Source organism: Artibeus jamaicensis, unplaced genomic scaffold (assembly GCF_021234435.1).
Source record: "Artibeus jamaicensis isolate MK-2021 breed Jamaican fruit bat unplaced genomic scaffold, CSHL_Jam_final scaffold_369, whole genome shotgun sequence".
Taxonomy (NCBI): domain Eukaryota; kingdom Metazoa; phylum Chordata; class Mammalia; order Chiroptera; family Phyllostomidae; genus Artibeus; species Artibeus jamaicensis.
This window is the reverse complement of record NW_026522042.1, coordinates 13,711,258-14,159,684: the sequence shown is the minus strand read 5'-3', so window position 1 is coordinate 14,159,684 and position 448,427 is coordinate 13,711,258. Positions and strand designations below refer to the sequence as shown.

General features: G+C 47.3%; 3 protein-coding genes, 1 non-coding gene and 2 pseudogenes across 13 annotated transcripts; 4 read left to right on the top strand and 2 right to left on the bottom strand.

The window, feature by feature from the left end:
- Nucleotides 1-14,062: 14,062 nt before the first annotated feature.
- On the top strand, nt 14,063-14,572 carry LOC119037013 (Golgi phosphoprotein 3-like). Its single transcript, XM_037129035.2, has one exon. It carries the CDS (start codon nt 14,078-14,080, stop codon nt 14,441-14,443), a length of 366 nt encoding a protein of 121 aa, XP_036984930.1. The 5' UTR covers nt 14,063-14,077; the 3' UTR covers nt 14,444-14,572.
- Nucleotides 14,573-22,611: 8,039 nt separating this feature from the next.
- On the top strand, nt 22,612-22,687 carry LOC119037036 (uncharacterized; annotated as a pseudogene).
- A 24,837-nt stretch (nt 22,688-47,524) lies between these two features.
- Nucleotides 47,525-368,881, top strand: PDZD2 (PDZ domain containing 2). Of its 9 annotated transcripts, none has more exons than XM_053657276.1 (26): nt 47,525-47,610; nt 155,156-155,279; nt 162,542-163,373; nt 282,775-283,276; nt 291,816-291,958; nt 295,323-295,455; nt 300,849-301,004; nt 323,351-323,462; nt 331,108-331,253; nt 334,427-334,546; nt 335,432-335,546; nt 338,071-338,144; nt 338,309-338,534; nt 339,303-339,420; nt 341,062-341,194; nt 345,381-345,462; nt 346,909-346,943; nt 347,697-347,853; nt 348,990-349,792; nt 352,782-352,890; nt 354,717-358,740; nt 359,655-359,772; nt 362,451-362,552; nt 363,226-363,496; nt 364,343-364,477; nt 366,033-368,881. In XM_053657276.1, exons 3-26 carry the CDS (start codon nt 162,898-162,900, stop codon nt 366,197-366,199), a joined length of 8,457 nt encoding a protein of 2,818 aa, XP_053513251.1. In that variant the 5' UTR covers nt 47,525-47,610; nt 155,156-155,279; nt 162,542-162,897; the 3' UTR covers nt 366,200-368,881. The 9 variants fall into 9 exon arrangements, with proteins under 9 accessions (XP_053513251.1, XP_053513249.1, XP_053513254.1 ...); XM_037128970.2 differs by lacking the exon at nt 47,525-47,610 and adding an exon at nt 101,610-101,672; XM_053657277.1 differs by lacking the exon at nt 47,525-47,610 and adding an exon at nt 141,461-141,475.
- LOC119036980 (U2 small nuclear ribonucleoprotein B''-like) lies at nt 152,656-155,990 on the top strand (annotated as a pseudogene).
- On the bottom strand, nt 341,828-341,932 carry LOC119037032 (U6 spliceosomal RNA). The gene has a single exon (XR_005080137.2). It is a non-coding gene; the product is annotated as a U6 spliceosomal RNA (small nuclear RNA).
- Nucleotides 368,882-377,558: 8,677 nt separating the features above from the next.
- Nucleotides 377,559-414,834, bottom strand: GOLPH3 (golgi phosphoprotein 3). Of its 2 annotated transcripts, XM_037128967.2 has the most exons (4): nt 414,333-414,832; nt 395,389-395,520; nt 390,916-391,030; nt 377,559-379,396 (listed from the first exon to the last, which is right to left on the bottom strand). In XM_037128967.2, exons 1-4 carry the CDS (start codon nt 414,555-414,557, stop codon nt 378,972-378,974), a joined length of 897 nt encoding a protein of 298 aa, XP_036984862.1. In that variant the 5' UTR covers nt 414,558-414,832; the 3' UTR covers nt 377,559-378,971. The 2 variants fall into 2 exon arrangements, with proteins under 2 accessions (XP_036984862.1, XP_036984864.1); XM_037128969.2 differs by lacking the exon at nt 395,389-395,520 and having other exon boundaries at nt 414,333-414,834.
- Between the last annotated feature and the right edge of the window lie 33,593 nt (nt 414,835-448,427).

Below are 448,427 nucleotides of genomic sequence, written 5' to 3'. Positions count from 1 at the left end.
TCCACTGGTTCCCACTCCTCTTTGGTCAAGAGTTGCCTCTGAGAGCCTGATACCCTGTTACTTCCAACAGGTGGGCTGCAAAGCCCACCCTTGCCTGGGCGGAGCAAGTTCCATGACACCTCCGAACAACTCAAGAGGAGACACAGAAAGATCCAGACACCAGTTGGAGGTGGGCAGAATACGCAGGCACTGTCCTCGGTGGCTGCTGGTAAGGTCAGTGGGTGGGAGGCCCACAGCATCTGTTAGAGCAGGAATTAAGTTCTGTCCATATTCCTTTCAAGCAGTTTTAAACAGCACATGTCATGTTGCTGAAGGCGTGGGGAAGCCGCAGGCTGATGGACGTGTTGAGAGTGCGTATCCGTACAGTCTGCAGAGGGCAATTTGGAGGTAGCTGTCAATAGTGAAGATGCATATGCTTTTTGATATTCACTGAGACAGTAGCCAGTAGCCACATGTGGCCATTTAAATTAATTTTAATTTAATTCTATTTAAACTTCAGTTTCTCAGTCTCACCAGGCACCATTCTGGTGCTCAGTAGCCACACGTGGCCTGGGGCTGCCTTCTTGGACAGCGCAGATGCAGAGCAGTTCCGTTATTGCAGAAGGTTCTCCTGAACGCTGTCTCGAGTTAGCAGCTACAACCTTCTTTATCAAAGCGAGCGCTCTAAATCAGCAGAATTAGTGTCACCTGGGAGCTTTGAAGAGCTGCAGAATTTGGGGCTCCTTCCCAGAATTATGGAACCAAAATCTGCGTTTCAGCAAGATCCTGGAGTTATGTGTACACACAGAATTTGAAAGCCCTGCGCTGCTCTGCAATGACACTGCAGCCTTATCGCCAGTCCTGAAGCTCCTGTAGCCATTCTTCTCTCTGGGCCTGGGGAAGACGTCCCACTAACAGAGCTCAGCTGTGACTCACTGATTGTTAAGCAGTAACATCTTGGATTGAATTTCCTTAATTGCATGAGTCTGAACAATTTGGGGTGCTTAGAGGATAGAATTGACTTTTAAAAAGCATAAAGAAACGTATACAGGTTTACTAATTATTCCTAAATGTCGTCACGGTTGCAAGTTATTATAAATAAGACACTCAAAAGTGAATATAGTTAAGTGGTTATGTTGAGGAGATAACAGTATACGGGTACTTGGCTCAGAATAAAATTTCCAGTAACAACATCACATACAAAATCAAAACTGTGCTCTCCTGAAAATTTAGATAGAATAGAAAATGTTGTCCTCTTCAAATGTGTTGGAAGACTCGAAAACTAATGATGAAACCACTGACTCAGGCATTTCTGCTACTAAGCCTTATCTTTTGCAGACTTGCTCACTGCAAACTGCAGGGCTTATGCGGGGAAAGTTTTGAAGAAGCCTCTCAAAGCCTATGCAATTCTGTACCGAGACATGTTTGTAAAAGGCACAATTCAGTATGAAATACTGGCTTAGTAACACATGAGAAGTTAAACTCTTACAAAAGAAGTAGTACAGTAGGATTACAACCTTATCCTTTAAAAAATGCTGAAAGCAGCTTAATGGAAGGATGTATAGGAAATGGTTGGGGCTCCTGGGATACGGCAACAAAAATAAAATTCGCCAAGATGGTGAAAACTGAGTGCTAAGTACATCCAAGACACGGCATGCAACCAAATTGAGCCAAAAGGAAGAAGAGAGTGTGGTGGGGAAAAAGCAAAGTACAAAAGATTATCTTTGGTGTGTTACTCTTCACTTAAGTAAGAAGGATATATGAGAAAATACACAAATGTATGATCTATGCTAAAGATATACAGGGAAGATAAATGGAATACCCACAGTGTGAGAACGGCAAAGGGGTGAAGGAAGGGGAAAATTAGGAGAAAGGGATGGACGTCAGGAAGGACAGATGCTTTTCGGAGTGCATCTCCTGTGTAGCTTTTTTCTCCTTTATTTTTATTGTTGACACTATTGAAGGCGTCCCCATTTTCCCCACCTTCGCCCCCATTCTCTCAGCCCCCACTCCCTCTTCCCTCTGGCCATCACCACTGTGGTCTGTGTCCATGAGTTAAGTTTTGTATCTATACACATGCATAAACATACATGTAAAGCAAAGAATATATATACAACGAAGAATATATACAACAAATAATATTTATAACGAAGAATATATATTATATATACATACATGTGTATAATATACATATATTATATGTGTCTATATATGTAATATATACACACATATATATATATATATATATATGTGCATTCGTTGGCTAATTCCTTCACCTTCTTTCATATGGGACCCTCCAACTGCCTCCCCTCCGACAGCTGTCAGTCAGTCTGCTCCATGTGTCCAGGCCTCTGTTTCTATTTTGTTCATCAGTTTATTTTGTTCATTAGATCTCACATATAAGTAAGATCATAAGGTACTTGATTTTCCCTGTCTGGATGATTTCATTTAGCATGATAATCTCCAGGTCCATCCATGCTATTGCAAAGGTAAGATTTCTTTCTTTTTTACAGCCTCATAGTATTCCATTTCATAAATGTACCACAGCTTTTTTATCCACTCGTCTACTGACGGGCACTTGAGCTGTTTCCAGATCTTGGCTATTATAAGTAACACTGCTATGCATTCGGATGTTCTCCTATGTAGCTTTGACTCTGAGATTCATAGAAATGTCTCACATATCCAAAGAAATGAATTATCAGAATCGGTCAGAGGGGAGGAGAACCCAAAATGGAATACAAACAGTAGCAAACCTATCACCCCAAACAGAAAGCCCACGCTCATTGAACAACAGTCCCCTGTTACCCGCCCCTACCAGCCTTTTCTAACCTCTTTTGTATTTTCTATCTCTACGAATTTGCCTATTCTAGGTACCTCATAGAAGTAGAACCATACGATATAGGTCCATTTGTGTTTATTGGTCCATTCTGCTTATTTCATTTAGCATCATGTGTTCATGGTGCATCCATGTTGTAGCATGTATCAGAATTTCATCTCTTTTAATGGTTGATCACCATCCCATTGCATATATATTCTGTTTATCCATTCATTTGTTGGTAGACACCAGGTAGTTTCTACATTCTGACTATTGTGGGTAATGCCTCTGTGAATATCGGTGGGCCAGTATCTGTTTGAGGCCCTGCTTTCAATCCTTTGGGTATATGCACAGAGAGGGAATGGCTGGTAATTTCACGTTTAAGTTTCAAGAAACCGCCAAACTGCTATTGGCTACCCTGGATGCACCATTTTATATTCTCACCAACGATACCCAAAATTTCTCCAAAGCCTTGCCAACATTTGTTATTTTCTACTGTTGGTGGGGAGTGTTTTTTGCTTTTTAAATAACAGCCATACCAATGGGCATGTAAGTGGAATGTCACCGTGGTTTTTATTTGCATTTTCCTACTCACTAAATGATGCCCAGCGTCATTTCATGTGTTTACTGGCTAGCTGTATGTTTTCTTTGGAGAAATGGCTTTTCATGACCTTTCCCCATTTTTGAATTGGTTTTGTTAGTTTGTTTGTTTATTTTTGCTATTGTGTTGTAGGAATTATTTACGTATTCTTGGTATAAGCTCTTTATCAATATATGATTTATGGGTTATCTCTATTCCATGGGCTATCACTTCATTGTCTTGAAAGTGTTCTTTAATGCACAAAAGTTTTTTATTTTGATGGTCCAATTTTTAAATTTTTTCTTTGTTGCCTGTGGTGGTTCCTGGCCGGCAGGATCCATGTTTGTTGTGACTGCTCGTGAACAAATACACACGGACAACACAAGTCCTGTGGAGAAAAAGGGACAGCATGGCCACTCTCTGAGAGAGAGGGGGAGGGGGCCAGAGAGCTCAGTCGCTGCCTGGACAAGCTTTTATTGGTTCTCTGGGTACATTACCTGGAGGCTAGTCCTCATTTACTATGCACAGGTTCACTGCAGGGGACTGCCTTTTACAAATAACAAAAGAATGTTGCTGACTATTTCAAAGAGAAGGACGTTGCAGACCCAGGGGAAAAGTGGTTGAACCAGTCACACTCCACATTTGGGAGGTTTAGCACAGACTTTAGGAAGTTACAGTAAGCCCCTCTGCCTCAATTCAGGGTGAGGGAGTTTTAGCAAAAGCGAGTCTCATAGCAGCCTAAGTACAATGCAGGCCTGATTTCCCATGAAAAAACCTCTCTGTGGGCATGTGCCACTGGTTTTCCACATGAGTGCTGAGCTACGTTTCCACGCCATGCAAAGCAGTTCCCTACAGTTGCCTATGCTTTTGGTGTCGTATCCAAGAAATTATCACCAAATCCAATGCCATGAAGATTTTTCCCTATGTTTTCACCTAAGAGTTCCATAGTTTTAGCTCTTAAGCTTGGGCCTTTGGTCTATATTGAGTTAATCTTTGTATAATGTGTTTAAGGCAGTGCTCCAACTTCATTCTTTTGCATGAGGACATCCAGTTTTCTCAGTACCATTTGTTAAAAGACTGTCCTTTTCCCATTTAATGGTCTTGGCACTCTTGTTGAAAATCAATTGACCACATCTGTTTGGGTTTATTTCTCAGCTTGCTATTCTGTTCCTTTGGTCCTTATGTCTGCCCTTCCACCCTTACCTTGTTTTCATTACTGTAGCTTTGTAGTAAGTTTTGAAATCAGAAACTGTGAGTCTTCAAAATTTGTTGGTTTTCATGATTGCTCTGGCAACTGCAGTCCTATATGGACATGTAAAAACTGACTTTTTCTCCTCTTAGACTTCATGATTTCATTTTAAACATTTCACATGCAGGTTCAATATCACCTCTTCTGCTATAATTCTTTAAAGTAGATTAGCTCATGTGAGATTGGAAAGTACAGAAGTGAGGCCAGCATACCATGGAAACGATACTGGTTCATCTGTGAACCCTCCCAGCATGTAATATTTTGTGCCAAGTAGAACAGTGAGATGCAGGCACATTAGCAGGACTGAAGGCAATAAATACAAACTAGAGTGTAGAAAACAAATGAGGCCCCTTTTCCCCATGTTATTCTTTCTTTCTCGTTTGAAGGAGGTTGTGGTGCAGGCATTTTAATGGTTGGTAAAGCCTTTCTGAAAAGATTTGCATTACTGTTACTCAGTTCTGCTAACAGCTGGTAAAAATGTTCTAATAGAAAAATAAATCTGCAATTATCTTTTTCCTCATCCTACCCGCATTCAGTGGATTTACCTGTCAAATGCCCAAACCTGTAGAGAATTTTTACGAGTTTATGTAAGCCAACTGATAATTGCCTGGAAGCAAAATTGCAATGGATTGAGAAAATGCTCTAGGAAATGGCAGTTTTACCACTTACTTTATACATCAGATCAAAGAGGAGGATGTGAGGGGCCACGTGAAATCCAATGGTGATAAAGAAGGGAGTCAGGAAAAAGCAAAGTGAGGAAATCTCTGGGAATGGATCAAAAGTAAAACAGATTGAGACATGCTTCCTTTACGTAGACGGGTACAGGATAGGTAACAATGAATATTTACAGCGCGTAGAGCTGGCCTGTGGGAGAACAGATAACGATGAGGGGTGCTGTTGTTACGGAACAGTCTGGGGGATAGGCCTGAATGATATAAAAGACCCCCCCTTTTTGTCTGGGGGTTCCTCCCACATACTAGTTTCGCTTTGCCCGCTGCCAGAGGAAAGACATCTCTCAATACCAGAGATCATTTCTCAAATACTAAAGTTCTTTAGAACACCCACAAACATACACAGTCCTTCCTTCTACCTCTGCCCAGTCTTGGGGTACCATATCTCAGGAAAGCTATAGAATCATGGACTTCAGAATCACATGATTCAGGCTCCTGGCACCATCCATGTGGCAAAAGGGAGCACTTCCAAAGCCCTGTGGTCCTGACTTTCCCCAAAGCCGAGTAGTCCCAACAAGATGCCCAAACCATGTGGACCCTCTTCCAAGATGCCAAAGTCACGTCATCCCTGAAAAGATCGGTGGTCCCAAAAAGAGACCCCTAATGGCTGCCACGCCAATCTTCCTCTGCAGCCCCATTTCTGGCTCCTCCCACAATTGGCCACAGCTGCCGGCATTCAGTCCTGTGGTGTGGAGCCAATCGTCTCCAAGCTGGACCCCATTACGAATCCCTATTTGGGGTCCCCCTCTTGGCTGCACGCTGTTACACTGTGGTCTCGTGTCGGGTGGAAGACTGTGCCCTGAGGGGTCTGCAAAAGGGGATGACTCTGGCATTCCAAAGGTACATCATCAAAGATGCAGAAAAGACAACAGATAGGCTCAGTTCGGGAAGATTGACCTTGGCCAAAAAGGATACCGGCCAAGACCGGACTGTCCACCCTGGCTTGGTTTCGGTTAGAAAGTTCCCATTTCAGACCATCCGGGGGGTTACCTGAGTCTCTGAGTTTGGAAGGCCCGCTGTGCCGTCCTCCCCTGAGCTTGTCAGGCTTAGTGCGCGGCCCCTTTTCTTCCCCATACCCTTCCCCCGGCACCCGACGCAGGACGTTCCAGAGAAGGCAGGGGAAGCCCTGTTGCAACCCATTTGTTCTTTGTCTTGTGAATGTTTCTCTGACTATTGCTTAGCATGTACCACCTGCATTTAGAGAAAAGGGGAGGACACGTTGACCTGAAAGCCACTCCAGGGACAGTCCGTGAAATCTGGTGGATGCCGAGCCTGGCGAGCAAATGACCAATCAGAAGTGCTCATCTGCCCCCCAGACAGAGAGGAGGGCCCCGCAAAGAACCCAAACCCGCCTGCTCCCCTCCACTGCCCTCACCTCCTTGAATCCCTTCAGAGGGGCTACTTTTTGAGTTTTTGTGAGCTTAATTCTGACCAGTATGTGAACAAAATCGCTGGCTCTGTAAACAAACAAATTTAAAAAAGATAACCTACTAGTCTATTTTCCCTATTATTAAGCAATGTTTGGGCTTTGTCAACTCAAAAAAATTTAAGTTTAGTTTAACAATATTTGTATGTGTTTTTCTAGCTAAGGTTAAAAATTCACTGGGAGAATGTTTAATCTTTAGTGTGTTTTTTTTACAGACACTTGGCAAAAGAGACTTTTTTCTCTTTATCAATTCAAAGCTGCATATAAGGTCAGAGGAACAGTTTAATGTCTTTACCATTTGACTGAAACAGAAAAAGTATCATATTTGCCCCAGGAACAAACTAACAGACAATGTGGCAGGCAGGGTGCCCCTTCCCAAAGACACCCTCAGCCTGGTCCCCAGAGCCTACGACTGTGCTGTCCACAGCGAGGGAGAACTGAGGGCCCAGCTGGAGGGACGTCAGTGGACTGTGAGACAGGGACCGCGCCCTGGATTATCCGGGTGGGCCCTGTGCGATCAGGTGGCCCTTACAGGTGACAGAGGACAGACAGTGCCCGAGCCGCATCACGAGGAGCCCCAGGGGCCGTTGCTGGTTCTGGAGGGGGCAGAGGCCACCCGCTCAGGACTCCAGGCAGCTCCAGCAAGGGTGAGAGGTAAGAAAACAGACTCTGCTGCAGGACCTTGAAGGAACAGCCCTGACAACACCTTCATCTCACCTCACTCCGACTCCTTACTAACGTATGACCTCAGGATTATAAAATAATAAGTCTGGGTTGTTTTTAGGCCACTAAAGGTGTAGTAATTTGTTGCAGCCTCAACAGGAAACTAATACAGAATCTTTATCATTAAATCACGTAATGATTTTTAGAACTTGTTAAGAACTTTGGGCACAAGGTGGCATTAGACTACCAGATTTATCAAAAATAAAAAAAGCTCCTTCAATTTCGATACTCAAGGCAATAATGCGACTTATTCTAATAATTTTTTAAAAATCATCACATTTGCATTTAAGTTTTCACCATTATTGTTGGTAAGTCCCTTAAATTGGCCTTGATCAATTTTTAATTTGATTTCTGGCAATGATTTTTTTTAAAATCCAGAATGGCGGCCCTGGCTGGGTAGCCCAGTTGGTTGCGGCTTACATTCCTGGCCAGGGCACGTAGGGAGGTTGTAAGTCCCACCCCTCCCTGGCAGGGACACGCAGGAGGTGACCAGTTGTGGTTTCTCTCTCACATCCATGCTTCTCTCTCAATCTCCCCCTCCCTCTCTCTCTAAAACCAATAAACATATGCTCAAGTGAGGATTTTTTTTAATCCAGAATGATGAGCCGTGAATGAAAAGAGGCCACAGAATACGTGTCATGAGCATGAGAACTTCTTTTGTTCCCAGGGCCCGTCACACAGACGGCAGCCCATAGCAGCACCTAAGAACTAATTGTCAAATAAATCAACATCCAGTGTCCAATCTACACGTAAAAATTGTTTGTCCAGTCTTTTCTCGTGTTAACCTAAATAATCAGGAACCTGAAGAAAATCCTTTTGTCCAAGAGTTTTCAATTTAGCACTATTCCCAGAGCACCCGTTTGTTTGAATGTACTTACAATGCATTCCACTCTGTGCCAGAAGTGAAACAGCCGTTCCTTGTTCTGCATGGCCCTCCCTGCCCTCCCCCCAGATGTGCCCAGTTCTAACGCCACACCCCAGGCTTCCTACGCTCCTCCCAGTGAGCAGGGGGACTTTGGGAGAGTGGGCGTGTGCTCAGGACACAAGGGGCCAGAAGTGAGCCGCCTCGGAGGCAGGGTTTCCAGGTCCTCTGTCTCTCATTGTACCTGCCCCTGGTCTTGGGTGCCGGGCACCTGCTGTTCCCTCCGCCCTGGGGCACTAGCTGCCCTCTCAACTTGTTGGACTCTCCGAGGCAAAGAGAGAAAGTGGCCCCTTGAGGGAGGCTTTCCCGGTTTTCTCTGTCTGCAAACGCGCCGTAAATTCTGATTCCTCTCTGTTCTCGTAGCGCTGTGTTCTCTCCCTTTCAGCTCGTTTTGTAGTCAGTTATATGAAGAGGCACAAGATTGTCATTTCCCCGTGGCTGATGCTGGGAGCAAAGGAAGTGCTTCTGGAGGCGGGAGGCACCCTGTGGTCCTGCTCAGACTGAGGGGGAATAAAATAGCTGTTGCCGCTTTCCTGATATTTACGTGTGGGTGTGTGCACAACTGCTCAGCCCAGAAGCAAGAAGGAGTCAGGCTTAACTTTATCGTTTGGGTATAATTTCCTTTTACAAACTCTTAGGATAGTAGATATAATGAGGCCTAAAATCAACGCTGTCTGTTTTCCTTTAAAAAGATAAGGAATTTGAATGTGAATTGTAATGTTTTTCTTCAAAGAGGAATAATTGGCCACTTTTTCATTTGATAAAGCTCTTTTTGCTTCCAATATGGACTCAGGCTTTAAATATTAATAAACCTTAACCCTTCATAAATTAATTATCACAACTTTCAAACTTCAATTTTACAAAGCAAATCATAAAAAGCAAACTGGGTTTCCCAAATGATGTCTTCTTCTGGTATTAATTCATATGATTAAATAAAATATTAAGTACATTAAACCGAGTATTAATACTATAACTTAAAGCTCCATATTTCTTGTTACTGGGTCATTTCAACTACACATTTTTGCATTTAATATAATGGCTATAATGATTATTTTTTAAAGATTTTATTTATTTATTTATTTAGAGAGAGGGAAGGGGGAGAGAAAGAGAGGGAGACAAATATTGATGTATGACAGAGCTACATCCATTGGTTACCTCTTGCTGCCCCCCACTGGGCCCACAGCCCAGGCATGTGCCCTGACTGGGAATCAAACTGGCAACCTTTAGGTCTGCAGTCCAGCACTCAATCCACTGAGCCACACCAGCCAGGACTATAATGATTATTTTTAATCAACTTTCACTTTTATCAGTGTTATACTTGAACAGCATAAATGATCAAATATTGCTCAAAGTAATTTTTACAAAAGAGCGGCACCTTCTGCTCACCTTCCCACCCTCATTATCCACCAAGCAACCAATTCCAAGTTTTTAAAAATATTTTATTTATTTATTTTTAGAGAGAGGGGAAGGGAAGGAGAAAGAGAGGGGAGAGAAACATCAGTGTGTGGTTGCCTCTCATGTGTCCCCCACTGGGGACCTGGCCCGCAACCCAGGCGTGTGCCCTGACTGGGAATCAAACCGGTGACCCTTTGCTTCGCAGGCCATGCTCAATCCACTGAGCTATGCCAGCCAGGGCCAATTCCAACTTTTGAGCTATTTTCTCTGATTGTCCTTCCTTATTTCTAAATAATATATATACACATAGGTATATTCTGCTGACCCTTGGAATTCTCTTTGCGTCTCTGGGATCCTCAGTCCCATGTGTCCCAATATCTCCATGTCCTCCTCTGAAGCAGAGCCCTCGTGTGTGAGTGTGAGCGTGCACACACCTGAGTAGACTTTGTGTTGATTTCCAGCCACAGATATTAAGGGTATTAGCTCATTATATGCCCTCTCTGCCTTCCACTATTCTCAATAAAATTACATCTCAAAAAGCTGTTAAATCTATATTCAGTGTTTTCAAAGTTTTGATGCTGTGTGTGTAGTATGTCATTTGCTTGTGAGCCAAATAGAATGATTATATATTCTCTCTTACATAACCTGGTTTTTTTCTGGAGTTAACCATTGCCTCATTTTAAAACATTTTCTTAATTTTCTTTGAACATCTGACTAAATATTCCCACATCCTTGGCGGCTCTGTAAATTAAATTTGATACAAAACATGTTAGATAATTGAAGCCTTATCCAGAGCCTCCTGTTGCAAGCTGGATGGCTCGCCCTGGGCCTCGGGCCCCGCTGCTGGACAGGGACTGCCATTCGCCATCCCCCTGGGAATTTTCTTTGCCTCCGTGGGGTCCTTGGCTTGCAGGTACCCCAAGAGCTCAATGTCCTCCTTCAAAGTGGAGCCCTTTTGTGTGAGTGTGTGTGTGCACGTGAACGTCCTCAAACAGCTCCCTCAGAAAAGAGATGGGGAAGTAGCTTTAGACTTCTTGGTTACAAAATAGCTTTCCCTTGGAAATTGGAAGGTCTAGCTCCATTATTATCTACCTCCCATTCGGGAAATTTGATGCCGTTATTATTCACAATCTCCTGTTCATCACCACTCCTCATCCTTCTGGTCACTCTCACCAAATGCTTTTAGGGGCTTCTCTTCATTCCCAGTGTTTGAAATGCCAAGATAAAGTCTTTTGTTGTTGTTTTTTCCATTGTTTGTTGGGATGTTTGTTTGTTTTTGTTTTTTATTCTTTGGGCTGGATATCCAAAAATCCTTTTTGAGAAGTGGCTCATGTTCTTCAGCTCTTGAAGATTCTTTTACATTATTTTATTAATACTTTTCTCCACCACTGTTTTCTGCTGTTTCTGGAGCTCTTATCACTTAGCCATTAAGCTCCTGCATTGACTAATTTTGTAAATTTTCTCTCTTATTGTCCATTGCCATTTTGCTTTACAATATGGAGTCCCTAACTATTCCATCTACTTTTCTACTGAGTTTTTCATTTCCGCCATCCCAATTTACTTTCCTAGTGTTTTTGTCATTGTTCTCTAAATATTCTTTTTAAATCTGCCATTTTGTTCCTGTTTGATGAGTAATCTGTCCTGTCTTAATTTTCTAAGAACAGTAATGACTCTTTTCTATTTTTCTTCTCTCCCCACAGACTGGGTATCCTCTGATTATCTTTATTTTAAAAAACAGGCTTATTGGGAACATATTTTATATGCCATAAAATCCATGCATTTCAAGTGTCCAGTTCACTGTGTTTAGTATATTTATTGAGTCAGTCAACCGTCACTGCAATTCAGTTCTAGAGTATTCCTAGTCCCCCCAAAAGACCTCTTTTGCCCATTTGCAGGTCCACTCCCCATCCCCAACCTGAGCCCCAGTTTGGCCATAACCTGCTTTCTGTCTCTATCCATTTGCCTTTCCTAAACATTGCATGTAAATAGAATCATATAATCTGTGTTCTCCTGTGTCTGATTCCTTCCTCTTCACGTGATGTCTTTGAAGGTCGTCCCCTTGTACCATGTGTCGGCAGTTCATTCCTTTCCGTTGTCGAAGAGCATTCCATTGTGTCTCTTTTGCTTTGTCATTTACCAGTTGACTAGACATTTGGGTTGTTTACATCTTGGAAAAATTATCAACATATTTTTGTTATTTTAATCTTATTTTGAAGGAGGTGTCTCACATGAGAGGGTTTCCCCAAATGTATGGCACTCTCTGGCAGTCTGCTTATGTTCAGAAAGGAAGGCCAAAGGAGTTATTTGGAAGATGTCTGTGGGGTGGGGGAGAGTGGTAAAGGGTGGGCTTTATTATAATTCTCTTGGGACATCCTTATGTCACTGTTTTTCATCCTTTTCTTTTGGGCTGGTGGAAATTTCCAGAGAACACTCTTCAGTGTTTTCATTTGAGGATATAATCCTAGCTTCCAGTGTCCCACAGTCGAGAGGAAGGAGAAGGCTGAGATGTCACGGGTTTTAGGACATACCCTTTTACTTCATCCTCATTGTCAGTGGAAGACCCCCATCTCCTTCAACTGGGCCTGAGTCCCTGAGGTGAGAGACCCTATGTCTTATTCTCTCCTACTGGGGTGGCTGCAGAGAGCAGAGCAAGAGCTCTGGAGATGCTTCTTAAATAGAAATTCAAACACTCTCTCTAATTTTAGCCCTACCATTACCCGCTCCCCCTCCCCGATTTCCACAGCTGCCTGGTGCCAGTTTCTGTGCTTCTGGGGATCCACAGGATAAAGCAGGTTACCTCTCTGCTTTGCCCACTGCCACTGTGGGATTACTGTTCCAACTACTTCACGGTGTCCAAAACTTTACTGCTATTGTTCTCTTCCCTGGTCTCACTATGGATCTGTGTGCTTCTGTAAAAATCCTTTACTCTCATTTTCATCAGGCACAGAGTATTTATTCAACCAGCCATTTTAATGACAATCTCAATTTAATTCTTAATGAGAAAGGAAGCTTTCAATTCCAAATAGTTTATGTAAATACCTCACTTCCATGGAAGCACAGCACAACCTCAGTGTGTACAGCACATAGTGACTTTCTTACAAGACACAGAGTGGAAAGGTGTGGCCAGGGGGAGGAGCTTTACAGAGAGAAACCTGACGAACAGTATCGCAGCCAGGCGATCAAGGTCAACAGCAACAGTGATAGCGCATACCTTCGTGATCTGCTCCCACACACCTACGACCTCAGTCTAGTCACGAGAGAAATATTCCAGGGGTGTCCTACCTTTTGGCATGTCTGCGCTACACTGTGAAGAGTTGTCTTGGGCTACACATTAAATACACTGTGACATGTGATCACAAAAAATCTCATCACATTTTAAGTGAATTTACAATTTTGTGTCAGGATGCTTCATAGCCATCCTGGGACGCATGCAGCCCACGGGCCACAGGTTGGATACCCCTGCTTAGACAAAGCCCAACTGAGGAAAAAACTACTAAGCACTCGACTAGTACTTCTCAAAACTGCCAAGGTCATTTCTGAAGGAAAGTCTGGAGAACGGTCACAGCCGGGAGGAGCCTAGGGGGACAATGCGTAAAAGTAATGGGGTTACGTAGATGAGACCCTGGAGCCAAAAAATGAACATCAGGCAAAGACTAAGGAAACCTGAACACTGTGCGGACTTCAGTCAGCAGTCCTGTATCCGTATGTTTCATTAACTGTGACAAATGTACTAGTGGGGAAACTGGGTATGGGAAGTCTACCTCCATAACTTTCTTGTAAACCTTTTAAAGTGCTTATTAAAAAAAAATAAACCCTTCTCGCTTATTCTTTGGCTACTTACTGACATCTTTATGTCAATAGAAATGTGCCAGGAATTATCATTTCACAAATTGGCTCATTTCTATCTCATACTAAAATGATCAGCAATCTGTTCTAATTTGCGTATTAGAATAGTCTAATTCATTCTCTTTTCCAAGTGTTTATCGAGCAAGTACCATGTTCCAGGACAATACCTGGGGCCAGGGCTGCAGAGATGAATAGAACATGAGTGCTGTCCCACGAGGGGCTCACGTTCTGGGAACACGGGCTGCTCCTCTAGAAACACACCAGCTACAACGAACACGCTTTGCTCTTCATATTTTAAACACAAAGAAAGAAAATAACGACTGAGATTCTCCTCTAACTTTTAAAAGCTTTTGGTCAGTGAGACATAAATCCCCTAGAATCGCATTATCAGTTATGAAACATGGAAGAACAATGGAGATCCTGGTAGAAAAGGGCGTGTTGACCACCGAGAAGCAGAACTTCCTCCTCTTTGACATGACGACACACCCCCTCACCAACAACAACATTAAGCAGCGCCTCATCAAGAAGGTCCAGGAGGCCGTCCTGGACAAGTGGGTGAACGACCCTCACCGCATGGACAAGCGCCTGCTGGCCCTCATTTACCTGGCCCACGCCTCGGACGTGCTGGAGAACGCATTCGCCCCCCTTCTGGACGAGCAGTACGACTTAGCCACCAAGAGGGTGCGGCAGCTCCTCGACTTGGACCCCGAGGTGGAGTGTCTGAAGGCCAGCACCAGCGAGGTCCTGTGGGCGGTGGTGGCGGCCTTTACCAAGTAGCCCCGCCCCGAGGGGCGTGTCCTCCTGTCTCTGTCCGCCGACTGCTTCTGTTCCACGGACTTCTAGTTTTCTGCAATTTGTACTCCCCTACACTAACATTGGCTTTTGTTTTATAAAATAATAGGAGGCTTTTTTAAATGTGTGTTTATATGTAGGTATCTGCTGGTATGTGTGGTTCAGAAAAAAGTGTTAACTGCTTATGGGCATTTCATTCCTTCCCGAGTTCAACAGACTTGCCCTTCTCACTCTAACAGGTTTTGGAATTCTACAATGTCCACTTTCAAACTCCTTCCAGTTCCAAACACACATCCTGAGTATGCACTCAGTTCCAAATTTTCATCAAGCATGAACTCTTCTATGGTCTTAAAAAATGGAGACAGAAATCAGGCACACGAAGCTTTTACTGAAAGCGAAAGGCTGTATCTAAGGGCATTTTATGATAGAGCTCAACAGGGATGCACACCGTGACATTTTTTCCTGGAATTATTCTAAGTGACTTAAGTCAGGCAGAAAAAGATAAATACTACAATACATGGCATCCCTCGTATGTGGGGTCTAAAAGAGTCAAAGCCATAGAGACTGGAATGGTGTTTGCCAGGGACTGGGGGCTGAGGGGAATAAGGAGATGGATGTTGGTTAAAGAGCACAAATTTCCAGGTATAAGGTGAATAAGTTTTGGGGACCTAATATTAGGACAGCGTGGTGATTACAGTTAATAACCCTGTGCTATATACTTTAAACTTACTGAGAGAATAGATCTTACATGTTCTTACCACAAAAAAGAAATGGTGATTATGTGACAGGATGAAGGTGTCAGCCAAAGCTAGGGTGGTAATCATTTTGCAATATATAAAGTGATTTTATATATAGATAAAAAGATATACTGCAAAGGTATACTGCAAGATATACAGGCTCTGGCACAAATAACGTCCCTTTTTATTACAAAATCTTTTATAAGCATGTAATTCTGTAACACAACAACATCACACTCAAGCACACCACATGACATTTTAGGTGAAATGTTCAAATTAAAATTTAAATTATTGCCCCCCTGTTATTACCCTAGCAACCACACTTGAGCAGGTGTTACTTCTGCTGGACCCTGTATTTTGACATATATGCTATATGTTATGTGTGTCAATTGTATCTTAATAAAGCTGGAAGAATTGCTTTGCACATCTCGGATTTGTATTTTCACTTTATTAAATCAGAACAGTAAACTGCTCCATAACGCTGCTCGGATTGAGCTACATCCCATTTCTGCAGTATGTAGTGTTGACTTCCAGTGGATTGCTCCTGGAATGGCTGTTGCCACAGTTTCGTCATAAATCTAGATAACTGCGAGGACCAGTCCTTTCTTCAAAACTGCGTTGGTGACTCTGAGCCCCTTGCTGCCCCGTGTGAAATTGAGGGACACACTGTCCAGCTCCCTGAAACACCCTGTGAGGGTTTTGATGGGTGTGACACTGACTGCACAGATTTATTTGATGGAACTGACATCTTTATGATACTGAGTCCTTTCATCCAGGAACACGGCACAACTTTCTGCGGTAAATTGAATACGGCCACAGAGTCTTTGCAGCTTCTGGGAAGAGGTGAAGCCTCTTTTCCGACTTCTTGAATCTGGGCTAGCTCTGCCCTTTGCTTTATCCAATAGGGTGTGGCCAGGGTAACATCTTGGAAGTCCCAGAGTCTGGGACACATAGCGCGATGTAGTGTATGCCTTCATGCTCTTGGAATGTTGCCTTGAGACCACCATGGCATAATGAAGCCCGGATGAAAGGACACATGGGACGAGAAGTGCAGCTGTCCCAGCACCATTCAGCACCCAGACAGCCTGACCTGCCGGCTGAGCCCAGCTGCACGTGTGAGCTTACGTGAAAGCAGCAGAGGGCTGCCTGGCCGACCCAGAATTTCAGGAAATGATGCACTCTTGTTGATTTAAGCCATTAAACTTGGGGGTGTTTTATTCCACAACAAAGGCTAGTTGAAGGAGAAAATGGTGCCTAAAAATGAAGTGCTCTGTAATCAAAACCTGATCCCTGTGACGTGGCCTTTGGACTGGCTAGTGGATTGAGGCTCCCGGGGCAGCAAGGAGGCTGCCAGTGGAAGTTGAAAAATTATGGGTTGGCAGGTGGGAACTACTACTGAAGTCTGGAAGGACAGTCAGTCATGTTCTGTGCTGGTGGAAAAAGTGTCAAAACTGTCGCCAATACCATGTGAACCAGAAGAAACACGTGGCCAACCCGTAGAATTGTGAGAAATATTGGATTATTATTCCATTAAGAGAATAAGTTTTGGGGTGGTTTTGTACAATAGACAATGAACTTGTGAACCTGGCTGTTAAGGACTGAATTGTGTCCCCTCAAAAGTGCATATGTTGAAGCTTGTCCCCCTAACATGTCTTCATTTCAAGATAGAGCCTGAGGGAGACAATGAAAGTTAAATGAGGTCATAAGAGCAGGGTCCTAATCTCATAGGACTGGTGTCCTTATAAAAGAAAGAGCACAAATAACCTGTCTGTTGACATTCTTGGGTTTTTTATATAGATGATATTATCCAGAAAGGATGATGTTCATTTCGAGCTATTATACTCAGTTTTTCCTGAGCTAAGTTGTCAGCATTTATTTTTTATTTAATTTTGGAATAGGTATTACATTTACATGCTTCAAGAAACAATAAAAAGTGTATCTATACATTTCCTGAGCTAAGTTGGCAGCATTTATACACTATGTATAGTGACATTTTGCTCTATCTTCATTTCTTTGTCTTCTCACAATGGCTAATACAGTATCAACCAATACAGAGATTAGCAGATGTCTCTGTCCTTCAGCTGCCTTTGATAAAAATGTTCCTAAAATTTGTCATTAAAATTGTGATGTTTTACCCCTGGCTGGTGGGGCTCAGTGGATTGAGTGCCTGCCTATGAACCAAGGGGTCACTGGTTCAGTTCCCAGCCAGGGCACATACCTGGGTTGTGGGCCAGGTCCCCAGTTGGGGGTGCACAAGAGGCAACCACACACTGACGTTTCTGTTCCCCTCTTTCTCCCTCCCTTCCCCTTTGTCTAAAAATAAACTTTTAAAAATTGTTATATTTTATATAGATTGTGGGAGAGATACTTAACCAGATTAAGGAAGTTAGCTTCTATCTTTAAATTGCTGAGAGCTTATCATGATTGAGAATGGAATTGTATCCCTTTTATTTTTGCCTTTTAATTTTGAGGTATAGCTTACACACTGTGAAAAGCAGAGATCATAGTGGTTACTTTAATGAGCCTTGACGCGCATACGCCACGTCACCCACAGCCCTCTCGTGCTGCAGAACATTCCCACAACCCTGGAAGACTCGCTCACACCCCTTCTCAGCAACACTCCTGAGCTGACCAAACTTTTGATTTTTCACATTAGGTTAAGTGATTGATAGTTTGTTTCTTCCTTTTTCTGTTCTCTCTCTCTCTCTCTCTTTTTTCTGAGTAGTGTCCCATTATCTGAACATCCTGCAATTTACTTAATGCTTGTCTTGTGGGACCATCTGGGCTGTTCCCAGCTTTGAGTCACCTAAAAGCTGCTGTAGACTTACTATGAAACCCCTGTGCACGTCTGCTCTGCAGGGCCATTGCATTTCCCGGGGGAGACACCTCTGCTTCTTGGCCGCATGGTAGGTACCTTGCCATACGTGGTCTCAGAGAGAGAATATGAGTTGGACTGGGGACAGGAGGAAAAATAGCCATCTTCCTTCTTGATCATCCTACGTAAATGAGGCAAAATCATAAGCCCCGATAACAGACCCAGACTTCCCAATCATCTTTCCAGTGCCTCGTTTTAAAATATTAACATCATCAAGGATCACAGATACCCATTGTGGTTTTTTTTTCCCCGTCAGCTTTGTTTCAGTCCTATTTCTCATTCTTGCCCCACAGTGTACACCCAATCTGTGGTTCCAAAGTTCTCTAGGGTTCTGCCCATCAAATATCTTCCTTCCCGGCCAGGTTTTCCCCTGGGAGCCCTTTAAGCTGTGCCTTTCTCTGTCTTTCTAATTAATTAGCACTCATCTTGCTAGTTTTTGTCAATTGAGGGCATCATTTAGGCTCACCTATTTTTCATTCATTAACTGTAAGTATAGAGAAGTCTCAAGAGAAGCAAAGAAAAAAAATTACCAAGTACAGATCAACTGTTTTTAATGAAAACTGTGTAAGCCTAGTAAGTTCTTTTTGAAGAGGGTCAAAATCATCGTAAGACTGTAGTCAAATCAAAGGGAAATACTTTACAATAATGTAAGAAAGCAATGTTCCATATGAAATTATATACAAATTATTGATTCTGGCTATCCCACCTGCTAGCTATATGATTTGGGGGAAATTATTTGAGCTCTCAGAGACTCAGTATTCTCTTGTCTAAAATGGAATTAATAAAACCTTCAAATTAAGAGTTATAAACACATACAATAAATATGAAGTTCAATTAATATAAATTCTATTTTTCATTTGAAATGAATAAATAAAAGATGGAAATTAGTGAAATGTTCATCAAAATTGGTCTTTGTTAAAAGCAAAGCTGAAAAGTTAGTGACATCTCAGTAGAGGATCTATAGCAAAGAGAAGAGCATTTCTGATGTATTTTAGTCTATTATCTGGCTAAATCTTGTCTTTAAAAACCATACTGCTTCTTTCTCTTCTCTAAGCATTTTCTCCTCCCTTCTTTCTGCCTTGTAAGCCCTACCTGTCTGAAAATAAGTCAGGTGAAGTATGTCAGCCATGGTCTCATCAGGAAGCTGACTGACTTCACTTCAGCTAGTTCCGAAGATAAGACTTTAATAAGGGAATTCCTTCAGAGCTGTAGATAAGGGGATGAACAACAGATACCGAGGCATGTACAGGCAAGCAGTAGAAGGCAGCCATTACCACACCAAGGGCAAGAGGGACAAAGAAGAGGAACAGAATTCCTGGAGCCCAGAAAAGTGAGATGGGGAGGAGCAGCCATCTAGCAGAATCTCTAATTGTGGTGGGAGGCAGCCACCGCCTGAGGCTTAGCAACACAGGAGGGAAGGGAGGAAGCAGTTTCCTGGTATCCCTTTCTCCTCCCTCCACCAGGACCCTTTTCAGGCTGCTGGAAGCCAGTTGTCAAGGGCGCCTGGGAGAGGCGGTCCTCCCAGGGGCCCAGAGTAAGGGAGAGAGAGAGCATATGCAGCAGCAAAGGGAGACAGATCAACACAGGAAGATTTTACAGAATATCTGTTGCATGACTTGGAGGGACATCAAGATGTGTGAAAAGTCCAAACATCCTCAATGACAGGAAGCAGCTGAAATAGAAAACTGCAGGTCACCTTGTGGGGAAACCAAACTTCTTCACTTTATGTTTGATACCTGTGGTATATAGAAATAGATGCAGGCATTTCCAATTAGAAAGGAAGATCATTTCATGTTGCATATTTCATGCCTTCAGGTGACTCTGAATTCATTACCTCAATGAATTACCAGCTGCCTCTCAGGGGACAACAAAGGAGCCAAAGCGCCAGCCCTGAATTAGTGGAACTGACAGGCTAAGGCATCAAGTACTGTTTGCAATGTGTGCGTGTGTGCAGTTCCAGGAAATGTCTCAGCTCCGTAAGGATTTGTTTAAAAATTCAAATCCCACAGATTGAATTATTTATTGTGTCCCGAGAAGTCCACTAAGTTCTAGGTGACACTTCTTTTGACATGATCCTAGGAGGGAGATTGTGTATTCCTGGCCTTTTACTTGCAGTCCAACGGTGTCTTTTGATAATAAAGCCTAATCACAGTATTTGATTCAATACTGTGTCCCACTGTGGCTGACATTTTGGTGCTTTCTATGCAGTGAAGTATTTATCGAGTAGTATGTCTTACTTCAAATTGATGACTTCTTCTACTAGGAATCAGTGGATGGGATTCAGGGGCCCGTGAAATCCCTAAAATTGATTGCAAGATGTTTGGCATGCGTGTGTTTTTCTGGGAAGATCTACTGTTTCCACAGATATTCCAAAGTTATTCTTTCCTCTGCCTTTCTAAATCAATTAGCGCTCCTCTGTCTGGTTCTCGTCAACTAACTGATGGCCCGTCTACATTTTATCTCACTGTGTGGGCTTACATATTTGCCTTCCTTACCTATCATTGTAGAGGATTCTCAAACAATAGAAAGGTACAAGAGTACGGTCAACTGTTTTTCACGTTGGGAGCCATGGCTGAATACGAATGTATTGGAAGGGAAACTGGGTAAAAGATGAGAGAGCTATAAAAAATTCTTTTAAAATAGAGATTGGAATTTACAACAGAGATACCCTCCCTGGCAGTCTTGTTGGCTGGCCTTATGGTGCTTTCAGTGAGAGAGTTCGGGGTATAAAAAAATAAAAAGACAATCTTTTGCCTGAATCTAATGGTTTGTCCCTGAATTTCATGGTTTGTCCATGGGGGATTGGTTTCATGATCCTGGGTAGGGACCCATTCTCTTTTTGAACCTCCCACCATATTTGTTCAGGGGTTTTACTTGATGGTAGCAGAATATTCTTGAGCCTGCCAAGATGATTACAGAACGGCCCGCGGATGAAATAGTTGGTGCTGCATCCTGGGCATCAATGCACTGATATAACGGAATTGCTGATTGTTTGGGCAAGTATTACACAGATGCTGGATAAAGACGGGGTCTCAAACTCAGTGCCTATTGGGAGCTGGCCTGGTGAAAGGTGGGTGGGTAGTGTTGAACCACAGACATCATGCTTCATATCCAAAGGGGTAGCCTTTACTCCACGTTTTTAGATGAAAAATTGTGATTTGTAGAAGTCGGCAACAGATTCAAAACATTTTAAAATACTGTGTGGGATGAGCATATGTTTTGAGGGTGTATTTGGCCCAGGGGCTGCCAGTTTGGGATCTCTGGGGTAGGGCCGCCGTTCCCAAGCCCGGCTGCAGCCCGGAATCATCTGTGGAGCCGAGGAAACACAGATGCCCAGTCTCCTCCCAACCTGCTGAATCTCATCCCCGGGGTGATGCTGGTGCACAGCCAGGTTTGAGAACCATGAGAGCAAAGAATTGGCTGATGGAATAGCATTTACCATCCTTGAAACTACAAAATTCAAAAATGATCCCACTGAAGGAAGTCAGAGGAGAAATGAACAAACCGCCCCCACGGGAGAGTGAACATGGCAAAGGCCCGCAGGGACGCCTTTAAACGTGCTCTCCCGTGTCTCAAGTGTCGTTTTAGGATGGCCTGGCAGAGCTGTGCCTAGCCACATGTGGCTGCTTAAATTTAAATCAATTAAAATTAAATAAAGTGTAAAATTCAGTGGCTTAGTTGCAATGGCTGCATTTCAAGTGTTAAGCAGCCACATGTGGCGGGTGGCTTCCATCTCGGACAGAGCAGATACAGGGCACTTCCATCATTGCAGAGGGTTCCGTTAGACAGGCCAGTACTGGTGAGAATCCAGAGGAATCTGTAGACCTTTTAAGCCATTCATGTGGGATTCTGGTGTCTCAAGGGAGTGGTAATTATTAGTATAGAATAAAACATTTCCGAATGGGCCACATGGGGCCACACTTTCATGAAGAGTGATGTTCACCTGAATGCAAATTAATTCGTAGATACAAAGTTTTTTAAAGTGCAGAAGTACTCATGCAATCATTGGACAAATATTTATCTGCTCTTTTCTATATGCCAAACCCTTTGCTCTGTGTTTAAATTATTCATGAAATTGAATGGAGTTAAAAAATTGGCTCAGGCAGCTTTCGAGAGCTATCCTCCCTTAGTCTGCAGTCTACTTTCCCCTTTTAATTATGAGGAATTCCCCTTAATAGTTATCATTAGGTTGAAACATGTTCCCAGGGGTGTGTAATGTATCTTCATGGTTAAAAGAAGAATGCCGTGATGACTAAGAGCAGAGAAGCCTTCTCTTTGCTGAAAGGTGTAGATGCTTGGTGACAAGTTTCGATCTCACGAGGACTAGGTATAGACACGATACTCTGACCAACAGCCTGCCACTACCTAAATGGAACAGCGTCTGCACAGCCGTTCAGTCCAGTCATTGACCACTTCTTACTGCTATTCAATCAATGTACAGGGGAATAAAAACCAGAGACAAACAAGACAGAAAGAGTCCAAGGTTATATGATAGGCTTTTGGCCTTGGATTTGAGTGCACATTTAAAAATTTGCACAAATAAGACTATACTTTCAGGAATCATTTCTATAGTTCGTTACTAAAAATTTGCACAAACATCTGAACTCTTGGGAATCAAAACATCCTAAATTTTTTTTAAAAACAGACTTTTAGGTACAAAATTATAAAATACTTTCAGAGAAAGCAGTGTCAGATGATGTTAACAATCATTCACTATGAGGCAGCTTTATGGATACCTTGATTAAGGGGAGACCAAGACGAGTGATAAATAATTGCTGCACACGTCCAAGATGCGGGTAGAGGTGGCCCTGCAGAAGGAATGGCGTGACATCCAGACATCTTTTCTCTTGTCATGAACGATTCATGAATTCCTCAGGGACACGTGGATTGTATTTTAAAATAGTCCAACAAGTTAACTTGTTTTTTGTCTGTAGTATAAACCTGATTGGGTATTTTATGGTCTTCCTGTGGCTCGTAGGATAATAATAAAAGCTGAGTCTGCTTCTAGACTGTAGCAAATCCCTGAGTCCTTATCTTTGTAAAGCTCCCACATCTCCCACAGTTTTAAGGAATCACCACTAAGGAACTTCGTTCTGGGAGTTCTGTTGTTAGTCTCCTTTCAAGGTCAGAAACCCTGGTTATCTAGTCTTATCTCAGAGCCCCAGCTCCCTCCTTCCTGAAAACGGCAGCCAGGACCCTTGGCTGACCACCAATGAACGACTTGTACAAAGTGAGTATCTCAGTGACTCGAGTCTCTCGCTTTCTTACCCACACACATACACACACCTGTATTTATGATTCATGTCATATGCCAGGCCCTGTGTTAGGTGATGGGGGCACAAAATCAATAAAATACAGGAACTCATTCTAGAAGCCGGACAAATAATATGAGGTAATACATGCCGTAACAGAGATACAAAATTGAGGGAATGCCATAAATACACATAAAAGGAGATCAGTTAGGGGTCATGTATACATCCTTTTTTTTACTTGATGTTGACCTCACAACAAAGATAAAGAGCAACAGGGATAAAGAGCATTTTGTAGCTAGATCCAAGGCTGAGAGATGATTGTTTTAATCTTGAAACAGCTTCTAAATTTCTTGCTTCCAGAATGAAACCAGCTGAAGGAAGAACTTGAAATGAAGCCAAAGAAAGAACAAAGTAGTGGATGGGAAATAAATTCTTAAAACTCAGAAATGTCCTGGACATGAAACTCCAGAGTCTATTATTTTGTTCAGGCAACAGATGGCGCTATGGGGCCAAGTGAAGTGGCCGGAGGCAAGGTCAAGACCAGAACAGTAGACTTTCTTTCAAAGTAGCAGGCACGCTGAGTGGTTAATTGTGGGAGCAGTCATCTGGAAGAGCATAAAATGCAAGTAGGGACTCCCGGCCAAGATGGAGGAGTAGGTGGACACACTGTGCCTCCTCACACAACCAAAATTAAGGACAACAAAAATTTAGAAACAAAAAAAACAACCAGAGCAGACAGAAAATTGAACTGTACTGAAGTCCAACAACCATTCATCCAGACCTGTAAGAGGGGCGGAGTTGGCGGCCGCAGGAGAGGGGTCATGGTGGGAAAAGGTGGTGGCTGGCGGACCAGATGGGCAGGAGGTGGTTAGCGGACCCAGGCGCAGGGAGGCAATGAGCAGACCCAGTAAAGCTGGAAAGGTGGCTGGCTGACTGCAGTCACACATTCGCAGGGAGATACACCAGGAGCGGTGAGACAGACCGTGCAACCCAGGGCCCCAGTGACGGGAATTAAAGCCTAAAAGCACCAACTGAAAACACTTGTGGGAGTTGAGATGCTGGGAAAGACTCCCAGCCTCACAGGAGAGTTCGTTGGAGAGACCCACAGGGTCCTAGAACGTACACAAGCCCACCTACCTGGAAACCAGCGCCAGAAGGGCCCAATTTGCTTGTGGGGAGAGGCAGAGGGGACCAAAATCTGAAAGAGAGCGAAGCGAGTGCAATTGTTCCCTCTCTGACCCCGCCCCCACATACAGTGTCACAACCCAGTGACTGGGTTGCCCCGCCCCCACATACAGTGTCACAACCCAGTGACTGGGTTGCCCCGCCCTGGTGAACATCTAAGGCTACACCCCTCACTACATAATAGGTGTGACCAGACCAAAAAAAAAAATGCTCTAATAGAACAACAGATCAAAGCCCCAGAGCCAATACATCTAAGCTACCAAGAGATAGCCAACCTATCAGATGTGCAGTTCAAAGCACTGGTGATCAGGATGCTCACAGAATTGGTTAAATTTGGTCACAAATAGATGAAAAAATGAAGACTACATTAAGTGAAATGAAGGAAAATGCACAGGGAACCAATAGTGATGGGAAGAAAACTGAGACTAAAATCAATGGAGTGGACCAGAAGGAAGAAAAAAACAACCAAACAGAAAAGAATAAAGAAACAAGAATTCAGAAAAAATGAGGAGAGACTTAGGAACTTCCAGGACATCTTTAACCGTTCCAATATCCAAATTACAGGGGTACCAGGGGGGAAAGAGGAAGAGCAATAAGTGGAAAAGTTATCTGAACAAATAATAAAGGAGAACTTTCCCAATCTGGCAAAGGAAATAGACTTCCAGGAAGTCCAGGAAGCTCAGAGAGTCCCAAAGAATGTGGACCCAAGGAGGAACACACCAAGGTACATCATAATTACATTACTCAAGATTAAAATGAAGGAGAGAATCCTAGAAGCAGCAAGAGATAAGGGGACACTCACCTACAAAGGAGTTCCCATCAGACTGTCAGCGGATTTCTCAAAAGAGACCTTACAGGCAAGAAGGGGCTGGAAAGAAGTATTCCAAGTCATGAAAGGTAAGGATCTACATTCAAGATTGCTCTATCCAGCAAAGCTTTCATTTAGAATGGAAGGGCAGATAAAGTGCTTCTCAGATAAGGTCAAGTTAAAAGAGTTGATCATCACCAAGCCCTTATTATATGAAATGTTAAAGGGACTTATCTAAGAAAAAGAAGATAAAAAATATGAACAGTGAAAGGACAGCAAACTCACAGTTATTAACAACCACACCTAAAACAAAAGCAAACTAAAAGGACAGCTAGATCAGGAGCGGAACCATAGAAATGGAGATCCCATGGAGGGTTAGCAATAGGGGCGTGGGAGGAGGTACAGAGAATATGTAGCATAGACAGTGGGGAGAAAATAAATAGGGGGGAGGGCAAGAGTAGTGTGGGAAATGTAGAAACTAAAGAACTTATGACACGTGGACATGAACTAAAGGCGGGGAATGTGGGTGGGAGGGGGTGTGCAGGGAGGAGGGGAATGAAGGGGGGGAATGGGACAACTGTAATAGCATAAGCAATAAAATATATTAAAAATGCAGCTAGATCCATTAAATGAAGTTCACACAGAAGTAATTACTTAGAGAAATAGAAGTGAAACCTTGGGTTTTAGCTAAATTGCTTAGGGACTTCATGTTAGGTAGAGGTGGCCTTGAGTGAGAGCCACCTTTGCATTGACATTGTGAAAAGCAGGACTGTCTGCTACTACTGCAAAATATTATTATGTGTGGGGTAAGACACTCAAATAAATTTTTAATATCTGAAAGATCCTAAGCCGTCAGATTGCTTTTTCGCTGGATGGCAAGCAAGAACCCTTGCTGGAACTAATTGTTCCCTGAATGATCTTGTTCCGCCCCCAGTTCCTCTGAGTGTACCACGCAGTCTAAGATCAAGAGTTCTCAGAGGCAGAATGGATCCGTTTGGTCCACTTCACTGCCCGGGAGTCAGCCAACATGCCCTGACACCACCTCCTAGCCAGGTATCTTCTGCTTGGTGAGGATACTAACCATACCAATTGTTGAATATTTTCAATATTAACCCTGCTATATTAACAAGAGACATGCATGATGTGTTAGAATAAAATAAGGCCACTGGTTTTAAAAGACACATTCAAATTTGTCCTTTCAGAAAGACAAACGTGAGTCTTCTTGGATGAGTCCTCTTTGGAACATGTTAAAAACACCATTAACATCTTTCCCTTCAGGTATTTCTGGAAGAAAAATATTCATTTGGATGTATACTCATAAATTATGGCCTGATCGTGAAGAAATTGTTCATGGCATTCAAAGTTGTGCTTGTGTGTTAAGTTTCATATTAGGTCATGGTCAGGTCGTATCATTTAACAAAATACCTTTCTTCAGAGCCGTGGCTCCCAGTAACCCCCCCCCCATAGAGATAAAAATAGATCGCGTGATATGACAATGCTAAGCTGCCCCTAAATATAAGCAGTAAAACAAAACAAAATAAAAACACCAGAATAGCTGAAAGCATGTAATTTTATATCTTTGTGCCAGGAGCAGACACATTTGTGGCTGAAGAAAAAAATGTGAGAAGCTACACTAATTCACTCCCTGAGGTCAGGTCTCCACTCTGTCAGACAAAAATGCACCACGGGTATCCGCCTCTTCTTACAATCTGAGGAAGCAAGCAGGGGCCCCATTTAAGCTCAGAGAGAGGCAAGAAGGGGGATATTCAAAACCTGGTAATGAGTCTCCCTAACCTTCTGCCCTTGGTATTTACATTTGCGGGAATGTTACGACGGAAAGTGCTTGTGCAGAGACCAGATGTGTATTGAATGACAGGATCTAGTCGAGTGTTGAGCCCAGATGTGTGCAGGGCTGCATAGCCCCGCAGTGCTGGCAGTCATTAAGAATGCTCTTCCCCACCCTACCCCAGTAGGGAACCCGGGATATTTTTTACCCTCTTTTTATAGATGAAGAACTGATGACTCAAGCAGGTTGAGGGATTTTGCTCATGTGTAGCTGAGGATACACCCCGGCCTCTTAGCTCTCAGTAGTTCAACAGCGCTCTGCAGTAGTGAGCACAGACTCTGAGGGCAGCAAGGCCTGACCTCAGGACCTACGGGGTAGCATGGCTGGTTCTGTACTCGGTCTGGGGTCACCATGACAACCAGCTGGGCCAGCCTCTGGAAAGGAAGATTGCCACTTGAGCAGGAGCCTATTACCTATCCTGTTGTGGAAGCAGGACTTAGGGCCCTCTTGGTGTGCACCCTCATTACTGGTTCTGTGCCTGGCACACTCAGCGCACCCTGCAGATGTTTGAATGAAGGCCGTCAGGATAGAATAAGGAGGACTGGCCCAGCTCCTCAGCCACCCACTGGTGCAGGCAACGTTACAGTCTCCAGCTGGAAACGCTCCATTGGTAGACCTGATGTTTTCAACTCAGGAGGTCTCGCTTCTTGTACGCAGGGCCAGAACAAGAGTTGTCTTCCTTTCTAACCAGAGGAGAGTCCTTCCGACTTGTCTAACTATAGCTCAAGTACCACTGGCCACATGGACGATGAGGACATCCCTCAGGTACATTTTCATTCATTCAGAAATGGGGCTTTGTTTAGTCAGTCCCGAGGGTCTTATTGTAAATATGAGATGAGTGTGTGAGGCCGAGTGGGGTGGGGTGGGGGGTGCTCTGGGAGCCTCCACAGGGTCTGCTCCTGCCAACCTAACACAGCAGGAAGTGTCCCTCCACAGAGAGAGCTCCCAGCCTCCGGCAGGACCCTTCCTCTCTCCAACGCCAGACTTCTCTCTCTACCTTGCTGCTGTGCATGGCATCTTGTCCGAGACCACTAACTGCTGAGCCTCTGTCACTACCCCAGATTCACCCTGTGTGACCGGAAAACCACACAGGCCAAGCTGCCTGTTGCTGAGACACTTCGACGGTCTTTGTCCAGCTTCAAGATGACACCCAGCCCCACCTCTTATGTAGCAGAGGTAACTCCTTTAAAATTTATTTTAGTAATTGATGCGTTATATTTGTATCTTCAAGTTGCAACATTCTTAGCAATTCCTACTAGTATACAATTATTGATTTTCATCTTCCCTCATAGGTTATTTGCTTCTCCTTTAAAAAAAATCCAAGCAATGGAACTCCTATGCAGATACAATGGGCATGAAAAATACTTGAAAGAACTGTTAGAAAATGGATAAAAGGAGTGGGAAATTGTGCTTTAAAAAAAATCCCACTGTGCTGGTCTTCATTTCTGGGTCTGTAATTTTCCTTTAGGGAGCCTGGATTTTTTCATTACTAGAAAATGCATGAGCCTCAGCCATGGCCCTCTGTGCACGTATGACCCGCTGTGGGAATACTCCTGAGCATCGGGGTCACTTGAACAGTGTAAAGCACATTGCCAACAAGACAAAACAGGACCCCCAGTACATCGTAAAAGCCAGGCACCCATGCCCTGCCGTGGGCAGAGTGGGCTGGGGCTCAGTGCGTTCCCCTGGGTTGCACAGCCCACTGCGACTTCAGCTCCAGCAGGCGTTTCTTGTCTTTAGTCATAATTACATCAGAGGGCCGCAAGCCCAGGCAATGTCCTACATTTCTTTATTTCTCTAGGAAGCTCAGGAGCAAGGAAAGGCAAAGGTTTTATCTTGAGAGGACCAAGAACCAACTATGGCTGAGTGGTGCTGCACTCCCCCACCCTGGCGGGGTGGGGTGGGGAGGGACCGGTGGCACAGTGTGCTGTGCGGTGTGCAGGCTTGGGCTGCTGGGGGGCTGGGCTGGGCTGGGCTTTGTGTATCTCACAGGACCTCTAGTCCCCTCAAGGGGTGTGCGACAGCCCCCTGTTTCCAGCAGCAAGAACTGAGCGTCAGGGCTGAGCACCTCGGTGCCAGACTATTGACACCTCTCACAATCGGGGGCCACGAGAGGTTGACACCTTGGCGGAGGCTGTTTGTAACAAGCACCTTGTTTTGAGTTTGGAAGGTCTGTGAAACTCTTTGTTTTCAGAGTACCTCTGAGGAGTTGCCCGTACCTGGCAGAATTCCTCAGAGGCAGAGAAAAAAAAAAAAAAAAAAAAAAAAGGGGAGAGAGGGAGGGAGAGAGAGAGAGAGAAAGAGAGAAAGGAGAAGGAAGGAAAGAAGAAAGGGAGAAGGAAGGAAGGAAAGGAAGGAGGAGAAAGAGAAAGAGAGAGAGAGAAAGAGAGAAGGAAAGAAAGAGAGAAAGAGAGAAGGAAAGAAAGAGAGAAAGAGAGAAGGAAGGAAGGAAGGAAAGAAAGAGAGAGAGAGAGAGAGAGGGAGGGAGGGAGGGAGGGAGGGAGGGAGGGAGGGGAGGGAGGGAGGAAGGAAGGGAGGGGAAGGAAAGGAAAGGAACGGTGTTTTGTGCCCAGGGTTTGTGGCTTTGGTTTACTGAACCATCCGACCTGGCCCGAGTCTTGTCTTTCTAGTGGTCACTGTCCCCCTGGGCCTTTCTGCCCCACCTCTCCGCTCAATGGCTGCCCCACCCGCCCTCTCCACTCAGTGCCAACCTAGCCTTTTCTGGTTTCTGAGCTCAGTCCTCCTGGACATGCAGTCTTGCTGCCTCCCAGTGTTTTCCCACCCTGGGAAGACCCCGGCGCGCCCGCTCTCTGGCCCTGCTTGATCTCTCCTCCTCCCATCACCGCTGACCCTCGGGAGGCAGCACAGTTGCCTTTCAGGTCCACTCCGCTGCCTCTCCGGGTGACTGTTGCGTGCAGGCGAGAACAGAGAACTCGCGGCTGTAGACTCGCTGCACTCACCTGACACCGCTGCCCAGGTGGATAGGAAAGCACCCTGGCCAAAGATAGGCCGTGGAAAGAGCCTACAACTGAGTGTGACCTTTGGCTCAGGAATGAGTCAAGTCAGGACATCCCACCTTCTGATAAGCTGGAGTTTGTGGAATGGTTTGAACCACTGGAAAGATAGAGGCTTACACTGGCATTTTCCCTCCCAGACCCCACCTGACTCCCACAGTCCTCTGGGAAGCTGCAGGTGGAGGTGGGATGGACATGTGTGGAGACTGCAGGCTGAATGTGTATTCCCTGTGGCAGAATATTCTGCTAAGAATATTCTGTAAAGGTAGGGTAAGGTCAATATTCATGCCCAGAGGGTGGGGACCTTTCCCCAGGAATTGGAGACCAAAGTGACTGAGGACCCAGGGTCAGTGAGGCTGGGGAGTCAGCGAGTCTGGGAAGTCAGTGTAGAGAAGAAATGCCAAGAGGGGCTGAGGGTTGGTTGACCAGAGGGCCGTTGCGGCAGGCAGCAGAGGATGATAGTAAAGGGCAGCAGAGAGCCTGCCCGGGCCTCCTCGAGTGGACTCAGAGATGGAAATGGGCTGTGGTTAGTCCATCAGGGAGTGCTGTTGGGGTCCCCACCTGCACAGGAAGCAGCGCTGGGCAGGGGAGGAGGCCTGGGCCAAACCGAGCGGGTGGGGCCTGGAGCTCGGAAGCTGGGACAACTCCAGCTTCGTGTTGAGTGGGGCAAGGGGCCTGGATCTTTATTCTGAATCAAAAAACTGGTGTGCCCTTGGGGGAGGTGGTTCTTTTTAGCTAATACAATTCCCCAAGGGGGCCGGCCCCTAAGCACTCTCCCTGAAAGGTGGGGGTGGGGGAGTGTAGTGGGGGGAATGTAGCAAGCACTACAAGGTCGTGTCCCCTAAACTGTGCAATTTGAGGAATCACAGCCAGGACACTCAGAAAGAGGAAATCTTCAGAAGGTCTGTGAGGAACTGACAAAGAGCTACAAGGATGGGGAGTGGGGTAGACTAAGAAAGGCCCCCTTGTCGCCCTCCTTCCCACCTTGTCCCCAACCACTCCTTCTTCTCCTTGCTAACCGTGGCAGGGGTGCTGTGGTTGGAGTGAGAGTGGCCCACCTGGGACCAACAGAAAAGGACCCAACTCTTCCTGCAACTGTCAGGAAAAAGAACAGATGGGACCGCAAAGAAGTTTTCGACTTGACCATATGCTGATACAGGAAGCCACTCCTTGCTGCCCAGGGTCCTGACATTGGCTTGGCTTAGGGACAGGCTACTTTTCAATGGTATTGAGGATAAAGGTGAACCCATGAACCCATGAACCCATGAACCCATGAACCCATGGGCCAGCCTGGGTGCCCAGAGTAGATACTCAGGCTCTGCTTCACTCCCATGACTGAGAGATTCTCTCCCATGCAAGTCCCCCAACCTCAGGGCCAGGGAGAGATTGGTAATGTATCATAATGACCCATTGGTAGCCCCTAAGTTTCCATTGTCAGTGTGTGTGTATCACTCTCAAGCAATGCTTGCTCCTGGATCTTAAAGGCACGTTTGAGAATGTCCTCTCACTTGGCTTCTCCGAGCGTCTTCCACACATTCTGTACCCATCCTCTCACCCCTCACCGTAACTTATTAGTCTTCTGTTTGTATCATTTGCTACTGGGTTTCAAATGCAGGAAAATCTCTTCTCATGCCATGGAGCTCCTTTCTTTAGTCACCTAGCCTCTTCAGGTCTCATTTCCAATAGCACAGGTTGTTATTTTGACACTATAAGCATTTTTTAATTATTTCATTGGCTATAGGTTTTGTTTCTGAGTTAGGATTCAGTGAGTTAATTTAAAAAGTGAATGTCACCTGCAGGACTGATGGATCTCAGTGACAAATGCCACACAAACACGGCTGATGAAGCCCATGCGCTCATTCACACCCACTCTCTTCCTTGCCCTCCATCGATTTAGAGTTGCCCATTCTCAACAAATTCCTAGAGTGTAATAGAAAAGAAAACATTCTGGAGTGATATTTTTCCCCTCACAAAAGACATGAAACTTGTTTGGGATGACTTTGATCAAAGGATGGGAACAAAGAGGTGTCCCCTCTTTGGAACAAGAGCATGGTGCAGGGTGCAAAGTGCAGCGGCCTCTGCGTGAACAGGAGCCTGGAGCACAGAGCAGGAGCTGAAGGGCCAGATCACTTGCGTTGGGTCCCATGTCTCCTACTAACTGATGGGAAGTGCACATGAGTCAAGGAAAATTGAGGCTGGAATAAATCAAAGTCAGAGCATTTAAGATGATTAAATTTTACTTAAAATTGTGAAAAATGAAGCTACGAATTATAAAAATAAGCTTTGATCTTCTCTGATAAAACATAAATTATGATTGCAACTAGGTGTTCATCCCTAGAATGAACACAAGTAAATCTCAGGCGGAGAGTTTGGCATAATTTTGAAACTGAAATGATCGGCGGCATGCTACGATAACCTTCGCTCAGTGAATGGTTTTACAGCAGAATTTCTTTTTGGCAAACAAATAAGAAAGCTTCATTCATTTTTCTAAAGATCTCTCAAAATTCCTTGACATTTAAGTCATTGTTTTTTGAAAGCCACATCCTGTTACCATCCTTGTTGATTTTTCTTCTCCAAATGCTGTTTTACCTAGTTTGTCAGTGTGGTTTCATGAATTTTTAGCAGCACTTCAATATTGTCATCAACTTCATAGACTCTTGCATCTTCTCAAATAAACTTTGTAAGCAATTGGCATTTCTATTTTCATTGCACTGTGTTGTTTTATTTTTTCCTCGGAGATAGTTTTAGACTTCCAGAAATACTGCACAACTGGTACAGAGTTCCCATACACCCTTTCCCCAGATGCCCCAATGCCAATAACGTACAGAACTAGGGCGAATAACAAAAACCAGGAAGTTGGCATTGGCATGTGGTTTTTTTAACTAAACTATAGACATATTCAAACTGCACCAGTTTGGGGAAGCCATGGACTTTTATGCAGATACAAGTCCAAGAACCATACCATGCATAACCAGTCCCGAACGTGACACAGAAATGGCATCACAAAGATACAAACCTCTTAAGAGGGCAGACCCCAAGTTCCTGAGGAACATGTGCTTCTCCAGGAAGCACAGCAAGAAGGGCCTGAAAAAGATGCAGGCCGACAACGCCAAGGCCATGAGCACACAGGATGCTACCAAGGCCCTTGTAAAGCCCAAGGAGATCAAGCCCAAGACCCCAAAGGGCAGCAGCTGCAAGCTCAGTTGACTGGCCTGCATTGCTCACCCCAAGCTTGGGAAATGTGCTTGGGCAAGCATTGCCAAGGGTCTCACGCACTGCCGGCCAAAGGCCAAGGTTGAAAACAAACCCCAGGCTATAGCTGCAGCTTCTCCTCAGGCCCCAGCTCAGACTCAGGCTCTGGCTCAGACTCCGTAAGGTGTCCAGGTCCCCACGATGGCTCCAAGTAGAGGCCTCTGCCAAAAGGAGGGCGGAAGGACTGGCGAGACCCCTGGGATCCAGTCTGCTCAGGGCTGGTGTCCTCCTGTGCTATCTGTACAAATAAACCTGAGGCAGGGAAAAAACTGCACCAGTTTTTCCACTAACATCCTTTTTCTGCTTCAGGATCCAATCTAGGACCTCTCCCCTCGCCCCCCCCCCCACTGCACTTAAGTGTTACAGCTCCTCCTCCCCCAACCGTGAAAGTTCCTCAGTCTGTCCCAGTCTCTCATAAAGGGGCTCTGGCCAGTTACTTGTATGCTGTCTCTCAGTCTGGGGTCTTTCTGATGTTCTCTCATGATTAGACTGAGGTTCCAGATTCTTGGTAAGATCTCAGAAGTGATGTAGCCTTCTCCGTGCACCCCGTTTGGGGGCACATGATGTCAACCCGTCCCATTACTGGTGACACTAATTTTGCTCACTTTGTTAAAATGCTACCTGCTGGTTTCTCCACCGTGAAGTTACTGTTTCTCCTTTTGGTATTAATAAATACTTTGAGAGATATGTTCAGAGTAGGAAAATAATCTACTTTTCTTAAATTCTCCTTCTCTGATGTTAGCATTCATAGAAGGATCTTGCATGCAACAATTATTATTGTAGTGTTTGACAAAGAGTGATTTTCTCCTTCCCTCATTCCTTCTACATCTATTAAATGGAATTAAGATTTTGAAGATTTGGTACAAAAAATGTAATTGATCTCATGAATGACTTTTATATTCATTACATACTGAAATGTCAATTTAAAATATATTGGGCTAAACAAAATACTTTATTAAAATAACCTTTCCTTCTTTCTTTTTACTGCCTATATTGTGGCTACTAGAAAACTCAAATGGCATAGGTGACCACGTTGGTGGCTCATGCTGCACTTCTGTGGGACCTCGCCACTCTGTGGGCTCAGACAAGGGACTCTGTCCGGTCTCGCAGGCTGGTCGTGAGGATTAAATGAGAACGTTATGTAAAGTGTTCGCATCGTGCCTAGCATAGAATGAGTACTCAATAAAAAACAGCCATTCTCGCTGAGTTGTAAAAGGACAGTCACTGCCGTGAGCTCGCGACTTCTGGGGGGAGCTGCAGCATCTTCTCTCAGAACATCAGTGAGCCCGGGCTTCCGGAGAGAAGGGCGGGCTGCTGGAAGCTACACGGCTCCTCACACCTGGGGGATTGGGGGGGTTAAATAAATTTTACTATTATTATTTCTAATCCTCACCTGAGAATATGGGTTTTTAATTGATTTAGAGAGTGAGGAAGGAAGAGAAAGAAAAAGAAACATCGATACGAGAGAAACAGTGACTGGATGACTCCCACACCCACACCAGCCAGGGATCGAACCTGCAACCTCTCTGATGTACGCTCCAGCCAACAGAACCACCCAGCCTGGGCTGGAGGACTTGTGTTTTAGTTGAATGCCAGGCGAGGAAGCCAAAGCTTGCTTGTGGAAACCCAGGCAGGTCACTGATTTCCAACAGTAAATGGAAGAAGACAAGAGGAAAATGAAGAACGCACACTCATCCAGCCTCTGAGAAGTCCTAAGCTGTGTTTCCCTTGTGGGACAGGTGCCTAAAGGAAGTGACTTGTGTGAGTGATGGATAGGGACTTGTGTCTAGCCCTTCAGTTATCAGTGATGGATGGGCCACTTGAAAAGCATCTCATCATTCTGAATCAGTCCTACAGGTAAGGCACCTGGTGCTCCCCCTTATTCTTGGGGCATAACTGATGACTTTGTCAGACTGAATCCATGGGCTCGAATGTGCTTTTCCAAATATTAGTGCTCCAGGTTCAGTCTCTTCCTGATGACAGCAGGACACAGCCAGATCCCCGTGACCGGAGGGTTGCCAGGGCTGGCCACGCCGCCCTTGGACCTGTTATTCCGCCCTGGAAGCTATTTGGGCTCCAGACAAAAGAAAGAATGAGAAGTTATGGAATGACCAACACTCCATATGTGTCTATCGAAAGACACATGGGTAATTACTGAACTAATTTTACTCAACTACCTTCTTTAGGTAGTCTGTATCACATATGAGGCATTGTTCAAAGTGCTTTCCTTATAACAACTTTAATTTCGCCCCTATGAATTACATACTATCATTATTCCTACTTTACAGGTAAGCAAACAGGAACACAGAGAGGCTAAGTTACTTTCCCCAAATCACACAGTTAGTGGCAGAAGCGGGATTCAAACCCAGGTAGTTTGGCTCCAGAGTCCATACGCTTCACTGTGACTCATGCCATCTCATTATGGGAGCTGCCTGCTACCCAAACAGAAGCAGATAACCACACAAAAGGAGATAAATCAGTAATCGTTTTTGTATTTGGGGATTTTTTAATTAAGGTCTATAGATACTTTTGCTCACCTTAATGAATAATTGCTCCCCTTTATACACCATTGGGCAAAACCCCACTTCCTGGAGGAGTAAGTTAAAAGAATAGAATGAAGGCTTGTCTGTGATTGGTTCAAATTCCCGTGTGGTTGTTTTGAGGAAGGACAATTGATTCATACAGAGGATTGAGATTCTTCTACCCTGGCCATCGCTTGGCTCTAAAGACTGAATTATTTTAGCTGGGTGGATATGTCTGTCTCCAGGCCCCAGCTCTCTGGGTTCGCGTGCTCTCATTTGCTAAAGACATGACCCTGCGCTCTTTGCTTGGGTTTGCAGCTAGGAGACCTACGTGTGTTTTCTCTCCTCCCCCAGGAACACAGCCAGAAAAAGCCATGGCACTCGGGAGCCATCTGGGAATGCTTCCCAGACCTGCTCCGAGTGGGGGCACAGAGCCAGCTGCAGATCCACCAGCTCTGGAGTGCACCCGAGCAGACGCACCGCAGGCAGGTCTGTCACCACGAATGATTTATCTGGGGTCCTAACTGTCCAGAATCTGGCAGGTAGTCCTCTGGGAGGGACGTGGCTGGTTCGCAGCGCTGAGTGCAATGTGTAAGGTGCAGAGCTGAGGTGCAGAGCTTTGGCTCTGCCAAGCTCTGGAAGTGTGGATACAACTCTTCCTTCGATCACTTTCACACCCCGTTGTCTGCCTGAGAAATGGGAATAATGACACCTAAGCTCATATCAACCAAGCTTGCAGACTTCCTTAGAGGTACCTGAGAGACCAGGAGAAGCACATAAGAATTCTTGACATGTTTTCATTCATTTATTTAGGCAATGGAATGGAATGAGTAAGGATCCTGTCAGAACTCAGACAACACACACAGATGGGAATAATTGAAGAGATTTTAATTGGTGAAGTTGTGGACGAGTTAAGGGAAACCAGGAGATGACACGTGCCAAGGCTAGCAGCAGCAGAAGCACTAACCACCGCAGGCCATAAGGAGCAAGAGGAGGGAGCACCTACAGAGAGAGACCGGTGAGAGAGGCAGGTTAGAGAAATCCCCTCACAGGAGCCACATATGACCTTGGATGGAGAAGCAGAGTCGCTGCCACCCTGCAGCCCGCAGGAGGAACCAGGGGAAGTACCTTTTTCTTGCTGCCCTGCACTGTAGTCTTTGGTTGGTGGTGCCCATTGGTCAAACCCAACCAGAAAGCAGGGTGGATGGAGAACGAGGGGAGAACTGCAGGGCAGCATAGACCACAGAGTCCAGGATACACACCTTAGTGGGATTTGTGGCTTCTAGGACTGGATACAATGGCGCTTTAGAAGTCTCACACTATGAAAAGTCAGATTATGCTTGCTATAAGCAACCAAACAGAAGAAATCGATAAAAATGATTCATGCTGTGTCTTACAAGAATGAAATGCCTTTTAGGTACCTTCTTTTTTTGCTGAATCAAGAAGTCTAGAAGCATTTCAAAGTGAGAAGAACGTAATACTAAAATATAAATATAATCTAACTTTGGCCAGTACCAGGCAATAAACTAAGGGGTGTGTGTATATTATTACCCCTAAGCATCATTAGCACAATTTTATTGTGTTTTCTAATCATCCCTTTATTTAAAAAATATTTTCTGACTATGTCTTGGCTCTGTGTCTCGTCCTGAAGACAACATTTCTGAGCCAGACAAAGACTTTCTATCATCATGCTCCCAGCCTACCCGAAAAAGCAAACAGTAAACAAAGAGTTTCTCAGAGGACTAAGAAAAGCTGAGATAAACTCTTTAAACAAAGGGTACATCTTGCTGTGAAATGAGGGGCCTGACCTCATCTGGGAGACAGAAAGGGCTTCCTGGAGGAAGGGAGGCCTAAGCAGAGTCCTGAAGATTAAGTAGGAATTGGATCAGGGTCTAATCCAGGGAGAAAAAGAGGCTCCAAGGTAGAGAAAGCAAAATTTTCCAAATTCTGAGGCAGGAAAGAGTGTGGCACATTGGCAGAGCTGGGAGGTGGAGAGCACTGCTGGGGGTGGCGAGCAGAGGGGAGAGTGGTACAAGGCGAGGGTGAGAGGGGACGGGGGCTGATCCTACAGACCCAGGGGGCCAGGCTGGGGACAGTGCACTGTACCCCAAGTATGATGTTCATGGTGCGAAGGCTCCCAAGCATGGAATTTTAGAAGGGGATCTGCCGTGCTAGGGGGCATGAGCCCGAGAACAGAGTACCAGGCTTGGTGCAGGGCGCATCTGGGAGGTTCTTGCGATGGCAGAGATCAAGGATGGGATTGGCCAACTTCCTCTGTAAAGGACTGGAAAGGAAATCTTTTCTGCTTTGTGGACCATAAGGTCTCTGCGGCAATGACTCGTCCCTGCCCTTGTAGTGCAAGCAGCCACTGGCAGTCAATCAACGAAAGAGTGTGCTGTGTTCCAATAACACTTGTTTACCAATCCCTCGTGTAGACAAATGATGCAGGCAGCTGGGACCAGGGTGGTAAAGCCTATGGGTACTTGAGAAAGTGTTGAAGAAATGTGTTTCTGGAGATGAGGAGTGAGGGACATGGCCACTTTAGCTTAGCTGACTGGAAGCACTGGAGCGCTATTTACTGGGGCAGAGCTCTGTTTACAGGGGTGGTTAGTGGAGAAGTTTGGGGGGGAGAACCTACACTCGGTTTGTACTTTCACAGATTGTAAGCGCAGAGATGTAACCCCCAAGCAGGAAGAGGACGGTGGGTGCCGATTTAGGAAAAACCGATTAATCTGAAGGTAGGAAGTTAAAGGAGCCCCTATCTCATCACTTTAAAATTTTATCTGAGGATTAGAAAGCCAGGTCAGCTTCAGAGGGTAAGACAAAGATAAGATGGGAAGAGTCAGAAATTTGAGCACAGTGGAGAAGGTTTGAAACACTTACTGTGTAAGTAGGAGAGTAGGTCGCCTCGAGAAAGGGTGCCGGACATCATTTAGAGCCAGTTGAGATGCGCAACCCGACACTCACCATCTACCAGCTTTGTGTTTTGTTTTGTTTTGTCCATCGGTGCTTCAGCTGACATTGGCTCAGGGAAGGGCCAGTTTCACCTTGGAATCGAGTTTTCCAGGTACAGCCAAGGCCCAAGACAGTTTAGATAAGACAGTGATGAAAATCATGGGCCATAAAATAAAAACACGAGGCCCTCACACCCTACCTGACCTTGAGTTGTAAGTTCATGTTTGTTGTGACCCTATAGACTCCACTAGGGAGAGCTGTCAGGAAACTAAGTCTTCGGAGCAGACTGGCAATCTGGAGGAAAGAATGTGTAAGGAAGAGGTTGAGGAAAGGGGGACCCTGGTTGATGATAAAGTGGGAGCTGGTGGTGAGGGAGGTGGGGCGAAGGGAAAACTGCGCTGGAGCAGAGGAGAAATATCGTGGTTCTGAAAGAACAGCAAATGGCAAATAACCAAAAGGCACTTACAGTGGGGCGGGAGGAGTCGGTATTCTTTACATCTCTGGTGTCTCCTAGAGGCTGCTGAAAACACAAGCTCACCAGAACTCAGTTCAGGAGCAGAAAATGCAAAGAGGGTGTAGGAGAGCCAGATCTGCCCCCGCTGATTGTCTGTGAAGCACAGGCAGTTCTGTGCAGTGGCACAGCCTGTGTGCGGTCGTCCTGGAGGCGGGGCTCAGGGCCGGGAGCGCAGCACTGGGTCTGGGAGGGGCGCGCAGTCTGAGCCCAGCCTGCCCCAGGTCACGCCTGTGGTCGTGGGCAAAACCTAGACTGGTCTTCAACAGATGTGCTATTAATCACCATTGCTCCACTTTCCCCCTCGGCTGAGTCAGCATCCGAAAGGTTCAGGTGTCGTTCAGGTGTGGTCTGCGTTCCAGGTGTTCTGTCAGAGCCCCTAGGCCAGCACCGGGATGAGGCATGAGAGGCGCCTGGGGCACAGAATTAAGGGGGCCGTCAGCCTGAGGGTCGGGCACAGGCGGGAGAGTGAGTGTGCAACCTTCGCTTTTCATATCTGAGGCACCTCCCATACCTGCTCTGGGCCCAGCAGCAGCCTCTACTATGCCATGGTATCTACAGGACCATCCAGTATGCTTTTAGAGAAAGGTCTGCAGTTGGAAATTCCAGAAAAAGAATTAGCTTGGGAATCGACCGCGAGTCCTTCTTCGGAAACCACATGCCCGCCCCAAGAGGCGGACGTGGAGAAACTGCCGTGGGACACTCCGCGTTAGTACGTTTTCCGTGAACTGTTTTGATCTCGAAACGCACCTTCTCTCAGATACAACATTCATAAGCTCTACACCATTCTGACTGATGACACACATCTCAAAAGACTTTAATAAGAAAAATATCATTCTTCCAGGAGCATTTGGGACTTGTTAGAAGGAATTAATTTATGAGTCTGCTGCCTTTGTTGGAAATTATTTCTTCTACTCTGGCATGAGACAGAGATGTGGGTGTACCCCTCTGACAAGGGAACATGAAGGCTGTCAATCTTGGAAGTCAGTCTTTCTGTCCTGGAGGCCATAGTTCTGAGACACCACATCGTGCCCGAAAGCCAGGCATTCTGTATCATGCAGTAGGCAGAATTAGCTTTCCGAAATGAGGGGCAGGTGGGGAGGCCACCCGGTCCTGCAGGATCTTCCTCCTCCACCGCTTACCGAAGCACCCCGCCTCCCGTCAAGGAAGACTTCTGGGAGAGTCACAGAACCCAGGGGGACGTGACGATTCCCGAGGGGTTTCCTGTGGGCTCTGGAATTCTGAGACCTTGTCATCTTTTGTTGACCTTCATTCTTTTGTTTCTTCTCTGTTTATTTCCAGGTGGACTGACTGTCCAAGTTAAAAAAGCAAATTGTTTAAAAACAACTTAGGTCGTCTGCTTTGTTGATAAGTACACAATAAAGCAGCAAAGATAGATTCACTTCTCGCTGGATTCAAGGTAAAATTTAAGGCATGGAAAAAGTAGGCATTTAAATGTTTTTAAATGGTGTCCTATTAACCAGAAATGAGAAAGACCCCATGACTTGCATAAAAGCTGTCTGAGAAAGAGCATGAACCCTGGATTGCTTGTTTGCTTGTTCCCAAGAAGCTACTCTATGAGGAGCCCACTCAGTTCAGCAATTAGACAGAAGGTCACTATTAGCATTTGCTAAAACCAAACAAATGTAAGATGCTTTAACATACTTTCCAATAGACAATGACTGCGTTTACCAAATTTGGCTTTTCAAGTCCACATTATTGTTTATTCAAAGGTTCTACTTTCTGTGAAGTTCTTTGACTCGTGTGTTGCTCTTGAACACAGCAGAGACGCAAAGTGCATGTATGAGGCTTGGCACACAAAATCATACATCGAGTAAATAAACCATTCATGAGAAGTTCGTCGACTGCCTTATCAACCACCCATGGTGATTCTTGCTGTACATTGAGGTGAAATGTAAGTCATCTTATTCGTATACATTCTCTGATGACTTTAAGTCACCATTTAAAGAGCTATCACTTGCCCTCATCTAGTAGCTCAGTTGATCAGAGCATTGTCTCAACACACCAAGGTTGCAGGTTTGATCCCTGGTCAGGGCACATACAAGAATCACCCAGTGAATGCATAAATAAGTGGAACAACAAAAATCGATGTTTCTCTCTCTCCCTTCTTCTCTCTCTAAAATCAATCAGTTAGAAATAAAGAGCTATTGCTCTCACCCCTCTCACTGAAGTGCCTTCACACCTTGATCTCACTGGGGACTCAGAATCCTAATGAGACTTTAAAGGCAGGTGTTATTATCCCCATGTCAGAGAAGATTGCCTGAGTTTACTCTGCACGTTATTGGGCTGTAGTGATTGGCTGGCTCTCTGTTACTTTTTAAGGCTGGGTATCATTACCTGACTTTTATTTCCATGTCCATTTTAGCTGTGCTAGTAAAGACGGGTGCTAAGATTAGCAGGAGACAATGAGGAGTGAAGCTGTAAAACTAGAAAAAGAAAACAGAAGAGATAGACTATCAGTATGTTTATTTTTATAATTGCTTTCCTCAAGGTTATTAAATAAAGATATCTGGAAGTAGAAGTATCTGATGAAGGAGTAAAAATAGCATATGACTGACTTAGAATGATGCCTTTTTATAAGTAGAGCAGAACAGAACCAGAATAATCAGCAGGGGAGCTAGGAGTTAGGAATGCGAATGTGTTGTGCACAAAATGAGGAGTTGGGAAATATATTACCTACAGAGTCTACAAATTTAGAAACATGGTGATTGGACTGAATTGCAACAAGGCAGAGACTGGGAACTGGGGAGGACACAAGCTTCCCAACTTCTGGGGGGGCATCTTTTACAACTGTGCCAGTCTGACGGATGATCTAAGACCCAAGAAGACCCCCAAGTCCTGTCTCCTGTGTAAATCCAAAATAAAAACGCTGGCCAACCATAATACAAAACCTGTGTGTTTGCAGAACTAAAATAGCTTCTCTTTAGATATGCTGATTGCAAACTACTGGTTATGTTCATCAAAGTTGGATCTCTCTTTATCTCTTTCTTTTAGTAGCCCTGTTTTGTGGGTGCCTTAGCATGCAGGGTAGTCAGCAGTGGACAGAGTTACTGAACCATCTATATGAATTGGGAAAGTTAAAAATATCTGGTCTTTACATGCTAGCATGTAATTTGTTTTTCTGCCAAAAATTGTATTAGAAATTATTCTGGAAACCAATGCTTAGATAATATAAATGGAAGACTGAGTCAAAGATATGAAATAATGGTTGTTTTGGCCACCTAGATAAATAGAAGAGATAGTACATTCTGTTCTGCATGTGTGGTAATACTACACAACACTGAAAACAACAAAACACAATTACGTAAGTTCCCACATCATGCTCACGAATACACTGCAAGTCATCATTCTCAATATACATAAGATGAAACGCACCTTAAACCTTTCCCCTAAACAAGTATTTTAAGGCAGGACACATCAAGTGTAGGTTCTTTTTGTGTGTTGGCTAATAAAAGATTTTGGTCTGAGACAGGATAAATATGACAAGATTTTCACCAAGGTTTAAAATAAAATGTATCACTTCTGCGGCCAAATACCAGAATGCGCTCTAACTCAGGCTCCCTCTCATCTGAAAGTCATTCTATCTTGGTGTTTCTACAGGTGTGCTCAGTGGGCCACCCCAGTCACGATCACGGGGGCGCTGTGGAAAACATAGGATCAGAGCCTGGAAAAAAGTCTCCGTGCGTGAAGGCCTGTCGGGGGGCGGGGTGGGGTAGCACGAAGTAGATACCAGGGAGTCTGAAGGTTCCAATCTCCTGGGGATCCTTAAACACTTTTGGGGTGAGAACCCACAGATTGAATGTTTTACTGCCCGCTCTTCCATATTTGTTCTTTTTAAGCCCTTCCCTGACAGTGGGCAGGGCGTGGTGCAGATGGCTCATTCCAACATGAGTTCATGAATGGAAGTTCTAGTGGCCAGGAATTGGCAGAAGAAAGACAGGAGGAGAAGTGGCTGGGTAAACAGGAAGCTAGTGTCTCTTTTGGAGAGAAAATAAGCCGCAAAGGCTGGGATAAGAAAGGAATTGATCCTATTGGTGACTAAGTCTTCTCCCCCAGCCCCCTAAGACACGTGGAAGGGCAGCTGAGCAGAAAAGATGGAGAGCAGTCTTTAAGATTTCATTTGAGCTGGTGACGAGACTTCCCATTTATTTCCAGCTGCCTGGTGGGTAGATTCTTCTTTGCAGAGGGGACACTTCATAGGTAAAACAAATGCCACTGCGGTCAGTGCCTGACCATCGAACTGGATTCACTGAAAGTATGCTGCGTTCTCTCACTTATCATGGACGTGGTGTCTCCCAGGATAATACGCTTTTTTCTTGGTTCAATATTTTCATCTTCTCTTGTCCCTAACTAAGCCCTAGATTTGCTGTATCTAATATCCTTCTCCATATCATGTATTTGTGAGCAAATAAATTAATATGGCAACTTGAATGGAAATACTAATCTGTGACTAAATATCATATTTAACAAGGGGGCAGAAAGAATTTACATTTTGAACTTCAAACAATGGAAATAAATGCCCTCAGTGATGAGATTTCCAAATTGGCAAGACTGCAAGGACAAAGGAAATATTCATGCATTTGATCGACCCTTCGAGAAGTGAGCCATTATCAGCAGGCCAGAACTTGCCAAAAACTCTATGGGAAATATTGGATGAAAAGTGATTGAAACTAGAAGTGCTTTAAGCTGGTAAGCCAAGCCATGTCCAAAGGAGACAGAAAATAAAATATTACCTCTGCATATATAATATTTATTTATATAACATATCAATGTATATATTTAACAATTCATTTTAATTCAGCAAATATTTATTGAGTGTTTATCAGGTTAGACACTATGTCCCACTAGATTTTGGGAACACTATTTTGGGAACGCTATGTCCCACTATTATTTTGGGAAATAATAATATCTAGGTTCTCCTACCTCCAGGAACTCACAAGCTGGTAGCGTGTGAGAGGGAACACAATCGTTGACAGCAAAATGACACTGGATGTTATCGGTGATTGGACCTCCGCTCAGCAACCTCGGTACTTGAGTTCAGCAAAGAAAATATTCAGAACCAATGAACTTAAATCGAAGGAGAATGTTTATTTAGAAAGTCACAGAGGCAGAAAGAAGTGAGTCAGCTGCGTCACGTGGGCTCAGGAAACAAGTTGCAGAGGAAAGAAGGGGGCTCTTGGAATTTAGGAGAAGGAAGGGCAAAGGTAACACGCCCGGGGGAAGGAGAGGCGGGAAAGAGCAGGTGTGCTCTGGAGAAAGAGACCTCAATATGGGTCTTCCATTTCGAGAGTTTTTATCTGCTTTCCAAAGGCAGGGATTTCAGGGGAGGGACCAGGGGACGACTCAACACAATATTCATTAACTTCCCAGGTGTAGCCTTTCAGGGCAGCAGTCCCCTCTGATTGGTTGTTGCTAGGGCACAGGGTCACTAGTCATCACAACTGGTATCAGCCTTCAGCATTGGTATCACTCCTCCCATGAGCCCCCACCCACCGGCCTTACTGCTCTTCTGGGCCCGGAACTGAAACACAACTGAGGCCTAGATGTTTTCTCTGGGGTGACTAAAACCCTGTCTCTGTGGTCAACAGATCCAATATTCTGCTTCCAAGATCATTTGATGCAGGTCAGAGCCTCATTATCCTGAGGGCTTAATGCTTAAGGGAGTGGTCATTCAAGGGCATCACATGAGGCTATTCTCAGGCCCCCTCGCTCCTCCTCCAAGGGAATCTACCTCATGACTAGTGACATGCCAGGGAGGAAAGGTCAGGGGAGGGTGGGGACCAATGACCAGCAGCATGAAAGGTGAAGAAATCTAAACCAGCAGTGGGCAGTGGAGGAAAGGTTACCCTGGGGTTGAGGCCCTTGTTTTCCCAGTTTTACCCATTGTGAGGCCCCCAGGGCTTTCCAGCCCGGTGACCTTCTGTACCTGGCCTATGGTTATGGTCCCACTGAGCACACGTCTGTCTAACTGCCTACGGTATCACCACGATTCCTACAACTTAACACAACCTGACAAGGATTATATTAGCAACCTGCAGAAAGTGCTACCGTTGCAAAGACTCATGGGAAAGAAGAAACCTGATGTTGGTGCCAGCTGCCGGAGAAGCCCTCCCAGATGAGGTGACATTGAACTCCTTGGAATTTCAGTGGACATAGGAAGGTGAGAATGTCCTGGCAGACGGAACAGAATTTACAAGTTAGGAGTTACTTATAACTGGAATGAAGAGGTTGGGATGGGCTGGGTAGGAAATCACAAAGCTTCATGGTTTCAGTGGTCAATTCATCTACACATTTATTTATCCAGCAGACTTTTGGTGGCTGCTGAAGGAGGTAGGTACTGGGTACAGAAGCTCAGGAGACATTCAGGGCTTCTTCATGGCCCCTGGGCTCGGGAGAGACTGCTGGAAAATGGGACTGGGACTTGAAAAAACAGAAACCGCTGTTGGATTCTAGGACTTCCTGTGGTGTCCCAATGACACCTTTCCAAAGACTGTCTGCCGCTTCACTGAGCACAGACTACGTGCTGTGCTCAGTGGCTGCGCCAGCACGAGGACCCTGCATGGCAGTGTCCCCTCTACTTGCAGATGGGAAGAGAAGCTCCAGGTGCCTGAGACTGTGCAGCTTGTAGAAAGGAAGCTTGATTTGGTGCACACATTGATCTCGGTGGCCTGGTCATTGTAAAGGCTGAAGAACAGCTGGATTCAAGTCCTCTCCCACCTCAGCCCTGCCCAAAATGCCATCTCAAAATGCTCAGGAGGCCACCCTGGCCCTGATGATGTGGGCCAGCTCTGCAGAAGCTGTGCAGGTGATTCATGCCTCTCTGCTCTTCCAAGAGACCAGAGCTGATTGCCTTGCTGGGCACAGTGGCAGCAGATCCCTGACCCACCCTATTCCCCCCAAAGCAAAGATTTCCAATTACTGCTCTGCAGAAAATGTCAAAAGCATTATTCAACTATTCATTATCCCAGGTTTTGTAATTTTTCATATGTTTTTACTCTTATCTGCCAGCACTTGAAAAAGACCAGCTTTTTCCTCTTAAGAGAGCTTTAATTTGCAGAGCTGTGCAGTCTCCCTATTATGTTCTTATCATCCTCTCCTGGTGGTAGGCAGAATGACAAGGATGACAAAAAAAATAAAGAAAGAACCAAAAATATTTGAAGGTCTTCCTGAAAATCCATGGGAATGAAGGATCTGAAAAGCCTGAGGCTTCTATTCCTCGAGTGACCTGGAACGAGGCCAAGGGCAAAAGGCCTGCGCTATCGAAGTCCACTCAGCAGGAGCTCTTGGCTCCTCACAAGGACCCAACCCACCACCCAGGGCCCAGGAAACTTGGCCTTTGACGATTTCCCTCAGGGTCTTAAACGGGGGACTAAGGAGCTCTGAGGTGCTGAGAGGTTCTCCCCGAATTCTCTTAATGAGGGGATGTTTTGGCACCCCAAGGACTAGAGGCCAAGGGGCACTAGGAGTGAGCGGTTAGTGCTTCCCCCATCTTCTCTGGCCTCCGCCCCATTCTTTCACAAAGCAATTGACATTTTTCTCCACGCTGTCTGAAGTGCTCTGCAAAGGCAACTTCAAGTTCCCTAGCTCCTCTCCTCCACCTAGATGGCGCCCAGAGCCCCGCCATCTGGAAATTCCGAGCTGCCATGTCCCTGGATCCTTGCCTCCCAAGATACTCAGGTGTAAGAAACCTGCGCCCCGGGACTCCGGGTTTCCCGGGGGGACGCGCGGTCTGCGGTGCGCCGGGCTCGGGGGAATCCCCGCCCACCCAGTCCTGCGCGCAGGGAATCCCCGCCCCCCGCCGCTGTCACTCGGGGACGGGAGTTCCCGCCCCTCGACTCCACCGGTGGGAGGGAATCCCCGCCCATCCTGGAGGCTCCGTGCGGCTGGGAGAGCAGAGCGCGGCGCGGACTCCCAGCGCCGGGTGTACCGGCCCCAGGCGGCCCCGGGCAGGCAGGCGCGGTGGGGTGGCGGCTGCGGGGACCGCGGAGGCGCGGACGCCGGGGACTGCGCCTCCCGCGGCTGCGGGAGAAGCGCGGCGCTGCAGCTCCCGGCAGGCGCGGCGGCAGCACCCGCTGTGGCGGCGGCGGCGGCCTCAGCGGCGCGGGGTCCCGCCGGGCGGCGCCTGGATCTGAAGAAGCGAGAGGCAGCAGGAACCTCCGAGGAGCCGAGCACAGGTGAAATGACCGTGAGGCCACTGCAGGGACGTGGGGATCCAGACTGGGGGTCGGGGGGGTCGGGGGCGGGTTGCCACCTCCGAGACTGCGTGCGCCCGGGAAAGTTTAGTGACAAATCCCGGTGCCGGAATCCCAGCCGCGGCAGGGCGGTGAGTGGGGAGCCGAAGCCGGGTCCCACGTTGCTCGGCCGGCGCAAACTCCCCTGGTATCCGCCCGGGGGCGGGGAGGACGCGGCCACGGTTAGAGGGGCGGAAGGAGGGGACCGAGAACAGCGTGACAGCCCGAGACGCACTGCTGGACACGCTTGGTCAAGGACCTGGAGCCCTTGCACTTCATATCCCCTTCCCTGGGCCATCACCTGGCTCTCTTGGCCGGGGCGGAGGCACTCAGGTGCGCCGGCCTCAGGCACTGCATTGGGGTCTGTCTCCCGCGCGTCCTCAAGCCTCGCCTGCCGCTGCCCGGGGGAAAGACGAGCGCGGCGAGGGAGTGGAGGGGGCTCGCAAAGGGCAGCGGCATCTTTGGAGCAGTTATTGGCAGCTGCCAGGAGGAGAGGGAACGTACCGATGGGAAACCCTCCTCTCCCTGTTAAGTGTGGAGTTCCTCCTAAAATCTGGCCTTCTCCCTTTCTTTCTTTCTTTAGATTTGCATTGATATTTTAGGTCTTTGGGCTGCTTGCCTTCCCGCAATGCTGAATCAAGTAGGGGGAGGGTCCAGGGCTCCTGGCTGGGGTTTGCCAGAAGCCTGACCTCGGCAGCCCTGACGGGTGCAGAGACCTTGATAAGGGACCTTGGAGTGTGAAGAGGACATGGTCTGGCAGGAACTGGTCGCAGAAGACTGGAATAGCAGACACGAGGGCATTCCAGAGCTGCAGACCTGCACTGGGACAGGAGGTGGAGTGCTGGGGGCAGGAAGGCACTGTGTTTCTCTCTGGCACCTGGCTGGCCTCCCGCCTCCCAGAGGTTGGGCACCTTGGGTGGATGCGTTTCCCTTAATGAATCATGATGAAGCTGTTGGAGGTGGTCGCTGAATGGCTGTAGAAAGTGTTGTCTGGATCTGCTTTTACTAAGAGGCTCCCTGGACCTTCAGTGCGGCTGGTCCTTCCCCAGTGGGGCTTCCCACCCTCAGCCTGCCTTGCACTTGGGCTCTAGGGACCTGGTTGGTATTTCTACACGGCCAGCTTTTCTGGTCTGACTTCTGGGTGGGTGTCAAGTCGGTACAGGTGTGGTATGGGAGTGCTGCTTGTGGGGGCAGAATAGAATGTCTCAGAACACGCTCGTGCTGTAGGTGGTTTGTTCTAGCTTCATTAATTCCCTCTTCCATTAGAATGGGCCAAGAACTGCTGAGTGTGTGTACGTGGGGAGGTGGGGATGCAAGAGTAGGGGGATGGCGGGGGCTGGGAGAGGAAGAATCAGAAAGTATGTAAATGCACCTCCCTTGACGTAGTTAATATGCTTCTGGAAAAATATTGAATTATACTTAAAATCTCTATCATTGAAATTGATTTTGCATGCATTTAAGGCAGCTTACTATTTAAGGAAATTTACACTGATTTCTCTATTCATTTCAAACAATTTTTTTTGATAACCTGTGGTTTGCTGCGCACAGGGGCTTAAAGGCTCCTGGGGACACACATAGATGAAAGAGGCTCCCTCCTTGCTCTCAGAGTTTCAATCTCTCCGGAGAAAGTGAGATAACTATACTGAGAGCTCAGACCCAAGCCGGTGCGTGTGTGGCATATAATATGCATCTTATATGTACCGGGTGAAGGAATAAGGGATGATGCAATGACTAAAGCACCTGAAGAGTGGTCTACAGAAAACATTTTTGGAGTGGGGAGGGGTCTGGAAGGCTCTGTGGAGAGCCCAGAGCCTGCGTAGATCAGTGCGTGCTGTGGGTGATCCTCAGGTGGGATGCGGCCCTTGGGAGGATGCGGCCCTTGGGAGGATGCGGGGAGAAGAGGCTGAGCTGAGGACTTGGAGGCCCTTAGCTCTGCAGCTGCTAGGGAACTATTTGAGACTGTTGAGCAAAGGACTATCGTGGTCAGCCAGGTGCTTTAGGGAAATTAATTTGATCTCCCACAGAAAAAGGTTGGGGTTGGGAAGAGATGGTAGGTGAGGAGCCTAGTGAGGAGGTTATTGTAATAAGATGGAGGATGGAGGTCGAGCGGTGTGGGGGGCGGCAGCAGGCTCTGGAGAAAGGAAAGGTTCATCAGATGTGGACTTGAAGTGTGGGCGCTGCTTGGATTTGCAATGAAGAACCAGCAAGGACCACCCGCAGGTTGGCAGTGTGAATGTGCAGTTGACTGAAAGAGGGAGTTTGGGGTTGTAACACTCAGCATACCAGAAACGGAGAAATGCTGTTGGACTTTCCCTTCTCACTCCTCCCCTATCTGATCAGTCAGTCGCCAAGGTTGTTGACTACTCCTCCTTGTAAAACGTATCAATGGGCCCCAGGACCTTGTGTGGAATAAATTCCAAACCTGTGTGCTTCCTCAAACGCCCTTCCTGTTATGTCTCCCAACAAAACCCACACACCCCGTACTGACCTGTCTTACTCTCTGCCTCTACAAATGCTGTTTTTCTGGGATGAGGACTTGGAGTATCCTTTCTCCCCTGGTTCTTTCCAATCCAGCTCAAGGGCCTCCTGCTCCATGAATTCTCTAAGATTCTCCCAAGGGACGTTGAGCAATTTTACCTTCGGACCATCACTCTACAGAGCCCTATTTGCACCCTCATCATGATGCTCTGGTCCCTTTCCTTTAGGATCTTGTCTTGTGCATTCCCGGTCGCCCACCGACTTAATCAGATTAGTCAGCAAGGGACAGGCCACACTCCAGACCCCCCGTGCCCTGCTGATTGTACTCTAGGGTGTAGTCCGAACCCCGACTTGGAGGTCCCAGGCCTGGTGGGCCAGACAGGATAGCACAGAGCTGTGGGTGCTGCTCCCTTGTCCTAGATCGTGTGGGCCTGAGTGACTCAGACCATGGTGGGAGGGGGGTGTCCCCATTGAAAGGTGACCCCAGATCCCTCTTACTACACCATTCACAAGAGGAAACATTTAAACCTTTTTGTCAAACCCACAAAAGGTCAGGACAAACCCAAAGAGAGGCCGAATCCCCTTAACAGGGCTGACTTGGAGCCTCATGAGTTTTAACCTCTTCTTTTCTGACCTCAAGCATCTCCACAGTACCAAGTAGGATGCTAGGGAGGCAACCTCCTGAAGGAGGCAGGTGGACAGGTGCAGGCAGGAATGTCTGAGAAGGGCCAGCCTCCCAAAAGGAGGATGGGGAAAGGCCACTGACAGACCCTGAGAGCATGTCTGTAAAGGATGGTCACGGAAGCCAGGGGACAAGACACAAAGGAGAGAGTGAGGCCAAGGCAGTGGAGGCGGGGGCGGGCAGGTGTAGACCCTGATCCAGGAGTGTGCCAGTTAAAACGAATCGGAGAGTTGGTTGGAGGAGGTGGTAGCATTGTGGGGAGGCTTATTCAGGAGAGCCTCCTAGTTCCCCTTCCCAGGCATGTGTGGTAAACAAAGGAGAAGTGGGGAATTGGGAGAGAATGGAGACAAGGTGAGGGGCGTTTGGTAGGGAAGAGGCCCGAGCAGGTACAGGGGAAGAAAAGCTGGCATCTGCCTTTTCTGGAAGGCAGGAGGGAAGCCAGGGTTGGGCGAGGCCTGGAGGGAACCTGCAATGCAGCGAACGGACAGAGGAATTGGTCTTGGTGGAACAGGAGGAGCACCTGCGGGGGTGGGTGGGTGGAGGGGGGGTCATTGCAAGAGCCTGGGGACCTAGGGGGACAGGTGAATGTGCAGCTGCTGGCCCAGAGACTTGGGCTGGAACCTGGCAGCGCGGAGACCTTCTCATTTTGGCCAGATCACTCGAAATTTTGGAGCCTCAGTGTCTTCACCTGCAAAATCAGTACAACAGCTACTAACTGGGGTTGTACTTAGGAGGAATAAAGAAACGTACTGAGGTGTGTATGCAGACCTCACAATAACAGCATCTGTTACGAAGCCGTTCCCACTGATAGTGTGTTGAGAAATGAATTAGCCTCTCGCCCAAATCTGTGACAGCCCAGTTAAACATAGACAGCAGGAATTTTTAGTGGACCCAGCCGGAGCTTTCTTTCAGCTTTAGATGAAAAACTTTGGACTGCTCAGAGCAGCCTGGCCTCCCTGTTCTCCTTTAAGGAATCTTTCAGGATGTGCGCCCTTTTATCTACTGGCTGGCTTAACTGGATGCATCTGCCTTTCACTTTCCCGTTATGCAAAGGTCAGTTTGCCGGGGCTCAGAGCTGGGAGATCCTGCCTCGTCTTGCTCCTCTGTGGTTTGGAAGGGAGTGATGCTTTCCCACTTGCTAATTCCTGCACTTAGGAAGCTGGGGCCCAGAAAGCTGAGGACCTGCCTCATCCAGTACAGCTGGAGCTGAAGGCACAATGTACAGATGCTTGAGCTGGGGAACTGTTGTCTTTTAGTGCCAGTGTTGCAAGATGCAGTTGGGTAAGGAAGGATTATAAATCTGTGTATCCCGTTGGTTTTGTTAATAAATCTGTGCTGAAACCTAGAGAGATTAAATAAATACCCTTGCATATTAGTGAAGAGGAAAAGGAAAGGAGCACTTAGCTTGATTTAGTAAACACTCAATAGATGCGTGTCAAATTAGATGATATTGGGGGAATATGTGCAGGATTTTTTTTTTTAAGAAAAAGAAGTTTTAGGTGAAAGAGGGTATGGGCGGATACATGGTGATGGAAAAAAATTTTAATTTAAAAACAAAACCAACCCCCCCAAAACCATTGAAATAAACAAACTTGTGCCCTGGCTGGTGTAGCTCAGTGGATTGAGCACAGGCCTGTGAAGCAAAGGATCCCCAGTCTGATTCCCAGTCAGGGCACATGCCTGGGTTGCAGGCCAGGTCCCCAGTGGGGGACACATGAGAGGCAACCACACATTGATGTTTCTCTCCCACTCTTTCTCCTTCCCTTCCCCTCTCTCTATAAATAAATAAATATTTTTAAAAAATAAACAAACTTCTGCTGCATGCAACACTAAAGCAGAAGAAGGAGGAGGAGAAGGAAAGATTTTCAAGAAAAAAGTATGTTCTCAAATTACTTTCCACCTGGGTGGCCTGTGTCTAAATTATGTAGGCGTTGGGTTTAGGCATAGGTTGTACGTAAAATGATAGATCTTCCTATGGCATTTACAAATTTTAAATTCTTGATCTTATAAGAGCCATATTCCAGAACTGAAAAGGCAGAGAAGGACTAGGAAAGCGTGTATTTCCCAGGGGTTCTGCAGTTCTGGGCAGAGGCAGGACTCGAGGCCAGGCAGGGCGGCTGAGCCAGGCTCAAATTGCCCGTGGTCTAAACAGCTCTGCATTCTATTTACAAATGTGTTCAAGAAAACACTGGGAGCATTTACAGCTTAAAAATTCAATAGTTGAAGAGGCCCTTTGTGGTCTGATAAGGTGGCGGAGCCGAGAGATGGCTGGTTAAGGCACTAAGTGTGCGGAGAAGACACATTTGTCTGCCGTCTTGGCAGGTCCGGGAAGCGGCCTGCCCCTGGCTGTGGCCCCTTGCCCGAGCCAAGCATCTTCTCCCCCTACTTGCTCAACGCGGCCAGGAAGCAATCCCGTCCTCTGAGCACCCGGCTTCTGGATGCACGCATTGCCTGCAGAACACGTTGAGCAAACAGAAAATCAGGAACTTTATCGAAGCTACCCAGATAGCGCTGAACATCTGGCTGACTACGTTATTCTTAGATTATTTGTGTTTAGGTTTCAAAGTGTTTCTGTGGCTCATGAGGACAATTGGGGACACGAGAGCAGGTTTTGGAGAAGTGGGGCTTGGGGGAACTGGCTTTACAGCAAAGAGGGTGAATTTTGCTCAGGCTATTGTTGCAAGCTTTAGATGAAATTGTAGCTAGGAGATGGGGAAGTTTTGTTGTCTGAAGCAGCCTGAAATACCTAGCTATGCACCTGAGGACAAAAACTTGCAAACTCTTTAGGATTTGCAAGTCCTTGAAGGATCTGATTCCTTCCCTGCTTTGAGGCTGAAGTAAATTTAGTTCTTTCCAGATAGGATCCGTGGTGTTTGAACACCCTTCTGAGGAGGGGCTTCCCTGGTATGTGAGCCCTTAACAGGGTAATGCCCCAGCCTGGGGAGGTTTTAGCAGGAGTGGAAATGGATTGGACCTCAACACTCATAGTCCCCTTTTTATCAACTCACGGACACCTCTAGTACTTGGCTTTGCACACGCTAGACTTCAACTAACACTGCTATCTCAACCCAGTCATCTGAGTTAAGACACACACACCCGGTTGTCCTGGCCTCTGAAGAGTGTCATCTTGCTTTGCTAAAAATACAAACGCAGCGATCCAATGCAGAATGGGATTCCTACCCCGAGCAGGGCCCTGGGTAGTGCAGCAGCAATCCAGGCAGGCCCCTGGCTGAGACCTGCCTGCTGAGGGAACAGCGGCACAATGCAAGCAGGGGGCGCAAGACATGTTTCGGGGTCATGGTGGATGCAGATAGGGGGAGGGGACTGGGCTCCCTCACAGGGGTGGCCACTGGGCATCCAGGGAAAGGTGGTGGGAGAAGACTCATGCCTTGGACCGTCAGTATTTGGGTTCCCTCGGGGCCTTGTCTAGCTACGGTCTCTCCTTTTGAGACAGTGCCATACCTAGAGGGAAACAAGAAACACCACTCAATCCTTTTCACCAAAGGTCGGCACTTTGCAGATGCCCGTCTAATGGGAGCGTGTTTGTCCTCTTCCTCAGCCTCAGACATACTGTAACTCCCGTGTTCCAGACAGAAGACTGTTTCTGGAGCATAGAGGAGTGCGCGTGTCTCAGGTTAGCAGTACGGCATTGGGTTGGTATGAACAAGTGTGAACACCCGGAGACACCCTCCGTCCCCAAGGAGGGTCAGCTGGTCCCCAACACTACTTCTGTCTGCAGGCAGGTGATCAAATGCAATAGTATCAAAATCTCGTCAAGTGTTTGAACAATTCTTTTTTTTTCCACACCTACAAATGCGAGAATGGAGCCATGTTTAGTAAAGCAAGATGTCAACAAACTATACATTTTTGCGTGGTGGCCAACAGACATTTATAAAATGTGTGCTTTCAGCTGCATTTCTGTTGGTTTCTACTCCATCCCCCACTGTTGGCAAAGTATATTTTATAGAGATTTGGGTAAAACTAGATTGTGCCACATGGGCCTCTTAGTGAAGAATATTAACATCCAAGACTAAAGCAGCCATGCAAATATTATTACAAAATCACCCACCATGCAAAATTAGTATTAGCCTTCTCCACTGTCTTTCACTGCCCAGGCTCCACCCCTACCCTGCCCTGCTCATCACTATTCCCAATATCATTAGGCTGAAAGTAGAGACAGCTGTCCCCAGAAAATGTGCTCTGAGTGTCCTCAGCAGCACGGATTCTCATGAGTGCAGGTGGCGAGATGGTGGGAGGAGGAGAAGGTACCAGGAAGCATCGCGCTAACCCCTCTCTGGACCTACTGCTCAGCTTAAAAAAGCCTGAGCAGACGTAAGGCTTCTGAGTTTCTTTACTGGTTTTGCTGGGGAGCAGCGGTCAGCAGTTTCTGGCACCTGAGCACCCTTTCCACCTGCTGGTCCCTCACCCGCTCTGTTGCCTGGACACCATCTTTATCCTGAGGGTCTCTGAAGATGACCTGCCTTTCCCCCAAACTCTTCAGGATCAGCACAATGTCCAGCACATGGGAAAAAAATTAACATTGTTTTCATGTTCCTTATTTGACAGGAACTATTCTCAACACTTCCCATATGTATATATATTAACTCATTTAATTCCCATAACCATTTGATGAGGTGCATACTGTTATTACCCCCATATTCATTTCCTGTGACAAATTATCACAAAGTCTCATAGTTCTGGGGGTCCGAAGTGCGAAGTGAGGGTGTGGACGGGACCACGCTCCCTCTGAAGGTTCTCGGGGAGAACCTTTCCCGGCCTCTTCTAGCTCCTGGTAACTGTGGACATTCCTGTGGCCGTTCCTCTCTGTCTCTGTCTTCGCATTGCCTTCTTTCTTGTGTATTCGTGTCCTCTGTTACGTCTGTGTGTCACTCTTTTGGGTGTCTTTTATAAGGACATTTGTCATTGAATTTAGGGCCAACCAGGTAATCTAGAATGATCTCACCTCAGGGTTGTTGTTCTGTTTTTTATTTTTAAAAATCTTATTTATTGATTTTAGAGAGAGTGGATTTGTTGTCTCACGTATTTATGCATTCATTGGTTGATTCTCCTATTTGCCTTAACCAGAGACCGAACCTGCAGTCTTGGCATATTGGGGTGACACTCTAACCAACTGAGCTACCCAGCCAGGGCTCACCTCAAGATTCTTAACTTAATTACATATGCAAAGACCCTTTTGCCAAATAAGGCCGTATTCAGAGGCACCAAGACACAAACATATCTTTTTGGGGGGTCCACCATGCAACCTATGACATCCCCTTTTGCAGTTGGAGAAATGGTGCTATACAGCTGAGCGAATTCTCCAAGGTTACAGGAGTTGGTGGAGCTGGGATTTAAACAGAGCTTGCATTCTTGACCACTGCTTTTTACTGCCTCTCAATAAATGTGCTCAACAATTGTTTATGATATTAATGATGGCAGGGTGGGTAGGTAGATGGATGGATGAGTAGGTGCTGGAAATAATAACTGACAAACTTCGTCCTTCCCAGTGTACTGAACACAATGACAGCAAGAACGACTAATATTCATCATTTTATAATGGTGCCCCAGGACTTGACCTTGGGTCTTCTTCTCTAGCTATTCTCCCTTCTAAGGAAATCTCATCTGCTTCAAGGCTTTACCTACCATCTTTGTGCCGCTGCCTCCCAAATTTATGTCTCTAGCCTTGACCTCTCCAATGAGCTCCACATTTACTCGCACCACTGCCAACTTGGCGTGTCCACACGGGTGTGTAATAGGCATTCCAGACCATTCATAATCAAAACGGAATCCTTGCTTTTTCTCCATCAGGCTTGTTCTTGCCTTGTCTTGGTAAACAGAACTGCTGTCTACCCAGAGGCTCATTTCAAAAACCTAGAAACCACACTTCATTTTTCCCTTTCTCCACTCCCAGAAACTAAATCTGGAAGTCATTTGGGCCCTTCCTCCAGCACCTACCCACTTCTCACTTCTCTGGCAGCCACCCCATAGAAGTGACCACTCTCTTATCCCCAGACCCCCTAACGCCACAGTCCAACAGGGTCTCCAGAGAGCACCCTTGATCACTGGGCCTTTCTCCTCAGAAAACCTAGAGTGACTTTTTATAACACGAATCAAGCCATGTCCCTCCCAAGCTTAAAACTGGGGATTTTTCTTTGCTGTTTGAACATGATCCAGGCCCTGTGCCCTAAAGCATCCCTCCAGTGATTTCCTGTCACCACTCATTGCACCTACTGTCTGTACCAGGTGCACTGTCCTTCTCTCCACCCTGGAACACACCAAGCTCTGCCCCACGGCAGGGCCACACCTCTGCCTAGAAGCTTCTTCTCCGAGACCTTCACAGACCTTTTTCTCGACTGCCGTGTAATCTGAAATGGCCACCCCAGGCACTCTATCACATTACTTCTGGTCGTTAAAAATAAAGTTTTCGTTTATTTGTTGGAATATAAGCTCCATCAAAGCAGGGCCCTTGTCTTGTTCACTGTGTCTCTGGTGCCTAGAATACAGTAGGCACTCAATAAATAGCTGTTCAACGCATTGAGCAATTACTATCTTCCAGGGACTGACCCCAGTTATTTTTACATTTCAGATGATGGAAAGTAAGCTCAAATGGTTTAAATTACTTGTCTGAGGTTACACATCTATTAAGAGTTGGAGCAGGAGTTTGAACCCAATCTCTCTGACTCATCAGCCTGTGATCTTAACCATTATTCCATACAGAATTTCTGAGAAGCAGGAACTGCCCAAGATCCCCAAAGTCCCTACAGAGCTCTGAGTTTTCTAATTCATTTTCCTGCTCATAAACCCAGGACACGGACTGTTAAAACACAGTGAAGGAGTGGACTTACTGAGATTCTAAAGGCACTGTTTCTCTGAGTTGACCCTGGGGCTTAAGCTTGAGAAGCTAAGAAGTTCATTTCTTTTTTTTTTTCCCTCCACTTGTTCATATAGGCTCAAGACTTTTTGTAATCCAGCTGGAGACTTAAGGGTTTAAACTTCTTCCTTGAACCCTTAAAAGAAAGGAGCCCTTTATACACAAAGGTGGGATTTATTTGCATTCATAACAAGCCCTAAGGTCTTCTTCCTACTCATTTTCCTTACACACCAACATTTTTCTGTAGTTTGCTCTTCACACCTGCCTCCACACCTCTAACTGGTAGAAGGAAACCTAGGGTGAGTGTGCAGACACCATTTTTAGGTCAGTTGGTAGCAAGGTGCTCTCCACTGGGTCTTGCTCAAAGAGTGGCCCATTTCTCTCTCATCAGTCATGGAAGATACCAGTCGTGGGAGACACCAAAGTGCAGGTTCTTGCCAGGTATGTCTCACCAGGTATGAGGTTCAGAGGCACTTCGACCAAGGTTGTAAGCTTGGGAGAACGAGATGGCTGCTGTTTGTTTTCTTCCTTGTCACGGGCCCCTTCTTAAAAATAAGTTCCATCTTGAGAATTACATCAGCATCCTGAGAAGTAAACATCAGACAAAAGACCTACTATTTCAGGCAAATAGTAATTGTGAGAATGGCCAAGACCCACGAATATAAGTTGGGCTTTTATTCGCAGAAAGGGCTATAGTGGCAGCTTCGTGCCTGGCAAATATAGCTGCTCTCCTGCAGGAAGGCAGGACTCTGGCCATTTGACACGTCATGTGCTTTGCCTCCGCTGTCGTGAGTGGGGTTTGCCATGGTAACCAGAACTTCACCTGGAGGGCTGTGCATGTAAAGTGTCATTCATTGGCAGTCCCCTTTATTTTTAGCGAACACCGAAGAGGAGCTGCTCATTGTTCCTGCTAACAGGCAGGTGGGTGGTCACAATGGAGCCCAGGTGGAATTGTATGTGCTGCTCCACGTGGAATGTTCCCACCTACCACCAAGAAGTGCTTCTGGATTGGCGCTGGGTAAGGTCCCTCCTGGAACCTGCACATGAGGGTAGTTGGGCTGATGGTTTCTTAGGACTCCATCCCCAGTGTTCTTCCCCATCTTCAGGTGGACATGGTATGTTGGCCTTGCCAATGACAGTGGTCCTGGCAAATAGGAGGTAGATGGCGTTGCACAAAACTGTTGAAAACTATGAAAGCTGAGCAAACTTATGAAAGAGGCAGTCTTACAGGTTATGCTCAGCTCTCTCAGAGCTTTTATTTTGTCCTCATTGCCCTTTTTTGTCTTCTTTTTATTCAAATAATATTTGTTTAGTATATAGCACATAGGGAAAATAAATATACGCATACATATATGTATATATATATATATTGCATATTTTGTGCCTGGAGAATGAAAATGAAATTCTGATTTCTTGGATTATCAATTGTATCGAATTGTTTACCCGTCTTTTGGGACGGGGAAGAAACAAAGGAAAAAGCATTCCTTCAGGAACATGGTGAGCCCACTTTTGTTGGCAACTTGGAACTGGCGAGGCATCCCCTTGGCAGGTTGGCTGATGGATCTATACCTAGGCCTGAGCGAATCTGGGCGATGCAGCACTGTGCCCTGGGTTTGGCTGGAGGTGTGAACTGCACCAGAGTGATGCCAGAGCCACTGCTTGAGTTGTATCAGCTGTGGGTCAGAAACGCCAGACTGGAAGGTCCTTCTAGGCAGAGACCATGTCCCGTTTGATCCTGTCACTCAAGCCCTTATGCTGCGTGGACTATGGTAGATCCTTTACGAAGATTTTTTTTTAATGAATGAAACTGGTGTCAGACCAGCACATCTGGGTGGGAGAGAACTCGAACTACAAAATTCAGGTGATAATATCCTACTGAATGTCTAATGGTCAGACTTGAATGTCTCAACCCAAGTTCCTGATTCCCGCCCCTGCCCTTTCCAGATGCTATGTCTCCGGTTCGTTCTTTAAAATATACCCCAAATCTGACCATTGCTCATCACCACTCCCCTCATCCAGGCTCTCCTCCACTCTCAGTTGGACTATATTAGGAATCACTCAACTGCTATTGCTTCCCCTCTCTCCCCCATTGTCTGTTCTCAGCAGAGCAGCCAGAATGCTTCTAGTAAAATGGAAATCAGATCATGTCACTTCTCAGCTCAACCCTTTCCAGTGGCTTCCCATGTCACTCAGCATAAAGCCATAGTCACACAGTTCACCAGGTCCCATGCCCTTCCCTCTCTGACTCCTCTCTCTTCTTTCCCTCTCAGCTCAAGCCACACTGACATGATTCCGCCTCGGGGCCTTCGCACCTACTGCTCCCTCTGCCTGGCATGTTCTTTCATGTACCTGAGTTGCTCCCTCACTTCCCTCAGGTCTTAATTCAAATGTCACCTTCAGTAATGTCTTCTGTGTCACCCTACTCCAGCCTGAGACTTCATATCCCCCTTCTCAGCTCAGTTTTCTCCTTAGCACATTGTCAGTTTTCTTAAAATATATTTTACTGAAGGAATTTGCTTTTCTGCCTGTTCTTTCCCACTCTAATGTAAAATACGAAGATATTTTTAAAGGGGAGGGGCTTCTTTTTGACTCACTCTTGTATCTTCAACACTTAGACCAATGGTCAGCATATAGTAGGCACTCAGAAAATATTTGATGAGAGAATGAATTAGAATCACCGGTACTTTTTATGTAAATGCTGGTGCCTCAGGGATGGTGATGCAATGCTTGGTTGAAGGACAGCCCAAGCATTGGTGCTTTTTGAACGGTCCCCGGTGGGTCTCATGCGAAGCCACGGTTACAAACCACTGTTCATTTTTCCTTGAGACGTTACCCCTGTGCCATATGTTGTTGCATTCCTAGAAAAATCCATTAGCCTCAAGATTTAAATCGCAGAGGATGATCTTAATGGAATTTGTGCTGCAAATTTCATTAAATAACAAATCTCATTAAATATGCAAATAACAGCATCTTAGGGTTTTCATCAGAGCATCTCGTTAGAGTGAAAGTAGTGGGCGTTTGTTCCTGCGTGACCTTGTCCGAACTTCGCTGGGGAGGCACAGACCTGGTTCCTCAGAGTCAAGTGTTTTCTTTGTTAATTTCCCGGTTGAGCACAGGCTTTTCTCTTTGCATTTGAAAAGTAAGAGAGGCTTTGTCTCAGGCTTAACTCCTTTCATCCACCTGGGTAACAGAACTTATCCCATGCCCTGCACCCAGAATGCCCACCTACCCATTGCCTAAATTCTGTCTGTCCCTTCAGGCCCAGGGGAAGTCTTATCCCCTTTGAAAAGCAACCCCCTCTCCCCCCCCCCAACAATGAGCAGCTTCTTGGAACATCTGGTGTGCACACTTCCTGGCACGGTCACTGGGCATCCAGTGCATGCCACTGTGGTTGCTCAGCCTTTTGCTGAAGCATCTTCCTTTTTTTTTTTTTTTTTTGATGCCCACCCAGACTAGACCGTCAACTCTACCAGGGCTCTTGGTCATGCTCTCACCTCTTTGCGTCCCCAGTGGCAGGCAGTAAACAGGTGTTGATGAATTGCTTAAACTCTTCTTGTTGGTTGTATCGGAAGCGTCTAAGGAGCATTGCCTATGGAGAGGCTTGTCACCCTCAGCATAATTAGGGATTCTACGCTTCATGAACACCCTGGCATTTTTCACTCTGCCTTGTGGTCGATCTGTATCTTTCTCATGTTAAGATTTTTTAAAAAGCAACTGAATACACAGCTTGTAAGGCTTAAACTCCTAAGATTTCAGCACCCTGTTTGAAAAATGATGTAGTCAAGAAAGCTGAAGTATAATCACATTTGACTTTTTTTCCCCTCCTTCAAAATCAGATTTGGAGAAATAAAATCTAAACTGCCTTTTAGGGCTGCTGGGAGGAGTCTCCAAGGCAGGGCAAAGTGGGTCCACCTTAATGGGGCCCTTTCCTCTCTATCTGAGCTAGGGGCTACTCTATTATAGTGTCATTATCAAGCTAGCATTCTTTTCAACAGCCTGGGAGATCAGGTAACCTAGTACACTGGTGTCGGAGGAAGGTTTAGAAACTAAGTTCCTAACACCTTTGTGGACTTTTGAAGCCCTGGGCTTGGGGGAAAGTGATGTCATGGTGAGACAGGAAATGTTATAAAGCTGTAAAATGTCATAAACCGATTTCCATCTGGTCCTAGGTGTACAAGACACAAGCAAAGAAAAGCTCATTGTGTTTTCATCCAATGGGGATAAGGTTACAGACCAGTACATCGTGGGAAAGCTGTTGACACAGCGTATCTGGCCTTTCCAGCGAGGTGTTTGGATGGTCCCGCGGGATAGCTTTGTGGGCAAGATGGAGAAATGCGGGCTGGACGGTAGCAGCGCCCGGCGGTTTGTAGCTGACTGGCCGAATGCCTGGGCAAAGGGGTTGATGGATTGGTGTCCAACCAGAGAGAAGGTTCTAGTAGTGAGAGTCCAATGCAGTGCTGCCGTTGGGTTTATTCTGCTCCTGTTCAATGTTCTTATCGACTTGAATTAAAATGTGGATGACATGTTTATCCCATTCACTCATGACCCAGATCTGGGAAGCACAGTGACCTCATTCCACACCAGACTCAGAATCAAAATAGATTTACAGGATAGGCCAAGACTCGCAAGAGTCAGCCAAGGGGCTCGAGCGAAAGTCCTGCACTGATGTCTGAATAAACCGATCACACTCATTGTTGGATCACGCAGGCCACATTTATGCTTTAACTGTGATCTTCAGGTAAACTTTGTAGGAAGTCATTTGCATCTAAGGTCAGTATGCATCAACCCTGTGATGTGATTTATTAATTTTTTTTACCATACTGTGACTTTTAAAAAATTTTAATTGCATCTTTCCCATTACCATTTTGTCCCCTTAAACCTCCCTCCCCCCAGCAATCCCAGGTAAATCCCAGACATCAGAGGCCCCCAAAACAGGGCGCTGACCCTCTGCGCTAGTCCCACACTGTGGGTATGGTGTGCTGCCTCCAGCAACACGTGTTCTACAGTAACACACCCAAGGCAAGGCTCCAGGATGGAGGAGGCAGCGGGCGAGATTGCTGGACAAATCATAGCTTGCAAGGCCGTCCCCCTTCCAGCCTATCATTTTATCAGCTCCTTTGTCAATATTCTAAACTCCCTAATCTTCTTTCCTTTTGCTTTCCCCACCATGCAAAAATCCCTACACCACTAAGTTCGACTACCTGCATTTTCCTCCCCTTTGTCCTGTCTGCTAAGCATTTCTATGAAATGGGGAAAACCATCCATCTATTTGGATCAATGCATTTGTCCAACAATGGCCTCTAAACGCAACTGCCCCAAGACCGGCAGGCAGGTGCACAACCTCTTCCTCACAGGATCCCAGTCACCTTCCCCCGCCACCCCCAGTGTCTATTCTAACTCCCATCTCTCCCTCCCTCCAAGCGGGAGACCGTAATGCTTTCTCGCAGACAGAACCAGTGGGCACCCCTTAGGTCCACTTTCTCCCTCACCAACTCTTTCCACACCCAGCCTGCACTCTCTTTCCCGCCTCTGGGAAAAGGTGTCTCTTTTTATCAAACATTTTCTTCCCAGGCTCAGTTAGTTGAATGATCCTACTTGATCTGCATATTTTACCTTTCTTCTGGCTGTAAGCGGTGCCTCCCTGCTGTGTACACCTCCCTGTTACCTAAGACCCCTCGGCCTTTATGTCCTTAACAACCCAATTACCTAAAAACTTGGTCTGTATCGGCTGTTTTCACTAACCTCACATTTATTCCTCAGTGGACTGCGGTCTGATTTCCGCTCCCAGTCCCTCACTAAAACACCCTCGTCTTGATCATGAGTGGGCCTCTAGATCCAAATCGAGCGGGGACTTTTTGGCATTTCATTCAGTCCACCTACTGCCCAGGTCCTCTTCAACAAAACACTGTTCTCGGCTTCTCTGATGCCACTTATCTTCTGGGTTGTTTTCTACATCTTTAACGAATACTTAGTCTTAATCTCTCTGAGCTCCTCTCCATGGGGCCCTTTCATTCATTTATTTTAATTAAAGATTTTATGTAATTACTTATTGATTTAAGAGAGTGGGGAATCCAGGGGGAACGAAAGGGAGAGAAACATTGGTGTGAGAGAGAAACATTGATCAGGTGCCCCTCATGCACGCCCCACCTGGGGATCAAACCCACAGCCCGGACGTGTGCCCTGACGGGGATTGAACCCACAACCTTTTGCTTTGCAGGACGATGCCCAACCAACTCAGCCACACGAGTCAGGGTCCCTTTACTTAATTTTGCAACAACTTTTGTCTCCCTCTATTCTTTTTGATTGGGTTTTATACTTTGCCCCTTCAACTTTGATGTACTCATTTCCTGCCTTGGCAATTTCAGCCACTTTTCAACTTCAGCCCCCTCCTATGTACCTATCTCTCTGAAATCTGTACTTTTAGCCCCAACAGCCCGTCTTGAGTGCCGCACTCCTGGGTCCATTGACTACCTGCCATCTCCATCTGGGTGGCACCCTGCTGCTCCAAAGCCACGCATCCCAGACTGAGGTCTTCCCCTTTCCCATACAAACCTGCCCCTTCTCTGTTCTCTGTCTTGGCCGATGGCACCCCTTCTGAACCACCCACGCAAACAAAAAATCTGGGCTCATCCCTCACCTCTCTGTGGTTCTGTGTACTGTACGTGGGAGGCTTGCCACTAACCTCCATTAAACGATCAAATAAAGTGTTTCAATGGCTTCCTTGTGCTGGACTGCTAAGAGTTATTTGCGTTTCTGGTCCGGAAGCCGGAACTAGAGCCAAAGCATTGAAATTAAGGGGAAAAGGTACAGCTCCGTGCTGGGAAACTTTTTCTAACCACCCTGGTCTCGCAGTGGTGCGCACGGCCAAGGGAAGCAGCCCGCCTCCCTTCTCTGCAGGTGTCAAGCACAGGCTTGCCCACGGAGTCTGCGTGTCTGGCCGCATGCCTGACCTCTGCCAACTCTGAGACTTACTTCAACAGCTAATAAGTCCCCTTGTGTACTTTGTCCACATCATCTCATTTATGCTTCACAGCAGATTATCAGTCCAATTTTATGGATGAGGAACCGGAAGCTCAGAGAGTCAAGTAATCTTTCTGAGGTGATCCAGTTGGGTGCTCAGCGTTAGGGCCAGGCTTCTGAAGCCGGTCCGATGTCCCCGAAGCCCACTGTTTGTGTGCAGCCTCTGCCTTTTATTTGGCATCAGGGACAGACCTCGGTCCAGCAGAGTGCGTCAACTCCGTACCCTCACTGTAACCGGGGACCTTTCAGGGTAATAGAAAGGAGCAATTCTTTGATTCAGAGCTTAACTAAATTTGGAGCTTCACTTCTTCTTATGTCCCTATACTTACTGGTCCATTACCCTTCCCCGTTCTTGTTATAACCAGCAATCCTGATTACCAGGGCCATTTTCTTTATAGGCCACCACTTCCATTTCCTCCAGGCTTGGAAAGAACACGTGAGAAGGGGTTAACTCTTCCATTTCCTCAGAACCGCTTTTAATGAAATGCAGGTCCCAGCTCCAGAGGCCCTGGCTTGCGGCTCAAACAGAATCCTGCTGCGTGACAGATGCCGAAGGGGCGATTCCCAGTTTTCTTTTACAAACTGGAAAGAAAGGGGGAGAGTTGGCTGTGGTGTAGGACGACTATGTGAGCAAATATTTACCTCATTGCCATTTTTGCCCTTACTACATTGTCCTGGAAGGAGTCAAAGATCTCATTATAAGTGCAGAAAGCAGTCAGTCCTGGACCGTACCTGGGCAGGAGGAAAGGGTCCACGGGGACAGGTAAGTCGAGGACCTGAAATCCGAGCTATAGAGAGACTCGACTTGCAGATAACCTGTGAGGGGCTATTTTCCTAGCCCTCAGTAGCTGCCATTCCCAGACCTCTAAGGAGCACTCACCCTTTTACTCTGAGGGATGAGATTACTTCTCCACCTTTCACCCGATCCCACCCTTACTGTTGGAATCTTCAGGAAGCATTCTTAGCCTGTGGGCTTGCAGGTGAGGCAAGGCTTCAGGAATTAAAATCCAGCCATCATTCTCAAGCTTTGAGTTAGATAGCTCCTCTGTGGGTCCTTTCTCCACGGGGATTTTTTCAGAGTGGCACAGACGTGAATGTTGTCACTGTGAAAGGAGCCAAGAAGGACTGGGAGGTAGAGGAGAAAGAGCAATAGGCCAGCGACGGGCACCAGTGCTACCACCGCTGTCCAGCTTAGTTAGCAGCATCTTCGGGTCCTCATTTCTCCATACTTAGGAGGAAGCCGTTGTGCTTAAGGATTCTTAACAGTCTGTTTGATCTCCGAACAAAGGCAATGCCCTGGCACAGCCACAGCTCAATAGTCCACATCGAGCTTGTTTCTTAAGAACGGAGCGTCTCGTTTCTGCCTCTCACCACGGCAGGCCCACCTAGTCTCTGGTGCCTTGGACTTCACATTCCGTCCTAAAGCTACCCATTAAAAATGCACTGTTTCTGTTGGGACTAAGTTCCATGAATATTAAAACACTCTCAAGGCATGAAAAATTCAGTTTCCCTTCCACAGACAATTATTTCTTCTGTAGACTGCTGGAGATCATCGATTTTCATCTCATATTTTATAAATGATCAGATCTAGGCCCAGAGAGGTGTGGCAGCTTTCTGAATGTCACACAGCAAACACTTCTGCAGGACTTTTCCCTGCTTCCCAAAATGGCAACATGCAGGTAGTTGGCAATCAGGGTTTTGTTTTTAATTACAGTTTAATTTCCAAGAAAGTTATTTTTAAACAGGAGGCTGCTTCACCTTGGGCTTTTTTTTTCTGAAGGAAAAAGAAATAAACACGTGTGCTACATTTGTCCTTTTAAGTCGATGTACAGAGTGGGCCTGCTCTGTGCTGTTGCCGTTGGCAGGCCCACATCTTGCAGACAGACTGTTCTCGTCTCCTTGCTTAGTTGTTATCCCAAACGCAAATCTGACTCACGGGTGAGATCATGAGAAATCTGGCCTATTTTTCTTGATGACTTTTTCTTTCCTATTCCAGTTTTCTGTTGCGGTGTTTGGCTCTGGGAACAGAAACCTCACCAGGATTGTTCCTGGGTTGGTCTCCGTTGTCACGTGAATCACAAGTCAGTGTGAGCAGGTTGGGCCAGGAACTGTGTGTGGCTATGGTGTGGAAAGAGGGTGTGTGTGTGCAGGTGTGTGTGTGTGTGTGCTGGCCTTATGAAAAGTAAGAAGGCACCGATTTCTTGGGACTTCAGGGACTCTGGGAGGCCCTCCTTCTCATCAAATGGACTATTTTCATTCAACACATGTTTATTGAATATTCACCTTTTGCTAGGTGCTGGTAATATAATGGTAAATCCTACCTTCTAGAGGAGGTTTACCTATGACTATGACCAGGTCTGTGTATTAGAGTAATGCTTGCTGCTGTAACAATTAACCACCCAGGTTTTCATGGCTGAATATCCCACAGAATTATTTCTCTTTCACCTAAAAGCCTAGTGCAGGAGCTCTTGGGTGGCAGGAAGCCGTCCTCCACTCAGTGATTCAGGGCTCTGGGCTCCTTCTGTCTCGCGACCCCACAGTTTCCTAGGGCTGCCTATGTGTGCTGCGTCCAACTGCTGGGAAGGAAAAGAAGGTACATTTGCTCCTGAAATGCCTTGGTTTGAAAGTGGTACATGTCACTTCTCACATTTCCTTGGTGAGAACTGACCACACGGCCCCACTCCAAAGCCAAGAGGATGGGGAAGGGGAGTACGTGGGATTGTGGAGTTTGTCCGGACAAACTGAGCTCTGCTCTTGTCTGATTGGTACTGGTTTGTGTGGGGTGGGGAGGGCCATCGGGACGCTACCCGGGCCCAGAAGAGAGGCACGTGATCTGGATTTGGGGGGGGAGTCCTTGCTTTGTATTCTTTCCTTCCCCTCTCTTCCTCCTGAGCTTGATTTCAGTCTCCCATCGTGCCACCCTCCCTCTGTCTCTCACACCATCCCCCAACTTTCCTCCCACCTCACCTTGCCCTTCCCCTGCCCAAGTCAATATTCCATCAGGTACAGACTTGCAAGGCACTTCTCCCAAGGAACCTTTTCTGGACCCACAGATCTAGTTTACACGGATGTGTAAGGGCTTTATGTGAAGGCAAAGCCAGAAGATTTTTATTGATTGGATTTGATTTCCCACAGGGAGGCCCTCCTGCTAATGAAATGGTTGTTTTACATGGGAGGTGGGGGTGGTAAGAAAGGCCCAGGGTGATGGCAGAGTGGGGCAGGGACCCACAGCCTTCCAACGGTTCAGAGGGGACAGCTCCTCCCTTCGCAGGGGGACCAGCTGTGCGGGGTGTCCAGGCTCAGGAAACCGTGCTTCCAGCGGTGGGTTTCAGTAGCTGTTTCTCAGGTTCGTTTCTAGAGAGTAAATGTGAAAATGTTCCAGGTGCCGGTTAAGGATGGGACACCCACACCAGAGCAGAGGCTGCCTCTGGACGCAGCAGGAGAGGGTGTCCAGCCAGCCTCTGTCTCTGGCGGAGGCTGGAGGGAGTGGAGAGCCTTCCAGAGTCACGGCCATCGTGGACTGCATCTCCCTGCTCCAACAGGCCCAGCACCTTATAAAGGAACACGGGGCTTTGATTTTTTTGGAAATAAGAAATGAGCGTCTTTCTCCTGCAGCAGAACTCACCTCCTCGTTCACAAAAAAATATTTCCTTACTAATTATTTTTAATGATCTCAAGGAAAAGTGCCTTTTGTGATTATCCTGACAAGTTCATACATGCAAAGGGCCTGCTGATCCTGCATTTATGAGGCAAGGGCTGCTTTTACTGTTTAGGTTACTAATAGAGGGACCTAAAAATAGACCGGTGAGCTGGGTGCTCAGGAAAAAAAAAAAAAAACAAACTTGGCAGGATGGTTTCGGAAGGATTAACCCCACTGCCTCTCCACGGAACGCTGTCAATTTCCATGATCTTCCCCACACTGGCCTGAAGGCTTGGCTTGTGGAAGCTGGGGGTGGGACAAGGCGTGGGATCCAGGGGCTGGGGGGTCTTGGAGGTGTACCTGATGCGCAGCCCTCCAGGGACCCTCAGACCCTGCCTCCCAGGTGGTCTACTCTGTTTCTTGTGGTTTGTCAGCTGAAGTACAGACATTCATTCGTTCATGCACCAACCATTTTTTTAAAGATTTTTATTTGTTTATTTATTTATTTTTAGAGAAAGGGGAAAGCAGGGACAAGGGGAGAGAAATGCACGCCCCCAACTAGGGACCTGGCCCACAGTGCAGGCATGTGCCTTGACTGGGTTGAACCAACAACCTTTCAGTTCACAGGCCAGTGCTCAATCCACTGAGCCACTCCAGCCAGGGCAATGCACCGAGTATTTATAGAGCACCCACCACACACCCTTCCAGGCTCTCAGGACACAGGAGTGGGCAAGGCATTTGAAGCCCTGGCACTAACAGCACTCACATTTTAGGAATGGGAAGGACAGACATAAAACAAGTAAACGAGTGGATATACAACATCACTTCAGGGACCAAATGCTTCTAGAAGAAAAATAAAGCAGGTCCAGGGGCTACCAAGGATGGAGGGGCTTGGTTAGACAGTTTGGGCGGGGCAGGTTGCTCTGACAAAGGGACATTTGAGCAGAGGCCCGAGAAATGAGGAGTCCGCCAGGCACTGATCTGAGGGACAAGGGATCTGGGGAGAAGGAACAGCACATGCGAGGACCCTGAAGGAGGAAACCCACCGGGCCAGTGACATGGAGCGGGGAACGTGCGCAGTGGAACGGGCTGCTGGCTCAGCCGGGGAAAGGCCACGGCAGATCATTGGGAGGCAGGAGGCTATTTAGGGGAGCTTGGCCCCACTCAGGGGCAGGGACGTCTGTGGACAGATCAGCGTTCTCTGCTGAATCAACTTCCGGTCATCACTGTAGTCTAATACGTATATAGTCCGGTTTCCAGTCTTTATGGGAATTTGCTTTTGGTCAAAAGGAAGGAGTTCATGGACGCTGGCAACCTCCTTGTTTGGAGAGAGCCATTGGGAAGTTAGCGGAATGTTACACGCCATCTGTTGTTCAGACCCTGATACTGCCCACTGCTGGGTGCTCTGCCTTGAGCGAGGGTGCTGACTTTGAGCAGAGAACTTCGGGTCTAATTGGCCCATTAGCAAGCAACTTTGACCATTGCCTGGAAAACTGCTCAGATCTGTCTAGTTAACAGCGGCTCTGTTGCTAATAAATCCTTTGAAATCTTCTGCCGTGCTTGGGTTTTTATGACACATTTGCATGTCACGATCATTTGGGTTTCAGAGTTTGGGTCTCCTGCTGTTCCCAATGTCATAAATGGATAGTAATAACCTGGAAGGGAATTGTGTTCCGGGGTTGCAAGTAGGTGAACTTTAAAAACATCAATCTTATTTGCAGGCAAATAAGGCTAACGATAGACTAGGGAAAACAAAATAATTCAACATCTGCATTGAGGGCTTGGTTATTTCCAAAGGGCCTGCTTTTTAATGGAGCACAGCAGAAAATGAAGGATAAGAGGGAACAGGTAGAAATAGCATTCCAGGAGTTTGGTTCTTTTTTAAATAAAAGTTTTAAAAAACAGCTCTGGCTGGTGTGGCTCAATGGATTGAGCGCCAGACTGCGAAGCAGAGGGTTGCCGGTTCGATTCCCAGTCAGGGCACATGCCTGGGTTGCAGGCCAGGTCGCCAGTAGGGGGCACATGAGAGGCAACCACACACTGATGTTTCTCTCCCTCTCTTTCTACCTCTCTTCCCCTTTCTCTAAAAATAAATAAATAAAATCTTTTTTTAAAAAAAGGCCAGCTGAGGCAAAAGAACAGTGTTGCCCCTTCTCCCAGAACAATAAAGCAGGCCTGTGGGTCACCGAAAGAAGCAAAGCTCTACCACAGGGGTCTCGGTCTGGGGCAGCTTTGTCCCAGTGGATATCAGCAACCTCTGCAGACATTTTGGTTGTCCCTGGTGATGCTGGGGTGTCTTGTGAGTAGAGGCCAGGGAAGCTGCTAAACCTGGGACGATGCACAGGACACCCCCACAGCCAAGGTCCACCTGCTCTCAAGGTCAGCAGCGCCCAGGCCGAGCACTTCTGCCTCCTGCCTGTGTCCCCCTGTTCTGTGGAGGGCGCCTGCCATCCTTTCCTAGGACTTAGTTCATCTCAAGTGAAGGTGCAGGAGGGGCCTTACAAAGAATCTAACACTAACCCAACTTTCACAGGTGGTGCCCATAGGGCTTCAGACTGAGTGACTGTCCCACGCTCACAGAAATTTTAGTAACATTGTTCCTAATGAACAGGAAAAAATCTGGGAGCTGTTGCAAAGGGAGCGGCTACAGACTTTTCGCATTCCACTCCCGACTATCACTTCGTCCGCTAGCACAGCATCTCTGCTGAGTGTTGTGTTCCTGGCACTCCGCTGCCATCTGTCACCTGGGGAAACCCAAAGGCCGCCCAACGTGGCCAACGCACCTCTACAATGATAGGAACCTAACGTTCGGAGCATGTGCTGAGGGTTCAGGCTGGGCCAGGGCTGTACTAAATCCTTTCGAGAATTCTGTGTCTCTAACTCCTCCCTACCCCCCTGCAAGCAGGTGCTGTTATGGTTTCCCTTTCACAGGTGACAAAGCTGGGGCTAGGGTCACTCAGCAGGTGTCAGAGCTAGGAATTGGAGCCCAGTCCTACTGAGCCCCAGGCTAGAACCCCTGGCCACAGAGCTTTTCTCTTTTTCTCTAATACATGATGGGAGCAAATTAAGTTGTTACCGTACGTAGAAGACTCTAGAATTTTGGCTAAAACTCAAGGTGAAGAAACGTAGATACATTCTTGTGGATTATATCTCCCAGGTGATCAATGGGGTTTTGCTAACTTTTTGCTTGCTGTTGTTTTTGGATTTTTCAAGCATGTCAGAACTTTTTTTTCAAGTTCCATAAGTACTTATTTTTGTGGTCATTCACTGTGTTAGCGAGGTGGCTAGATACCGGGAATTCAGCAGTGAGCAGACCACTGGTCTTAGTTTGGGTTCCCACTGAACCAGACCAGAGACAAGGATTCGGATGTGGGAAGTCCACGTGGCTGCAGAGCCCGGCGAGGACTGGGGAGGTGAGGGGGGCAGGGCGGAAGCTGATAGAGGCTGCGCTGCTGAGGCTGCTGCTGTGATGATGGTGGCTTAGCCCCTCTGTGGGTCTCTCGGAGAAGAGATGAGGGTACACTTCCGGATTGCCCCCCCCAAGACCACTGGCTGCTGGGTTGTTCATCTACATCCCCCTGCTCTGCTCCTTCATGTGTGCAGGTTGCTTCTGGGGACTTGAAACCCCAGGCACTCTCTTCAGGCACAGAGAGAAGAAGTCTAGAAGCTTGGGAACTGTGCAGTGACCTCCAGGAGGATGGGCCAGCGACTGTGCCCCACAACATCTGCTATAACAGGGGAATTAGCGGAATTCACGGTGCAGTGGGACAATGGGAGGATGAGCACAATGAATGGGGAAACAGCAGAAATCAGATGACTCCATCAGGGGAAATCAGGGAAGGCTCTCCAGAGGAGGTGATGCCGAAGGGCTGAGAGCATATTCAGTGTAGTTCTCTATCACCAGCATCTCCTCGTTTTCATCGCTAGGACATAGTGCGGAAAGGCTGTGCAGAGCATTGTCTGGCCTTCCATTCTGAGAGCTTTGAATCCCTTTTTCTCACGTGCAGGCCTGCCAGTATCCCCTGTGGCCAGCATCAGGATCGTGAGCCTGGAACACGTGCTCACAACAGCGGGGCCCTTTAATCCATTGTCCTTCAGGTTGTGTCTGAACAACGCTGGTGCCAGCTGCAGTAGCTCCACACCCACTAGAGCCAGCCAGTCTTCACATTCAGGTAGCGGTTGTCACTGCTGTGAAGTCTCGGACAAACGGCTGAGCCAGCTGAGCCGGTGTTTCCTGGTAGCCACCCCAAGGGCAGGGACCCATGGTCTGCACTGATGCAAAGTTCGAGAAGCAAAGAGCATGCAGGCCGCTCACATAGAGAATTCATTGGAACACAGATTCCTGGGCCCCACCCCTGGAGGCTCTGGCTCTGAGTGGTGCAGTCCAGTTGTGCAGTCCACTCCTCCTTTGCTCATGCCACTGGCCCGCAGTCCACACTTGGAGCAGCAGGGTTCTAGGACCTTCTATCTAACTCTTGCCTAGGTGTTTCCAGCTAGATCAGAGTTTCAAAGCCTCAGCACAATTGACATTTGCAGCCAGATAATTCTTCATTGTGAACACACCCCTGTGCTTTGTAGGATGCTCCTAAATATCCCTGGTCTCTTACCCACCAGAAGCCAGAAGCACCTCCCAGTAGTGACAACCGAAATGTCTTCAAACATTGGCAGATGACCCCTGGGAGGTGAATTACTCCAGCTTCAGAATGGTTGCCGTAGACAATCTAGAACACGGCTTCTCAGGCTTTACTGCACGGACCAATCACAGGGACCCTGCTGTAACACAGACTCTCCTTCAGTAGGTCTGCATCGGTGCCTTCCTTTCTTTGGTTCTTTCTTTCTTGAGAGAGGGGAAGAGAGGGAGAGAAACATCCATCTGTTGCCTCTCCTACTTGCCCCAACTGGGAACCGAACCCACAACTTAGGCATGTGCCCTGCCTGGGAATCGAACTGGCGACCTTTCGCTGTGCACAACAACACCCAGCCAACTGACCACACTGGTGAGAGCTGTGTTGGGTCTTTCTGTTCAGCCCTGAGCAATGTTGATGCTGCTGGCTGGGAAACCGCACTTGGAGCACCAGTGGCCCAACCCTGTGGGGACTGGAGAGCTTTGGCTGCACCCAAAGGCCCAAAGGTGTCCCGCGCGATTGCTGGTAATTTTGGATGATCCCTCTAGTTCCCTCTTATTCCCCCAGGTTGGCGAAACCTGTGGATGCTGCCTCCCCCTCCCCCACCAACCCGTCCGCCAGCCCTGCGACCTCTGTCCTGCTTGTCCAGGGAGGAGTCAGCCTTCCTTTTTGAGTGACAGCAGGTCTGAGTGTGCCTTTGATACCTGCACGGATTTCACCAGGGCCTCCTCAGTCCCCAAAGAGCCCACTTTGCCCTTCTCGGAGTCTTTTACCTTTTTTTATTTCGAGTTGTGAAAGGAGAAAAGAGGAGCAGGGAACCTGCTTTATGAAATGTGAGCAGCCCAGGCGTGCCAACCTGAAACTCTAGGAGGCCTGTGGGAGGCCGTCTCCGGCTGCCGGGGTTCAGGGCATGGTGCGCAGAGCCAAAGAAGCAGCTGCAGCTACACAGCAGGAAGGCCTAAGGCAGATGTGGCCCCCTCACATACCACGGGATCCAGGAGTTATTCTGGTAACAAACTCTTTGTGGGCTTCTAGAAATGCTGTCACCTTGCCCATGGTTATTTTTAGCCATTGTCTATTTCCTATTGTACCAATAGCAAAAATTCTGAGACCTTTTCTCCATGCTTTACTGAGGAGGTTTGAGGTAGTTCAGGGAAAGAGGGGTGGGTGCTGTACTGGGAAGTCACCCAAAGGAGCCGTCCCAGCATAGGGGACATTGTGGTGGCTGGGACCCCTGCTGGGACATCGCAGGTTGAATGCCTGCTCTCATCCACGCCACTCTCTGGTCTGTGGTCTTGGGTCCTGTGGCTGTGAGGACAGCACTGTGCCCCCTGCACATGTTCGTGCTCCCATGGGAGAGCGTGTTCTGAGCTCCAACATGCAAATCACTTTGTTTCTGTCTCCCTCCGGCTGGGTTTGGGATGTCCCATTGGGTGAGCTCTACCCAGAACAGCAGGACGCAACCCTCAGGTGTCCAGCAGGAAGGTACGGGTTATAGGAGGATTTGTGCAGGAGGGAGGGAGGGAGGGAGATCAGTCTCACTGGACCGAATACTGGTGCTCCGCCCCCAGTCATACATTCAATAACCCCTGGCCCTTAATGCAAGGGTATCGGGAGAGGGGACTTGGGGAGGTAATTGGGTCATGGGGGTAGAGCCCTCAGGATGGGAGCGGTGCCCTCACAAGAAGAGACAGAACAGAGAGCACCCCCTCCTTCTCTCCTCTCCCTGCTCTGGGGGAACGTGACCACGAAGAGACCCTTCACCGGGAGCTACATCTGCGGGCACTTTGATCTCGGATCTCTAGCCTTCAGAACTGTGAAAAATGAATCTCTTGTGGTTTTAGGCACCCAGTCTGCGGTGTCTTTGTTCTTGCAGCCTGGGCTCAGGCAGTCGGGAAGATGCCCCAGTCCCACAGCAGGCCAAGTGCACTCTGTGAAATGACAGGCGTGGTCGGCGCTGGCATTTCTCTCAACCCGGTGCTAAGTGAGGAAAGCAGGTGAATACAAAGACCTGTTCTTAAAGCTAGATGTGCTCATTTTAAAAACAGATGGATACTGTACGCACAGCCTTCCTCCTTCCATGGCCTTAACCTTGGAGAGGTTAAACTGTGTTGTTGTTCATTAAACTATGGTGTTTCTCAATGATATTTATTTATTCCATATCTTTATTGGCAAAAAAAAGTTAGAAATACTTTACTTCCAAAAATAATTTGTAAGCTGTCTCTTGGCCCTTGAAATCCATATGTCTAGAAACCACCGGACTGGACAATTATAAAAGTGAAGGCAAAAGATGGCAGCAGTCTGGATTAGGGTAGCAGCCGCAAGCAGGGAGGGGACGGAAGGAAGACTAGGCGGAACTTAGTGTCACTGATGTCACTGATGTCACTGGACAGGGGGAACTTAGAGAGCGACCATGGGACCTTTCAGAGAAATGCGGAAGCTGGAGAGGGAAGGATTCTGGGGGCAGATGAAACATTTGGGAGCCGTAATCATAAAACATTAACAGCTGTAATCTGTTGAGGGCACAGTGCCGGGAGCTTCATTTCCATTGTTTCATTTAATCAATGCAACAGTCCTTTGAAGTTGATGCTGTTGTTGCCTTGGTAGGACAGAGAGAGGTCAAGTAGCGCTGTCTTCTCTCAGAGCGGAAAGGCATGGAAGGTTCACACGAGGGAGCCTACAGCCTAAGAAAGCACCAAGTCCATGTTCTGTGTTGCACCACCATCTATGGAAGACCCGCCTTCCCTCTGCAGTCCGCTGGCTCTGTGAGAATCATCTTAACTGTCATGATGGCTTCACGAATGTATACATAATGTTAAAAGTTATCAACTTGTGTGCTTTAAATACGTGCAGTTTATCGTATGTGTATGTCAGTCATACCTTGTGTTGGATTCCCAGGGAAGCTCCTGGGGATTGGACCCCCTGGGGGAAGGGGCGTGGCTTCAGCCCTGCGCCACAGCACCCCCTATAGCCTGGGTGTCTTAAATGTGCTCTTCAATTATGACAAAGGGAAAGTTCATTAGGGTCCTGCTTTATTAGGTAACCCTTCTTTTTTTTTTTAGACACTGGGTGATGTCAAAAAGATGGTCCCCTGCCAGACTGTTGGAGGAGAAGAAGGGTGGGCAGGTTGGTGGTCTCTGGTTACGAGGCCCCCGTCGCTGAACTATCCAAGGAGAAGGGCTCTCTGTCTTGTGTGGGAGACATACTTATCAGAGCAAGTCCTTGTGTGGGAGTGTCGGTGACTTTACAGGTGCTTCTTGTTTTCATTGCAGTTGACTGTAAGGTCTGTGCCGGTTTGGCACAGATTCCAAGGTTTCTTCTGGGAAGCAAAATATTTTCTCAGTTTTGCAGAGCAGCTTATGCTTAAAGACCATTCTGGTAGCTTATGCCTTCAAAAGGTTTCCTCTTGAAAACCGAGGATTTTAAAAAGCCCGTTGAAACAGCTGCTCTTTCATCTCAAGAGATGTTGTGTCTGAGAAGGACACTGCGATTCATCACATATAGCTTGAGGGGTGTGGTGACCTGGTGAGACAGTTGTCATTGTACCGAGTGGTAGTGTATTGTGTTGCACTGAATTGTAGATTCTGTAACAAGCACTTGGGCGGTGCTTACTCTGTGCCAGGCACTGGTCCCATGCTTTATAAATACAGCATTAGCCCATTTAATTTACTCTCTCTAGCCTCCCTATGAAGCAGTATCTTTTTACTTAGGAGTAAACAAGTATTTGGGGCCTCCAGCTAATGGGCTGTAAACTGGGAGACTCAAGTACTGAAGTCTACTTAGCTGTTATTAATCTACTTCCTTTCAGAAATGAATATCAAATATTCAAAGTTGCGTCTTTTTATTAAGTCTCTTAGATCCCATAGTACTGAGACACAATCCACCAAGAATTGTTAAAACTCACCTTCAAGGACTCTGTGGAATGCCGAAACTTGTGTAAACACACAAGGTTTGTAAAACTTCACCAAATCCTTGAATAGCATCATGCCGGACGTGTTCAGCTCTAAGGGTTTTAAATATAGTTTGCACAGCATCTTTCTTAGGTAACGGATGTAGAATTAGTGTATGTTTTGAATGTGCTCTGCATTCATGAAATGATGGAGAAGACTAGTCAGGTCCCCATTCATTCATTCATTCACTCACTCATTCATTCAGAGTTGGGGTAGGCGTCGTGGAAAGGCTGCGTGGAGGGTGGGCCTGGAGAGGAAGAGACCCTCCGCTGTCCGCGGGTCAGCAGACTTTGCCTGGATCCTGGGGAACTAGTGATTGTGCCCGACAGTGAGTGACGGTGACTCCCACTTCCCTTCACACCAAGGTTTACTCAGAGGGAAGGGCTAGAACAGGTATTGGGAATCTGCTTTATTATATATATTACATGTATAATTATATATTGCAGACCTTTGCTTTGTAGACGATACAAGAGAAAGGCTTCCACCTATTCATGCCATCAGAGAGCAAATCAGAATAGTGCTGTGTCCAAGTAAAACCTTCCAGGCCAACTGATGGCAGGAGGCAGAGTGAGCTGGCTGTGGATTCAGCCCCCTGAGGATTGGGAGGAACTTTGCACTTCAAAAACCTATTTTTAAAAATATTCCTCATGCATGTCAGCCGCAGGAAGACAAGTTGCCCTGCGCTGCCTGTACCCGACCTGCAGGTTGTCTGTTTCTGTGGCCAGACCCTGGTGGCACGCACACACGGGCAGACAGGGGCCAGCCTGGGGCTCGGCAGCCTGGGCCTGCCGGCTTCTCATCTGGACGTGCGAGCTTAATTACTCCACTGCTCTCTGGAAACACACACTGCCGGCTTGTCCTTGAAATCCCTGACCAGGCGCCAGGCCCTGCTGGGTTTGTAAATACCTGCTGTTGTGGGCGCTGGCAGCCTGAGCCCAGGCTGACAGTTCCTCTCCTGCAGTTTGGAGAGCGCGTGGTAACGACCGGTCCAGCTTGCGCTTTGCCAGCCAGTCTTGGCTTCTTCGGCGATAGTTGATGTCGATTTGGGGGGTTGGCCAGCTCTGAACTCTTTCCCAGGATTTCCCCAGTGTTCTTGCCCTCAAAGTCGAAACCTGCAAAATAATCGCCACCACACATGCAAATGATTTTGCCCTTTCCATAAATGGATGCCATTGCCAATGGTCACTAACTGCTTCTGAATATGGAGCCACCACTCGGGTGGAAAATGACTGGTTTCCTTTCTTTGACATGTGATAAACATTGAAGGTTTAAGACTGATGTATTATCGATACTTACAACCTCTATTTCATTAACTTTTAATTTGGGAATAGTTTTAGGTGAACAGAAACACAGCCTCGGTGGTGAGAGTTACGTACGCCCTTCACCGTTTTCCTCGTTGTGAACACCGTGCATAACCACGGTGCACATTTCTATCAACTGAACTCCACGCTTTATTCAGACTTCACTACTGTCCTTTGTCTGTGGCAGGATCGGATCCTGGATGCCACAGTGCATTCAGTTACATCTCTGTTTAATACCAGGGGGTCTCAGCTCAGGGCATTACAAAAGCAAGACAGACTGAATTGCGTTGCTGTGGGCTTCTCTTACAGACAATACATTTTTCCTCTCTAATAACAGCTAAACCTTGACGGTCATCTGTCATCTTGGGCTGTGAACAGCAGATGGTGTTGACTCGTTTGATATCACGGAATTTTCACTGGACTTGTTGTCCAGCTTGCGTGTGAACCCAGGGACTTCCGTTCCTAGGCACGCCACGGAGATGCTGCGGTTCCGTTGCAGACCGCTGCAGTGAAGCGGGGCGTAATCTTTTCATTGGTGGTGGGTCTTGCTTTCAGTTTGTACAAGTTGTAACAACGCAGCATCTGTGAAGTTCAGTAAGGGGAGGTGCAAGAACGCAAGGTACGCCTGGGTTCATTTTATGCCCTCAAGGAAAAAAACACTCCAGGGCTGGGTGGAAAAGGGGAAGGAGTTAAAGGAAAAAAATGAACAACGTCATAAACACAGACAACAGGATGGTGATGGGGCCAGGGGGTGGGGGGAGGGGAAAGGGGGCAAAACGGTGATGGAAGGAGACTTGACTTGGGGTGGGGAACTCACAGTGCTGTGTACAGATGATGTACTGTAGAACTGTACACCCGAAAGCTATACAATTTTTAAAATATTTTATTTATTTATCTTTAGAGGGGAAGGAGAGAAACATCAATGTATGGTTGCCTCTCGTGAGTCCCCTGTTGGGGACTGGCCTGCAACCCAGGCACGTGCCCTGGCTGGGAACCGTGATTCTTTGGTTCACAGGCCCGCGCTCAATCCACTGAGCTACACCAGCCAGGGCCTGAAAGCTATACAGTTTTATTAACCAATGTCACCCCAGTAAATTCATTAAAAAAAAAAAAAGAAACTAAAACTCTTTGAGCTTCATGTTCCTCATATAGATTCTCTCTATACATATGTATAAAATACATGTGTAACAGACACATAATATGTGTATATAACATACATGTGTGTATCCATAGGCCTATGGACACTTGCCTTTCCTGCTTGTTGGATCACAAAGTGCTATGTGAACATTTTTCACAACTGTAAAACTGTTTTCCAAAGTTGGTTCTTTGGAAAACTTTAAATAATGAAAACTTTAGCCCTGGCTGGTGTAGCTCAGTGGATTGAGTGCGGGCCTGTGAACCACAGGATCACGGTTCGATTTCCACTCAGGGCACATGCCTGGGTTGCAGGCCAGTTCCCAGCAGGGGACTCACGAGAGGCAACCATACATTGATATTTCTCTCCTTCTCTCCTTCCCTTCCCCTCTAAAAATAAATAAATTTAAAAGAAAAACCTTTAAAATATGTCTAATTAGATTCTTATAAGCTGATTTTAGCAACTGTTTAAATCAAGGAGTATATATTTGGGTTTTGTTTTGTTTTGTTTTAGCTTTTGTTTCGTTTTGTTTTGTTCTCTTTCCCTGATCGTTATGACTTCCATGAACCTGGACTCCTTGTTGGCTGGCCCTGGGGCATTGCGGACAAGCTCCAGTTCTTGGCCTTTGGACAGCCCTGTCTTCCCGCAGCCTCAGCCTGGGGCGCCTTATCTCACTCCCACTTGATAACTGGTCACATCGCCGCCCAGTGCCCTTCTCGTGACTCTCCTCTGTTGCTCTCAAAGCATCTGATGCTTTGGGTGAAAATAGAAACTCCATTTAAAAAACACATCCCCCCTGAGCTACCGTTTTTCCCAAGGAGTCAATAGTAAATTTAAAAGAAAGACTGCGGGAGAGGCGCTTACTCCAGGTAAATATAATGTAGTAGCATAGTTCGGATTCCTTTCCCGGGGCAGAAAATACACAGTAGAGGACCAAAGGAAGGGTATAATTCTTTTCTGGAACACCACATTCTTTCTTCTGCCTAAGACCCACAGGGATAATTATACGATTGGAGTGTTCGACCCCAGGGGACAGTTTAAAGGAACTGGGGCAGGTGAAATAGAGGAGGAGAGAGGGAGGAGGGTAGAGCCAATGGGCTGCCGCAGCCATGGCATGTGGGTATTCCCTGTAAGACAGGAGAGGAGGGAGCGCTGCACAAGCTCCATCAGATGCCTGGGCATTGGACTTGGCAGTGAGAGGGGTCAGCATTTGAATGGATGCTCGCATGTACATTGCCACTTTTAAGTTAGGGTGTGTGAGACTGCTGATAAGTGTATTCCTGTCGAGGCGCTGTGTCCACAATCAGGGCAGACTGCCCCTTGGGGGGGACTCAGTGCCTCGGTGACCTACAGTCTGCCTTCCCATAAAGATATTTAATGGGGAGATGTGGAATTCCTATTAAAAATAAGGCAGTATTACAACAAATAAGACTTAGCACTAACTGATACTCTTAACTTTGTATTTAAATAAAGTGTGTGATTTTAAAGGTTGAGAAATGTAAAAACAAGGGCTAATTGGGTACTTTCCTTCTCCGTGTAAAATTCTTAACAACCATTTCATTGAATTCTAGTTTTTGCCCTCCTCCATGCTTAAATAGAACCAGCACATTGTCAGTCTCTAGGTGTGTGGGTGTGTGGTTTGGACATTTGGGGATTTCAGGGCAGCTAAGCCTCAAAAGCCCCAAAGGTGAATTTCGTACCGGCCGAGACATTCCATTTCCACCACAAGCTGCCATGCTCCTTGGAGTCCTTGCTCCTGCCTTTTCCCGGGCTTCCTGCCCGTGAGCCGGCGGAGAAAGCCCCCTTGTCCTGCTCTTGTGTGAGAGTGCACACCCCAGCTGCGGGGTCCCGTGAGACCCTCTCTGCAAACGAGATGGGGGTCCTTTCTGCCTCTCCAGACTTGACCAGGGCCCACACGTTGTCTCTGTGAGGCAGTTTCCCGCCCGAGCCCGGCCCTCTGGTGTTTGTGGGCACTTGGCTGACTCTTCAGCTTGCGCATCATAGACCCTCTTTGGCAGCTCGCGCTCCTGCAACTTCCACAGCTTTGCTTTGGGTGCAGGCTGCTTCCAGCAGACCCTGAAGGTACAGAATCTCACTCAGATCAGAAAGCCGGGAGTGGGGGAGGAATTAGAAAATAGGGTCATACGATCTTCTGATTTAAAGTGGCTCGTCTACCATCATAAAGGGTAGGATATGGGGCCATATTCTTTGAAGTTCTTTTTCCCTAATAACACTTATTAGGTTACTTTAAAAATACATACACAGAAGTAGAAAGAAGTATAAAGAAAATCACTGTTCAGATCATCTTTTTGGCGTTTTCCTAATGGAAAGCGTGTGCATGCTCACAACATGCAAACAGCGCAGACAATTAAAACAACGAACCTGCAGACTTTCGCACCGCTAACCCAGAAGGAAAAAGCACACGAGAGGCTCTGTACTTTGCTGTTTTTCACTCCGCGTGTCTTGCAGACAGTTTGATATCAGCTCATAATGGTTTCCTGCACCTTTTGTATCCTCTGCAAAGTAGTCCGTCGTATGGACACCAATCATTTAGCCAGTCCTCTGTTGCATATGCTGCTTGTTTTTAATTTGTTACTGCCGTGAGTCTGCAGTGGTCATCCTTGTCCATGTGGTTTCTTCCCTGTGTGTCTGTTGGGTAAATCAAGACAAATAGTAGGATTATTGGAACACAGTAAACACGCATTGTAAATCTGATGAACATACTGTCCCTGAGAAAGGTTGCACATATACGCACTCACAGCAAGAGTGTAGAAGGGCCATTTTCTTATTTTTTCTTTCTTTTTTTTTTTTATTCCTCGCCTGTGGACATTTTTTTATTGTTTTTATTTATTTTTATTAAATATTTTATTTATTTATTTTTAGAGAAAGGGGAATGGAGGGAGAAAGAAAGGAAGAGAAGCATTAATGTGTGGTTGCCTCTTGCACGCCCCCTACTGGGGACCTGGCCCACAACCCAGGCATGTGCCCTGACTGGGAATCAAACCAGTGACCCTTAGCTTTGCAGTCCAGTGCTCAATCCACTGAGCCACACCAGCCAGGGCTTCGTTACATTTAAAGAGAGAGGAGGGGAAAGAGAAAGGGAGAGAGAGAAACATCGATGTGAGAGTAAAGCATCAATTGGTTACCTCCCATACATGCCTGCACCGGGATTGGACCTACAACCAAGGTATATGCCCTGCCCAGGAATCAAACCCTCAACCTTTCAGTTACATATGATACTTCAACCAACTGAGCCACACTGGCCAGGGCCAGAATAGCCATTTTCTATGTTCATGCACCAATATTGGGAAAAAAACTTTTTTTACCCCTTTGGAAATTATTTTGCTCTGAGCTGGAATCTGCAATTCAATTCAGTTTTTTATTTTCCCCTACGTGCAAAGTTCATTGTACCAGCAGCAGTTAGTTACCAAACACTCATTCCCTAATGGAAATCCATCTTCGTGTGGCAGCCTCCTGCCTCCTGCCGACTCTTCTTCGATGTCTGATAGGCATCTGCACCACAGGTAGATGTGCTAATAGAGCCCTTGGTTTCCTGCAGTCACTGCCAAACCTGCTCCTGCTCTTTCTCTTTCTCAGCGAATGGCACCACCGTCTGCCCAGTGACTCAGACCAAACACTGAGCGTAATCCTTGGTTCCTTCCTGTTTTCCTTCTTCACATCTAACCCAACAGCAGCATGGCTCTATGTCCAAGCTGCATCCACGTCAGACCACTGGTGAACATTTCCACCGTTTCCACCTGTTTTTCACCAACATTACCACTGATGGAGACCATTGCTGGGGAAAACCGGAATTGTATTTCCATTGGTGTATCTGTGGAGTCCTTGTCCCAAGTAGTAGGCAGAGTAAATGGTTTAAAGTGCTAATCAGATCATATCTGCAGACAAAACCCTCTAATGGTTTTCCACCTCAATGAGATCAAGATCCAGATCCCTCACTAACCCCCAGGAGGTTTATGTAACCTGGCCCTCGTTTGCTCAGGCCTGTTTTGCCGTCACCCATGATCTTCTTCCTGTCTCTTGCACAACTGAAGCTCATGTCAGCCTCAGGGCTTTTTTGCTTTTCCTTGTCCCGGCCAGTTCCTCAGGACCCACATCAGATGTTACCCCCAGGACTCTCGATCTCATTGTCCTGCCCGACTTTCTCTGCAACACTTCTCTATGTTACTTTTCCTACACATTTACTTATTTAAAGTGTAGAATTTGTGTTCTGTTGGGTGCTGAGTTTTTAGCATCTGGAATAGTGCCTGGCCCAGGCACTCGAGCCTGTTTCTGGAATTTTGTTTTGCACCATTGCCCTGTCTTCTGTTCTTATTTATTACTCAGGTGTCTTCATTATTGTGGCTTCGTAAGTGTTCATGTTTGTCAGACCAGGCTTTCTCTGCCCTGACTCCTCTCACCCTCTTCTTTTTTTTTGTCATTTCCTTGCCATTATATGTTTATTTTTTCAGAGGAACTTTCTAAAAGTGCTCCTTGTTGGTATTTTAATTGGGTTCATGTTGAATTTATAGATTAATTCGGAAGAAAAGAAATCATTGAAACTTTTTGTCTAAAAGCAAGTGAGGCTTTTCCTTAAGTTAAAATATTCTTCTTGCCCTTTGTTTTTTTTTAAACTTTAATACATAGAATTTAGAACATATATAAAAGTAAAGATACTTCTTTTAAAAATATAGATATAATACCATTATTATATCAAAAAAGCTAACAATATTTCTTTATCAATACTTCTAAAGTTATCCTCTAATAAGTCAAGTATGTTTCTTTTTGATCAAGGTATATTTCATATATTTCTTATTGAATATCAATATATAAAAGTTGAGTTTTTTAAAATTTCTATTGAAAATGGAGACATTGTTTCCACCATATTTTTCAAAGTTATTTTGTATATTGAGGTTGGTCCGGTAAAGGTCCAGCCATTGTTAATATATCAAGAACGCTTGTGTGACATCGATGTAACCTGGCAGCCAAGGAGAGTGGACTGGAACGCACACGTGTGCACAGTGATGACTTCACTCTACTAGTCAGTGAGGGCAGTAGACACCATTGAGTGAGCATGCGTACTGTGTGGTCGTCACTTTCAAAATGTGTGAGCAAGTAGAGCAACAAATCTGCATTAAATTTTGCATTAACTTAGAACATTCCTCTGCAGAAACTATTGGGATGGTTCAGAAGGCGGCAGCTATGGGCAACTGGTGATTGGCAGCTTCATCAGGATAAGACACCCACTCATGCATCAGGTCTCATTCAGAGTTTTTTGGCAAAACATTAAGTCACGCAGGTGACTCAGTCCTGCTATAGCCCAGATTTGGTGCTCTGTGACTTCTGGCTTTTCCCAAAACTAAAATTACCTTTGAAAGGGGAGAGATTTCAGACCATCAGTGAGATTCAGAAAAATGCAATAGAACAGCTGATGGTGACTGGGAGAACTGTGTGAGGTTCCCAAAGTGCCTCCTTTAAAGGGGACTGAGACATCATTGTCCTATGTACAATGTTTCTTGTATCTCATGTCTTCTTCAATAAATGTCTCTATTTTTCATGCTACATGGCTGGGTACCCTCTGGACAGACTTCGTATATTAAAACAAACAATTTTCTTATGTTAATTTTGTAATTTGTCACCTTGCTGAATTTCCTGACTGTTTCTAGATTTTCCTGGTCTTCTCATGCCTGCGGCTGGAGGGTTCTGAGTGCAGTGAGGGCATAAGCACCCAGTCCGTATACACCAGCTGTACGCAGGCTTGTGGGCTTGGCGCACTGAGGCTAAAGGGACCCACCAAGTTATTAGATCCCAAGGGTCATTTGGGAATTCACTTGAGACATATAAATATACAAACTCATACATTCACACTCACAATGCACAAGTTCATCAGCAAGTCCACACTAAGTCACCAAATTTCAAGAGAGCACAGATCGCAGCAGGATCAGATGAATCAGTACAGGCTCCCTGAAGGCCGAGTCTCACAGAGAAACATGGGAACACATTCGGCCTGGAACTGCACGTCCACGATGCCTTATTAGCATCCTCAGGGCCAGAGGGGTTTCAGAACTCAGCCTTGTTTGGGATCTTTAGAAAGGCCCCATGATGCATATACTCTGTTACATGCCCTTTCCATCGGGGTTTGGAGAAGCCCCTTCAAATCGAATGAATTGCAATTCTGGCACAAACATGTAGGAATATTACAGGAGTAGGATGAAGAAAGACGCCAAACAGCCCCAGGACAGCTTACATGGGGCGACGCTGTGCTGCCTTACAGAACAAATCTGTGTCAGAGCTGTTTGGGCTTGGGAGTCGCAAATGGGGCTGTGGACCCACACAAGCAAAGGCCTGCTGAGACTAAACAAGTGCCCTGGGGAGGCAGTAAAGAGATCGGCAGGGCTGGCCCCCTCCTCGTGGCGTTGGCTGCCATTGAATTAGCTGACTTCCAGCTGCTTCTGAGAGTTTCCGGTTTCACAGAGAACACGCCAGAACCTTAGGCTTGCTAACAACCCATGTTTCTTAATGCCCCTCATTCTCCTTGCTCCTCCCCTCCCCCAGGCTTGCGGCAAAACCCAAGGGGTTGGGTGCTGAGCCTCTGGCCCACTTTTCCCACCAGGTGACCAGGGTGGGTGGGTGCTGGATGTCCTGAGCAGGCCACGCACCCTGGGTGCTAGGACACCGGGGACTGACTAGCGGGCTGTCTTCTCACTCCTGGAACAGGACGGGAACCACTCCGAGGAAGGAGGTGGTGATTACCTCTCAGGGCCCCTCCCTTTCTTTTCTGCTCAATGAAGATTGAATGAATATACTGCAAAGTTGGCTTAATATTTGCTCTACTCGAGGGAAGGAGGTTTTCTGTGAGCAGAGCAGGGGGTTGTTGGCCAGGTCACAGCCAGGCAAAGCTCCCGTCTCAGCAGTTTCTGTTGAGTTTACAGGCCTCCCCGGGGCAATTAGCATTTCTGGCTACCCAGGCCGCAGGGCTGCTGCTCAGCATCCACGGACTGGCCAGGGCCTGGGAGCTGCGTGGCCCAGCGTCTGTGGGGTTCAGGCTGGACTTGTCTAGACCCATTTCTAGGTGCTGCCACATCCTGCATAAGGTGTATTCCTATATAAGCAAAAACCACTGGGCCGGCCAACCAGCCCTTCCAATACGTGTGGCGTAATAAAACAAGTTCAAGGTAATGGTGTGACATTTAGTCCCACAGCCCCACCCTGCTGACGGGATTCTGCTGAGCCCTGCATGGCCGATTGCTTTCCTGAGCGGAGCGCCTCTCAAATTTTCCTGCCTGTGCCTAGAACAGTTCAGGAATCTTCCATGGCACACAGTCTCTGGGCCGGGCAGACTTCCGGAAGGTTATGATGGTCTCTCTTTGTATGTCCGGTTTATCTTCATCTCTTCCAAAAGAGGACAAAGCTCCCTTCAGTGTTTCTGCTCCCACAGTCAGTGCGAGGCCTCTCCCGGTGGGGCCGTGGCTTCACAGTCCAGCCTTAGGAAGGGGGACAGGAAATTCCCGCAGGCCCACCCGAGCTGCTTAGGCGCCGGCAAACTCATGGGAACTCCACTCAGATCATCTGAAACATTGTCCCCGCAGCTCCACACTTAGTCATCCCCAGCGTTCTGGAAAGAGCCCGGAGTCAGAGATAACTCTGGTGAAAATATCATTTGGGCTCAAAAACTAGTTTGACACCTCGCGTGCAGTGGCAGCCTGGTAAGGTGCTGTCAGAGCGTTATGGTCTCCCCGCAGGTAAGAGCAGGCCGGGCGGGGCTGAGTTTAGGTGGGGCCTGGACGGCCCTGGCGAGTTCTTGACCCTCAGGACACTTCATCGCTCCTCTGTTGAGTGGCAATGACTCGTGGCACTGCTGACCTCCCGGCACACTGCGTGGGGCCTGGACGGTGGCAGGCGGTTGCTCCTGGTGCTCAGTGCAGTGCCACCTGGGACAGACGGTGGTGTGACGTGTTCCTGACCTGGGGCTGCCATAACAAAGCACCGTGAACTGAATGCCTTAAAATGACAGTATTTCTTTTCTCCCAGTCCTAGAGGGCGAATATCCAGACTCAAGTGTTGGGAGGGCGGGGCTGCCTCGGGAGGCCCTGGGGCAGAATCTTTGTTTGCTTCTTGTAGCTCTGGCGGCTTCACGGTTCTCGGCTGGGCATCATCCCTCCAGTCCCCGCCTCTGTGGTCACAGTGCTTCCTGCTTTCTTCCCTGTGTCCAGGTCTGCCCTCCCTCTGGCTCTCCATCCCTGAAAGGGTACATGGGGTTACATTTTAGGGCCCACCTGCGTATCCCTGGTGGATCTTTCTCAAGATCCTTAATCACATCCGCAAAGGCCCAGTGTTGATACCAAATAAGGTAACACAGGTTTCCGGGGTTAGGACGAGGATATGTCTTTTGGGGGCCACGGTCCAGCCCACGACTCTCAGTGAATGCTACCTGTGGTGGTGGTGGTGATGATGGTGAAGATGGTAATGATGGTGATGACAATACACATCAGTAAAGAAGTGCAGGCTAGTCTAGGGCTTTGCAGGGAGTGGTTGGGATGGCACAAAAGGGGTTGCATCTGGCCTGACTTGGTTTCCGACCCTTTGCTGCATTTGGGACAGCCCCCTGGGTCCATGGCTCTGACACCCTGTGGCCTTCTGCCCAGCTTCGTCGGGGTCCTGAGCCAGCCCACATCAGCCTGGACACTGAGGCCTGGGCCCCTTTTCAGCTCAGTCCCACCTCCCTAGGGAGTGAGGGGTGTGCACCGGCTGTGGGGCCTCAGCATGATGACGTTTTCAGCGGGCCTGCCTTCTACGCCCAGACAGGGCTGAGAGGAGCTGTGATGCCGTGTAGGATGCCGTGACTGCATCTGGACAGTTCCCAGGGGCCCTCAGGCCTCACGGGACATGCCACCCATGCCCAGGCCGGGGGGGAGCAGCACTTCCCCCAGGCCTTTCCCCAGGCCGCTGCAGGGAAGGCACCCCTTCCAGTGGGCAGTGCTGCGGTTCTTCAGGCTCTGCTTGGCTAAGATGTGACAGCATGTTTGTTTCTTAATTTCAGAATGGGAACAGGCAGCTTTCGGATCTGGCAGGGACCTTGCTGTGCAAGTGGCATCGCTGGTTGGGAGGATGTGCACAGCAGGGGACCACTGGAGAGTTAGGGGCTAGGTGTGAGGCTGGGTGTGAGGCTGGGTGTGAGGCTGGGTGTGAGGTTTCTAGGCCTCTGGCTGCTCCAGCTGGGGATTGAATCTGGAGGTGGCAGTAGGCGTGGAGAAGAGTGGGGAGGAGTGGTTTTTTCTCTTTTTTTCTGTCTCCTCCAAGGAGGAAGCTTGGGGCCTGGCCATTCTCCCCCACCACTGCCACCCCCCCTCCCGCCACCAGCAGACCGCTCAGAGGCCAGGAATTGCTCTCTTAGTTCATGTGGAAATGGAGAGAAATTGCTCTCCAGGTTGCTTGCTCATTCCCCCTGCACAAATCAATGAAGGGCAGGAGTTTAGGGAGCCTGGATGTTAGTCCTGCTTTTGCCCTTATGGTCAGAAAACTCTGAGGGAGTTGTTTAAATGTTTAATGTTTAAGTGCCCTGAGTTTCAGAATCTTCTTGGACAATGAGAGATGCAGAAGTTCACTCCAACCTGCTGCCCAGGTTCACGGGAGGAACAAACAGGACCTTGCCTATGAAGTCCCTTCTTGAAATAGAATCGAAATCATTGGACTGAACATTGTTTCTAAGGAGTATGTGGGCAACTCCGAAGTAATGCTTTGGTAATGATGGTAACATTTAAAATGTCAGAAACAAAAGCAATGCTTGTAGAAGCTGAAAAGCCAGAAGAGGCACAGAGCGTCTCAGCTCACACGAGCGCTCAAAGGGCAGGGGCTGCATCCTCGGCATTTTCTCATCTTTTTCAGTCTACAGTGTTCGGCGTGTAGTATTCGCTGCCTAAATGCTAAGTGCCTCGGTGGTCCCCTGGGTCAACCTGATGTTTTTACCTGTGAGATAAAATGAGACCGGGCACTTCAGTTACCTGCCGCCGGTGGCCTTTCCTCAAACACACCGCCCTCTTCCGTGGTCCTGCACAGGCTGCAGCCTCGAGTGCCTGTGTTTTGTTTTATTTTATCTTATTGAGTTCAGTCCAGTTTTTGCATATGTTAGATTTCATTCAGAATCTGCCTTGAATGCCGGGCGCTCAGAGAAGCACTGCCAGGCCTTGCAGGTCACGTGGGTTCCCTCCTTCCCGGTGCTCCCTCGGCCGGGCTAAGGCGAGCAGGGGGAGGCACGCCGTGGGCACGAAATGACAGAGCACCAAAATATGCAGTCGTCAGGAGGTGGGACACTTTAGTGCGATATTTTTTTAAAAATTAATGTAATGCAAAGAATTCTACCCTGCCCTAAATATCAGCATTTGGAAATAGAGACAAAGTCCAACCGTGTCTCCCGCAGCTCAGCCATGCTCGCCTTCACCGGGTCCATCCCTGTCCACAGATCTTGTCTTTATTGGAAAATTTGACATTTTTTCATCATGCATTTCTGCACTAATTTCAATTTATAAAACACTTCATTAGTCTTGATTACAGAGTTTTTTGAAGCCCCTTCGTGTTGTGCCGGAGGCCCTGGTGACGGGCACCTTTGGGGTATATCACCAAAGGTGCCCGTGTGACTGCAATGCCCCTCCCACTGGGCCCTGAGCTCTTAGAGGGCAGGGACGGTGCCTTCTTATTCGGGTGTAATAGGGACTTGATGGGACGTCTTTGGTCACCCTTTGCTTTCAGCTGCCTCCCATCTTGAGACCCTGCCCAATCCAACTTCAAAAGTATTTCACAGGAAGAGAGAGGAACCTACTGTCTTCATAATCTTACTTAGACATCCTCTCATTCTCTTCTCCAGAGTCCTTCTCTCCTCCCAGACGTCTTATCTCTCCCTGTCCTTCTTTTCATTCCACGTTCCTGAGCAAAGCAGATACCCAACCACCATGATTATTCCTTATGATTTCCTCTTGAGCAGTGGTGGTGATGGGAATCAGTGGGAAGATAGTCTTAATCACACTGCCCCCCCAGACATAATGCCCGGCACCTGGAGGGGGTCCATAAGTGACTGATGAGTGAATGACTGAATGAGTGAATGAACCAACGAGCAAACCAAAGGCCGGGTGCACAGAAAGGGATTCTGTTAGGAGAGGAGTTCTTCCACACCTCTTCTTAGTTGAGCCCAAAAGACTAAATTTGAAGGGCTTCAGCAAGTTGCAAGGTTTCTCTCTGTCAACAAGAGGTAAAGTTCCTTAGAATCCTGTCCTATGAAAAATGTTGTGGCCTCAACCTCTCTTCCTCACGATCTGTCCCCAGTTCTGGGCTCTTCTTACCCGCAAGCGCTGAGCACAGAGACCACCGTGGGTACCCCGGGTTGGCCTACATCCTATGTTGGGGGAGACCTTTGTCCAGCTCACCTCTCAAAGGCCACAACGATTCTGCTTGATGGTCCAAAGGTGCCAGGGTCAAGAGAGCATCCTTGGGCCCAGGCCTCAAGGTTCTGAACCTCCTCTGTCAGAGATTCCAGAACAGACGAACATTAAAATTTGACTGTGCTCACGGGGATGTAACTCTGCCAGGACTCAGGGAAATGGGTCCTTTATTAGGTATAACATGGGCATTGTAAATGTTTTCAGACTATAGAAGCAATTCACTACAGAAAGTTTAGCAAGTTAAAAAGAATATTAGGAAGATAAAAAAATCACTCAGAATCTTGCCCTTGGAGGTAACCACTGTTAACATTTCTTCGTGTCCTTTTTCAGACTTTTTTTCTGTTTCTCTTTGCAGAAAATGGTGATTTTCAAAGTAGGGAACATGGGGCACAGCCCACTGTCTGTTCTGTTTCCTGAACTATACTTGTGGCACCAACCCTGTGGGGCAGGGTGATGGGGGGCTGTTGGCGTGAAGCCCCTGTGAGCTGCCTCTGGGGTGATGAGAGGCCTTCGAGATTTGTGTTCCAAGCCAAGAAGCCTGCAGACCTGTGAACCCTGTTGGAGTGCTCTGGGCCATGCCTAGTACCTCCAGATTTATGGTCCAGAAGCAAGGCTCTGCCTCCTTCCCTGTTTCCTTAGATGGTGTCTCACCAGCAGGAGCGGTCTGTGTGTGTCGGGAACACAGATTTTATTCGGCTCAGACTCTGTTTGGGGAGCAGTGAAAGGAAGGGACCAGGTCAGCACTCTGCATCTGCCAAGTGCTAACCATTTTACATACATAATTTCATTGACTCCCCACAACACCTCCAGCCACGTGTCTTATTATTATCCCTGTACAATAAAGAAGGAACCCAAGGCTCAGGAGGCTAAGCAGGTGGCCCAGGGTCACACGAAGACCACCTGCAGAAACAGCAGCCCTGGGTTGCTGCTTGCTACCCCATTCTTCCTCCCCACCCTGGTTTGTGGCCGGGCTGGGATGGTAGATGGTGCTTTATCTCAGCTTGGAGAATTTTCTATTTCCTCAGTGGACAAGACCTGCTCCCAAACACCCACTGGCCTTGGGCTTTGGTATCGGGTTGTATTGACATGGCTGCTGTTTTCATTATTAGTTTACTGATATTTATAACTGCCTACTATGCTCCAAGCACTGACCTGCCATTGCGGGTGGGAAGTAAAGGAATGTGAGGTCCCTGCCTTTCATGGGTTCATACTCTGGTAGGGGAGACAGACCAGTCAATACGCTGAACTGCAGTAGGAGCAGTGGTAGAGAGGGCTGGGGCCGAGAGAGAAGAGTCTAAATGCAAAGGAGCCTAGGAGGTGAGGTGGTGGTCACGGATGCTTCCCAGAGGGCGCCATTTTTGAGCTTCGTTTTAAAGGCGTGGGGGCCTGACGCAGCAGGAGTTGTCCAGGCAACCACGTGTGGTGCATCGTGGGTGAAGAGTGGGGGGCGAAGGACATAATCTGGAGGCCTCGGAACTGCCAGATTAGAAAAGGGGGTGACACGTGAACAAGTCTGAATGCAATCCCAGAAACCTGGGCACCGTGGAAGGGCTTCGAGAATCTGCCTTGTGCTCTGGCAAGACCACGCCGTGGCTTCTGAGTGGAGGCCAGTCAGAGGGGGGACAGCCCGGAGAGAGGTGTCCGCTGCGGCGGGGAGGTGTCTGGCCCAAAGGACAGTGGGGCAGAGGCAGTGGGTCGTGTGGGAGGCGACGAGATGTGAGACAAACTCTGAGGGAGACTCCACGCGAGGAGGTGGTGAACGAGCTCCTCTCAGGTGAGAAGGAGAGGGAGAAAGCCCAGATCGTGCCTGCCGTCGGCGTGGGCCGGGGAGGATGGTGGGGCCTTTTGGGAGACAGGAGGGAACAGAAAGGCGGAGGCCAGGCTGGGAAAGGAAAGGGCTGGGAGGCCGTCGGAGGAGGACGGACGAGTTCGCGAGGCCCATGAGTTAAACAGACGGTTTCCAGTGGTAGGTCATCTCGGATTTCAGGACCTTGCTTTGATCCCCCGCCCCTTGTTCCCTTCCTATGTTCCCGCTCCTTTTTGCCTCCACCCCCACCTCCAGCTGTCAGTTGTTTTATTTAGATGGCCCCTGGCCTCTTTCCTCTGTGCACTTCATTTAAGTCAGGGTTGCTGCATTCCCTGACAATACACCCAGCTCTCAGTGAGGGAAGCGTGAACCAATTGTCCAGCCAAGGAGGGAAGAAGGGGAAGACGAGGGTACATGAGCATCGTGATCAACTCATCCCAGCTGGCCAGCATCGGAGGTCCTGCACCCCAGCATCGGGGGTCCCACATCCCAGGAAACACTTGAGACCTTAGTAAACCTGGAAGGTTGGTTGGCTTGGGTTGGGTGGGGAAAAGGGAAGGAATTTTCCCGTGGTGTTAAGAGCAAGACATGTTCTCAGGTTGGGCTTCCTTCTCCCAAGGGAGTCACAGGGCCGCAGGCTCCCCGTCCCTCTGGACCTGGGACACAGTAGCTGGGCCACACACAGGCTGCCTCTGAGACTGGTATGCTTCTAATGCCAGAGCGACCTGCCATCTGAGCCCAGAGTCCTTGGCGCCTGGGATGAGTGGTACAGACCTAGTGCTGAGCACATGGTAGGTCCTCTGTAAATATTTGTCCAGTAACTGAAGCCCGAGTTATACACGGAAAGGGGGCAGAGTTAAGGATAAGTGACTTCTCTTCCCCAATTACATGGCGGCCTTCTAGTACACACACAGTTGTCCTCTGTTCCCAAATCTTTCAAAAGCCTCAGAGATGAAAGCCTCTTCCTGTTTTATTTACAAAAACCAGTACCTGTTCTAATCTCCCCATGCCGGACCCCCAGTGCCTGGCGCGGCTCTGATGTCCCACACTGGCATCTGGGAACGCGAGGCTCAGCCCTCTCTCCCGTTCGGAAAAACCAGCAGATGTTGCTCTCATGACGAGAACCTGTGCAGGCGCTGACACATGAGGATAGTTTCCAGCCCTGAGTTAATTAGCCAGCCGGGGAGCCCAGATAAATAAAACTTTCTGTTTCCTTTCCTGGAGTCTGAAATCTCTGATGGGGAGGTCCCCTCCCTTTTTTCCCCTCGTCCCCAGCATCAGGGTTTGGGGAAGTGATTAAGTGCCTGGTAATCTGTGTGCACGGAACTGCCTTCTGAGCGACCACATGGCCTGTGTCCCTCCTGCAGGAACTCCAGCTCACACGTACAGCCACTGCTCAGCAGCTTGCTGGCTCGTTATCTGTCCCTCCCCATCCTACCCTTGGCTTGTGTTTTTCACATTGACTTTCTCATGGGCTTTATCACAGCCGTGCTGGAAGCAGCAGGAGGGAGGAGGTATGGAGCACTACATGCCAAGCCCTGCCTTCAAGGCCTTTTTGTGCCTCGTTAATTTCCAAGCGATCCCATGAAGGAGGCATCCTCATTACCCATACTGAACAGTTGGGAAAGGTACGTCTTGGACAAGGTAAGCTGTTATGTGGGAAAATGAATTTGAAGCCAAGTTTGTCTACAATGGCAAGGTCGAAGGCCTTCACCAACGAATGAACCTCCGAGGGCAGCAGATTCAAATCTTCCCTTATTTTAAAGGTGTCTGTCTTAGCTCAGGCTGCCATAACAAATACCGTAAACTGGGCGGATTAAACAGCATTCGTTTCTCATAGTTCTGGAGGCTGGGAAGTCTGAGTTAAGGGTGCCTAGCAAGGGCCCCCTTCCTGGTTTGCAGACAGCCGTCTTCCCCTCATGTCCTTACACGGCCTTTCCTTGGTGCACGAGGGGAGAAAGAGAGAGATCCCAGGTCTCCTCCTGCTTTTATAAGGACATTAATTCTGTTATGAGTGTCCTTCCTCATGACCTCATCTAACCCTCATTACCTCCCAAAGGCCCCACCTCCAAATACTAGCACACTGAGGGTTAGGGTTCAACACGTGCATTAAGAGGGGACGGGAACATTCAGTCCACGCAACGTCTGAGCAAAACCATTCCTCGAATGGGAACAGTCCTTTGACAGTGTTGCCCGACGGTGAAGCTGGGAGCTGACCCAGCCTCCCACTCTCCGATTCCACTTTCCACCCCAGGTCACTGGCCCTCTCTTCTCCCCATCTCCCACTCTTCAAAATCCTGCCCTGCTGGTCTTCTGTCTTCTCTTTGAGAAATGTTGTTGTCAAGCAGACTGGACAGTCTTCTGGGCAAGGCCCAAGAGATTATCTGAAAATTTATTCCAGCCAGAAGAGCCCATGTTCCTTTGTGAAAATGTGATGCTCAGAATTGGAGCCTCGCAGGCCAAGGAGCTTGCTCCCCGGTTGATGGAGCGTTTACGGGATGTCAGTGGCTGTCCCTAACCATACTTTGAAAAAAGACACATGTGTTTTTAATAGAATTGCAAGCTTTGTGCCCTGTTAAAAATACCAACATGGGTGCTGGTTGGTGGAATGAGGCAGGATGTCAAAGAGCAGCTAGGAGTTCTCAGTCTACTGGGGCAGGGACAGGCGCGAGGAAGGACGGCTCGTAGCCGCCCTCGCCTTTGCTTTATTTCAGATGGGTGGCCCTCCCCGCCCTCCTTTGGACATGACCATTGCCACCAGCTGTCTCCTCAGCCCCACCCATCCATGGGGGAGCAATGGGCCGCATCCTTCCTGAGCGGAAGTGTTTATTTCCAGAGAAGCTTTTCCCTTCACGGTGAAGAGCATCCACTGGATTTTTTGGAAAGCCTAAATTACAGAGTGCTTTAAAACAAATGCAGCCCTAATTACTTAAAGAATTACTCTCTGAATGCCAGGACCAGGGGCAAGGGCCTGACCCCCCCCACACACACAGGGCAGCTGGCAAGCCTCATACTCCCTTGAAGGGGTGCCTTGAAGTCTTTCTTTAACTTCAGGCCTCAACACAATGTGCGTTCTTTTTATTCTGATTGTAAGAGACATGTGGATATAAAAATGAAGTAAATTTTCATCAATTATTTCACCACCCATAGATACTATTATTTTTCAAACATTTCTTTTCCGTCTTTTTCCTATGTGTGTTTGTAAATAGATATATAGAACATTTACAAAATTGAGCACGCAGTCTAGAGTTCAAATACTGCTCTTACCCCACCTAATTACATGTTGTGTTTTTCTTCCCATTTCATTGAAGAGCCTTCAGATATGGGTTTTTTTTAAATGAATGCGTAATGCTCCTTCCAGCGGGCACACCACAATTGATTTAACCAGCGCTCTTTTTCTCGGATGTTTTCACTGCAGATTTTTCCTATTATAGAAAACATTGTGACATTCTTGTCCCTGACTCTTAATTACATGAAATGTTTCTTTGTTTGAAGTATCATTGCTTTTTCCCCCCTGTTAAATGATGGATGTGTCTTACCAATATAAATCAAATTGCCTTATAAATGCAGAAGAACCCCCCTCACCCCAATTAAGGAAACATGTACCGACTGTCTTAAAAAGCGGGCCAGGTTTTCAAATAGAGAGAGAGAGAATGGGAGAGAAAATGTTCGAGAGAAATATTCATATATTACTTCATTTCTTATGTAAACCTAGACTGTACTGGGCGGGTTAAAAATACACATGATGAGTTTACAACTGACTCCCAAGGAAGCCTGTTTTGCATGTAGGAAAGAACTAGAAAATAACATATGAAAGAATATAGCGAGGCATCAAACTACACAGTGGATGAATATGTAGTAAAGGGAGAATGGTAGAAGAGGAGAAAGCCCTGACGTTTCTGGCCACCCTTAAAGATTTTTGGAGAGAGAAGAGAATTGAGTTTGGTCTTCAGAGAGTATCTGGAATTTAAAAGGATAGAAAGCCACCTTGTACTGAGTCCTTACAATGTGCTTGGGACTTTATACATATCATCTTTCTTCCAAAAAATGGGCCTCCCAATTTTTTGTTAAAAGCAACTGGACCCTTGCAAAAAATATATATATATACAGTTTAGTAAGATTATAGATTTATACAGTATAAGATTGGAAATATTTGCAGGTACAATAGGATGGAAATAGGCACAAGGTAATAAATGCTTTAAAAACAAATGAAATCAGGGCAAAAGAAAAATACAGACAGGAGGAATGTAGTAAGCTCTAAGAAGGAAAGATTCCTCACCAGTGTTCTTCACTGATGGATCCCGCACAACTGTGTGAATGACTGCATATGGTAAATGTTCACTAAATATTTGTTGAATGAATGAATGAAAAGGTAGTCAAGATGTCTGCCGTATGGTCCTGAATACATTACTTTTGACTCAGCTTCCCTGTAGACAGAGCATGCAGGCGGTGGAGCAGGATTCGACCAGGCTCCGTCTGGGGCAAGTGGGCATCTGTTCCAAGGAGCAGGACTGGCATGGGCAGCTGTCAGAAGGGCTGGCCTGTGAGGGGGCGTGGCAGAGAAGCAGATCTATCAGCTAGATGTGAGGGCGGGGTGGAGAGGAGGAGCTTCCTCACTGGGGCAGAGGGCACAGGAGAGAGCTGCAAGAGAACCAGGTGGAAGGCGGATTTACTTAAAAGCAAAACAATCCCATTATTTGCTTCCCAGATTCAGACCCTGTATTGTGGACTGAATCACATCTCCTCAAATTCATACGTTGGAGCCCTCACCCCTGATGGGACTCCTTGGAAACAGAGTCTTGAAAAAGGTGGTTAAGATGCAACGAGGTAATGAGGGTGGGAACCTAATCTGACGGGACTGGTGTCCCTATCAGCAGAGGAAGCAGGCACCAGAGGTTCTCGCTCTTTCCAAGAGTCCACAGAGAAACAGCCATGTTGAAGACCCAGTGCAAATGTGGCTTCCTTCTGCAAGCCAGGTGTCTTCCTTATCTTGGATTTCCAGCCTCCAAAACTGCGAGAAAATACATTTCTGTTGTTTAAGTCACCCGGTCTGGTGTTTTGTTATGACAACCTGAGCTGGCTAACACATCCTCCAAACATCACAGCATTTTTTGTTTTTAGAAGAGAATTGAGACATCATCAGTTTGCCCTAGCTGCTACGGCTCAGTTGGTCAGAGTATCATGTTATAAACCAAAAGGTCTCAGGTTCAATTCTCAGTCAGGGCACGTGCCTGGGTGGCGGACTTCCTCCCCAGTGGGATGGATGCCAGAGGCAACCAATCCATGTTTCTCTCTCACACTGATGTTTCTCTCCCTCCCTCCCCTTCTCCTCCCCTCTTTTTAAAATCAATAGGCCTGTCCTTGGGTAAGAATAAAACACAGGAAACATCAGTTTCACGTATCTGGGACTGATGGCGGCTCGCAGTGGCCCTCGTTCTCTGAGGGATGTAATGATAGCAGGGAAGGGCACACTCAAGACGGTTCGAACCAACTGAGTTCAGTCTCTTCAATTTTGGTCTGGCATTTTTCACTGTATCTTTTGCAACCTATTTATCTAAGTTCCTAGCCCCCCCAGGGCCCCTCCCTGCCCCGCTCTGAGCACAGATATAACTCACCCACAATTATAAATTAAAATTGCCCATCATGGGTAGATGGTAGGGGGCAGCAGTAGAGACTGTATACCCCTCATTTACAGCATCTGGCCTAAACCATAAATGGCCCACAGGAAACTGGAGTCCTAGGGGAGGGGCCACGTGGCAGGACCACGGGCTTGTATTTTTCTTTGGCTGTTCTGGGCTTGGATTATGTTTATTGTTTCTCAGCTAACTGCTGCAGCCCCCAAACTATTTTTAAGACAAAATTGTTGCTTCTGTGTTATCATAAGGAGGAAATACTATCTCTGCACATCACTATGTGTTGAGCTGGGCTGCCCTGTACAGGGTGTGCGCTGATCAGTCAGGACAGTGAGAGTCACACTTTGGGGACCGCATCTCAGGGACTGGGCACCGGGTGAGCGCCCGAGACTGGGCTTTCTCTCCGACAGCAGGTCAAGGTTATCTTGGGGTCACCTACAGGTCAAGCCTTAACCTCACCCTCTTCGATGAGACATTCAGGAAAGACTTCAGCTTGGATGTTCTTCTTCCAGCCTTCATTTTCTAAACTCGGGTCTGGATGGCCTTAGCAATTTTTACTAGAAGTCAATTATTTCTAAATGATTATGATAAAATGATAACAGGCATTCCATAATGTTTTCTAAGAAGCTATAGAAATGACTGTACTAATTCCATTCCGTCATCTAAAATCACAAGCATTTAGGCAGTAAGGAGACACAGAGAAATTTAACTAACTCTTTTGCCCTCCCTCATTTATTGGGACATAATTGAGATACAGCACTGTATACATTTAAGGTATACCGCATAATGTTTTGACTCAGACATGTATATAGTGAGGTGATTACCACAATAAGTTTAGTTTACAACTGTCATCTCACATAAATACAAAATAGTAAAGAAAATAGTGGTTTTTACGAGAACTCTTAGGATTTACTCTCTTAATAACTTTTATATACACCAACTCTTTTGCTTTTAAAGAAAGTATTTAATGATTGGAAGAAATAAGTCTTGCAATGGAAAACCATTTCTTAGCTTGCACTGCTGTTAAGTAGCTACCAGTTTTTTCCCCAGATGTTTTTGTCTTCTCTTTTAAAGAAGCCAGAGCACAAAACTTAATGCCAAGCTACTGTGGGTTTAAATACTCCTGAACTCTTCCCAGGATTCTCACTGTAGCCTGTACATTTGAAAAAACCAGCCAGTCAATCAATCAGTCCATTCGCTAAACAAACCCAGGACGTAAACATGGCAGAACAGAAATTACTAACAGGTTACGTCCCTGTGTCCCCAGCCTTTGTCCCATTTGCCCTCCCTCCCTCCCCATGAGGGTTTCAGCTCAGTTTCTTCTCCTGCCCCCAACTGTGAGGAGGACCCTGCCCTGCCTGAATGGCCCTTTGTGGTCTTTGGAAGGGTCAGGACCAGGTTGGTCGTGAACAGGTTTTCTCTTCGGAGGATGCGAGCCTGGGGCAGGGCAGCACACCTGGAGCAGGTGAGAAACACGTGTTTAGGGAAAGCACCCCTCCACACCACCCTTCCCTCAAGCTTCCTGCAGCACCTTCCCCATAGCCACACAGAAAGTCCCACAACACACTCCCTTAAACACTGGTGGAAAATGAGCCCGTCCAGGAGAGTCTGCCCAAGGAAACAGCTGCCCTCCGAGAGTTCTGCTCGTGTTCGGGGAAGGAGATCTGGGGCAGATCTTGAAGACAGAGGTGCAGTAGCAGCAGGCAACGGAAACGGTTAGAGGTGAACGGGAGACTCGGGGAAACCTCACTATGGCCTGTGAATTTCCTCCATCATGTTTGGAAAATGCATATAAGGAAATGAACTTTATTTCACAATGTATACCAACAATGAATTATTCTACTGTACCCCTGAAACAAATACAATGTTATATAGCAATTACATCTCAATTTTTTTTTAATGGGAATGATTTGAACTTCCCCTCTGTTTGCTGGACTGTATTTCTAAGATCCCAGTACCACTCTGAGACTATCATATGGGTGATGGTTTCATACGTTTGACAAGAATTACACTAGTGAATGATATGGAGATAAATCTATATAAATCAGTATAGTATAGTGTTCAGAACATGGATTTTGGAATTGGCTGGACTTCTGCCCAAATTCTGGCCCTGCCGTTTACTTGCTGGTCACCTTGAGGTTCTTCCTAGACTTTGGGCCCCAGTTGCTTTACACATAAAGAACAGAGATATCAGCACCTACCACCCCAATCTTTTGGGATCGAAGGAGGGAACCCATCTGCAAAGTACCTGGGAGCGTGTCTGGCAGGTAGGACGCTGTCGCTGGAAACCAAAAGTGCATGTTGCAATGAGTTTCTCTCCTTGCCTTGTGAAAATAACTACTCTGTGAGGAGACCTCCCATGGGCTGAGTCTCCTGGGATGCTTCCAAGCCTTGGTATTCAAGCTGAGGTCAAGCAGCAAAGGGCATTTGGAGGTGCCAGGGTCCTGCAGGGTGTTCATGAGGAGGTGAAGAGGGGTAGAGGGATCTGGATTTGCACTTTTGGGTAAAACAGGAATCAGAATATGGCTTCGTGGCTTTGCACCAGAATATGCAATCCAACTTAATTAAAGGGCAGAGGGTGTGCATGCACACTACAAAACCAGAAAACGTGCCGTACCCAGAGATGCCATGTGACCATGTGTAGTGTGTGTGTTGGGGGTGGGAAGGGGAGTCAGAAATAGAGGGGGTCTTTTTGCTCTTGCCTGGGGTGCAGTTTTCCTCGAGCCCTTGGAGAGAGACCCGAAAGCAGAAGCAAGCTGTGCTTGACTGTGCTGACACGCACCTTAAACCAACAGTGGTGCAAAGGATTGTGCAGAGGCCACACACAAACCAGAGGGTGTGCAATGAAAGCTTTTCCCTGGGGCTATTGGCCTCTTCCCTGCTGGCACCAGTACAGGGAAGGAGAGGGTCATTCCTGGACTGTGACCCAGGGGCCCAGTGTCTAGCCACCGTCGGTGCTGAAACATTCTTTGACCCCTCACATCTCACCTTCAAGCCTCTGCATTGTCCTCTGCCAACTTTGGACACTGGGAGCCTTCGGGCCACACTGAGCTCCAGCAGGCCAGGTGCATCCCCAATCTGCAATTGCCCGGGGCTGGAGCAGGTGAGGGTTATCTACAGCTGACTCACGGGCTTTCCTGGGTGGATCTGAATCGACTCTCTAGTCCGCAGCCCGAGCACTGGCTGCAGCTCTCAAGGCACCAGCCTCCACAGGAGGAAAGGGTTGCCCTTTGTGTCCTTTAGAAAAAGAATAACAAATAGACAGCAGTTGAAACCTTTGAGTCTTGAAGTTAGTGATTAACTGGGGTTCTTCAGAAATTGTGCATGGTGACTTGAAGGAGACAAGTGGACGGTGAACTGAGGCCAAGGCTGTGAGTGACCAGAGGTGTGGCATCTCGCTCCAGGCTGCAGGTCCCTGACTCGTCTTGGACACGGTAAGGCCCAGGGGCTGCAGGGATCGGCATGGAACCAGGAGCACTGAGAAGCACTTGCACTTTGCCTGTGAAGTGAGACCTGTGCACAAATAACCCTGGTCATCTAAGGCCTCACTTCCATCCATTCCACATTCACTGTCTATGTTTCTCTGGGCCAGGAATTAGGCAGGTTTTTAGCTGGGCAGTGTTCTGCTCCACAGAGCCTGGATCCCTCAGTGGGATTCAGGGATCCCAGTGGCTGGGCTGGTCCAGAGGGCCCGGCAAGGCTTCATTCACTCTTGTGTCAGAAACTTTAGCAGTGCAGAGCCAAAAGGCCAGGTTCAGCCGGGGCACTGGGCTGGACGGCTGGGCCTCTGATTCTCTTTCTCTGCTAGAGTCCCTGGGCTTCTTCCTCTCCATCTGCTCTCTCCATGTGTCTCTTTTGCCAGGTTGCCAGATTTCTTACCTGACAGTTCCAGCTCCAGGCCCCCGAGAGAGGAAGCAGAAATTGCTAATCCTCTTAAAGGCTGGGACTGGACCTGGCGGCGCCCTGTTCCACATGTCTCACTGATTGAGCGGTCACAGCACCGCTTAGGTTCAAAGGGATGGAGGAGGAGACCTCACTCTCCTAGGAGAGTGCATGTGTGCCGGGAAGAGAAGGCCCTGAAGTGCCAATCTTTGGGGTTAAGCTACTTCAAATCCCCTGTGGCAGAATTTGTAAGGAGCTGGAGTCTGGGGGCTCCTCACTGCGTCATCAGCAGTGATGATGCCCAGGGGGCCTTTGTGGCTGTGAGGGAGTCAGCCTAACTGTCCGTCAAGATGGAACCCCCTTCTGGTCCCAGGAGGGAGATGTAACCAGTACGGCGAACTAACGCTCTTGGCTTCTTACATCCAGAAGACCACCCTGACTCAGTGGTCTGGACGCACCCAGCTCCAGAGATCCTCCCCAGCCTAGCTTACCCTGGACTCTCTCAGGGAGAGAGGAATGGTTTTTATCCCCAGTGCTGACTCTGGTCAACTCTTAGTGGCTTCCTGGGGTGGCAGTCTTCAACCTTTTTCATCTCATGGCACACATATTCTAATTACTAAAATTCTGCAGCACCCCAAAAACTTTATTATATATTTTTTTGGTCTGACAAAAAACAGTTATAACTTTGATCGATTTACAAAAGAAATAATAATAGTAATTACCTGCCCCTTTTGCTCCAAAGTGAGTTTTGAGAAATCAAGTGCCTATTCTTGTATATAAGGATATCTGGTGCCAAGACTTAACCAATCAGATGCAACCTTATTATGCAGTGTGACCAATAAGATGCAACTCTATTGTATAGCCTATGTATTTGTGGTTCAAGACCTGGCATTCCCACTAGACAGCTATTGTCGTGTTGTCTGTTGTCGGTTTTTTATTGGACAATCTAAGGGAAAAGAAGTCAGTGCCCCTGACTAAATAGTCAGGTACCGCATGTTTTAAACCCTCTTGTGGCACACCGGTTGAAAATCACTGTCCTAGAGCACAGGGTTGAGGAAGATTCTGAAGCCACATTGGTCTTGGACAGAGGTGTGGCATCCTTTGTGGCATTTGGATTTATTCTATAAAAAAAAGAGATTTACTCTAAGCCTGGGTCTGATCATGCCACGTTCCTTCCAGAAGGGAGACAGGCATATTAATTAGTCTCTAAATTTGCCGTGTGGTTTCCCAGCTGCCCCCATTTGCAGGGCTCATTGCATTCTCAGTGGTCGCCTGCAACTTGCCGGCCTGCAAGGCCTGCCCCCTCCTCCACGCTTTGCTGGACCACCCTAGTTTCTGGGTTTCTATAAACCTAGACTGAGGGAGTTTCCACCATTAGAGACACTGCTCTGCTTTGTTTCCACCATTAGATACTCGAATGCACTGTTAATTATCTTTACATCTACAGATTAATTATTTCTAACTTGGCTATTAGATATCTGAAGTCAAGGTCAGGTTCTTAAACTCCTTGGTACCTTTCCTTCTAGTTGGTGCTTCTCCTGATGGTAGTGACTTAAGACGAGCATCAGAAGAGGATTTGAATATCTTATTGCATTTATATTGCCCAGTGAACAGGCATTGGTGGCAGAAGTGGGTCAATGCCCCCAGGTTCGGCTAAGTGGGCTTTGCCAGGGGAGTCTGCCTGAATCACGGGAGGCCAGCCGGGGTGACCACAGAGCTGCCGGCCAGGCAGCCTCAGGTGCCAGCTCTGGCTGAGGTTGTCGGGAGGCCTGTGCTGCCCCCCAGATATTTCCTGACAATGCACCCCTGGGTTCCACGTGTGTCGTGGCTGCCACGGTCCTCGCTGTTGCCTGTCACTTGAATTGTCAGTCTGGAAATGCTGAAGTTAATATTCCGGTAGGTAAAGGGGAGGTGTCTAAAGATCACGGAGAGGGAAACAGTGTGAGGGCGGAGGACGGAGAAGCTCTCGGGGGTCTTGCGGGAGTGGAATGGGTGATCAAGCACCCCTTTTCCCCAACCTCACCCCTCCCAAGGGAAGAGTGTGTTTCTCCCTGCCTCTGGAGGTTTCATGTTTATTGGCACTTCACCTCCAGATCTGGAGTCCAAAACTGAGAAAGTGGATTTGGCAGAATTCCTTTGAGTAGTGTTTTGCTGTGTCTGGGTTCACCTGTCTAGGCTTATCAAATCCCCGGAGATCAATGTGAAGAAGCAGATGCCATAATTTGTTACTTTCTTTTTTTTTTAAAGATTTTACTTATTTATCTTTCGAGGGGAAGGGGAAGAGAGAGGGAGAGAAATATCAGTGTATGGTTGCCTGCCATGCGTCTCCTGCTAGGAACTGGCCTGCAACCCAGGCATGTGCCCTGACTGGGAATTGAACTGCGGTTGTTTGGTTCCCAGGCCCAAGCTCAATCCACTGAGCTACAGCAGCCAGGGCTCTGTTACTTTATTTCTAACACACACACCTGACATACCTGGGGAGGTTGTAGCTTTGCAGGCATACCTCGTAAGTGAGTCGCCCTTCGTCCTGGTCTAGTGAGTCTGTGATCCCCAGCGCCCCTCTGAATTACCTCATGTACATCCAACTGTAATTAGGATATATTTTATGATCATTAAGATACAGAGGCAATTAATGTTATCTATAATCTGTTGGAAGCTGGATGAGATCTTAAAGTGTACTCTGCATCATCAAGGCATCACAGGAGCAGGAAATAATGTGCAGCCCCGACACAATGTCGAATTGCATTTTATTGCCTTTGTGATCGTTGGTCATCTAAATACTGCTGACTAGAAAAGCCATTAAGAGAATTCATTTTTGCAATGGCTACAAACAACTGCAATAACAACTGTGATTTTTCGAGGGCTCACCTGATACCAGATGTGGTACAGCATGCTTTATGTGGCCATGACCTCATGTCCTCGAGTTTCTGGTGCCACCACTAAGAAATAAACGTCGTAAAAGGGGTGCCTGCCACACCTCTGTGCTTTGAGGGTTCACACGGCTTTGATAAAGTCGCCCCCGGACAGGAAGAGTCCTGTCTCTGATGTCGCTGGTGTTCACAGAGCAGCTGGGTGCTGCGGCCCCGGCCTGTGCAAGGCTCCGTGGGCTCCTGGTGGGGGCATTCTTGCCGTCTCTCTTCACTCTTCATCCTTGCCCCGCCCCCTCGGCCTCCCACCAGACTGGGGACAGCCCATACGTGGATTGGGTCCCTCTCCCCCAGCTAGCCGCCTCTCCCACTCCATTCATTTTGGACATAATGATCGAGAGAACAAACACCTCTCTTCCGTCTTTTGAAGAAGATGTACTTTGCACTGCTTGGAAAGGATCAGTTGTTAATTTATAGTTACTGAACGCTGATTCACATTTAGCCATCTGTTTAAAAATGTACCCCGGATTTGTTTTAATTATGCGTGATAAGTGATGCAGACACAGAAATGACTCGCGACAGAGGTTTATGCGCACGGACCCCAGGGTCCAGGAGGCACCACGCCACGCAGAGCCGCACGGGGCGCACCGTGGGGCACACCCCCAAAGGGCCAGTGTGGGCAAAAGCCTTTATGTGACTTTTGCAGGAAGGAATAGGCGAGGTTCAGGATAAGGAGTCTTAGGGCTGAGTAATTTGAATAATTTCAAGGACTCTGAGGCGTAAGGACCATCCCACAGAGACAGTTGGGGGCGTGGACTCTGGATTGGTTGGATTGTGGATGAAGGGGGCGGTGTGCAAGCCAGTGGTTTTGTCGTCTCCAAAGCTGTAGGTCTGGGAGGGGTAGTCTCTCCTCTCAGGTCAGCAAGTCCCAGACGCCAGAGCATCAGGAAGAGAACATTGGGAAATAAATGTAGTTGGTGCACCATCCTTGAAAGTATTTACCCAAGAGATAAGAGCATGTACTGAGTGCCAGCTCTGTGTCTGGCCTTCATGGTTCTAGAGCTGGTGCAGCACTTGAGACGGTCCCGGGCTCGAGGTGGCCCTGCACAGATGTTTGTTAGATAAGTGCGAAGGAACACTCCAGACCTGTGCCTCGAGTCTGGATTAGAGGGCCTGAAAGGCCAGCTGTGCTCCCAGGAGTATACAGTCTAGTTGGAGAAAGAACACATAAATATATTTGTTATGACATGATCAGTGCCATCCTGAAAGCTACAATCATCTCCAAACCTACTACTCCTCCCACAGTCCCTGTTGCCGAGAATGACCTCATGGTGTGTCCAGCCATTGCAGCCGGACCCTGACTGATCCCTGCTCCCCCTGTCCCCACCGCCTTACTCCTTAACCGTCAGCATTCGCGTCCTGCTCACTCTACCTTCTAAAGCTGTCTCGAGTTGTCCCCTCTTCATTTCTACTGACTGCAAGGAGAGATGCCATGTGGTTGCACTGAAGGAAAACCACTGCCTTCCGGCTTTCCCACACGCCCCGCCTCGAGGCCTGGATAGAGTTGGAGCCGGAGGTCCCCCCCCCACCCCCCATTTCCATCTGTCTTGTTACACAGCAGAGCTCTGAGCGCTAATTCAGAGCAGCTGCACGCCAGCCACTGGTGGGCATCTGGGAGGGCCAGGCGGAGCCTCTCCACACACCCAGGGCTTAACCACCCAGAGTCCCTTTTAAGATGCTGCCTTATGCCTAGAAACCATTGTCTCTGGCAGGGTCCTGGAGCCAGCACAAGGCCAGGGGCAATTTCAAGGTCGACAGTTTGTCCCAGGCCCTTCCCATCTCCTCCTTGTGGGTCTCTTTCCCTCCTGATCGGCCTCTGGGCCTCCCCAAGAGGCCTGTGCTATCTGACTATGCTATTAGCTTCTCTGTAAAACTCAGTCCCATTAGTGGAATTTAAAGGTCACTCCTTCCGGTGGTATTTGTGCTATAAAACAGCATGGGAAGGAGGGCACCTAGTGAGTATGAAGGGTGACTTTCTGTTGGGGACCACAAGTTGGGGGTCTATTGATTCATAGAGAACATCCACGTGTGTCCCAGAGCACAGCTGTGATTTGTCCCTCCACCTTCCCAGCCTGGGGGACAGTGCGGGGGACAAACTGAGGTAGGAGAAGGGCCTCAGGGGAGAAGGGTTGGCAGCCGGCAGCTCCGGTACAGGTGGCAATGCGGGGCTGCAAGCACTGGTTTGGGGCCAGGAAGGTGTGTTAGTTCACCAGGCCTGTCCTAATAAGGCCTACCATAGACTGGAGGGCCTGAGCACCAGAAATTTATTGTTTTTATCGTTGCGGAGGTTAATGGTTCAAGGTCAGTGGCAGTGGGTTGGGTTTCTCCTGACGCCTCTCTTCTTGGCTGCCGCCGCCTGTCTTCTTTCTGTCCTGCTCACGTGGTCTCTTCTCTGGGTGTGCATGCCCCTGGTATGTCTTGGTGCGTCCAAATTCCTTCTTCTTACAAGGATGCCAGGCCTATTGGAGTAGGGCCCACTCTAATGGCCTTGTGTCGACTCTAATAAATCACCTCTTTAAAGGGCGTATCTCCAAATACGGTCCCATTCTGAGTACTGGGGCGGGGGAGGGCAGCAGGGTGTCAGCCCCGAATTAGGGGAGGACACAGCTCAGCCCGTAACAGGACTGCATGGTGGTGGGAACTGCAGTTCTCAAAAGCGTTCAGGCCGCCACGATTTCGTAATTCAGAGGTGTCTGGATGATAAAATGTTCAATTGTTGGATTCCATCACACGAATGAAGAACAACTTCAGTAGCGGAAAATAGATGCTGTATAGGAGCGGAGTCTAAAATCCCAGCGAATAAAATGGGCGCAGTGAGGGGAAACCGCTGAACTAAGCAGACTAGCAGTTCTGAGTTTGCGCTGTGATATTTGCTTACTCGCTCAATTATTTTTTCATCTGTACTTGCTGACAAAACAGTAGCAGGTGCCAGAGATTTAAAAACTTTGAGTAAAATCTTGAAACTGACAAAATTCCATGTACTAAACAAATGTTCTTTACAGGAAACGTTCTTTATTGGGAAAAATCTCACTGCTATTTGGTTTTCGCAAGGGAAACATCACCCGTATTCCAAAGGAACCTCCAGAGCCACTGTGGGAAGTAGCATCACGTGTGTCTGGTCTAGTTAAGTCAGAAGACTTAGAGGACAGCTACCACCTTTTAATGATCGCTGGAGGGAGGGTGATTCAAGAGGCTTGTCATTTGCAGTACGGCTTCTCCTTCCATTTCCTCGCTTACTTAACATAATTGATGGAGCACCTGCAATAATGCTTAAGTCTGTATCCTTGCTTACACTCAACATGACAGGTGAATGGGGGACATGCATAACACTTTGCTAGACAGTAGTAGAGAAACGAATGAGATTCTATCCCTACTTTGAGGACCTCAGTGATCAGTGAAGAATTTTGGTTGCAAACCACAGGATCCACTCCAGCTGGCGTAAGCAGAGAGGTGATTCATTAAATCAGCTCCAGAGCAGGCAGAACTAGCTTGGAAGCAAAGCACAGTCCGGGCTTTGCCCAGCAGATGCACTGCTCCAGGGCAGACCCACAGGTACCAATGTTCGACACTGAGCACAAGACACTGCTTTAAGGTTTTCTGTCTCTGATGTCATTGACAGTTGGGTTTCTGCAGCCACCAAGGCAACCACTGCTTCATGCCCCTTATGCCTTATTGGCAGAGCCCAAGTCACAGGCCTGGCTGGGAAGGGAAGCTGGGAAAGTAAGTTTCTGACTTCTGCCTTAAAGGTGTGGGATTATGTGATGGGAAGGTCTACAAACATAGGAAAGGTGTCAAAAAGCATTGCATAGACAAAAATCATGGCATGTGTCCCCTCTAAGTTCCTCCAGTCTAATGGAGGAAACGAAAGTAGATTTAAAAATTAGTAGGACAGCTGCTATAATCAACACATGCTTATGGCATGATGGAGATCAGAAAATACATTATTAACAGCCTGGGGTGGTCAGGGAAGGCTTCCTGGTGGAGATGATCAATGACTGAGCTTATCTTGATAGATGAGGTAGAAGAGGAACAGCTCGGAGATCAGTAAGGACGGGGGCCCTCACTCTCTGAGCTGAAACATCCACAGTGAGTGTGCCAGATTTAATAGACGGGAACTATGAAACAAAAACAGCAGATTGGAGGCTGAATGCATTAGCGGTGGATTCGTGGGGGAGCGGCTGGAAAGTGCTCCGGGCAGCCTGCATGGGGCTGTCTGCAAAACTGACTCAGCTTTGTCCTTCTTCGTGCCCCCCGACTCTGCCCCCCTCAGACGTCCGGAGAGCTCTGGCTCCGGGCAGGAGGCATGCTGTGCATGTTCAAGCCTGGCTCCAAAGGAGCGACTCTGTTTTTTCCTTAAAAAAAAAGTTATGATGAAAGTAATAAGGAAGTATGAAGTGAAAAAGTATATGACCTGGATAACTATGACATATATATATATATATATATATATATATATATATATATATATATTATAAATCTCAAGTGCAATACATTTACACTTGCTTTGCAAACTTATTCCCACTTTTCATGCCTTAGATTTCTTAAAAAGTGAATTTTAGTAGCGATGCCTTATGTTGCATTTGATCAATTAATATTTATTAATAAGGAGGAGACTAAGAATGAGGATGTTTTTAAGAACATTGGTTTCGAGAGTTGAAATATGGAGCCCTACTTACCCCTAAACTTGTTTCTCTTCTGCATTTCCCCATCTTGGTAAACGAGGCATCATTCGGTCACTGCCCAAGTGCAGAAACCTGGCCACAGCCTTGGCTCCGCCTTCTCTCACCCCACAGCCTGCATTCAGTTTTACCCCATACTTGTCTCCTCCCCTCCAGGTGCCCTGTCCAGGGCACCTTCATCTCACGCCTGGACCAAGGCTTGCTGACCAGGACTCTGCTTTCAGGATTGGTCTCCTCTAGTCCCTCTTCGCCCTGTGGCCAACTGATGTTTCAGAACAGGAATCTCTCTCTGTTGCATGGACCGTTCCAGGGCCGACTTCCCACTGCTCTTAGGTAAACTCAAGGCCTTGCGTGGGCAGCCCCTAACTACCCTGCCTGCCGTTCCCTCCCTGCAGCCACAGACCAGCCGCAGCGATCAGTCCCCCAGCACTCAGGGTCCTGTCTCAGGACCCTTGCCCAATCAATGCCTGGACAGAGAGGATGTCTCCTGCCCACATGTTCTCCCACTCTCTCCTCACTAGGGGGCTGGTTTCTTATCTTTTAGGTCTCGGGCTTAAATGGCACTTTCCCCGTGTGCATCTCCATGATCTTTGGACTAAATATTGCTCTCCCCAACCCGGTATTTTCTTATTGCAGCTTCCTGTTTACTTCCCTTCCAGCACTAAATACATTTGGTTCGCTTATCATCGATCTCTGCCGGAGTCTAAATTCTAAGGAGGCGGAGATCTTATCTGCCTAATTCACCCCGTATCCACAGCACCTGGCCCAGAAGTGCTCAGTAAATGTTTCATGAAGGAATAACCTTTGAGCCCTCCGCCAGACCTCTCCTGCTCCCCCTCTGAGGAGCGAGCTCTCTTCTCCTGTGAGGTACCACCTGTCTCGGACTTGGCACAGGCGGTTCCCCCGCCCCGCACCCCCCACCCACCTGCAGCCCACACCGAGGGGTGATTTCCAGGCTGTGTGCCTTTCCTATGATTCCCCAAAGACAGATGACCACATTCCATTCTCCCTCCAGTGCTCTTCCCGCTGCAAACTGCAACCCTCGCTCCGTGAGCTGGGCTCTTGCTATATAGCGTTAACCAGGAAAAGTCACCAACCACCCATGGGCAGGTGCAGGAGTTAGAAGGAAATCTGAGATTTTCTCTCTGCCCCTGAGTCAGGGTGTCTCAGCCTCAGTGCTACTGAGGTTTGGGGCTGGATAAATCTTTGTGGGGGTAGGGGCAGTCCTGAGTGCTGTGGGGTGCTTAGTAGCCAGTAGCATAACAACATCTCCCCACACACACACACACACACACACACACTTGTGACAACCAAACCTGTCTCCAGACATTGCCAAATGACCCCCAAAGGCAAAATCCCATCCCCTCTTTGAGATCCACCACCCTGAGGGAGGTGATTGTCCGATACCTGGGAGGCACATGAAGAATTCTGAGGAGCGCGCTTTAAGCTGAATACAGAACACAAATGCATTGGTCCCCTCGCAGCTGGTGTGGAAGGGCTCTCTGGGTGCTTGGACGCTCAGTGCTGGTGATGGGGGTGTGGATATGATGGTTGGCCACACCTGACATGATGCCTCTTTGTAGCATCCGTCAAGCCTAGAAAAACTCAGAGAGTTACATGCTTCTTGGTTGAAGAGTAATTTGCCTTAACAAATGCCATGCCCATGAAATTACACTTTGTTTATAAAGTGGAGTTGACGGATAGCAGGACTGTGGAGAAGATTAAGTGAAATAGTTCCTGTAGCATACTCAGCCTCCCATCCATGGCTATTTGTAGGAATTATCATGGATGAATCTCCCTGTCGTGTGGTATTCAAATTACAACTATTATTACAATGCACAGCTTTTGTGGTCTGTTAATGTCATCCCTCTTTTGATGCTCACAACCACCTTGCACAATAGGTGGCGTGATGCCCATTTTACAGATGGAAAATGTGAGGCTTGGGAAGGTTTAGTATCTTGTTAGTATCTTGTTAGGGTCATGAGGCCTGTAGAGGGTAAAGGCGGTATTCAAGTTCAAGCTGTTCTGCCCTGGCCAGGTGGCTGGGGCGTCTTCCCATACACCGGAAGGTTGTGGGTTTGATCCTCGGTCAGAGGGCATATGGAAGGCAACGAATCGATCTCGATCTCTCTCTCTTTCTCTCTCTCACAAATCAATGAACATGGGGGTGAAGATTTAACAAATGTTACATACATACTCAGAGTGTGGAGAGACTGGTATCTGCAAATAGATTGACTCCTCAACACAGCCCCTAAATGATCTCTAAAAAGAAAACCCAAAAAACAATTCAGATTGTTTTCAGACTGCCTCTGCTCAGGAGATCAGGATTTAGAGGTCTGTCCCCAGTTTTTTCATCCACCCACCAACTGAAAAAGAACCTCTTTTCACCGCGGGTTGTTTTTACAAAATGTGTATGTCTGTTCTCAACATATGTGGCTTCTCCACCCGAAGTGATTCTACATTCTAAGAGGACCGGAGTGTGTCTTATAACTCTTCCCACCTCAAGTATCATACACAAGAGTTGGGGCTTGATCAATACTTGCTCTTTGGTTTTTCTTAACTCCTAGGTACTTCCAGCAAGATGGAATGGAGGACAAGGAAAAACTCTTCATGCCTCTTAAGGAGTGGCAATTTCTCTGTTACTGGTTAGCTTCGGAGATGCCTCAGGTCTCGTTGCCCTCTGGTTTTAGGCACCATGAAGAGCAGCGTTGACAAGAGCACCTGAGTAGTGTTTGCACACGCATCACTCCCTTTGTCTGCAGGGCTGTGAGTGGTGGGTGCACCTGATTCTGACACGAAGTTGTATCTGATCAGCTGGGTCTCAGGAGAGGGTCACAACCTCGTCTCTGTCATCCAGAGGACAGTTTAGCAGAGGAAGACGTAACTATTCCAGGAAGCCGAGCCAAGCCATCATTATGGATGTGTGTGTGTGTGTGTGTGTGTGTGTAAGTGGGTTGGGGTGGGGTAGAAATCTCTATCTAGTAAATGGCCGAAGGACCCTCCCATACAACAGAAATCAAGGATCTGTGTTTTCAGGGGTATCTTGGAATGAACCTTAAATGGGAAAGTGGCCAGCTTTGTGATGGAATAGACCATGAAATTATTTACACTTTATCGAACAATTTAAAGTCTGAGAATGGCTTGGCTCTCTGGATTCCACTGAGGCAGGCAGTCTAGCTCTCGAAGGGAAGAGACGTTTAAAGAACCAAGGGGGTGGGCATTTGGGTAACAATACTCATGGCCAGGCCAGTTGCTGGGTCTGCCTAGATGAAATACAGTAGATGATTTTGAGGCCTTCAAATACCATTGTATCTTCTCAAGGCTGTATCAGAGCAGGTCTAGAGGAAATTCCTTCGCTCTGTTTGGAGTTTAGGGGAAACAATACTACTCCAGCTTCTGTTTGAGTTCCCAAGGTGTTTTCGAGCTTAAAACCCTTGGCCTTTCAACTTGCAGGTGGGTTATGTACATCTCCCTCCCCAGTTTCCAGCCTGAAGGTTGGGTACTGAGAGGCTGAAGAGCCTTTTCAGAGTGACTAGCGTTTTTGTTGATGTTGTTGTCGTTATTCAGCCTTGTTCCAAATTTCCAAATCCAGGATATGACTGTGGGTTGGGCCTGATTAACAGACCCAGAATGGCGGGGCCTCTATCTGCCTGGCAAACTGGGTGCTCACTCAGCTTTGGTTTTATTTATTAATTTTTCATTTAGGTAAAATTCACAAAGTGTAAAACTCAGTGGCATTTAGTACATTTGCAATGTTGCGTAACCATCATCTTTGTCTAGTTTCAACACATTTTCATCACCCCTCTGAAGGACTCATTAAGGAGTCGCTCTTCATTTGCCCCTCCCCCCAGCCCCTGCAACCACTGATCTGCTCTCTGTCTGTGGATTCAGCTGTTCTAGGTATTTCATCTCAATGGAATCATCCAATATGTGGCCTCTTGTATCTGGCATCTTCCACTTGGCATAATGTCTCTGAGCTTCATTCCTGTTATAGCATGTCTGAGAACTTCATTCCTTTTCAAAGCTGAGTAATATTCCCTGACGTGGGTATGCCACATTTGTTTACCCATTCATCTGCTGGTGGACATTTGGATTGTTTCTATTTTTTGGCTGTTGTGAATAGTACAGCCACGAACATTCAGGTACAGGTATTTGGCCGGGTGCCTGTTTTGGTTCTATACCTGTTTTGGTTCTATATGATGATGCTGAGTCTACCTTTTTGAGGAATACCAGCATCGGTTTTGATGGTTTAGCTCCTGGACTCCTGTCGGAGGGGCTTGGCTGAAATCAGCATTAGAAAAGAGCCGTGGCATCGCATTTTGTCAAGCGCTTTATCTGCATCTATGAATATGATTGTGACTTTTCTTCTTTAGCCTGACGGTGTGATGGGTTGCATCGAGTATTTATTGCATACCTGTAGTATGTGAAACAGTGTCCAAAGATACTAGGAAGCTCGCCCAGTGGACCTAACAGAGAAAGAAATCTCAGATGGAAAGAGATCCTTGTGGCTACTCATTTTATTAGCTTTGTGTCTGGGTTTCAGTGCCTTTTCTAACTTAGATTTAAATCTCCAGGGTGACTACTCTGTTGTTGGCTAGCATACCCAGTGTATACTCAGTAATAAAAGTTATTAAAACATAAATAAATTCAAAAAACAGCACATAAAAAGAGCCTCAAAGACGGTTTCATCCATCTTCTCACCCGTCCCAGGAGCCCGTCTGTAGTAAACCTTGTAGGAGCCCCTCCCTCCCCTGCATGCACAATTCCAGAGCGGAAGGGCGCCCTGCCTCCCAAGGGTGGCCAGTCCCTGTGTGGCCAGTGCCACCTGCTTGTCATCCTGCCCTGGTTCTGCCTTGTAGGGAAGTTTTCCACCTGGAATCCATAGACTCTTAGAGTTTATCCACAGATGAGCTTCAGTGCGGAGTGGCAGAGGAAGAGTTTGTAACTGTCCTTCCACTTTAAGGGGTTCCTGGACCACTGTCCCAGAGTGACCCAATAATGCCATCTCTCTCTCCTACCCAAGAGCCTTCAAAGGTTTGCTGGCAGACCGTCCCTTGACTGACAGCTGGACCTCTGCCATCCAGATGCAGAAACCAGCAATGGCTGCTGTCTTTCTAAACACCTGCTTGTGAGAGAACAGGACCCAGGCTGGAAGGCTGTGTCCTCCAGGTGGAGGCTGAAGAGCGTGGCAAGTCCCTCCCATGGGCCCCACTGTCCGTGACCTCGGCCATCTGTGGTTTACTGCAGATACTGGAAGAATGTGCTAAGAGATTGTTTCATTTGGACAGAAGACCATTTCTAAAAAGGCTGAGAAAGTCCTTGAAAGTCACACTCATTATGATGTCGATAAGGTGGAGGAAATATCACAACCAGCTCTTTTCTTAACAACTTTTTATTGAAGCATAATGTACAATTAGAAAATTGGACGATCATAAAACAGTGCATTCTATGCAGTTCTGTTCATATGAAGTATAGTAACAGGCAAACGAATGTCTGGGTTAGAGTCGGGATACTGGTTAAAGCTGGGTGGTTAGCGCTGGGATGGGAGCACAGGGGTGCCCCCAAGGTGCGCATTACATTCTGGTTCTCAGTTAGGACCAACTCTGTGATTTAACAGAACCTCAAATCACGTTTAGTGTGCACCCGACTGAGAATAGCAAAACATCCTGGGGTTAACAGGGTTCAGACCGCCAAGCCTCCTGATTGTAGAAAGTTTTGAGGGGTCTCCTTGGTCCCTGTCCTTCCTCATTCTCAGTTTCTGTGCCCCAGGTGGCCGGCCCCACCCGCGGGCTCCAGGAGCGTGCAGCAGTCCGGGGCTCGTGGGGCGGTGGGCGCTTGGTGCAAGTCAGACGATGAGACTCCATTTGCTGGAGCCCCTGAGAAAGCCGCACTGTTGTCAGCTGGCGTTTCTGAACTGGGTGGACATGAGCGTCAACTACCGGCGGCTGCCTTTGCTGCCACATGCAGAGTGCCACCTGGAAATGAAGCCAGCACCGAAGACAGAGAAGTCAAGATTCCTGGTGACAGGGTACATGGGTCCAGCCGTGCTGAGAACTATCTCCATTCCCCGTGGATTTTTAAGTTGTATGTGTCAGTAAATTCCCTTTCCTGCTCTGTTCTTCAGGTTGAATTTTGATCCCTTGCCTCCAAGGGTTGTACTGATCGGAACAGATTTATTTCTTAGTCAGTCAGAACAATGAGATATGCTGACTTGTCCAGATCTCACTCCTTCCCGCGGGTGCTCAGTCTCCCTGCCAGCCCCTTGGGGCCAGTGGGGGCTCCCAACTGTGGGGGGTGGAGGTGGAGAGGCATGACGCAGAGGGACTGATCCTGAAGTTGTGCCGGCACAGCTCACACGCCATTTCTGGCCCGTGTGCTATTTGGGATGGCATGGGGCGCTTAGTGCAGTCACTGGCTCACTGCTTCCTGCCGTCCCCCGGGACTGGGCTCTCACGCCTTTTTCTGTCTGTAAAGCAGAACCAGAAGAGGTGAGAGCACGGAGCTGCAGGGGAGCTGGCCAGCCTAACGGGGGTAACCAGGAGGGGCCCAGTGATGACCTTCTGTTGCCAATTTATGAAGAGACCTGAAATAGCACTTTCAGGAACACGCTTGTTACTGTGGTTCTGCCTGGGCTGTAGAGGAGCTTGCTAAATCAGAATCATCTAAAACGGAGGCGGTTCTAACAGTGTCTAGTGCAGGGGCATCAAACTCATGTTCACTGGGGGCCACATCAGCCTGGCGGTTGCCTTCAAAGGCCCAAATGGAACTTCAGGATTGCATAAATGTAACTACTCCTTAACTAGGGGCAGGGAGCTTGGCACTGCCGCCGGGTAGAAACAAAGTGCAGGCCGGATAAAACAAGGTGGAGGCCGGGTTTGGCCCGCGAGCCTTGTGTTTGCCACCTGTGCTCTAGTGTTTTGCTCTAGGAATGTGGGTTTTCAGCTATTCACCGGATGGCGAAAGTTCTTCAATAAAACATTTAATGGTTTATGATAACTTTGTAAGTAAACAAAAGAATATCATTAAAATAATCTATAGGCTTCCTTGCTTTCGGCTTCTCTTCCTATCACAGCTCACACACATACAGGGGATACCTTGGCACCGAATAGGAGTTTTTTACAGTGTGACTGCGTGTAGCTGTTCAGTAAATATCTGTTGACCTAATTCCATGCAGATTTTTTGCACTGCGCCCTACAAGCCTTCCAGCAGCCATATAACTTTGTTTCAACTTGATGTTCAAACCCTCTTTGACTCATTTGTTCACACTGAAGTGAACAATTACACCATAAAAGAGAAGAGACTTTTATAAAATCCACAGAAAAAGACAGTTTAGAGCTTAAAATTGCTTAGGGGAATAGAACCACATACTCTCATATCACTGAATAAGAGTTTAGAAATGACCCTTAGTTCATTTGCCTTTTTTTTTTTTTGAGAGAGAGAGAGAAAGAGGCAGTGACTTGTTTAGTCTGTGGCAGAACAGGGCTGGAACCCGGGGCCTGGGAATGTGTAACCCTAAGCCATGCCCACTGACACCCTGGCGCTGGGAGACCCTCGTCCCTTTCATGGGGTTTCGGAAGCTGCGTATAGTTGGAAGAGGCGGGGTTGGAGTCAGAGCAAAAGCCCGGGTGCAGTGCAGAGCACGTACCCTTGTGCATCCTCTGTGTGTCCTCCTGTCCTCTGACAGGTGCTAAATGGGGGCAGCAGCAGCCACAGGTCATTGAATCATTTCATTGTTAGCGCCTGTTACAAATTCCTCCTCCCGTTATGTGGCTGGGAAGGATGGCTAAGCTAATACCGATGTGACTCGTTGTGTTGCATTTCTTTTCTTTCCCTTCCCCTGGTGGGGAGGCTAGTGAATGGTGGTTTCTAGAAGTAAAACCTGCCAATAATGCACAGCTGATGAATCTGCTGCTTTTGAACTACTACTATGATTAGTACTTATAGAAAGTGTGTACAGACCAGGTATTCTGCTGAGTGCTTTATATGGATTATTTTGCTTCATTCTCACAAAGACCCCAGACATTAATATTGACCACTTTTCTGATGAGGAGACAAAGGCCCAGAGAGGTTCAGTAACTCGCTCAGAGCCACCCAGTTCTGCCCTAGCCCTGAGCACAAGCTTCATTAGCAATAGAAGACCACAGACCTGAAGAGCAACAGTGACGATGACAGTTTGGGGGATGTTAGCAAGATTGCAACATATGGAATCCAGGACATATTTGTAGATCACAGGATTTTTCCCCCGGAATCGCTTCGCTTCAGAGATCCGGGAAATGGCAGTCCGCCCCCCCACAGACGCGGCCCCCAGCTTCCACCTCTCGCTTCCTCACGTCTGCCAAGTCTGATAACAGAAATTCCTTCCCTGCAGCAACTGCAAATCTTGAGGATCCTCAGAGAGACCGCTGGGCAGCGTGGTCCTTGCCAGGCGCGGCCTTTGATGCTGTCGGAGGGGTCAGTGCGGTGCGTGTCAGCGCCGCAGCACCGCAGCACCACGGGTGCCCGGCGGTTTGGAAGGCTGCGGGCCGGATCCTGGGGCGCACAGTCCTGTTCTGCACTTTCTAAAAATATTCCTGACAAACAGCTCCCGGGCCTTTGGGCCGAGCAGCTCTGAACCAGTGCTGCCCTTTCAAACCCGACGCTTCCCCTCCAGGCCTGTGTGTGGTGATTTACATGCTCGGGATGGATTCAGCCCTTCTCAGAACTTCACTGCAGCCTGCTCACCAGAGGCCTTTAAAAAACAATGAAAGGCATTTGGGCTTCTGTTAGCAAGTTTTTTTGTGTTCATTTGCTGTTCAGAGAAGAAGCAAGATGAAATAAGAGCTTCTTGGGGAGGGGGTGCGGTCTCTCCAGAAGAACAGTCGCTTCTGAAGTTAAGGAAGACCAAGGGCCAAAGGTATTTTTTTAATTATGCAATTTTAATATAAATCACTACAAGCTTTTTGGAAAGCGTGTTGGCAATATGTGTAAAGAGCCTCAAAGTGCGTGCCCTCTCACCCAGTAATTCCTTTCCTGTAAATGCATCTGGAAGAACAAGTTGGAAATGGAGGCAATTTTGTGTTCATCAGAGCATCATTTATGGTAGCAAAAAAAAAGGGGGGCACATAACCTAAATTCCCAACACAAAATTAGTAAAAGAAATTAGGGTGATCTGTTTGTTGCAGTATAATGCAGCCATTAAAATGTCAGTCTTTGAAGAATTCTGGTGACATGGTAAAATGTGTCAGATGTAAGTGCAAATATAAGCTTAAAAACTGCATGCAGGGATGACCTCAGTTATGCACAAAATACTGCATGCACACACCCACACACTTCGGAAAAAGACTGAAGAAGCCACTTAAATTGTGGTTGTGTCGATTGGTTGTGTGCATGACTGTATCTTCTTTTTGCATTTCTCTATTTTCTCCATTCTTTTTTTGGCATGAAAACTAACTCAGTGAAGAGTTGCTATTGAATTTATGTCTGAACGAAAGCCTGTTTCTGAGAGACCTCTTACAGGTCTTGTACATGGGCATCAGAGCTCCGCGGTGAACTCAAACAGAGACCCGCGAAGCCGGGACGGGTCTGGGGTTCAGGCTGTGGTGGTGAAGGAGAGGCCGGCTGCAGGCGAGATAAAAGAGAAAGCTGAACTTGGAGTCAGAACATGGGAGCTTGCACCCAAACTCCCCTCTCTTACTAGCTGAGAGCCAAGTCCAAGTTCTTCTCTTTGTTGTCTCCCCCGAGCAGGGTGGGCCCATCAGTGCCAATTCTAGGCCAGGTGTGAAGCAGACCAAGGTGTGTGTGTCTGCATCCACGGCACCTATTCTGTCTCACAGGGCTCCCGACCCCAAGCCCAGGCTCAGGCTGCCTGCAACTGTCCCCTAAGGAAAACTGCTCTTTGGAGAGGATCTAGTTCATTCCTTCAAATACATGCTTATCAAATGGAAGGTGCCTTGACCAGTGAATGCTTAACTCCATGACCCTGCCTATGAACATTTTCACAGGGATGAAGCTGTAAGTGAAAGGACAGCTTTCTCTTCAGCAAACCACAGAGCAAGGGCCTCCAACCAGGGCAGGAGAGCGCAGGGAGCCCATGTTGCTCACCCAGGGCCAGGGCACCGAGTCCAGGGCCTCTGCGTGTCGGCAGGTGCACTTGCAGGAGAGTCACTCACTCTCGGAAGCCTTCCTGGATCCCTCGCCCACGCCTAGAAACAGCTCCTCCACAGGGCTGCACGGAGAGTGAAACCACATGAGCGAAACAGGCCTTGGCCACGTTCAAGGCCGGGTTCCCGCTGGAGGGAGGCACGAGGACTGAAGTTCACGGCAGGTGGTTCTGTTGGCTCTGCTGAGTGGCCTTTTTTCTTTTTTTTAATTTTTAAATGTTGAACTTGTTGTCGATATTGAAAAATCAAGAGAGTTCACACTTTGGAGTGTGGGTTTTTTAACTTCCGTGGGGCCTGGCGTTCTGGCCCAGTGCCACCTGTTAGAGCTCCACTCTGGCTGTTTGCCGTCACAGCAGGCGCGTCCTTGGCACCCAGCACGCCCCGCACTCACTCCTGTCCCTCGATGGCAGGAGCGGGGCCTGGTGGCAGAGGGCAGAATTTCCTCCCTGATCCTCTGCTTGTGCGGCTTCGGCCAACCCGGTAAATTCGAAAAGCCTTAATTTGGGGGCCTATTTCTGTACCTGTTAAGTTGGCTAATATTTATATCTTCTGAGAAGATTGTGGCAAGGGCCACGTGAAAAAATGCACGTGAAACACTCAGAACAGTGCCTGGTGCACACACAGGGGTTTAGTCACTTACCTGCTTGGTCTCCGAAGGCATTTGACTTAACCTCTGGTGGAAGGTGTGAATCAAACTGTATTGTTTCTGTTGTCTATCTTTCCAATAATTTGTCTGCTATATGCTATGTGATGAAAAAGTGGGCTTCTGAACAAATTTAGAAACCCTTCCAAATATTCTTTTAGGCTGGTCAGTCCATCCTTCCCTTTGAAGAATGTCATGTGGATAGCATTTGACTCTTTTCCCTTCGCTGAGTTTTGCCATGCTATCCATCGACCTTGACTTCCTGTGAGTCTGCAGAACGTGCTTTCAACTTGACTGTTTTCCACTGCTAGTGGTCGTCTGTTTTTGCTCTTCAACTAGTGTTCGAATATCCTATTTTTCTGTTCCTATATCCCACCGTGTCCCTGGCATATCACAGTTACCAAATTGCTCAGAGGATGAGTAGCTGAAGTTACTGCTAGAAAAAAGTGAATGGCTTTTCTGAAGGCAGGTCCAGGAGAGCCAAGAGAGTGGAGCATCCAAGTTCGGAAAGGAGCAATCTTTCATAATAGTGGCATTACCTGTCCCTTCATCCATCTGTCTGTCCACCTATTCATTCATCTGTCCATCAGCAGCAACCACTCATAGAGAGCCAACTCTATCGGATTCTCAGCTAGGAGGTCAGTGCCTCGGATGCCGAAGGATCACAGTCCACGGGAGAAAGTGAAGGGCCAGGCATATGTGATATGAGTTGGTTACTTTGCATCTGAGAAGCTGGTCAGGGAGAGGATGAAATCACTATTTCTAGGCTTAGTTAACTAGCTTGGGCGACATCAAATGTGTAGTTTTTCTGTCCTAGTCTTTGTTTTTTTCCTTTGTTGTGCCTAGTTTATAACCCTAAGCACAAGCCACTTCTTACTAATGCGGTCACAGGATTATACAAGGCTGGCCTCCACAAGTCCATGGAACTGGCTTTCTCTGGAACCTTCTAGGGCACTTACTTTCTAAAGAGTTTACGGGAGAAATTTTGTCTGGCCAGTATTGAACCACAAAGCGATGTTGAACCTCCTTTTGAGGACTACGGCTTGGTTGTTGCTTAAGCCTCCTCTACAGTGGCTTCCACTTCTGGGTCCCACTCGTGTTCTGAACACTGTGTCAGTTCCTTGATACTTGGGTGGAGCTGCTGTTCCATTTCTTTCAAAACCGGGGCAGGACTCACCTCGCCCATGTTTACCGGCCACTAATGGGAGGATTGGGTCAGCCACATTCTTCTTAGGCCACAAAGTCCTTTCTGTCACAGCTGGTGGCCCAGAGGGGGTCTTACTTCACTTTAACAATAAAAAGGAAAGAGAATGGCTTTCTTGTCCAGTGCCTTTTGATATTGATATCATTTAAGTGATTGTATGATATTTTTCTTTTGACATTTATTCTCTTCTCCAATATTATCTTGATGCTAAATGGGGGGTGGAGTCCCCCCACCCCTTGTAGTTTGAACAGGAAAGAATCTTCTTGTAAAAACACTTTCTTCTTTTTCTTCTTCTTCTTCTTCATATGTATAATTATTGAGGCTAAGGATACACACAGATGATTTCGGGGGGGTTAATGAACTTACTAAAAGCTTTAGTACTGCTAAAAAATTCTCCTCCTGGTAGGCTAAGAAGCTCCCTGTTAGTGAGGGTCATGTCCACGCCCAGCTCCCGCCCCAGCTGGACGCTCCCAAGTCTGCCCTGCTCAGGCTGCACAAGGTCACTGGGGAGACTAGCGAGAGGAAGGGAGCACTCAGGTGACCTTGGTGCCTTTGTCCTCACCTTGTCCTTCAAATGCACAACAGATACTGAGCTGTCCCTCGGGTGGCCACCGCCTTGAGTCTCTCTGGTGCTTGTCCTCAGTACCTCCTTCGTTGTGGGGTGGTTGCAGTTGTTTGTTTGTTGTATTATATTGTATCATTTTAATTGAATATTTTGGGTTGACTGGTTAATAAAATTATACACGTTTCAGGTGTATAATTCTATATCGGCTGTATATTGTATTCTGGATTTACCAACCCAAGTTCCTTCTTTTTAATGTTTAATTTTAAAGTCATTTTATATTAATAAATTTGTTTATTGTAGAGAAATGAGAAAACATGGTTGGACCAAAAGGGACATGAATACCAATGACCCCAGCATGCAGATGAAATTCCCAGTAATGCCCCTCAGTGTACAGTGTAGGTACGTGGGTGGCAAGAGAGAGCTCAAGGTGGAGGCGGAGAGAGATGCTCTTATCTCTGCTTGTGTCATCTGTGACTTTATTCCTAGCACCTAGACTAGTGCATGATACATAGTAGGTATTCAATAAATGTTTGCTGAAAAAAACAAATGGACTCAAGATCCTAGAAGCCTTCCTCCTCCAGGAGCTTCCACTCACCACGTGAGGAGACGTCCTGTTTGTGGTCCCACAAAACATGCAACCAAAACACCCGCCTCTCACATTAGAGCCTTGTCCGTTCAGAGAAGTGTGCCGTTAGCCTCTCTGCTTCAGCGCCTTCCCCTCTTTGGAGGAGAGTTCTCGTAAGGTCAAATTTCTTCAGTTTCAAGTTACACTTATGTCTCTATATCCTAAAAATGAAAATATTCAGTGTTCGTCATATACTTCTGCAGTGAGGTATCCCCTAATTCACGCAAATGAACGGTTTTAATTTCCTAATACAAGACCTGAAGGGTCTGTCCTAGGAGGCAGCATGTTACATTTCAGCAAAGTGTGTCTGAGTTGTGCCTTTTACCATTGCCAAAACCGGGGAGGGAAAAACTAGTGAAACGTGATCCCAAAGCCGGGTGGAAGGCCCACATTACAGCAAGCCACTGACGGATGGGCCATCCCTCTGAGCAACAGACACGACCAAATATCGGGCTCTAACTGGAATGGGGCTCTCGCTGGCTTGGTCAGCTTGGAAGTCGGGGACTGTTGGTTGGATTCCAGGCATCCGAGGCAGGAGTCACTGCCAGTCCCCAAAGAAATAAGAGAATCGCCTTGGTTTTGACAAAGACGAATGCCTAGGTGCAGCCAGGTCAAGGCTCTTGTGGCTTTGTCCTCGCGGTCTCGGGAAGTTGAAGCCCTCTCCAGTGGCTTCCTGAACAGATGAGCTACAGACCAGCAAGGGCACGTCAGGGTCAGCTCAGGAGCCAGCTCGTTTTCTGGAGAATTGTCTTCAGAAGAGTCTGACTTTGTCCGGGATCAGTGGGAATGAGGTCTGGGATCCAGCAACAGTGGCTGTCGTGGGTCTGGGAGTGGGAAGGGGACAGGTACACCCGTGGTCTGTTGTCCTTGGTGTAAACAAGAAGTTGTGCTCAAAAGTGGTATGTTAAACCATCACCCTTGGAAAAGTGTGTTATAAAGGGCCCGGTGGCTCGAGTGACCACGTGATCTTTTTTATCAAGTTAGGGTGCTTTGGAGGGGGAAAGTTCACCATTACCCCAGGACAACAGGGGCAGACAAAGACCCACGACACTTGGCACATTGTAAACCACCTCGTATGGACACGTCCTAGTCCTGAGTTTCAGGGGCCACTCCGCAAGTTCTCCCTTTCTGCCGTGCCCTGCACTCTTTCCCTTTGATTGGGGCACGTTTGTCTCAGCTCCCCAACGTGACGACGAGTGACCCAAGCACCCACCGCCCCCCTTCGTCATCCGCACATACGCAGGGTGGCTCCCAGTGAGAGCGTCATGGCAGGGGGCACTTTCCCGCCAAGGCTGCCAGGCTTGCGGGGCACGTGCAGTGCGGGCCTCCGCTGCCCCGGACGGCGACACTGCCCTCCCCACTGCCTGGGGTATGGATGGTGTGCAACCCGACCTCCAGGGAGCTAGCTTTCCAAGATCCCTCCCCACAAGCCTGCCCCTGGCACATGCCGGCCATCATTCAGTACCATTCACTCCCTGCACGGCCCATTCGCCATGAGCAATCGACCACAGAAGTCCGTTTACTGAGCTTGGGGGCAGTGGGATTCCCTCCGGCAGCCACCTGGGAGTGGTAGCCCCGTCTCCTAGACTGACTAGGCAACAAGATGTCTGCTCTGACTGATGGTGTCCTTGGCCTGTGACAACGTGACCCTTTCTTGGTTTGCTCCGCCGTTGATGTTTAGTCCCCAACACGAGAGGAGAGTGTGGGAGTCCACAGACGTGGGTTCTAGTCCTGTCTTTTCTCACAAGTGACGTGTGACTGTAGGCATGTCACTTCCCCTCCCTGCACCCCACTCTTCCTCCGTAAAGTGGGTGGGAGGACCAGGTCAGGGGCCATCAAATTGTTTTGAAAATGATGCTCTTTTTTCAAAACATAACATAATCCTGACACAGTGGTGAAGCTGGTCCAATTGGAGCCAAGATAAACCCAGACTGGGCGGAGTTCACGGGAGTTCGGTCCCTCCCAGCCTGGCCCATAGGCTCCCCCCAGGGCCTTCCTGACCCACCTGCCCCCGCCCCAGCAGGGGACTTGGGGATGCGTCTGTCTGGCTGCCTGCTGTCTGGCCCTCTTTCTAGGTAGGCTGTTCCCTGCAAGCAGGCACTCCTGGCAGGGGGTGGGTGGGAAAATTAAAAGGAGATGAAATTTAAATCTCTCCAGTTTGCTGCCGTCAGCAGCTCTGATCACACACTCAGCTGGGGCAGAGGTTGAAACCAAAGACACAGAGAAGGTTTTAGGTTCTTCGAGCCCTGCAGTCCCAGCGGGGCTGGGCTCATGGCGTGGGAGCGTCTTGTGTGGGTTGACCAGCCTCATCCTCGTCTGAGTCTCCTCTAGGACAGTGGTCGCCAGGCCCGAAACACCACGTAGAATGACCCTGATCTTGGGGCACACTGGGCCCTTGTCAGCACTTGTTAAATTGAGGAGCAGCCCTAAGCCAGCCAGCAAGGTGGCAGTGACTTCCTGACCATATAAACTTGCTACTTTATACGGGACCCTTAATTTGTATTCCCTTTTTAGATATTTGCAACAACTCTGGCATGGGGTTTACTATTTTGATGTTGTTTTCTTGCTTATCTGTCTCCTGCTGAAACTGAGCATGCTTTGAGTGGCAGGAATGATATTGTTTGTTTGTTTGTTTGTTTGTTTGTTTAATCTGTGCATCTTAGCCCAGATGAGTGACACATAGTAGGCCTACTGATTTTTGTTTGTTCTCTGTGAGTAGGATAGGTGAGTGAAGGGAACAATGAAGCTCTCAGGGGTAAGTAAGTAGGTGGGCAGTAGGTCTGGGGTAGACATCTGTCCCCGTCATTCCCAGGCAATTCAGGAGTCAGAAGGCACGCAGTGCGATTCCAGTGTCTCCATCTTCCCGGCGCTCACCTGCAGCCCCCCGTGCCCGCCCCCCAAGCACCCCCGGGCTGCCCTGCAGGTTCTCCCCCACCTCACCCCACCCCACTGCTCTTCCCCCTGCTCGGCTCTCCCCCCTCCCCCGCCCAGGAGAGGCTCTCAGGGGGGATAAAGAAATGAGTGTCCAATAGGAAATTGGCAGCCTGTTCTGATGCTGTTTATCTTTGGGACTGCGGGTTTCTCCACACAGTGGTTTCCCAAACCTGTTAAAGATAGATGGCTAGTTTGCACCCCAGGCCTCCTGAATCTGGATTTCTGGAGATGGAGCCTATGAGGGCAACTTTTCCCACAAGTCCCCCTGTCCACCACGAATGAAAGTAAACACTACCAAGACATGATCTGCTTGGGGAGGAAAGGTGGCCGATCCCTCAAAAAGGAAAGGCCAAGAGCCCCTTCCTCCAGGGCCTTTTATTGGGTTGTGATACACAGGAATGCAGGGCGGCAAGGATCAGACAGTAGATAACATTTCAAAGAAATCTTAGGGCTTAGTCTGAGTCAGTGTCTGTCAGGAAGGGAGTTCTGCAGAAACTTTGGGAGACACACTCATTTCCCGCTCGGACCCTTATCATATGAACGAAAACACTCTTAGCACAGCAGGTTTCACAGGATTGTTAGGAATTCTTTCTCAGGCCTTATCACTCAGGGACTCGCCATTCCCAGCACAAGACTGCACCACCCTCTGTCATTGTTTTCAGGCTTAAGTCAGGCAGAGGAGGCAGATAGCCGAAGAATTTTCGGAGACTTCTCTCAGACAGACTGAGGACTCAGGCTTTGTCAAAGCCGGGGGGTAAGGGTCCATCACCCCCTTTCTCCATAGCCCCCCAAGTCCTTCTCTGGGGCCTCCACGTGATCATGCCTGTCTTAGGTGATTTTCCTCCTTGGGGAATCTTACCCGTCATTGGCTAACTGATCAAGCACTGGGGGCCAGTTATGAAAAAAGGAGCAGAAGCAGTGCTCCTGCCAGGGAGATGAGCTTTGTTTCCTTAGTGGCTTATGGTCTGAAGGTCACTCCCTCAGCCTTAGCCATGGGTGTTTCAGCTCCTGAAACCAGGTAGGGTGGTCCCCAACAGGAGCCCGGCCCGTGCAGCTGATTTTTTTTCCTTTTTAGTAAATCTATTGGGCTGAAACTGGTTAACAGAATTACACAGGTTTTGTGCGTACAGTTCTACAACACACCATCTGCACACTGTACTATGTGCTCGCCACCCCAAGTCACGTCGCCGTCCGTCGCCATTTGTCCCCTCTTCCTCCTCCCTCCACCCCCTCTCCCCCCAGCAATCACCACACTGGGCAGGTGACTTTTAAAGCCACTGATCCTGAACTTGGGTGAATCCAAGTTCACCCTCAGCTACCATGGCCCGGGAACTGCTGTTGGGTCACGTGGGCCAGTGTGCCCTCTCCAGCCCCCCCACCTTGCCAAATTCCACTTCTACACTTTGGGCCCTGGTTTTCCTCCCACTGAAGAAGACTGTGCTCCCATCTGCCTTCATCTTCATTGCGGGTGGTCTCTGGAGCCCAGTTCATCCCCCCGTGTCTCCCCTTAGCCTGGGGCGGCTCACCCTTGCTTTCTCCTTCTCAGGCCTCCTGGCCCCAGGGCAGGCCCCACAGATGAGCCCCCACTCCCATCCTCCAGCAGGCAGTTAGTGAGCTGCCACGTTGTGCCAAAGACTCATCCAGACGAGGGGGCACCCCAGTGGCTGAAACAGACGAAGGCCCTGTCCCTGCGGAGCTCACACTCTCGTGGAGGAGACAGGCAGAAAGCAGAACACACTAACATAACGCACGGTAAGGTCTGCTGGGGGCAGCCAACGCGGTGAGGAGCGGGATAAGGAGCCGGGCGTTCTAGGCCGGGTATTCGGGAAGGCCTGAGTGAGTGGTGTGGTGGCAGATCCATGCAGATCCGAGGCACAGATGGTTTCAGGCCGAGGGGCAGCCAGTGCAAAGGAGCCGGGCGGGCGGCAGGAGCATCTTCTCTGCGTGCAAGAGAGAGCGAGGGTGGGGGCCACTGTTCCCAGCACCTAGAAGGTTGCTGGGCACCTGGGAGGCACTCAGCAAATGTTCCAATGACTGCAGTTGGAGGGAGGAGAGGGGTGCAGGCAGGGGAGGGGACGAGGTAGTCGGGAGGAAGGTCAGAGAGCACTTGGGAAGCCACCGAGGGGACTTCGGATTTTACTCCCAGGGTAAGGGATGTGACCGGATAGAAGAGTGCCATGCTGCAATGGACTTTCCCCAGTGCAAAGAGACTCGGAGGGGTTCAGGCAGAGGCAGGAAGAGCAGTCTGGAAGGTCTCACAGAGGTCAAGGGCCAGGGGGCTGGGGCTAAGATGACACCGTTGCAGGTACTGAGCAGAGACTGGCCTCCAGATCTGTTTTGAGGGTAGAGACTATGGGTTTGGGGTGGGCAGTTAAATCTGAATTCCAAGACTTAATATAGCAGCAACTGAGCGGAAACCCAGTCTTTGCTACTTTCCTACTTGTCAGTTTCCCTCCAGGGAGGGCGGGGGCCTTGCCTACCCTGGGGCGCATCCCTGGCAGGGGCCTGGCTCCCAGTGGGCACTACAATACCTAACGGAGCAGCCGGCACCGCCCACGGGTAACACGGAGGCTTAGCCCCATGCATAGCACCGGGGCGGTTCGTGTGCTCTGGGTACAGGGGGTTCTGTGAGGGTGGCCCCTCTGCATCACTCAGTTGTCATCAGGGACTTAAGGTGCCGCCTCTGCCTCTGCAGGAGTTGGGCTGGGGGAGGAAGTGGGAGAAGTTCAGCAGCCCAACCCCTCTCTTTCCTAGTTTAGACATCTTTGGGGGAGGGCACCTTCCCGCTTCCTGCAGACCCTGGAGCCTCCCTGCTTTTGCTCTCTCTTGAGCATATCTCCTGCTTTCCGTCTTGACTTAGCAAAACCCCGCCCCGCCCTCGAAGCCCATTCCAAATGCTGTTTCTTCCACGAAGGTTTTCCTGATGTGCCAGCCAGAGCCGGTTTCTGCCTCCTCTGAACCCCAGAGTGGTTTGTGCCTTCTGTGTGACATCACATTCCCCAGACTCCACCCAGTCCTCTGAGCCCAAATGCCCACAGTGAAGCGATGGGCCCTAATTATCTGAGTCCCTCCTCCAAGGTCCAGTGCACTCTCTTGAACCCAGTGGGCACTTGATAAATATTATTCAAATTGCAATTGACTTCCTTTATGACATAGTTTCAGCCGCTGCAGGACACTTCTTGTCTTTTAAAGGAGATTTGGGTTAGGAATTAAACAATCAAATGTCTAAGATGTGTCGGATGGAGAACAAAAGTAGATGAAGTAGGACAAGTATAAGAAAAATTTTCATAGAGACACCATTCTAACACAGGTTTCACTTTCTTTGTAACCCTTTGTAAGATGATAAGAGGCGATAGGGAGTGGTGGGGACTAGGGTAAAGGGAGCATGTGCCCATCCATTCATCTGAAGTTGACGACCAGTCTTGGCTCTAGATGGTCATGGCCAGAGTATTTCTGGACATTCTGATTTGTCAAGAGAAGCTGCAGATTCAGACTTTTTGCATGGAACATTCTGACTTCTAAATGTTAGCAAGTGATTCTTTTTCTCCCCACTCCCCAACCCCCCGCCAGCCAGCACTGCTGGGAGGGCCTGGCTACCAGTTTAGGACCTCTGATTTGCATATTAGTTTTTCTGCCCCTGAGGGAAGTAAACTTATTTTGTGAAATCTCCAGGAGATCTAGCTGCTTTTCAGTATAAGGAGGATGTTTGCATCTTGTTTTTCTTCTCCAGCATTTGCCTTCCATTGTCCCACTTCCATCGGAGTGGGAACCCTGGGGTTACTGTTATTAATTTGTGCTTGAATCCCAGCTTCATGCGGCATAAGCGCTTCTGGAGCTTGCCTTGAACTCTGTACAACGAGCTTTTTATTTTCCTCCAGGAGTGGTTGAAATGAAGGCTGCAGTCTTCTGCAAAGCATAATTGGTTTTAAATTGCAGGTTTAATAATAATGATGTTGGGCTTAATGTAGTGCCTTTCAGCCCCTGCTGGCAGCCGTTGGCAACCAGTCACTCACTCATCTGCATGCTCTCATCTGTAGGAACCAGCTGTTCAGGACCTCAGTCCCTCCACCCCATCCTGACAGACCACGGGAATGAAGGGGTCGAATGCCCCATGTCGCCATGGGGCACGGGAGGATAGGAGGCCGACGGGCACCTCTTTGTGCCCAGTCATAGGAGTCTGAGGCTGGACCTTCAAGGCTCCTGGTTGTCTTTTCCCTCTTCTTTGGGTCATCCCACAGCTCATCAGGAATTCCACTGGAAGACAGCAGAGGAACTCAAATTCTGCAATTTGGCTTCCGTGCGGAAGGTTTAATTGGGAGGATGTATTTACTTAATTGGCTATCCTCAGGTTTCTGGTTTCTTTCTGTATTTTAAGTAACTTTTTCTCGTTCCTGATTTTCTTCTCTTACCATGGCCAACAGAGCATGTCTTTAAAAGGTTCAACATAGTATATCAATTTCTCCAAGAGAAAAGAGCTCTGGTTCCAAAGTGAGAGGGCCTAGATTCTGACTGTGACTCTTTCTAAAAACGCTCTGGGTAAACTTAAACTAGAGACGCCCCTCTCCTGGCTGGTTCCCATCCTGGACAGTGGAGTCTGTTCAATTACACAACCACGAACGTCCCTTCCAGCGCTTACAAAGGATGATTCACATGCTTCTCTGAGATGACACCACGCTCTTCCTTGCATGAAATTCGATGTGTTTCAGAAGTCCATAAAAATACCACTCTACATATGTTATACAACAGACTAACTGAGGCTTGGACAAGTGAGGGCTTGTTCAGCAAAAACTCAGCACTTATGTTATAAAAAGCGCAGAGGAGGATGTTGGTGTTGTGTGATGTGGGGCGTCCTGCTTGAAAATTACAGGCAGCGCACTCAATGAGAGGGTAGCAGCAGCCCCCGCCGGCTGGCGGCCACCCCCAGGGAGGTTTCCCAGGGTCCACCCTGTAGGCAGACCACAGATGCTCGGCTCTTGTGGTCCAGTTCACTATGGATGACCAGCAGCTCCTCGTTTGGGTTGGGTTCTGAACTGCCTTGGCTTCGACTGCCGTTTCTGGAGAGATTTTTGTTTCTGTTGTAGATGAGAGCAAATTATAATGTGGGAAGAGTAGATGGGGGTGAAAAGGGAGAATGAAACCTCCAGAAGTTTCTCTGGGCTTGGAAGCCTGTGAGGGCCGTGCTGACAGGGTTTTGGAGGCAGCAACGCTTGCAGAGCTTGGAAGGAGGACCCAGAGGACACCCTGTGTTGTGCAAAGGTCACCTGCAGAAAGCTGGCCGGACGGCTGTGTGCTTGCTTCCCTCTCCTGCTCAGAGCCTGCTCTGCTGCCGCAGGCCGCGAGTCAGTGTACTGGTGGACCGTTCGCTCTCTATACCCCATTCCCTGCCCCCCCCCATTTTTTTCATCTTTAGGGGCCATATTTTTTGCAGGGCAAGATGGACAACAGAAGGTTACAGGCTTTGTTCTCTCAGAGTAAGCATTCTTAAAAAGGACTGAACCCGTGTGAATGATTGATAGATTCGGTGGGAAGGGAAAGTGTGTCCCCTTCTCCAGAAACAATTTGCCAGCCTCTCTGTGCATTGGAAGAACAACGTTGAAGTGGCTGGTGTTAGCAGCTGATGAAGACAGTCTGGCCTGGCTGTGCAGAGATGGGGGAGAGAGGGAGGGTGGGCAGAGGAGGCTGCAGCAGAAAGGCTGTGTTTTTACTTCACTAAAGACTTAGAAGCATCTGGAAACAACTGCCCATGTTGACCAGGGTCACAATTTGGGGTCTAGGTTTGACTGTCAAAGACTGTTGTCTCCAATTTTCTTTAAAAGCCTGACTACATGTTGCTGGCCGTTCACATGTTGAAGGCTATGATTTAGATCGCAGGTGAGCCTGGGGCTCTACAGGCTCAGGATGGAGACGGGGGCAGAGCCCAGGTCTGTTCTGATGGGGAAAGGCAAGGCCTGCAGTGAAAGAAGGCAGACTTGGGGCAGGCGGTGCGGGAGAGGCACTGGTACCCCCGGGGGTCTGTGCCCTGCAGAGCTGCAGGTCACCGTGTGCTTCCCACTGACCCAGCCCTGACGATGGGCCTGGAGTGAGTTTCTCTAAGGGCCAGCGTGCACTCTGAGGAAGCGCCCAAGGCTGTCAGCTCTCTGAGGACAAGGACCATTTCCAGTTCTGGCAGCAACACACCCCAGCACCAACCAGCCAGTGTTGTTATTTACCATTTGGTGGATTATTAAATAAAAGGAAGGGGGAGGGGCTCTCAGGAAGACCTCACCCAGTGCAGACCAGCATCCCCTCAGGGCCCCCATGAGTCCTGTGGCTACTGCCGGGCTGTGGCCTGGTCAGCCGTGGGGACACGCCACTACTTGGTGGAGTAACACAGCTCCTCTGCATACCTGAAGCAGAAAACTAATTTCTTGGAAGGATATCAGGCACTTCCCAGAGCCAACAGGGAACTGAGGAAGCAAAGAGTCAAGGTGGACTACAGGATGACTGCCAGGGTCACTCGCCCCGAAGGCCCCGGGGACACTCCAGGGCTCCCCTGGGCATCCAAGCCTTTCCTCCTACTGCTCTGGCCTCTCAGTGCTGCCCCCCAGTGGAGGGCTCCTAAACTTCTCCATCTGCACATCCTCCAGCCAGATCCCAAGTCCAGGGTGAAAGCACCACACCTCCCCCCACTCATGAACTTGGGTCCTGGCAGTCCTGCTGGGGTGAGTAAGCTTGATGGGGTGCAGGGCACTGCCTTGCACATGCAGGAGCCCCTCCTTCCCAGGATGGAGCAGGGCAGCCATGCTGCGTGGCCAAACAAAAAGCACAATGTCCCCAGGGAGCAGGAGTTGGAAGAACCCTCAATGAGATGAATAATCCAGCTAATTAAGCAAATACGAAGAAAGGAACAAAAACACCGCTCCATATATTTTAGAATTTTATCTTGTGTCAAATCAGAGTCAACAGGGGCCAGTGGGTTATAGGCTATTAAGAATATGTTAATGGCAGTTCCCAGGGGCTGTGACCGTTTATTGGCTGACTGTGACACTCTGCTCAGGCCCCAGGAAAAGTCCCAAAGTGAAAGCCAGCGGTCAAGGTGTTTTCGTTAGGGGTTAAACCCAGGCCAGAACACTGCGCTGAGCGTCCGCGTCCCGCGGGCAGCGATTCCCCACCTGGAACGTGGGCTCTGACTCTGTCCGCTTCTTCCCCTCTGAGGCGCCGGCTGGGCTGTTGTTCTCCGGGGCCCACACAGGGAGGGGCAGTTGGCAGGGCCCACCAGCCCAGCCTTGTGCCCTATAAAGTGCTCTGGCTTCTGAGGGTGAATTAACTCTTGTTTTTATTGCACTGTTAATTCCAGCTCCTGTCTGTCTCCCTAATTCATTCCACATGTCCGGTCCCTTCTGCCCACAGCAGTGACCGCCCAGGCTCGGGGCGCATCTGCTTTGTGCGTCTTGTCCGCCAGTCTGCTGGCAGCTCTGTCCAGGGGCGCTCTGGGTCCTCGGGCGTGTCTCCCGGCGGGAGGGTGGGGGTCCTCCCTCTCTTGACCACACTGGATTCCAAACTTTCCAAGGGCCTGGCCTTAACTTCTTTCTGTTTTATATCTTCTCTGGGCCTGCCACTTAGCAGGGCTCAGCAAATTTTGTTCCTTCAATGAATGATACAAGCACCTCAGAGGGCTACCTGCCATTAACCACACCTGGCCACCACTTGAAGTCTTTTCAGTGGCGTTGGGGTTGGGCAGCCCTTCAGCACAGGAGGGTTTTAGGGAGTCCATGCCCCAGAGCTGGGCAGACACCCGGAGTCTAGAAAGGGACCGTGGAGGGGAGAGCCCAGGCTTTGGCCTGAAGACGCATCATCTACGTGCTCATACCTCGCCTGGGCTGCGGTGGGCTCACAGGGAGGAGGGACATGATGGGAGTCCATGGAGGATTTACCTCCTTCACACGTGGTGGGCTCAGGGCAGGTCTGCCTAATACAATATCATAATTACATGTCACGTTCAAGTTGAGTCTCCTAAACTGTGTGTTCTTGGACGAGCCTTCCTCCCTCCCTCCCTCCCTCTCTCCCTCCCTCCCTCCCTCCCTCCCTCCCTCCCTCCCTCCCTCCTTTATCCCTCCTTCCGTCATCTTGACTGCCTTCTTCGTCTTTTCTCTACAGAGGTAGAGGGCGGAGAAGGCATCCCCAGGTGGGTAAATGTGGCCATTTCTGAATCTACCCATTCCTTCCTACAGTATGGAAGGCGTGTGGTCCCTGCCTCAAAAGCCAAATGGTGGAGTCACAAAAGATCTGAGAAAGAATCGCTCCCCCCCAGCAGCCGCCCACCTCTCCCTCCCGCATGTTCCCTGGTTACAGTACGTTCCTGGGCCTGCCTGACTGTGCACCCCACTCCTTCCTCCTCCTCCTCCTCAGTTTTCAGCAGCTCCTCAGCTTCTCTGCCCTTAGCAGTTCTCACCCCATTAGTAAAACTCTTGAAACCCAAGATCGGCCAGCCCCCACACCAGCTCTAGCTCTTGTAATCGTGAGCCTTCACCTCCCTCCCTTTGTGGGTGCCCACTCACTCCCCCAGCTTCTTACGCTAGCGCCCCATTGTGGTTATTTCTGGGCGCCTGGGAGGGAGCAGCCTGAGCTAGCTGCTGCACAATCAGCCTGCACAGCCCCACCCTGCTCAAGTGTTTTGAAAGGATGCATTTGAGCAGTTGCTAGTGCGCGCACCCTAAGCTCTGCAAGGCAGTTTTGGGGGAGGGGAGTTCTTTATTCTTTCGCCCAGCGCTTTGGTTTAGCCTGATTTGCTGGCCCTCTCCTCTGAAGCCCAGTGAGTGGCCCGTGGAAGTTTGCTAGGTGCCTCTAAAAAAGGACGGGGGAGGGAAAGTATAGTTTCTGAAAATACAGTCAAATGAACCTAAAATCCCTTTCCGGGGTGGGGGGCGGGGAACTTGTCCATTAGTAGGTTGTGTTTGCCCAGGGCAGGGTCCGTGTCTCTGTTGTTTATTCCTATGTCTAAATCTAAAAGACGACCAAAAGTGAGTGCGCAGCATGAACTTCCAAGACAGGATATGGGTTTTGGCGTCTTCCAACCTTAGGGCTCTCCTCTGCAGAGCACCGCCTAGGAGAGGCTTCAGGGCACCCTGCTTTAGGTGAGGCGGGCGGGAGGAGGGATGGGGAGAGTGTCTCCTGGCCGCTATTTCATCTCTTTAAGGAAGCATTCTGGAAGTGGAGAAGGGCTGCCCTTCATGGATTAAACGGCCATTGGGCTGGCGGCTCTTACGTCGAACTCAGGTACAATTGCATTAGAAGGTGTATTTACTGAGCATCTAGAGTGAACTCACTGTAATTCTTAAGAAGTGTTTAGACAACATGCGAGGTGCTTGACCAACAGTGATCAGTTCCTGGAATGAAATAACTTCAGGAGTTCTCATGAAACATGCCTGGAAAAACAGCATGAAGCAATGCGTGAGCATGAGCATGAGACCAGCAGAGAGCAATGTGAGCCATTGAACTAAGAGAGAACTTACACAGGCCTGGGGTTGTCATGAAGACATTTGGGAGAAAGGGGACTGGAGGTGAATATCAGAGAATAAGACAGATAGGAACTGGAGAGCAATAGAAAGCCCAAAGGGAAAAAGCGAGAGACAGGCCCAGAGGTTGGTGTGGTCCTAGATGCATTAGGCTGGAGACACGGCGGAGCCTCCCACCGGAGGAGTCCTAGAGGCAGTGAGAACTCCGTGTCGAATGTGCCGGAGCATCTCAGAGAAGGGAAGGCAGAGAGCTCAGGGCTCAGAACTGCCCCGGTGCCGTCTTCCCTTCGATCTCGACCTAGCGGCGGGTTGGGGCTGCAGAGGATGCTGGGGTCTGTGGGTCTGGGAAAGCAGGAAGGCCGAGTTTGCGCGCAAGGTGGAGAGTATGGAGCAGACGTTAAAGGGTCAGGTGTAGGAGCCAAAGAGACCTTCTAGAAACTTCCTGAATCAGAATGACTGGGAGTCTGGCCATCTGGATTGCAATTTCTCTTCGCTGACCAAATCTCAGGCCAATCAGTGAAATGTTATAGGAGGAATCCCACCTAATATGAATATTTATAGTCTATCAATTCATGCATTCTGGCTTAATACGTACTTTCTTACTCTCCGGAGGTAGTTGAAATTAGTTAATCCGTTCATAATTTTTCATGTCACCAACGGTTAACTGAGAAGCTGTGCTGAGGCACCCTGGCCAATTAATATTCAGACAAAGCTGCGGGGTATCTGTCAAATGAGTTGATGATCTTTAATTGTTAAAGTTGTGAACAAGATAATGGAATAAACTCTACCTACCTAGACATTTGACAGACCAGGTAGATTTATCAGCAGCGATGTCATATTGAAGTGGCGACAACATTCTCTTGACTGCGTGTTGAGGACGGTGTTTGCTGAAAACCCTAATGTTAGTGCCCTGAGCCCAGGGCCAGACTGGGACTGACACTCGAAAACCACCAGCACGATATCCACACGCGGTGTACAGCGTCTGAGAAGCACAGGCCAACCAGCCATGGCCAAAGTCAGAAGTCAGCACCAGCAGGCACAGGGACAAAGCAGGTGCTGCGGGTAAGGCAGGCAAATAATCTAGCAAGACTGATCTGTGTGTGTGTGTGTGTGTGTGTAATGAAATACATGAAGCATAATATTCATCATTTAGAAGTACGATTCGGTGGTATTGAGTGCACTCACGGTGTTGTTGGACCACCATGACCATCCAGCTTTTCCATCAGCCCCAAAAGGAGCCCTGTACCTGTTAAGGAGTTCCTCCCTATTCCCTTTCCTTCCAGCCCCTGGCAGCCACTAATTTGCTCTCTGTCTATGGATCTGCCTACTCTGGATATGTCGTATCAGTGGGATCATGCAATGTATGGCTTTTTCGTAAGCGACTTATTTTACTTAACATTTTGACTTTCAGGCTCATCCATGTTGTAGCATGTATCAGCACACAATTCCTTTCTATGGCTGAGTGACACTCTGCTGTATGGACACACCACGTGTTGTTCACTCACGCCTCAGCCGATGGGCATTTGGTTTGTCTCCACCTGCTGGCTGTTGTGAACAGTGCTGCTGTGCACATTTCTGTGCAAGTTCTCTTCACACACCTGTTCTCCGTTCTTTGGGATCTATGCCCACGAGTAGAATTGCTGGGTCACGTGGTAATTCTGTGTCTAACTTCTTTGGGAATTACCAAAGTTTCAATTTGTCCTCTTGTTGGAATTGCAAGAGGGCAATGCCAGAGGGTTCCAGTTTCTCCACATTCTCACCACCACTGGTTTGCCCAAGACCAGTTCTTGTGAGAGTTTCACGGCCATGTGCTTCTCCCAGGGCCAGAGGCTGCCCCCAGTGGGCAAACCTGGGACCGTCTCCAAGGCCCAGCTGCCCCTGCCGTTGGTCTGACGACCACCGTGAAGGTGACTGAGGGAGAGGATAGGCCTCCGCCAAGTGCTTCATGGTCACTTGCTCAAGTGCATTTCATGACCTCAGCCCTTGCCTGGGATGTGCCTACCTGCACGGTCACTCCCTCTGACCCCAGAGGAGGCCTTTCCCCACGTTAGTGCCACCATTCAGCACTTGAACTAGTTCACAGTTGTGTCTCAACCTCAACGGAAGCCCCGTGTCGGGCTGGTCGGTGAGTGCCGCCGGCTGTGCTCAATCACTGGCCACGGATCAACCCTCATTAAATGGAAGTCGTAAATAATATCAGGACTGGGGAGGAGGAGACTTCAAACCCAGTGCTGGGCTTGGGAGAGAATGCAGTCTCCCCTCTGCATTTTTCCCGCTTGGACTGTACTCCTCAGCCATTTAAACTGGGCCTCACATTCACGGGCCAGGTTACTTTTCAGCCCCCTCTCTGGCCCCCACCCCTCTACCACACACTTCCCCTCGGCAATGAGCAAACTGGGAATAATTTGAGTTGAAATCAAGGTGGAGCTCAGTAGAGCGGGTAATTAAGGGTGGGATTTTTTTTAAGCACTTAGGGAGTTATGAGAAATCAGAAATGTCTTTTTCATTTGAGTAAGAGTTAGTGGTTTGTGTGGGCAGCGGCTGAGACGTCATTCTGTGTCCTTGGAAGCTGGGGGCTCTGAGACTAGCCCTCAGTAACTCTTAGAGTCGGGGTGAACCTTGCCAGCACCAGCATGGCCCTGGCCCCTCCCCACAGAGCACCGCCATGCCAGACACTGCAGCCCCCCGCTGTCTGCTCTCCGAGGTCCGGCTGACCTGCTTCCTGAGCAAAGCAGCCCCTGGCCTCCCTGCCAGGTCCCAGCGTGATGCACACCAGCCACTTCGGCCACGGATCTCTGCCCTCAACGGCCGTGAGGTTCCTTGTCTAGAGCAGACCAAAAAGAAGTAACCTCGCCCAGCTCAACAGCCTTGCCACAAAGAGAGAATGGCGATTCTGAGCCGTGCCAGAGGGAAAGAGCTTAGAGGGAACAAACCACTTTGGCAAATTCTTCCTGCGAACTTAAATGATATGTGTGTTCTTAAGTAGAATTGGAAATTAGGAACCTGGAAGCTTTGAGGAGACTGAGAGGGAGGGGTGTCAACAAGACAGTGGAACAGGAAGCCTCAGACCTTCCTCTCCCCCGGAGATGCTGGCTCAGCCACTGCACATGGACCAAGTCCCCCCGTGAGAAGTCCGGTTCAGAGGATGCCCCAGCCCAGGTGAGCACGAGAGAAGCCGCGTTGAAACTGTGCTCAGAAATGGCCACATGCGGGCAGTCAGCCTTCAAAAATTTGAAAATAAAGGAAAGGAGTCGCCGCACTGAAAATAAAATACAGATCCATGTGTAGTGGGTCCAGCAGAGACTCGCGTGAAAGGAGGATGGTCTGGCCTGGGAACATGGAAGAGAGGAGCCGTAGGGAGCGGGCCCCAGAAGTCGCGCAGGGCACCTGCTGTCCGCTCGTCCAGCACTTCGGCTGGTGGCCACCAGAGTGTCTGGGCCCCGCAGAGGAAGCTGCTGCTGCTGCTTCTCCTCCATGATGGCGCTCTTCCTGTCTCCCAAAACACCAGGGGCTCACTCCCCTCAAGTCTGGAGTTTCCACGATCAACCTGACACCCAAAACCTAAGATCAGGAGAGGACTCTATTGTTTTTAAGTGAAGGGCCTCGAAGATGGTCATTTAAGTTCTAATGAAGATAAAAAGCAATTTCCTGCCCAACATGCTGTCTCTCTTTTCCCTCTCCCTCCCGCCCTATCTTCTAGAAAATGCAGCTCGAGAGAAGATGGCCCTGGGGACTAGTGGGTGTGAGAAAGCTGTGAAGCCTGAGCTGAAAAGTTATTAGCTGTCCCCAGCCGGCACAGGCGCGTCCCTGAGGCGGGAAGCCATCACCACGGTTTAGTCCTGTGCCGGCTGGTTTGCTGACAGCATGCTGTGTGTCCTGGGGCCCCAGAAGCAGCGGCTGGCCAAGGCTGCGGTCACCACTTTGCCCAGCTGGACCATCTCTCTGCAGTGACCCGAGGATCAGTGAGTGCGCACAAGGAGGCCTGATGGGCTCCGACTTTGGACACGGAGCCAGCTGTGAGCTGTCGCTCAGGTTTCAAATTGGTGAAAAGACAGCACCTGCTTGTTTTTTGCTGGGCACTTCTTTATATTTAAAAAACTGAAGTCCAAACTTGCTTTATAGAACTATATCCCATAATGTGAAAATCGGACGTCCACATCTGAAAGATGCTAATAAGTAAGTAAATACAAAAAACAGTTCCATGGTCAGTAGTTTTAAACGCTCTGGTGTAAGCCTTCAGCGGGTCTCAGCCACCCAGGACCTGTCGGAGTCTTCGGTAGGAACGCTGACTTTCAGGAGAGTGTGTCGGAGACAGCAGTTCTGTGTGCTTCTGTGGTCCTGGCGCCCCGGTCGGAGGGTGGCTCCTGGAAGTGCCACTTGGTGGAAGGATCTCAGCTGCCCGAGGCCCGTTCCTCGGGCAGAGGCCTTCCTTGTCTCAGTTGACTTTTCACACTAGGTGGCTCAGTGCTGTGTATTCATTTTGATCGTGATTTATTAAAAATTCCACCTGCTAGTCCAAAGTAAAAGGAAGACTGTTGAAGGGGTCCCGATGGCCTTGTATCATCTGTTTCAGTGATGAAGAAATGGAGGCCCAGGTTGAGGAGACAGTCGCCCGTCAACTTACTCCGGGCCAGTCAGCCTGGGGCCCTGGGGTGTGGCAGTGTCACGAGTGACCGACTGCTGGCTCAGGGCCGTCCCCAGGCCCCTCACCCTCCACGTCTGCTCTCTTTGGAGCCTGAGGACATGACTCCTGGCATCCCCCCCAGTTTGTTCTTGATTCATGAATCCCTGAGAGGACTCATCCAGGTCCCTTAGGCCAACTGTTGTTTAGCCAGTTTCACTGTCCGATTTGGAGCTGAGCGATTCCTTGCCAAATATTTTTGGGTAGTCCACCTGAAGGCAGGGTAATCCATTGGGAACAACTAGATCCACTCTTTGGAACGCCTCCCTCCTAACTAGCCTAGCCTACCTTTTTCACCTGGGAGGTCAGCTCTTCCTTCCAGAGTTGTTGCTGCATCTGGAGGCCCAGCCCAGCCCATGGCAGGAGGATAGACAGGTGGTGCCAACTGCGTGGAACCAGGACCTGGAGTCTGGTCTCTGGCCACCCACTGAGGCAGGCAAGGTCTCATATCAAAGGGCACCAGCAGCAGTGCGCCATGGCTCAGATGAGCAGCTGGCACCAGTGTCCAAAGGCTGGTGGAACTCAGTGAAGGGCAGGCTGCCAGGCAGCTTGCAACACCACCCAGCCACCCGTGCAAGACACGGAGCAGTATTCCAGGTGCTGAAACACGTTTTAACCCCAGCATGAGGTAGATGCAGCCTCAGTGGTTAGAACTGGGGGTGTGATCGGGATGTAAGCAGTAAGGGGCATGAGCTGATGCCAGGTCTAAGGGGATAGGCCAGTGAGCAGTCCTCCGATCTTTCCTGCCAAGTGTCACACCTACACGGACAATCACAGGTGGTGCTGAGCAGGGACAAGGATGGGGCCACAGGAAATCCTGTGGGCTCGCGTGTACAGAAAAGGGAGGGGCGGAGGCTGGGAGCCAGCAGCACCCTCTGCCTTCTGCATTGTGACACTTGTGATCCTTGTCCTTACCTTCACTCTCACAAGCTCCCTACAGGTGGGACAATATCTGCTTTGTTCCCCTTTGTGCTGCTTGAGCACAGTGCTGCCCAGGAGTGCTCTGTAACGACTTCCTAAGTGAATGAAGGAATGAATCCACCATGGATGGGAACTATTTAACAGTGATGGAGGCGGAATTAAGTTGGGGTGATGCAGCCGGTGAGCCCTGTGTGGGCGCGGTGACTTTCCAGACCCCACAACCTTGTGCTTGAGCCCGTGCTGACCAGTCTGCATGTGAGGTGAAGCCCAACTAACCCAGATGGAAGCAAACACAGTTGCACCCGAGGCTGCAGTTCTGTTTCTATTTTGGGCAATTTCTCGGTAAACATTTGGCAGACTCGGTCTCACCTCACTGAGCATAAAAGGAGATCTCTGGGTCAGAATCCCTGGACCAGAATTTGGGCCAGCAGTGACGTTTCCAAAGTCACCAAGCAAATGTTTTCCAACTGCCCATTGCAATTTGGAGTTTCACTGTTAGAAACAGACAGCGGATCAGCCACAAAAAAGGGCAGAGCCTCCAAGGTAAAAATGGGGGCGGGGGAGAATCAATATCAACTTCATTTCCAGCAATGGATTCAGATTTCCGCCCAAGCTGGGTGCTGGGTTTTTATTTTTAAATCGTTCCTCCTGATACATTAAAACCCTGTTGTGTTCTGATTCACTGAAGAGTTGGAAGAAGGCAATTAATTTTTAATGCAAAATGCAGAGTTTGGATGTGCCTGAGTGGGTTTGGAGCGTGGCGGGAGTCCAGGCCGAGCCCAGCATCTGCCGTCCCGGGACGTGGGCTGTGGTGAGGGGTTTGGGAGGCACTCGGCCCATTCATAACATTGTGATTCTTGTTGATGAAAACTTTCAGACAACACGCCAACGCCTTTCCAGGGACCAGGTCTGGGTTTTGCTGGGGCTTTTTCTTGTGCTCAGTGGAAGTCTCTGGCGAGTCCCCCATTGGAGTGTCTGCACCTCGGGCGCCCTTGTCGGTCACTCACCCAGACTTATGTGCTCTGGCAGGCTGCGGCGGGCTCTTCTCTTCTGAAAGATGAAAAGCGTGTCTCTGAAAATACTGGTCAGGCTCGAGGAAAAGCTTTGTGAGTTCTGCATATTCACAAAGAAAGAGAAAGTAGGTCACATTCGGAGCCTGTTCTGTCTGTGAAAGAAACAGAAAAGAGGATGAAGAAGAAAATGTCAGACAATTTAGTTTTATCACAGCTTCTTAAGCCAACATGGTTTGTGTCCGAGGCTCAGGTCTGACACCAGCCCCGTTCCCTGGGGTCTCCTACGGGTTGGAAGAAACCCTCGTTAAGCAGGCTCAGTGAGCCGCTTGGGCCAGTGGGGAGCTGAGACCCGGCAGACGGGCCCCTTGTGTGTACTTCAGAGTCTGATTTGCAGCTGAACAGCAGGCATTTGGATTTGAAGAGAGTATTTTGGGGGCTCCTCTGGGGCTAGGGGTACATCCAGAGTCATTGCAGACTCAGGTACCACTAGCAGTCTCCCAGGTCCCAGTTCACTGGCTGCCGTTGGGTTAGGAATTGTGAATGGGACTGGAATACTCGGAAGGTCCAGGGGAGTCGCTGACTTGCTCAGTGTGCAGGCCTGTGGGGGGGGGGGGCATGGCCCAGGCCAGATTCCTCGAGAGAGGCGCTGGTAGCAGTGGCCACCCAGCATAGCCTGACGTGAACCGAACCCAGTGGCCCGGAGGGCTCCGCACACTTGCCTTCAGAGGGTGGCGGTACGTGCAGAGTACCCGCCCGGGCAGTTTCTCTGGGCAGCTCCAGCTTCCTTAGATTCTCAGTGTTAGAAAAAACGTCAAGCAGCCAGGAATGGCCTCCGCTTTGGGTCTCGTCTTCTGTTTTGTTTGTTTTTCTTTCACTTTCTTTTACCTATAGTTTTCATTTTTTGAAGTGTACCATATCTTTCTGCAGGCTTTATAAAATGTGCATTTTTGTGTGTAAAGAAGAGTGTGCGGTTATTAGAGAAGCATGGCTGGCAAAAGAAACCCTGCAGCGATAGTTTGCGAGGGAAGCGTTCTTGGGTTGTGCAAATAAGCACAATTTCATAGAACTGCTTGGGAATGAGCGCTGAACTGAATGTGTTTGCTGTTCATATTTTAGAAATCTCCATGACAATGGGTGAAGTCGTGACTCTGCATTTGACAAAAGAGGAAAGAGAGAGTGATATAGGCATTGTCTGTTCGTGGAACTATTCAGAACTCTTGGGCGGTCCCAGTCTATGCATGGATAATGCAGTCTACTTTGGTGCCTCTCTTGTGTATAGCTGCCTATCTTGTCTCCCTGAGTTTCTCATCAGCATCTTTAGTCAGAGCAGACTGTGCACGGGGCATTAAGTAGTACAGCTATTACATCCCAGGGTGATGGGGGCGTCTCTGCAGTTTCTCGGACCACCAAAGTCGACGCAGACTTGCGTTGTGTAGAGAGGCAGAGGATGTGGAGGTAAGACAGGGTCTGGCAGGGCTGTTGCTGGATTGGCCAGGGTCCATGGGCAGGAAATCTAAGTCAATAAGGAGGCAAGTACAGGTAGTGGAGCCAGGTTCAAAATTGAAAATGATTAGATCATTTCCTTACCAGCAAAAGCAAGGGCTGCGGTAGACCAGAAAGACTGGAGTATTTCATGAGGCCAAGGTCAACTGCCTGCCAAGTCCAAGGACGTTTGAAGCAAGAGGTGATGTGGGTGTAGTGGAAAGACCTGGCTTCTTCACTCACTTGTACCTGAACTTTGCCTCCATGGGCCTCAGTTCCTTCATCCTCTTAAATAGCATGGTTAGATTGGATGAGTGACTTTTAAGCTTACTTTTTTTTAGGCACTAAACCCTTTCTTGAAACAAGATTCTGATAAGAAAGCCCAATGTGCAGATCGAATAAAATGGGGTGTGCTCCAGTCAGCCGTGGCGGGAGGAGCTGCAATGGGCAGGCACCTGAGCCTCAGCTACTTGGCCCGCCTTACGTATCAAGGTGGTTTCCTGACCTCCTGGGAACAGCACTAAAAGACACTGGACTGGCCCTGACTGGTGTGGCTCAGTTGCTTGGGCATCCGCCTTGGGTTGGGCAAAGCTAAAGGTCACTGGTTCAATTCTGTGGGTCCGGTCCCCAGGTGGGGCATGTACAAGAAGGCAACCGATCAGTGTTGCCTTCCCACATTGATGCTTCTCTCTTTTCTTTCTGCCATCCTTCCCCTGTCTCTAAAAATAAATATTTTTTTTAAAAGTAAAGATACTGAATTGGATAAAATTTAAAAATCCCTTCTAGCTCAGAAGTTGGTCAATAAGTCTTTGGAGTCAGTGCAGCTTTTTTCCTAAAGCGGCTCATGGTTTCCCAGACACTTTTTGTCTGGAGGGTGGCTCCTCCTGTTCCTAGAAGGGTCCCATCTGTACAGGGTCAGGTCTGTCTGTCAATCACAGGCCAATCTGTGACCAGAGCCAGGAGGCCCTCCACCAGAGCTGGACTGCACGGGGCATGAACGCTGTCACCGTTTGTCTGAGGAGACACCGCGGGCCCTTAGCCAGCCCTTCCTGACCTGGGCCTCTCATCTTCCTGTGAGGCAGGGGGATTTGGAGGCAACAGGTGGGCCTTGAGACTCACAACCCGGGGGACTAAAAAGTGAAAGCGGTCGCGGAGCAACACCAGCAGGGTGCCAGCATTCGCCCACACTCAGAGTCCCCTGTGCAGGCACAATGCGGGAAGTAGGGAAAACCACGGAGCCATCTCACCTTCCTGTACAGGCCGCAGACTGGCTGGGAACTAAGTCAAATTAGGGTTAGCGGCCCCCTTCCCTTTACGCAGAAAGGCTGTCTGAGACTTCTTTGCTCATGAGCAAGTGGGCACTCGAGCTTCATTCAAACCACGCTGTTAGAAATGCAGGGTCTCATGAAGCATTCAATGCAATTGAGGGGGAAAACCCCTGATGTTCCATATTAATACCTCAATTGTTGTCTCAGTGCTGCTCCTGGCCATGTGACTTGGGGCAAATCACCCAGGCCTTCTGTGCCTGGGTGCAATGTCTGTTAAATTGAGGGAACACCCAACTATGGCAAAGACACAGATGTCACAAAGATGTGACTGTGTCGAGAGTGGGACAAACAGTAGGGATGGCCAGTATGCAGCTGGTGAAAGCTGTCATGAGTCCCTGGAGCGATGGATGGCGGTGTCATTTCCATTGAGCCTGAGATTCCAGGCTGCCTGTTGCTCCTTTGTTAAATCACCAGGAACAGCTATGCGCCCAGGGCAGAGGACCAGAAGCCAGTTCAGCCTCACGCTGAGCCCTGTGTGGGTTGAGTGTGGGCTCAGTCCCCCAGAAGCCTGGTGTCTGCTCACCTGTTCTCGTTACCTGGAGTTCTACCTTCCTGGGCATGGGTGAATATTTTGGGATTTTAGCATCACCCTACACAGAGAATAAAAACCTGGGAGGCCAGGGCAGCAAAAGATTAAAGAAGAGGAAGGAGAGGACAGGGGTGAATCAGACAGCTCAGAGGAAAGAGAAGGTGAGTTTTATACAAAGAATTCATGTTCACTGTATAATACATATAATAAAAAAGATCTAAAAGTGCTTGTTACTCTCACCACCTAGAATCAAAAGGGTTAATGTTCTAGCTACTTCCTGACCCTGTACACACACATTCCCCCGATGTGTATATAGAAAGAGCTTTAACTGAAAAGAGCAGACTGACTGGTGGGCCAGTAATGTTTAACGAATGGCTCGGAGAGACGCCATCCTGTTTCCAGTGTTTGCCAATTTCCGTGGTGTAAATATTCCCACTACGGCTGATTGCAAACAACCGAATCATCGTCAACAACTTCCAAACTTCCTGAAAATTTAATAATCAGCCATTGGGAACCAGTGAGAGCCGGCTCCAGCATACCACTGACCAAGTTTTGTTCTCTAATTAGCCTTTCTCCCTCCCAAAATAGTCTTTATCAAATTAATTTTATTTTTTTTCAGTTACAGTTTATATTCGGTATTATTTTGTACTAGTTTCAGGTGTACACCACAGTGGTCAGCAGGAACATGTTGTAAAGTATGTGATTATCAAATTACTTTGTGAATCAGAATTGTTTTCCTTTTATAATCAAGAGCTGGATCTTAGCCTGTTCTGCTGAGTGTAAACATGGCCCTCTAGTTTGAATCTGTTTCTCATGTTCCATAGATCCTTATATAGGTAGGGAGTGAACCTACACTTTATCAGGTGACGTGAATAGAAAACTAATCGGAAAAAAAAGAAGATGAATGTGATCAAGCCAAAGAGAGTGTGGTGGCCAGGAACTGATTCTACAGTCCATTATCCCAGGACGGATTTGACTTAATAGAGGCAATTTTCTCCTTTGCAGCTCCTTTTCCCTGGCCCAGCAACTCGCTTCTATAGTTGTCACTCATTCCCCCTGGCGTTTCTGATGGAAATTGGCCCCCCTCCTGCCTGTCTGATGGGAATCAGGCTGCAACTGTTTGGCCCACGAATAACCTCCTAATCATATCCATGTTTTCCTTGTTGAATGGGAGCTTTGGGGAATTGGGGGTGGGGGTGGGGAGAGGGGGCAGAGGACCGCGCTCACAAAGCAGCAGTGTGTGTGTGGAGCCGTCTCCTGCTTGGCTCCAGGGTGAGGTGTGGGCCTTGCTGAGCTGGTGGACTCTTGCATCTGTGGTGAGAGTCGGTGGAAAAAGGAGTGGGTGCCAAAGGTCTCCCCACACTGGACTTTTCATTGCCTTAAAGAGGCTGAGCTTCTGATGACAAACCTGGCTCTCCCTGGCCCAGGGAGTGTGGGTGAGGAGTTTCCAACGAAGACTTCCTAGGTGTGGGGCGCGGGTTGCTGCAGGTGGGCACAGGGGAGTGGGGAGTCCATTGTCACAGCAGGAAGGAGAGACTTGGCCTTTCCCTCTCCTTGTGTAGCCAGTGTGAACAGAGAGTGACAAGAAATCTGGTTTGGATCCCTGACAAGAGGGTCAAGTTCAGATGCCTGGAGTGTAAGAGGCAAAGGACAGAGTCAGCATGAATAAGGGGCCTCTCTGTTGGGCAAGCCCCCAAGTCCCTCCAGTCCCCTGGGTCATCTTTGACTCCTCTATCCTCTTCCCCAACAACCTGCTTTCAAGTGGTCACCCAGACTGCTTAACTCTGCCTCCGAAATGGCCCAAGAAGCTATCCTCTGTCCTTCATCCCCACTGCCACAGTCCAGGCGTTCATTCTGTCACACCCGAGCCAGGAGAACAGTCTTCAGACTGGTGTCCCTGCTGTCTAGTCTCACTCAATCTGTATCCCCGCAATACACTATTTTTTTTATAAATCAGCAAAGTAGCCCTGGCTGGTGTGGCTCAGTAGACTGATCTCTGGCCTGCAAACTGAAAGGTCGTCAGTTTGATCCCCAGTCAGGGCACATGCCTGGGTTGGGGCCTGGGTCCCCAGTTGGGGGCGTGAGAGGCAACCAATCTGTGTGTCCCTCCCTCTCTGGCTTCTGCCTTCCCCCCTCTCTAAAAATAAATAAGTAAAATGTTTTTAGAAGTAAAATAAATAAAATCAACAAAGTCCTGTTTCAATAAGCATTTAGAAAATTCAGATATTTAAAGGTAAAAAAACACTTGTAGCCTTACTTCCCTGAGATGAAACCAGTTATCCGAGTGAATACCCCTCAGAGACTGTTTTCATTCTTAAACACAATCGCTAATCAAAACTACTTTGTCACCTGCTTCCTCATGTATTATGGTGGACATTTTCCAATACCAATACTTATCTAAAATGAAATCACAAATCCGGGTGCATCACTCCCTTGCTTAAATAACTGAGTCAATAAAACTACCACCAACCAGAGCCCATCGCCTACATGAAGAGAGTCAGACTCCTTGGAACAGAGGGGAAGGCCAAGTGCAAGCTGCCCTGCACACTAGTCCCCGCCCCCACACCGCCCTGCACACCCTCCGCGCTGCTCCCGTTCCCTTTACAGGGGTGCACCGCCCACGGGTTTGCTCTGAGACCCATACGAAGTGGCCTGTGTAAATGGCTCCCATCTCCCGCCATTCCCGCTTTGTGAATTCTTCCATTCTTTAAGATTTCTCTTAAGTTATGTATGTGTCTGTCCCTAGGAAAATTAAGAATATCTTGAAGGCAGAAACAGAACTTACTCAGTTTGTATTTTTAGCAACTTGTGGTTATGCCTGGCACAGGGCAGTAGGCACTCAGTAAATATTTGTAGGATGAATTGGCCTCGACTTGGTGTGCGTGTTTTCATCCTCTTGCCAGTTCTGTGTGTTTGTTTTTGTTGGTGTGCGTGGTTAATCCATATTATATTTTCTTTTCCTCCCTTATATGTTTCAGTCTTGCTGTAGTGAAATAAGAGCTCCTGGCTTAGTGCCATCCACTGCTTTAGTTCTGCCTTCACTGGCAAATTGAAGATGCTCTTGGTTTCTGGTGCCTTTACACTGCTATTTGGAATCCCTGAGAAGCAAGCTCAGTTTTTCGGAGTCGACAGCCCAGAGTTAGGCCTCCAGCCCCTCTCCACAAGAGTTGATGTATATAAGTTTGTGGGAATGTTTGAAACAGGAGAAAGCACCCTGAGCAGAAAGTGGGAGCCACCTTTAACACCAAGCGGCTAGCTCAGCACTCACTAGAGAGGAAGCTGTAGGAAAAGTCAAGTGCATGAGGGCCAAGTGCGGTGTAGTTGGCCCAAGGCCTCTGCTCTGGGCTGTGGGATTCTGTGCCTTCAAAAAGCCCAAGGAACTCTGGTCTCAGCCTCTGCCTGTGCTCCAAAGACAGATGCATAGGGCAGTTCAAACTCCATGTGCTGCTGCTCGTAGACCTGAGGATGATTCAATATGAAGGTTTCGCTGTGGGGGGGAGCAAATTTATTTTCATTTTGACACTTTGTCAACAAACACAAAACTAGAGTTATTTTTATTTCAACTTAGAGTAAGGGGATGTTAGTTGATTTCATTCCTGTTATGGGTATTAGCTATACAGAACTAAGAATGAGAGATTTCTGCCCCCTGAATAGAAGTCGAGGCAGCCACCAATCTCAGAAGTTTAAATTTGCCTGTCTGTTTTTATTACCTTTTAAGAACTCTCCAAGCACAAAACCACATCTGTAACAGGTTGTCTTCTGGGCGCAACCCAAAGTGGCTTCAGCAGAAAGGATGCTCCAGGGTCCCGTGGGGTCCACGTGCCATCCAGGTCCCCACTGCATGGTCCTGTCTCACTGCGCTTCATCTCAGGCTGGTATCGAGGTGGCAGCTGCCATGCTAGACATCTGACCCTGGATGGCAGCCAGAGGAATAAAAGGGACCATCACCTCTTGGCAGACCCCTGGGAGGCGAGCTCATGGCTCACTGACCGGGGCTGGGTCACCTGCCTGTTTTGGAAACCACGGATGCAGGGAGGCCCGTGGCCAGGCCAGGCCCATCTTTACAGCTGAGGCCCCTCCTTTCCCAAAGGGGACGGATGGGTCTCTGAACAAAATGAGAATTCTCTTGCAAAGTTGGAAAGAGGGACCCATGCTGGGCAGAGAATCCACAGTGTCCCCTAGACCCTCAAATAAGCCATAGAATCACTTGCCAACTGTCTAATGATTTTCAATCAGTTTTAGCTACTTACCTTCATTCAAATAAAATCTTACCCAGAGAAATAAACAAATAAAACTGGTAAAACCAACCGTGGCTGGTGTGACTCAGTGGATTGAGCACTGGCCTGTGAACCAAAGGGGTCGCCGGTCAGGAGCACACACCTAGGTTGAGGGCCAGGTCCCTGGTGGGGGGCGCACAAGAGGAAACCACATGGAGATATTTCTCTCCCTGTCTTTCTCCTTCCCTTTTCTTCTCTCTAAAAAATAAATAAAATCTTTTTAAAATTTCTTCTTTAAAAACTGATAAAATCAGAGCAGCTTTTCTTTTCTTTTCTTTTCTTTTTATTTTAAATAAATCCATGGCAGTTGCAGTCCTAGGCTCATGGTTCGACAGTCCCTGGCAGAGTGCCTCTTGTGTTTAGGTCAGGTGTTTTTCTGTTCCTTGTCTCCTTTCCTCCTAAGGACACAGTTGTTTTATGTGGGACAAAAGGCCAGTTTGCCAGAGAGGACCAGGATTGCAGAGCCCAGGCAAACTGGGCCGTTTGGGGAAGGCAGCTGGGCTGGGAGTAGCAGGTTTGGGCATGTGCGACAAGAGGCTGAGGTGACCGGGAGCTGGAAGAAGTGGCTCTGAGTGGCTGGCGAGCTGTCGTCCCAGACCCGACTCACTCACTCCCTGCCTGCACAGTGTGGGTGCCCCTGGCCCATGGGTGGCATTTGCATCCAGGAGGAACTGGAAGGCCCCCTGGGGCTGGGACAGAGATGCTGCGTAGGATTAGTCTGCACAGGGCCGATAAAGCGTGCAGGTCAAAGGCTCTAAGTGCTTCAGCTTCAGGTGGGAGGGGTATGGGGTTGCCACATTAAATATTGGACACGTGGTAACTTAAATATCAGATAAACAATAAAATTTTAGTGTAAGTATATCTCAGATACTACATGGGACGTATACAGACTAAGACACAGTACAATATTTGGGACATACTTGCACAAAAACATAGCTCGTTTATCTGAAATTCATATTTAACTGGGCACTGTGTATTCTTATTTGTTAAATCTCACAACCCTATGTGGGTGGGGAATGAGGGGTCTCCTGAAACAGTGGGGTGTTGGAGCTGATCTCCCGATGTCCGTTCTGAGTCATGGAGCAGCCAGATCTACCCAACCGGTAGTTCCTGAGGCCCCGTGACATCAAAGGTCCCCAAAAGGTTTGTTGAAAATGCTGATGACCCAAATGGCCTCCAGGATTGCGAGGCTCAGCTCCTCTTGGGAAGACCGGTTCAGATTTGAAGTTCCTGGGGGAAAGACAGCACTTTGTTTATTGCACTCAGTAAATATTTGTTGAATGAATGAGTGAATGAAGGAGTTATTCCTCCCTGAGGAATTCGTATGGGCTTAACCCGTGTTTGTCCTGTGGAACCCCAGGCGCCCAGAAGCAGAGACGGCTCCCTTTCCATTTCTTTTCTGGTCATGGGACTCGTGGGAAAGGACCTGGGCAGAAGGTGTACGAGAGACTTGGAGGGCAGGGGAATTGACAAGACTAGAGGGAGAGACCCGGGCCAGCAACTGGGACCCGCCACGGAGCGGCAGGAGCGTCGCATGGGAGGGAGGCCACGTTTTTCATCCCCTTCTCAGGTGAAGAGACTGGCGATTTCACTTCGAGAGCAGATCTTCAGATCCTTTCCCACGATTGCTTTAGTGTCATCTCGGCACAGTCTAGTGCTCCCCTTCATGGCAGGGGGGCGGCGATGTGGAACCTGGAGTCATCCAACCAGCGTGCTTAAAGCCTGTAGAAATGCTTCAGCGGAACTTGGCGGGTGACAGGGAATAGCCATTTTTGCTCATCTTGGTAATTCCCCAGAGCAGCAGGGTGCCCTGGGGGCACCTGTTTTTGGAGGTTTCAGCACCTATCTCTGTAGGCTTAGCCACGTCTGTCCTAAAACTTTAAACCCATCATGGACCCAACGGGCTACATTTCCCTGCCCCCCCAGCCCCCATTCGTATAAGACACACCCGGGTGCCTGCATTATCTCCAGTACAGAGAGAACACTGAAGGTTTGGTTTTTATTTTAAATTCCAATTTCCTACTTTCCTGGTGAGAGGCTTTGCCTAGTGGGTAAGAACGGGCTTCCCGTCTGATGCAAGTTTTTGCCAAGGGATGCGGTGGTCACCTAGCGTTCTGTTCGACCGGATCACCGGCCCCTCTCCATCTGTTCCCCCATCTGTGTCGCAGTGAGGGGTGCTGCCCCAGGGCCGCAGGGCCCCGGAAAGTGCTGCAGCCATCTGGAATTGCAGTAGCGTGGGGCTCTCCAGCAGTGTTCTGGGCCGAGAAGGATAACGAAAATGGGGACTCCCTGGCCTTTCCTTTGTGACTCTGGTTCTGTGTCCCCCCCCATCCTGGCTTGTTCCCACTCTCTGGGAAGATCCGAGCCAGGCTGTGGAATGCCCGCTGTGTGGTCCCCTGGAGTTTTGTTAAAACCGGAAGGTGTCCTTGGTTCTTGGGGCAACAGTGAGACCTCTCCCCACAACCCGAATTTAGAAACACGGAAGATGAGTTTCCGTGTTGAGAACAGGACTAGGAAATCCATCACACGCGGGTGAATAGCCAGCCCCAGGAACACGCAAGTTAAGAAATTGTCCATAGAAACGAATAGAATCTAAAACTTGAGTTAAAGTCACCTTTGGGGATGAGGGACTAAAGTGTGATTGTGCCCGTAATTCAGTGAATAGGAGTGAACACCGACTGGCTTATGGCATGCCCGTTGGAGAGAGGCGGGTGGGAGGTGGTGCAGAGGACAGGCAGGAAAAGCGGCAGGAGCCAGACGTTGGCGATGCCTTTTCGGGTGCTGTCGGGCGGAGGGCAGTCTTGGGTAAGTGGGCCGTTTCCCTCGCAAAGCCCCGGCTGGGGCAGCGGAGAGAGTGCCTTAGCTGGGGCCCTCGAGGTTCTGAAGTCTGCTGTCCTCCGCCTCCTGCGGGCAGGAGAAGCAGGCATGGGTCAGGTCCGTGCACACTCCCCGCCCACTTAATAACTGTGTTATTTCCCACTGAAAATGAACGAATGCGCTTTCCTGCTGGTAACGGTGTATCTACACTTGAGAGGCAGATGCTCTTTCAATGTGCAGACAGAACTTGTGTTTCTGAGCCCGGGAGTCTGAAGACATGGATGGTGGGAAGTCGACCAAGATCAGGTCCCCGAGTGGCATCTCCTTGGCCTACCGGTGGCCTCCCTCAGCCTCATCTCTCGCCTGTTTGCAGCCCCCCCCCCACATTGACCCTGACACAGCAGCAGCAGGGTCTCAGCTGATAACGGGTCCAGCCTCCTCCCACCTCCAGACCTCTCCCCAAGGTCACCACAGCAGTGCACTTGAACCTCAAATGGATGATTTCCAGCTTAGATCCTTTCCGTTCGTGCCATCTCGTCTAATTTTTCTCTCTATTTCTCTCGCACCCCTTTTGAAACCAAGATGGAGTACGAGTGGCAGTGGGGGCCGTTGAGGGTGTGGGGGGCCGGGGTCTCACACTCCTTCGCCATCTTTCCTTCTCCTTCACTCTGATTTCCTGCCTGGAAGAGGTCAAACGAGGATTCTTTTCTCTCTCTCTCTCCCATGGACTTTGACTTGTCTGAGGCCTTTCCCACAGTGAGGCCTGGGAAAAAGGGATGCTTCTCCGAGCGGCGCAGGGGTGAACCTTTGTGCTCTGTGATCTCCCGGTTTCCTCTGAGGATACTCTCTGCACCAGGCCCTCCAGCCCTGGGTCCTGTGAGCGGCCTGGGTGGGGGAGGGAGTGCAGGCTGGTCCCCACACAGCTCAGGCCCTTGCCAAATTGGAGCATCTGTGGGACCTCAGTGGAAACACCGGATTTCCCAGTGAACCCCACCTCCCAAGCAAGCTCGTTCTCCCTTCTTGAAACCTTGGTTCTGTCTGCTGCTCCAAAGAGCTGTTATTCAGCAGGATATATTTCTTCTTGTCTTCTGGAAGAGCTGAACTCTGGTTAGAAGCGCAGTGAGTGTACAACTGCCCCAGGGGCCCCCTTCCTCCTTTGCCTTGGCAGATACTCAAAATCTGATAAAGCAGTTTGGCCCATCTCTTCTGCAGTTTGAAACTTCCATGTGCTGTGTATGTGTTGCTTAATGAGCCTAGCGACTCCAGCCCTAACGTGCTAACTCAGCTCCAAAGTCCAGGAAAATGCTGGAACTGGAAGGGAACTCAGTAAAAGCACCTCCCTTGGTAGATAAGGAAACTGAGGCTCAAAGATGCTAACTGAGCCCTCGCCAGTGGCTCCGTTGGTTGGAGCATCATCCTGTGCACCAAATAGTTGCAGGTTTGATTACCAGTCAGGACACCTACCTAGGTTTTGGGTTCAATCCCTGGTTGGGGCACATATGGGAGGCAATCGATCAATGTTTCTCGCATTGATGTTTCTCTCCCTTCCTGTGTCTCTAAAATCAATGAACATATTCTCGGGTAAGAATTAAAAAAAAAAGATGCTAAATGACTTGCCTGAGGACCTGCAGTTAACTAACAGCAGAGTTAGCTGTTATGAATATGTGAGTCATTGTTAATTAATGATGAGGTCAGGGCCTCTGCAGTTACATGCCAAGAATTCAAATATAGTAAGTAGATTATTTATCCAAACACCTAAACACCAGACGCATCTAGACAGAACAATTGATCTGAAAGGAATAACTGTGAAATAACTATTTTTTAAAAATAACTTCATTGTAATTGAAAGAGAAGTTATTGTGATGCATGTTGTGTGTTGACAGTGGGACCCATGAGGTTGTGGGTAGCAGGTTGGTGGCGTCCTGGCTGGCCCATCCATACAAAGTCACAGGAGGGTCACAGTGAAATGGACAACCACAGTGACCTCACGACTGTCCTGCTGCTGACCCAGAAGCTGTGATTGTCTCAGCCAATTTCCCACGGGGTAGAGCGCAACTGTTTCAAAGTATGGAATCGCCAGCTCACAAGTCAAATGCCCTCTCTCCCCAGTCATTACGCCCTCTTAGAACGGAGTCCCCTAAACTCCGGAAGCAGCATTCGTCCAGAACTGGCCAAATCCTGCCTAAAGGATCTTAAACTGCAGACGTGCACACTTGTTTCGGTGTTTGAAGCCACAGCGAGTATGTTTCGAAGTTCGGCGGGAAACAGGAATAATTCCTGATATCCATTTTGGGGTTCTGTCCTCCATCTATTTTTCTTGCACTATCTTAAGGAAAAAAACATTCAGAATGTTTCATGAAATTTCTACTCATTCCCATTTTTTTTGTTGTTTTGATAAACAGTCCATGTTTTCGGATATACAATATCTTCAGGTACTAGATTTTCACAGTAGCTGCGAGGTCATTCCTTTTCATTTTGTTCAGTTTTTTTATTCTCTCCTGTGTCTTCAAGGGTCATCAGACCCAGGGAGTGAAGGGTCATGGTCCTGCCTCCATGTGCATTTCTCTCATCTGTTACATTGAGGGCCGGATGTGGCAAACCCTGGGGTTCCTGCCAGGTCCTTGCCTTCTAGAATTTACATAGGAGCCCCTCTCTCATCCCCGAAAGCCCCCACATAGGCCTTGGAAAACCCTGCTGTGCAGAATCCAACACGTGCCCCCAAATGTACCGCTTTGTCGCCCTTCACATACTTTATTTCATGCCGTCTTTCTCCACAGCCCCCTCAGCCCAGTGTGGTGCCTGGCACAGTCGACCGTCGCTGCAGGAAATAACGCCTGCATTGAATTCTTCTGACTCACCTGAGTAGCCATCCAGCTAGTCTGGAGTCAGCCAAGGAGAGAGGTAAAAATGAGCCGTAGCTACTCCATTTTTGGCTCTCAGTTCTACTAGGATGCCACACCAGACCCGGGCTATTTGAACAGTGTAACCCAAAAGATGGCTGTCACACCAAACTAGGCAACACCAACAACATGAGTGACAAGACTAAAGAAGCCCAGTTGAAGGGGTCCCTATATGCCATTTCCTCAGTTTGGCTCGGTGCTAGGTACTGTGGCTTTAACGATCAGGAAGATGGAGGGGCAAGCCTTTGTTACATTTAAAAAACTGGGCTCGCCCGCAGTTACAAAGGTTTCCATTTGACGGTAAACCAGTGTGAATCCAGTTTGCAAAAACAGATTGTGATATAACATCTAAAACATGCGGCACCTTTGCCGACAAAGAGAAGATGAAAGGACAGGGAAAGGCCAAGGCTGGGGAGCAGACAGCAATGACCGCTCCCAGAAAAGCCTGCTGGGGGTGTGCCGAGGTCCGCTGACACCCGAGAAAACGCAGCGCCAACTCCCAGGCCCCTGACTGCCCTCCAGACTTCCTTCTATTCCTTAATAATAATAGTAATAATAATATAATGTGCCAAAGGAGACAAATGAGATGATGTGATCCATGCTGTTTAATCCGTTCCCCGGTTTCATGGAAGTATGTCTGGTCCCTGGGAGGACTGACATTGCATTTGTTGAACTTGAAAACAGTGGACAGGCCAGGATCTTCAGTCCCTGACAAGGATCACACCGTTCCATGCACTGAAGGTCACCTCTGCTAAGAAACAACATTTGGGATGGTTGTCTTTAAAGGACTTGGTGTTGTTTACGGTGTTGGTTTTGATAACATGCGGTCCGTCCATTGTAATAGCTGGGGGTGGGAGGCAGTGAAAGTGGAATTTTTGGTTTGTAGGAAACTAGGTTTTTAAAAATGACCTAGTCTTTCTTTAGCCTTAGTGAGCTATGAGATGGGAAGTCCTTCGTTTCGTACAAGAAACTTTTATTTGTATTCTTAAATACTCCCCAAATTATTTAAGAGTACTCCTCAGATGGGTCAGTACCTTGCTCTTCCAAAACATAAGCCGACCTGAAGGACTCCCTCTCGGTCATTCATATTTGCAGTTGCTCGGTCCATCGTGGGTTTGTCCGTAACACCTGGGGCTGCACACAGATGTGAGTAAACCGTTGTATGAATTCCTGTGTGCGTTTAGCTCTTTAGGGGCAGAAACATGCTCTGTTTTCTTTTTTTTTTTTTAAGATTTTATTTACTTATTTTTAGAGAGAGGGGAAAGGAGAGAGAAAGGGAGAGAAACATGAGTGTGTGGTTGCCTCTTGAGTGCCCCCTACTGGGGACCTGGCCTGCAACCCAGGCGTGTGCCCTGCCTGGGAATTGAACCAGTGACCCTTTGGTTCATGGGCCAGTGCTCAATCTGCTGAGCCACACCAACCAGGGCTGTTTTTAGTTTTGTTTTGTTTTTGTGCCCCAAAATCAAAGTAGGAACTCAATAACAGCTGCTAATCGACAGCCCACAGCCCTGCCAATGTTCGTGAAGTGGGCCCAGATGCCCTTGTTTTCTAAGGTGGTTGTGAGGGTTTGGGGAGAGAATAAGACAGCAGGGAAGCACCCGGTCGGCAGGGGCATTTCCACACCCATCGTCTCTCCTCCGCTGGCAGCCACACGGGCTCTCGGCGGGGAGTCTGCACTTGCTGTCTCCTGTCCAGAAACTGCCTCCCCACAGTTACACTCTCTCCTCAGTCTCTCACTTTATCCAAGTCCCTTTTCAGAGGGGCCTCTCCTAGCCCCTCCATCCCCGCACCCCTCGCTGGCCTCCGACAGACCACAGTTCTCTGCATGGGACTAATTAGCCTCTGACGTTGTAGTATTTTAAGTTGACTGATTCACCATTACTTCCTGTCTGCTTTGTTCAGGCCCCAACACGTGATAGGCACTCACCGAACATCTGTTGAATGAATGACTAGTAGATATTTGTTCAGCACTGTTTTTTCTTTTAACATGTGAGCGTTTTCTAAAAGTCAAAAGCAGGATCCAGTCCAGAAGGTAGGAAGACGAGAGGAAGGTTTAGGAACTTGGAACATCAGCAGAGGTCAGAATAGGAGGGTGGCAAGAATGCAGGACAGTTTGCAAGAAGCGGCTTGCACAAGAAGGCCTGCTGGGAGCCCGACTTTGAGGCAAGGTCTGGAGGAACCCCGTCGGGCTCAGGACTGGCTTCTGGGTCTCCGGTGACTGTGGCCTGTGCCCCTGTGCAGACGACTGGTTCCACCTAGCTCAGCGGTCCCTAGTCTTCTCCATTCTTGTTCCCTTCTCCTTGTCCTGCAGGGAAAAAGTTAATTTGTTTGAATGTTATTAATTTAAAAATGTAATTTAATTTAATTTTCTCTAACAGAAGTTAAATGCTGAAGAGTAAGATTCGTTTTTTTCTGATATGACTTAGCTTTGTGGCAGGGGGTGGGAGGGCACCAACCATTATACTATCTAAGACTTTTATGGCCCCCCCACCCTCAAACTAGAGTAACAGGATATAGGCTGGAAGACCTGAGGGCTCCCCAAAGTGGAAATCTATAACCGGGTCCAGAACTTGGGGTATCTGGGAATAAAGAATATCCCACACACACAAGACTGGCAGGGGGATGGGAGACGTGGAGCAGAGCCATTGAGAGTTATTTTGCATGTCACAGCAGGCTAGCAAAGGAGAAGGGCTTGACTTTGACCTTGGTGCCTCCCACAGGCAGCTCCCCTGACTGCGCCTGCCAGAGAGCTTAGAGATGGTTTGCTCTGCACCACAGGGCCACACCTGCCCAGACTAACTATGGCAGCCAAGAAAGGCAAAGAATACAAGAGTGCCAGCAGGTGTAGCTGATTGTGGGAGGAGTCAGAACTGGGGTTACAGAGGAAGATTCAGGCTGGGATTTAAACTAAAGGTTGGCCACCATGTGGGATGAGGGACAATGAGAGACAGTGGGAGACAGTGATGGAGGACAATGTGAGACCATGTAGAAAGAAAAGGGGTGAAAGGACCCTGGCTGGTGGGCCATGAGGAGGTGCCATGTGGTTTAGGGTTAAGAACTGGAGACTGCATGACACAGTTGATGGTGCTGAGGACTGCAGGAGACCTGCCCAGCCAAGCACAGATGACTAAGAGGAACTGGGAGTCCAGCTGATCTGTGGACTTCTCTTTCTTTTCCTGAGATGCGACACCCCGCCTGGCCTGACTGGGCAAAGTCAGGAAGACAGAACCGTGTGTGTTTGTGGGTGTTTTAAAGGGACTTTGGGATTTTGATGGTGACATTCCTCCATTACTCTAAACCCATATAACTTTTGAATAAATAGTTCCTTTTCTTTATACCAAACCCTGGCATTGAGAGCCATACTTCCTAACACCTGGTGGCAGGCAATGAACCCACAGTGGCAGAAAGTCCCCAGGGAAGGGGGCTTGCTTCAGCAACAGTATCTGGGCTCTCTCAGCCCCCACAGGTTCATTCTGTAACACTAGTTTTCACCCCCTTGTGAGGGATGTCAGCCTGTTGTGAATGACGAGCTCCCTGAAAGGGGGCCCAAGAAAGTTGGTAGACGGTAAACACAGCATCAGTAAATTATCTCAGTGACAGACACATTCATTCTGAATGCTAAGGCTGTCAGCTTCAGGCTACTCAAAATTAAATTAAATGATCATGGCTGTTTGCTTGAAATGAGATTCTAATTGAAGAATTATATACGATAGACAGACATGAACTGGACTGTGCAGTGGACCTTCACGTCCACAAATTCTGCTCTCAGCTGATATGGATTGATCTTCAGGGTGAGAAACTTTTAGACCTTTGTGGGATCAGCCAAGCAGGAATGTCGGTGTTTGTAACCATTTGCAGATTTCTGTTCTTCTGTATCTTGTCTGGGTCAACATTTTGTTCACTGGAATGTTGCAACGGATGTCGTGGAAGAACCATGCTTTCACAGTATTGCAAAATTGTGCATCTTCTGTCCTGAGTCATCTCAAATTATTGAGATGGATGGGACTTCCTCTGTTAGGTAGAGATGTAGAGGTAGGAGGAGCTGGATGATCTGATCCAAGTGCCTTTATTCAGTGCTGTGCTTACAGGTGGGCCGAGTCTGGACCAACTGTAGCCCCAACTGCAGGGGGAGGCAAGAATGGGATTTTTAAAAGAAAAGGCACAGGGTTTTGGGGGGGACAGGAGAGGGATTAGTCTCTTGTTCTTCTGGGCCAGAGCCCCGGGGTTCCAGGATGTGAGTCCGGATGATGAGTTAGGTAAAGGCTGGGCTGTTCCCAGGTACAGGAGGGTCAGTCTGACCATGGGCCATTATGTCTGGTACCAGATGTCTATTGAGTGAGGTGGGAGAGGGTTCTGATGGAGCCAAGGGCTATCAAGTGAGTTGGGATAACTGAGTCACGAGTAGTCTGGTGGGCTGGGAAACTGGCCTGACAGGGTCATGAGCAGTCTGGGGAAGCCAGGACACTGGCCTGACCCTTTCAACCTCTACTTCCCTGATTTACAGAAACTCCCAGGAAAAGGAGTTGATAGAACAGAGGGCTGGAAGCATCACTGGAAAGTTCATAATTATAAGTATGGAATTCAAAAGTTGTGTAGCCCATGAACATCAAAGTAAGATGGTCTTGGAGGGTGTCTATGCACTTGAAGCAATTTTTCATTTCCCAAAAACGCCTTCCCTGCCCTCCCCACGTGCAGGGTCACAGGGTGGGGCCCTGGCAGCCATGTTGGCATCTCATGACTCTACTCCCTCGGCCTTGACCATCTGGTTCCCAGATGGACGACGCTCCAACTGAGCCAGTCGGCTCTGCTCACCTCCAGTATATCATCTAACAACTTTTGAGCTGCAAAGTATAGAAAACAACCCAAGGTAAACTTCATTTTTATTTAAAGGTATTTTTTAGCTTAGTTTTTTTTTTATCTTTTTTTTAAGTAGGTAAGTTTTTACAATGTAGTTGACTGTGAGGGTGGCTGCAGCCTTTCAGAGCAAGGGGGAGGTCAGCAGGGCCCCCCACCCCAGATGGCTGATGCAAGGCCGGGGCTGCTGTGGGGGGCCAGAGCCCACTCTTCCCCAGTCTTGTGCCTCTTTCTTCTACTGATTGATTTTAGTTCTTGGCAGGATGGCTCTTTTTTGCCACTCAGTCAACACGCCCCGTAGACTATTGCCATTTACAATCCCTGGATCCCAAGTTACGGCCCTCACCACACACTTGAGAGCAGACCCTTTCTCTCTGGGCCCCAGCAGTCAGTTCTCAGGGCAGAACTCTGTCCCAGCTCTCACGAGATGCCCAGCTCTGGGCCCCTCGCCAGGGGCGGGGAGCTCAAACGGCATGGGTCTGGCTGCCAGGAGGGCACCTTGGTTGATTCCATTAAGAGGGTTGTTGTAGACTTATTACAGATAGGTTTCCATTTATTTATGCATCTCTCACTAGACTATGAATTCCTTCAGGGCCAGGAATTAGCTTTATTGACAGTATAGTCCCAGTGCCAAGGTCTGGTTCTTAATTGAGATTCAGTAAATATGTATTGCACGAATACAAGTTGACATCAGGAAAACAAATTGCTCCAAAGTTTGGTTTTCTTCAGTCAGACTTATTTAGAGTATCTCGTCCAAGACATGCACTCTGTTTCCACATGCATGGAGCCATTGGAACCAAGACTAGTACCTTGAATCACAGACCCTTAAATTTTGAATGGAAAGCCTCTTTTAAAAAATTGTTTGAAGTGATTGAGAGTATACAAGGTGACCGGCACGGTGGTGGGGTAGGGAGTATATTGTTGAATATAACTTGGTCACTGTATTTAAGGATCTCTCCACAGAGTTTGAGGGACCTTAGAGATCACTTAGCCTAACTTTCTCCTTTTACAGAGAAGGAAAAGGAGACTCAGAAAGATTGCTAGGCCTGATGGAAAATATTTTCATTTATTCGTAAGATGTTAATATGCCTGCGTGGCATTACTTTTCAGTGCGAGGTGTTACTTATTTTGGCTAAAGGGAACGTTCTATTTTTGCACACATATGGATTATCTTTTCTTTGATTTTGCATTTCTTTTTAATAGGCATATGATTACGTAGATGATATTTGCTGAGCTTCTAATGTATTTGGAACCCATTAATAGCTGGCACTCAAGTTTGTTGGAAAATCAAAACTTACGACACTAGACATTTCTTTATGGTCACTGAGTAACAAGGCTATTTATTATTGACAGGGCTGCTGACACCTCTCCCATTTATTATGATTTCTTGTTAACTCACTTCCTGAGAAGGTGAAGAATGTTTTGCATCTTTGACGGCCCAGTTTATATTGACTTTGGGCGAAAGTGAAGTTCAGAGGAAAGAGTGAAAGGGGTCATTTTTCTGCACTCACGGGGGATGGAAGTGAAAATTTTCTTTGGTGGAGAAGACGAACTGGTAGTGAAATTCAATTAACCTTTCACTGGGAGGGACCAGCGCTGTGCAGAAATCGGTAGGGGCGAGACTGCGCCAGCCTCCTGCTGCAGCCGGCCCTGCAGCCGGTGAGCAAGCAGCCAACCTTCTCACCCAGAAGCTTGGAGAAATGTTTCTCAGGAGGAGAAGGCTTTTGGATGGGCCTAGGAGTAGCCTGGCTTTCACAGTTTCCCAGAGGAAAAGAAGAGAGGAGCCTGAGACCTGTAGGTTGCCAAGGGACAGGGTTCCCCGAGGGTCTACCTGAGGAAGACGAGTCCACGGCTGAGCTGGTGACGGGCAGCGTCCTGGGCCTGAGCCTGAGTCTCCGTGCGGCCGACTGGCTCCTTCTCCTCTTAGCAGCACTCTGGGAGCACAGTTCCAGGATGGAAGCCTTCCCATGTGCGCAGTCGGACTCATCAAGGCAAAGGGAGATAGATTTCAACTTCCCAGGAACGTAAGGCCTTGAATAAGTCCTCACCCCTCTGTGATTGTCTAAGGAGTCTTGCCATGTAGTCTTCTGGCTCCTGGGAGCTTGATGGGGTTGACCTGGCCAAAGTCATCTCATTTCCCTGGTGATCAGGGAACCTTCCTGGAGACGATCAGTGTCCCAGAGGTTTCTGTGTGAGGGAAGTTGTAGTTGTGTGTGTCCATCTGTCTGTCTGTGTCTCTGTGGGTCTGTGTTTTCTGGGTGGAGGGAGCCAAGCTGGGGAATGGGTGGAAGCATCCGGCCTCTGGCTCGGGGAGCAAACGTTGCCTTTCTGTGGCACCAGAGACCATGTGCTCTGTGTCAGAGGCTCACTGTCATGACCAGAGGGATTTTTTGTCTTTTCCTCTTCCAGGTGTGAATGAATCCGTCAGCTCGTGCTATGGCCGATGAAGGGACGCGACATTTCTGGGACGTTTGCGTGGGCCCTGCTGTGATGTGAGCCGAGCGGTCACTGGTCGGACACTTGCCCCCCGCTCCCCTCACTGAGCACTCCAGGCACAACGATCGTCTCTCTGTGGGTCTGTGTCCTGTCCTCCTCCTGCCAAGGTGAACAGCCCCATCTACAGCCGGCTTCCCTCCTCTGAGAGCCCAGACATGAGCGCAGGCCAAGCCGATGACAGCCAGGGCTCCCGAGGGACGTGGGGCCCCGGGGGGCCCGGCCCCCAGGCGCAGGTCCTCTCATGATGCTGGAGCTCAGGACTGAGCACCATGCCCATCACCCAGGACAATGCCGGGCTGCACCTGCCCCTGCTCTGCCGGTGGCTGGAGAACAGCCTGCGGGAGGGCGGGGACGGGCCCGAGCAGCGGCTGTGCCAGGCGGCCATCCAGAAGCTGCAGGAGTACATCCAGCTGAACTTCGCCGTGGAGGAGAGTGCGGGGCCCCCTGACCGCAGCCCCCCGGGGATGGAGATCTGCACTGTGTACCTCTCCAAGGAGTTGGGGGACACAGATACTGTGGGCCTCAGTTTTGGGAACATCCCTGTTTTTGGGGACTATGGAGAAAAGCGCAGGGGGGGCAAGAAGAGGAAAACCCACCAGGGCCCCGTGCTGGACGTGGGCTGCATCTGGGTGACGGAGCTGAGGAAGAACAGTCCGGCCGGGAAGAGCGGGAAGGTCCGGCTGCGTGACGAGGTCCTCTCCCTGAACGGGCAGCTGATGGTCGGGGTGGACGTCAGTGGGGCCAGGTGAGTGGGGAGTTTCCTGCGACGCTAACCTTGGGCACACGCCCAGGTGAGTCTTGTCCTAAGAAGTGGTGAGGAGCACTTAGGGCTCTGTAGAGAGCCAGTGTGCCTCCCTGCTGCACAGCCTCCGCCTCCTCGGCCCACCCTGGTAAGCGGAGGTTTCACCCACGCTGTTACTTGCAATTATACTATGAGGCAGTCTTTTGGGAAGTTCATTCTGTTCCTTTTCTTGAGGTTGATTTTGAATTCTAAACTACCTCAGATGATGTTATGGGTTGAACTGTGTTGCCCCAAAATTTATATGCAGAAGGCCTATCCCCCAGAGCCTCTGATTTGGCCTTATTTGGAATGAAGGCCATTGCATATGTTATTACTTAAGATGAGGCCACAGGGGAGCAGGACGGGCCCCTAATCCAACATGACTCTTGTTCTAAAAACAGCAGAGACGCACACACACAAGGGGAAGGCTGTGTGTGTTACTTTGCTGCAAGCCAAGGAGCTACCGGCAGCTGGGATCAGGGCCTGGAGTTGATCTTTCCCGGTCACCGCAGAGGGAGCGTGGCTGTACCAGTCCCTGGATGTTGGGCACCTCCAGAACCCTGTCACCTGGGGCTGCTCCCCGACAAGAGCCACTCTGGAAACGTGAGAGCTCTGCGGCTGTGTCTGGGAAAGGACACGGAGAGTCACGTGCGCGTCCACCAGGGGAGGAGCAGGTGCAGAGTGTGGACGTTGAAGTCATGCTTTGCTTACTTTAAAAATTCGTTTAGAGTCACTTTGAAAAGTCCCTCCCTGGGGAGACAACAGGGTTCACAGCCGTGGGTATGGCATCTGTCCGCAGTGCGGGACCAGTTCCAGAGCTAAATCCATGACTGTCACTCTGCCACAGACCCCGCTCCTGGCTGATGGCTGGCCGAGAGCCCCAAGATCCACAGCTGCTCCTAGGCTCCCCCACGGGCTCTGAGAGCCCCTCATTCTCCCGAGTGGTAACAGCATCATCCTGGAGTGAACGTCTAGAGAACTTTTCGGGATGGGAGGGATCTTAGTTATGTCTGATGTCACATGCTCCATCTTGCAGGTTTAGCTGAGTTTTTGTTTGTGAGCTCTATCACACCTACTTTGGGAAGATGAGACTTTCTGGAATGTTCTATTTACTTCTGTTTGGTGCAGGGAGAACCGGGAAAGCTTTTTTTGATTAGTTCCTCCAAATACTTTATAACCGCAGTCTCTCCCTCCCTCAGCTCGATTTCTATAAGTAAACCAGATCTGTTCCCTGGGGACAGATTGTTCCAAATCGGCGACACAGTGTGGAATTAATTAAAACACAACCCACACATGAAAAACAAGTAGCCTTTTCTGAAAAGGAAAAGGGCCGTGTTTCACTTCAAATGTGTTTTCCAGGACGTGACCCTTGTCTGGACCTTCTTATATGTTAATAAACTTGAGCAGAACATGGTACAAAGAGCAGGCCCCTGAGGGGGGGTCTGGTTCCCAGACCCACTTACAAGACATGTGACGGGCGTGGTCCGCAGCCACGGGAGGTCGTGCTGTTTCCCCAGTGGAGTCCCTTTGCGGGTGAGCTAAGATGATTTATATAACGTACTGAATGTGCATCTGGCACATGCTCGATATTCAACCAAAAGTAGCTCGCTATTAACACCCCGGCTGGTTGGCTTCGGGGGACCTGAACCCAGGGCTCGGCATGCGACTGAGGACATGCCTTTGCGTATAAGGGTCAGCGAAGAGCCTCTAACTCTGGCAATTCGCTCAGCAGAAAAGAAACTCGTCTTCAACCCAGAAACCAGTGCAATATTCCAATATTGTGCAACCAGTGTGGCGTGAGTACTAGCCAACTGGGAAGGATACCAGCGAGTGCAAGAACAGGGTGCTGGGCTGGCCGGAGGGCGGGGGGCTCAGGGCGATTGGCCAGCTGCTACAGAAGCATTAGCCATCGGGCGAGCTAGCTGAAGACAGGCCAGGCCAGGAGTAGCCTTTAGCACAGTACCCACTGCCTTTAAATTGTGTGTAAAATTAAATTTAGGGTTGTTACAGGCTCAGACTCTGGTTACCCATGGCAACCTTGAGTTCTGTCTAGATTGTGGCATATTTTAAACAGAGTGTCAAGAGGCTGCTAGACGGAGTTACTTGGAGAAATGATGGCAGGTAGTGATGTAGGAGATGGAAGAAGGAAAGAAGTGCCAGTGATAGCGTCAGACCACGGTCTCTAGGGCCACTTGGCAGAGGGCCCTGCCCAGTTGTCTGTGCCCGAGGGCACGGCGCACTCTTCAGCACTGTGTCTGCGGTGCGAAGTGGGCATCGTGACGACCTGGAGACACTCGGGCAGGTGAGGTTAGGTTCCGCCTGCCGTCTAAGAAGCCTGAGAAGCATGTCGTAACACTCTAGAAAGATTCCCGCTACAGAAGGTTGAAAGGAAAACATGTTTCAGCATTTAGGATCCAATTATCCGAGAAACCCGTCACGTGGAACAGCCCGCTCCCCGAGGAGGCCGTGTAAGTGGAGCGTCTCGGACCTCACACCTGTGCCCACTTCATCCTCCTGGCCTGCCGCCCCCACACGCTGTTCCACGGCACGACTTGGTTTTCGGGTGGTACCCCGAGCCCATCCCAGACTCCTGTGTCCTCGTGGTTCCTGAGGAGGAAGCTGAGGCCCCAGCAGGTGGTCTCCCAGGGTCAAGTTATCTTATTAAGAGAAGAGTGAGGACTAGAATTCAGGGCCTCTGACTCAAAGTTAAAAATATTTTCTTCAACGCTACAAAAAGTAACCAACGAAATTAGGATAGGTTTTGGTTTTTTTTTTTAACAATTTACTGTTGACGGTAAAAACAAATAGAAAATGAGAATTTTCTACATGTTCTCTGCATGTTTTTCTATCCCTATCTCTAAGTGGATGGTAGTGACATCAAGGACCTTTCTCCTCCATAAGAGTGTATCAGTGACAGCCGCTGGCCTGGGTGGTGGGAGCGGGCTCTCAGCTCAGCTCCCTGGAGGCTCCTGGGCCTGCAGTGGGTGATCTCCCGCCGACGCCTGCCATCTTGTGGTTGAAGTCAGTCGAGCACAGTGTGAGAAAGTGCTGGGAGTTTCAGTCAAGTTCGTGGTTTATTAGGCTGTGTGGGTTTCTCAGCTGCGCTATTAGGATCATGGCTCTGCCTTCATAGCTGTCCTAGAATGGCAACACCACAGCCCCCTAGCAGCAAGTGACTCAGGCGCCATCCTCCCCTCTGCGTACTGGTGTCCTTGTGCTGCCCCCACGAAGTGCCCCGTCCCCATTCTCCCGAGTGGCATTCTCTCTTGACACGCACAGCCTGCAGGTAGATGAGTCACTGGGCTGATTAATCCAGTGCTGAGGTCTTCGTGATGGAGGGTGGAGGGAAGCCCCCGCTTCCCCAGTCCAACTAAGCCTCCGGAATCAGAAAGCCTTAAGAAAGTGTGAGTAGCCAGGCAGCACCAGACACTGCGCCGGCCAAGGGTGTACGCTCTTCCAGAAACCTGGCAACTTTAACTCACCCTCCATGGCAGCCAGGCCATGTCCAGAGCCACTTCCAGAGTGGCTTTGCAGAGTCCACTTGTGCTGGCGAGGGAAGAGGTTCCTTAACAGGAGCCATTCTCAGGACTTCACCAGGGTTGAGGCTGTAGAGCTCCGTCCACACACGCCCTTTAACTTCATCCCAGTGGCCTGCCTCCCCTCCGGCCGCCATCAGAGCCACCCCGCTGCTGCGCAAGATGACAAACCCAAATGTCCCGCTTGAGACACTTGCTTTGAAACTTTTCACATTGCCTTTAGAGGCTATTGTAATTGTAATTGCATACCAGAAAAAGAAAAAAAAACATCTTGGTGTGGTTACAGTGTTAGGAGCCTGACTTCGCACCCTCCACTCCCCGGCCACTTTCGGAAATCTTGACGTTGCCCTCAGTTTTTCACCTCAGTCCACATTTAAAAGCATCAGATGCCCTCACAGGAGTCTCAAGTTTTTCTTTTCCAAAAGGTCGTGGAGCTCCAGGCTTCCGCCCTTGCCCCTCCCTGCCCCTGTGGCGCAGGCAGAGAGCCACACGGCCTGGCCCGGCTGCCGCTGAGCAGCCTGCTGGCCCAGCACAGAGGTTAAAAGACTTGAGCTCCTGTCTTTTACTATTTGACCAGGGGCTCCTGCCCCCTCCCGCAGGGGAATAAATCTGTTATTTTCAGGGCACGAGTATGTGCATGTGCCCTGAAATTTACAATAAAACATGGGCTTTAAACAGATGAAGATTTCTTCATGGGAGTCTTGTTTGAAATATGATCTTTCTCCAAAGATTTTTGAGTCTGTGAGTTTCAGTTCTACTCTGTGTAAAGGGCAGTGGAGAAATGACTCCTGGGGCTTTTCAAATGACAGGGCTTACCAACGTGGAAATACAGCATCCGGCACAAATAACACCCCTTTTTTATTACAAAATCTTTCATTACAAAATCGTTAACATGTAATTCTGTATCACAACAATATCACACTCAAGCACACTGTATGACATTTTAGGTGAAAAGTTCAAGTTAAAACTATAAATGATGACACCCATATTATTTATTACCCTACCAACCACACTCAGGTAGACATCAGTTCTGCTATACCCCAGATACAGAGCAGTATGTGAATATTGGGGTTCTTTGTCTGTCCCAGCCACAGAAACCTGGGTGCAGGGCCATCAGCAATGGCCTAATAGCTGACCCATCCACATTTGCCTTGTCCAGGGCTCTTTCTTTCTTCACCAGAGAGAGGATGACTCGATCATTTACAGTATGTTTGGACTTAAATGTAGGCATCGCCTTTCCGGGCTGGAAGGGAGATGGAGGGCTGGGCTATTTTCATAGCTGAAGTGCAGGTTTGCTCAGCTCTTTAGGCTGGACATGAAGGTCATCCCACTTAAACGGGGCTGGGATTTATTATGAAACTTTTGGACTTGGGAACCACAGATCTGTTTTCTCAAGTGTCCCAGAAGCAGGCCTGAGCCATTACAGGGGGAAGGGAGGTGGTGTCTTTTTTAAAAATTCGAGCTCTGGAAAGTGTAGGTCTCTGTCAAGCTGTATGGCAAGCCTTGGGGTCTTCCCCTGACTCGAGGGCTTTACCGAGTGCCACTGTCTGTCCCCATGAAGTCCCGTCTGGGCGGGCAGAGTGGCGGAGAGGACTCAGATGGCAGTGGACAGAGATGGTTTGCGCTGTAGAAAGCCTGCTGTCTGAGCAGGAAGCCCGAGAAGACCCGTGTGGTCAGGAGGAGAATGAAGACATTGAGCCTAGCTAAGGTTTTAGCTGCGGATCGGCACCGGTACCCTTACTCCCTACGAAAGAACCTCCGGCGGGGTCCCAGGTGGCACGGGGCGTATCCGGCAGGGGGCGGGCAGTCCACCAGGGCCCCTCCCTGCTTAACTCAGTTTTCACCTATTTCCCATAGCCTTACTGGGTGAAGTAGGTTTATGGCTGAAATTCTTTCATTTTAACTACATTGACCTTTACCAAACAGACAGAGAAACTAAAATTCTTGAGGGGGAAAAAGGCAATAAACATATTATTGTATTCATTATATTAATCATACATTGTTTATATATTATTATATTAATATATTAAATCTTTGTTATATGTGAAATGTTAATATTAATTGTATTATAGTATGTATTATTTTTATAGTTATATATAGTATCTAATACATTATTAATATACTATTGTGTCAATTCTTTTTATCCCTCAAGAACTTTATTTTTTATTTAGTAAATGTTAATTGTATGTGATATAATTAACTTACTGCACATTAATTATATTAATAATATAATCAGGGCAGATGTAAGTAAACCATAAGAAAAATGGCTGTGTTGACCCTTTTTGTACCATTGGTATGTGCTCAGCCATATTATGAGGTAAGATGACAATTTCTTCAGGTTGACAAGAAGACAAAAAAAATAAAATGTGACATTATAGAAAGACAATGTGAAATATAAATTGCTAGTCTCTACCATTAAAGAAGAACCTCACACATAACCCTAGAATGTGCCTTGAGATCACACTTGTGGGTGGCATAAGGCCATCGTAATTAGCAAGATATTGAAAATCTGACCTCTCACAACATGAACACAAGTAGTTTTAAATGTTTGGGTAATGCTTAAAATTAATGCAGTACTAAATTTATCTCAGAATTGTACTAAACTGAATATTTCAGAACCTATTTGGAATTTTTTTTTCTACTTAATTGCTCAAAGCAAAATAAAAAGTCCTATACATTAGGAAATCACTCATTCTTCCTGATGTGGTAAGAATAGCTAACATGATGCACAGAAAACAATATAGCTTATAGCTAACAAAACAAAATGTTAGCTAAATGTCAGCAAATCCTGTTGGAAGATGCACAGAAGCCCTGGTGAAGTTTTAAAGAACCAGCCCGCAGTGTGGGAGGTTGGCTATGAAACCCGGGGAAAGTGCTGCTGTTTCTCACGGGTCCCAGGTGAGGGCGCAGCGGGCCCTTGAGTAACGCTGGTTCCTGCAAAGTCCTTTCGTTGTACCATCGATGAGATGCCTCAACTTAACTGTCGTTACGTCAGTTAATCCACAGTAAGAACTGGTTTCTTCATACATCATTTCCCTTACATTCCCAGAACCTACAGATGATGTTAATGGAAGACTTACTGATTCTTTATTATTTGTAGGAGAGATTTATTTGAAGAAATATTATTTCATAAAGTCTTAATTTCCAGTCATGTAGTGGTAGATTTGATATAAGGCATAATTTTAAAAAGCTTTTAAAATCCTTCACAATTTGATCACTAAGTCACTAGGCGATAAGCAAACCATACAGAACAACTTCATGTCAGCCAACGCCACTGCTTAATTCTGTTTCAGTAACGAAAGAGGACACCTACTTATTTATGAATCAGTAAAAGAGAGAGATGCCAGAAAAGGTGTATATTCAAAAGTCAATGACTTCGTGAGTTAAAATAATGGTTTATGGGAAATTTATATAAGGCAACAGCTGCTTTGACTAGAATCGAGAAAAGAATTCAGAGTAAGTTAACAAAAATAGGCCAGAACATGAAATTGATTCCCCACCATGGTCCTAGGAAAGATAATGCAGCCAAGACACTAGAGACAGGGGGGCCCCAAATGCTAAAGAATGTCATCAGTATGGTCCATCTTATAAAAATAAGACTTTTAACACTGGTAGAATGTTTACTCCGTAATAAGATGGGAAATGACTGTGAAAATATTTCTTCACTCTTTGGAGTTCTGCTGTCCGTCCTGAGGCACAGCACCTCACAGAGGGATTGAACTTGAAGACGACTGTTTTTCTCCTTCCATAAAAAAAACAACAACAAACCTTCCCTTCACCCACCTTGTGTCTGAAAACAAGTGGTTTTCAGTTGCCTGCTTCCTGGGGGTCACAAACCAAAGCACAGCACATATAACCTGTCTCTCCAAGGTAGAGATGACACACTAACCACAAGCGGGAGAGTAGCTACTCTGTGAGAGACATTCCTGCTATGGAAAGAGGGTTTCCAAAACGCACTTTCAGAAAGTGGAAATGTTCTCGGACATACGTGACTTTTTAAACAAAAAAGGCTGTTTGCAACAAAAAGTTTCACAGGCCTATTTGAAACCTTGAGAACACAATTTTCTATTTTTTAAATCTTCCAAAAACTTTAGAGAAGTTACGTGTTAACAATTATTTTTAAAAGGTAATACCTTTCAAAGACTTTTCAAGAAAAATGCAACCAAGTTGCAAATTAACACAAAGCAGTGCATGGGGCTGGAAAGTAAACACAGGGGCGGGCAAAAGTAGGTTTACAGTTGCATTGTGACATTCTTTTGAGTTAATAAAGCTATTGCAATGATCATAATCTGCCTGTCCTTTTTTTCATACAATCATCTATAAACCTCATTTTGCCCACCCCTGTGTGATGGTTGCTTAAATGTTGCCACTGGCCTGTTTATTGCGTTCGGATCTCCTGACCCTTGGGAGCTGTCTTTAGCTAAGGCAGCCCTGGAAACCAACACGCAATTATTTTGAACTCTAAGCCATTCTTACGTAGTATCATGTCCCAAAGTGTTAGGCCAAGTTTTTAAAAACCTTGAAGTATATTTAACTACTTAGCTTTTCCTAAAAATAATACTGATTTTATATTATTATTTTTTAGTAAATCACTTCAGGTTAAGTGTATCTATTTTAAATACTTAAATGCTTTTTTTATATGTTTTATAATGCATATACTGTATTAGTACAATGGTACATGCAAATGTATATATAATGGAGGTGCATGTTCATCTTTTTCTTTTTCTTTTTAAGAGGAATGAGAAATTAACCTTTTTAGAGTAGTCACCAGTAGGTATAGAAGCCAGCCTTGTCTCCCCAGTGAAATATCTCATTTGATGTTTTGGGCATCTAGACGTTTCTCATGAGCCCCGTGTCCACAACTGGCTCTCCAGAGGGCTGGTGTCCTCAGGCTCTGCAGGCTGGCTCTTCCTCCTAAGTCCTTCTGGTTCCCTCCTCTCAGCCCTGTTGCTCACTGCCTGCTCCCTGGCCCACTTTCGTGAGCTCCCTGCAGCTCATTATTCTCCTGCTTATTTATTCCAGCGCAACATAGTTATAAAGCTATTAGTTCATTCCTCCGGCACCCAGTCCCAGTCCGCACACTAATCTTTATTTATTTCATCGGCAACATTAAAACAACATTGCAAATAGCATTTTAAAGGAAAGAATGACTTGCAGTTCTACTACACTAATTCTCAATTTAATTTTTCTACATTAAGATATTACCTGTGACCATACAAACCACGATACTAATGCAATAGATTTACTTTAATCTCATCTATGCTCATCTGCTATACATGTATATTTTAGACTACCTTTCTTAACAGTTCTTTCATTGGAAAGTAACGCATACACAGGGCAAAGCATTCAAATAAGACCCAAAGGAGTGTGAGTTATGAGTCTTCTCAATTCAGACCCATTGCCTAGTCCCTGCAACCAGCTGCACTACGGGGCCCCATTCTGCTACCACTTTGGGGCATCTTTGCAAGGATCCTCTAAACATATACAAGTTCTCCGTGTTATTTCTCTTTTACACAGGTAGGGACACGCTATTCACACTACTCTGCATCTTAACTTTTTTAAACTTAAAAACCTATCTCAGAGACTATTTCAAATCAGAAGAACATGTCACTTCTCTCATTCTTTTTAACAGCCATATAATATTCCACAGAAGGGTTCTCATATGATTTATTTAATTAGTCACCAGTTGACGGACATTTTGTGGTCATCTTTTTTGCTATGTCAGAAATTCTATCATGAAATTTACATTTATGTGAAGGATATATTCCTACAAATGGAATCCTCAAAAGAATCAGTTTTTAAATTTTTTACTCATATTGCAAATTGTTTCACCTGAGAAGTTACCCTGATTTCCATCCCCTATGACATTACATAAAGGTGCTGTTTTCTCACAGTTTCACCAATGCCATAGGGATGCTTTTAAAACATTGAATAACAATACATGCAGAATCTGTGTTATCCTTTTGCACCTAACAATTTCAAATGTGTTCCACCTTATTGAACAGCCGCGATAGGCACAGCCATCACCAATAACAACAGGTGAGATGCTCACTCTGCGGCTCCCAGTTTTTCAGTGCTGCACATTAAGTACCACATGTACAGTGCTCGTGACCATGACTCCACCTTTCCTCCTGAATCGTGCCCTTAGGACAGATTTCCCAGAATAGAAGCACTGTGTCAAAGGACATCTCGCTGAGTTGCTTTTCACAAATGGTTTTGCCGAACTACACTCTCACCAAACATGTACAGGTGCCAGTGTACGGAGCCCCTTTCAGGGCTGGGTGTTACAGGGTGGGGCAAGAGTAGGTTCCTACGGAAACAGAATACAAAAAGTAATAAATACTAATACAAGAATAAACCAGGCTTCGCATAGTCACAACTAAAAACCTAGGTTTGCCCCACCCTGTATAATTTAAAATTGTATTTAAGGAACAGAAATATGGCTCTCCTTCATGGGTTACTTTGCATTTGTTTTATCAGGGTGCCTGACCGTGTTGCCCTAGTTGTTCTCCCCTCTTTCATTTGACCTGCTGTCTGAGTCATCTGTTCTCGTCCTTTACCCACTGTCTGGCGGGGTCCTGATCTTTCTTCAGTGCTAGCGTGTGCACTTACGTGTTACAGATCTCAGTCCTTTTGCCCTACGTGGTTAACATCTTTTAAAATATTGTGGTTATTACTGTGAAGAAGTTTCAGCTATTCCTGCGGGTAACTTTGTGGGTTTTTTTCTTTTGTAATTTTTCACTGCTTCCAGTCTCAGGACATTACCATCTTCTCAGGCCTGAAACTCTTCTACCAATTTTCTTGATTGTATTTGAAATTTATCTATATAATTTAAAATTTTAATTTAGTTGGGATCTACCTTGATGTAGTTCAGTGGAAAATTTATATCTAATTTTTAATAAGTTGCTATGTAATTATCCAAAGACCACTATTAATAACTAATTCTCCTTAATTAATTTGTGAGGCTTGATTTATTGTGATACATACACACATACTCTTATGCATACATATCTATTTCTGAGTGTCCCATCTTCGTTCTGTGTCTATTTTTATTCTCATCAGCTGGATTTTGTCTAGCAATGCTAGCTCCTTCCTCCATGCCAGTGCTGAAGTTTTTTCTAATATTACTTGAAATCCTTACCTATTAATTGTTCCAGATTATCTTGAGTAGTGGCATGGACCTTCTCAGGCCATCCTGGGGGAAGACGGTCTTTTCTGGAGTGGGCCATCCTTCCAGGCCCCGTTCAAGTCCCTACCAGACATCTCTCCTCCCCTTTCTGAGAGCGGCTCCGACCTGCACACACCTTCTGTTCCCATAGGTGTGGCGGGCAGGACTCCCACCGTGTGCATTTCCTCTTGGCCCCCGGACTGGGAACTTGGGGCATTTCTCCTGTGGTGAGGTTTTATGTCACAGTCGGACACAGAGGTGGGCCTGGCCTGATCACAGGAGCCCTTTAAAGGCAGAGCTGTTTCCTGAGACTGGGAACAGAGGGGTCATCACGGTCCCCGGACGCAGCTGACCTGGAGGAAAGCAAATACCCGAAGTTGTGAGCTCTAGGCATTGAGATCAGTCAGTCTCTGGTCAACATCTAGCAGGAAAGTGGGCAGCTCAGTTCTAAAGCCACAAAAACCGAATTCTACCAACGACCAGTGAACTTGAAAGAGGCCCCCCACCCCCGCCAACACCGTGATGTCAGTCTTAAGAAACACTGCGCATCTGACCTACAGAACTGTGGGCTCATACGAGCTCACAGCCTCTACACGTTTGGTCATTTGTTACCCAGCACGAGAAAGCTAATACAGGTCAACACACAAGTTATCCTGTTAGCCAGTCTTGTATCATTTGCTAATCCTTTCACATTTGTAAGTCTTGCCTCCCACCATCAGACTGTAACCTCCCTGAGAGTGAGACCAAGTCTGTTCTTTCTGCAGCCTCAGCCACAGGGTCTGCCTCTCCCGAGGGACAGTGCTGGGTCAGGGAGGGCTTGGTGGTTAAAGGGCAGGTTTAGAATCAGACTGCCTTGGCTTCCATCTCAGCTGGACTTCTCTAACCTTGGCTCCTTCATCTTTAAAACGGGAATGAAATGTGTCAGGTACACAACCATTGTTCTCAGCAGTTATTTCTGAAGGTGGGACATGATAATCATGTCATAATGATTAAATGAGATAATGTCTTTTTAAAGTATATTTTATTGATTATGCTATTACAGTTGTCCCATTCCCCCCCCCTTTATTCCTCTACACCCTGCAGCACCGCTCCCACCAGCATTCTCCCACCTTCGTTCACCTCCATGGGTCGCACGTATAAGTTCTTTGGCTTCTCCATTTCCCATACTATTCTTAACCTCCCCCTGTCTATTTTGTACCTACCATTTATGCTTCTTGTTCCCTGTACCTTCTCCCCCATCCTCCCCCTTTCTCCTCCCCACAGATAACCCTCCATGTGATCTCCATTTCTGTGATTCTGTGCCTGTTCTAGTTGTTTGCTTAGTTTGTTTTTGGGTTTTGTTGAGTTGTCGATAGTTGTGAGTTTGTTGTCATTTTACTGTTCATAGTTTTGATCATCTTCTAGATGAGATCATGTTTATAAAAACTCTTAGTAGAGTTCCTGGTCCATGGAAACTACAAATGCTAGCTTATTGCTATTTAAAAAAAAAAACAGACTCTTTGAAGTGCTTCCCACAGTTCTGTATGTTGTATATGTGCTGAAATTGTTTGTACCGTGTGACCCTGACCCGACCTCCCTCCGTACACACACACACGCACACGCACATGCGCACACACACACACCCCTCTACCTGCACCCACTGGCCATCCACCAGGGTGGATAAACTAAATCCCACTATTGCACTTGATTGGTAATCAGTTTTGTCTCCTGGGAATTTGGGATCAGGCCAGTGAGAGGCCAAGCTGCTTCGCTGCTTGAGGTGAGGTGAAAGGTCGGGGATCGTGTCCAGAGAGCAGGAGCCACATGCCTCAAGTGACAGAGGGACAGACATCAAGAGAAAGGCGGCCCCTTTAGAGGAACCCGGAGTGGACAGGCAGGGAGGGGCAGGGGTGAGAGACGACGTCCTCAGAGACGGGGTGAGGGGGGCCGGAGGGCAGCTTTCCGGGGCTCAGAGGCTGCGGTTTCCGGCACCAGTTCCCACGGCTCCTCGCTGGACTTGTCTCCACGAGATTTCCGTGTCCTTGAAAAGTGTCCCCCGCGAACAAGTAAGTTCTGGCTGAAGGCTGCTGGTGGGTGACAAATCGGTCGGGTTCTATGAGTCCCAGGACACCAGATGTGAGTGCTGACTCGCATAATGTAAAAGAAAATAAAGCTGTGTCTCTTGGGTCTTTTTCCCCTTTGGACGGTCGGCGCAGTTGAATTCCCAGTGTCCTCTGGAGGGCACTCTTCGGTTAAGTGTATCCCACGCTGGTGCAGGCTGTAGGGAGAGAGCTGTGAAGAAATGGGTGTTTGGAATAAACAGCGTGTGAGCCTCTATGCCGGCGGCGCTAACCTAAATCGTGTCTTCATCGCAGATTTTCCTGGCGAGGACAGATTATTCTCTAGCGTTGCAACCTGTTCCTTCTGCAGGTGTCGAGCAAAATGAAAGCTCTCTTTTCTTTTAATTGGGATGGGAACCCGTTCAAGTTCAGTCGGCCCTTCTCTGTGTACTCGGACACAGTTAACTTTTTATGGGCACGTACTCCTGTGTAATTGGAAAAACAAAGGCTTAAATGTGGCAGCGTTGTAGAACAGGGAACATGCTTGGTTGACGTGGGTGTAAATTACTTGTTTTCCTCTCCTACTGGTGAGTTATCTCCTGTCTCGTACCTGGTGCCGCTGTACCCCCTGGACAATTTTGTGGGTTTCAAGCCAGGCTGATGGCTGCGAGGGAGGGGGGCTGGAGTAGGGGGAGGAGTTACTACCCTTCTCCAGCTGGCTCGGGGCCAGCAAGTGGGGAGCGTGGGGGGGAGCTTTCAAACCTTCTCAGGGCCTTCTGAGGGGTCTGAGAACAAGTACCGGCCCATCTACATTTATTTTTTTCTTTATAAGCTATTTGGAAAGCCCTACTTATTAGGTGCTATCAATGACAATAAAACTATTTCTCCAATATCCATAGGAGCCGCGTGTATTACATATACTCTCACTTAATTCTTACAACAACCTTATGGTGTAAAAGGCAAGTAGTATTAGCTCCTTCTAGAGATGGGGAAATGTAGGCTGAGAAAGGTCAGGTAAACACACCTGCAAAGGGACAGAGCCTGGGACCGAGCCCGGGTTTACCCGTCTCCGTGACCTGTGTTTTGGGGTTTTTGTTTTCTGAAGGTTTTTTTGCTAGGATGCTCTGTCCATTCATACCCGTACCACAGATAGAATGCCTGTCCCAGGGAGCACCTGCACCCTAACTGGACAGGGTATCTATTCCCCAATAAGAGGTATACAGTAATAACCTATAGGCAGCATCCTGGCCAGGGCACCTCAAGCTCCTTATTCATGACATTCCTGTCCCCGCCCCTCTCCACTGTGGAAGGGAAGAACCAAAGATCCAGAAATCTGGTTCTAGACCGTTTTCTTCACCTGTCTACATTTTCATCTGGGTAAGGATAGCTGTCGACCGTCTACCGTGTTTTAGCCCTGGTTCTGCGTAGGAGGAAAGCACTGGTGTACAGGACACGCAGCATCCTTGATTGACGGGGCTGCCTCAGAGCCCTGGGAAACCGCCTCCCTGCCTTGGGGCAAGGTGAAATGATTACTAATAATGTGAAGTAATTTTAAAATAAATGTTCTCGTTTGTTTTTTTAAGATTTTATTTTTTATTTTTAGAGAGAGGGGAAGGGAGGGAGAAAGAGAGGGAGAGACATACAGACGCGATAGAGAAACACTGGTCAGTTGCCTCTTGGACAAGCCCTGACTAGGGACCAAACTGCAACCCAGGCAGGTGCCCTGACTGGGAATCAAACCGGTGACCTTTCGCTTTAGGGGATGATGCCCAACCAACTGAGCCACTCCATTCAGGGCACACTTTCCTGTTTTCTAATAGCTTTATTGGGATACAATTCACATATTATAAAACCCACCCTTTTAAAGTGTACAATTGAGGGTTAAATATCACTAATATCTCCTTTTAGAACATTGTCATCCTTCTAAAAAGAAGCCGCATTCCCATCACCAGTCATTCCCTAACTGTCCCATCTCCTAGCCCCTGGCAAGCACCATGCTGCTCTCTGTCCATGGAGATTTGCCTGTTCCAAACATTCCAATGTGTACTTTTTGGCGACTGGCTTCTTTTACTTAGCACAATGCCTTCAGTGTTCAGCTAGGTTGTAGGATGTTTCAGAAATTGCTAAATAGTATTCCATAATATGGACACATCACATTTGTTTAACCACCCACCAGCTGAAGGGCATTTGGATCATTTCCACTTTCTGACTTTTACAAGGAATGCTGCGAACACTGGTGTACAAGTTTCTGTGTAGACAGATGTTTTCAGTTCTCCTGGGTGTATGCCTAGGAATAGAACTGATGGTCATATGGTAACTCTGTGTGAAACCTTCCGAGGAACTGTCAAACTGTTCTAAAAGGGTGGTATCGTTTTACTTTCTCACACCAGTGCATGCGGGTTCTAATTACTCTACATTCTCACCAACAGTTATTATCTTTATTTATTGTTACTGCCATCCCAGCCGGTGTGAAGTGGTGTTTCATTGTGGTTTTGATTTGTATCCCCAGTGACTAATGATGTTGAACACCTTTTCATCTGCCTTTGGCCATTTGGGTATCGTTGGAAGAATGTCTGTTTAGATTCACTGCCCATTTTTAAATTGTATCAGTGCCTGTATGTGTTGTTGAGTGGTAAGAGTTCTTTATATATTCTAAATACTAGTCCCTTATTGACTATGTGATTTGCAGATATTTTTTCGGGTACCTCAAGATGCTAAACAATTGTCATTGATTATTTTCAACAAATGACCTAGGGATTGGGCTGTCCTTGCAGAGTCAGCTCTGAGTCAAATCAAATAAAGACAAGTCCTGAAAATGGATCTTGCAGAAAGCTGCCAGCCAGGACAAATACTGAGAGTTCTCTGGACACGGGGCTTTGGAGACCCTCCCAACTCGTTCTGACCCAGTGGCAGCTGGGCTGCTTGTTTCCATGCTGCCCTCATTGTGAGGCTGCTGGTTTTCAAAGCTGTGCGGAACTGTGGAGAAAGGGATGGGACTAGTGTAACTTAAAATGCCACAAAGCTCACTGGGCTTACTGAGATCCAGCCATTTTTCTTGAAAAACTGCTTTTTAGACTACTTTAAGCCTTTAGTTAATTTCCAGAGTTCTGTAAAAGTTGCTCTTGATATTTTTTCCAGGATTCTTGTTGCTTTTATGAAGAAATAGATATTTGAAGGCCCTCATTCTATCACTCTAGAGGTGCTTCTTCCAACAAACTTTTTAAAAAGTGTAACATACATATAGAAAAATGCATAAATCACGGGTTCAGTTAGTGAGACTTTATATTAACCGTCAAGCAAATGAAGCAATAGAATTTTACTAATACCAAAGGCCCCCCCACGCCCTTTCCCAGTGGTGAACACCCTCCCAATCAAAGTAAAGCGGTATTCATCATTTCATGCTAACTTGCCTGTCCGGTATCATCATGGTTTTTAGCATCATGTTTTTTTCCAACTGTCTGTTTGACTACAGTTACTCCAATATCACTCCAAACCACTCTCTTAATACATTCAATCTAATGCCATCTTTATTTTACTTGTGAAATTTATCATTTTTGATTTTCAACGTATTAAAGCAATTAAGCTCCCTGAGGCCCCCACTTGTTTCTTTCCAGCTGCTCTGGCCTCCCCCCCAAATTCTCCTGTCACCCCAACCATCCTCCCGTCGCTGGACCAGGCCCTGGAGGGTTGGCTGTGACTCCCTCCACCCCTTTTTCCAGGACTTGCACCCACGCTCGTTCATCAGCATAAACAGAGAAGGCTGAAACCTCTCCGGGATAAAGTGAGGTGGCTTTTCACAGGGCTTCTGCACGACATCCGAACATCCTGCTTTGCACAGATTGAGGGATTGTTTCTCAGAGGCCTTTAGGAAAGGCATCATCTTTTCGTGCAAATTTCTGTGCTTTCCCTGACCAGGGCTTCTCCAGCCAATGCGGAGCCACTGTGGCTCAGCTCAGACTCGCTGTTTACATTCCGAAGTTGCTCCTCTTGAGGTTCCCCCACTGGGAAAGCAAGGGGGATGGCGACCTTCGGGGGACAGTTTATGAGGTGTGGGGACCCAGCTCCCTCTCAGTGTTTCCCATCGTCATGGGTCATTAGCCAGTAGAAAAGGAGGCGTTCTGACGGAGGATGAAACAAGATGTGTTGGTCATGGTGATAAGGACACTGAAGACTGATTGCTTGGGAAGTGAAAAGGGGTCAAAGGGGCTGAACTTAATGATGCAAAGAATAACCAAGGGGTGAGAAAGCCTGTAAACTGAGTAAAAAGGTTAGGCAAAGATAAAGGAGTGGAGATAACTTATAAAAAATGATGAAACACCAGTTCTGTCTTTATAAGAAAATGTTCTTCACAGCAGAAGACAAGAGTGCTTTAAAAAAGAACAGAGGTCAAATTCCCAGAATCTAAACCAACATATGTACATACATCTCCTGTTTTTATTATGAGTGGTGAGTAAAGTAAAAAGTGCAAAAAGTATGGCAGCTCCTTAATAAAGTAAGCTAATATTAAATTTAAAACTTAGAATTACCATATGACCCAGCAATTGCACTTCTAAGGTGCACATCCAAAGGATCAAACGCAGAAACCCAAACACGCATTTGCACACCGACGTCTGCGGCAGCATTTTAACAGCTGAGGGGTGAAAACAGCCCAAACCTCCACTGATGGGCGGACGGGGAAGCAAAGTGTGGCCTGTGCATTCGATGCGATAATAATCAGCTTTAAAAAGGGTGTTAGTTTGCTAGGACTTCCCAGCACCACAGACTGGATGGCTTAAAGAAAGAAGCTTATTTTCTCACGATTCCGGAGGCACAAATTTGTTGTCAGGAGGAGGAAACACCTGAAAAAGTTTTCTTCTACTGCTTGACGCCTTCTCTAGGGGGTGCCCAGGTCTGGAGAGAAATGTACTCAGTCCGAGCAACTGACCACCCCCCAACCCCCATTTCTAGCCAACCATTCATTCCCAGGTTTTAAGATATGGAATAGGACACGCTTATACTCTCCATTTGAAAGGAATAGGCCTTAGTCAAAGAAAATAATATAGAGCTTCTTCCTAGAAAGGGTTTCCAGAGTTTAAATGGCTGATTTTATGACAATAAAAATGAGCTTAAAGATGAAGTGGCTAAAAGTTTCTTGAATTTTTGGCCACCCTCCAAAAAAATGTTTTGAGCTGTGCAACAGAAATAGAGGGTGAGAAATGGCTCTGAGCTGTGGCTCAGTGAAGACACCTTTATGCACAACTTTCTGGTCCCAGAACAGTTTGTGGTGCTCTTCCCTGGAGATTTTTTTTTTCCATTTGGCTATGTAAAAGATGGTGGGTGACCTCAGCTTGTAGAAAAAAAAGATTTGTGATTGGTAAATACATCTTTAAGAGATTTATTTCATTCCATTCTTAGTTGTTGTAATTAAGGAGTGATCAAAAGGAAACAAACCAGAACCCTTCGGGAATATTTGCTTTTCAGAAATGTCGGCTGGTTATTTCACAGCTTTGATAGCCCAGGCAGGCGTACCCAACACTCTCTGAGACAGAGAGAGAACACTCCATGTGTTGTGGTTCAGAGCGAGACAGTTCAGTCGTTCTGTGCGAGACTCCTCCCAGCGTACACCATCCAAGGACAAGGCAGGAAAAAGGTCACCAATGCGTAGGCATCATAGATTTCAGTTTCAGCGTGAGACCCTGGTGAGTTACCCCTCAGATATCTTCTACACCAGGAATTGAACCCGCAACCTTATGGGACGACACTCCAACCACCTGAGCCATCCAGCCAGGGCTTCTGCACCGGTCTTCTCCGTGCTGAGCTTCTCTGGACTGAGTGCCTTTAGTTCATCTTTGAGCCTCACAGAACCTGCCTTGCTGATAGAGAACGGCAGAGTTCGCCTAGCGACAGTTACAAAGAGGAGCGCCCCTTACCCTGCAGTGATGTCTGAAGCTGGTGTTTAACATTTTTATCAATGACTTGGGGAGAAAAACAGAGCTTCATGGTCTTGGGTTGGGTTGGCATCTCTAACTAGAACAGCACTTAACACATAATGAAAGCTCAGTAAACGTCTGCTGAATCAAAGAAATATTCCTCCTTCAAACGAGAGTCTCGGGTTTCTGAGTTCTCTGTGACTGGCCCAGCACCAGGCCCATTATATCTGGCAGGCGCGTCAGCCATTGAGAATGGAGGCCTCCACCCCCGTGGGTCCAGATTTGGAGTTTCCATAACTGTCCCCCTAAAAATAAATAGAGGTATTATATGTTATGTGCTTTTTCATGTGCTGTCTTTTTTTTTGCAAAAAGACAGTCTGTGTTCGTGTTCCCAATTTACCCCTCTGATTTATATGTTTTGAAATAGATTGAAATGGAACCTTACCAAAAAAAAAAAAAATAGCATGCCGTTGGTATTTGTGTAAGCATTTCAGTCTTTTCTGCATAAACAAGTAGTAAGTTTATTGTTTTTGCAAAAACAAACATGGTTTTCACAAACTTTCACAACTCAATATAAATGCTTTCTCTTCAAACCTCTCGTATGATGGTGGTGCTCTCTGACGAATGTGAAGGTGTATAGACAAAGGCTTTTAGGTCACCTCCAGCAATTGTGTTTGAAAAAGGGTCTCATCTATCCAGGATTATTAAAATAAAGCATGTCCATTAATTCAATTTTGAAAGAAGAGGATAAGTACATGCGACTTAATTCCCATTAAGAGTATATTGTAATAATAATTACACTGTAATCTATATGGGAATAAGAATCTATATTGCAATTGCAAACTGCATTCACCCGCGGGACCCAGCCCTCAACATTGAGACTCACTGCGTCTCTAGTGTTCATTCCTGATGCAAAACTATTCACAGACACTCACCTTGCAGATGAGAAGGTCCAAGCCCCCTTAGAGGGTGAGGGGACTTCCCCCAAGTCCCCCAGAAGAGCCTCCTGGCTCTGGGGCTGGGGCCTGCTTCCCAGGAAACAGCAAACTCCTGCCTGCCCGCTGAGGATGGATTCTCCTTTTGTAAAGGCTGTCTTACTCCCTCAGTAAGACAGAGACCATACATGACCTGCAAACCCTGAAACACTTATGCTCTGGTCCCATATGGAAAAGGTTTGTGGATCCCTGCCCTAAACCATGTAGGAGATAAAACGTTCATGGCCTCACTCTGGGGCCGGTGCCCTGAGGGGAGGCAGTGGTGGGTTTGTAAGGGGTTGGCTGAACTAAGCTGGAGCTGCATTTCCCATGCCCTCAGGGCTCCGTGCTGAGTGGGTGTGGGCCGTGGGAGGCCCTGTGCACCAACTTAGAACGTGTGAGTGTAGCAGCAGCTGTATTTGTGTGTGTGCTTGTGCACGCGTCCTCAAAAGGTTGTTGCAGGGCCCTGGGCATCACTGTCGGATAATGCACCTTGTGGGGTGGCGTCCCAGGTCCTCCAGGGTGTCCTGGCACAGCTCCCCTGACCCCCAGGCCAGCATGTGGTGAGTTCCATGTTGAAGGGTGCCAGCAAAACTATCACAGCTGGAGGCTGAGGCGGGAGATGGTCCCTGTCCCCTCAGCTCATGTCCCCTTACACATGTCCTTGGGCCTTGGCTCTCCCTCACTCTCGTATTTCCTTCCTGGCCGCCTGCCCCACTGACATTCGGGCCCCGCCAGTGAAGTGACAGCCTTTTACAGTCACCAGCTCACACTTTAACCAGCTCCCAGTTGTGTGAGGTCAGATCCATTGTCAAGTATTAGTCCTGGTGGATCTGCTTCCCTGATAGGCCCCGACTGAAACTGCGGCTCAAAATAAAATGAGGTGGGACTAAGGACATCGGAAGAAGAGCTAAAGGAGACAATGAGAGAGTGAGAGAGAATGCATGGTGTCTGTTAATTCTGGGAACGTAGGGAAAATATACAAAACTCCGTCAGGGTCTTCAATCTGTGAAAAATACAATAGTGTTAAAAATGATACTCTGCGCTTCTAGACATGGTGGTTGCCAGGTGTATTTTAAGCTGGAAACCTGTGGAGTCAGGAAGACTACCCAGAGGCTGGCGTGCGCCTGTGCCTCCGAAATCTCAGGTCTGGAGTCACAGTCTGGGAGACTTTGATGGTCAGTCCTGCTTTTCTACTTTGATAGAGAAAATAAGCAAAATTCAAACAGGTAAACAGCCATGCAAATGTGCAGGCGAGCTCCCTAAGACGTATCTGCAGGCATTGGTGTTAAAGTACATTACAGAGCACAAAAGCAAATAAGTCGTCTTTGTTTTCTTCCCCGTCCATGGATTTCCACTGATCAAGCAGCCCCGTGTCAGTGTAAACGGGGCCGTAAGACCTCCCTGCCACCTGCAAGTTGCAGCCGGGCGTCTAGCCCAGCCCAGCCCAGCCAGATAATGCCAGGTGGGGGCATTCGCAGGTGGTCAGGTCTGTGACCACGGCCTGGACTCCTTGCTTAGTTGAACTCCAAGCCATTTGCTCCCAATAGAGCCTCTTAACCTCCTCTTCTAAGCAATCTCTAGTGGTATGTGGGAGCAGGGCACAACTCTGCCTCCCACAGCCTCCCTGGGGGCTTCTCAGCATGCCTCCCTCCTGCCCTCCAGGCTCTCTGACCTGGGGGACCCCCAGGAGCTCTCACCAGGAAGAGCCTGGCCCCGGCTCTAGAGGACAGGCAGCTCCCCCCTGCTCCTCCTGCACTGGGACCAACAGCAGAAAAACAGGGAGAGGGTATCATGTTCGAGTTTCTTCAATTTGCTTTCAAGTCCTTTATCCCCCGACCAAGGTCATCTTTGAAGACTAGCTCCATTTACAGCAGGTACCGAATCTTAATTTTTCACGGCTCTTCTCCTTGAAGAAGACTTCAGGGTTCAGAGCAAACAGTAAGATGAATGTTTGCTTTGGTGATCTTTCATCATTTTGTCTTCAGTGACGGCCGTGGAAGAGAAGGGCATTTGCTTGTGAGTAGTAAACAGTCGTGCAAAGGGAAAGTGTAGTAAAACAAAACATTTTAAGAACTCATCGGTGGTGTTATAGAGTAAATTATTGGAAAAATCTTGAGGCTAATGTTGATGCTCAAATTATGAGGAGATTTAAGATTAGGACTTAGGTCTTCTCAAAAAATAGGGCGAATGGAACCTGAGCGTCTAGGTGGCAGGAAAGGATGTAACTTGTGTTAACAGGATGCTCATTTCATTCTGAAGGTTTCTTTGATGAAAATAAAAACTTGGAAGTTTAATGACAGTGGCCCTTGGAAATGCCATGGCTGTCTACTCCTTCCTTGGGGGGATCATGCATCCAAGGACTGGTCATTTTCATTAAACTTTTGAAGACTCATTTTGGATTGTTTTTATAAAGCCTGTAGTTGTTATCAAAATGGAAAACATTTTAAGCGATGAAAGCAGTGCATACGCCTGTAAGGCATAAAGAACAAAGTGCAGGTCGCCTGTCAGCCCACCGTGTCGCTGCTCATCTTTGGTGTCTTTTCTTCTGAACGCACAGGTGCATACACACTCACACTCACACTCTCACTCACACTCACAATCCCCTGCAGGAAAGCTGTGGTCGGGCTGCCTGCCTGAGACCATGAACCTAATGAGTCCTGAGCCTACCACTTATGAAATGTGTAGCATTGGGCAATTTCTTAATCGCACTCAAGCAAGGTTTCCTAACTGTCAAATGGCAGAACGAAGAACAATCCTTCACTCATAAGGTGACAGGATACAGGTAAAGGCTTATCACTGTGCCTGGCACACCATGAGCAGTCGACAGCTGTGAGCCGTTATTAGTCTGTCACTCTCTCTGGTCACTTCAAAAAAAAAACCGTATTAACTCGACAAGCCTTTTGGTAGCTTTGAAAAGCTACCAGTTCTCGTCCACTTCATCCCTCTCGTAGCGGGGATTTGCATATATTTGAGCTCTTCCTCACAAGTTAGATTCCTGAACCTGCAATTAGAGTCACTGTTAATAATAATGTTCATGCATATTGCAGTCTGGTGCCAGCACTCCACACGCGCCAGCTCATCATAGCTCGTGACACCTCCGCGAGGTAACTGTCACTCTCCCAGTGACAGACAAGAGAATGCACGCGGGCAAAGAAGAGCCGAGATCAAACCCAGGCCTCCCTCTTCGCACCCGGCCGCTCACGCTGACACAGCCCAGTCCCAGATCCCAGCACGTACTTCTGGACGTACTGGGATGAGTGTGAAAGCGGCTTCCTGGCCAGGGTCCCAGCGGTTCCGAATAGAGCAACAACCATCCGCTAGGCAAGGCAGGCACTCTGGACCGGAAGTCAGGAAACCTGGGTCCCTAGAACTTCCTATGTCCTTCTCATCACATGTTTTCCTCTGTGGAGTGAAGATAATAATTATGTATCTTCTCTTCCTTGCGGGGAATGAAGCGATAGTTCATTGAAAGTGATGGTAATATATTATGATGGAAGTTTTAAATAGCAACATCACTTGCCTCTCTAACACCATGGCTGTTTTCAGTGGTGTTCTATGTGGCTGAGGCCATTCAAAGGGTTTCTCCCCCTTGATGCATTAGCAACTCTTTCTTGATCTCACTAATGTCCTTCCTTTTCCCTTAACCAGCCCACCCAGGGAGTGTCCATGCCTTGGCAGACCTCACTGGTTACCCTGGTCCCCTCTCTGAGCCTTACCCACTGTCTCTCACTTACAATCCCAGTTACTTTCTGTGAAAACTGAAAGTAATCACAGGGCTAGTTTCCCTCCACAGCCTCCCCGCGCCCCCGCACCAGGCATGTGTTTATAAGTGGGTTACTCTCTCCACCTCTCAGGGTGGGTATTGGTGTGGCCCCCTGTGTGGTGTGATTTGTAAAGGACTTGGTGGAGGTGGCCCCAGGATGCAGAAAAAAATTCAGTCTTTTCCTTTGTGAGAAAATTGTTTGGACCTTTATCTGGTCCTTTGCTTTCCCCAACTGGGACCTTCTCATGCTGATGGGGAGCAGTGATGGACCAGATCCAAACTGGGGTTGGGGTCCAGTGTTGCTTTTCAGGAAGGATTTCTTAGTTAGAGAGCCTGGGCAGTCAGGAGAAGGAATCCGATCCTTGAGGTCAACTTGGAGGAATTGGGGAATGACTTCCTAGCCCTTCAGTGTTTCCTTACTGTGTTCACTGACTGGTAAAGAGGAGATGTTTTGATATGTCATCGTAAGACAGAGCAAGCCAAGGTGAAGCATTCAGTCGAATGGTAATTGCTAGGGAAGAGAGAAAGGATCAAAGTGGTTGAACTTAATGATGCAAAGACTGATCACGGGAAGAGAATTATAAACCGAGTAAGAAAGGTTGGGCAGAGGTGAGGGACTCCCAGGCAGCTACAGAGAAGACGGTTAAGGGCCCACCCTTGAAGAGGACACCGTCACAGTGACAAACAGAGTGCCGAGGATGTTTTTAAGGGTTCTGCCTTTTAACAGTGTCTATATGTTTTGTTTTCTGTATAATTATTTATCTGAATATAGATGTGATTTTTATGAAAACTGAGTAGCAAGTACAAACTAGGTTGTCAGATTTAGGAAAAGAAAATTTCCACTCATTATTTGAAACATACTTAGGCTAAAAAAAGTTTTGTTTTTTTTTTACCTAAAACTCTGTTTTAACCGGGGGTTCTTATTTTATCTGGTGACGTTGGTACAGGCCTGTGAGGGAAGGGCGCCGGCCCCCGGTAGATGGAGACCCCGGGGAAAGGGAGAGTTCCTGGGGTCCCCGCCCGCTTCAGCTCTCCTCAGAGTCCATGAAGGCCTTTCTGAGGGAGGGGGACATAGAGCTCAGCATCACGAAGCCGGCTGGCAGGGCCGAGGTGTGGGCCGGGCCCAGAGGAGGGCGTGGCTGCGATGGCCAAGTCCCAGTTCTCAGGGGTAGATCAGTGCGCGAAGACCTCGTGGGCTGGGACAGGTTCCTCTAGTCCAGAGAACAGGGCAGGGGGAGGGTGGAACGGGAGCTTGAGGGCCTGGTTCTGTAACGCTCCCGAACTAGGTTCTTGAAGAGCAAACGCCAATCACTGAGTGGCAGCTGCCAGGAACACGAGAGTGGGACTGAGGCTGCCGATCACCGTGGTGGTAGGTCATCCTGAAAGCAAATCCTGACGCCTGCGGTACAGAGAGTGGGTCTCGGTGCGCAGGCACGGCAACTGTCCCGCAGCCTGCTTCTGTCCACGCGGCGACACCCCAGCCGCTTCTCCCTCGTTCTCAGCCTGCTGTGGGAGCCCCTCCAGCAGGCGCGCTCTGAAGGGCACACAACAGGACTGTGACTCTGTGGGAAGAATCACCCGACTTCATGGTCAGGCCCAGGGGCAGGATCCTGCGGTAACTGGGGGGACCCCGGCCCTGTGGATGTGCAGCTGAAGTGTCACTCGGAGGTGTTAGGGAACTGGCCTCTCTGGACCCTCACAGCTCAGCCAGCAAGGACAGCGGTGCGCACTGTCTCACCAGCCTGAGCGTCTCCGTTGCACAGATGAACAGACGCCCCTCACCTCCACCCTGCTAACTGAGGAACCTGTGGGGCGGGTCAAGACAGCGGCACTTTCCGGGTCCGCCACAGCCACCCCTGTCCCTGCAGGGAGCAGGCTCCCAGGATCCCCCAACATCAGGGCACAGCCCCTCCTCTGTGGGTCACAGTTGGCATCACTTGTTAGTCGCTATCAAAGTATTTTAAAGTAAATTTCAGACAATCTGAAGAGTGGATAGGGTCTTTCTACGTAAGAAGACAGACATCGCAAAGCTTATATGTGAACTGACATGTTCTTAGCTGGTGTGAGTTAATCCCATGTAAGTAGACCTCAGGGAGCCTCAACGTCAGAAATTCTCTCACATTAAGGTCCATAGGAGTGGCCTGCTTTCTTCATCGGTACAATGAAAATAATAATAGTGTCTGCCACCCGGCTTTGGAGGAGGGGAAGATTAAAAGAGAATAAATACAAGAGCTTAGCCCAATGCCTGGTACATAGTAAATATCCAATAAACATTAACTATGATTGCTTTTCCTGTTATTGTTTTTTAAATATCAAAGTAGTAACAGCTGTCTTCCCAGTGCCTAAACCAATATCTGGTTCACAGTCAGCCCTCAGTAAGTTGGTTGTAGGAACAAGGCATTTGGAAGTCTCCTGATTTATACTCGTTCATTCAACAACTATTTGAGGGGCACCCACATGTGCCAGGTACGATGCCAGGCCCCGGGAATAAAATGGTGAACAAGGTCACATAGCCTGACCCCCATGGGGTTTACAGTCTAGAAGCATAAGCAGACAGGTGAAGGGACAGGGGATGCTTTAGTAGCACCAAGGAGGGGCCCAGGTACATTCCAGGGGGGGCTCAGGGTGAGACTCCTGGAGAAGGTGATGTCAAAGCCGAGTCCAGCGTGCAGAGGAGGGATTAGCCAGGTGAAGGTGGTTACAGTGAGGGGGATAATCCCAGGTTGGATGTACTCACCGGCCCAAGGCAGGAAAGAGTCTGATTCTCACCGTTCTACGCAGGTAATTTGGTTCAGGATGTCTCTCAGAGAAGCTTCAAGATGACAGGAAACTACAGTTTAGTTTTAAAATTTCTCAGATACAAGTACACAAAAATCTCTTAAGTATGCTGACTGTCAAAGATGGACAGGGAAGCAGGTGTTGCCACCAAGGCTGGCAAATGGGAGATGGAAGGAATTCTCTCTCTTTTCCTCTCTCTCTCTATCGCCCACTCTCCCCACCCCTCATTTGTGTTAAAGTCACTAATGCTATCTCCAAGAATGTAGGCTTTTATTCCTGGGTTTCCACTCCTTACAACTGATCTCACTAAACCTGTCAAAACGTCAAGCAGTAACTGCATATTCCTTTGGCTCCCGCCGTGTTTCCTAGTTTGCGTTCTTGATGACAGTTCATTTGACTGGGCTCCAGCGAGTGCGGGGTTGTTGCAGTGATGAATGGCAGACGTGGGGTGAGGGACTGAACAAATTCTTCCAAGGCCTTCTGGTTCTTTCATTGCATCATTCTTCGGAGTGGGCATTAGATTCAGACGAAGGGACATTTGCAGAGTAATCCACAGCATGTCACTTGGGAGGAGTGGCCAATGAGGAGAAGCTGGCCTTTCAGAAGGACCAACTTTGACACCGCTTCCCTTGGACTCAGGCCCCAGCAGTAGACTGGTTCTTTTTCAGAATTCCTTTCACTGGACGGGGATGTTGGAAAGTTCCGGTTCCACGCTAATCAACTCCCACCCAGACCCCTGCCATGAGAAGACCACACCCTCAGGTCAGCTGCTGACCAGCAAATTATCTCAGGATTTATACATTCACGTGCCCATTTATGCATAGGTTTACTCCACAAAGATTTACTAGATACCTACCATAAGCACAGTGCTGTAAAAAATAAAGGGAGGAAAATGGGAACTTTTATTTTTTATAAAAAATAACAGCAGGTTTCTCAGCCCTGGTGCTGTTGCTATTGACCTTTTGGGTGGGATAATCCTTCCCGGGGGGGGGGGGGGACTGTCCTGCGCTTTCTAGGATGTTTAGCTGCACAGCTGGCCCTCTACTGCGGTGATAGATGCTGGTAGCCCCCCTCCCCACAGTTGTCACTACCAAAAATATATGCAGACATTGTCAAATGTCCCCTGAGGGTCATAATAGCTCGTGGTTGAGAATCACCGGCCTACAGTGTCAAGCACCATCCTAGACACTTCATTTACATTTTCTCATTCAAGTTTCCCTCCCAATTAGCCCTTAAGGAATATGGTTTGGATATGCGAACAGGAAATGTTAGATGACTTACCCAGAGTCCCGTGGGTAATAATGATGGGATTTGGACTTTAAATCTAGGTCTTTCTGATTCCACTACATCCCCCACACTGCCATTCAACACTCAGTGCTAATCCCCCAAGGAACTTGAGATCTGGTTGCAGAGGTGTGGTGTGTTGCCCTTGTGTTCACTGGAGAAGAGGTGACAGTGGGCTGGGGGGCTCAGGGAACTCTGCCTGCAGAGCTCAGAATGTTCTTTGCACGTTTGTGTGTAATCCTTGGACTGGGGCAGTAATTTTGTATTAAGCAGTGGCAGGAGGTAAGATTTGTGCGGGTAGCATCGGAGACCAGTTAAGATCAAGTGTTCCAGATGGAATCGGTTTAAGTTCCAGCTTCTCTACTTACTAGTTATATGACTGAGCTAACCAGGTAATCTTTCAGCCCAGTTTTGTTGCCTGTAAAACGTATTGATAATAATAGTAAACATTCTTCAGATTGTAATCAGGATATGAATTAAAACATAAAGGACTTAGAACAAGACTCAGCATCCAGTGAGATCCCAATAGATGCTGCTACTTAGCACTCGATTCTGTTGGACTTCAAATGAAGTTGAGAGTCTGTAGGGTAAATAACGGAAGCTTTCAAATCCAGGTCTGCAAAGACGGTCCACAGGTACTACAGCCTCCCTTCCTGTGTCCGGGGCAAGATCACAAACTGGTGTCTCTGGATCAAACACCAGTCTGGTTCCACCAGCTGCTTCCAGAGTACCAGCATCAAATGGTCCAACCCCTGGGTGGGAGCTTTGGGTCTGAAGCACCAAAAAGCCTCTTTCCAACAGAGATTCAGAAGGGGAAAGAGGCTGCCTGAGCATCTGTTCAGACACTCATCTGCTCATTAATTCATTCATTCAGCTACATCTGGAGCACCAGTAAGTCACCAGCCTGCCCATGTGTTGGCTGAAAGTTTATTGGTAGAATTGTCATTGTTTAGTTTTAAGACAATTCGAAGTTATTTCTGTGGCTCGGGTTAAAATCCTGAGGTTTCTTCCCGTGCTTTGCTTGGTATCACTGCTGGCCTTTGTATGTATTTATAGAGATCTGTTAAGCCCTGGATGTGGTTGGGGATCTCCTGGGAATTTCCTCTTTCTTCCTCTCTCCAGCTTTTATAGCTACATAAGGTTTAAATCTGTTAGCAAACACTTGGATAATTATGCCCCTCTCTGTTTATAGACTCGGGATAAATTGTCCTAATGGGAAAATATCTGTCCTTTGGAGTAATTTGCATCAAGGCTTTTAATTTTTTGTTTGTGTGTGGTTCGTTTGCCTTTCTAAAAATCATTTTGATGTCTGTTTCACTCATGAATCATCCATTGTTGATATACAACAGCACTCAATAAACCCCATTACAGATCTTTCCTTGATCTGAAAGTAGTTGACTTTGGAAAAATATGTGACCCATCCATATGCTTTCTCATGGATGCTGAATTAAAGGAAAGAGTTGGATTTTGAGACGCTTGGGGAACATCTGATAAGAGGCCTTTAGAAATAACCCACCAGAGCCTTGACCACCAGCTGGAAAACCCCATCTTAGTCCAGTCTGAGAGCATCACAGGCATAATGCGTTTGTCGTCGTTCAAAACTCCTAGAAGACCTACTATATATATGCAGGGGGGCGGGGGGTAGAGATGAACAGCCAAGTGTTTCTAATTAATGAAGTACACGTGAGCCTTGATTGGACCCTTCAGCTTTGTGGAGATACCCACGTCTGCTTCCGGTCAAAAGGCCGGTCAGTCCTTCCTTCCTGTTCAGCTGGAAGAACTGCTGCATCCCTCAGGCAGTGGAAACCTGGGGAAGGCTTGGCTTTTGGTCATTTGGGGTCACCGAGCACCAACGCCTCTTTCCACAGTGTTTCTTCCCTCATAAGAGCTGAAAACGCTTCATGACAGGAGGCCATGCTGTGAGGTGAAGCGCACCCTTTGAGGCCGACTAAATGGGTTTGAACTGGGGTTGTACCACTCACTGGCTGTGTTACTTAGCCTCCTTGAGACTCAGTTGCCTTGGGTTAGAATAAGGGTGATAATTATTACCACTTCTCAGGGCTACTGCAAAAAAAAATAAACAAGAAATGATCTACATAAAGTAATTAGCACAGTGCCCAACATAATTATAGTAAGAGCTTAATAATTCATAGCTATTATTATTATCATTATCGTCAACTAATATTTGTGTGCCAACTAAACAAAGAAAGCAATGCTGCCTATACCCAGAAACTATGTGGAAGAGTGAATCTATAAAATACAGTTATCATCTATTCAGTGCCTGAAGTTGGTCATACTCTTAGAGATACCCATCGCAATAAACAAAGATCCAATGAGATGTGGGTGCGTGTTTGTGCATGGCCTTTTCTGTGAGTCAGGGAACATGGGCACCCAGGATCTTGGCTCCAGCATTCGGTGGAGAAATGAGGAACGCTGTAGCTCCAGAAGGGGTGAAAAACATTCTCCAGCCTGGCTTCTGCCTAACCATGCAAGACTATCACTTGCGGTGGAGTCAGATGGGTGAAGATCTCACTCACAGTGATGTCGATGTCAAGTCGGTTACCGTTACACCAAGCAAGTGTTCTTTATGTCTGACCCAAATTTTAATCTTGCTTTCGAGTTTCTTACCTCTTCTGTCTTCTGTAGAGACGAGGACCAGCTGGTCGGCATCCTCTTTATAATAACCCTTCAAATGGGAGACGGTTACATTTGCCTTTAAGCACTTTTTTACTGTAGACTAAACAACTCCAAATCCTTTAACCTTCCCTCATAGGTTCTATTTTCTGTCTCTTTAATCATTTAGGTTCTCCTTTGGAACCTTTCCAATGTCTCCACATCTCCCTTAAAATAAGGGGCCTCAGGCTGGACATACCCCCCTAAGAAGAGTCTGCTGCCAAGTTCTTTTTTTGTGGGAAAGGCACCTCTCTTTTACATCAAACTCCCACTCATGCAAATTCACCCTAGTATCATGTAGCCTCTTTCTTATCAGCACACCCGCAGATTCCTAGTCTGTAGCTGCATGGGCTGCTATGAGCCTCAGTCTTTGTCAGGTTTTCTCGACTCCAAATATTAAGCCCATTTGTGCCTGTCATATTGACCATCGCCCCCCCAGGATGCTGCTTCTGACATTAACCATCAATGCCGAACTCTTTTTAATGAGCCATTTCCTTCATGTGTTGAATCTACTTTGGATTCTCCTGACATGTCAACAATGCCCACACAAATTAATTTTATCTTTAGACTCTGGGTGTGCGTACAGCAATTTGAAGTGTTATTTAAACCAGACCCAGGACAAAATTGGAGGCCACGTTTTAAGCACCCCTTTGTTTGCTGAGCCATTGATCTCTTTTCCAGGCAGCGGCGAGGCCCGGTGAGGGAAAATACAGACCAGATCCCATCTTTCTGGCTGATGAGAATGTCATATGCATTCAAGGCTTTCCTGAAATTAAGATCTTCTACAGATGTGGTTACATTTTAATTCCCAGCACATATGCACCCTACACTGAACTCAGGCAACAAGGTTGGTGGGGGGATGGGGAGTATATACTTGCATATGCTTAAATAGCATTGGTTTGCACATCATCAATTGCACACCAGGGTGAAAGAGGAGGGAAAGTTAGAAGCGTGAAGAAACTGGTGGTGGAGAAAGCAGCGAGGAAGAAAAGGAGTGCCTCTGAAATTATTAGAAAATCATTCCATTTTAACTTAAGCCCCATAAAACTTAGGTGCCCAGATGCTTCATAAGAAACATGTGAATGACTTCGTCAGGACTGCCAGCTCAGGGCAGAAAAGAAGGAGAAGGGAGTGGGGAGGACCTCACATTCACGGAGACCCTTGTCCTCTCTGTGGGGCACACCCTTCCCGTTGGAGACTTCTGATGCACGTGGCCGCCCCGCCCTCGTCAGCCCAACCTGCTTGGCTCCAGGAACTGTGGGATTTTGAGGACCAGCTTGCAGAGCTTGCTCTCACTGGGCACATGTAGTGTCTGCCCAGCTCCACGTGTCGGTGCTGGCTGCCACACCCTCACCTCTTCCAGATACACTTTATGGGGGGGTTTGCTTCCTCCCAGCACTTCTCAAGGAGGACTGTCACGGCCTGATTCCTGCCTGTTTCCCGGTTTGCTCTTGTGCCAACCTGAATGAAGCAACTGGGGGTAATTCCAGGACTGATGATTATGATGATTACTTACCAGGCGCTCTGCGGGCTGCTTCTGAGAGAGGGCAGGTGGCCAGGCGGGTCTCGACATGGGCTGGCCCCTCCCAGGCGCTAATTACCCACTCTGATGGCAGTAATGGGACTGGGAACTGGAGGCTTCTTTTGCCTCTTCCTTTATAATTAATTGCTTCAAATTCCACCAGATCTATCCGTTGCAAAGCTAATTTACTTCCAGGGGCTGCTGGATGCCTGGGAGGAGAACCGTAGCTTAGAGGCATAGAGTTGAAGAATGGGACTAGGCAAGGTTCTTGTATGAACCCCAAGGAATGGGGTGAGTTGCGTGCACCTGTCTGCAGGTCCCTGCGGGCCCAGGGCTTCGGTTTGTGCCATTCAGCCGGGGAGGGGGGGTCTCTAGTCCTCTAGCTGCCGCCCACCGCCCACCCCTGAATCCCTGTCCGCAGCCAGGTGAAAATGTGCCGTGAGCACATGTCCCTTAATGGTTTGAGGTTTGGCACAGCACTGCTGTTACTTTTCAACAAATGTTAAAGTAGAAAAATGGAACGAAATACAGTTGAAGTTTTGAAAAGCAACCTCTTCGTGCAATGAAATGGGCAATTCCTCCTCTCTGCCTGCCCCCCACTCACCGCAGCTCTAAGAAAAAGCAAACACTCTTTTCCTGCCTTATTTGTCTTCCCATTAATATAAGACAGGAAGCCCTCAGTGGGTGTGATGTAAACAATCGAGCCCGAGGGTCCGGCTTCCTCATCAGTTTGCAGCTGGAGAGATGGCCCTGCGGCCCAGGCCCATTCATGCCTCTGGGGGCCGGGGGGATGACTTGTCGACTGAACCCCAAGAAGACGGGAGGGGCGCGAAGCCGGAGAAGGTATAAAGGAAATGCTTCAGTTGTGCAGTCACCAGCGATTGTAATTCAGCTGTGGTGAATTTGGTTACTCCAGCAGAAAGAATCTCACTGGAGATTTCTGGAAAGTTTCCCGACATCCTGCCCGGTGCGATGGTTGTGATTTGAGGTTGGGGCTCTCCCTACCCACCCCGCCCCACCCCGCCCCCAGGGAAAACCCATTGCTGCTGCTGATTATGAAACGAAGCAGTTATGAAATGAATTGATGTGGGGGGGTGGAGCTTCTTGCGGCGGCTGGAAGGAGACCTTGGGACCCCGCGAGCGTGTCTGGGTGGGGCGTTTTCTCCTCCCAACCTGCTCCCAGTTACCAGTGGAAGCTCCTGAGCACTGGACGTAGACTAAGTGTCTGCATCTACAGCCCCAAACTGCCCGAGACACCCCCCCCCACCCCGGGGCGGTTTCCTGTTCCCAGCGAGGCGAGGGGAGTGACCGGGGAAGGGGGTCTGGAACGCTGTGGAGTTTTGACAAGTGAGCAGGGGAGTGACGAGCCGAGCTGGGATTCCATTGCAGCCCGCGCACCACCTCCCCGACCGAGGCTGCGGGAGGGAGGAGGGCTGCTCCCACGGACCGGAGGGGGCCGGGAGGAGCCTTCGGGAACCCCGGCAGGAACCGGGTTCCGGGAGAGCCGCCCGGAGGCGCGCGCAGGGGCCTCGTCCCGGGCCGGGAGCCCGCCCGGAGCAGGTGATTAGGGTCAGGCTGGCCCGTGCGCGCGGAGCCCCGCCCAGCCCCGGAGGATTTACTCCAGCCCGCAGCCCCCGGCCGGGACTCCGCGGGACGCGACCGAGAAGAGCCCCCGCTGGTGACTTCCAAACTGGAGGTAGGGATCTGCTTCCACATGCAGGAATCCGGGGCTTCTGCATCCCGTCGCGCTGGGGCGCCGAGTGAAGCCGGACCCCCGGGGGTGGCAAGGGAGCCCCAGCCCCGGAGAAACGCTGCCGCCTCCCGAGGGCCTCCGCTTTAGTCATCTCGCAGACCATTCGGGTGTCTTGTTTTTCACTTGGGTTTGCGTGTTTGGATGTGGTTTGTATTCCCTGGGAGGGGTAACCGAGCTGGAACTGGCTTGTCAACGAGGAGACAGAAGGAGGCGCGCTGAGTGTGTGTGATGCCGGAGAGGGGAACCGTGGAGTGGGGGACACCAGGGACGAGACGGGAGGGGCTCCGGAGCCACGGTTCTTTAAGACCCCGGATAAGAGGTGCTGTTGAAGCACGAGAAGAGAACGTGGGGTGGGGCACGCGGTTCCAGTAACCCAGCGTCTGTTACCCTGCCGGATGCCGTGCTCCTTGCTCGGCTTGGGAAAGACCTGGGGCGGAGCAAAGCTGCGTCTTCCACCAGCTGGAACAGTTTACGACCCCCTCACGAGGGCACGATCTCCTTTGGGGACGGACCTTTGCCCCCAAACTACTAAACAATCTGCTTGGGAAACTCCCCCACCCCTGATTCATAAAATGTTTTGTTTGTAATATCCCCAAATCAAAGATTCTACAGATGAAGGATGTTTGGAAAGAGAATGACATTTTCTCTGATGTTGCTACTCTCCAGCAGGCAGTTCGTAAATACTAGGAGTGAAATTAAGTCCAGAATGTCTCAGGACGTGGGATTAGGAGAGGAGAACTACAGCTGTGATCCTGGGAAGCATTTCTGGGAGCAAAGATTCTGCGAATGTAAACAGTGAATGATTTTCACCAAAATGGGTCAAGCTGAGTTTGATTTTGATAAGAGTGATGGCATGAACTTCATTGGTAATAATATTGAAGTATCTTTAAATACACAAAATGCAGTAATTCCAGACTTTGCACTTCAAAATTCTCTCTGCATGTGAATTGAAAAGTATAAGGAGATAGTCCTGTCCCACTATGTTACTCTGGCTATAAAATACTCCTTAACCTATAGATGTACTGTGGCTCTCCCCCCACCCCGAAATTTTAATGAAGTTGAAAAGGTACAGGACCCACCCAGCAAACTGCCTTCAGGATCTCCAGTCAAAGCCATTGCCCCTACCAGGGTGCAGCCCTGAGGACCCACGGGGAGGGTGGGCTTTGGGAGCAGAAGTCAGTGTCAGGTTCTAAAAGAAAAGGTCTCAGAGTGGGCCACATATGGAAGAACCAAATAGGACGCTCCAGGGAAAGTGGCTGGGGAAACCCAGGTGGACTAGATAGACTTCAGGCTGGCTTGGGCTCTTTCCGCCTTGAGCTGCACAGCCTGCACTGCGGGGGCGTAATTGGGGGGGGGGAGGCAACTGCTCCCTGATGTGGAGTGAGAGGAAGATGGTGCAAGGAGTAGCCAGGTTTCCCAAAGCTGCTTTTCCGCTTGCCTTCTCACACAGAGTCCATTGCCCCTGCCTGGCACAGAGCTCCCTTTAATCCTATTGTAACTCCGGGCAGGTCACGCTCGCCGGGAATGCCTTCCTTGGAGGGAAATAGTGACCCGCTGAGGCCTGTTCCCTGGGACACTGAGTTCTCTTCGCCCCTGCTGTGCCACGTGCTCGGCCCTGCCTTCTTTTTTTAATTGAGCTTTAATTACAGTTGGCATACAATATCAGTTTCAGGTGTACAACATAGCGATTAAACATTTATATATCTTATGAAGCGATCACCCAGATAAGTCTAGGATGGTCGCCTGGCACCATACATAGTTATTACAGAATTAGTGACTGTACTCCCCATGCTGTACTTTACATTCCTGTGACTGTCTTTATAATTGGCAATTTGTACTTCTTAATCCCCTGCACATTTTTCCCCCAAGCCCCTCCCATCTGTGACCATCAGTTATCTGTGAGTTGGATTCCGTTTTGTTCCCAGTTTGTTTGTTTTGGATTCCACAGATCAGTGAAATCCTTCGGTGTTTGTCTTTCTCCCTCTGACTTATTTCACTTAGCAAAATGCTCCCTGGGTCCGCGCCTGTCACTGCAGATCCGTCCGTCCTTCAACTCTCCTGTTTCCCAGAGGTTCCCTCGCTGCCTTGGAGAAGTGGGTTCTCCAGGGCGCTACTCGGGAACCTCTTCCCGACCCTTGTTTGGGTTCTCATTCTGGAATCTGACTTGTAGCAGAGCTTTTCTTCATTCTTTATCAAAACCGTGCATTTACGGTGTGTAACGTAAACATCCGCTATTCCACAAGGTTTATAAACTAGAAACATCAGTCACTCGTCTTTAACCTCAGCTGCGTATATTCCGAGATCACTTTAAATCTTCATATGTCTTTCTCAACAGCAAGCACTTACTGGTGTACTGGGTCTCCTGCTGCTCGGTCTTCATCCTGGACTCCTCCTCATCCTCCCCTGGAGATTCAGACTGTCTCTCTCCTATGGCGTCTCCTGTTTTCTAAGACCCCAGGCCTTCCTTCCTCTTCCCCTGTTCTCTCTCTCTCTCTCTCTCTCTCTCTAAGAACTCATTCTAGAAGTTCCTAAGAATGGAGCACATGGGCGATATGTTCCGTCAGATCTTTGAAGCCGGACTGATAGTTTGAAGGGGTGTTGACTCTACATTGGAAACCCTTTCCTCTCAGAATTTGGGAAGCACTGCTCTTCCAGGTCCAATTCTGTTGCTGTTGAGATGTCTGATTTCGTTCTCACTCCTGACGCTTTGAAGTGGTTATTCCCCCCCTTTCTGGATCCTCGTCCTTTGTACTGTCCTTTCTACCTGCAGTGAAATTTCATGACAGCATGCCTTGCTGTGAGTCTTTTCATCCATTTCAGTTGGCTTTCAATGGCCCTTGTCAATCTGGAAACTCATTCCAGAAAACTGGAATTTAAAAAAAAGTCTTCCCTTCTGGAACACCTGTTAGATTAGAAGGCTGCCCTCACGGACTGAATCTCTCATTTTCTTTTCCTCTTGTATTTTCTAACTCATTTAAAAAAGTTCTACTTCCTGGGATTTCCAAGAGCTCTTTAAAAATCTCTGAAATGTTCTGTGTCCGACATGCTGTTCTTGTTTCACAGAGAAGCTTTTCAGCTCGACGACAGATTCTTTGAAGCATTCCTCCACTCCCTGCCTGCTTTCTTTTCCTCTGGTTTCTTCTCGGTGTTTTTCCGTCTTGCACGCTGAAGTCCGTCCTCAAATGTCTGCTGGCCCTGGACCGATCACTGGGCCGCTAGCAGGAAGGTGTGTGTGCGTGGATGGGGCTTGTCCCAGGAGTGGTCCCTCTCACCAGGAACACCATGCAGAGCAGCGTTTTGGCATCCGCAGCTATGCCTGCCACCCAGGGAACTTTTCGTGCGTGTTTGCCCAGTAACTGAATGACGCACCATCTTTCTAGGGCCCAGGTGATTGTAAGGTGCAGGATTCTCCTGCTGAGAGGTTTTATTGGAGGACTCCCACCTGTGGGCCCAAGGGCTCTCCTCAGAGAGGGAGCCGACCAGGGGGAGAGAAATCCCCCCACCCTCTGGGGAATCTGCGGGCTCTGGCTTTCTGTGAGCCATATGCAGGAAGGAGACCAGGAGTCTACATTTGGTATGGAGACTTTCTCTTATTCCCCTTTGTGAAGCAGCACCTGGTCTCTCAGCTACACATGGTATCTCTGATTCAGCAGCAGAGCAGACAGGTTGCAGAATGCAGTCATTTTGGCGCTAGGATTGAGGGGAGGGGGTCCTGGGGCCTGACAGCTTCAAGCACTCTCAGCCAGTCCTCCTGCTTTCAGGGGGCCCATGCCCCCAATTCCGGAGGCTCTCCGGAGCTCTGGGGTAGGAATCCCAGCCTGCTTCCAGGCGTCGCACACTGCTGTGCTAGGTTTCAGCTTTCTCTCATCTGCTAAGTCAGTTACCACTGGTTTGACCACTTGCCAGCTTCCAAAATGTTGTTGCAATCATTGTTTCTTCTGTTCTCTTTGAGAGTTGAGTGAACCCTTCCCCCCACACTTTAGAAAATTCCTGTACTCTCATTTCAATCCATCTCGGTTATTGGCAATGGAGTCTTCTTGCCTGGTGCCCCCCAACTCTGCCCTGGAACCCCCTTTCCATCCTCGCCTTCATGTGTACCCCCTGCAAGTGCCCACTTGCAACAGAAGTGCAAGTGGGCCATTTCGTATTGTCATCTCAGTAGGAATCATTACAAATGCCCCGGCCAGGCGCAGAGTGGCTATCGAACATTCATGCTAGCTGTGCTAGGGTCTTCTCCCCTGGTCCTTAATTGTGCTGCTTTGTGTCTGGGGAGTATCAGGCAGAAGCACTTCTGAATGGGTGGGATGCTAACTCTTACCAGAATTCTGTGAGGGAGAGGAGGGAGGAGACGGGGAGGGAAGAAGGGGAAGGGTCCTTAAGGAACATGTATACAGGACCCAGGGACAAAGCCAAAGGGGGTTAGAATTGAAAGTGGTGGCGGGAAAATGGAGACAACTGTACTTGAACAATAAATAAATAAAAAGGACTCTAATAAAAAGAATAAGTAGCACATCCACCTGGTAGAAATAGGCTCACGTTCCTTTCTTTCTTGGGTCCTCGTGGGAAGCTCGTTAGGTGCTTCACTGGTCATTTGGTCTCAGAAGCATCTGTTCCGAAATGCTCCGCCCACCGCCGTCATGGTGCTTCCACTCCACACCCTGGAGACAAGTTCAGAAAAGAGTGTGCGAGCCAAGTCTGGGCAATGAGGTGTGAAGGAAAGTCTCTCATGGAGCTCCTAAGGAAGGTTTGCTCATTACTCAGAAAAAGACAAAAAAATCAATGCGCCCGTTGCTTTCTCGGCCTGTTGGTGTCTAGAACTGCTGGAGGGACCAGCCTTCGGCCTTAGCTTGAAGCGGGCTTGCTGGAGAGAGCCGGTCCCAGCCAGTCGTGGGCAAGCCCGGCTCCAAGGAGCCTCACCCTTCCTCTGCACTTCCCATCGTGTGAGATGATTAATTTCCTCTGTCTTCAAGCCATTTTGGATCTGGGCTTGGTATCATTTGCTACCAAACCAATACAGGTAGATATTTATTAATGCATTGTCTCATTCCCAAACAGAGTAAAGGCAGACTGTGGGCTCAGCTTCCTGAAGATCTGAGCTGCCTGTTTTCCAGGCAGTTGAAAGTAATTTTATTATCTCTTTCAACTTCAAAGGAAGGAATAACTATGGAGACATTTAGCGGGACAAAGAGAATTCCTCACTTTGGAGATTGCTAACCAGTCCCAGTGTGAGGACATCCTGGGGTTGTCCTGAAAGTGAAGCCTGTTTTTAAAATGACAACTGACGCTCATTCTAGCTGATGAAAAGCCAAGGACTAGTTTTCATGCCCTCCTGTGATCCTGGAGGCTGGCCAGTCGGCCTGCACACTTGGCCTTGCTTCCTGCATTGTCCATCCTTTGTCCATGTACATCCCAGCCTTTGGGAAGCTTTGAAGGTGAAATAAACTCCGGAAGTGCTCGGCGGTGTCAGGAAGACCGGAGTGCAGGAGAAAGTAGTCTGTCCATTCCTGTTTTCTCCAGTCTAAATGGCATGGCCGTGACACACTCTCTCTACTTTTATGAATGGAAGGCCCTCCTGATCGCTTCCATTCCCAGTGAAGTATTAGCTGAAAGGGAAGCTCTTCATTGCACTTAGCATTATACCATCACTTTCCTGGTTGCATCTGTGACTCTTACTAAACCAAGACTGTAAGCACAGGTACTTCAAATTGTGACGTAGCTATAGTTTACTGAGCACTTAACTACTTGCCAGGTGTAAGGTTCCCATGGATGAGCTTAGCTCATGCTCAGTGGTCCAATGAAGGAGGTGCTATCCTTTTACCTATTTGATGACAGAGATTGCTTGAGGCTCCCAGCATTTGGGAAATTGCTCAGGGCTGCCCATCTGTTCAGTGGTGGAGCAAAGACGCTGGTGGTCTGGTTCCGAGCCTATTCTGTGCTGCTTGACATGTATGCTGTAGAATTCATTCAGCATTGTAGCTTAGATACCCTGATATCATTTGTAGTATCCAATAGGGATTCCAATATTATTGTGACCAAATAAACACAAGGATTTTTTCATGTCTTTACCGACTCATTAATTTTAGTGGCAGTGTATTGGCCCATAGAGAGTCAAAGGGCCATAATTTGTGTAACCGTTTCCCCAAGATTGGACAGTTAAGTAGTGTGTACCAGGCTCCCCGAGACCGGGACTGTCCGGAGAAACCTCGGACGCGTGGTCACTAACTGGGAGATAACCACGAGCTATTTCTACAGCCCTCCTCCATCCCCGCCATCTGTTGGAGCCATTCTGACCCCCGTCAAGGCTCAGGTTCCTGTCGCCACCAGCAGAACTCTGTATAAACCTAGATCTGATCCAGCGGCTTTACTGTTTAGGAACTTTGTCCAAGGGTCCCTGTGAAAGGCTAAGCATGAGTTGGCAAGGAATTGCTGTGTGGAATGCGGATTCCTGAAACGTCGCCTGCTCGAGTGCCGTTGTCCAGGTGGTTTCTTGTAACGTGTCACTTCACACTTTCGAATCCAAGGAAAATACATCCGACTCTTTTCATTTGCTAAGATTTTGGCTGACCTCTGGGATTCCTGTTTTAATTGCCAATTGATAGAAAATATAAATGGAAGAATGTGTTAGTGTGCAAAGCTCGAAGTTTGTTTTACCTTTGGAGACTGTGGGACCGGCAGGAAGAGAGGATGAAGAAAGCAGTTAGGAGACAATTGTGTCCAGCCGGAGGTCATCTCCCTTGTTACACCAGATGCAAACAAACATGCCATGTCTCAGGCAACACAGTCCTTCTGTAGAGGTTATTTACAGTTCAAGAAGTTTCCGCTTTTATAAGTGAATTCTCTGGGCTATAGTAGAAGGCCTTGATATTTAAATTTTGATTAATTCTATGGTAAAACCCTTTTGTAGAACAAGTAATCATTTTTGAAAAGTCAAAGACATACTCTCCCAAATACATCGCAAATGTACATGCACGTGTGTGTGATGCGTTAATGTGTGTGTTTTCCTTCCTCCTCCTATTTCCCAATTTGTCCTCCTCCTCTGTACCAAGAAACAGACTTCTGTGAACTACAGCATCTGGCCTCCCTTTGTCCTGTGTCTGGTTGGGTTCGGCCGGTGGGAGGCACAGGTGGATCTCAAGACAGGAGAGAGTGTTGGAGTATTTATCCTCCTTGCCACTGTCCTCGCTCCCCCACCCCCCGAATCCTTTGCTAGGGCTCCAACAATGGCTGATCTCTTCTCAGCCCTTGATGGGCAGCTCCCCTTCGTGCCTCCTGCCCTGGCCTTTCCGACCTAGAGGGAGTGCAAGCTTCCCAGCTGCAGCTAGCCCGCGGGTGCTTCACCCCGCCTGCACCTCTGGGAGTAGTCCCTGCATAAACCTCTCGAGGCCAGTGCTTTCGAGGGTGCCTTCTGTTTGCTCCTGGGTCCCAGGCTGGCACAGTGTAGGTTCTTCTCTACATCACGTAAAACCTTGATCATCAGATCTGGTTCTAAAAAGCCTGTTACACATGCTTTAGTATATCTGAATTCAAACTGTATCTCTTCCTGTTGGATAGTCGTCTTCTTATTGTTGTATATCTGTCTTTTCTGTTAGATTCCTAGTCTTGGGGTGGGGTGGGCAAGGGTGTGGGTTATTCTGCCCTCTGCCTACAATGCCCAGTACGAATCAACCTTGGACATGTTGCAGGGTCAGTTCCAGACCAGTGATATGTTCGCGGTAAAGCGAGTATCACAATAAAGTGAGTCACGTGGCATTTTTGGTTTCCCAGGGCACTGTGCGATAACCGCAAGTTTACACAAGGCTGTTGTCCATCGGGTGTACAATTAATAGCATGATGTCCAAAAAAATAATGTAATATACCTTCACCAAAAAATGTTTTACTGCTAAGAGGCGCTAACCATCATCTGAGCCTTCAAGTCACAATCTTGTTTGCTGCTGGGGTGTTTACCTTCAGTTTGTGAAAACACACTGAGAAGCACCATAAACGAGGGAGCCTGCACACAGGCACACAGACACACAGACATGACAATGCATGACAACTCTTGAGGTAAAACAACAATGTAAAAATAGAAGTATGTGTGTGTATGTGGTGTGTGTGTGGGTATAATGTATCCGTGGCTTGATTTTTTAAAATGACCTTCACCTGTGTCCTTGTCAGCATTGGCCCATTAATTTAAGCCCTAAACAACTACCAAGTGCCAGTTCTTAGGTGACACCTTATGCTAGGTATTTGCATTAATGTTCTTATCAGTGTTCAGAAAGGAGGTTTATTAGGAACTGAGCTGATAGAATTACCAAGCCAGAAGGAATCTCAGAGCGCATGTCATTAGCTGAGGTTCATCATTTTAGGTGGCACTCAGGCGAACGGGTTTGGTGCTTTGCTCTGGGGCACAGCTGGCGGATGGGGTGGGTGGAGCCAGAGCGTGGTGCCCCAACTCTGCATGGGGGTCCCCGCCCATCTCCCTGCAGTCACATTGCCTGGTCATCTCATAGGTGCTTTCTGGTGAAACTAACCTCCCTAAGGTACCCTTTGGAAAGCCTCCCTGATGTCCCTTATCGCTTCCCTCCGTGTTGCAAATGCAAACCACACAGTCCTGCTCTGAGCTCACAAAAGGGCCTAATAGGATGCAGAGGGTGGCTCCTGACCCGGGCTCCCTCATCAGCCCCACATGTAGGCTGCTGCGGTTATGAGAGCGAGAGTTTCAGCCTCTTCTGCAGAAGTGTGACCTCCAGGTCAGGCCGGACTGCTTGCAGACTTCCCTGGGGGGTGTTTGCTGATGGCCACTGCTCCTGTGACCATGGCCCTGGGTGAGCTCGTTCAGCACGAGGGCCAGAGGACAAGGTGTTCCCTACAAAACCAGAACATTTGCTGCACTAATTCACATCTTCAGGTTGGTTTAAAATACCAAGGAAAAGCCTCTCCTGAATGAGCAGAAGCAAAGAAGATTGGCCCAGGTCTGCATGTGATACTGTGAATGGCAGCAATTAGTGTTCCTCCGATTCTTTCACACATGCAAGTCAGCCTTGGGGGGTGACAAATTGGTACCCCTTCCCTGTAAGCCTTAGGTTCAGAAGAAAAGGCAAAGAGAAGGTAGATAGTATCTTTATGGAGAGGCTGCTATTGGTCAGGCTTTGTGCCTGGGCCTTTAACTAAAGTATCTCACGCCCAGACAGCTGTGTGTTATGCCCATTGAGCAGAACTGGAAACTGAGGCTCAGAAGGTCTGTGGCATACCCCGCATTGCAGAGCCAGTGGGTGGGGGGTGTATCACATTCTCAGTTCTGTCTGACCCCACAAACAAACCTCGTCAGTGAAGTAATGACATTCCAACCCAGTGGGTCCACATTCTTGCTATAAATGACTCAGGGAAGGTTTGCTAGCTTCTCTGCCTCGGTTTTCTCAACTGTGAAGTGGGAATAAGGTGCATCACTCCCTCTTGGGTTAGTGCTGAGGACTGAGGGATTGCCCATAAGGTCCTTGTTATGGTGCTGGGCACATAAGCCCTGAGTGGTATTTAGCTCCTGGGCCGTTAGAGCTGGGTTTTCGGCCTCTCCTTTCTGGATGTGCTTGTCTGCTGTCAACTTCCCTGAGTCGTTTCCACAGTCATCGAATGAGGCTTGGGTTAAAGGTCAGTCATTGTTGTCCACAGTCATCAGATGAGGCTTGGGTTGAAGGTCAGTCTTCGTAAGGGAGAAAAACCCAAGGAGAATGAAGCAAACTCCCATCTTTCCTGTTGGAACTGCCGAACTTCCACAGGCGTTGGATCTGTGTGTTACTTTAGGTCATAACCCACTTAATTCTGCTGGCGAGAATCTAGGCGTGGTCAGCGGCCCTGGAGGTAGCTTTTCTGAATGAACCGGATTCCAGTGGTGTCCCTCAGTTCCTGCCACTTGGCTTTCCTCTTTCGTGACTCACAGTCCCTGTAACAAAGAAAAACTCTATTGTTCTCTGTTACATTACACACAGCACTCTGGGAATACCACTTCACCTCTGGCACTCCTGGACACCAAGTGTGGGTGTGTGTTGGGGGAGGTTCCCCCGCCCCAACAATTCCGGGACACCAGCTGGGTGTTCCCCAGTGCAGTGCAGTTCAGACACTGTCTACCTTGGGAGAGGGTCAGATCCCACAGGTTAAAAGCTCAGTCCCATAAGACTGCTCCCCACCGCCACACACACTTCAGATGCCAATCAGAAGTCCAAGGTGTCACCTCTGCTTCTGACCGATGGGCTAAGTACAGTATTTTGCTGTGTGTGATGTGTACCATGTGCACATTATACACAGGATTATTATACCGATGGTATGTGAGCATTATACCCACGTATAATACACATCCTGATTTTTCCCTCAGAAATTTGGGTAAAGATGTGCACATTATATAACAGCAAAATACAGGGTAGGTTCCCATGACCCCTCCTGTTATTATTGAATTAATTGGGTTCAATAAATTTGCTAGAGCAGCTCACAGAACTCAGGAACACAGTTTGCTTAGCAGATTAATGATTTATTATGAAAGGGTACAACTCAGGAACCTAGGTGGCAGACGCATGGGGCAAGGTGTGGGTACAGGGACAGCGCATCTCTGTGTGCTCACCAACCCAGAAGCTCTGGAACCTTGTCCTTCTGGGGTCTTTTGGAGGCTTCATCCCAATGGCATGGCTGATTAAACCACTGGCCTTGGTGACTGGACTCACTCTCCAGCCCCTGTCCACTTCCTGGAGGTCGCGGGGTGGGATTGAAATTTCAGCCTCTAATCTGCCTGGGTCCCCTGGCAACCAGCCGCATCCTTAAAAGCTTTGCAAAAAGCCACCATGTTATCATACTCCAATGTGATTGAAAGGAGCTTGTTATGAAAAAGGAAAAAAATGTCCATTTCACCTTTATTGCTCTGTATCTATTTCTGGAAATATTATTGGATTGGCCAAAAAGTCCATTTATATTTTTTCCCATAAAATGAAAGACACATTTTTCTTTTTCACCAATAACTTTATTGAGTTGGATATTTTGAGTATGTTGGCTATCTCCAGCTATTGGCTTCTAGTGGGTAGAGGCCAGGGGTGCTGCTGAACATTTTCCAATGCTTAAGACGGCCCCACAGCAAAGAATTATTCGGCCAGAATGTCAACAGTACCAAGAAACTTTGCAAACCACTTTTGACATGTTCAATCAGTCACAGCACCTTCTTTATACACTGCACAAATTTGTTGCATTTCAGTTACGTTTTTACCTTTCTTGAAATAATAGAGCATAATGTGCCAGAAATGTTGCGTATATTCTTCCATCTTCAATACTAAAATGACTGCACAAAAATTCACCAATTTTGGTAAATTTTTTAAAAATTTCACACTGTTAAGAAAGCTGTCACACTACAATTGGACAAAATTGTTTCGGATGAAGTTAAAGACACCTAAGCACTACTAGAGCCATCGTACGGAAAAAACATAACAGACTCTGGCCAACCCAATGCAAGGAAAGATGCCCCGTGGCTCTTCTGTGGGGACTGGCAAGGCTTTGAGGAGCTCGGAGCCTGCAGCGGTGGACCACAACCAAACACATATTTCTTACCGGAATCACAGTGTCGCACTGTTGAGGCGTGTTCACCGTCACCATCGTCATCCCTCCCACTCTGGCTGCGGGGAACACCTTTCACAGCTCCCTCCGTTCTTCCTCCCTTCGGAATGGCTCTGAGAACCCCCTGTGTCCCTCTGCAGCCCTGGGTTGCTCCTAAGGCCTGTAGCACACCCTCCAGCAGCCGGAGCTGAGCTCAGGACCTGGCTGCCAGGCATCTGTGGGCAGAGAGAGGGTGAGTCTCAGCCCCTCCTGGAGGCAGGCTGGGATGGGGGGGTGGCTCTCCCTGCCACAGATGCTCTGCCGCCACCACGGCACAGGCAGCACAGTGCAGCGGCGTAGACATCGTTGTGTTTAATCCGCACGGGAGGACATGTCTTGATTGACTTTTACAGAGGAAAGGGGGCAGAGAGATATCAATGGGTTGCCTCTTTTACGCACCCTGACTGGGGTAGTGGGGGCAGCTGTGGGATTGAACCCGCAACCCAGGTATGTGCCCTGATGGGGAACTAAACCTGCAGCCTTTTGGTTTATGGAACAAACGCTCCAACAACTGAGCGGCCCAGCCAGGGTGGCATAAATTATTTTTAAAAGAAGGAAGGGAGACAAAGCCAGCAGCTCCCCAGTCTGGCTCCTGTGTCAGCGCCTGTGTCAGCAGCTGTCTGTCCTGTGGCAGAGACACCTGTTTCTGGGTCCTCTGGACCCAACATTTGGGACTCCCCGGGCTCCCCAGCTCTACCCTGAGAAAGTCCCCTTAGGGGTTTGGGTGGTGTCGCCACAGTGGCCTGCTGGGGGTGGGGCGTGAGGTTAGAGTTCACCTCACAGGCCCAAATATAAGGCACGATCCTCCCCCAGCCCGAAAAAGTTATCAGGAGTGAGCAAGTCATCTTATATTTAGGGCCTTACCTCTCCCACTGTGAAAGGATCTTACAATTGTTTTATTTTGAGCATCCAAGTATTATTTAGGGAACACGCATTAGCCTGAAAGGACCTTAGTCAGTTCTGGCTTTGAATGTGTGTAGAGGTCAACTGAGGAAATCATATTAAAAAAAAATCTAGTAATATTCCTGGGCATCTGACCTCACAGTAACGAGTGTTGGGTTTCTTTATAAACAACACTTTTAAAGATTATTTAAAAATGGAACAAGTTAAGAATGTTCTCCAAATAACTTAAGTAGAAGTGAAGAGAATGTGTTCTGGGCAGCTCAGAAAGTAGCTGTAATCACAGGACGGCTGTAAAGTGAAGACCTTGAATAAATGTTTCCCTAGATCAGGGGTGGGAGGAAGCAAGAAATATTTATATATTAGCATTCAATTATATGATGCTTATATAATATATGTATATATGATATTTGTGTACATATAAGTATGTATATTGCTATATTAGTATCCTAAATAGTTTAAGGTAAATATTTTAAATGTTATATATTTTTTAAGATTTTATTTATTTTTAGAAAGAAGAAGGAAGGGAGAAAGAGAAGAAGAGAAACATTAGTGTGTGGTTGCCTCTCACATGGCCCCCTACTGGGGACCCGGCCTGCAACCCAGGCGTGTACCCTGACTGGGACTCAAACCGGCAGCCTTTTGGTTCACAGGTCAGCACTCAATCCACTGAGCCACACCAGCCAGGGCTAAATGTTATGTTTTTAATATCTTAGACAGAATGTTTACATCTCAGGCTATAGATTCTTTCATTTCCATCACTTATATTTATCTAACCCAACTCCTCCTCCTCCCCCAATTTTTTTTTTAGCTCTTCCGATTGGGGAAGTAGGGGTCCCTTATATATGAGGTCATCTTATGATCCAGCTAAGATATCCCTTGTCCATCTCTAACTCTACAGAAAATCAAACTGATTTCAGAAAGTATTTGTACAGTGTATGTGGCTGTCACCTTGAATGAGCATTCTTGTTTCTTTCTTGAACTTTCTGCTTTGCAAATGTCAAGCCAAAAATAAAATGAACAGAAGTGCAAAATATTAAAGGGACTCCAATATATTTTCTCTACCACCAGTAAGGAATCCAAACTGAGAAGAGGGGCACCAACTTACATTCAGGGGTCCTTATACCCAGACACACAGGGTGCTTGGAAGTGTCACGTGCAAGCAGTGTGGGCTCTTGTACAGAGTGGCGCCCTTGACCCTGTGACAACGGCGTGAGGCGCTCACAGGGCACGTCTGGGCAGTGGGAGTCTGGAGGGCAATCAGCCTTGTACAGCCCATCAACTCGTGGCTTCGGTGAAGCAAACAGGGAGAGTTTCCCTCAGGAAAAATCACAGGAAGGCCAGCCCTCACTCCTCCAGCCTGTCTTCATCCTCCGCATGGGAGTGTGGACATGTGTCCTCCCCACGGTGCATCTGGCCAGCAAGTAAGCACAGGCCAGCAGGGAAATTTCCACTCCAAAATACACATCTCTAACAAGAAGCCACCGACTGAAGAACTTTTATCTTCTCGGGAGATACATTTTCCTGGAAAATAAACACAAGATGAGTTTAATCTCAGTGTGTCAACATGAATGGGCCTATCACTGTCCCCCACCCCCCAAAGCAGGCTTTTCTGTCCTTTCAAATGTTGCAGAATTTATGGACCATTTTAGTTGCTGAGAAACCATGGCTGCCTCAAAACTTGCAGCATTGGTATTAGTCAGGGTTCTCCAGAGAAATGTGATGGTGAGGGGACACATAAGTAGGTAGGGTGGAGAATTTACTTTAGGAACTTGGCTCACACCCTTGTGGGGTAGCAAGTCTGAAATCTGAGGGCAAGCCAGCAGGCTGGAAGCCAGACGGGGTCTCTCAGTTGCTCTCCTGAGGACAATTCCCGTTTAGGAAACCTCAGTCCGTTTTCTCTTAATGCCTTCAACTGATTGGATGAGGCCCACCCACATTAGAGAGGCTTAATCTTCACAAAAAGTCTACTGATTTAAATGTTAATCACATCTAAAAAATATTATACCTTCACGGCAACATCGAGACTGGTGGGCACAGGAGACTAGCCAAGTTGGCGCATAAAATTAACTATCACAGTTGGGATCCATACTGTATTTATTTGACTTTCCTGCTTATATTCTTTGTTTCGAAATAAACAAGATGATAAATAATAAGCAAGTACTCTGTGGGTTGATAGGAAAACTTAATGAAGAAATTCTAGATTTAATATTTGAATTTTGAGAATTCTTTCTTTAAAAACTAAAAAGATATAGAAAATGCAAAAATAATTTAACAACTATCTAGATTTCTGCCACTCAAAATTAACAGCCACTAGTATTTTACCATATTTGCCTTTGAGGTTTGATTTAAACAAAACATTTGTCACAACTGAAGTTCCCTTTGGCCCCTCCCCCACCTTTCTCCAGCTTGGTGACTATATCCATCCAGACGACACCTTAGCTGCTGAAATACGATCACGTATTTATAGACAAACATGTGCACCTTTGTGTTTTAATCGACAGAGGTGGTATCATATTATGTCTTGCTGTGTATACATTTTTTGTTTTAGAGAAAAAATTGTGGAGTATAAAAAATGTTAATGGAGTCATTCATTTTAACTGCCTTTTTGGCTTAAGAAAATTCTCCATCCTATATTTTCCCCTGGTCATTGTTCATATTTAGGTGGGGGGTGTTTTTGCATTTATGTGGAAACTATAGAATTTGATCCTCACTCTAAAATCAGGTTAAAGTGGATTAAAAATAAACTTCAAATGGATTACAAACCGGGTGCAATGAGTGGCATTGCCCACATGCATCACACACAGTCCCTGAGCACAGGCTTCTGGGCTCCCCACGCCATCCTGACCGTTGCTCGCCTCCTCCATCAGAACCTCACTGTCTCAGTTACCGAAGTTCTCCAGTGCGTTCTGTTACCTGATGAGGTGTGTCCATCCTCTTTCTACTTGTTATTCAAAGTTGTCTCGGTTATGCTTAGCCCTGTATTTTCCCAATAACTATTGAGACATTGTTCATGTTTCCCAAAAATTTTTGCAGAGATCTCTTTGAAATTTCACTTAATTTATTGATGCATTGGGGAATGCTGACATCTTTAAAATGTTGTCTCCCCATTCCATAAGCAAGGCTTATCCCTTCATTATTCCAAATCTCCTTTTGCGTCCTTCGATGTAGTTTTATAATATCTTCCCAATGTGGATGTTAGATGTTTACCTCGGTACCTTATAGATTGGGTTACTAAGGGAGCCATTTTTTTTTTTACAATGCTATTCTTTGTTTGATGACTGCTGTTGGAAAGGAATACTATTGATCTTTGAATTTGGATTTTGATTCCCAGCTGTCTTGCAACATCCTCCTATTAATTCTGATTGTTTGGAGGTTTGTCTTGATAATTAAACGTAAAAGACTGACTGCAGGTTTTCACTGCTGTTTTGAGTTATAAGCTTTTGAGGTGCATTGTCACCCACAGTTACACACTGTGCCCTGAGGGTAATGGGATGCAGGAGGCGCTGACTCTGGAGCCGGGCTATGTGCCAGGGAATGGAAAAGTGCAGACAGACAGTGGGACACCCGTTCTGGGTGGTGACCAGGTATGGCCTCAAATCAATTGTCACACAATTTCTATTAACATGCAGACAACTGGATTCTGATGCCAGGCTGCCCAGGTTCCTTCATTATTACATCTCCATGACCTCAGGATCTACCCGGGCCTCAGGTTTTGAAAAATGGAGGTGATGGTAATGTCTATTCATGGGGAGTCGTGAGGCTTCACTGAATTGCTGTATGCACCTGCTAATTTGAGCTTTCGATAAATGTTATGAATTATTATGAGATATCACCGCTGTCTGTTGTAATGTGGGGTATTTTGACATCTTTCTGATGGGAAGCATAGGAGCGTTAATAGCTTAGACTTATTAGTGTTTCACCAGAAAGTCAACCTTTTCTCTTTCATGATTTGGTTTAAAATGCTGTGCTGTGTTCTTTGTGCTCATATCACTTCCGATAAGATCACGTTTGGCACCACAGGTCAGAAAGAAAGTGGTTTTGCCGAAGTTGCTTCACAGACTTTGCTGAAAGTCCTGTTTTTGTTCACGAGGATGCTAACGAGGGCTCTGTCCTAACAGATGGATGCCCTGGAGTCCGGAGCTTCGGTGCGGTCGGCACTTTGTGTTGTGAGTGCAGGGAGCGAGTGCTATGACTGCGACTGAGCCCAGCAAGTGCCGTGGAGCCGCACGGGCAGATTGCTCAGCACTGGTGGGCACAGAGCCGAGGGACAGACAGCCCCGCCGCCGAGGAGGCTTCCGCGGCCCGTGCCTCCCACGGTGGGGTTTTGTTTGTTTGTATGTTTGTTTTGGTTCTAAACAACTAGCTCCATCCCTTCTCAGTGTGTGTCCTCGCCAACCTTCCTAGCTTCCCAGAATTTTGCTACAAAGCGCTGTTTTCCTCTTTGGCCCTCAGAAGAACGTAGACAACCTTGAGACCCCTGGGTGACGCAGCTGCCAGGTTTCGGGGCCCCTAGTGGATGAGTGGCCTCGGCTTACTTTGGAATTTGGTAGAAATGGTGAACCCCGTGTTTAAATATCTGTGACTGTACACCCCACCCGTGGCCGCCGGTGACTGCATAGACATGGCGCTGTGCAGTGATGAAGGCGGGCGGGAGCTGGACTGTGACTTTGACGTGATCGTCCACGGGGCTGGCCGCCCACTGCTGTGCTCAGGCAGCATGAAGGATGGAACCTTCTCCTCACGTAGGACCCAACGTGTCATCCTGCGCTATATTTTTGTAGTGAATGGAGGCTGGATCGAGAGCAGCTTGAGTCCTTTCTGGAAGCTTTCTTCTAGGTCCCTTCTTTGCAGGAGGTGACGAGCACCCAGTGTTCGAAGTAGAACGGTCACCTCGCTGCTGGCAGGAGGTCCGCCCGGCTTGCTGACCGGTTGATCTTTCAGGCCCACTTTTCGGTTGTCCTCTCCTTCCCTTTTCTCCTCCCCTCTGCAGAGGTTGGTAAGGACTGGGTTTTTTGTTTTGTTTTTTTCTTCAAAGCAGACTTTAAAATGTTTTTCTGCGTAGCACTTCCCAGTATCTTTGTCAGATAAAGAAAATCTCCCCGCCCTCCACCCAAGGTGCAAAAAAGGGCACCATCAGGGACCAGACTGACCTGTGAGTGGCCAATAGACCCCTGGTCTGATTTCACTCTGCCAGAGGTCAGCTCCAAGGAGGCCTCTCCCGTGGCCTCCCGCGATACCCGATGTTCAAAGACCAGAACAATCAATGATGGGCATTTGGGTTTGTGCTTTATCTTCAAATCCATAAGGTTTTTCCTGCATCGGCCCGATGTGAAGACATGGACTTTTCTGTTTGTATTTGCACCCTTTGGGAGGAGTCACAGTCCAGGACACCCGAATTGCCTGGTCACCCGCGTGCCGGGGCTTCTCCTCCCAACCGCAGCCAGCGTCTGCGAGCACAGAGAGGAAGCAGACCTGCTCCTACGAACAGAATGTGCTCCTCGTTGCTTTTCCAGAGTGGCTTACAGCAGTGTCCCCCTGTAGAGAGATCAGAATCCCGTCTGTAGGAATCCTGTTTTGATTGGCCCTGGGGTGTTTGTACGTCTGTAACCCAATACCAGCGTGTAAAATGGTTATTGTTCACTGGCGGGGCCAGGCCTGGGCCAGAAGACGTTCTTTGTGATTTGCCTGGGGAGCACATGGAAGCTGTAAATGTCCCTGCAGCTGGGGGCGGGGTGTAAGTTCCAGTGACCTCAGGCACAGAGATGTACAGGTGGCCTTCTGGCAGTGGTTGGGGACCCGGGTCTCTCGGCAGCAGGTTGGCGGTTATCTGAACTGAAGGGTCTCCATCCAGCCTTCCCTCCGTGGTCCAGGAGTTCTGAGACCCACATCTGCGTGCAGCAGACTTGCTCTGTCAATTGGAGCTATTCACTCGGGGATGTATGTTTAACAGTGCTGGCCCGCCTCCCCCATCGCCTCACATTTAACAATGTTCAGTTTGACTCCATCCCCTAGTTCTGAGCGTGTGAGACCCACCGTGAACTCGGACAGCTCTGCACGCCACAGTAACTGACGGCAGACGCCAGTGACTCTGTGTGTGGAGCATCGAGTCAGCTACGTACCTGCGCTGACATCAGACCTCTAGAAAACCTGGGAGGCGCAGGGCCTCCTCCTGTGCCCACGTTACCGAGCAGGACCCTGAGACGTGGGTCACACAGTAGTTAACCCCCTGAAGCTCCCATGGGGTAACCAGGACTACAGCAGGTGAGAGGAAAGACCTCAGGCAGGAACACGGCTGCCTCGAGTGGCATTCCTTCTCCAGTGAGGTTTTTGCAAAGGGGCCTTCAAGTGCCAGATGGCCTGGGAAACTGACATGACAGCCAGAAGCCCAAAGAATTCCATAAAGAGGAGGGAGGAGGGTGGTCCTGTGTGCCTCAGCACCTGTGCTCCGTGGTGCTGCTCTCGGTGGTCCATTTGGAGTATTTAGGCAGCTCCCTGCACCCTCTTTTTTGGCCACCCCTTTGTGGACAGCTGTTCTAGCAGAATTGATCAGTGCGGGTGAAAGCTTCTAAGAGTGCCATTTGGATCACTTTCCAATCATTTTTAGATACAGTAAAAGGTTTGGGAGGCAAGTATTTCCTGAGGCCTGCAGTTGGACAGGGGCCAGTCTGGGTCTCAGAGAAAAAGAGAGGACGACAAGGGTGCCCTGCTCTCATTTAGCTTAATTTTAGGGGGAAGAGGCGGGAAGTTAACATGGTAATAAATAGCTAGAGGGCAATGATCAAGGATTTTTTTAAATGGATTTTTGAGTGAAGTCGTCTCTTCATTTATTTTGATAGCATATTACTTTTTCTTTAATGGGAGAAAAGTCCATGGATCCAGGGCCAGGCAGCTGAGATTTGTTGTCAGGTCCAAATGGAATTAATCTCCCCTCTGTCATTTAAACACTGCCGGGTGCACAGAAACCCAGTGAGACCTTCATGCTGGTCTTGTTCCTGTGCGGAGGCCTCAAGCTCATCTGCCTGGTGGCAGTTATCCTACCTTTCTTTGTTATGTGAGCGGGTTGGGGTGAATCTGTGCTTTTGAACTCTGCTCTTAGATGCTCTGAAGAACCCCTCAGACTCAGGATGGGGAGCGGGGGCCCTTTGGAAGCTGGGTCAGCCTCAGCCAGAACAGCTCTGCTCTTTCTGTCTGTTACTGCCTTCCCCTGGGTCCAAGAAAGGAAGCTGTGGCTGAGAACAATTTGGAAGCCACCGTATTGTTCATGGAGAACTACTTTGTTGGGGAAATGCCACAAGCAACATTTTAAAAGACTGAGAGAAATGAATAAGACCCATAGAATAATGGATTAATAGAACATATTAAAACCTATAAATTAATGGGTGGGGGGAGCAGGTAACCCAAAAGACAAATGAGCAGAGTGTACTCACAGAAGAGAACGTGCAAATGGCCAGTAACATTAAGACAAAGGGCTTGACCTCTCAGTCGGGGAGTGCACATTAAAGCAGTGGGGGGTTTTATGCTGCTGTCTTCCATACTGTCTGCACAATGTCAGGGTTGAGGTTAGACTCAGGCAAAAATTAGAAGGGCGATAGAATCAGGTGTGGGCAGACTTAGGGACGTGAGTACGGGAGCCCCTCCCTGTCTGTGGGGGATACTTTCCAAGACCCCCAGTGGATGCCCGAATCTGTGGAGAGGACCAAACCCTACTTATGCTTTTTTCCTTATACATTCATACCTTTTCACTTAAAGGAAGCACTTCAAGGCTTCTCTCTGGCATATCTGAATTACTCAGCATCACTACTCTTGCATTTTGGTGCCATTATCAAGTAAAATAAGGGTCACCTGAACACAAGCACTGCAGTACTGTGACAGTCCACTCTCCAGTGGCTACCAAGTGACCAATGGGCAGGTGGCGGGTACAGTGTGGAGAAGCTAATCAAAGGGACGATTCACATGCTGGGTGGGACAGGGTGGATGGAGCGGGACAGTGCGAGACTTCACTGTGCTACTCACAACGCTGTAGAATCTAAAACTTATGGATTGGTTGTGGCTGGGTGGCCCCTTTGGTTGGAGCATTGTGCCCTGCCCCAAAAGGTTGAGGGTTCGATCCTCGGTCAGAGCGCGTATGGAAAGCAACTGATATTTCTCTCACATCGATGTTTCTCCCTCTCTTTCTCTTTCCCATCCTCTCTGTCTAAAATCAATAAACATATCCTCGAGTAAGCACTAAAAATAAAAAATAAAACTCATGAATTGTTTATTTCTGGAATTTTCCACTTGATATTTTCTGACAGTGGTTGACCACCAGTAGCTGAAACCTTGGAAAAGGGTGGTCTATTCTATTTACATACTGTCAGTGGGAATCAAATTTGTCGCAAGTATTTTGTTCATGTCTATTAAAACTGTACATGATTTTGACCCAGTTTTACTTTGAGAATTGAATTCTAGTGAAATCCTTGCATCTGAACATGTATTTGTTCCAAAACTTCCAAAGGGAGAGAAAAAAAATTAAGCATCAGTAGAAGAATAAATAAATAAAATACGGTAATCCACATGGTAGAATACTGTGTAACAGTTTCAAAGAAGCAAGTGGGTCTCTGTGAGGACAGAACAGTGTTGGTTAATGGAGAGAAAAGCACAGTGTAGAACAGCAAGGACACTCTGTGGCCATTAAGTAACAGGATACATATTTGCTCCCTAGGGGAATGTAACAGTATGTAAATGCTGCATCCAGAAAAGGTCTGGATGAAAACCAGATTACAGTCATTGTCTGCGGGGAGGAGAGTGGGATTAGGGAGGAGATTAAAGTTTGTATAATTTGAAGGACATGTACAAATGGAAGGTATCCAAGTACATCTTAGGCAATTAACAACAGGTTGGTGTATAGGGTACCACTCGAAGAGAGGTACTGCCTCCAAGATTTGCTCTGGTGTGACCTGCTCTCGCCTGCTTGTTGAGAGGCCTCCGGCAGTCCTCTCCCACCCTGACTCTCTGTCTTCCCCTGGGCTTGCCCCAACTCCCTCCTTCTTGTGTTGAGGGTCTGCCAGCAGGAGAATTTCCTCCCTCTGCCCTTCCAGCCTTCTGCGAACTGTGGGTTGGCGGGGGACCAGCAGCCTCCCTGCAGGAAGCTGCTTCTGTGAAGGATTCTGTGAGGCGCAGGCTGCCTGCCACATCCCGGGACCTTTGCCATGTCCCCGGCCCTCGTGCCCGGGGTGGAATTCAGTTCTTGTGTTGGGACCAAGTGACTCCCACACGAGTCCAGAGGTACTAATGCATCAATTAAATTCTGTCAAAGTCTCTAGGATGCCTACTGGGTGCATTGCCTGGGGAGCACTTGGATGGGCGTACTGCTTCTGTGCCTGAGTCTTTAAAGTTTGGCCATGGCTTGACTTGTTCTTTCTTTGGATTTCTGCATATGGACCACTCTGCTACGTTCTGGAAATTCCACAAGCCCGTGGAAGGGCAGATGTTTTAAATACAGACTCAGTAGATTCTGAATAGTCTGAGGCAGATCACACTCACACACACTCACACACACACACACACACACACACACACACACAGCAAATGTGGGGGCAGTGACAAAGGCAGATTGTATTAGGAAAATGACTCTTGCCTCAAAAATGCTTACAGTGAACTTGGTGCCCCGGAGACACGCTCTTTGGCAAGGGGACTGAGGGTGTTTGGTGGAGGGACCACGTTAGGAGTCTGTGAACGGTTCTCACTAATCCACACACTCAATTTTGTTTCATTTTGTGCTTTGAGATGGGGAAGCAGCAGACTTGAGGATGGCGGAGCGCTGCCGAGATGGCAGCGTTTCCCGCGCAGAAAACAGCCATTCCTGAGAGCTGCGGTCTTCTTCCCTTGTCTTACTGTGCTTGTTATCTGTTGTTCATTGTTCTTTCAGAACAATGGGGCTGATTTTTCCATAAGAATCGGACACAATACGTAGAGCTACAGACAGAGCTGCCACTTGGAAGGACAGAGCGGAGGTGGCCCCTTGTGCCAGTGCAGAGGGTCACCGGGCATCGTATTTCAGAGCTTCCTCTTTGGTTTCAACCATCAGTTTTATTTGTGGGTGTTTTTTTCTTAAAGCTTTTTCTAAAGGAAAAATAAAATGCACTGACCTACTGGGGACCACACACAGCTTTGAAAGGCTGCTTAGCTGAAGGCCAGAGAGAGTGGGATAGACCTCGGACACTGGTGTTTGGGGGCACATCAGCCAGACACAAGCCTGTTTTCCAAGCCTGGGTTCCGGGGGTGCAGCTGCTTCGGTCCATTTAGGGCAGTGGGATTTGGATGCAACAGATGATGCTCATGGGAAACGTTCCTGAACCAGAATGTGGGGTTGGGTTGGTCAAGACCAAATGCGAGGGTTTGTGAGGTTGTGGTCTCCTGTGGGCTTAACTGTTAATTTGCTGGTGTGCACTCTGCCATCATGTTGCATTATTTAGGGAAGAGGGGGCATTTTTCTAAGTATTACTGTACTTGCTTGCCCAGGAGGATAATCAATAACCAGCTTTGATGATACAGCTTTTCTGAACACAAAATCAGCCCCTGAGCTTGACCAATTTCAGTTGTCTGCTTCCGGGAAATCTTTATGGTATCGTGAAGGCAGGAAGAGGAAGAACAAAGACACTGTTGATCTGAGACTTTCTCTCTGTCTCTTTCTCTCTTATACTCTTTCTCTCTCTCTCTCTCACACACACACACACACACACTCACTCACACTCACACACTGGCACCACTTGAAGCATGGACCCGTTTAAGGATGGATAAACAAATATTGAGCAGAATAGAAATGCCCAGAGTCAAGATACCCAAAAGCCAGGAAAAACTCGAGGCCAACCTGTCCCAGCTGCTCAATTGCTCCTTCCTCACTGTACTTGCCCCTTCTCCCCAACCCCCCAATCCTACATATTTTGTGAATTGTTCTATTGTTTGTCTTTGAAAAGATCGATTTATACATTTGCACAGAAAATCCCAGAGCCTTTTCCTCTTAATGCTGTAAAGTTGCCATTTAATGAGGCGTTTGGAGGGCCACCCAGCCACTTGAAATCTGAAGTGTTACACTGAAGGATTGTTACCAACAAGTATTTACATTGAGGCCGTGGGTTTTACCTTCTCTTGGCAATTGATTTATAGCTACGGCCAATAAATCCTTGGCCGATGGGGAACAGGTTGGCGGGGAGGAGCTTCTGTTTGGGGCCATTTTTTTTCTTTGGAATGCTTTTAACACTTGGCCCCTGGGGAAGACTGTGCCCTTTTGCTTCATTGACTGGTTCGAGTTCGGCATTTTTGGGTGCCGTGTAGGAAGGCCTATCAGGCAGGCGGAGGAAGTGACCGGGTCTCCCTGGTCCCTGGGAGGATTTGCACTGACCTAAACTCCTGTTGAGAGAATATTTGAAAACGCGTTTTCTTAAAAGTGGGACTGTGTAAATAATAGATCAGATCAGAAAGGGCGACCCGAGTCTGACAGGCAGGGGCCATAGGAGAGAAGCCCCTCCTGTGCCAGCCCCGGTCTCATGGGTTGGGAAGAAAAACTGCCTCTTTGGAGAAGTTGGAAGAGAGCCTACTTGTGGCCCTACTGTGTCTGTATAAAGAGCTTCTCCCTTTGTAGGCACTAAAATACACATGGACCACCCTGGCTGGTGTAGTTCAGTGGATTAAGCGTAGGTTGAGAACCAAGGGGTTGCTGGTTCGATTCCCCATCAGGGCACATGCCTGGGTTGCATGCATGTCCCCAGTGGGGGGCACACATTAATGTTTCTCTCCCTCTCTCCTTCCCTTCCCCTCTCTCTAAAAATGAATAAATAAAATATTTTTTAAGCATCTGACAAGGTTGGTATGCTCCTTCCAGTTTTTTATGGAGAGAAACCCAAGAGAGGTACCCTGGCTGGTGTGGCTCAGTGGGGTGGGAGTGGTCCAGCAAACCCAAAGGTCTCGGTTTGATCCCCAATCAGGGCACATGCCTTCCCTTCCCCAGAGAGTTGCAGGCCAGGTCTCCGGTTTGGGGCACACGAGAGGCAACCACACAGTGATGATTCTCTCCTCTTTCTTCCTCCCTTCCCTTCTCTCTAAAAATAAATATAGATAAAATCTTGAAAGAAAGGAACTCAAAGAGAGGCTGGAGAGCAGCACTGTCCAGTAGAACTTTCTGGGTGATAGGAGTGCTCTCTGATCTGAGGTGGCCAGTGGAGGAGCCAGGCACTAGCCGAGTGCGGCTGCCGAGTCCTTGGACTGCGGCTGGTGTGACCAAAGACCTGAGTTTTAACCTCCCGTGGGCTCAGGTTTAAGTGGCTGCACGTGGTGGGTGGGCTCACCCCGGTCAGTGCAGCTCTGGGGAGGTTTGGACACCCTCGGAAGAGCTCCCGGCCCCTCTGCCTCTGAGAGCCGGCCCAGGGGGTGCGGAGGTCTGCTGCGTGGTCCCCTCCAGGGAGAGAAGAGCGAAGATGCCCAGACCCAGAAAAGCCTAGCGAGGGCTTCAGATCTGACGCACACAGCAGAGCTGGCCTGGGGCCAGGGCCCCTTCGGCCTGGGCTCCCACCTCTGACAGCCCCTTGGAGCCCAGCTTTAGAGGTTAATTAGAGGTACCGCTTAGCAGGGGACCCCAACCACAAAGGAAGGCCTGCTTAACATCTGGAATCTTGGCTGTGGGCTGTGTATTTAATCTTCTCCTTTAAAATCAAACAGGCCTAATGAGCAGCGGGAGTTGGGAAATCCCTCTGCGTCCTTAAATCTGAAGAGGAGTGTCTCTGTTACCAGAGGAAATGGGCCAGACAGGTGGAGCGCTCCCCTCCCCTCTGGCCTTCCTCGCGTGGCTCTGTCTGTGGCCGTTACAAGTGGGGAAGACCCCGTGGAGACCTGTGGTTCTGTCCTTAATGGGCTATAGAAAGGCCAGACCCCAGGACCAGTGTGGTGTCCACTGGGATAGTCCTGATTTTATTGGCGCCTCTGGTAACTCTTTGAACTGGCTTGCTGCTTGCTGCTGAAGAAACCAGCCCCTAAACGCCGAGTCCATTCCCTGGTTCCAGCTCCCCCCTCGCCTTCTCTGCTTGTTGCTAGTCTGTTTCTGAGGATTGTAAAAAGCTCAGGGTTCTTCCATTTTTAAGGGGGACCCGTTGAGAGGGGTGGCTTCGTAGGCAGGATGCTGGGCCGTGGGGCAGTGGCATGTAGGTTGGGGCGGTGACCAGGCGCCCACCCCATCGTTCCCTGGCAATCCCAGCATGGACTTGAAGCCGGTGTGGCTTCCCCCAGCACCACCAGCACAGGGCGGCCATTGCTAACCTCACCCAGCGCCCTGACCTTGGCAGCGAGCTCAGAAAAATCACCGTCCCTTCACTGGTACCAAAGGACCGGCCAGGCTATTCAAATTCTTCACAAAACCCATTTATGGGTTACCTGCTTCTCAGTCAGGTGGCTTCATGTCCTGCCCATCTATCCGCCCCCCTATTACCTGCCTCTCTACCACCTATAGGAACCTCAGCAAATAATGGAGAGGGGACTTTAAAAAATGAGCAAACAAACTTCACAAAACCAGTAGCCAGCGTTCATCTACTGTTGATTGACAGGCCGGTCATAGGATTTACCGTACACACCGGGGCACTTTGGGGAGCAAGAGGGGACATTCGTAATCACACGGGGACAACCCTTCGAACCAGGATGCCCACGGAAAACGGGGCAATAGAGCATCTCCCATTCACCGGGCTCTGCACTTGAGTTGGGTGCACGCAGGTAAAGAAGATGCAGTGTCTTCTCTCAAGGAACTCACAGCCGGGCAGGCGGACGGGTAGAAGCAGGTGCGATACTGCTGCATTGAGTGCGGAAATGGGTATGAAGAAGGTATTGGGGCGGGAGGAGGCAAGGGGGAGGAGTAAGGGAGGCTTTTTAGAAGGAAGCAGAGGCGAATTAACCTTGGGGCTGTTGTACTTGCATCCGTGGACTCGGTGGGGCCTTGCAACGTGCCCCTGGGGTTGTTGGGCTGGGCCGAATCACATATTGGTAAAAACGGTATATTCCAAGAGTCATTCTCAAGATCATCCTATGCCCCAATCATTGTCTAGTCCAACACTGACTGTGGTTTGTGTAACAAAAACCTTAAACACGTGGCGTGGGTGCCCGTGACTTCCCCGGGGAATAAATGTAAAGTGGTTGGTTATGTCCGAAGTCTGTCTGAAGGTGGAAGCCAGGCTGTGCAGGTTCCCATCCTCGTCTCCTCCCTGTACGGGAGACTGTTCAGTTCCTCACCAGGGAAGCGGGTACGTCTGTGTGTCTGTGTGCTGCGGAGCTAGTGCACATCTCAGGCTACTTAGAGAAAACACTGATTTAGTTAGGTATTTGTTAGCATGAAGTTGTACAGACTGAAAATTCCCAGGTCTGGAGTGAGATCAGCATAGTGCATTGTAAGAGTGCTGTGGGGGGTGAAATTTGTGTTCATTTTTTTTAACCAAAAGACATTGAGTCTTGAGCCTTTCATTCCCGGAAGCTCTGGACCTGATGGGCTGCAGCTGTGTCTGGTCTGGCCTGCTGTGAATGGGTTGGAAGCCCGGCGGGAAGGAGCGTGTGATTTCAACAGTGGCCACAGCCCGAATTCTCCTGTCGTGGGCTAAGTGGCACAGATGAAGTCGGGCTGTTCCTGACTTGATCTTTTTTCCTTCCCAGCTTTTATGTCTTGCACTAATAACATCAAAACAATTTAAAAGAGAATTTTGAAAGGGAAATTTTTCAATTCTACCACCTAATACATATTGTCTGTATTTCACTTTTCCAACCTTTTCTAGACCCCTGTCTGCATGCATACTTATAATAACATAGTTATAACTGGAGCCTATGCTGATTTCGTCTTATTCTGGTTTTACTATAGCCTGAAATTAAGTGTGGGGTGAGTTGAACTGACCTGAAGGGTTGAGTGACAATGTTCTGCATCTGGCTCTTCTTCCCTCAGTTCAATGAATCCCTCGTGATGGGTGAGGGGAATATTCCAGAAGTCTAAGCAAAGGGTGATATGCTGGAGTCTTTGAGGAACTCCCTCTTCACCCCGACCTTGGCCCACGTGGCCGGTAGCAGAAATGCCATGGGCCTACCTTTCCTCTCTTAGACCAGGTCCCTTTTAGCTCACTGACAACGTCTTCTGTTGGGAAGTTGGGGTTTGTCGGAAACAGGATCTTCCGATGTTTCCGAGCCAATGGAATGACTTTAAATTCTGCCTGGAACTTCCACGAACACGTGGTACACCCTCTGCCACTGTCGTTCACTCAGCCATGAAATCCACACGCCACCTCCATCTAGAAGGCAGCTCCACCTTTTCCTTGCCTCACCTCCAGTCCGCTCCCAGCCCAAGGACTGCCCTGTTTATTCCTGGCCGTAGGCCCTTTTCACGTCCTGGATTTTTCCTCCTGCTCCTATTAGGGAGTGAGCCCTCTTGGCCTCCGATGATGTGCCCGGAGCTTTTCCAGGCCTTTTCCACAGGCACTCCTTCCAGACACACTGCCAGACAGCTATTCGCTCTGATTCGCTAATGAGGAGGCTGAAAGCTGGAATTTAAGAAATGTGTCCAAGGACACAGACATAGCGAAGGGTAGGATCCAGAACTAGCTGACTCCAGCTCCTGTCCTGTCTCCATGGGGCCAGGCTTTGCCTCTGATCCTCGTCTTGGACGCCGCGGGGTACTGTGATAGAAATGTAAGAGTACTCAGTTATACTAGGCTAGGCACAGAGCGGTGTTGGGGGGGTTGCCAAAGGGATTGGTCAGCCTCCATCGGCTAGTTTCCTGGTGGTAACCGGGGGCAGAGTCAGTGACACAGTTGTGTGATCAAATTCTTATTTGATGTTCTCTTGTGGTTTTTTCTTAAACCCAACTGACCGGAGTCACAGCCTGGGCTTGCTTCCCCCAGCAGTGGTTTTTATTTACGCTTTGGACGTCACCCAGTTGCTGCCTCTCTATGACGAATCATATAGAATTCATTTGCTCAAAAAAGGTGTATTGGACGTCTGTGTGCCAAGCCCTGTGCTGGGTTGTACATTAGTTGGGTAGAGGTTGTTTAATAAATTAAAGCTATGATTCTCAAACAGGAGTTTCTGAATCTTTAGAGGGATACACTTTTTAAAAAACTTTATTACAGTAATCTTTTCAAAAGTATTTTGACAATTATTAAGGGAAAACTCCCCTCCTGTAGCAATAGTTTACAACTGAAAGATGTAACAATAAAATAAGGTTTCATCCTATTAAGTCACTCTCACTCCAAAGGAGGTTTAAGGAGGTGTGGCTCTAACAAGATTTTTTTCCCTTTAAAATGGGTCTGTACATTTCTGTGTGGGGAAAAAAATGCAGGGCCAGGTTGTTTTCCCTCCCACAGAACCACAGTAATACATCACAGTACTTTCTGTAACAGCACCTAGACCAATAACACGCACCCTGCAGCTTAGGGCCGTGGGACCTTGTTGGGCCGATGCGGACGCTATTTCTGGGAAACCGAGCCCTGTGTGTTCGCAACGTGAAAACCGAATCACAACCTGTGTCCCCACCTTTGTAACCGGCGGGCAGCTGCCCTGGCCTCAGGGAGATGCCCCGGGTCCGTGCGCTCACTGTGTTCTCTGGGCCCTGGCCGAGCGGTGCGCGCCTCGGTGACCACTCCTCTGCGTTATCAGATGTTCAGATGTAAGTCAAGGGTACTGTGGTCAGAAGAAACAGTGACTGAACTTGCCCTTGATGCCTGTGGGGGAGGAACAAATGTTCCTCTAGGCTCAAGGTTCTTTGGGCTGGTGCAATAATCAAATAGACAGGAGGCAGATTAGCAAGAGAAAATAACTGAATTTTATGGATTCCCATATGTATGGGAAGCCCACATACAGGAGAGAGACGGAGACCCCGTGTGCGGGAGGGTGGGAGACGGGAGGGCAGCTTGGGCTTGAGTGGGTCCTGAGCTGGGGGTGAGGTGCGGTGCCTGGGGGGCTGCAAGGGTCCTACAGGATATTAAGACCAGATGCTTAGTAAATAGAAGTTTCTTTGTTCTGCCCTATAAAAGAGATTATCTCTTATTATAGGCCAGGCTGCTAATTCAAGTTTTTACAGGTAGTAAAGGGAGGGGCAGAGTTGCTCTTGAGCCCAAGGCTAAAGTTGCCTTTAGTGCAAAACAATCAGCATACAGAGGCACATTTCGGGGTGACTCATGTGGAACTCCCAGAGTTCCAATTTCGACGGACCCCAAGACCCCTTGTCTTGCCCCAGCATGATCAAGTGCCTTCTGACAGTGCGAACCTCTCTTCTTCCTGGGACTAGGCAGATAAAGACGCAGTGTGCATCAAGTCCCCCCCCCCCACCAGCAACCTTGTACAGGTAAGATGCATAAGAACATCCAGATGAGATGAGGTCTCCTTTGGCATGACCCCTGTTCCTCATGTATGCCGCCTGTCCTTACCCTCAGAGGGTGGAAACTCTTCATTGGCCCAGGAGCCGCTCTGTCCTGGGCTCCTGGGGCGCTGAGCACCTGCTGTCCACCCCCGTTGTCTCTGAGCCCTGGGCTTGGCCGTCCTCAGACACGCGGCTCTGCTGGTGTGTTGTTTGGTGTGAGCCGTGCACCCCTCTCACGTGGAAAGGAGGTGTCCGCACGCACAGTGTGGACACTGAGACTTGCTGAGCCAATTCTCTCCCAGCCAAGCCTCTCCCAGTTCCTCGGGAACTAACCCACCTCCCAGGACAGCTTTGGGGGTCATTCCCAGGGATGGACGGAGCCTCCACTCTGGTGGGAAAGCGGCAGACTGCCAGCGTTCTCCTGGTAGATCAGCTTCCCGCTGCCCGTCAGGATCCGCAGCTCCTCCTCTGGGATTAAGATGCTTCCAGGCCCTGAATCTCATCACAGCCTGCCAGTGTCCTGGCTGTATGGCCCTGGGTGACTTATTTAGCTTCTCTGCATGTGTTTATATATACAGTGAGAATAATAACCATGCTTCCCACTCAGCGTTGTTGGTGGACTTAAATGGAATAATGCACATAAAGCCGATGACATGCAGACAGGTCACAGCTGTAGTAAAATAAACGGTGGCTGCCAGTGGTCGAGAAGGGCAGTGGGTGAGCATTTGGGATGGGGGGGCGTGTCCTCTGGTGGCTGCTCTCAGCTCCGGATCCCAGGCAGGTGACCTGGGACTGCGTAGGTGGTCAGGAAATCCTCAGGGACACGCACGATCTCGGCCACACTGGCTCAGAAAGGTGCTGATGCTTCCCCTTCCCAGACAGAAAGCCATCTACACCAAGACAGATTGTTAGGAGTCACTGTTCACTGCTGCTGGAAGTCAGGCTCCCTCCCGACCCTCAAAGCGACAGGCCAGCAGCTCAGGGCTCCTTGGAAGGAGGGTGGGCGCCAGGTGCCAGAGGTGGGGTCTGATCTCTGGAGAAAGGTGAGCCCAGGTAGGGGGAGGGAGAATGGACGCAGCCTCCCATGGGGCCTGGCCAGCCTTCCGCGCTGTGCACTTTGTTGTGGTGTTGAGCCTCTGTCCGCCTTACCCGAGGGAGCAAGGCCCCACCAGGAGGAAGGGAGACCGGAGACCATACTGAGGCAACCTCAAGTGTACAGTGCTGTTTAGCTCTTTGTTGGGGGACAGCAGGCAGACGACCGTGTGCACCCCTGGAGTAGGGAAGCTGTCTTATGACCCGGGGGAGTAGCTAGTTTTTTCCCTGAGTTTTGGTGTCTTTATCTGTACAACAGACTTGCTTGTACTGACCGCCTCCTCCTTGGAATAAGGAAACCAAGAATCATTTTTCCTGCACCCCTGATGTCTGTGAGGCACGTGGGGTGAGGAGATGGAAAAAACCAGCAGGAATGCTTAGAGAGATTTTTGCTTATTAATTTCCCGCTAATGCATCTTCATAAATCTTCCTGGACAGATGCTTACTACTGATATTTTTAAATAGTTTGATGATTTTCTCTACTTTTGCCCAAGCACTAGCCAGTTCAGAAAGGGGGATGGGGAGTTGGAGGCAACTTTTCTAAGAACTTTCTACTCTCCAGGCTTTTACAATGTGCCTTTAGGGTAACTGCGGCACCACAGGCGACTTGGTTACCTCATGGTGTGTGCCGATCTTGATTTTGCCTGTTTAAACTCTGAGGTGGTAACACGTCACCTCGGTCAATCTCGTGAGGAACAGATACAGTGTTAAGGAATCCACGGGTCTGCATCTGCCTTCCTAGGGTTGGTTGGTTTCTAACATACGTACAATTCACCCATTTAAAGTGTACAATTAAATGGTTTTTAGCACATTCATCACCACTATCTAATTTTACAGTATTCTTATTGCCCCCCCCCCCAAAAAAAAACCCTGTATCTGTTAGCAGTCGCTCCCCTTATTCCCCCAATCTCCCTAGCCCCTGGCAACCCCTAGTGCACCTTTGGTCTCTGTAAATTTCCTACTCTGGACGTTTTATATATACGAACTTATACAATGCTTCCGTGGTCTTTTGTGACCAGCTTCACTCACTCAGCACATTTTCAAGATCCGTCCATTTTGTAGCCTGTGTCAGTACTTCAACTGTCTACAGATTACAGACTAGTCAGGGTAACTTAATAAGATCAGCCACAGAGGTCAAAAGTCAAGGACAGGTTTATTTAGGCAATTGTCATTCAGTTAACATTTCCCAAGTACTTACTATGGGCAAGGCTGGTCGTAGTTGACACAGGAAATGCAATGGTCTGTCTTCCTAGAGCCTTTTAAATGAGCCAATATTTGTAAACATGCTGATACATTGTCTGAAGAACAAAATAAACTGTTATCAGCACCTGAGAGCCGAGATGTGGGACTTGATCCCAAAGAGTTTAACTCAGGGAGGTGGGTGCTTGGAAAAAGTACAGATAGAGAATTCTGGGCACAGTTACACTAAGTTACACCGAATAAAGCTGAGGTTAGAATTAAGCATCAGAAAAGCAGCAGTGCACACTAAATGCCGCTGCTTGTCTTTTTGATTAGCCTATAAAATGACACAAGCGAGTCTGTTTTTAAAGGGGCGGAGTCTGATCAGTGTCCTTTCTCCTTTTGTAAATGATGAAAGAAAGAATGCAATCTTCCCACTGCCTTGCAGGTGTTCTAAGCTTAAATTTAAGTGGTTTGATAATCTCTTTCCTTCTCTACCTAAAACCCAAGGGTGCTGGGGTTATTTTTCTTCTTTTCACTAAGCCAGCTGATAGAATATCTGCAATGATATTTGGCTGGTTTTCCTGCCCTTTGGAGATGAATTCAGTCTATCACTGAAAGATGTTTGTATTTTCCAACCCAGCAGACTCCTAGTTTAACACCGTTAAATATGACCTCATGCTGGTTCTCTGCATATTTTCCTTAGTGGGAAATGTGTCTTCTTAAGACGGTTATACCTCCCTGCTGAGAGCTTCCCAGGGAAAGAGCAGCTCCGTTCAAGTACTGGGTGCCTTCTGACCAAGCTGGCTCTTGGCAGTGCTGATTCACTGCATTTCAGGGGACTCGAAAGGCTTGGGACAGCCCCTCCAGAGCCCAGAGCACGTGGCTCACCTGCCAGGAGCGTCTCCACCCCCGATCCAGCCTTGGGCCAGTTTCAGTGACTTTTCTTGGTTTTTAAGTGTGTGTGTGTGTGTGTGTGTGTGTGTGTTTAAGTGTGAAACAGAGGTAATTTTCATTGATTTTTCCACAGAAGTAAAATGTGCCATGTGTTACTGATGTCTGCTTAGTTTGGTTTAATCAGTGATTTGAACAGTTTATTAATTAAGAAGCTGCCTCTACTATCTTGAACAGAATGTTCCCACATTTGGACAATCTGATATCCAACAGGAATTATATTTAACGTTATGTGTAAACTTTGAGACCTGGACAGACCATCTAATCCTGGGTAGAATGCTTGGTTAGCACAAGTGTGTAACCACACACAAACAGAACCAAGAAAAAGGTCAGCGTGGAGCGGTCTATTTTGGTAGAACGGACGGCTGTCTTTGTTGATTGCGTAGCTGTGATCCCCTCTGAGTGTTCCCCGAGGCGTCGCTCCCTACCCTTCATACCTCGTAAACGTCAAGTGTGCCCAGCTGCCAGTGTTGCTGTGAATACATTGCCTTCTAGAGAAACACAGAAACTGCCCAGTACGCAAAACCCAGCTGAGTCCACCCTCCCTCTCCAGTGAAGCAGAGATGAGAGAAGACTGTGAACACTCCCCATGGTGCACACTTTGTGAATGTAGAAAATCTTTTAGTTGTGTTCTATTATCCCCACCCATAATGAGGGTATCGGGTAAATACATTTGGGTACCATCCTTACCCAGTGTGGAGACTGCATGTATCTGAGGCACATGAAGGAATTCTCCATTTCCTTCCATTGTATTTCATGTCGGTTTGCTGCTGCTTATTTCTGTTTGAAATCTAAGCAAAACTCAGGAAGGTGGGGTGGGGGGGTAAGAGCATGAATTTAAGGGAGCAGGGACATATGGTTTTAGATGCTTCTTGATATCTGTATTTCTGAGCTGGTTACAAAGAGGGTAAGAACATTTTCTTTTACCGTACCTCGTAGAATACGAGCGCCATGCATAAGGAAGGTCTTCTACAGATAGGTTTTGGCCAACATAAATATACATGTGAAAACATGCATTTTGTGTGCTAATAGTATACTATTCAGTGTACAAATAGTCCAGCACTAAATGTGAAATAGCCACGTCTCTCTGGAATACCTGCTGTATTTAGTTCACACACATTTGACATCCCATTTAAAGTTGAAATACAGTGTTAATTTCCCACTTATATAGTTCATAAAGCAAATTTCTTTCAAAGTCAGAGCCACATTTTACATCATCTAAGTCTGTTTTTCGGAGTTTCTCACCTTCGTTTCCATCCTGAGAGACAGCAGTTTTTATATCCGTGTGATGGTGCTGTCCCTGGGCCTTTGTCCAAGGCCACGAGGACCCACTCACATAATCCCCTGCCCAATTCTCCAACTCCTTCTCCCTGTCATTGAGAGTATCTCATGGTTCCCGGGGCGTTTACCATGTGCCAGACGCCGTCACGGGAGCCTGGCATGGATTAATTCCTTTGCTCCTCAGAGCAACCCCATGAGAGAGAAACCTGCTATTGGATTGGACTGGGGGGCGGGGCTAGAGTCCGGAGGGCTCACGCATCTCGATCTGAGTCACATGGCCCATGCAGGCAGAGCCGGGGTTGCGTCCGACTCAGCTGTAACGTGCCCGAGCCCCTGCTTTCAGCCCCCACTCCACTCTGCCGCCAGGAAACCCAGCACTTAAATTGTGAGATCATTTACCCCAAGAGTAATTGTGAAATTCACCATGAAGTTCATTTTCCCTCTTGTAAACTAACTTCGACCGCTGTAAGCATCTAAAATTCTAAAATTGACATGGATTCCGAGATAGTTGTCTTCTCCAAAGAGCACTTTGTCACCCAAATTGAAGAAACTGAAAGAGGGCTTCATAATCTATAGACTCAAATATAAGACAACATCCTCTTTCAGGAGGATAATTGTAGAGGAAAAAAGTATTGGGACATACGTGGTATTTTTCTGTCTATTAACCTGTAAGCCAAGTCAACTGGTGAAGACTGGGGGGATCTCCACGTTATTTCTGGGACAACGGCTGGTTTCTAGGCCCTGTGCTCGCCGCTTACACGTAAGTCCCAGCTGCAGTCTCTCTGTGACCCTGTCAGATACAGAGCATGGTTCCCACTTTGTAGTTGAGCAAGCTCAGGCCCAGAGAGGATGAGAAACCTGCCCAGCACCACGCAGAGAGTAGGCAGGGGGGTTGAGATTTCCACGCCATCCGGCCAGCTCAAGCCTGCGCGCCGTGGGTGGCCTCACATGGCCTCGCTGGGCTCACGGCACCGGCCGTACAAGCCCCGACTAGCACATCTGGGCTCCACACTGCCCAAGCCAGCGGGCTTCCGCCGCCCTTCCAACTTCCTCTCGTCTCTCTGCTTTCTTCCGCGCTGAGCCCAGCAGGGCTCCTGGCTGCCAACAACAGAGATTCCTGTAGCTTCTTTAAGCAGAGAGGGATGTATTAAAGAGTGTTAGGAAGTTCACAGAATTTCTGGGAAGGATCAAGCATCAGACTCGCATGTTGTGGAGCCAGGAAAAGAGCCAAACCACATGGTGGAACTGTTCTAGCAGAAAAGCCACGCTGCTGTGGCACACTTCTCGGGGCCCGGAACTGCACCCCTCTTCCACCGCGTACCCCTCTTCCACGGAGATCCCCGCGGGGTGGGTCTCGGTGGTGAGCCCCGCCCACCTCTCCGTCCAGGTCTGCCCTCCCCCAGTTCTGATTTTCCACTAAAGGAGTGTCGATGAACCAGTGCACAGTGCCCAGCACAGTTAACCCGGCCTGGTTCTGGCCCCAACCTTGGCCGCGCCACGCAAAGACCGCATGAGTGACATTTCCGAGCGCCTCTTAGTGCTGGGACCTGTTCCCCTTGCGCGGCTGCCTGACTGTGGTTGGTACGACCCACAGTGAGGCTACACGGAGGGCCCTCCGGGGAAAGCTCCCCGCCTCCCGAAAGGAGACTCGCTCTGTGGATGCGTCCGACTAGCGCGACGGTGTTCTCCCGAGTTACGCTTTACAGCGGAAGCCCTTCCTCTGGAGTCGGGTGTGCTCGTTGGCGAGCACCTCCTGGCGGGTGCTCCCGGGAGGGGCGGGCGCTCCCACCGCCTCCTCCGTGCCCTGAGCACGATGATGAAACAACACGAGAGGAAAGGATGGGCCTGTTTTTTCTTTATAAGGAATACGCTCTTCTGCTTTCCTGAAAGACGTGCCTAGGAGTGTGTGATGCCTAAGATTTGCCGTGTATTTTATGTTTCATTACAATGAACTTAGCGTGGATTCCTTCCTGGTCAAACAGCTGTAATCAAAATATAAGAGTTTCTTGACAATGGGTCAATAAAAGTAATTTTTACATTAAAAGATACATTGGGTACTTCTTTCAGGCTTCAGGTTGCTTTCAAGAAAAGCATCACGGGCAAGCGTGAGTTCTGAAAATAATAGAGACTTGATCGGAGCAATAGTCTAGAAGCAAAAGGAAAGGGGGCCCAAGGATTGGCTGCTGGTCTGCTCGTCAACTGGGCGACTTCGGGCAAATGCCATCCGCATCCCTGACAGCTGCACCCAGCCTGCAGAATTGGAAAAGATCCAAACTCTGTGACCCTGAGGGTTATTGTAGGAGTTAAGTTCGAATGCTGGACACAGCGTCTGGCGCACAGTTTTTAAGTTTTAGCTTCTCGAAGTTGTTATTCTTTTTAGGAAACCACAACCCCACTGTGTGGGGCTGCCCTTCCGCCCACAGCCCTTGCTGCCCACATGGGTTTCTGTCTTTCTCAGTTTGATAATGAAGCAGTGGTTTACGTCATCAGGAGAATAAGCAGATCAGCGTTTAACCTGAGATGACTGGGGAAAGAAGGCCAAATTGGGTCCTTTTAACCCCCTTGTTCACCATGACTGGGGTTCAGAGGTTCCACAGCACTAGAGATGAAGTCATCACGAAGGGTCTTCATTTGCATTTTCCTGGTCATCTTGAAGTCTCGATTTGGCCAGGGACTTGCCCTCGATGTATTAATTTTCCTTCAAAGTTCACTCAGCAGCAGCAAGAAGAGGACCCATTTGCATTTTAATTGGGTCACTCTCCCCACCCACAGCAATCTGTCTCTGCTGCTGGGAGCTGCAGCCAGATGTCACTCCCTGTGTTGCGGTGACACACACATCAATGTCGGTAACTCATCACTGGTGCCAACTCAACCACAAAGGGCCTCAATGGACGTCTCCAAGGCCACGCAGTCCCAGAACCAGAAAGCTAGGAAAATTCTCAGGTCGGGGGCACAGGCCCGGGCAGCTCCAAAGCACTAAAAACTTGGAGTTGTGTAAATTACAACAGAAGGATCTCATTTTGAAAAGGAAAATATTCTGAGTGGATGGGGCGTGTCTCCGGGGACAACCTTGAAGTTTTCGGAGGACAGATGCGTGAGCGTGACCCAGTGAAGTCTGGTGCCGCGGCCAGTCCTAGTGTCTTCAGTGAAGAGACTGAGGCAATCGCTCAGTGACAGGGGCTGGTTTTGTTCCAGCTGGGAGCTCAGCTGGAACCGAGGTGACACGATGCATGCACAGGGCAGAACGACATAGAAAGCAGGCAAAGCAAACCTGAACTCAGTCCGGCAGCCTCAGCAATTCTGACAAGTGCTCGAGAGGGAAGTGGGGGCGGCATGAAATATTTACCGTCCGCCCGGCGGGGATTAACACACGCAGAGGTCGAGATCAGCAGAATGTAGGACACGGGGAAGTGCTTCACGTGGCGAAAACGTGCCTGGCTCTCCTGGGGAAAGAGGCAAAGTCTCGGATATAAATTCCTATTTCTTTTGAAAGGCCTAGAAAGGGCTTCCCCGGATACTTTTACTTTCTCAAGTGAGACATGTTGGATGTTTCCAGAACATCACTCCAGAGAGTTGGGAAGCCAGCACCCTCCCGTTGCCTACGCTCCAACTGGGGAAACACCTCACTTCACATCGGCAGTGGCCTTAGATGGCACCCGTCAAGTCCTTGTGTACCAAAGGTCGGACCCGTGCACAGGTGGCCCTTCTTGGATGAGTTCTAACCTGGTGGGCTCCCCTAGACTTTGTTTCTGCTCCCCGGTTCACCAGCCGCAGGCATTCCGTGCTGGGTGCCTTCCCCATGAGGCAGTGACCCCTGAGAGCAGGGGTCTCCCATATTCCTGCTGCCGCTCTCCCAGGGGCTTAGCCAGAGGACCATCGTTGTCTGGGTCCTATCTCCAGACACGTGGGCCTGGAGGCAGGCGACCCCTCCAGACAAACCCCTCTCTGTCCGCAGGAGAACGCATCTCTGGGCTTGACTGAACACCCTGCAGGCTTGCGGGCACCCCGCTTGGTCTGTGTACAGGGCAGAGAGTTTCCAAGGCTGGCGGCTGAGGGGGCGAGGGGAGCGAGGTCTGATCTGTGCACTCGTGCCTGTGTTCGTGGGTTTCTGACCTTTTTTTGTTGCTGTCTCAACACTTACCCTGGGCAGAAGCATTATTCTTCTCAGACGTGTTTTTGAAGGCTGGATGAGAGGACCAGCAGCGTGCAGCCAGGTTAATGAGTACTCTGCCTCTCCCGACCACTGTCCTCTTCCGCTGTTAGCAGGGGAGCTCCCTCTTTGCAGGGCCCCTGCAGACCAGGGCTTCGTTCAGAAACCCTGTGTGTTCAGAGCCTGTTTTCCAGGAGAACTTAGTGGAGGTGGGTCCGGCAGGTGCATCTCGGTGCGATGTGTCGGGAGAGCCTTTGGAGAGCAGCGTGGGGCCGTGTAGGTGCTGCCGTTGCTCCCGAGTGCTTGTGAAATCTAAGACTGCCTCTTTGGGAGAAAAAACATTGTTTATTTTTTACATTATTTTTCCAAGGCATTTTCTAGATGAGGAGCATCGTGTTTCCAAAATACAAAGCTTTCATGATGGGCCCATTCTAGAACAGGGCCCCCGGGTCTCCGTTGGCAGCTGTGGCTGCCCTGCCCGGAGCAGACACGTCTCTCTGGTGTCTTTCAGAGGCTCCGGGCCGTATCCAAGGTTGGCCTCTCTGCCCAGGTGCCGTGGTGTGGAAGGGGACAGTGCCTCTACATGCCTGCCGTCGGGCAGAGGCCCGATTTCGCTCCCACTGGGTCACCAATTGCCTTTGAGCAAGAGGTGAACAGGTACTCGGGTGCCATCTCCGTGTTGCCTCAAACCTGGGGCACCGGCTGCCCCAGCCCAGCAAGCCAACCGTGTGAGCTAGGTGCAGTGTTCTCATGTCTTCTGATACCTGCTGATGGTCTGATTCAGGGGAACCTATTTTTAGCCTGGGCTGGCCCTGATTCCAGTGTCACTTGTGCAAGGCTGTGACCTGCACGTGCTCGCCTGTTTTGTTGCAGGTTCCCTGGGTGTTCGCTGCTTCCTCCTCTGCAGAGGCCTCGTGCCTAGCCATTCCTTGGTGGGAGTGTTTCGTTTGGCTGGAGACAAAACAACTCTGGAGGCCGAGGGAAGGGAGGGAGGCCCAGGATGGCTGGGGCAGTGCACCTGAGGTGTGTACTTCCTGTCAATATCAATCAACATCTCCCGGGGGCCCTTGTGCTGATTGTCATGATGGGAAGTATGGTTGGCGTGTCACTGTTCATGTACTCAGTAGCATGGCTGGCAAACATCAGAAAGATTTGGCTGGCATTGAAGAAAAAAGTGTTGGTGAAGACAGACACTAGCACTTGAGCAAAGGTGGGGCCCAGTAACCTACGGCAGAGGTTAGACAAGACCAGCAGGGCGGCTAGGAAGATGGGGTCAGCCAGTCGAAGGGCTTGGTGGCCATGGTCAGGAGTTAACGTTTGTTGCAGAGAAACTCGGAATCATGAGATTAGGACGTTGGTGGCATTTGAAGCCTACTAGGCAGAGCATATTGTTAACCTATGTCAAGGAGAGCTAGGAAGAAATCAAAATAGGGTCCCTTTCCACCGAAGGACGTGTAGAAAGAAAAGTGAAATTCTGGGGCTGAGGGGGGGACCCTGGGGAGAGGAGGGGTGTTGGGCTGGGTAAAAGGTCAATGGCATATCCAGCTGCAAAAGTCACCCTCTTCTTCATGGAACATGGAACTGGCTGGGGGAGCACACAGAGATCCCGGAGTTGAGAAGTTAAATCAGAGCCGTCTGGAAGTCCTCGTGAACGTCACTCTGAGTATCTCTTCTGAATCCTCCCTCAAGGTGCATGTATGGGATAGTGAGCTGCTCCCCAGGGTCTGGGCTCCCTGGGAGAATCTTCCCTTTACAAAGCATATCTCTGATAACGCTAGTGCAGGCTTCGCCTCGGATGCTTAGAGCAGCCTTAGTCTTTATACTTCTTTTTCCTTCCCTGTCTCCGTTGGTTAAAGAAAGAAAGAAAGAAAGAAAAGAAAGAAAGAAAGGAGGGAGGGAGGGAGGGAGGGAAGGAAGGAGGGAAGGAAGGAGGGAAGGAAGGAAAAGAAGGAAGGAAGGAAGGAAGGAAGGAAGGAAGGAAGGAAGGAAGGAAGGGAGGAAGGGAGGAAGGAAACCCCAGTCCTGGCTTGTCACTTACCCGATGGGACCTTGACGGAGCACCATCAAAGTTGGGGTGTGCTCCCTCCCTCCCCCCAACACAAAAGCCCTGGTTGTGGGGACACCCCAGGTCACCCAGTGGAATCTGGGCGGGTGTTCTGTGTGGACAGTCCTTGCCTCTGCTTGTCCGGTGACCAGTGTCCTGACCGGAGCTGGCAGCCCCTTCAGGGACACAGAGCGCTGAGTCCAGGCTTTGAGCACTGCCCTTCCCTGAGCACGCTGCCTTCCTTTCCCACTCTCCCCCGCGTTACTTTAGATTAAGCCAGGGACTTTGGGACTAAAGACAAGCCATGTATGGTTTGGGTAGTGATCTAAATAAGGCAAAAGAGCAGAGAGGAAACGTCAACGAGGAGAAATAGGAGAGGGGTGGGTCAGTTTTACGCAAGAGTCACTGTAACCACAATTTGCCGAGTGCCCGGCGTGAGGCCAGCACAGGGACGATCTAAATCATCAACATCTCTCTATTTTAGCAAAAGCTCTGTAAATGCATGCTACTTTTTCAGAGGAGGAAGCTGAGGCATCGAGATGTGTGTGCGTTATTCACCCAGGGGGACCGTGAATTTAATCCGTAGTTACCTGAGGCTCACTCTCTTCCCACTAATATGCTGCCCCCGAAAGGCTTCACAGAGGACTCGCTTAGACCCTCTGTGGCCGGGGGAACACCTTACGAGTCTGGTGCAGAGAGGGGGGAGCACGGGAGTTGGGAACAGGCAGACCCGAGTGCCAGCGCCCCCTTCTGTGTGACTCGAGGGCGTCACCTACACTCAGAGGCCACAGTGCCGGGAAACTTCTTGCCCTCTGCAGGCACCACGCACAGATGGCTGCGGCTAAAATAATTTTTTTTTTCACTTAAAAACTTTTTTCAATTATACTTTCTATTCAATATTGTTTTGTATTAGTTTCAGATGTACAGTCTAGTGATATATGTACTTACACAGTCCTGTACTTCACCAACTGTTGCCCAATAGTTCAAGTACCCAACTGACCCCTTACATAGTTATTACAGTGTTACTGACTGTACTCTCTATGCTGGGCTGTCCGTCCCCAGGACCGTTTGGAACTACCAGTCTGTACCTCTCAGCCCCCCCCCTTTTCCATCCAGCCCCCCCATCTCCTTACCCCCTGGCAGCCATACCATCGTGAACACGCCCAGTCCACCGAGCTGGGAGGTTTTGGAGCTTTTGAACCCAGCTTATTTTCTTATGGAGTCTGAGGTTATTTTGCTTCTTCGATGATGAAAGCCCTGCCCCAACTATTTTCGTAGGTCTTAGAATTAAACTTGCATTGGCCGATGCTGGGAGGACCCCACAATCTCAGTTCGTTGAGTAAAGACGGAAGAGACGTCACCCCCTGGTCCAGCCCCCTCCAGGGCTGGACGTTTCACACTTTGGCTGTTCTTCTCACGGCCAGAAAGTGCATTGTTACCAGCCAGCCAGGCGCATTCTTGTGCCTTTTGTTTTTACACTGATTTAGATAAGTTTAAGATCTGGAAGTCACCATTGCTGGCTTCCCATGGGAAATCTCCAATTATTTAGAGAAATTCTTGTGGGAACAAAAGGGGGGAAACAAGTAACTGATTGTTTGGAGGCTATTGAAAGACATTTCCATACATGACCCTGCTTCCTCACCAATGGTCCTGAAAGCCAAGGTTTTGTAAGTCAAGTTCCTACCCCCCCCCCCCCAGAACCATACGTGATTCCAAGAGGAGATTTCTTCCTGGGAGAGACGAGAAATACCTCTCAAGTCCAGCGAGCCCACGTGTCGTTGAGCATGCTGTGGCTTTTGGTACCTTTCTTCCTCCAAGGGCTCGCTCCACCCTCCCCACTTGAGAAAGAAAGGCTAGCCCTGGCTGTTGTAGCTCAGTGGATTGAGCGCGGGCTTGTGAACCAGAGAATCGCGGTTTGATTCCCAGTCAGGGCACATACCTGGGTTGCAGGCCAGTTCCCTGCAAGCCAATTCCCAGCAGGGGACGCACTAGAGGCAACCATACATTGATGTTTCTCTCCCTCTCTCCTTCCCTTCCCCTCTAAAGAGAAATAAATAAAAATCTTAAAAAAAAATACTTTCTTTTTAAAAAAAAAAAAGAAAGAAAGGCTGATACTTTTTCATCATATTGTAGACTTGGGGGACTGTATTTTTTTAAGAGGAACTATTTTGAGATCTAGAAATTACAGACTGGATGCAGAAAACCGTTAAAACAGCACTGCAGGGAATTCTGTTGCCACTGTTAAAACTCACAAGACAGCAGAAGGAGACAGGAGGGAAGGAGTTGGTTAATCACAGAAGCTGCTTTGAAAAAACCGTATTTCCAGTTCCTACAAGTTTCACCAGCCCTGCTGGAATACACTTGCAGCCCAGCCCCCGGGGCAGAGGGTGAACTCGGTTCAGGTGACCCAAGCGGCACAGTGCCATCCACTCCCTTTGAGCACTTAGCACCCTGGCGAGGGTTGAAATTTAAGCCTGTTCTCCTGCTGCTCGGGAACCACACCCAGAACTCTGCCTCCTGCTCCAGAGCTGCCTGGTTTTCAATCTATACACAGTTGGGACGCGTGGCACCCAGGGGAGTCACGACGGGTTCATTAAACGTCCACATCGCCTTCAGGTTCTGAAAAGCAAGCGAAAGGTAGCACTTTCATTATTGGATATATCAGTGCAGCAAAAACAAAATATAAAGGTTGGAGACTGCAACCTCAGCCCACTGTTTTGTTCCCGTGTGACATCTTAGTGGAACTGTGACAGTGGCCCATGTCACAGTTGTCCAGTCCGTGTCCTTCCCAGAATGCCTGTGAACAAGCCTGCCGCTCAGCGTGTCCACCTGCTCGCATGGTGAAAGTCAGGTGCATCGCACAACCCCCAACGGTGAGGAGGATGGGCCCGTTTTCTTTTTACGTATGTGGGGGGGGCGTGGAATCGTGGGACACACAAAACTGAGAAGCAGCCTTTAAAGCTCGGCTTGCGAGCCTCTTCCTCCAGAAAGTCACTTCTGACCCCCAGCCCATGGTTGTCCCTCCCTGCAGACGTCTGGGAGCCCCGACGGCTTTTATGCATTGCTTCCCACTTAGCACATCCCCCTGCGAAGGTGGGGGCCTTCAGATGGACAAGGGCTCGTCTGTGCCCTGAGTGTGCACAGCGAGTGTGCTTAGAGGACACACTCAGTTACTTGTCTGCTTCTGGTGTTAAGTGGGCAGCTAATCTCCTGACACCAGCAAGACCATATACTGGGGCTTTGGGGAGCTGTCTTCAAAGGTGTTCACAAAAACAGATTTGTAGAGAGCCTGGGGCCTTGAGAGGCATTAGAGAGAAGTCTCCGGCTGCAGGTGGCTGGTGACAGTGGCTGAGGAAACCCTTGTTCCCTCTGCCCAAACATGGATGAGTTAGCGCCAGCGCTCGGCCGGATCCCCGCGGGTTCCTGGGAGGGGAGTTCAGGTTCTGATGGGTTGGACTTAGTTTCCAAAGCCAAAAATGTCTTCATTTCTATGAAGAAACAAAGTACTTCTAATCCAAAGGATTGACAGGACCAACAAGCCAGGCTAAAAAGTGGGGGAGTGAGCCCTCACTCTACGACTAAGACCACGCTGTCCCGCCAGTCTGAGGGGTTTGTCCTAGGCAAGGAGGGGCCCCGGAGCTGCCATGCCTTGGAGTGAGGGCACAACTGGGTCAGCTTCCCGTGGGGAGCCGTGAGCTGTGCACTCGTTGGTGGAATTCATGAAGACTCCTTGTTCCTCGGAAGGTAGATGTTCCTTGCCCCAAAGTGATTGGTCTTGTTCTCCATCTGTGTCCAGGAGAAACATGCTTATCTCGTTGAACGGCTTGACCTAATCCTCACTAATGGAACTCTATTCTGAAATGCTGGCTGGTGGTGCAATGTCCCTTAGAGGCATGTGTCCTTGTCTGGGTCCCAGGACCTGGGACATGCTGATGTGCACTTCCTATTCAGTCACCCTCCCTGACCTGGTGTAAGTAACTCATTGCCTCCCTGCACCTGCATCGGAGGTGGTACCTTCCTGAAGCAAACCACTCCCATTCACCTGCCCACCTTTGTTTACACAGGGAGACAAGCTATGCGGCTGAGAACAGTGAGGAGGAGCTAAGGGCTCCGGCCTGAGACAAGGGGGCTGAGTTAGGGGAGCTGGCGCTTTCCTGCACGAATGGAAACTTAAACCGAAAGAGTGCCCTGTACTGATTAAGGTGGCTAAGGAGAATGCCTAGGGGTGTTCCAAAAAGTTCTCCCACAGCACCTGTTTCCTGTTAATATGCTACGTTATAAAAAGGCAGGCGTGGGGACTGCCCGACAAAATAAGATTTGGACGCACCCGTCACACTTGTCAGACGTATCTGTCCTTGGAGTCCTTCTTCTGTTTGTAGAGTGCGGTTTTGGAAAAGCCAGAGGAAGGTCATTAGAAAGATTACAGAGAAAGAACCTTTGGGGGAATGAAAATTCAAAAGGACAGTGAAACTGTATTATGGGTCTGGACAAGAGAGTTTCATTCTGTCTTTCTTTCCATTTATGTACTAGAACTTGGGAGTATGCATGGCTCTGAAGTGAAATACAAGAGGAAACTTTGCAATAAGTATTGATCCAGCCCTTCCACCCCTGCTCAGGAGCCTCCTGGAAGCTGCAGACCCACCCTTCTGCTGCTTAGGGTTTGGGGGATTTTGGACTCTGGATGCTTTTGGAAGGGCGTGTCTGCTCCAGTCCTCAACACCCCTGTTGCTTTTGCCTAACCTGCTTCTCACATCCATTTCATTTTCTGCATTCTGACAACATTTATGGTTGCGTCCCTAGCGTGGGAAGCCATCGTGGTAATAATAATACAGTGGAGCCACGTGCTCTGAGAACCTGTGTGGCTTATTCTTTGTTGCAGGGGACTGTCTTGTGCATGGTTGGGTGTTCAGCAGCATCTCTGGCCCTCTTCCCACTAGATGCCCATAACAAGCCCCTCTTTCCCTGCAGTGGAAGCATAGATACCACATGAAAAAAAGCAACGGCCAGTGTGTTTCGTGATGTGGGCATTGGGGCTGGATCAGGAGTGGTCTTCGGTATCAGACAGAGAGCTTTATCCTTTGGGCAATGAGAAATTGTCAGAGCATTTCAGGCGGTTGTTACATCTTTGCTATCGGGTATCTCAGGATAGATCGGAGTGGTGAACAACTGAGGAAGAGAGACTCATTTGGAATCAGAGCCCCTAGAGGTGACAGAATACAGGAGAGGGGACAGGTAAAAGGTTTATGAAGTAGAGTTAACAGGACCTAACCACCAGAGGTGAAGGGAAGAGAGGAGTCAAGGGTGACTTACTTGGGCTTGAGTGACTGGGGACTGACATTAATTAAAGGGGGACTGTAGGAGGAGGTAGCAGTTTGAGGCAGAGGCTAATGGGTTTTATTTGAGGGCATGCTGGGTTTCAGCTACCTGGAGTGGGGCAGGAGGGGCGGAGTCTGGGGCGGAGCTCCAGAGATGGAGGTGGTGGAGGTGGTGGAGGTGGTGGAGGTGGTGGAGGTGGTGGAGGTGGTGGAGGTGGCGGAGGTGGCGGCTCTTTCTTGGTGGTTGTTGCTGTGGATGCAGATGAGGAAACTCAGAGAAGGGGGGGAGAGAGAGATGCTGGTGCCCCTCCAGGTCTCACCCTGGCCTGCCAGGAGGAAGGAGGGAAGTCGAGGATGGAGACTGAGAAGTTCTGGTGAGAGAGCGGGGCATGCGGGCCGATTCTGTAGTGAAGAGCGAGTTCTGTGCGCATACAAGGACAAAAAGCATGACGGCCCCAGCCTGTGCTGCCCGGCTGCAGTGAGGTGAGGCGTGGACGAGCTCAGAGAGAGCTTTATAAAGGGGCGCGCCGGACCACAGCCTCACGGGGGCCGCCTCTGGGGTGTCTGTGAGCCCCGTGCGTTGCCGCAGAAGCGGAAGGGAGCCGCTTCTCTGAGTCTGCGCTGGCCAGGGCTCCCCGCCGAGATGGTCATTGCCATCACCATCTTCCATCGCAGCGCGTGGGAGCACACGGAGCACCCTGTTCGCTTGCGCAACTTCCCGGGAGTTACTTTTGACCGTGAGACAGGGAACAAAAGAGAAGGAAACTTCAGTGCTTCCTGTTGTTCTCAAGTCACTTACAAATGTTGCGTTACGGCAGGTGGTCGTCTGTGCTGGGTGGCTGCAATCATGTGACGCGTGACAGCTGTGGAACTGGCCAACAGGGAAACCAAGAAAAGATTCACTCACTGGCTTTTAAAAATATATGTGTACATATACAATATAAGATTTACCGTTTTTTCTAAACATTTTATTTATTTATTTTTAGAGGGAAAGAGAGGGAGAGAAACGTTGATGTGTGTAAAACAGTGACCCGTACACGCCCTGACCAGGGACCGAACCTACAAACCAGGCATCTGCCCTGACCAGGAATTGAACTGCCAACCTTCTGCTTTGCAGGACGATGCCCAGCCCACTGAGCTACACCGGTCAGGGCCCATTTTAACCATTTTTAAGTGTGCAGTCCTGTGGCATTAGCCCTGCCAACGATGTGCAGTCATCACCCCATCCACCTTTAGAGCATTTTTCATCTCGTAAAACAAACTCTGTCCCCAGGAAACAGTGACTGCCCGTGCCCCCCTCCCCAGCTCCTGCCACCACCACTGCACTGTGTCCCTCTCCGAATGGGACACTCTAGGTTGGTTCCTCACGTACGTGGAGTCAGGCGTGTTTGTCTTCTTGTGGCCGGTTTATTTCACTTAATATAATGTCTTCAAGGTTTATCTCTGTTGTGCTATGTGTAGAATTTCCTTCCCTTTTAAGGCTGAGTAATATTCCATTGGTCTGTTAGACCGTATTTTTTAGGGCCACTCGTCAGTCCATGGACCAATTGGGTTGCTATGGACACGGTTGTACCAACAGACGTCCGTGTCCCTGCTCCCTGTTCGTCGGTGGGTGCCCAGGGGTGTCCGTTGGCTTTTGTGGTATTGTTGATTCCTCCCTCCGAGGGGCATTGCTGGAAGCACTCAGCCGCTCCCTGTCCTGCTGATGCTGCCCTTGCTTGTCCCCCTCTGTCTGCTTTTGCTCCTGGGAGAGACTGGGGCGTGTCCCTAGGCCAGGCCTGGTGAACAGCCGGAGAGCCAGGGCTGAGAGCCTCTGCCTGTAGTTCTTGGAACAGGAAGATCTGCGTCTCGACCACCTAGTGCTGCCCTGAGTTTGAATCAGGAAGATCGAGCCTCAGTTCCGCTCCAGAACCTCCTCTCACGTGCTGACCTTGGCGTGCTTTTGCACTTCTCTCTGGGCCTCCGTTTCCACTTCCCCACAATGAGAAGGTTGGGCTAAGTCATCTTCATGGTCCCTCCCAGGTCACAGAGGGGGAGGACACTGTCATCTCCTGAGCCCAGGAACCAAGGTAACAAGGAAGCAGAGCTGTGGATTCCTACCACAGATGGCTTGACCAAAAAACATATTTGCCAAAGACCTTGGGTGGTTAGATGTTTCTAATGGCTTGTGTACTTACTGCATTCTGGTATGCGCTGCATGGCTGGTTTTGTGAGTAAATGGCATAGAGATTTCCCTTAGAGCAAAATTATGTAGTGTATATTATCCACCCTTAGTTGAGAGAATGGGACGAGAGGTGGAATAACAGGTTTCACCACCATAGGTTTTTGGCAGGTGCCACAGACTAACACTGGGGAGAATACTTGATGGGCAAATCTTACTTCTGATTAATACTAGTTTAGTCATAGGCCAAGCAAGTTTTAACCTCCTTTCTGCCCCACTTCTTTAAAAAAATCTGAAGAGCAGGCTTCCTTCTCCGTAGCTTACACTCAGAACAAGTCCACACCCCTAAACTAGGCAAGTAATTTCCAGGACACTCACATGATCACGTCTCAGAATCTGGATGGCACATGACAATTCGGACTGGTCCATGGTTTCTGGATTGGGCTTGGAGACCAGGCGCTGACCCCCGGCAGGTCTTTCTCTGCCCCGCCAGTGAAACGTCATGTATCTGCCCAGGACTTGGTGTCTTGCTTCACTTTTTCCCATTTGTTAAACTGGCCAGTGGGAAACTGTTTAAAAAAAAAACTTTCCTTTTCCCAACCCCCCCGCCCCCCAAGGACATGGTGGTAGGAAGTTGGGATGACTAGAAGCCATTAAGAGCATGTGTGGAAATGTATAGCATTTCCTTTTAGGAGACATTTGAACCATCTAATTATAAAATAAGAACTCTTTTAAAATCTGGGTACTACTGAGTCGTTTTTTTAAATACATGTAGAATAAAAAACAACTTTGAAAATCCAAAGAACTTCCCATGGTGATTGGGACCTTCTTCTGACAATACAGGTTCATTGTGGGGGGAAAATCCACCTGGGGTGAAACTCTAAAAGAAAGGAGTAGATTAAAAAGCCAAACGTGAACCCTGAAAGCTAACAGTCCTTCCAGGTTTTCGGAAGCTTGACCTTGGAGTGACTGTTCTTCTTTCTCCCCTGACGCTTCTAACTGCTCCAGGACTGTCCGCATTTTAACAAGATGCTGTTCTCATTTAAATCGTGTGAATTTTCATATCTATCACGAAGGCCTGAGGGCTTGGGGGACTGTGTCTCTGGTCGATGGATCATGAAAGACCCTTTTTGCTCCAGCAGCAAACTGAGATGAGTTTGACAGAGAGTAGAAGTCACAGAGTATATGTGTGTTAGTTTTGGGGAGCCTATTTTTTAAAATTCTGTTTCCTGGTAAAATCTGAAGACTGTAAAACCCAACTCATCCTCGCAGTTGCTGACAGCTGAGCAGCAGCCAGTGTCCCCAAGGGCCGGCCAGCAGTCTGCTCAGCGGCTGGGGACCTGGGATGCAAGGTGGGAAAGCCCTTGGCTGGGGAGGTGGTGACAAGCAGCCCTCATGGACCAGTGCGGTGGGCTTCTTTTTAAAATTAGAGTCTCAATTGTTATTCCCATTAGAATTCATTAAGAAACTTGGCCCTTTACTAAGTGTGGATAAAATATTTAATTCATTGTGAAGTGTCAGGTGGCTGGATGGAAAGTTTCTTGACTATCACCTTGGAGATATATTTTTCTTAAAGATTTTATTTATTTCTAGAGCGAGAGAAAGGGAGGGAGAAAGAGAGGGAGAGAAACACCAATGCATAGTTCCCCCTCAGGCACCCCCAAACTGGGGACCCGGCCTGCAACCCAGGCATGTGCCCTGACTGGGAATCAAACTGGCAACCCTTTGGTTCGCAGGCCAGCACTCATTCCACTGAGCCACACCAGCCAGGGCTTGGCGGTATATTTTTGATGTTCGTGGCATGCTGTGGAGGTGTCTGTATAAGGAAACTACCGTAACTCCATCACCAAGGTGTGCATCTTTTGCTGACGGACCTCCATCAGGTGCCGGCAGGAGGAAGCCATGAATGACTTCTGCCTGGATCTGACTACCGCCCCGCTCTACGCTGCCGGCCCCCACAACTGGTCCGCCCTATACTTCCAGCAAATTGAAGTCATTTTTAGCAGCATGGTTTCAGTACGCTCACAGGGCAGAGGTTGGCTTGCTCTCTTACAAACACAGTTTAGCTGGATGCACTCATAAATGAAAAACGATCTGAGTGCTGTGGGTGGGGCCCTCGAGCTCGGGAGGTGAAGCCAGGAAGAAGGGAGAGAGAGAGACAGAGAGAGAGAGTCAGTCAGCTCCTGAGCTGACTAGCATGGGAAGCTGGCAGGATGTCGGAGCACACGCTGGCATGGCTCACATTTTTGTGGATCATCAATAACCCAGGACTCGAACGAACTGAACGGAGAAGGGAAATGAACCACAACAAACTCTGGAGTCTGTCCTAGGCGAGTGGCTGTGAAGCACAGAGAACGCTCACCTGATCGGCTCACAAAACAGGTAGGAGGGGAGACCCAAGCAGCTAAGAGCGACACCCCGTCTCTCTGAACACGACTTCCTTGTCTTCCAGAGGCTTACTTAAAAAAGAAGTGTGAGAAACGAGTAGATGATACTGACATGAGAAACGGCTTGAGCCTGAATCGCGCTGTCTGCCCAGGCAAGAGATTTTTGTGTTGTTGTTCCTAGTTTGATGGCCAAGTGACAGGCATATCCCGGGGGTTGCTTTTAAAAATATCACCCCAAATCATGCAGTATTTAAGTTAAAACTGACTTTAAATTTCGGAGATGATAAATGAACTGCAGGCATTGTGAACAAATACTTTGAAGATAGTTGACCAGAAATTGACTTCAGGCTTGACTGTTGGTACATGTTTCTGTGCCAGAGGCAGCAAGGTGCTTGCTAATTTTTGCTTTGTAAGAAAGAGGGTGGGTGCCTAACAGCTGTGAAATGTCCAGAATTGACCGGGATTCAGGGTGAAGACCGAATGCACTAATGTTCTCTCCATTAAGGCAGGCTGCCTCTGCTCAGCTTCTAGGTCAGGGAGGTGGAAAGTACTGTGAAAGTGAAGTGTGGATCCTGAAAATTTGTCACGGGAGGGGAGTGGGGGGAATGAGGGGCAGAGAGTTAGAACTGGTCACAGTGACATTTTCTTTTAATTTTTTACTGATTTTGAGAGAGGCAGAGAAACGCTGATTTTGTTGTTCCACTTACTATGCATTCATCAGTTGTGTCTCATATGTGTCCTGACCGGGGATCAGACACACAGCCTTGGTGTATTGGGGTGCTGCTCTAACCCACTGAGCTCCCGGCCAGGCTGCCGTGACATTTTCATACTCAGAAGTAGGGGAAAAAAAACAAGAAGAGCCATGGATCGCAGCCACGAGGAAATTTTAAGGACTGATCTGTGGATCCTGTCTATGGTTGTAGCTGAGTCTCAGAGCACCCCCCCCCCATCCTAGGGGCTTGTGCTGAGGGAAGCAGGACAGAGGAAGTCCACCTCAAGCCTGGGTTTCTGAGCCACTTCCAGGCCTTGCTTCTGATCGGCACCTGAGTACTTTGGTATGGATTTGCCCCTAATGACATGGTTAGAGTGTTAAATGGAGCTCAGGTGGGGTCAGTCAGAAATGGCATGCATGGTCAGAGTGGCAACAGCATCAGAATTGGGTAGAGAGCTTGATTTCAGTGAACTAGGCCAGCCCGCGTCCTGGGGCTCTTGGGCTTGAGCTTTGGAGAATGCCCTACACCCACAGGGGTGTGTCTGAGAAGGCCGAGGTGCCAGCGGTGTTGCTTGCTGCTCATTGGCTGACTCTTGGCCTCCTGCCTGTGGTGGCCAAATCCTGTGGCTTTGCATTTCAGGCCTGAAGGGTTGGGAGATGCCTTTGCTCAGTCGAGGCAGGCCTGTGCGTTACCGCTCGCTGATCTCCCCTCCGTCTCCTCTGCCTTCCACGTCGCATGGGAAGGGAAATAGCACCTCCTGTGGTCTTCCAGGGAACTGTTGTTCTCTCCTGCCTGCTGCCCCCCTGTTGCATTTGTTCGCTTTGTCTCCCACCCTCCACCCCTGTCTGTCCCAGGGGCTGTTTGCAGTGGATTACACTGAGCTGGGGGGGGGGGGGGGGGGGGGGGCAGGGACAGGCGCCTTTCCAAGGCCCATTCTGGAAAAACGTGGAGGTCCGCGCCCGTAAGCCAAGTCCAGACTGCCCCAGCTTGTTTCTGTGTGTCTCTCGAGCTAACACAGTTTACATTTAAAACATTAAACAAACAAAAAAGAATACAGGGCAGAGCCAGATGGGGCCTGCCAAGCCTAAAATATTTGCTACCTGCCCCCTTAGAGAAAACGGTGGCTGGCCCCTCATTAGCATCGACTGTGAGCTGTATGACCAGTGGGTTGACGCCCCTCATTGGTTGAATGGGCCATTGTTTTGGAAACTGATTTTGGTTGTTCAGTCTGTGTTAAATGGCATTATTGCCTCCAAAAGGGTAGCTTCGGGAGCAAGGAAGTTGAAGATTTTCTGCAAGGTCCAAACAATGGGAAATGAACTCTGGGTCTGAGATTAGAGCGTCATTCTCTCCCCTTGTCAGTGAAGCTGCCGACGCAGATCCTGTGAGACTTACCTATGTTGACTGCATCCCCTGCTGAAAGAACCTGATGGGGACCGAAATTCTGCTAACTTACACAAAAATGAGTCACTTCTCTCTCTCTTGAGGACTGACTGCTTTGCTAGACTTCTACAATCTGAGTTGTTTGGTGTTGCCACTTTGCAGGGGCAGTGTCTTCTGTAATTAAAATAAGTAAGATAGACAGTTCAGTGGATATGGACATCTTGTTTTCTCCTATTCAGAACAGTGTTTCTTTATTGCTGTCTAAGAAAGCTCGCTATAGACCCTTCAGCCTTAACCCTGAACGTGTTATTCTCAACCAGCACGGTATTCCATTGTTAATGTCATTTCTAATCAGACAGGAGGAAAGTCTGATGACCTTGCTCTTGTGTCGAAACTGCCAGTCTGAACATGGAACTGACTTCTATAAGTAGCTGACTTCTTCTATAAGAACTGACTTCTTCTATAAGAACTGACTTCATCGTCCTCCGCAGAGGCCCAAGGAAGTTTTCACAAAAAGGCTGTAGTTTCAGAAGAAAAATGGCCGGCATACTTTGGGTTTTTTTCTACAGGACATTTCCGTCATCTCAACCCTGTATTTGGAAATGATTTGGGGTCAGTAGAGAAGAATGGGGGTGGGGCCCCATTTGACAGGTGAAAACCAGTGAGGCGGGGTGGAAACATGTGCCACGCGGGGCCCACGGGAGCCGGAGAACGAGATGGTGGCCGTGCCCTGGTGAAGTCCCGCTGCCGGAGCAACGGGGGTGGGGCCTTGAATCCACAACGTGAACCAGGCAGCACCTCTGTCCGTATTTAGAAAGGTGGTTGGCTCTGAGTTTAGAGATTAAGCAACCTGCTATTCCTGTATGTGCTGGAATTTCAAACACCATTGGAAACCTGTTTTCCAAAATTGCTGAAACTCAACTGGAAGCCAAGCCCATGGGCCTGGACTCTGCAAACGAGGGGCAGTTAGGAATCACGGCCCCCGAGGGAATTTATCAAGTTTGCCCAAGAGGGTGCGGCGCTGCTGTGCGGCCAGACTCAGTGGGGCAGGCCTTGGGTTGCCAGAAGGTCACAATCAGAGGGAGAGTAACCTCTGTGTGTGAGCCAGCAGCGCACGCCCCAGAGCTCTAGAACTCACTCCTGTCTCACGGTGGCAAGAAGGACCCTTCCACTTTGGAGGCATGTGACCAAGCTGGCTTATAAAGAGGCAGGACAACCAGGCAGGCAAAGTCTGACCATGGGCTAAAGTGGAGTCCAAGCCATGAGCAGCCCTTAGTTAGCCCACTTATTTGTAGGGTGTTGAGAAGGCTAAGTGTCTGCTCAAAGTTGGAGCATCTGCCCCCTCCCTCTGGCTATCCAAACAGGGCTGGAATCTGACCTCTTTTCTCACCCTTTTCCTGATGGTGCATGGGATAAAAGACTGAGCTAGTGTGTGCATACACACGTGTGTGAAAGTGTGTAAACCTAGAGGGGAGGAACAGCTGGGCAAAAAGAAGTTATTCTGAATTAGAAACAGAAAACTTGCAACCATGTCCATGAAAGAGGACCCATAATTTCTGTCCCTCTTAAGAAGGTCTATGGGCCATGCCCCTCTCGCTTCCAGACGTGATCTCTATGCATTTCCTGCAGTGGGGTCCAGGGGGCGCTGCACAAAATCCCTCTCGCACAGAAGGCCCCTACTGGACTCTGTCTTCCTTGGTGGTCAGGGAACCTGATGCCAGCCTTCCTCCTCTGTCAACACGCACCTGCTCGGCTAGCAGGAGGAGATGGAGTGTTCGCCACACGGAGAACTTCCGATGGCTTTGCTGCCCCTGTGGGCACATCTGCCCACGTTGCCTTGTGCGTGGGTGTGGACACCTGCTACCACTCTGTGACTCCACAGATGGCCTCCGTAGGGCACAACCTGGGGGCATGGCCTTGGGTCCTCTCCGAGGGCCCTCTATGGTGAGTCAGACCATGACAGCCACTGACCTGGGACTCTGGGTCTGCCTCCCATTTTGTCGTCTGCTCCTGAAGAAGCAACCCAACCATGTTTCACATGCACCAGAGGACACCAGACTTACAGGGACCAAAAGTGACTCTTGGTAAAAGAGAAAGATCGCCCCATAGTTTGTATTTTTTTCTAATTTCAAGATTTGGAGGCTTTAAGTCAGGCTGGCTTAAAGCAAGATACACATGGACCATCTTTTTTTCCCTTTTTTCATTTCTACACTAATTTTCTTCCTGAATTAGAAGATGGAAACCAAGTTGGAAATCGGCAGAGTCGGGCAAGTCTCAGGAAGGACCAGAGCGACCCTTGAGAGTTAATTCAGTTCCAAGGCCTCCATTCCAGTGAGACTCCGCAGACCATGGAGCAAAACAGCAGTTGCAGGCTGCCCCCTTAAGGAGTCGATAGATGGCCTTCTGTTCATACGTCACATTTCCCCAAGCCTGGCCCTTTTAATAAAAACTGAAACTGTTTAACAAGCTCCCCTCCCTACCCCTCCAAAAAAGTGGTCCTGCAGTGAACAATTTAGAATTCCCACCCAAAGAACACAACTGGAAGTGCCCCAGGTGGGGGGAGTGGGAGGAAATTCAAAGGCACTGCACTTGACCCTCATTTGAAAAGCATGCATCTTGATGGGACAGCAGCCCTTTCATTTTGCCCTTTGCTGCTGTTTCTGACCCTTTGTCAAAAGTGTTTTTTCTTTTTCCCCCGCTGCCTGGCTCTACCAGCAAGAGGAGGGTCCGTCTTCCAAGGAACCTCCCTTTGACTTCACCCTGCAGGGCTTTTTGACTTAAGTTCCCAGACGGTTGCCTGTCGGGTGGAGGGTTGACTGTTGGCAGTAAGCTGCTGGCTTTGGAAAACATCACAGGTATTTTATTGTAACAGATGCAAGACGGTTTTGGCAAGGGAGCAATAAAGTCCTGGTTGGGAGACAGAAAATTGCCTCTAAGCACTGCAGGGAAGAGGTGGCAGAAACGAAGGCTGCAGTTTGGGTTTGTAGAGCTCAGTCCTTTGCACAATCCTCCTTACAGGCTAGAACTTGCTTGACTTCAGTTTCTCCCTCCAGTGAGTCAAAGAGTGTGAAAGGAGAAGGGAGCACCGGGGCTGAGCAATGTACCTGGAGACATCTCGGTGCGCGGAGACTTTATTGGGGTCCCACCCAGGGGCCCAATGAAACTTTGTGTGGTGGACACGCTGCCATTTTCGTAATGCTGAGGCATCAGACATTCTTATGTCTATAACTAATTAGACATTCTTAATGAGTCTCTTACAGCAACAACAATTTAACAGCTCACCTTAAAAGCGAGTGGAGTCGGTTATTTCCAGCTTTCACTAGGAAAAACATTAGTCATCTGTATCGTCTTCTGTTGGCTTAATTCACTGCAGTGTTCCCATGGGGATTTCAGAATGGGGAGCAATCTTGCGATCAGTTCTAGTTTTTACTGATTGGTCCTAGTTTTTAGCATGGGTTCTTCGTCTGCAGTAGCAAGGTCTGGGTTGCTACTAAGCAGTCTTGAAGCTGAGCTCTCAACCCGTACACGTAGTCAGCCATGTGTTTTAAGTTTTTTTTTTTAGTTCTCACCCAGAGATACATTTATTGATTTTAGAGAGAGAGAGAGAGAAACACCCATATGCTCCCCAACCAGGGACTGAACCCCAAACCTAGGCATGTACCCTGACCAGCAATCGAAGTCAAACCCACAACCTTTTGCTGTACAGAATGACTCTCCAACCAACCTAGCCCCCCTCCCCCCAACCAGGGCTCCTCAGCTACCTTTTTAGGTCCAGTGCTAGTGAATAATGCAGTGCTGATTTTTAAAGTCAGTTTTACTGTGGTATGATTTGCTGTGATAGACTCGTGTTATCCGCAGGTTGACCCTCAAATCTGTGAGGTTTCCTCCGCTTCCAGCCTATTTTCTTTCTTAGGACCATGTCTTAGATGACCAGCCCCTGAGCCAGGACAGGTGGAGACCCAGATAAAGACAATGCAGCTGACGCCTCACAGCCTCTTCGGAATGCAAGGTTCAGAAATCTTTTTTTTTTTTTTTAGGTGAGCAGGCCCAGGTGAGGAAAAGCTGAGTGTGAATGATCCGTGCATTAGGGAAAAGGGCCCCAAGCTGAAATTCACTCATGGTGCTCACATGGGCCTGGGACGTGGCTATTTTTGAGCAAAGATCCTTAACACTCTGTGTTAAAGCTGTAGGTCTCTCTCCTCTTGTAAACGCGTGGCCCAAACGTGTTCCCCCGATGCGTTTTTGCCGGAGGAATTGCCTCGTGGTGGACTAGCGACTTTGCTCTGAGAGTTCAAGCCAAGTGTCAGATGACCTCCCCAGGGCTGCTGTGTGCGGTTCCAATTCCCTTTCACGGCACTTTGGTGAGTGTGAGGGGAAAATAGTCTGCAGGGCAGGGTGGGTGCCTTGAAGGTACAATTTTGAAGTTCAGGGGCAAATCGATGTTGGCTTTTTCTGAGAATGGATCTTACATTGGGAACCACAATTGACATGGCTGTGGGAAGTGCTGTTTACTCTTGGCAAGAAAATTACCCCGAGAAGATGCGTATGATCCAAGAGATAGGGAGCCTGCCCCAGGCTCTGGCAGAGCTGGGGGAGGTTTGGGGGCTCAGTGTCAGTGATTTATATTAAATCCACATTTGTCTGAAGTGCCTCTGCAGATGGAGAAGTCGGCTCCCTCCAAAATGGGACTATTTTAGTTACTCAGTGTGATGCGATTCAGAATGTAGCCTGGAATAGCTCTTTCAGAAATATGTAGACCCCAACCTACAGCATCTGATCAGAATACTTATCAAACATCTAAGTGCTTAGCTCTGTAGTAGGAACTTACGTAGAAGCCAGCTGATATAAGCCAAAAAGGCAAATGCAGTAACTAGCAGAGAAGAAAATGGTTTGACCCACCAAAAAGGAAGAAGAAAAACCTATCTTAAAGGCTACCCACTTGATATTTATTAAAATCTTTATTTACCAGGAGAAAAACATTAAGTACAGTGTTTATTCTAACCTGCGAATCTTGATAAAATGCAGACTCTGTCTCATGCAGTAGGTCTGGAGTAGAGCCTGAGATTTCTGTATTTCTGGCAAATTCAGAGTAGCCAGGCTCTGGCCCTAACAGAGGCCAGTGTTTTCCAAATTCACTTCCAGTAACTGTAACTCAGCTTAGTTGCAGGCAATAGCCTGATTCTTATAACACTTGTGGCAAGACGTGTCCTGGGAGAGGGGAAGTGGGAGAATCTCAAAGGACAAGCAAAGTTCACCTGCTTCGAAGTGTCCTATGCTCTGTCTTTCGGAGCCCAGAGTCACTGCCAGGCTGGAGGGAATGTGGGGGAGGCTCAGGCCTGGGAGAGGCTGCCAAGGTAAAGGGCACGGTAGCAGATGTGTGTCTCCCAGGTGGCTCTGCCGTGGGAATGCCCGGCCCAGGAAGCCACTGCAGCTGCAGCCCTTGGGAGGGTCCAGGTGCGCTGGGAGCCGCACAGCGCACACGGCAGCTGCCTGCCTGCAGCCAATTGCATTTCCCATCTGATCCCTGTGTGTGCCCGGGACCATATGCTCCCTCTGAGGAGCACTGGGCATGGCTTTCTCCTTTCCCCAAGGGTGATTTATTAGGTGTGTCATTAGATGATGCACGTTTGTGTCACTGCAAGATTTTCATACACATTTGCAAATTGAAGAAAGGTCCTTTGGCAGAGAGTATAAGGAGAAAAGTCACCATACCTCGAAGGCCCAAGCAGCTTTTTTTAATAACCCCCGTGGCCCCAGTCCTGACCTGCTGTCTCCTAAAGGTGCACTGCTGGCTTGGGTCAAACCCTTCTGCCACATGGCCAGCTGGTGGCTTCACAGGGCGGCCGAAGAGGTCCGGAAATGCAATTCTGCCCAAATACCAGGGGCTATCAGCTGCCAGGGGACCGATGCTAGTCAAAGTGCTGGGATACAGGCATCCAAACCCGGTTTATTAATTCCTGGTGCAGGAAGGCTCCTTCCAGTGAATGAATGTGGTCCCGCCATCTGTTGTTTGTTTCTGCCACCTCAGCCCTGTTTCTCAGGAGAGAGGTGGTTGAGTAGAAAGTCTTAACGTGGAATAAGCCTTAAGGAATGTTCCAGGGACCCAGACTCAGCGTTTTCTCTCTAGCCTATGGCCAAACAATCGTGCCAGAGTTCCCATAAGCCTTGGGGTCACCTGGACTAGATTCCCCCGAGACCACGCCCACCACCCCCCACCCCACCCCATTTTCTCCTCCCCGATTCTCGCCTCCTCTCCTCCTGGTGTGACCCACCTGTTGTGCTGCTTCAGCTCCCACATCTCCAGCCTCTTCTTGCCTGAAACCTCAGCTGTTGCCTGAGACGGGATCCAGGTGCGTCCCGGTCTCCTTGCCCACCTGCCGGTCCACGTGTCCTCCCTGAGGAGCTGCATGTGTGTGGATGGGGCAGGTGAGGCTTCTGCAGGTGCACAGCTATGACAGGGTGACTCCTTCTATTTCTACTCTCTTACTTTTTTCTCTTTTAACTCTTTCTTACTATTTCAACTTTTGGAGCCAATTCCCTGTAGCCCCAGGAGTGGCAGTCCCAGCTTTGAGGAAACATGGACGGCACCCGGTGACTGGGAGATTTCTCTGGAAAAACGTGCCATTTTATGCCAGTCTCCTCGAGAAAACTCCCCGTCCATGCCTGACACCCCTGGCTTCCAGGAGGCATCTTGTGAAACAGACCGCAGGGCGTGCAGCCCGGTTCTGGGGGTGGGCCTGGAGTCTTCCTTGCAAGACATGCCCATGGCCTTGAGAAACCCCCCTGCTGGTGGCCACCTGCTTCAGAATGGTTTTTTGTCACTGCTCTCCTGTCACCAATGGGCCATGGTGATTGGGGACTTCCTTTTCTTTTTCGCTTAAATCTTGTGCGTGATGAACGTGTGTCATCTTGCAAAGTAGTCTCTCCTTTTTCTCCACACAAAAGGCTCCCCAGCTCAGTCGTATGATCAGCCAAGTCTGAAAACCACCTCTATACGCCCTTTCTCTCCGACTCAGAGCCCTCCTTTTATGGAAACTGAGGCTTCACGGCTGAACCAGCATCGGGTGCCATCTGGGTTCCTGTATGGAGACCACACCCCGGACAGACTCACTGCACCTCCAGGACCTTGTTTCCGGGGTGTCCCATTTGAGCACTAGTGATCAAATGCCCATAAATGTGAAATGTGGACCACATTTAACCCAAACAGTGTCCCCAGTTCTAGCCCTAAAAGAGGAGTGACGTCGGCCATCCTGATGCTCAACTTCCACAGCGGACAGTCGAGGCCCCCAAATGCACAGGGGGCCCCACCTGTTCATGAGACCCCTTCATCCTTCAGTGCCTCAGCTTCCCCGTCTGTAAAATGAGGATAATTCTCTCGGTGTCACCTCCCTTATAAAGCAGTTGTGAAAAGCAAACAAAACAATATACATGAAGGGCTTTGGGGGGGAAAAGTACAAAGAATTATATCATTTTAAGGTGGCCTTCTCATCACCAATGTTACTGTATTGCCCCCAAGATCTTACATGTCTGGTGAGTGGTGCCAAAGAGAATTGCTTTGAGAATTGCATATAAAAGAAATGCTTTGTTCTACTGCTACCCAATGAAAGGCTTTCCTTGGGGGAGAGGGGAGGATGGATTAGGACTCCCATGGAAATATATCACCTCTGAGTTTCCTGATTAAAGTAGCTCTAATGGCCCATTAGTGAATCATTTCACGCTCTCTGCCCTTTATGGCCCCCTTCCAGCTGGGCTCCAGAGCCAGGAACCTTCGGGGTGAGCGAGTTGGTACATGTAAGTCACTATAAGTCACAGGATGTTTTTCTGTCAGAAGCAAGGACTGTCTTTCATGTCCTTTCTGCTGCTCTGAGTAGTGAAAATGCTTCAGGATTTATCACTTTGAGAATGGCAGGGTTTTCAGCCTCGTGTTCCAGACTAGATGCAGAAGCAGGCAGATTGGAATATCTGCAGGAAGTTTCTGCAGCTGTTCCAACAGAGAGACGTCCCTAGAATGGGTAGAGCCTACTCCCCCCACACACACACACACAAATGGTACTGCTTATGAATACGCAGACTCACTCCATGACAATTAACCTCAATGCTATCAAGCACCAGTATGTTTCTGCAGACTTGCTTAAGGAAAACTTACGGACTTGGAGAGACAGGGTGTAAATATTTACAATGAAATTTGAAATAAACTATAAGAAATTAATTCTAATGAGAGAAGTATGTAATTTAATGAGGTGATATAGATGGCATGTGTTTACTAGAGACCCCTCCCCCAACTTTGAGATCACATGATGCTTTGAAAAACCCTAGGCTGGGATGGATGGAAAAGAGATCATGGGAGGGGCCATTCTTAAGTAGGATGTCGATTGCATGAGTAGGATCTGCGTGGGCAGAGGGAACGAGAAGCACGTTCCCTCCCAGAGGGCGAGAGTGCAGAGTGGAGGCGTGGGGTGGCCTGGGCTTGTGGGGTTTGTGGGAGGAGCTGTGTGCTAACAGAGAGATGGGCTGGAGCTAAGATTCACCCTGCAGACCCCAGTATCTCGGTCCGATCCTGTCTGACACCGAGGAGGTTGAAAAGACTTAACTAATATGAATTTTGTTAAGCGGTTCGAGTCATTTTCATTTGCTTAGAAACCCACATGCCAGACTCAGAGTCTGTATTAGAATTACCTAGAAAATGTCAGGGTCAAAAAAAAAAACCCCAAAACGCCAGCTTCTGCCACCACCACCGCCACCGCCTCTCCCAACCCTCATTCAGCATTTCAGAATCTTGGAGGCAATTAGGGCCGGGGTAAGGGTACAGTAGAGAACCTAATATTCTCTCTTTTTTTAAATTAAGTTCTCCATGTATAGTCACTATGAAGAACTATATAAGTTTTAAAGATTTTCATCCTCATGCATGACATGAGGACAACGTAAAATAGCTTTGAAACCCTCCCTTCCCCATTGTGTGTGATTCCAACAGTTAGGACTTTTAAGTGGCAAGCAGCAGAGATCAATTCTGGCTCATTTGAGTGGACAGGAAATTCTGTAGCAGAATACTGGGTGGCTCATAGGAGCCAAAGGAAGTGAGGTCTGAGCACTGGAGAATGGGCAAGAGGTGGTGCCACTCCTTGGCACGCCACCACTGCCACCACGACCATCACTAGACTCCTGTGATGAGTCTGCGTCCGTCCCCGTGTCCTTACATCACTTCCTCATGGTCCAGAGAGCCAGGCAGGAGCCTCCAGTGGGCCAGATCTAAGTCAAATGCCGGTGGAGTGGCGGTGCCTGGGATCGGGGACAGAGAATAAGTGTCCCTTCTTCACCATCTCCCATTAAGTGGGAGCGACTCCCACACCCACAGGACAATCAGACACTGGATGGCCACACAAACGTTCATCTGCCCTCTGTGCAGGCCAAAGAAGATGAAGTTGGTCTCCTCCTCCTTCACCGTTGAACGAAATGCATGTCCACATCCCTCCCTTTCCCTTCTTCTCCTCTCCTGTACTGCCTTTCCCAGACACCCCGCCCTGTCCTGGGTGTGGCCTGGCCTCTCAGTGGCATCAGTTTGCTGTTGGTCACTTCTGTTCATGTAAGTCTTTTTACCCAGCCTCCATGAAATCAGAAACCCTGCAGGCAGCATCTCCAGTGGCCTCCCCGCCTCAGAAGGCAGCCGTTTCACCCTGGGATAACACTAGGTGTTCAAAAGTTACCGCCTTTGACTCATCCAGCCAAACATCTTCCACTACTTAATATTTTTCTCACTGGTACTAATCCTATAACCTGGGCTACCATGTCGTGGTCTACTCCTTTGTCCACGTAATCATTCCGGTATGTGTGTGTGTAAAATCATTATGTCCCTCCTACCCTCTACCTTCCTTATTATCTTCTCTGGGGCAGCCCCCTTAGTCTCATCAGCTGCTCATCGTAAAACAGAATTGCCAGTTTTGAATGTTGGCACTTGCACCGAATCAGACTCTCTACACACAATCTCAGCCGAAACTGGATTATCACCTCCTTTGCTGTAGGCGTGTGCTTAATGCAGTCAAATGTTGCAGTGCCTTTCGCTGGTTCCCTCATGGAATTAAGTTGACTATCTGTGAACACCCAGAGGTTTGGACTGAAGCTTTGTGGATTTGCTTAAAATGTCTCACGGAATCAGATTCTGATCCAGGAGCCCAGGACCAGCATCCAGGCAGCAGCCTTCTGTTCTGTGAACTTGCTTTGCCTCAGGGAATGTCCAGAGAAGGACATTCCCTGTCCTGAAAAGGTGCGTTCGGGGTGGTCGGGAAAATGAAGAGCTCAAACCCGCAAGGTAGACCGTTTTGTACACTTGAGCTCCATTCAATGGTTCCTTCCTCCATAAGCAAGTAAATAGCCGACTTGCTATTGGTGGACGGAGGAAGGCGGGGGAAGACAGGGTGAGGGCGTGGTTCGCAACAGCCTTTTTGAATTCAATGATGATGATAATAAGTTTATGGAAGTGTAATTCGCTGACACTCTTTAGCATAATAAATTTTGCTCAGTTTCAGAAGAAAGGATTAAGGGGAGTATACTGAAAGTACAAAATCGAAACATTATGCTAACGTAAGGCAGAAACTGAAGGAAGACTTTCTCGTTGTATCAGTCTGTAAATTCTGGCAAGCACAAGTCATGTGGATTACCACCACACCCAGGATGAAGGACCATTCAACCCTGTAGTCAGACCCTCCCCCAGAAGTTCATGTAAATGGACTCACGTTGCATGTGGCCCTTCCACTCTAACACCGGAATGCACTTGAGGTTCTTCCCTGCTGCTACATGCATCATCAGTCCTTTCCTTTCCCCTGGTGACCAGCCCTCCATTGCACCCATGCGCCACCGTTGCTTTAGTCCACTCACGCCTTGAATGGGCTGTGACGTCAGGCAGAGGTCTGCGTAATGCCGCGGGAAAGAGCGCGGAGAAGTCGGCGCTCTTACGTGCGACCCCTGCACTTCATTCATGCTGAGCTGCTGTCTTTCTGTCTCCTGAAGCACAGGAAATACATGGAATGGAGAGTCTTTGTACAGAATATGTATGCTTTCTTTGCCTTTGCCACAGGCACCAGCACCAGATTTTTGTCTATTATGAGTATAGGTCTCGTGTCTGTCTCTTACTGCACCTTGAAACAAGTTTAAACCTTTCTTGGTTTTTTTTTTTTGGATTTTTCTTTTTAAGGAAAAAATTTGGTCAAGCATCTCTAATGGAACTCTGCCACTGTCTTAATATTATGATTTCTTTACTGAATTGTAATTATTACATGAAATAGGATGCCAGAATTTTAAACTCTCTTTTAAAGAACCGTTTTTAGTTTAAAATTGGACACGTTCCACTAAATGTCTACGGTAACATTTTTTGATAGCTGTGCCAAGAGATCTGTAGTTATATCATAAACACTGCACTCTGAAATTCAGGTTAGACTGGAGGAGAGGGTGATTTGAAATAATTATGTGATAGGAATGTCTGAATTTATAACCTCTGTACACCTTTGATTTATGATTTGGTAAGGAAGAACTTTTAAAGAAAATCTTCTTAGATTTCATAACCTCAATTGAAAACTTGCGGGGTGCTGATTACAGCATTGAGATTTTTCTCTGAAGATTCAAAGCTGACCACTAGTGCTGGCTAGGTGAATTAGTTGTTTCCTTTTTAATAGGGGCAATCTTAGCTTATCGTATCACAACCAGAGTATTTGTACCTAGCAAATGGGCTCTGCAGACAGTCCTTTAAGGGCATTAGATTCTGCTATCCTCCTTTCCTTTTTTATAAGGAAATGTAATTTCCATCGAAATCTGGAAGAAAGTTATTTTGGAGCCTTGAACAGATAAACTGAACTTCATCTAAAAAGTAGAAAAGTGAGTAAATATAGCTCAGAAATTTTTGAACAAATAAGAGCAATTGGGCATTTTTACTATCTAGCAAACTCTACTTCAAAGCTGTAGTAATTCAAATGGTATGGCATAAAAATTGACAAATTCACCAGTGGAACAGAGTAGGGAATCCCAAAGAGGCCCAATTTGGTGTATGAAAAGGAGGCATTCAAAATGGAAGGACAAATGACAGTCTTTTAGTGAATTTTATTGAAATAGTTAGCTAGAACTATTTAGAGACGAGTATAAAGTTAGGTTCTGCCTTTGAATACATAAATAAATTCCAGGTGGAATAAAGAGCTAAACAAAACTGAAATCTGTGCAAGTATTGAAAGAAAACAGAATATTATCCAGGGAGAGGAAGCCACCAAGACCATAAATTCAGGAAGTCAGACAGGAGGAGAAGACGGGCTGAACTTATGGGTGACGACACAGACAAAAAAAATTTAACTTGAAAGTCAAGTCCTAGGAGTCACTTCTGAGGGTTGTATGAAGGCACGATCATCACGTTTTACTCAATATACTTTTTACCATGCAAGTTCTCCATGAAAATGTATTCACACATCAGGCGGTGAACACACAATACAGACGATGTATTATAGAATTGTACACTGAAACCTATACATTTTTTTTAACTAATGTCACCCCAGGACATTCAGTAAAAAAACGGAAAAAAAGAAGGTATTTATGAATTGCGTGATTTTATTGATGTGCTTACCACAGTGTGTGGACCATGGCAAACACACATTTAACTTATAGTAGGTATTGTTTCTGAGCCCCTTCCCTCACTTACAGTGATTCACATTTAGAAAATCTGGCTTCCTGTCTAAATGCGTGTTTTTTTGTGAGATTCTCGTATGTTTTGAAAATCGTATTCGGTCCAGTTGTGAAATGCATAGTGACGGCTGACGCACAGTGTGCCTAGGAACACCCTGCGCTCTGGAGGCGGGCCGGGGAGGCAGGGACAGGACGCAGCGGAAGGGCCAGCGGCCTGCTCCATCTAAGGTGCGTGTGGTCTTGTCGACCAACATGGCGTCCTGTGAAAACCACTAGGGACCAGGCTGTAGAAGCTTCAGCATCCGGTGTCTAGTGGAGTGTGATCAGCCCATGGCCAGGCCCTGGAGGGCATCCGGGATCTGTGCTCGGCGTAACTTCCAGAGGGGACCTGCCTCTCCAGAGGTTGGGAAGAGGTGGATCAAGGAGCCTCATGCTGGTAGACAGACGATTCTAGAGACTTTCCCTGTCCTCTTGCTCCTTCAAAACAGCCCCCTTCCTGGCTGAGCTCGTGCTCTGAGCTCAGGTGGCTCATACGCACTGTGGTAGGTGCCAGGTTAAAGGCTGACTTGCTCCGAGGGTGAACGGTCCCTCCTGGGGCCACAGTGGAGTCAACTCTCCCTGAGCACATGGGCCAGGCCGAGGGGCTGGCATCCAATTGCCCAGCAGTGCCATCCTCAGCAGGTGGGTTTTAACGCCTTCCCTTCACCAGGGGGGATTTTTATATACACTCAGTTGACTCTACAGGTAACCCAGGTGGCTTGGATATGGTCATTGTGAACATTTGTACACTTCATGCTTTACATCTAAATATCATTTAATTCTCATAGTAACCCATTTCAGATGAGGAAACTAAGGCAGAAAAAGAAAAAATACATCATTGATTTTAAGGTCACACAACTGGTAAGTGACAGAACCTGGATTCAAACCCAGGTCTGCTAGACTCCAAAACTCGTGTTTTATCCAGTAAACTGCTGGATCGACCATAATCCCGCCCACTCCCCAGTGCGCATCACGCCCTTCCTGCAGCACAGGGAGAATTCTGGAAGATCTTCCTGGCCAGAGTTCCGCAAAACGGCGCTTTGCCATCTCCTGTCCCTCTGTGCAGAGGGGGGGAAGGGGCTCTAGACCAGGCAGCCAGAAGGGGTCTGTGAAGCTCCTTCATCTCCATTCCTAGATTTCATCACCCAGACAGTGGAGCCAGTCACATCTTCCTCACCCACCTCCCGAGTTCGTGGTGGTCAGATCATAACCATACTACTCATGGTGACTCTTGTAAGATGCAAAGACTTGTACCAAAGCAGGGTAGTGTTAATAACAGTAAAGGAGGCTGCTGAACCATCCTGGCGAATGTGTAACAACCCCAGAAGTTACGAGGTCGGTCTTGTATCCTTCCACCAAAACACTTGGCTGAACACGATGCTTTTGACCTTTCCCCATTTTCCCCTACATATAAGGCTGAAAGACTGTATACAGTGGCGTTTGAAGTAGCAAATAGGGAAAATTGCCCTGCTAAATGAAGGTGCGGGTCAGAAATGTGGTCATGTCTTAAAAAAGATGCGAGTCGGGACTCCTCCCTTCACAAATACATCTAGATGAGGTCTGCGCAATGCAAGTGGCCGGTCTTTTTTATTTACTTATTTTTAGTTATAATTGACACCCAGTATGATATTAATTTGAGGTGCACAACATAGGGACTCAACATTTGTCTACCTAATGTACACAGTAAGTCTGGTGACCATCGGTCACCGTACATAGTTATTAGGATGTCATTAACTTGATTTCCTGCGCTGTACATTACATCCCCATGATCTATTTTATGACTGGAAGTTTGTGCTTCTTAACCTCCTTCCCCTGTTCCACTCCTTTCTCTACTCCCTTCTGTTCCAGCAACCATCAGGTTCTTCTCTGAATCTGAGTTTCTTCCCGCTTCATTTTGCTTGTTCGTCTCTTTAGGAGTCTTGCATTCTGTTACGGAACATGTCCGTCCGCCTGTAGCGCTATAGGGAAAGGAGGGAGCTCCTGCCGAGTTAGAACATGAGCTCCGGGCACCTCTCAGTTGGTAGGAGGAAGTGCAGAGAGGAAAACTGAGTTTGTTCCAGTGTTTCGGGCCCTTTAGAAACCTGTGTGAAACATGGGTAATACACGTTGACATCTTTATGGGGTTTGTTTGCCTTTTAGAAAATCCTCTGAAGTGTGTTTAGTGAGAAGAGAGGCTGAAATGACAGCACAGTTAGTGCCCGTTGGCTCCCACCCAGGGGGAAGTCACCGCCCAGTGGTTCCAGCTGTGTGAAGCTCAAGGTCCACATGCTCCCACCCGCAGGCAGGAGGTCGCACCTCACAGACCTGTGAGTTACCCGCAGCTGGCAAAGGGGCTCCTGGCTCACGGAACACCTTTGTTGTGAAAGGTGGTCCTGGAGTCGACTTCAAGTGTATTGCTGGAAATCAGAAAACAAGATGATTGCTTAAACATTTTCCCTCCCAAATGGGTTGAGAATGTCAAAGCAGGTACTGAACAAGGGGAAGCAGCCAGTGTTCTCATGACTCAGAGACCAGCTCTGGCCACCGCAGTGGCTTTGCCCGTTGTGTGGTCCCGAAATCACTTTCCCTGCCTGGTCATATCCCTGTTTGCTGTGCCTTTAATGAGTCACAAAAGACAAGAGGCATAGGGACACCGGTGATTGCCACCAATGAGGAACTTGACAGTGACTGGTCTCCTCAAGATGGTCTTCACCAGATCTTCAAGTTCCGTTCATCTAATGAAGTTCATATGTAGCAGCTGTGTCTCATTCCAGCCAATGTAGCAAAGACTGCGTATTCACCCCTGCAATGTGTTGTTCGGGGGGAAGCGATTACAAGTTGCAGCTAGAAATCTCTCATCTTGTCATCTCGACTCCAAACATCATACTTCTAAAACACACAGCAGGACATTTTCTATGATTCAAACCCCACATTGTTAACATCCAAGAAAAAAATGGCAGGGTTTTTTTTTCCTCTGTTCTTAATTCCATATGTATCACAAGGTAATTTATCTCTCTATTTTAAAATATATATTTTAAATATTTTTAAATGATGCATATTATTAAATATTTTAAATGATGCACGAGTCAGTAAATCATCTTTGTTCTTATAGATTAATAGTGAATGAAAGCATGTATCACTTGTGAAACTGAGAAATGCATCTTGATAGTTTTAAATATTGTATTTAAAAGGGATTTTAAAGTGTTTTGACAGCCTATCAATATGGTATATTTATTTAAAAATCACTTGGCTATATAACCATGCAAAACATCATTAAATTATGTTAGGCAGGTCTTGGAAGTTTTACAAGATTGCATCTCATTGTGAAAGTTCAAGAGTCAAAAAGTCTTCAAAGAGCCAAAGGAGGGGAAGGAGTCTGTCTTTGTTTTCTGGGGCCGCCATTTATGAAGAGGAGTGCAAATTCGATGGCCTAAAACAACAGCAATGTGTTTTCTCAGGGCTCCGGAGGCCAGCAGTTCAAAATCAAGTCGCAGGCAGAGCCGGTTCCTTCTGGAGGCGGGGGAGAGGTGTCCAGTGCCTGTCTCGGCTTGTCGTGGGGAACCCCGGCATTTCTTGTCTTGTGGATGCGTCGCTCCGATCTTCACCTTCCTCTCCACCTCACCTTCTTCTCTGGGTCTCTGTTCTTTTCTGTCTCTTAGAAGGACACCGGCATTGGGTTCAGGGTTCCCCCTAATCCAGCAGGAACTCATCTCAATCCCTAACCTGCTGCATTGGCAAAGACCCTATTTCAAAGTAAGGTAGCAATTCTGAGTTTCCAGGCAGTTCTGGGGGAACACTCACTGTTCAGCCCAGAGACTCTCCATCTGAAAGTCCTGGCCCAAGGCCTTGTATGCAGCCTCAACTTCTGCCTGCAGCCGGCCTCTCCCTGCTCAAATCTGAGCCCCACACCACCGACCCCACCGAGCCTACCCAGCTCAGCTGCCTCTGCTGGACCTCCAGCCCCTGATACTTCCTGGGAAAACCTTGCCTGTGTGTGTGCACTGCCAAAGCAGACCAGTCCCTCTTTTATTTTCATTTTTTAATTAAAAACATTTTTTTTCAATTGCAGTTCCCATTCAATATTATTTTGTATTGTTTCAGGTATAGAGCATAGTGGTTAGATAACCATATACTTTACCAGGTGTCCCCTCTGATGTTTTCAGCACCCACCTGGCACCGTGCATGGTAATTACAATGTAATGGACTCTGTTCCTTGTGCTCTGTTTTACACACTCATGACTGGTTTGTAACTGCCAATCTGTGCTTCTCAGTCCCTTCGCCTTTTTCACTCAGCCCCACGCTCCCTCCCCTCTGGCCACCACCAGTCTGTTCTTTGTGTCTATGAGTCCGTTTCTACTTTTGTTCATTTATATTGCCCTTTAGATTCCATATGTAAGGGAAATCATGTGGCATTTATCTTTGTCTGACTTATTTCACTGCGCATAATACCCTCTAGGTTCATCCATGATGGTGCAAATAAAGATTTTGTTCTTTTTCATGGCTGAGTAATATTCCATTGTGTAAATGTACCACAGCTTTAAATAACACTGCGATGAACATAGGGGTGCATATATTCTTTTGAATTAGTGTTTCAGCTTTCTTTGGCTCTGTTCCCAGGACTGGGGGCGCTGGCTCATAAGGCAGTTCCATTTTTAATTTTTTGAAGGACCTCTGTACTGTTCCCCACAGAGGCTGTACCAGTCTGCATTCCCACCAACAGTGCATGAGGGTTCGTCCAGTCCCTCCTTTAGAAACCTCTGAACTAGCCTGTGCTTCTTCAAACATTCTTCAAATAATTAATATCATTAAAAAAAAAACAAATTCAGCCCTGGCTGGTGTAGCTCAGTGGATTGAGCGTGGGCCTGTGAACCAAAGGATTGAGGTTCAATTCCTAGTCAGGGCATATGCCTGGGTTGCAGGCCAGTTCCCAGCAGGGGACATACGAGAGGCAACCACACATGGATATTTCTCTCTCTCTCCTTCCCTTCTCCTCTAAAGATAAATAAATAAAATCTTTTAAAAAAGAACAAAAAGCCAAATTTATATTATATTTTTTTCATTTTATATATTACTATTTCTATTATATTATCAAATATTTTCCAATCACTAATAAATTTTAATATGATTTTATGGGGTACTATGTTGTATAAAATTTTATTTCAATAATATAATTTCTATAATTATATAAATGACACCTACATCTTTTAAATTATTACAGGTTGACTGTGAGATCTGGGAGGGCGGGGACCCCCTGCCGTCTTCGCCACTTTGTCAGCACCGAGCCCGATGCTTGCGCTCAATTTTCGAACCTATTGTCTTTATATCATCTCCTTAATTTTTAGAGAAAATTGTTCTTTGGCAAGATCAGAATTCCTCTTGATCTGCTATGGAATGTGTCAAGGGGACCTCCCATTTGGGGTGGGGGCTGGGGCTGTTGAGTGCTGTCTTCAGCCCCCCACTCTGGCTGTGGAAGTGGGGACGGGTCTGCAGTAGTTGGTCTCTGGGCTTTCTGAGGGACGTCTGTGCAATGGCTTGAAATCTGAGGTGGAGCATTTAAAGTACAGCTTCAGTAATTGATCCTATTGGGATTTGAGAAAAGAATGAGCTCTGACTCCTCCCTTTTCCGGTTTGTTCTTCCTCCCATTTGCTTTTTTCCTGCGATCCCTCACCTCTGCCCCAGAAGGAGAGAGAATGGGCTCGTGTCAACTCTGACAAACACACGTTTTCTTTAGACAGGGTCTGGATCTGGAGACTCTTGGAGCTGCAACATTAGCCATTTGAAACCAGTCCAAAGTGAGAAGCCCCTTTGGACCCAGTCACATTTTTATTTATATTCTTCAAAGATGTTGTTAATGAAACTGGACCTGATAAGCTTTGTGCCTGATCCTTTCAACAGGTCTTTAAGAAACAGCAGCAATGGCACTTTGCACAGAAGTGCTTTGGCAAACCTAACTTCTTTCCCTGAAGCCGTGTTGGGGATCCTCTCCTTTTGCTGCAGGTGCTGGGAGTTTGCCCTTCTGAGACCAAGTGGTGGCAGTAATACCTAAATCCCGTGGGGCCGTGAGACAGGAAGGGAGGCCATAAGGGCTCAGTCTGAGAGACTGACGACAATAAGCCTTGTTCGGAGGAAATCACCTAAGAGAACTCAGGATGCAAAGTGTTAGTTAACAAGAGCAAAAAAAAAAAAAAAAAAAACCCAAACCTCACCCCAGGAATTGAGTGTTGCTCTGTTCTTGCCCACACACAGTCTGGGGCCCACATCAGCCCTCTCAGTATCTGGCGAACTGGGTGTCCCCCCCCACCCCCCGACCCAGGACCGCTGCCGTCCTCAAAGAACACCAGCCTGGGTGAAATGTGGGTGTGGTTGGCCCTCCAGCTCAGGGAGCTGGACCAAGTTCAGATGTCCCTTTATCTGAGAGAAGTATTTGTGAGTTTAAGTGGTACAGGGCCACAGTGGAAAACTCTCGTGTGCTTTTTCCCCAGAGATTTGAGGAGGTCCTCTGGCCCGTGCTCGTGTTTCTTCCCCATTCCCGATTCTTCCAGATCCTACTTTTCCTGGTGCGCATTTCAAGAAATAACTTTTTGGGGTGTTTGTTTTTCCAGGCAGCTCATGGCTCTGACTTTGTTTTTGGATGTTTTCCGTTTGCTCTGAGTGGGAGAGCTCCAAGTCTAGTACGCGCCGTCTGCCAGCTATTTCCTGTGCAGAACTCTTGTAAGGAAGGGAGTTCCTAATACTAAAACATGCCTGTGACGCCAGTACCCACACCTGCTTGTGCCTCGCTCGTACTACCGCCAAGGAGCCGGCTGTTTGTGCTGGAGTGTCCTCCCCCGCAGTTGAAACCGTGTGTCTGCAGAGACCCTCTCTGGACATTTAAAAACCATTGTCATGATGTTGACCATCTCCTCGCATTGTAATACACTGAAACATCTCATGTTAAAACGACCAGGCTTTGGAAACTCCTGCCTCAGAAAAGTGGGAGAGGCCCTCGTGGAGGAGGCAGCTGAACCGAAAAGGTTGTCCTCCAGATATTTGGGTAAATGGAGGAAAGGTGGGTTAGGGGAAAGTGGATGCTGGGAGAGGTGGTCTCGCTCCTTGCACACACGTGCATCTGATTTATTCGTGGCAGTTTCTTATATCACTGTCAGCAGCTCACATATTTTACAAAATATTCAGGGGTCAGCCCGTGCCGCAGCTTGGTGGGATGGGCGGCCTCCCAGGCTCCACCCTGAGTTCTGGGGCAGTTCCAGGACCTCGGGGACCCTCCCCGGAGTTCAGGTCAGGTCAGAACGCATGTAATTGCTCTGGGAGCTGGGAGCCTGACCCTGGCCAGATGGACGTGGAAGTGAAGCAGGAGGCCGCCATCGGTTTGTGTTTCGAAAGACATCTGTCTCCTGTCTCTCTGGCAGGCAGTGTGCCTGCTGCGGCTGGCTGGACTCTGCGCTGCCCGTCTGGGCGAGCCTGAGCCCCTGGTGCATGCACAGCCGCACCCCTCAGCCCAGCGACTCAGGTCCGTGCACCCCTCAGAGTGCTTCGCTGCCTCCCAGGGGCCACGTGGGCGCCCTGGTGAGGCACATTTTCCCCACCTTTTCAGATCTTCAGTTTGCAGATCTGTTTCTGACTCCCTGCCTGTCCCTGTGGACTTGCTTTTTCCAGAGAATCCCTTTCACTGTGGTGCTCTTGGCCCATTCTGGCCACAGAATTGGCCTTGACCACTCCGTTCTATGAGTTCACCTTCCCAGGATTTCATCCAGGACAATAGCTGCAGGCAAGTTTAACTGGCTGGCCTAGGACTACCCAGCACATTTCCAAAAGGAAAGAGGTGTCATGTATTGGCATTTATGACGTGCCAGGCCGGACACCAGCCAGCAGAACAGCCTGCTTAGTTCATCATCCCATTTACTGCTCCCCGAAGCCCCATCAGTACACGAGAGTAAGGGTCTCTGGCATTTGGTCCTGCCCCAAGGGCCCGAATGGCGATGCTGACACCTGAAGCAAGTGTTCTGGCGATCTTCCTCCAATAACAACGAGGTCCCTATACATTTGGAGAATTTTGGTGAAGCGGATTAGGTTTTGAGTAAAGAGAGCCCCAGTCTGAGCCCTTTGTGGTTGGTTCTTCTTGCTACCAGTCAAGACTTACAGGAAAACTTTGTGAATGCCATTCATCCAACTTGACTTCTCAAGAATGCTCTGCTGGCTGCTGCTATAACCAGATTAGCTGAGTCCTGTTCGTTCCTGACATGCCTTTTTTTTTTTTTGGCTACTGTTATTTCTCATCATCTCCTTTTTGGGAAATATTTTATATTATATTGTCCTCTCTCACCTGGGGCCCTTCAGGAAGCAGATACCAAGTTAGAGCTAAGGGTGCAGAGCCTCTATCAGGAAAACACCTGTGAAAGGACAGGAAGGAGGCAGAACTGGGCAGGGGGGGCTGGCACCTGTGCTTGACCTGATGGAGCGGGTCACCCAGCAGGGGTTTCTGAAGCGGCGCTTGCCCATACGAGGCGTTCTACCCCGGGTGGAATCCTCCAGCCAAGCCTTTCTTCTGGGTCCCCGTGGGCTAGGAATCACTCCAGAAGCGCACAGCCTAGACTAGAAAGTTCCGGTGAAGCTCACAGCTGGTGGAGCCCACTAACACATGCCTCACCAAATGGACCACAAGTTCTTACCTGAAGGCCATCTCGGTGATACCAGCCCAGGGATTTGCCTGCTTCTCCCTCATTCTGATCTCGTTGGCCCATCACTATCCGACAGCTCATTACCTTCTCAAAGAATCCACAGGAACAATGGATATTGTAGTAAGACCCTCTTACAGCCAAAATGTGCAGACTACCTACAGTCAGGAGGGGCAGCTCCTTGGAGAGGGAGAGGTGTCCAGTGCACAGCTCTACTTGAGAAGGGCTGGTCTGGAGTTGGGGTACCGTGCACAGTGCGGCGAGGGAGGTGATGTCTCAGCTCCAGAGCGCCCCTGAGGGGAGAGGACAACCTGGGAGGGGAGTGTCTTCTGTTAGCCATTTCATTTGGCTTTTGTCTGGCCTTGGCTGGACAAAAGACATGTTGTTTCCTTAGTCTTCTGATTCTAGGTCATCTGCACAAGTATTGCCCCTACTTCTCCAGAATTCTCGAGGACTGCTCGAGCTCTTAGCCGAGATGGAATGGGGTGGCTGGCCACGGCCACCCCACCCAGAGAAACCACCTCACCCTCCCAAACACTCACCTATGTTCTGAGCCTGCCTGAAAGTACCTCTTGTTTTCCCCAAGGCCCTTGTTCTATGGGTGTGGGACATATTTTGGGTACTCACTTAGCGCTAAAGTGGTGTTAATGTGGGGAGAGGCCTTTTGGCTGTGAGAAGCTGGGGCCCTTCTTCCTGATCCAGACCTGGTCTGAGTAAACAGTAGGTGGGACTTCACCACAGTGAGTCCCCAGGTCATTGCCTGGGTTGCTTCCAATCAGATGGAAATTTGAATCCCAGCTCCACCCATAGCAGCTCTGTGACCTTGGGCAAGTTAACCTCTCTAAGCCTTAGTTTTCTCGTTTCTAAAATATAGATCATAATCTTGATATTTAATGGGGTTGCTTTACATCGAAATGAGGTGATGGGTATGTGCAGTTAACTCAGTAAAAAACAAGTAGTTACAACTTAATAAGTATTGGTACCTCTCCCCCTTGTCTATTATAGTTCTTGTAGCTTCTAATATAAACACACCATTAAAAGCCAGCTTTGCATTTTTGTGTCAACATGGATGCTTGCGTATTGAAGAAGTTACAGCTCCTTCTATGCTTCACTGGCAGTTATCTTTGAAGTGCCCGGAGATAAATATTAAGTGCCCAGCTCTGCATTTTTCTTGTCTGAACATGACTAAGAACCAGGGGTCACGGAGCTACTTGATGATATCACAGTCACAGCTGATCAGCAGACACATGACAAGTGCGCTGATTGGAAGCCAAGACATAAAATTGTTCTATCCACATCTGTAAGGACTTGGCTCATCTGTTTTCCTGGGCTATAATTCTGTTGGTTTGGCTTTCTTGTAATTGAAGTTCTCCAAACCAGCAAGAGTCCTGGAGGACCAGGCAGATGGATGAACCACGGGGTAAATAGCCAACAAATCCAGCTTCTTGGGAGCACCCTTTGCTTGGAGAAGAAGGTTGCAAAACTTAGGCATGACCCTTTCCAGATTATGAGACTTGTTCAGCCCAATCATACCTGCCAGAGAGCTTTCAAGAAGACAGAGAAAGGAAAGTCAGGCTTTAAAATGTCCTCAGGACACAGCATAAAGGAGACTGAGGAGAAGACAGGGCTGGATGTGAGCCAGAACACATTGGTGGAGGTAGCCATTTTGCAATTCCTCAAGTATCTTTCCTCTGCAGACCTCAGAACAGAGAAAGAAATTCAGAAAAGAAGTCCACTGTTTTGATGGAAGCTGTTTTGACATAAGGGAAACCAGGCAGCGGGGGCGTGCTGTGGCCAAGCCAGTGCAGCAGCGTGGAGGGATTGAGACGGCCGGGGAAGTTGTTCTGGGACGGAGCTGGAGCCCATTGCAAGGGGAGAGCGCTAGAGGGTGCAGAGTCTTCATCAGTGTGTGAGTTCGGGGGTGAGTAGCATCGTGTGCCTTCTGAGAGACACTCAGGGTCCCCCTCCCTTTATAGTCACCTCTAGGGAAGGGGAAGGGGTGGCCGCCGTCTGAATGGTGCTGCACCAGGGCTTGAGGCTGGCTGGCTGGTTGTGAACTCTCCGATTTGGCGGCTTTGGTGGAAGTAGAAGCAGACAGGGAGAGAGCATGTGACTCCCCCGGGTTCCAGCAGCTCTCACTGTGGAGGAGCCAGGGAGATGTGGCAGGGACAGTGTGAGACTCCGGCCTGGGGTCATTTCTGACATGCTTCTCAGGGCTGGATGGCCCTGAGGTTAGAAAAGGAAGAGCATAATCTTTGGGACTTGGTCTGCCTCCAGTTCCTTGCGCATGGATAGTGGCCTCTTCCAAGGGCAGGCCAAGGGCAGCACCGTACGTGGGACAGTGCGGCATTGCCATGGGAAATGGCCCTGGCAGGGCTGCACATGGCACTTCAGGCAAGGGGAGGGGGCCCACCTGCACTTTTCTGTTTCTCGGACCTGGTCTACTTTCAGCCTGACAGGCAAACCGCAGCAAAGGCCTCTGAGGTGCGAATTAAGTGTCTTTGGCTGGCCAGGGAGGACGACATAGGGCAGGAATGGAAGCTTCATTAGCACCAACCCAGGCAAAGTACAGAAGAGACTTTGGGTCCAGTAGACGCCAGTATTCCGTCCTAGACAAAAATAACGTGGGGAACATAAAAAATGAAAATGCAGCTCATAGGAGTGCATGGCGACATGAATATATTAGCATGTACTACATATTGTACAGTGTTGCGTTAACATGGTGTTTGGAACCGTTGCCTGTTTAGTGCTAAAGAGGAAAGATTTCCTTTTGAAGCAGAGTTGGTTTAAAATGACATTGGAACCGTGGCAAGAACTGAGGAGAGCAACTAGAAAAGAATGCCTAGCGAGGTCCTCTGAGGAACCTTGGAGGCAAAGGGGCTCCCTGGGTACCCGCAGCCTGAACCAGAGGCATTTGCTGGAATGATGAGAAGGGGAGGGTTGAGTGAGGGGCTAGCAAGGTCAGGATGGCTGTCTCCTCAGCATAACTGGGTGTGAGCGGAGGAAAATGAGAAAGATAGCAAAAGAGTGTGTTTGGCCCTGACTGGTGTGGCTCAGTGGGTTGAGAGTCATCCCACAAAATGAAGTGTTGGCAGTTCGAATCCCAGCCAGGGCACACACCTGGGTTCCACGTCTAGTCTCTGGTCAGGGTGCATGCGAGAGGCAACCAGTTGGTTTTTCTCTCTCTCATCATTGTTGCTTTCCCTCTCTTTCTTTCTCCCTTCCCCTCTTCCTAAAAATAAATAAATAAAACCTTCTTTTTTACGTATGTTTGGATGAATCAGGATTTTGTAGGGGCTAGATGACAAGCAGACACAGAGGGAGTTAAAATCTAGTGAGAAAGACCAACCAAAAAGAGGTTGCTTTTAAGAGGCAAGACAGTGTATTACAGAATTTTATGTATAATATGAAGTTCTGTAAACCTAGAACCTATATAATTTTATTAACCAGTGTCACTCCAATAAATTCAGCAAACAGTGTTTCCAAAAAGCAAGACAGGAAAGACCACGTGCTGTGCAATTCCATGTATATGAAACGCCCAGAAGAGGCAGAGATGGATGGACAGGCACAGGAAGCAGGGCCAGGAAGGGAAGGGGCGTGGACTGCAAATGGGCGTGAGGAGTCCCGCGGGGGCCGTGAAAATATCCGGAGGCCGATGGGTGCTGTCGCTTGCACCACTCGGTAAATTTCCTAAAAATCGCTGAATTATGCATTGGATATGGATATGTAAAATATGCCTCCACAAAGTTGTTTTTAAAAAGAGCCTTTTTAAATAGAAGGGACTTCTCACTGCCCATTTTTTTGTGACGCCTATAACATGTGCCAGCTCCTATACCAGTGGGTGAGGACGCAGTGCCGTCCTGACAAAGGTACTTTCCAAATACAGCAAAGGGCTCCGGAGAACTTGACCTCACTTGTCATTACTGACTTGCGAACGATGACGTGAGGAACCAGTGATTTTGGGAGACGCAGCCAGTGGGATTCGAAATTGTCGGCCCTGTTCTGGAGGAGAGATTAGAAGGACATATGAAACACTTGAATGTGCTTTTGACTCTGCAAGGACTTTGGGCCCAGAAAGTTTACCTATAGAAATTTGTCTCTTAGGGGGCTTTAGATAAGATACACACCATCAGTATCCTGAAACCTCTCAGATTTCTGTCCCCAGACCAGTCCCCTGCCCCAAAACCTGGATTCGGGTCTCTGGCTGCTCACATGACATCCACACAAGCACCTCCAATTTAGAACATCCAGAACTTAACTCTGGAACAGATCTGCCTTCAGGAGCAGAGAGTGCTGCCCCCCAAAGTCTCACTGCTGGCTTCAGGGGATGGGAGCCCCATCCTTCCAGGCGCTGAAGCCAAACACCTGGACACCGTGTTTGACATCGCTCTTTGTCTCACACCCTGTATCGGATGCAAAGGCAAAAGCTGTTGCCTCTGCCTTCGAAACTCATGACAGTTGGGGCCACATCTTACCATTTCCATTGCTGCTCCACACTGAACTGGAATTTCCAAAGATGATGGACCCTCCGGTCTCCCTCCATCTACCCCTGCCCAATTCTTAGCACAGGAAACACAGGGATTGTTTACAATGAACCACATATCACATCACTCCTCGGCTCAAAACATGACAATAGCCGGCCACTCCTTGCGTGGATTTGGTCTCTGTTAGCTCTTCCTACCTCACCCCTCCTTCCCTCTTCTCCAGCCACTAAGGCCTCCTTGCTGTTCCTCAAACACACCAGACACACTTCCAATTTACCACTTTTGCCTGGGCTTCCCCTCTGTCTGGAACGTTTCTCCAGGCAGGGGCATGGCCGGCGCTTTCATCTCCAGGCACCCGCTCCGTGCATGCTTCCCACTGCCGCCGCCTCGGCCACAGCACTTCGGACTCCAGCCCCACTCTTCCAACTCCTGGCACTGTCAGGCCTCCCCCGGTCAGGGTTTCCCATTTTCCGTGGCACAGCTCCCCTTCTAACCTGCTGCACATTCGGGTGCTTATGTAACAGGTCTGTTATTTATCGTCTGTCTCCCCTGCTAGATTGTAAGCTCCACAAAGACAGGGATCACTTTGTTCGCTGCTGCACCCCCAAATGCCCAAAACAGGGTTTGGCATACAGTAGATATTCAGTAATTTTTTTGTTAGCCCTGGCCAGCTGGCCCAGTCGGCTGGGGCATCATCGCATACACCAAAAGGTGGTGGATTCAATTCCCAGTCAGAGACATATGTAAGTTAAGGGTTTGATCCCCGGTCAGGGCACGTACAGAAAGCACCTGATCGCTCCCACATCAATGCTTCTCTCTCTCCCCCTTCCATCCTCTCTTTCTAAAAATCAATATATGTATCCTCGGATGAGTATTTTTTAAAAGTAGTAACTATTTGTTGAACGAATGAATGAATAAATGAATGAATGAACGAACGAACGAACACGTGAGTTGGTGATGAGCAAGTAGTAATTTTGGAAACAAAGCGTATGTCATGAGAAAGAAAGTGACGTGCGTTCCCAGGTGCGCTGTGCCGCGCTCCCTGCCGGGTCGAGGCTGACTCAGGCGCATCTGGAGAAGTCCGGCTCGGCCAGCAACCCCCTTGCTCCCCGGGGAAAATGCGACCGGCGTCCTCGGTGAGTCTGCAGATCCGTGTGGCTGAAGTTCTCATTCGATTCCTTGTAGACTGCAGGTTGACTTCGTATCGTTGTTAAGAAAACCCTGCTCCACTCACAGTAATCTAATACAGAAATGAAATCATTCGCAAATAGACGGGTAGAGGTTCTCTTTCAAGGGCCAGTATCTCCACAGTGTGTTTTTGTAAGGCTGGCTTTCATCATTGATCAGACATGTTTACTTAATTTTGTTTCTGAATTCTTATTTCCAAAAGGCATGTGGGTGCTTTAAAAAGGCTTTCATTGATTTATGCGGAAATGAGGTGCATGGAAACCTTTTATGAAAAGTGAAACTTCATGTAAACGTATTGGTGCAAGGTGAAAGGCCACACCCCTATTTCCTTCCTGCTAAACCCTCCGGGGTCGGTCACGCAGACTGCACGTCCTGTGTGCAGATTCTCCGCTCCGAGGGTTGTGGATTTGAATCACCGAATGTAGTCACTGTTTGTGGAATCGAAGGGCGGGGCGCCCACCCTCTGTCTCACTTCCTTTGTACAATGCCGCCTTTGATTCTGCCTTAAAGACTTAGTTTCATGTTGGCTTGGTTTAGGGTGCATATTGATATTTATTTCTAAGTGGCTAGTGTACGGAGTAATGTAGCATCAAACTCCTCGTATAAGTTTGATGTAGGGGAACGGGGCCAATGATAGGCCGAGTTATTCTGTGCGTCGTCCTGCTGCAGGTGTCGAGAGCAATGAGTTTGCTCCACTCGTCAGCCAACAGCTTAGCCTGCCACAGTGTCATGGAGGCTGGCGGAAGACACGAGACTCCTGGATCAGAACGAGAAGATGGTTTATTGTTCATGGGAGTAGCAGGAGCCAGAGAATTAGCATTATTTGTACTGACCCCTTCCCCAAGGCCCAGCTCCCTGAGGGCAGTGTGGACGTCTGTGCTGGTGTATAGGTGGGTACAATTCAAATTTCACCGCTGTGCAGGGATGGTAGCAAGTTTTGGTGGCCGATAATTTGGGTTGGGTTTGAATCACTAAATTGTATTATGGGCAGGGGGGTGGAAATCCTCAAATCAGTATTTACCCTGATTCTTCACTCTTGTGTTTCCCCACCCCAATCTTACAATAAAAAAATAATAAATATACATCTTATACTAAAGGAAACACATAGATGTATTTGTACTCTCTGCCCTGGACTCCGGATAGGGAGGGGGAGAGAGTTGCTGAAACTCATCAGCCACTCGTGCTAAACAGAGGAGGCGAGAGGTCGTAAAAACCAGCTGCATCGAGCAGCAGTTGGAATACCGTGTTCTAGTTTATGTGTAGTTTCTCTTCTAAGCCTTGACTCTGACCCAGTCTCAACGCCTCCTTGGTGCCTGAGCCCCGTCCTCCTCCACCTGGTAAGGGCTGACTCCCTCCCTCGCTGTACTGGTGCAGAAATAAGTCGGCTTGCCTTCAGAAAAGGCCTTATGAGAGCACCAAGGATGTCACTCACTCTTATCAGCACCATACTCAGCCAAAAGCATCCACCTTCAGAGTCTTCCAAAGAAAGATTCTGTGGAATCTGGGAGAAGTGTGTCCAAAATTCGCTCCCAGTGACTGGGAGGCAACACCCACGAGAAACTGCCCTTTGGGAACCAGGGTACAGAGTGACTCCAAGAAATAATGACTTTCATCTTCCCGTCCCCTCGTACAGAGCTATCCACACTTGCCTCCCTCTGTTTCCCAGCCAAGACTTCACCGGGAAATGAAGCCGTGTGTATTTAACACTTCCTCTCGACGCATTGTTCTCGGGAACCCACAGATCCACACACAGCCTCAGGCAGACCTCTGGGTTCCCTCGGCTTAGCAGGATTCCAAATGACCACAGACAGCTCTCCAGCCTCTTTGCACTTCTGAGGCAGGAGGAGATCACAGGCCAGAAAGATGGATCTCCTTTCGTCCTGCCTGTCAGGCCAGGTGGCTCTTAGCAGCTGGCTCCACGCCATAAAACCCAGGCTCTGTCAGAATAAGTGCCTATAAACATCTTCTTGCGGCCAATGTTTATTCTCCCATTGTCTCCTGGGAGCTTGACATGCTCAGCTGAATGTCGGCCCTGGTAAAAAGTCTGAATTCCAGACTTCTTTCATGTGTTCTCTGAGCTCCATCATCTTCTCATGGGATTACGGACAGGCCAGCACCCAGTGGTGGTGAGCTAGGTTCCTCTCAGTTACACACAGATACACACTCGTGGGTCAGCTTGGCATGAGCCCCCCCCGCCCCGCCCCATGGTGTGCACTGCATGCCAGGCATCAGTAACCAATGGCTGAGTGCCCGAGACGACTTTCAAAGGCACCTGGAGATTGCTCCTTCCAAAGGCTTTGGCAAAACAGTCCAGGATATCAAACTTTTATAGTTGCCTCAAGCGCTCTTCTGATGGAATCAGGGCATGGATAAATAATGTGTGCCTTTGGCCTTCTAATACCTCTTTGCCCCTCTCGTATCTCCTACCTCCCCATTTTCTTGTTCTTTAAACTCCAGGCTTCAGCTTTTCCAAGACCCAACCTCCCCTGCCAACCCCGGGGAGCCCAGACCCCAGGAATAGGACAGAGCATCGGGAAACAGAGGAGGTACTCAAAGTTTTCTTTGCAGAAAGCACTCTGTTTGAGAGACAGGACGGAGGAAGGGATCAGTTCTGAAAAGATACACACAAAGGCCAAGTGGAATGGAGAACCACACACATTTCCGAAAGGGGTTTCTAAGCTAGAATTTGGAACTTCATTTCTGGATATGCTAGTCTTTCCTCATTTATCTTTAGGTCATCCTGGGATGGTCAAAATCAGAGACATGTTCATTGAATTCATTTCACATGCCAGAGAACAGATAGGACAATAATCATAGGGTAGAAAAGCTTCTAATTTTACCCATCGATCATGAGTAGGAGACCTTTTCTTTTTTTCGAAGTCATGTGATTGCATTCCATTTCTTCTTTCTTAAATGTTGATTTGAAATTACTGTATTCCAATGATGGATGAGAATTCTTCTGAACAGAAAAAAGGATTTGGAGGTATGAATTAGCCAGAAAGGTGCTGGAAAAGGTAGGAAAGTTACTGCAACACAGGCGGGAAGGGAAGGTGGTGGTATGACATATAAGAAAATTACCAACTGTACTTGAACAATAATTAAATAAATTTAAAAAATAATAATTAAAAAAAAAGAAAGAAAATTACCCTTTGCCTAAAAGTCTCTTTCTCCCCAACTTGCTAAAGCGTCCATAATTCATTCATTGTTCTTCATCTTTGGGATGACCTTAGCAAATTCCGTGTCCAGGAAGGAATAAAATAACCTGTCGGACAGTTCCCTGAAGGTGTCAGGGTCTAATTTATTGCTAGGAAGCCAAGGGAGGGATGAGAGGGAGGGAGATGGTGCCCAACTAAAGATAAAGTCCTCTTGCTTTGTAATGTTGCTGGGTGAGGACTCTGCAGAGGGCATCAAATACCCCCAGTCATGGAGGGTTTCAAGGTTCCGGGAGCGTCTGTGAGAGCAGCAATAGGAAAGATATTCACGAGCCTCTGTTCTGCATCAGCGGGCTGGCCGTTGGGGTGCTGGAAAGAAGGTCCCTGCCAAACAACTGAGGTTGTTCAGAGTTTTAGTACAACAGGTAGATTCCTAAACATATTTCGAAAGGACTTGCCCCTCCAGGTAAAATCTTTTTCCAGTTGTTGGGAGATGTCCAAGAGGCCCCTGGGATGACTTGGACGTAAAAGGAATGTTCCTATTTCCTCCAGGGTGACACTTTGTCCTCAACACTGGATCAGGGTGTTGGAGTGGCTTGCCCTCTGTCCCCCACAGTTGTCCCGGGACAGCGGCATCCACAATCATTATCATTCGAAAGCCACTTAGGGGACCCAGTATAATGCCTCATTTTCCAGATGAGGAAACTGCAGCACTGGCAGGATAACACTTGAAGAAGCAGAAATGCCCCGAGAAGATGACCTGGGCTTAGGAAGCAGACAGACCTGGGTCTCCCAGTTAGCAGCCATGTGAACCTGGGCAAGCGAATCCGTATTTCTGAGCCTCAGTTTCTTCTTCTAGGAATCATTCTTAGGGAGTACCTACTCAAAAAATGAACTCAAAATTTGGCCCGTATTGTTTTATTTGCTCTCGTTCTCTTTAGATGAGGCATACTTTACCTACCATAAAAATCACCGTTTTAGCGTGGTGTATTCACTGTGTTGTATTGTCATCACCACTCTCTAATTCTAGAACATTCCATCACCACCCAGAAAACCCTGTTACCTGGTAGCAATCAGTCCTGATCCCCACCCCTGCCCCAGTTCCTGGCAACTACTAATTTACTCGCCATCTCTATGGATTCTGGAAGTGGCATCATATAGGTGGTCTGGCATCTTTTACTCAGCGTAACGTTTCCAAGCTTCACCTGAGTTGTAGCAGATACTTCTTCCTTTCTACCACCAAGTAATAATTCCATCATCTGGAGATACCACATGTTGTCTATATGTTTGTCAGGTGGTGGAAATTTGTGTTTTGCACGGTTGGGCCCAAGGCAGAACTTGGCGTGTCTAACTCTCATCCTGGTCCTGTTTTTGCTACCACACACCAGGCTTCATAACATCTGAGTATGCGCATTGCATTCACAGTAGTGGTTCGCTCAGAGAAACCTTGTTTCTGGCTAACCTGCCTAACCGCTGATAGGGTTTCCTACCTTTCTAAGAATTTTTCCTGTATGAAAAAAGAAACCACAACAATCCAAGGAAATTTAAAAAATCTAAACATTGTAGAAAAATTACACTGAAAACCAGTTTTAATTTTCGTTTTCTGTGCTCCCGGTGGGCTGGTCTCTCCCTCTTGCCCCCACTGTGTTTCGCAGAACAACCTGAGTCTCGTGTGGTATCTTTCATCTACCTGGGTTTTACGTGCGCCTTCGTTAACCGTGGTTTACAGCCCAGGATCACAGAGTTTTTATTAGCTTTGGTTGCTATTTAAAGACCCTCCTGTTTTGTTCACTTTACTCCATGGCAAATTCAGAATTATTCTCTTTTTCAGTGAGATGGTCCCTGTCATTGTATTAGGTACGAGGAATATATGCCTTTTGGCCCAGAACTTAGTATTAAACACAGCTGGTCACCTCTTTTTACGACCTGGCCCCCTTCCCACGCGCTGCTCACTCCAGCTCTCGGGTCTGGTTTTCAAGTCTGGTTTTCAGGCCTGGAGGGAACATGGCTAGCTTGGCATACTTGGAAAAGTTGTTTTCACTTATAGAAGATGAACGCTTTCTCTTGGGGGGCGCATGAGGACCAGAAGCAGATCTGACTCATTAAGGAGTTGGTTGTTGATGTTGTTTTCTTGGGAACTGGTGGTGTGCAGAATGTGGCAAGGGTCCAGTGGCGAGCCCCTGGGTTCATCTGGGGTTCGTGCTTCCTTATCTTGAGTGGCTGGGCTGGAGGGTCCAGCCCAGCCTGGTTTCCTGGCTTTGAGCAAGTGTTTTCTTTGCTGAAGCTTTAATGAGCTGGTCTGATCACCACTAATTACCCATCTTATTTCATGTTCTATTTTCTTGTTATTCTTTAAGATCTGGAGAAGTATTGTGTGTCAGGCTTCACGTACATTATCTCATTGATATTGTTTCCTGCTTCTGAGTGTTTGGCAGCTGTAAAATGCATGAAAAATAACTGAGCCTGGCCCTTGTTTTTCTCAGACGAAGGGTCCCCCTTCCCTCCCACTATTCCTGGTTCACCGGGTTTCTACAGCCCCTTTTTCTGTCCTGGTCCCTCAATGTATGTGTGTGCTTTGCACTTTGTCAGCGTTCCTCTTAATGCGGTGCCTGGACTGGCAACGGCACTCCACGTGTGCCGTGAACAAGGAAGACGAGAGCCATTACCCAGAAATGAGCTGATGCTCATTTAACACAGGACACGCATGCCAGCGCTCATCGCTGGCCGCATCTTGACACCCTCCAACACCCCCACTTGGTTTTTCACTTTAACTGCTGCGCCGCAGAGGTTCCTGTCGTGCAGTTGATTTTTCTGATCCTAAGAGCAGAACTGAACATTTCCCCAAAGCTGTTTTACCAGTTCTTTACCCTGGGGACCCCAGTGTTATTATAGCAGAACTGTATGAATGGGAGGCTAGAATAATTCTGATGTAAGAAGTTGCTGAGCGGGGGATTCTTTTTTTTTTATGGTATGTTAGGATTGGCTCTGTTAATAGGAAAATCCTTCTCTGATTACCTATCCTGGGGCACTTTCATTAGTAATTTCTAGTTCATTCGGTTTTTCTGGTTGGTTTTGGAGTCGTTTTTAGCATCAACAATTATATAGATTAAAAGAATGAAATGAGTGTTAAGTCTCTGTAGGGAGCTCAGTACCTCAATCTGCTGGCTAGGATTTTAATCACGAAGGCCCCCTCCGTGGGTCTTCCAGCGCACCAACCCGCTGCATTGTTCGAGAGGGATGTTTTGAGGATCTTAACCGCAGTTTTCTGTTCGCTGCAGTTACCTGGCTGAGCAGTGCTGGAATGGCGGCTTTATCTACCTGATCATGCTGCGTCGCTTCAAGCACAAAGTCCATTCTCCTTACAATGGCAACAGCAGCAACAGCTCTGAACCCGGAGAGACACCGACCTTGGAGCTGGGTGACCGAGCAGTGAAAAAGGGAAAAAGAACAAGGAAGTTCGGAGTCATTTCCAGGCCTTCTACCCACAAGGCCACTGAAGAATCCAAGAGCGGCACTGGCTGTGAGTTGGACAATGACCCCATCTCTGAGCCGGACAATGGCCCAGACCCTGAACTTGGCAATGGTCATGCCTTTGAGCTAGAAAACGGCCCAGATTCTCTAAAGGAGGTGGCTGGATCCCATCCAGACAGGTCAGAAGCAGACAGAGGGACAGAGCACAGCGTTCCAAAGACAGATGCTTCTCTGCCCACAAGTAATGACAAACGCCACTTCTCAAAATCGGGGAAGACGGACTTCCAGTCAAGTGACTGCCTGGCACGGGTAAGGTTTGGCTTGATTATAGAACCTGAGTCTTTGAAGTCATATTGTTTGAAGTTGCTTTTAAAGTTTAGAAAATGTGTCTAAGGTGACCTTGCATTTAGAAGCCAATAAGTATATTAAGATAAATGATCAGAGGACTAACAATAACAAGCAAAAAATCCAAGTCATTTTATCCTACTTAAATAAAGAGAGAGTCGAGTGATCCTAAGTGGAAAATTCGAGCCTTCTGTGGTACGAGTTGAGTCATCTGAGACCCAGATGAAGTACTTGAACCGCATCATTATTTATCACTGCTGTCACCAGGGGACTTGCCACTGCAAGGCCAAGAATTCCTGGTGGCAGCTGATAGCATAAACATCCAGGCCTCGGCATTACACAGGAAGGATGTCCAACACACAGGGAAGCATCTGCTTTTATTTTTAACACTTCAAAACCAGAAACGTTTTCATGGGGTCATGTTATTACATTGCTGAATTCCAGCGAAGTTTAGAGACTTCACAAAAATCTCTGATGCTACGATATCCAGCTGTGATGGTCAGGGCTGGTCTTGCCGCCTAAAGGCAAAGCAGATGTGGTCTGTTCCGAATGGTGGTGGGTGTACTTCCAGCCTCAAACCGTCCCTCCCACTGCTCCCTCCCCCCATGGTAACCAGCACTCTCTCATTAAGTTACATGTCTTTAGGATCAGCATGTTCTTTCCAGGAATCCTTTTGGCAGATACTGCTATGGATTCTTCCTGAAGCAGTAACGTCCTGAGTGGTTCCTGATTGGCATCTTCTCTGACTCAGGAGACACTCGTAGGGATGAAAGAGAAAGTTGGGAAGGTGGAAAATGGGCCCAGGGGGAGTATACCGCTCAGCATTGCTGGGAAGCGGAGTCCTGTGAGCGCGTGTAATTGTGTCATTTCTAAAGGCTGTGCTACGCACACTTCTGCAGTGGTAGCCAGTCCGTAGACTGGGTTGAGAAGAATCAAAACAATGCTCTCTTAGAGGATGCTGTTTTTTCTTTGGCAGAGCTAGGGGGTCATCTTGAAGCCTTACACAGAGGAGGCCTGTTTGTAGATGGAAGTGTCAACAGATAGGAAGAAAAACTAATGCCTCTTATCAGTGATTTTCCTGACTAGTTTATGCTCCCCACAAAAAAGGATTAAGGGCAAAAAAAGATTTTAATGTCTCCCACCCCCCAAATTAAGGCCAATAAGAATACAGCCCTGCTCTGGCTGGGTGGATCAATTGGTCAGAGTGGACCAGTCGGTGCATGTGGCAAGCAACTGGTCAATCTCTCCCTCTCTGTCCGTCTTCCCCTTTCCTTCCCTCTCCCTCCCTCTCCCCCCTCCCCTCCTCACTCTAGAATCTATGAGTATATTCTTTGGTGAGGATTAAAATATTACTAATTCACATGGGGACATTTTTAGTGTTCCTAGACCCCCAAAATTATACCAAATCGTACCAAAGAACACACAGAATCTGAACTCACACCAGCGCGCAGTGAAAGCAGTGCCGCTCCTACTGTCCAGGGGCCATGGCTCCTCTGTAAGACCCCCTGTGGAACAAATGCCGGGCACTGTTTCCCCTTTTTGCCTTTTCTTGTAAATGCAAAAACCTCCTTTGGATTTCTTTCAGTCACTGAGAACAGGTCTACTGTAAGTCTCTTGTAAAAATGAAGTGGCCTAGGTTTGTTTAATAACATGAACCTTTGAGAAGCAGGTCATCCCTGTATTACAGTGTGTCCCTATCAATAGATACCATACCTTGATATGATTTTCCCCCCTAATGGTTGGATTGTAAATACACAGAAAGCCTGGGGTGGAAAAAGCTAAGTGAAGGAGTATTGACATCCTTAATACTATTGGAGGCTTAAGGGACTGATGGTTTAAAGTTGACTCTCACACGCCACTTAAAGAACAGGCTTTGATTTGTTGTAGGATAAGTGGAAATAATTCGGAATGGTTTTAAAAGAAAAAAAACACATCAGACTTTTAAAGTACCATCCTCTGCTTATCTTAATAAAAGGCAATAACATGAAATTGAATTTCTGGATTGGACTCTCTGAAAACTACACCTATCAGAGTACCTGAATTCTGTGCTCAAGGTCAAATGTGCCAGAAGTTTCAGTGAAATGGTGAGACAAAAACCAGTGGCCCATGGGGCATTTTTTAAAGCCACCTGCCCGTAGAAAGAAGAAACTTGCCATCTGGAACTTGCTTTCTGCATCATTGCTTGTAATCTGTAGACTGATTATTGGCTTTTGGTCTTGCACCGTCAGAACGGGCCGCATACCTTCTTACACATGAATATTTTAGCACCCTTTTCTACCCCAGAAGTATTATCATTAGATGCATTTATCCCAAATTGATACAGACGGCAAGAAATAGCGTCCCCCACATCCAGGTGGCACTCAGACTGGGGCCACTGGACCTTCACAGGAAGTTATCCGGTCCTTGAGCTGAGTGGCTTTTTATTTTTACTCTGGGATGAGCCCAAAGCCGTGCTAAAATGGACCTCTAGTTACAAAATGAGCTATTTACCTTCTAAGCCTTTGGAGGAAAACATTCCATTCCATTTGAATAATGGGAGAGTAACTGTGTCAGCATTGTTCTGTGTCTGCTTTATTAATGATTTAACACATCTGCAAAGCTTTAGTAAACTACAGAAAATGTTTATAATGATCGTCGAGACCAATTTTGTCAGGTGCTTCTTTTTCATAGGCCTTTATTTGTTACATGTTTTTATATTCAGTTTTTAACAGAGCTGTAGGGAAATATTTCCTCTAACAAATATTTCATTTTTTAAAAAAATCCAATATGATTCTATGAAATATTAACACATGATAGGTATGCAAACAGATTAAAAAATTGGGCTTATCACCCAAAACATGATAATCTCCTAGGACATAGGTAAGCAGTTTTAGAAATGCATTCACTGTTATGCACTCACTGTCACCCAAGGTGACAGTTTTTGCAGGCCTGTTTAGATATATGTGTATTTTTGTAACGCTGCATGGTACAAATGAATGCAACCAAAGGTAGTCACGCAACAAAGAAAACCAGTCCTACCATCGGCCAGGCAGGCAGGTTTATTCACTCCTGGCGCCTGGCTCTGGCGGTCCCTTTGCGGTCTTAGTGATCGGCCCTGCGCAGTGCCAGGCCTCTTCCTGAGGCCTTTAGCAGAGGCCTCACGAAGGTCTGAATCTGCAGGAAAGGATGGGAAGCTCTGGAGACTGACACTCAGGACATCATCGCCCTGGTGGTCCCCAAGATTTGCAATAAGCAAATGCAGCATCAGGATGTCCCTCTTCCAGGAAGCCCGCAAGGTCGCTGAGTGAACTTGTGTCTTCCCGCACGGTAATGTCTCCTACGTCTGTGTCTGCACCTTCACCTCCCTCCTGAACCCCGAGTTTCCACCACCTGTGTGAGACGTCTCCATCCTGCCTAAAACTCGGCGCGTCCCTTGCCTGCAGCACCGAGTCTGCACCAGTGCTCCAGGACTCACCGCCCCCAGGCTGTCCAAACCACAGACCTGGGAGCCAGCAAGTCACCCCTCATCCTGGTTTGCCCAGAACGTCCCCTGGTTTTGCACCGACGGTCCCATGTCCTGAGAAGTGCCTTTATCCTAATACGCTCTTGTCAACTGAAATGCCGCCCTCTCTCTTACACCACGTCCACTCAACCACCAAGTCCCTTGAACTCCTGCTCCCTTTCGGATGTCCCTGCTCACCCCACTTCTCTTTCCCCAACTCCCACAACTTCAGGTCGGGGCCAGGCTGTCTTCATGCCTCATCTGGGTGGTCACAGCAGTCCCCTACCCATCTCATTGCCCGCATGCTGACCCCATCATCCGCTGTCCCATAGCAACCAGCGAGACCCTTGTGAAGGGCAGGTGTCGTCATGGGTGTGCCTTCTGCCTCCCTGATTTGGGCTGAAGTAGTTTCCTTTTTTTTTTTTCTCCCAAAAGGCCATGCTCATTCCTGCCACTGATTGTTGGCAGACGTGGCTCTCAGCATCATGTCTTCTCTGCTCCTCAGTGCAGCTTAGCTTCTGCCTTTCCTGGGGGACCAAGCACCATGGCACCCTCTCAAGGAGGCTCCCATAGCGCCCCTGTCACCTGCCCCATCTTCAGGCACCTCCTCTCTGGGCTCCTGCAGGACCACCCGCTTATCTTCATCGATGTCTCATTCCCACGTGTTCCACATAGCACTGGGCTGTGCACCCACAGTAGAATTTAGGGGCAACGACTTAATTTGCCCTCCCATCCTGAATCAGTGCCTTGCACCTGTAGGTGCTCCGTAGCTAGTCGTGAATAAAGGCACCCAGGAGCACCAGGCCTGAGGGATGGACATTGAGTTCCTGCCCTGGTGGTCTCATCCCAGCTCTTTGGGGCCTTTGGGGCCTTTGGGGCCTTTGGGCGGCCGGCCATGTCCTTTCTCTGAGCTCCTGTCTTCTCACCTATAAACTGAGCATTTTGGTCTGGTGACTAAGAGACTGTGACTTTGACATTATGATCACACATTACTTTATCACTTACGGATTGTTCTAAATAAGAAGGAATTCGCATACAGTCTCAGAATAGGTTGCAAGGAGAGCCAGAGCATTTACTGCAGTGAAATTTAAGTTGGGTGATGTGCCTTCTCACATTTGGGGCAAAGATGCTATTGTGAGATCTTACCCTTTGTTCCAGAAGAAGATGGGGTCCTTTAGATGCTGCGGAGGTACCTCCCCTCAGTGAGCCACCCCTGTTTGGTAAAGAAGCCCCCTCGTTTTCTCCCGTAAAGAGATGCACTCACACAGTCCTCAGCACTTCGTAGGAAGGACAGCGCTCCAACAGCGTGCTACGGAGGTCCAGAGTGTCCAGTTCTGTGTGGTTTGGCTTTTTCTCAGCAGGCTGACAAAGGCTCATTGCCCTTTGGGCCACGTAAAGGGAACCAGAGCCTGAGCTATCTGTCTAGACGGGATCTGTTTCAGAATGCAGTTGCGTCTACAGCCAGGTCAGTGTTCACGTGCCCAGCATTGGCAAGCACACAGGTCTCCCATCTGAGTGAGCCTGTTAATGCCAATCTCAGAAACTTCTGAAGAACTGTAAGACTAGTGGATAAGTATCTTACAACGGTTAATTTCATGACATGTATGCATATTGTTATGTGCCAGGCACAGTTCTAGTTGCTAGAGAGCCCACCAGGCAGGGCCAGATCACGACGGGTTGTGCATGGCATCGCCAAGAGCCAGCCTCATTCTCAGACTAGTGGGGAGCTGTCAAAAGGTTTAAGCTGAGTGCATCATGACGTACGCTTTTTTACAGTCACCCTAGACGCGTAATGGAGAGCAGTGAATTGTAGGAGGTGGAGAATTAAAAAAGAAGACCAGATTGGGGGCTCTTGTGATAACCCAAACTAAAAATGCTTGTGGCCTTGACAAGGGTGGTGGCGGGGGGAGGAGCAGAAGGAGACAGATGTGGGTCTGTTTTGCAAGTAGAGCTCACAGTAGGTCTCGCTCCTGGCTAGGGTCTGACTTTTGGGTTGTACACCCTCTTCATCTTGAGTAGACGATGGTATTTCTTCCCATGGAGATGGGGAAGCCTGGGATGGGAGGGGGAGAGTCCTGTTTTGACCACACCGAGGTGTGTATCGAATACCCCAGTGGGATTGTAAGGAGGCAGTTGGAAATATACTTAATATTATCACATTTTAGTTGGCCAGTTGGTTTTAGGCCAGTACCAGCTTTAGCCAAATAAACTTCAAACACTGACTTTATTTTTAGCTGAGCACTGCTTTTAGCCGTTGGCCGATAAATTTAACGCCACACTGACAGCTGTACAATCGAGGCCGATGACATCTGCCCCTTCCTGTCGGATCCTTCCTTTGTGTCCCTCCAAACTCCTGATCAGATGACCGAGAAATTCCGAGGCACGGAAACTTGCACTGATTTCTGTCAACTCTGTCCTTATAGTTCCTACCTCCAATTGTGAAAAAATTCACGTTGTCGGATAAATGAAAAATGATCTGTTTCTTGACTTGGGGGCCGTACTACAGATGAGTCCTTTCTTCCCTCTGAAGCCATTTTTATTAGATATGTGTTTTGCTTTTAACTTGTTGTGTGTGTTTGGGGCAGGAGCAGGGGTATGGGGTAGGGGTGTGGGTGCTTTTGACAAAAACTGTCTTTGACTCGTTCAGTGCACATTAGGGCATTACTCTTCCCCAGTGATCATAGCTTTGCATGTGTCTCGTCACAAGTCCTGTTTCTAAGAGCATTTAAAAATGAGAAAGGACCATATCCAGTGCTGGGAACCACACCATCTAGGAACCATCCCTGACCTGTTCTGTTTAACGAGACGGGTAGGACCGGGGGGCAGGGATGGGGAGGAATGGTGGTGTAACTGGTAATGGGATGGATAGTCCTATACTAATTTGGGCTAAAAATGAACGGTTGGTTGTTGTTTTTTCCTAGACTCTAATAATGGTCCCTGTTGCTCTTAGGAAAGGGTGCCACAGCTTTTCTTGCTGAGAGAAGGGAGAGCACTGTCCCATACCTCCAAGACTCCGGCAGCCATTGGCATTTTTTCAAAGGAGAAAGCAAGTGAGGCCACCTTCTGCTCTAGTTTGTCCAATGCGTCCTGAGGTCCAGGGAGGCAGCCACGGGGTGCCCTGTGTGCTGTGTGAGATGCCCAGCGAGCCGGGACCACAGAGAATCGCTGTCCCTGAGTCGGTTCCCTGTGGGACTGTCCCGCAGGCCAGGGCCTCTCACAGACCGGAAGGGGTGAGAGTTGCCATTTGGTGGGAGCGCTGACTTTCAAGGGTGTCTTCTTGAATTAGTGGAGCTCAGTGAGTCGTTGAGGGCCAGGGAGGCTGCTTCTGAATGGGGAAGAGAGAAAGGTGTTCCAGGGGTCAGGGGCAACTAACCAAAAACCGTGGAATCCAAAGGGACACCACTGGATGAATTAGAGATCGTTGACAAGTTCATGAACTACTGTGGTAAGCCAGTGACTTCTGAAGTTACATTTGGCCAGACAGACTTCATGTGTCTGCGGTGAGTGGATGAAGAGACAGTTGGCACCTCCTGTGTGTTGCAGGGGTGACGGGGCCCCGCCGAGTGCTGTGCCAGATAAACTCAGGACCCGCCAGGTCCCTGTCTGGTAATAATTTCCCCAGACGTTCCTGCTGCTGCAAATCAGTGACTGTTTGACATCTGGTTTTTTACTATTGCGTAAAGCTTCATTTCAGTTTCTGACAGTGTACTTCAGATTTTCTAAATGCTTCACATTCCTTCTCTTTTGCAAGCAGTTTGAATGGGCAGGTTGCCTATTTCTAGGGGGATGATGGCTTTGTTCATAGCGGGCCTTAATGGTTCCAATGGACCTTCATGATGGATGAAGAAAGCAGATGGATCTTGTTTTAAATGTTGAAGAATGCACTGTGACTTATACCCATGTACCTAGACCTGAAAAGAACTACAGGGGTGAGCCTAAGTAAGACTCAGAATAAACCACTTTGGGAAGTTTTGCTTTCATTTCTCTAACCGAGAAGTAGCTGAGGGAATGCTGACATTGTGCGGTGGGTCTGTGTTTGTGTCCTTGGAGGGAAATGGGGGTCCGTGGAGAATGCACTCAACCAGAAAGGCTACCGGCAGTGCAGGGGACTTACAGACATTTATCAGTTCTGAAAAGGATACATTTTGTTGAAGCATTTTTTAACGTTATCGAAAGAATGTACAACCAATGTCTGTGGAAGTCGATAAATAACAAATTCACCAACTAATTGTTTTGGGTTTCTCCTACCAACGATCTCATTTATGTGGTGTAAGGAAGTTTGAGGTTCAATTCAATATGATGTTTTTAACATATACACATATTACACTTATTATAAGTAACATAGGGTTACCTATCAACATTTATTATATACATAGAATGGGGAATTAGATGTTGGAAACATTGCCATCTGTTTCCAGAAGTATTTCATTTAACCCTAACAGCAACCCGGAAGTAGTCATAATTATCCCCACTTGAGAGGCAAAGAGACAGAGGTTTTTAAGGCATCAGGGGACTTTCAGGAGGACTGAGCGGCCGAGCTGGGCTCCAACCAGCTGAAGTCTGGCGCCAAGATGAGGCTTAGTCTCCCTTTCGCCTTCCCTTGTGAACGAGCAGCCGTGCGCACCGTGGCACCTTGGTTTTGGGCAGAGGTGGCTTCACCGAGCAGGACCCTGCTCACGGGACTCAGTAGTTACTCTTGCCTTGCTGTCCAGTGTCTTAGCCACTAGCTGTAAGTGGATCTTGAGTTAAAATTAAATGGTGTGTCAGTTGCCAGTCACATTTGGCTGTGACTCCATGTTGGATGGAGCACATACAGAGCGTTCCCGTCATCAGAGGACATTCTGTGACAGCACCGCCGGCCAGGCTTGGGTTCAGTCCACAGCACTGGGTCTTCCGTGGTCACCTGCGCTACCTGTGGACGAGTGATGAGCGTTTGGCCCATCACCCAACCGCCCCACTCTCCCGTGCCGTGCCCACGCGTCTGTCCGTGTTCTTCACAGTGTGCTCACTTTTTCTCCCAAGGAGGAAGTCGGCCGGATATGGAAGCTGGAGCTGCTTAAAGAATCGGATGGGCTGGGAATTCAGGTTAGTGGAGGCCGAGGATCAAAGCGCTCACCTCACGCGATCGTTGTCACTCAAGTGAAGGAAGGAGGTGCCGCTCACAGGTGACTAGTTAACTCTCTCCCTTTCTCTTCCTGCCCCTCCGCTCCCCTCCCCACCCCTGGGTGCTTGGACCCCCACTTGGTCAGAGCCCTGGTAATGATACTTCACAAGGTCGTGCTGGAGCACAGAGGGACGTGGGCCTGAGCAGTTCTGATTCAACCTACCTCTGAGCACAGGAAGTGGCTAATTGCCAGAGACACTGCAGGCTCCGCCAAACGGAGGAGGAGAAATGCAACTTCTTCCGAGTCCACTTGGAGTTTCAGTGCCTGTTACTTATCCAAGTGTTTGGAATGCCGGTAACGTGCGGTTACTTATCGGGACTGTGCCTTGTAGCAGAAAACCACATTCCTGACGTCCCAGCTCCCAGAAGACTGTGGCTAAGGCCTTGGGAAAGTGATTGGTTATAAATACGGCCACAGCTCACCTGGGGTGCAAGGCTTTTAACACACTTACATACGTGCGTCTCTGTCCTGCAGATGTGGAGGGGAAAAAAGTAAACGGATCTTCCTCCTCGTGACTTGAAAACAATTCATATCTTAAAATTTACATATTATGCTGTGTATAATGTTTTTGGCCCAAACTTTCAGGGGGAAAAAAACCTTTCATTTTAATTTTTTAATTCAATTTTTTATTTATGTGTATTTAGATAGTTGCTTTTTATATTATAAAGGAATTTTAGCATTTATTTTTGAACATATTATGGTACAAGAAATTGTATGTAACAAAGAATTACAAAAAACAAGAACAGATACAAGGTACTACAGATATATAATGGACATCCTTACTTTTCCCTAAAATACTTGGGCAAAAGTGTGTACACGGCAGAATAGGTTATTCTCCAGCCTGAACAATCATCTGAAATAGGAAGAGAGACCGTGTGTGGGCAGAGCTTGCAGAAGAAGTCCATTTGGAGTCATAGGGACACAGCAGTCCCCAAATACAAAGCGTGTCCTTGCCACGCCAGCCAGTTGCCTCTGTGCACAGCGAGTCCTCACTCACCGTCGGCAGGTGCTGCAGCTTTGACAAAAGCAGTGTCACCCTAGCTAATTGATAGAGACGAGAGTTAAGTTCCCCCAGCATCGTGTAAACAAGATGACGAAACAACATGGAATGAAATGTTATCCGAGGACCTGCTGTGCAGAGAGCGTCTCCTGTTTGCGAGGCACGGCGAGGTGTGTGCACGTCGCCAGCCCGCATGTGTACGGCGGGCACGTGAAGGTAGAGTTCCACTGAGGAGGAAGGTGGGTGCAGCCTGGAGTTTACAGTGTTCGGGCCAGGTGCCCGATAAGGGAGAGGTGGCAAACCAGAGGAGTGCTGGCCTGCCCAAGACCGAGTGGGCACTCAAAGGTGTATCTCATGCAGTGGAGCAGAAGGAGCTGGAGGTTCAGTCTAAAGAGAATGAAGTAAGGCGAGAACCGGGGCACAAACTGTCCCAGGGTTTCATGCTCATCGGTCCTCGGACTAGAAAGTAGGAGGCTAACTGACCACTGAGGGGAGAGATTAACTGCACGGGTCCGTTAACTGCGTGGCCGTAATGATTGAGGGAGGAAGCCCTTTGACAGTTTTTACCCACCGGAGCATCAGTAAACTTCCCGGGTGATGTGTGCATTAGGGAACTCCCACCAGGGTAGCCGTTTTCCCGTTAGTCCTAGGTCCTACGATCTAGCCTGTCTTTGCAAGGTTGGCAATTAGGGAATTCCTGTGCCCAGAGGTAAGCTCACATAGGGCTGCTCTTGTCTGTGCTCTCTGTGAGTCACTTCTAGTGGGTGCCACGTTTCTCTGCACCCCAAGCTGGGAGTTGTATGTGTGTGTGCCGCTGTCTCTGGGGTGTGTAGCTCACATGTGGGGCATTCTAATCAATCTGGGGGAAGAGCAAGGTGGAAGAAAGAGGGAAACAAGTAGAGACGGGGTCAGGGATGACCTTGATGGTGCTGTGGAGAAGAGAACCCAGGGACGCTGGCCAGAACCCCTGCATGTGCCCTTAGTCCTGAATCCCTCTCCCCCGGGGGGCCCACCACACGGTTCCTCGAAGCTGCAGGCATTGGTTCTCTGCGGTTTGTGCTGCACTTGTTCTGTTCCCCTCTCTTTCCATTCCCCTGTGTCCTTAGCATTTCTCTGCCTTAAGGGTTTTTGAAGGACAGGAGCAGAGGCACTCCGAAGTCTCTGGTGCCCCTTGTCTTCCGTTAAGGCCTGAATTCATGGAACCCAGTCTGATGCATGCCCTGGAGGAAGGAGATGGGGGAAAGGTCACAGGTGGGAGAGAGAAACAGTTGGGCGGGTCTGGGACTACCGGGGACATGGCCGTACCCCAGGGCTGCACCCTGGGTGCTAACCCGAAGCCTGCAGAGGGGACGATGGAACCCCAGGTGTGGGGTTTCCCAGACTCACCAGATTTCCTATCCATACTTAGCAACAGAGGTGAAAAGCTTTTGGCTCCTTTGGGTTCACGGGAGACCAGACCCTTGGGGGCTCAGCTGGAACCCACGAGGCTGTGGGTGCACCATGAACGAAGGGCCCTGCCCAGTGCTCTTACAGAGTGGGCCTCCCAGGGGGCTTGACCCGCCCTACGGAGCCAGTTCCCGAGCCCACTGGCTCGCCTGCCAGCCCCGGGAAGGAAGCTCTGAGTCAGCTGTAATTAACTGAGAGGAAACTGAAACAACAGTGTGTGTGCGCGCCTGTGTTTGTAGACCAGGTGCGATACCTGCAACAGCCATGTATTAGCTTCTTTGTTCCTCTTTGTGTTCATCCTTCTGCTGAGGAACCTTGGCTATAGGGACACAGGGATGAAAAGGGGCTGAGAGACTTGTTCCTCAAGGTCCTATAACTGTGGGGTGGGGAGTTACACACGTGCCATGTGGTGTCCAGGTACCACAGGGGAAATCTGGCCGGGGCCATGTCACCTGGAGGAAAGGCATGGGCTGCAGAAGGCTTCCTGGAGAGCTTAGGATGCCTCCGCTGTCTCGGGGCTCAGCTCTGCATCGGCTGAGGACCGAGGCCCGAGGGACGGGTGGCAGGGCGGATGGAGAAAAGAAGGCCTTGACTCTCCCAAAACCTTGAGGTCCCAGTGCCTCTATTGTTGTCTCCACTGGGATGGGACATTTCAGTGCCATCAATGCCGGGTCACGTGGTGGCCACTTAAGAACGTGTCTGTTCCAAGGTGACCTCTTAGAACGATGGAACATTTCTCTCCTTTGAGCCACAGCAAAGAAGGAAGCCCTCCCAGCCCACCATTGTCTGGCCGTCCTGACTTCCTCTTTGGCATCATTATAACTGTTCCCCGTCCCACCCTCCCAGCTCCGGGAAAATGTCCTCTCTCAAGCCCGGCATGTCTTGACGAGGGAATCTTTCTCGTCTCCGTTTCCTCAGGGACGGCAGGCTGTCCTTAGGAGACGAGCTGCTGGTAATCAATGGTCACTTGCTGGTCGGGCTGTCCCACGAGGAAGCTGTGGCCATTCTTCGCTCAGCCACGGGAATGGTTCAGCTGGTCGTGGCCAGCAAGGTAGGTGGTTTGTTTGTAATATTTCTAACGGTGGTGGTGAACTTGGTGCCCTCCCCATGCACGTTTACCTTGAGCCATTTAAACAGCCAGGATTCCACAGTGCCAGGCCCACAAGGGGGGCCTTAGCTGAAGTACAGTGTATTTTGCTTCCTTTTATGAGGCTATTTAGAAGGTATATTTAGGAGATGGAAATACAAGAAGACTAAGGAGAAGGTAAGAATGGTAGGACAGGAGGAAGAACAAGGTAGCGAGAGCAGCAGCTCACCCAGGGAGAAACCGAGGAAGAGATGTGGCGTCCATGGGGCTGTGGGGACGGGAGCGACAGAGGTGCCCTCTTCCAGGTCCTGGAGGGAGGGAGGTTCTGACGCTCGGTGTCACAGAGTGTCAGTGCTACTGGCAAGCTTGTGACTGTCACCCTCCCTGTCTTTCTCCTCGGTTTTACAAACGAGACAGTGAGGCAGGGCTTCGTGGTGTCCTGGATGCTCTTCAGGTTCTTGGTGCACAGGCAGAGTCTGTCCCCTCCCTCCGTGGCTGCCTCCTCTTCACGAGGAGGACCCCAGCTGGGGTCCCCGGTGTGCATTAAGATAGTGTTGACATGGGGGCCCGGCATCTGCTTCCTCCCTGGGTCTCGCCAGCCTGGATGAAGGCTGCAGGACTCCACGGCTGCGTGAGGAGGAGGAGGACGAGGAGAGACCGGGCTGTCCTGGCTCTGCTCCATTGTCTCATCGTGCTGGCGATGAGACAAGGAAAGAGCCCACGTGACTGAGGAGCTAGTGAAGTGTTGCTATGACGAGGCCTCATCCCAGTTCATCCCAGTTGGTCCCAGTTGCAGTTCAGGGAAGAATCGGTGTGAGCTTTATATTCTTGCCAGTAGAGCTACTTTCCCCCATTATCCCCATTATTATTTTTGAACCTAACATCCACAGGCTTTTATATACAGGGTGAGGAAAAGTAAGTTTACAGTTGTTCATATGGGAAATAATACAAATTAATCAATAATAACACACGAATAGCCCCGGCGAGGTTGCTCAGTTGGTTGGAGCATGGTCCCACGTACCGGAAATGGTGTGGGTTTGATCCCCAGTCGGGCACATGGAAGGCAACCAACCAACCAATCAGTGTTTCTCTCTCTGTCTCTGTCTCTACAATAAATAAAACCATATCTTTGGGTGAGGAATAAAAAAATAAAATTAAAAAATAATAATACAAGAGTAACCTGTGTTTTGTGTGCTCACAACTGTAAACCTGCCCCATCCTGTACTTCTGCCTCTTAGGTTGCAAGGTCCATTGCCTATTCTTGGAGTGTTAAACAAGTAGACTGGAGGAACTTTTGATGTTTTTAGCTACCCCAGAAATCTGCTTCCTTCCTTCTATACCATTTACCCCAGGCCCTTGACCTAGACTCAGGCTTCCAACAAGAATGCGGAGCCTTGGGCTAGCATGTCTCAGTGGATTGAGCGTAAGCTTGTGAACCAGAGGGCTGCTGGTTTGATTCCCAGTCAGGGCACATGCCTGGGTTATGGGCCAGGTCCCCAGCAGGGGGCATGTGAGAGGCAACCACACACGGATGTTTCCCTCTCTTTCTCCTTCCCTTCCTCTCTCTCTAAAAATAAATAAAATCTTTAAAAAAAAAAAAAAGAACGCAGAGCCTTGGGAAGGACTTGGCAGGAGGAGTTGCACTGAGGCCCTGGAGCCCGAAGTGGAGGCATTGGCCACTCACAGGCCCCTCCTCCCCTTCCGCAGATACCGCGGGACCCCCTGGCATCTCCTCACTAGGCACAGGGAGGGGACGTGGAGCCAGGAATGTTCTCGGTCAGCCTGGGGACTCCACAAGGAGGGAAACAAATTCCTCATGTGACCAGAAGGGCTGGGAGTTGGAAAAGCGTCATTGGATCTTGCGTACGTGTACACACACACACACAAGTGTTTGCACAGCCCACCTCCCCACGGTCTGTGGCTCAAGGACAGAGTTTTCTGCACAGGCTCTGTACCCCGGCCACCAAACCTGCAGCTCCCTGGCCACGTCTTTCCCCTGCTAGTTTGGGAAGTGGGAAAGAGGAAGTTTATGTCAAGTCATTATGCACAAATGTGTGGACACACAGAAAACAGACTTGAAACCCAAGCAGGCCACTCGGGTGAGACTACTAAGTAAGGGGCACACGTTCGCCTGCCTGTGAAGCCAGGTTTGACGCCCCACCGATGGTTTCATGCACTGACTAAAGGGGAGAAGGACACCGATAGGTACAGGCGCCCCCGGAGTGTCAGGTGCTTCTCACCTATCATCGCATTTAACTCTTAAAATAATACCCATGAGTCAGGTATTAGTTCTTTTCATTCAAAGGATGAAATTAAAATCTAAGTGATTCATCAATTTGCCCAGAGGTCACACAAGTAGTGGGTGGCAGAAGCAGGTTTCATCCTGGGTCCTTCAGACCCCCAAGTTCAAATCCTAACCCAAGCTGCCCCTCCGTCAAATAAGATAGAAAGTGCTAATGATATTCGAAAAGGCCATGTGTTCCTGCCACAGGCTTTGATTTGTGGGACACCTGCTGGGGCGTCTGTAAGGCAAAGCTGCAGCCCAGAGCCAAGGAACAAGCATCTATATTCTCAGTCCATAGGCTCCTGGCCACCAGCACTGGGCTTGGCCCTAAAGCTGACCCAAAGGAGTGACACCTTCCCATCTTCCCACGCACTCTGTTTACAACTAGGCAAGCCGCTGCTGGGGCTGCTGCCTGCTCCTCAGCCTCAGCCTCATCCGCACTGTCGGGATGCTCACCCACGGAGGGAAACAAGTCCGTCTCCGGGTACCTCATGGTATCTGTCCCTCTTCTTTATCCAACCAGAGCAAGCGGTCCACAGGCTTCGATTTCCTGGTTTTGAAGAGAGGGAGAGGAAAAAAGAGCTTTGACTTGCTGAATATAAGGAATAGTAAAAAATGTAAATCATTATTATAGACAAGTCACCACATCACAAAATTTTAAGGCATTGTTTTAGAAATACAACAGTCACTTTCTTCTGGAGAGGGTGTCTCATCTTTCCGCGCAGACAGGTTGTTTGCTTACACAGGCTGAGGAGGTTTTTGTTGACTGAATGAAATCAGAACATCCGAGTTTGCTTTGATGTTCCTACAAAGTACATATGTAGCAACACAGATTTCTCTTGTGCTCTTTTTTTCACTTTTACTTTTTATTAACAAGTAATGTGTACTCACTGTATCTAATGTAAAAACCCTAGGAAAAAATAGGAAAAAAAAGAAGATACAAACATTTGCAATGCCACCATTAGCACTGTCTGTTAACTGTGTCCTTCCAGACTGGTACACACACGTGTTCACTCACTGGAGTCAGGCACAAGACACAGTGCACCTGGAGGCAGTCCCGCCTGGACTTGAGCGCCAGCACAGCCCGAGACAAGCTGTGGGTCTTCAGCGACTTACTGCTCTTTCTCAAGCTCAGTGCTCTCTTCTGTGCACTGAAACTCGAAGGCTGTCAGGAAGACTGAGGTGTAAATGGGTCTGAACAGTGCAGCTGTTCACAAGGAGGTCTGCCCTTATGTTGTCATGTGTTACTGCACTTGGCATTCATATAGTCATTACATTTTATTTTTAACCTACTTTTTACTAAATAGCATATTATACATAAGACTCCACATCAGGAAGCACATTGCTACAGCATCGTTTATTTTTCAATCACAGTTCACATTCAGCACTATTTTGTATTAGTTTCAGGCATACGACTTGGTGGTTCCACAACCATAGTTGACAAAGTGCCCCCCGCCACCCGCCCAGTATTTCCAGCACCCACCTGGCTCCATGCACAGTGGCTACAGTATCGTCGACAGTTCCCTGTGCTGCACTTGACATCTGGGACTGTTTGCTGCACCGCCGTTTTTAGTGACCATGAAGTGTTCTATCCTCTGGCTGTTGTGCAATTTGCTCACTGGTCGGGACCTTTACCATCTTTTTTTAACTCTTTTTCTGTTAATGGTCTAGCAGAGATGCCATCACGGAGGAAAACAACTCACTTTTTGTTTAACAACTCTTTTTCCTTTCCTTAGATAAGGGCTAACGGTATAGTATTTACAACTACTCATCTAAAATGAATGAGCTCAAGGTACCCCAAGGTGGAGCCTGCATCCAATGTCGCTTGTCACCAGGGGCTTCCCCAACACTAGTTCCCCTGTGCTTGAACATGGGTGTTTGGTTGTTGTTCTTCTCTTTTCTGCCAGTCCCTGAGGAATTCAGTCGTCAAAGCTTTCCACGGGTCTGCCTTGTAGAAATGGCTGGTGTGGGAGACTGTGGAGAGGACACATCACCCTTTGTCCTGACCCGGGACCAGCCCTGCAGCCCTGTCCCCAGCCTTGTGGGCTGTGGCATTTCCCAGGAGCGCTCTCGGCTCCCCTGTGGGCCTCTTCTGCAGTTGGGATTGCCCCGTGGCCCTATGATCTCACCTACGTGTCCCAACCCACTCTGGCCTTGTTGGTGCACAGGAAGGGCTGTGTTGATGTTTATGTTTTCAATTTTTTAAATATGCACATTCCTCTTTAATGCACAGGCATGTAACGCACACAGAAAGAAAAAAACACTCATGTAAAAGGCCCCGTCAACAAAGAGTAGACAGGAAACATCTACACTAAATCAAATAAGGCTCCTGCTTTAAAACTTGGCTTTAATTGCTACACCTGGAATACAAGCATGGCTGTTGCAGAAGGAAAGGAAAAAGGAAAGACCCTGCGCTGAAGGAATGTGTGCATGGAGTAAATTTACTGAATCACAGACCCGTAATTAGGGAATGTTTAAGCCTTCTGACATAGAATTCATCAGGGCTTTACGAAATGCGTGATTGGGGGAGGACGTTAAAAAATGTACCTGTTCTCCTTAGAAAATGGTGAGAAGAGCTCTCTTTTAAAAACTAGAGACCAGCAAACCACCCAAAGTTTAGGAAGTGTTACCCTTCAACTTCAAAGGGTGTGTAGGACTGAGAATGCAAAAGCAAGGTAACGGAGGGGAAGCCTCCTTTAGAATCTAATCTTAATGGAGTCTGGTTCCATGTGCTTTTGTTGACCTTGAAAAGTTGTATCCTGAAAGCAAGATAGAAGTGCACCAAAGGATCATACATTCAAGGAGCTTGGATTGCTCATGGAAACACCCATCTGAGACACACAGATTCTTCGGGGGGGGGGGGTGGAGAATTGGTTTGGTTCAAATTGGGTTCACACCCCTGACATTTGAGGTAACCTTGCAAACCTGGAAATGCAGAACATCCATTGCATATAGTCTTTGGGTTGGGAGCACGTGACCGCCCACAGCTGACTCTGCTAGGTTTTCTTTGACCTTGACCTAGAACTGCTGGTGCTATGCAGTAATTTATGGGCCTTTAATTGTGTTCCCACAGGAAACCTCTGCAGAGGACATCCTGAGGTTAACATCTAAGAGTTTGCCTGATCTGACCAGCTCGGTAGAGGACGTGTCCTCTTGGACTGACAACGACGACCAGGAGCCAGACGGGGAAGAGGACGAAGGAACTGGCTCGTCTTCCATCCAGGGAGCGGTAAGTGTGCCTGCAGCCCCGGCTGCTCTGCCAGAACAATGTCCTCCCCAGGACAGGGGTGCTGGGGTCTGGGGTAAAAGCTCGAGGTAGCGTGACAGAGACCAGAATGGGAAAGGACCACAGCGCATTCTCTGTATTTATTTATTTTTTTTGTCAGAATCTTCCAGAAAGATCTGTGAGGATAATGCTTTTCATTTAAGAAAAAACACTGAAACTGGGAAATAGGATAAGAGAGGAACTGAGTATGGAGCTCAGTGAGTACATCAATTTCTAGGATGCTTAATTCTAGAGAAAGGATTTTATCGCTATTTTTGACAGTGTTTGAAAACTATTGTTTTTGAGTTTAAACGTAGACTGAAAGATTTCTGGTTGAAAGTGTAATGTTAAAGTAACACAAAACTCTTTCATGCAAAATCGTACAGGTAGGTGTTACATTTTCAATCAGACGAGGACGCCCAGGGCTTGTAGCTCATCCTTTCCCAGCCCAGGACGCCTCATGCCCTCAGTCGGCCCTCGCACACCAGCAGGGGCGCTTTTGGTGACCTGCGGTGGCAGTGGGGCTCCATGGTCTCTGCTTTGTGTCCCAGACCTGGGAGATGTGTCATTTCTAGTGTAAAGTCTTTAATATATTTTATTGATTATGCTATTACAGTTGTCCCATTTTTTCTCCCTTTGCCCACCTCTGCCCGATGCCCCCATTCCCTCCAGCATTACCCTCCTTAGTTCATGTCCATGGGTCATGCACATAAGTTCCTTGGCTACTCTATTAGCTCTACTGTTCTTCAGAACCCCCTGTCTATTTTGTACCTACCAATTTGTTCTTCTAATTCCCTGCCCTTTACCCCCATTCTTTCCCTTCCCCCGCCCAAGTGATAAGCCTCAAAATGATCTCCATATCTATGGTTCTGTTCTTGTTCTACTTATTTGCTTAGCTTTGTTATTTGGATGCATTTATTGATAGTTGTGGATATATTTCCTTTTTAATGTTCATTGTTTTGATATTCTTCTTTTTCTTATATAATTCCTTTTAGCATTTCATATAATAATAGCTTGGTAATGATGAACTCCTTTAGTTTTACTTTGTCTGTGAAACACTTTATCTGCCCTTCAATTCTAAATGATAGCTTTTCTGGAGAGAGTAATCTAGGTTTCAGGTCCTTGCTTTTCATCACTTTGAATATTTCTTGCCAGTCCCTTCTTGCCTGCAAAATTTCTTTTGGGAAATCAGTTGACAGTCTTATGGGAACTTCTTTGTAGGTAAATCTCTGCTTTTCTCTTACTGCTTTTAATCCTCTCTTTATCTTTAACCTTTAGCATTTTAATTATAATGTGTCTTAGTGTGGTCCCCTTTGGGTCCATCTTTTTAGGGACTCTCTGTTCTTCCTGGACTTGTATGTCTATTTCCTTCACCAAATTAGGGAAGTTTTCTTTCACTATTTTTTCAAATAAGTTTTCAATTTCTTGCTCTTTCTCTTCTCCTTCAGGTACCCCTATGATTTGGATGTTGGTATATTTAAAGATGTCCCATAGGTTCCTAAGCCTGTCCACATTTTTTTGAGTTCTTTTTCTTCCTACTCTCATGATTGACTGTTTTTTCCTTCCTTGTTTCCAAATTGTTGATTTGATTCTCAGCTTTATCCACTCCAATATTGGTTCCCTGTAGATTTTTCTTCATTTCACTTAATGTAGCCTTCATTTCTGCCTGGGTCTTTTTTATGCTGTCGAAGTACCCAGTGAGTTCCTGGAGCATCCTGATAAATAATGTTTGAACTGTGCATCTGATAGTTTGCTTATCTCTATTTTGTTTCGTTCTTGTTCTAGAGTTTTGTTCTTTTCTTCCATTCGGGCCATATTTCTTTGTCTCCTCACTTTGGCGGCCTCCTTGTGTTTGTTTCTGTATATTAAGTAGAGCTGCCTTCATTCCTTGTCTTAGTAGCACGGCCTATTGTAGAAAAGTACACCTGCTAAGTTGTATGGGGCAGAGTTTTAGGTATTCACCTAAAGCTGGTGGAGCAACCCGTGTCACAGCTTTGTTGCTCTGTGTGGGGGCGAACTCTGAGAGTGGACAGTGCCATTGCCTGGTCTCTGGAGTTTTACACAGGAGGAAGCTGTCTCCCAGTACTTGCCCTGTTGCCAGTCACTTCACTTTCTCCCTGTATGCCAGTTGTGCCCTTTCAACTATAGCCCTGGTGCTGAATCCTGGAGTGGGTGGGCCTGCATGAGTCCTAATTCCATTGAAGGCCCTTTAAAAGGAGTCTTTTGAGAATCTTGAGGTTTCTTCTGCTGTCCCAACCCCCACTGGTATTTACAGCCAGAAGTCATGGGACTTCTCTTCCTGGCAGTGGATCCCCTGGGCTGGGTGGTCAGGTCTGGGGCTAGGGTCACTCCCAGTGTATCCCTCCTGATTTTTATCCACCACACATGGGTTGTAGGACCACCCATTCGTGTCTCCATGCCCATCCACGCAACACTCAGAGTCTCCGCACCTCTCTGTGCGTCTCCACCTCTCCTACTTGTCTGGATGAGTGTGATTTCTTTAAATCCTTGGTTGTCGGACTTCCACACAGCTTGATTTTCTGAACATTTTGGGTGATATTTGTTTTGTAGTCTCTGTTTTTTGTATAGTTGTGTGGGGGGGGAGGCATATTTACCTACGCCTTCATCTTGACAGGAAGTCTAGTGTAAACGCTCGTTAGCCTTTGCTCCCCATCCAACCAGCCACGGGAAGAGTGCCGACTTGCTGCCATTGGGAGCCCTTGGAATGGCTTCGTCACAGGTTTTCTCCAGAGAGGTCTTACTGATTAAACTTCTAGCAGTGCCCAGTTCCCATCATCGCCAATGACATTACCTTTAAAAATAATTACCAGTTAATGACATAAGGTTTTATATGCTTATACTGTAGTTTTTCCACAGGAATTTTGATGCATTTTGTCCCACACATAATGCGTTGGGGAACTTCATGTGGCCATTAAGGAGAAACAATGACTCCAGCACTAATTCTGCATGAGTGCACATGTTCCCACACTGTGTGTCTGTGTTTCTCCACCTTGTCACCCCGGCTGCCACACACAAACCTCAAACCCATATCGCAGGTGGAAAAAGCAGAACTGATTCTGCCCTGACAGTCCCCCCTTCTCCGTGCCTTGGAGACCCCCTCAGGCCACTTCTTCCCCCTCACACAGCACTCAGAGGAGGGGACTCCCGGGCTTCTTCCTGGGCTCACCACCCTCGCCTGAACACCCATCTTTTTAGCCATTCTCTCGAGGTCTAGTTGCAGCCAGGATGACCAGGCCTGAGACAGAGCCCTGCAGGGCCAGGAGAAGGGCCACTGGCACAAGGCATCTTCTGGGCATCACAATCTATCCAGGATCAGCCCTCTGGACCTTAAGAAGGTGCTGAATGACTGAGAAAATATATATATATATTTATGTATATGTTTAGCTCTATGTTTACAATCCAAGACTCCTTGTTTTGTCGTTTTTAAACACGAATGCACCTCCTCAAATGAAAGCAGCCTGGAACTGTTTGGTCAGCTAGGTCACCGAGCCTCCCGTTTCACAGACAAGACTGATTAAACCTGCCGCTGAGCCCCACTCCAACGCTGGCCGGCTGCGCTCCTGCGAGCAACGGAGTGCTCCCAGCACTCAGGCCGAGCACGTGCGATGCAAGTGCCGAGGGCCTGCCAGGAGCACCCTTAGGATTTATTTTTCATGGCTACAATAAATAGCAATGAGATCTTCCTTTCAAAAGCTCCAGTTGTGCTTAGGATAAAACCATATGGTGAACATCAAGGTTGAGGAATAGAGTCGGGAGAAAAGGAAACGAGGGTGGGATGGCGAGATGCCCGTCATCTGCATGATTGTCATCCGGCTCTCTCCCCACCACCCCCTACACGCGCCCAGTACTGAAGACCACCCGTTCAGCGTCAGGAATATCTGCAGGCCAGCTCCCTCCCCCATACCTGCTGCGGTCCCGGGCCCCTGACTGGCCGTTCTTCCTCAGGTCTGCCTGCTCCCCTTTGTCTTCTGCTCTGCAGAGACAGTTTTTAAGTGAGAGTCTGGCCGTTGCGAATGGTTTAAAATCATCCAGTGGCTCCCAATTGCACCGGGTTAAAGTCCCAACTCCTTAACTTGGACTGCCATCTGTTCCAGCCTGCCTCTGCTGCCTTTTCTCCCGTGTGTGTTCCCAGGAGCCCTACACACGCAAACGTGTCCACATGTATGCACACACACACCCATGTACGCATACACTTTCCCCTCCTGGCACCGTGAGCCCCTCATACCCCAGGCTACTCTGTGCCTTTGCACCTGCTATTCTTTCTACCTAGAAGGAATATAAACATGTATGTATTCTCTGCCTGGGAAGATCACTGTCAGCCCAGCCCAGGGTCACTCCTCCATCAGCAAGCCTTCCCTGACACCAGAGTTCTCTGGTCCGTGGTCTGCGCTTGCATAGCACAATGTGGCAATTCCTATCATAGCATTTACCATCTTTTCTTCATGAGTGATCTGGTTACTGTTCTGTCTGCCTCATTAGATAGAAACATTTCAAAGGCAAAGACTATGGTGCCTAAGCACCTCTCTATCCCTAGGACAGTATGATGCCTGGAAAATAACAGGGAGGTGGGAAGAAGGGGAGGGATCCTCCTGTGATCTCCTGTCATTCCGCGACCACCTCTGGTCCTTCCCTGGAGGACTAGAAACTCAGCTGGTCCTTACGTCCTTGTGGTCCAAGCCCGGCTCCCCAGCCTCTGACCCTTCTGCTTCCCTCCCTTTCCCCCCACACTTGCCCTGCCTGGGTCCCTCTTCATTTGCCCTGCCTCTTCCACCAGTTAGGTGGCCACACTGTGGGGCACAGCAGCACTTTGAACTTTGACCTTGCAGCTGATTGGAGAATAAAGGACAGTGGTTCCCTTCTGGTCCTTGTGGCCAGTTGAGGGGGCCAGGCCCGGCTTGGCTGCAGGGTTTGTACATGCGGAGCCCTGCTGGAGTGGTGCCGCCAAAAGAATGAGCCCACATGGGTGTGAGCCCGCGGACGGCATGAGCTGTCGTTCTGTTGCTACATGTGAGGATCCCCACGTCAACCATGGAGGTGACGTTGAAAGGACTGGAGGTGGTTTCACTTGGACATGTTACACGTATGCCCTTCTCTCTGGTTACTTAAGCACTACCTTGCTCTCAAAGACTAGATCAAGTTAGAAGTCACCCTTGATGCTCCCCCATTGAAGCACCTGTGATCCTCTCTTTCCCAAATCTGCTCCCCTGGCATTTAGCATCTGTTGTTTTCTATTTATTTGTTGCCATTTATCTCTAGGGAAAGAAAGAAAACACTAAGGCTTGCAAACTTTTGAAGTTGGGGTACCTCTTTGGGCCCCCAGTATCCAGTGAAGCCCCTTGTGATAAGCACATACTCAGTTTACATCTTGATCGTAAAGCTCTCTGCAGAGCAGTGGGTCTCACGGTGGGGTCCCTGGATCGTCAGCCTCCGCGTTACCTAGAAACTCGTTAAAAATGCAAATCTCCGCCTTACAGGGGGTGAGGGTGGGGAAGTGACATTCAGTGGGCTGTTGGAGGCCACAGACCTACCATCCTAGAATCATGGCCGGATCCGTCTGCAGCCTTGGAGAACAGGCCGGCCCTGGTAAACTCCGCCGTGACTCATGGAGCCCTCGGCTGGCCACGTTCTGCCACTGTGCCAAGGCTGACGGGATTCCTCAAACCCCTGCCAAGATCCCTGCAGCTCTTCTGTGCTTGAAAAAAAAATAGCCAATCATGCTCACACCTGCAGCGCAGTGTCTGATGGCTCCCAGCGGACGAAGCTCCGCCCAGTGGTTCGTGGGCCACTGAGGGGTGGGCGTGGTTCTACGTCAGCAGGATCAGAGCAAGTGGGGCATCATTGGCTGCAGTGTTTGAAGACCAATCTTTCACGTCTGGTTTTTTGTTTGTTTGTTTGGTTGAATTTTTTAAAGAAGATATGTCAAAAAAAAAAACAAAAAAAACAGCAAGTCCTTGGGACCCACCCAGACCTGCTGAATCAGAAACTCGGGGGATGGTGCCTGAGATTGTTTTTTTGCCTTCTAGGTGGTGTGAACGCAGGCTAATGTTTGAGAGTTTTAGGGCCTTCCAATAAAGTGAGGGGCACATGTGTTCTTATAGGCCATTCAGTATAGTGTGCATCCTCTCTCAAGTGTAAAGAATTACAGTTCTTTTTTTAATGAGGTTTTTCAGGAAAAAAAAATACCCATGCTCTGGCCTTTTGAGAGAGTGACTCCCTTTCAAATGAAGAGAGGAAGAAGAGTTTCAATGTAACAGGGTGTGAGATGGCCGATAACCTCTTAGATAATTAAGAGCCTGTCTCCCTTTTTATATTTTTAACAAAAAAAAAAAAAAAATGGAAGTACTGATGTCGCTGCCAAATCTGCAGTTGTCACAGCTCCGCTGGGAAGGGTTTGCTCAGCACATCCATCAGCAGACCTGCCTCCGCTTCCTTTGACATCAGGGAAGCAGTTCTGACCTTTTTGGAATCACTACTTTGGGAAAGTCTTGGAGAACTTTGGGGTGGTTAGGGTTTGAGCAGGAATAAAGGACCTCATCTCTCAAAAGGAAAGAAAGGCCGAGCCGAATCTCAGGATTCCGTAAGTCTGGTGTTGGTGGGTGAGTCTCTGTCTGTCGGAATTGGCATAGAGGTGTTGGGACCCGAACCACAGTGGCCTGGAAGTCAGCATCCTGTGGGGTGGACACCTCTCCAGATGCAGAAAGCAGGAGAGGCACTCTGGTGGTTTCATTTGGATTGAAAAAGTCGTCAAGGGTTCACTCTGAATGTTTCCAAAAATGTCTGGATGCTGAGAACTTGTACCGCAGCATCTGAAAGTATCCTTTCTGGTTGAGTTGAGCTGCCCTGGATGGGAAGCGGGGACCTGAGCTAGATTTCTCAGGTGACTTGATCTTAGCCCTTAATGCAAAGAAGAGGGAGAATTGGGAGTGTAAGCTTGTGATTAGTGTTAAAGCGGGAAGATCCAGTGTCTGACTTGACAATCAGATCTTCCCAGCGGGAAGCTGTTAATGCAGACAGACTGGCACAGGGCTCTCCACACTTTCTGTGAGTGGAGCGAATGCTCTTCCCTTCAGGCCTTGAGGGGAGGGTGTTCAGACAGGCCACTCACTGGGCAGTGGCAGCCACTGCTCAGGGGTGTCCTCGTTCTCCGGCATCAGGAACGGTCTTCCCTTCTCCCCGGGCTTACCCTTCCCCCTTGTCTAATCTTAGGATTCACCTCTTGTAGGAAGTCTTCCCAGTTTCACACGTCCTTTGTCCCTGGGTCCCAGCATACATTACTCCCTGTATTTTCATCCATGACTCTTAGCACAGATTATAACTTGTATTCACGTGACAGTGTGGTTAACGTCATCTTTCCCTGTTAGTAGAGGGTCCATGGGCAAAGGACCCATGTCAGGTTTGCTCACTCAGGCATCCCAAGTGCTCAGCAGGGACTGTAGAGTGGGTGTGCGGCTGGACAGACAGATGGAGGGTTGTTGGCACTTCCTTCCCTCCTAATGCACCCATAGACCCTCATTGGAAGACTGGCCTGTCTCCCCCAGCACACCAGGACTCTATAATGGGCATGACACCTAGTAGGTGCGTATTATTGGTGCCTGAAAACTAGGAAGTCGGTCTGCCTCTCCCTCCCGGGAGTTGCCCTCTGAGACTCACAGACCAGTGATGTGGAGATAGTTTTACCAAGTATAGCGCCTGAGCGGACACAGTGTCTCTTCCTTTAAAACAGGACATTTGTGGCAGCAGCTCATTAACAAATAAGTAGATTTCATATTTTTTGTTTGCTGAAGATTTGAAAGCTGAAAGCAGCTACACAGGAATTTAGGCCTTGATTTCTAAGAAATCAACAATAACAACAATGGACTGATCACCCCAAGGGAGGTGATGAAGTGGGATGCAAGTGAAAAGACCAGGCAGGAAGCCAGCAGGGCAAGGACCATGGCACCGCCAGCCTCAAAGGTGCGGTTCTGACTAATTGAACTGAAGCATCAGAGCTACAAGGAACCTTGGGGATTAGCTGGTCCACACTTTGCATTTTATAAGCCAGAAATCCGGGGTGGGAGAGAAGCCCGCTGAGTTCCACCGATGGTAGGCTTGCTCCCTGGACGAGTCACACTGTGGCTCAAGTCAGCTACGAGGGAAAAGGAAAAAAAAGAAAGGAAAAAAAAGGTGAACACACCAAGAAAAGCATTTGCATGGTTTAGCTGGTCATCACATCTCCAGGTGTCCCACTGGAGGGACCCGTTTGGAGGTCTGAGTGTGTTGGGTGGGGGAGGGTGCCAGGAGTGTCTTTTCAAAAGCATCCCAGGTGGGTACCAGCCTGCAGGCTACAGCACATATTGACCCCAGTTCCCTGAGTTGCACCTTTTTCTCTCCACTGCCCCCAACTGTGAGCTGCCCTCTCCTCCCCCTCACAATCCTGGACTTCCCCGAGTAGGTCCCAGTCCACTTACACATTCCTTAAGCCACACTTCTGCTGGCACGGCCACATAGAAGACCTGGTTTGACACTCAGTGCAGAATTGCCGGAGCAAGATAAGAAAAACCAGGCCACAATTATTGCTGGCCTCAGAAAACAAGATTTCCGTGTGGGGGTGGTTTTTGTTTGCTTTGCTTTGATTTCATACTTAAAGGAGATGAAGTGATTATTTAAATGAATGCAGGGTTGGGGGGGGGGCGGTGGCATATAAGATAAGAATAATTGTTTGGCCTGGATGAATTGCCCAGAAAACTGCTGAAGTTTGCATTAGGCTTACTCCCGTGGCACATTTTCCGGGGCCTGTTCCAACTTGCTACCTGGCTCTGTGTTGCATTTCCATCCGAGCAGTTTACGGTTCTCAAGGAAGCAAACAACTCGTGCTCTGCGTAGACAAGCAAATATTCTTCAGCCTCGTACAGCAGTGGTCTCCACAGTGGGGTGAGCACAGTGGGTGGGGGGAGGGGAGCCTGGAGTGTGAGAGGAAAGGATTTGCACTTAGGTAGACTTCTAGCTCATTTTAGGTGTTTTTGTGCTTCCTGGGGTGTGTGTGCATTAATCTGGGAGTATCCGATTATAATTTATGAATCTGTCGGGCGTGTCCGCTGCCTGCACCAGCCACTAAGGTTGCAACCCAGCACAGAGCAATAGGAAATGCAGGTAAAGAAGTCCCCTCCATGAGCGATCAACTTTATGATCGTCGTTTGGATTTGAAAAATTCCTTCAAGTTTCAGTGAGAATCGAGTATGGGCTACTAGAGCATGCAATAAAGTGTCTTTGCCCTCAAATCCATTATTTTTAATAGAAATAATACTGTAGAAGTCATGACGGGAACTTCTCACTCCAGGTAGTTTATCTCCTGCCCGTTCAGCATGCCAAGGTCCCTCTCAGCCCTGCCCCGTACTGCAGTTGTTCCTCTGGTAAACACACCCCTAGGAACTTAGTTTCAAATCTCTAGTTTTCCCACTGAAATATTAAGTAGCATATGTTGACTTGATGGGAAGTGGCTGTTCAGAAATGAAAGTGAAATAGAAACTTCTTCTGCCGTAGACTGAGGGGTGGCAAGTCACACAGGGAAAGCAAACAGGATGATGTGTGCCCGCCCTCCATCTGGGGTGATGCGTTGTATTGGGTCATGAGCTTCGCTCAGTGTGTTAGGTAATCCCTCAGGAATCCCTGAGATCTGTGTGTCTTTTGAGACTTTCAGTAGAAATGGGGCTGATACACACAGTCGGATTCTTACTCTCTTAAGAGAAACAGGATATACCCACTTGGTTTCCATTCCACTTCTAGTGCTGGTTTTTTCAGGCGAATGACGAAGTCACCCTTTGGCAGTGCCTGGGCCGCTCAGACGGATAGGCAGCGCGAGGTCAGAACAAAACAGAGCAGACACCTCAGTTGAAGACTTCATGAGCGGTGGAGGAGCTGGAGTTCTGGGGTGTCTTTTTCCTTTCCCCACATCTTAAACACCACAGTAAGACTCAGCCGAGAAGTAAAAACAGGCTGCAAAATGGAAAAGCAGAAGGTGTCCTATGGACTCCAGGGCAGACATTTCCCGTAGAAACAGAGCTGTTTACAATGAATGGCATTCTCCCCACCCAAGTGTTTGTTTGCCCAGGGTTTTGTGTGGTGCTTGTGTTTTTGTGTTTTTGCTTGCCCAGCGTTTATTACGTAAGTGACTGACTTAGTAAATGCCATTCGCAGAACAGGCGAGCCGTGCCTCTCCCTCTGGTCCTTGCGCTCTGGTTTCTTCACCTGGAAGAACCTTCCTCCCACTCCCGACTCTCGCGAATCCGAGGGCCCTCATTCCTCCGAGACTTTGCCGGTGACGCCCGCCTGTGCGGGCTCTGCTTTCTCCGGTGGCCGGTCTCATTTGTCTGTTTGTCACGTTCGCGCTCTTAAAAATCAGGACGACACCTCCTGATTTATGTAAGTGGATAAGATAGATATTTCAAAAATGTGCTAGTAAAGCTGTTCCCAATTTATTTCCCCTAGAAACAAATATGTTAATAAATATTTGTGGAATTACCTTGTAAGCCACTGGTGGCAAATAGGTGGCCTGCACATATTTCTTTCTCTCTTTCTCACACACACACACACACACACACACACACACACCGCCTCTTTACCTCCCAGAGCAAACATTTCTAATTCTTCCTAACACTTTTCCCACTGACACCAGATACAACTTCAGAAGTTGATAACGCGGCATTCAGGTGCCCACATCCGAGACCTAGTGCGAATCAGCACTGGACTGAGCCATCTTGACTTCGCCATCCATCTGAGCTGGTGCTCTGGGGCATACAAAGACATAACACAGTCTTCCCCTCTTACAGTATTTTATATTGCATCATGAATCATCGGTTTTTCTGTATTTCCATATTCCCCTCTTCTGAATAATAAACCCCCAGCAGCCATGTGCTGTCTATGTCCTAAAAGAGGGATTTCTGATTTCTTCCAGGGATCACGGAGGGTTCAGTGGATGGGTGGTATTTGACTGTTCCATAGGATTTCCACAAAAACACCCTCAAAAATAGGTGACGTCCTAGAGCAGAGAAAGTACCATGGTCCACCAACAGAAAACTTGAAAGCCTGCCTAAGGATCAACAAATAGCCTATTAAACGCAAAGGTTTAGCCCATGCTTTCAGTTCCGGACTAAGGAATTATGACTTAGTTTACAAGTGCTGTGACTCACTGATGGTTTTTACACTGAATGATGAGGTCAGACTAATTCCCACAGCCTGGACGGCGAAGTTGTTTTTAGAGGAGACGCCATGGTGGGCCATTAAGCCTTGCCTCAGGTGGCAGCTTCCTTAAGGTGTCTGTACTTGTTGGTGCCTTCCCTTCAGCGTCCCGTGTTTCCCAAAAATCCTCAAGTTTGTTCACAATGACTTTGCATAGGGACGGGTAGGTTAGTATGAGCTATTCCTGTAAGCGAGAGGTTGGCAATGGTGAAGTTCAGGTCGTAAACATTTCAGGCTCTGCCGGCCAAACAGTGTCTATGGCGACAGCCCTAGGTGAGTGTGTAGTGCAAAAGCGGCCCCAGGCCATAAGGGAGCTAATGGCCATGACTGTTCCAGTAAAACTTTACAAAAACAGGTGTGGGGCCAGGTCTGGCCCCGGGCAGCTTTTTGCCCACCCCGTTGTAGATGATCGTGTGTGAGCCGGGACAGCTTCCCAGTGCTGCTAGCCAGGCGGTCTCTGCAGAGCACGCCTCAGCTGTCCAGTCCGGTTCTGCAAGGAGTGTCTGCCTGTGGGAATATCTGTCAGCAAGTCAGCATGCACTCACCACCACCCCCGGAAAATGCAAGATGCAGAGAGCAGCTCGCGTCGGTCTGGGAACGGCGGCAGAAGGCTGTGGGGTCCTGCCTGGAACGGGACAGACCCCAATTTCACCACAGTGTCTTCAACAGGACCGGTTCCTCAGTGTCTAAAACCTGCCTGCGTGGAATGCCGTTAAAACAACCGCTTTCTGTTGCAGTCAGCCGTGTGGTCACATAAAACTTCCTCTAGACCCTTTGCACAGGGGGGCAGGGCCCTGGGAGGCTCTGGCTTCTGTTTACTCTTGCTGCTAAATTGGATTCGACTCAGCTGCTGTGCTGGACCACCTCTGGTGGTTGATCCCGTATTTTCTTCCCTGCCATTGCTTCTGTTTACTTCTTTGGTCTGTACTGCAAGCCTTTTTGATAACCCAAACTGCCCCTCCCCCGGCAACTTTTTGTAATCTTGAGATTTTCCCACACACCCGATGGAGAGTACAGCACATCCCAGTCCTGCTCCCAGAAATATGTCCAGCGAGAGCAGGCAGCCAGCTCCTGCTGACCAGTGGCCCAGACGACTGCCCTTAGTAACCAGCCCACAGACCCAGGAGAAACAGACCCAGGCCCTGCACTGTTCTCACCCAGTAGTAGGTCGTGGGAACGTGGCAAGAGCGAGAGATTCCTGCTTTGTAAGAGGTCTGTCTTTGCTTCAGTTTGAAATCAATACCAAGGAGGGACAGGTTCTCCCTCTTGTCATCTGCATCTGCTGTTGTTTTTGAAGAACTGAGCCGAGAGTGACTTGAGGACACTGACCTCTCCTTGGGAAGGTGACAGATACAAATCTACCCCAGGCAGGGCAAACATGCACCCATGAGTGATCACATGCCTGTCTCCTTAAAGGAGGCCATATTTGCCTCAGCTTTCTAAGGGACCAAAGAGCTATTTGATTTGCATGCACAAAAATCATCCAAATCACCAACAAAGTGGGCTCAGATTGCTTGGGGGTGATACATGGGAGGAAACCGGAAATGGGCTCAGTTAGAACAAGGACAATATTATTTCATGGGCTGAGCTGCAGCCCAGCGCCTCTGTCCACATCAGCTGCTGCTTCCCCCAGCTGTCTCTGAGCTCAGCGTCTCCCAGAGCACACTGGCACTTGGCGAGCTTCGCTCCGTAGTTTCACTGTTTTCCTCTTCAGTCCTCAGTTACTACTCTCTTTGTCGGAAAGCAGTGAGTCTAGTGTTGCAGTAGATTCGTGTTTGAATTTCTGCAGTCAGCTCTCAGGCTCCTGGCTACTTAGGGGCTGATTTATGGCTGTTCTCATTCCCTTTTTCTGAATGGTTATTTATTCCCAGCCCTGGCCTCTGCTTCTCCTTCAATCACTCAAACATCTGCCCCAGAGATTTGGAAAGCAAGCGTCCTTCGGCAGCCTAAAAACGATCTCAGTGTGACTGCAGCACGAAAGGGGAGTCTCCAGGCTCCTCTGTCTGCAGAAACTGACCAGGGGAAAGAGCCAACACAGCTCCCTAGGGATGTGGAGCCTGGACATCTTCCGTCGCATCTGCAGATTTTTTGGGGGGAGTGGGAGGGGTCAAGTGCTGGGAGCCATAAAAACGTGGCAGGAACTGGGTGCAGCCAGTCCTCCTGCTGTTTTCCTTGGGATCAGATGTGCTTGCACAATGGAAATGGTGGGAGATAAAAGCCACGCTTTGCCAGGGTTGTTTGTAAGGCTTCAAGAGTCCGCTGAGAAAGACAGATGATGGTCAGGAGCACGACCCTCCGTTAGTCACAGTGCATTCGTGGAGATCTCCCGAGTGCCTCGGACGGCAGTCACGGCACATTTCTGAGTGCTAGACTTTCAGCTTGGCCCGAAGAGGCCTGTCTCATGGTAAATAATGATATTTGCTCCCCACCCCGAGAAGGCTAAAATGTGCCAGAAGCTGAAACTCAATTTCTATGCTGTTTCTCATCCAAAATTATTTCTAACCACCTTGTCCAGTGTGGCTTTTCAGAGGTTTTGCAGTGAGATGAAAATGTCAACCTAATGATATTCAGATAATTAAAATGCCAACCATTCAAATCCCCTTGCACATTATAATCCAAAGACATTAAAACCTGAAGTAATTAACATCCAAACTTAAATCTCCTTGATCTTTTGAGTAAAAACCAGAGCACTGCACGGCCGCCTTTGGTCTCTCCTATTTCTCACTTTGCTCCATCTTAACAAAGGAAATTCCTTTTTTAATTTTGTGCTGTATTGGTTTTGGGTGTGCAGTTCGGTGGTGGGACAATCACGTACTTTAGTGTTCCCCTCAATACTTCCAGGACCCACCTGGCACCATGCGCAGGTACCGCGGTGCTGCTGACTCTAACTGCTATGCTCTCCTTACAGTCAGTCATCCCTGTGACTGTTATGTGACCACCAACTTGTGCTTCTCGGCCCCTCCCCCCCCTCACCCCATCCCCCAGCCTCCTGCCCTCTGCAACCCCCAGTTCTCTCTCTCTATGAGTCTGTTTCAACTTTGGGTGGTTTTGTCTTGTTTTTCATTTATTTTGTTCTTTAGATTCCGCGTATGAGTGAAATCCTATAGTACTTGTCTTTCTCAGACCGACTCATTAACTGAGGAGATTCCTGATGTTGGGTGCTTGTCAACATCTGTACGTAGCCTGAGCTGTCTTCCATCGAAACAAATATGGCCCTTTCAGCCCCAAGAAAGTTGAATTTTTTCAACAGCAGGTCTCTTGTTAGTGAAATAAGTGAAGGGTAAATGGACCCACACTGGTATCAAAACATTGCCCGTGCCAGGAAATGTGCCCATCCCCAGCCCCTGGACAGTGGTCCCAGGCAAAGTTTTGTTCCCGGGACTTTATTTAATTTTGCCAAAAACCAAGTTAAGAGTTGTAAAAAGTCTGGAATTTTACACTATAGATTAATGGATGCTGACAGGAGACATGGGATTCCTGGGTCAGAGACAAATGACTTTGTTACTCATGGCACAGCAGTTTTGGCTTTCTCCAGTCCGTTTAAGATTCAGTCTCGCACGGCTGGTGTGGCTCAGTGGATTGAGCACCAGCCTGTGAACCAAAGGTTGCCGGTTCGATTCCCAGTCAGTGCACATGCCTGGGTTGCAGGCCAGGGCCCCAGTTGGGGGCATGTGAAAGGCAACCACAGATTGATGGTTGTTGAAAGATGTTTCCCACTCTTTCTCCCTCCATTTTCCTAAAAATAAATAAATAAAATCTTTTAAAAATAATTTTAAAAAATTTTTAAATGTTAAAGACTTAATGCCCGTTTAGAGCTTCATGTTTGCTTGATTGCCCCTGCCCTCCCCACCCACGCACACACCAGTCCTTGGAAATGTGGCAGAGGGGCTCAGGTAGGCGCACGTGCAGTGGGTTTGTATCCCAGCTGAGGAACCCCGAGTGTGGATGACCTGAACCTTTTATAATGAGCTGGAAGCAAACCTGATTGCTCTTTGCTCCAGAGAGAGGCATTATCTTTTTCTACTGGACAGTATGCAAATCTGCTTTCTCTTGAGACACTGCTCTACCTGTCAAGGCTGTTCAATCTACAAACATACTTGAAAGGATAGATCATCCACAGAAAAAAAACAGCCTGTGCCTCTGTTCACAAGACACAAATGGGAGAGACCCGTGGAGAAATGTCTCCCGAAAGGCCATAGCAGAGACTCAGTGCTGTCAAGTGAAGGAGGGTCGATGATGAGAATATTCTTGGCTTCTCTTAAAGATGCCAGTCAGTCTATAGCAGTTGTTTGGAGTGCATGACTGTGAACTTAAACTCAACTCGCAGGGATCTTCCCAATCTGGGTGGGAGAATCCATCTGCTCCTACCTACAGTACTTTTTGTTTATAGTGTAGAGCTTCTTTTAAAAAATTTTTAAATTGACTTTTAGAGAGAGAGAAACATCAATTTGAGTTCCACTTATTTATGCATTCATTGGTTGATTCTTGTCCGTGCCTTGACTGGGGATCAAACCCGTTACCTCAGGGTAGTGGGACAGCACTTTCTAACCAACTGAGCTACGGAGACAGGGCTGAGAGCTTCTTGATTTGCATTCATACTTTGAGATAAAAGTATAGGGCGCCCTGGTGTGCTACGCTGGGTGCTCATTGTATCTCTGACAGAGCTCCCTCGTTCTCAGATGGGCCACATTTTCCATTTCTGCTGCCTTTCGACATAGAGGCGCTTAGACTGGAGACAGCTGCATCTCTCGCCCCCGTTTATTCAGCTTGAAACACACCCTCTGCAGATTTGTGAACCTGTTGTCGACGATGCTGAACCTTATGCCCCTAGTGAGCTGGTAAGGCTAATACCTCTGCCCCCTGCTCCTCGGCAGGTCCTTCCTTGGGTTTTGAATGGTCCAGGGGTTGAGTAGCATTGCTTTCTGCTATGTATTTTGGGGCAGGAATTGAACATGCCTGGAGCGTTTCATATCTGTCTCCTTTTGGGTTTCCGTGTAACCTGCTACTTAAATGGACCACTTTCTTCTTTCGTAGCCCCGCTTGCTGAGTCTGTGAGCCTTTTCTTACTTCCTCTGTTCCTTTGCTTTCTGACTCAGATGTTTTTTCCAAACTACTATTCTAGACTCTGTCGTGTGGAGTCCATCGTTGTGAAAGAGGTGCAATCAAGGAGTCCTCTGTTGACTAAAGTATCCATTGTTCAAATGTGTCTAGACCACCACCATCTCCGACTTGGCTAATTCCACCCAGGAAAGTCTCCCACCAGACCAGCGTCAACTGCTGGCCTGTTTTTGTCTCACCTGGCTCCCATTTCTCAGGCCACTTCCATCAGGGCAACAAAAATAACTATATCCCTTTAAAATTTACCCAGCAATTTCTTTGTAATTCTTCCTGGTCTTCCGCACTCCTCTGCTTTAAATCCGATCCCTCTGAGAGTAGCTGTCCCAAATCCTCTTACTCGGGCTCTTCACGGGCAGCTCGTAAATCACACCTGTCGTGTTTCTGTGCCTGGGATTCCCGCAGGAAGTTCTTGCATTCTGTTCTCTGTGGTTTTGCCTCTCTTCCTCGGTTGGATTTCTTCAGGTCTCAGGCACGCTCCCTGATCTAGGAATAGCTAAGCGCCTCCCCACTTTGCAATGCTCATGTTAAGAACACATAGTGACATCTCCCCCTGCTTCTACATCGCTCTGCCCTGGACTTCACCATCCCACCGCCCCTTCGTCCATGCCCAGCCTGTCACCGGAGGGCTCGTCTTCCTAAGGAAATCTCTCTGTTCCTGCAGCGGATCACCACGTCTCCTGCATGATCTCCCTTGAACTGCTTCTATTCCGATTGTCAGATCAGAGCATGTTCTCAAATCCTGCTTGGGGTCCTGTGGAGACTTGATTTCTAAAAACTTAGTGTCCCAAATAGAACTGTCTTCTTAGCTGCCAGGTTTACAATAATGTCAGGGGGCTTTTTTCCTCATCTGCCCTCCAGGAAGATGGCATATTCTCCTTGGGTCCCCATTTTTTTTGCTTTACCCGTTAATTAAATCAGCTTCCCCTGTAGGTGTGGAGTCGGACTGGGCTGCAGTCCAGAGCTGTAATCATGGTCCGCGCAATCACTAAATCCAAAGGTGCCCTGGCACCTGATAGGGGGAGAGATTCCGGTTTGGGGGAGTTTATTTTTGTTTTTGTTTTTTTAACTAAACCTTCCCGGTACCCCCGTGATACACATTAGGAACTCTCCTGGTGTTCTCACATGCATTCTTATTTAATCCTCATAACAAGTCTGTAAGATCAATTACAAGGTAAGTTTTGCTCTCAAGAAATACGTACTTTTGTTCCTGTTTTATGTAATTAAAGAACTGCTTCTGATGTCAATGTGCTATTAATGTATTTCGGGCACATACATGTCACAACCCATGGTACCTGGGGCTTGCATTATATACGCTTTGTGTGTCTGTGGCCCATACAGAGAGTGGGTCAGAGTTGCTGCTTCAATACCTACATTCTGAATAGAGAGCAGCCTGAGGGTATCAGCCTCTTCTCATGTGTAGGCCGGGGTCTGCCTGGGTGCAGCTGGAGCGCATTCCCCCACTGTCCATCTCTGGAGTAAGCTCAGGGGAGGGCCGGGAGGACAGTGGATTCCAGCTCAGCCCGAATCTGCTTTGGAGGCTGGTCCTGTTTGGACCAGGGCACTGGTGAATTACAGGGGCCTGGGTCCTGTCCCAGGTCCATAAGCCGGGGCTTTTGTTCACTCTCTACGTGACTCTGATGCACACCAAGCTTGTCGGCGTCATCCCTGACCCCAGGGATCCCCCTCAAAATCAGATCTACTCCAGGCACCTGCATCAATCACTTTCAACTCCTTCAGCCGTTTGTTTTACCACCGCTTCAGCCAAGATCCTGTGTCGACAGCTGAGTGGTGTGTGCAAACCAGGTTGCTCTGGGAAGGATTCCCCCGAGTCCCTCTGCGATGCCAGGTCAGGGCTCGGCTTCCTCAGCTTGGACCCCTGGCCACACGTTGGTCTACGTACTGGCGTTGAGAACTTGCTTGCTGTCCTCTTCTCTTCTCTCTGTCCTTGTGGGATTATGTCTTTGATTCTAAAAATCTCCTCCCTCTCATTTTAGTATGGTTTCAAGAGGAAATCTGCCCATCTTTTTTATCGGAAGCCTGTATCACTCAATTTTTAAATTGAGCCTCATTTTTCAGATGGGAGGACATCGAAGCTCAAAAAGGCTGACATATGTGCCTACATTGCTAATAAATGATGTGGCGAGATTTGCACCCAGGCAGCTGGGTTCTCAGCCTCTCTGCCCTCCCACCTCGTTCTAAAACCAGAAGCGAGAGACTCATCTTCAATGGGAGAGACTCACCTAGGTTACAGGTGTGGAAAAGAATGCAAACAGAGGGGCTCTCCCCGGGAAGTTGGCAAGTTGTATCAGATTCCATTAATATAATGGCATTGTTGTATGACACATGAATTGGAAATTGGTGATGAATGATAGATTGTATCAACTGCTTCTCTGAACCAAAGGCCTTCCAGAATTTTTTGCACATGACATCATTTCCAGAACAGTTTGATTTGTTCTGCGAATCTGAAAGAAAGTACAACAAAGGGACTTTCTTAGAATGTGAACATTTTCAGACAATAGTCATAAAACTACAGCGAGGCTCATTGTAATCAAAATTGCACTTCCAGGGTTGCTACTTCCTGAAATAATCTGGAACTAATGTATCTAAGCAACTTCCTTCCTGTTCATTGAGTTACAAGCCACCCAAAATCATGACAGACCGGTTTTCTGCTGCAAGAGGAAGTGGTTCCATTTCGAATCGGGTCCCTGTGCTGGGAGGCACCTGTGCAAGGTCCCTTTTCCAGCGCTTTGAGAGAGCTCTGGGTCCGCTCTTTCTGGTCAGCCACAGGCTTGCAGTAGTGATGTGAGAGGCACCATCTTTACCACCAATTTCTCTGGTCTCAGACATCTTACTGCGTATTACATAGATCATAGAAACCAAATCTCATTTCATTCTTTGCTGTATCTGAAGGCCACGGAAAAGATTGTTCTTCAAGGTTCTGATTCTGACCTCTAAGCCACCTCCCGCAGACTCTGAAAACCAGGAGGAGTTCACACCACTTGTATTTGCCTCCCGAGGACTTCGGATTGACATGGCGTCTGTGCCCTTGTAAAACTCTGCACCACTCATTTCGTACTGACTTTCTTCGCACCCAGTCAGTGTGAAAACCGATGTCTCGGTTGTAAACTTTCAGGTCTCACTTTCCTTTCCTCATCTGTCAAATGAAGATAATGTTTACCCTGGGAGACATGTCTGCTGTGAAAATCAAGTGGGGAAAAACTGAGGTGAATGGGGCGGAGAGTCCAAACTTTGGGCGTCTCTGGGCCACCCTGCATGAAGAAGAGTCGTTCTGGGCCACACAGTAAATACACAATCACCAGCGAAAACTAATGAGCAAAAAATGCTTTAAGTTTACCATTTGGTGTTGGGTCACATTTGTAGCCACCCTGGGCTGACTGCAGCCCATGGGCCACGGGGTTCAGTACTGATCATCCAAAGTTAATTAATTTAAAAGCAGCCCTAGCTGGTGTGGCTCATGGATTGAGCACCAGCCTCTGAACAAAAGGGTTGCTGGTTTGATTCCCAGTCAGGGCACATGCTTGGATTGCAGGCCAGGTCCCAGGTAGGGGGCGTGCAAGGGGCAGCTATATACGTTGATGTTTCTCTCCCTCTCTTTCTCCCTCCCGCCCCTCTCTTTAAAAATAAATAAATAAAATCTTTAAAAGCACCTTAGAATAGAGGGGTGGGAAGTACCCTAGCAGTACACGAAGCTGGAAGTCAGGGACTGAAGTGGAAGTCCCCGCCTTTTGCCTGGAATGAGTGGATAAACCGTGGGCCGGCCACTTTTCTTCTTGGTTATTCCCGTGAGTGCTCATGTCATCTCCAAAATTTCTGAAATCTGAAAACCTGGGGCTATGCTGGAATAAAATAGTGGGGAGACCGGGCGGAGGAAACCTACATCCAGAAAGAGTGGGCTGGGATGGCCCCCCCCTTGACGTGAGCTTCTCTCAGGCTTTCTGTTGGCTTGGGCCTTGGCCACTGCGTGATAAGCTGCCCCCCTAAACAGGCGCCAGAGGAGGTAACGACTTGTAAACCGAGGGCCTGCCTCGCTCTGTAGGCTGATGCCATGGCCCGGGGGTGTAATGAACAAGCACCAGAACTTAACTCAGTCTCCCGGAGTTGCTGTTTACAGTCTGGAGACAGGTTCTTTCCATAAAGTTTTTAAACCGAGCAAAGGGGAGGCTTCCCCCCGGGTCATTTCCATTTGCATGTTTCTTTCCATGCCCCAGATCTCGGGCATGTCTCCAAGAGGGCTCCTTTGCGTGCCTATGAATTAACATCACAGCGGGAGGCTGGGGAAGCCCGCTCTCCAGAGAATCGCGAAAATCACCTTCAGGATTCCATTCCTGCCTTTACTTCATCATTTAAGCCTGGAGAGCTGCCAGTCCTGACATTGTGATAGGAATTCACCAGATTTATCTTAGTTTTATATGTCAGGATTAATTTGTTCTCCCAAAGCCCCTTCCTCAATTTGCCAACATCTCCTCATTTCTCAGACCCATTTTTTTCGGTTTCTTATCCAGAAATATGCTTGAACTTGAGGGCAGGAACTTGAGGGCAAAGGGCAAATCTTCCAAATCTTATGTATTACATACAATTTATATATAAACAAATTACCTCTTAAAAGGGGGTTCACCTGGGACGTTACTCTTACTGCTTACTTTATACATTTTCATACTGAAGTTTAGACACCATATATAGTTTTTATTTTCCATTAAATTTCAGAGTTTTTTTAACCTTAGTTACATAAGTGTCCGACGACTGCTGAGTGTTAAAGGGTATCTTCTGTCATTTTAAAGTATATGTTCCTCCACTTGAATCTTAGCTTTTTTAACTACTCCGGCTTTATTTCTCCCTGAACCTCAAAGGAAAAATGAAATTTCCAATGGGAAGGCTCACTGTTGGATGTATCTCGTAAGTTTTGTACGAGTAAATTTACCCCTCCCCCCAGGTTTTTTATGAACACTCTCAGTGCAGGTGTCGCCTCTCTGAGACTTGTAGTTTTGGTGGACTTTTTTAAAGCACGATTGGCCTTTCTCAGAAGGAGAACCCGGTGGGTCTGGGTGTCATCCTTCTGCGTCACCTGTTGCCGTCTGGCAGCCTAGACGTGCAACCTACAGATGTGGGGGGGCCTTGTGTGGACACCTCCACACGGTCTGGTCAGGGCTGGGCTTGGGAGGTGTTGAAGCAGCACTCGGAGCAGGGCACACGGACCATCCGGTTGACCCAAGGGCTGTGGTTATTTGCCTACCACAAAATCAAAGTTTTCCTATATTTTAAGAACCTTAGAATTGAGTTTAAATTTCTGGCTTACTATTTGTTGCAACTTCCTGCATGGGAAAAAGCACTAACCCCCATGTCCAAAGTCCTGGGCTCCAGCTGTGGCTTTGTGGCCACTGACCACATGGGTGATCTTGTCCAAAAAGTTTTCTCAAGAAATGAAAAGACCCCCTCAAGCTCTATAAACTCTGGAACCTGCCCTGGCTGAGTGGCTTAGTTGGTTGGGGCATCATTCCAAACATCGAAAGGATGTGGGTTCGATTCCCAGTCAGGGCACATGCCGGGCTGAGGGGCTGACCCCTGCTCGGGGCATGTACGGGAGGCAACCAACCGATGTTTCTCTCTCACACCAATATTTCTCTCCCTCTGTCTCTCCCTTCCTCTCCCTCTAAAATCAATAAACATGCCCTTGGGTAAGGATTGAAAAAAATAAACATATCCTTGGGTAAGGATTGAAAACAAACGAACAACTTGGGAACGTCCCGGGTTCTGCGCTGTCCGGTGAGATGCGTGCGGGGGAAGGACTCGCCCGCGCAGTTCCAGGTTACCAGCAGGGCTGTGCGTGGATCCTTATTTCTCACGTGGTACCTGGCTCTGCGGCTCCTCCAGCCTGGAGATGCCTCCCCGGAAGGGACTGCACCAGCCTCCCCTTCAGCTCTGTGCACTTTGCGTTTCAGGTCCCCGGGGCAGATGAGGCCCACGACCCCGGTGGCTCCGAGGACGCCAAGGGAAACCTGGAAAGTCCCAAGCAGGGCGGCAGTAAGATGAAGCTCAAGAGCCGTCTGTCAGGTACGTGGGACTCCGCCCTCTACGATCGTTCTGAAAATAAGGTTCCAGCCTCAGCGGTGGGGGTGCAGAGCCATTAGCAGGGTGGCCTCTCTTTTTCCCTTAAAACCTCAGAAGTGTTTTCCTTGAGATAGTGCATGTCTCCGGTATAAAACTACGTTCCGCCTGGCTTCCCGGGTGGATGATGTTTTTGAGTCATAATGAAACGACTGTGAACATCTCTGTTTGTCTCTGCTGACATGTGAATGTCCTGTGTGTGTGGTTCGTTTCCTTCAGTAGGACCCTTTCGGTATGGGATATTTCTGATGGCCTGTGTTCCCAGCAAACATACCTCTCCCCCAAGCCCACACCAGAACAAGGGGCAAAGAGCTGTTTATGTAATCCGAAATCTGCATTTCACCTCGTGTGGTTGTGGGGGGCGGTCAGGGGATGCAGTGGCAGCTTTTGGAACAGACACAGATTTGACGTTTCCCGGGCACAGCCCTACGGCGACTGGCCCGGGCCCCGAGAGAGGGCGTTAGTGTTGGAAGCAGAGGCTGTGTGCTGGGACCCAGTGGCTTCCGCGGATCCCAGGCTCCTTTGCTTCGCCAGGTTCTTTTCTCTGTTAAAATATACTCGCCCTGGCCTGGTGGGCCAGTTGGCTGGAGTGTTGTCCCATGCACCAAAATGTTGTGGGTTCAATTCCTAGTGAGGACGCATACCCTGGCTGCAGGTTCGATCCCCACTTGGGGCACGCACAGGAGGCAACTGATCCATGTCTCTCTCCGTCTTCCTTCCTCTCTCTCTAAAGTCAATAAACATATCCTTGGGTGAGGATACAAAAAGCACTAAACTTATGTTTCATGATTGCATTAGGATAAAGTTACAAGCTGGACTCGCTATTGGCTCGTGAGCCCTGAAAGTGCCGCGGGCCCTCGGCACCGTGTCCGAGGCCTGCTGGAGAAGCCGGCCCTGGCTGCCTGTCCACGGGAGGCAGCAAGTGTAGCAGGATTTGGAAGCTGGCAGAACCCAGCTTACCCCTCAGCCCCTGTCTTACCGTATCACCTTGGGCTGACTGTTTAACATCCCTGAACCTCCATTCCCTCGTGTGGAAAAAGGAGGCGATAATACTGACTTTGAAAGGTTGAGCAGATTCTTAAAAGTAATAAACTTACATAAAAGCTGCTAGCACAAAGCGTGTATGTTAGCATCCGAAAAAGTGAGTTTCCTCTTTCTGCTCCTCAGATCAGGGGTGAGAGGTGGTATCTATGCCTGGCAACCAAGAATGTCCCCCACCCCCCGCCTCCCACCACCCCACCTGGCCCTGGACTGTTGTTCTCAGATGAGGTGGCAGGTCTAGGGCCATAGAATGTATCAGTTTCATTTCTTTAGTAACAAAATGGGTTGCTTTGTATTTGTAACTCAGAATAATTAGGTGGTGCGTATTTTAGCAAATGCTGGAATGTGGGTTTGTGACAAGGCAGTGTGATGACCTGAGGGTGGTGAAGGAGAGTCAGCATGAGGAACAGCTGAGAGAAACACGAGGTCTCTCCGGAAGGTACCCAGCCATGTAATATGAAAAACAGAGACATTTACCGAGGAAGATACAAGATATAAGAAACATTGTACGTAGGACAGTGGTGCCTCAGTCCCCTTCGAAGTAGGCACCTCGGGGCCTCACACAGTTTTCCCAGTCACCATTGGCTGCCCCGTCATATTTTCCTGGATCTTGTTGATGATCTGAATCTCTTCCCTTTCAAAGGTGATTTTAGTTTTGGGAAAAGCCAGAAGTCACAGGGCACCGAATCTGGGCTGTAGGTGCACTGAGCCACATGGGTGATTTGACGTTTCACCAAAAATTCTGTATGAAACGTGATGCACGAACAGGCTCACTGTCACGATGAAGCTGCCAATCACCAGTTGCCCATAGCTGCGGCCTTCTGAATCATCTGAATAGTTTCCACACAGAGGAATGTTCAAGCTTCATGCAAAATTTGATGCAGATTCAATGCTTTACTTGCTCGTTCATTTTGAATGCGACCACCACACAGTACATGTGCTCACCCAACAGAATCCACCCCCCCACACTGACTAGTGCAGTAAAGTCATCATTGTCCAAACACACGCATTCCCGTCCACTCTCCTTGGCTGCCAGGTTACATCAATGTTGGGCAAACTGTTCTTGTTGTGGTTACAATGGCTGGACTTTTTCTGGACAGGCCTCGTACATTTAAGTCCTGCATATACTTGGGACCAGAAGCGCAGAGGAGACCTTTAGGTCGGCTGTCTTGGCAGAGTCGATCAACACCTTATAAACAGTTCCCAGAGGAGGGCCACAGCGCTCTGGGGAAACGTGAGGGGACTTTGAAACTGGGGCAGTCACATTCCTCATTTTTGGGTGAGACCAGTGAAGTTTAGAGAATCCCAACGGTCACTCATTCAGTGCCACAGTGCCACCCAGATCTGCCTCCCACACAGAGTTCTTCTCACCCACCCCTTTACTTCCCCGGGATCTTGAAAGGAATCCTGTTCCCCAGTCTGGGGCTTCATAGATACAGATGTGGGGAGGGACGTCTAGCTGAGGACCTTCCAGACCCACGACTCTAACTGTTTATTCTGTTAATTTGGAATGAGCTGCACAACCAGCTGAGTAATAAACCCAGGGCTGGCTGCTGTTCGCTGTATACGGATGCCCCCTCCCTTCCTGTGTCCTTCCCAGACATCCAGGGCCATACCCAGGAAATGTGGGGGAAGCATTGCCCAGCTCTGTGCGACCTGGGACAAGTGACCCCACTTCTCTGGTTCTCTGTTCCTCCATTTATCCTGCCAATCAGTGTGCGTGCCTTCTAAGTGCCAGGCCTTGTCGAAAGGTGGAGTTGAATGCCCCGGCCGGTGTGGCTCGGTTAGGTGGAGCGTCGGCCCATAACTGAGAGGTTGCAGGCTTGACCCTGGTTGGGACGCATGCCTGAGTGGCAGGTTCGCTTCCAGGTCTGGGTGCATTCAATCCCTAGTCCAGGCGTGGGGGGTGGGGGGAGGCAACCAGCAGGTGCTTCTGACACATCAATGTTTCTCTCCATTCCCCTCTCTCTGAAATCAATGAAAAAATGTCCTTGGGTGAAAATTAAAAAAAAAAAACATGAAGTTGAGGGAACATACAGGGGAGGGCCACTCCAAAGTGTGGTGGCACTGGGCCCTCACCATGCAGTAGCTGCCACTGTCATGACCATGGCTGTCATTAATATCACATCATCCCTGTCATCGTCCTTGTTCTCCTCGTTCCCTCTCAGGAGGGGAAGGGGCTTCACCGGGTACAGGGACAAGCCCCAGGAATGCACAGGCCATGAGAAGGCAGCTCAGAGCTCCAAGGACTTGGAGTCTCTCTGGGTTGTGGTGCCAGGGGGACGCATTCCGGGGGTGGCCAGGGCCTTGGCAGGATTTGGTATCACAGAAGGGAAGGACAGTACTGCTCTAGGTGTGTGGATAAACAGCACAATAGATGCTTAGGGACGAGGGGAAAAAACTGGTGAGAGAAGTTTGGGGCGACCGGTTCTCCTCCTCGTGTATCTGCAAGACCAGCAATTCTACAGTCACGGCGACTGGATCCAGCAGAGCTCATCAGAGCAATGAGGGGAAAGGAGACTCCTGGGGTGGGGGGAGGGGATGGGGCCGGCCGAGTGGGGTGAACTGCCAGGGGATATTTATGTGCTCCCCAGTTTTGGAAAGGATGCAAGTTTTGGACAAATTCTTTCCTTTGAGAATCAGCAGGCTAGAGCGGTGGATTCATGTAGCCGGGCAGTGGGAGATAAGGCTGGAAAAGCAATTTGGAGGCCCTTTTAAAGAGGCTTAAGGAATTGGGTCTGCAGTCAGCACTGTGAAATATGTTCCATCTACAGACATTTGAATACAGAAGATGTTAATGTGATGAGCTCCTAATTTGTCCTGCAAACTTGGATATTTATTTTATATTTCCTTAAAGTGAGTCGCCCTGGTATTTGCATGTCGGTATGTGATCTACAGACACCACCGTACGTGGTTTCTCTTCTGTCGGTGGCAAGTGCTTCCCTGTCGGCTACAAAGGAACTTCCTTCTAATCAATCTTTTTCAGTTGAGTATGCGTGCCACGACAGATTAATCTCGTCATGAATTATTAAGGAGGTTCTGTAAAGAGGTTCCAGCCATTTCCACTATGCGTTTTGCCCAGTCTGGCTCCAAAAAAATGACTAAAGCGATTCCATGGGACATTTTTTTATGAAGTTTTAACCTGAGGTTTCATCCTTCACGCGTTCCTTTTTGCCGGCAGGGCTCCCTTTTAATTTTGGTATTTTTGATTTATCCGTGTTAATGCCTTAGGTGTATGATCTTTTTAAATGGAAGATTCTCTTTGACTGCAAAGGAATTTCAAGTGTTTGAAAACCTGTGTCACAAAGTTAATATCCAGCTTTTGAAAAAGCAAGCCTTTAGTGATGTCCATTTTAAAATATCTATCAGCCCTAGTCTAACTTTTCATTGCTCTTGGAAGTTCATCATTATATGTAAAAGAGTACAGACTTACCTAGTTTTATCCCATGAAAAACTTTTAGGTAAGTGAAGTTTGAAGCCATCAAATAAAACATTCCATGGTCCAGGAGAGCTTGATATTTCAATGAATCTATATGTGCGTACAGCTATATTCACACGCACATATATACATAGATACATGTATATATATATAGTGCAGCAATTTTCAGCCGGTGTGCACAAGAATTTTTAAAACATTAGTCGGGGCACTGCTCCCTTTTCCCTTCTCACATTTAAAAATGACAACAGTCAACACAAGGGCAGCCATCTGGTGTGAAGGAATCAAAGATTATACCTATTTTTTGTCAGATCAGGAAAATATACATTTTGGGGTGTGCCGCAGAATTTTAGTAGTTAGTTTATGTGTGCCGTTGAGATGAAAAAGATTGAAAATGGCTGATAGAGTGGATGATGTAGACAGTACAGCGTGGTTATAGCTATTATATTTAGTGTAATTAAGAGATCACTTAAGATTAAGGTCCTTTAAATTATCTTATTTTTAAATAGCATATAATGTAAAGGAGGTGCTGATGATGGTGGCATCTTTAACAATCATTACTATAAAATTTCTTAAACAGGACCGAAAAGTACTAACCAAAAAGGAGTGGGGATCTATATATTTTATTATGTTAAAATTATGGATTTTTGCTTATCAAAAAAAAAAGCATTGGAGAGTGAAGTGGCTTGATTGGAACATCACCCCGTACAGACGTGCAGAGGACACCCACAGTGCGCAGATCCCACGATCTGTGCAGATACCCAAAGTCTAGTAACAAAATTCTGTAAACCAACAAAAGACAGAGTAAACCCAGTAGAAGAATGAGCAAGACTTGAACAGTCACTTTACAAAAGAAAAACAGGGTAGCAGGGGGGTGGGGGAGGAGTAGTGAGGAGAAAATGGAGACAATTGTACTTGAACAACAATTGAAAAAATGTGAAAAAATAAACAGAAAAAGGTAAAAAATAGTACTCCCCCCCAAAAAGAAAAACAGCCAAAGAATATTTTAGAAGAAGCTCAATCACAATTAGTCATCAGTGAAATATAAATGAAAACTGTGATAAAATGCCATTCTGTAGCCAGCAGAATGGCTAAAATTAAAGACAGACAACCCCAAGTGTGACACAGATGTAGGGGACTCGTGCACACTGGCGACAGGATGTTGGGAAGGTGCAGGTACACCTGTGACCCAGAAGCTCCACTCCCAGCGCCACGTCCCGCAGACGTGACATGCACGAGAGTGTTCTGTAACAGCACACTCTAGACCAGGGTCAGCAAACCGCCGCCAGTGGCTGTATTTGTAGGACCCACAAGCTAGAAATGCTTCCTACATTTTTAGTGAGTTATAAAAAATGTTTGTAAAGAATATGTGACCAAGACCATTTGTGGCCCATAAAGCTTAAAACATTGACTGTCCTGCCTTTATGAAAAAAAAAAAAAAAAAAGCTTTCTGACGCTTGTTCTAGACCTAAAACTGGAATTGAACCAGATGTCCATCAGCAAAAGAATGGATGTTTATACCATGAAATAGTACACAGAAATGGTGTGTTTATACAATAAAATACTACAAAGAAATGGGATGAACAGTCTGTTGGCACGCAACAACCTGGTTGAATTTCACAAACAAATGCTAAGAATGAGGAGCCAGCCCGGGCCTGTGTGGCTGGATTGGAACGTCATCCCATACACGAAAAAGGTTGGGGGTTCAATGCCCAGTCAAGGCACATACCTAGATTGTGGGTGTGAGTCCTGGCTGGGTGTGTGCGGGAGGCAGCCAATCGGTGTTGCTCTCTCTCTCTTTCTCTTCCTCTCTCTCTAAAATCAATAGATACATAGTTTTAAATTTTTAAAAAAAGAATGAGGAGCCAGACACACAAAAAAGTACACATTGTATGTGTTCACTTATATAAAGGCTGAAAAGAGGCAAAAGCAGTCTGTGATGTTAGGAACTGGGATCGTGGTTACCCTTGGGGAGAGGTGGTAAGCCTCACAAAATGGGCTTGCAGGTTCTGGCAAGGTTCTGTTTCTTGGTTTCGGTGTCAGTTGTTGGTACCTCCACTTTGTGAGATTTCAGGACACGGTACAGTTATTCGTCCACATTTCTGTGCATTTTAAGTTTTTTTTTAAGTCATTACACATGAAACAAAGCCCGTCCGCCCCAGCAATGGCACTGTACCGACCACGGAGCGGCGTCCCTCCATCACCAGAAAACAGCCTCCTGGGAGCATCCTCACTGCCGTTTATTCCCCTGGCAACCATGGCTACACCTTATTGGACAAAATACAGGGGGGCACCCAAAAGAACGTGGAATTTATTTATACAAATTTGTGTATTTATTCTTACATGTTTACACTTTAGTCACCTTCAAAGTGCTCTTCTTTTGATGCAATACACCTGTTGAGACTTTTCTCCACTATTCAAAACAGTTTTGAACTCGTCAGTGTTGATGCCTTTTAGTGCTTCTGCTGTTTTTTGTTTCACCTCTTCCACATCGGCAAACCATTTTCCTTTAAGGACTTTTTTCCTCTGGGAAAACAAGAAAGAGTCACTTGGCGTGAGATCAGCTGAATAGGGAGGATGGGGTATACGGGTCATGCTGTTCTTGGTCAAAAACTGCTGAACACTCAGCACTGTGTGGGGAGGTACATTCATAAATCACCCACCGTGAAATGGGCAAACACATTGAAAAAGTCTTTTTAAAAAATTCACCGAAACCAAATGCAGCCTCTCACAACAACACCAGCTGGTACACTGGTACAGCTGGGTTCCTAGGACACTCACATAGTGGAGGGAAGCCTGTACTACAAGGAGCCCAACCTCCAGAAGATAATTCCGCCTTTTGAAGGGGGTCCTCCTCGTATATACATAGCCCTTATCTAGTCCCTTCAAAAACTGGCACTTTCTTCATAATCTGGTATTACTGCTTCAACACATGCTAATCTTATACAGAGCTTGATGGTAGAACATGGTGACCCAGTGCTTTGAAAGAATTGGACGCCAGGCCTTCTGAAAGGCATGAATGTGGGTATAAATACAACAGGTTTATGCCTGTGTATGTTCTTAAGCTTCTCTTTGTCCCATATCAAGCCATGCCTTTCCCCCTGTATTTTCAAGGAGGTGTACACCGTCTAGAATCTGTTGAAGAATATAACGAGCTGATGGTGCAAAATGGGGACCCCCGGGCCAGGATGTTGGAGGTGTCCCGAGATGGCCGGAAGCACTCTCTCCCCCAGCTACTGGAATCTTCGAGCACAGCACAGGTGGGCAGTGCCGTGGAGCTGCGCGCTTTCTCGCGCGGTCACCGTTGACCAGTCAGGGACGAAAGAGCAAGTTTCCTCCCTGGGGTCTCTCAGCTTCTCTCAGTTCTTCCCAAGACCAGCAAGGGCCTGTGTCCTGAACCACTGCCCATCTGTGTGGGCCGGGAGTAGTTGGGACTAGAGCTAGAATACCAGGAGTAAGGTCTTTCTGGGGAGGCAAGAAGGAAGTCAGCCCAGTATTTAAAACACTAGGGAAGAATAATCCCCCCTTGGATCTTGACGCCTTGACGCTTTGGCACCGAGAGCTGCCTTCAACTGCCGGGAGACGGCGGCGCCCCGCGGTCTGGGGCGAATCACCACTCCTTGTTCAGCAGGCATGTCAGGTGTCAGCCTCACAGCTGGGCGGGTGGACGTTGGGTTGTGAGAGAAGGAAGGGGGTGCGCGTGGTGTGTTGCCTGTGCTGCGCCTGTGTCCCTACGTGTTGCACAGGAACGACTCAAACAGCCAGGGTCAGAGGGGGCTGCCCGGAGGGGTGACGTGGGTGGCGATGCTGATATTCCAGGGCCTGTCCCCATAAGTGTTTAGAGCTTCCTAACCCCAAATGGGGATTCCTCTTCAATTACATCATCCTCAACCCAGTGGAAATGGAGTGAGTGTCTCATAACCACCACGTTGGAGGCAGGCTCAGTCTCTGGGGACCTTGGGGAGGATTCTCTGAGTCCCGGCCCATTAGCCAGAGGGCTAAGAGGGACCACCCGCACCTGGCCCCAGGCCTGTGATGAAGCAGAGGCGGAGGAGAAGAGGATGGGGCTGTCATGACACCTGAAAATGCTTGGAGACACATAGACCGTAGAGCTCAAAAGGACCAGGTTAGCACACCTGGGTCGGGCCCTTACTTTAAATGCAGGGTCACCATTTTACAGATAGGACAAAGGAATCCCAAGGAGGTGGAGTGCTTTGCTCAGAGTGACATGCCAGAATCACAGTGAGGGAAGCTTCACCTGAGAAGTGCCCGCAGTTCCGAGGCCGTTGCTAATTAGGCCGTTTGGTGTCCATCCCGCCCGAAGGCAACTTGAGTGGGGACATCAAGAGAAAACAGAGCAAAACACGCGCCTCGGACCTGGTGAAAACGCCCAGTCTGTGACCACAAAGAATGATGCAGGTGGACCAGCGCACGAGATCAGAAAGCGGAGGAGAGCCACGCTGTGGGGCTGGGCTGCTGCAGTTAGTGCGGGACGGGAGAGGGTCAGCTGCCGTTGCGGCCGAGGATGTCCGGCAGCCAGAGGACGACCTGCTGAGGGGACCCGGCCGCCTTTGTAGCCTGTGAATACCTATTTCTAACCAGGCTTCCAGGAACTAGGAAGCACAGGCTAGTAAAGATTTTACAGGGCTTTTGTTTTCCTCTTTAAATTGTCCTTCGTTTTGTCTTCTTATTTTCTGCCCTTTTCTTTTTCTCCCAGGATTCTTTCTTTGTTCTTGTTCTGTCTTCCTCCACTAAAATGTATTATCTAGAAGAGAGCTATCCATACTGGCCCGCGTGGCTCAGTGGGTTGGGCGTCGCCTTGTACACGGAGAGGTCACAGGTTCGATCACCAGTCAGGGCGCCTGCCTGGGTTGCGGGTGCAGTCCCTGGGCTGGGCATGTACAGGAGGCAGGCAGTCGATGTGTCTCTCTCACATGCATGTTTCTGTCCCCCACTCTCCCCACTCCTTCCCCTCTCTCTAAAATCAATAAGCATGTCCTCGGACGAGGATAAAAATATATCCATTAAAACTTTCTGCAGTGACAGAAATGTCTTATATCTATACTGCCCAAAATGGCAGCCGCATGTCTCTTGAAAAGTGGCTAGTGAGACTGAGGACTGTGCTTTTAATTTTAATTCATTAACATTAAAATATAGTTTTTCAGTTTAATTTAAATATAGACAGCCACAGGTGGCTAGTGGCTGCCATCTTGGACAGCACCGCTCTAGAAAGTTCAGTGGGGACCCCCTGAAACTGTTAGAACAGTGAAGCAGACAGGCCTGTGGGTCCCCAAGGGGGGGATGGGGGAGGTGCTGCTGGAGATCGGTGGCCAGAGAAAGTTCCCTTTCCAGTCAATACACGGCCTCTCCGTTCCAGGACCATAAACCCGTGGGCGCTGTCCGGCCATGTCCATGGGGGTTTCAGCAAAAGGGCAGTGACTCTGCCAAGCCAGCATCTTTTTTATTTTTTTCACTGAATCTGGGCCTGGGAGGCCCACATGGCTGGCAGGTGTTTTGTGAAACTGCAAAATACAATTGTTCTTAGCTTCCAGGAAAACAAAAATATCATTAGCAGACATCTCGTTTGTACCTTTGAAAGTAGAATACACCCATTAAGGATAAAAACTATTTCTGATGCTTCTTTTCTAATATTAAATATGAAGTGATTTTTCTTTTTTGCTAATGCTAGAAAATTTGGCATTTAGGAAATTTATTCTAAGAAGAATAGCAAGGAGCTAGCCTGTAGGAATGCTTTAGCAACAGAGTCATATAATCTCTTACATTATAAGTTGTATGCCCTGCTTACAAGTGCATATACTGGGAACAGAAAAAAGAGGTCGAGATTCGCACTGGTGTGTGCCAGGAAGGGAAAGTACTTTATTGTCCAAGAGTGAGGGATTAGAACGGGAGCTGATACCGTTTCCTGGTGGGATGGTTTATACAGAATAACAATTATATCTGCATTTGCAGCTTGGGTTTTATAAGAAACAAGGGCTTAAGTTTTTGAGCGAGTGAATTAAGCTTAGAACAGTGAATGCTTTCCATCCACAACCGTGAACTTGGGGTGGGGGCAGAGGGTGACCCCAGCGTGGTCACCGGACATCGTGAGACATCCTGGTTTCTGGTTCCTGACTCCAGTCCAGAAAAGCAGGAATTGGGACGGTGGAGAGTAGTTGAGGAAAGAAATACAGACGTCTGTGGGCTCCCAGCCGTTCTTTCTGTGGAGGAAGGAGGCGTGGCAATTTATTTCAGGAAGAGCTATTCCTCCCATGTTATTTGTAATAAATGTCCTTTAAGCTGCCGGACCAGGGAAGAAATGGCGGCGTAACCCAAAAGACAAGTGAGGCTTTCAAAGTCTGAGTCTGTTTTCATGCCGGAGGCCCCGGAAGCACAAGCGAGACGTGCTCTGACCTTGCCGCCTGCTCACTTGCAGGACTTCCACATCGTGAAGAAGTCCACCCGCTCCCTGAGCGCCACGCAGGTGGAATCCCCCTGGAGACTCATCCGGCCGTCGGTCATCTCCATCATCGGGCTGTACAAAGAGAAGGGCAAGGTGAGCTCCCTTCTGCCCACAGCTTTGTCCCTGCCCCCCTGTGAAAGGTTAGCATACATGTTCTTCAATGGTTGCCTTCTATTGTTGTTGTAATATAAAATAAAAAGTAAAGCTTTTTAAAAATGTTTAAAGAGGAATTGATGATGTGGCCTTTGTGTGTATTTGAGTGGATCCGGGGCACCCTTTCCTGGGGGCCTCTGAGTGACACGGTCACACCCTCCTGTCCTTACGATTTAAGGGGTCACCAGCACCTGGCTGCTAGGACAGAATCACTGGTGAGCTGAATGTCCCAACTGCCACCACAATTCAGAGAAAAGCAGACCCTATGGCTTCAGGCTATACTCCCAGTTAACCTCTTGGATGAGTTCCATGATCCTGACGTTACCATAACGAGAATAATAACACATGTAACTGGATCTTTATACAAGTCTCAGAATACTGATTGGATGTTACACAAAATGGAAAGACTGCAACCAAAGAATAAAACAAAGATGGCACCGAAGAGAATGAAGTGACTCTTGTGAGATATGTAGTCGCTCCATCTGAAATTGCCATTTTGGGGAAAGTTCTCAAATATCGAGTATTTGATGTTTCAACCTAAAAACCTAAAATTTTCTCCCTTTAATGTGAAACGTGGCCAGCACAATGCAAGTAGTTACGGCGGACCAGGTGGGGGGGGGGCACGTCAGGGCGGCGAGGGGGAGAGGGAGGGAATGCAGACTTGACTTTACAGCTGGTGAGCTTAACCACGAGCGTGACGGGGAGGACACCTCAGTTTGGTACTCTGCTGGGAAGGATGCCCTCGGCGAAATGCCGAAATGGGGAAAGGTGCCCCCGGTGAAGTGCCGTAGTGACAGCCCGGACCTCCGTCTGCTTTGGGTGCAGGGCCTTGGCTTCAGCATCGCGGGCGGTCGCGACTGCATTCGAGGACAGATGGGGATTTTCGTCAAGACCATATTCCCGAACGGATCGGCTGCAGAGGATGGAAGACTTAAAGAAGGTAGGTCCTCAGCGGGGGCGAGCGGTGATTCCATGGCAACCTGCCCCTGTACAAGACGTGGAACAAAGGTACAGCAGTTGAGGCCATGGGCCAAGAGGCGGGGAGACCTGGGCTGAACCCAGCACTTGCCACGTCACGACCTTGGACAGCTGCAACCTGAGCTTCACTGTCCTCAGCTATAAACTCGGACATTAATAACAACCTTGAAGAGTTGTGAGGATTAAATGGGATAAGCTATGAAAAATGGCTCGCTGCCTTTCATTTGGGCCTTTAAGTGCCTGCCTCATTCCCTTGCTCCTTAATCAGGTTCCTGGCCTTGAAAATTCCTGTGAATTTGTGGTCCGCCCTTGCTTCAGGGCTGGGTAGCTAAACATGTTTTACCCTCTCCACAGCACGTTTTGCCACACGCACATCAACACACTAAACAAGCGCTCCCACCCCCACCCCACCCCTGCGTGTGGCGATATGATTGACAGGTAGCATTATGTAAGTTGAAGGTGTGCAACAGGATGGTTTGATACACTTATATATTGTGAAACGATGGCTGCAATTAGGTTAGTCGACAGCTCCTCCCCTCCCCTCACCTGCTGTGTGTGTGTGTGGCGAGAACATTTAAGGTCTACCCTATCAACAGTTTCCAAGAATACAAGGGGCCCTGTTAACTGCAGTCACCGGGCTGTGCAGCAGATCCCCAGAACTCAGTCATGGATTCAGATGTTTTCCTTTTCATAATATCCATCCCTCATGGAACGATTCAGTCGCAGGATTTCCAGTTGCCAGAGATGCTGCGAGTCTTCGCTGAGGTTGCCCGAAGTAGAGCTGCCGCTCAGTTAACCGGGATTGGTTTGCTTTGGGTTTTTTTTTTTTTCCACGATGGAGTGCATTGGAGTTCCCCTTTTCCAGGCAGACTGACCCGGGGAAGCCTGTCTGCCAGTGCTGATTCGCGAGCAGGCTGGATACTTTGATGGCAGGATACTTACTCCCCTCCGTTAGAGGAAGGGGTGGCTCCCAGGCCGTGTCTGTGTCTACAGACAGATCAATGCAGACTTCTCGCTGCAGACCGTGTGCGTGGTGGATGTGCCTTGTGTTGGCGTGGTTGAGATTCACCCCGCGCTGCTGGCGGAAGGGAGCAGAATGGAGGGGGAATCGATAGTTAGGGAAGGCTAACAGCGCTCAGTGCTTCCTAATACTTTTTTCCATCTGTATTCATTTACAGTGAAGACAGGTCATTGAAATGGATTGTCGACCTGTTGGATGGTCTGTCTTTTTAGAGTCTTGTATAAAGATTTCTTTTAGAGCACGAGCCATCCTTTTAACGTTTCTGTCCTGTTCCCATGTGGAGAGAAACCCAAAACCTCACCGAGTCGAGTAATCACTTATACGAGGTGATTCTTACACAGAGTCTTTCACAACTTCTGTGATTGCATCGACGAGAAGGCACAGAACAAGTGCACGGGGCGCTGCTGCATCTGTCCTTAAACTCCAGGACAGAATTCTGTGCGTCAAGTGCACAGTGCGCTCCTGGGGTGGGCCCCGCACTGGAGGGGAAGCGGCAGCCCTTTTGCTCTCTGCTCTGTCACGGGGAAGCAAAGCCCCTCTTCTGTCCTGCACTGCTGTGCAGGGTCCCTCTGTTCTCCTATCCGGGGCCCCTGGGTGGTGTTTTTGGTGAACTGTTATTTTAAAAAGCAGACCATGTTATAAGAGTACAAACTAGACACAAACTCTGGTAAGTCAACAGGATGTCCAAGTTCTTTCCTATTCCCAGCAGACACTATCAACAACTTGAAAACAACCCAACTGTACCTTCTTGCGACTGGAGATGGGTCTGGATAGGGCAGGGGGTCGGGGAGAGAGAGGGTGTGTGTGCACGCCGACATTAGCCTACAATGATTTCTTACGTAGAAGTGTATAATAACTTGCCAGCTCAATGACTGAGAACCTGCAGCAGCACCAGTAAGACCAGGCATCTAGGCTGTCTCTAGAGGTGGGGCTGCCATTCCTAAATGACATCTCAAGTGGTTTTTTTTTGTCTCTATTGTGGAAACCAGTTGCCCTGCCCAGCGACGCTGCTCTGGCCTCAAAGAGCTCGTCTCTGCAAAGGCAGGAGTGGCTTCTCGCATGTTGTATGTGTTGATGCTTCATTGCCAGTGGGTTGAATTTTTAAACAAAGACCATAAGGAAAGACTTGGGACTCACTTATTTGCAGTTTGATCTCTAAACTCAGGACATCTGTTATTAAACTTGGCAATTGCTAAAGAATAAGACCATGTTGCTTCCCATTGTTGCTTTAATTAAAGATGGAAATAGAGAGTGACTGCCAAAGAGTATGCATTGCCATTAGTTGTCCCTTTTTGTGACATTCCTAGGAGCCGCACTAAGGAAAGTGGATTGTGGAACAAGAAAATTCATTTTATAGAGCTGTAAATCAGGGACCATGTGGAATCCTATTCTCATACTGACTGAGCAGTTAGATTCCCGTAAATTAAAGCTTGACATTAGTGTAATTCTCCTGTTTGCTCACTAGGGGATGAAATCCTAGATGTAAATGGAATACCAATAAAGGGCTTGACGTTTCAAGAAGCCATTCATACCTTCAAGGTAACGACATTCACATTGATCTCTATCTCCTTATGGGTTTTTGTTTTTTTTTGTTTTTCATTTCCTCCCGGTTTGGGTTTGGTTTTTTGTTTTTGTTTCTTCCACCCTTTGACATAAGGACAAAGTGTGAATGTTTTAACCCTACTTTCTTTTTGCTTTCTCAGCAAATCCGGAGTGGATTATTTGTGTTAACGGTACGCACAAAATTGCTGAGTCCAAGCCTCACGCCCTGCTCAACACCCACGCACATGAGCAGATCCAGCTCCCCAAACTTCAATGCCAGTGGGGGAACCTCGGCAGTAGGCCCCGATGAAAGCAGCCCCTCGTCCCTGGGGCGGAAGGCCCCTGGGCCCAAGGACAGAATTGTCATGGAAGTAACGCTGAACAAAGGTGACGCCCGCGCTTCCTCACTTTCGCTGCACGCTCTCAAATAACACGTTCTTTGTTCTTAGGTTACCCTCCTGTATTTGTTTCTATGACGTGTTCCTTTGGAACACTCTCTGCCAACAACAGAGGGTGTTCTCTAAATGGACAGTGGATCAAAATTGGAGATATTAGTCATTTTACTGAAGGGAATGGAAGTTACCAGTAGCCCACAGACACCCCTGGTGGATCACTGTGTGTTAGAGACTCATGTTTACAAACACCACCAACCAGCTTAACCCGCTTAATATAAAATTTTAAAGAGCAAAAGATTATGGTTAAAAATACAGTCAACACCAGTAACTAAGTCATGAGTGATAAGCAGCAAATCTTACTGCTTTTCCCTGCCCTCCTACTGTGGAAACATGAGGCGCAGTTTAAAAATAAAGAGATTAGGCACTAAAAGGAGAAGTAAAACAAAACCTAAAGTTGTGTACTCAGAATAAAATATATTACTTCGACTCCACCTATTTCCAAAAAATAGATTCGAGAGGCTCTTTAGACCAAGCAGAGTAGAGCGTTGAGTAAATCACAGTCCAGAGTTAGCCGTGGTTCTGCCGTGGACTCGTTTCATTAACAGAGTATGGCAGTGTGCACAAAGGAAAACAGGCCTGGCGTCCCGAGTCTGGGCAAACACTGAGTGGCTGTTGGTCTCACTGCACGTTGATGCGGTTTCAAATCACTCATGCTTCTCTCTCTTGGTGGTGTTGCTTCCCTCGGATGCTGCCCTCGAAGAGCCCAGAGTCGGGTTGGGCATCGGCGCCTGCTGCCTGGCTCTGGAAAACAGCCCCCCGGGCATCTACATCCACAGCCTCGCCCCCGGATCCGTGGCCAAGATGGAGAGCAACCTGAGGTTCGTTGTAAACCTGACCGTGCAGGGTCGCGGTGTGTTGGGGGATATCTGAACACATACACATGTGAGGTACCTGCCCTATTACACTCTTTTGTGGGGTTCTCAGTCTTTCTATGATTTACAGAAATATAGCCAGGGTTAGCATAAACAGCCTCTCCCAAGATGACATGCAAATCTAAATGAAATTTGGTTGAGTCAGAGAACTCTGGACCCTGGCTTTCTAGTTTATTCTATTTGGACACAGAAGTTCCGTTTCAGAAATGACAAGATACAGCTCTGTACCGATGACCGTGATTACCTGCCTATTTTCTTCATGTCCGGTTATGTGAAATTCACTTGAGGTGCTGGGAGCGGCTCACCATAGCTCAGGATTGCTGGGCGCAATGGTCTGAGAGTCCTCAAATCCGGCCCTTGAACCGGAGACCTTTTTTATGAAGTATAATCTCGTGAACCTTTCCTGTGGTCTCATTCCTTTCTGGGTGGGAACAGCGAGGTCTAGATGCCTGCTGTCTGAAGTCACCGCGTGTCTGATTTCTCAGGGCAGCTAGCTGGGCAGGTATTCTGTTTACACAAGACATGCCTAGGTGTCCTGCCGTACGGTGGTGGCCGAGGGTCTGTGCCCGCTCAAACGTCACAGGAATGTACACGTATTCAACAAGGCACTCTGTGCAAACAGTATCACCTTTCTCCCCCATAAGCTTCTAAGTCCTTGAGCTTTTGAGGGATTGTCAAAATGACAGTCCTCAAGGTTGCCATTTTGGGGCCTCGTTAATAGATTATATTATGTTTTTAGTTAATCATCAGAGTGAATTTCCATACAAAAAAAAATCTAGCAAATCATCCAAAGTACATTAAAGAAAATATACTTTGAGAACCCAAGGAGAAAAATCCTTTAATGACATCCCAAGATGATGTTTCGTTCTTGAATGGTTCCATATGTCCGGAGCCTGCCAAGTGAGCATTCCTCCAACCCCACATAGAGAGGCTTTGTTCTCTCGCCCTGAGCTCTCTCCCTATAATTTCAAGTCAGAAATGGGCATCTTGTCCTCAATTTCTCATTTGTCCAAATTTGAAATGTTTTTACAAATTCTTGGGTAACCTTTGAGCTTCAGATATTTCCTCCCTAAATTATATTACAATAATCATTTCAAGATGATGGGAGAAAAAAAACTGATGGTGGTCTGGTGGTCGAAGGACTACCACGTGACGATCCAGAGGTAGGCAGACCTGAGCCCCACAGAGTGTGACATCTGGATGACATCTGTGGCCCCGGGGCCTTCTCTGCCTGATGGGAGTAATAATCCCTCTTCGGGCGTCATTACGTGCATCGTTTCACATAGTCCCCTGCACACACTGTGTGCTCAAGAACTGGTAGCCTGCGTTGTTGTCCTTTATCGTCCATGTTATGGAACGTGACTGCTTCTGAAAGTGTGGGGAGGTACACATAACAGCCTTTGCCAGTCTCACATCCAGTGTGTTGATACGAATGTGTTGTTCTTTTACTTGCTTGCCAAGATAAAAAGGATGTCGTTTGCTTCTTTAAAGTGTGCAGAAAAGGTCCCTTGTCACAAACCTCTCCCCGAAGGAAACCTTGTAAACAGCTAACTTGTTGGCACAGCGTTGATTACGTTTCCTCCCCAGCCGCGGAGACCAAATCCTCGAAGTGAACTCCGTCAACGTCCGCCATGCCGCTTTAAGCAAAGTCCACGCCATCTTGAGCAAGTGCCCCCCAGGACCCGTTCGCCTCGTCATCGGCCGGCACCCCAACCCAAAGGTGACGTGTTTCGTGCTGTTTCTGGGCATGGGCCATCTGTCCAGGAGCAGTGACTCACATGACACAGTGGCCACACACATGCTCCGGGGAGACACTTCACTGGGGATGGGAGGCAGCCTGAGGCCACACCATGGCCGTGGTGACAGATACACAAGGGGTAGGAATCACCTACCTGGACTTCTCCGTCCTTGCGTTCTTAGAAAATGTTATTAGACAGTGTAATTGGTGAACTTAAAATTTGGTAGACGGTAGCAGAGCTGGGTTCCGATTACCCGCAGCTGGCCGTGTGACCTCTGGTTCCGCAGCAGAGATCTGCAGGCGTTGCTGCCGCGGGACTATCTGAGGGCATGAGATGACACGGTCCGTCCAGGCCACTCCTGACCTGAGCAGAATACTTCTGCAGTTGGGCTTAAGAGCCCACTAATTTTTTATTTTTTATTTTCTGAGCATTGGTATCACACATGGAACTTACAGATCATCGTAGCCCCATCTCCCGGGCCCCTGCTGTGCTTTGCTTATCTCTTCTACACTCTTGCAGTTGCTTTTAATTTTGTAAGCTAATCACGAGACACCTCAGCAAATTCAACTCAACTCTGTCTGCTTCTTTTTAAACTCTTTGAACACTAATTTTTAAAAAAATATGAGTGTTTCACAGGTTTGCGTGTCGCCCTCGTGCAGAAGCCATGCTAACCTTCTCTGTGTTGTTGCAGCTTTAGTGCACGTGCTGCCGAAGTGCACGATTTGTTGTGTTCTGTCCTCAGCGTAAACATCTTTTAGAATTAGCTGGTCTCTCACATTGTAATCGGGTTGAACTTTACACGGTTTAATCTTCTCCTTTTAACAATTCAGAAGGCTCATTAAGAGCATCCGTTCTCTCCATCCCCGTCATATGGCCGCTCTTGTTTTATGGGTAGTTTGATTTGGTTCTACCCTAAATGGTCCCCAGCTTCTGAGTCCCGCTTCCACCTCTTCCCAGTTTCTCTGCTTGTCACGTCCCCTTTTTCTCTGTCCTGTTCTGCAGCCCTGACACTGTCCCTTGGAATCTGCTGCTCTTTGTTTCCTGCTTTCCCCAGGACTCTCTCTGCATCTCTTCTAACCCCATTTTGCCTCACCGTGACAGAACAGCCTCGGCGCCTTCCTCCAGGGCCCTCTCTTGGATTCCACCAACCACACAGCCACGCCTTCTGTCACTTTGGGAAACACCCCACGAAGTTGTGGCTGACCTAGCCCATCCCTCCGCAGCGTTATAGAAAGTCAAGTGCTCAGTGGTTTGAAGTCTAACAGCTCTGAGGCATGTCTGACTTCACAATCCATTCCACCATAACACAGGCCATGATTTGTTCAGCATTCACTTCATCTCAGCCCAGAAGCATCTGCCTGACTTGCTTATACAACCCGAAACACAAGGCATTTCAGTGCACAGCGTAACCCCGATGGGCTCTGGGCTGTGGCCCGCTGAACATTCAGGTTGATTCATGTTCGTAGCCACAGTGAAACCGTCTCTGAGATGGCATTGGGGATAACGTCCAGCAAAACCAAATTCCCGTAATTGTTTGGCTGGACTTCACGTTTCTTCCTAGGTAAACATGGCGTTCCTAGTTGTAACATCATACTGTATTTTTCTTTGGGTTAAGGTTTCACTTTATGTTTAATGTAGTTTTGCACCACTTATCCCAGCATTTCATGCCAGTAGTACATTTTGATACTGAATGTACGTGCTTCCTCGTTTTCATGTTGTTCCAAGAGAAACACCACAAGGACTTTCTTTTCTTCTGTTTCTCAACGACGGGAGCAGCGGCTGCCCGCTCGGGAGAGCCGGGCCCTCCAGGTCTAGACAAGCTGCGGTGTGGGCGCCTCGGGTGCAAGTGTCCCACTTAGGTTGAGCGGAGAAAGTGATAGAGATCCATTTTAATTGGCGCTGGGGCCTTCAGCACAATTAGAATTATCCAGAAATCGTCCACTTATTTCAAACCCCAACTCCGAAAAGCAATTGCAAACATGGAACGTCTAATAGCAACAAAAAGTTGCAGCCACTGTTTCAGCTGACATCCTTCCTGGCCCATGTATACAAAATTCCCCTGGGCTTTATGAAGGGGGGAGGGGTGTGCATGTCAGTGTATGGGCCTGTGGGCGTGTGTGTGCACTTGATTTCCTGCAAAACCTACTAGAAAGTGTTACATAAAGGCCATGGTGTGATTATGATGAAATGTAATACTCCTGTAGAGAAATATTTATTTACTTAAGACAAATTACTATGCTTATCCAAATGTTAGTTATACTAAATGTTATGTTAGTATAAAAAATTATCATTCTAAGTTTTAAATACCCTTCTCTTTAAAAAAGAAACTGTAGAAGTTACATAATTATCTTTTAAAACATCTCATAGTTTAGCGTGTTTCAGGCCTTTAAAAAAATCTTCCCCTGAGCAACTGACAGGGAAGAGAATCCGCGGACCTGCTGGGACTCCAGCAAACCGGGACGGGAAAGGGGAGCCATAACACCCCAGTTTTGAAAACTTCATCGTAGTAATTGATTCATGCAGAAATGGGGACATCTGGATGAGGGTCAACAATAAAAATAAAGAGGGGGGGAATTATCAATGATGTTAAAACCATTGAGTGAAAAACACAGGGTCCGGCACAAGTAATGCCCCCCCCTTTTTTAATACAAAATTTTTTATTACAAAATTATAAGCATCTAATTCTGTCACATAACAATGTCACGCTCAAGCACATCATATGACATTTTAGGTGACATATTCAAAATAAAACTATAAATTATAACACCCATATCATTGCCTTACCAACCACACTCATGCTGACGTTACTTCTGCTGGACCCTGGATGTTGGAGAGCAGGATATTGACATAGCCTCAAACTATCTCCTCATAAATTACCCATTAATGACAAAAAAAAAAAAAAACCTAGTGGAGAAATCAGGTGTAATCCACCCCAATCAAGGGATCCGAGTTATCACTAATTATGAAACACTCCGACCCTGAGTGCTTCTGGGATGCACTGAGAAGGAAATGATGTTTGTAGTTTTTCTGCCAAAAAACTGCAAAATCTACATCTAAGCATAAAGATACTATTAGACAAATCTGTTGAGGTTTGCATTGGCCTCCTTTTTTTCCAAAATAACAGTTTCCTGAAAGAAAAGAAAGGCTTGCAGTTGCCTCAGCTCAAAGGAGAGCAAAGAGACGGGACTGCTGGATCATGAATTAAATCCTGGGTTAACCAAAAAAAAAAAGAGAGAGAGAGAGAGAGAGAGAGAGAGATCCTATAAAGTTATTACTCTGCAGAAAGGCGGGTCAGTGACAGTCCACTAAAGGTCTGCGAGATCAGGAACTTGCACAGAATGTAAATGTTAGATCGCTGTGCACACATTTAGTTCATGTGACATTTTTTCCTCTGGCAAGATGGAGTTGGTGAGAGACTCTGAATGTCAGTGTGCATTCCCGAGGAAAATCTCATCTTACTGCAGGCTGGCACCAACCTTTCTGGGAACTACTTGCGAGGCACTCTTGGAGGAGTGTTTCTGAAGGAGGGTATTGGGGCAGTTGGCTAAAATGGAACATGGAATGTATGTATATTAGACAGTCATCACATCAACATTGAATTTCCCGAATTTGAGCACAGTACCGGGGTTATTTAAGAGACGGCCCTTGGTTTTAGGAGCTATGTGAAAAAATGCACGTGTGAGGGGTCACGATGTCTGCAACTAATGTACAAGTGGTTTAGTAAAAAGGTACAGCACGTGTGTGTCCAGCCAGCATGAGTGTAAACATGGCAGAGTGCCAGCAAGTGGTGAGTCGCGGTGAGGAGTCCACTGTTCTTGTGCTGGTCTTGCAAGTATGTACATTTGAAATTGTTTAAATAAGATTTAGGGGGGGAAAGCGTGTTCCGGAGAGAGCCAGGTATCCGCCACTGCACTGGACTACTTTTCTTAATGAACTTGGGGACCAGGTGAAGCCGTGGGTCTGTGTGTCTGGTGGAGGCAGTCGGCTAACCCAGCTGTGCCTCCCACGCACCCTGCACGGCTGTGTCGGAAGGTGCTCCGAGCCCTCGGCCCTCCGGTTTTCCTCCGAGTCTCTGTTCAGCTCCTGCCTCTGCTTCTAGTCAATTTTGGGGGGGGAGGAAATAAGTAAATAAAAACCATCTAACTTGTGCTTTCTGCCGAAACTCAGGTTTCGGAGCAGGAAATGGACGAAGTGATAGCACGCAGCACTTACCAGGACAGCAAGGAGGCCAGTTCCTCTCCTGGCTCAGGTACCGTGACTGCACATTTCCCTTCCACGTTCAGCAGCGTCGGGTGAAGTTTCCCCAGGGGGGCTCCCCCGTGCAGTATCATTGGGTTCTCTGTAATTACCACGTTGGGCAGAAGCAGCTGTCAAAGAGAGTCTCTGCTTTCTCTTAGCTGTTACTTTTGATATCTGCAGTTATTTAATCTGCCTTATTAAAGTTCTAATTATGCATGCTCCTTGTACGAAAAGATAATTTGCAAAAGTGAGTTAAGAGCATTTCATGTGTTCAGGCACAACCCATCTGAAATGTTCTAGGTGAACGGGAAGTGGCACCAAAATAGCAGCTCTTCGGTGCGACTGTTGTTAGGCACAGAGCACGTTATCCACCCAGAACCTGGGGTTTCTTTACACGAGTTAAACGTTTCGACTTAAGGAAGGTGATACAGGCTGCAAAAATCACACTTTCCCCCTCTTACTTGGAACCGCTCAGGCAGAGGAGGACTGAAATAGTAAGGATTTCATATGAATTTAAAATAGGAAGCGCTGCATCGAGTTGTAAAGTCACGTTCCTTCTAGGATGGAAACCTAAAGGGGCTTGGCAGCGTGTCTGGACTGGAGATAGGCCCGATGTTGAGAGCGCTGCGGGGACAAGGAGCTGAGACATGAGTGACAGGCTGTCAGAGGAAGAGGAAGGCGGAGGGATTCTTGGAAACCATGAAATGCCCTGATTATTTGCATCCATGATTAATACATGTAAAATTATGGCACAGCCATAATGGGCTCTTTATTCAGCCGGCTCATTCCCCTGACCTGCCTGAGCGCTGCCTTCTCACAATCCCAGCATCGCCACTGATGGTTTATGAAAGAGCCTATTAAGCCACGATCCTCATGCCCAGGATCCTTCGGCTCACAGCATAGAAGTCAGAGTCTCAATGCCGAGTCTCTTCATCCTTCACCCAAAATCTAAAACACGTACTCAACACTCTCCCCAGTTCTGTCATGCGTCTCTTGAGCAGTGTCTCTGTCCATCCATCCTCTAATCAAGGTGCCAGGCTGGGTGCTGCAGGGTCAGGTCCACGAGGGTCTCAGCCCTGCACATGGTTAAAGCGTTACAGGGAGATGAGATGCATCTGCTTGTAACTCAGTCATGCTATGTGTATGGGAATGAGTGTGTGAGTAGTGTAAAATGCTTTTGAAATTCAGAAGTTACCTCTAACCTGCATCATTCATAGCACCCGAGTTAGACCTTAAAGCATGAGCAGAATCTTGGGAGGTGGGGCAGGACAGGGCGGGGTCTGGGGGCCCAGGTAGGGGACGCACCTGTTGACACCTGTGCACGTGGCCGTCAGGGCTAGTCAGGTGAAGAGGGTTCTGTTTAATGTGTTTGGCTCCTCCTCTTGTTAAGGGTGTGAGCCTGTTTGCGAGGGTTGTGCTTCGTGTTCTGACAGTATGGTGACTTTCTCCCCAACAGGTACCCCCTTGAAGAGCCCCTCCTTTGCAAAGAAGGTGAGTCAAGGTGCGCTGCAGCCTCACCCGGCTGCCTCAGGAACAAAGTCCTGGGGCCCATAAGGCGAATGTGAGGGCCCTGCTGACATTTCTGTCCGGGAGTCACTTGGCCGCTTTACACAGGAAACCGCAACAATGCTGATTTGAGAACAAATACACAACTGTGTTTCTTTCTTAACGATCTACCCAGGAAAAGAATAGAAAAACAAAAGAACTGAGCTGCCATTTGAAAAACAGCTGTCAAAATGTGCCGTCATCAGAGGGCCCCGGCCAGTTCTGGGGGGTCTGCAGCCATAAGGAGCTGGTGGACACCTCCCCAGCCGGCTGCTCCCAAGTCCCAGTGGGTCAGACTGCAGGATTCAACCTGCCCTGGGTTTTGTTTCATCCATAAGCTGAACCAGTGGCTTGGGATCTCATTCTGCTTCCCTATCCCTTCCCCACTGGTTTTCCTGGGAGGGTCGCTCCATGGCTGCTCTGGCCTCTCTCATCATTACCAAACATTTAGCAAAAAAGAAAAAAAAATACATATATATATGTATTAAAAAACGTCATCTGGCAGCGACTGCTGGCTTTTGATTCACTGAAGGTTTAACAAGCCTAAAGTAAGTGGAAGTGGGTGTTTACCATCACAGCTGTTTGCAATGACCATGGCTCAGAACAAAGTGCTCCCGGAGAGAGGGGAGGTAATCAGTGTTTAGAAGGACCCGCTCCTGCTGTGCCCTCTGAGCCTCCTGACACTGTCGTCTTCAACAGGACTCCTTGGTCTCTGACTCTGAACTCTCCCAGTACTTCGCCCAGGACGCCCCAGGCCCCCTGTCGGACTTTGTGGTGGCCGGCTCCGAGGACGAGGACCACACAGGCAGCGGCTGCAGCATCTCTGAGGACGGCAGCCTGCCGCCCAGCACCCCTGGTAAGCCAGGACTGGTTTCCAAACCAGGCCCCGCTGGTTCCCGCACCACCGTGCTCCTGTAGGAAAAGGGACGTGGAAACCAGGCCTCTGGCTGAGTGGAAGCCGTCTTTCTGGGCACTCCGTCTGCGCAGACTGGTGAGGGAGGCCGAACCCGCCACCCTCGGGTGCTGTGCTCACGGCCGAGCCTGGAAATCAGTGGTGCCAAATCATGGCCTGGGTTTCAGGGGAATCGCAGCCAGATGTCAGGGCCCTTGCCCCGCTAGGCCCTCACTGAGTTCTCCCGACAAGGCAGTGGGTGGAAGAGTCAGACCCTGGGAGAGACAGACGTTGGACCTCGTTGCTTCTCCTCCCCGTACACTGGGAGAAGACCGCGTGCTGTGGGCTGTGCCGACTCCCTGGGCTTCTGCTGGCGAGGCTTCCCTTCTCGCTGTGTTTCAAACGTGCGAACCAGAAAGTGCCCCTGTCTGAGGACAGGCCTGCGACAGTCACTCCCGACTCCTACTTGGAGCACCCACTGAGCTTCCTCGGGTCTGGGGAGGACACTTCCAGGCGGAGGCTTGTGTGATTTCTCGCTGCCCTTAGCAAGAAGTGTAGAGCTTGCAGAGCGGCCCAGGCCTTTTCCCCTTCGCTGGTGGGATTTATTCATAGGCGATCATGGAAGGCTTCCCTGTACCACACGGTCTCGGTGCCCCCGTGCCCTCTGGGGACGCCCGCCGAGGTGCCGGTGCAGGGAGGACCTCAGGTGACCAGGAGGCCCAGGCGAGGGGCACTTGCTTGGTCCCCCGACAGCCTCCTGAAGAGGGGTTCTCAGCAGCAGCGTCTGGGTCGAACCCCAGCAATGCGTTAGACACCCTGGATGGTGACAAGTGATACATTTCAGTTTCTGGGCAGCACACACGTTTAAGTTAAACACTCCAGAGGTTCTGGCACAAAAATAAACACACAAGGGAGGCCGGCTGGAAAATGGGAGCGGGAAACCGGGGCTCCCTGCGTCCAGACCTCACGAGGCCGTGGTGTGGGAGCCTGGCACCCTGTGGCCGCCAGAGGGCAGTAGTGCATGTGGACATGCTCAGGGGGTACATTTGAAGGTCAGGCCAGACGGCTAACTTTTTCATTTGACTTTCCTTTCCCATCAGCTCACAAGGAGCCCGGAAAAGCCAGGGCCAACAGCCTTGTATGTCTGGGAAGCCAGCGGGGCTCCGGGCTCTTCCACAAGCAGGTGACAGTTGCCAGACAAGCCAGTCTCCCTGGAAGCCCACAGGTGCTCCGAAATCCTCTCCTCCGCCAGAGGAAGGTGGGCTGCTACGAGGCCGACGATGCCAGTGATGAGGGCGAGTTCGACAGCGAAGGCGACTGCGTTTCCCTCCCAGGGACCCTCCCAGGTTCCGGCAGGCCTCGGACGGAGGTCGACTCCAGGCCTGTCTCCATGACCTCTTCCAAGGTCACGGGCATCAACAACCAGGAGGAACATCCCCCGAAAACCCTGGTCAGCAAGGCCTCCTCAGTGCCTCTCCTGGGTAGTGCATCAAACTTAGAGCAGAGTGTCCCAGGGGCCTTGGGGGACACTCTTTTGCATGCAGCCAGCCTGCTGTCCTCTGCAGAGGCCGCCAAGGGTGGCTCTGGCGGCTCAGGGCGGAAGGAAGTGTCAGGATCCAGGAGTTCACCCAAACTGGAGTACAGAGCCAGTCCCCGGAGTCCAGTGAGTGCAGACGGTCCCGGTTGCCCCCAGAAGGATGGAAGCCTGGGGTCCAGACACAAACCTGTGGCCAGGGTCAGCCCACACTGCAAGTGGCCAGAGGCCAATGCCAGGCTCGGCAGCTCAGAGACAGTGAACCTGATGGAGGGAGCTGATGACCCATGTGGTCTGGATTCCGAAGTCCAGGGCACATCGGGGCAAGGGACCACAACTGGTTTTCGACCCGGTGGAACTGTGGAAAAGGTAACTGATTTTCTTAGTTACTTGGGATCTAAGTGGATATTGTGTAAATGAATACGGAGTGTGTTTTAAAGCATAGGGGCATCTGCCTGCAAGAAAAGATAATGACAGGAGAAATCTCCTTCAATGAGGCATTCATTTCAGCACAAGATGGCCCGGGGGCCTGTGGATACATCAGCAGGGTGTAGGAGAAAGTGCCCAGGTGTTGGGTCATGGATCATTCGGCCAAACGATATCATCGCTCTCTTACCTGTCCACGGGGCCGGTGGTTGATGAAGGGAGGCAGGTGGAGAGCCCTGGGCCTGGTTTCTCCAACCGATTGGCTGGGCCATGAAGGAGGGACTGATCAACGCCCGGAGTTGGTGTGACCATCAAATACAGGGCAACAGTGACTGTCCCCTCTGATAAAGTTCTCAATGCCCCTTATTTTTTTTAAGCTTCTTCTAGTGATTATGTGTGAGGTTGCATGGACCCTTGCCGGAAGGCCCCCATGAAAGACACTGGCAGGGCCACCATATTAAACTCGAGTTAGTGTTAGTTCTGTTACTCCTTGGTTACACCTGTGTCCAAAAGACCCAGAAGTATCAAATTGCTCATTTTTTTTAAATGTCAAAATACCTCCACTTGAGCAAGGAGTAAGAGACATGGGTGTTATTTATGATCTCCTCAAGGTGAATAATCTCTGTGTGAGCAAAGAATCTGAGGTGACTTGTGAGACCGTATTTATAAAGATGTGTATCCAGGTGGTGTATGTAAACTTACATGTAAACAGACCCAGAAAATACGAAGTCACAAAAAAACGATCCTAAACAGAGGGAGTTTTCTTCACCTTGTCGAAAAAGCAGAAATGCACATATTTTTCCATCCTCCTAAAAAATTATTACCTCCAAATAGCAAATATGTTTTAAAATGTAACATTCAGCCAATGGGTGAACCTTTTCTTTTAAAAAGTATCATTGATAAGTTTTGGATAACTACATAAAGTCAACAGGCATTTCTGTTCATAATAATTTATATCTATTAAAATAAGGCCTTTTGCAATTTTTAATTAGTATTCTCAATACGAACTTCGAATAGCGTTTAAAACTTTTGGTCCAAAGAAGTTTAATTTTTCTCTTAAAAATTTTAGTTCCAAAATTTGATTTTATTTATACATAAGAAAGAAAATAGAACACACTGCCATAAAGTATTTACCCTCGGATAGTGGAAGCTAAAAAACAAAAACCTTTTGGTAAGTGGGTTGCCTCCTTTTATTTAATACGTTTTAAAATTGAGAAGACATTCACGGAACCTAAAATTAGCCACTTTAAAGCATGCAGTTCGCCGGAACTTGGGGCACTCACGGCGCTGGGCAGCCGCCACCTGCGTCCAGCGCCCGCTCTCACCTTCGGTTCCTGTGTCATGGTGGCGCCTGACTGGCGAACAGAAAGTTAACTGTGTTACAGCCCGTGCAGATTTCCCTCAGCAGATAACTGACATTTACTGAATGTTTTTTTTTTTTTTTTTGACAAGAGGAGCTGAAAGGCCTTGTATCCATTTCACCTCTTCCCTCTGCTGCCCCCTGCAGGCCACTCTCTGATCAAACCCAGAGGGGGAAGTTCAATTACCGCTGACTTAACTTTTTAGCAAATTTGTTTTAAAAGAATTTTTATTTATGGTAGCTAAAGAAAAGAAGATAGAGTCATTGGCACGTGGCTGAAGTAGATTCTGAAATGTTAAATGTGGATTTCACTCACCCAGACTAGTCCTCGCCCTAAGTAGCAGGGCGAACGACGGTCCCTTCAATCTGTATCACCTTTTGTACGATGCGTGTTATTTTCTTTACTTACCTAATCATCTTTCATTTAAAACCCTGTGACTTGACAGGCAAGTCTTTCCATCCCCGCTTCTTCCTTTTTTCCTGCGTGTGGTGGAACATGCCTAGCAGCCACCCCTCTTGCCCACGTTCAAGGGCGCAGCTCAGTGACATTGACGGCCTCAGTGTTGTGCGGCCATCGCCGCCGTCTGTCTCCACAATTCTGCATCTTCGCACTCTGCCACTAAACACGAACTCCCCCACACCCCTCCCCGCAGCCCCTGGACACCAGCAGTCTGCCCTCTGTCCCTGACATTTTGACTGTTCTGGGTACTCCGAATACTTGTCTTTTTGTGATTGATTTACTTATAAAATGTCCTCAAAGCTCGAAGCTCGTCCCCATTGCAGCCTGTGTCAGAATTCCTTTCCTTCCTGAGTCCTATCTCCCGTAGAGACCGCATCTTCCTTATCTGCTCATCTACCGATGGGCTCAAGTTGCTTCCATATTTTAGATGCTATGAATAATGCTTGTCTGAACATGGACGTATTTTTTAAAGATTTTATTTATTTATTTATTTATTTATTTATTTATTTATTTATTTATTTATTTAGAGAGAGGGGAAGGGAGAGAAAGAGGGGGAGAAAAGCATCCATGTGTGGTTGCCTCTCACATGTCCCACACTCTGGGGACCTGGCCTACAACCCAGGCATGTGCCCTGACTGGGAATTGAACTGGCAACCCTCTGGTTCACAGGCTAGGGCTCAATCCACTGAGCTTCACCAGCCAGGACAACATGGGTGTGTTATTATCTCCTCAAGACCCTGCTTTCAAGTTTTAGGTATATACCTGGAAGTGAGACTGCTGGATCACGTAATAGTTCTATTTTCATTTTTCCCATTGCTTCGTGTCCTCACCAGCACTCGTTACTTCTGTCCGCCGATGCTGGCCATCCTGCTGGGTACGAGGTGCTGCCTCGTTTCCCCAGCCGCCCACATTTTGAAGCCCAGAAGACAGAGGCTTAGGAAGAGTGACGAGAACATGGCATGTCTAGTTAACTTAAACCCAGAGTCCGGTCTCCTGGCTCCTAGTCCAGGCTCTCCGCGTTTCCCCAAACCGGCTCTGCTCGGTCTAGGACGCCCTGGGATGCAGACTGCCCGGAAGCTATAGACACTGACTTGCTGTTGTCATTGTGCCAGGAACCTCTGGGGAAGCGGACTGCCGGGCACGGGCCCCACCCAGGTGCTGGCCGCCTCGCCGAGAACCTGCCCGAAGCGGCACCAGACCAGGGGCAGCAACCCAGGACAGGTACGGCTGTTCATCATTTCTTATGCTCTTCGTCGGGAGGGCGGAAGTGCCCCTGGAAATCATTACATGTGAATTTTAAGAGGGAAGAAAACTCTTACGCACATTACTGACACTTAACAGCGGCCACGGCCGACAGCATCACCGACTCACTGTGCCTGAGCTGCCAGTCCCGGTGCCCCAGACGGGCCCACATTTCCACTCGGCCGGCGCGCCTCACCCGTTCTGTGACACATGCCACAGATGTGAATCCGGTCAGGCCCCTGTCCTCCCAGGGGCCTGGGGAAGTGACGCAGGGTCTCCACAGGTGTCTTGAGCTGGCCTGTGATTGCCAGGTGCCGAGGGGTATAGCTCGTGGTGTGGGCTGTGGAGCCAGCTTCCCGGGGTGACCCCGGGGTGACCCCTGGCCATGAACCCCATGACCCTGGCCATGACGTTGCTCGGCCACTCCAGGCCTCAGGTCCCTCCTGTCCCAGTGCGTCCAGTCCCAGTGCCAACCTCACAGGCCGGGGGGACAATTAAATGCAAGAAAAGCTCTTAGCACAGTGCTAAGTTGTACTAATTGGCGCTTAATTAGTGGCAGAGGAACTTGAGGAGGGAAAAGGCACTCGGGACAGACACATTTCTCAAAGCCAGAGCTCTCGCTTGGACTTCAGCCTCAGGCCTGTAGTTCCTGAGAAAATAGCAAATCCTATGTTTTGTTCATTGCGGTTTCCCCTGCTACAGTATGGGGTCATGTTCCCGATGTGGCGGGCAGACTGGCCCCAGAGTGCTCGTGCCGGGGGGGGGGGGGGGGGGCAGCTCCAGGACCAGCCGCTCTCCACCATCCCTGGCAGGGCATGTAGCACCTTTCCCTGCCCCGTGGGGATTTCATGCTGCTGCTTTTTGATTTTAGAGAAAGGAGGAGAGATACGGGGGAGAGAGAGAAAGAGAAACATTGATTTGTTGTTCCGCTTATTTGTGTAGTCAGTAGTTGATTCTTCTATGTGCCCTGACTGGGGATCGAACCCACAGCCTTGGCCTATCCCGACGAGGCTCTAACCAACTGAGCTACCCAGCCAGGGCCTAGTGCTACTTCTTGCTTCCCTGCTTTCATTCCGTTTCCTTCCTCACCCTCCTCATCCTCCTCATCAATCACTCTAGTCAAACTATCCCTCCAGAACCCCGCTCAAGTCCCCACCCTCTGTCACAGCTTCCTGGGGTGACCTGGCCTGCAGCGCCCCCACCCCACTGAGCCCCGTGCAGACACGGCCCCCACTCAGTGCAGACTCGCATCCTGTCCGTGGCACTCCGTGTGTTTTCCCAGGTTAGCCTCCATCTCGGTGCGAAGCAGTGAGTCCCTGGGCGCTTGGACTGCTTTATACCTCCCGCGTGTCTCACTACCCACACCTTGAAGCCAGACCGCAGGTGCCCAGCCAGGTGCTGGAGCTGAGAGACTGGGCGTCTCTGCAGAATCCACGCGAAGCGTAGGAGGGAAGCAGAACCGCAGCCTGGCTTCCCTGGCTTCTGCCATCACAGGGAACCGTGCAGCGAAACCCGAGGGCAGCAGCACTGCCGCGGTGCCCCAGGCCCTGAGCATGACCAAGAGAGAGGAAGGGGCAGCTGCGGGGCTTCTGGCCGGGTGGGGGTGCGGCGTCCAGAGCAGCCTCGGCTTGTTAGACGTGTGATGTTCGGAGTTGGAGAGACAAGAGGTCCCACACTCAGGCTGTGGAATGTCCTTCTGAAAAAGACAAGAAAGACAGTTTCCCACTTTTTTTACTTGGGTTTTTCTATTTTCTCACATTTTCCTCTTTGTATCACCCCACCTTTTGCTTACTTTCTCAACACAGGACTGGATGGCTCCCCAGACCATGTCCCTTCCCCAGGGCCCAAGGGGGCCGCTCACCCTAACCCCAGCAAAACCTCAGGGGACACAGAACAAGTGAGGCAGCCTGAGGACCCCAGAGGGCCAGTGTCACCCAGGGTCCCCAAGTCTGTGGACAGATGTCACGTCGCCGGCCTTGCCCAGGACCACAGCACCTCCCCAGGGAAGACCACAGCGGCTCACCCGGACTTCAGTGCCACTAAGGCAGCCTCCGAAACCAGTCGGCCAGACACCCCTGGGAAGGCAGGCGCGCACGGGGCAGCAGGACCCGAGGCAGAGGGGGCGACTCCGGCAGGCCCCGTCCTGTCACCAGGCCTCCTCGCGGGCCAGGAGAGACAAGGAGTTCCCAGTGACCACAGCCAAGTGCTGCACAGGATGGAGGCCCTCACACCTGAGCGCGCCGGGGAGTCGGTGCTGCTCCAGGGAACAGACGCCAGGCCCGCAGGGGCACCGCAGACCCGCGGCGCCGGCACGTCACCCCCAGAGGAGCGCAGCAGCGCCTCGGGCCCCGGCCGCCCCACGGGGAGCGGAGGGGGCCCTGTGACTGACATCGACGGCCTCATCCAGGAGCTGGTGGTTTCGGAAGGAAGGCCACGGTCTCCGGACAAAGGGGACTGGGCAAGTGGAGAGGACGGCTCGCAGGGCCCGCTCCCTGCGGCAGCCGGAGGGGGGCGTGCGGGCCGCGCCGAGCCGGCCGCTGGGAGCCAGACCCCAAGCCCGGGGAGGGCCTGCGCCGCCGGCGTGCAGTGGGCCTCCCATCCCTCCGTGTTGGATTCCATCAACCCCGACAAACACTTCGCTGTGAGCAAAAGCTTTCTGAGCAACTACTCGAGAAATTTTAGCCCTTTCCACGAGGACAGCACATCCCTGTCGGGCCTGGGTGACAGCACAGAGCCGTCTCTGTCCTCTATGTACGGCGACGCGGAGGACTCGTCATCTGACCCCGAGTCGCTCCCTGAAGCCTCACGACCTGCCACCCGGGTCAGCTGGTCCCCTCCTCGTTCTCGGGGGTCGTCTCCCAAGGAAGAGGCCACGGAGTCTGAGGAGGAACAAATTGAAATTTGTGCCACCCACGGTCCCCCCAAGCCCGCCCCGACGGCAGCACGCCCACCTACCCGGACAGCACCCTGCCCTACTCCGGCCAGAGTCGTGCAAGGTGCACCCAGCGAGGCTGCGGCGAGGCCCCGCGAGGGGGTGTCCCCTGCAACCCCAGACGCTGCCCCGCCGTTGGTTCTCCTGGATGGAAACTCTCAGGGGTGCAAACCCCACGCAGACCTAAGAATGGCACAGAAGCGCAGGTCTTTGTGTGAAGGAGCAGCCGTGGAAGCCACCGGCAGTGGCTCAGCCGCGGAAAACAGCCAGGCTTCTGAAGCCACCAGGCGTTCGCACAACCACGCAGTCCCTCTCAACCCTCCTAGCACGGTAAATGGTTTGGGACATGACTTGCTGGACGGCAAAAGTCCGGATAAGAAACCAGAAACTAAAATTAATGCAACCGAAAATCGGTCCTCCTTTCGTATGGGTGCCCCTGAGAACGGGGAATCTGTTTTGACCAACCTGCACATCTCTGAGAGTCAAGACCCGGATGACCTTCTGCAGAAGCCAAAAATGGTCTCCAGGAGGCCCATCATGGCCTGGTTTAAAGAAATCAATAAAGGAAACCAAGGTACACACTTGCAGAGCCAAACTGAAAAGGAACAGGCCGTGGCGCCACCCAGAAGTCCCGACTCTAAAAGCCAGGCGCTGGGCACGAACCACAAAAAGGGGGCTGCTGTGCCCAACAGTCCCCCTCAGCCGAAACTGAATCTTGAAAATAAAGACACACCTAAAAAAAGCTCAGTGGAAACCCTTCTAAATAACTGTCAGAAATCCAAATGTGGCCCTAAGCTGAGGAGACTGAGCATCAAGAGCAAAAGCAAAGGTGGTTCCGAGGTCCCTGCGGCTAATCCACCAAAGGCCAGTGGGGCAGACCATCGGAGACCCCTCGTTTCCCCCCAGGCCTCCCACAAAGCGCTTCCTAAGGCAGCATCACACCGGCTCCAGGGAGCCGACCGTGAGGACCCCGGCAGAAACACCACAGCCACTGTCAAGTCCCCCCAGAGTGTGCTGGAGAGCAGGCCACCCGCTGCAGCCCCGGGGTCACTGAGGCCGTCAGCATCAGACACGAGCATCAGACCGTTCGCTTGCTCCCCGACCTCCCCCAAGGCTCTTCCCGAGCAGGGTTTGGGGGCTAGATTCCACCCAGCTGTCCACTCTGAATCCGACAGAGGCTGCCCGGCCACCCCCAGATCGCCTAAGTGTGGACCAGAGAGCAGGGAGGCTTCAGGGACAGGCGCTGCAGCGTTGAGGAGCAGCATGTCCGTGGAAGTGGACTCGAGGGAGACCCCGCCCCCTAGGCAGGGCCAGCAGCTCTCAGCCAGCCAGACAGGTTTGGTACCAGGAGTAGCCCAACCCAGGGCAACTGGCGACAAAGGAAGCCAAACAATTGCCGGTGATCTCCCAGAAAGAACAAACCAGCTGAAAATAGTTGAAATTTCTTCTGAGAGAATGCCAAAGAAAGCATGGGGCGGTGCATCCACCGAAAGTGACAGACCGGGAGGGTTCTTGGCCCAGAGCAACTATCAGGAGAAGAGTGAAATCAGACTCTGTCACCAGTCAGTGGAATTGTCCCCAAATCATCCACCCTCACTCACGTCGTCGCGTGCCTCCCAGGCGGAGCAGGAAACGCAGCGCCCCCTCGGCATGGCGAAAGTGGCCGCCTCCTGCTCCCCGCAGCTGCCTGCTGCAAAGGCAGGTTCCTCTCTGGGAAAGTCGCTCCAGATGTCAGAGTCCCCAGGGACACCCCAGAACGGCACACCGGGGGGCCCAGCACTGGATGAGCATCCCTATTTCATGCCAAGGCCAGCGACCAGGACCTACTCCATGCCAGCCCAGTTCACAAGCCATTTTGGACGGGAAGGGCCTTCCCTGCCCAGCCCAGGTCGCTCTCACCGGGACATCCCTGCTACAAGCGGTGGCCTCCTTGAGGCCAGGGTGTCCCGAGGCGGTGCTCTTGGCCTGGTTAATGGACAGGGTGTGTATAGTGTGAAGCCCCTGCTGGAGATGTCAAGGAACCTTCCGACGACTGACAAAGGGGATGGCCTTTCAGTGCAGGAGATGGGCTGCCTAGTCACAGACAAAATCAAGGTCACCAGGAGACATTACTACTCTGAGCAGAACTGGCCCCATGAATCTACCTCATTTTTCTCTGTGAAGCAGAGGATCAAGTCCTTTGAGAACCTGGCCAATTCTGACCGGCCCACGCCCAAGTCTGGGGCTTCCTCTTTTCTGTCTGTGAGCTCCAAGCCTCCCCTCGGGAGGCGGTCTTCTGGCAGCGTGGCTTCGGGGAGCTTCGGCCCCCCCAGTGACCCGACCGCGAGGTCCCTGAGACGCAGCCTGAGCTCCTGCAGCGAGAGCCAGAGTGAAGCCAGCAGCCTCATCCCCCAGATGACCAAGTCCCCGTCCAGCATGACGCTGATGGTCTCCCGGCAGAACCTGGTGGAGGCCAGTATCAAGGGCCCTGACCCTGACCCGAAGAAACCGCCCGGGCCTTCCGGAATCCCCACCCCAACGGTGCCACCTGCTGCCCCCATCAGGAGGAGCAAGTGCTCAGTGCGCCACACCCAGCCCTCGCCCCTGTCGCGCTCCAAGCTCCAGGAACTGAGGGCCTTGAGCATGCCCGACCTTGACAAGCTCTGCAACGAGGACTTCTCTGCAGGGCCCACGGCTGTGCTCTTCAAAACCGAGCTGGAAATCGTGCCCAGAAGGTCGCCCGGATCCCCAGCCGGGGGCCTCAATGGGTCCACTGCCCTTCTGTGCCCTGTGAAGGGCGGGGACAGGGCCTGTCCAGCGGGAGGCAGGCCTAAAGCTGGGGAGCCTGGGACACCCAGCTCCACCAACGCGGGTGAAACCACCCAGGCTCCGCCTTCCCGAAAAAGCTGGTCGGTTAAGTAAGTATCTGCCCTACCCCCTTTTATTTAAATGAACTTTCTAATTATTACTATGCACCAGTTGTAGGCTTATAGAAAAGTTGCAAAGAACATGCAGAGCATTCCATATGCCCCTCACCCAGTTCTTCCTAATGTTCGCCTCTTACATAACCACCCTCCACTGATCGAAAGGAGTTAACGTTGGAACAGCACAGTTGACTACAGGCTTGATTTAGATATTACTGAATTCCACAAAAGCCCTTTTTCTTTCTTTTTTTAAAAAAAAATATTTTCTTTCTAAAGAGAGGGGAAGGGAAGGAGAAAGGGAGAGGAATGTCAATGTGTGGTTGCCTCTCACATGGCCCCCCACTGGGGACCTGGCCCTCAACCCAGGCACGTGCCCTGACTGGGAATCCAACTGCCACCCTTTGGTTCACAGCCTGTGCTCAATCCACTGAGCCACACGAGCCGGGGCAAAAGTCCTTTTTCTGCTCCAGCGTCCGGCCCAGGATTCCCCTGTCGTTTTTAGTATCGTTACTGGAACAGTGAAGTGCCTGCTGCAGGGAAAAGTGCCAAAACAGTGAGCTCAGGAGGGGCTTGACGGGACAGGGGCTTAGGCAGAAGCTCCAGGTGAGGGTGGATGGGGAGGCTGCACCTCAGGGGAGAATCTGGGCCTCAGGTGACTGCAGTTAAACGGAATTCCTAACGTTTTAAAGCACTGCGGCCTATACACTGCTTAGTTTTGAATGCATCAAATTTTTCTAAGTTACCACATCAGGCCCCTAACACCTTGGAGAAATCCCTGAATCCATAGTAATTCCTCCTGGCAATACCTAGAATGTAGTTGAAAAGAGATTGTGTTAAATGCGTCCTTAAAAATTGAGAAATTGCTTTTTTTTTCTTTAATATCCTCCTAATGCATTTGTATTATCTAGTTTGGACCAGCTTCTAGTGTCTGTGGGGGACCAGCAAAGATTACAGGCCGTTTTGTCCTCGGTGAGGTCAAAGTCTACCGTCCTGACGCTCATGCAGGAGGCGAAAGCACAATCAGAGGTGAGTGAAACACAGAAGACACAGTGAGAGGAGACTTCGGCCAGGTCCACGCCCGGGACGTCCACGAGCTCAGAGATCCAGAGAGCCTTTTCAGGTCTCTCTTCTGTCTCACTTGCAGATTGCTTTAAAAGCCACACTTTGTCTTGCATTTTTAGGTGCCAGATTGGTGTAGCTGCCATTTTAATTCCCCAGTGGCCACTCGTTACTGACCTCCCATCACACCCCACCCCACATTTCAAGTTTGTCTGCACAGAGTCCTCAAAACAGAACCAGGCAACTTGGAATCGCTAGGGAAGGCGGACATAAACTACCTGTCAAGGGCGCCACCTGCTGGGGAAATGAGTTAACGTCTGTTGAGTTGCCCTGGGGTTCCCAGCAAAGGAGGCAAATCTGGGCTATTTTCCATGAGTGGCAATGTGCCGGGGTCACTGGTAGCTCCTGAGGACACTGTTCCAGGAATCTCACATTAGAAGGCTGTCACGTTGACCCCTAAGGAGGGAGCCAGGGGAGGGGTGGGGGGTGAAACAGAGACTGAGCCCCTTCAGCCCCCTCTCCTGGCTTCCCGCCCACTGGCTGGGGTCTGTGCCCTGGAGAGGCCTTGAGCGTGCAGTGCCTTTCACCCTCAGTGAAAGGGACTGCTCCCCAATCTCCCTCCATCCCTGGACTTGCTACAGTAAGGAAGCATTCTGCAGGTGGAAAGTCTTACTGGGGGATTTCCTGTCGGGGACCACACTTTGCCCAGGGCCACCTTTACTTCAGACAGATGTTAAAGGACAAAGCCAAATGTGAAAGTTCTCAAACCACCTCACGAGAGATGGGACATTTTTGGGGACCATAGGCAGGTAGAGACTTTTCCTGTGGACAAGGGTGTTGAGCGCCCCCTGGGGGCATCTTCTGGGGCCTCCCTCACCCAGACCCTGATTCCATGTTCACGGCCAGCCAGGTGGGTACTGTGCCTTGGTGCAGATCATGCTTACTTTCATCAGAACGCAGCTTTCTCCCCTTTGTCTTCAGTTGGTTTCTGAGGAGCAGTAAGCAGGGAGGTCCTTACTCTGCCATCTTTAGACCAGAAGTTCCCCGCTTTGCTGCTTTCCAATGAGTACTGTCTGTCGGTGTTGAAAATGGAACCGCCCGAGACAACTGGCCTCTGGGGTGCTGAGAGTCCGGAGTCAGAAAGCAAGCCCCGGTCTCCTGACCGCTCTAGGCCCACGCTCAGGGAGCCCTGGTGGTGGGCTGCGCTTTCCCGGTGCTGGGCTAAGCCTCTCTCTGAGGCAAAATCTGGTCTGCACACATGTATCCTCAAAAGCAACTGGGAAAAAAATTTTTTAGTAAATTAAAATTTTGGTGATAACATTCTGGGATGCAGAATATTTTCAAATAATCTGTCTCTGCTCCAATAGTGCATTTAAACAAAAGTATTCCTATTTTCAGCATCAAACGTTACCTCTGAGAAGCTACATGTAGATCACCTGCCAGGCCACAGGGTCCCGTTTTTGTTGAAAAAACCTAGTCATCATTCTTCTCTCCACTGAACTGTGTCTGAACACATACAAGGTTAAACTTGCCCATCAGGTCAGAAGCCCAACCCCTGAAAGTTCTGTGGGACTTTGTATTGTTGGCATATGGAGCCTTCATTTGAATGAACGTCAGAGAAATTGGAAATGCGTTAAGATAAGCCCTTAGGACCTGCTAACAGAACCACACACTTTCGAATACTGAGTTCCTTCCCCAGCACGGTACCAAGGGAGTTTTCACTTTCAACTTTCTCAGTTTCTCATCAAAGCAATCCTTAAAGGTTATGATTACATTCTTTTTCTACTGCTGTGTTTGAGAACACCTCGAGTTGATGGATTATGAATCACTTCACAGGGAACCTAGCAATACAGATCTTTAAAATGGTGATGAATCATCTCTAGTGTGTGGGTGGAGGAAGTCAAAATTCAGCATTATTAATTAGCCCAGCTCATTTTATTTAAAACCTTTTGTCAACGTATCTTTTAATTGACACTTGAAACATATGGCAGTTTTTTGTTACTTAACTTCAGGATCCTCCTAAGAACGTGGTAGACTAGCTCACTACGAGTTGACAGTTTCAATGTACTTTAAATAGTATAACGTACTTTCACTTCAAACATCCTTGGTGCTCTGTGCGTACTGCTTCACTGACTGCACCTGGAATCCAGTGAACAGAACACAGGAGGAGGAGCGCATTGAACTCACGGCCTCAGCGTGCCCTTACCCGGCTCTTGGCGCTTTTGCGTCTCCCTTTGCTGCCTAGCTGTTTGCAAAACTATAACTTAACTGTAGAATAGAGAACTCCTTTTATTCTACAGTTTCACATTTGGATCACATTTGTGATCACATTTGGAAAGACAGTCTGGTGCCTAGAATGGTGACACTAGCTTCTAGATGTCCCTGTCCTGGCTCATGCCCACCTTTCTGTAGTGGTAGAGCTACAGGATGAACCCTCAAAAACTCATACAGCGACCCCCCCCCCCGGGAGGAGCGCAGCACGGCCGAGTCGTGGCTCTTCCAGTCCCAATTCTCTGCGAAAGCTCCTGGAAAACCACTGGGCTTCTTGGCAATAGATTTCAGTTCTGTACTCTAGGGCGATTTTTATCAGCACTCACTACTCTTGGCACAAGGAATACACTTTTATTTTTGTTTCTTTTCACTAGAATAAAGAAGATGTTTGCTTCGTAGTCTTGACTAAAAAAGAAGGCTCAGGTCTGGGGTTCAGTGTGGCCGGAGGGTCAGATGTGGAGCCGACATCGACTGTGGTGAGTGACGATGCCGGGTTGCTCTCAGGGGGTCACTGCAGAGGCAGCTCGGGTTTGACCAGGACAGAACCCGTGTCCGTGAGTTCGGAGGCTGCTGGTCTTCGTTCACGGGGGCCCACATGGTGGGAAGGCGGGCAGGTCGTGCAGAGCACTGCCATTCACGAAGACAGGCCCTTCACACAGAGCTGACTGATGCGCGGGCTGGGTGACCGAGGAAACGCCAGCACACGTGACCAGTTATCTATAGCTTCAAATTCCCCAGTTCAGTTTATGCAGAAAACATCGGAATTAACTGACCAAGCCTGCATCTGCTTATGAAATTACAGTGGTTTTCTCAAGAACCACCACCTAAAATTTTGTATCACTCAAGGCCTTTTGAGATCATGAGAGGCCACCTTCACTGGACGAGGTCTGGTCCCCTTCCTCCTTGTACCTTACTGCCCCGTGAGTGTCAGGCACACATTAGATACCAGCAAGGGGTTGAGCAAAAATGTGTTCAGATGCTGGCACTGACGTGGGAATTCCATCCCTCACAGTGAATACGTTTTCACAAGTGTTTGGGTGATTTGGAAAACCTGCTGTTAGAAGGTCCCTTTACTACAGATTTACAGTTACCCTTTGGCTTTTACTGGAGGTCATAAATGAATTTGGCTTTGCCCCCTCCTTGTCCCAGGTCCACAGGGTATTTTCTCAGGGGGCAGCTTCTCAGGAAGGGACCGTGCACCGAGGGGATGTCCTTCTGTCAGTCAACGGCGCTTCACTGGCTGGCTTAGCCCATGGGGACGTCCTGAAGGTTCTGCACCAGGCACAGATGCACAAAGATGTCCTTGTGGTCATCAGGAAAGGAAACAGCCAGCCCAGGCCCTCCAGCCAGCAGGAGCCACCCACAGCCAACGGGAAGGGCTCCCTGCCCAGAAAGAGCATCTCCCTGGAGCCCGGAGTGGGTAAGGCTCCCGTTCTCCAGCCCACAGGGTAGGAGCGGCTGGCGGTGCAGACTCTGGTTAAACACAAAGGAAAAGGACGGCAATCGTCATATCCTGGGTCAGAGAAATTAAATGTAGCGAAGTCTGGTGTTTGTGGATGATTCTTGCAGTGTGACAAGTGATTTTTTTAAAAAAAGATCCAGCAGTTAAAGCCAGACTGCTGAAGATTAAAATAGCTATTTGACAGCTTCTTTAAATGTCCTAAGGAGGAAGCCCTTGCGCATTTCCATCCTCTTAGGACTTAAGTGGCTGGTAAGTGGAACAAGGAACTGTTGTGATGGGGGAGTCGAAGCTGAAAGAGCAGCTCCAGGCTGAGACGTGTCCTTGGGAAACACCAGGGTTTGTGCTGTTGCCTGTGGTGGAAAAACGTGAGGAAACGAGGGGCCAGACATGTCTAGAGAGACTTTCATCAGCCAAGAAGAGCTTACAAAGAGAGGTTCAAAAGCCGTGTGCCCTGCACTGTCACAGCAAGGGTCCCAGGAAGCCACACTAAGTACTGACTCGGAACTAGGCGCTGCTCTGGGTTCTGAAGCGCACGTTCAGTCCCCACGTGTGAACCCCAGTCTGCACCGACACGTGCACCAGCGGTGCGGGGGCTGGACCCGGGCGGTATGGGGTTTGGAGAGTCCGCTCGGGCATAAAGCGTTCCCCACACTTGCAGACAGTGCCGAGCAGGGTGCCGGGAGGGCTCCGGTCTCAGACGTGGCCAGCACTTCACAGTAGATGGGGCTCGAGTGTGCCAGGGTCGCACATCTGGGGGGACTGCACAGGAGGTAGTGAGCGCCATCGTTTTCACCTTTACTGCAGGGAGAAGCACAGCCGCACACGATGCTCTGTGCGTCGAAGTGCTGAAGACTGCGGCCGGGCTGGGACTGAGCCTGGACGGAGGGAAACCGTCCCTGTCTGGGGATGGGCCTCTGTTCATTAAACGAGTGTACAAAGGTAAGGCCGCAGAACACCCAGTCCACACCCACTGTTTTCTTTCTGTGTACATCAGCACCTCCATTTGGAAATCAGACTCATTTTTAACCACCCAAAGTGTTTCTGATGCTTTGACACCCAGGGTTAACAGGTATCAGCCCTGTTGTGTTTCACATGTATTATTAACTCACGTCACCCACACGGCAATCCAGTCACATTGGTCCTGTCATCACCCTCATTTTACAAAAGCAGAGACTAAGCCATAAGGGACTTGGGCCGGAACCTAAGGTTCCAGGTGCAAGTGGCAGAACCAGGCTGTGTAGCTTTAAGTCTGCACCCCAACTTCTTTGTACCATTAACTCCTCATCCCTGTCTGTGTTCTTAGTGAACACAGGTTCACTCACACGAATGTGCCCAGCTGAGTAACGCCATCGGAACAGCCAGCCAGGGAGACTTACATGTAAGTAAGTCTGCAAATCCCAGACTAAGGGGAGTAAAACAGTTGGTAGATATAAGGGCTCTTTGTGAACCCGAAGCATTTATGATCTTGAACCGCTCTCAAAAGTATCTTCCTGAGCTGAATAATATACTAACTATCATTATACTAACAATATCGGTATATATATATTTCATAATACTGATAGGGTTAACGCATTGAATATTAGTATTGTTTTATAACTAAATTCAATGCTAATTACTAGCACTGCTGTATTAAAAATTCATGTTAGGGTTGGCTTACACTAAGGACAGTGTCTGCCTCATCAACATAAAATGTTTCTTTGAGTGAGTTGGATTTGAACTTAAAATGTTTCTTTGAGTGAGTTGGATTTGAACTTACTTTCTTCCAGCTATATTTTTATTATTTTGTTAACCTTTACAATCAACCATAATCATGTGTACACATATATAATATTTAACAGTGATTCTCGAAAATTTAGGATGGGATAGCTACATTTGGTCAGTTTTATGAGAAAATTGTTTTTCATATTTGGGAATTTTTCTTTCAATGCCCTTTTTTCCATAAGTGCTTCCACAGCCAGTGTGTTTCCTTTTTCACAATTGTTTTAGATGTGTATGTGCAAGAAAGTAAATACAAGGGGGCTTAAACTTGTTTTTCGAAGCCCATAATCTTGCTGTAACCTACACCACGCTGTAGTGTAAATATGTGAAAGCTGTTTAAGTGGAAAAGTATATTTCCACAGTCAAACTTGAATACGTTAACCACTGTCTGTTAACAATTAGAAGTTAAACCTGTTTTTTGGTGTTTTTTTTTGCATTTATTGGCCATTTGGATTTTTAGCCATTGATTTCCTTTGTTCAACTTTCTCTTTATTTTGTATTCTTTTGAAATAGCTTCCCCTAGGTTGCTTATGTTTTGCAGGGGGAGGAGAACGGGTTACAGACGTGAATTTTTTAGGCGGTCAGGTTTCTTCTTGCGGACACACGTGCTGTGTGTCTGCACTAAGACTACCAACAGACCACACAGAGCTTTTTCTCAGTGAAGCGTTTTGTGCCCCTGGAGTTCCCTGCAAATGCCATGAAAGTACCGAGCCATGTCCTGTGTGCCCTCCCCCAGGCGGTGCGGCTGAACAGGCCGGAACAATCGAAGCTGGGGATGAGATCCTCGCCATTAACGGGAAACCCCTGGTGGGGCTCCTGCACTTCGATGCCTGGAACATCATGAAGTCGGTCCCCGAGGGACCCGTGCAGCTGGTGATCAGGAAGCACAGGAATGCCTCCTGAGACCAGCGCGAGTGGGGACACTCACAGTTGTGAACGAGAGTCGCCTTTCTCTGTCCCCTCCATACCTTAGCAAATCAGACTTCTTTACACCAGGGCTTCCTGAAACAGCAGAGGCGCACTGGCGTGGGCAAGGACCACAAAAATCTCCACTTTCACTGACACAGGAAGCTCGACTCTGGGAGCTTTCTGCCAGGACCACCCAGGCCAGGAGGGTTCATTCTGTCGCAGCGCTGCTCCCCCAGCTTTCACTGCTCCTGATGGGGATACAGAAGTGGCATGCGGCCCTCTCTCAACACCCAGCTGGACCTTCGCTTCCCTTCTGCCACCTCGCCTGACATACCTGATCCACCCAACTAGGGAGCCCACAGAGTCCGTGCAAACGTCATAACTGAACAGACTCCAGATTTATGTAAATTTGTAAGTAACCAGACTTGAGGGACATGCAATGGAGAGAGCCGTGGTCTGGATGTTACCTGGAAAAGGAGACATAAAAAATATATATATGAATCAATTATGACCTAATGGTTAGGCTGAGCTCAGGAATTATCCAAAGTGAAAAAGCAAACTACAGGAAGTGGTGTGTTTTAGTGAGTGTAATGTGCAATGTACAGATGCAGAGTACAATTCAGTGGGTTACTGAGCACCATGGCGTGTTGGTCGTAACCTCGTAGAAGTGTAGGTCGGAAGGCTCTTTTACCGAAATGCAGTTCTGATCAACTGTACTAAATAGCCATGAACTTTGCTGCTAAGCAGGAAGTTCCAGCTCTGAAAGCACCTTGTATTCAGTTGGGAACTGGTTTTGAATTCGAGCTTGAGTTCAAGACTGGCCAACACAAGAGCAGGCAGAACCATTGCAGTCACTGGGTTTCTATGCCTGTATTTTATGTACTCCAACCAGTAATTTTCAATTTTTAGAAATCAAGTATCTTTTTAGTGTCCTTGGATTTATAAACATAGGCATTATATTTACAATCCAAATAGAGGAGCTTAAAATAGTTCTTTCAAGGGACTTTTTTGGTCGTTCCTTTCCCCTTCCCAGCAAGCTTTAAAAAACGGGCTGTTTCTAAGCATTGGATCACTTTTGCTGACCTGGGTGTAATGACATACCTCTGCAGCGACTGAAGTTTTGCTATTTTTGTCTGTTTTGCAAAGTCTTCCTTTTGCCCAACTGCTACCCTACAGAAGACCATTGTTACTCACACTGCTTGTGAAACTTGTCCCAGCTGCTCTCCTTTCAAAGCAGGAGCTTCATCGGTGCTGTTCCTTGTCACAAAATGGGCTTTTCTCCCCTCGTACTTCTCATCAGCTTCATTCACCAAAGGGTAGTAAAGAGGAGAATGGAGAACAAGAGCAAGTCCCTCGTTCAAGGTAAAAGAGCAGGACTATGTAGTTACTATCCAAATTCTCAAGGGGGGCACAGGCTAGCTGATTGAGTTTAGGGAATACAGGTGAGACTGCACACCTGTGAACATCACGACGCTAAGGTTTTATGTTGGAGCGTCTTTAATAACCTGCAGCTTGGGCCCGTGGCTTAGAAGAGGAACTCGGGTCATTACACCCCCAATCACGGAGGCGCTTGAGCCGTCAACTCTGTACACCACCTTTCTGCGAGTATGATCCCAATAAACCTCTGTGCATCTGAGCCAGAGGGCTCTCTCAGATGGGAGTGAAATGTCTGGTTGGTGTGAGCCTACATTTCTCATTTTTTTTTAACAGGCTATACAAGCGGAAATGTAGTACAGGAATTAGCAAGGACCTGATTAATTTAGCCTCTACTTTCCACTATAATTCCAGGTAGGATACTCTAGAAACTCAGTGCAAGCTGCATGCTAGGTTGTTTTTAAGTCTTTGGGGGTCAGTTTTGTGGTTTGTTTCCTTGACACGAGACTATTTGAAGTCAACACTGAAAACAGATTTTGGCCTCTACTCCCAGCTGTGCCCGAGGAGCAGTCCTGTCCTCTGTGACCGGGCAGGGCTTTCCAGAGCAATGCCCAGCAGTGTGGGGGAGTGGGGGGGGTCTCCCTCGAGTGTCCGACCCTCACTCGCACCTGAGGAATGCACGGGCGGACCTCTGGCTCACCAAACTCTGTTCAAGTCATCAGCCATTTCTCATAGATCTTGCTGGAAGGATTCCCTGGCAGACAGTTTGAACATAAGGGAGGAAGCAGAAGCTAAACTGTTTTGACCCTAAGATAGAGAGCTATTTATTTGTGTTCAGTGTTCAAGGCATGACTAGTATTTCTAATTAGTCTAATAAGTTCCCACAGTTTCTGAAGTGAACACTAATGGTATTGTCCTACTAAAACGCTCATTGTTTTGGTTTTTAACTGGTCGGTCATTCACAATAAGCTATGAGGGTAAATATGTGTTATGATACGTGAATCATAGTTGCCAGGATCAACCATGAAGGTTGAAGTAGGTTGAGTTCATTTCTGTTCTACCGTATGCATCTCATTTAACTTTGTTTGACCTAATTGGCACCGCACCTGTTGGTTGTATGATATACATAATTATTTATGTAAAGTAAAAATGCCTTATATTATTAAAGAGTAAGTGCAATAATATGAAATAGCCTGTACATTTTAAAATGTTGTCACTGTTATGTAAACCCACATCTCTGTAAACAACCTTTTGTAAGTAATTTTAAAAAAAATAAACACTCTGCTTACTAGTTTTTCTAGTTCTGCATCTCCAGAATAACCTTTTGAAAGGTCAAGATGTGATCTAAATTATTATCTAAGTGGGTAAGATGTACAAAGGCAACAGAACATCAACTCAATCACTCCTTCCCACAGCTGCACTCAGAATCTCGCACCACTGCACCACGTTCTACCTCTGAAACCTCCAAAACCAATGCCACGACCTCCTGACCCTCACTCCCTACTACCGCCTGTCTCCCATCCCAACAAGCCCGCTGACAACTGCCCGTTCTCCCCCCCACCAGAACCTCCCTTCACCCCAACTCTCCTTAGACTAGACGCCATGGCAAGTGCAACCCTGCCCGCAGGCTCAGCCCCCTGCCCCCCCAAACCCCAGAGCCATCCACCCAGCTAACTGCTCGGTTTCTACATGCTGAGTCCTACAGAAAACCCCACGGCCACACAGAACAAGGCTGCTATAAATTCATGGTTTCCAACCTCAAATGGACACCCCACGCTACCTGGCAGACATTTCCTTGTTGGTGTTTCATTCTTCACAATGACCGTGCTCTTCATTTTTCTCAAAACCCCCACCCACTCACCTTCTCCTAGAATACTCGGATGATCTGGGATTCCACCCCACAGAGTGAAACAAAAAGCATCTACCTTATCTGGGTTCTTTCGATTTTAAGATGCAGGCATCAACCTGAAGCAGCCCACTTAAGAAGGCAGGACGGAATCTCACCGAAATCCGAGAATGGGACCCAGCCTGTGACCACGCCTCGGAGCCCAGAGGAACTCGGGGGCTCGTGGGTCCTACAAGGGGCCCTAGAGCAACAGGCCGCCGCCGCTGGTCGTGGGTCGGCTTCTGTAGGCCCCACTCCTCGCCACCAACTGGCTGCCTCCCCCCAGCTCTTCTCACCGTTTTTCGACTTAGAGATTTACGAATGCTCTTGTCCTAACTTTGGCCCCACTCGCTCCCAGGCTGTCTGCCTGATTTTCTCTATACCCCCCCAAAAGTCAGACTCTGATTGGCTCTACTAGAATAGAGCTTTTGGCTAGGGGAACCTCTCTGAAACCCACTGAAATAAACAAAGAGGAAAACTAGGGCTTTAATACAATCCAGAAATAGCCACAGACCAATTCTATGAATAACATGTACAATGAGCCCCGAGAGCAACTGAAGGAGAACAATGAAGTGGGATCCCGTGCCCTCTGGATGGGAGAGAGCGAAGGTGGTATGGAGGAGTTCTGAGGACCCTTAACTTGGAGGGATGCAGTCGGAGGGGGAGGCGGGCCCTAGAAAAGGCAGGGAGCACTAGAATCGGAGCCGTTTCCCCTCCTCAGAACAGCACCTGGTCAGCCAAGGTGGGTTGGAGGAGTAACAGGTGAGGGCTTGGGGGGGGGGGTCTGATCTGAGGGGAGCCCCTGCCACATAGGATCCTGTGACGGAAGAGCTAACCTGATTCCATGCGAGATCAGCGGCCACCGCTCGCTGGCTGGAAGGACACAGCAGGCACTGACTGATCCACACCCCTTCTGAAGTCCGACATGGCCGAGGCGGCTGAGGGTCTGAGTGAAGGGGAAAATCGGCCTGCATCCAACTGTCCTCTCTCGTCCTGGGGGAAGAACTGCACAGTGCTTACACCCGGAGCCCTGAAGGTCCACCACTGAGTAGTGCTGGGCCAAGGACAGGCTCGGAAAAACCCTCCCCCAACACCTCCCACTTCCATTATCAGGTTCGGCAAAACCCACGCCTACATGATGCTAATTTCGGAATGCATGAAATGGCTTGAAGTTATGAAATCCAAAATGTAGTTCATTAGATTAGTAGGAGAAAAGAGAAAAAACATTGTGAAAGATACCAGCGGACAGTTTTTAAAAGCCTGGAAAAGCCCCAGAATCACTCCCATTAAAGTCAGGAACACACGAAAAAGATGTTTGTTGAGTAACATACGTTCTGAAGGTACAAGCCAATACAATTAGGCAAAATTTCTAAAGAGGGGTAAGTAGTGAAAAGAAACAAAAGTATCATAATTTGTACATGATATAGTTAGGCCAATGTGAACATAAGCACATCGATTTAAAAATTATTAAAATATTAGAATTCAGTAAGGTAGCTATCAAATTATTCACCAAAACAAGAACTTTCCTATATATAAATAATAACCAACAGAACACAGATGGCAAAAAACACTGAATCACAACAGTGATGGAAACATATATTTAACCTTAGCCGAGGCTGGCAAACCTGAAAAAAGAACGTATTTTATTAAGAGACATAACAAAAGTCACTCAAACAAATGGGGAGATAGATACAGCTTATTCGTGAACAGGATAACTCAGTACTGTAAGATTCCAAATTCCCCAGACCAGTTTGTAAGTATAATGTAAGTCTGATCATCATCTCAAAAGAACTTTTTAACCTGAAAAATTATTCTGAAGTCCACTTGGTCCACATGTAAAAACAGCCAGGAGAATTTTGAAACAGCAAAGTTGGAGTGGGACTAGCCCTATTATCAGAGACACCCATAATTAAAACAGTGGCTCCTCTTCCACAGAACTGACAGGCAAACCACTGGAAAAAGAGCCAAATGTGCGTGTATGTATTTCTGAATTCAAAGGGAACGTTCTAAATTCAAAGAGCAGAAAACATGGTTATTCGGTAACTGGTTCTGGAAAAATCGGCTAGGTATTTGGGGGTGGCAAGTGGGGGGGGCGGTGCTGAATACCTTGGCACCAAATAAATTCCTGACAACAAAATAAAATTCCAGGGTGGTCACAGATTTAAAAGCAAGAAAGGAAAACAAACCATCTAAAAAGCCAAATACATTGTTTTAATCATAAAGTGAGTATGATGGTAAATTCAGAAGGTTTATTATAAAGCCATAGACTCATAACCTAACCAAACTACATACAAACTAATGGGGGCTATCACAGCAGATTCAAGCCAGATGACAGTTTTCAAATCTCATCTCCCAGCATTCCTTACTCCTTACACCGCCAATGCCACACACACACACACACACACACGGAGCAACTAGTACAGAAAAACTTTGGTAAACATCTAGAACAAAACTTAGTGTGAAAGTACTCCCAACACCAAGATATATAAGTGGGCAGGGGAAAACTACCAAAAGCAATCTGGTAGTAGGATCTGTGCAAGTCCAAGTAGAAGGAAGTGACAGGGCATCTTATGGCCCTGAGACCCCCCCACCCCACTCCCCGCTCCATAATCGGCAGGAGTTCAGAGGAGCAACTGGGTCAGGGCTGTGGAGACTGGACTAGTTTTTTCACCCTCTCACAGTGGGCGAGTACGCGGGTTCCCAGAGCAAGGTCCAGAGGGCTGATGCAGGTCGCGTGCTCTCAGAAGAGACCTGCCAGTTCCCCACACTGAGGAGACATCTCAGGAACAGAATGCGAGCTGAGTGGGACAAGAACATCAGAGATCAAGAAAAACAGGGCCCAGGTAACGGGGAGCAGGGCCAGATATGAGAGTAAGCCGTCATATTTCTTTATGCTCCACCAAAACAGAAGAGAGAGGTCTAGAGAATAAACACAGTTAGAAAAGCTACCCTGACCCACCTGCCCTCCTCACAGACCAGGAACGGTAACCATGTAAAAATGGGCACCAGACGATGATCTAGTTCAAATCCCACACGAAGAAAAAGGAGCGTAAGCAGCAAACACACTCCCTCCAGACAGCAAAAGCCCACCAGAAAGACGTGCCTGAGAAACCAACGAAAACTATAATACCTCAAAATTAGTTAAAGTGCATGAAGAAAATGTGAATAATACAAACTGAAATTAGAAAAAATTAAAAACTGGGCATTAAACCTCAGAGAAAAACAATTGCAAAAACTACTAAACTAAAAAGATCATTCACAGTGAATAAACACAATAATAAGAGAAGATTAAAAAGGGTAAAATATTTAAAGATCAGTAATAAAGAGAAAAGCACCCAAGCAAAGCTGACAAATACAGAAGATATACAGGGTCTGGCATAAATGATGCCTTTTTTATTACAAAACCGTAAGCATGTAATTCTGGAACATAACAATACCACACTCAAGCACACCCCGTGATTTCAGGCGGAATGTTCAAGATAACACTACAAACTGCTACACCCACACCACTACGCCACCGGCCACACTCCTACAGGTGCCCCCTCCACCAGACTCTGAGGGGAAAACCTAAATGAAGGAGCAGAACAAGTACTAAAATTTCCCTCTTCCTGAAAATGAAGATAAAAAATTTTTATTACTTTTTTAGGTTTTTAATTGTTCAATTACAGTTGCCCATATTTTCTCCCCACCCCTCCAATCCACCTCCCTCCCTTGCTTCCAGAGAATAAAAGATCTGACACTAGACACTGAAAGAACACACCTCGTTCTATCCCAGAACAACCAAAACCAAGACCAAAACACCCCACAGCAGCACCGGGAAAAAATTAGCAGGAAAATCCCATGGGTTTCAAGCAAAAAGAAATAAGGCATTCATGTGGGAAAGAAAATAATATTTTAATCAGACTTTGACAGTAATGCTTTATGACAAAAAGAACAAAAGATACTTTGAGAAAAAAAAAAATGTGACCCAAGAATTTCATCCAAACTGACTTTCAAATAAAAGGCTGAAGATAAACTGTCATCTGCATATCAACTCAGGGAATGCTGCGATCAGAAGCCCTTTCAGAAGACTAACAAACTAGTGTTTATTAAGTATGTATGTATTTACTTGAAGAGTTGAGATGATTAAAAGGGAGACCCCGGGGTGCGACTGCACTGTTCTGACAACGCAGATGCAGCAGCACCGACACAAAGTGGCAGCACTGAACTAACTGCACACGCAAAACTGGTTAGAACAGTGAGTCTCATATCACATTGTTTGCACAATGAAAAAAGGAAAAAATGAAATACCCCCTAAGGTTACACTGATACTTCCTATTCAAATTTAGAACTACAAAGTTTTTCTACCTTCTGTCTTAAAGCTGTATCTTCGCTTTTCCATATAGAGAATCCTGGTAGTACTTATGAAGAAAACTAAAAGATAAAACAAGTTGTATTTTCACAAATTTATGGTATTTAAAAAAAACTAATCAATCACCTTTGGTGAATGCTAGGATTATTATGTATTTAATAATAATTTAGGGTTAGAATGCATCCCACTTTTCCTCTACAAATTGTACTAAAAGGTAAATAAAGGTAAGCAAAATTCTTTATTTTAAAATTTTTATAGCAAAATTCTAGCTAATAAAGGAAAAAAACCAAGAATTAAAACATCACCCCTCTGCACCCCCAGGTGCAGGATCTGAGCACTGAGCAACAAGGCTGCTCACACCTCAAAGGCCGAGAGAGGAGACGTGCTTCCTTCAGGAAGCAGGCGCCGTCCAGGAAACAGTGCTGACCACTCACACTAACCCGCCTCTGCTGAAGCCCCAGGACCCAGCGACCAGCTCCCAGGAAGCACGAAGTCGGAGAAACACACTAAACTACATGCAGATGCACTCAGCAAAGTCCAAACTTTGGGAAACTCTCAGGACAAGTGATCCAATTTCATCAAAAAATATTTAGCAAGGGAATAAACAAGAGATGAGGGGTTGGAGGAGAACCTATAAAGTAGGAGAAACTTACAATCACATGACAAATGAAAGAAGATGAGAGAGAACAAAGTTATGAGACGTACACTGGGTTGGGACCAGGAGACAGTAACTGGAAGGAGGCCTTGAAGAGCTTCTGCACAGCCGCCGAGTTCCACCCCTCGACCTGGGTGACAGCTGCAAACATATTTGCCATAAAATAATTCATCAGCCCCTGCATTTGTTTATGTGATCTTCTACATGTATTGTAATTGTAAAAATTACATGGAATGCTTATATACATGTGTACTCATAAGATATACATTTGTTTATATGATTTTTGTACTTGTTATAATTAATCATACCCCCCAAAATGTTTATGAAATATACATACCCCAAACCTGAATACCATGCAGATGACTTCAGTAGGACAATTAAGGTCTCCACAAAGCCCATGTTCAACACAGAACCTGACGTTCTACTGAATGTTAAAAAAAAAACTAACTGTATATCAACTCTGAAGGCTGGGAGAAGCCAAGTACATCACAGACACAAGGTTAATATCCATAATACATGAAAAGTCCTGATGAATCAATTCGTAGAAAGATGTCCATCCAAACAATGAATAAAGAACACAAACAGGTAATTGAGAGTAAATAAAATACAAATTACCAATAAAGACAATAAATGATAACCAACCCCCCCCACCCCAGTAATTACAACAAATTGTTAATTCTCTCCTATTAGCTCGGCAAAGACCAGTCAATGAGACCCTCTACTAGCCTGGTACTAGCCGGGGGATAGGGAAACCAGCCTTCACATCACTGATGGACATGCAAGTGAACATGAATCTTACAGATCAATCTGGCGTTATCTTTCACACTTTCAAGGCATACGGTTTGAACAAATTCATTTCTATTAATTCCTCCTACAGAAGTCAGACAAATATAAAGATACATACACGTTAAAATACTGTTTGCAATAATGAAAAACATGAGACTAATCTAAATGTCCATTAATAGGAGATTTAACAAAGTTACATAATGAAGCCAAAAATGATTAAAAAGAATGATGTGCGCTCATTCTGAAAGCGTTCCACCATGCAAGCACAAAAAGCACACCGCACACCACACCACTACACAAGGACGCTAACGGGAACCACCGTGCAACACCGGAGTGGTGAACGCCCACCTCCCTCCACTGTCGGGAGGGGAACACGTGCACACCAACGTGAACGACGTTACCACCCACAGCCCTTTGAAGGACAGCCTGCAAGGTCGTGAATATTAACACTACCTCGCTGGCACTATTGAAGACTGTGTGACAGTTGGGCAGAATGTAATTATGAGAGCCAGGCACAGCATTCTGGGACCTGACGGGCTGCAATGAGTTGGAAATTGCCTCAGACTGTCTATCGGTCACCTTGATCTGAATGAAAGTGAAACGGAAAAATATTATGACAATACATAGTAAGTGAATACAAGACAGAGAGGCCATAGAGTCAGAATTGAACTTCGCAAAAAATAAATACCTCACAGACTGGTGATGGATGGTTTCCATGCTCCTAGGGCAAAAGTGGCCATGCCCGCCTGGTCATCATCAGGCTGGATGTCATTACCTACTGGTCCAGTATCACCACTGCACTGGCCAGACAGCAGCCTCTTTCCCTTTCTCTTGGGTGATAACCAAATTCAAAGACGTGTTATATGCAATAAGAGCATGGACCCATCTGTACACACACAATGGGAAGAACCCAGTGACCAAACATGTTGAGAGACCCCTGGACAGTCCCATTGCAGCAGGCCGGGGGCTTCTTTGGCCACTGGACACTGGGCAATGCTTTTTTCTTCTGAGAATATATAGAATTAGTCAATTTTTTTATCCCTAAGAAATAATTTATGTGAGTTATATACCAAGACAGTACAATAGAACAGGGATGTCCTTTTTATCAGTTATTTTGCACAAGTATGACCATTTTTGGCATGCCTGCCTGCTATTCTGGTCTGTTAGAGAAAAGAAGCCCCCGCCTGGTGCCCAGATAAGAAGGATAAATTGCAGTTGAATGCCATTACTGTTACCCAATCGCTTCAGGTTTTAGAGCTCAAATGTTTACCACACAATGTGCGACTGAGCGAATCATCCTCCCCAAGCCTGTCTTCGTTAAATGAAGATTGTAACTGGGGTTTTGGGAGGTCAAAACAAACAAGGCATAAAATACTTAACCATGCACAGAACATGCATTCAATAAGTTTCCTTTCTCCATTCTTTTAGAACATTGTTCCAGATCATGTTATTTTAAGGAATACACCTCAACTAAAAACCACTGGTCAAAAAGCCACAGCAACTAATTCTTTGCACGACAGAGCTTTATCTAAGTTTTATATTAAAATTCACTGCCTGATTCTTGGATCTGAAGGCTTTTAACCCAAGCACCAAGAACCTGTGAAAACACCACTCCTACCACACGCAATGTTTTCACAGAGTTACACCATCCAAGCTTTGAGGAGGAGAAAGAGTTCTGGACAAACCTTCCCTCCAGACCGCACGGCGCCGGAGTGGGGCTCCACACGACACTGACGCAGCGGGCCGGGCTTCTCCCCTTGCCTGAGAATCCTGACGCTGCTGAAATTAAGGCTCCCTTGGAAAGAGCCGTTACTTCTAGAATCTTATTGAGGATAAAACAATAAATCTTCACCTGAAAATAAATTCCAATACTAGTCATCAGTTTCCAGTATCCATTTTATGGGAAGAACCTATAAACTAATACTTTCTATACTTACCACCAGTAGTGTCATTTTTGGCGGTAAAGGAGGTTATTTCAATGGAGAGAAAATCTGTCTTCTTCCAGCGTCAGAACAAGGACTGGCAAGCTACTGCCCATGAAGAGTCGCCTGTTTCTGTAACTAAGGTTTGTTAGAACACAGCCTCGCCCATTGATTTGCACTGTCTACGACAACTTTCATTCAGCAGAGTTGAGTAGCTGCAACGGATACCATCAATGGCCTAAAGCCTACAATATTTACTACGTGGCTCTTTAAGAAGAGCTTGTATTGAATTATTACCACGCTATACAATGGTAAGTGAAACTTCATTATAAAGAAAACTCAATACAAAAATACAAATGACATACTTGCTCTAATTCAGGCACTTTCAAGATGACAGTTTATTTATTACTTCAGATAAAAACATAGTATACATATTAGGGAATACCTTAAAATTCAAATCTGAAGTTATTCACAATCTAGTACTTTTGCATTGAATTTTAACCAAAAAAAAAAAAAATCTCTACATACCTGAAGAAAGCCCCACTACTGACATGAACTATGATAATAAAAAATTTGACATTTAATTTGTTCACTATATAGTATTTACATTATGAAACGAATTGTGGTATATAATAAAGTAATAAAGAAATAGTAAAAATAAACTTTAAAAATCAAAAGTTTATATTCTTACAATGTGCTAATCGTCATAATTGTATATAAAAATTAAAATGCAGCAGAGCTTTCTACTATAAAACTCTTCATCATCTGACCTTGGTCTTTACTTGCTAACAATTTACATGCAGTGTCTGCTATAAGTGAGATTTGATTTTTTCTTTCAAGAAAGTGGACAAGTGAGATTTAAGAGAAGACATTAATTTACTTGTGATCAACAAACAAAAATACTGTACTCAAGATTAGTACTGGTCACAAGCCTCTTCCCTACAGAAATGATAAAACAGAGCAAAAAAACTGCAAAAAGAGTGTCATGAATGGCACAGCTCAAGGAACCTCCGGACCAATCAGACACACCTCTTTCTCCTTCAATGATGAGAGGTCTATTTTGCCCTCAAATAATAGTAACTGAAGTGAGGGGCACCAGGTGTAAAACTGATTAAATCTTGCAAAATGCTAAGACGGAGGCCAGAAGAAGGGGTAATTTATATATAATTCAAACTATCTACAGCATACCTGGAATGTAGCTCATCCCAAACTGGCTTTGTGAAACAACTGGACCTGTATGATTTCATAATTAAAACTAACAAATAGCATAACAGATTTTCATGGAAAGCAAAATTCAAGGGGCATTTTGTATGTTGTTTAAATTTTAAAAATAATTTTACTAAGTATACATCTCAACTGAGGTCTATGCATAAAATGTCCTCATACAGTTTTTCACCTTTGGTAAATTAAAGGCCTTTTTGTGATTTCTGTGTGAACTGCAGGCAGACTGTGAGATGTGCACATGCCTATGGGAAAAACTCAACCGGAGGTAACCCAAAGGTGCACGTGTGACCAGACCGGAGGGACTCTGAGAGTCAAAGCACACCAGAAACTCAAAATAGGTAATGGTGAGAATGGAATGCCAATATGGCAGTAAAACTTTTCAAACAGAAAGAGGAAGGCCTCTCGTACCAGCAGAATCCTGTGTACATTAAAAAAAAATAACTTCCTATTATTTTATAAAACAAAAGCCAATGTTAGTGTAGGGGAGTACAAATTGCAGAAAACTAGAAGTCCGTGGAACAGAAGCAGTCGGCGGAGAGAGACAGGAGGACACGCCCCTCGGGGCGGGGCTACTTGGTAAAGGCCGCCACCACCGCCCACAGGACCTCGCTGGTGCTGGCCTTCAGACACTCCACCTCGGGGTCCAAGTCGAGGAGCTGCCGCACCCTCTTGGTGGCTAAGTCGTACTGCTCGTCCAGAAGGGGGGCGAATGCGTTCTCCAGCACGTCCGAGGCGTGAGCCAGGTAAATGAGGGCCAGCAGGCGCTTGTCCATGCGGTGAGGGTCGTTCACCCACTTGTCGAGGACGGCCTCCTGGACCTTCTTGATGAGGCGCTGCTTAATGTTGTTGTTGGTGAGGGGGTGCGTCGTCATGTCAAAGAGGAGGAAGTTCTGCTTCTCGGTGGTCAACACGCCCTTTTCTACCAGGTTTTTAGCTAATCGTTCCCGCACATTTCTTAACTGATAATGAAGTTTTAATGGATTCCATGTTTCACCTAAATAAAAGATTTAAGTAGTTAGAAATGATAGGTACTGACTTCCGGTCAAGATGTCAGAGTAGGTAAACACTGTTCGCCGCCTCCCATGACTCCAGCAAAAATACAACTAAATTATAAAACCATCATAATTGAGAACCGCCTGAAGACTAGCTGAACTTAAATGCTATAGCTAAGGACATAAAGGAGAAGCCACTACAGGACTGGTAGGAGAGACAGAGACATGAAATGGGTGATGTGACCTCGGCTGTGGAGGTGTCAAGGAGCAAAGGGCCTCAGCTCCACTGGGGCGCCTCAGCCCTGTGCACCAGTGGTGGGAAGAGGAGTCCCCGTAACACCTGGCTGTGCAAACCAGCCGGGACTGTATGGAACTGAGAACAAGGGCTGCAGGAGTCCCAGGTATTCCTGCTGAGAGGCTGGCATAGGGGCTCGCTAAAACAAAGTCACTCCACTGGGCTCCAGGGCAGGGGCCGCAGCTCCAAAAGCACCACAAACGAAGAAACTAAACTGACTAGCTTCAGGGAAAAGTGCCAGAGAGGCAGGGTAAGAGCTGTTCTCTCCCAGGCTGCCAGTGTTCCTTAATTGGGCCCTCCCGCACCCAGCTTGTCCAGCAGAGGAAGGCCCAAATCTTAGCTCTCCATTAACCTGGCTAACACCAGTGGTCCTGCTCAGGCGATTCCGAGACCCCACCCACCCCACCCCACCCAACATGGGTGCCCAGCAGAAGTTCTTTTGGCAGGTCTTCCCAGCAGGCAACCTGCTTCAGCTTATGCTGTGGACTTTCCTAAATTCTCTTAGAGACCCACGAACCACCCAAAAGCTGCGGCTGTCCTCATTGAGCTAGCTAAACTATCTCAAGTATGAAATAAACAGCAACAGGTTTCGACTTGCATTGTAACTACCATCAAGTAGCCCCAAGCCTGGCACAGGTAGCAAGCAGTCTTACCTTGGAACACAGCCCCAACTAAGCAGCCACAAAACTGCAAAAGTGGCAGTTGGCCTCAGCTCATGTCATGGAGCCCACCAAAGGCTCCCAAGCCCAGCAAGTAGCTGCCAGACTTGGTTTGCAGAACAGCCACTCCCAAGCAGCTCTAAGACCAGCATAAGCAGCAACCAACTGCAGATCACTTTATAGCTCCTACCAGAGAGCCCCAAGCTGGGCACAAGCAGTGAAACTAGACCACTTTTGTACATCACATACAAAAATAAACTCAAAGTGGATGAAAGGTCTGTAACTGTAAAACTCCTAGAAGAAAATATAGGCAGTAAACTCTGACATCACTCTTAGTACTAAAATTTTTTTGGATATGTCTCCCCAGGCCCGGAAACAAAAGAAAAAATAAACAAATGGGACTACATCAAATAAAAAGTTTTGGCATAGGAAAGGAAGGAAACTATCAACCAAACAAAAAAACAACCTACAGAGCAGAAGAAGACATTAGCCAATGATACATTGGCTCCGCCTCTTACTATATTAACAGGTGCAGAGAGACAAAAAAAAAAATATATGGCCCAACTGAAAGAACAGATCAAAGCTCCAAAAAATAGAACTAAGCAATGAAGAGATAGCCAACCTATCAGGTGCACAGTTCAAAACACTGGTAATCAGGATGCTCACAGAAATGGTTGAGTATGGTTGCAAAATAGAAGTGAAGGTTATATAAAGTGAAATAAAGAAAAATATACAGGGAACAAACAGTGACAGGAAGGAAACCAGGATTCAAATCAATGGTTTGGAGAAGAAGAAATAAACAGCTAACCAGAACAGAATGAAGAAACAAGAATTCAAAAAAATTAGGGGAGGCTTAGGAACCTCCAGGACATCTTTAAAACATTCCAACATCTGAATCATAGGGGTGCCAGAAGTGGAAGAGGAAGAGCAACAAATTGAAAACTTATTTGAATAAATAATGAAGAACTTCCCCACTCTGGCAAAGGAAATAAGACTTCCAGGAAGTCCAGGAAGCTCAGAGTCCCAAACAAGTTGGACCCAAGGAAGCACACACCAAGGCACATCATAATTATATTAGCCACAATTAAAGAGAAAGAGAATTTTAAAAGCAGCAAGACAAAAGAAGAGAGTTACCTACAAAGGAGTGCCCATAAGACTATCAGCTGATTTCTCAAGAGACCTTACGGGCAAAAGGGGGCTGGAAAGAAGTATTCCAAGTCATGAAAGGCAAGGACATACATCCAAGATTGCCCTATCCAGCAAAGCTTTCATTTAGAATGGAAGGACAGATAAAGTGCTTCTCAGAGAAGGTCAAGTTCAAGGAGTTCATCACCCCCAAGCCCTTATATATGAAATGTTAAAGGGACTTATCTAAGAAAAAGATGATCACAAATATGAACAGTAAAATGAAAACAAACTCAACTATCAACAAATTGACCTAAAAAAACAAAAACAAACTAAGTAAACAACTAGAACAGGAACAGAATCACAGAAATGAAGGTCACATGGAGCACTATCAGAGGGGAATGGGAGAAGGGAGAATGGGGGGAGAATCATAGGGAATAAGAAGCATAATTGGTAGGTACAAAACAGACAGGGGGAGGTTAAGAACAGTATAGGAAATGGAGAAGCCAAAGAATTTATATGTATGACCCAAGGACACAAACTAAGGGGGAGGAATGCTGGTGGGAGAGGTGGTGCAGAGTGAAGGGAAATAAATATATATATATATATATATATATATTTATATATATATATATACTTTAAATTTATATATATATACACTTTAAATTAAAAAAATATATATATATTTTAAATTTAAAGTGTTTTTTTTTTAAGATTTTATTTATTTATCTTTAGAGGGGAAGGGGGGAAGGAGAGAGGGAGAGGAACATCAATGTATGGTTGCCTTTTGTGTGTCCCCTGCTGGGAACTGGCCTGCAACCCAAGCATGTGCCCTGACTGAGAATCGAACCGTGATCATGTGGTTCGCAGGCCCATGCTCAATCCACTGAGCTACACCAGCCAGGGTGGAAATAAATATATTTTAAAAAATAAAAAATAATATTGTAATAATGATCCATGGTGTCAGATGGGTACTAGACTCACTGGGGTAATTTCTTTATAAAGTATATAAACATCTAATCATTATGCTGTACACTGGAAACTAATATAACTTCTATATTAACTGGAGTTGAAATTTTAATTAAAAAAAATGAGATTATCTAATTTTACAAAATTCTGCACTATTAAAATAAACAATAACATTTAATTTTTTCTTCTCCAGAGAAACAGAAGAAAAGTACCACTATGTGTACTTGTCAAATAAACCATGAAGCCCCTGAAGGCCGGGCCTTTGGACCCTAACCTCTGGAACACCTTCAAGCCCAGCAGTTACCCAAACAATGGAAATGAAAGCAGCATCCAAATCACTTCCTCTAATGTGGAGATGAGCCAAATATTAAATTATGTTTGGCCTTTCTCTGGCTGTTGTCAGAAAGTAGCCAATAGCAAAACAAGATGTTTATTTTCTGCTACACACCAATCTGCAACACACAGTTAAGTGAAATAAGCCCTTCCTAAGAAATGTGTTATTCCTGAACCTGCTCCCACGTAACACCCACCTGTAAGGCCGGGAAGCCTGTCTGGGCTGTGCGACCCTGTGCTGACAAACAGAGTAAAGCTAATTCTCCAGGACACACAGCTTCCTCACTTTAACCTTGTTATACATGTAACATTTTCTTGTGAGACAGAAATATTTAAAATAAACTGAATTGTTTTTTTTCACTAAAAGAGTTTTTTTCTACAGAAGACTAGAAGGAAATATATCAGAATATTATTCTTGGCCTGGCCAGTGTGGCTCAATTGGTTGGAGCCTCGTCCTGAAAGGTTGTGGGTTTGATTCCCGGTCAGGACACATACCTAGGTTGCAGTTCAATCCCTGGTCCAGGCATTGGTTATCTTTGGGAGTTGTGTGTGACAAATTTTCTGTACTGTATGTTCTATATTTTCCAAATGATCTCCAATGAACATGTAACTAACTTTTATAATAGAATAATTTTCTAAATTAGGGCATGTTAAAAATCAACCACAGGAACTTTTATTATATGCAAAAGCTGGAAGGTTGAAATTTTCTAATACTGAGAGAAAAACCTTAAAACTGTACTGTCCGCTATAGGAGGCATTAACCACGGGGCTATTGAATTTAAATTAATAAAAATCTCAGTTATTCAGCTGCACTAGCCACATTTCGTGTGCTAAACAGCCATGTGCGGCTGGGGCTACTGTTCGGATACATGCAAACGGAACACTTCCACTGTCACAGAAAATTCTGGCACACAACGCTGTCTCAAAATCCACTACTATTCAGTGGGCCACAGACGAAATTATCTTTGCATGTGAGTTAACAATAAAAAATATAGGGCTTTGGTAGAGTAATCAGTCCTGGACTTGCCCTCTCACCTTAAACAATGAAAAATCTGGGTAAAATGTATAAAAAAACTGTTTTCACTGGCTAATCAAAAGGCAGCCCAGAGCTGCATTCCTTGAGAGAAACCTAAGTGAGCCGCACCGCTGCCCAAATTTTCCACCTAAAGGCACATTAAAGGAAACTGAAGGACAGAAGACCCAAAGCAGAGCACGGAAGTCACACTGGGTTAAGGCGGCAGAGGTCAGGGGCAAACCAACTGGAATGCGCACAGCGGAGTACTGGAAGAGAGAACTGTGTGGGTTACAGGCTCTAGAAATCCGCATGGTATTCCCCTGAATCTGGCTGCAAACAAAGCCAAGCATGTTAAGGTGAGGAACTCCACAATGTCAGGCAAAGACAAAATACAAGAAAGTTGTAAACTGAACAGGGATTAAAATAATTTGACTGCCAACCAGCCTCAGTGGAAAGACTCAATGAACGCACAGGACATTCAGACAGGACTCCAGAAGGCTCACAGCTTCGTAGCAGGGCTAAACTAGCCCTTGACTAAAATGCTACTGTAAACGTGGCCTAACAAAGTTAAAAAACAAGCCAATCCACAAGCAATTTAACTATCAAAACAAAATTCAGCACTCTACATAAAGGAAGACAATAAAATTCAGTACTCAACAACATGGCACTCAACACCCAGCATCCAATAAAAATTACTAAACTTGTGAAGATGGAAAACATGACCTAAAACTAAGGATAGTTTTAGAAAAGAAACTATAAACCAAATCAGACATAATGCAAACCACAGAGACAACGGACTTAGCAGACAAACACTTTAAAATGGCTACATAAATATTTAAATAATTTAAAGAAACACGTGAACACGATGAAGAGAAAAGAGCTATTCTTCTTTAATCTTCACCAGAGGACATGTTTGCTGATTTGAGAGAGGGAAAGGGAGAGAGAAACATCGATGTGAGAAACACTGGTCTGTTGCCTCCCATACTTGCCCGGACTGGGCATCAAATTCACAACCTATGTATGTGCCCTGACTGGAAATTGAACCCACAACTTTTTGGTGCACAGTTCAAGGTTCCAATTAACTGAGCTACCCAGCCAGAGCAAGAGCTATTTTTGTAAATGAGTAAATGATCCGAAACTGCTATGTTTTCATCTTGTGATTCACTGTGTGCACCTACAAATTTTTTTAAAATTATCAAATAATAGTGTTGGTGCCATGAATTATTAGTAAATTGAAGTCACCACCTATATTTAGAGACAATATGACTTTTTCCAATTAAAAAAACCTTGGCAAATTAGCTTCCACAAAAGACAATCACTGCATTCAATTTCCTTGGTGACTTCAAAAAGGAGAACAGCTGCCCTGGCCAGTGTGGCTCAGGTGGCTAGAGCATCATCCCATAACAGAAAGGTTGTGGGTTCGACTCCCAGTCAAGGGCATATGGCTAGATGGCATGTTTGATCCCTGGTCTCAGGTCGGGGGGGTGTGTGGTCCTCAATCTAGGTTCATATAGTCTGGGTGCGTATGATCCCCACCCAGTCTGGGCACATATTAGAGACAAGTGATTGATGTTTCTCTCTGTCCCATCCTCTCTAAAAGTCATGGAAATAAAAATGCCCTAAGGTGAGAATTAAAAAAAAAGAGAGAGACAAGAGCTCAAGTATATCTGGGGGCTCTATTAGACTTTAAAACCTAATCGTATTTTAAAAACCATAATTTAATAATAAATAAAAACATTTCAGTTTCTGGTGTTAAACAAGCTCATACCTACATTTAATGCTAAGAAATTATTAACAGTTACTTGATGAAGCATTGCAGCCTAATGCTGTAACAACGAGCCAGAGTTTCAACTTGGTCATCTCCTAGCTCTGGGACTGTGGGCAAGGTTCCTTAACCTCTCTCTCCTCATCTGTAAAGTGAAGATAAGTATGCTCAGCGCACAGGGTTATTATGAGGATTAAATGAGCTAAGATACAGCAGGTTCTTAGAACAGAACCTGGTACACAGTAAGCTCTCAAGAAACTTGAGTTATCGTTATTTATCCACGTACAGAATCAACACTTTGGCAGAAAGAATTTACCATATTTATAATGGTCTAAAAACAATCATGTTAGGTTCTGAAAATACAAAGTAAGACATATTTCTAACTAGAAATTTAAAATCAAGTGAAGAAAAAAGATGCATAATATAACTATACTGGCTAGAATAAGATGCAAATAGGGCCATAAAAACACTATGAACAAAGCGCCCAGAGAAACAAGAAATTACTCAGGCTTGATGTTAAGGGGTGTTTCCAGAAAAGTTACAGGAGAAAGAACTTTAAAGCTGAATCTTGGAATCCAGTAGGATTCCACGTCCTCCAAAAGGAAAAGAAAGGAGCCTGCACTCTGAGCAGGAGAAATAAAGTGGACAGGCGATGATCACATGCAGAACTTTAACTGCCCCACTGTCTCAATAAATGCCTGCCTGCTGCGCCTTTCACCAGAGGGACTGGGTTTTGTATTGGCTTTTTAATGCCATTGGCAGGTGGTGGGTAGCCTAAGTCACTAGGCTAGAAGTGGCGAGGTTGTGTTTTCTAACATTCTCAATTAACTTTTGGAAATTTAAACTAGTAAACATAAATTACTCCCAAGTGTCCATCAGTGGATGACTGGACAAACAACTATGGGACATTTACACAATGGAATTCTATTCAGCCATAAAAAAGAAACTTTTGCCCTTTGCAACCAGTATGGATGGACCTGAACATTATGCTCAGTGCAATAAGCCAGTCAGAGAAAGACTAATACCGTATGATTCCACTCATATGTGGAACCTAATGAACAAACTGAACTAACTTGGAAAAGAGAGAAAGTCTCACAGACAGAGAGCAGGCTGACAGCTGGAGTGGAGGGGCTGTGGAGAGCAGAGGGAGGGACTGCGCAAAAAGGAAAAAGGACTCATGGACGTGGATACCAGTGTGCTGACTGCCAGGGGGAGGTGGGTATAAAAGGACTAAATGGTAATGGAAAAAATAAAATTAAAAAAAATTTAACAAATTACTCAACAGCCAAATTTACATAAAAGCCCATTAAAAAACTAGTTCAATGCTAAGGTAAATTATTAACTATGCTTATAATAATTTGTTAGTTATCAAAGAATCATTGCCTAGCAATCTGCTAGTCAAATAGGAAGATACTCTATACCTCGGAGAATATATTAGCCATCTATTCCCAACCAATGGGGGTGAAGGGGGGAGCGCAGAGGTAGAAGGGGGGAATGGGAGGCAATTAAAATTATTCTGAAAAACCCAGAGTTAAATTTCTCTTTGCAGACCTGGAAAAAAAAAATCCTCCTAATGCTGCTACACAGTAATTTTTTTCTTTCTCGTGGGAAATAAATGGGATCAGCAATTTATGACTTACTGTTTACTGTATTTAAGTCATATTAAGGTTTATCTACAACTTATCCACAATAAAATCATATATATTGTAACCAATGTAATGCTTATAAAGTTGCTGTAAGAAATTTCTCAATTCCAAAATATGCTAACTTACAGTTCAGTGCTAAAAACTTAGAAGAGACTGAACACAGACAGACCCACCTTCAAGGGAGGTGTTCCACTTAAGGCTACATGCTCTTATGGGCAATCCTTCCTGCCTCAGAGGAAGTAATAAAAAGGGAATAAAAGGGAATAAGACATCATCTTCTTTTGTAGCAATTCGCTGGAAAAGGGCAAACTTTGTATGCTCACTTCAACAAAAATATTATTCAGATCTCCTCGGGTATTTGAAAAAATGAAGAAATATAATAAGTAGAAGGTTAAAACAGTGTAACAATGTTTAATACTATTTTTGGCAACCCCCCAAAAATAACTGAGTGGTTAAAGTGTCTTGGTATCCTGACATTTCTGCTTTTTATTTTAAAAGAACCAAATTAGGCGAAATCCAAAGAGACTCACCCTTGAGATTAGCATACTTTAAGAAACCAGTATAAACTGGGGTTGGAGAAGGGTAGCTGGATGAGTAAAGATACAATAAAGGTTTAACTTGTGCTACTAAAAATATAGCTGTTTCAATTTAAGCAGAATATTAAATACCTTTTAAATACCTGTAATAAATGCCTGAAAAATGGATACTAAAAATTCCAGATTAAAAGATGTTACTGTAATTCATATTATTATTCATCAGTCCCTAATTTACTCACTGTTTATATGAAAAAACTTTATTAAGTTAAAAAGCAAATTTAAAATATACATAACTTATTCACTTTTTTGTAAAGGAAATTGAAAGAAGTACCATATTTCCATGAATAATGCAGTTTTTGCCCAAATTTTTGAGGGAAAAATAAGGAGGTGCATTATATGGGGGGAGTACTAATTCCATATCTATATACCATAACACAAAAGATTTTTTCCCCTGAAAGTTTGGGCCCAAAACGTAGGTGCACATTACACATGGCAAAGTACAGTATGTACAGAGAGGAAAAGTTCCTCAAAGGTTATGTCCTCTGCCCAGGAACTACGTCAGTAGAACATCTACCTACATAATTTACTACAAAAAAAAAAAAAACCTTGCCCTCCTTGACATTAAATTAAAAAACTAAAAGCAGCTGTTCAGAAATCTGGCAGTCTGGTGACACCTTGTGACCAAGCTGATCAACAGCAGGCCCTAAGATTTCAGAAAGCCAGAAGCTCTTTATTCTCTCTCTTTTTTAAAGACTTTATGTATTTTTAGAGAGAGAAGAAGGGGAGAGAAAGAGAGGTAGAGAAACATCAGTGTGTGGTTGCCTCTCACGTGCCCCCTATTGGGGACCTGGCCCACAACCCAGGCATGTGCCCTGACTGGGAATCAAACTGGTGACCCTTTGGTTCATAGGCCTACGCTCAATGCACTGAGCTACACCAGCCAGGGCAGAAGCTCTTTATTCTTAAAACCATTGTTAAACATATTTAAGTCTTTGCCTCGAATATGTGCATATTAATTTTTAAATTAATGAGATACACACACATATAAATAACGTTCACAATATATCAGGAGGTTTAGCATGTATGATGCACAGTGTAAGTAATAATAAAATTAACCCCTGGGTATATCCCTACCCCAGGTAAACTTTGAGAAACCCTCCTTCGGGCCAGCTGAGAACCTAATTACAAGTTCTAATTTGCAGTAACAGAGGTGGTTAACAATGGCAGTACAAAATGAGCTCTACCCAAAGGTTGCTTAGGTCGGTGATCTTCAAAGGATGTACAAAATGATCCACTAGGGTAGGATTACAAGTTATCAGCACTTCCACTTTTTTCTAAAATAACTGTATTTGTTAATATTTAACATACGCAGTTGATGTTAATCTCTGAATCTGTCAGATGGCCCATGTCACCAACAGGCATAAACAGAACAAGGATAACCAGAGAGATGTGACAATGAGCTGGGCACACGACATGCTCTACTGGTATGTGTTGAGTAAGTGGACTTGTGGACCGTATTATCTAGTTTTAACCAAACAAATCCTCATAAAATGGGCAAAGTAATTTAAAAGACTCTTGCAGAAGAAATGATCGGTTAAGACATGAGCAATCTCATAAACATGAAGAAGAGAAAGAGTAATCCTGGCTAGTGTGACTCAGTGGATTAAGGGCCAGCCTGTGAACCAAAAGGTCATAGGTTCAATTTCATATCAGGGCACACGTCTGGGTTACAGGGCAGGTCCTCAGTTGGGGGGTACAGGAAAGGCCACCAATGGATGTTGTCTCTCACTTCCTCCTTTCCTTCCCCTCTCTCTAAAAATAAGTAAAATATTTAACAAAAAAAGAAGGTAAAGAATAAAGTTTCTCTCACTCAATGTGGCAAGCAACTTTACCAGCAGATCTACAAGAGGGTAGTCAAAACCAAAATTTCAAAATTATCAAAACAAAGAATGAATCCTGCCCCAAGTGTAAAGTGCCCATTACTGCCCTAGTAGCTAATGGAGTATATATATTCAATTTTTAAATAAACAAACACGCAATGCTCAAAATTTTATTAATAAAAGAGCATCCTAATAGAGACTACTATTTTAGAAACTCTGTAAGTAAAAAATTTTTGTCACGTTAATTACCAATCTCTGACAAAGTCCACATGTGTTTCAATAGTTCTGCTAAGCAACGGTAATGTCTAAACATGAAATGAAATAACAATACGTGTACAGCTGAGCCTTAAACACATGGGGTAGCGGCGCTGACCCTTGAGCAGTCGAAAATCCACATGTAACTTCTGATTCCCCAGAAACTTAGCTACTAATAGCCTCCGGTTGACCAGAAACCTTACCAGTAACATAAAAATGATTAACACACATTTTACTTTATGTTATATTATATACTGTATTTTTGCAATTCAGTCGGTCAGTCAGAAAAAGAAAATGTTATTAATAAAGTCCTAAGGGAAAACAAATACATTTACAGTATCCATTGAAAAATGTCATATAAGTGGACCCATGGAGTTCATGCTGTTCAAGGGTCAACTGTATGCACAGGTACATTTTATGTTAATCGTAGAGAGGAAGAACAAAACTTAGGTCTTCTTGTACTGAAGGCGCTCTCCGCCTAGATTAGACAAATACACAAATAAGTTACTATACAATGAAACCTGAAACCCGTCGTTTCTGAGCAGCAACTGAAGAGCCTGAGAGACCTGCCATGCTCTTCCTCCTTTTACACCAGTAACAGACAGTGCTCTGGGGGGCTGGGGGGGGGGGGGGGGGTTCAACCTGTCTGCCTGTCAGAGGGAGAATGAAGTAGCCGTGACAGACTCAGAGTATGACTGAGAAATAAACTATCGTTTTAAGCCTTGCAGGTCTGGGTGTTGTTTGTTACCAAAGCGTAACCTAGCCTACCCAGAACAAGACAGCATGAGGCCGTTCTGCTAAAGGATGGGAGCTCTAAAGGAGGATATTAACATCTCACTCAACACCTGCTCAGTCTTGTTAAAGGGCATGAAATTCTAAAAACCACTACTTTCCCTGTTCAGTGACTGATATCTTACAACCTATGCCTAAATTACAAAACAAGCTCTTGGCTATTTTGTCTGAGTTCCTTTTAAAAGGATTTTAAACTCGTAAAAAAAAAATTTAAACAGAATTTGATTTTTAGTTTACACACAGAAACTTACCACTAAGTAATTCAATCCAGTTCTGGACTGTTTCTGGAGGCTGAGTCTCCTTAACATGCTTTAGGGCTTCATCAAGAAGGACATCCCCCGTTGGGGCATCGGACTTACAGATCACCTAAAATGTAAGCATTGAGACAAAGATGACCCACAGATTCCTAAAGAGACTTGTTCTCTTCAAATGAGAAACTTAATTATGCAAATAATTCATTGTAGCTAAAGCCCCAAGTGTACATGCAGTATCAAAGTTCAGATTTTAAATTACTTCTATATCAAGAAAATCCAACATTTAATCTAAGCAGATTAGTTACAACCATGAATAACAACAAGCTTAATTACTAAAGCAAAGTGCTAGAACAGTTTATACTAACCATAATTACTCTCACTACTCAACCTTGGGCTATTTACATTTACCCATAAATTCATTTTTAAACATTTATTAGCTCCAGAAAGTTTCAATTATATGTAAAAACTCAGTATATGATACAAGGTAGCATTTAATGAGTAGAAAAATACATTTGTCAATAAATGTTATTAAAACTAATACATTAATGGTAAAAAAGTAAGCTCTCCTCAGAGCTTATATACCACAATAAAATAAAGATTTACATAATGAAATATAATTTGGAAGGTGAGAAAGGTTTTTCAAAGTTCTGACAACTTAAAGAAAACACCAATAAGCTTGATGACATAAAATTTTTAAGTATTACAAATTTTTGTGTAAACTCTACGAGGATACAGAATCCACCTTAACGGTGGAAAAGTCCAGATTCGGGGGATGAGACAGAAACATGCTACACTGCTTTAGCCAAGTAATAGACTCCAGAGCCTTCATTAATGTTCTTGCTGCCTCAGCAACAAATTTCTAGTTTAAATTGTATAATATCAAATATAAACCTGTATATTACTCTATTTAAGCTATTAAAATGTGATGAAATTTAACAGTATTATTTTTAATGCAACAGTCCTCTCTTAAGTTTATCCTCAAAAATGTGTCCTTTACATTTTTGTTCAAAAAATGCAATCATCTTCTAAAAGGTTGAAATATACATATAATATCTATTTGAGACAGTGTGACAATAGAAATATATTAAGAACCACAAATGCAAAACACAAATCTATTTTTTTAAGTATTAGCAGTTATATTGAAAAAAACAGGTGGAATTAATTTTAATATATTTTACTTAACCCATTATACCCAAAATATTAACATGCAATTAAATATTTTATTTTATTTTTTTAATCCTCACCCAAGGATATGTTGATTGATTTTACAAAGAATGGGGAGAGAGAAACATCGATGTGAAAGAGAAAACATCAGCTGGTTGCCCCCCATACACACCCCAACCAAGGATCGAACCCACAACCTTTTGGTGTGTGGGGTGACACTCCAACCAAGTGAGCACCTGCCCAGGGCTGCAATAAGTATTTTTAATTGAGATAGTTCACATCCTTCTTAGTCTGTAGTAAGTCTTCAAAATACAGGGTGCGTTTTTATTCACAGCATGTCCCGATTTGCACTAGTCCCATCTCAAGCATTTGGCGCTCACACAAATGTGGCCAGTGGCTATCATATTGGACAGTGCACATGCAGAATATTTTCATCACGGCAGAAAGTTCTTTGGACAGCGCTCTTGTAAACCCCGCTTTCAGTAAGGGGGTCAAAGAAGAACCTGCGGAGAGCAAGTTGTGTCTATATAGTGGGGTCATGCCACACCCCTTCTTACTGCCCACTCACGCCTGAAATCTGTGCAAGCTAGCCTCAGTGCCCACCTCATGCCCACCCCACCCACTTAGAGAGCGGTCTTATATCAGGATATTTTTTCTTATGAATTTCAGTCCCCTAATCTGTCTCAGAGAGACCACTTTTCGCTATCAACTCTGCAACAATTCTAGTCTACTTAACCTGGTTATCTTTCTTGTGGATTAATTTAAGTTCCCTGGCTAGTTTAACCCTTTCAATCCACTCTCTTCAGTGATCTTTACACAAGACAAATCTTATCATGACATTCCACTGTTTCTGCTTAAAACTCTTCTGACTCCAAGTTCTAAACTCCTTAATAAAATTCAGTAACATGCAGCTCACTGGCAAATATTTTGTGCCCACACCTGTAATTTCTACTTTTTTTTTTCCTCTGGAGGAGAAAGTCTCCTTCTTCAATCTGAACAGATAACCAAGGGCGACAAGACTTTTGAGAGAAAGCCTTCATAAGCAAAGAAACCAAAAGAAAGGAAATAAGAACTTTGATGAAACACAGATAACACATATGAAACTTTTAGAAAAGCCAAATCTTATCAGAGATTTTAAAGATATTACACCAATAAAACAAGAATGAGAAGCCACGATACAAAACAAGAAAGTGCTCCTGGAAATAAAAAACATGAGAGCCACGATTAAAAAAAACTGAACAGACGGTTAAAGATAAGAGAAGTCAGAGAATGTCAATTACATCTCAATAAAACTGGGAAATACACAAAAAAAAGAAAGAGTAGCCAAAAGGCCCACATCCAAGTGATTAGAGTCCTAAAAGTAGAGGGCAGAAAATACAAGAAATATTAAGAAAACTATCCAAAACCAAAAGACACATTTGTAAATTGAAAGAGCGCATGCATGCATAACGAATTTTTAAAGACTCACATTAAGACAAATCATACAATTTCAGAATGCCAGGAATAAACAGAAGATCCCAAATGTTTCCAGAAAGAAAGAAGCAGATCTCATACAAAGAATGAAAATCAGAAGGGCATCAAACTTTAACCACAACTCTAAAATATGAGACAATGGGAAAATACCTTCAAAAATTCCATGAAAAAATACTTTAAATCTAACATTCTACTGCCAGTCAAATATAACTAAACTGTCAAGTAAAACTGAAGTAGCATCTACAGGAATGCAAAGTCTCCACAGTTTCCCGCAAGGATGGAAGAAAGTATCAGATCCAGAAAACAGAGAGTTGAAAGCAGTAAAAACGTCACAGGAAAACCCAGTAGAACCCAAGCATAACTCACTCAGACTGGAACATAAGGTGAATTTTAATGGAGTTAATGGAGTTATATGGTGTATTTTAGCATCTGAAGATTAATACTGCTACATTTTCTCTGATGGAGCATGTAAGAAAACAGGACAGCTACAAAGAAAACTGGTTTAAGTGTGTAAATTAAATCACACTTGAGTATTTTTCCAAAAGATGTATCAACTACCTACTTAACTAAGATCCCCGAAACACACAGACTGAAACAAGAAGCCCACACAGGCAGGGAACACGTGTCCTGGTCACCGCTGTCTCTCCAGGGTAAAGCACAAGGCATGGCACACAAAACTGGTCTTGTTACCACAAAGAAGTATGAACACGAGTACAAAGAACCAGTATCAACACATTTTCTCTTCAGGTCTGGGATCCATAACATTAATGCAAAATTACTTATAACTACTATAATTACTAGCAACCCATGTGTATATTTCATCAATAACTGTAACAGACTCTTAAGGTCTTCTCCTCCATAATTCTGTGGTTGCACAGTAAAATAAAATAAAATTACCCTCTGCTTCATAATATATATAGTTGTCTAAAACAATAATTTAAAAACTTATCTCATGTCAGCTCATTTGACTTTAAATGCCCAGACAAGAATTAACTGTAAAGTCCCATGAAAACTATTTTCTGATATACCATATTTACTTTGTATATACCTTTAAAAAATCAGTAATGACTTTCTTTCCTATAGGATTATTACTCTGTATAACATATCAATAAAAAAAATTCCATTCTGACCTAAAACTCTTTGGATTGCATTAGGACACTGTATTGAGGGAAAAAAGTTTTGAAACACCACACCCCCCAAAAAACAATGAAAGTTATGACAAGTCTTCCCAAATCACCATATTCCGCCATGTATAACACACATTTTGCCCAAATTTCTGAAGGAAAAGTAAGGATGCATGTTATATATGGGTAGTACTAATTCTGTATTTATATAAATGTTTCTAATTCTTTATTTATGCTTATGTGTTAAAAGTGTAACTCTAGAAAGCAATGATATCCATATGCAAAATAATACCCTGAAATATGATAATCAGTTTTGTTTCTAAATATAAATAAATAATTTACTTTAAAAATTAAAACAGAAGTTTTCTTTCCCTGAAAGTTCAGGCCAAAATGTGCAAGTACAGTATACATGGGAGTGGATTATACATAGCAAAATACAGTATGGCTTTCAACAGCAGCAAATGAAGTCTGGAGTCTTTCTGCATACGTGAGACGCCATGGCCAGTGACTGTCACAGTAAATTACACTCCTCATTATGCACAAAGAATCAGAAAACCAAGAATTAAAAAAATATAACAGAAACATGATCTAATAAAAACTTTAAAATCAACTTCCTCTTTAATTTTTGAAGTCCATTAACAGAAACACTCTCCATTTTTAGGCAGCACAAACTCTTTAACAAGGATAAGTTGTTCGGCACTCCTCTTACCTTTCTTGTTAATAGACTTTTACGTCTCATTCCACAAGCCTCTAGTTGTAACCTTCCTCTTAATGCTAATTCAATTAACATACAGCCACGTAATCCAGATGATATACAGTCATTCCAAAATGATGTATAACCCTATTTTAAAAAAGAAAAGAAAATAACTAATTTACTTTGAATTCAGAGTCAAAAACAAATATTTTTGCCATTTGGTGCCTTTTATCTTTGTCTTTCCATAATTATAATTTTAAAAACAATACTGAAAAAATTTAATTACTATATATTACTAATCTAGAATTTTCAGGATTTTCAGGGCTTACTTTTTTTTTTTTTACCATTTATCCTTACATGTAGAGAAACAACAAATAACTTTGGAAATCAGAGGTTTAAAAGTACAGTGTCTTTCATTCTTCATTAAGGTATGTGTTCATTAAGCTCTTTCAGACTACAAGCACAGGGGCTCATGCACACAGTAACCTCAGATCACAGTCGCTTATTATTAGTATACCTGGACACATTAACCAGCTCGGGAAAAACATTTATTCTCATTTATGTTCTCTCAAGGAATACAGATGACCAATTAGTACATGAAAAGATGTTCAAGTAACTAACCATTAGAGAAATGCACATTGAAACCATAATAAAATAATACTTCATACCTGTTAGAATGGCTACTATCAAAACAAAACAGAAAAGAAAGTGATACATATTGGGCAGTATGTAAAGAAACTGTAATCAGAGACTTCCTGCCAAGATGGAGGCCTAGGTAGATAATACTTTGCCTCCTTGCACAACCAAAAAAAGTACAAATTTAAAAGCAGAAAATAACCAGAACTGCCAGAAAACTGAGGTGTATGGAAGGAAGTCCAACAAGCAAGGAGTCAAAGAAGAAACATTCATCCAGACCAGTAGGAGGGGCAGAGACAGGCAGCCAGGTCAGAGAGAACACACGGCAGGCCAGGGCAGACCAGGCGGCAGCTGGCACATTGGGTAGTCCCCCATTTGCATGCATATAAACCGCAAGGAACAACTGGGGAACAAGAGACCACACAACCCAGCATCCCAGCAATGGGAAATAAAGCCTTAAAACCTCTGACTGAAAAAATATCTGTGGGGGTTGCACTAATGGGAGAAAACTCCCAGCCTCACAGGAGAGTTAACTGGAGAGACCTACAGGGTCCTAGAATGTACACAAAACCACTCACCCAGGAATGAGCACCACAAGGGCCCGATTTGCTTGTGGGTAGTGGGGGAAGTGACTGAGAGCTGAGCAAGCCCATTGTTCCCTCTTGGACCCCTCCCCCACAAACAGTACCACAGGCATCCATGTGGGTTTGCCCTACCCTGGCAAATACCTAAGATTCCACCCCTTACTATGTAACTGGCTGATGGAGACAAGAAAATATGGCCCAACTGAAAGAACAGATCAAAGTTCCAAAAATAGAACTAAGCAATGAAGTGATAGCCAATCTATCAGGTGCACAGTTCAAAACACTGGTAATCAGGATGCACAGTTCAAAACACTAGTAATCAGAAATGGTTGAGTATGGTTGCAAAATAGAGGAAAAAGTGAAGGCTATGCAAAGTGAAATAAAGAAAAATATACAGGGAACAAACAGTGACAGGAAGGAAACTGGGACTCAAATCAAGAGTTTGGAGAAGAAGGAAGAAATAAACAGGCAACCAGAACAGAATGAAGAAACAGGAACTCAAAAACATGAGCAGAGGCTTAGGAACCTCTGGGACAACTTTAAAACATTCCAACATCTGAATCATAGGGTGCCAGGAGGAGAAGAGGAGGAGCAACAAATTGAAAACTTATTTGAATAAATAATGAAGGAGAACTTCCCCACTCTGGCAAAAGAAACAGACTTCCAGGAAGTCCAGGAAGCTCAGAGAGTCCCAAACAAGTTGGACCCAAGGAAGCACCCACCAAGGCACATCATTATTACACTACCCAAGATTAAAAAGAAGGAAAGAATCTTTAAAGCAGCAAGCCTACAGGAGGCAGTCACCTACAAAGGAGTTCCTGTAAGACTGTCAGCTGATTTCTCAAAAGAAACCTTGCAGGCAAGAAGGGGCTGGAAAAAAGTTTTCAAAGTCATGAAAAGCAAGGACCTACCATCTAGATTACTCTATCCAGCAATGCTATCATTTAGAATGGAAGGCAGATAAAGTACTTCCCAGATAAGTTCAAGTTCAAGGAGTTCATCATCACCAAGCCCTTTTCATATGAAATGTCAAAGGGATTAGATCTAAGAAAAAGAAGATCAAAAACTATAAACAGTAAAATGAAAACAAACTAACAACTATCAACAACTGAACCTAAAAAAACAAAAACAAAGTAAGCAAACAACTAGAACAGAATCACAGGAATGGAGATCACATGGAGCATTATTAGCATGGGGGTTCAGGGGGGATATTGGGGGGAAAGGCACAGGGAATAAGAAGCATAAATAGTAGGTATGAAATAGACAGGGGGAGGTTAAGAATAGTACAGGAAATGGAAAAGCCACAGAACTATATGTACAACCCATGGACATGGACTAAGCGGGAGAAATGCTGGGGGGAGGGATTGTGCAGGGCAGAGGGGGACAAAAGGGAAAAAATAAAATGGGACAACTGTAATAGCATAATCAATAAAATGTATTTAAAAAAGAAATTGCAATCACTGAACACTACTGCTGGGAACCTAAAATGGTTCTGCTACTACAGAAAATAGTATGGTAGTTTCCTCAAAAAATCAAACATAGAGACAAGTTTTTGAACTCCACCCAAGATGACCTTGCACAAGAAAGAAATTAAGATTACTTAGTTCAGTTCTTTGCCTTCAGAAAAAAGAGGAAGGATATTAAACTTGATATAAGTACAGAGAGTATAAGTGACTTACTTAGAGAATATAAGTATATGTGACTTAATTAGAGTATAAGTATATGTGACTATAAACACATCAGGATTAATTGGGTCCAGAACAAGCAAGGCAATACCTAATTTTTTAGTCTGGTCTGATCAGATTGTACCTAGAGTAGTATGCTCAGTTCTGGTAATCCCAAGAGAGGAGGGAAAAGGTCAAACAGGAGAAAGTCCAGAAGAAAATGACCAAGGTGGATGATGCATCTAAAGTCGTGCCAATGAAAAATTAGTTAATGGATAACTTTAAAAATTTAAAAAGAAAAAAATGTAACAGCATCTTACCTTGGTTGCAAGTGCTTGCTATGTGCTGGGCATAGTTTTAAGCACAAATTCACTTATTTACATGGATCTACTCCCTTAATTTTCATAGGAACTATATGAAGTAGCTACAATTATTATTTGTTTTTACAAATGAAGAAACTAAACTACACAAAGGTTAAGCAATTTGTCCCAGGATATGTTTTAGTAAGAAGCAAAGCTAGGATTCTGGCTCAAGTCTGCATTTTCAAGTGGACACAAACTCTGGAATCCCTCATGTCATGGGATACCCTACCCTAGGGTAGCTGCGGAGAAATATCTAACCTGCTTGGGATACAAAGGGTTTCACTGCCTCATCTCACTCGTCCACTCAGACAGATAGGCAGGTTGACTGTCTCTGTGATCTAGAAATTAGTAGGCATTTCATTCCAGGTCATCACCAAAGGATACTGCTTCTGCAACTAGAGTTTTTAATGTGCTTTGATTCTAATATTTTACAGATTAGAACTCATGTGAGCTGTATCTGTCTTATGAAAATTTGACTTCATTAGAAGAGTTTGAACTCTGAACTCAGATGCTAATTCTGCCTCTTACTAGGTGTATGTGTGGACTGGGGCTATGACTACACCATGAGATGGCTCCCTCCTTGTGAAATGGATGTTCTAATGCCTGCTTTGCAGAGTTTTGGTGAAGAATAAATGAGGTATCATATAAAAACTTCCCTGTAAAGACCTGACACATAAAATAAGTATTCCAGAAAAAAATTAAACACAGAATCACTGTATGATCTAGCAGTCACCTCTAGATATATAATCAAGAATTGAAGCAGGGACTCACACAGGTATTTGTGCAACAATGTTCCAAGCAGCCTTATTCACAATGGTTGAAAAGTTGAAACCACCAAAATGTCTGACAGATGAACAGATAAACAAAATGTGGTATATACCTATAACACAATTACAATATTACTCAGCCTGAAAAAGGAATGAATTTCTGGTGGGTAGAGTTTCAGATGATGAAAACAGTGATAACGGCCGCAACAGAGACAGGAACGTGAATGTCTTTCACGCCACTGAACTGTACACTTTAAAATGGCTGGAACGGGGATGGGCTGGGATGGGAGTAAAAGACAAAAAAACTGTACCAGAACAATTAAAATAAATTAAAAAATAATAAAATAGCTGAAACGGTAAATCCCATGTTACCTGTGTTTTACCATAATAAAAAATTAAAAATACAAAACTTACAGCTTTCCTTCTCTTTTAGATCTCCCAGTCACAATTAAGACTGTGGAGATTGGACAAGGGCACCATCTTAATAATATTTCTGGCTCAGCACTGGGGACACCGTCCACATCATAAAAGATCCAAAACTATATTTGAGAACAAGTGACAGATGGATAGATGGACAGATGAATGGATAAATGGATACACAGAAAGAATATTCTAAGTTCAAAACTTATAAACAATAATTTCTAAATATACCAAGTATTTTGTAAAAATCATCAAAACTGCATTTTAAAACAATTTTCTATTTTTAATTTAAAATTTCACAGGTACCCTCTTAAAAGACTGACAATCAAATGGAAGTTCATCCCCAAATCAATTTCCAGTGAACTTCAAACTACTTTGTGACTACAATTCCCTGGGAGAGTCTGCTCCATGCCTTGGCCACCCCTACTCTCCTAGAACGGAACACCCTTCCCCCTGTACATAGTTTGACACCCAGCTCAAATCCTCCCTGCTCCTCACACCCTCCAGGATGGCCTCAGCCCAATTCTGTGCCTCCTCTGAACTAACAGTGCACCGTCTCCACTGCCGAAGTGGCACTAGGAATGCTACTTTGCACTTTTGACTTTCATTCTCACCTGTCTCGTTCCCCCACCACAAACTACAAACTGAGACTACAAATGTGTGAAAACTAGAACTAGACTGATTATTTTATTCCTATACTCATTTAATTAAAAAAAAACCTGCCCAAAATACAACTATATAATTTGGTGCAATTTTAAAAAACTTATTGTTTCCACATCCTTCTCTACTCTCAACCTTCTTACAATGAAGAGAAAATGCAAAGTAAATTAAAAGATAGAGATGAACCTCAACATAATAAAGGCCACAGGTGTCAAACCCAGAGCTAACATTACAGTCAGTGGTAAACAGCTGAAAGCTTTTTCTTTACAATGAGGAACAAGACAAGGATGTCCACCCTCATCATGTTTATTCAACAATGTGTTGAAAGTCCTAGCCACAGCAATCAGACAAGAAATAGAAGGCCTCCAAATTAGAACGGAAAAACTAAAACTGTCATTACTTGCAGATGACACGATAATATATATATATGTGTGTGTGTGTGTGTGTGTGTGTGTATACACACACACAGTATCGTGTGGTATGGGTAAGACTGACAATCAAATGGAAGTTCATCCCCAAATCAATTTCCAGTGAACTTCAAACTACTTTGTGATTACAATTCCCTGGGAGAGTCTGCTCCAAGGCATGGAGCAGACTCTCCCAGGGAAATGTATATATATGTGTGTGTGTGTATATGTGTGTGTGTGTGTGTGTGTGTGTGTATATATGTATGTGTGTGTGTATGTATATGTGTATGTATATGTGTATATATGTGTATATGTGTACATATACACACGCATATATATATATAAAGAACCCTACAAATTCCATCAAAAAACTGTTAGACTTATTGATGGAATTCAGTAAAGTAGCAGGATACAAATTAATATTCAGAAATGAATTGCATATTTATACACCAATAATAAACTATCAGAAAGAGAAATTAAAGAAACAATCCTACTTACAATTGCATCAAAAAGAATAAAATGCCTAGGAATAAATTTAGCCAAGGAGGTGAAAGAGCTGTACTTGGAAAACTGTAAGACACTGAAGAAAGAAATAAAATACAAATAAATGAAACCATACACTGTGCTCCTGAATTGGAAAAATTAACATCATTAAAATGTCCATACTACTCTAAGTAATCCACAGATTCGATGCAATCCCTAACCAAAATACCAATAGCATTTTTTACAGAAATAAAATAATCCTAAAGTTTATATGAAAGCACAAAAGACCAAAATAGGCAAAGCAAGCTTGAAAAAGAACAAGTTGGAAGTAGAATGCTACCTGACATCAAACTTTACTACAAGGCTATCGTAATCAAAACAGCATGGTACTGGCATAAAAAGAGACACACAGATCAACGGAACAGAATAGAGAAACCAGAAACAAAGCCACACCTATTGAGTCAATGAATCTATGACAAAGGAGGCAATAATATACAATGAGACAGTCCCCTTAATAAATGATGCTGGGACAAGTGGACAGATACATGCAAAAGAACTAAACTAGACAACTTTCTTATGCCATACACAAGAATAAACTCAAAATCAATTAAAAACCTAAGTGGAAAACCTGAAACCATAAAACTCCTAGAAAAAAATACAGGCAGTAAACTCTCTGACATCACTCTTAGCCATGTTTTTTTAATATGTCTCCCCAAGCAAGGGAAACAAAAGAAAAGATAAACAAATGGGACTACATCAAACTTAAAAGGTTTTTGCACGGTGAAGGAAACCGCCAACAAAATGAAAAGACAGTCTACTGAATGGAGAAAGGTTATTTGCCAATGACACATCCAGTAAGAGGTTAATATCCAAAATACATAAGGAACTCATACAACATCAAAAGTACAATCTTATTTAAAAATGGGCAAAGGACCTGGACGTTTCTCCAAAGAGGACATACTGAGGGCCAATAGAGATATGAAGATATTCCACATCACTAACCAGGGAAACTGCAAATTAAAAGCACAGTGAGCTAATACCACACACCTGTCAAAATTACTTTCATCAATAAATCAACAAACAACAAGAGCTGGCGAAGATGTGGAGAAAAGGGAACCCTCCTGCACTGTTTGTGAAATTGTAAATTGGTGCAACCACTGTGGAAAAAGTATTGTTTCTCAGAAAATTTAAAACAGAACCATCATATGACCCAGCAATTTCACTTCCGGGAAGACATCCAAAGAAATCCAAAACACTAATTCAAAAAGCTATATGCACCCCTATGTTTACTACAGCATGATTTACAATAGCCAAGATATGGAAAAACCTAGGTCCACTGATGGGGGAATAAATAAAAACAGATGTGGTACATACACACAATGGAATATTCCTGAGCCACAGGAAAGAATGGAATTTTGCTATTTGTGACGACATGGATGGACCCACAGGTATTATCTAAGTGAAATAAGTCAGACAGAGAAAAGACAAGTACCACGATTTCACTTACATGTGGAATCTAAAAAAATAAACACACAAACAAAATAGAAACAAACTCATAGATACAGAGAATAAACTGATAGTTGCCAGACTGGAGGGGAACTGAGGGTTGGGTGAAAGAGGTGAAGTAGTACAATGGGCAGTTACAAAGTAGTCACAATGGTGTAAAATACAGCACGGGGAGAACACTCAACAGTATGACCATAACTATGTGTGGTGCCAGGTGGATACCAGATTTACTGGGTAGGTCACCTCCTAAGTGACATAAAATGACTAACCACTATGCTGAATACTTGAAACTAATACAATATTGAGTACCAACTGTAATTGAAAAAAATGTTATTCATATAATAGTCATGAAGATGTAAATACAACATAGGAAATATAGTCAATAATATTAAACAACTACGTGCAGTGTCAGATGGGTAATAGATTTATTGAGATGAGCACGTGGCAAAGTACACAAAAGTCTAATCACTATGTTGTACACCTGAAACTACTGTAATATTGTACAACAAGTATAACTAAAACATGAACTTTTAAGAAAATAAAGAATTACTTTAGCCCTGGCTAGTGTGGCTCACCACAGTGGACTGGGTGCTGTCCTGTTAACTGAAAGGTCACTGGTTCAATTCCCAGTCAGGGCACATGCCTGGGTTGCAAACTAGCTCCCCAGTTGGAGACGTGTAAGAGGCAACCTATCAATGTTTCTCTCGAACACTGATGGTTCTCTCTCTCTCCTCCCTTCCTTCCCTTTCTAAAAAAAAGAATAAATATCTTTAAATATATATGGAAGAAATAGATTTTTCCCCAGTAAGATTAAAAAAAAAAAAGGGTTATGGAGTCAATGTCATTTCCAGGGGACCCAGCTCTATCTCCCTCAGAAAAGATCCTGGCTGGGTAGCTCAGTTGGTTAGTGCCTCATCCCAATATGCCAAGGTTGTAGGTTCAACCCCTGGTCAGGGTATATACAAGAAGCAACCAATGAATGCATGATTACATGGAACAACAACAAACTGATGTCTCGCTCTCTCCCCCCATCAAAATCAATAAACAAATAAAAATTTTTATGAAGAAGTCCTGGCCTTGAAGTTAGGCCAGAAGGACAGACACCCTCCCCCTAAGTTAAAATAGGAGATGGGGCCGGGCAAGATGGAGGCGTAGGTAGACACACTGTGCCTCCTCGCAAAACCAAAAGAAGGACAACAACAAATTTAAAACAGAAAACAACGAGAAATGACAGAAAATTGAACTGTATGAAAAGCCCGACCAGCAAGGAGTTAAGCAGACACATTCATCCAGACCAGTAGGAGGGGTGGAGATGGGCAGCGGGGTGGAGAGGACTCGCAGCAAGGCGACTGCTGACAGACCCGATGAGGCGGCGGCTGGCAGACTGGGGGGTCCCACATTGGCGAGTGGGTAGACCCCGAAGAACAACTGGGGAGCGAGACACACCTCACAACCCAGGGTCCCAACTCTGGGAAATAAAGCCTCAAACCTCTGATTGAAAACACCTGTGGGGGGGAGCAAACACCTGTGGGGGTTGAGGTGGCAACAGGAGAAACTCCCAGCCTCACAGGAAAGTTAACTGGAGGAACCCACAGGGTCCTAGAACATACAGGGACCCACCCACCCGGGAATCAGCACCAGAAGGGCCCACTGTGGGAAGCAGGGGAAGTGACTGAAAAACAGCAGAGAGCACAGCAAGGGGCACTGTGGCCTCCCTGACCCCTGCCCCACATACGGCATCACAACGCAGCCACGTGGCTTGCCCTGCCCCCGTGAACTCCTAAGGCTCCACCGTAATGCATAACAGGTGCACCAAGACCAAAAAAAAGGCCCAAATGAAAGAACAGATCAAAGCTCCAGAAAAAAATACAACATTTAGAAGAGATAGCCAACCTATCAGATGCACAGTTCAAAACACTGGTAATTGAGATGCTCAAGAATTGGCTGAATATGGTCACAAACCAGTGGAAAAAATGAAGGCTATGAAAAGTGAAATAAAGAAAAATGTACAGGGAACCAACAGTGACAGGAAGGAAACCAGGACTCAAATCAATGGTTTGGGCCAGAAGGAAGAAATAAACAGTCAACCAGAACAGAATGAAGAAACAGGAATTCAAAAACATGAGCAGAGGCTTAGGAACCTCTGGGACAACTTTAAAACATTCCAACATCCAAATCATAGGGGTGTCAGAAGGAGAAGAGGAAGAGCAACAAATTGAAAACTTACTTGAAAAAATAAGAAGGAGAACTTCCCCACTCTGGCAAAGGAAATAGACTTCTAGGGAGTCCAGGAAACTCAGAGAGTCCCAAAGAAGCTGGACCCAGGGAGGAACACACCAAGGCGCATCATCATTACAGTAGCCAAGATTCAAATGAAGGAGAGACTCCTAGAAGCAGCAAGAGATAAGGGGACAGTCACCTACAAAGGAGTTCCCGTAAGACTGTCAGCTGATTTCTCAAAAGAAACCTTGCAGACAAGAAGGGGCTGGAAAAAAGTATTCAAAGTCGTGAGAGGCAAGGACCTACATCCAAGATTACTCTATCCAGCAAAGCTTTCATTTAGAATGGAAGGGCAGATAAAGTGCTTCCCAGATAAGGTCAAGTTAAAGGAGTTCATCATCACCAAGCTTTTATTACATGAAATGTTAAAGGGATTTAGATCTAAGAAAAAGAAGATAAAAAATATGAACAGTAAAATGACAACAAACTCAGTTATTAACAACCTAACCTAAAACAAAAATAAACTAAGCAAACAACTAGAACAGAAACAGAACCACAGAAATGGAGATCACCTGGAGGGTTATCAGCAGGGAGGGGGGAATTGGGGAAAAGGTTCAAAGAATAAGTAGCATAGATGGTAGGGAGGAAACAGACAGGGGGAGGTTAAGAAAAGTATAGGAAATGTAGAAGCCAAAGAACTTATTATATGTAGCACCCATGGACCTGAAAGGGGGCAATGTGGGTGGGGAGGGGATGTGCAGGGAAGAGGGGAATAAAGGGGGGTAAATGGGACAACTGTAATAGTATAATCAGTAAAATATATTTTTTAAGAAAAGGCGATGGGAATACCAAAGGTGAAACAAATGGTAACTACAGGTGTTGAAGAGGTCAGGGACCTTCTGAAGCTTCCTGATTTGCAGCATCGAGACACAGGAGCATCTGGAAGCCTGGCACCTGTGGTGCACCAACTACGGTATGCACTTTACATGGATCTTTACTTGTCCTAGAGTCATTTTGGAGGTTCGGAGGCTTCTTATAACTCTGCAGAGAATTAGCAGTATCTATAAGGACTGTTTGAAGAAGACCTTGGCATTGGCCTAAAAATAGGAAGTCAGGTGGTAGTTCAGGTTTCCAGATTTTCCAGCCAGGTGGGCCAGGGACTACCCCCTTCACAGCAGCCCCCTCAAAAAAAAAAAAAAAAAAAAAAAGGTTGGCATATTCAGGACAAATGCACTGCATTTGAATGGAATGTTCAATAAGCTCAGCAGATAAAGTACAAGAGGGTCAAGAAATACTAAAATAGTGAAAATACACAATATTTGTCAAGACCACTATAAATTTTGATTCCCTTTTTTAAGCTAGGTAAATATTCATTTGCATTTGTTCAGTACCACAGAGCTTTCAAAGTCCTTACACATAGGCCACTTCACTGGACCCCTACAATTTAGGAATTGTGGGACAGCCCAAAATGTGGGCCCATTTTGCCCAGGGGAAAACTGAAGATCCAAGAATTCAAATCATCTGGTTTATCCTGGTTCTTCTACCTAGTCAAAGGCAGAGCTGGAAGTCAAGAGCAGGGATCCTTCTGCTGCAGCTCCCCACGTCCCTACTGCACTTGGCACACACTCCCACTAAAGTCAGTCATTCTTTTACTGAAATCATTTGCATGTCTATCTTCCATACAGACTGGATGCTCCCCGAGAATAAAAATGCTTTGTCACCCCACCGCCTGGCAAAGAGACTGTCACATAGGTGTTCAATAGCTGACCTGAACGAAACAGACCTTAAACCTGTTTCCAATTTTTATAAACAGCATATACATATGAAAATTAAATGACAAACTCAATTCAGAGACTGCACTGAAATTTAAGTTCAATTCTTAAATGTCATCTCTGAACTTATTTTGTTTACATACTTAACAATAGCATTTAAGAAACTGGAACTAAGAAATGAAAGCGCAGTAAAAATAGACATTAGCACTTTATTTGTAGTCCTTAAATTTCCAGTCCTCCCAGAGGCTAGTGGGTGTGGGAACACAAAAGTCTACCTGCAAATTATCAACCAACACACACTGTTTTGATCAAAAAATTTAACTCACAACTTACCACAGTTCAACATGCTACAACTGTTCCTCCAACTACTGAACAACAAGACATTCCATTACCTAAAAATTCTTATCAGAGAAAAAGATTTCTAATCTCAGCTAAGCACAAACTTTGTATTTTCAATATTAATTTCAGTGGTTCTCAACCTTTTTTATCATCCCTAAAAGAGCTTTTTCAGACTTGTTTCCTAATTACTCTCTCCCCCATGAAACTTTAGTAAGATGGATACACTGTAATAAATCTGTTTACATATTTATGGGTATCTATGCTTTATACATAAAAAGGGCAAGAACTTTTCACCACCACCACCACCCCGAACCAATTTTCACTCCCTTAAGGGGTAAAACTGCCCTCATTGAGAATATAAGATTTACTTAATAAATATTGAGTGGTAGCTATATGCCAGGCCAAGATACTCACTATTAAACATCAACACAATTTAGTTTTGTACTTTAGTATGAGAGTTTGACAGAGGGAACTAAAATGAAATCAGAGACCTTCTGCCTAGTGTTTGTACCTAGACAAGGGCTCGGCTCAATAAATATTAGATGAATGCACGGAAATTGTTAGAATTATAGATGTGGTAGTCACAGACCTGTGAACACCATTTAGTAAGACGGCCAGGGTACAGAAATGGTGGCTTCATATCTCAAAAGAACTCAAAGTCCAACTCACTGCTACCCTGAAACCTGGAATTTTCCAGTCAATTTTCAGGAGGAAAAAAACCAAAGCAAAGCAAAAACTTAAACTGAAACAAACGGTTGCCATTCAGTAACCTTTAACCTTCCCGTTCACCACATGCTTTGAGTATCTGAAGAGAGCTACGTCTTCTTCCTCTGGGAAAACACACACACACAAAAACACGCAACTGAAAAGTGTTCACGGTTTCTAAACTCCATCTGTTAACCCCAATTTAAGAACTTCTCCAATAAAGAAATATGTAAACTAAATAGTTTTAGGTTTAAAAATGTTATTTTTTTCATTTAAATATAAGTTTTTAAGTGTGTACTGAACCAGAACCTTTCTTTTCGGTGATGTAATATACCTTAATATAAATTGTATTCACGCAGATAAGAGGTTTACCAAACTAATAATAAGAAAAACAGGTTATATAATATCTAAATTAATATAAGTTAACACAGTTCCGTATCATATCTAAATTAAAACCTCAATGTTCACTAGAACTACAAACATCAATTTCAAAATAGCCAGCTCCCCTCTTTGGTACATGTCACTACACTTGTTAAACAAAAGAAACGCAGGGACAAGCATAGTCTCTTGGTACCATTCTAAAAGAAGACTCTCAAGAAAATAAAATCCCCTACACAAAGACCGCAACGACTCCAAATGACACCACGCATGCACTCCAATTAATAACACGAGTTACGCAGGTAGGAAGTAGGGAGAGTCTCTGCTTGGACAGGAAGGAGCGCGGGGCCGAAAGGCTGACGTAACAGGAGGAGCGTGATGCTGCCTCCCTGGGGTCCAACCTTTTGGCATCTCTGGGCCACACTGGAAGATGAGTTCTCTTGGACCAAATATTAAATACATTGTGGCACGTAATCACAAAAAAAATCTCATGTTTTAAGTAAATTTACAATTTTGTGTTGGGCCCATTCATAGCCACCCTGGGTTGCACGTGGCCAGCAGGCCACATGTTGGACACCCCGGCAGAGTATTTTTGAGACTTACATATAAGCTGACATATAAAGTAAATACACTTTACTTGAAAGCGTATTTCTTAAATATCAGAAAAACTCTCCAAATATTTCAAAACTGGATCATAGCAATTTCAAAGTAAAATTCTAAAAGATAATCTTGAATGATCCATACAGGGAGGCTCAGAAAATTTAAAGTTAATAAACATCAAATATTAGTATTTTGGCCCCATGCACTACAAAGGTGTTTCAACAGTATCAAGTCTTGTTTAAAAGGTATAATCAAATGATTAAATTAACATCAAAAATGAATTTTTTTTAGTTTCTGTATCTCTCATACTTGGGTACCTACTTTTAAATATACCTTAAAAAAAGTTCAAATCTTTAAAAAATATGAAGGGAATATAATTTGTATTATCAAGGAATCATAAAATTCCAAAACCTAGAAGCCTTTATACCTTTGTTATTCAAATCTTAGTACATTTTAAAATACTGAATATTTATTGAATGTTACTCATCAAGTTTGACATGCATAGATGATGTATATGACTGCATGTATACAAAGGAGAATTTTTTTTAATTGTACATCTTGATAAGTATTGTATTTAAAAGTATTGACCTTGGGAAACTTATTTCAAAAATGGAACCCATCTATGGGATCGATTTTTGGAGTCAGTTTAAAAGCCACATAAAAGTCACTTCCTTCATTTTAAACGTGAGTATTCTACCCTAAGTGTATATACTTGGGGTACACACTTAGGGTAGAACATAAAGAGTGAAAATACTGCATCGGGGTTCTTGTCTCCAAGCATGAGAAACGTTGGTAAGTGACTCTGGCTATCTTTAAAAACAAACTTCACTGGACTGTTTTTGAAGCTTACAAAATGGAAAGGTGCCTTCCAAACTGAGCAGGTGGAAAAGGCAGCGCCAGCAGACGCAGAAGAGCGGCTCCGAGATCCCCATCAGAGAACCGTGTGCTCCGGGAACACAATCAGAGAACAGGCTGAGGCACACACACTGCCTCGACTTTGACGGGTCTCAGAACCCCCACAGCCTGCTCTGCTGTGCGGAGCCAAGGCCTAGGGATGGGGTGCGGGGCTGCCTCATTGGACGAGTCTAGGTCTGGTTGCCCCACAAAAGGGAAGGGGTAAATGCTTCCACAGGACATCCTGGGTACACACCATGGGGAACGCCCTAAGGGAAATCTTGGTGGACAGTCAAACAAATGCATGTCTGCAACAGTCCAATCCAAACAACCAGGACAGAGGACTATTCCTCTCTCTCTTTAGAGAACGTTGAGGCTCAGAGAGCTTAAATATGTAAAACTGAGGATACACCTCGGGCTAGGACTACAGTACCTCCTTCCACTTCTGGTATTCCACGGACTCACTCTAAATTACACGTGGTCCTTTAAAAATAATCAAATCCAACCTTAAATCACTCTGATCTGCCACCAAGAAAGATATTTAGAGCACATGACACCACCCTGACTGGGTAGCTCAGGTGGTTGGAGTTGTCTCACTAAGGCTGTCGGTTCAATGCCCAGTCAGAGAACATAAAAGAATCAACCAATGAATGTATAACTAAGTAGAACAAATTGATATTTCTTTCTCTCCCCCTCCTTTCCTCTCTCTCCATAATCAATAAATAAATTTTTTAAATAAAAATAAAAGCACATGACACCAGTTATTTGAGGTAATTCTCAATGAGGCATTCTGAAAACACTCTGACCACTGGAGGCATTCACGGAAAAATCAAATACCAGCTGGGAAAAACCCCTGGATCATTTGCTGCCCCTCCCCCAAAACACAAACAAGATTACAGAAATGGTGCCAACCACGTGCAAGTTCATCTCAAGTTTAAGACTATCTGCCATTCTTATGTGGCCTCTGAAGATTTACTTCAATGTTTGTGTCACAGATGCTCCCCCCAGACTGAGCACAGGAATCTCCAGAAGGACGAAGGCATCTGTGTTTTAACAAAAGCCAAGAAAGGAAAATCACTGGTTTAAATTTTTTTTAAACCTGAAATGTGTACTTAAATTTAAAAAATGTCTTTCACAAAGACTTTAGAGTCAGCTGTAATAGATCATTGGAAGCCAAACAATCTGCTTATTGGAAAGCTAACCCTTCTGTTCAGTAAAAAAGGGAGGGGAAAACACTACTCAGGATATAAGCCAAAGTCACTTTTTAAAAACTGTAGATTGTAAATGTGTTAAAAGTTGGTAATTCGGTAAGAATAAACAAATGACAACCTTGCACAATATGAGTGAATCTCACAAACAATGCTCTACAAAAGCACGGCATAAATCAAAGTAAAAAAATCAGCAAAATTACTCTATGCTGAATTCTAAAGCCAAGCTACCAGTGACCTTTCAGGACTGGGCAGTGACTGGAAAGAAACCCAACAGGGCGTTTGGAAAGCTGGTCAGATTCTGTTTCCTGACACAGATCCTAGTTTTTAGATGTGTTCAGTTTAAAAAATTCACCATATTTATGATATTTGCACTTTCCTGTAGGTTTATTACTCAACAACAAAAAATGTTTTCAAAAAGACTAACTCTCAGCTTTTTAAAAAGTAAAAAGTAGCCCTGCCAGGTGTCTCCGTTGATTGGAACGCCATCCTAGATGCCAGAAGATCAGGGGTCAATTCCTGGTCAGGGCACATACCTAGGTTGTGGGTCTGATCCCCCGTGGGGGTGCATGTGGGAGGCAACCAACGGATGTTTCTCTCTCACATCAATGTTTCTCCCTCTCTATCTTCCCCCACTTTACTCCCCCCCCTTTCTAAAATCCATAAACATATCCTCAGGTGAAAATTTTTTTTAAAAAGCTGTGAAAGTAAAACTAATTTCACCATTTCAAAATTTAATTTATTTTTATTTCAAATAAGGTTAGCTCACACATACAAGGTGTGTCCACCACTAACGACCTGCCTCACCTTAAAATATAAATATTTTAAGATTATCCAATTATTACAAAGGTAGATTCTGAGTTTGCTGAGTTAAAATAATAAAAAAGCTAGAGCAAGTTTACTGAACTATATGAAGGATATGGCAAAAACAGGTTTACAGTTGTTTATATGGAAATATAATATTTAATAAATCCTAACATAAGAGTAAACTCTGTTCTGCACACTCACAACTGTAAACCTACTTTTGCCCCACCTTGTATTATGGCTTGAGTCTAGGACTTGTTTGTCACAAATTTAATAAGTTAAAATCTAATATTAATAAGCATAAATGCCTAGGCCCTAGGTAAGAGAGTTAACCCCTGCCCCCTAAAAACAGTGACACAAGGTGAAGACACGGGGAACCTCCGCAGGAGAATTACATGAATGCATGAGTTGACAGGGCTGGTTAGTAGTCTGAGAAGACATGAGGGACCGGAAAAAATAGGTAGGTTAATACCTGAATCTAAACCAATGCGAAATTCCAATCCCACCCATTTCCATTTCAACTCCCTGGACCTGCCTGCAGCAGAGGGAAGAAATTCCCTATGGTGCTTGTTGAAATCAGCAAGAAATGCTCAGAATTAACTAGTGTCTGGACTTTGGCCATGACATGGCAAAGTATCGAGACTCCTGACACAAACAGAACAGATGGTTCCGATTACTTGCCACCAAAAAACTTTTAAAGTATCTACATTTTCCGAGTACCATTAAGCTCCAACAAATTATGTAGGTCATCATCACGAAAACTCATCCCAGGGAAGTAGTATGCTGGTATGTTTTAGCTTAAACACTGGAGCAACACATAAAAAAACAAAAAGAGACTTATTTTTTCCCCCATAATTTCTCACTCAGAGTGACACAAAAGTCCAAAAGCTAGTTTTGGTTTTAGTATTTCTAAGTGCAGTTTTACACACAGGACTTACCCTCACAAGAAGTCTCAAAAACTATACAACCAAAATAACCACTCAGGAATAAGGATAACTTCTTTTCTTCACCTGGCTTTTTCTTTTTCTAAAATGTTACTTTGGTCCCAAAGAAAAAAGATGTTTATTATAAACTTAAAGAAAAACATTTACTACCAAGATTCTAAATGGTAAAGCAAAAAAAGGCAAGTTAAATACTTCCTAAAATGGCAATTCTAGGACACTAGATATCTAGTTTATTTTTCCGAAGAACAAAAAGAAATGCCATATACAGCCTAGGCCCACTCTCCAACCAGAGGAACATAACCTTTTGTCATGTGATCTTAGTAAAAACCTGAGCAAATGGAAAACCTAGATATTGCGAATGCTGTAGACAGTTCTATCAAGGCAAGCTTGAGTTCATTCGATTACTAAATATCCAGAGTCCACCAACGGTATATATATATATATAACCTCACCTATTATCTGATAAGTACTGATGAAGTAAGGCTAAGTTGTTTCATAAGAATTAAAATTTTTTGCCCACTTTCCTGGAATTGACAAAACACTCTTACAATCAAAACAAAACTTAGGTACTCCTGAAATAAATATAATTTTGTATGTCAACTATAATTTTAAAATAAATTTTAGGAAAAGAAAAATAACTTCGATATTTTTGTATCTCACTCTCAAAATGTCTGGTTTCCATGCTGAGAGAAAACAAGCTTCTGCAACCACCTTACCAAATACCATTTAGACTAACCATCTCTCCACAGTCTGGGAGTCTCTAAAAATCATTTTTGTAGGTAGAAAGGCGATAAAGCAATTACAGCAAAATGTTAATGACAAAACAGAAGATGAATACAAAAGGTCTACACTGGCGCATTTTCAACTTCTGTACGTGTAAAAATTCTTGTAAGATATATAGGTGGAAATCACCTTTCCAAGTCAGAACACAAAGAAAAATACTTATGGCAACTTCAAGCTACCTAAGGTTTTGAAGCCTTTCATCACAAACCTACCATTTCAAGCACCCCACGAAAAAGCCGTTGCTTAAGATGCCAATGCTTTCTGGAAAATAGTTAACTGATAAAATGTAAAAGCGACACTAAAATGATCTCTCACCCACAGCAAGAAAGTCATTTTCCAGTAGGTGTCATCAGGATTTTGTTGGATTTTTAACTTTATCAGTGAAACAACTTTGCCTCCATTACCATCTCACCGACATTTTTAAAAATTCCAAAGAGTACACCTTAAGCTTTTTAAAAATCTCCCAGAAAGCAGATCCATGGAGCCCCCCCAGGTCCTAAAACCTGCAAAACCCAGGTGTCCCGGGTGCTGGTGGTGCCAGGTGCTTCGCTGTACCTGGCAGTCTCCAGGTGAAGACGTTCACCTGGAGTCTGCACGGGCTCTCAGCCACGCTCAGAGGGGCGAGGAAGAAATGCAGACGCCCAGGGAGTCGGGATGAACGGAGTGATGTGAAAGGAGGGACGGAAAATCCGAGCCGTCTGAGCAAGGAGGACCTGGAAGCCCCAGGCCAGCTGGGCGCTCCCGGGAGCAGGGCTCGGAAGCTCGGAGGGCAGACGCCCGAGACACCCCGGCCTCGCGCCGGCCGCCCCCGCCCTGCCCGCACCTCTCGGTCCTTGAGGCCCAGCAGGAGCACCTCCTCCATCAGAGTCAGCCGCGTTTCCTTGGAATCGCCCTTGTCGTCGTCGTCCTGTTCGTCGCGGCGACTCTGCGCGTCGTCTTCGCCGCTGCTGCCGCCGCCCCCCGCCGCCCGCTCCTTGTCGGCGGCGTTGCGGGAGGCCTCGGTGCGCCGCTGCACCAGGCCCGAACTGCGCTGCGTCAGGGAGGTCATGGCTCCGGCCGAGGCCACGGCACCGGGCCGACAGGGACGCGGGACCTACCGGCTTTTCTCCCTCCTCCTCCTCCTCCCCCCGCGGCCCCGGCCCCGGGCTTCCGTGTTAAATCCGGATGCTGGGGCGACGTCCCTTGGCAGCCGAACTGCAGACACTCATGGGGAAAGGCGTCCGAGCGAAGCGGGCTGGCCGGGCGTCGGCGCGGGGCGACAGAAGTCCCTTCCTTCCTTCCTGCGGCCGCAGCCCCGCAGGCAGCCCGAGCTCCAGGCGGCGGCGCCTTCCCAATATGGCGGCGCTGGCTGACGTCACCAGAGGATGTGGCACCGCCGGCGCGGGGCTGGCCCAGAGGGCGCCGGAAGCGGTGGGCCTGGACGCGCCGACCGCGCCGCTCCCGACTCCTGGGCTCGCCGCGGGCCCTCTCCTTTTCCTCGGCGTCCCTTCGCCGCAGGGCCCGCGGAACTCCTTCCATGTCCTGTCCTCCCTCCGTCCGCCTCCCACTTCGCCTCTCAAGAAACCGTGGCTCGTCTCTGGAGCCGCAAATCGGGGGACGTGGCCTCGGAGGGTGCGCTCCTCTCAGCCTCCAGCTCCCCGGACGCCACCACCCTCGGAGTTGGCCTCGGCCCGGCTGGCAGGAACCGGCTTGGAGTCCAGGGTCCCCACGAGACACAGCAAGGACTGGGGTCGCCGCAGATGAGGGCGAGGGAAGGGCGCGCTCTCTGCCCGCACTCCCTGACCCTTCAGAAGCAGCAACCACCTTGAAATAGCGTGAAAGTGGACTTGTAGTGTTTTCTAGGTCTATTACTGTATCAAAGAGGTAGTTTTGTTTGCCAAACTTTTCGCCTTACCTCCCGACGTGTAAAGTTGACCACCGGGGCGCAGTGAGGACAGTTAGTGCTGCCCCGTGCACGCGCCCGTAAGGAACTTTATGGAGCGACAATAAACCTGTTCGAATTCCATGCCACGTCTTTGTGGACATTAAATCTCCCTCAATTTAATTACTAGGTTACAATCTCTTAGCTTGCTTAACAGGTTTATGCAAGTTATGTTAAAGAACAAATGTCACACCAGAGGGGTTTTGGAAGGCCAGAGGGTGGAGCAAGTAAGTAAAACATGACCTATTAAGAATGGCATTGTGCGCCATCTAATATTTAAAATCAGCAATGACCACAGGCTGTGGCAACAGAATGGCTTAGATAGAAACATATTGTTGTAACAGGACTTAAGCCCTCATAAATGATAAACGCCTGCCCCATACAACAACCCCGCTACAGAGCTGTTGCCCCTCCACAGAGATTATCTGGAACTGGTCACACACGGTCACCGCACCAAGCCCTGGTGTGGGTGGGAGGAGAGGGCGGGGTGAGCCCAGAGGAGACCCTTTTATTTCCCTGCTCTTCTGGGCAAAGGTCAACTGTACCTCAAACAAGTTTTCCTATCCACGTCCTGTTTAGCTTTTTCTTTTCTTTTTTTTTTATTGTCCCAATTCTTTCCCGAAGAGCTTAAAAGATATGTAATTAACTCATTATTGGATTACTATGGTAAAATACATAGTTGAAGAAGCATAAACATAGTCGTAGGGAAAAATCTTCCAGATCTGTCTCTATTGACCCAGTCATTTCCCCATTCCCCTGCCTTGGCCGTTTCAAAGTAGATGTCAACAAATTCTCTGATACTCCTCCTCTCAAAAGGTGAAGCCTAATTCCCCTCTGCAGATGTGTGACTGTGTGACAGATTAGGTCATAGAAATCTTTGCAGCTTCTTGGCTCTCCCTCTCTCCACCTCTCTCTCTGAGATCATTCAGTCTGAGGAAGGTCAGCAGCCATGTCATGAAGACATGCAAGCAGCCTTCCGGAGAGGTCGGGCTGGGAGGGAACTGAGGCCTCCTGCACGCGGCCATGTGAGTGAGTCATCTTGGAAGTAGATCCCCCAGGCCCGGTCAAGCCTTTAAGTTGACATCTTGATTGCAGCCTCACGAAAGATTCTGAGCCAGACCCACCCCGCTAAGCCACTCCTGCATTTCTGAGCCTCAGAAACTGTGAGATAATCATAGTTGTTGTCTTAGGCCGATAAATTTGGGGTCATGTTTTATGCAGTAAGGGCACCAAAATCCATGGGCACATACATGAAGCCTGTCCAGAAAGTGTCCAGCCACATACTGTGACAAATTGGGATATTTATTGAAGAAGATACAAGAAACATTGCACATTGGACAATGAGGCCTCAGTCCCCTTCAAACTAGGCACCTTGGGACCTCACACAGTTCTGAGCACCATCAGCTGCCCTGCCATATTTTCCTGAATCTCATCCACAGTCTGAACTCTCTTCCCTTTCAAAGGTGATTTTAGTTTGGGGAAAAGCCAGAAGTGTCAGGGCACCAAATCTGCGCTGTAGGGGGACTGAATCACCTAGGTGATTTGATGTTTTTGCCAAAAAACTACACAAAACATGATGTATGAGCATCATGTGCATTGCCATGGTGAGGCTGCCAATCACCAGTTGTCCATAGCTGCGGCCTGGGAATCATCTGAATAGTTTCTGTAGAGAAACGTTCAAACACAAAATTCCTTGCTCTACTCTGTCAGTCGTTTTGAACGTGACAACCACACAGTACACATGCTCATTCAACTATGTCTACAGCCCCCACTAATTCGTATAGTGAAGTCATCATTGCTCACACATATGCATTTCAGTCCACTCTCCTTGGCTTCCAAGTTACATCAATGTCATGCAAACCATTCTCATTAACAATTGTCTGACATTTTCCAGACAGACCTCAAACACACAAAGTTAACAACTAATATTACTTTCTTAGATATCCTTCCAGAGTTTTTTAATGTACATTCAAGCAAACATGAAAATAAACTTTTTTCCTTTTTGTGCAAATAATAGCACATTTCCACATTTTATCTTGATTGTTTTTTTTACTTAATTGATGTTGGTGAGCTGTCTTTAGCAATACTTAAGAACTTCTTCATGCTTTGTTTCAGCTGCATTACATTCTATTGTATAAACATACCATAATTTTTTTAATCAATCCCCTCTTGATAGACATTAAGTTGTTTCTAATCCTTTGTTATTACAAACAATGCTATAATGAATGTAATGACTGTGGGTGGGGTGGGAGGTGGAGGGACAGAGCAAAAAAGAAAAAGAATTCATGGACACGGACTTCCGGCCAAGATGGAGGTGTAGGTAGACACACTGTGCCTCCTCACACCACCAAAAGAAGGATGACAACAAAGTTAAAAACAAGAAATGATCAGAACTGACAGAAAATTGAACTATATGGAAGTCCAACAACCAAGGAGTTAAAGTAGACACATCTATCCAGACTCGTAAGAGGGGTGGAGATGGGCAGCCAGCAGGAAAGGACTCGAGACAAGACTGGCAGACCCAGCAAGGTGGCAGCTGGCAGACCTGGTGGCCCCACATTTGTGCACAGATAAACCAGGGGAAACTGGGAAGTGGATCAGACCGCACAAGCCAGGGCCACAGTGCGGGAAAATAAAGCCTCAAAACACCGATTGAACACACCTGTGGGGGTTGAGGCACAGGGAGAGACTCCCAGCCTCACGGGAGAGCTCGTTGCAGAGACTCACAGGTTCCTAGAACATACACAAACCCATCCACTGGGGAACCAGCACCAGAAGGGCACACTTTGCTTGTGGGAAGCGGCAGAGGGGACTGAAATCCGACAGAGAGCAGAGCAAGCAGCACTGTACCCTCTTGGACCCCTCCGCCACATACAGAGTCACAACAAAACCATGTGGGCTCCCCGCCCTGGTGAACAACTAAGGCTCCACCCCTCAACAGGTACAATGAGAAAAAAATATAGCCCTAATGAAACAACAGATCAAAGCTCCAGAAAAAAATACAACATTTAGAAGAGATAGCCAACCTATCAGGTGCACAGTTCAAAACACTGGTAATTAAGATGCTCAAGAATTGGTTGAATATGGTCACAAACCAGTGGAAAAAATGAAGGCTATGAAAAGTGAAATAAAGAAAAATATACAGGGAACCAACAGTGACAGGAAGGAAACCAGGACTCAAATCAATGGTTTGGGCCAGAAGGAAGAAATAAACAGTCAACCAGAACAGAATGAAGAAACAGGAATTCAAAAACATGAGCAGAGGCTTAGGAACCTCTGGGACAGCTTTAAATGTTCCAACATCCAAATCATAGGGGTGTCAGAAGGAGAAGAGGAAGAGCAACAAATTGAAAACTTATTTGAATAAATAATGAAGGAGAACTTCCCCAATCTGGCAAAGGAAATAGACTTCCAGGGAGTCCAGGAAACTCAGAGTACCCCAAAGAAGCTGGACCCAAGGAGGAACACACTAAGGCACATCATAATTATATTAGCTAAGATTAAAGACAAAGAGAGAATCTTAAAAGCAGCAAGACAAAAGGAGGTAGTTACCTACAAAGGAGTTCCTGTAAGACTGTCAGCTGATTTCTCAAAAGTAACCTTGCAGACAAGAAGGGGCTGGAAAGAAGTATTCAAAGTCATGAGAGGCAAGGACCTACATCCAAGATTGCTCTATCCAGCAATGCTATCATTTAGAATGGAAGGGCAGATAAAGTGCTTCTCAGATAAGGTCAAGTTAAAGGAGTTCATCATTACCAAACTCTTATTATATGAAATATTAAAGGCACTTGTCTAAGAAAAAGATCAAAAACAGTAAAATGACAACAAACTCACAGTTACTAACAACCGAACCTAAAAAAAAACCAACAAAAAACAAACTAAGCACACAACTAGAACAGGAACAGAATCACAGAAATGGAGGTCACATGGAGCACTTTCAGTGGGGAGTGGGAGGGGTAGCAAGGGGGGAAAGGTACAGAGAATAAGTAGCATAAATGGTAGGTAGAAAATAGACAGGGGGAGGGTAAGAATAGTATAGGAAATGTAGAAGCCAAAGAACTTATATGTATGCCACATGGACAGGAACTAAAGGCGGGGATTGTGGGTGGGAGATGGTGTGCAGGGTGGAGGGGGATAAAGGGAGGTAAATAGTACAACTGTAACAGCATAATCAATAAAATATTTTTAAAAAGAAAAAATAATTCATGGACATGAACAACAGTTGTGACGATTGTGGTAGGGAGAGAGGTGGGTGGAGGTGGAAGAGGGTTTGGGGGGAATAAATGGTAATGAAAAAATACAATAAAAAATGAACTGTCGAAAAAAATAAATGTAGTAAATAGCCGCACACTTTGTCTACAAAAATATGCACCGCACTCTTCAAATTATTGAGACTACACATAACTTTCTCTTTTTTTCCCTCTCGGGTTTCCTAGCATTTTTTTTCCTTATTTTCCACAAGATAGACTTTCAAAACCACCTTGTCTAGAAAAAGGGGGTGGGAGAGGAAGAAAGGGAGAGAATATGATATTTGGGGAACCAAAATAGGTTCCTAATAACAATGAGCATTTATTTGTTGACTGCTGAGGATGTGCCAGGCCTGTTCTCCAGAAGCCCCCACCAGGCCCCTCCCCAGAGGTGCCTCTGCGGTGTGGCAGTTCTGCGTGGACTCGTGAAGTGACGTCACCGCCACACACCCCCACCCACCAGGGACAACCTGGCAGTGTGCAGGAGTTAGCACTTGCAGCTGATGAGTGTTCCCCTCTTTCTCCCAAAGGGATTGTGGGGATCCTTTCCACAGTTTCTCAGTGGCACTGAGCTCCAGCAAGCTCACCCACCCATCCTTGATATGGCTCTCCCTCCATCACTCTTCACTCCCCCCAGACACAGACCTCACGGGGTCCACAATGCTATGGATGAGACGAGACAGATTCACACGGACTAACAAGTCCTGTAGAGGAAAAGGGATGGCACTGCCACTCTCTCAAGGAGACAGGGCAACAATCCTTGCCTTGACAAGGTTTTATTGCTTTTCTTGGGATATTACACGATGGTCCTCATTTACTATGCACAGGTTTGATTTAGGTGGTTACCTTTTAAAGAAAACAAAGGAAGGAATGTTGCTAATTACTTCCAAGAGAAGGATGTTGCAGACCAAGGGGAAAAGTGGTTGAACCGGTTACACTCCATAGTGGGGAGATTTAGCACAGACTTTAGGAAGTTACAGTAAGGGCTTAATGCCTGAATTCAGGGTGAGGGAGTGTTAGCAAAAAGCAAGTCTCAAAGAGGCCTACGTACACTGCAGGCCTGATTCCCCATGGGAGAACCTATCTGTGGACATGGGTCCTGTGCATCGGACCTTGCTGTCCACTGGGAGCTGGGCCCAAACCACACAGAATGGTCTCCTACACCCTACTCCCTTGGTCCTGTTTCCAGGAGTTGCACTCCTAACAAAATAGTAGCATAAAATGTACTATTGGTCTTCGGTCCTGCTTTCTGGGAATCCCAGACCATGACACCATTTAACTTGTGAAGAGACTGAGGTTCAGAGAATTAAGTAATCTCCCAACAAACACGTCTGGCAAAGGGCAAAGCCAGCCCTAGAACCCAAGTCCTTGATTCAATCCATGAACAAATACAGGGGAGGGCAAAATCAAGGTTATTGATGACAATAGAGAACTCTCTGCCAAACAGCACTTGAGTGGGGCAAATAGACTACCAGGATGTGTAAATTGGGAAGATGAGCATTTGGGGCACTGACAAGATTGTATTGCACCTAAGTGCACTGTGCCATTGAGACTTCTTCAATTAATAAAGCTATTGCAATCATCATAACCTGCATGTATGTTTCCACACACACAACTGTAGTTCTGCACTTGTCCACCCCTGCGTTTGCCAGGTACTGTGCTAAGCAATGAGGCTGTCGTACTAAAAATGTACCTGAAGTAAATCACAAGAAGGTGCCTTTGGTCTAAAATTCCAATCACAGTACAGACCCTTACTAATATGTCAGGAGATCACTCTCCTCCATCTCCTGACATATTAATAAGGGTCTCTACTGTGATTGGAATTTTAGACCAAAGGCACCTTCTTGCGATTTACTTCAGGTACATTTTTTGGCACTTAACATACTTCTCTTTTTCTCAACTCAGTGGAAGTTGACTTAGCTTCCTCGTTGGTACCTAGGAAATAACCCCTTCCACATGCACAGAAATCTAATTTGTTTCCTGACCACCTTCTTTGAGTAATGATCCTCAGTGTTTTGAGTCAGCCATGAAAATATATACCCTCCTGCCCCAGGATTTTAAACTAAATCGGGGTGTGATGAGAACCGACCTTCTAAAGCAGGGTGTCCGACCTCCGGCCTGTGGGCCACAGGCTGGCTGTGAATGCAGCCCAACACAAAATCGTAAATTTACTCAAGACATTATGAGATCGTGTGTGTGTGTGATTCTGTGTCGCAATGTATTTAATGTGTGGCCCAAGACAACTCTTCTTCTTCCAGTGTGGCCCAGAGATGCCAAAAGTCTGAACACCAAGCTCAGAATGTCCTCCTCTTTTCACAAACCCCAATTTTTTCCTCTACAAGCAAGGGCTGCTTTCCTGGCAAAGGACTGAATGCTCAGGCCACCTCCTTGGCGTACCCGTGTTCTGTGTTGTGGAGCAAACAGCATCTATTACTTCACAGCTGCTGTGGAGCAGGCGTCAGGCGCCTTCGCTGGACCCTCTGCTCTGGGGCTCAGGGGGATGCAGTCAAGAGGGCAGCTGAGCTGCATTCTCATCTGGAGACTCAGCAGGTGGAGGACTGGCTCCCAGGCGCGCTCAAGTTATTGGCACAAGTTACTTCCCTGTGTTGCAGGAGGGAGGGCTTCTGTTTCCTGCTGGCTGTTGGCTGGAGGCCGCCCTCAGTTCCTAGAGGTTGCATGAGTGTCTTCGACTGGGTGGCTTACTTCATCAAGCCAACAAGGAGAACCCCAGTGAGAATCTGTAGCATAATGGAGCACAATGTCATGTAAAATAATCAGAGGCATTCCCATCACTGTTGCCATAAATGTTAGAAACAGTCATTAGTTTCAACTCACATGCAAGAGGAAAGGATTGGCCCTGGCTGATGTAGCTCAATGGACTGAGTGTGGGCCTGAATACCAAAAGGTTGCCAGTTCGATTCCCAGTCAGGGCACATGCCAGGATTTCGGGTTGTGTCCCCAGTCGAGGCCATGAGAGAGGAAGATACATTGATGTTTCTCTGCCTCTCTTTCTCCCTTCCTTCCCCTCGCTCTAAAAATAAATAAATAAAATATTTTTTAAAGCAAAAGAGGAGGGTATTATACAGATGCACGAACACCAGAAGGCAGGGATAACTGGGGGTCACCTTAGGGTCCGCCCACCATGGCAGCCTCAGATCCTTTCTTCACGGAGATAGTGTGGGAAGGAACAAAATTGAACGTAGCTTTCAGTATTTTCAAAACTCCTTACAAAACCATGTGTGTGCACTATTTATTTTCTGTGTAACAAGGCACATCCCCAAAATAGAGACTTAAAACAACTATTGGCTCATTAGTCTAAGGTTCAGCGATTTGGGCCGGGCTCAGCTGAGCTCGGCGGGGCTACTCTTCAGCTGGTCTCCCAGGGGGTTGTCCACAGGGCTCTGATCCGACTGCCTCTTACCTTGAGCCAGTCGATTTAACATGGCTTTACTTGCCATGTGGGGCTTGGTGCTGGCTTCGTCTTCTTCACATGGCATCTGATCTCCAAGAGAACCTGCCAGGCTCAGAAATTGTACAATATTACCTTTGCCACCTTCTATAGGTCAGAATAAGTCTCAAGGTGAGCTGAGATGCAATCGATGGGGAAATAGATCCCACCTCTTTTCCTTTCTACATCTGTGCAAAGGTCAAAGCTAAGAACCCTTCAGTATTTACCTGATAACTATTACAAGGTATCCACCTTCATATACAAGAGTGTTTCTTAACTAGTTAAAGATATAATGGCATTTAATGTTAGTTAACTGTTCTTTGCTTATTTATAATAAGCTATCACATGAATTTTAAATATTGGTAGCTGCTTTCCATTTTCTTTTAACTTTCTATTTTAATAAACATTTGAAAGCACTTAGTAAATAAACCATGAAAGTACCAGAAGAACACTGTGGGTGGACTGCTTTGGAACTTTGGAAAGGAGAAGGCTTTCTTACTATCACCCAAAATGCAGAACCAGGAAAGCAACATTGATAAATTTAATTCCATAAATATCAAAAACTTCTGCATGGGAAAAAATATGACAAAGTCAAGACACATGCCAAAGGGGGAAAACAGTGGTCACAGAACATTGACAGCTCACAAAAAAACAAATACAATTGGCTCTTACATGTATTAAAAAACTTGACTTTATTAGTAATATGAACCACATACTCAACCCCATCTGGTGTGGCTCAGTGGATTGTGTGCCCGCCTGCAAACCAGAGAGTCTCAGGTCAATTCCCGATAAGGCCACATGCCTGGGTTGCAGGCCAAGTCCCCGGTAAGGGGCACATGAGAGGCAACCACACATTAATGTTTCTGTCCTCTCTTTCTCCCTCCCTTTCCTTCTTTCTAAAAATAAATAAATAAATAAAATCTGGTGGTGTTTTTTTTAAAGAAAAACATATTTAAATTATATGAATAATTTTGTTTCACCAGCTACAAATTTTGTCAACACAACACGTGAGCAAAAGTATGGGGAAATCCAGAACTATCATACATGGCTGTTGGGAGTACAAAATGTGGAATGATTTGGTAGATTATGAATTTATCAAAATTATGAATGTATTTCACCTTTTCATCTGCCAATCTAACTTTGTCTCCCAGATTTATCTTGTCATGAATGACATGATATATATACATGGTTTTTCACTGTAACGCTGCAGAAGCGAAAGACTGGAAATAGCCCGAAGTCCATCGATAGAAGATTGGTTAGACAGACACTAGAACAGCGGCACAATGGAAGACTGCACACTGTGCAAATGAAGGAGGGAGCTCTCTGTGTGCTAATGTGGAAAGATCTCTGACATGCATGGTATAGAGAAAATACAAACAGCAGAACAGTTTATACAACAGCTATTACAATGCCGTTAGCCATATTCCCGCCACTTCACCTTACACTCCCACGCCTATTCTGTAAGTAACAATTAGTGCTTCTCAATCCCATCACCTCTCATCTCTGGCAGCCATCACTCTGTTCTCTGTATCTGTAAGTCTATTCCTATTTTGCTTGTTCATTTATATCGTGTAAGAAAGGGAAGAACAAAAGACTATATATTCATCTTGGCTTATATCTGCATTGTTCAAGTCCTGGAAAGATACAGAAAAAACTAACAAAAGGGGTTACATGATTTGAGAGAGAGACAGGGACACAGTGATGAACAAGTCAACAGTGTGTTTGTTTTTTCCATGCAGCATACATTTTTATTAATCTATTTAGTAATCCATGCAGCATATATTTTTACTTATATTCAATTTTAAATTTACTTTTTCAAAATATCAGCTCTATTGAGATTTAATTCGTATATCACATGATCCTCCTATTGAAATTGTCGGTCCAACGCTCTTTTAGTATAACCAGTGGATTTCAGAACATCTCCCTCACTCCCTCTGCCCAAAAACAACCCCTAGCAGTCCCTTCGCTCTCTAATCTCACTCCCCGGGCCTAAGGCAAATTTGCCAATTTGCCTGTTCTGCGGGGGTGTTGGTTCCTCTTTCTGCTCTTCTTTGGTGCAAAGATCTACAGTTACCTCTGCTTATTTTACCCCAGCGCCAGTACCAACATGTTCCTCTCCAACCACCACCACACTTCGTTTAGCTTCATTTCTATAAATGCTCTGCAGCAGCAAGCAGTGACTTTCTGCCAACTGCCTATGGCCACTGTCTCTGGCTGACGTGGAATTGCCTAAGGAGCTTTCTGCTCTGACCCCACTTGAGGTGGACAATCCTCTCTCCCATTTCTTTACCTGCCAAAGGGCAAGGGAGCTTTTCCAAGGTACAGATGTATATCTGTCATAGTCTTTTCCCATCTCCTACTTACCTTTAAGAGAAAAAAAATTGTTGTGCCTGGCTGGTGCAGCTTAGTGGATTGAGTGTTTGCCTGCAAATCAAAGGGTTGCTGGTTCGATTCCCAGTCAGGGCACGTTCCTGAGTTGTGGGCCAGGTCCCCAGTGGGAGACATGAGACAGGCAGCTGATCAATGTATCTCTCACATGTTCCTCTCCCTGTCTTTCTCCCTCCCTTCTCTTCTCTCTAAAAGTAAATAAATAAACTCTTTAAAAAAGAACTATGCCAAATAGACTGATCCTTTCTCATTTGCATACTTTTTAAAAAGGACAAAGTTATATTTTACATTTATAGAGCCCCTTTTCTAGAAGCTTGCTCCTTAGCACCCTATGGCAATTTTTACAAGCAGTTTACCACTTGAAGTTGACCACAACAGTCTTCCTTCCATAATTGTTCCTCCTCCATTCTCACCACCAAAAGCCTGCCCATCAAGTCACTACCAAAGTTCAGAAAATGTTCCAAATGAATTTTTTCACTGCATAGGAAATGCTCTTCTGAATAGAATATGTTCAAACCATATGAGAAAGCAACAGGGTTTATATAGGAAACATTCATTTTAATAAAAATTTAATCAAGTAAAATAGAAATCATTATTTCAAATGTATTATCTCCTTCCACCAAGATAAAATGAGGATGCGAGAAAGTTATCTTAATAGGTTCACAATAATCTTAATAATGACTATATCTTCTTTAATCCAAAATCCCAGTGAACTTTTATTACCTTGTATCATTTAACTAATAAATAAGGTGGTGTGATATAATTACCTATTTCTCTCTCTTATGAAAGAGAGGTTTATATAAGTCAAATTAAGTAATAAATAATCGTAAATTCAACATTGACATTAGGTTGTTTTATTTTTACTTTTTTAATATTTGATTTATTTATTTTTAGAGAGAGGGGAAGGGAAGGAGAAAGAGTGAGAGAAAAACATCAGTGTGTGGTTGCCTCTCATGTGTCCCCTACTGGGGCCCTGGCCTGCAACCCAGGCATGTGCCCTGACTGGGAATCAAACCGGCAACCCTTTGCTTCACAGGCCCATGCTCAATCCACTGAGCTACACCAGCCAGGGCTGTTTTATTTTTTATTTTCTAATTTTTATTCATTGATTTTAGAGAGAGAGCGGGAGATAAACATCTATTTGTTGTTCCACTGGCTTATGCATTCAGTGGTTGATTCTTATACATGTCCTGACTGAGATTTGCAAACTTGGAGGGAAGATGCTCCAACCAGCTGAGCTACCCAACCAGAGAGTTTACTTTTCTCTGAAGAGTTGCTTGATTGGTCAGGCTAATTTTTTTTGAACTATCATTCTTTTGCATTTTGCATTTGACAGTAATTTTTACTGGGTCTTGGAAAATTCATCATCAACCAAACCACAGAAGATCTGATTGAGGAAGATCTGGAAATATCAGTGCCTCAGTCTTTACATTTGCTTAACTGCTATTATTTTTTACTTCGGATCCAGTAGTCACTTTTCTCTGTGCTATTTCTCAAAGCCAAGGCATGGCCAACAGATGGCCTACATCTGCCCCAATCCAGATGATGGGGTCCATATCCCCTGCTCTTGAACCTGAGTAAGCCATGAGTCTGCCTCACCCAAGAAGGCATAGTGGAATTGAACTTATGTAACTGCCGAGGGTCAGTCATTAAAATGTAATGCGAATACAACACGCACCTGCTTTGCGTTGTTGGGACGATTCCTTCTGGAACCCAGACACCATGCTGTGGGGAAACCCAGCCGTCCCGTATGCAGGCACACCTAGAAAGGACCTGAGGACCCTGGCCCACGAGAGCCTCACCGAGCTCCCAGTCGGCAGTCAGCACCAATGTGCCAGCTGCATGAGTGAGCCATCTGGAAAGTGAGTCCTCCAGCCGCTGGTTGAGCTGTCCCAGCTGATGCCACGTGCAGAGATGAGCCATGGCTTTGTGAAACAGCCGAAACAGTTATCGGAAATAGGTAACTGACATACGAGGGAAGAAGAGTTTCCTTGGCTCATTCTTCGGTAGAGCAGAATCTGGCATGTATTATATTTCGATTCAAAGGACTTCCCTCTTCTTGTGGTAAAAAAACCAAGTCAGTCATTAGAGGAATTGTTCCAACTGCCAATAGAACTGAGAACTTTTCATCAGCTTCTCTCATCAAAATAAGTAACTTACTGGAAGTTGATCCTCCATTCATTCTACAGGCCCGAGACTTGAAATAGGAAGAGTGAAGTGATTGGGGCACATAAGGGCCGGGGCAGCCTGGCTTAGAAAAATAATCAGGTAAAAAGGAAGGTCACGAAGAAAGTGAGATACACTCTCAAGAGAGAGAGAAACCCCTCCAACTCTGAGGGTCGGGCAAACATGCTAAACCAGTTCCGTCGCCTGGACATGAATTAGAGGGGTTGTCACAGAAATGGTCACTCTTGGATTTTAACTCTTGCTGGGGGGGTGGGTGGCATGAGGTCAGATGCCAAAGAGCTACCCACACAAGGGGTTCAACATACCATTACGAAGTTAGTACTTCTAGTTTTCAGGAGAAAAGGAATGCATCAGATGACCTTTTGAAAACTGCACAAGCATCCCTGGCTGGTGTGGCTCAGTGGGTTGAGTGCTGGCCTGAGAACAGAAAGGTGGCCGGTTCGATTCCTGGTCAGGGCATACGCCTGAGTTGTGAGCCTGGACCCCAGCTGGGGATGTGCAAGGGGCAACCCATCGATGTTCCTCTTGCACACTGATGTTTCTCTCTCTCTTTCTCCCTCCCTTCCCCTTTCTCTAAAATATAAAATCTTATTTAAAAATTGCACTAGCAACATGAGCACATTGAATCTAATCTTATGATTAAGATTCAAACACAGATCAACTCTAGAGAGCAAAATATAAAAGTCGCCTTTTCTCCTCTTTCCCCCAAATTAGCCAGGACTGTGGTTTCACGGCCATTCTTCCCATCCCTGTTCTAGTTACATACCTGCAACACGTGTACATACAAGTATGTTACACAGCTCTTTAATTTAAAAGAATCATTGTTCTTTTATGTTGTATACACTGTGTGCATTGTTCTGCAAGTTGCTTTTTCCCCATAACAATACGTCCTGAGAACCTCCCCGTAGCGGGCATGTACCTCTACTGCGTTCCTTATGGGAAACAACCAGCTCAGTTCTGTCACGTCAGACACGGAACATTCCCAAATGCCCACAGTTCCGGCACTGCTGCAGCACGAACATCCGCACTGCCCTGCACAAACAGGCGCGTGCGGAGTGTTTCTCTGAGATTCCACGTCTTAGGTTGAATGTGCACTGGCCAATAAAGCATCTCATAGCCTGGATTCTGCATGGAGGTAAACCTCACACGCTCTCTATCACCCATTTGTCCCATGCTGCTAAGGCCTGTTTCTTTAGCGACTTCTCCCAAGGAATTCGAGAATGGCTGCTCACTAAGGAAAGAGAAGACTCCAGTGGCAGGAAAAGTCAGCTGCAGAAGCTGAAGTTAACTAGGACCTAGAATTTGAGGTGAACAATTGGACAGCAATGTTTACCTGCCAAAAAAGTTTCTTAATAAAGATGGACTTGAAATATGTTTACCTTTCTTGGTTCCCCTGCTAATAGTTCCTTGGGCAGAGTTAATCCTTGATTATAAATATGTGCTTTTAAAATAAAGAAAGCCTTATAATATAAACGTAGGAAGTTTCAGCTAAAATCAGCCATCTTCTCCTCTAGATGCCCACCTTGGGGAGAACAGCATGTACCCTCGGAAATACTGATTAACTCCCCCACCCCATCGGCCTCTCCTTGGACGGATCCACTTGTCTCACTGCACCGACTGGGGCTTCATGAGCTTAAAACTCAAATGTCTCTCCAAAAGCCATTTAGCCAAGTCTGAATCATAGCTATATAGGGCCTGCTGGTCTTCTTTTACTTATTTGTCTCAATAAGGGTTGAGGGAGGGAGGAGGAAAAAGAATAGGTTAGGTTTGCCTTTTACAAAAACCAGACCAGTGGGATGTTTCAAAGGCAAAGCTAAATATAAATAAATCCTTGTTGGATGGGCCTTAGATGATTGAATTGTAAACCACCTGATATGTTAGCAAAGCAATAACAACTCTTGCAGCTAGGTCAAAGATACACCAGCCATTCTAAGATGCTTCCATCCTTAACCACAACTCCTGAGGGGTGTGACCACAGACGTCTTCCCCTGCCTCCCTATCAGAAAAGTTCCCCCTCAGTGGTGGTCTCGTTGGCTTGCTTGTTAGTGGCAGACATGTTTCAAATGGCCTGGCTTCAAAAGTATGGGGGGACAGAGTTGTTTTCTTTGTTTACAATAGAAAAATAAGCCTATAAAGGCCACTGCAATTTGAACTAAAATTCCAGTCTCCACACAGGAGCTTAGTGTGGAATGAAGATTGAGAAAGACGAGATGGAGGAAACCGGCTCTTCAGCCGATGGGGCCTCGTGGCTGAAGCACAGCGATGAAGTACCAGCCTGAGGACTGGCTGCTGCAGTCCGGCCACTGTGCTTGGCATTTGGGGGGCTGAGGGAGGGGAGAAATGAGAGTAACGGGGGTGTTCCATGAACAAGGAGGTCTTGCCATCTTCCATTGATTTTTTTTATAGTGAAGAAATCTTATTTTTATGACAGAGTTAAGAAGCCACCAAGCTACTTCCAGATATCACCTTGAGCGCTGCTCCTTATCTTTTCCTTGGGTTAATGTTCAGCCCCTTCGGCTGCCACAACCACAGCAAACTCCCATCTGAAGTCTTTTAGTGACGCACCAGCAAAGGGAACATCGTTTGCAAAGCCACCCATATATCTCCAAGCTGACCCTGGTCCCTCCCTGGTCCCCATGGCCCCTTGCTGCCAGCTTCTCCTGGACAATGTCTAATGGTGTCGCCTCTGTCTTCTATTGTCTATGATCTGGAGGTTCCATTTTACCATGGCCATGTTCATGTCCATGTTCGTGGAGCATGACTGGAAGTAATATGACCTCTCAGGATACTCAGTGGTCAACTCCCCAGCAAGAGCCACTGTCTTCCATTCTGAGACCCGTCGCCACGGTCTACTCCCCTTCTGTCCTCCATCAAGCAGGAGCTGAGGGACATGCTCATCACGCAACCAAATGACCCCTTTAGTTCTTCCCCTGCCGCAGATAAATTATTTCTACATGAATATCACAGTTAGTGTGCATCTGTGTGTATTTGCAATAAAATCATTCAGATCGTGCCATGACTGTGCCTTTGTGTATTTTTAAACTCTTTATTCTGAATAATTTCACACATAAAGTTGCCAAAGTTACAGATGACTCCCACATAGCCTTTATCCAAAATAATCACCTGCTTTTAAATTTCATCACATTTGTTTGACTATTGCTATTGCTTTTTTCAGAACAATTTGAAATTATATAGTTCATGCCTTTATTATGCTTTTAATGCTTCATTGTATAGCTCCTCAGAACAAGAATATTTTCTTACATAATCACAAAAAAGTTTTCAAATCAGGAAATCTAACCTTCATACATACCTTCTTCTACTCTGCAAACCGTATTTCAATTTTGTCAATTATACCAATAAATCCTTGGTACCCTTCTTACCCTCTAGCAGAAGCTTCAAGCATGGATCACACATGCGTGAACTTGTCATGTCTCTTTAATCTTCTGTACCTGGAACAGTACTTTAGTATTTCTTTGTCTTTCATGACATGGACATGTTTATTTTCTTTTAACATTTTATTTATTTATTTTTAGACAGAAGGGAAGGAAGATGAGAGGGAAAGAAACATCAATGTGTGGTTGCCTCTCACACGTCCCCCACTGGGGACCTGGTCTGCGACCCAGGCATGTGCTCTGATTGGGAATCAAACCAGCAGCCATTCGGTTTGCAGGCTGGCACTTGATCCACTGAGCCACATAAGCCAGGGTCACAACAGGGACATATTTAAAGAATGCAAGCCAGTTCTGTGGAATGTTCTTAAGTTTCACTTGTCTGGTGTTTGCTTCCGTATGACTTCACGGGTCCTCGGCCAGAAGAGCACAGAAGTGACGTCTCGCTCTTCTCGGAATTTTGTATCTGAAAGTACACCACGTCAACCTGACCTTTGCTGGTTAATTCTGATCAGTATGAACCCAGGTGTTGTCCAGTTTCTTCATTGCGTAGTGACTATTTTTTCTTTGAAACTAATAACCAATTTGGAGAGAGACACTTCAGGATTGAGTAAATACCCTGTTCCTCATCAAACAATTCCCCCTAGATTTAGCAATATCTGCCATTTCTTGCCCAAGCTAGTCTTTACCATCATGATTGCAAAATGGCAATCTTGCCACTCCACTCTCCCTCCACGCTTCTCAATCTACATTTCTGTGTGAAGAGGAGCTCTCTCCCTCTCTCAGCCCCACTTACTTATCTTTGTATTATCAGCATGAATTGATAGATTCCTATTTTATTCACTGAGTTAAAATCATTTACTCTTCTGACTTATTTTTTGTTCAAAAATTATCCCAGACTGGGTCAGGGGACTCTCCTTCAAAGTAGCCCCCTGGTCCTTGTTACAAGTCCCCACCTCACTTTTTGTTTTTTCATTTCCTTACTTTCTGGTACGTCAGGGTGTGCCTGTGTTCTTGATTCATCTTGTGTTTTTCCTGCCTCGGCTCCAGACTCAGTCCCTCTGAGGAGCCCTGATTGTTTTCAAAGATGAAAACATACTTAGAAAAATATGGGTATTGGGTATTTCTTTGCACTAAAAATTTTTTTTAGAATTTATTTATTTTTTAGAGAGAGGGAAAGACAAGGAGAAAGAGAGAGAGAGAGAAATATGGATGTGTCAGAGAAACATCCTTTGGTTGCCTCTTACATGCCCCCAGTTGGGGACCTGGCCTGCAAACCAGGCATGTGCCCTGAATGAAATTGAACTGGCGATCTTTTAGTTCACAGACCAGCAGTCAATCCACTGAGCCACACTGGCCAGGGCTACTTTTATATTTTAAAAGAAGAACATCTCAAATGATATTGTTTATGATTGAATTATGAGTATTCTTTCAGATTACTTGGGATTGTACTTTTGATTCCTGTTTGTTTCAAAATAAAATAGAAATACTTTTTTTGCTGTTTCTTTCAAATATAAAAATGATACATGTTCTTTGTGAAAAATCCAGAGAATGGATTTTTCCAAAAAATTAAGAATATATTTAAAAATCATCTGTCAGGACACAACTAGAAATACAATAAAGTTTTATGTTTAGAAATTAAAATAGCCCTGGCTAGTGTGGCTCAGTGGATTGAGTGCCAGCAAACCAAAAGGTCGTGGGTTTCATTCCCAGTCTGGGCACATGCCTGGGTTGTGGGCCAGGTCCACAGTAGGGGACGCTCAAGAGGAAACCACATGTTGATGTTTCTCTCCCTCTTTTTTTCCCTCCCTTTCCATCTCTCTGAAGATAAACAAAGTCTTCAAAAAAAAGAAATTAAAATAAATCACCTGTCATCCTACTACCTGGCGTCAACCACCATCAAATATTCATGGTGGTCATCCCTCGTTAACATATTTTACAATATAAATGCACTAGGAATATATTTCACCAAAATACAGCTACTGGAGAGTTCCCATGGATGGGGGTGGTATACATGTGCAGTTCTCATTGAACTCTAGAGTCATTTTGTAGAGGTCAGTTCTGGTTTGGGATGTAGTTTGAGACTGGGTTAAACTCTGAGATAAACTTGAGGAAAACCAGCGCTGTCACAATACTGAGCCTGCCCATCAGGTGTGCGTCTCGCTTCATCTCCTCGAGTCCTCCGTTACCTCTGATGGAATCGAGACGTACTTGACTGTGGATTTCTTGAGGGCAGAGCCTGTGATTTGGTCGTTCTGGACGCAGTAGGGCATGGGCCCTGCCTCGCAGGTGCATTCAATGAGTAAAAGCTACTTTGAGCTCTCAGATTACCCCTCTTCAAAATAATCCCTCTGGGTCTCCAATAGAGCGCCTCTGCTGTCTTTGAAGACCTGAGGGCACGTGGGGAGGGAAGTCAAAGATAAAAATTTCCCCTGATTCCAGTAAGTAAAATAATTCTGTTCTGGGAGTAAAAATGAAATAAGTGGTGCCCTAAGAAATTGGAAGAATTAGTCTTCTGAGTGCACATCCACTTGATTTTGCCGTCCACATATGACTAATACTTTTGGTTTTATTTCATGAATGCCAATGTTACTTCAAGAAAGGCCATTGCAGTAGATGAGATCAGTTACGGGGCGGGGGGGGGGGGGAATGTGAGTTTGGAAAGGTCGGTGATGTTTCAGGAAAATAGCCACTGACCCAGCCTTCAACCAAATCTACACATGATGCGAACAGAAGTGGCCTAGTGACGAAATGTTCACCTGAATTCATTAACCTCCCGGGTAATGAAAAATTTATGGTATAATTATGTTTTTTCAAACCACATTTCAACTTGTGTGACTCTTTCAGGAGGGCCAGTTTACTACAGAGGCTACAAACTTAGATGCACAAAAACAAACACACCGTCTACAGTTTCTACCTAAAGCCTCATTCTGCTTTTGTCTGAACACTTCATCATAGTTAATTTGGGCTGAACTGTCGATTCAGCGTGTTCTCAGTTGATCTGAGGGTTTCCCTTTTTTCCCCAGAATTGTGTCTGAGCTCCAGGGCAAGATCATCTGAAACCCTATCACTGTGTGGCCGTGGGGCAGGAGGTGGCTCTCTCCTGGCCTTTGCAGCTGTGTGTCCTCCTTCCCACACAGGAGGGAGGAGCCCTTGACCCTCTCCTAGCTCCTCCAGACTGCTCATAAGGACCTGCTCTTAGGCCATTTGGGCTGCTATAAAAGAGAATTGTATAAACACACCCTTGTTTCTCACAGTTCTGGAGGCTAAGTCCAAGAGCAAGGCAGTAGCAGATTTGATGTCTGGTGAGGGCCAGCCCCCCAGTCCCTGGTTTCCTGGCAGTGTTCCTGCAGTGTCCTGGAGTGGAGAATGGGGTGAGCATGTTTCTTCAGTCTCCTTAGTAAGGGCATTCAGATCACCCATGAAGGCACACCCTCATGACCTAATCACTCCTAAAGGCCCCACCCCCTGACACCATCACCGTGGTATAGGGAGCCATTTCACATGGCATGGGAATGTAGCTCGGCCTCCACATGGAAAGCCAGGGGAGAGTGAGTTGGCACACAGGACCATGCCCACAGAAAGGTTTTCCCATGGGGAATCAGGCCTGCATTGCACCTAGATGTAGGGAACTGGTTCGTATGGCGTGGAAATGTAGCTCAGCACTCATGTGGAAAACCAGTGGGGAGCGAGTGGCATGTAGGACCACGCCCTAAGCTGCTGTGAGATTTGCTTTTACTAATACTCCCTCACCCTGAATTGAGGCAGAAAGGGCTTACTGTAACTTCCTAAAGTCTGTGCTAAACCTTCCAAGGATGGAGTGTGCCCAGTTCAACCACTTTTCCCCTTGGTCTGCAACATCCTTCTCTTTGAAGTAGTCAGCAACATTCTTTCCTGTGTTATCTGTAAAAGGTAATCCCCTGCAGTGAACTCAAGCATAGTAAATGAGGACTGTCCTCAATGTAGTGTACCAAGAAAAGCAATAAAAGCCTGTCCGGGCAGCCTGTCCAGGCAGGGCCCTCTCTCTCACTCAGAGAGTGGCAGTGCCATCCCTTTCTCTCCACAGGACTCCTATAGTCCATGTGTATTTGTTCATAACAACCACAACACATGGATCCTGCCGGCCAAGATCCACATCACTGTGGGCATTAGGATTTCAACATAGGAATTCCGTCAAACCCTCATTCCAGAGCAGCATGGAGATGTCTTCCTCTTCTCCTCTGCCACCTGGACAGCCCCCGGCTCTCCTCCCACATGGCCCACCCAACTGTGTACTTGAGGAGATCTATGACAGACAGTGGGACACAGGTCCCCTTTACTCACAGACCCTCCAATCAATGTTGTGAACCCTGACACTCTGTGCCCACCCTTGCTCTCTGCCAAATCTTCCCAGCCAGAGAATCTTCCATCAACAAGGCGGGGGAAGGTGTGTGAGTGTGTGCACACCCTGAATTCTTCAATATTTGCAGTGGCTTTTATGATGATGTAGGAATAAAAAGTGTTGCACAAGGACAGAAACATATCCATTAACTGTTTAAAGTACTAGCTACTGTATTTCTTCCAACACGTTAAATCAGATGGCGCATGGCTGAAATCCTGTATAAGCTGTTGGGTCCTGGTCTGCTCAGCACGTGCAGGTGGAACATTCGCTACACAGATGCTCACCTTGTGGGGGCGTGTTCCTCTGGCCCACACTGCAGACTTGTTCACCAGCACCCTCTCCCACGCCTCTGGGCATGCAGACACTTACACAGGGCCAAGTGTGTGCTACACACAATTTTATTTGCCTTATATTTATCTTGTGCCATCCTCATAAAATCCGTATGAGGTAGATACCACCATTCTCCCCATTCTCCAGATAGAGAAACTGAGGTAAAAGATTTAGCTCCCAAAATCACAGAGCTACTAACCCATGGGGCCAGGGCTAGAACCCATGCAGTCTGGATTCGGAGTCTGTGCTGTTGAGAACTACACTCTACCGCCACACATCAAAAGCAACTGTGTTAGCCGAATTTGGGGGAAGTCCATTTTCCTAACTATTTAATGATTTAGTGTCATAAACATTTTACTTACCAATTTTAGTGGTGAAAATCAGAATTTGCAATGCACACCTACTTCCCTAAAAAAGAGTCTTGATTTGGCTATGGTTAGTAACAACGAGGGTGATGTTCGGGAGAGAAGTTATGTTTCAGCAGTACAGGTTTGGATATTAGATAGCCGCGCTGTTCAGGTTTTGTTTCGACCTATTAACTGAACGGAACCCTGATCAATCTGGATCCCTCTGATACCTGGGTATGACTCTCCAAACTGGTGTTCCCAGTCCTTCTCCCATCCTTCAACCTGGGCTCACTGAGAACCAAAATGGTCCCTTCCCCAAAGCCACGCAAACCAAACCTCAGAGAAATCACCAGGAGAGCTCATCTAACATAGAGCTAATCTCTATGCTTGCTGCAGAAAAAAATCACCAGCAACCTCCAGACTGCAGCGCAGGAGAGTGTTTCAGGCCACGCCCACCGGCCCTCACTCCATCCTGACCACGCCCACCGGCCCTCACTCCATCCTGAGACGTTCCAAGCCAGACACCTCGAAATCATTGTGACCAGCTGCCTTCAGAACTCAGAAACTGGACTACGGTCTGCTCCAATCATTAGTCATCATTTTCCTTTTGTTGCCATAGAGATGGCTCTTATTTCAGCCATACCCGACTGCTTCACCATCAGCCTAATTTGGGGCACCACCTGCATCATCACCTCCTAAAGCGAGAGACAACTATTTACCTGAACTGACCTATTCTCAAGACTGAGACTGGTTTCTGGAACTGTTACATAATAATACAATAATAATGTCTTTTTTATTTAAGAGAGAGAGGGGAAGGGAGAGAGAGAGGAAGAGAAACATCAGCGTGTGAGAGAGACACAGATTGATTGCCTCTCACGCCCCCTACTGGGGACCTGGCCTGTGACCCAGGCATGTGCCCCAACTGGGAATCAAACTGGCAAGTTTTTGATTCCCAGGCTGGAACTCAGCCCACTGAGCCACACCACCCAGGGCAATAATGTCTTAACTGGTCCTTTCCTAATTCTTCAACCTAAATTTGGCATAAATATTGAGCTGACTATAAACTCATACATGGTAAGTGTTTCTCTAGCCCATGTCCCCTCTCCGAGGGATTTGATGGACCCAGCATTGCTCCATTGGCATTCAGGCACTTTGAAATATTTTGAGCTATCATGTTTTCTGATCAAAATAAATACTGATCAAAAGGGGGAAATGAGGAATAGAGTGGGAAAATAAAATGAATTACTGTAGTCAAGCTGCTAAATTACTAAAACCAAGTAGGCTAAGGAATAAAGAAATTATTCTATTTTTGCTCTAGCTAGCCTGGGAACTTAAACTTTTGAACTTTCTTTTATGCTGAGAAAGAGGGGTGGCGGGTGCAAGGAGAGATCCTGTAGATAACCCTCTGATTACTCGCCGAAGGGCTTAGATAAGAACTCCAGAGCGTGCAGACTGCCTGATGTTCGTTACAAGACCACCAGACATCTGGAAGATTATCACCTCGGACCAATCCATTAAGAATGAAGGTCTAATTCTTCTCAAGGATGTACTTTTCTTCCTTCTTTGGAACACGCTGGGTATTGCCTGGTTTGGTTTCCAGTTTGAAACCCTAAGACCCTTGAAAAACTTTTTGCTCTTGGTTGTAGCCAAATCCTACTGACCCTCTGTGTTCAGCTGACATTCTGGAGTCTCAGAAAAGTTTTTCAAGAAGGAGGAAATGGCCCTTGCTGCTGACCACTGAAAGTCAAGTGAGGTCTGGCAGACATTGAAGTCACCTTCCCAATGTCCTCGTCACACTCAGTCCTAACTGACAGGTAGGATGAGAACTGAAAAGGATCCTTTGGGTTTGTTCGGCCGCTGGTAGCTCACGGGGGCCCTGGGGTAATGGGCTCAGAGGTTCAGAGTGACTGAGAAGCGAGTGTGAGGCGGGGCAATGAGAACCCAAGTGAAGCCACCTTTTCTACAGTTTGGCTCTTTGGTGGAGGGTGGGGCATTGGGGCAGGGCGCTTGAGGACAACGCTAGGATCAACGTGAGGGTTGTGTTCATTTTAAGATAAGCTAGAGCTGATTTCACTGCAATACTGATGGGCAGGGCCAGTAGAGGCTAAAGGACAAGGGAGACAGAAGATCATAGAGAGCAGAGGTTCCTGGGCATGCAACAGGTGGTGGCAGCCAGGGCACAGGTTCAGGGACTCATAGGGACAGAAGAAGTCCCAGTCTCCCACTGTAACAGGAGGGACAGAGGGAACATGGTGGGAGAAAGGTAATGGACAGCGTGGGGTGATGGAAAATGTGGGCCGGGAGCCACCACCTCCCTGAATAATGCTGAGTTAGATCCACAAGGTCATGGAGGATGTTCCTTCCTATCTCCTCCAGCAACAAAACTGCCCATTTAATCTCCAGTGATGGCTCTACTCACAAACATCAAAGCCAATCTTTTATAATAACATACAAAGCTGAGACCAAATAGTTTAAATTCATCTCCTTCTCAATTAGCTTCTTCAGCATGTATATGAGGGTCAAAATTAGACAGTGAGGTTATGATGCCCAGACACACCATGGTCTGTCCTGCAGGACACACCTGGCTGAAGCGAGCCTCCACCGCGTACAGCCAGAGTGGAAAGGGAGGCCTGAGGAAACCTGCATGACATCCACATGGAACAGAATGAAGCTGGACCCTTACCTCACACCATATGTAAACATTAACTCACATGGATCAAAAAGCCAAAGTGCAAAAGCTAAAGCTGTAAAATTCTTTCTTAAAAGATTTTATTTATTTGTTTGTTTGTTTGTTTGTTTTAGAGAGAAGGAAAGGGAGAAAGAAAGAGAGGGAGAGGAATATCAATAGGTTGCTTCTCATACACACCTCATCCAGGGACTGAACCTTCAACCCAGGCATGTGCCCTGCCTGCAAATTAACTGGTGACCTTTTGCTTTGCAGAACAACACCCAGCCAACTGAGCCACACCAGTCAGGCCTAAAGCTGTAAAACTCTTGTAAGAAAACACGGGGTAAATCTTTATGAACTTGGTTTTGGCAATGGAATCTTAGATACAATACTAAGCATAAGTGTCAAAAGGAAAAAAAATACATTGGACTGCATCAAAATTAAACTTTTGTACTGCAAAGACACATCAAGAAGGTGAAAAAAAAAACCCAAAGAATGGGAGGTAATATTTGCAAATTATGTCTGATAAGGGACTTCTATTTAAAATACACAAAGACAACATAAAGTAGAGTAAAAATAGCCTCTTCAACAAATGGTGTTGGGAGAGCTGAACAGATACATGCAAAAAAATGAAACTCAATAACCAACTTACACCATAGACAAAAATAAATTCAAGATGGATAAAAGATTTAAATATAAGCCATGACACCATTAAAATCCTAGAGAAGAACACAGGCAGGAAAATCTCAGATATTTCACGCAGCAACATTTTCACTGATATGTCCCCTAGAGCAAGGGACATAAAGGAAAGAATGAACAAATAGGATCTCATCAAAATAAAAAGCTTCTGCATGGCTAAAGAAAACAGTAGCAAAATAAGAAGAGAACCAACTGTATGGGAAAACATATTTGCCAATTATACCTCAGACAAGGGTTTAATCTCCAAAATATATAAAGAACTCATACGACTCCACTCTAAAAAGACAAGCAACCCAATTAAAAAATGGGCAAAGGACTTGAACAGACACTTCTCCAAGGAGGACATACAGAGGATCCAGAGACACATGAAAAGATGTTCAGTATCACTAGCCATCAGAGACATACAAACTAAAACCACAATGAGATACCACTTCACACCAGTCAGAATGGCCATCATAAACAAAGCAACAAACAAGTGTTGGAGAGGTTGTGGAGAAAAGGGGACCCTAGTGCACTGTTGGTGGGAATGCAGACTGTTGCAGCCACTGTGGAAAACAGTATGGAATTTCCTCAGAGAACTAAAAATGGACCTGCCTTTTGACCCAGCAATTCCACTGCTGGGATTATATCCTAAGAGCCCTGAAACACCAATTCAAAAGAACCCAATGTTCATAGCAGCACAACTTATAATAACCAAGTGTTGGAAGCAATCTGGGTGCCCATCACTAAATGAATGGATCGAAAAACTATGGTACATTTACACAATGGAATTCTATGCAGAAGAAAGAAAGGAGCTCCTACCCTTTGCAACAGCATGGATGGAACTGGAGAGCATTATGCTAAGTGAAATAAGCCAGGTGGTGAAAGACAAATACCATATGATCTCACCTTTAACAGCAACCTAAACAACAAAACAATCGAACAAGCAAAATATAATCAAAGACACTGAAATAGAGAACAGGCTGACAGTGACCAGAAGGGAGAGGGGAGAGAATTTCAGAGGAAAAGGAGAAGGGTTTGCAGGAGCAATTATAAAGGACACATGGACAAAAAACAAGGGGTGGCTGAAAACAAAAGGGAGGTGGGGAGGGCTTGGGGGGCAGGCTGGGATGGGGGTAAAAGGCAGAAAACTGTACTTGAACAATTAAAATAAAATTTAAAAATAAATAAAACACACAAAGAACTCAATTCAAAAATACCACACAATTTTGAAAAATGAACAAAGAATTGAATAAGCATTTCTCTAGCTCCAAGAAAGATAGACAAATGGCCAACAAACCCATGAAAAGATGTTCAATATCAGCATCATTAGTCAGTCATCAGAGTAATGTAAATAAAAAATATAGCAAATACCACTGCATACCCAGTAGGACGGCTAGAATCCAACAATGATCAGAGCTGGCGAGACATGGAGAAATCGGAACTCAGAATCCAGACACTGCGGATGGGAATAGACCATGGTGCAGCCACTCAGGAAAACAGTCTCACAGTTCCTCGAAGAGCTAAACACAGAGTTACTGTTTGACCCAGACGTTCCACTCCTAGATCCACACCCAGGAGAACTGAAAATACGTCCACACGAAAACATGCACACGAAGGTTTGTGACAGCATCACTCGTAACAGCAAAAGGTGGAAGCCCACATGCCCACACTGATGACAGATAAACCAAACGCGGAGCCCCCACTTACAGGCTGCACAGAGGAGCGAGGCTCTGATATACGCTGCGGGGGGGTTAAACACAGCACGCGTTACGGTCCGTGGAAGGAGCCAGTCACAGGACACGCCACATGATCTCATTTATGTGGAATATCCAGAAAAAGCAAATATACAGACACAGATGAATTAGTGGCTGCCTAAGGCTGAGGAGCATGAGGGGTGGCGGAGGGACAGCTAACGGGAATGGGCTCCTTTCTGAGGTGATGAAAACGTTCTCTCGTTGGTTTGGTGATGGCTGCACAAATGTGAACGTTAAAAACTATTGAGGTGTATACCTGAGATGGATGCACTGTATGGTATGTGAATTATATCTCAATAAAGCTGCTGCAAAAAGAAAAGAAAAGAAAAAAAGAACCTCACAGTTGGGCAGCTCCCGTCCACCCAATCTGTTCTCCCTGCAAGTCACAATACCCTCGGCCACCTGGTCTGCCGCGACATCGACCCAATGTGTGGGGTTTGGGACAGAGCCTGTCTGTGTCTGAACTGGGCAGCTATGGCGTCCTGCTGGAATTCCTGTGTCTAAGCTGCCCTTTGTCTCAATAGCTTGGCTCCTGGCTGCCTGAGTCAGTCCAGGATAAGTTCTCCTTGTGCCTACAACACACTGGGCCCTTATTCCCTGGCACGGGCTCTGTGATTGCAAAGAAAAACAGAAAGGTTTGAATCTGCTCACACAGTACAACTGATACATCAGGCTGGCTGTGCAGAGGCAGGAAGTGGTATATGCTAGGTTACGTTTTTCTTACGGTGACTATAAACAGAAGCTGTTTAATTTCTTGGCTTTCAACTCTTTTTTTTTTTTTAATCACAAAACATTTCTTTCCTGAATTCTTGCTGTCCTTCCCCAGTGCTCTGTAGCTTGGAGGATTTGGGTGGGGCTCCGATTTGAGAACATCCCTGCGCTTCTGAGGGCTGGCAAGGCTTCTCGCAATTGGACGATGAGAATAGAGGTGCCCTGTGAATTGAAAACACTGTCCAAACACTGGGCATTTAATTGAATGTTCAACTTTATGGTTAGGATTGAAATCACATAATCGTTCGGTTATTTTTGCCATTTCCTGTGAGGCAAGGGACAGTGTGGGTCAAATTATCAAGAATTCTGGGAAATCAGGCCTTGCAAGCAGAAGCTCTGATGCAGGACGAAACTCAGCCTCCAGATACTAACAGGAAGAGCATTTAGACCAGCCCGCAGGCACGGAGGCCACAGAAATAGGACCTTGTTACAAGGAGGGCTGCACAGCCAGTCCCGCCTGTGGAATCTGGGCAGAAAGCAGGGAATTTCTCTTAAAGAGCCAAAGCGTCGGGGAGGAAAGGGCTGAAGGGTCTACTCCAAAGCCCTTCCCCAGGCTCTCCGACCAGCTGTCACATGAGACTGAGTTGGCGCTTCACTGCCTGACTTAGAGAAATTGCCACCGGACCCTGGCTGAGTGAGAAAGGCAAGATGAAGAGTTGTGGTATAATCAACACGCGCCGCCCGAATGCACAAGGTCTCTCGGAGGGTCTCCGCAGGGCTGGGTCCGGTGGACCCCAGTGATAACCTGTTCGTGGACATCTCTCAGTTGTTTTCCCTTTCCTGCCGAGGTCCCCACTCTCACAGTGCTGCCTGGAATCACTCGCCAAGTCTTTGCCTACTCACACCCAAATCTCTGCTCCAGAGTCGGCTCCTGGGGGAATCCAAACCAAAACGGACAGAGTTGAGGCAAGGGGCCCCTGGGCAGCGGCAGCACTGGACCCGAGGCGGCAAGCAGACTTGGCACACCCTAAGACTGTGTGACCTTAGGCAACGAGGGCGGAGTTCCTCGAATGGACTAGGTACAACTGTGACCGAACATCCAGTAACTCTAACTACACTAACCACCGAACTTCGAGTACATCTCAGGGGTGGGGGTGGGGAGGTCACAAACTGACCTGAGTCAATTTGGCCACTCAGCGGTTGTGACATGCTTCTGGTGAGTGTCAGCAGCTCCTGAAAGTCAGAAGTAGCTGGGGGCTGCGGCTCGCTGCCCCTCGTCACATCCCCCTCAGCAGACGGCATCCACAACGAAGGCCAGCCTTGGGGTGAGCCTACCAGATGTGCATGCATTTCCTAACCACACAAAACAGTCTCATTTCCTGTTCTCAGGTTGTGGGGAAGTCCTTCACTCTGCCCTCCACCAGCATGTCGGATGCCAGCTTCACTCCCAAGACAGGCACAGTGAGAAGGCAGAAGCAACTAATCCTGTCAGATGATGCCGAGGTCCCTGGATCCACTGGGTTTCAGACCCTGTGCTGGGCTCCGAGGTGGTTGTACTGCAGGGCCTGATGGGTATTTTTATCCTGTAGGTCTCAGGGTGGGGCCTTTGCATCTCCAGCCACCCACACGCCCCAAGGGCAGCACTCATTTCACCACTGACAGACGATGAACGTCTGCACGCTGCTCGACAAACCCCCTAGGTGGATGTTGAAGCATCTGAAGTGCCCACGTAGCCGACTTTGGAACCTGGATTTTGTTTAGAGTTTTTCAACTACTAACTGTCCCGGAGTGGAGATTAAAGTTCATCTGCACACACGCATGCACACAGACACACACTCCTGTTTATATGAAGTATTTAAATGACCATACACATACTATAATAGCTAACACTTATTGAGCATTTACTTAATGAGGTGGTTCAAAGGAGCTCATCCTAAGCCCTCAAATATTCCAGTGGGGTGGCTTCTATGAATTTTGTCATTTCACAGATAAGAGAGCTGAAACTGAGGGGTGTTAACTCGGGGGCCCCAGTCTCAGCGTTGGTAAGTTGCAGAGGGTTCAGACTCAGGTGTCAGGCTAGAGGGCCCAGCTCCTTAACCACCACACTACGCAGCCTTGGCCAGGAGCCAGGCCAGTTAATTTAGAGCAATGCAGAAACTCGACATCCCTCCTGTTACAAAATTTGAGAACCTCAGGGCACATAAGCAGAGCAGCGGGAGTGGCCCTCGTCCTCCAGGATGACCCTACCCCCAGCCAGCCAGGGCAGACCCTTTCCTGGGACTCAGGAGGAGGACCAACGTGCCATCCTCAATCGGACTGGTCTCTTGCAAACAGAGTCGCACTGAGTCTCGTCCCAGTTCACGGAGTGGAAAGAAGAGAAAGCTGGTGTGCAGAGCGGGGGAAGCAAAGGAGCCTCAAAAAGACCACCTGGGCTCAGGTACTCAGACCTACCAACAGCACCTCCCACCGAAACCTTCCAATACACTAGTTCTCTCTCTTTTTTTTTTTCTGATTTTATATTATTTGGCTTAAGTTACTGCAACTCCAAGTTCTAATGATGCATCCTTAAAAGTTTTCAAGCTAGAAATCACAGGATTACTTTAGGAAGATTCATCTGCAGCAAGAGAGAAGAGATTAAATGTGGAAAGTTTCCAATGATGTTCCAGGCAACAGAAAATGACAGAGAGACAATGGAAAGGGAAAAGGGGCTGGAGGGGGGGCGAACACCCCAGTCCCTTCTCCAAGTTCCTCTATATCCTTCTGGTGACCAGAAAGTTTGATAAGAATAGGGTTTCTCTTCTCCCAAAGAGAACCAATATACTTCCATATACATTTTTCGGTATTATAACATATTAAGAATTTAGAAATTTCCCAATGTTTTATTATGAAAAGTTTCAAATATAACAAAGTTCACGGAATTCTGCGACCACCCACACTCCCACATACACAGCCCTGGCCGTACCACTGGCATTCTCCACGCTTGCTTTGTCACATGTCTGGCCACATCCTTCCCTCTCTGTCCGTCCATGGTCCCGCTCAATGCTGGTGTCAGAGTAAACTTCAGATAGCAGTGTACCCCCTGAATAATTTGGTGGTAGTACCATTTAACTCGAGCTCAGCATTTGCCTCGTTTTCTTCTAATCTACAATTTAAATACAATGAAACACACCTTAAATGCACCTACTCTGAGTTTTGGCATACACCTGCATAATCCAAACCCTTCCCAAGGTACGGAGTGTTACCGTCATTCCAAAAGACTGCTTCACGCCCCTTCCCAGCATCTCACCCCTTCCCCAGCATCTCTGCCCCTAACCGTCCCCCGCCCGCCCAGGCAATCTTTACTGGCTCTCTCCCACCCTCGTATGGGGGGAGGCTGTGTTCGGCTGCGAGGCCTCTGCAGCAGTATCCCAAAGCCCAGGTCCCGGGCCCGGGTCCCCAGGGTCAGTCTGAGGGAGGACATGCGGTCTGTCCCCGAGCAGTGTAAACTGTGCCCTTGGTGCCAGGACAAGGAAGCGTGCACTCACCTGGCCCAAGCCTCTGTGAAGATAATTTGAAAAGTCCTCCATTCAGGACTAAAAAAGAAAAAGCCACACAGCCTTTTATAAAAGTAACCCTCCAATCTAAATTTTTAAAAAGTAACTACTCAACAGAAACTGGACTGGCTAGCAAAACTGGCAAGTTTTTCGTCAAAGGCCAAAAGCTTACAGTGAACATTTCCAGGTGCTCAGACACTTCAGACACTTAAATTGCTAAAAGTAGGCAGTGTAATAAGGGGATTAAAAAGAAAAGAAGAAAAACAGGAACCTGGACCACAAAATAGACTAAGATGTTTTTATTTTATTTTATTTTATTTTATTTTAAGATTTTATTTATTTATCTTTAGAGGGGAAGGGAAGGAGAGAGGGAGAGAAACATCAATGTGTGGTTGCTTCCCATGCATCCCTTGCTGGGAACCGGCCTGCAACCCAGGCATGTGCCCTGACTGGGAATCGAACCGGGATCGTCTGGTTTGCAGGCCCGCACTCAATCCACTGAGCTACACCAGCCAAGGCAAGATGTCTGTTTTTATTGGCACAAAACCAACAAATTACTTTCCTCTTCAATAGAAGTTATATGTATTATCTTGGGAGCCGACCAACAGCCATCTGTTGACACAGTTGGGATGGATGAGATGCATCTGCACAGAAGAGGCAGCTGTGGCTGGACGTCCTGTCTATCTCTCCCTTGCATGTTTGTTGCTGAGATTAATAGGTGGTGGGATTTTTAGACACCTGTATTTCAGGTCCAATGATCCGCAGAATTCCAATGAGATTGTAAAAAATGATTTCTTAGCCATAGAACAAAAGTCCCCCCTGATGGGGTAGCCTCTGAACATCTAAATGTTGATGGAGTAACAGCCCCTCCTCTACCTTGGACAGGAATATCTATTCATGAAATTAGACAGGTAAAGAAGCAGGAGAAGCTGGTTAACTATTACAAACTAAGCACGTAGAAACAATTACCAAGGAGTTAGAGTCCAAAGTACACAAAGAAACATTTGAGACAGAAAGATAGATAGCTAAGTTAGACACCCAAAGGCCTCGTAATAAATTTCCTATAACCACTGTTCAGTCTAGCATATCCTTTTGATCCATGCCAAATTCTAAGAACTTTAATAAACAATAAGACATTTAAAACTCTGTACATACAGCTATTTCTAATTGTCTGATTAATGGCTCTCCTGGTCAAAACAACTTTTATTTAACATAACTGAAATTATGGAAATTCTTGTACTTTTCCTGGTTACTTCTGTATTGGTTTTATCTGCTTAACTGATCACGCCATGCGCCTGTTCCTTTAAGGTTATACAACAATCTCTATAAAAATAAAGCCTAAATCAAACTCTGTGAGTTCAGTTAGACCCAAAGAGGCTGGCTGTTCTCCAGCATCCAATCGGGTGTCTGACTCATCATTTGTCGCCTGCGCCGTCCATCCTTCGGGGACCCTGAACCCTGCCGAGGCTGGACCCCGGCAGTATTACCCATGGCTGGCCTGGTTATCAACACACTTATGTGTGAGCATTTGGGCACACTCTGGTTACAGTGGAATGTGCAGCATGAACAGGGCTAACATTTTAAGGTATGGTGTGTGTGTGTGTGTGTGTGTGTGTGTGCGTGTATTGGGGGGTTGCGGAGGGGTGTGTGTGTAGAAGGGCAGGTGTAGGAGGGTGCAGCCAGGGAGCCCCCAAAAGAAGGATTTGTAATGGGGTCCAGAACTCAGGGTGTCCAGGAAATATTAAAAATATGGGAAGTCCTCACCCCCACAAGTCTGAGCTGGGGGGATGGGATACATGGAGCAGGACCATTGGGTTGTTTTGCATAGCAACGGTTTCTCAGCTAACCTCTAGCATGGTCGTTTAACATATCTATAACCTTTAACTGGTGTCATAGATATGTTAAATAGCTGTGGCCATGCATTGAGCCAGGGAGAAGGGAGTGACTTCCACCCAGGATGTAACTGGGAGGCAACTCCCCGTTTATAGTGCCTGTTTGAGAGCTTGGAGATGATTGGCTCCACACCATGGAGCCACACGTGCCCGGACTTACTATGGCAGCCCAGTAAAGCTGGGAGGATATGGGTGTCCTGGTGGGTGTAGCCGATTGTGGGAGGAGTGGGAAATGGGGCTGCAGAGGAAGATTGTCGCAGGGATTTAAAGGCAGAAGTAGCAGCCATTAAAGAGAGAACCATGCACTTTTGGCCAGAATGGGGACTCCCGCAGCCATGTGAGAGACAACCACGCGGCTTTGGCCAGAGTGGGGGGACCACCGCCCCGCCCCCACCCCTGCAGCCATGAGAAGAATCATCATGCAGCTTTAGCAGACAACCGCCATGCGGCTATTTCTTTTCCTGAGATATGGTACCTTGGACTGGGAAAAGGGGGAAAGAAGGACTGTGTGTTTGTGGGTGTTTTAAGGGACTTTGGGATTTTTAAAAAATATTTTTATTTATTTTTAGAGAGAGGGGAAGGGAAGGAGAAAGAGTGGGAGAGAAACATCAATGTGTGGTTGCCTCTCATGTGTCCCCTACTGGGGACCTGGCCTGAAACCCAGGCAAGTGCCCTGACTGGAAATCGAACTGGCAACCCTTTGCTTCACAGGCCCATGCTCAATCCACTGAGCTACACCAGCCAGGGCTGGGACTTTGGGATTTTGATGAAGACATTAAGCCATTACTCTTAAGTCTGTATAACTTGAATAAAGAATTCCTTTCCTTTTCACCAGTCTCTAACATGGGGAGCTATAATTCTCTGGTGAAGGGAAAGGGGAACCTAGTACAGGGGGACCTTAGGAGAAGGGGGGTTAACTAGGTGACATTGTGGGACCCCCTTCCCTGTCGGCCAATCCAAGAAAACCTTGGGAGACCTCATGTGCAGTAACTTCACAACTACTTGTCCCAGTAAAAGCCTGCCAAAACTAGCCAGAAAGGG

Bases quoted from the DNA above. Each gene is read 5' to 3' on its own strand.
- LOC119037013 (XM_037129035.2), top strand. From the start codon at position 14,078: ATGGAGATCCTGGTAGAAAAGGGCGTGTTGACCACCGAGAAGCAGAAC.
- PDZD2 (XM_053657274.1), top strand. From the start codon at position 162,898: ATGCCCATCACCCAGGACAATGCCGGGCTGCACCTGCCCCTGCTCTGC. The intron at 331,254-334,426 runs GTGGGCAGTGCC...GCTCACTTGCAG, and splicing joins AATCTTCGAGCACAGCACAG to GACTTCCACATCGTGAAGAA. The intron at 338,145-338,308 runs GTAACGACATTC...TTGCTTTCTCAG, and splicing joins AAGCCATTCATACCTTCAAG to CAAATCCGGAGTGGATTATT.
- GOLPH3 (XM_037128967.2), bottom strand. From the start codon at position 414,557: ATGACCTCCCTGACGCAGCGCAGTTCGGGCCTGGTGCAGCGGCGCACC. The intron at 391,031-395,388 runs GTAAGAGGAGTG...CTTACATTTTAG, and splicing joins AAAGTCTATTAACAAGAAAG to GTGATCTGTAAGTCCGATGC. The intron at 379,397-390,915 runs GTAAGTTTCTGT...TCTTTTATTTAG, and splicing joins CTGGATTGAATTACTTAGTG to GTGAAACATGGAATCCATTA.